The sequence below is a fragment of the Lissotriton helveticus genome, chromosome 5_1 (genome assembly GCF_964261635.1).
Source record: "Lissotriton helveticus chromosome 5_1, aLisHel1.1, whole genome shotgun sequence".
Lineage (NCBI taxonomy): Eukaryota > Metazoa > Chordata > Amphibia > Caudata > Salamandridae > Lissotriton > Lissotriton helveticus.
In genome coordinates, this window is record NC_136065.1 from 276,994,522 (window position 1) to 277,571,237 (window position 576,716).

Consider the following 576,716-nt stretch of genomic DNA (forward strand, 5'->3'; position numbering starts at 1 on the left):
TCTGTCCTTCTGGGATTTCGTAAAATTTCCAGATGAAATGGGTTTTTTTCTTTTGCTGAGGAGGGTCCTCATCTAAAAATCCCTCTGAATCACTGCTGGATGACTCTCTTGCAGCCATTGCTGGAGATCAGAAAAGTAGGAGATAGAGTAGACACAACAGCTCTTGCTCTCTCCAAGTACAAAGCAATAGTGAGAGAAATGGGTGGGTTTCACACAATTTGGAAAAAAAAAAGTTCTGAACCAATGAAAAGTGTTATTTTAAAGTCACATGGTTTGACGCGCTTACGCTACGCGCCCCGGGGCGCGTCCCGGGCGTGTATCGTAAGCGCATCGGGGCGCTTACGTTGCGCGATCGTATGCGCTTCCGGGTGCGCTTACGCGGTGCGTCATAAGACGCATCTCGCGGCTACGCGATACGTGTCTTATGACGCAAGGCGTGGCGGCTACGCGATACGTCACGATGTTGTTTTCGTTCTCGGCAATAGCGCTTCCGGGACGCGCATTAGTACGCGCCCCGGGGCGCGCCGCAAGATTGCGCTTACCCGTGCGTTCACTTGTCCGCGCCCCGGGAGCGCACTAAAAATAATATTAAAAAAAAATAAAAAAATTATAAAATATAAAATTAGATTTAAAATGTATTATTTTTATAAAGATTTGCTATTAAAAAACCTATGAAATTCACTGAAAAAACCATAGGTTATAGACCATATATAGTTAGGAATTAGCATTTACAAAACCTTATTTTACTCACACAAAACCATTGAAATTCCATATATAGTTAGTTGTACTAACTATATATCGCGCACCCGCAATCCACTGCTGATCATGTCACATATTACATCATTCATGACATGGTCAGTGACATCACTGATGACATCACTGATGACATCTCAAATGACATCACTGATGACATCACTGATGACATCTCATTTGACATCAATGACCACATCACTGATGATATCATTCATGTGACAATACAATGCATCTCCTCACATTTTATTATAACCTCTGTTTCACCCAGTGTTAAATACAGAGTATAATTTTTGAAACCATTGACACACCAATACTAGTTACTACATACGCACTCACTGATTCCTACGTCTACACACACCTTCACTCATTCACCCATACAATCATTCATACATACAATCACTCATCTTTACAACACTATCATATGCACTCATACACCTATACAGACACTCACAGTCTGCCTCTCATCCATGGAGTTACTCACTCACCTAGTCAGTCATGTAAAGAATCAATGACACTTCCATTTTCTTGTCTATACAGTTAAACATAGAGCACCTTACATTTTCAAACATATACTAACACATACTTACCTTCTTATACAATCATTGATACAAGTACACATTGATCTGCACAGAGTCACACACCTCCCAGCCAGCCACACACACACTCAGTCTCCCATACAAATACTTGGGCAATCAATCAATAACCCATATAGTTACTCATACAGCTACTGATCAACACATGCAGCAGTTTACAGAACAACAGACATAATGATGCACAAATTAAGACAGTTTAGTCACTAACCCATGCACTCAGTGAGACACATTTAATCACTCACTCATACAGTTAATCACTCATCTTTACAACACTATCATATGCACTCATACACCTATACAGACACTCACAGTCTGCCACTCATCCATGGAGTTACTCACTCACCTAGTCAGTCATGTAAAGAATCAATGACACTTCCATTTTCTTGTCTATACAGTTAAACATAGAGCACCTTACATTTTCAAACATATACTAACACATACTTACCTTCTTATACAATCATTGATACAAGTACACATTGATCTGCACAGAGTCACACACCTCCCAGCCAGCCACACACACACTCTCCCATACAAATACTTGGGCAATCAATCAATAACCCATATAGTTACTCATACAGCTACTGATCAACACATGCAGCAGTTTACAGAACAACAGACATAATGATGCACAAATTAAGACAGTTTAGTCACTAACCCATGCACTCAGTGAGACACATTTAATCACTCACTCATACAGTTAGTCATGCACCTACTAAATCCTTCGTCCAGACACTTATACATCCACTCATTCTTCAATATGTAAGACATATTTAAACTTTACAGAAACAAAAAATCACTGGATGTTGTTATCAGTCATGTCATCAGTGATGTCATTTGAGATGTCATCAGTGATGTCACTGACCATGTCATGAATGATGTAATATGTGACATGATCAGCAGTGGATTGCGGGTGCGCAATATATAGTTAGTGCAACTAACTATATATGGAATTTCAATGGTTTTGTGTGAGTAAAATAAGGTTTTTTAAATGCTAATTCCTAACTATATATGGTCTATAACCTAGGGTTTTTTCAGTGAATATATATATATATATATATATATATATATATATATATATATATATATATATATATATATATATATATATATATATATATGTAGAAACGCTCCAAAGAGTGCCACAGACTGCAGCACCCTCGCAGAGAAAAACGGACACAAACTCAGGTAGCAATTGCAGTGTCTTCTATTTATTTATCATTTTTTCATGTGCAGCGGAAGTGCCATGGACCGGACGCGTTTCGGCGACCCTGTCGCCTTGTTCACCGGAATACAAAGTGTTTGCCATTGCACACTAAACTTATTTTAAAAAACGGCAAACCACCAATCACAGCACTTCGTTCTATACCATGTGACCACATTGTATAAATCAATGGAAATAATCGACAGACTATCTTACAGCATGATGATTTTTCACATATGGCACGGTATTTGAAATGTGTTTTATCTGTACAAATACAGTTTTATAATTGCCAACTAATAATTATCATCAAAGACCCGCATGTTCTGACCATTGTATGTGCGAATAATATTGAGTAAACACAAATTATAACAGTACAAATACGTTAAATTGCATCAAACTATCGAATGTACTATGAACACTAAAAGATATGTGTGCACTAAAATTTGTCAAACTATAGTGCCATAGCAACCAGCATATAAATCTGTTTCTGCGCATGATGCAATTATAAGTCGCAATAAAAACAACGGTCACCGAACACCTGCCTAAAATGTAGAGCAATAGTCCCTGTCAACTGTAATTTAAAACACGCATATATTGTTGATCACTGGTTAAAGTCAGAAAAAAAGTGCTGCAGTGCCTGTAAAGTGCAAAGTGTAAAGTGTAAAACGTCTTTGTGCAAAATACAATCATTGAATAATAAATTCCCCAGCCGGGGAATCTAATACGGGAAAGAACAAGCAGAACTTAAGGACCAAAATACGTTACAGAGATTGTGCAAATATCATAAACCTCTACAAACTGATAAAGTGACTAATGCATACTGATTACCTGATATCAAAAAATATCTTTAAATAGATGTATATAGAAAATATAAAAGTATAAAAATACATTGCAGGTCATGTCATAATAAATAACGGGCGTTTAGTAAAATCAGATAAAACCATAAATTCATAATAAATTCATGCTAAAATCCGCATTCACCAAACGCCAACAATAAACGATCTTAATATCAATAACCATTTCTAACATATAAAAGATTTCATATATATACATCTATCTAATCAACGCAAAGCATATAGAGTCTGATACACAAATGTCTGAAATATTGTAATCATAGATAGTGATGCAGGTCTTCACAGATGTTGAGACCTTTTGGACTCTTGGTATCTAATTCTAAAATATACTTTGTCTCCAACCGCCTGAGAGACTTGTCTCTATCGCCACCCCTTTTGTTGCCTGGCACACTGTCAATTACAAAATAAGACAAGACATTAAGATTGCCCCCGTGCTCTTTCTTGACATGTCTTGCCACTGGATATGATTGGTCTGAATTGACAGTGGCTCTCAGGTGTTGGAGAATGCGAGCCTGAACTGGCAATTTGGTGCTACCTACATACCGGAGTCCGCATATGCAAGTTAAAACGTAAACTGCAAACTCCGTTCTGCAGTTGAAATTGCCTTTAATTTTGATCTCATTGTCATTAAAGGCACTGCGGTATGTTTTAGTATTGGCACCGAATTTACAGGCTCTACAACTACTGCATTTTTAAAAACCATATTTAGAAGATACCCAGAAGTCTTTATTGATTACCTCCGGACTATTGATGACTAAATCAGACCTCATAGAATAAGCTTTACGGTAAGTGATATCAGGTTTGACGGGCAAGACTTCTTTTAACACACCGTCAGTCAAAGCTATGGGCCACTGGGAATTCAAGATTTTTCTAATTGCTTGCGACTGTTTGCTGTATGTAGTGATAAATCTACATGAGGCTTCCACTACATGACTTTCCGCTGAGGTAGATGTACAAGATATCATAGCACCCTCTTCGCTGACAACTAGGGGATGTGATTGTAGCAGACTATTTCTGTCTATGGAATTTACTTTCAACAATGCTACATCCAGGTTGTGCTTTCTATAGCCTCTGGCTAACAGTCTCTTTTTTGCAATTTCTTGTGACTCTGTCCAAGCTTGTTCTGTACTACACGCGCGTCTTATTCTTAAAAATTCACCATAAGGTAAGCTGTCAATGGTGTGGCGCGGGTGAAAGCTAGTCGCGTGCAAGAGCGTGTTACCAGCTGTTGGTTTTTGATATAGGCTAGTGGTAATGACCCCTTCCTGTAATGTGACTGTGATGTCTAAAAAGTTCACCATGTGTGCACTGATGTCACTAGTGAAGGCTAGATTAAGCTCATTGTCGTTAATAATACGGACAAAATCCAAAGCCTGGTCTCTATTGCCTTTCCACACGATGAAAACATCATCAATATATCGCCACATGTGGGCTACATGGGTATCATACAGGGCCTTGTGTTGGCTTCTGAGGACATGCTCCTCCCACCAGCCTACATGTAAACATGCATAGCTGAGGGAGAAGCATGCCCCCATTGCCACTCCACGTTTTTGTCTGTAGATCTTGGTGTCAAATAAAAACACATTATTGTTCAGACATCGTCTAATCATTTCAACCAACATTTTGTTGTGCTGGTACATGCCAATATTTCTTTGGTCCAGAAAGTATTTCACTGCATGTATACCATCCTCATGTTCTATACAAGTATAGAGTGCAGTGATGTCCAGAGTCATAAACATCATATCCTGTGTCCATTCGATGGCATTGAGTTTTAATAAAAAGTCTCTTGAATCCTGTAAGTAGGTAGGCAAACTTGTGACAAATTCCTGCAGATAATGGTCGACATACTTGGACGTATTTTCAAAACAACTGTTGATGGCAGAGATGATAGGTCTGCCATGTAGAGGGTCTAGGCCTTTATGGACTTTTGGAATGAGGTAGAATAGGGGCAACACAGGATGTTCTTTGTGTAAAAACTTAAATTCGTCTTTTGTGATTAACCCCTCTCGTTGCCATTGTGATAACATGATTTTATAATCACTACTAATTCTACGCACAGAGGTTCCATCGCTGCGCTCATAGCAGATGTTATCTTCCAATTGTCTAAAAGCCTCTGCACGGTACTTTACTTTGTCCCAAAGAACGATGTTGCCCCCTTTATCCGCATTGTTAATGACAACATTTTTGTTGTCTTTCAGTTTTTTCATTAGTTGAAAATATTCCCTTGTCATTCCACTAGCTTTGGTTTTGGATCTGCAAGAATTTCTGTACAAGTGTTTCAATTCGTCATATACCCTCTCATGAAAAATATCGAGAGCGTCTCGTGGCATAATGGGGACAAATGTCGATGGTGCTTTGAAAGGACTTTTCCCTGGTAGTGAAATGTTGATTCCTTCTTCCTGCGCCACATTTTGGGAGCACATAGTGCTATCTAGATCGTCCCTTAATGCTAGAAGTGTTGCTAAGGATGGCATTGTTCCTGCTGCCAAACTTGTACTAGCTTGTGGCACTGGTTGTACATTAGTGGTAGGAGTACGACTGTGATTTTTAATGAGAAAGAACTTGCGTAGTTTGAGTTTTCGAATAAACTTATATATATCAACACGTGTCTGGACATAGTCAAAATTACTTTCTGGACAGAAACTGAGACCTAAGGATAGAAGCTGGGTCTCTGCGGCGTTTAATTCAATGTCTGTTAAATTGATAATAGTCAGGGGGATAGTTGGCTCATTTAATTGCACCAGTTCTTCTTTTTCTGGCGCCCCCTGCCTCCGCCGTTTTGCGCATTTGCGCCTTTGTTTCCGCCGTGTTTGCCTTGTAATTGACTGGCTCTCGGTCGAAGGGTCTGTAACCGTTGTTCCCTTATAAAATCCAGTTCCTCTGCGTAGCTGACTGGCCCCAGCAGGGTAAAAGAGGATGTTGACCCCCCCGAACTACCATCTGAGTCACAGTCTAGGCCATGACAAATTGTGCCTGTGTCCGAGTTGGTAATTGGACCTCCCTCAGAACTTGTAGGTGTAGATGTATTTTCCTGAACTCCTACTGTCTGTCCATTTGATCGTGCAAGGGCTTTTTGTTTTTTGACATTGTCATATTTACGAGAGAAGGTGAAAACTTGACCTCTCTCGTAATCATTTTTGTCTCTGGCAAACTTCCAGATCTTCTGTGTTTTTATTGTCTCTTCCTGCTTGTTTTTACGGTCGTACATTTCTTTCATCAGTTTATCCACCGTGTCCTTGTTGTCATTGGTGGTGAGTTTTTCCAAATCCTCCGTTAGTTTCTGTATCTCTTGTAAGTCTACCTCACGATCCACTTTGGCAAACTTAATTAGTAGGCAGACTGACCGCATCGATGCATCTAAATTATTTTCTGCCCACTGTTTCAACAGTTCGGGGTTTGGATTGTCAAAATTAGGCGACAGCATTATGCGTAAGCCTCTTGGCACTCGCCCTGGTTCGCGGTACTTATCAAGCCATTTTATTTCCCACCATTTCATCATTTCACTCCTGTGGTGTTTTTCCAATCGTTTGATTACATTTCTTATGTCCCCTTGTATAATTGTTGTTGCCTCAGCCCGAGTCGGGCGTTCATCCACTGACGGCAGATTTAAAAATAAGTCCTCTGCAGTTTTTTCCCTAATGGCAAATATTTCCTCCATGTCGAGGCACTCCCGCTTGTTGTATGCACAGTAAATCAAACTTGATGGACCCTTTGCTGTGCGCGGGTCCCTGCAGACACTGCACGCTACCACCTTCTCACCTGCTCATGTACCAGGATACGTGGGGCTCACTTCTCGAAACGCCGTGCTTCGTCCTCCGTGAGTCAACCGACTCCGCTGGACTGCACCACGCCTGTCGTGTGCTCCGCCTTCACCGGTCAAGCATATAGATATATATATAGATATTCACTGAATAAAATAAAGGTTAAAGGAACGTTATAGTTAGGTGAAAATGTCAGTTAAAACACTGAACTTTACCAGTTATAATTATCTCAAGGAACTATAACCCGTGCAGTAAAGTAACTATAACTCACGTCCCCACCAGGCAGTTTTGTCATGAATGATGTCAATTCATATGCTGCAGTGATGTTGCCAATGATGAACATGCAAAGTGATATAATATGGGAAGTAAACAGTGGTGCAAAGAAGGGGGCGCGAGTTATAGTTTCCTTACTGGCAGAGGTTTAGTTACTTCAGATAACAATACTTTTTTTTTTCAGGACACAGGTACCGAGTCCCGTTGTCATGAAATGCAGCTGCAACACTTCTTTTCATGTTAAGGTCAGCCAATCAGAGCGCAAGCTCCCATGGGACTCGTGGAAGCCTCTCTCCTGCAGGAGTGAGACAGTGGTTCGGGAAAAAGCCATCTTGTCCAATCAGAGGGATCAATTTTTCAATTCAAATGACCTCAGGACTCTCGCAAATCCAACTGTCAGAAACACAAAAACTTTTGAACCATAATTTCTCAAAAATTAATGAACGGATTTACACCTTTTCCAAAAGCACACTTTCTGGACCAAGAGCTAGCTACCTGCCAAATTTGGTGTAATTCCCATTCCAAAAAAAGTCTCTGGGGAGTTTGCATTTCGGGACCTTCCTTTTCTCGACCATCTCTTCACAGATCATCCAAAAACTTTTCATGAAAAAATTAAGCAAAAAGAGCATGATTTTGGAAAGTTTCGAGAAGATTCGTACAAAAGGCGCCAAAGTTATTAGCAAAGCAACAAATGCTTTTCCTATGATAACGCAGAACTAACTAAGGTATATGGATATATTTATACATATATATTCATATTCCCACCAGTGCAGTTAGACACCATTAAACTACCAACCTAATTTACCAGAAATAGAACATGTAAACAAACAAATTGGCCCTCTTTAAAACAGAATTGCATATCCATTCAGGACAATTACCCCAAAAATGTTCATGCCCATTGCTCATCAGGCAAATATTTTACAATCTTCTTAACAACAGTGTAGGACACTCTTCAAGCAATATCTGGATAAGCATTGCTTAAAAGCACGATATTTAAACCTAAAACGCAATTCACAGATAATGTTTATTTGTATCTTCCACAAGCAAGGGGAGATCACTGTGAGAAGGCCTGTTCAGATGAAGGAGGGAAGATTAAAAGTATAGCCAGTGCTTTAACCTTTTCGGTGCGTCGGACGGACCCGGTCGTCCAACATCACGGTGGGCGTGTGCGGAAGACGACCGGGGGCCGCAGAACCACGCCCACCCATTATTTCACCAGCGGCGGAATTTGCGCCGCAGTCAATGGGTTAAATGGGAAATGGGCCGGTACTCAGAGGGGCTGAGTACCGGCACTTCTTAAATTTATCACGCTGAATACCAGCACTTCTCTTCTGTGAAGGAGAGTGCCAGTACTCAGGAAAGGCTCATTGACAACTAGAGTGGAACCTATCTCTGACAGCTAAAGCGCTTCTGTAGCCTTGAGCTCAGCTCAACTACGCAGCGTGGGCTCATTTGCATAATGTCCCATGTTCACCACCACGCTGTGTTTGATGGAACACGGTCCATTCAGGCCCTGTGCTGTCAATCACATTCACACTATTGTGTGCAGTTGTGTAAACACAGGAATCGAGGCAACCCACTGATAGCAGCAATTAAGAAAGCCAATGGGAGGAAAGAAGTTTAAAATGGCTTTAATCCCACCAGAGTCGTTTGTGTGTCTGTTGATGTCTGTGTGTTTGCCTGCTTGTGTGTGCGTGTTTTTGTGAGAGAGATAGAGGGAGAGAATCGGGACATGCTCAGGAGGTACTTTAAAAGAAAATGTGAGGAATGCTCTGTGTGCATGTCAGCTTGTTTCTTTCTGTGTGTGTGTGTGTGTGTGTGCACGCTAGAGAATATATAGTTTTGTGCCAAACAGCAGCAAATAACAGTATGGCATTCAGCAGCTTCACATATTACACAAGGAAAGGTAAACATTTCATCTTGTTTGGCTTTCATTTTGTGTAACGAGTTAAACTGCTTTGTTTACATAGACGCATTTCTCATGTGTTTTGGTATGTCTTGCAAATGGTATAGAAGCCATTAAGTATCATCATGTCTTGCCCTTAACCCCGCCCACTTACACCTCCTGCTTATGTTAATGAGTACCTGCACTTATTTGTTCCCATTTACAGCAGATCACAGTGCCCGTTTACGTTCAGACACCACAGTCCCCCCAGGCCTGACTTGAAAAGAAACTATTTTAAGTTGTAAAAAAGGGATTAAAAGCTTCACTCTTCCACTGTCAAAACTTAGTGGGTTGCCCAGTAATTGCTCCTAGCAAAGCAACTGCTCAAATTATCCATTTTGACAAATATGTGCTCGCTATAAGTTACAGTGCCTACATCACATTTTAGATTTATATTGTGAAAATGCCCACTAAATTCAATCCTGGACAATCACATCTCCCCCAAACTCTCCTCCTGTTATTACACAACTCACTTGAGGCACTCAATCTTAATGGAGCAGTCATACTATTTACAATCTATATAGGTCTCTGAGGGGACATTGATGGGCAGCTTCCGCACTCCAAAAATGAGATCAGCATCACAGAAGGATGGCCGATCTGACGGATGAAACCTTGTGATGTATTAGATTCTGGCTGTTTCAGTTATATTTTGTGTCTCCTCTGCACCCAAGCAAAGGCAGAAAAACACTAGAAACCAGGGAGAGTTTGTGTGGGTGTAAACTGGAGTTTGGCTGACCGTCTGCGTGTACTGACCATTGCCTGGCATTTTGCTGACGTTATGTGTGGACCTGCACTTGGCTAATGGTGTAGGTGGGCTCATGCTTGATGACGGTGTGTGTACATTGGTGCTTGCCTGTTGGAGTGCATGAAGTGGCACTTGGCTGGCAGTGAACGTGAACTGGTGCTAGGCTGGCTCTGTGCATGGATGGTGCTTGGCTGCAGGGCCGGACTGGCTGTAGCGGGCACCGGGCATTTCACCAGTGCCAGACATAAATCTTGAAGCTTTGCTGATGAACGATTTGGACTTTGGGCCACAGCTCCCAATGTCGATGATGCTAATTGTAATTGCATTTATATAGCGCTCATTACTCCTGTTGAGGAGATGAAGTGCTTTTCAGTGAGTAGCACACTACTCCGGAACCCAAAAAAGGATTAGTGATGAATTAGCATAGGGAGATATAACAGTAGGAGCATACAAATTCCCAGCCTTGCTTTTAAATTACAAAACCATCTCATAGGCTGTTTGGAAGTTTCCACTTCAAGCGGCAGTTGGTGACTTAAAAAAACATTGGGGCGGAAAAAACATTAAAAGAAACATACATATATAAATACATTATAACATTACATTACATTAAAAAATTACAAGAAAGAAAAATAAAAGTTTCACTTACCTTGTCCTGCAGGACGACCTTGATGTTTTCCAGTCCCTGGCTCCACTGTCCTCCAAGCACGAGGTGACCTCCAACACAGCCAACTACCTTATCCAATCGAGACTTTGCTCTCATGTTGCATGAGTGAAGCATCTGGATTTGCTGGAGCAGACTTACTCAGCGCTCCAAAGAGCACTGGAGGGCATTTTTTTTTTTTTTGGGAAAGTTTATTGTAAGTAACTCAACAAACACAGGCTTCTCAGCCTACATCCACAGGGGTGGCCGGCTTCCGTTGAATAGGATAAGTCATAATAAGAAAGGGTATCAAGCAGTACGGTACACAGCAAGCAGCCTACAACCACTCCGGGCCGGCCGCGTTAATTAATCATGAAGGATCATTACGATGTAACAGATATTAGTAAAACCCGAACTAATAGAAATCATACACTTTCATTCTGCTGGTGGAATCCAAAGAATAAGGGGAAAAAACCCAGGTGTTCAATATGCACTGCACTTCGCACAAACAAAGCATGTAATCCAATACACGAATGGGGTAGCTCAAGGAGGAACACACAGGAGGTGAGTGGGGATGAGGGGGGGGCACGATGAAATGGAACATGATAGCATGAGAGCACATTCACGAACAGGAGTTCAATGGTTAATATTGACATGGGGAGCCCTTAAGGTCATTGATGCCTGGCCCAGCTGTGTGTGTTGAGCAATGGTCATAATACCAGTAAGCCATGTTCAGGGGGGGTGGGTCCTTATGAAAAAGGGGGGGGGGGGTGAGTCGGCCAATCTTTCTGCGTCAGTATCTGTCGCTCTGGCTGACAGATATGCTGTCAAAGGTGACCAAATGTCACGGGGTCGAGAGGAAGGAGGCAACAATTCAGCATAGTTGGACAACTGTTCCTGCCAATAGGTCATGTCATCTAGCCATTCCTTGAATTTGGGCGCTCTGCCCCTGCCCCATCGGCATGCCACTCGTCTCTTAGCCATTATTAACGCCAACGATATATATTTTCGAGATAACGGGGGTGCAGGTAGGACATAGCCCAGTAGGGCCATTAGGGGGGAAGCGTCTAGTCGTGTCCCAGTCATCTGATGCAGAGCCTCATAAACTTCCTCCCAGAAGGTGTTGACCATCGGACAACTCCAGGCCAAGTCTAGCATGTCTGCGTTAGATGCATGGCACCTGTCACAGGTGTCTGTGTCTCGTAGGTGAAACCGATGCATTTTGGCTGGTGTAGTGTAACCTGTGAAGGTATTTGTAGTGTATAATGCGCAACCTACTACTAGCTGAGACTCGCCCAGTTTGGAGACAACAAACCTCCCATTGGTCATCAATGATCTCAACCCCCAGTTCTTCACTCCATCTCGATCGGGCCTGTGGATAGGCTGCACCTGGTGCTCCTGGATGGTGCGGTACAATAAGGAGACTAGTTTTGTAGGCGTGTCGCGCTGCAGTAGTCAGTGGAGAGGTGCAAGTGTGGGGGGCTCTGTTGGGAAATCTACATTCAGGGCTCGGATTCCATGTCGAAGTCGCAGGTATAGGAAGCTGTCTAGTGTCGTGTGAGTCAAGTTGCGAAAGAGGTCGTCTAGAGGTCGGAATTGCCCATTATTGTATAGGGTACCCCAAGTAGCAAGGGTAGCCTTCTCCTTAAGGTTATGAAAGATATTCTCCTGTAGAAGCGGCATAGCACGGTGGTAGGCAGCGGTAAGAGCGGAGAATATAGGGAGTCCGCTACCATAAGCGTCATTATGCGACGCCACGCAGTAACCGTGGCATTCACAGTGTTCCGAGTACGGTCGCTAGGCGGGATTTCAGCAAACAGCATCCCTTCCAGTGGGATCGGGTGTGCAAGCCAATATTCAGCGACTATGAGGGGCATAAACTGGTGATGCCGCACCCAATAATATAGATAGTGGGCTTGTGCGCTAATGTAGTACAGTTCCAGGTCCGGAATAGCAAAACCACCTGCGGCATAGGGCCTGGTGAGTATCGACCACTGCAAACGAGCCTGCTTACCCCCCCACACCAGTCTGATCAACTCGGACTTCAACATTGCGAAGAAATGGCGCCCCGGATGGTACGGAATGTTAAGGAAAAGATAGAGCAGTTGTGGAAGTATGACCATTTTGATCAAAGAGGCTCGTCCAGCCATTGACAGCTGGAGCCTAATCCAACGGGTTATCTTGTCGGTGATGCAGGTGAGTGCTACACCATAATTAAGTCGGAGAAGTTCCTCCCTATCCTTGGTAATGCCTATCCCCAGATAGCGGAATTCGTCATCACACCATTCCAGTGGATAATCTAAAGGGAAGCATTGCGTCGAGAGTGTAAGGGGGAAGAGGCACGATTTCCCCCAATTAATTTGGACCCCAGATATGCCGCCAAAAATAATAAATTCCCTGAGGAGCACATTAAGGTTGGTGCTGGGTTCGCGAACATAGAGCGTAATGTCATCGGCGTACATAGAAACGAGAATCTGTCGTAAATTACATCTCAGAGCCATATCATTATGTCGCTGCCGTAGCCTAGCCGCCAGCGGCTCAGTGACCAATGCAAATAAAAGAGGCGACAGGGGACAACCCTGCTGGGTACCTCGGGCGATGGGGAAGGACACGGACATGTGGCTATTGATCAGCACCTTAGCACCTGGCTCAGAGTATAGGAGCCGGATCCAAGAAATAAATATGGAGGGGAAGCCCATCCTTTGCATGACTCCAAATAAATAGTCCCATTCGACAGAGTCAAACGCTTTGGTGGCGTCAAGAAAGACCGCCGCCAATGGGAGGTCAGGGGAGACAGTGTCCAGGACAGTAAAGTGCATACGTAAATTATGAGAGGTGGATCTCCCGGGTACAAACCCACAATAAATTGGGCAGAAAAAGCGTTAGCACCCACAGCCTCCAAGAGCAACTTTTCTACATAATCCTCCATACGGCCAGTGTTGGTCGACTCCGGAATTCCAATAAGGTGAATGTTATTGTGCCGACTGCGTGCCTCCAAATCCTCATTCTTTGCCACTATGGAGCGTAGGATGTTGTCCATGCGAGACAACTGGAACGTGTGGGTGGCAGAGACATCCTCAGTGTCAGAAATGCGTCGTTCCGCTTCTTTAAGCCTTTCATCGTGGCCATCCAGCTTGTGGGCAATGGCGTCCATCCGGGACGATAGTCTGTCCACTTTTTCGACAATAGTGGCGAATCCCTGTCGGACTTCTCTAAGGATCTCCTGGACCTCAGAAGCAGGGGCGGGCGCCGCCGGGTCCTCCACAGCGTGTCCAGGTGGCTCGCTCTCCCTGGCTAGGGCGAGTGTTTTTTTTGGCTGCGTCAAACGTGATCTTGGGCTGGCGCATGTCCGGCTTGCCCATGGCGCCTAACGGATTCAAAAGAGATTCCTGTGAGTCCACTGCACCAGTGTCCAGAGCAGCGAGGGTATCCGCAGAGGCAATGGAGTTCACAGGTCGCAGTGCGGTGAGGGAGAGCGCAGATCAAGGGGTATGATCTTCCTACAAAGTTCCTGTGCAAATGTTCAGACCACTCCGCAAGGCATTTGCCCCACTGTCACTACGGAAGCGACCAGGCAGCGCTATGTCCCTAATCATCACTGCCAACAGGGAGAGTCAGTGCCATTTATGCCGCGCTACATCCAAGGAACTCTAACAGGCCACGCAGTGTTGCCACAGTCCGAAAGCCAAGATGGCGCTGATATGGTCACCTCTTTCAGAGAGCACCTTAACGTGCCGGCGCTGCGCAGCTGATTGCCTCAATTTGTATCAGCAGCTCCCCGAGTCCAAAGATGGCGGGGGGGGGGGGAGGGCAAACCACCGGCACACGGATACCGCTGAGCAGTCAGCTCCACCACATGCAAGAGGTGCTCCAGCAATGCCGCTATAAGCTCGGAGCCCGCGCTGCACACAGGTGCACACACACCCTCCCTCCGCCGGGTCCGAAGTGCCGCACAGAAGTCCGGAGTGGCCGCGCCCCAGGCCCCAAGCGTGTATTTTCCAAAGGTGAGCCACAATGCAGGCCAGCCACGGCGTCCGGGGTCGTCCGTGCCCCAGTGCCCTCCGTACAATGGGACCAATGTCAGTCTAGGCTCACCACGGGTAGCAGCAGTCAGACGTGACAGCGTCGAGGCCAGCCCGGCGCAGCTCTTGCGATCCTGGAGCAGAAGTGCTGTAGATGCGGCCCAGTACACCCCGCCGCAGCCGTGGTGTAAAGTAGTCACTGAGGCCGGCCCCTCCGCACCAGAGGGCCTGCTGTCTGTAGGGGCTCACACTCTTCTCGCCGGTTGCAGGGTCAGTTGTGCAAGAAATGCGGCGAAACTCGGTCCGCAGATGCAGGACAGTGTCATCAATCGATCGGGGGCGTCAGATTTCACCAGTCAGGCCATTAGAAGGATATTTATAAGGATTAATTACGCCGGACGGCAGGAGCTCGCTACAGAGCGGCCATCTGCTAGTGCGTAATCTAGCGCCCCACACTGGAGGGCAAATCTACATGTGCAATTCACACTGAAGGAGCCAATAGTCATTGTAGCAATGACAAACTGGTCCCGTCCCCACACTTAGTTCGGCAGACAGTTAAAAATAAAGTGGTAGTGAAATTATTTATTACCATTTTATTTTCCACTCTTTCTGCAGGAGTGTGGGGGGTGGGGCAACGCTCCTCCGCTCCTAAGGAGGAAGTGCCCTGGTCCACTTGATCAGAACACGAACCCGGATGAGGAAAAGGTGCCTTTTTAGTTGCACTCTTTCCAACAGTCATATCCCTGTCCACGAGGAACCTGAATCAGAATCTTTTTTTATTTTATAAAGTTTCTTCTTTTGAATGATCTTTGATAAAAGGAGGAGATTTGAGCTTTTAAGTTCTTAGTGCCACTGATACGGGCAATACAATAGCTTTGCCTTTCACTCACTAACACCTCCACACAGCACACAGGCACAAGATCCCTTACACTACAGAGAAGAAAGTGGGCGAGAAAAGCACTAATATCTTTTGTATTCAACAGAAAGAGTATGCCCAATAGACAGATGCAATGAAAATCATGAATTCTTTTTAAAATTGAAAATGATCACATCGATTAAAAAATGCGGTACATAGCAAAATATCCACAATGCACAGGGTCTTAAACACTTTGGGTAGTAGGCTGACATAAGGGTACGATGCGTAGTGAGTGGCTACATTGGAGTTTAACAGATTGTACACTTACAGATAAATCTGCAATATCTGAAACAAACCACTGAATATATAAATAGCAACGCAATAACATAAGGGGGTAGGAAAGAGGCACAGGTGAGTGGTTGAAGGTTAGTTAAGGTCATGTTCCAGCTTTTCGTAGGTTGGATTTTAAGGCAGTTTTGATAGTGGTAAGAGGGAATGCCCGGTTACTCACTGGTAATCTTCATTACTCTGAGTCCTGGTCTTCCCGTTCCATTCCTTACACATAAGCAGCTCGTCTGCTTCACAGAAATCTATTACCTAGCTGAGGTCAAAATACTTCCACCCAATATGGCGCAGCCTACCCAGCATGATTAAAGGAGGGAAGTACATCACCAGGACAGCTTGTTCTTTTCTTTCTGCGCTGCAGATCTGTTGCCTAACAAGGTCAAGTACATTTATTATGCTTTTATTGTCATTTGTTTTTCTATTGTGGACTTGCTTTAGCATTTGAATTTTCACAGGACCTGGCTGCATTCGCAGTGGGCGTTGGCCCGTGTTGTGGGTTGCGATGCTGAGAGTCCTTACACCTGTTTTTCAGCCCCCACTGATGCCACTATAAGCGAGATGTGCACTCCCTAGCCTTGCTGCTTAGTGGAGCGCCTCCACGTGTGTGCTGTTTTTAGGTCTTAGAGAGACCTCTTGGCATCGCTCAGCACTTTTGTTAAAACTCGTGCATTTTTGCACTGCTCTCTATGGGCACTCGTGCACGTTTGACGTTTCCCTTGAGGGAGCGGGCAGCGGCGCCATCTGTTAGCAATGATCGCGCCTTGCTGCTCGCTCCCGAACGGATAAAGCCAGACATGCCCTCAGCGTCTACAGGCGCGCAGGGGCCACATGTTTTTAATTATTGTGAACTGGTGGTGCCTTCCTCCAGCCGGGATGGATGGGGCTCCATTGGTGAACCTGTTTCACGTATGTTCTCGCGCCTGGGCTGCCCTGTATTGCCGGCTGCCGTGCAATGCCGGTGATTTGTGTGCTGTTATGTGGAGGTACTGTGGCTGGGGATTCATTTTGGGGCTGCGGTGTGTGTGTTATATTTTATTTTCCCCGAAGACACCCGCGATGTGTCGGTGCCTGCATGCAGTGCAGCGGGCTGCACGGTCGGAGGTCTGCGGTGCTTTCCTCCAGCCGAGAACAATGTGGTGACTTTCGAGGTTGTCTGCCCAGCCGAGGTCCTGCTATGCCTACATCTGGCTGGAGTAGGCGAGGCTATTTGCTGTTGATTGCCTGGCCGGGCTCTGCGGTGCATTCTCTTCGGCCGTTGTATGCTGTGCTTTACAGCAGGTCTCTGTGCAATCTGACTGCCTTCCCGGATCTTATGGGCACTGGCAGGCGTTATGGACGCTGCTGCTTGTGCTTCTGGCACCTCCTTGGAAGTGAGTAAGGTCCTGTTTTCGGAGTCTACATTCGGCAAACAGAGCCTCTGGGGCTCTAGAACGCATAATTTGTGCTTTGCCGTGCAGGGCGGCTGACAGTAAAGGGGCTGTGTTCTGTTTTTGGACCGTTCCTTCTCCTCTTCCTTTACGTTTCCAAATGTATTTTTCTCTGCATCTGTGTTACGGAGTTTGCAGGCTGGGCCTGCTTCCCATGGTCTGGAGGAGCTGCACTCTGTTACTTCTCTATTCCTGCTTGCTGTGCGATGGAACATGGCAGTTGGCTTTCAGCGTCCCCGGGGCTGCTGAGCACCTGTGAGGGTAACATGACTGGTAATGGAGTCTGGATGAGTCCTGCATTGCAGATTTGCCACTTTCTCTTCCTGGCAGTGCTGGTGGGGGTGTCTGCTCGCTAGTCTGAACAACTGCACTTTAGAACAAGATTTGGCACAGCCAATAGGTCTCGCCTTTGGGGCCTTGTAAGTAAAATAAAAACTGAAGTATAAAGCTTCACGTTTACATTTACTTCGTATATCGGGTGCAGTAAATGTAAACTTGAAGTCTCACCACAAGGTCCCAAAGGCAAGACCTACTGGCTATGCCAATGCTTGTTGTGCTTGTGAGCTATTCCTACATTTCAGCAGCATCCACGAGATGTCAGGGGCTGTGAGACTTTGTTTCCTAAGAAACTGCTCCAATGCAGGAAGTGCCTGTGTTCGTGTTTGTGGTGAGAATGGAACTAGCTGCCTCATGTGGCAGCACATTGATAAGACTGCATTCCCTCGCTTTTTGGGCGAACATTATGCCTTGGAGGGGTTTTCCGATGAATTCCCTCAATCAGCCAAAGTGAATAACCTGATGGCTGGTCTGTCTTCCCAGGGCTTGGTACTTTCCGATGATGTCCTTCCTTCGGTTTCTGTGGGCCAGACGAGCTGCTCATGTGTAAGGAATGGGATGGGCAGATGGACGAGGAGGTGATGGGGCATAATTCACATGGGAGACTATTTCAGTGGGAAGGTCTGGGCAGCTGGAAAGAGCAGAATTGTGCAGCAGCAAAGGGAGGTGTAGTGAATGCAAGAAGGCTTTGATTAGTCGAGCAAAGGTTAGTTCAGGATACATTATCTATTCCGAATTGCACCTCTTCATTCATGGAGCATAATACAAATGTTAGCCTTGGTCAGGTTTCTCTCTCGGTGTCCTTAGCGATCTAGGTAGTCTACCTTCTCTCTTAAATCTACAGAGAGTGTAATCCCAGAACTCCTCATAGAGTAAAATATCCTATGGGAAGGGTGTATAGACAATACAAAGGCATTTATTAGTTAATAGGGGTAGCACAGGTGAGAATGTACACACAGCATGAGAGATATGCGATAGATTTGTTACGTAGCTGGGAGATAACATTGTCCACGGCTTTGTAACCAGAATATCTAGTTTATGTGTAGAAATATTCTATTTGCTAATAAGTAGTCAATTTGGTGGTGATGTGAGCATGTATGCACGTGCCTTGGAGGGGCAGAGAGGGTCATTGTGGAAGTTTAGAAATTGTCCAGGAGTAGTAATAAGGAAGGCCAATTAAGAAATGTATGTAAAAATATAGTTTGCTTAGAATAGGCATAGAGATTTAGCCATTAGGAAGCGAATTTGGGGACAGTTTCTACAAATTACTGATTAACCGGTATCTTGCTGAAGTGACTATGTACATGTATTTATATAGCGCAAATCACCGACACAGTATCTAAGCGCTTGCTTAGGGAACCCCTCCTGGTATTCCCCTGTGAGATACCCCGGCAGGGTATCCACAAGGTGAAAGCCAGGCATCCCGCCGCGAGGGGCCGTAGTGGAGATTAAGCAAGCTATTGCCCAGAGTGTGACCCCGTGAGTCGAGTAGGCACCGGAGCGAGAATTATCGAGTCCGTGGATTTTTTTTTTTTTTTTTTTAGAGCCCGAGACCCGCCGAGGCGGGGAATCGAACCCAGGTCCACGGCCGATCTCAGCTTCCGGGTCTGCCACCTCTAACCACTGAGCCACACTTCTCTCTCTCTATGGATGTGATAAGCATTCCAGGCTCATGGATGGTTTCAATAGTGCGCCAGGGTTTATGGCAAACGGTGTCCTGTTGAACGCTATGAAGGACCGCCCCATGAGCTGGGAGGTCACTGAAATCTGATAGAAATTCTGTTCAGAAAAGCAAAAAATACAGAGCAAATGGGCCAGATTCCTCGATACTGGCATCTGCAGAAGACTTAAAAAGCAAAGATGTCACAGCATGAGTGGTGCCTTTAAAAACGAATTTCAGGTGATGACATCTGGCACTTCTGGCTGGTGCTGCAGTTACACTACCTAGTACCAGCGAAAGGGCTGAGAAAAATTATAATAGATCTAGTCTGGTACCTGAAGATGTTGCACAGTGAGTAATCTGATAGAAGAAGAATCCATTTGAAGTGGGAGGTCAAGTAAACTACTACAGTTAGATACCAAAGGAATGGTGAAAGTAAAAAAGGAAAATGAGAATGGTCTTAATAAAATCCAAAATGGGGTGGAGCAAGTAATGAATTCAAAAGGGCTTTGTTGTGAGAAGTTGGCCTGGCATATGCTGTCCACTATTCTAGTGGGCACCTTGCACCAGTCCAAACAACCGTTATTGATGGTAGGTTTAAAGACAACCTATATAGAAAGCTATCCTAGTGGTAGCTGTAGAGAGCAGCCTTCAGGTTAAGTCTTGAAGGAATGTAAAGCAGCTTGTTTTACCAGTCTATAATCTCATGTAATGACCAAATGAAAGGAGAACCACACCAGGTATATATATAAAATATAAGTATTTATTCTAAACACATCCCTCTAGTCTCTTTATGAGGCTAGAGGCAAAAGTACACAATTAAACTTATTTAGCACACAATAACTTAGCACAATATATGATTAGCCTTAGGGGCGTCACAACCCATATACTAAGAAAGTGGTATAAGAACCACGATTGACATAGATACAAGGCCTAGAGCCTTTAGAACCGCTGGGGCCACCAGGAACCACCCACGGTAGTGACACAGGTGACCCACAGTGGACGCATGCAGTGTCTAAACAGAGCCGTGAATCACCAGCAACTTCTATGGGGAAAGTCGCGGTTGGAAAATTACAATTAAAGGATACTTAGAAGAGGACTTGGAGCAGACCCCTTTAGAACTAGGCAGTTCTAGAGTCAATACCCATGGGAGCACCGGAGTACTGGAGTTACCTCACCCAGGGGAACGCCGGGTGCATAGATGTCTTTTGGTGTCGGGTTTCGTCATCGTTTTCAATGGCGAGCTGATGAACAGTGCTGCAGGCGACCAAGTCGAAAGTGTCTGGGTGGATCCAAGGATGGATCGAAGATCTGAAGAACCTGAAAGCAGAGGGGGCAGAGTCTGGGTCACTGCCAGTAACCATGTAGGCGATGAGAAGATACCAACCAATGTAGGGTGATTTCAGGTGAGAAAAGTGAAGCGTGACTCTTCAGCCATGAGGACCAGGAGGCGTCGAGGAAGACGGGGAGCTGGATTCGAGCTGTGCCATGAAGGATGTCATGTGCTGCGGTGTCCGTTTTCAGATTGGACCCAACAAGCTTTGGCAACAGCAACCCGCACAGAAAGAAAAGATTGGCTTTGGTGCAGACCAACAAGGTCTGAGGGACTCACGCTTTGGAGGAGAGTCAGGGCATGTCTGGTGCAACCAGAAAAGCCCAAGTTACCTTCATGGGGACCCACCAGTCAACAGACCAGGGATCGCGAAGGAGCCTCAAGCGGAAATGCTAGAAGCGGGCTCACTGAACACACGTGGAGTGAAGGCCCACATTCTTCAGTGCAAATGGTGCTCGGAGCTTGGACTACAAGTAGCCCAATGCACACCTTTGGGAAATCTCGGGAAGTCGATGCACTAGCAAATGTGCATGGTGTCCAGGAGTTCCGGTCCCACGTCTCTCGTGATGGCTACAGGTCTCAGCTTTGCTGTGATCTCGTATCGGCCTCGGAGCTGTCTGGAAGTCCATGTCCTGTGTTGAAAAACCTTTGGGTTCCGGCGGGAGCCTTGGAAATGCAGACCAGCAAGATGCTTCTTTGGTGCATGTTTGAACAGGGAAGTCACTCCTTGACCCCAAGGGAGATTCTTCCATCTTCTAATCGAAATAGAATGTCGAAGGTCCAGCATATATGTTGCAGAGTTTCGTCCAGGGTAATCTAAAGTTCTAAGGACTGGGTTCCTATACTTATACTAAGTTTAGAGGTTGGACTTATTCTAGGATCCCACCTATGGGAGGACCCAGGGTGGGGGTGGTTACACCCCTTCCCTTTGTCCAGTTTCGCGCCAGAGCAGGGGCTGAGTGCCCCTGCAACCGGTTTGAACTGGGGTATGCACAGGGACATCTAGTGTGCCCCCAGAACTGTCTGAAAAGCATTCACTCACCGGCGTAGCTAGGGGGGGGCGGTCCGCCCCAGGCGGCATTATTTTGTGGGCGGCCGCACCGCGCGGCACTGGTGGCCCATTGCGGCCACCTTTATAATTTATTTGGGGGACACAGTGTCCCCAAATAAATTATAAAGGCGGCCGCAACGGGCCACCAGTGCCACGCGCACGGACCAGTTATGTACAGTGCTGCGGCTGCAAAAATTGACGCGTTTGTGTTCACTTAGTTTGCCTGCTGCTGTTGGTGGTCCCAGCCTCCAGGGCCATCAATCTTGGAGCACGCGAGCGCAGCGCTACCAATGACGGCCCTGGGCTACATGATTTTGGCCAGCCCTCGCGACGCGAGAACGTAGCAGGGACGCCTCACGCGCTTCACCACTACGCGCTCGAGTCGTGAGGAGTCAATTGTGGCCTGGGGCTGGGGCAGTCAGCGGCAGTGCTGCTCTGAATGAAGTTTGAACTTCAAGTTCGAACCAACCACCCCTCCCTTCCATAGAGTGGAGACCCTGGAGCGAGTGAGGCAACAGGTAAGAGGAGAGCAGCAGGAGTTCAGCTCCTAGGCATTTGAAAACGATGTAACTTAAAATACAATTAATAAGAGGGGCAGGCTGACTTACCTTGATGTGCCTTTGCAGATTTAGTTAAGTGAACTGTGCAGTGTCTACTAATAGATTGGACAATAGGTACATCTAAGGCATTCCGCTTTTTGCGTTAGGTTTCACAAAATGAGCGATTGGGAAGAGGTGACTTTAAGATGTACTATGATCGTCTAACAAAAGAAGAGAGGATGATGGTCGGCCCAGGGCATTTCTGAGATGAGTCTCCTAGTGGAAGACAAAGAGCTCTGTCTTGGCCAAATTGAGTACGGGCCTGTATTGTATTTATTTTGCAATGTAAAGTGCTCTGATATCCCTCTGGATCTTGTTTGCGCTATATAAAACTCTATAAATAAATAAATAAATCTGGTCTTTTTAGGGTCACACAAGTGCTTTCTCTCTACTTTCACTTGCCTCAGCCTGTTTCCTTTCACTACTTCCTTCTCTTTCCTTTCTCCCTCTTCTCTTCCCCCTCCTTCCTCTTGCCTTTCTCTCCTCTTTCCATACCTTTCTTTCTGCCCACTCTCTTTACTATGCCAGTGTCTCCCTTCCTCCATCTCTCTGCAACTTATATAGCAGAATTATAAATTCAGCTGACACAATGCTTTAATGTGCCTGTGGGAAAAAAATGCTTTTAATTTGTAGAACTACACATCAGCAGACATATTACAAACCACTTGCCAGGCAGCTGACTCTATTCTAGTGGTTTTAAGGAGCACGAGACCTAACAGTTACCGGGGGGCCTTTATGGTGATCAATCAGGTCATGATATTGGAGAGTAAGCGGCGGCTCTTTGAAAACAAAGTCCTGAGTTTCCCAGACAGCTGCCAGTTCCTCTCAGCAATTAATTGTTTAGGCAGCTCTCTGATGGAAGTCACATGCGGTTTTTCTGAGTCCCCAGATAGATCATGCAGTCTGTGTGTTCTCTTTTGTACTGCCAGTCACCGGTGTATTCAACTGTGAAGCCTTGGCCCATGTCATGTATGTGCATGTAACTTGCATGATCGAGGTAACTATCAGCGGAGATACTACGTGTCTCTCGGACCTCTTTCAAGTGCTCGCCGTCCTTTTCCCCCAGCAACCCCCCCCTCCCTCCAGGGGCAGCAATCTGAGGGATAGCCCCGGGCACCACAAGCTCTAGCTATGCCCCTGCATTCACTGAATGCACTCACCCAGCCCCAATACACTAAAGCCTGTCTGGGAGGTGTGACAGGAAACATATTTTCCAGGCCTCCCTTGCCAGAGTTTCATCCAGCAGCAGGAGGTCAGACTTGTGTCTGTGGCTGCAGCATCCATTTTGTGATGCTGGGGCTCTTTTAAACTATTATCGGTTAAGTAAGTATTTACATGTCTTCTCCCTCTAGAAGGGTGGAATTCTACCCCCACCGCCAGGACTGGCGAGGGAGTACGATTCCAAAGTGTATGACACCAAACACGACATGTTTCCATGCAGCCATTCCAAAGTTAGCATTGATCGGGAGGTTATAATGCACTTAAGAGTATATGGTCTGGCTGAATCACAGAACAGCTACAGAGAAGTGATTCAGAAAGCTGTAGTGGGGCCCTGCTCATGCATGGGCGCCCTCTCATACAAAACCAAGCACCCTGCCTCCAGGATTGTTAAGGCCTGCCATAGGAGTGACTTATAGGTTTATATGTGTCAGTGATATATTGTAGATATAGCTAACCCTATTTCAGTAAGGGGTGCAGGTACTACCTTATCCAGGCTGCAGTAGCAGACCTGTGGTGCCATTTTGGAAGGGGTGGCATAATACATGCTTCAGTCCCTGGTACGCCTCTGGGGTAGCTATGCCCTTAGTGCCTAAGGTACCATATACTAGGGACTCACAAGGATAACCCAGTAACCAATCTGGAGTGTACCTAATGTACATGCAATCATTTTAAAGAGGAACCAGCTAGGCTGGGGTTCTGGTAAGCAGGGCCCCAGCCAGACTAAAGTCGAAAAACAGTGAAACACCAGCAAAAAGTGGGGGTAACCATAGTAAGAAGATCCTACTCTCCTACATTTGTAACAATTGCTTAGCACTGAAAACCACATCCCGATACACACAAGGAAAGAAGCATTTAATAGAGTGGCACACTGTCAACAGAAATTGAGATGAAAAGACACGTACAAGCATTCTGAGGCGGTAGGAAACACTAGCAACAGCCAGGAAAGAGGAGATCCCGTGGCAGAATTAAGGCTGGAATGGACAGAAGAGAAGCAAAGTTAATGTGCTCAAAGAGTTTTGTGTCAATTTAACATTCGAATAGCATGGGCTAGAAGAGAAGAATGGCACAGGACCATACTTTGCAGATGTCACAGTAGGATGGAACCGGCGCAAAAGCCATAGGCCTTGAATCTTTAAGATATAAAGTTCGGATACTGGAATAAACTGAGAGAATAAAGAACTAATAGAAAGAAGAAACACAGGCTCGGAGGAGAAAGGGAAAAATATTATGGTTGAGAAAAGCTTTATAGATGAAATGATATTAACGTTTGATAAAATAATGTTTTAGCCACCTGGAGAGAAAAATAATATAAAGAATGAGTAAAATGAGATCTGAGGGAAATATTTTTACTGTCTAAGATTTGGAAAACTCCTGATCTTCAGAAAGAATGCATCCATTTGAGAATGCATCCATATGAGAACACAGGTGGTGGCCAGCAGAACTTGGGCCCACACCAGCTCAATAGACCACGCATTCAACCTAGGCATTATCCTTGCCAGCAAATTGATTATGAAACGACAAGTCAAAGCTGTGGCCTCCTCCTGCTTCCACACTCTCTGCAGAATCTTCAGACGGATCTCAGTCAACACCAGAAAGACTGTCCGTCAGGCCCTCATCACCAGCTGCCTCGAGGACAGCAACACACTCTATGCCTGCTTCCCCACCCAGGCCCTCAGAAGACTCCAGACCATACAGAACGCCACAGCATGACTCATCCTGGGCCTCCACAAACAGACCCACATCATGCCCACCTCAGAAGCCTCCACTGGCTCCCCAGCCAAAAGAGATGCCAGTTCAAGATCCTCATGCAGGCCTACGAAGCCCTACATGATCATGGACCAGCTTAAATCAACCACTGACTCAACTTCCATTAACCCTCAGGACATCTGCGCTCTTCCTTGCTAGCGCTTGCACACACACCCCGCATCTGTTTTAACCGCCGCTTGGGCCGCTCCTTCTCCTTCATAGCCGCCAAGACCTGGAACGACCTGTCTCTCCACCTCCAGACTTCGCCCTCCCTGGGGGACATAAGAAGGAAGCTCAAGACCTGGCATTTCGACGTAGACCCTAAGCGCTCAGATACCCCGAGGGGTGACAGTGCCACCCTCTACAAATGCTGATTGATTGATTGATACCTTGCTTTATGCAAATGTTGGTAAAAACTGAAGGAGGGCTTCAGATCTGCATTCAAATGGTGTGAAAAAAATAGATAACAAGGCCATCGCACTACATGGTGCTATATAGAGGAGGAGGTTATCGTCTCTAGTGCGGACAGACCAGCCACTGGGGTCACATGAGACCACTTGGTAGTGCTGGAGAGCTACTGCTGGGGTAGAAAAGATTTCCAGACCCAATCTGGTGTCTGAGGATAGTCACAAGGAGAGAAATCAGCAGGAAGAAGAAAAATCGGTTTCAAAAAGATCAAGTAAAAGGCTCTGAATTAGAAAGACGTTTATTAGCCATGTGGTTCTTTTTGTCAGGGAGGTGAGCTAGTTTTTGGATTGTGGCAAACAGCTCTTTGGGGGCATTTTTTACAGACACGATCTTATGTGTGAAGTAGATAATTTCGCTTACAAGCCTTACTTTATATGTGGCTATAGTTTGTTTGTAGATCTCTTCTTCTGAGGTGTCGAAATTCAATCTCCACCTACATTCTGGCCCACGGCAGAGTTATTTTTGAAGTCTACGTTTTCCGAGAACCAGGGCTCAGAGGGAGTAGCTCTTCGACTACTAAAAGTTTTTTCTGGCAGGAATAAGTTTACTGTTGAGTCAATGCATGAGTGGTAGTTAGTGGTAGCCCTACCTAGGTCGTTTGAAACTGTGGGCCTGCTTCGCACTAGTAGTGAATCAAGCATGGGTGCATTGATGGTATGCCACTGGCATCAAGTTCTGCTACAAGCAGCGGTGGTTTCTTGGTGAGAGTGCAGGGGGGGGGTGGCGTTGCCCCCGCCCGCTGCAGGGCTAAACGTGAAAAATAAAATGGCAATGAAATGATTTCATTGCCATTTTATTTTACACGTTTTGCACAGCAGCCTTAGCCGGGATTAGTGGGTGCATGTTCGCCTCTGCTGCTGAAAGACAGCAGAGGGGGACTGGAGGAGCAAGATGAAGCCTCCAAAGTGCTCCTGTCACTTTGGCCGGCTCTCTTGAGCTGGCAAAAATGACATGCGCACTTTGCAGCTCTCCACTCAGCTGTCTCAGACAGCTGAGTGGAGAACAAGCACAGGCCTTAAGGGCCTGAAGGAGCATCCAACCAGGACGCTCCATCCAATCCTGGTGCTGCTCTCAGGCTGGTGGGAGAAGCGCCAGGATTGGTTAAGTGGAACTTCCTGGAGTCTGGAGCCCACTGAGCCGATGGAAGAGGGACTGAACAGGATGTCGGACTTGCAGCAGGCAAAGTAAGTGACTTTATTTTTTATTATTTGCCACTCACCTTGCCTGCATGCATGCACCCACTTACCTACCCACCACTTAGTTGTCCGCCCGCCCAACCGGTGCACATATGTGCCGGCCGCCCCTGGCTACAAGACGACAGGTTATGCATCAGAGGTTTGGTTGGTAATAATAATTTAAACGTGACTGCTATATGATCAGACCAAGTGTGCGGAAGCAAACTAGTGGGCTGAAGCAGTGGATTGTCACTTAAAATCCAATCCAGCAGATGTCCTGCCACATGAGTGGGGACCTTAATAACCTCTTCAAAGTGTAGGCTGGCCTCATGTCAATAAGGCCTTCCGAATCTTTGTCAGATGCATTTTCCAAATGAAAATTGAAATCTCCAAGTACAGAGTAGTCTGGAAAATGTATCTTTGTTTCCATGAGCTGGCTAAAAGCATGGGTAAAGCTCGCTTTTGGGCCTGGACAAGGAGACCATTAAGTGAATAGTTTCACAGAATGTTTGACATACAAAGGTAAAGGGGATTGCTGAAAAGGTAGCTCTGGGGTGGTTGCCGTAAATGACAGTTAGACCATGCCTCTCTTCTCCTCGTGGTCCAACCTGTGCATGAAGTAACCAGCCGGAACCGCGAAGAACAATTCTGGGCCTGAGGTGGCGTCGTCCCACGTTTCTGTTACAAAGGCTAAAACACAAGTATTGGATTCAAGAAAATCAGCAAATTCAAATAAAAAATGTTATGAGTGATCTAGCACTAATTAGCGTACAACCCCTAATATGTGGCCTCTCGGAGGTGGAAAACATGGAAGGGTAAGGTGTCCTAACTTGGATGTTTGTGAAGGAAAGATCACAATTGGGGCATTTCGGCATTTCCTCGGATTTGATGGGATTTAAAATAGGGCCATAACATTTCTTAGCAAAAAGGTTCAATCTGAGACGTTCATCTCTTGAGTAACTGACCATGTTAGCGCGATGGAAGGCAAGTCCGTCAGGGGTACTGGTGCTGGGCGCTGTCCAAGGAAGGGAGAGCGCAGATGGGCTTGCCTTAGGCGCACCAAAAGGGCGCTTAAGTCATGCACCCATCCGTCGCACTGCTGTAGTGAACTTGAGTTCTTCACAATAATACTCTTCGGTTAATGATTTGCATATTACTCTCTATTAATCAATATTTTCAACAATCCTTTTGTCACACTCTTGCTGTTTTTCAAATCACTGCGGAGACGGCTTGATCGTGCAACAAATCTTTATTCAACATTTTCAAATGCCTCTGCTGCCAATCCAGGCTTTCAACATCGGCACGTGTGAACAATCAAGTGTCAGAATGGGTTTATTTATTTATTTATATTCTTATATAGTGCTGGAAGTCAATCCCCGAAGGGGTATCTCCGCGCTTACGCTTTACCAAGAAGCTAGAACCTAGTTCTGAACAGTAATATGAAGGGGAGGGAGCCCTAACAGGCGACGAATAAAAACGTGTTCAGGGACTTCTTGAAGGATTGAAAATTGATAGAATTTTTGAGAGCTGGGGGCAGTGAGTTCCAAAGGATGGGGCCTTTGTAGGACAGGGCTCGCCCTCCCTGCCTAACTTTTTTTATCCTTGGAACCTGAAGTTGTTGCTGAGTGCTGGAGCGCAAAGTACGACTGGGTTTGTAAGGTTTGAATATTTCTTTTAAATATTTAGGTCCATTGCCAAACAAACATCTGTGAATGGTGCAGCAGATTTTAAATGTTACACGCTGCCTGATTGGCAACCAGTGGAGTTTTATCAGGAGGGGGAGAGAGGCAGATCTTGGCTGGGCGTTGAGGACTAGTCTCGCAGCTGTGTTCTGGACCACCTGTAGTCTCTGTAGTTGTTCCTCATTTGCCGAGATCAGCAGGCCATTACAGTAGTCCAGTCTGCTTATAATCAAGGCCTGGACGAGAGTCTTCCTATAAGAATCTGATAGAAATGGGAAGACTCGTCGAAGCAGTCCAATGGCCTGAAAGCAGGAACCTGCTACTTGATTAGTGTGTTCTTTAAACAGAAGTGTTTTATCTAAACGCACACCAAGATTTTTGACGATCTGTTTAGGGCTTGGTGTTGGTCCTAAATCCGGAGGCCACCAATCCGGGGACCACAGGAGAGTGGCCTCCCCAAACAGCATTACCTCAGTCTTGCCTATATTGCACTGGAGGCGGTTAATGGCCATCCAGTGAGATATTGCCCTCATTCTGTCCGCAAAAGATTTTTGTATTGCGGGCGTTAGGGTTTTAAAAGGGAACAAAAGCTGAGTGTCGTCAGCGTACGACACAGGGGTAAACCCATGAGATCTTACAATATCCGCCAAGGGGGCCACGTACACATTGAATAGTGTGGGGCTTAGGCATGAGCCCTGTGGCACTCGCTTGGTGAGCTCCCTTGAGATAGAATAATGGGAGCCCAATCTTACCTCTTGTTGTCGATTCGAAAGAAAACTTTCGAGCCATGAAAGGGCCACACCTTCTATTCCCCTCTCCCTCAGACGATCGAGGAGTATCTCATGAGACACAGTGTCGAAGGCAGCGGATAAATCTAAAAGCACTAGAATCATTGAATCTCCTCCATCCAGTGACATCTTGATGGTATCAGTCACTGAGAGGAGGGCAGATTCTGTGCTGTGATTGGGCCTAAATCCAGATTGAGAAAGATCTAGGCCCTCCGCTGCCTCGATGTATTTGGACAAGTGCGTGTTTACGTGTCTCTCGGTCATCTTACTGAGAAGGGGTAGGAGGGAGATGGGTCGGAGGTTGGAGAGGTTGGTCCATGGAATTGCTGTGTTCTTTCGAATTGGGTTTACCACTGCTTTTTTCCATTCTATGGGCACAGATCCTTCCCTAAGAGAATGATTGATCAGTGTTTGAATATGGGGCCGGAGCAGATTTTGCAGGGAGGCAGTTATTTTAGCTGATAGAAAATCATCTGGGGATCCAGTTTTTATGTGGCTCATGAGGGAAGTAAGATCTGAGTCATTAACAGCTGGGAATGTTGTAAGTGTGGTTTTACTCCATATGGGCAGGGTAGGCGGAAAGAGAGAGTTATTGCTATTTTGATTGTAGACCTGTAGGATTTTATCGTATATCAAATTAATTTTATTTTCGAAGAACAAGGAGATTTTGTCGCATAATTGTTGAGAAAAGTCATCAGGGCTTGGGGCATCAGAGTTCATTTCATTGATTTGACCCAATGCATTTCGAGCCCGACAAGCTCTTCGTCAGGGGTTCTCTAAAACAAATGAAATAACAGCTTTACTAATTGCTCAAAATATACTGACTGTATGCGCAAAAATATCCCCCCTCATCTATCACCGTCTTAAATAATAACCTCCCAACTCCGAAATGAATATAACAAAGAAATACATTCAGACAAATATTCCTGTGAGTAAATCACAACCTCGCAACAAGTATCTATAACCACAACTTTCACTGACACACTACCCCATCTCCATACCTCCTCTCTTAGTCTTTATCAAACTTAACGATTGACAATTTACCTCTGAAATGCCACCAATGGTAAAACGTCCTCCTCTGTACCCTTCGCTTCCTCTTCTAACAACTCTTGCTCTTGCCCAGCCTTTCATAGATTTTCACTATCCCTCGTGTGCCCTAACTGTCGTCATGATTCACTCTTTCAACCTATGGCTGTGTTTCCTAAAAACAAATGTTGCTAACGACCATACCCATAATGCACTCCCCTCGTATCGTGAAAGCTAACAAACAGAATACATTTTATTCTTAAAATCACCCCACGTGACAAAAATGCAAATCAAAATAAATCGGTGTAGAAAAAGTAACAATTAATTAGTAAAACATGATTGAATCAGTCATAGTTCTGTTTGCATATGGAGAAAAAACATTTAGATGCAACTGTCCGAGCAATCACTGTTCAGCTGACCACACAATTTGACGATGTTATTAGGGTGACCAACTGGCATGGGTGCAAATTCAGGACGGTGAGTGTAAAAATTTAGGACACAGGGTCAAAATTCAGGAATAAAATTCAGGACAGGAGGTCAAAATTCAGGACAAAACTTCAGGACAAAAGGTAAGTTTTACAGACACATCAGAGGAGGTCGCGCAAAGTATATAAGTAAGCCCATCCATATCCAAACATATTCAGCCATTTGCAAACCTATACATCATGTATCCTTCCATCCGTCATTTCACTTATCCATCCCTCCATCCACCCTTTCACTCATCCATCCATTATCCATTCATCCACCCTTTCACCCTATCCATCCGTACACTCATCCATCCACTGTTCCACCCATCCATTCACTCATCCATTTACCCATCCAGCCAGCCTTTCACTTACTCATCCATCCACCCAGTCACTCATCCTTCCACCCATTCACCCTTTCCGTCATCCATCCATCCTCTTTCTCTCTCCATCAACCCTTTCACTTAGCCATTCTTCCTTCCATCCATCCACCCACCAATCCAATCTATCTACTCATCCACTCATGAATCCACCCATTGACCCTATCACTCACTCATCCTTTCTCTCATCAATCTACTCCTTCACTCATCTATCCATCCTTTTGTCCATCTACAAACTACCCTCCCTTTCACTCACTCATCCATCTTTACATCCACTCTTTCACTCATCCGTCCATCCATTCACCCTTTCACCTATCAATTCATTATTCATTTCACTCATCCATCCACCTATTCACTCGCCCATCATCCACCCTTTCAATCATCCATCCACCCTTTTACCCCACCCATCTACTCTTCTCTGACTGTGACAAGGTGTTGTTACCAGGACTTTAAGTGAGATTAAATAACTGGGGGGGCTCTCCAAAGGGGGTGTTAGATGTTTTAAGCCACGCCCTTAATTACATCGAAGTCAAAAATCTGTGCTTAGTATAGTGTGCCGCCAGATGGTATTTTGCCTCTTCTGTCATTGTATCCAGATATATAACACAACAAGAAATATTACACCTACAACAAGCCAGAACTATTGGCTTTGTCAATGGTTGTTAGTTGCATAAAATAAAAAAGCAGCAATCATGGCTTCCTTGAATATAATATTGAAAATGCATCCGTTCTAAAATGATGAGACATCACGGAGTTGAGGCTTCATGCAGGGGAACAGTGTTGTCCCTGCAATGCCCAAAATTGCGGACAAACGGTGTCCGTAAAAGGGATCATCAAGGACAACGGACGTGAGATCCAAATTACGGACGGTCCGTGAAATTTACGGACGGTTGGTCACCCTAACTGGGGGGTACTAAACATCCAGGGATTGTTTCACACATGGCAACAGCCACAATTTAGGCAGGAGACTCCCAATTTTCTCAGAAAAAATTGCTTCATTTTAGCAGTTCCCTGTCTAAATTGCCTTTTTTTCAAGTCAATGGGGGGGGGGGGGATGAAAACTCCTGATTTTTTTATTCAAAATCTCCCTCTTTCTAGTGTCAAAATGATGATGTGTGTTGTTTGTTATTTGGTGAGATGCCCTTGGTAACTGGGGGCCATGAACCTGGGAAAATTAATTAATTTCCCTGACCCAAAAAAAAAAAAATCTGTCCTGGTGTAATTTAATCCTGGTGGTTGTGTTTGCACTATATAGAACTGCAAAAGGAATAAAAGAAAGCATTTCTGTCAAAAGTAAGTGTTTTTGTGGTATTTTGCATTATGAGGGCTTCAACAGCATATAACTGCCTATAAACCTTCATTTAGAGTGTTTTTAAAGCCCCACATGTGTTTTTTTGAATTGCTGCATATTAGCGTGTTCCAATTAGAGTACATTTGCTGTTAATAATTTACTGAAATGTGACAAAACTACATTATAGTTTTAAAAAAACATGAAGCTTGTCATGTACGTGCAAAAGGTTCCTGTAACTTCTTTGTGCCTTAATCTGTAAATCTATTGTTAAGGCATCCCTCCGATTTAGTCATTGAATAATACCCTATATTATGAGGTACATTGTATATATATATATATTGAGAGATACATATTCCAACTACAGTAATGTAACTGCTTTGTTGTGGTATTACTCTCGATTTAGTTCTACTTTGTGATGAGAGCCTTGGAGAAAGATCGCCTCTAAAATAGAAACGTAATGCATTTACACAAGTTTAAGCTATTGCCAATTGTAAATGAGAATGTGTTTTATGTACGTTTTAAAAACCAACACATAAATAAAAAGCAGTCATTTACAATGCCAAAAGCTCAAACTTGCATAAATGTGAGAGCTGTTGCAAATGGTAGGCATCACGGACAACGGGAGGGAGGGCGAGCGAGGGGGGGTAAAGAATGCGCAGACAACAGGAGGGAGGGCTGGGTGTTAAAGAAGGCACGACAACGGGAGGGAGAGCAGAGTAAAGAAGGCAGGTACAACGGGAGGGAGGGCGGGGTTGTAAAGTAGGCACCAATGCATGTCGTGCCTGCAGTAAGACAAACTCGATACAGAAAATAGTGCTTAAAGACGAAATAACAGGTACGGTGTAACAACTGAAGTAAAAGGGCCAGCCGCCATGGGAGGTGACAAATGAAGACGAGGCAGTACTAAGAAGGGACTAACAAGCCTATTTACGAATCAGAAGCCAGCATTTAGGAAGGACAATGACAAGCCAATGGCAAATATTGGCAGTGAGTGGACTGGGCTTCTATTTCCTATTCCACTACAACAAGTCTCGTAGAGCAGCGCATGCACGCGGACTCTAGACTCGACCTAAGAAGGAGTCTAGTGTGGTGTCAGGATGGGAGTTGGTGGGGTTAATGAAGGCAGGGTCTTTCCCAGATCCAAGTTTTCCTTTGCCCATATTTAGAGATCAAAATCCAAATTTCAAATGGCAGTTAGATTATAAACTCACCAGGATGAAGATGAGTCTGCCAGCAGGGGAATCAGGGGGATAGCTCAGCCCAGCCTCTTCTGGGCGATGCTGGGCGAAAACGGGTCTGTATTGCAGGCGCACACCCAGCGTGACCCACATGTGTTCTACGCTGTGGGACACAGTAGGTGTGAATTAAAGCATTGTCCTTTTGTCCTTGGCCTGGCCCCGCCCGCAAGAAACACCACTCGGTGGGACTAAGCCCAACCCCAGACGGTCATAGTCAAAACAGAGTTCAGGGCCACGCTGCTGCTTTCACCCGCGATGCGGGACACTGTGGGTGGTATTAGTGCATCGTCCTTGGCCAGGCGACACCCAAAATAAACAGCTCTCTGGGGGACGAAGTCCCACCCAGATGGCCACGGGAAAAACAAAGTTCAGGGCCCCGCTCCTGCTCTCAAATAGGTTAATTTACCATGTGCAGCACCAGTCCACAAATTTGTCCCTGCAACTGGCACACCCTCGTTTTGTGAAAGGATGCCTTGATGCCAAAATGATCTCAACAACCTTAGGGGGAAGGGATAAAACAGGGCCACTGTTGTAAATCTCCAAGTAAGGATAGGTAAATTGTTCAAGCCCTGGTGCAGTACCCTACCCAGCTGCTCTGACAGAAGATCTTCCCAAAGTAGTAGCTTGATTGGAGGACAGATGCTCACGGCCAGGAGTTCGGTGCATCACACCTTCCTGGCCTTATCTATGCCACAAAAATGGCTTGGGCTCAGTCGCTCCTGATTTTCAGAATTTGGTTGGGGCAGGAGAGGCAGAAGCTGGAACGCATGCAGGAGTCTTCGCTCTAGGTAGAAGGAAGCTGGAAGATGCCCTGTGCCACCTGCAGGTGCAGATGTCATTTGTGATCCATTAGGTTTCTGAGGCTGAGTTTCTCCGTTCTGGTGCTCACCACACGAGAAATCCCTTTGGAGTCCAACTAGTTCCAGAGGCACGGGCCTCTTGGCACAGAGCTCATTGCAGTACCACACAGCAGTGATGTTGTCTTAGAGCACCTGCACCGCTTTTTCATTGACTTGGGTAGAAAGGCCTGTAAATCCAAGTGAATTGCCTACAACTCCAAAAAAAAACAAAGATGTGGAGTCAAAGGAGGCCAGAAGCCTCTGATCTCCACCTCCTCCTAATGGCTTCCCCAGACAAGTATTTATGCATCTGACACCAACGTCAGTTCTGGGTGGGGTAAGGAGGGGGCATGCCACTGACACAGTCGCTGTCCAGCAGCCACCACTGCAGATCTTTTGCAGACTCATGTGAAATCTAATACAAGCTTTCCCGTATGTTCTGTCCACTGGGATGTGAAGTTCCACTGTTAAACCTGGATGTGTCACCTCCTGTTTTTGGCTACCAGGATGCCAGAGGCCAACAATCCTAAGAGCCTTGGAGTCATCCATACTGAAGACCGAGGCCAAAAAATCAGGGTCATAGCCTAAATGTCCAGGGCTTGCTGCTCTAGTGGAAAGGCATGAAACTATACTGGGTATAAAATGAGTGAGGTAGGGGAAGAATGGTACCCTGACCCCCAAAGGTGTGCTACGATGACCACAATCACTTACATGACCACCCGAGGAGGACTGGTAAGGCCAAAAGGGAGCACTAAAAACTGAAAATACTCCTGGCCCACCATGAACCACAGGTAGTGCCTGTGGCCAAGCATGACAAGGATGTGGAAATAATTGTCTTGCAGGACAAAAGCCACAAGGCCAGTATCAGGTGAAGTGTTCTGCCCACTGGCATCCTGCAGTTCTTCATATCTGTTTTCTTCATCATATTAGGGAAGATAACAGTCATTAAAGTTATCATTGTCCAAATTTGTGCCAAAAAGATTGTGTAAAGTCTGGGAGACGGATTGCAATATGGGCTGGGCATTCTCATCTGGCGTCTGTGCGAGAGAAACTGACTTGGGGGATGGCACCAGAACCGGATTCTGCACTAAAGCCTGTGCTGCACCAGATGCAGATCCAAGAGGCACAGACAGCTCCGAGGGTGGACCTGCCAGGGTGATCCCGACTGGAGGCCACTGCGGATTCTTGAGACCCAAAGGCACCCCAGAGGGGTATGGCTGCTGCGACATCACAGACAGTCCTAGAAATTCAAGGTTTTTCAGGACCAGTCTCTGAATGGCCTCCGATGAAGGCACACTGATATCCTCGCACCCTCTCTGACGACCAAGAGTGGAGAGCAAGGAACAATTTTCACTTAGATTTCTTGTACTTTTTCTTCAGCTTAACTGAAGACTTAAACTGCGAATGCGATCTGCTGCAGGAATGACACCCTTCTGTCCATCGGTCGTGGTGTGCAGTCTTCGTGTGTTTGGTGATGTAGAGTTGTGCCTCTTGGTTCCGTATGGCCTTCGGGCTAATCTCGGGGAAGTTGTCAGAGACCTTTGGGTCATGATCCGAACCCAGGAACCAAAAACTGACTTTGTGAAGGTCCATCAGAGACACCGGTTTGTGACAGTCCCTGCATTGCTTAAATTGTGCTGTTTTAAGTGGGAGACATTTCCCTTAAACAATGGTAAACATTTTCAAAAAGGCTGGTCAAAGACCAGGGAGACAGACTCTCTGGATCTGCATCTGAAGGCTTGAAAAGAAAGGAACAGACATCAGTGTGCATGAGTGGTGCTTACATACATGACGCTACCTGTCAACTGAATGAAAACTGCTTTAAAAGTCTCTGGAACCAGCCTGTCGACTGGGGAATATTCACAAGGCAAGGAATCTGTGATTAGAAGTGTCCATTAGAATGCAGTGATGTGTATAATGGTAGGCTAATCCCATTGAACCAATGGTTTTCTTGCTACTCAAAAAGACAATATAATTTCTTATGGTTGTTATCGTGTTGGGTGTCCATTTATTTAAGTCATCACTCAATCCTGTGCTGTACCTTGCTGGTAGGTCTCCTTTAAGCCATGTAGCGCCGCTGCTGTGCAATGTGTGTAAAAACAGCAGCGGGTGAGTGGGGCCGGGAAATATGAGGGAGGAGAGAGTAGCAAGAATGGACAGTGAGAGGAGGGGTGGTATGGGGAAAACAAAATGAGGGAGGTGTGGACGTGGATGGATGGCGTACCAGACGGAGGTAGAAGGAGTCAGTGGGCAAAAGAAGAAATAATACAATAATCACATCAGAAGTAGCAGGCTGGTACTGATTAAGTTGAACCAATCTGTGCTTGGTGCATGCTCCACAACGAAAAACTAAAGTGACGCTTGGTTACGGTGGCCAAATAGGAGGCTACTAAGAAGAGTGACACTAAAGCCCACACACTAAAGCAATGGGTGGGATCCAAGCCCTTTATTGGAAACAATAGTATTTCGCAAGAGAGAGCGCATGAACTTTTGACCGCTCAACCTAAAAATGCTTTGTGAATCTGGAATGCCTCTATAAAGCCAATACATACCAGCCACAGCTGCAATGCCCCGGGGACCACTGTAATAAGACCAAGGTAATAATACTGTAATCACTCTATCAATGCTGCATGTTTTATCATTCAAATATCAACTTTAAATATCTTTTGGAAATTATAGATTCTGAAAATACACCCATTTCCATCTCAGACATGTTAAACAATTCAAAGAAAGTCAAAGTCAAGAAAAACAAAGACCCCAAAAATATGTTGAAGGATATTTTACTCAGACATGTTAGAGATGCAATGATTTTTGCAAGTGCCAAAAAATTAAATCACAATAATAAAAAAAGATGAGAAATTAAATTAATTTACATACAGTGGATTTTTTTTTAGCTTACATCATTGGACAATAAGTGCAAATACAAAATAAAAAATGGAATGGTTTCCATATCACAGGAGCAGCACCTTGGTGAGAGCACCTGCTTGACGTCATGGGCGTAATACTGATTTGTAACATTCACAGTCGCAGTACTGCGGGCAGCACAAAAATCTCAAACAGTCACTAGTGTTAGAATCAAGTCAAGTGTTAGACACTCAACAAAAACAACTCTTTCTTGATGTGTCCAAGAAGTAAAGTTCAGTCAAGGCTCTTTAGAACGCCCACCTAAATTATAGTTTAAAAAAAACAAAAAACTAAAAGGAGACAAATTCTACTACTGTGCCTCCTTCCATAGTTGTGGAAATAGTTTGCCTTTTCTCTATTCATACATTACAGAGGCAAAGCCACAGTTTCTGCAAAAGGACAAAACACTAAGGTAAACTTTGTTCACCAAACCTCTAGAAAACATCATATCATCAAGATGACCTCATAGAATGCACACAACCAAAGGATATTACAAAGGTATCAAACCAGTTCCATAGTGGTAGCTGCTTTCGTGCACATTTGGTAAGGAAGCCTCCTCTGAGCCTGGGAAGTGATATGTATATTAAGACGAGTGGAGCAATGAGCCTAACCCTAGAAGTACTTTATTCACTCAGATCAAATCTCTGTTCATTGCTATCTGGACAAAGGTTTGTTTGATCATTCTCTCTCTGCATTCAACAATTCAATTATTATTTTAGATTACATAATGACAAACCACTCATTCCCCTCAAAGCAAGCCTTACATTTCAATCAGTCAGCAAACTACAAGCTTTAAACAACTTCAATAAAACCCAAAACTGCTGCTGCCGCCCCTTACACTCAAATCACTTTTCAAATGATGGCAATTTAGAAATGTGGTGAATTTCTTCTGCTTACCAAGAAAGAGATCAATTTCTATCTTTTCTCAACATATGAAATTTGGTACACCTCGTATGGGAGGTCCTGGAACTCAGTATGAGAAGCTACCGACTAGGCTCTTATAGCACATTCGCTAATTGAGGTAAAGATTAGCTGGATTCTGTTCACCTTGACAGGAAAGGTCTTTCTAACAAAGAACACGCTTATCACAAATCAACGTCTTGCTATCTCGGCTCCATTACTTGGTCTACACACTGCAGAAAACAGACTGTAACTACTGCCATGCCTGCCCATGGGTGATCAGCAAGTCAATACATTTAAAGGTCCGACTGGACCTGGTCACGGAAGAGCCTATGAACCTAGAAACCAAGCAAAATCCTTCTCAGAGGACCATAAATTACCAATGAAGTCGGAACAACAGTTTAGAGCAATCGCAGTCTTTGAGATGGTGCAGTCTGCTTCTGGAAAACTTTCCTGAACATAAGCATGTTTTCACTATTTTAAAACTCCAACCTAAAGGGAGGCTAATAAGCCAACATCTCAAAGCTCATACATTGAAGACACTAGTTTTTGCAAAGCAAATGCCAACACATCACTTGCTGTTAGTTTTTGCATTCCACCACAAATGAAGATTATTGCGATCCATACCCTCTTCCATCTTTCCCTCTATGGACTGCCTCTAGAATGTCCACCCTGTGCATTTCGAGCGCCGAGGCTTGAGCGCCGAGGCTTAAGCGCCTGCCTTTTTCCAGTTTACTTGTCTATTCTGTTACCAGATCTTCTTAATCAGCCTGCTTTCTTGTTAAGGAAAGTACTCTAGTCCATGAGAAGATCAGAGTCTAATGCTATGTCACTATGCCTCGCCACATTTCCTGACCAATCATTTCAGCAGCAGTACTATTAGTTAACATGTCTGCAGCCAAAATGCACAGCAACTCCACTGGTCAAGCGATGTGTGCCGCCTGCAAGCATCTGCTTCCCTTTTGCTCTGTGTGACTGTCATCTCACTCCCTGCCTCTTCATCCATGACATCTGTGTTTTTCTACTATACTTTTCCCTCGAATCACATGCCTATTCCATGTCTCTTCACCGCGTTCATTTGCACCACTGCAAATCCTTCATCATCACACCTACCCTGCGACCACGTCCACTTCTATCAGTGTTGGCTTTCCCTTTAGTCTCCAAGCCATTTGCATGATGACCTATTGACTTTTCATGTGTGGTACCCATGCACCTTTACATCCCCCCCTGACAGTAACCAAATAATTCACTTTCCCATCAATGCTACCCTCCAAGTTGCAGGTTTCAGGCACAATGTGGCAACGGTGAAGTGTAAAAGACAGCAGTTCCATACTTTCAGGGAATTACCAGTGAAATCACCAATGTTAATGCCTAATAATGGAAATCGGTAATTTCACGTACTAACATGAATATTATACTTACAGTACATCCTAGAAACAACATCTCCAGCGAACTAAGCCAGCTGAAGGGCAATGGTATGAACCAGCAGCAGTGCCGAATGCTAGCATAGCAAACACAACTTACTAAACGTGCACAAGTACTGATGCAGTGAAAGTGGTGCATCCCTCTGTCCTACCAAGGTTTACTCCAAGCAACCATCCTCAACATAAGCACTGAATACAACTCAACTGCATCTAAAACTGGCCAATGCCTGCATCTCAACTACAGCTCACAGCAGCCCATGCTACACCCACCGTAACCACATGCCAAATGCAGACTAGAAGGTGAACATAAACCATCCACTCGCTGACCAAAGGCAAACATTGCAAAATTACCACCATTGCATCATAGAAATTGCCTCCAAAGGAATAACTACCAAATAAAAAAAAAAGTAAACAATTGCAGAACCGTTTTAACACAATGGCTGCAGGTTCACCTCAAGAAAAGCAGTGAAGCAGTAAAATTAATTTACATTCAGATATTCTACCTATTTGTTCCCGGAAATTCTCAAGGCAAGCAACTTTCACAAGCAAGAAGGGAAATGCCCAACTGGTATTATGCACAAGCAAATCAAAAACGTCTTCATGAGCAGAAGTGAAAACATGATTGATGACTTTGGTGCGGGAGGTAGGGCCAGTGTGGAGGGCGGGGGGAGGCTTGTGTCCATTTGTATACAAACACTAAAGAGACATTGTCTATTCAAGCAAGGTACATAGAAGCAGACGCTAATAGCATCAGTCGTTTGCATGTTGTTGGAAGTATGGGGGGGAAGGTTCCTGTGAAACAGGTTAATCTCGTCCTGGAGTCCAGCTTTAAGAGGGAGAGGCCTGGTAGGTGTAGGCAAAAAGCATGCTGCCATCTCACTGCAATGGAACTAAAGTCACATGAAGAGGGGAAAGGAGGAAATCATGGCAGCCTTCTAATGCTGGAGTGGGTGCCCCACTGAGGTGTAAGGTGTCTACTGTAGTCTTTAGTGTCTATTAAAATCTGAATGCTTTTTTATTGGGAATATCAAAGCAAAATGCCGATTTAGAAATTCTCAATCTTACTTAAGACAGCCCAATTACAAAAAAAGTGCATTCATGCCTGCCACACACACCACCATCAACCTTGTCCCAGAACTTCTAGCAAACCTTCCAACAATCCATCTCGGTTTCCTATATTACTTCCCCTCTCCCCAAGTGGAAAAAATAATATATAACAAACTGGCTTTTCACAGCGCCTCAAAGCAGCACTCGTCCCGAGATGCAGCTTTGGCACACCCTGCTTTTTTTCACAAGCTTCCAAAGGATTGAAAAATCATCTCTGCAAGGGATGCTGCTCCACCTACCCAGGCCACCTACCTCCTGTGAGCTGGGAAAGCTCTAGCTTGTCTCCTGATGTGTAGAGAGTGAGTGTGTAACCCTTCCGCCAATTCTAGGCCTATTTCCCTTTTGAACAATGAAAAAAAACTATGCACAAATGTCCTGGAAATTGGTACCACCCATCTGTGAGGATGGTAAAGAGGCAAAATCTGATGGGACAACGTAGCAAAGCTCTTGCTGAAGTAATGAGGATTAAAGGAAACAGTAGTTCTACTGGTAATGGGAATGTAACAGTCTGCATGTGCGATACTTTCTGGCTGGAGTCGTGCTGTCCTGCGGCCAATGTGTGATGGTGATCAGTCGCTATCACTTTTAGGGGCAGAGAGTTTCAACCTAACCCGGGTGATGAGCGCAAGCTCGGTCCAACCCCGCACCCAGAGATGCGGTCCTCAAGTAGTGGATTTCCTGATCCTAGTGCTTGGAGGCCTCGGCATTCCAGGGTCCTCCAAGGAGTCGGGGATGGCTCAAGGTGCCAGGACCGATCAGATGGTCAAGTGAGGTTGTCGCAGTCTAGACATCAGGAATTCATGGGTCAAATTATGTCGAGTGATGATTCCTACAATCTGAGGAGGAAACAAAAAAGCATTTGTAAAGAATGTAGGCAAGAGAAAGCCTAAGGCACAAAAGGGAATCCTATCTTCTACCCAGATGGAAATTCGTACTTCCTAGATAGTGGGAGAATAAAAAAACACATTTTATTTGCCAGTAAATAGGACAAAATGCAAGGAAGCTGAACAATCAGAGATTATAAATAGGTTTATACTAAACTATGAAAGATAGTTGATTTCCGTATACATTTGCGTTTGGAGCCTAACAATATTAACAACCAGTATGAATATAGCCACAGCCTCCGCATTTTACTACAGACTACGGAGTTCCTTGCTTTATACTGCCATCTTCTGGAAACTAAGAGGAAGTGCAGAAGCACGCAATTAGCAAAAAAGGCGTTTTACCCCCATGGAAACTGCCTTAAACGTATGAAGCAGGCAAAACACAGCTCATCAATCTTCATAAAAACTAGCAACATCCCCCTAATAAGTGTTCCAAACAATCCCCCCAAAAACTTTGGGCAGTGACTGTACAAATCCCTTAAAGGCACACAGAAAACATTCCTTAAGAAACTAACATGAAAAGCATGAACACAGTTAAAATAGCTCAGTGAGAGAAGTTGGCATGGACCCCCCTGTTTTTCAGGACTCACTGCAAAGTTATCAGTTTGGTTATCATGCAGGCGCCTCTTTCACAATTCCTGCTTTTCCGGATAAGTAAAACTCACCTCTCCCACTGCATTAACCACTGGCAAGTGCCGGAGACCCATAGTGCGGAAAAGGTTGAAGACCTGTGAAACATGAGTATTGGGCGAAACGGTGTAAGGGCAGGGATTCATATAGGGAGTAGCATCCTGGGAAGACAGAAAAGAACAAAAGAGCCAATGAAGGGACTAGAAATGCTGCATGTAACATCACACTAGGTCATATCATAAAAGGAATCAAATTAATCTTAGACCATTGGTACGTCAAGTGGCAGGTTGCCCATACATGTAAAGAAATAATATACTTGTTTGTTTGTGACTCTTCAGACATATATATTGCTCTGGAAGCGTGGTGCAGAAAGTGGCCATCTCTGCCAGTAAAAGCCATGGCCACATGTGTCCACCTTTGCCTCCTTGGTGAAAAAGAAATTGAGGGCCTGAATACAAGTTTGGAGGCCCGATTGCCTATACACCGCAGTTGCCAGGAGACCACAGCACTAGCAGTCTTCAGACCACCGTATTACAGGTTTACCATGGTGCATACGGTGTAGCTGCAGAGAGGTGGTAATAAATTATCCATATGTATCGATGCATTTGTGAGTATTTCGACTCCATATATTTCGGATGCACACACATGCATGATAAATGTGAAAAAATACCACCAACTCATTGTCGGAGTCGAGCCCTATGTGGGCAGTCCAGGCAATGGGTATAGGGTACAAAAAGGACTCACCTGTATATCGCTGCCAACAGGGTCATACTCCTCTTGGTGAAAATGCTGCTGTGAAGGGGGGACCTGAAGAAAGGGATCCACAAACTATGACCTGAAGAACAAGAAAGGGGTAAGTACGCACCCCAAATCCATCGTTTCCGCCAACTTGAAGCTGGCAGTCCCACAGCTGTGATCAGTTCATCCAAAAGCCAATTCATAATACGGACGGCGATGAAAATCCCCTGTACCGCCCTACTGCACCTGCTTATGCCGACTGCGACCCCAGAGGTCTGCAGGCAGTGTGCTGGTGGAGTCATCCGTTCAGCCGTGGTCTTTCTAAATGCAATCCGCCCATCTCGTAATACGGTGGTCAAACCGCCGAGCTCATGGCGTTCAGACTGCAACCGTGGGTACGGTGGTCCATGCATCGTCAAACTTGTAACAAGGCCCTTATGACCTTTTGTTAATGAGGAAATCATTATTTTAATGCCACCGCTCAACCCATGCACATTTATTATGCGCAATACATTTCTGAATGTGATGGTTGGCAACACTGTGGGGTTCCTGATTTTGAGCCCTCAGCTAGATACTATTACTATAAGTTAGTTCTATACAAATACAAACCACCTTGCAAATTCACTGCCAATTGGCACCGAGATGGTAGCAACTGAAAAGGGATTACCATATCAATATTTCTACTAATTTATAACAAGGGATGTCTCACTTAGAAAAACAAAAGAGAAGGAATGCTTGAATAAATCTCATCTGCTGGTAAGTTTTACATCACATTCCAGTCCAACCTTTTTAATGATGAAGCCCAAGTAAGCTGAATCTGGCCTACGGTTGCTTGTGTTGGTGTCTAGAGGGGATCTGGCCTGGTTGTTGGATTCAGAGACCAGCCACCAACCCTAGACGATGACTTGGTGGCAATTATGCTACATAGGCGGTGAGAATTTCAACCAATGCCACAACATTTACGGAATACGGAGGTGGCCTACTCCTGAGGGCATCCCTTCCACATCATCTTTTGCTGGGAAAGGAAACTTTTCCAACTGTGGTCCCTGACTGAGGCATGTCAGATCCTAAGCACTGACTTGAATACAGAGGGGCATACGATGACATCCTCCCCACTCTGCCTGAAATCCGGCAGACCCCGAGGGTGAGGGCTGAGGTGAGGAGCTTCATGTCCTGACCCAGTGGAGATGCCAGAGGGACAGCAGGCAGCACTAAAATTGATTCCTGAGGTCCTGGCCAAGACGGACGACTCATAGGGTAATCAGCAACGTATGGGGTACAGGGGCGGCTGGTGGGCTGGTTGGTATGGGGAGGGGGGAGGGGGGGAGGGGACCACTAGCCATATGTTGGACCCTTCATTTTTGGACTCCTTCAGACTAAAGGACAGTAACCCTCACAAAGGGACTCATCTTCCAATCACTTGATGTTTGTGTTTTTCACAGTTGTTTTTTTAGTTGGGGTCTACACTCACCTTCGCCCAGTATGCATGCACCATTTAATGGTACGACAACCGCATAGAAGCGGACATCTGATCACATGCTACGCACTTACCACACACACCCCTCTCGGTTACAGCCATTTATTATGCATTAGGGCCCAATGCCGGCCACTATTCTTAAGATACTCGCTCGCAATGTAAAGAGTCTAAACGGCCCGGTAAAACATAGAACAGTCTTGTCATATTTAGAGAACTCGGGGGCAGACATATGTCTACTTCAGGAAATGCACCTTCTTTCGAAGGACTGTCATTGACTTTGAACACAGGCATTCCCCCACCAATTTTTCTCCTCCGCCTCTACTAAGTCAGTGGGGGCTGCCTTACTGGTGGCACACTACTTTAAAGGGAAAGTGGGATGTGAAAGGGCGAGTTGAAGGGCAGACTCCTTACCTACCAGTTCACACTCGGTGATAGTCCTTTCATGGTGGGGTCCAAATATGCACCAAATGAGGTGTAAGAGGCCTTTATCCACACAGCAATAGGGGAGGCATTGTCTACTGAAGAGTGAGCAATACCGATACGGGGGTGGGGGGGACTTAACTTAGTTTTTGATAATGATCTGGATAAATCCACACAGCGATATGGACAGACTGGGGAACTGTCTAAGCGAGAACACAGGTGGCTTAGGGAACTAGGGCTTTGTAATTTATGGAGGGAATTACACCCTAAAGCCAGTGAATACACTTTCCTCTCCCATGCACACATGACATATGCCAGGTTGGATTACTTCCTGGGCATGAGGGACATGCAAAACATGACCACGGAGGCGGAGATCCTCCCAGCGCCACTCTCTGATCATTTAGCAGTCACACTTTCACTGCTATCCCTGCTCGATCCCCCATGGCGAACCTGGCGTTTACGTGAACCAATGCTGCAGGGCCCTGAGGTAGTGGCCCAGATTTTAATCGCTATATCCAATTACCTCTCAATGAACGATATTCCCAAGGTTTCAATTGTAACCCTTCGGGAGGCTCTCAAAACTTTCGTAAGAAGAGAACTGATTGTGTATTTTGTTGTCGGACACAGAGATGGCAAAGAGAAAAGAGATAGCCTTTCAGCCTAGGTAAAAGAACTAGAGCGCATACACCAATGCACTAGGGCGTCGAGAGTTTGGCCCCAGTTGACAGCTGTCCAAGCCCAGCTAGCTAGCATAGAGCTCGACCGTGCGGAATACATGCCACTCCGCCACAGCCATTTCCACTACACGGGAGGGGACAATAGTAGCCAACTCCTGGCTAATCAATTGTGTATCCAACGACAGAAAACATGGGTACACTCTATATATACACGTGCTAGAGGACTGGTTACCGACGATAAGGATATAGTAGACTCCTTTAAGGATTTCTATGCGTGGCTATGCTCTAGCCAGGGCCTGGGTCCCGCAGACAGCACCTCCTATCTTCAGAACGCACACAAGTCTCGCCTTACACCCGTTCGAGCAGAGGATCTAGAAGATGACATACGCCCGGAGGAGGTCATATTGGCCATCTCACGTTTAAAACTCGCAAAACCGCTAGGCCCTGATGGGTACCCTCTTGCCTTCTCTAAAACCTTCTGCCATGGTCTGGTCCCCATCTTTACCAGACTATTAAATTCCTTCAATATCCCCTGGCACAATTCATGCATGATGCTGCCCGCATCCGTAGGTGTAATACCCAAGTCGAGAAAGGATCCACACCAATGTGGCTCCTACCGGCCAATCTCTGTTAAACGTGGACCTCAAATTTGGCATTTTGGCTGGTAGACTAGGCCCCCATATGTTGTCAATCATAGACCCGGACCAGGCAGGATTCATCCCCATCGACAAACGAGTGACAACACCAAAAGCAGCTTGTACATTACAGAGTATGCGTCGCGAACCCTAGACCAGCATATGCTGTTAGCGATCGATACCAAAATGGCATTCAATAGAGCACATTGGCCTTTTCTGCAACAGGTCCTAAATTGTTGCCACCTGTCCACTGCGACTGTGAGGGTGAATGGCAACATGCCCCCCCTTCTCAATCGATTGAGGCACACAACAGGGGTGCCCGTTATCGCCCCTTTTATTTGCTCTATACATAGAGCCGTTGGCTCAGAGATGACGTCACATAACTGGAGCAGTCTTTGGAGGGGAACAACATACTATAAGTCTATATGCCGGTGACGTGCTAGTGACCCTGGACAGGCTGGCTACACATTCTTGCTGGAACCAGAGGCATTTGGCTTGGCGTCTGGCTTCTGAGTCAATATGGAGAAATCAAAAGTACTTGGTCTTTCCATCTCCTCTGCGTTGGTGAACCAACTAATGACAACATTCTATTCAGTGGTTGTCGACATCGCTTCCCTATCTAGGAATAAAACTGGCACCCACGCTCCAGTCAAACATGCCATCAACTAACAATCTATGCTCCATCAGGTTAGACACGATTTCCCATGCTGGAAGCACCACCAGATATCCTGGCAGGACCAGATAGCAGCAGTCAAAATGACTATACTCCCAAAGATTGAGTACCGATTTCAAACTCTCCCACAGTTCAAACTCTCCCACTGGCCTCGCCGAAAGATATGCTTACTAAATTGAAAACAGATTTGCTCGTATTTAAATGGGTTGGGGGGAAGCATGCATGCAGAAAGCGCTTAGCTACCTCCCACCTCAGGATGGGGGACTTGGTATACCAGACCTTCATTTATTCTACAAGGCAGCTCAGTTACAGTATCTAGTGGAATGGCATTAGGCTGAATCTGGACAACACTGGCTATTACAAAATCGATCGGTAGCGGGAACCTCTCTTTGGAAGGTCCCCTTCCTTAAGAAAGCACACAGACTGAAAAATTTATATTTATCCCCTATCACACAAGAGATAATGGGAGCCTGGGATCACACAAGCGTCAAATATTGCCTGACTATCTTCCTCTCCCCCTTAACGCCACTGATAGACGATCCAGATTTAACACCCCAGGCTGGATCCTGAAGTGTTTGCAGCATGGAGACAATCTAACTGCCACTCAATGGGACACATGATCCATGAGGAGGGTGTGATTCCATTCCAACAACTGAGTGCAGACTTCTCCCGCCCAGAAACTGAAAGACTACACTACCTTTCACTCAAGTCATCATAAACTTTTGTCAAAATTGCTATATATTGTCATTTTACCCCTATTGGAATACACAGAATGAATCCAGAACGCACAGCGGTGTGCTGGAGAGGCTGTGGGGCCCTGGGAACCTTGGCTCACTTACTTTGGGAATGTCCCAAACACCAATCATATTGGTCACAGGTGCTAGATGAGATGGACTCACCTCCAGATGCAAATACCCAGATTCCTGCATACACTTTGCTGGGTCTACCAACCCCGCTCACCTATCCCTTAAAGTCTCGATGGTGGAAACAGATAGGATTGGCTCTAGGGGCCGCAGTTCAGAATATCCTTGCACACTGGGGCTCACCACAGGTACCTACACACTTGGGATGGTTACACCGGCTGTGGTACATCCTTGGCTTGGAGAGAATCTCCCTGATGCTTGCAAACAAAGGTGCTTAATTGGGGAAACAGTGGCACCCCTACTGGTCTCTCCTCTCACAGGATTTCCAGGAACTGACCTGCTCCAAATATCGCAGTCTCCTGCGATTATCGGAGACCAACCTCGATGTCTGATCAGGTGTGAACTTGAAATGTGCTTCAGTTGTCATACTTTTGTCATAAGTGATTTTGGGTGGGTGAGGGGGAGGAAGATGGGTGGGACATGTTTTCTTCTTATTTGTAATTGTTACATGATTGTCATGAAAGTATGCTTTGAGTTGTTTATGACTCAACAGCTATTTATTTATTTATTTATGGTCTTGTATCGCGCCTGAATCAGCCCCGAAGGGGTATCTCTGCGCGTAGCTTCTGCATGAGTTGGTAAATTTGTAGTGAGGGGGAAAACAGAGAGAGGCCGAATTATTCTTGTGCAAACAGGTGAGTCTTTAGTTTTTTCCTGAAGGAAAGGAGGTTGGTGATTAGCCTCAGTTGGGGTGGAAGAGAGTTCCACAGCAGGGGGCCTTTAAGGGAGGGTGCTCGCCCTCCCTGCCTAGCTCTGGTGACTTTGGGTACCTGCAGCAGCATAGTGTTGCTGGAACGCAGAGCGCGTCCAGGGGAGTAGGGTAGAAAAATCTCTTTTAGGTATTTGGGACCCGACCCATATATGCACTTGTGCATGATACAGCAAATTTTAAAATGTATTCGCTGTTGCACCGGGAGCCAATGAAGGTGGGAAAGAAGAGGGCGAGAAGGGGTGCGGGGAGGGGCATTCAGGATGAGTCTTGCCGCAGTATTCTGCACCACCTGCAGTTTGCGTAGTTGTTCTTGGTTGGCGGAAATGAGTAGACTATTACAATAGTCCACTCGTCCAAGAACTAGTGCCTGTACCAGTATTTTCCTATGGGTGTTAGGTAGGAAAGGGAAGATACGCCGTAGGAGACCTATTGTACGGAAACATTTTCCCGTGATCTGGCTGACATGATCTTTCATAATCAGGGCTTGGTCCAGGCGCACTCCCAGATTTTTAATGGTTAGTTTGGGCGCTGGGACAGGTCCTAGCTCGAGTGGCCACCAATCTGGCGACCAGAGCCTGGTGGCCCCTCCGAACAACATGACTTCCGTCTTGGACACATTGCATTGGAGGAAGTTCTGGGCCATCCAACCCGCCACCGCTCTCATTCCGTCTTGGAAAGATTTCATGACTGCAGGTGTAATGGTCTGGAAGGGGAACAGCAGCTGAGTGTCGTCAGCGTAAGAGATTGGAAAGAACCCGTATGATCTTATAATCTCTGCCAAAGGAGCCACGTATACGTTAAATAACGTGGGGCTCAGACACGAGCCCTGTGGCACACCCTTGGTAAGCTTCCTGCAGACAGATTTATGGGAGCCTAATTTGACCCCTTGCTGTCTGTCTGCAAGAAAGCTTTCAAGCCACGCAAGGGCGGTCCCTTTTACTCCCACTGCCTTCAGACGGTCGAGGAGAATTTTGTGCGACACCGTGTCGAAGGCAGCGGACAAATCCAATAGCACCAGAATCACTGAGCTCCCCCTGTCAAGTGACATTCTGATGTTATCTGTCACTGAGAGGAGGGCTGATTCGGTGCTATGGTTGGGCCTAAAACCAGATTGCGAGTGGTCTAGGCCGCCCGCTGCCTCGATGTAGCTGGACAGGTGTGTATTGACATGCTTCTCGGCCATCTTGCTGTAGTAAGGCAGAAGGGAGATGGGACGGAGGTTGGTGAGCTCTGTCCACGGGAGCGCCGCATTCTTGCGGATGGGGTTCACTACTGCATTTTTCCACTCAGCTGGTACTTTTCCTTCTTTGAGAGACTGATTGATTACATCCTGAATGTGGGGGGCTAGCAGGGTGCGAAGGGAGGTTAGGGTTTTAACAGGAATAAGGTCATTCGGTGATCCAGATTTTACTTGGGTCATTATTGTGTAAAGCTCTTCAGTGTTGACAGGAGGGAATGTAGTTAATGTGAGGTTGATATTTTTGTTAGGGGAGGAGACATTCAGAATATCACTATTTGGTTGGGATGCAAGAATTTTTTCATAGATGGCTTCTATTTTATTTTCGAAGTATGATGAAACTTCTTCACATAGACTTTGTGAGAAGTCATCTGGACTTATACAAGCCATGGGTTTTGTAAAAGTTTCAAGGATCCTATACAATTCTTTAGGAGAATTACCGGCTTCTATGAGTTGTTGAGCGATATTGTTTTTACGGGCAGCTTTGATATGTTTGTAATAGTTGTTTTGCGCTGCACGATGTGCCTTTTTGTTCTCCCCGGAGTGTGATTTCCTCCATCTTTTCTCTATCCTCCTGCATTCTTGCTTCTCTTTCCTGAGAGCCTCGGTATACCATTTTTCCTGTTTAGCTACAGGATGTTGTTTAAATGTTTTCAGGGGGGCAATTTTATCCATAGCTACGGTAAGAGATTGCTGGAACATGGTAAGCTTCTTTTCTACTTCTTCAGCATCTCTGATCTCGGGTTTTTCCCACACCTTTTGTAGCGTCTCCAGTGTAAGTTTGTGCCACTGTCTGCGTATGGTGGAGGGTAGAGGTTTCTTATGGTGGCCTACGTTAGCTTTAAAAATAGTAAACTGTAATAAAAAATTATCTGACCAGTTGACTTGGGTAGGTTTATGACACAATATGTTGTCAAAGTTAGTGTATATCAGGTCAATACAATGTCCACCTTCATGAGTGGGGTCCTGATTTTTTTGTGTCAGACCGATGGTATCCATGTCAGTAAACAGGCTTTTTGCGCCTGTGGAGTCAGGTTGGTCAGTATGAATATTAAAATCTCCAAGAAGGAGAAAGTCCTCATTGGCCCGTAAATGAGGGCCTAACATCTCTAACAGAGATGTAGAGAAGCTGGGACATGGAGGGGGAGGTCTGTATACAAGTACGCCTTTACAAGTCTTTCTGTTTGAGGAAATAATTCGGAAAACCATTGTTTCCATTTCCTTGCAGCATTGTTTGTCCAAAATGTCTAATTTAAGGGACTCTTTGTAAATTATGGCGATACCGCCACCTGTTTTATCAGGGCGGTCAGAATGATAGAATTTGTATCCCGAAGGTACTCCCAATGTAATGGCAGATACCGTGTGGGGCTTTAACCATGTTTCAGTAATGAAACAGAGATCTGGGGTCAAAGAGTGTATTAAGTCCCAGATCTCAATTTGGTGTTTGGGCATTGAGCGAACGTTGATAAGGATACAGTGCAAATCATGTGTTGGCTTGCTAGAGTCATGGGAGTCAGTAAAAGGCATAGAGGAGTAATGGCATTTTTTGCAAGAAAACGGTCCTTCAAAGCAAGGTCTACTATACTCAGAGTGACATGGGGAAGTGTATTGCTTTAAGGTTTTCAGATATGGAGCCTCATACCTGATTTGTTTAGCAGTACGAAGGAGCGGCATGATGAGAGTATCCCGCCCCGTCGCCCCGTCCTGTCGCGGACGGGCGCAGACGGGCAGCTCTTTGGCTGGTCTTCGGCTGCTATGAGGCTGCGCGCAATCGCTGCGCGCTTCCTGTGAGGCGATGGCTAAGTAGCCCCCAGTGGAGAACTAGAGCGCTGACCGCTCCCGGAAGTGCCTGGCCCTCACCTGTCCGCCCTCCGCACAACGGTAATTAATTACCGAGTCGGACCGAGGCGGGCAGGAAAAGGAATCGGGTCAGCACTCCGGTGAAGATTTTACGAATACTTTTAAAATGCTTTTAAAATGGAATTAAACAGTTTTGAGCAGTGCTCTTTTAAGAAACGTGCACAAGTGATTAAAAACAACAATTGGTCAAAATGCGCTAGTGATTTTCAGCGCTCTGTCAGTCACTCACTCTGATGTTAGTTTCCTCGTACAGCAAGCTAGCTAGCGGTGTGAAGACACTGCCACCGTCTTCCACCGCAGCTGCGCTGTCGAGAGGCTCCGCCTAAGTAGCCCCCAGTGGAGAACTAGAGCGCTGACCGCTCCCGGAAGTGCCTGGCCCTCACCTGTCCGCCCTCCGCACAACGGCTATGAAGGTACCATTGTTCCCGGACAATGTTTTGAAACGAATAAAGAGATTTGAACAGTAAAATAGTACAATCAGTTGGGGAGTTAAGGATGTTATTGTTCAAATAATACTTGATTTGATTGCTTTTGGCCAACTGATGTTCATGACTTTTGTGATCTGGATGGGCTCTTTGCGTTGTCTATTATCAGCCAGTTGTCACACTAGACACTGAATGATGTTCAGCGCAACTTTGCACTGCCAAGAAAAGTCAACACATTCTAGATTCCAGTTTATCCAGGGGGAAAAGCCATCTAGATAATGAGACAAGCTTAATAAAGGGACGATTAAGTGGAAGAAATGGTTTAAGTTGGTGTTGGAAATGGCCCTTTTTGCAGGGTTATCCCCAAACTTTTTGCTTCTTCCTCCTTTGCTTTTCCTGACCTGTGGTTGTTGGCAATAGGACTCTGGGCACTTTGCCACTGCTGATCAGTGCTAAAGTGCATATGCTCTCCCTGTAAATTGTTATTGTGATTGGTTATTCAGGATTGGCATATTTGTTTTACCAGTAGGTCCCTAGTAAAGGGCACTGAGTGTGCCAGGGCTGATAGTGGGCCTGCAGCACTGATTGTGCCACCCACCTGAGTAGCCTTAAATGGTATCTCAGGCTGTTGTGAATCTATCTAGGACCCTAATTAAATATTCCCGATTCATGCCCTTATGTGGTTATAACAAAACATATCCTTATAAAGGCATAAGAATCATGTCCATATTTAGTCATAGCCCATGCAGTCCAAATACGGCAAGGCTACTCCCATAGACTCCTAGAAAGTACAATGCGTTCTTTAAACAAACCAAGCCTCCAGCAGCCCGGGAATTCCCCCTGCTTTTGTTTTGATTTGCACAAGAACTCCTGGAGTCCAGAAAGAACTGTTAGTTCTTAGTGACGTCTTATGTCCAACCTTCCGTCAAACTCGCCACCTTTCAGGTATAAATATACCAACACGGTGGTTTGGAGCAGAGCGGCTATCTACTTGCCCGACGCCCAGCTGATGCGAGTGCCGAAGGAAGCCGACCCTCCCATTTGATGCACTGAGAGAGACGCTGTCTTTCTCCTGCCGAGAAATTCCAGCTCCGGTGTTTCCAGTCACCCTTGTGGGTTGCTGTGAGATCGAGTCCTGAGAGAGAGATTCAAGACCTCCTTCATTCTAGAACCAAGGTACGGAGCTGATTAAACCCTTAAGAGAATTCTTGATTCAGATTCTTGGCAAAAACCAACTTAACCTAAACTGCAACTTACTTACTCCTTCCCACGTATTAGGCTTAGGTCAGGTACACCAGGGTAGGCGTATCTTAGAAGCACCAGTTGAGTACGTTAGTCAATGTTTTATGTATGTATATATGTTATCAGTTTTAAAGTATCATATGGCTAAGAAACCATATCAATGCTTTTACAGTATTATTTCATAATACTACTTTTACTGTACGCACTTAACTTCATGATAAGTATTGCAATTGTGGAAACTCATTTCTCTTGCATGAGAAAGAGGACTGCTCAATAAAAAACAACTTTTATTGAAAACGCCCGTCTCTCTATTTCTCTGCACTCTGGTGAAATTAAGCATGCACGATTGACTGAGTGAAATAGCTGTCTATTGCTTTCACACGACTCTAGAGATATACTCTTTATTCTGAGGGAGCAAAGTTGTCATGTTTATGCGGTTGTCAGAAACTAATCCCTTCTTGTCAAATCAGGAAAGTTAACTCCTTCCTGAACATTCGAGAAAGTTTCTAGTGACCTCTGAGCTAGCTGGCAAACCTAATTAAGTCTAACATAGTCAGTAGAGACCTAGATGACCTCAGTCCTACGTCTAAACTGCTGTTTATGTTATTCCAATGCGCAGAGCCTATTGGGAATATAGGAACTACACTACATGGCCCCCAACGTTTGGTAAGGCGATAATCTAACCAAGATACTAGAGTAACTCAGTCGTGCTTTTCACACAGACCCCTTTTTCCCGTAAAAACTCCAAAAGACGTCTGGAGTGGGTAAAAGGTTAATATCCGCCGGAACTTAGTAGGAAGAGATTCCTATGTATTCGTTTTTGGTTTAGTCAACGTTGATGGATACAGTGTTCCAAAATATTGTGCACCTAGTCTTTGTTTCCTTGAAACTTGCTCTGCAAAGCAACAAAAACTTTCATTCAGTAAAATGACGGAAAGTGACGATGAAAGGGAAAGAGCTAGAATAGCAGCTCAACTCCTAGCGGATGACACAAGTCTCCGAGATGAAGACCCGAATGCTATAACCATTCCGGTCAATGTAAGAAGAACTATAACTCTTAAACTTATAGAAAATGGACTATCACCAAGAGGTGGTACAGTCATATTTGTGGTAGAGGCCCACGAATATCGGCAGACAGAGGTATTCTATTCATAGATACATTTTCCAGCAGCAAACGCTGTAGCACAAGATTTCCACTATTACAAAATAGAGGAACCTGCAGAGGAATACGCTCCTTTCGAGGACGTTGAAATCCCACTAACATACCAAAAGCACCTGCTCTGGTTTAATGGCGCCCTAAAACAAACATCAAAATCACATCACCAGGCTCGGTCCACTAGGTAGACCAGGAGCCTTGTGGCCGGTTCTAGCCAGCCACACACCACATTCCGACATAGGTAAAATGTCAAGCGAAGAACTTTTAGCTAAGCTAAAAGAATTAACAAAGGCATATAGAGAATTGTTCAATTGGCAATGGACGATATAACATACCTCCAGAAACTGAAAGAAACAGATATAGCAGAACAACATTTTTAACTTGCCAGAATCATAGAACAATCCTATGAAGAACTAGGTAGATAGTTTGGGTGGGAAACCAGTAAAACCCCAACTAACTGAAAATCCTGAAAAAACATTTATTGAAAATAATCTGAACACTCCAAAAAAGAGTTGGGAGGGTAATAAACAATCCACTCCCAGAGAAAAACGGTTTCAGTCCAGAGGAAGGTCTCCTCAACAAAGAGATAGATCTCCAGAACGAGGAGGCAAGTCTCCCCACAGGGAGCTCTCTGAGAAAAGATACAACCTTAGAAATAGGGATAATTTGAGAAAACCTGACAGATAGCAAGATATTTATACACGTCCCTCTCGATCTTTTCAGAATTCCTCACAGAAATCGGAAAGAAGAGGACGGTCAGAACACAAAGAAGAGCATGTCAAGTTCAAAGACAAGGAACCTGCTCATCAAAGCAAAAAATTACAATTTCCAAAGAAGAAGGTAGCTAGTATTAAAATAAAACATGCCGAGGATACTGAGGACACAACTGAAAAACGGAGAGTGGGCCCAAACAATGCTAGACAGCGCAGCAGAAGTAACCATAGCTCGCAAGATCCTGATGAATCTTCTGGAGACAGTGGACACGAATGAATACATTCAAGTGGAAACTGCAGACACCAGAGTTAGCAAACCTCATAAATTATGCGAAATAACATTGCGTATAGAGGGGGACAAGACTAGGAAAGTAAGGGGTCTCTTTGGGGATAACCTTTCGAAAGGCTATCACATCCTGTTAGCTGAAAAAGACTGGCCACCAGAGTTTGTCAGGGAGTGCCCACATGGCGAAGAAATTATTATGCCTGCCTTCTCAAATCAAATTCCAATTCATAAAAAATACACATTTGCAAGAAAATGGGCAGTGGCCCAAGCCCCTGCATTATATAAAAATCATGTAGGATGGGATGAGGATTCTCCTCACCATAAAATTCAGTTAAAAAACCAACCCACTGCACAAAGGCATTACCCAGTTAAGCAAGAAGCTAAAAAAAACAAGTCAGGAGATCTTATATCAACTTGAATATCAGGGGGTGATTGAAACATGCACCTCACAAATGAACAATCCTTTGTTTCCTGTCTCCAATCCAGACGATTCATATCGTCTAGTTTTGGACTACAGACATCTAAACTCCTGTTGCAAAACATTTGCAGTACAAAACTCACACAGTGCAGCACTAATGAATAACATCGTGCGCAAAAAATATAAACCACATTAGATATCTCAAATGGTTTCTTCTGTCAAAACATAGCACCTGAAAGTAGGTATTTGACCGATTTCTCCTGTATGGGGTCGCAAAAACAATTCTGTAGACTCCCACAGGATTTCAAGAATAGCCCAGGATTATTCTCAGCAAGGGTAACAGAGTTACTACAAATATATGATGATGAGGCATTATCTTATGTCGATGACATCTATCTCACAGACGATGACCTGGAGACTCACTTAAAAAGAGTGAACACCATAATATTTGGGTTCGCAGCTGAAGGGTATAAATTCAACTTTAAAAAGTCACGAATTGCCCATATAACTGTCCTGCTTTTAGGATATGAATTATCAAGTGAAGGCAAAAGCCTAGCAGACAACTTCTTAGACAAGTGCGCTGTACTCCAAGCTCCAAAAACGCTGAAGAACTTACAATCAATACTAGGTTTCCTGAATTTCGGAAGAACATACATTCTAAATCATGCAGGGAGGATTAAACCTCTCTATGAATTAATAAAACCTGATTTCAAACCAATCAGTTGGACTCAGAAACACACAGAAATTTTAAGATCATTACAAACAGATATGTTAACTAAAACAAAACTGCAAACATGCGAAAACGTACGCAACCTTGTAATCCGAGTCATCCCAGGAAGATGCGGATTCACGTACTTGACCTCTAATGAGGGAGAAACGGTACCAATAGCTTACAAATTACACCTGTACACACAAGCTGAAATTAAATTCAGTTCAACTGAAAAAATTCTAACTGCGGTTCAAACTGCTGTAGCAAAATAAAGAGCCCTAGCCCAAGGCAGGAGCATATCTGTTTTAACATCAGTATCAGCCCTTGAGGCAGTAACAAGACCACGCATTCCAAATGCAGTGGCATTAGATTCAAAATGGATACAATGGGAAAATTCTCTTGCTGCAGAAGACGTGAAACATGCTTTTGACCCGAAAATGAAAAAACTAGAAGATCTAGAATACGAACATGAATATCTTCTGGCAATCGAAATTCTGCCTCTCGAACAGTACAGCTGTGTAATCTACATGGACAGATTTGCACAACACTACGATGTGGATAAAAAATCTTACAATGCAGCGTGCGCGATTGTTAAAGGTCGCTGGCGCTTAGGTAAATTCAGACCGATAATAACAAAAACTGAATCGCTCAGAAACTGTACAGCTCAGCGAGCTGAAATAAGATCTTTAAAGATGGCGCTTGAAAATGCCGATCGCGAATTCCCGACACTAATAGTTTGCGATTCGCATAACTGCGTCAAGTCTTACAATAGTGACATGCAGACATGGATCAAAAACGGTTACAAAGATGACACAGGTGCCACAATCAAGCATAAAAAGCTTTGGGAACAAGTAGTTCTTTTGCAGAAAGAACTACGAAAGACTCACGTGATACATACACTGAGTCATCAACGTGATGGCGTTCACGTTGCTGGGAATTCATTGGCTAACCGAGCCACAGCGGCAGCAGTTCAACCGGCTTCCGTAGTCACAAAAAAGCGTTCTAAAAAACACATAGATGGAGAAACCATGCTGGTGGTAAAAGCGTCATTAAAAGGCGACTATGCAGCATTACCTCTCAACTATCCACTCAGTAATACAGACATAATTGCTGCAAATTCCATTCCTTTTGCGCAAATCCCTGGAGTGGGGGACCGAGTAATTCCAAACACGAACCGGAGGGCTTACTTGATTCAAGAAGCGCACATGGGACAGGGTCTGAGGCACCAAGAGATCTTGAAATCTCTAATAGAATTACAATCAGAATACTGGTGGCCGGGGATGAGCTTGCAAATTTACAACTTTGCAATGGAACGTCAGAACTGCAACAGAGATCGCAGTTGTGAACCGGACCAGACTATTGCCAGGACACCATTGTTAGAAAGCATTAGGCGTTCTATACGCAGACATCCAGCCGGAGAAATGCGTTCCCATAATTATTAAGACTAGATTCACTTAAGATGTAGGCCCCAGCGCTCGGCTGACGCCAGAACTGTTATAAAAGATTTGCAAGTCTTTATCGGCACATACGCAATTGGCATGCTACATTCTGACCAGGGTCCTGGGATTAGCTCTCAAGCGTACAAAGAGGCCATGACCAGCATGGGCAATGCATTGCGGTACTCTTCTCCCTTCCATCCTGAGGGAAATGCGGTAGTGGAAAGAAAAAAACGTGACAGAAAGCAATCTATAACGGCGAGGGTATTCGGTTCGGGTGATGGTTGGGTCAAACATCTAACAAGTGTCCAACGTAGTCTTAACAATCTGCCAAGAAATTCTCTAAAAGGTATCACTCCTTACAAACTATTGTTCGGCAATAGAATGAAAATCCAGGACTTAGATTGTCAGACTTCAGTGGTGAAAGAAAAAGCCTTTGATATCAAAGATTATTAGGCTGTTTTACAGGACTTAAATGAAACAAGAAGAAGTCTAAGTAACATAAAGTTAAAGCCAACAGCCACTGAAGAAAAAACACCTGTCCCAGCAAGACCTGTCTGGATTCCAAAGATTGGGGATCTAGTCAGAGAGAAGATCGCGGTGAAGAAGGAAGTTGGGCCTTCTTACAGAAAAGCAGTACCTGTCTTAGCTGTCAGAGGAACAAGATCAATAGTACTACCGCCCCTTGCTGGTAAAAAGGAGAACAGAGTTGTATCCATCGACCTGGTAAAACTACAATCATGTGGCCAATAATAAGTAGTAGGCCCAGTGAACTCCCAAGAAATAGCAGAAGACCAAATCTTGCAACAATCCAAGAGGTTCAAACTGAGAGACTAATCACTTTTGATAAACCTGCAGTGAATAAAAAAGGACTATGCAACAAAGCCATGGAAATTGTGCCTCTTGAAACCCAAATTGCAACAGTTCGTCAAGAAACACCTGTCTACAACGATGTAGCGTCAGACTATGCTAATGAAACAAAGAAAGATCCAAAGACTAATGAGAATCCGGAAGCAAATCCAACAATTGACAGAACTGCATCTGGCTACTTCATCAATTTCAATGACCTTTCTGATGATCCAAGCGAGCATGAAGAAACGCCAGCAACAAAAACTTTTAAAGAAAAAATGACTGAACTTTTTCATCAACTAAAAGAAACATATCTGATTTCACCATGGATTGAATTTTGGATTGTGTTAGGTGTACTTTTCCTCCTGCTCTGGCTCATTTTGGTTTTAAGTTTGGGTAGATTTATTGATGGAAAATATAGTACAATGGACACAGCAAGTCAGAACATCAACTTGGTTCTAAAGCCACACAGATCGTCTCACATCGAAAAAGAGACCTGTCATCAGTGGACATCACAGCCAATCCTATACCAGGTGGTGTAGCATGGGACACAACTGATTACGAAATCTATGGCCCGGTTGAACTCTTGAAATATCCAAATCAGTTCAAGGTTTCTTTAAGTGACTTTGTATCACCTAGTACTTTCTCTGATGATTGGGACTTTGAAAATATTAATAATATGATGTCAGATTTAGAAATGTCAGCAAAATTTACAGAACATGATTATTTACAAGGTTCATCAAATTATGAAGAAATATATCGCTTTAATCATTATGGGCATCACTATTTGCATAAATCTGATAATCCTAGAAATGTTTTTACTTATAATCAATGGGAACATTGTCCAACACCGCCAAAAGGCAGTTCGAAAACATTTTATGAGAAATTCCCCTACTTCTCAGGGTTTAACAACAGTGATCCAGAAACGTTTTATTTTAAAATGTTAAATAAGACAGGAATGAAAACAATGTTGACAAATACTAAATTGATTTATTCAGAAAAATTTTATGATAAAATGTCTACATTATGTTTTGAATTTTGCAAAAACAACATTGAAACAAAAACCATCTGGGGTACAAAAGACTGGCAGGTACAAGGTCTAGAAGCATTGGTTAGAGCCAGCATGATCCCAGAACAGATAATATTCCTGAATTACACCATTCAACGAACATCCTGTCTTGGCTTAGCCAAAATAAAAGACTTAAACAAACCGGCTATTCCAAAGCCCATACCTGATAGTAATAACACTACAGATGTGGAGATAGACGTATCCCAATTTTACACCAAAACAGAACAAATCCTGATTGGAAAAAAATGGTTGATCTGGCCCACAGACACAAATAACTGTCAAGATAGATTCCTGAACAAAACACAGGGGTTCAAACAGACCAGGCCAGACCGAAGATATTCCCAGAGACAACATCCAGGGATAGTTACAACATACAGTGTAGGGAAACTATGCCTTGAGTGGCTACAAAAATCCACACTGGCTGAAATTAAGCAACACTTGACTTTACTTAAAGACGGTGCTGATTTGCGAGATTTCATACTGGGACCTCGCAAACAGCGTCAAAAACGTTTCATATACGCCGGTATATACGCTGCTTATAACGAAGCTTGGAAAGTGACACAAATTGAAACTGCAGAAAAAATACGAGAAATTGATTGTATAAATTTGGAAAAATCACTTTCTGTAGTGGACAATGGGTTAACGACTCTGTCCTCCAGAATTTATTCAATGGACAGCATTGTATCATCTGCTATTGATATAATAGAACAGGACTTGCTAATGTTACAACATGGTCAGTCCCAATTGCGTTCTATTGTACAGCTAGGCTGGACGTTGCAAAACCTGCGTTCAGGCTACGTGCCATGGCGTCTAATCAACATAACGTCATTATTTTCTATCTTTAACCTTACTGATAAACAAATCAGTTTGGCACAAAAAGGAGCAGACTATACGATTCTAAGCATTGAAAAACTTGAGAGATTACCATTGACAATGTCAGAGAGACCGGTCATTGAATGGATAATACACGGAACAATTACAATTCCGATAACAACTTTCCAGTTTAAGTATTGCCAAAAATATATACCAGCAGGCCTGTATGAAAGGTTGGGTAAAGGATACATCAAATCAACCTGGAATTTACCTTACATACATAAATGTTATAGTGAAGGGAAAAAGTAGTATTTCTTAGTGGTAACAATTGTAAAAAATCACTAAGCGGTACACTTCTGTGTCAAGGTATTAACTTGTATGGAGCCTGCGAGGGTTCATCAAATAACCTTTCATGTCACCTGCATGGCACTCCTGCAACACCGATAGAGCCTTTTTAGGTCTTGCTGGCGTTGCAGCGCGAAGCGCTGCCGCCAACGAGACTTATAGTCACCTTGTTTGCCTCCAAGGGAGACAGACCTGTGCACGAGCCGATTGTAGTATGGGCCCGAGCCGATTCAGGTCTGTGAACGCGCTTCACAGTGGAACAGCTTGTGCGCTGCAAGTAACAATTATCACAGCATGAGACCCCACTTATCACAGCATGTCAACAGGCGCCCCAGGCTGCTGGAGCACTCAACTATAATTAATGTGCAGTTGAGTGCTCCAGCAGTGTGGGGCGCCTCTCGGCATGCTGTGATAATTATCACTTTGGGGCCTCATGATGTGATAATTAGGGCGGCATGTTCTATTTGCAGCACTGAACATTTTCAAAGAAGGCGAAGCAGCACATTCATTGGAGACACTCACCCTCACGCCCTGTCCCCCCTCACTTGCCCTCATCTCCTCACACCCCGACCCCTCACACACCTCTTCACCCTCACACCCCCTCACCCTCTCACCCTCACACACCCTCTCACCCTCACACCCCCTCACCCTCACACCCCCTCACCCTCACACCCCCTCACCTTCACACACCCTCACCATCACACTCCCTCACCCTCACACCCCCTCACCCTCACACCCCCTCACCCTCACACCGCCTCACACCCCCTCACCCTCACACCCCTCACCCTCCTCACCCTCACTACCCCCTCAACCACCCTCACACCCCTCAACCACCCTCACACCCCTCACCCTCACACCCCCTCACCCTCACCCTCCCTCACCCTCACACCCCCTCACCCTCCCTCACCCTCACACACCCTCACCCTCACACCCCTCACATACCCTCACACACTCACCCTCACACCCCCTCACTCTCACACACCCTCACCCCCGTCACCCTCACCCCCCCCTCACCCCCTCTCACCCTCACACACCCTCACTCACTCTCACACCCTCACCCTCACACCCCCTCACCCTCACACACCATCACCCTCAAAAACCCTCATCCACCCTCACCCCCCTCACCCTCACACACACACCCTCACATACCCTCACCAGCATAGCATAACAAAACATAGCATAGCATAACGAAACACAGCATAGCATAACGAAACACAGCAGAGCATAGCATAACAAACAAAAGCATAGGATAGCAAAAGCACAGCATAACAAAACAAAGCATAGGATAGCAAAACAAAACATAGCATAACAAAACAAAACATAGCATAGCAAAACACAACAAAGCATAGCATAGCATAGCATAGCAAAACACAACAAAGCATAGCATAACAAAACATAGCATAACAAAACAAAGCATAACATAAAGCATAGCAAAACAAAACATAGCAGAACAAAACATAGCAAAACACAGCAAAACATAGAATAGCATAACAAAACAAACCGTAGCATAACATAACAAAGAATAGCAAAACAAAACATAGCATAGTAAAACAAAACATAGCATAGCATAACACAACAAAACAGCAGAACAAAACAGCATAACATAACAAAACATAGCATAACATAACATAAAACAAAGCATAGCATAACAAAACATAGCAGAACAAAACATAGCAAAACACAACAAAATATAGCAAAGCATAACTAAACACAACAAAACATAGCATACATAACAAAACACAGCATTGCAAAGCATTGCAAAACATAGCATAAGAAAACACAACAAAACATAGCATAGCATAACAAAACAACATAACAAAACAAAGCTTAGCATAACAAAACATAGTATAACAAAGCATAGCATAGCATAACAAATCATAGCATAGCAAAACAAAGCATAGCATAATAAAACACAACAAAGCATAGCATAACAAATCATAGCAAAACACAACAAAGCATAGCATAACAAAACAAAGCATAGGATAGCAAAACTAAACATAGCATAACAAAACAAAGCATAGGATAGCAAAACAAAACATAGCATAGCATAACAAAACATAACATAACATAACAAAACATAGCATAACAAAACACAACACCACATAGCAGAACAAAACATAGCATAACATAACTTAAAACAAAGCATAGCATAACAAAACAGCAAAACATAGCATAGCATAACACACAACAAAACATAGCATACATAACAAAACATCGCATTGCAAAGCATAGCAAAACCTAGCATAGCATAACAAAACACAACAAAACATAGCATAGCATAACAAAATACAACATAGCATTGCATAACAAAACACAACATAGCATAGCCTAACAAAACAAGGCTTGGCATAGCATTACAAAACATAGTATAACAAAGCATAGCATAACAAAGCATAGCATAACAAAGCATAGCATAACAAAACATAGCATAGCATAGCATATCAAAACACAACAAAACATAGCATAGCATAACAAAACACAACAAAACAGCATAGCATCACAAAACAAAGCATAGGATAGCAAAACAAAACAGAGCATAAAAAAATTGCATAACATGACAAAACATAGCATAACAAACCGCAACACATAGCATAACAAAACAGCAAAACACAACAAAACATAGCATAGCTTAGCAAAACTCAACAAAACATAGCACAGCAAAACAAAACATAATAGCATAGCAAAACATAGCATATCAAACAACAAAACATAGCATAGCATAACAAACATAGCATAGCAAAACAAAGCATAGCATAATAAAACACAACATATAGCATAACAAAACATGGCATAACAAAGCATAGCAAAACAAAGCATAGCAAAACATAGCATAACAAAACATAACAGCATAACAAAACATTGCATAACAAAACATAGCATAGCAAAACAAAGCATAGCATAGCGAAACACAACATAGCATAGCATAACAAAGCATAGCATAACAAACACAACAAAGCATAGCATAACAAACACAACAAAGCATAGCATAACAAAACAAAACAAAACAAAGCATAGCAAAACCTAGCATAGCATAATAAAACAAAGCATAAAATAACATAGCATAGCATAACAAAACAAAGCATAGAATAGCAAAACAAAACATTGCATAGCATAACAAAACATAGCATAACATAACAAAACCTAGCATAGCATAACAAAACACAACAACACATAGCATAACAAAACATAGCAAAACACAACAAAACATAGCATAGCTTAACAAAACACAACAAAGCATTGCATAGCATAACAAAACAAAGCATAGGATAGCAAAAAAGCATAGCATAGCATAACAAAACAAAACATATCATAGCCTAGCAAAACATAGCATAGCATACCAAACACAACAAAACATAGCATAGCATAACAAAACATAGCATAGCAAAACAAAGCATAACACACACAACCACACACACACAACCACGCACACACAACCACAACCACACACAACCACAACTATCTATCTATCGCCCTCACTCTATCTATCTATCTATCTGTCTATCTGTCTATCTCCCTCACTCTATCTGTCTATCGATCTATCGCCCTCACTCTATCTGTCTATCGATCTATCGCCCTCACTATGTCTATCTATCTATCGCCCTCACTCTATCTATCTATCGGCCTCACTCTATCTATCGGCCTCACTCTATCTATCTATCTATCTATCTATCTATCTATCTATCTATCTATCGCCTTCACTCTATCGCCCTCACTCTATCTATCGCCCTCACTCTATCTATCGCCCTCACTCTATCTATCTATCTATCGCCCTCACTCTATCTATCTATCTATCAATCTATCTATCTATCGCCCTCACTCTATCTATCTATCTGTCTATCTATCTATCTCCCTCACTCTGTCTATCGATCTATCGCCCTCACTCTATCTGTCTATCGATCTATCGCCCTCACTATCTGTCTATCTATCGCCCTCACTCTATCTATCTATCGCCTTCACTCTATCTATCGCCCTCACTCTATCTGTCTATCTATCGCCCTCACTCTATCTATCTATCTATCGGCCTCACTCTATCTATCTATCTATCTGTCTATCTATCTATCTCCCTCACTCTATCTGTCTATCGATCTATCGCCCTCACTCTATCTGTCTATCGATCTATCGCCCTCACTCTGTCTATCTATCGCCCTCTCGTCCTCACTCTGTCTAACGCCCTCACTATCTGTCTATCTATCGCCCTCACTCTATCTATCTATCGCCTTCACTCTATCTATCGCCCTCACTCTATCTATCTATCGGCCTCACTCTATCTATCTATCGGCCTCACTCTATCTATCTATTTATCTATCTATCTATCTATCTATCTATCGCCTTCACTCTATCTATCGCCCTCACTCTATCTATCGCCCTCACTCTATCTATCTATCGCCCTCACTCTATCTATCTATCTATCAATCTATCTATCTATCGCCCTCACTCTATCTATCTATCTATCTGTCTATCTATCTATCTCCCTCACTCTATCTGTCTATCGATCTATCGCCCTCACTCTATCTGTCTATCGATCTATCGCCCTCACTCTGTCTATCTATCGCCCTCACTCTATCTGTCTAACGCCCTCACTATCTGTCTATCTATCGCCCTCACTCTATCTATCTATCGCCTTCACTCTATCTATCGCCCTCACTCTATCTGTCTATCTATCGCACTCACTCTATCTATCTATCTATCGCCCTCACTCTATCTATCTATCTATCTATCAATCTATCTATCTATCGCCCTCACTCTATCTATCTATCTATCTGTCTATCGATCTATCTCCCTCACTCTATCTGTCTATCGATCTATCGCCCTCACTCTATCTGTCTATCGATCTATCGCCCTCACTCTGTCTATCTATCGCCCTCACTCTATCTGTCTATCTATCGCCCTCACTCTATCTATCTATCTATCGGCCTCACTCTATCTATCTATCTATCTATCAACCTATCTATCTATCGGCCTCACTCTATCTATCTATCTATCTATCTATCTATCTATCTATCTATCTATCTATCTATCTATCTATCAATCAATCGGCCTCACTCTATCTATCGCCCTCACTCTATCTATCGCCCTCACTCTATCTATCGCCCTCACTCTATCTATCTATCTATCTATCTATCTATCTATCTATCGCCCTCACTCTATCTTGCTACTGCCCTCACTCTATCTATCTATCTATCTATCTGTTGCCCTCACTCTATCTATCTATCCATCTATCTATCCATCTATCGATCTAACACCTTCACTCTATCTATCGCCCTCACTCTATCGCCCTCACTCTATCTATCTATCTCACTCTATCTATCTATCTATCTATCAATCTATCTATCTTTTGCCCTCACTCTATCTATCGCCCTCACTCTATCTTGCTATCGCCCTCACTCTATCTATTGCCCTCACTATCTATCTATCACCCTCACTCTATCTATCTATCTATCTATCTATCGCCCTCACTCTATCTATCTATCTATTGCCCTCACGCTATCTACCTATTGGCCTCACTCTATCTATCGCCCTCACTCTATCTATCTATCTATCTATCTATCTATCTATCTATCTATCTATCGCCTTCACTCTATCTATCGCCCTCACTATCTATCTATCACCCTCACTCTATCTATCTATCTATCTATCTACATATCTATCTATCTATCTATCTATCTATCTATCTATCTATCTATCTATCTATCTATCTATCGCCCTCACTCTATCTATCTATCTATTGCCCTCACTCTATCTACCTATTGGCCTCACTCTATCGCCCTCACTCTATCTGTCTATCTATCGCCCTCACTATATCTATCACATCTATCGGCCTCACTCTACCTATGTATCTAATCGCCCTCACTCTATCTATCTATCTATCTATCTATCTATCTATCTATCTATCGCCTTCACTCTATCTATCGCCCTCACTCTATCTATCGCCCTCACTCTATCTATCTATCGCCCTCACTCTATCTATCAATATATCTATCTATCTATCGCCTTCACTCTATCTATCGCCCTCACTCTATCTATCGCCCTCACTCTATCTATCTATCGCCCTCACTCTATCTATCAATATATCTATCTATCTATCGCCCTCACTCTATCTATCGCCCTTTGCTGGCTGGAGGTTGTGCTTCTCGGACCCTTGTTTCCGGATTTCTGTTCTCTACCCCACTGCTCGCCGGACCCGCTCCGCGGATCCCGCTTCGCTGGAGAAGTCGTCGGGGAACTTGTGCTGCAGCTGTGTTGCCTGAGGAGTGTTGGGGCATTTGAGCAGGGCTGCGAGCGTTTCCGCAGGGACTCCATTTCCCAGGAGTCACTGCCTGGCCAATTGACATCACCTGGCCCGCACTCCCTGCTAGCCCCGCCCCCTGCGCGTCATACTTATCCTATAATAGTGGTGCCTTCCTCCGCTGCGCGGGAGCGTCCCGGGAGAAGCCCGGGACAATGGCGGGACCGTCTGTGGCCGTCAGAGGCCAGAGGTGACTGGACTGAGCCAAGGCTCTTGGCTCCTCTTCTGAGACTGTGGTAGCTTTATTATCATTTGTTGTGCAAGTGTTCCTTTCTCGTACTGGGTTCAATGTTAGTTGGGGATATTTTGAGTTGTTTATCTGCCATTCTAGTGAAACTTTTATGAGAGTCTAGTGTTCACGGTTCTCGCTGTTTCTTCTCCTTACCCTGGTGAGGAGCATGGAGTGCCGCGAAACTAGAAGTATGGCAGCGGCGGGTAGTAAAAAATTTACAGGCACCTTAGACGATTTTATTGTACGCACCAACTCGTTAATCGACCAAGGTATTGTACTTATGGAAAGAAGGGTATCCCAGGATTTGGCTTTTGCCAAAAGATCGTCTTTGGGTCCCATTGGTTCTGAACGCACCCCTGATACTTCATCCCATGTACCCAATCCTGTGCAGGTCCTTGCCGATATTCACAATGTGCATTGTAGTCAGTCAGGCTCACGAGTACCATCACCCCTTAATACCCGGGATCAGGCTCAAAACCTCACAAGGATTAGTTCGGACATTAACCAGGCATATCATCAGGCAGACACCCAGTAGTGACTGTAGACGAACAAAAGAGGGGGAGACGGGAGGGGGCAATCCCTAAACGTAAGCTCCCAAACACTAACATCATTGGAGCTAAGAAAGCCCGTGTTACCATGGCCGGGAATACTAGTATTGAATCGATTGAGAAGGGCGGACTGGTAGAGCTGAGAGATCCTGGCAATGAAGTAATTAGTCAGAAAACCGGGATGGTAGTAGCCCCGGCTGAGGTCGCCAGTTTACCCCTGAACATCATCGATGATACCATCTTGGATAACGACCTAGCTGACATCCTTGAGGATAGCATTATAGCCAATAGGGCGAGGGTTGACCTATCAGGGGTGGCTAACGGGGAGGAGGAGCCTATAGGCTGCATTATAACCAAAATCGTTAAAACCCTACTTGCACCCCTAGAAGCTAGGCTCCATGGCATTGAAAAAGTGCTTCATGACATACACAAGGATATAAGGTTTCATGATAGCAACTTTCCCAATAGGATTTCCAATACCACTATTGAAGCCAGTAACTCAAGGCCGGCGGCTAAGAGTACAATAGTGACCAAAAACAAGATGCCCCAAAAAATTGGTAATAAATCCCCCCAACCATGTGATTAATAAAGAGAGCACCCAAACCCCACATTAAATAAGCCCACTGATCAAGCCAACGTAAAAGGCCCCGCTATCCCTACCTTAAAACCCGCCCCAGCCCCCCATCAAAACAACACGACAAGGCGAAATATCTATCTACCACCAGATGCTTGTCCTTATGTGATTATTTTGACGGGGGTAACGGAACTGATCTCCCCAAACACAGAAAACTTCCACGCGCTCAAAAATAAGGTTTGCCACTGGTTGGCTAATAATTATCCTTTACCCCCAAACCTTTGTGGCAATATCTTAATGGCTGAGAGATCGCCCTGGGTAGGACAAAATAGGAAAAGAATACAGGGGTATTGCATGTAGTGACCTTTGAGGATCCCCGTATTGCGGAATATATTTGTCGGGGGAACCCTCGTAGCAACAATGACACTTTGGTCACGGCCGGGCCCCTGTCCTATTTTTACATGCCCAATGACCAACGGGATAACAGATGGAGTTGGCTCAAAGACTCAAATCATCATAGAGGAGCTATGAGACAAGAGGTGCCCAGGGAAATGAATCTTTATAGTTGGGGTAGGGGTGGTGAGGAGGGGTGGAATCTGGTTCAGAGAAGAGGAGGTAGACAGAACAATGAGAATAGACATCATGCAGACAGTTTTAGGGCCATTGGTATGTTTTCTGGTCCACCTCGCAACTATGCCCAGGCTCGTCATCCACTAGATAATTTTGGTAACATCCCAACGACAAATCAGTAGGACTGTCTGTCCGATCTGGGTTGGGTGGATTGACAACAGGCGGGTAAGTGTTTGGATATGATAAAGGAAATAGTACCAATCCTGCCTCACCCGTAATAATGGTCCCGAAGACCGGGGTCTTAAGTGTGGACACCAGGGAACCTGTTCCCGCTGTCCATGAGCCGGGTAAAGGTAGGGACCTAGTATCTAGTCCAAACACTCAACTGGAGGGTACGGATGCACCTAGAGATAATAGATATATAAAGGTAGGAACATGGAACATCGCCGGGCTAAGGAACAAAGTCGATGACCCCATATGGAGGGAATCTATAAGGACCATATGCATCATTGCCCTGCAAGAGACGTGGGATACAAAGAACACACTCACCTTGGATGGATACACAACCTATTTTCTCCCCGCAGTCACCACCACTAGAGGAAGAGCGAGGGGGGACTGGTAACTTTGGTGGCAGCTAATATTTCAGGCATACACACGGTGATTGCCTCAGGGTCCCCCTATTGTTTGGTAGTCAAAATTGCACGTAAAGGGGCATATGACGTTTTAATCATTAATTTTTATAATTCTTTTGACAGAGCCACCTCAACTAGCAACCTGACAGCGTTACATTCTTTTCTAACAGGATATAAGGAGCTGTCGGAAAAAGAATGCTACATAATATTATTAGGGGACTTCAATATCCATAGATGCCCAGATAAATGTTTGCCCAATGATCCTTCTGCCCCTATTGAACAGAGCGAAGCTCATTTTGAGCATACTGAGCAGGGAATCTTACTGGAATACATTTTGGCTGAAAATGGTTTAATGTTACCTATGGGGGATGAGGTGGACATACCAACTTTTAAAGGAAATGGTACTGGGTCAACTATTGATTTTATCTTCACAAGTTTAACGCTAGGTAGTTACATTGTAGACTATTCTCCGGCATGGTCCCATTTTAGCGATCATAACCCTGTCACTTTATGTGTTAGAGGTGTCCTCAGTAGATCTGAGACACAACCGAACAGGGTTGACAAACAAGACATTCACGCAACAGACCAGGCTCGCAGAATTAAATGGTGTAAAATTGTTCCCGAGGATTTTTAAGGTAACCTCTCCAATAGTAGAGGGGAGGAGCTGCAGATATGCATGGATAAGGAAGCTGGGGACATTGAGGTAGCGGAGGCATACCAAAAGGTTTGTCACCAGATCATGTCTGACCTAACATACCCTGGCAAAAGCAAGGTTTTAGGGTCAGTTGGCTGGTTCAATCACAACTGTTCAGCAGCCAACCGTAATTTAAAGGAGGCCTTGAAATGTAAGCCCGTTGATAGACAACGGGTGGCATTGCTAAGGAAAGCATATAAAGCTGCAGTAGAACAGAGGAAACGGGAGATCAGTGAAAATGCCTGGGCAGATTTGACTTCTATTGACGTAATAAAAAATAGCGCCAAATTCTGGGCAGTGATCATCAACCCTACTTTGTTGACTCGAGCAATAATGTTTTAGACTGTGGCATTCAGGAAGGCAAGTGGCTCACCCATTTTAAGTTTATGAACAGGTATCCACAGGGGATGACGATTTAACTTCGGGGGTTAGTCACCCATACACTTTGGTGGTGGACGAGGGTGAGGTGGCTGAAGCCATCAGCAAAATGACAAGCAATAAATCCCCCGGTCCTGACGGCGTACCAGCCGACCTTTTTAAATCTAACGCAGCAATATGATTCAAAGTCTTATCCAATGTATTTAACAGAATCTCTAAATCTGGCATCCCAGTGACCTGGTCGCAGTCGGTAATTGTACCTATCTTTAAGAAAGGCAACAGAGAAGAGCCGAGCAATTACCGTCCAATTTCCCTTATAGATTCCGCTGTAAAGGTCCTAGGTAGAGTGGTCTTGTGCAAATTATCCGACTGGCTTGAAGAAACAAACTCCCTGTCACCATTACAGTACGGTTTTAGAAAGGGGCGTAGCACGATAGATCAGAGCCTCAATCTCCAATTACTGATTGGAAAGTATACCATAGCGAAGCAAGGTTGTTTGCACATAGCATTTATGGACCTGTCCTTTGCCTTTGATCGAGTAAACAGGTCCAAGCTATGGGGCATACTCCTTAAGATGGGCATTGATGAAAATATAGTATACTTTCTAGCTGACCTCCACAGAGACCTCACAGCCACAGAAAGATACGATCGCAAGGGGAATTGCACGGGTAAGATAGGTATAGTTAACGGGGTTAGACAAGGTTGCATTTTAGCTCCTTTATTATTTACCTTGTATATTAATGAGTTAGCCAGTGTCCTGGGAGCAGTCTGTAAGGACATTCCAAAAGCAGGCAGGTTTTCCCTCCCCGCATTATTATATGCGGACGATGCCGCATTTATAGCGCGCACCCCAGTAGGCCTACAAAGTCTCTTAAATTCCTTTTACGAGTTCATGTCCTCTTTGGATCTTAGTGTCAACTATACCAAATCTCACGTCATGGCTGTGGGCACTAAGGGCAGGCACAGGAAGTTGATGACACTCCACTGTAATGGGAATAGGTTATCAAGGGTAGCCAAATTCCCATACCTTGGGGTGGTTTTCGATGAAAGTTCCACCTGGCTTCCTCAACTGTCCGAGAAAAGAAATGCATTTGTCCGGTCCATCTCTGCTGTCCTGGGTTTTTCCCGTAAACTGGGGTAAAACCGCTACAGGCAGTATTACAGGTGTACGATACAAAATGTGTCTCCATAGCAATGTATGGCGCAGATTTGTGGGGTTTTAAGAACGTTAAGCTGTTACAGGTGGCTGAGGACAAATTCTTAAAGTCCATTTTATCAGTACCACAATCAACCCCAGGTTTTATAGTTCACCAGGAATGTGGGGTGGAATATTTAGAGGATCGGATTGCCATCGCACCCCTTTTAAAGTGGATTATGGTCTGGCTGAACCCTGAAGTGGATGTGAACCACGAGATCCTGAAGGACTGTCTTAGTTTAGAGCACTGGGAATCTATCCCGTGGCTAAATTATGTTTAAAAGGTTGCAGTCTCACTAGGGCGCCCAGAAATAGTCCAGGAGCCGTCTAAACTGGTTAAAGCTGACATAAAATGGGTCAAGACTGTTTTTAAGCTTAACAGAGGGATGGACAGAGAGGGCTCTGAGTTGATTAAGCCCACCGTGAGAGGCCATCAGCTAGTCGTAACAACAGACAATGACCTGGAATTATATCTGAAGGTTGTTAACAATGCCAACCACAGATATTTATTAACCAAGTTTAGACTTAATAAATTTCATTTACTCCTCTCTGGGCGCCCCTGTTGGACCAAGGTATCAGGCCTGAAACTATGTACCTGTGACGGTTTTTCTATAATGGATACTGCCCACTTCATGTTCCTTTGTGGCTATTTTATTGAGATACGGAATTTTTTTATTGTACCACTACTAAAGGATAAGGGTTTTAAACAAGTGAAACCAGCCCTACTATACCTTTAACTGCTGTCTAATGTGTGGGAAATTTAACGTTGCCACTTTTTTAAATATAGCCATGAGACTGAGGAAAAAATTATTTTTGCCAGTTTGAGTTGATAGACTTCCGTGATCATCTTTTATAGTCTGTTAAACAATGAATATTTTCTCTCATCTAGATAAACTGTGTATGTTTGTATATTTAGATATGAATTTGATATCGAATTTGTTATTGTCTTTTAATTGCATATTCTCTCTTTTTAGATGCTGTGTTTTTGTACATAGCTAATTTTATTGCAATTTTAAATGTTTTTTCCCTTTGTGGTTCTCTGTATACTTTTGTGGTTTCTGTTATGAACCGAATAAAGTATTTTGACTGACTGACTATCGCCCTCACTCTATCAATCTATCTATCGCCCTCACTCTATCAATCTATCTATCGCCCTCACTCTATCAATCTATCTATCGCCCTCACTCTATCAATCTATCTATCGCCCTCACTCTATCAATCTATCTATCGCCCTCACTCTATCTATCTATCGCCCTCACTCTATCTATCTATTGCCCTCACTATCTATCTATCTATCTATCTATCTATCTATCTCCCTCCCTCCCTCTATCTATCTATCTATCGCCCTCCCTCCCTCACTCTATCGCCCTCACTCTATCTATCGCCCTCACTCTATCGCCCTCACTCTATCTATCGCCCTCACTCTATCTATCTATCTATCTATCGCCTTCACTCTATCTATCGCCCTAACTCTATCTATCGCCCTCACTCTATCTATCTAATCGCCCTCAATCTATCTATCTATCTATCTATCTCCCTCACTCTATCTGTCGCCCTCCCTCTATCGCCCCACTCTATCTGTCGCCCTCACTCTCTCTCTTTCTATCTATCGCCCTCACTCTATCTATCGCCCTCACTCTATCTATCGCCCTCACTCTATCTATCGCCCTCACTCTATCTATCGCCCTCACTCTATCTATCGCCCTCACTCTATCTATCGCCCTCACTCTATCTATCGCCCTCACTCTATCTATCGCCCTCACTCTATCTATCGCCCTCACTCTATCTATCGCCCTCACTCTATCTATCGCCCTCACTCTATCTATCGCCCTCACTCTATCTATCGCCCTCACTCTATCGCCCTCACCATCTATCTATTGCCCTCACCATCTATCTATTGCCCTCACTATCTATCGCCCTCACTCTATCTATCTATCTATCTATCTCCCTCCCTCCCTCTATCTATCTATCTATCGCCCTCCCTCCCTCACTCGATCGCCCTCACTCTATCTATCGCCCTCACTCTATCTATCGCCCTCACTCTATCTATCGCCCTCACTCTATCTATCGCCCTCACTCTATCTATCGCCCTCACTCTATCTATCTATTGCCCTCACCATCTATCTATTGCCCTCACTATCTATCGCCCTCACTCTATCTATCTATCTATCTATCTCCCTCACTCGATCTATCGCCCTCCCTCTATCGCCCCACTCTATCTGTCGCCCTCACTCTCTCTCTTTCTATCTATCGCCCTCACTCTATCTATCGCCCTCACTCTATCTATCGCCCTCACTCTATCTATCGCCCTCACTCTATCTATCGCCCTCACTCTATCTATCGCCCTCACTCTATCTATCGCCCTCACTCTATCTATCGCCCTCACTCTATCTATCGCCCTCACTCTATCTATCGCCCTCACTCTATCTATCGCCCTCACTCTATCTATCGCCCTCACTCTATCTATCGCCCTCACTCTATCTATCGCCCTCACTCTATCTATCGCCCTCCCTCTATCTATCGCCCTCCCTCTATCGCCCCACTCTGTCGCCCCACTCTGTCGCCCTCACTCTCTCTTTCTATCTATCGCCCTCACTCTATCTATCTATTGCCCTCACGCTATCTATCGCCCTCACTCTATCTACCTATCGCCCTCACTCTATCTACCTATCGCCCTCACTCTATCTACCTATCGCCCTCACTCTATCTATCTATCTATCTATCTATCTATCTAGATACTGATCGCCATAACTCTATCTGTCTAGCTATCTATCGCCCTCACTCTATCTATCTATCTATCTCGCTCACTCAATCTCTCTATCGCCCTCACTCTATCTATCGCCCTCACTCTATCTATCCATCCCTGTCCCACAGCAACGGGTACGTGCTGCCAGAGCTTTCAATAGAGTGCCCCCTGAGATGTTGGCTCAGGCCGCTTTGGATCACCCCTGTCCTCTTGCCGGTGAGCTTGAGAGAGACTTGGAGTCCCTGCAGGAATGGCTTGTGGATAGGCTTAACGACCTGGCCCCGGTGCTGCCTCCCCGCTTAACATCAAAGCGGGCTTCGACCCCTTGGTTTACTACTGCACTGTGGGCTACGCGGCAGCAGTGCAAGGTAGCCGAAAGGGCCTGGCGGGCACACTATGACAGCATGGACAGGTCTGCCTACAAGGCTGTGGTAAAAGCCTACCATCGGGATATCCGCCTCGCAAAGAAAGCCTATCTCGCGGGTAGAATTGAAGCAGCCTCTAACTCTAGTAAGGAGATCTTTACCATTGTTAGAGAATTCATTTCTCCTCGGACCATCACGTCGGAAGAGGTGCCCTTAGAGTCCTGGGCGGCGGATCTTGCTTGTTTCTTTACGGGCAAGATAAAACTTATACAGGACTCCTTCCCATCGGGAGCACCTGAGGAAACATCGCTTACATCCGAGGCTGGCTTGTCCCCTCCCGTCTGGCAGGGCGCCATCTTGGCTGAGTTTCCATCTTTGCCAGCCTCTGCCTCTCTAGCGCTTATGGGCAATTTAAAATCTGGGTCTCCACTTGACCCCTGCCCAGCTAAGCTTTTGGGCAAGTTGGCGGAGGTGGTCAATCCACTGGCGAACCCTCTTCTCAATCTTTCGTTGAGTCAGGGAGTGGTTCCGCCAGTGTGGAAGCAGGCAATGGTCATCCCGCTGCTTAAAAAACCGGGGCTTGACCCGAAGGTCCCAGCTAATCATAGACCGATTTCGCTGTTGCCGGCCCTCGTTAAAATCTTGGAGAAGCACGTTCAGTCGGTGCTCTCCAATTTTCTGGAGTCTCATGAGATCTTACATGACTCCCAGTCTGGCTTCCGTACAAATCGTAGCACCGAAACTGCGCTCCTTGAGGTTTCTGAAACCATCAAAGGGGTGTTGGATACCGGGGGCAAAGTCATGCTGGTGTTGTTGGACTTGTCGGCGGCTTTTGACACCGTCCCCCATGATGGCCTCCTCGCAAGACTCTGAGATTGGCCTTCGGGGGACTGTGCTCAAATGGTTTTCATCTTTTCTTGCCGGCCGCCGGCAAACGATCTGGACTCCGCCTGACACCGCCGTGATGCCGCCATTGGGAGTCGGGGTCCCTCAGGGCTCTATATTGAGCCCGACCCTCTTTAACATCTTTATGACCCCTTTGGCGGCGGTCGCGGAGTCTTTTGGTGTCCGGATCGTGTTGTATGCCGACGACACCCAGCTCCTTTTCTCTTGCGAGAGAGGGGCTGACTTTGACGGGGAGAGTATCCGGAATTGCCTTGGGGCGGTGTTCTCATGGTTCCAACTGAACAGCCTCAAGTGCAATTCCGATAAGTCCGAGGTACTCTTCTTCGGGTGCGATACGGAGCCTAGCTGGCAGGCCTGGTGGCCCATCGATATGTTCCCTCCGTCCGGCTCTTCCCCTATGGCTAAAAACTTGGGGGTTAAGATGGACAGGGGGCTGACGATGAAAGCCCAGATCCTTGGGGTGACCGGCACCTGCTTCGGTCTATTAAAAATGCTGCGGAGGTTCCTGCCTCTTTTGTCGGAGGAGCACAGGAGGCTGACAGTGCAGTCCCCGATAGGCTCCAGGTTGGATTATGCCAACATTCTTTACCTGGGCCTACCAGAGTACCTGCTGCAGCGGCTTCAAGTTGCGCAGAATGCGGCGGCCAGGGCCATTTTTGGTCTTAACAGACCCGCCAGCGCCTCCGGGCTAATGCTGACTTTGCACTGGTTACCGATCCGTAAACGGATCGCTTTTAAGGCTATGATATTGGCCTACAAGGCACTCCACGCTGTGGGAGCAAAGCATCTCCAAAAGAGATTGGTCTTTTACCAGCCGGGCCGCTCTCTGCGGTCTGAATCTTTGCTTCTGGCGGCTGTCCCTCGTGTCAAGAGGGCTCGCCTGGGCGGCCGCTCTTTCAGTCTGCTGGCCCCACAGATGTGGAATTTGCTTCCACTTCCACTTCGGGGGGCTACTACTCTTCTGGATTTTAGGAGAGGTCTTAAAACTTGGTTGTTTACCCAGTAGGCCTCCCTAGCAGTCCCTCTTCGTCTCTGTGTGTGCTGTGTTCTCTCTTTTTAACTGTGTTATGTTATTCCGAATCGTTCCCCTTACCTAAAGCGCCGGGACACTCTTTTTGAGTAACCGTTGCACTATACAAAAGAATAAATAACATAACATAACATAACATATCCCACTCACTCTATCTATCGCATCACCACAGCATCACTCAGCACCACCACAGCATCACTAAGGGGCACAACAACATCACTATGCGCTACCACAGGATCATTGAATGCCACAGCATCACTAGTCGTCACCACAACATCACTCGGCGCCACCACAGCATCAATCTGTGCAACCATTCAACAACAACTGGGTCAAATATGTTCTCTCAATGTTTCAAGCTTTATTACAAATGTCACAAAAAGAGGTTAGTATTTCACTTCTGTTCTTGGATTTTCGTCACAATAAAATACACTGAACATATTCTTCACAAAAGTTATTTACAAAAGTTTAAGCTATTGCCATTATAAATTACAATAACTTTTATTTAAGTATTAATTATTAAAAAAATTAAAAGTCATTGTTATTTGTAATATCAATACATCTAAGTCACGTGAATACAACACATATTGCATTACAAATGCTATAGGTGTCACATGTTATAACTATTGGCATTGTAAATGACAAAGCTATTATTTTTGCTATTTTCAAAACCAACACATAAATAAAAAATGTGTCATTTACACTACCAATAGCTCAAACTTTCCTAATGCGAGACCTTATGCATTGCAAATGCTTGTTTCAGACAGCTTTCCAACGGCAGCTACGTTCTAATAAGTGACCACAGCTGTTGTGGCATGGTGCCAGGAAAAGCCTATCTCGTAACCGTTACTTCCAGGGTCATTTGCTGTATGCAAGTATTGTAACCAAACAGCAATCCAGACAGAGGCGGCAATATGGCCTTCTTTGAATATCTCTTCTATTCGAAATGATACTTTAAGCAGAATGAAGTCTATTCTTTTACAGACAACTGTGCCCTTAACCTCGTCCAAAGAGACGTATGATCTGCAAGTTGCAAGGGCATCGCACATGTATTTAAGACAATTTTTTCGGGACTGTTAGCACCCTTTGAAACAGTTCTGGGCATTTTCCCGAATTTTGTGCATTTGTTATTCGGCGGCCTGCCTCTTCTTTTGGGACTCGTAGCAGGAATGTTATTTTTGATCCTTCTGCTCCGATATGGCAAGCCAAGCCACAGACAAAACTCCAGCTACGATGGAAGAAACGATCCTAGCAATACGCTACCGAGACCGAATCACTAGAGTCCTCGGATTAGCCCAGCTAAGAGATCTGAATACAACCTGGTTTCTTTCAGTCAGACCAATCTGGCAAGATTGCATCTTACCTGTGCTTCGATGTCTGCTATGCGGAGAAGAATGTGTGTTGGACATCTGTCTCTCACTACCATCAGCAGTACCTATGGATATCGATACTTTGCTTGGTTCGGTAACGGCTCATGCAACGTGTTGTCCCCAGCGGCTACCTATTCTGATGACGGCATTCGTTGAGACTTCACCCTTACGATTAGGTGGCGGTGAAGTACGAGATGAAAGCAGGACTACACAGGTACAACCTTCTGTGAGCATTGCTGATCCAGACATCGATGATAGCAATGATTCTCACATATGCACTATTGCAGCTTTTTCGAACTTGGTCGAACTTTTGATAGAGCAAGATTTCGCATCGCGACTTGCTCGAGTCAAGAACCTCGAAAATCTATTATAATCTCGTAACTTCAATTGTTTGTTTTACTAATTTTATGTATTTTGAATGTGCGTGGGTATCATAGAGATGCTTGCTTATGTGTTTTACTAATACGATTAATTCTTGTCCCTAAAATGGCCGCTGCTTGACTTTCCTCTTCTGCGCATGCGTCAGTCACACTCACGTGACTTTGCGTAGAGATAGTTTTGTAGGGAAAGGGTGCGCATGCGTAATAGCCACAAGATGGCCTTTCCCTGTATTAACGTGGTGAAGCTTGTGCTGTTGCTCTCGTGTCGTTATATATTGCACTAATATTTAAATTGCATAGTATATTTTTATGATGATAAACGTGAAGTACGAAAATATGACATATAATGCCTTCGTTTATTTCCATGTACTAATTTGTTTTCGCTTACTTTTCATGTATCCTCGGCACTGAGGGGTGATGGGGCTAGGGAGTCCCTCTTGGAGGGCACTACTGCGCCGAATCAGTCGATGGTGCGGTGGCATTGAAACCAAGCCAAAGAAGGTTGATGCCAGAGCCTGCATGGGAAGATGCACCTTCACCCAGCGAGAAAGCCTAACTTGTACCCTATTTGAATACATTGTATATCTTTCCATTGTATTCCCTGCGACTTCTCGTGGGAACCCAAAATCTTGCTAGGCGGCACCTTAGGATGCAAAGTAGGCCTTAGAATAGTCTGTTCTGATTGGTGTGTTAACCAAATCCTACCTTAGGCCCAATCCAAATTGGGGATTCTGACACTTTGCAACATTTGGGGGGTGGTACCCTGTCCCAAAACAGTATATCTAGCCTAGGTTTAGCTAGAGAAATTGTCCGACTTGTCTGAATAGCTGACCTGTCACTGACCCAACGCACTCAATAGGTGACTTGATACAGAGGTGCTGCGGAGCTCTCTGTCCGAAATTTGACCATAGACTCTGAAGGTTTTACTGAACCTTAAGTGCTGGCGGAGCACTTTGCTGGGGAATTCGCTGACCCAATCGGGGTTCTGATCGATAGCTGCAGAGAGGGTGGAGCGCAGGAGTTGCTTCCGAACTGCGGGTGCTGGTCGTATCCTGGTGGTCCTGTCCTGATCCTAATCTGGGTTTCCTGTCCTGTCCTGGGGTGTCCATTCTGCACCTGCTGTCCCACTGAGGGTTATCGTTCCTTGAGGGTTTTTCCTGTCCTTAACTGACCCATGGCCAGGGTTGGTTTTCACACCAGTCTAGGTAAATATCGCTCTGAGTTCTTAAACTGCACCTTTCTATTTTTCTGTCTTTGCTTCATTAAAGACATACCCTTTGCATATGTTAATTTTCCATGTTTTTCTCTGCAAATCATTGCATCTCATTAAAGTCATTTACAGTTGCATTTCATAGCGTGTTCCTATGTTCCCCTGCCTTTTTAGTATAAATCTTTCCATACTGTTTATGAATTAAATAATGTTTTACAAATTTCTCTTAAATACTGAATCGAAGTAATAACGTTAGAATTATATTGTGTTGCACTTTTCTACCCTTCACTAGATGTATAGGTTTCCCCGTGTCTTTTCTCTCGAAATATGACCTAATGATAAAATCCTAAACGGGCATAAAATTTCTAGCATTTAGTACCCCCCCAAAAAAATTTCATTTCCGTTATTTCTGAATTCCCTCATTATAGGGTTAGATGGTTACCTGTATACTCTTCCTATATGGTTATGTGCTCTTCGTTATTCTGATTATAGATTGCCTCATTACTATAAACTGTATGATTGCAGAAACTGAAATCTAAGATAAATCTTTTAAAACTTCTAGTTGTCCGTGGTCATTTCATGAAATAAAGTACAAAAAGTTGGGTTTGTATTTGCTGCCTTTCCTTTTACAGCTAGCTCCCTGACATCGCCATCGCCATCCCAGAGGGCTACAAGATCACCCGGAGGGACCGCGACAACCAGACCGGAGGAGGCATCGCCATCATCCACAGAGACACCATCCGCATCACTACCAACACCGATGACACCCTCACCACCGCTGAACACCTGCACTTCCAGATCCACACCAACCCGAAGACCACCCTCAGAGGCACCCTGATCTACCGACCCCCGGGACCACGCACACGATTCAGCGAGGACATCGCCGACTTCGTCAGCCCGCACGCTCTCCCCTCCGCCGACTACATCCTCCTGGGGGACCTCAACTTCCACCTGGAGAACAACAACGACCGCAACACCATCACCCTGCTCGACAACCTCGACAACCTCGGACTCAAGCAACTGGTGACCACCCCCACCCACCTCGCCGGACACACACTCGACGCCGTCTTCTCATCCAGCAAAGACGTCACCTTCAGCCACGCAACAGGACTCCACTGGACGGACCACAGCTGCGTCCACTTCACCTTCAGAAGAACGACGATCCACCACCTCCAGCAACAGGTTGCTCGAAGAAGCTGGAACAAGATCACAGCCGACCAGCTCACCGCCTCCCTGAGCCAGCACCCTCCCGCCAACTCAGCGAACCCCAGCCAGGCCGCCGACAACCTCACGAAGTGGATCAGCAACTGCGCGGACGAACTCGCCCCTCTGAGGACCCCGCCCAGCAGATCCTGCAGCAGAAAAACACCATGGTTCACCGACGAACTCAAGTGCTCCAAGAAGAACTGTCGAGCCCTCGAGAAAGCCTGGAGAAGGGAACCAACGACGGACAACATGACCACCCTCAAGCTCGCCACCCGGAAACACCACCAACTGATCCGCGCCACCAAGAAAAATGCATACAAGGACCGGCTGGACAACAACGCACACAACTGCAAGGAACTCTTCAACATCGTGAAAGAGCTCTCCAACCCCAACGCCGGAAACAACGACATCACCCCGTCGCAAGACCTCTGCAACTCCCTCGCGTCCTACTTCCACAACAAGATCACGGACATACACAACAGCTTCAACAACCAACCAACGCAAGCCACAACCGCAACGACGCCACCCACCACCACCCTCCGCACCTGGACCCCGATCAGCACCGAAGACACCATCCGCACCATGAACTCCATCCATTCCGGATCTCCGACTGACCCCTGCCCTCACCACGTCTTCAACAAAGCCGACGCTGTCCTCGCACCCCACCTGCGGGACATCATCAACACCTCCTTCGACTCCGCCACCTTCCCTGAGAGCTGGAAGCACGCCGAACTCAGCGCTCTCCTCAAGAAACCCACAGCAGACCCCACCGACCTCAAGAACTACCGTCCCATCTCGCTCCTCCCGTTCCCGGCCAAAGTCATCGAGAAGACCGTCAACAAACAGCTGGCCGCCTTCCTCGAGACGAATGGATCCCTCGACCCATCACAGTCCGGCTTCCGAGCGAACCACAGCACCGAGACCGCCCTCATCGCCGCCACCGACGACCTTCGAACTCTGATGGACAACGGAGAAACAGCGGCCCTCATCCTCCTGGACCTCTCCGCGGCTTTCGACACTGTCTGCCACCGCACCCTAGTACAGCGCCTCAGCAACATCGGAATCCAGGAGAAGGCACTGGACTGGATCACCTCCTTCCTCGACGGAAGAACACAAAGAGTCCGCCTACCACCGTACAAGTCAGAGGCCACCAAAGTCATCTGCGGCGTACCCCAAGGATCCTCGCTGAGCCCAACCCTCTTCAACGTCTACATGAGCCCCCTCGCGGCCATCGCACGCCAACACAACCTGAACATCATCTCCTACGCCGACGACACCCAGCTGATCCTCTCCCTGACCAACGACCCCGCCACCGCCAGAGCCAACCTGCACGAAGGGATGAGAGACGTAGCCGAATGGATGACGACCAGCCGCCTGAAACTGAACTCAGACAAGACGGAGGTCCTCATCCTGGGCTCCACGCCCTCCGCCTGGGACGACTCCTGGTGGCCCCCCGCCCTGGGCACCGCACCCAAACCGACGGACCACGCACGCAACCTGGGCTTCATCCTGGACTCCTCCCTCTCCATGACCAGACAAGTCAACGCCGTCTCCTCGTCATGCTTCAACATCCTGCGCATGCTACGTAAGATCTTCCGGTGGATCCCCACCGAGACGAGGAAGACGGTCACCCAAGCCCTCGTCACCAGCCGACTGGACTACGGCAACGCCCTCTACGCCGGAACCACTGCCAAACTCCAGAAGAGACTCCAGCGGATCCAGAACGCCTCGGCGAGACTCATCCTCGACATCCCCCGACGCAGCCACATCTCCGGACACCTGAGAGATCTGCACTGGCTCCCGGTCAACAAGAGAATCACCTTCCGGCTCCTCACCCACGCGCACAAAGCCCTACACGACCAAGGCCCGAGCTACCTCAACAACCGGATCAACTTCTACACTCCCAAGCGCCTCCTCAGATCAACCAACCACGCCCTCGCCGCCGTCCCCCGCATCCGAAGAGCGACAACAGGAGGAAGATCCTTCTCCTACCTGGCCGCCAAGACCTGGAACTCACTTCCGACCAATCTGCGCCTGACCCAAGACCACCTCTCCTTCAGGAAGAAGCTCAAGACCTGGCTGTTCGAGCAGTAGCGGCACCCCCCCCCTCCCAGCGCCTTGAGACCCTACGGGTGAGTAGTGCGCTCTACAAATGACCTGATTGATTGATTGATTGACCCATCGTGGTCATAGGTACCCATAACGGTGGATGGTAAGTTGGGTACACTGGAAATAAATCGAAAGGGAACTCACAATTATTGGTAGTAGATTGTGTGGTCATCCGATCAATGTATATGATAAAGTAAAGTATATGGGCCCGAAGCCAGAAGTGGCGAAATTATTGGTCGGGTGACCCGCGATCTCTAGCAGTAATTTTCTGGTAGCATCGAGGATGGTTAGGGAATAGTTAAAGGATAGGTAGGACTAGTTAGTCTAGCTAAGTCGGATGCTGCTATAAGAGTAGGCGCTTCAAGAGAATTGAACACTCACTTGAAAATCGTTTACTTTGAAAAATTATGAAATGTTTTAAAATTGTTATTCTTGTTATTATACTGTTATATGTACTAATCCATTCGTATGTAAAACGCTTTCTATGTTGTCGGAAATCCCCGGGGAATTGAATAGCAAGTGGTGAATAGAATCCACTTGTTTTGAGGTCATTTGCTCTAAGGAAAGTTGGTGCAGGTTAGGCAGAACTGGAAGCACTAACTAGGGTTTTTCTGAATGTATGATTGAATAAATGTTAGTAACGAGGTTCATTGGCAAAATTCCTATTGTGGCATAACCTAGTGAGGGTCACACCGGAAGAGTAGCAGGTTCATCGGAGCTTGAGTGAAAGCAAAAGGGCTCGCTGGTGAAACTTTAGATTTGGATATATCCCGGAAAGGTGGATGAGTCTAGGGAAGTAGCAGGTGCCCCAATGCTAGTGTGAAGGGTAGGCAGAAGAGATCTACTCGTAGAGTGTGAAAAGTAAATGGAAGTAGTTTACTTGCAGCAAAACTAATTTCTTTCCTGTCTAGACACTTGAGCACAGTGGCGAATGTGTATTCGTTGTTAAATAACCAAGCACTAAGCACTTTTAGAAAGAAAGAAAGTTTCCGTTACCTTGTGAAGGAGGGAGTCAGTCGCGAAGCTGCTCTGACGTCACTCTGTGCCGCGCTGGGATTGGTAGGCGTAGCGAGCTGGTAGCAGAGCTGAAATTGTAAAGGAGGGGTGAGCGCCGGAGCGTGGGAACTGTCTCGCGAAAGGGCCGCGCACCCATTGGTCGAGATTATTTGAACTCGTGCATTTCATTGGTCGCACGAAAATAAAAGACGCACTCGGGTTGGAAGTGATTTGTAAACAAGTCACTCGTAAAAATCGTATGTGGCATTCGTATAGACCGCATACCAGACCTGATCCACGGCATATGGGATTTGCGGACGATCAGTGGAAAGGCGTTAAAAACGACATTATGTACGGAACTAAGAGAAAAGTGTCTCTTGTAAACAAAGTGAAGAATTATTTCAAAAAGGACAAGCCGATTAAAACTAGAGAAGGTGTTGTAATTCCACCACCAAATACTCCCGCATCTTTCATGATGTTCGATAAAGGGTATAATACATGTGTATGGTTGGAAAATTGGGTGGAATACACAAAAGATGACGGAGTATTGGCTTTTCCGTTAGATGGAACATTTAACAGTAGAATTCTATTCAATCTGAGAATCCGAATGAATGATTTACATCCCAGACCTAGATTAACGCAGTATGAAGCACTAGAGGAATGGGAAATCGAGGCTTTCGAAAGGGAAAAGCCACGGATGGATAAAGGGTTAACTAAATTTTATCCAAAATTGAAGCAGGAAGCACGAGCTAAAAAGATGAAACAGTGGAGGCAGAATATGATAGTGGAAGGATTGTTTCCCATGATGCCAGCAGATGATCCTTCTGGGGGGAAGAAACGGTTGGAAAAATCTAAACATTGGGTACCCATCGGAGAGTCGGATGATGAATTATTAGATGACCTGTGTATGAGAAGTCCGCCTCCTTATAATGAAGGACATCGACCTTTCAGTGCAGGAGATATTTCCCGAAGACTTCCTCCCCAGGAAGAAATTAGGTCCGCAAGTGTAGGAGGGGGATACCAAATTCCTCCCTATATTGAGAGTTTAGGACCAGTAGATACCAGAAACATTTACCCCAGAATGTCAGCTAGTGGGGAGACAGGATATTCCCGTGAAGGAGATTTTTCTTCTCGACCTCCCTACGGAGGCGAGATGAGACCCTCAAGTTCAGGAATGCCGTTATTACAGCCACAGTATGAGGAAGAACGAAGATCCCTATGTACAGGAAGTTTGTTCCCAAGACCAAATTATGGTGAAGGACCTAGTGAGACTCATCCCACTGCCCCAAGTTATGCTCCCACACTGACCCCGCAGGTGTTACATGACAAATCCATAGAGAGATTACTGGAAGAAAAGGAGCGGGAGGTTCTAGCAAAACAGAGAGCTGAGATCATTCAGAAAATGTCCCAGTTAAATACCAGTCCTGAAGCATTGACAATCCCAGTAACAATCGGACCCGTGGTTCCATTGTACGGGGATCGGCATGAAAGTCCAAAACCTCCAGTCATTACTCCCGTCATAGCACAGCCCAGACCAGAACCCTTAATTGTAGATGAACAGACAAGTGAGTGTGAATCTGAAGTCTCACTAATGGATCAACCCCATAGAAATACAGGGAAAAGGATGCAGAAAAGACATAATCCTTTCAATGCGAGGGAGATTCAAATGGAATCGACTTCAGGTACTAGAAGTGTCACTTTGGTTACACCTGAGGAAATTGAAAGATGGAGTCAAGAATTAGAGAAACAAACTTCGCAAACGAAAACTTTAGACCTCTACAAACTGAGAGTAGAAATAGAAGAATTAATGGCAGGAAACGTAGGATTAGACAGATTAAATACCTACTCTGAAGAAGAGCTGTTGTTTATGTGCAAAAGTCTTACCCGCAATGTCCGAGTACTTCATGAAAAATTGACAGATACTGCTGCTAGTATGGGAATAGACATTTCAAAATCGAAACCCTTGCAGAAACCATACCGAGCAGAATTTTCAGACAAAGATTTGGAAAACCTGAATATATCAGGGAAAAAGGCACAGGTCAAGGAACTATTGACAGTATTACAGAAATGGGGAGAAGTAGAAAGGTGGAAAGCCAGGTGGGCCCGAAAGAAAGATGAGGCCAGGTCTAAGCAAGTAACTCCCGAATTTGTCCTAAAGGAAGCAGACAAACCAGAACAGTTATGCCCTATGCGCGAAGTGCCCGGAGGAAAATATGTACACGTTCCATGGTCCCGACAGGATATTGTGTCCTTTACCAATGGCTTCCCGAAATTGCGAGAAAAGCCAGTCGATTGGTACCGGCAGGTAGAAAGATTTGTAAAAGTGCAAAAGTGCTTGTGGAAGGACCTGGATGGATTCTTCGACATAGTGGTCTCTGTAGATCTGTGGACTGAGTGTAAGATAGCCATAGCCTGGCCTAGTGAGGAATACCCGAGAGATGACAAAACAGGGGAACCATCGAAGGAAGTGATGAGGAAGTATGAACAAGTAATTCAACATTTGAAAATAAAAGTACCTGCAAAGGAAACTGATTGGACCAAGATAGATAGAACCACGCAGGAAAGGGACGAGACTGTGCATTCCTTTTATGAAAGGCTGTTGCAGGTATTTAAAACATACAGTGGTATAGATAACATCGAGATGAAGGACATGACCCACTTCATTTACAGGTTTGTAAACGGTTTAAGACCCGAAATTTGTCAGTGGATAAAGGATAATAAAATCTGTTGGCATACCAAAAAGATGGATGAGGTCCTACGGTACGCAAAGTACTGTTAGGACGAAATGGCAGAAAAGAAAAAAGCCCTGAAGGAGAAGGTGATGTGGGCTCAAGTAAAGCTCGCAGAACAGCAGGAAAAGCAATTGAGTAAGTTAAACAAAACTACTCAGAAACAAGGCCCTGGGGGTGGGGGTGGAGGAAAACCCCGAGCTAAAATGAGTAGAGAGGAAGCGAAAAAGAAATTTCCCTGCCACCAGTGCGGAGAAATTGGACATTGGAGAGACGAGTGTCCCTATTTGCAGTCTGATAATGCCCAAACACCCGATTTAATTCCACAAACGCAGAATGAAAAACAAAGAAAGACCCAGCAGCAGGTAAAAACGATTCAAGTGCCCCGAGCGCCAAAACCTATTTTTAAAGGGAAGTCACCACAGGGTGATGATGTAGAAATCTGGGGAGGCAATGAGGATAGAAATACAGCAACTTCGCAGTATTTGTTGAACAACACCTTTTTCTGTGATGACCAGTACTGACGGGCCTGAGAGGGGAGGACGAGGAGTGCGTACTTGGCGCCTCTTTGCCGGTAGACCAGTCAGGGCCATACATTGAAGGAAAGGTTGATGGAAATGATGTCACCTTTCTATTGGACACTGGTGCTACCCGTTCTACTGTGAGAACAGTGGACGTTCCAAACCTACCCCTCTCGGGAGAAGCAATCCAAGTAGTAGGAGTATCTAATCAATTGATTAGTACACCTGTTACCGAACCCATGGAGATCTCGATTGGAAATTTTAAACAAATGCACAGATTTGTTGTCTGCGATACCAGTCCGGTAAATTTACTGGGACGTGATTTGCTGTGCAAAATGAATTGTACCATCTTTTGCACACCAAAGGGCGTCGAAATTCAAACCCCAGATGAGGATGGTATTTATAAGCTAATGTTAATTAGACCTGACTCAGAAATAAAACGAATGACTATACAGGACTTACCTGAAGAACTCCAGCAGACAGTGAAACAAGAAGTGTGGGACTTTACAGGAAAGGATGTGGGATTAATGAAGAACATAGACCCCATACAAATAGCCATGAGGGAAAACGCAGTATACCCCAATACCAAGCCTTACAGAATGAGTGCAGAAGTGAGAGCAGGTGTTGCCATTGAAATACAGAAATTGCTAGAAGCAAACATCATACAGGAAGTAATGAGTAGCCCGTGCAACTCACCCATTATGGGCATCAAAAAGCCTAATGGCAAGTACAGAGTAGTGCAGGACCTGAGAAAGGTAAACAAGATAGTGGTCCCTTGCTGCCCTATTGTCCCGAACCCAGCAGTGATTCTGTATCAGATCCCCTGGGATGCTGAATGGTTCACTGTGATAGACCTATGTCATGCTTTCTTTTCGATCCCATTGCATCCAGATAGCTAATTTCTTTTCTCATTTGCTTTCAACAGTAACGTGTATGTCTGGAACAGGGTCCCCCAGGGGTACAGAGAAAGCCCCTCTATCTTTAATCAGATCTTGAAAAAATGCCTTGAAACTTTAGTCTTACCTGGAAAATCTGTTTTGGTACAGTACATTGACGACCTATTGGTGGCGTCTAAAAGCCATAGGGATTGCGTGGTTGACACCATTGCCCTACTGAATCACCTGAGTGAAAAGGGACATAAAGTGGCCCCTGAAAAATTACAGTTCTGTTCGAAATCAGTGAAATATCTGGGACACCAGATAGAAAAAGGTATCAGAAAAGTCACCTCAGAGAGAGTCAGAATAATTCAAAATATGCAGTTACCCCGTACTCAGAAAGAAATCAGAATGTTCCTCGGAGTTGTAGGTTACTGCAGGCAATGGATTGTGGGATTCGCAGTCCTTGCAAAGCCTTTGATACAAATGACAAAGAAAGGAGCAAAGGACCCAGTTGAATGGAATGACGAGAGCTTAACAGCTTTCACACAGTTGCGAAATTGCCTGTGTACAGCCCCTGCTCTGGGAATGCCTGACTACTCCAAGGAGTTTGGCTTATTCTGTGACACTCGTGACAATTGTGCATTGTCATTCCTGACTCAGGAGCATGGTTTGACCAGAAGGCCTGTGGCATATTTTTCTGCCACTTTGGATCCAGTGGCTGCTGGACTACCTGGATGTCTAAAAGCAGTAGCTGCAACTTGCACCAGTTTAGAACAAAGTGAGTCTATTATTATGGGACATCCTGTAACTGTGTATGTTCCACATGCAGTTGTGATCCTATTGACTCGTACAAAAACTCAGTATCTCACCCCTAGTCGGCTGACTAAATATGAGAGGATTCTCATGGGTGCCGCAAATATAGTCATTACCCGATGTAACATTTTAAACCCTGCCACTCTACTCCCTGACTCAATGGTAATGGAAGATAAGGGAGATAATGAGCATGACTGCATTGACCTGACAGAGTTTAGTACTAAACCCCGCCCAGACATTAAAGAAACTCCTTTGCCTGTACATGATGAGGAATGGTTCGTGGATGGTTCATGCCTAAGGCATGAACTCGGAGGCCTAAGTGCTGCCTATGCTGTGGTCACGTTAAACAAAATTGAAGAAGTATCTTATCTATTTGGAGTAAAGTCTGCACAAGTAGCCGAATTGATCGCCCTGATAAGAGCTTGCAAATTGGGAAAAGACAAAAAAGTAACAGTGTATACTGATAGTCAGTACTGTTACGGGGTTGTGCATGACTTTGGCCAATTATGGCTACAAAGAGAATTCCTGACTTCCTCAGGTACCCCCATTCGGAATGGAAAAGTTGTCCAAGACCTTTTAGAGGCATTCCAATTACCAAAAGAATTGGCAGTGGTCAAATGTGTTGCTCATAAGAAGGGCCTTGACCCTGTATCTTTGGGAAATGATTTTGCTGATCGGGTGGCAAAACAATGTGCTATGGAACAAATGATAATAAATCCCAGACGGGGTGGGGTTGGAAACAGCTGACAACTTAGAATGTTTGAAGAAGTGCCTACATGGGATGAAGTGAGAGAATGGCAGCATGTGACGCCCTGGGAAGAGAAAGAGAAATGGAAAGAACAAGGTTGTAAACCGAGACGTGAGGATTGTGTCATTGTGGGCCCAAATGGTATGGTTGTGTTACCTAGACACCTGCTTGCCCCAATGGCTCGATTGATACATGAGGGATCACACATTGGGAGGGACGCCATGGTTCTGGTATTTCAACAGACTTGGTACAACAATAAATTCAGGAAGGTAGCAGAATCTCTCTGCCAGAGGTGCTTGACCTGTCAGCAGTTCAACGCTGGCAAAAGAACAGTAGTTGAACTGATGAAAATTGGGAGATCAAGGGGTCCCTTTGTGAGAATACAAATTGATTTCATTACCATGCCTCGTTGTGAGGGAAAAAGGTATGTCCTTGTCATTGTCTGCCTATTTTCAAAGTGGGTGGAAGCTTACCCTGCCACACAGAATGACGCCATAACAGTAGCTAAGCTCCTACTAAAAGAATTGATACCTAGATTCGGGGTTCCAGTCTTTATTGACTCAGATAGAGGCGGACATTTTCAGAATGAAATTTTGGCCCAGCTTTGCAAAGCATTCGGGATCACACAAAAGCTGCACTGTGCATATCATCCAGAGGCTTCTGGAGTGGTAGAACAAATAAATGGCACTATAAAGAATAGATTGGCAAAAATGTGTGATTCTACTGGCTTGAACTGGATAAATGCCTTGCCTCTTGTTCTGATGGGACTCAGAAGCATTCCAGATCGAAGAATAGGCCTGAGCCCCCATGAGATATTGATGGGAAGAGTGATGAGACAAGCGTGGGTACCAGGATACAAACTGTTAAGCATTTCTGATGATTTGGTACTTGAATACTGCAAGCAACTGGGTGACCAAGTGCGTTCTATCTCTCGCCAGATTGGGGCAGACGCCGTCGCCAACCCGACAACCCCAGTTCACAAATTGGTTCCTGGTGACTGGGTTAAGATAAAGAAGCATACTCGTTCAAGTTGCCTTGAGCCAAGGTGGGGATAAAAGCGCCAAGTAATCCTGGTAACAACGACCGCTGTGAAGTGTGCAGGCGTGCCCAAGTGGATCCATGCCAGCCATACCCAGAAGGTGATACCCGACGAGGAACCTGGAGCCGAAGGTTGTCCAGCTGAGGGGTCTACAGACGTTGGTCCTGAAGTAGCTGATATCAGACGGCCGAGCACCAGTCCCGTTGAGGGTCCTGTAAGCGTTGGTCCAGAGGTAGCCGATGACGTATGGCCAAGCACTAGTACTGCTGAGGATCGCACAGATGTTGGTCCGAAAGTAGCTGATGACTAGCTGCAGAGGATTTGGCCAGAAGATTGGATACCCATAATCGACCTTCCTGGAGACCCACTCAGAACAAGAGAGCGAATAAGAGAAGACAGAGAGTGGAATAGAGAGGTCGAGCAAGGCACAGGCGAAGACCCTCAGATCATTGAGATTCACATCAAATCTGAGGACGAAGAAGAAGGTCAGACAGGGACAGAACAAGTGATCGATACTCCTCCACTGACTCCTGATATCGAAAAGGGACAGACTAGACATAGTGTAATAGTTGGAGCAGAAGAAAATCAAGGGATCGAAGTGCTCGAGCAGGATCAGGCAGAACTAGGAGAACATGTTCAGGACATAGAAACAGACATTTGAAAGCGAAACGCAAAATATACCTGAACAAGGCCAGCTTAGTAACCAGGCAGAAGAAATAGATACAAGACCTGGGACTAGTCAGACAGAAAGGGAGAAGGCAGAAATCGAAGTGCCACAAACAAGTGAAAATAAAAGGACATTAGAAGAAAGCCAAATAACAGTGCCAGCTAAAAGACTCAAGAAAAAGAAGCACATTGAGCCAAGGTATATTAAGAGACTAAAATTAAGAATAAAAACAGTCCAAGAGAAGCTTGCAGACATAAGAAGAAGTCCCCGAATTGCAGAAATACCTGAAGACAGCTCCAAGAGAAGGAGTGAGCGAATAAAAAGACAAAACGAAAAATACAAGGATCCGGAGTGGACCTACTTAATCTTGGAAAACTTTGAGGATCTTGATATTACTGACGAAAGCGACGGAGAACAGATTACTGATTACTCTGCAGAGGAAGAGGAAGAACCGCCGTGAAATTGCTCAGCAATAAAAATACCTGGGAACAGCTACAAAGAGGGGTTAAAATTTTCTTCTGAGCCAAAATGTCTGATACAAACGTGAGTGGTAGACCTAGCCGCAGTTGTTGCAAAACATGCTGCAAGGTGTGTATATGTAGTATAGTTATAGTAATATTAATTTGGATAGGACTAACAGTTTTCATTCCTTTTATGGTAAGCAAAAATACTAATATTGACCCTACTCAGATTACCGACACTGAAGAACTGACAACACGAAGTGTAGAAAGACGTGAAAAAGCACTCAGACAGACAAAACGAGACTTAGAAGCATCAGATGAGGAAGGACTACATTACCACGGAGTTAGAAACCAGACACACTTAAATGTCTTCGCAAACCTGTTAGTGCATTATGTAGAAACTATGGAAATAGAAGATTGCTATGTCTGCATGAAGCTACCTACTTCTGTGGCTGAAGGCGTGACATATCATCATCTACCTCTGACCTATGGAATCTCCTGTAGTATTTTAGCAAGCTTATTTTACAAAAGAGGACCGTTACAGTACTATTACTCTAACAATGACGTGATCTTTTCTGAACTTCCTATACGTGGAAATCTGAATCCTGTACATACCAAAAGTGATGTTACACGTTATATGGGAGAATACTTTCTGACTATAGGTACAATAGATTTAAATGAAGCACACAGAGACAACTTGACCTGTTCATTACATGAACAAGAAAAGATATTTTTGAACATGGCAGAGAAGAGAAGGGAGAGTTTCCAAAGAAAGGCAAATGACAAAAGGCAGAAAACACCTAAATGGGCTGAGAACATGGAAAGCACCTCAAATGGCGGGGCAGGGCCTGCTTTGTTGCTGGATTTCGAGAAGAAAGGGAAACTCTGTCTTCATCGCGAGAAGACTAGTTATTATAATAACATTTTCATTGGTTCAATGTGAGCACAATTACAAGGTAATTGGAGGTTGGGGATTCAAAAATGGGTCAGAGCCTGTGTTTCCTGGAATTTATTATATATGTGGAGACAAGGCTTATTTCAAATTGCCGGATCACTGGTATGGAAGCTGCTACTTTGGCATTGTTTTCCCGAGAATTTACCATGTGAATGAAATTGCTGGAAGCAGTGAAAACACTAATGGCTTAGTGCGTAGCAAAAGAGAAAGCGTAGGTGAAATAATGAGTAGTATTTTTAGTGCACTGATACCTGGAGTGGGAGTGGTTCTGAACACTCACGGAATTTGCAAATTGTCCACAATAGTGGATGTGTTGTCTACTGACACGGCTCATGGATTTCTGCTGGTCAATACCGAAATGGTTGCGATCAGATCAATGGTTTTGCAGAACAGACTTGCTCTTGATACCTTATTAGCAAAAGAGGGCGGAGTCTGCCGGATGTTGAAGGCGCAACATTGTTGCACTTACATTCCGGACAAAAGCGTACAGCTTAAAAGATATGTGAAAAACATTACTAATTTGGAAAAGGAACTCAAACCACTCGAGGTTGACAGTGCCTGGAAGAGACTGGTTGATGGTCTCTCCAATGTAGGTCATTGGTTTGCTAGCTTAGGTAAGAGCTTATTACTTAAGGTACTGATGCCAATTGGAGTGATAGGTCTTATCCTATTTCTCATATTCGTCTGTTGCAAATGTCGCAAACACACAAAGAAATACCAAGTGAATGCGAGAGGAGTGAAACGGAGTGCGGATGAACTTGAATTGGAAGAAATGAATAATCAGATTTATAAAAAGGTGAAAAATTCTCACCCTACCAAAACTGAGAAAGAAAAACTGTATCGCCTGTTGGAAGAGATAGAAATGTACAAGGTGTGAAAGAAAGTTGGCATCTGGTTCCATTATTTTGTGATGATAGTAAATATCATCAAAGAGGGGATTGATAGAGCAAGATTTCGCATCGCGACTTGCTCGAGTCAAGAACCTCGAAAATCTATTATAATCTCGTAACTTCAATTGTTTGTTTTACTAATTTTATGTATTTTGAATGTGCGTGGGTATCATAGAGATGCTTGCTTATGTGTTTTACTAATACGATTAATTCTTGTCCCTAAAATGGCCGCTGCTTGACTTTCCTCTTCTGCGCATGCGTCAGTCACACTCACGTGACTTTGCGTAGATATAGTTTTGGAGGGAAAGGGTGCGCATGCGTAATAGCCACAAGATGGCCTTTCCCTGTATTAACGTGGTGAAGCTTGTGCTGTTGATCTCGTGTCGTTATATATTGCACTAATATTTAAATTGCATAGTATATTTTTATGATGATAAACGTGAAGTACGAAAATATGACATATAATGCCTTCGTTTATTTCCATGTACTAATTTGTTTTCGCTTACTTTTCATGTATCCTCGGCACTGAGGGGTGATGGGGCTAGGGAGTCCATCTTGGAGGGCACTACTGCGCCGAATCAGTCGATGGTGCGGTGGCATTGAAACCAAGCCAAAGAAGGTTGATGCCAGAGCCTGCATGGGAAGATGCACCTTCACCCAGCGAGAAAGCCTAACTTGTACCCTATCTGAATACATTGTATATCTTTCCATTGTATTCCCTGCGACTTCTCGTGGGAACCCAAAATCTTGCTAGGCGGCACCTTAGGATGCAAAGTAGGCCTTAGAATAGTCTGTTCTGATTGGTGTGTTAACCAAATCCTACCTTAGGACCAATCCAAATTGGGGATTCTGACACTTTGCAACATTTGGGGGGTGGTACCCTGTCCCAAAACAGTATATCTAGCCTAGGTTTAGCTAGAGAAATTGTCCGACTTGTCTGAATAGCTGACCTGTCACTGACCCAACGCACTCAATAGGTGACTTGATACAGAGGTGCTGCGGAGCTCTCTGTCCGAAATTTGACCATAGACTCTGAAGGTTTTACTGAACCTTAAGTGCTGGCGGAGCACTTTGCTGGGGAATTCGCTGACCCAATCGGGGTTCTGATTGATAGCTGCAGAGAGGGTGGAGCGCAGGCGTTGCTTCCGAACTGCGGGTGCTGGTCGTATCCTGGTGGTCCTGTCCTGATCCTAATCTGGGTTTCCTGTCCTGTCCTGGGGTGTCCATTCTGCACCTGCTGTCCCACTGAGGGTTATCGTTCCTTGAGGGTTTTTCCTGTCCTTAACTGACCCATGGCCAGGGTTGGTTTTCACACCAGTCCAGGTAAATATCGCTCTGAGTTCTTAAACTGCACCTTTCTATTTTTCGGTCTTTGCTTCAATAAAGACATACCCTTTGCATATGTTAATTTTCCATGTTTTTCTCTGCAAATCATTGCATCTCATTAAAGTCATTTACAGTTGCATTTCATAGGGTGTTCCTATGTTCCCCAGCCTTTTTAGTATAAATCTTTCCATACTGTTTATGAATTAAATAATGTTTTACAAATTTCTCTTAAATACTGAATCGAAGTAATAACGTTAGAATTATATCGTGTTGCACTTTTCTACCCTTCACTAGATGTATAGGTTTCCCCGTGTCTTTTCTCTCGAAATATGACCTAATGATAAAATCCTAAACGTGCATAAAATTTCTAGCATTTAGTAGCCCCCAAAAAAATTTCATTTCCGTTATTTCTGAATTCCCTCATTATAGGGTTAGATGGTTACCTGTATACTCTTCCTATATGGTTATGTGCTCTTCGTTATTCTGATTATAGATTGCCTCATTACTATTAACTGTATGATTGCAGAAACTGAAATCTAAGATAAATCTTTTAAAACTTCTAGTTGTCCGTGGTCATTTCATGAAATAAAGTACAAAAAGTGGGGTTTGTATTTGCTGCCTTTCCTTTTACAGCTAGCTCCCTGACCCATCGTGGTCATAGGTACCCATAACGGTGGATGGTAAGTTGGGTACACTGGAAATAAATCGAAAGGGAACTCACAATTATTGGTAGTAGATTGTGTGGTCATCTGATCAATGTATATGATAAAGTAAAGTATATGGGCCCGAAGCCAGAAGTGGCGAAATTATTGGTCGGGTGACCCGCGATCTCTAGCACTTTCACCTACCCTTGTAGACCAATTTTTCGCAAGCCTGTCTGATATGATGTTCTCTCCTAACAACAAGAATAACTTTTAAAAACAACGAGCACACAGCGTTTCCTGAACTCTGAATTCGGCCTTCAATTTTGATAAACAAAACTACTGAAAACAATTGGAACTATTTTTTTCCCCTGAAAGCGAAATTATTTTTCCACTTCCAAAAATATTTACCTTTTTTCTGGCACATGGTATTCTGCTTAAAGTAGAACTATTCTTAGAGAACAGAGCTTCTATTTTTAGAGATACTAGAGACAATATTTTACCTCAGCCTCTAGCACATGTACAGTATTGTATAAATATTTGATGAAAGGGTCTCGACCTTCTTTTCTGTATTAAGAGCCATTTCATAAATGTAATTTTCGCAATTCATTCAGCCGATATTTATATATGCATTATCTGAATGATAACACTGCTTGGAAAACGTACAGTATAAATACTCATTTTCGTGTATATACCATACACCATTTCAAATGCAATTTATGTATTTTGGGGTGGGTTGGAAAACACACATGCATCGTTATATGTTTAGTATTGCTTAGTATTTAGTAATGATGGACATTAATACATGGAGTGTGTGTTGTGAATCTATCTAGGACCCTAATTAAATATTCCCGATTCATGCCCTTATGTGGTTATAACAAAACATATCCTTATAAAGGCATAAGAATCATGTCCATATTTAGTCATAGCCCATGCAGTCCAAATACGGCAAGGCTACTCCCATAGACTCCTAGAAAGTGCAACGCGTTCTTTAAACAAACCAAGCCTCCAGCAGCCCGGGAATTCCCCCTGCTTTTGTTTTGCACAAGAACTCCTGGAGTCCAGAAAGAACTGTTAGTTCTTAGTGACGTCTTATGTCCAACCTTACGTCAAACTCACCACCTTTCAGGTATAAATATACCAATGTTGCCTTAAGCAAACACACAGGGGTTTGGAGCAGAGCGGCTATCTACTTGCCCGACGCCCAGCTGATGCGAGTGCCGAAGGAAGCCGACCCTCCCATTTGACGCACTGAGAGAGACGCTGTCTTTTCTCCTGCCGAGAAATTCCAGCTCCGGTGTTTCCAGTCACCCTTGCGGGTTGCTGGGAGATCGAGTCCTGAGAGAGAGATACAAGACCTCCTTCATTCTAGAACCAAGGTACGGAGCTGATTAAAACCTTAAGAGAATTCTTGATTCAGATTCTTGGCAAAAACCAACTTAACCTAAACTGCAACTTACTTACTCCTTCCCACGTATTAGGCTTAGGTCAGGTACACCAGGGTAGGCGTATCTTAGAAGCACCAGTTGAGTACGTTAGTCAATGTATTATGTATGTATATATTTTATCCGTTTTAAAGTATCATATGGCTAAGAAACCATATCAATGCTTTTACAGTATTATTTCATAATACTACTTTTACTGTACGCACTTTACTTCATGATAAGTATTGCAACTTTGGCAACTCATTTCTCTTGCATGAGAAAGAGGACTGCTCAATAAATAACAACTTTTATTGAAAACGCCCGTCTCTCTATTTCTCTGCACTCTGGTGAAAATAAGCATGCACGGTTGACTGAGTGAAATGGCTGTCTATTGTTTTCACACAACTCTAGAGATGTACTCTTTATTCTGAGGGAGCAAAGTTGTCATGTTTATGCGGTTGTCAGAAACAAATCCCTTCTTGTCTAATCAGGAAAGTTAACTCCTTCCTGAACATTCGATAAAGTTTCTAGTGACATCTGAGCTAGCTGGCAAACCTAATTAAGTCTAACATAGTCAGTAGAGACCTAGATGACCTCAGTCCTACGTCTAAACTGCTGTTTATGTTATTCCAATGCGCAGAGCCAATTAGGAATATAGGAACTACACTACAAGACCTGCCACCGCAGTGCCTGTGCGCAGTCTGTGAACTGCCATGTTGTCCTGGCCAGTGTACACACTGACCAGGCCTGATCCTTCCCTTTTCTTACCCATTGGACACCACTATGGTAGGTCCAAGGTACCCCCCTGGGCTTGGTGCAGTGTATGTGAAAGGTAGGACATGTACTGGTGTGGGTGACATGTTCTGATAGTGAAATACTGCCAATTTCGTTTTTCACTATTGAACGGCCATCTTGCCCATAGCATAGAATGGGGAGTGCTGTGTTCCATGTGTACCTGCATATCTCCCCATAGGAGCAAGCTGAAGTCTGGTATCCCTGAACTCAGAATTTGAGAACGCATCTTTTAGGAAAGATTTAAATTCAGTGTTTGAAAATAGCACTTTTAAAAAGTGGCTATTTTCCTGTTCAACCTTTCTGTGTGCCTCTGCCTGTCTGTGTATTGACTGTCTGGTTTGTGAGTGACAGGGGCTGGGGGTGGCTGCAGGAGGCTGGGTGAGTCAGCACTAGGCTAAATAGACCTATCTACACTTAGAGTGGTGGGAGGAGTTGCATCTGGGCCTGAATAGGACTGCGCCTGCCTTCCACAATGCTGGCCCCACCTCCTGCACACCGCTGATGACCCGGGCCTCTCCTCACAAAGGAAGAAGACAAGCCCTGGCAGAGGGCACCCAGAACTGGTTGGGACTGGATCCTGGACCCCTCACACATGGAGAACAAAGACTTTTGGGGTATAAAAGTAAGACCTGAAACGCCTGTAAACTAGACTTCTACAATCATGGGGAACCTATGCCCAAGGAGATAAACTGAAGAGACTGGAAAAGGAAGACTGCCCTTGCTGTGAGTTCTGGGGCCGACCTGCAGTTTGCTGAATCTACTAAGGGTGAGGACAAGAGACTTTGCTGTGTGCTGTGCCCCCCCGCCCACCCCCTGCTTGAAAACCAAGGACTTTGCTGTGTGCTGTGTCCTGAGAGTCTCCAAGGGCCAGAAGAGAGCTGGCTTCTGTGTTCCTCTCAGGAACACAAAAGTTTCCCATTTTAATCAACGTTGTGTGCGTGTCTCTGCGCACAGCCTATGCCTTCGTGAAACTGCCCATGTGAAATTTGATTCGGTGTGCTCATCGGCACATAGCTGGGGCCTGTTGTGAGGTCTGCTCTGCCTCAAGCGTGACCTGCCCCAGGATCGTGCCTCTCGCACTCTGTGAAGAGTAGCGTGGCGCGGAGGACCTGCGGGACATCTGCTTTGCCACAGATTGTTGAATGTGCACGAGGAAATCACAGCCGCCAGTTCGGGGGCTTCATTAGAAGCGCTGTACCACGAGGGAATCACCGCCGCCAGCCAGGGAGTCTGGGCGCACTGTGTGCTGCTGGTCGTGACCAGAGACACCTGCTGCATGTCTGCCAATCACCGCCACAGGCCCGGGGTGCCGCCTACGTCAGCGTTGAGCCGCGTTTGGATTGGCGGCCATGCCGAGCATTGCCCAGCAACCAGGTAGCATCCTGAAGGAGCCGCGCTGGGATTGACAGCCCCTCCGAGCATTGCCCAGCAACCAGTACCGTCCTGGAGGAGCCGTGCGGGGTCGAGAGGAAGCGCAAGGCTTTGCCTAGTGGCAAAGGCTTCCCCCGCCCTGCAACGGAGACTCGAGCTGCACCAGAGGCCGGGGAGCGCCGCCCAAGGAAAGAGCTGCTTCCCGCAAGTGACTGAGCGGGCATCGTGTGGTTCTTTAACCACGTGGAAGGACAGCGTCCTTTTCGTGATTCAGAGGCAGCATCCTCTTGGGTGGCGGGCACGTGCTCACGCATTGTGAAGGAGGGGGGAGCCGCTGATCTCGAACGGGGCCAAGAAGTGTAACACGTTCCATGCTACAGCAAAGGCAGTATTACAAGTCAGCATCCTTTTTGGTTCTTATAAAGGTGCGGCGGGGGCAATTTTGAAGGCCCGGATCCTTTTGCTTGTACAGAGGGCAGCATTCCAACAATGAGCTGCGGTTCCAGAGCCTGCATTCCACAAAGGGTGAGTGGCTCACGAAGGGATCAGTGCTATGGTTGTGAGATGATCAAGAGGGATTTGCTTTAAAGAACTGAACTGCTGAGTCTCCGTTTTTGGGACTAAACGAATTACAAGAGAACATTCTAAAGAAAGAGTATTTATGTATGTCGGATTTAAGTCATTCTGGTCTTGCACAATCTAGATAAAGAGATATCTATTTTTACAAAGTACCTGTACCTGTGTGGTGTCCATTTGTGGTGCTTCACTGTGTTGCTGTGAGTGTTGGTAAAAATACTTTATACATTGCCTTGGAGATAAGCCTGTCTGCTCGTGCCATCCTACCAAGGGGGTGAGCAGGGGTTATCTACAGTGTGTTTCCCCCTTACCCTGACTAGAGTGGTGGTTTCTGCCTGGCTTTGGCGAAAGCCTCAGCCAACAAGAAATTCAATTTCTAACAGTTGGCCTATTGCCGCTTCCAGATCAAAGAGCAGTCTCTGGCAGCCCAAGCTAGTGGGTTAGTGAACAAGCCAAAAACAGGACACTTCCAATCAATTGGTCCACATGGCAGCAGTATCAGTGCTTCGATGCTTAAGAAAATATGAAACCAGCTCAGTTGTTTTTAAACCAAGCGCTAAGAGCTGCCATGCTCCTTTACACAATTGATTTCCTGATTCCACTATGAAGGAACCTTGAATCCATAGCCCCATTTGCTGGTAGGTCCCTGGCAGCAGTACCAGCACCACATTTATCATGAAATGGAGGCTTCCAGCTCCCCAGCCAAGCATTATCTTCTCATCCTAGGGACCCCAAGGTTCGGGAGGAAACCACTGTAGGTGGAGAAGAGGGCCATCTATGAAACAATGGGAGTTCTGTAGCACAAGGACCATGGAGGTTCCTTGCATTGGAAAGCACAGAGCTATCCACAACAATTTCCTCCACAGGGTAAACCACACATTTTATCCACTATGAACGGCTTTGTCCATCAACTGCCTCCTACTGGGTTCAAGTGTTCTGCGACCTTACAGTAATAGTGCTGCTGATGGCCAAGCTGAGAGTAGTTCTCATATGCGGCAGAGGCCCACCTCGCATATAACTGATTGGCCTGAAGACCGGATTTACCATAACAAAAATAGTAGACTTTATGCTAAATTGCAGACTAATACCTCAAGGCCCCAGGATATATGGGACCCACTTCACACATTTCTGGCTCATAAAGAAAGATAATCCCAGCAACATCACTCACACAAGGCTGTTGATGCTCCGCTAGTGCCAGCTGCATGAGGGTGGTAATGGGGGTCGCAAAAGGGTAGGGGTTTCATTTTTTTTTTAAAGCATCACATTTTTTTTTTTAAGGAAAACGGGTTGCATTTGAAGAAAAAAAACTGCTTTATTTAAAAGCAGTCCCAGACACGGTGGTCTGCTAAGCCCAGCAGGCCACCATACCTGGGAGGGCATGCCATTCTATGGCAGGACCGGAGGCTTCAGATTGGGCTGATTCTTTCTTCTATTTATAACAATACATCAGCTCCAGCAGCCTATCCAAGAAAAACAAGCTACATATAAAACAACATTTCCCATGAACACAGGGGAAAATGGAAACAAAGAAAATCCCATGGAGATGGCCAATCCAGCGCGAGGGCCGGTCATAACTGACGCTCTGCTCCCTCTTTCTTCGCTGCTCCAGCAGCAGTCAGATGAGTGTCTTCTTTTTCCTCCTGGTTTTATGTGGATTTGGTATGTCATTGAGGGTGAATTTGGTGTGCAGGCACAAATTAAGTTGGGGATTTGCCTCACGGTTGTACTATTAACGCTAACACTGCTTTTGCCTTTTCAAATCAGTCGCGGGAGCGAAGTGCGCTCCTACGCGATGGCAACGTTTCTGTCCCTCTCTCTGCGCGGTGCGGCCTCCCACCGGTAGGGGACCATGCATTTGCCTGCTCTGCGCGCACTGAGTGTGTTTTACCTCACGCGGCGGCGCGTCGTCTGTTTCCGCTTGGGAATGGTTGACGTGGTTCAGACGGACTCGCTGCGGCCGCGGGGGAAGATCCCCAATTGGTGTTTGGGAGTTGTAGGCATCAGAGAGCCCCTGCATGGAGCCAGAACACCCACGCGGCGGGTAGGAGCAATATTGGATTATCGGGACCGGCCCAGGCAGGTGTAAATCCCACAGAATTGGGAGGGCGATATTTCTTACTGGTTCCAAGCCTTTTTTCACAGACTCTTTAAGTGCACATTCTGTGCCTTCTGAGTCTAAGGTACTTCCCTACCTTTATCCCCCTATTATTGTTGTTCATTACACTACCCAGTTACCTCATAGAGTTTGAGGATTACTATGAGGAGGAGGAGGAAGTCATGTATTTACCAGTAGATGATCATTTTTGTAGGGTCATGGATTCCTCCATTCTTAAGGCAGTGTCTCAGGTGGTTGAGCCTTTGGAGAAGAAAATTGAGAAGTTACGTGCGCAATGCCGGTTACCTCTCGATCAGAGGGAAGATCTGTCGGGGTCTAAAACTCCCCTATCTCCTGTCCAACCATCCGGTAATTCGGACCCCAAGTGCAAGCGCTCTGAGGATGCAGGAGTGGACACGGACGCTTTTGCATGCCTTAAGAAGGGATTTATGGAAGCTAAGGCCTCCACCCCTCCCAACAAGCCAGATGAGGCTCTGGAGGGACCCTGTGGTGTTCCGGACGATGCAACTACTTTGGACCCAGATGAGTCCCCCCCCAGACCTCGGACACAGATGGGGAGTCGGAACGACCTTGGCCCCCATCAAAATCTGCCTCCTCACCGGCTCCAGATCTAAAGACAGACATGCTTAACCCGGACGACTTATTACACCCGCGATCATCAAAATGGACCCCTGCCCCCAAGGTGGCAGCCTACATGGCGTCCAGACTGCTGAAACCTCTGGACCATGAGGTAAGAAGTTGCCTCCACGCGGAGTGTCCACGTCCCTACCCTAGAGGGTAAGGTCGCAAGTTCGGGAATTTCTATCCGACCAGGAACTTTCCCCGTAGACGAGGAGGCAGAGGACGTATAGATGGTTCCTTTAACAACCAACGAGGGGAGACTCCAAAATCTGGGGGAGGTGAAGTTGGGAGGCAGACTACAGTGTTTTCTTCACAATTGGTCTTTGCTCACCTCTGACGCTTGAGTTTTGCAAACCGTAAGAGGGTTTCAAATCGAATATGCCGGACTTCCAACCTAACCCTTTCATCTCAAACCTCTAATATTCACACAGGAGCAGAGGGAACTTATCGACAGAGAGATTTCAGAATTAGTTCTCAAAGGAGCAGTTACACCCTCCTCTCTTCATCCCAGGGGGTTTCTCAGCAACATTTTCCTAGTGGAGAAATAGGACGGAGGCTACCGCCCGTAATAAATCTACGAGAGTTCAATGGGTGGCACATTTACCGGCACTTCAAAATGGAGGGCATTCACCTCCTGAGGGATCTGTTGCAGGCTCGAGACTGGATGGTCCGTCTGGACCTCAAGGACGCTTATCTTACGAACCCGATTTTCCCCCCTCACAGACGTTTTCTACCGTTTCAGTGGGGTTCTCAGATTTTTGATTTCTCCTCCTTTCCTTTCGGACTGTCTTCCGCTCCGTGGTGTTTCACCAAGGTAATGAAACCTGTGGTGGAGCGCCTCAGATCTGAGGGAGTCCGGCTGATAATTTATCTGGACAACATCCTCATTATGAGCCAATGTCCTCTACGTCTGAAAGCTCAACTGCAGCAAGCAGTGTCCCTCCAGGAGTCCCTGGGTTTTGTCATCAACGGGACCAAGTCTGACTTGTGCTCCTCTCAAAGAGTGCAGTTTCTTGGCTTCATGATAGACACGGCCGCGGCAAACTTGTCCCTGCCCTCTCGGAAGTTGACCAAGATCAGGCACGAGCTCAAACGTACGTTGTCTTGGCCCACGATTTCCCTTTGCCCTTAGCCAGAGTGGTGGGTCTTCTCCAGTCGTCTATTAAAGCCATATATCCGGGCCCCCTGCATTACAGGGCCCTTCAGTGTCTCAAAGCCTATCGTTTGAGCAAAGGCCTCACCTATTCTCAGGTCGACCCCTCACAGAGGAGGCAAAGACGGAACTACCATGGTGGGTCGATCATATGGAGGCCTGAAACGGCCGAGCGATTTTTTTCTCTCAACCAGATCTGATGATAGAGACGGACGCCAGCGGTTCCGGTTGGGGTGCCCGGTGCGGAGAAGTATCTACCAGAGGAAGATGGTCCTCTGCCGAACAATCTGTCCACATCAATTGCTTGGAAACCATGGCTGGCTCGTTTGCGGTGAAGTGTTGGACAAAGGACAGGGTCCACAGTTGTGTTCTACTAAAAATGGACAATGTAGCAGCAGTGCGCTTCATCAATCATCTCAAAGCTTTGTCGAATCTGGCACTCGATCTTTGGGAGTATTGCCTATCCAACCACATATCCCTATTGGTGGAGCATCTGCCGGGGTCGTCCAACCAGGTGGCAGATTGGTGCTCTTGCCAATGGAGGGACACCAGCTTGTGGCGACTACATCCCGGTGTGTTCAGGGAGATTCAATCTCGGTGGGGTCCCTTTACGGTGGACCTTTTTGCCTCCTGTCTGGACGCCTAGCTGAAACGGTACCACAGTTAGCAGCCGGATCCGGAAGCATCGGCAGTGGATGCTTTCCTCCAGGATTGTAGCAAGGAGCAGGGGTATGCGTTTCCCCCCTTCGCAATGATCATGAGGTTATCAACCCAGGTGAGGAGACAACAGGCGGACCTAGTGGTGCTCACTCCAATATGGAGGTCGCAAGCCTGGTTTTCAGTTCTGATGGAACTTTCCTGGGATTTTCCAATCGCTCTACCCCTTGGTCACGTTCTCCTCAAGGATCCTTAGGGGAATCCCCATCATCTTCTGGTCGTGGGCACTCTACGTTTGATGGCCTGGCGGGTTACAGGCAACACTGGGAAGTCCCAGGCCTTTCGGAGGAGGCTGATATTTTGCTCTCTAAGTCCTGGGCCGATAGTTCAAATAAGAGGTACCGGCCCGCATGGTCATGGTGACAACAGGCGGATCCGATGGGGACAGACATTGTCTACGTCCTTAATTTCTTAGCCTCGCTGGCAAAAGAGGGATTGGCCTATAGGTCAATTAACACCTTTCGTTCAGCGGTTTCAGTGGGTCACGTGCCATTAGATAATCGCCCGGTTGGTAAGCATCCCTTAGTTTGCAAACTGTTGAGAGGTATCTTTATCTGTTCCTCAGGAACCTAGGTATTCGGTGTTATGGGATGTAAATAAGGTTCTAAACTGGTTTTGTTCCTGGCCTTCTAATAAATATTTGTCACGTAAGTAGATATCTGCTAAACTTGCAATGTTGTTGTGTTTGATTTCCTGTCGCAGGGTGTGAGGGCCCTTGATCGCACGGGTTGGGTTTTCACTCCAGAAGGAGTTATGTTTCATATTTCTAGACGAACTAAGAGTGACTCAAGATCTGTGTCTTATCCTGCTTTCCCGGACATCCCAAAATTGTGCGTGGTTAGAGCGCTGAAGGCCTACTAGGTGGCAACGGTTGATGTACGTCCACAGGGTGTGAGACAATTGTTTATTGCTCTTACTAAACCACACATGGCGGTTTCATCTCCCACGATTGTGAGATGAGTCTGCTGGGTGATGCAGGAAGCACATATAGATACTTCCCGCTTCAGAGCTCATTCGGTGAGGGGTGCAATGCCATCCAAAGCTTTTTCCTTGGGAGCGCGGTTAGAGGATATTTTGAACGCCGCAGACTGGTCTTTGGATTCCACCATCAAAAGATTTTACTTTAAACCTGTGATATCATTGGGATCTTTGGTGGTGGACAAGCTTTGAACTAGCCTAATCTGAAGCCTCCGGTTCTGCCATAGAATGCAAAATTTCCTAGCTAACGTGCAGGAAAGTTTCAATTCTATTAAGGACGCGGAGGCGAGGATTAGCCCACCCGTTTTCCTTCTGAACCCTCCCAGAACACCTGCGTATGTATGGTGAGTAACTGGTTTCGATAATGTTTTTGACAAGTAATGTTGATCATGCCTTTGATTTTTTCGTGTGATGCTCAGGTATTTGTAAACAAGATGGTAGCAAAGAACCCTAGTCCCTTGAATTTACCTAAATAGTTTTTTCTAATCTTAGGATCGGATGCTGGCAAGCAAGAATAACCACAGATTACCTTGATGGGTCGCACGAACAAAGAGGGAGACAGAGCGTCAGCAGAGGAAGTTATGACAGGCCCTCGGGCTGGATTGGACATCTCCATGGGACTTTCTTTGTTTCCATTTTCCCCTGTGTTCATGGGAAATGTTGTTTTTTATGTAGATTATTTTTCTTGTAAAGGCTATTGGAGCGGATGTATTGTAATAAATAGAAGAAAGAATCAGCCTAATCTTCGCCTCCACGTCCTTAATAGAATTGAAACTTTCCTGCACGTTAGCTAGGAAATTTTGCATTCTCAATGGTGTCACAAATTATGAGAGGCTCATTAATATTCATAAACCTCTCTATTTGCGACCCCATTAGGAATCGCTAACAGTGTATTATACACTGTTGTACATTCGAAATAGCGCCTCGCAAATTCCGAGTCGCAAAAGACTCACAATTTGCAAGGCTCTCTTTTGGCCGTCGTACATTTGGCCCTTAATGCTTTTTGCCTCATACATAGGGAAAATTTCAGCATTTGGAAAAGTTGAAAATAAAGATATAAAAAAATGACTTATAGCCACCAAACTGAAATCTCTAAAGGCTGTTTAGGTTCTGTTCCTGGAGAATGGGGAAAGAATGAAAAAAACACTCCATCCAAACACTAGACTAGCCAGCATGAATGTTTAACAGAACACGGACTTCAAAACTGTAAAGTCTGAGTGATATTTAACCGTTACCACAGTGACTGTTGACCATTTTCACACTGATTTGGCAGCGACAATGAATAAAAGGACACTCATTAGTAGATCTCAAACGGTTTGTGGAGGGAGAGCATTGACTATGTGTGTTGCTTACATTAACATAGGGCGGATATCCAAGGACCATACAATTTCTAACAGGGTTTGAGAGTAGAGCTCCAGAGGGAATATTTATGAAAACCATAGATCTCTTATAATTAAATGGCAGTGAAATCAAATGATTGCGGTTTAGCACCAGAAGTCCAAGCGCCCAAAGCTTTTGCACCTACCACAATCATACGTGGATTCAGAAGGGTCAAATCTAGGTCATGGATGTCAGGATAGCGTGGGTAATCTTCAGCCATCTCAGCATATGAAAGACGAGGCTGACTTGAACTCTGCAAAGCAGAAGACAACAAAGACAGAGGAACTAAAAAGCTTGATTCAAGGCCAAGAGGAAAAAAGAACAGATCAGCCGTAACCACATGCCATATCTTCTTCCCCTATCCCAGCACTAGGAACACTTACTGATTGGCTCTCCATGTAACATACACCTCTGACGAGAAGAGTGACCAGCTGAGATCTCAGGATCAAGCCATGGAAAGTCAGAGGTCGGAATCTCTCTTCCATAGTCCATTCCTCGCTCGGGGACTGGTCTGGGTAGAGATTGGGGTACGGAGTGTATCTGCATCACAAATGCACAATTTAATGAGGAGAAATAGAAACTGCTGATAAAAATAGACAGGGGTTTGAAAGAAAAGACAAGGGTCAGGAAAGGATTTAGAGATAGTACGCAGACAGAAAGAGACGTACCGTCGCTCAAGCATTTGTTGCAGCATGTCCTCCTTCTCTGGCGGTTCCTCCACAGCGAGGTGCTCATCGCACATATTGCGCAGCTCGCTGGACGGATATGACTTCATAGACTGACTGCGCTTCCGCTGCTCCCCGGCTCTGGTCAGGATGCTAGACTTCTGCAGAGAGAACAGATGTAAAAAATTATTGATCCTTGTAACATGAAGTGCCACTCACAGACAAGCCAGTACTAAGTTTTCATGAAAGTCTTGAAACATTAACATTAGTAATAAAATACTGCCAGTAAATTATAAATACAATCAAAATGTAAACCATCCATATTGAATCAATGCAATAAAATGTGCGAGCAGCTGAGCAACAAATCTGCATAACTCCATTAGAATTGGATACCCTAGCCCATAGTTTGCATTCACACATTGCCACACTACCAGAGGGGGCAGGCAACAGTGCAGATGAAAGAGGGGAGGTACATGGACGATTCAACTGGCAAAATAAGGTTAGTAATAAATGCTTGTATGCATTTTACTTACATTTAATACCTTGCTTAGGGTCTCAGTACACCCCGAGAAAGATTGCATTTAGCGAAATAAAAGAATGTGCGGACAGTTGCTCCTTTCAGCCTTAAATTGAGCACTTGGCACATCTTGGCCAAGTCTTGTAAGCAACTGATATATGTTATTTGTTAAGAAACTAAAACATAAAACAAAAAAAATTAACTTCTCTTCGGAAATACTCTTTCTGGTGGATACTCTATCTAACTGCATCTTCCTCACCACAGAATATCTCCAGGCGCCAGACTGGATCCGGCGAATTTCGTAGCAGTGCTGCTACGAGGCAACAGGTAGCACCATGCAGCTTAGCGCTGATCCGTACCAACACCAGAAGTGATGGAGCGCAGCCATATATAAGAGCTATCCCTGCACATAGATGCCAGTTTCTTGTCTTTTTGCTTTCAGCGCTCTCAGGAATGTATCACGAAAAGCTGTTGGTGGAGAATATGGGAGGTTTTTCCGCATACAAATACCCCGCATACCATCACTCCGCAAAAATGATTCCGCACATACTATCACTCCGCAAATTAACACAACGCAAACTGTTACAACGAATATGCCTTTACCACGCATGCCTTTACAACGCAAAGGCATGCATGTTAAAGGTATACTCATTGTAAAAGTTTTAAAGGTAAGTAAGAGTACCCTACCCTACACCCTAATGTGGTACCCCTGCACCACCCACCCCCTACATTTACGCTACCCAGCACGACCCCCCAACACTACCATAAAGCACTTTTCTTCCCTACACAAACACTACAACACTACCTTAATACACTAACCCCAGCATGACCCTTCACTACCCTAAACCCTAATACACTACCCCCAGCATGACCCCACACTACACAAACACTACAACACTACCCTAAACCCTAAAACCCTAAAACACTACCCCCAGCATGACCCTACACTACACAAACTCTACAACACTACCCTAAACCCTAAAACACTATCCCCAGCACGACCCTACACTACACAACCACCACAACACTACACTACACAATCACTACCCCAGCACAACCCCTCCACCCCAAAAAAAAGAAACCCAAAACCCCTTATCTCTCTCTCGTCGTAGTTCCACTCTCCTCCTGGTTGCATCCATATTTTAATGCACCCCAGAAGTACTCCACACCAGAGGGGGCGTGGCTGTAGCAGAGCTCTAGGACTGGCCAGATAATCTGGCAATTATCAGCGGTGTGGTGGGGGTCATCCGAGGCAACATCCTGCCCGACTATATACAGGCATTGTGTAGAGAGCTGATTGCAGAGCGGGCTCTCCGCTCAGTGCCATAACTCGAGGTGTTACATGCAGTGAGGGCAACAGGCAGTGAGAATCTTATGAGCGCCTGGGCCCAGTGGGCCGGAGCAGACCGAGGCGGCCCGGGAGGCCTGTGAATCACTACCCTGAGGGGCTCTGAGACAGCCTGCAGAATCGGCGGTGCCCCTGTCTGCGAAGACACGCTGCGCGGCTACCCGAAGGTGAGAACAGGGCGGTCCCACTGTGGCGCTCCGGTGGAGGCCTGCTCGATTCCTGAAGCAGAACGCCATCTGAGGCCGGGCGTCTTGGGGCCATGACAAAGCTGATGGTATGGACGGGGCCAGGCAGGGTGTACCGGGTCTGTGTGCCCCTCCTCTCCAAGTGACAGGGTCATCGGGCCTGCATGGACCGCACAAGCAGACGTAACTCCAGGGGGGCACATTTCACAATGCGAGTGCATTTACCATACATGCCTCTACAACGAAATTCGTTGTAAAGGCATGCGTGGTAGATGTACACGCGTTGTGAAAAAATGCGGAGTGATGGTATGCGGTGTCAAAGACCCCGTGGAGTAATGGTATGCGGGGTCAAGGTCCGCGGAGTAAAAGATTTGGAGTAAACGTGGATTACCGTTGGTGGAATGTGCTGAACAAAAACTTGGGACCTTTTTAGATAAGAGGTGGCTACTCCACAGAACGGGAAGAAGGGAGGGCAGTGTGGAATCTGCGATTAGATAGAGTATCCACCAGAAAGAATGTTGCCGAAGGTATGAAATTTGATCTACTGATGGATAATTTTAACTCCAAATTATTTGCATTAAAATAGATACCAAAGCTGTACCTCCAAATTTGCATGGTACGTGTAGTGGTATCAGACCAAAAAGTCTGGCAGAAGCAAGCAAGGTAAGTATTCTTCATTCCAGACCTGGCTGTCAAGGCAGTACCATTTCGTGAACATATGCACCGATGCCCACATCACCTCTTGGCAGATGTCAACGGCAGGCACCAATTATGCCAGCGCAGTGATAGTAGACTTGACCCTTGTAGAATGGGGTCTCAGATGTTCTGAGATCACTTTTTCACCAGTGCGTAGCAGATCTTAAAGCAGAGGACTATCCACCTCACCACGGACCTCCTCTGAGCAACCCTTCTCTTTTTTTGCTTCAGCCCCCCACAAAAGTTGATCATCGATCTGATGGTCCTTGGTTTGATCAATGTCAAAAACCCAAAGCCTAATCAAATGACCCTCTCCTCCTCTTACAAGGGGTTAAGGGAAGCAAAGAACACTGGTAGAGTGACTGATTGCTCAGTGAGGGAAGGAGTCACAATTTTCAGTAAGAAGGCTGCCTGAGTCCTCAGCACCAATTTGTCCAGAAAAAAGGTGGTGTAGGGCAGTTGAACAGAAAGTTTCTGCAGCTCACTCATGCAACGAGCTGATGTAATCACAACAAGGAAGACAGTTTCAAAGTCAAGAGACGCAGCAATCAGCTATGCACAAGTATGAAAGGCATACATATGAGGAAAGATCAAAATAAGGTCTCACTGTGGTATCACAAAAGGCTTTGGAGGGCAGGGAACATGTGTGTCAAACCTTTAATAAACCTCATTACAACAGGTGATTTAAACAAGCACGGTTGGCCTGTCAAACGTAAAGAGGCCGAAAGAAACAACAAATAAGCTTTCACTGTGCCTCCTGCAAGACCTTGCTGGGACAAAACAAACAAAAGGACATCTGACAGCTTTGCCTGTAAGGGGTGAGATTCTCGGTTATCACATAAGTGTACAAGTTTGCCCAGTACAGGATTTCAAGGAGGGTCATCTGGTGACGAGGATGACCTCTACCATTCAGAGGCAAATCAAAGGCAATCAATATCCGCCACTCAATTTCCAAACATGGAGGTGTAAGTTGTGTATATTCAGGTAGAGGGCAGTGCTCTGCTGAGGAGACAGACAGTCCCTCCTGAAGAGGTAGCTACCGAGGATAGATGCTCATTTTCGGGTACCACACTCTCTTGACTCAACCCAGGGCTACTAGGATGACTTGGGCCTGGTCATTCTTGAACTTTTTCAAAACTCTGGGAAGGAGAGGCAGTGGCAGGAAAGCATACAGGAGTCTCTTGTTACACACACTGCAACTGAAACCAGTCTTCTAAAGAGTGTTCTTACTGATACTCTCAAGCACAAAAGTGATGACACAGATTATCATCAATGGTGGCAAAACCATAGCACAGGGCTCTCCCCACTGGTCGAAAACACCCTGTGCTACCCAGGGATACAAACGCCACTTGTCTGCGTCTGTTCAGTTTGTCTGCACTGGCATTTAGGGTTCCTGCAAGGTGGCTGGCGACCAGGAAGATGTACTGGTGTTTTACCCACTTTCAAAGATGCAAAATCTCTTGGCTAAGAAGCCACGTCCAAACATCACCCTGTTTGTTGTAGTATCACATGGCAGTAGTGTTGTCTGTGAGAACCTGCACCAGCCTCACCTTGATGGGCAGCAGGAAAGCCTTCAGCACCAGACCAATGTCTATAGTGCAGAGCTTTCCAAACTGTGTGGCGCGACACATTACTGTGTCGCGCCCCAACCGTAGGTGGGTCGCGCGATGAGATGACTTCTGCCGGGAATCGGCAGTCTCGAGCTGCAGGGGCTTTTAGAAGGGGTGAAACAACAATAAAGCCCTATTATAGGGCTTTGTTGTTGTTTCACCCCTTCTAAGAGCCCCTGCAGCACGACTCTGCCGAGCACTTCACAGGTCTTTAAAGACCTTGTGCATGTTAATAGGGCCTATTAACATGCACAAGGTCTTTAAAGACCTGTGAAGTGCTCGGGTGCGGCTGTGAGCAGTCCCGGGCTGCCACACACGACGGGGGAGGGGGTGAGTGGGGGCTGAAGCCCTCTGATGCCAATGGGGGTGGGGGCTGAAACGCTTTGATGACTACACCAACCTCTTCTCAGTGAGTCCCCTAAATGAAGCTGTTCTGGAGTTCCTGATTTCGCCCCTTCCCATGGGCTTTGTCAGCAGTTTGTCCACATGAACCCGGGCCCAGTGCAGAGCGTGGCACATACTTTCTCCGATATTAAATCTGTGGTGGGAGGCTCGCCAGGGGGGGGGGCTTTGCGAGAGCAGGAAATGACATGCAGTTTTAATTTCTGCAAGCATTGCGGAGCCGAACACGAAAACAACCCCCCAGACTGCATCTGCAAGGCAGGCCGCACCCCAAGGCGAGCAGCCGTCCCTGGGGGCTAAAAGGCTTGGACTTCCGGTAAAATGCGGCGCTTTCATGGACCTGAGCCAGTTTTAAAATGTTAGTGTGTACTTGTCGCTGTTGCTTAATAAAGTCGGTGATTAAAGCGCATCTTTGCCTCCAGTCTCAGGTTCTCTTACGTTCATTTAGTTCAGTCTCCGGTTCTGTGATTGGTCAGTTCTGGAGTCCCCCCACGGATCCTGTGTCTGTGTTTTGAATACATTATGTGTCACTTTTATCTTCCTCGCGGTGTGACAGTCCTCTCCCAGGCCCTTCCAATGCTTGTTTGTCAAGAGTTGAAGTGCCTCACAGCTGGGGGGGGGGGTTGTGGGGTGTGCGTGTGGGGGAGTGTGCGGGGGGGGGTGGGGGGGGGGGTGGGGGGTGTAGGGGTGTGTGTGGGGGGTGTTGGGGGGGGTTGTGTGGGGTGTGTGTGTGGGGTGGTGTGTCTGTGGGGTGGTGTGTGTGGGTTGTGTGTGGGGTGTGTGTGTGGGGTGGGGTATGTGTGTGTGGGGCCTGAACCCACCATAGTGGTTCGGGCTCGCTCACTGCGCTCCCTCGCGTAACCGTGTCCCTGACATTTTTTTCACAAAAAGGTGTGTCACCAACATGAAAAGTTTGGAAAGCTGTGCTATAGTGCCATAAGGATGATATGGAGCTGGGCCTCCATTGGGGACCAGAGGCTACTGACCTCTATCTCCACCAGGTAAACCCAGCAGCGATGCGTCCATCACCACTGTTAGCTCTGGGTGAGGAAGGAAAAGTGGTCTTCTGCAGGACTGTGAAGGGTACGTGAGCCAAGAAACTGACCATTCAAGCAAGTGCAGTGCACATCTACCAAGATCAGTGGCATGTGCAACTCCATACTTCTGTTTTACACCTAAAGCAAATAAAGGATTTTTTTTTTTACATACATTGCTCCTTGTAATAAGGCATAAAGCCAGTTTTGTGAAGTATGGGCACACCCCAAGGACATGACCTGTTAAGTAACACCTACACCCCAATAGAGGAAACAGAAATCAGGAGGTTGAACCATTATGAAACTTTACTGATCACTCCCAATTAGAATGCTGCATTCGACCGTGCACATCAAAATGAGTTGACAACAGAGCAAATTGTACAATTACATAACATTTACAATTTGATGCACATACTACTGATAAACGTCATGATGCCCCTGCCAAAAGACAGGGTGAGAAATGTTCATACCCGAGCTCCACATGGACTGTAGTAGGAGAAGAGGCAGAGTTTAGACAAGTCAAGTACTGATACTAGATGTGTGACATGTTTGCTTCTCTTGCCGGTCACTGCCATTCTTCGAGTGCTGATAAACTCAATCTTCAACTTTCCCATTTGAGAGGTAGGGCTTTGTCCTTATCAGCAACTTTGTTTCTTAACCCCTTCCATGCTCATGAGGAGCTCAGCTCGTCATGAGGCACAGTGGAGCTGTGCTCATGACGAGCTGAGCTCGTCATGTCCAAACTCATTCCCATTATGGTCCAGCACAGCAGGGGAATGAGTCAAGCAGCCAAGGTGTTAATTTGGACTTGATTGAGTTCATGAGGCTGAAACCTCGTTCGCAGTCTACACATGAAGCCTGAAAACTTGCACAGACATCAACAAGCTGACATACATAATACTGCAAAGCATTCTGCAGAGTGAAATTCACTATGTCTTGAAAGGTCCTAAACAACTTTATTAGGTGTTTCACAATCACCTAGGACCAAGACCTTCTTTTACTTTTCAACAAGTCTTTGTACATTCTCAGTTCCAAAACTACGATTGTGCTGATACTGCATGTATATCAAAGCATGTCCACTACTTCAATTCATCTTATGGGAACTTTCTTTCCATGTGCTCGCAAAGAACTTTAAAGAAAGATAAAATTGGCTCACGGTCATATTCTCGGTCTTCTCTGTATAAAGCCTTCAGATCTCTTACTATGTTGCTCCAAAAGACAGTGTCGTCCAAGTAATGTTCCTTGATTTGGCCAATTTTTGCTCTTGCATATTATACAGCTTCAACAGTGATCAAAGCGCTTTTCCAAAAACAGCTTGCATAAAGCTGCAAATTCACCCAGACTGTCATTCAGTGCTGTAAGGGAAATCTAGTAGTTTGAATCAGATAGTGTTTTGTAGCAATATTTAGCAATTGGGTCATTTTCTTCAACTTTTTCATGCTCCAAGTATTTAAGAGCAACCTCATAATTTAGCAAGAGTGTACCAACATGAAAATGCCTTGAACGTCACTGCACTTCATTCAGTGGCTGGAAGGAGACCGCTTTACATCCAGTGACCAAAGCAATTTTTTCCAGCTTGGACTTCCTTACAGGAGACCGGGAGAACACAGTGAAGACAATACTCAATAAGGTCTTCATTTTCTTGATCATCTGCACTTTTTTCCAGGTAATATCAAGTACCAAATCTTGGTGTGCACCACAGTGCTCCTCGACTAGATGGGGAATGGATTGTTTAAGGAGGGTAGCAACTCCATTGTTCTTTCCCAGCATCACTGATGCACCATCTGACGTAAACAAGACCATTTTCATAAGGTCCATTTAGTTGGCAGTCTAGAAGCCTTTTACAGCTGTAGTTATAGCCTCTGCATTACATGAACTCAGCTTTACTATTCTACAAACACTGTTTAGTGCTCTGGTGATGTTATAGATCGGAAATTGAGGTAGAGGATGAACATTTTTGTAACTGAAATATCTGTGCTCTCATCAATTATCAATATGTGATATTAAGCAATGCAAAGTTCTGCCATGGCATCAGAGTGTATCATGCTGTTGATGGCCTCAAAAACACAAAGACATAGTTCTTGCTCCTCCATCTGTCTGGTGTCTTCACATACAATGCGAGGTGTTCATGGATGTCTTGAACAGACAAAACTGAAGTATTCATCTTGACCAGTAGCAACACATTGTTGATGAGGATCTTTATTCTTGAGGCAGGGATTTTTGCCGTTCAAAGATTTCGAGTTTGTTTGCTCGGTCAGTGGTGATTTCTGTCAGCATGGTGCAAACTCCAAAACCCACCCTGACAGCAGCAATTTTGTTTCTTAGGTTTGACCAAAGCAGATTCATGAACTTTGCTAAAGAGATGCTGTGTCAAGTAATCCAGCTTCCAGCCATCTCTCCATTTCTTCCCAGTAGAAAAATCTTTAGCAATCTTTTCTTTCAAAACATACTTTGCAAATTAGGCTTACTTCTGGGTTGTATTGAAATAGCTCTCCAAGTTGTACGTGAACCTTGCTCCGTAACTTCTGTGTGTCAGTCTCCACAATTTCTTTCATCCATGCTTCTTTGAACACAAGGCAGCATTCCTCTCTTTGTGGTAAAGCTCTGCCCTCTGCAGAAGTGACAGCTTTTCGGTTGAACATTTTGGTGGCAATCAATCTGAGCCTACAATGCAGCAAAGCCTGCAAAAAAAAGGAACATTTTTAAAAGTTGGTTCTTATGCTCATTAGTACTGTGCTATCTTTTGGAAAATGTAGCAAGTAATTACATGGACTTTTCTTTTTGTTATCACACCTGCCCGTCCAACACTGTTTGAGAACTGTCTGTATAGCCTGCAATGGAAGAAAAGATGGTTAAAGCAGGTTATTTTACAATCTACCATATGCACTGGATGTGAGGTCTGCCAGATAATTACCAGGTCTGTCTGATTCATGTCTGTCTTCCTGTTCAAATGTATGTGTAGAGCCGCCTAAGATGCCTGCAAAAGAAGATAAAATAAAAGCACCTGGATATGTTCCAATATTTTGTGATGCACAACTAGGAAAACGTAGCAACTAATTACCTGGCCTTTCTGCTTCTACTCACATCTGCCCATTCAAATCTGTAAATTGTACTGTCTCATAAACCTGTAGAAGAGGAAAAGGTGGGAATCATGAACTTGATTAATCAGGAGACCCCCTAATCCCACCAGAAACATCTGCAGAATTACCTGGTCTTCGTGGTTACATATGCCTGCCCGTTCAAATGCAAATGTTTACTGTCTGCAATTGGAAACAATATATTTAGTATAGGTGATCAGATTACGAACAAAATGTGCATGACAGTTCCAGAGGTTCCACTAGAAAAAGCAACTGAATAGTTACCTGGGGTTTCAGCTTAGACGAACGCAGGTGAGTGCTCACATGCTTCCATATCAACATCCATTTAAAAACGGCATCATGCGTTAGACCGTCGGTGATGAAGCCTTTATATGCCTCAAGAGTTCTGCTCTCCTACTCGCAATGATGAATCAGATTTTATATGGGCGAGATATTTTAGGGCCTAATGATTCGTTCTGGTGAGCTGACAAAAAAATAAAAATGCCTTTAAATCTTGCTTTTAACATGTCACATTTGAGTCAGATGATCGATTTTGTCTTCTTTTAAGCTTATTTTATCCTGCACATTGGTGGTTGCTTTTTGGTCTCAGACTGCGAAAGTTAGAGGATTTTGTGAAGTGAATTGTCTGACCGTGGTGACTGTGAAATGAAAGGCTGTAGGATGTCAGGTTTTTTATGTTTTTATTTCTCCTAACTTTGCAGGATATGCTAGAATGTTAATAAAAGAAGTGGGACATAACCACAAGGAGACTCTGGGAAATTGAAAATCTTCAAGGTGTGATATCCTAAACGTTTATGAATTCGTCACAAATGTAATATGTGCTTGTTGCCGGCGATTTACCTGAAACAATGGCATAATAAAACAAATTAATAAAGAAATTAACACACAAAAAAACCTTGCTGTTCTTACCCATTTCATGTAGACGCCTTATTAGAATTTAGTCATGGCAACTGAAATTATGTGGCACGGAATGGACAAATTATATTCCAGAGATGAGTAAATTATGCAGCAAGAAAAGGCAGATAATGAAGCATAATGAGGCACATTTTGTGATAGTATTATATATTATTGTCATTTTTTCTGCTTTCAAACACGGTTTTGGATTTGGTTGCACCTCATTAGTACCAGTTTAAAACCCAAATACAGTAATAAACAGAAAGGAAACCAGTCCACCTTTGTGAAAGGACTTCTACTGAGCAGGAACATGTATTGGTGTTTCTTAGTAACTTTTAAACCGTTTTTGCTAGAATGTTAAAAAAAAAAAAATGGGTTGAAATCTGCAGATTATGCAGGATATGATGGATTATGTGGCAAATGCAGCGAAAATATAATTATGCGAAAACGCTGTGGCTGCACAATCGCACAATTTCAGCGGCCATGAATATAGTGCATTTTACTGAGGTCACAGGTTCTCAACAAACAGTATACATTGAGGAGTAGATGGCCTAGTCCCAAGAACACTAACACAGACACTGACCTTAGTTCATCAACAACCCTGGGTATGCCCAACTATAACCCGCTATCCAATCCATGACATACATTACAGAGCACACCGTTTGGCACGTATCCATCTTGTGTTCTCCATTTCAACATTATATAAAGACCAGGAATTCTCATTCTTCATAGTCGGTTTCAAATCAGTCAATTCGAAGGACAGTATATAAAACAAATGACCCAGTTCAGAGAGCACTTTACTAATAGAATTGCAAACTTCTCGAAGAAAATATATACTAAAATTCAATAGCCAAAGCATTGCCACATGCTAGACTAAACTGCGAGCCCTTAATGTTTATTCCCATTTATTTATAAGCTTTCTATGGCATTGAGCAAGCCTTGAGGGCGCCAATGTCTTTAAGAGAAAAAACAATTACAGTGCAATCTTGACAGCTGTATACATGTTATTACAAGCAGGTGTGGTAAAACACAAGCAGGGAAATAAAGCATCAGTGAAATTGTAAGAATAGAGAGACTTCTCTCTGCAGGAGTCTATAGCGGTGAAAAGATATTAGAAATTCAAATTCTAGGTCAGCATTATAGGGTCAACATTAGCATGAAGTGGTGAAACATACTCAAGAAACTGAAAGGGTCCGGAAGTATGACCCACATCCAAAACTCACTATTCTCCTAACTCATTGCCTTCATATAGTTGTGGACAAAAATCCAACAGATTAATATTGCTAAAACCACATAAATCATCAGGTCCCCAAGAAGGCATTTGAAAGAAGTAGAGGGTTTGGGCTCCAAAGGGCCTAAAAATAAATGGGTGGAAAAACGAATATTGCTCTGTCAAAGGAATTGTCCCATAGAGAGCCTCAGATTCTCATCAGTAATCATATTTTCATCATCCATTTTAAGAATTACTGTCCAAAACAGGCATTTTTCAAAGTCATGTAAAACGTGTTTGTGTAGGAAGCTGGGCATGTGTTGCAGTAGCCCCCCCCCCTTTCTTTTTGCCTGGAAATTGATGCACCTTTGACTGAAGTGTACTGGGTTACTGCTAACCACGTCCGCCTTATCAGTGTTCTTTCCCCAAAAAGGTACAATTGTTTAACCAATTGGCAAAACCTTCAGCACCTTCTGTAAGTCCCTAGTACATGGTGCCCCTGGTACCTAGGGCTTGAGGTACTAAAGAAAGCCCCTTAGGGCTGCAGCAAGAATTGTGCCCCTCATCAAGCACATGCAAGACTGCCATTGCAGGCTACATTTCTTGGAACAGACAAAAGTGAAAACACAACATGACACATATCCCTGTGTGCCATGTCCCCCATCACTGCATGTGATATTTGTTAGTAACCCCTACAGCATGCCTGACTGCCCTAAGTCAGGGTACTAAGTACTACATGTGATGGCATACCTGCATGAGCAGATATGCCCCTGTGCTTGTCAGTTCCATTACTGCCAGTGCAAGTGACCAGGTAAGACATTTTAGAACATGTGCTGGACACTGGTGAAAATTAGTTTCCCAGCTACTTGAGGATTTCACTGAAGATAGGAATGTTTGGCATCAAACATCTCATATTGGTAAACCCACACTGGTGCCATTGTTGGATTTACCAATAAATGCACACAGAGAGCACCTCAGAGGTGCCCTCATAAAACTTACCAGCCTCTGGTGTGGTTGCTGACTAGTTTCTGTCAGCCTGCCACCCGAGACTCTGTTCTGACTTCCTCCTAAGGTGAGAGCCTTTGCTCTCAGGAGACCCAGAACAAAAGCCGGTCTGTGAAGGGGTATAACACCTGCTGATTAACCTCCTTGGGCTGGCGAGTTTAAAAGAAGCTCCCACCTTTGGAATGCAAATCTGTCTCCCCCTGGTGTTTTGTTTTACCAGACTCAAGAACGCCTCCTCTTCTATGTCATCAGCCTCCGAGAAGCTGGCCTCTGGAATTTCATGACCTCCGCCTTTTGGAATGTCCGAGGGCCCACCTTTTTAAATTGGTGATGGAAGAGGTCTTAGGCCCTGAAGAGATCCGGTGTCTAAAACACTTCTTTCTGCATTTTGTGGTAAGCCCACCATCCTTTCATCTGGTATCGGAGGACTTTCTTGCAGCCAAAGGCACAGCAGGTTCCCACAGGAGGGGTCCTAATGGTCTGGGGAGAGGTGGCGAGATGGCAGACACTGTGCTGGTTATTACAGGGGAATTTGGTGTTAAAGCTATGGTAGAATTAACCATAGTCCTAGGTGCATTCGCCAAGAGACTGAGAACACCAAGTTTGTCGAGCACTAAGGTCCGAAGACGTGGTACAGCGACAAATGATCAGTTGCCATCTGGAAGAATTTCGCGAGAGCGCATTAGAGCATGTTACTTTCCTTCAATAATGCTCTTTCTGGTGGATACTCAAACTGAACTAAAGAAGAATGGTGAGGGAACAAGTTATAGTTACCTTAGGGCTGAAGTTATAGTTACTTGAGTTGAATATAACTGATGAATTCAGTGTTTTTGAAGTTTAAAATGTTATGTTGCAACTGACATTGTCACCTAACTATACTGTCACTTTCAATGTGATTTTTGTTCAGTGAATTCTTAAAGTTACGTTTTTGAATACCGAACTATAACTGTCACTTTAACCTTTGGTTGTGCTCAGTGAGTTTCTAGTATTTAATTTTTTTTATTTTAAGTCACTGTTGATATATAAAAGCTAAGCTTATTGATTTTGACAAGGAATGACTACATCAATTTACAAGACAAACCCACTGGCTTTGTCAAGGAATCATTGCAATGTCTATCAAAAATTTAAATAAAGCATTTGTAGTCAAAACAACATTAAATTGTAGTAAGAGTCTTTCTTGTACACTCTTCAAGCCACATAAGGCAGTCACAAGACCAACCACTGGGGGTCTCTGCATTAACAAGCTGCATAACAAAAGCTCCAGCTCTGGCAATGCTTAAAAATAACAAACTTTTCCTGAAGCCACGCTCCAAAGACACCATGAAAAACAAGGCTACTGTTCTTTGTTTTTTTTTTTTTAAGTATTCCTGTGGGGCTCCTGCACTCCATGCAGCAACACATAGCACATAAGAGACATGCTGGAGGTGCCCTTGCCCACACTGAGGCACCACTGTGCAGCAAAATATATTTAACCCCATGCTGCGCAGCGAATTTTCACGCTGTGCGGGCAATTTACAGAGTGGGCGGGATTCGGATGGACCCCGGCCGTCGTGAGCACACGCCCACCGTGACTCATGATGGCCGGGGTCCGTCAAGAGCATGCAAGGGGTCAAATTATCCCAGGAAGGTCATTATGGGGCGCTTCTTCTCGGGAAAAGCTAATAATAAATAAGCAGCTGCGGCTTTCCCCCCCGTTTTAATGCTTTTTTTCTGGGTTTTCCTCATCACACCCGGGACACCCTAAGCTCTCTTTTTAGGTCTCATCCTTTACCATTCCGAAGGAATGGGAAATGGCGAGAATTCAAGTGCTCGAACTGATTGTCAAACCACCGCATTTTTTCGTGGCGTTTTCTTCGAGTGCACGTGGCCACAGGCACGCGCTTTTGGCCCATACACTTTCATGGCCATCTGTTCCTCAATGTCCCTCCCACCCTTTGTTTGATCTTGCCGCGAGTTCAGGCTAATGGCCCTCCCCCCTCCCCCAGCACAGAGCGCGCATCGCGGCCGCACAGCACATCAAAGGGCTTCTCCCAGCGTGTGCTGTGCGGCTTCTCCTCCCCTAATTATGTGGCCGGCCGTACTTGTGTTTCCCGGCCGCTTCCCGGCCGCTCTTGTATTTAATTAGCAGCAGCAGCATTTCTCCTGCGCCAGGCCACATCAAAGGCTCTGTGCCACTTTCACCCACACAGCAACACTTACAGACACGCAACGCCACTCACACCCACGCAAGCCCACTATCATCCACGCAACACCACACTCACCCACGCAACGCCACTCATCCAAGCAACACCACTCACCCACGCAACGCAACTCATCCACGCAACCCCACTCATCCACGCAACGCCACTCACCCACGCAACGCCACTCACCCACGCAACGCCACTCACCCACGCAACGCCACTCACACACGCAACGCCACTCACACACGCAACGCCACTCACACACGCAACGCCACTCACACACGCAACGCCACTCACACACGCAACTCACACACGCAACGCCACTCACCCACGCCACCCCACTCACCCACGCCACCCCACTCACCCACGCAACGCCACTCACCCACGCAACGCAACTCACCCACGCAACGCAACTCACCCACGCAACGCAACTCACCCACGCAACGCCACTCACCCACGCAACGCCACTCAAACACGCAACGCCACTCACACACGCAACACAACTCACACACGCAACGCCACTGACACACGCAACGCCACTCACGCACGCAACGCCACTCACGCACGCAACGCCACTCACACACGCAACGCCACTCACACACGCAACGCCACTCACACACGCAACGCCACTCACACACGCAACGCCACTCACACACGCAACGCCACTCACACACGCAACGCCACTCACACACGCAACGCCACTCACACACGCAACGCCACTCACACACGCAACGCCACTCACACACGCAACGCCACTCACATCATACATACACATCATAAATAACAATCATTTGCAATGCTATAGGTCTCCCATTTACTTAAATTGAACATAATGGCATTGTAAATGACAATAACTTTACAAAAATTTTACTTTTACAATAAATTGAAAAGGCATTGTCATTTACTATGCCAACAGCTTAAAGTTGCCTAAATGCAAGACTTATTGCATTGCAAATAGCCAATAGGGCTCGCTTTTGGGACCATCTAAGTGTTTATGCATGCGACAGCAAGTGACAGTGACAGCAAGAAGAGCCCCAGGGCCTCATCCACCCTGCAGGGTACCTGCAAGTAGCCAGATTGTTTTGTTTGTTTTTAAATTAGGTGCCCCGGTCCTACCCAACAACATGTTTAATGCTGGGGGCAGCGCAAGGAGGGTCATGGCCCCTGCATGCATCTATAAAATGGGTGCTGGGAGCAATTCTATGGCATGGAGAAACATTTCAGCTCACAGCCAGTAGGAGCATTGTTGCTCTTGCACGTTGGGAGCCTTTCTTGAGTCTTCCCAGCCCGCATTCTCGTGGGCAGGGAAGAGTGTGCCAGGGAATGGGGTCCACGGGAAACAAACTGTAAGACGGCCCCATGGGGTGCAGTCCGCAGGGCCATACCACGGCTTGGATCTTGAGGCCTCATGCTGCCGCCCCCCCCAAATAAAATAAGGCAGACCCCGGAGATGGGGTCCAAGGTCGTAACATGGCTCTGGGCCATCTGATCAACTCCCCATTAAATTGAATTTGGCCCCAGGGGACCGGGTCCCTGAGGCCTTCAAATGGATCATGGAAGGGGTGGAGGGGCGCACATCCCACTCCCCATAAACCTAAACTTAACGGACATCCTAGGCCATGGCTTCCCCGGGGGAATTTAATTTCAAAAGCATGGAAGCCCACCTGCACCCTCCACCCCTCCCCACCCCCCCATTTTTACCACAGATCCATTGTAGCCCTCTAGGATCCCCTTCACCACGCCTAGGGGGTCTGGGTATCCCTAACCTGCCCCTTATGTTTTTTAAATATTTGTTCAGGACAGGAGACTGAGTCTGCATGTTCTAAAATGCCTGCTGCAACATCTTTGTTAATATTTTGGCAGCCAACCAGATTTTAATTTTTGATCTGCTGGATCCACGGATGTGTGCATATAAGGAAAAGGTTACTTATGCTGCAAGCATCGGTTTGTGGCATGTAGTGCTGTAAATTACCATGCTCTGCCTACTCCTGCCATCTAGTGGCTTTCACCTGAACAACCTGTTTTTCTTTGAATAAGCCTTTGGAGTCACAAGGTTTAGTGACTTCTCTAGCTGGTAATATGCATGGGCATCAACTCCATAGTTGGATTGTTTTTCCCGCACAGCAGGTGAGGATGGAGATAGAGAATGAGAATGAGTACAGATGTCTCCATGCGAAAGGGAAGAAAAGTTAGAGAGAAGAAAAGATACCCGCAAAATCCGAAGGCGTCCAGTGAGAAGGGGATCTCTAAGGAACTGTAGCTTTTTAAATGATCGCCCACTAAGGTTTGAACTGATGTTGATAGTTTTTGCGCCTCGGAGTGGACTGAGGTCTGCTAAACAGATCCCCGTGGCAGTGTTCTAACCCCTTACAAAATGTAAAGTGAATTGGTTACCTCCAATTGTCATAAGCGGATTTATTTAAAAGCCCCTAGTATACAGAACCAAGGGTGCCCAGGGCATGTAAGACAGAGTATCCCGTCAGGGCTGCAGCACTGATTGTGCCACCATGTGACCAAGCGTCATGACTCCTAGCCTGCCACTGCAGCCTGGAAGCGAAGTTTAAAACTGCTAGTTCGAGTTTGCCATTTTAACCAATGGCAAAGCCCCCATTTGCTTTAACAATATATGTCAGTCTCTACTAAGGAAGGCCTATAGAGCCCTGAGGCAGAAAGCTGTGTATTATTAAGTAGGCCATATACTTTTTATATGGCCTAACTGCAAAAACGTTAACATTGTCATTTTTGCTGTGGTAAATACAGTTAGTAACCCCATTGTCTGACAGTTACTGGTTGACTACTCAGCCTAGCTAACTTCTGAATGGCACTACTAAAATGGGTACTTCATGGTATCACATTGATCATGGCATTAACCCGACTTGATGTCCAAGTTGAATTTTAATGTCATGGAAACGCCACTTTTGTCCAGTGGCCTCACACGGTCGCTGGCCACCAGACAGCTTTCTGTCCTCCTGGGTAATAATGCAAATGACTCCCAGGCTTCAGAACAATGGTAGCCTGCTACTGAGAGAGGTGTTCCCTCCCGCTTGCAGAAAGCCACCCAAGGTGTTGTCCAAAAAAAGTATGCTTCAAAGGCGAAGCTGGATTTGGTGGACAAATGGCGTTCACATTCATGTGGTATTTCCCCTTTGTTACGGTAGACAGGCTGCCAGCGGGAACAGAGAGGGGAGACAAATGCCCAAATTGGTTTAGCCCACAGGTAGCCACACCTCTAGGGTGGAAGGCCAATCTCCTAACATCCAAGGAAGGGTTCAGACATTTTGGGAGTGGACAGAACAGTGCACCCTCGGATTGCTAGATGCCACACATAGCAGATGTTGTCACAGGGCAGCCCATTGGCTACTGACCACATCATTCCCCTCCCAGGCACTTTCTGGGCAAAAATATGGCCCCTCCGGTACCCAAAACGTCCGATCAAGACGGAACTGGAGAAAGGACCATGAAAGACTGCCCTCCTGAGCCCTGGACCTGGCAAGAGAGGCTGCACTGTCTGCTAGTGTGTACCCACCACAACTTTGGCTAGCAGAGAGTGGACTGTGCCTGTGGCTCATGGCTCAAGGTTGACCTCCCTGGAACCAGCACCAGAGCCATCAAATCTGAAGAAGTCCCATCTGGCAAGTTGCTAGACACATTCCTGGAATCATTTCCAAACGCTGATGGGCACTCTGAGAGACTGATCCTCAATGGCAAAAAGTTGCATCCCTTTTGGCCTTCTCCCTGCTGGACTTAGTTGCCCCACTTGGGCCAGAAAAGTTGAAAGTAACTATTTCAAAAGTTTCTAAACTTTACAGTTACCATTGCTTGTTTGCACTTTGGACTAAACAGCTGAAATGTATGTTTTACTTCAAAATCTATATCTCTGTAACTCTCATGTCTAAAATTAATCCAAATATAATCAATTTTTATACATTGGTGTCAGAAGTCTTTCGTGTTGTGTGACTTTCTTATTTCATTGTTTGTTGCTTTTAAATGTTTTACACTAGGCTCCTTAGTTTAAGCATAGCTGCTCAAAGCCACCGTTAACTAGTGTTGAGCTAAAGTTTTTTTTAAATGAGCCCGCCTGGACCCAAGACAGTTTTGAGACTGTATGACATGGAACGGTGGCACAACCACACCATATAATTCACCACAATCCTCATAGCAGCGTACGTGAATCTACAGCACTACATGCCGCAAACAGATGCTTACAGGGTAAGTAGCATTTTCCGTTTGTGGCATACGTAGTCGCCTGCTTCCTCTCTCTGCAGCATGCTATGTAAGATCTTCAAGTGGCTACCCCAGCACACAAGATGGACTGTAACACAGGCCCTCATCACCAGCCGACTGGACTACGGCAACTCTTGCTACATAGGAATCGCTGCACACCTTCTACAGAGACTTCAAACCATTCAGTACAACGCAGCCAGACTCATCCTCGACCTCACCAGACAAACCCACATAACACCCCACCTCAGGCAATTCCACAAGCTCCCCATAAAGAAGCAATGCAATTTCAAGGTGCTGATCCACGCATATAAGGCCCTACACAACCAAAGACCTACCTACATCAACCACCACCTGAACTTCCACCAACCGTTGAGAAGTTTATGCTCCGTAGAAGTGGAGGATGCGCACTCTCTTGCATTGCAGCAAAGTTCCTGGAATGGTCTCTTCACGCAGCTCCATACCATCAACTCACTTCGCCATTCCGAAGAGCCTGCAAGACCTGGCTGCTCGAATGAGCCTCCAGGACCTGCAAGCGCCAGGATACACTATTGGGTTATTAGCTGTGCTTAACAAATCCTGATTGATTGAATGATAGATACACATGCTCTGCACAGAATGTAAGCAGTTCCACCGTAATGCAGTGGCTAGTCAGAGGATGTTCCAGAACATTGGGAAAGTATAAGTTGTACAGCCTGGCCCACCTGGGCCTGCTGTCGTGCTAGGGCATCCACACAGTAGTGATTGGTGAACGTGTGTGGCGTGGACCAAGTGGCTGCTTTACTGGTGTCAGATACAGGGATATTACCCAGATGAGCCAGGGAGGCTGCCTGGTGAAGTAGGGAGCTGCCTGCTGGCTTTGGCTTAGCAGGTTTGTATATATTTGACTAGCCAGCGAGCTATCCCCGCTTTTGACATGGCTCTACCCTCATGTCGTTTTGAGAAGGTAACAAATAACTGTTGCATCTTACGAAATGGTTTTGTTCTATCACTTTTGCACATAAAAGCCCTTTTAACATATAGCATGTCAAGTGACCCTTCTGCTACTGAGCCAGGGTGCAGGAAGGACACTGGGAGTCAATTGTCTGGTTCAGGTGGAAAGGAGAGATCACCTTGGATAGAAACTTTGGCTTAGTGCTAAGACTACTCTGTCAGTGTGAACCTTAAAGAATGGCGCCTCTAACAAGAGCGCTTGGATCTCAATGGCACGTCTGAGAGAAGTGATCCGGACTAAAAAATACCACCTTCCAGGACAAAAATTGGAGAGGGAAAGAATCAAGGGGCTCAAAAGGGGGCCACATGAGACTAGTGAGGACTACACTGAGGTTTCAGGAGGGTCTGGGGTGTCCTTTGAGGGGTAATTCTCTTAAGTCTTTCCAGGAAAGTTGTAATAACAGGGACTTTAAACAGAGAGGAGTGTTCCAGGTTCTGCAAGTATGCTGCCACTGCAGCTGAATGTAAACAAATGGATGTGTAAGCTAGGCCTGAGCTCCGCAAGTGAAACAAGTAGCTAGCAATGTTCTGCACTGATGTTTTTAGTGCGTCACTATGTTTAAGCAAGCAGTAGTGCATGAACCTCTTCCACTTTTCCACAGAGCAGGCCATAGTAGTGGGGCAGCAAGCCTCCATGAGGATGACCATACAGTTAGGGGGTAAGGAATATGCTACTTACCAGTATGCATCTGTTCTTGGCATGTAGGGCTGCTGACATTTATATCTGTGCATAGATCGCCGCCTAGTGTTGGGTCCGGATGATTGCACAGTGTTGTCCTGGAAGAGTCTTCGAAGTATCACGAGATAGGTGGCTCCTCCCCTGGACTACAGTGCGCATGGGCATCCTCTCCATGCTCAGATTGTTTTTCGCCATTGTGGCAGAGATGGAGTATGATACAGTAAGTGATGACCATGCCTGAGAATAGTTCTGAGTGCTACAGCTGCGACAGGCACCGGGGAGGAGGGCGGGCGATATAAATGTCAGCAGCCCTACATGCCAAGAACAGATACATACTGGTAAGTAGCATATTCCGTTCGAGGCATGTGGGCTGCTGAATTTATATCTGTGCATAGAATGAATAGTAGTACCCTCCTTAGCGGCGGTTGCCCGTGCCAGCTGCAGCAGTCTGAAAAAGAGTTCTGAAAACAGCCTGACCTACAGCAGCTTGCTGTTTGGAGTGTACATCCACACAGTAGTGTTTGGTGAATGTGTGTATGGTGGTCCATGTGGCTGCTCTACATATATCCTCTAGAGGAATGTTACCTAGGAAAGCCATGGATGCCGCTAACTTGCGTGTGGAATGCGCTCTTGGGGGAACTGTTAATGTGCGTTTAGCCTTCTGATAACAGATTTGTATGCACTTAACAATCCATCTGGCTATACCTGATTTTGAAATTGGGTTGCCTTTGTGTTGTGGAGAGAAGGCAACAAACAGTTGCTTTGTTTTCCTGAAATCTTTAGTCCTGTCTATGTAATACAGGAGAGCCCTTTTAACATCCAGCGTGTGTAGTGCTCTGTCTGCCACTGAATCAGAATTTGGGAAGAATACTGGCAGTTCAATAGTTCGGTTAATGTGGAACTGAGACACCACCTTAGGTATAAATTTAGGGTTGGTACGCATCACCACCCTATTAGCATGAATCTGAATGAAAGGCTCCTGAATAGTGAGGGCTTGCAGCTCACTAACCCTCCTTAGTGATGTGATCGCTACCAGAAAACCCATTTTCCATGTCAGAAATTGTATCTCACAAGAGTGAAGAGGTTCAAATGGTGGACCCATGAGTCTGGTGAGAACTATGTTTAGATTCCAGACAGGCGAAGGCGGGAGTCTTGGAGGAATTACCCTTTTGAGTCCCTCCATAAAAGCTTTAATGGCAGGCACTTTGAAAAGGGAAAGATGCTGTCTGTTTTGAAGATAAGCTGCCATTGCAGCTAAATGTATCCTGATGGAACTATATGCTAGATTGCATCTGTATAGGTGCAATAAATAACATATGATGTTTTGCGTTGATGCATCTAGCGGATTTACGTTATTATTGGAACAATAGATGACAAAACGCTTCCATTTGGCCGCATAGCACGTCCTGGTTGTAGGCCGTCTAGCCTCTTTGATGATGTTCATACAGTCAGGGGGCAGGTTTAGGTAGCCAAACTCTATGACCTCAGGAGCCATATTGCAAGGCTCAACTGTTGCGGATTTGGGTGCTGAATGTCTCCATGGCTCTGAGTGAGGAGACTGGGTGTGAGTCTGAGTCGCTGGTGGGGCACCACTGAAAGTTCTAGGTTGGAGCAACTAGGATGAGGGTTAGAGTGCTGCCGCAGTTTGCGCGCTACCAGCTGTATGAGCGGTGCTGGAGGAAAAGCGTACGCAAATCTGTTCAACCAGCTCATCCATATCGCATTGCCCTGAGACTGCGGGTGTGGGAACCTGGCGGCGAAGGTGTGGCATTTTGCGTTTTCTTGTGTGGCGAATAGGTCTATGTCTGGATGACCCCACTGCTGGAAATACGGTTGTAGCACTGAGGGATGTATCTCCCACTCGTGCATTTGATGGCTGTGTCTGCTGAGCAGGTCCGCCATCTGGTTGTCCTTGCCTGGGAGGTGTTCCGCCATGAGGAACATGTTCCTTTGAATGGCCCACTTCCACATGCACTGTGCTAGGTGTGACAATTGTGGAGAGTGTGCCCCTCCCTGCTTCTGGATGTAATACATTGCAGTCAGGTTGTCCGTCCGGATCAGCACGGCATTGTTGCACAAATGCAATTTGAACGCCTTCATTGCCATGAAGATTGCCATCAGTTCCAGTAGGTTGATGTGCATTTTTTGCTGCTGCATTGTCCATAGTCCCTGCACTGTGTAATTGAGGACATGCGCTCCCCAGCCCTGGAGAGATGCGTCCGCCGTCAGCACTATCTGTGGTACAGGCTCTTGGAACGGTCGTCCCCTGCAAAGGTTTTGTGTGTTCCACCAATGCAGAGAGTTGTATGCACGACCGGTCACCAACACTAGGTCTTTCAACTGTCCCTGAGCCTGGTTCCACTGTTGTGCTAAGCATTCCTGAAGCAGACGCATGTGTAGCCTCGCGTGTGGGACTATAAAGATGCAGGAGGCCATCATGCCTATCAGTTGCATGAACACTTGCGCTGTGAGTGAGCGTTGGGGCCTGAATTTTTGAATCAGCACCTGCATGCTGTGGACTCTTGCTGAGTTTGGCCGTGCTGTTGCTGTCAGAGTGTTTATTTCTGCGCCTAAGTACTGTTGTACAGGTGCGGGTTGAAGATGAGATTTTTGGTAATTTAGTGAAAATCCTAGACTGTGTAGGAGGTGAATTGTGCGGGACATGTGGCTGGCACACTTCTGGGCCGACTGTGCTTGGACAAGCCAGTCGTCCAGATATGGATAGACATGGATGTGCTGTCTCCGAAGGTGCGCAGCTACTGTTGCTAAGCACTTGGTAAACACTCTGGGGGCTGTAGTGACCCCGAAAGGCAGGACCTTGAACTGGTAATGCTGGTTGTTGATGGTGAACCTGAGATATTTCCTGTGACTGGGGTGAATGGGAATGTGGAAATATGCATCCTTCAGGACTAGGGTTGCTAGGAAATCTCCCCGACTGAGCAATAGCAGAACTTGTTGCAAAGTGAGCATGTGAAAGAGTTCTGACAGGATGTATTGGTTCAAGGGTCTGAGGTCTAGAATGGGCCTGAGAGACCCGTCCTTCTTTGGGATTAAGAAGTACAGTGAGTACACCCCTGTACCCTGTTGTTCTAAAGGTACGAGTTCTATGGCCCCTTTTTGCAGCATGGAGATGACTTCTTGCTGCAATAAGTGCATGTGCTCTGCGGACATAGGACGGTGCCTTGGGGGTATGTTGGGTGGAGTGGAGGTTAGTTCTAGACAATATCCGTATTGTATAAGCTGTCTCACCCACCTGTCTGTGGTAATGCCTTCCCAGACTGGCAGGAACTGCTGAAGTCTTCCCCCGACCGGTGTTATATGGTCCGGGGGCAGTGACAAGACGTCACTGTTTATTGGTGGCAGAGGATCTGGTATTATTATTTCCCCGTCCGCTGCCTTTGGTGCTGTTCCCACGGTATTCACCCCTATTGCTCTTGTTATAGGTGGTTTGTGTGCCACCTTTATTGTATTGGGCTTGCTGCGATGCTTGTCCCCTAGAAGCTCCCGTTACCGGAGCGACGAAAAGAACCGCCCCTGAACTGTTGTGACTGTAGAGCTCCCATGGACTTGGCAGTTTCCGTGTCCTTTTTAATTTTTTCTAGGGTCGTGTCTACATCAGGACCAAATAGAAAGTCCGGGTTAACTGGCTGATTAAGCAGAGTTGTTTGGATTTCTGACTTGAAACCAGATATGCGTAGCCAGGCATGCCTTCTGAGCATCACACTAGTGTTGATGGCCCTAGCTGCTGTGTCAGCTTCATCTAACGCACATTTAATGGATGCGTTTGAGATTAGCTTCCCCTCCTGTATCAGCATTTCTGCTCCCTCCTTATAAGCATCAGGCAGGTGTTGCAGTAGCTGCTCTAACGTGTCGTAATGAGCCCTATCATATCTGGCTAATAGGGCCTGTGTATTTGAGATTCTCCAAATATTAGCCGCTTGAGCTGCGACACGTTTGCCAGAAGCTTCCAAGATCTTGGATTCTTTGTCCAGAGGAGGAGCATCACCACTTGTCTGAGAGTTCGCTCTCTTACGAGCATTAGCCACCACCAAGGAGTCCAACGGGAGCTGGCCTTTGATATACGTAGGGTCTACAGGCGCAGGCCGGTACTTCCTTTCAATCCTGGAGTTTACAACCCTTGCCTTTGTTGGCTCTTTGAAAATGTCACCAGCATGTTTGAGCACACCTTTAAGCATAGGCAAAGTTTTCACTGATCTTTCTGAGGTTGAGAAGGTATCAAACAGAAAGTCTTCCTCCACTGGATCAGCGTGCATGTCCACATCATGGTTAAGGGCTGCCCTTTCAATCAATGCGTTAAACGCAGCAGTATCCTCAGTAGGCGATGTTTTGACCGCATAGGACTGAGTGTCAGGGGTGGTGTGCGGTTCATCAGGGTCAACAGGGTCAGTCCATGGTTGGGACTCCTCTTGATCTGTGTCAATGGGATAATTAAACTGTACCCTTCCTCCACATCCTCAGTGGCAGGTGTGGGAGAATAGGTGTAGTCCTGTCCATAGGATTGTATGGGTTCAAAAAGAGCAGGTGAAGTGGCAGAGTCCCTCTTCTTTTTGAGTGGTATTTTGTATGACTCCATAGGATTTTCAAGAATGATTTTCCTTATATAAATGGTGAGTCGATGAATAGTTTCGACTGGTTATCATAGGACGCTGCCTGGAACAGAACGTCCTCCTCCATGGGCTGAGTATTTGAGGCCACCGACGATGATTTGGATGGGTCGGTGCCCTTTGGGAGCTGGACCATTTTAGGTCATGCTGTTGAGGGCAGTCTGTATTTTATCGGCACCGTAAGCATCGGTGACGGACTGACCTGCTTCGAGGTAGGCGTTGTTTTTGATCCGACCGACTTCGACTGTTCAGCCTGTTGCTTGTGGCCATGCGTCGACTCGAGCCGTTGTTGCGCAGCAGGTACGCTCTTTTGCTTCGACTTGCTATGTTCTTTCGGGCCGAGTTTGGTTTTTGACTCGAAGGCCTTGACTATTAGTGGCTTCCGAAGCTTCGGATCGAGGGGTTTTTGAGTCTCGAGTCCCTTGGAAGAGTCGCCATCTTTGGACCCCGACGTCGACGACGCGAGCGTGACGTGCTTAACTGTAGACACGGGTTTCGGCGCCCCAATCTTCGGGTCGACACCCCCTTGCGACCCCGAGGGGTCGATCAAGCGTTTTGACTTGTTCGGATCCGAAGTCGTCGAGCTGATGACTGTTTTCACCAGTTTCGGTTTCGATTTAGTGTCTTTAGGTTTCGGTTTCGATTTCGATTTCTCCACTGATTGTGGTCGATCGACCGATGGCTCTTTGGAAATGTTCTTAGATGCGGGGCTATAGAACGTGTACGAAGATCTTGGCTAAGGCCTTCCGGCGATGCCTCGACCTGAGCCTTGGAAGAGTGTTTATTGGGCCCCGCTACTGCGGTTGGGCCTTGCTCATCGCTAGAGTCGTCGTCGACGGCTCCGATGGGTTGTGCGTCGTCTCCTACCTCGACGATGTCTTCATCATGGACGTAGATTTCCTCTTCGTCCTCATCATAGTTGGAGTCTTGCTCAGACGCGGGTCCGACCGTTGATCGGATCCTCCTCTCCTACACCCTCTTCGTCGTCAGCTCCGAAGAGGTCTCCGGGTCGGGCGCTGACTCCCGCGCCGACTGTCGTGCAGCGCGTCGAAGCCGAAGAGTTTTCTTTGACCTGAATCGAGAACAGGCCATGCAGCTGGCCTCGTCGTGGTCCGGTGAGAGACATTTATTGCACACCGGGTGCACATCGATGTGAGGGTATTTTGAGTTGCAAACGGGGCATCGTTTGAACGGGCTCTGTTCCATCGTCGATCGTTGATGGGGCTTTTGGTGTCGAAAAGGCAAGCGGCCTTCGGCGTCCTGCTCGAAGAACTGGAACAAGTACGAGGCACCGAACGAAAGACAATACCGACGCCCCGAGGGCCTTTTGGCCTTGAGAAAAAGTTTTTATATATATTCCGAACGTGAGTTAGGAAAGTACATCCAAACCCAATGGCGGAAAAAAACAATCTGAGCATGGAGAGGATTCCCATGCGCACTGTAGTCCAGGGGAGGAGCCACCTATCTCGTGATACTTCGAAGACTCTTCCAGGACAACAATGTGCAATCATCCGGACCGAACACTAGGCGGCGATCTATGCACAGATATAAATTCAGCAGCCCACATGCCTCGAACATCAAGGTACCAAATTCTAGGACTTTGGCGCCAGATTGCTAGGTAGAGCTGCCTGGGATTGAGATGCCAGAGACTGCCCTGGTGTTGCGTGAGAAGCTCCTACCTGTTAAGGAGCTTCTTGTGAGGGACTACAGACGACTCGAGGAGGGTTGTGAACCAAGGTTGCCTGGCCCATGTTCGCTCGGCGTCTGACGTCATTTCAAAGCGCTTTGAAATGACGTCAGACGCCGAGCGAAGAGAGACGGAATAGGAAGAAAGTACCCGGACTACGTGGAAAGAATCGAACCCGTAGAAGAGGACCCGCATCAAAAATCAACCAGTTGAGAACCAAAAATCAGAAATCACACAGAAACTGGACTAAAAGATCGCCACATCTAATGAATAACTTCTCTTCCTTCACAACAAACGAAAATTGTCCTACGTAACATATACCACGCCCTGATGAAGACCTTCTATTAAATAAGAGGTCCATAACTACCAAGGTCGAAACGCGTCGGCACTCTCCATAGAGGATCAGAGCATAATATACTAGGAAGATAAGATCTATAGTAATGTATAGGAGCCGGACTGTATGAGCTCTCCAGTACATTATTGAAAACAGTATACTCTGTACTCTAATAGGACCAACTAACAATAAACGCTAAGAAATGAATAACACTATTCTAGCTAACTAGTAGGACTTGATTTGAAGTATATAAATGTATATATAAATGTGTTTTGTAAATGTTTTGATGCAATACTGATGAGTTCACTGGATCAATTTTGATTTCACATTTTGTAAATATTATACAGTGTAAATAACATGTGCAAAAAAATGGATGTATGAAAATTTGAGTAATCACTCTGTATAGACAGTGAGCACAACTAACCCTTTCAAAAAATATATATAAAATTGAAAAAAAGCAATAAGATGCACAGAGTCAATTAAAAAGACTTCGGATTCCCAAAACTTTTTTGTTTGATCTATGGTGTCAGAGGTAAAACATTTGATATAATTACTTGCGATGCACTACTGGAGCAGATGAATATGCAAGCAGGCGTTGGCAACGATGGCGAGGCAGGAGACCATCATGCCGAGTGGGCGCATTACTATGCGTATAGTGAGTAGGCGATTTGGCTGGAAAAGAGGCAGCAGGGACTGAAAGGCAGGGACTCAAGCAAGACTGGGGTAAGCGTTTCACGAGACTGAATTCAGTGTTGCCCCTAGAAAAGTTTGTATCTGCAATGGTTGAAGGAGGGATTTGCCCACGTTGATGGTTAAGTCCAGTTTGTGAAAGAGATGTAAAGTGACCTGCATGTGAACTAGACACCGATGCTTGCTTGCACTCTTTATCAGCCAATCGTCGAGGTACAGTAAGATGTGAACGTTGCTCCTTTATAGGTAAGCAGTGACCAATGCCAGACATTTGATTAAGAACCTTGTTGTGGTGGAAACCCCGAAAGGCAGAACTTCGAATTGGAGGTGCTGTCCACTTACCATGAATCTGAGATAGCGGCAATGTGCAGGGTGGATTGAGATGTGCAAATAGGCATTTTTCAAGCAGAGGGTGGTCATGAAGCCGCCTTGCCTCAGTAATGAGATGATGTCCAGGAGCGTGACCATGTGTAAATGCTCTGACAGGATGTACTTATTGAGGGTTCAGAGGTCTAGAATGGGTCTTAGGGACCTGTGTTTCTTGGGGATTAGATGTACAGGGAGTACACTCCTTTGCTGCATTGTTGAGGCAGAAATGGCCATTTCGTTCCTTTAAGTAACACAGCATCTACCTCCTCTTGGAGGAGATTCTGGTGTTTGGAGGAAAAGGGAGTGCTTGCAGGGTGGGATTTATGGTGGTTCTGCAGTGAGAACCAGCCAATAACCCTGCTCTACAACGGGCAGAGCCCACTTGTCTGAGGTGATTTTTCGCTATTGTAGAAGGAACCCCTGCAGATATCCACCGACAGGTGTATGAACGAGGGGAAGGTAGAGGAAGTAAGTGCTTGGGGGAGGGGCAGCTCCCTTAGATGCTTCACTTCCATGCCTAACCTTGCCATTGATTTCTCTATAGGTACCCCTGAAATATCCTCAGGAGGCCTGAGGCTGCTGCTTCTGCTAGGAGTAGGTAGCCTCCAGGGAGGTACCTTTTGAGCTGCCACGAAAATGTGTGCCGCTAAAGGTGGAATGAGGCGGTGGGACTGGAGACCCCCCAATCGCTTTGGCTCTATCGGTGTCCTTCTTTATTTTCCCCAGCATCTGATCAACTTGTGAGCAGAGAAGGTGTTCTCCATCAAAAAGCATGCTGTTTAGATGTTGTTGGACTTCTTGCTTAAGGCCAAAGATACTTAGCCAAGCACGCCTGTGGATGGGGACAATGAAATTTATGTCACTGGCACTGGTGTCGGCCACATCAAAATGGAAGTGTTGGAGATGGTCTGCCCTTCAGACAGTCTCCTGTATCTGCTAATTGTACTGGTCTGGGAGGTGCTGAATGAGCTCCACCATTTAATCCCAATAGGCGCCGTCATACCTCGCCAACAAACCCACAGGACTGACGATACACCAACGAGTCCCAGATTGCGAGACAACTCTGTTTCCCCGCAGAGTCAGTCTTTTTACTTTCCTCGTCTGGGAGCGGGACATCCCTAGTGCCCTGAGCAATGGCCTGTTTGTGGGTGGCATGCACCACCAATGATTCTGATGGGAGATAGCCTCTAATGTAGGGTGTGACAGAGGGTGATGGTGATTCTAGGCCTTAACTCTGTCCTTGAACACTTCTTGCGTTAGCTTCAGCATGCCCTCAAGCATCGGTAAGTATTGGGCAGCACGCGGAGTGTGGGAGAGCATTTCCACCATGAAATCCTTCACTTCTGGAGGAGCTTCGCGCGCACCCAAGGTGGTCGCGTGAGCACAGGGCTCCCGGACCCTCGCCACCTCCATCGACTATCCTGTACTTTATCCTGGTCCTGACGACACGTGTTTATTGGCGTAGTTCTACTGATCATTTATCTGTTCCGAAAAACTTTTTTGGACTTCGGGGTCCAGAGCTACAGATCGCCGCAGTTTTCTGGCCTGCTCCTAGGTGACGCCCCGAGCTATCTTGTCTGGCCTGCCGTCCAGTAAGTGAACAACAACGGATTGCCGGACTTGCATGGGCTGGCGACCGCTTTTGGTTTCGATTCCTGTCCGGAGATCAACCTGACTTTGTTAGCTACGTAGACGGCCGGACGTGCATATATTTTTGGTCTATCCGTTTCTGATGCTGATCTGTCGTGGCTTTCAGTTCTGAGACTGGCACCACCTTCGCCCTTTTGGTCCTGCATTTGCCACCGCAGTCATCATTTCACCCGACAACAGGCGACCCGTACGGGTCCAGGATCTAAGATGGCCACCAAGCCAGAGAGTGAGAGGCGCAAGACTAAACCGGGCGTTCGAGGGAGTGCTTTGCAAACTAACATTATGGACCGGTACACCCTTACTAAAGGATCGCCGGGCGCAGCATCTAAACCCTCGACGACAATGCCGGAGGACTCATCGATTGAGGAAGAGCCCTCGTTGCGGGATCTCATGGGCGCCATTACCGGTATGAAGGCTTCATTGGGGCAACAATATGAGGCCTTGACTCTCAAACTGGATACTGTGTCGATTGATGTCAATTTGATCAGGGCGGATTTGGCGAAGACAAACGAAAAGGTCAAATCCCTGGATCTCAAGACCACTAGCCTGGTCACTGACGTCTCTGACTTACAGGCCGAAGTCGGGAATCTGCGGAAAGCTAATGACTATTTCTCTGGGCGCCTAGAGGACTATGAAAGCCGTGCCAGGCGCAATAACATCCGCCTGATTGGGGTCCCGGAATCATCGACTGCTGCCTCGACGGACTTATTGGTGGAAGACCTGGTGCTGAATCACTTGGCGCCCAAGGGTCTCAGCAAGTTTTTCGCTGTCGAGCGTGCACATAGGATCCCCGGCGGCACACCTAAATCGGGTGCTAACCCACGACCCATCATTGCGAGGATCTTTCATTTCCGGGACAGAGACGCTATCCTGCAGGCTTCGAGGCAGTCTGGTCCCATTGCCTTTGAGAACTCTACTGTCAGCTTCTATCCGGACTTTACACAACAGGTCCAGAAACAGAGGCTGGGGTTTCAAGGGGTCAAGAAGAGACTCCGGGAAAGGTCTATGAAGTATGCCATGCTCTTCCCGGCCCGTTTGCGGGTGGTTCATAGGGATCGTACTTTTTTCTTCGACTATCCTGGGGTCGTGAGTGACTGGCTTGACTCGCTGCCTGCGGATCAAGAACCTTTTGAGGACTCTGGCAGATCGGATCGGGCGGACGGTGGCCCGACGGAGCAGGAATAGATGTCGACTTTGACCCTGTACCCTTCACGTTGGCTTTGAACTGTGCTATGCTGTGTCATTAATGTTTGCAAGTAATAGTCCTTTTGGGGGTGGGTGGGGGGTGAGCGGGTCCTTTCTCCTCCTGGGTTTTCTTTTCGTAGATTAGTTGGGCGGTTGGGCGACAGGCACACTGCAAGTTTATGGGGCTTTTTGGTCTTCAGCAGGGGTGCGGGGTGGGGGGTATAGTTGTTTTGGCATTGTTGGGGGGACTGGGTTGTTTGTTTGAATTTTATTGTTATTTGCAAGGTGAAGGAAAGGCAAACTCCTGTTTTTTGCAGTTGCTTTGGGTGTGGGGCGGGGGAGGGGCTGAATTCGGGGATGGGGGGTAGGGGACTTCAGATATTGTGTTGGAACGTGAACGGGTTGGGGGATGGGATCAAGAGGAGGGTGGTGCTGCAATTGCTGAAACGTTTGTCTCCTGATGTTGTCTTACTACAGGAGACTCATTTGCTCGGCAACAAGTGCTACGCTCTGAATAGGCGTGGTTATCGCCTTGTGGCGCACTCGGGTTTCACTTCGGGCTCCAGAGGGGCGGGCATTCTGGTTCGGACCTCCCTCCCCTTGGCCATTGATGATGTCATACTGGATGATAAGGGACGATACGCCGCCATTGTGGGGCGCTGGGAAGGGAAGGTTCTTATTCTGATTTCCGTGTACGTGCCCCCGGGCCTCCAAGCCACCACATTCGCTGATCTGAGTGGACTTATCCTGGGTCTCCCCGAGGGTCTGCTTTTGGTTGGGGGTGATTTTAATGCGGTGGTCTCCGGGATGTTTGACCGTCACCCTCCCAGGGAACTGCCGAAGGCCCAGACTTGGTTGAGTGACTTCCTAGAGACGCTGGGGCTCACTGATTGCTGGCGCTTGCTTCACCCGGAGCAGTTGCAATATACCTATCATTCTGGTGCTCATGGTAGTCTCTCGAGGTTAGATCATATATTATTGCCCTCGGCCCATGCATCCCTCATACGGGAAGTTAAACATCTGGCAAGGGGTATCTCGGACCATTCTCCGCTTTGGCTGGTGGTTGATGCACGGCGGGGTTCGGCGGGCCGAGTGGCTCCGATTAACCCCTGGTATTTGAAGGACCCCAGGGTCAGGGCTGAGCTGGTTAAAACACACGATTGTTATTTTGCGGAAAATGTGGGCTCTGTTTCCTCCCCAAGTTTAATTTGGGAAGCTTACAAGACTGTCATTCGTGGCCAGGCCCTCTCGCTGATTGGTAGCGTGAAGTTGGCCAACCGTGCTGAGATGGTTCGCCTGGAGGGGGAGGTCACGGCCCTGGAGGGGTGCTTGGAATCTGGGGTCACCGCTGAGGGGTTACATCTATTGGAGTTGAAACAACATGAATACAGGGCTCTGGTCACGGAAGCTGCTAAGGAAATGGGAAGGGAACAGCAGGGCCGCCTGTATGATGTGGGTGATAAGGCTGGGAAATTACTTGCTTGGCTGGATAAGAGGGAGAATGCAAGTCGTGTCGTCCCTGTGATTGTTGCGAAGAATGGAGAGTGTTGTACTGACCCTGCTGATATTGTTACATGTTTTGCCGATTACTTCCGCGAGGTGTATTCCCAGGTGTCTGATCGATCTGAGCAGGACTCCCACCTGCTATTGCGGGATATTGCACTTCCCCGATTGCCTGACATTGATAGGGATGCTCTGGATGCGCCGCCTACTGTGGACGAGATTGCCGCTGCTGTCCGTTCGGTCCGATCCGGCAAGGCTTCGGGCCCTAATGGGCTCCCCATTGAGCTATATAAACTACGCCCGGACACGCTAGCTCCGCATCTGCGCTCTATGTTTCTCGAGTCTTTGGAGGTGGGCTCTCTCCCACCAGACCAGAGACTGGCCACTATAGTCGTCATCCACAAAGATGGTAAACCTCGGGATCGCTGTGCCTCTTTTAGACCCATTTCGTTGATTAATGCGGAGCCTAAAATCTTGGCCAGGCTGCTGGCGACACGTTTGGCGACTGTCATTGGGGACCTGGTTCACCCTGATCAATCCGGCTTTATACCGCATCGCAACACGGCGCTTAACCTCCGACGGTTGCATGGCGTCTTGGCACGAGCCGAGACGCTGCGTGAGCCTGCCATCTTGGCGTCCTTGGACGCTACGATGGCGTTTGATACAATAGAATGGCCGTATTTGTGGGCGGTTCTTGCCAAGTTTGGTTTCGGTCCGGAGTTCGTTCGGTGGGTCAAATTGCTTTATGCCGTTCCCATGGCTCAGGTGGTGGTCAATGGTCGGGTCTCTGCACCCTTTGCACTGGGCAGGGGCACGCGACAGGGCTGTCCCCTGTCCCCCTTGTTGTTTGCTCTCGCCTTGGAACCGCTGGCGGCCTGGTTGAGGTGGGAGCCGTCCCTGAGGGGCATTGGATGGAATTCGGAGTTTGAGGACCGTGTATCTCTCTATGCTGATGATATTCTGCTGTATCTCACATCTCCCCGTAAATCCCTCATTGTATTGTTCGATGTCTTAACGTCCTTTCGCAAAAACTCGGGTCTTGTCATCAATTGGTCGAAGTCCTGTGTATACGTCCTGTCGGGAGACGCCCCTCTTCTGCCAAGTGGTTGTCCTATCGCGATTGTGAGAGATGGATTTAAATACCTAGGCATTTTTATCACTCTGAAACCTGAACTGCGGTTTGACCGGAACTTGCTGCCCCCTCTTCAGCGCCTTCGGGCAGATGTTGTTGCTTGGGGGAAACTCCCTCTCTCTCCCCTGGGTAGAGCGGCATTGTTTAAGATGATGTCACTGCCCCGCTTCCTCTACGCATTGCAAAACACACTTGACGTTGTCCCGGCTAAATATTTCCGTGAGGTTGAGAGTTTACAGAGACAACTGGTGTGGGGGGGTAGGCCCCGGATCGCCATCGCTAAACTGTCGCTCCCGTGGTACGACGGTGGAATTGCTTTGCCTGATATCCGTCGCTAATATTGGGCGTCTCAATTGGGGGCAATAAATCATTGCATGTATGGCCCTTGGCCGAATCCGGCCTTCGAGATGGACAAATGGTTGTTGCCGGGGGGTGACTATAATAGAGCCCTCTACTCGAGACTCACCCCTCGAAACGTAACGGGCCCCACTAGGACGGCTGTCCAGGTGTGGAGACATGCTTCCATGGCGCTTGGTTGGACTGATAAATTAACTCGTGCCACCCCACTGTATGCATCCGATAGACTTGGCTCTCTCTGGGAGTCGAAGGGGTTTGATAGGTGGGACTTGATAGGTATCAGCAGGATTGATGATGTTCGGACTAAGGAGAGAATGAAGACGTTTGAGGAATTGAAAACTGAGTACGCTCTGAGCGATCGCGAATTTTTTCGCTATGCGCAGGTCCGCCACGCGGTGCTCTCGGTCTTCCCTTCGGGTGTGGAGATTCCGGAGTCGTCCCCGCTTGAGGACAGGGTACTGGACGGACATGTTCCTGATAGTACGATTTCGCTTATTTATAAAAAGTTGATCAACTCCAGGTCCGATCTCCTGCTTCGCCTTAGAGAGGTCTGGATTGGTGATGGGCTGGAGCTGGACGATGAGGACTGGCGGGCGGCGATCTCCTCCCCTAAAGAGGTGGCCATCCAGGCGCGCCTTAGATTTGTGCAACTTAAAATCCTGCATAGAGTGTATGTGACTGGTCCCCGTTTGGTGCACATGGGCTTTTCTGTGGATGGTTTGTGTCGGCGTGGATGCGGTCTCCTGGGCACCTTTTTCCATATCATTTGGGAGTGCCCTGAGGTAGTGCGATTCTGGACCCGTGTGCACGAGGTGATGAGTGAGGTTACGGGGGTGCGATCGATGCCGGAGGCTAGGAGATGCTTGCTGAATGTATGGGAACCGAACGACTACTCCGTTTCGCAGCTTCGATGGGTGACCTTGGGCAATATGATCGCCAAAAGAGATATTTCGCAACTGTGGGGCGCTCAGGGACCACCCGGGATTCGGAAATGGAAACAAAACATGGACTGGTGCATGTTCAGGGAAAAAACTGTGTATATTTCTCGGGGTACCCCCCGAAAATGGGGGAAGATATGGACTCAGTGGAACACTTACCGTGGCGATATATGTTCCCCCCCTCTCCATGACCCAGATGTTGCACCTACGTCCCCGTAACCCGAGGGTTCCTCCACTTACTACTGTGTATTGGATACATTTTGTTCCTTTTGCCCCCCCCCATGCGAGACTCTTTCTTGATAGAACATACGCTCATTGGTTGACCTTCCCGCTCCCACACCATGTAATGCAACGTTGTTTATATTGCTGTCTTCTCTTTCTCTTTCTTCCTTGCAAATTGTTTGTGTTTGTATTTATAAAATTAATAAAAAGTTTCAACAAAAAAAAAAAAATCCTTCACTTCTGGGATGGTGAATAGGTCCACCTTGGGAAAGGTAGCTGCCCTGTGGGTGACTTCATGATATGAGGTTGTAACATCAGAAGGGTAAGGTTTGGCAGGGTACAGGTGAGGGTCGTTGATACCTGGAGGGACAACCCAATAATCATCCAGAGGTCATCTTCGGGTACCTGGTCATACGGAACATCATAGGTCTTCATGAACAATTATACTACTACACACCCATAAAAGAAAGCTCAATCTCCTTCTCCACGCATTACACAAACACACTCACATCCCTCCACTAGAGCCTGAAGCAAACTGCCACACCGCTGTAGTCTACACAAACTAGGTACATAGGTCTGAAGAACTAAATACTTTGCTGAATGTGTGAATCAACTCAGATTCCAAATTTATGCCTCTTTGTAAAAAGTATAATTAGGAAAGTAAGCAATGATAAAGAAAAGACTCTGCAATATAGGCTTGTTCCCCATTTACCATATGCATGGTTTTCTCTTCTGGAAAACGACCCAGCCTAATTCCAAACCACAGACATTTGCTACAGAAGTAAACACATCCCACCCAATAATTAAAGCATATGGGGTTCTTGAAGAGGAACCTCTCTCATTAGCCACACCCAAGACTTGCTGCTTCTGAAGAGAACAATCCTTACTGTCACACAAAAGACCCACAGATAACGTGTCCCATGACAATTTATCTCACACACAAGACACATCTCTAGAATGAAGATCAGCTTCTCTGGAATGCTCATCCACCACACTCAAATTGCATATCCTGGTGATGATGCCTACCCAAATCCAAGCTATGACATTCTTTATGAGGAATCCAACTACAATTGTATACCTTCAGAAGAGTACTTTGACTCACCCGACATGCCTAAGGGGAGCACCAGCCTGAAAAACATCCACATTCTCTACATTCAAAGCATGCCCATCTCGACGAGAATGCTTTATCGTGCATCACACCCAAGGTACCACTTTGGAAAGGGCCCCCACAACTAAGTCATTTCAATCATAAAGGGAGACCTCCAAACCACAACCAACATGGTCTCCTCCTAAAGATCACTGCTCCCAATTCCCCCATGCAAAAGACATGCAGTCATCAAGTATACAACTCTCTCACATTCTCACCTTATATTTAATGTTGTTACTAATCAATTGATTGCCCTTCATGAACTCCTTCTCATTGGGCCGGTTCTCCGTCACCACAGGGAAGGCATGATGTGCTGTAGTTCGCAAAATACTGACCAAGGATTGGATGCGTGTGTGGGGGTAGATGTAGGTGAGGTTAGGCTCCATGATATCACTAGCTCTAAGCCTGGAAAACAAAAACAACACGAAAGGGACAGTATAAGAGGCAACAATGGAGCATAATATGCAAATGGAAGAAAAGAATGCTGACATTAATGAGTCTGCAAAAATCGCAACTCGGAGGACCGAATATGTGTGAATCTATGAAAGGAGACAATGGCAGCTGATAGCTATGTACAAGCATACTCCGAAACATATGCATAAGAGAAAATGGAGAGGCAGCAGGTATGAGTGGAAGAACATGCAAACCAGAAGGATCTAATAAATGTGTATTGCACACACATAAATGAAGATAGGCAGGTCAAGGTGCCGGAATGAACATTAAAGCATTTAAGCACAAAACAAGACATTAGGAAAGCAGTTTAGAAGCCAGAAGAACAACCAGCACAGCATGATCTCCCCAACCCCTTGCCAACTTGCACATCATCTCCTCCCCATGGACTTTAAATAAAGTGAAGGTAATTCACAAGTCTCACTTATCCACTTCCGCCTGGGTTTCCCATTCAAGGAGCGGCACACCACGTAGGCCCACATAGATATCGTAGATGCCTTTGTTAAATAAATCACCTGTCCATTTTGCCACCTGTAAGAAGAACAAACAGTCAGTCAAACACAGCTTGCTTGATGGGGTCATGCTTCTCAGACAGCTAACTTGCAGCCAGAACAGAAAAGGTGAATTCCTTCCCAAAATTCTACACAGCTTGATCAGAGCCTTTATTGTAAATTACTCACCATCAGAGTGAGCATAATGGGCAATCCATAGGTAATTTCATTTGTTGATTCGATCAGAATAATGGTCAGACTAATCGTCATACGGACCACACCTCCAAGAAATGCTGCTGCACCAATCAGTGCAAAGGTGCCGGAATATATATGATCCAGACCGACGTAACTATGAGAAAGAGAGGGCAGGTCAGAAGAGAGCGTATAACTTATAGAGGCATCAAACAACAAAAGAGGGCATAAGAACATGAAAAAGTCGTGCCAGGAATTCACATAAATGAACCCACTCAAAGCATACGAACTCAGCTACGGAGTGTGGTGAAAATAAGGACTTCGTGAATAAATCCTCTTGATGAATACATAGGCTTTTGCAACCTTGAACGAGCAGTAATTGAAATACCGGCCTCCAATTGTAACTGCTGAAATACAAGGACTCAATTAACAAGAAGATGTGCATATTGAAATGAAATGAAATATGAAATACCAGTATTCGTAAAGTGCACAGCTACCTCCAAAGTGGTGTCCCGGCACTGGGGGCCCTTGCCCAGAGTCACATGGTGCTGGGCTAACCTGCTGCCGGCACCGGGGATCGAACCGTGAACCCCATAGTCCGGAGTCAGGCACCCTGGCCGCTGCACCACACCTCTTCCATAATCTGACGACTCTCCTTTAGAAAGGCTGCCTTTGTGCAAATTGGATATGCCAGCTTGCACATAGTTTGAGGTCCCCATTCCTAAAACCTACTATATCTGTGGATGGATGGGAGCCCACCAGTCAATCCCTTTGTCTGGAGTGGGTTCCACTTGCTCAAGTGACACAGGAACAAAAGCAGAATTCTGCCTTACCTGGAGGTTTTGAGAATCTGCCTGTGCTTTTAACAAAGCTGACATGTTTGTTGGCTCCAGATTCTTGTGTTTGCCGTCAGAGGAGGGTGAACACTAGCCTCTCAAGCCAGTATTTTGTAGATGGTCTGGAAATCATAGTCATCTGCATACCATTTCTGATAAAAAATATCACCTGGAGTGGAACAGCTGCAGGACTGCTGCTCTACATTTAAACTGGATCTAAGTCTGGGAATCCACTGTGAAGCCTTGCTGCTCTACGTTGAGGTAAGAGCTTATCTGCCTGCACAAGAAGCAGGACTATGCCTTTCAGTAGCAGTTGACCAGATCAAAGAAAGACCTGGAAAAATACTAGCTCACTGGAGGAACAGCATGAAGGATGTTCTAATGGACCTATCTCATCTAGGAACCACAAGAGTCCCACAGCTCACCCTACGCATAAAAATGAAGATCAAGTAGAGCGCCATCTGAGTCATGGAGCCATATCATTGTCGGTCTTCAATGAGCTACAGAGCCTGCATCAATCATCATTTTTTTGCAGAGTTTTATATAGCGGGATCTAGACCCGAACTGAACCAGGTATCAGAGCGCATTACATAGCACCAGTTACGTTACATAGCACCCCGTTCACTGCTGCTAGGACTAGGATGCAGTAAGTCTTCAAAAGTATGGCGTCCAGTTCTATTGGATAGGAGAGGTTGCGCTACTTCTGGAACGGAGTGAACCATCTCATTAGCCTGCAAGGATCAGTAGTGTTAAAATTTCAGTTAAGACTGTAACCCTGAATCCAGTTTCAAAGGAAACTAGTGAAGCATGGACATCAGTTATGAGTCTCAGATGCAATATCTTCCTTGTGATCCCTGTCACTACTTGTGCGACCCCTGGTCTGGGAGATCACAAACGCAATGGCAGGAACAGAAGGAAACAAGCACTGGAAATGCAATAGGTCTCGGATTTATTTGAGTTAGAGCTAATGGCATTGAAATGGCAATGTCTTTTAGCCATGTGTTATGGAGTGTATGCCTGTGGTGTGTAATGGAATTATGTGGTTTGGATTGGAATTGTTCACCCTGCACACTCGCACACTGTTCACCCTGCACGCTCGCACACTGTTCACCCTGCACGCTCACACACTGTTCACCCAGCACGCTCACACACTGTTCACCCTGCACGCTCACACACTGTTCACCCTGCACGCTCACACACTGTTCCACCCTGCACGCTCACACACTGTTCCACCCTGCACGCTCACACTCTGCTCATCCTGCACGCTCACTACTCTGCACTCACTACTCTGCACTCACTACTCACTACTCTGCACACTCACTCTGCACTCACAACTCTGCACTCACTACTCACTACTCTGCACACTCACTCTGCACTCACAACTCTGCACTCACTACTCACTAATCTGCACACTCACTCTGCACTCACTACTCTGCACACTCACTCTGCACTCACTACTCTGCACTCACTACTCACTACTCTGCACTCACACTCTGCACTCACTACTCACTATACACACTCACTCTGCACTCACTACTCACTACTCTGCACACTCACTCTGCACTCACTACTCACCACTCTGCACTCACCACTCTGCACTCACCACTCTGCACTCACCACTCTGCACTCACCACTCACACTATAATAATCCTTATGTCCTGTAACCAAGGGTTTGCCATTATTGATATAGTTCACTGCAATAACCTACTTTTCTTAGCCTTTGACATGTACTTTACTAAGAACCGGCATGTTAATAAATATATAAATACGTGCGACGGCAATAAAGCAGCATTGAAAAAAAAATGTGCTACGGGCATTGTTCAAACTGTCAACACATGCACCTCAGGGCAGTGTGAATACCTGGAAAGGAAACCAGCATGCGCGCACACACACAGCTAAAATATAAAGCAAGAGAGGCGAACGCGCAGTGCTGCTCGTGCGAGGAATGGTGTTTACTCTGTGGGGCTAACGTGAGCACGCGCGCCCACCTTCTGCCTTGCTCGCCCAGCATCGGTCTTCAATTACTGCCAGCCAGGACAGCTGGTAATTGAAGATTTAAGACCTTCTCAAGCTCGTGCCCGAACGGAATATGCAGGAAGTAGAGAAGCTGTACAGACTATGCCCTATTGCGTGCTGACTTCTAAAAAGACAGGCATGCAACGCCCAATCGCCATGCAGATGGCAAAAAACGAACACGAATAATCACGAGCATTCAGGAATGTTTGGGTTGCTTCTCGGACACCCTGATAATAGGACTCTTGGCTCCGCCCACACTGCTTTGCAGTGTGTGACGTAGGCCCGAGCCCCCAAAATGGCTCACAGGAGCCATTTAAATTTGGCTGCTTATTCAAAACTGGAATTTTGAATTCATTTATTTGTAGCCTAAGTATCTCTAGAAGGGATTTTCAGGAGGCAAACAAGGGGGCCACAGATAAAACTGGTTGGGTGGCAGCCACCACAAAATGCAAGCATGAGTATTGCATACATGCATAATTACTTACACACAGGCACACACACACACACACAATTATACTATTATTTTATTAATAAGGCATGCATTATTTTATTAATCTGGCATCTGATGTTTCATCTTTCATTTATTTTTACTTAAGCGGTGTTCCTACCTTAATATCATTATGTCAAAGTTTGTGGCAACTCCGTTTCTAACATCATGAAGGCCATAAGTTAATGTGTAGTTTCTTTCTGAGATGTTATCAGCGGCTGAATGTTTGGATGATGTCACTTCTGCTACCCCAGGCATTTTGATGAATCAACACCAATGTAGTGAAGTCAAGTAGACTTTAAAATTCAGGCTCCTAAATGTTAGGTACCTACGGGCCATCCACAGTGAAGATGGACAACAAGATCGGCCCCACTAAAAAACATAGGATCATCTGGTTCCCTAGACTGGACCCTATCCCCAAGGAACTCAACACTGTGAATAAGGAAGACTTCTCTGTAGGGGTGAGGCTTTTCGGTGTAGGAATTTTTGTGGATCACATTTTTGGGTGCTGAAAAATCAGCAGCTGAGGCTGCAGCCCACCGAGTAGTACAGATTGCTACCAAAGAATGGACCAATACAAGGGTTTGCTTCAGAGTACCACATCTGTATCCCTTACATAAACCTGGACCTCGTGTTCGGTAGGCCTTTGATCTACTTGTGAAGTTTCTTCTCATTTACAAAGGGCAGCATCACAGGATATCGTTACCTAGTTCTATCGAAAATGTAGTTTGTAAAAGTTATAAACTTTTAGTGTCCCATCTCAGCCCAGAAGGGGCTGACAGTTTTCTTTGCAGAGTCTCATTTCACATATTCCATGTGCCTACCTGTAAATGAAAGTAATTTTCATGTTTAAAGGTGAAGCATAACCTGGTCATTGCAGATGAGTGTTATTTACCATCTCATGTGGTACCCGAGTTTACAACTCCTTATTACCTCACAGAAAAAGCTTTGACTGATGGCCTCATTATCAGGAAACAGTCAATTGCCTAAAGATGTTACCTTTACTTTTAACTGGAATACAATAGTAATGTAGTAGTAATGTTGCCTTGGGACACAAATGATAAAGGATAATAATCAGTAAAGAAACTTCCCAGTAACCAATGAATGCTCTAGAACCGTAAAAGGTCTCGTTAACAGACATCAGGTTTGAATAGCAGTGGCCGAGTAAGTAGAGGTATTGGCACACAGTATGGAGTTCTCCAGTTTAAATATGTATTCTTTCCACATTTGTTAGGTGGTGGGTATATGCATCTAGGCATTATTCCTGAATAGAAGTTGCCTTTTTCATGGGCCTTGTTCATACCTATGGACTCCTGCAAATGTGTTTCTGTGCAGATTTTGTACAAAGGTACACATATGTGGATAGATTATCCAATAGAAGGAACATGTTACTCACTCTGTAAGTGTCTGTTCGTGACATGGAGTGCAGTAGAATCACATGATGCATATTCCTGTCATCTAGTGTTGGATTCGGATGTGCCCAACTTGTTTCTCTTTGAAGAAGACCTTGAGTCACATATTATAGTGGCTGCACCTGTTGCTGGTAATGCGCATCTGCATCAGTTCCATTGTTAGATTGTTTTTCTGCGCTGAAGATGAAAAATGGAAATGGAGTGTAGAGATACAAAAGAAGATGACCATGAAAAGAATGAAGAAAGGCATCTGCAACAACCTGAGGCTCCTGGAGAGGAGGGTGGGTGCATGTGAATCTATAGCACTACATGCAAAGGACAAATGCTTTCAGGGTAAGTAACATTTTCTGTTCGTGGCATGTGTAGCTGTAGATACACTTGCTGCGCACACCCTGAATAGCAGTTCTCCTCCACCTGTCCAACGTTAGCTTGCTGGCGTGCGACACCGCAGTGTCTGGTGAAAGCGTGTGGCGTGGACAAAGTAGTTGCCTTCTACATTTCATCTATAGGGATGTTAACTAAAAGCCACAGAAGCCCCCTTGTTATGGGTCAAGTGGAGTCTGGGAGGGACAGTCAAAGGTCTCTTGGCTGTTGCGTAACAGGTCTGTATACATTTGACCAACTACCAGGCTATTCCAGGTTTGGAGGACACAACTCTTGTGCGGTTTGGAGAAAGAAACAAAGAGCTGCTGTGTTTTACGGAAAGGTTTTGTCCTATCAATGTAATACATAAGGGCCCTTTCGACATTTAGTGTGCGGAGAGTCCTCTCTTCCACTGAATCTGGATGTGGAAAGAACACTGGGGTTTGATAGAGGTGGAAGGAAGAGACCATGTTAGGGAGGAAGCTGGGGTTTTACCTGAGGACTACCCTATCTCTGTGAAACTAGGAGAAAGGTTCCTCCAGGGTTGGAGAATAAAGCTTACTCACAAGTCTTAGGTAGGTGATGGCCACCAGGAAGGCTATCCTCCAGGAAAGAACTGCAAAGGGCAAGCGTGAAAGGGTTGAGAAGGAGGACCTATACGTCTTGTGAGAATAATGTTGAGGGTGATCATGGGGGCAGTTCTACCCCGGCTGGAATGACTCTCTTAAAGCCCTCCATGAAGGCCTTAATGATTGGAACTCTGATGAGTGAAATGTGTTTCTTGCCCTGAGGGTAAGCAGCAACTGAGAGGAGTTGGCCTAACGGCTAGGGCGCTCGACCTCGGACCTGGGGATCTGGGTTAGAGTCTCGGTAACGACGCCAAAAACTTCCTGAGATTCTGGGCAAATCACTTAATCTCCCCGTGCCTAAAATTAATGTGTGTCTGTCCCGTGCTATGTAAAGCGCTCCGATACCTAGTGCTATATAAAACTCTGCAAAACAAAACAAAACAAAACTGCTGCTAAGTGAAGTCTGATGAAAGTATAAGCGAGGCTTGACTTCTGCAAGTGAAGCAATTAACAATCAATGCATTGGACAGCTGCCTTGAGTGCTGAGGGGGAAGAGTGGGGAGTCAATCTGCCTGGAAAGACAGTAGTGCACAAACCTCTTCCATTTGGCTATGTAACAGGCTCACATAGTAAGTCTGTGTGCCTCCTTAAGGATGGTCATGCACTCTGGAGTAGGTAGAGTTAGCCAAATTTTAATATCTCTGGAGCTAGATCATACGCTGCCAGGGGCTCGGGTGCTTGATTGGGCCCTGGCTCTTTGTGAGAAGGTCTGGTCAGTTGGAAAGAATCTTGAGGGGCACAACGGACAGGTCAAGGAGGATGGTAAACCAGAGCTGTCTGGCCCATGTGGGAGCCACCAGGATGAGAGTAGGGATGTTTGATGAAGCTTCTGGACCACGTATGGAAGAAGAGGAGGGGCGAGAAAGTGTAGGCAAATACCCCTGACCAGTACATCTAGAATGCATTGCCCCAACTGGAGTAGGACTTCTGGGTGAAGTTCCTACTCATAGGTTTGATGCTGCATCCTGCCGAGTAAGCCTGGAAAGTTGTTCACTCCTGGTAGGTACTCCGCCAGTTGATGGACTCTGTGATGCACATGGCCAAATGTCCTGTGCTAACATTGAAAACTGTGATGAATGTGTGTTGCCTTGCTTCTGTAGATAGAACTCGGTGATGATGTTGTCGGTGCAAATAGGAATACATTTTTACTGAATGTGAAGGTGAGAGATGAAAGCTTTGAGAATGAGCTGAGTGGCCAACAGCTACAGGTAGCTGATGTGGAGACCCTATTGATGGGGTGATCACACTCAATGCACTTGCAAACTAGAACCAAACCCAGTGATCGAAGCACCGGTTAGGATAGTGACCTGCAGAACTGCAGAACAGGATTGAGAAAGGGCCAGCCCTGCAACAGTTTGTTGCTGTCCCACCATTACAGAGACTGGTCAGTGTATCCCGAGATCAACAGTAGATCCGCCCAGTGACTCTCCACTTGAGACCATTGCACAGTTAGGCATTCTTGCAACGAATACAAGGTCACAACTTTGTTTCTAGTATTGCTCCAGGAGATGTTGAAGGAGCTCCTCCATTTCATCCCAGTGGGTCCAGTCGCACCTGGAGAGCAGGCTGATTGAATTGGCGATACAGCAATAGGTGGCTGACTGAGGCGCAACGCATTTGCTGGCCATGACGATTTTTCTGCTCTCCTTGTCTAGGGATGGAGCATCACTGGTGACCTGCGCATTGGCACATTTCGGGGCTGTTTGAACTACCAGGAGTGCTTGGCCGAAGGGTGTTGGGATGGAGTTGGAGAAAATGAGGTCACTGTCGAGGTCTTCTTTAGATGGACTTCAATGACTTGAGGTTCCTTCGTTTCAGATTGTGGGTTTGACCTGGGGCTTGAACAGACAGTCGGCGTGGCCAAGTGTCCAGGGTGTTCTTGCTCCTCGACGTCACAGTCTCCGCAAAGGTCGGGGAATCGTCCTCTTGGTGCTGCGTCCTAGTGTGTTGATAGAAGCGCCATTAACGTCCGTGCCTCAGGCTCGTTTTAGAGCCTAATGCTCCACAGGAGGGCTAATCGTGCTCCGGGGCTACAGTTTGCAAATATGATGACGTTTTGTCCATGGATACTCCACTCTACACTGTGGCAGTGCAGGAAAGGGGTACCTTCCATTAAGATGCATTTTTTGAGGACTGAAGATGGAGGTTGAAGGCCCCCAGGGGCACAGGCGCTGAAAAGGCATCAAGAAGAATCCGGTTGCGGAGCCTGACAGTGGTCACAGCAATGCTGAAGAGTGTGCAAATAAATGTATTTGTTTCCCCTGCGAGTATGGCCAAGTTTGAGTGCGTCCGATGATGAACACCAAGAGGTATTGACCTCAAGCTCTGTTCAAACATGTCCGAAACCAGTGGCAGAAATAAAAAACAATCTAACAATGGAGCAGATGCCCATACGCATTACCAGCAATAGGTGGAGTCACTATACCTTGAGAATCGGAGTTTTCTTCCAAGAAAAACAAGTAGCACATATACAAGCCCAACACTAGGTAGCAGCCCACGCTATGTGTATCTACAGCTACACATGCCATGAATAGTGTTATCACAGATAAGCAACTTGTTCTTCTGATGGTTACTTCTAACCACAAATGTCACACCTTAGAATATATTTCAAACTAGTACATCCCTAGAAGGAGGTTCTGTGGAGGTGACTAAGAACAAAAAGTGCTGCAGGACTGGGTGCACAACAGGCCCTTCGCATTGGACCTTGCTGTCATATCAGTAGTGATAGCCACTGATGCCTACATCTCAGTCTGTGACATGTCAGGGACAGGCAGTCTGAAAGTAAATGAAATGGTAGCAGGCTTAGCTGTGGTGAAATGAGCTGTCAGACCTTCTGGGACCTGATTATTGGCATGAGTGTAGCAGATCCTGACGCATTAGACTATCCACCTTGACAGGGTCTTCTTCTTAACAGCCTTTCCTTTCGTCACCAGGGAGAACCCCAAAAAAAGGTAATTGTCCATACAGTATTCCTAAGTACAATCAATGTAAAGGCTCAAAGCTCTTTGGGGTCCAGTCAATGGATCCTCTCCTCGTTTTTCAAGGGGTGAGGAGGAGCAAAGAACACTGGCAGAGTGATTGCCCAATGTGGCAGGGAGTCACGACTTTTGGCAAGAATACCGCTTAAGTTCTCTGTGCCGACTTGTCTGGGGAAAAAGGTGGTGTACTGAAAGTGCTTGAAGTTCACTCACCCGATAAGCTGTACTAATCACAGTGTGAAAGCCTGTCTTAAAAGTCAGGATACACAACGAGCAGCTCTTCGTCAGCTCAAAGGATGTAATCATGACAAATGTTAAGATGAAATTATGGTCTGACTGTGATTACACAAATGGTTTGGGAAGGAATATGTTTGTCAAAACTTTGATAAATATCAACGCAATAGGTGTTTTAAATCAGGGCGCTTAGGCTTCCACCCACTTCATCTCGTCTGCTCTGGCATTCAGTGACCCTGCCAGGTGGTTTGCAATCAGGGAGATGCTATGGCGCTCCAACCAACTACAGAGGTGCAGAGCTTCCTGGCACGGGTCCCAGGACCCAACTCCAACCTTCTTGTTGCATTACCACATGGTAGTGGTGCTGTCTTTGGTAACTTGCACCAGTCACCCCTTGATGGGTGGCAGGAACAGCTTTAGAGCCAGACGAATGGGCTAAAACTCCAACACACTGATATGTTGCAGGGTTTCCATCGCGGTCAGAGTCCTCTGATCTGCACTTACCCTAGATGGCCTCTCTAGCCCTGCAAAGAAGTGGCAGTCACAACTGTCAGCCCTAGGTAGGGAAGAGAGAGGGGCTTGCCCTGCCACTGACTGGGGGGCTTGCCCCAAACTGTATATGATGACCCTCCTTGTCCGAGTTTTGGATGACAGCTGTCTGATTTCCTTGATGGTGGATGCACTGGAATCTCAGGTTCCATTGCCAAGCCTGCATGAGTCAATTTGGAGTAGCTGACAAGGAAGATGCAGAAGGCTAAGAGGACAAGAAGCAGCAGACCAGCTCTCAATGAGATCCAGGATCAAGGCTGATAAATTTGGATCATAGCCCCAATGTCTTCGACAAGTTGTAATGGGGAGGGAAGTTCCTGAACTGCACTGTGTCCAGGATAGCACAAAAGAATGGAAGTCGGCGATAGAATCCGGTATGACTTCAGCTCTGTGAGGACTTTTGTTTAGTCTAAACTGATGCAAATCCACAACCTTAGTTGCCTTCCAGACCACCAATGCAAAGGAGGAGCATTCTCTCCTTCGTGGTTGAAGTGGCAAGTCAAGCCATGTCACAGGAGAGGTGGCCTCTTGACAAATCTATGTAAAAGGCATCATCTGTGTACTGAGGGACGATAAAGTCATACCCATCATCTACATCCTTGGTTGACCCTTGATCTTAATTAGAGCCAAAAATTGATAAATAATGGAGACTTGGCTGGCGTGTAAGCCCTGTCAGAGGTATTGTGTCAGAGTCTGAGTGTATGACGACCAGTTACACTTTTAGCGAAGCTCGTTCTGTGTCCGACATTAATATCAGTACTGGATCCTCTTCTGGTGGCGTTGGTACCGCCGTCGACAGATTGGGCCAGTGCAGGTTTTGGAGCTGGATGGAAGCCTGTATGGGTGTTGGTACTGTGTCCTTAAGATGAACGCAGGGGTTGAGAAGGGTCAAAGGATACATCGCCTGGAGGTATCCCAACTAGGGTCCCTGCAGTTCCTTTGGTCCCGAAGGTGTGACAGAGGGAACTGGAAGCGCAACAAAAATCTGATGCATGGCCTTCTTGAAGGCTCCAATCTGCTATGCAACACCGAAGGCCTAGGAAGTTCAGGGCACACCTGGATCAGCTGAGGAATCAACTCTAAAGCGTGAGACCTCAAAGATTAATGAATCACATCATGACGTTCCCGCACCTTTTCTTTGGATTCAGATTGAGCAAAGGGGTCGAGTCTCGCTACAATTTCTTTTGCTTGCTTTTGGACTTCAACTTTGACTTAACGGCGGACTTTGAGCGCAACGCTGACCACTTGCAGCCACCCGACTTGAAGCGGAAGGTGTACTTGCGTGAAGGGTACCACTTCTTCCTGTATTCGGTGACATTCAACATTGCATCCCAAGGGCCACGAGGGCCATGTTTAAATCAATGATTCAAATGTTCATCAAATCCAACATTTTTTCTTACCTAGCACAGAAGGGTCCTTCCTGGATACATAAATGTTGAGAATTGGCTTGGTAAGCCTTCAGCAGAACCTATATGTAATTTTTCAGGTCAGCGTTTGAAAACGATCCCATTTGTCTGTCAGAATCTCACGGGGAATAGGTGAGAAATTTTAGAGGTATGTTACTCGATCATAAAAGAAGATCCGCTTCCTTCACATTTGAATCTGTATAATCTCCACCACTTGTCTCTGATGCATAAGATTTTTAGGGTTTTTATTGTTTTATGTCTATATACTGATGCATTGTAAATTGTGTATATTTGAATTGGTTGAGCTTTTGTGAAGGTTTACATCAAAATGAAGAACTAGAACACAGAGACTGCCAAAAAATACCTAAAACAATTTGGAAGTCAAAGCCAAACATGCCTATCACCCAAAGCAGCACTTGGCTAATTTACTATTTCAATTCCTGTCTTAGCATATTTAGGCTCAAGGGCTTGATAGTGGGATTGGGTGCCTGCTCAAATTTTATCATGGTGATACTTATATACACATATTTGGGCAGTCTGTATTTTTGACTCAGTATTAATCAGTAAGCAGTATGGTATCACATACAACACAAATATACCACACATACCATGTGTGTGGGAAATGCATGCACTGGGTTTATGACATGGGTAAACAAAATGCACTTTGCCCGTTATCTGCAGAGTATGGTCTAGAACATGCTAAACTAGGTTTCAAAAACTTATGCCAAATCTATGAAAGAACATTGGTTGAAAGGTTACGATCATAACAAAAACACCATTGAATTCTCCCAGTTCCAATAACAAATGAAGCCACGACTCAAACCTAGTCCACAATGATGTTCTCAGGCTCGTATGCATCACACAGCATTATCAATGACAGTCCAACAACACATAGTTAACGTCTTTCAAATGTTATTCAAACAAATGTATAAAGTCCTTTTATTAACGTTTAGCTAGTACGCCATGTAAGTTGATAAAGTCTCTTCAAAGCACTCACATATATATGTAAATTAATGTGAATAAATACATACCCTTCACAATAGGTAATAATAATTAGGCATGGGTGTAGTTCGCAGAGTTTTGTTAGGCGGAACTTCGGGAAGTTACAAAAAATCTCTGCGAAGTTCCGTGAGTGACGTAGTGCTGTGCGAACTGCAGTTTGTGCTGGTATTCCTGCCGCTCGGGTAGGAATTCTACCCGAGTGGCAGCTCACGCTTGTGAACTTACACTTCCGCAAGCGGGGGAAAAACTCAGCTGCACATCGCAAAGCAGAGTTTTCTGCACTACGTGAGCTCCGCGTAGTGCAGAAAACTCAGCAAAGTTCGCGAACGAAGCGAAGTTCACCGGCCAGGCCTAATAATAATGTATTTCCATCAGCTAATTAAAACCACTGCAAAAAGAAAAACACTAATTTCACTAAATACATTACAAATGAACAGCTAAAAGATAAAAGAGACAAATGATAACGTGCTTAGAACAGTTACAGACGTGAGGCAGGCGAGGGTCAATTTAAAAATAGGATCTACGATAACAGTGATCCCCAGACCTGTTTTTGAACAATACCATTATGCTTTGTTTTCAAAGGTTATCAACGGTTCGACCTTACAGCATCTTTTATCAAGGGCTAGTTGATACAGAAATCTGACAAAGCAGCAGTTGAGGCAGGGTCCTCAGGATTCAAACAGACACTGATTACCTTACTGCAAGTTCGTATTCCTCTGCAGTTGTAGAGGTTTTTCAAAAAAACTTATTTTTCATCTTAATTTGCTTTAAAAAAGGGTAAATACAGACCACATGGATTAGGTCTTCTTTAGGTACCCCACAAACGTGACAGGTGAGTCCCTCCTTTAAGAGCCAGGATGGTTTCTCTGCTAGTGATGGAATTGAGCCCAGTCGAAGAGTAAGGAATTTCGGTTACATGGGCACTGAGTGAGTAGATCCAAGGTAGATTGACGATTTCAGTAGTTTGTCATTGTTGACCAGCATCCAAGCATGCAATCTTTTTGCCAGTGGTATCTATCTTCTAGCGAGGACTTTTTACTCATGCACTTGTTGACTATTTTTTTGAAGGCCACATGCAGTAGTGACTGTTGCCACAGAGCTTGTACTTGCATTGTGGATAGGAGTTTCCAAGTAAGGTTTAAAAGAGGTCACAAAAGAGCAGACAATTACTGATCAAAGTATTTTATTAATGGCATTTTCGTTTGAGTGCTGCTGTCTATAACAACATCCAATGAAGGCATATTAATCTGCACTGGGGAAGAGTCCCTTGCAATCTTAAAAACTTGTCTATAAGTTTTGACTACTATTCCATCAAGCATACCGCATCTCGTTCTTGCAGAGTAACACTGCCATAAGTGAGGGCTGGAAGAAGTTTTGCTGCAATGACGGTTGAAATTTGGCTGGAGCGTTGGACCTTTAAAGATGTTATAGAATATACAAATGGCTGCTATTAGTGTGTTCGCCTTCCTTATTAATTGTTGTTTTTGAGGGCAAAACGTGCTTTTGTCATCAATCAATACCCCCAGGTATTTATATACATACACATGCTCTACAGGCTGCCCATTTAGTGCCTAAAAGCGTGCTTGCTGTAATTTGAAATAGTCATGACTTTGGCCTTATTTAGGTTTACTTCCAGCTTATTTTCAGAAGGCATATTGAAAAAGTGCATCTAAGAGTCGTTAAAGACCGACCTTGGTTAGAATACAAAGAAAAAGCTCATCAGCATACAGCAGATGGCTGAGTAGAAGTGGGCCCAGGAATGAGGTATGACAATTTGTTAGGTCAAGTAATTTGGTCAGGTCTGCTGGGAAGAGATTGAAGAGAACTAGTGTAAGAACACACTTCTGCGTATTAGCCATTATTTTCCTAGATAAGTGAGATCTGTTTCCTATCTTTATTCGGCTTCAAGTATCTGTATAAAGCTGTTGAATTCCTTTTAAAAGGGGAGCGGGGATATCCCATTTGACAACCTTTGACCATATTTCCCACGACTGAAGCAGTCACAGGCCGACTTGAAATTGACAAAAGCATAGATGGGCGGATTGCTTTGGTTTTTTTTCTCCCCAATTTGTCGATTATGAATGCCAAAGCCAAAATGTTCATAATTATCCCTGATCTCCTCATAAACCTGGTTTGATTTAGTGGTACAATGCTATTTGTGCGGAACCCATAGGTAAATCTGCCAATAGTGCATATGCAAAGAACTTAGCTTTATTATCCAATAAGGTTATAAGATGGTAATTTTTTGGCTTGGACCAGTCACCCCTTTAAATATAGGGTTTATTTTAGAACTGTGTCACCCATCGGATATTGATCTTGTAATACATACAGGATTGAACAGTAAAGTTAGTCTGCCCAAAATGAAGGGTGTTCTTTGTAAACGGCCTGTGGGAAACCATTCAGTCCTGGTGCACAATCAAGCATGCCTGATCTGATGATTTTTATAATTTTGTGATTATGAAATTAGACTTTTTCCCGGAGTTCCTCTGGCACTGGGTAACAGTTGCTATGCTTTGTGACAGGACCAGATTCTGGAGCCATTTCTTCATGGTCTTCTAGGCTTGGATTTACAGCTATATTAAGCCAGTTTTGGGGAGTATCTCGAGTCATGGATGGTCTTCTAGTAAATTCCTCAGTCAGATAGGTGGACCAGAAGTTCTCAGGTACATTGGAGTTATTTATGGCATGTGTCGGTCTTCAGATTGCATTTACGGTTCTCCGAAATTGTTTCCAATGCTTTGTTTACAGCCATGGACTAACTTTGCCCAGAAGAATCTGATTGAAGCCTCCTATTCTCCCATAGCTGTTTCTTTAACTGATTTTGGGCTAGCTTTAGAATCTCAAGATGATGGGGAGAGGATGGTAGCTTCTCTAGAGTCCGTAGTGCTTGGTTTAATTTCGATTTAGCCTGGCTGCATGCAGATGTCATTTTCTTCCAGCCTTGGGTGTCAGTTTACTATTAATACCTGCTTTGTCTTTGTTATATGATGCAATTAGTTTGAGGTAAAATGACTCCCACAATTGTATTGGGTCAATGTAGTTGTATTCACAGCTGCGCATTAGTTCCTCTGTTCTTACCTTTTGATTGCTCTGTGCATTTTATTTGTTTATAGTCCATTGTGTATAGTCAGCCCAAGTTGTTAATTACGGTGGAGTGTTTTGTTTGTGATTTAGTTGCTCGAGTACAATAGTGTGAATAGCCTGAAATTGGTAGACGTCATTGCCCAGGTATTCTGAAGAGCTACAATTTTGTAATTTCTCCAAGTCGATGGTGGGTGGGTTGCCAGCAAATATTTTAGAATTGGCCCCTATGATGTTCCAAGTACATATTTTTATATTTCCTGTGAACTTTTTGTGTGACAGGTTTGGGAAAGGCGTTCACGGTTTAGAGAGGTTGTGCAGAGCAGACGCGAGTCAGCCCCATTTGTTAGGAATTCTGATGGATTTTGCTGGATGTTGTAATGGTAGGACTTTGCTTTGTTGATTTCTGGCTTCTATAGCTGTTTCGCCGATTTCTCCTTTAAGCACTGAATGCACAAGTTACTACTTGTGTAACGATATATCTGTAAGAGACATTAGTTAGTGATAGATTCCTTACCTTAGAATATCCCCAGGCGTCAGACTGGATCCGTAAATTTTTTGCGTAGCAGTAACCTTGTGCGTCAGTAGGCGTCGTCTGCAGTCTCCGCGTCCGTCGTCGGCGCCGTGATGACGTCGTCGGAGTACTTAGACGCCGCCTCCGCGTGCTGACGTCAGTTCTTAGACACAGCTTTTCCGCGCCAGAAGCGCTGAGCCATGTTAAAAACCAACACTTGTGCCATTGAAACTAGGGCCCTGAAAGGGGATAACCCTAACCCTAGATATCGGTTCGCAGAACGGGGAGGATGGGTGGGTCGGTAAGGAATCTATCACTAACTAATGTCTCTTACAGATATATTGTTACACAAGTAGTAACTTGTGCATCTGAAAGAGACATGTTAGTGATAGATTCCTTACCTTAGAATAGATACCCCAGCAATACCAACCCCGGTGGTGGGTCTGCGAACCAATAATCACACCAGAAAGTCCTGGAGGACAGAACGGCCAAAGAAGCCATCCCTCCGGACTTGGCTGTCGAGGCAGTAGTGTCTTGCAAACGTGTGCAGAGAGGCCCCCATAGCTGCCTGACCGATGTCTTGTAAGGGCACTCCCCGGCCCAGGGCAGTTGTAGTCGCCGTGGCTCGGGTGGAATGAGTCCGCAATCCAACAGGGGGCTCCTTTTTAGCCAAGGAGTAACATGCCTGGATACACAAGATGATCCACCAGGAGATGGTCCTCTTGTGCACCGCTTTTCCCTTCTTAGCGCCCACGTAACCAACATAGAGTTGGTCATCCACCCGGAACTGGCGTGTGCGATCCAAATAGAATGAGCGCGCACGTTTTCGGTCCAGACGGTGGAGCCGCTCTTCCTCTTTAGAGGGATGCGGTGGCGGGAAGAAGGTTGGCAAGGTGATAGACTGCCCGATGTGGAAGGCTGTGCCAACCTTGGGCAGGAAAGATGGCTTAGTACGCAACACAACCTTGTCCGGATGGACAGAAAGGAAAGGAGGAGTACAAGAAAGGGCCTGGAGCTCACTCACTCTCCTGGCAGAGGTGATGGCAACCAGGAAAGCAGTCTTCAAAGTAAGAAGGCGGAGAGGACAGTTGTGAAGTGGCTCAAAGGGAGCGCACATCAGAAATGTAAGAACAAGGTTCAAGTCCCACTGAGGCATCACAAACGGAACAGGAGGGAACGTGTGTGTGATGCCCTTAAGAAAACGATTTACAATAGGGGACTTGAACAAAGAAGGTTGATCAGGCAGCCTTAGAAAGGCTGAAAGGGCAGAAAGGTAGCCCTTGATAGTGCCCAGAGCAGAGCCCTGCTGGGCAAGAGAAAGAAGGAAGAGAACAACCTCAGAGAGAGGGGCAGCAAGAGGATCCACAGCCTTTGCTGTGCACCATGCCACAAATCTGTTCCACCTGCAGGCGTATACCGACTTTGTGGAGGGACGCCTGGCTGCCAGAATGACGTTACAGACTTCAGGAGGCAAGTCAAATGGCCTCAAGTGTCGCCGCTCAATCTCCAAGCATGGAGGTGGAGACTGGACAGGTTTGGGTGAAGGACCGTCCCCTGCTGCTGCGACAGAAGGTCCTCCTGAAGAGGCAGACGAGCCGGGGGATCGACTGACATACTGAGTAGCTCTGGATACCAGTACCTTCGTGCCCAGTCCGGAGCCACAAGGATGACTTGTGCCCGGTCGCGCTTGATCTTCTTCAGCACTCTGGGCAGGAGTGGTATAGGCGGAAAGGCGTACAATAGACCGCAACTCCACTCGCGACGAAAAGCGTCTCCGAGCGAGTGCCGCCTTGGAAATTCCAACGCGCAGAACAGATGACATTGCGCGTTCTCTTCGGTGGCGAATAGATCTAACCAAGGCTCTCCCCATCACTGAAAGAGGCCTTGCGCCACGTCCGAGTTCAGACGCCATTCGTGATCCATTATGCACCGACGGCTGAGCTTGTCCGCCCTGGCGTTCAGAGAACCTGCCAGGTGTTGACCCACCAGGGTCACGCCCTGGCGTTCCAGCCACTGCCAGAGGCGCAGAGCCTCCTGGCAAAGGGTCCACGACCCCACCCCGCCCTGTTTGTTGCAGTACCACATGGCGGTGGTGTTATCCGTGAACACCTGCACTACACTCCCCCGGACAGAGGGGAGGAATGCCTTCAGTGCTAGACTAATCGCCCGCAACTCCAAAAGGTTGATGTGGAGCCGGGCCTCCGCCGGAGACCAGAGGCCTCTGATCTCCGCCTCTCCCATGTGGCCCCCCCAGCCCTGGAGGGACGCGTCCGTCACAACTACGTGCTCCGGGTGGGGAAGGGAGAGGAATCTTCCGCTGACCCAATCGCGGTCCGTGAGCCACCACTGCAGTTGTCTCGCAGTGCCCTCCGAGATCAGGACGTGGTCGGACAGGTTGCCCTGATGCTGGGCCCACTGAAACTTCAGGTCCCACTGCAGAGCCCGCATCCGCCACCCGGCGTGATGCACCAGTAGGATGCAGGAGGCCATCAGCCCCAGAAGCCGCAGCGTCAACCTGACCAAGACCCGGGATAAAGGCTGAAAGAGTGGAATGAGAGCCTGAATATCCCGGACCCGCTGTTCGGGAGGATAAACCCGAAACTGCGCTGAGTCCAGAACCGCTCCGATGAAGAGGAGCTTCTGAGAGGGGCACAGGTGTGACTTCGGCACATTGAGGGAGAACCCCAGCTGGTGCAGGAGGTCTGCCGTTGTCTGGAGGTGGCTGACGACTGTTTGGGGTGAGCCCGCCTTCAACAACCAGTCGTCGAGGTAAGGGAAGACTGAAACCCCTAACCTGCGCAGATGAGCTGCGACCATCGCGATCACCTTTGTGAACACCTGAGGGGCGCTGGTAAGGCCGAAGGGGAGCACGGTAAACTGAAAGTGCTCGTGGCCAACCGTGAACCGCAGGTAGCGCCGGTGGGCCGGCAGGACGGGGATGTGGAAATAAGCGTCCTGCAAGTCCAACGCTACCATCCAGTCTCCTGGGTCCAGGGCAGCTAAGACCTGAGCCAGTGTCAGCATTTTAAACTTCTCCTTCCGGAGGAAGCCGTTGACGTTCCTTAGGTCCAAGATAGGGCATAGGCCCCCTTTGCCCTTCTTGGGTACCAGAAAGTAGTGGGAGTAGCAACCACACCCTACTTCTGGCCCAGGAACGCGCTCGATGGCCCCCTTGGCCAAGAGGGCCATAACTTCCTCCTGCAAAAGCCGCAAATGATCCCCCGATACTCGGTGGTACTGCGGTGGCATGGCTGGAGGGGTCGCCTCGAAGGGGATGGAGTAGCCCCTTCGGACGATTTGCAGCACCCACCTGTCCGACGTGACAGTGCGCCAGTGAAGGAGGTGATGGCGAACCCTGCCCCCCACTGGCGTCACATGGGCCTGAAAGCACGGACTAGGAGGGTTTTGAGGCGGATGCTGCGGGGGAAGGTGTGGACTGACCTCGCCGTTGTCCCCGACCGCTGCCATGGCGGTTTCCACGGCCGCCACCGCGTTGGGTATTACCCTGCGGAGCGTGGCTGGCAGCACATGTGGGTACACCCCTTCCGTGGCCACGAAAGGAGTGAAAGGAAGCCGATTGCTGGCGCGGGCCGAGAGGCCCAAGGACTTGGCCGTAGCCCTGGAGTCCTTAAAGCGCTCAAGCGCATGGTCTGCCTTGTCGCCAAAAAGGCGACGGCCATCAAACGGCATGTCCATGAGTGTATTCTGGACATCAGCCGAGAAGTTGGCGGACCTCAACCAGGCATGGCGACGAATCGCCACCGTCGTTGCCATCGCTCTGCCCAGAGAGTCGGTGGTATCCAGTCCACACCGGAGCGAATAACGTGCCGCATCTCGGCCTTCCAAAAGGGCTTGGCCGAGTTTAGCCCGTACCTCCAACGGGCATTCTGGCAGCACGTCCGCGACCGTATCCCACAGAGAGTGGGTGTAACGGCCCAAGAGGCACGCGGTGTTGGAAGACCGCAGTCCCAGACTCAGGGAAGAGAATACCTTCTTGCCGTATTGCTCGTACCTCTTGGATTCCCTGTCAGGCGGCGCCGACGGGAATGGGGTCCGGGAATTGGAGGCCTGGATCACCAGGCTCTCAGGGGTGGGGTGGGTGGACAGGAAACAAGGGTCGCCCGGAGCTGGGTGGTGGCGTCTGGCCACGTTCCTATCTACAGGCGAACCTGTAGCGGGCTTGGACCAAGTGCCCAAAAGAACGTCGGTCAAGGCCTCGTTAAACGGCAGCAGAGGCTTGGCCGAGCTTGACTGCGGTTTAAGGACCTCAGTGAGGAGGTTAGTCCTCACGGCCGCGACGGGGAGCTCAAGGCCCAAGGGCTTGGCCGCCCTCATCAACACCACACTGTAGGTTGCCCCCTCCTCCGTAGCCACAGTAGGAGGTGAGACAAAGCCAGTGTCCGGCAAAGTGTCCAGACCACTGGCATCCCCAAGTTCACCTGTCCAGTCCTCCTGGGACTGACACTCACGGGTCAGAGGGTCCTCAGACCCCTCCCAATCCTCCTCATCACCCATCTCCTGGTACTCAGGGTTAGCAAATGATGGGGCGGGTTCATGGAAAGTGAACTCTCCGAACGGCGTCTGAAGCGGCGCCAGAACTGGGTCGAGGGAGGCATCGGGGACGGCGCCGCCCGAGGACGGCGCCGGGGGTGACACCTGAGGGGTCGGCGCCGGGGAGGTCGTCAAGTCCACCGGCGGCGACTCGGATCCGGATCCAGTGGGGTCCTGCAGCGCCGGGCCCGAAGGCGCCGGCGGCGTCGGAGCCGAAGCACCCGACGGCGGCCCGCTAGGACCCCCAGACGGGCCCGCTGGGCCCGAAGGCGGCACGGAGCCCGTCGGAGAGAGGGACCTCATGGCCATGAGGAACCGCTCGATCTCCTCCGGCGTCGCGCACGGCCCAGGGACCGGAGGGTTTAGGGCCGGGCGCGGCGCCTGCGACTCCGACGTAGCTGCGTGGGCGGTGTCACCTGAACCCCCGGCCGCGTCGAGCGAGCGTCGGGGGGCGTCGGAAGAGCGATGACGTCTCTTCGACTTCTTGTGCTTACCTGACGACTTCGACCCAGAGGAGTGATGTCGACTCCCGGAGCTATGATGGCTCCGCTCCCGCGACCGGTCTCTCGACCTCCGTTCGGACCGGGACCTCTCACGGCGCAGGGCCGACTGTCGGAGCTCGAGCCGCTTACGGGACCGCTCCCGCCTAGCCTTCGAAGTCAGGGCCCGACAGTCGGAACAGGTCTTGTCGTCGTGATCGACGCCGTGGCAGTGGAGACACCGACGGTGAGGGTCGGTGACCGACATCAGCCGGTCGCAATCCTCACAAGGTTTAAAACCTGGCATCCCTACCGGCACCGTTCGGAGTCGAAGACTTCGAAAAAGAATGATCAAAAGATCAAAAAAGTTTAGTCAAAAAGTGACTAAGGTACCACTTTTTCCGGATCTGCGCTGCTGGCGCGGAAAAAAGAATAACTGAAGTCAGCACGCGGAGGCGGCATCTAAGTACTCCGACGACATCATCACGGTGCCCACGACGACGACGACGGACGCGGAGCCGCAGATGACGCCTACCGACGCGCAAGGGTACTGCTACGCAAAACATTTCCGGATCCAGTCTGACGTCTGGGGATATTCTAAGGTAAGGAATCTATCACTAACGTGTCTCTTTCAGATATACTGGGTTTGGAAATTTAACAGCATATTAGTTGATAAGGTTTCCAATCGATGAGGAGATCGGAGCTGGGCATACAGGAAGATGGTAATTCTCCAAGAATTGAAGTGATGCTTTTCTTTTAATACTCTTGTAGCAATTTCAGAGGAGGCCCAGGTGGCCAATATGATTTCTACTGTATTATTCTTACATGGTAGCAGAAACTTTACTGTAATTATATCCCTGGCTGTTTGATTTACCAGTGACAGCAGTGCTTCAAGTAACTTGTTACCTCTATTCAGGGCCGGACTGGCTACCGGGCAGTTAGGAATGCTGCTGAGCTGGGGGCTGATTTCGTTAATAGGGACCTGCGTGAGCTAAACGAAATTAGTTTTGCTTTCAGTATTTCGAAGCACACGCAGGTCTCCATGGACGAAATCAGCCCCCACTGCAGTAAAATCAGGCAGCAGCTCGGCAGCATTCCAAACTGCCCGGTAGCCAGTCCGGCCCTGCCTCTATTTCATATGTTGTTTTTCCCCTTTGAATCATATTCTGGGTACAGGATAGTTCTTTATTCACCTGGAGAATTATGAGTTGAATGCTCTGTTATCATCAATCCTTCATGTTTGACCGTGGTACCAGAGGTACGAGTCTGGTTGGTGTTTACTGCGTCCTCATTGGTAGGAATGTACTGTATATTTTTAACATTGATATTCTGAGGAGTGCTATTCTTCACACGTCTGTTTCTAGTCAATGGGATCTTTAATATTACAGTTTAACATAGTAACATGAGTGTCCGGTTTTACAAAACTATTGTGGAGGGAGTTGCCTGACTTAAAGAATGAGATTCCAGTAGAGGAGGAAAGGTAGAATCAGTATTTTTTATTCCTGCTCCCAGTGAGTCTTGTTGACCACTTTGATGGTGAATAGCTGTGACCTTGCTTATAGCATTGATGTTGCAGGGGTTCAGGACAAAATGTAGACCTTCTATCATGAATGGAGTGTAAGTATTGCTAGCAATAGATTAGTTTGTTTGTTTGTTGTTCGGTTGTAACAATACTTCTGGATTTCCCCCAAAAATCTGGTCAATATTGCGTGCATTTTCTCCCCCAATGATGTTATACATTTCTGTATTCCTTGCTTTCTTAACCTCTTTTTTGCCTTTTGGTTTCAGATGGTCTCTTCTGTGTATAAACCATGTTTAGTTCACTCACATGTTTATCATTATCTTTGCTTGGAATATGTGACTTTCCCTTGCCATGTTGCGGTCCGACTCATTGATTCCACATAGGTCAATAAATTGTTTCATGACTACTTGTTTGTGTCTGTGGCATTGGCATGGGTATCTCAATGATAGAGGCCGTGTGTGTCTAAATGTCGCTTGGGCTCTCTTGCCTCCTTATTGTTAACCAGTTACTTTACTGGCTGAGTAGCTTGAGGGGCTGAAGATATAGTACTCACTTTAATCTAGAAACATTGCTAGGGTGTTTGGTACTGTGCTTAATTTATCAATTATTGTGGCAAAAGCATATTTGGGAGATAAAAGAGGAAAAGTGGCCTGGGATCGAATGATTAAGTTGTTCAAGTTTGCCAGTTGAGGGTCTAAGCCAGACAAAGGCCATAGATATGTTTAGCAAGTCAACTGGGACATCTAGTTTCTTTGACTGATAGTTCAAAGAATTAATCAACGCTTGGAAGGGGGTTAGTAGTCTTGATATGGCGTACTTTGCTGCATTATACGGACTGTGGGTTGGCGAGCTTGGTGGAATCTTGGTATTGTTTAGCTGTTTTTGGCACCTTTCTTGCGTTAATTGTTAATTGTAGGGAGTTTTAGGAAGTTGTTGAATCATGCAGTTTAGCAAAAATGTGATCTAACTTTGGTCTTAAAGAGCTAGCTATTTCATCTTGTGATTGCTGATGTCAAGTATAAGCTAGGAAATCAAACTTTTTGTGGCCTAGGTCTCTTTGTGTTTGCAGACTGGTGTGGTCCTCGAGTTTATACTTCGGAACATGGTCCAAATCAATATTGGCAAATGAGTATGAACAGCTCTGGTCCGCTGCCTGGGCTGGTTCAGTAGTGCTTGTTTGATAAAGTGCTTGCTGTAAGAGCAGGATTCTGGGTGGGGCCTATCAGGCTCACTGAAATAGGTTTACACTGGGTTGAATGAGCTTGAGTTGTGCACAGTATATTCCGGGGGAGCTGCTCCTCATTGTAAATGTGTGTAGTATACTTGTAAAGCGCACAGCTGCCCCAGCAACGGGGCGTCCCGGCGCTGTATAACTCTGGGGAACCCGTCCTGGCTTTCCCTGTGGGATGGTCCCTTGCTGGGAGTCCCCAAGGTGGAGCCAGGCATCCCCGGAATATGTGGGGCCGTTGTGGAGATTAGGCAAGCTAGTGCCCAGAGTTGCCGAGTGGAACCCCTGATTAGAGTAAGCACCGAAGCGAGAATTATCGAGTCCGCTGACCAAGGTCCACGACCGTTGTGTGGGTTGTTTGTATTTTGTATTTTGTATCCATCCCCACCCTCTGTTTGAGTTGGAAGCACAGAATTTCCTACGTTACCGGGCTGGATTGCAACTGAGCGACTGGAGACACCTACTGCTGGACGTTATTCTGGTTCATGTGAGCATGGTCTTTTTTTTTTGTTATCTTTCAAGTACTTTTACTTTGTAATTGTGGGTTCTGGTAGGCCACATGTACTTGAGAAAATAGCTTCTGGAGTGTCCTCAAGAAACGTAAATTTGTTTGGATTTGACATTTTTATTTTTGAATACATTTGCCCCAGTGGCGCGTCAAACAAAGTGAATTTGTGTTGTTTATGACTTGATGTTCCTGGTAGGGAGCTGGTGCTTCCTCCTCCTACGCACACTTGTCTGAGGAGGTATTATCCTGGTTTTGCTGGATCGCACAGTCTAAAATGGAATCGTAGATATGTCCCAGTACACAGGAATATGAATAGTTAATGGAACTTATTGGAACTGTGTGCAGTGCACTTGAAAATATATTAATCACTTATTACTTTACATTTGATAATTCTATCTGGAAAACAATTTCCATAAAAAACAGCAAAAGTTACACCCTGGATATTTTTGTACAGATTGGAGAGAGAAGGGAAAATATTGCGAGTGGTCCCAAAAGTTGATTTAGGAATAAAATTCCCACAGGCAACTTTTGTGAAGTGTAAGTGCGAAAAGAGACTGTCCTGAGCCTGTGTTGAATTAATTCTGCAGGAAAGGGTACTGGATGCTGAAAATGGCGGAAGTCCATGCCTTGCGTTAAAGACAAGACTTTCAAGGTAGTGCAGGCATGTTACCCAGGGATGACTAAAAGTCACGCCCACAGATAGTGGCCTGGTCTATGTCCAAGAATGGCCCCAAGGGTAATACTGGCTCAAGTATAGAGAAAAGAACATTCATCCGGTACCTGCATGGCCAGGCTGCAGACAAGGTCCTGTCGGTACAGTGGGTAGGGGTACTGGACAGAACTGAAGACCATGTACTGAGTATACTATATGCAGGATTATATGGTTAATGTAATTGTCCTAAGACAAATTTCCTTAAAATGAGCCCAGGACAGACAAGGCAGCAAGCTAGGTACTTGGGAGCACTTCTCACCCACCTTTAGGGGCATGTACCAGCACTTTCTGGGACACTATCTGCACTTAAGCATGTGATTGCATTTAATTGGTAAATTACATGTATATCATTGCAATGTCATGAAGACATCTTTTGGCTTCTAAAAGAACAATGATGTAACATCACTCATGTAATGTGTGATGTCATCTAAGATATCACAGAGGTTGTGACCAGTGCATGGTGATGGCTTACAGCCAAAATCCAAAAGGAAAACCAAGTGACTCTATTTGTACACTTGAGTCATCAGACCACAGCAAACTAGATCAATCAAGGAAAACTCGGAGGCAGTATGTTTGTATCTGAATCTGATACAGTAATCACATTCAAACTTGCTGCTAAGCCACCCGTATTGCAACATATTGGGTTGTATTTTTTTTTATGTGAAGGTTGGTAAAGGAGCCTGACTGACTGACTCAGAGTATTTATAAAGCGCACTTATGCCGAGGCGTCGTGTCGCTGCATGGAGTGATCGAGGTGTCTGTGCTGGCGCTAGCCTTGTAGAAATAACCTGGTTTTAATAGCTTTCCTAAAGATGGTACGGGAAGGCTGAAGTTGGAGCGTCAAAGGAAGTGAGTTCCATAATTTGGCTGCCAAGAATGAAAACGTGTACCTCCCCATCTGACCCTTTTGATCTTGGGAGGAAGGACCAGCCCAGCCTAGTTGAAATGAAGCAGAAACAGAAGGTACTTGGGCAAATATACAACAACAAACAGTTTTATAGCACTTATGCAGTAAGCCAACATAATCACAATAAAACTGAAGCCTCTGGACAATGTTATACTACAGTGGAGATGGTGAGCTCTCTTCATAATCTTTCGGGTCTCATTTCTTTAGCACAGGCAGTGACACTGGCATTCTGCAGCAAAAGAGGACCATAAGTGGTAGTGTTGGCTAAATTAGGTAGCAAATAACAACAGCGGGAAAGGAGACCCCCTTAAGGCTTTGCCTCGTCTGAGCCATGACCTCTCCCTATAATTCACAAAGGTAATAAACAGCAAATTACGAATACAGCCAAGCCTCTTTAATAAAGGTTAACACTTCACACCATAGGAAATCAGATGTCTAAGAGCATGCCACAATTGGTGTACATTGGTCAAAAGCTTCAAAGGTTATGTGTGGTGACAATTGTTTCACTCGCCAATAAAAAGGGACAGCCCATATGAGATTTTTCACTGCGCATAACTTCAGAACGGCTGTTAAAGATTGTGACCATATTTTTATGGCACTACAGCCTTTCCATCATTCAGTGCCTTTTCTTGGTTTGGGGATACGCTGTTCAGGCATTTTGGTTATACAAGATCAAGTGTAAGCCTCAAGTGTGCATGTCAAATTATGTCCATTAAGAAAAAAATTAGAACACAGGCTGAAGGAATAAGAACGACTAATCAGCTAAAGAAACAAATGTTAAAACATAAGAGATGACAAACACAAAGACTACAAATAAGTGATAGTGAAACACTTTGTATTGAAAAAATAGAGTGATCCAAGCAAATTTTAGGCTATTGACAAACCTGTGGAAAGAGGGGGATATTGCAAGAGATAACCAGGAAGGTATGGTCAAAAACTGCATTAAGTGCGAGTTATGGTTTGCATGACTGTCATGCCAGTTATGGACTAAGGCCCTAAATATAACTGGCAAATTTAAATGTTTTTTTCAGTAACCCTAACTGTACTTTAACTGTGGTTTTTAAGTCAATTTCTAAGGTTTCAATGCTATCATAATCAAAGCTTATTCAAACTTAACTTCACTTCTACCTTTTTTCCAATCATTGTTTTTAGGATCATACACTACATTTAACTTCTATGGAAGTATAATCCACTCCACTGCACACACTTCTTGGCCAGGCCTGCTTCAACTAACTGCAAGTGCCCAACTACTACGCACTGCCTTTGGTCCTAAGCCAGGGTTTGCCGACTTTAGAGGGTGTCCAATATGGGTTCACAAGACCTTGCTGGGTTCGGTGGCGAAGCTGTGCTGCAGTCTGCAAACCCTGTCTCAGGAACTGCCATCCTTGCCAAAAAATGCACTTTTTTGAATTTTAGCTTAAGTGAGTGGGTCCTCTTCCCTTCTCCATCAAACTGAGCCAGCGGGTCAAGGGGATGATCTCCTATCCGGTCCTGGCGGAGAAGGGTAGGCGTTCCCACACCGACACGGGAGATGCAACCTTAGCTACAGAGGCTCATCTCAGCGTTGTTGATCCCGCCAGGCACTGCTGGTACATGTTACCACTGACCTTTAGGCATGGAACATAGTATAAACAGGTACTTTCTATACTTCTGATATTAATACTGATACTTTGATAGATCAGCCACACAGTAGACAGCACTACGAATAGGTCCTGAAGAATCGCGGGTAACCCTGTCCCAAGCGAGAAACATGTCGATCACTACCACCACTTCATAATATAGTCTGGAGCACGGAACACTTTATTTTCCATATACTCCTAGACTAATTATTGGTTTATAGTTAACGACCAGGGACCATCAGAATAAAATTCCTTCCGGTACTCTGGCGTTATTTTAATTTCACTATCCGTCTACTACTACCCCTGGCCCCTCACCCACACTTCACCCACGGGCAGTTGGAAAAAGATCTCCGATAAAGAGCCCCTCTTTTGAGGTGTAGCCCGTTGGGTATTGCACCGCCCACCCAACGAGGAGCACCGGCCCATGATGAAGCATGACACCTGCAAGGGTGTGTGAGGCCATTATATCCAACAAAATGGATACCCACCGGATGGTTACCATTTAACCACCCGTCTACATCCACACATATTGACCTACACTCAGATCATAGGAACAGCCCAGTTCTCCCTTTTGTTTCATATGATGATCTCCTGTACCCTTATTGCTCCTTTGTTTTTCTTTTTGGGGGAGGGGTTTGATGCTGGGACTGAGCCATGCATTTTGTAAGGTAATGTAATTTGTACTTGTAAAGCGCACTAATACCCATGGGTGTCCTGGCGCTGTAACGCATACCGCTGTGGAACCCTTCCTGGCTTTTCCCTGTGAAATGCCCACTCCTGGGCACCCCCAAGGTGAAGCCAGACATCCCAGCGCTGTTGGGGCCGTTGTGGAGATTAAGCATGCTATTGCCCAGAGTTGCAGAGTGGGACCCATGATTAGAATAGGCACCGAGGCGAGAATTATCAGGTCCAAGGAAATTGAGCCCAAGACCCTCTGACGCAGGAATTGAACCCTGGTCCCGGGCCAGACCTCTGCATCAGGGTCTGCCGCTCTAACCATTGACCCACACTTCTCCACAAGGTCAAACATAACTGATTTTTGTCGGTTGCAGCAAGCATGACAACTTTTGGGTTCAAGGACCAAAAATAGCTAAAGGGGGAGGGGGAGAAACATGCTCTTAAAATTCGTTTTAAGTTTGCAGACAGTGCGCAAATTTGGGTTTATGGACTATATGCGGATTATTGGTCCAGATACCTTTAACTTTTAAGCCACCCAGAAAAATCTTTAGACACTTCTTTCTTCAAAAGTATTGACTGGATTTACACCAAACCAAGCAAAAGGCACTTCCACAAGTTACATTCCACTTTCATGTCATGGTGTAGTATGTCTCAGCTCTTTACTTTCTGTTGAGGAGAGCAAGAATCCTACACAAGTTCCCCACATCCCTTTCCTGATGTAGATGAAATGTGTTATTCAGAACCCAAATTAGATTAAATCGTTTTTGGGAAAATGTGCACAGATTCATCAAGCAGCGCCAAAGTTGAGAAAACAAAACAATCTTTTGAATGGAAGCTCTGCCCAGCCAAAACTGCAAAGTTGCTATTACAGATAGAAATATTATATATCTCATACACGCAAAGATATGATGAAATAGCGAACTCAAATATCACTCCTCTCAGATCAATATAAGATAACAAAAGTGAAATTAAAATTCTACCTTTCTAGGAGGTGAAAGGAGACAAATGACAAATACACTGCATTGTTATCCAGCGGCAGAGGGAGATGATGGTTCAAACACAAAAAAAAACCATACATTTTGTGAACTTAACTCTAGCACACAAAGTCCCTGTACTTTATGGGACACAAACTTAAAATGGGTTAACCAACCAAAACCAGTTTGTGAAACAAACTAATGTGCAGGGTTCCAAAATACATTTAATTTCACAGAAAAACCCTTACATTAGCAGACAGTTTAAGCTTAAATATTTCGGTCAGTAGGAGACCCATATCGCCACAGCAAATCTTTACTTTGCTGAGAGCTCTCCCTCCTGCCTCTCCATCTCATGCTCCATCTCACTTCTCCACTGTCTTTATTAACATTTCAAGTTCATTCTGTAGTTGTTGTAACCAAGCATAAGGTCACTTTTTTGATTGTCACTCAAATCATGGCCATTGAATGGGGTGGTTTTTTTTCCTTTGGAGTTTTATATAGCGCAAACTCAACCCAAAAGTATCAGAGCGCTTTACATGAGCGTCAGTCACGTTACAGATAGACACATTCATTTTTGTTAGGCTCGGGGAGATTAAATGATTTACCCAGAATCAGAGGATGTTGAGTGTCCCTGCCGAGATAAAACCCAGTTCCCCCGCTCCAATGTCAACCTCTATAGTTATTTGGCCTCATCCTCCTTTGGTTTCATTTGCACCACTTTTGGTTTTAAAACGTAACCACCTCACTTAACAGAAGTCTAATCAGTGATACATGTTAACACACACACAAACAAATTAAATATATGCATGTCTATGTGCACACATTTTCCATGGTCAACTACTTGTATTATTACGTGAAATTTCCCCATTTCATATCCTAACAAAACAAATACTACGAGTGTCTCGTTTGAAATAAATGTAGATTCAAATAGGCTGGAAGGATTTTTAATGACAGCTGGTACAGCTTGGGCACTGACCATTGAGAAAGTACACATCCAGTTGAACATAGGGAGAGGCCACGAAGGCAAGACATGTAAACTAAAATGAAGAATAAAGAAAGCGTTTTTATAGAGGTCCCAACAAAAAATGGAAATGGGCAACAGACACTGCAGTGATCGAAGGAGACCAAACAATTACATGGAAAATCTGTCCCAGGTAGAATGGAAAAAAGCAGTAGGAAGCAGAGAGGGAGAAAGGGAAGCAGACAACAGAGAGCACTAAGAGAAGTAAAGTGAGTTTCTGATTAAAAAATTACAATGGTCATAAACAGCATGCAAAAACTTGAATATCAATATATAAACAGCTTACAGACAAATCACTGTGAATACCGCAACATATTTAAAATAGAATGTTACCTTTTAAGAAGATTTGCAAAAAGTCGGCCAAATGCTGCACCACAAAGTAATGATGGCACAAAAAGGCCACTGGGCACGGAGATTCCATAGGTCCAGCAGGAAAGCAGAAAGTACAAACCGAAGAAAAGAGACAATGTGATGGGACTGAAAGTGGCTGAAATAGAAAAGGTATAAAAAAACATAGCTGAAAGAAAGCTATATATGCATCACAAGCGCATAAGGTAGCAGGTCACTTAACAATAGGCATGGACAGATGATGACATCACTAAGATTTGCCAAAAACCTACTATTACAATACAGTAGCCAACATAGGGAAAGATACCAACTGTACAAGAGTTTCAGATACTGAGTCCATGCTACAGGGGCAGGAAGAAAGAGGTGGCTTAGGGTTGGTCGTTTGTATAAAATAATGCTGGGGGAGCTGCAGCTGCAATGATTTCCCATGCAGAACCTTGCTCTGTGCAATATCATATCAGCATATAGCTAAAGAGTGAACATCGATCAAAATGACCAATAGGATTTGTCATATCTTGTTAGAATAAGAACTAGCAAATTACTAAGCGGCAATACTGTGGATGTATTACCTGGTGTTTTAAACCTTTTCTTTCTATTCTATGTTGTTAAAAGGGTTAGACAGTTTTACTCTAGTTTAGCTTTAGGAAATACAGATGATACCCCAGATAAAAACATACCTCGGGCAAAATACGTAATCTAATGTCAGAAGACAATATAGGGACTATAGAACACCATCTAGATATGTCAAGAACATGACACATTTCAAGAGGAAATTAATAAATTATTCAACAATGATGAGTTAAAGTTTGAGTTGGTCATTGACAACCACAGAGCAAACTGTTGCCACTTCTTTCTCAAGGTGATCAAGTGCCTTATCAACTTGCTCACCAAATACAGGAGTTGAAAAAGAGTATATTCTAAACTTAAAGATGTACTTTTGGTCTAAAGCCAGCTATGCTTTGCAAAGCACCGTGTGTAAAACCCAGTCAAGTCATGATAGGATTCTGGTCAGTCCAGGGAACTCTTAATGGTTCTCTTTACAACTTTCAGACCCACTTTAAAAGATTAATCTTTTCTTACACGAGTCTAGAGAAATGTAGTGAACCGGAGTGTTAGGCTGGTAGAGAGGCCAAAATCTTGATGTGAGCCGTGACTGTGCGCCACCCCAAGTGTAAAAGAATATAATCCATAAAAAGGTTCATATTCTGTCTCACCCACTCTAGCTTCTCTTAACCAGTAACATCTTCCTCAGAGGAAATGCCCAGGGGATGTCTGCGGGAACTATTCAAACATTGATATAGTTGGAAATTAAAGACACATTCAAGGGACAACAGATCATTGTGCAGATCAATATGGTCAGAGAGAAGTTGGTGGTTGGTCCAGCTGAAGATTTTCACTTTGGATCTTAAAATATTTTTTGACAGAAACAGATCTTCTATGGGTTAACCATGAATGCTCTATCACTAAAGGACAACATAAGGTAGGACACGGTGGTTAGACAATATCCTCGAACTACACGCCAAAAAAGATAATGCATCTAAGTTGTATCTGTCAAGGCAGTGTTTTTTCGGTACTAGTGAAATGATTGCTTCCTGTCCTCCAAATGAAGCATTTTTAACAAAGACCAATGTTTTTGCATGCCCACTAGAGCAATGAATAATTGAACAGGAGGATTAAAGAAATCAGAAAATTGTTGCCAACTGTAAAGAGGTTAGTGTGCTTACATAAGAAATGTAAAATTAATTCACTATTGACTGGATTTTCAGCCATTTCAGGAAAGGTGAAAAAGGGGCAGGGTTTACTCTTACGTCCATTAGGGGGAATTCCAGGCAGTGGTTGCAGCGCTGGTGCACCTTATCTTCGAACTTGTTTCCAAAGTAAAGGTCTATATTCTTTAACAGACTTTCACCCAACTTCAGTTGGACTTATGTCCAAAGTAAAAGGGCACTGTGCTGTTCTGTGTGAAAATCTGTCTCCAGGTGAGACATACTTCCTTCAATTGTCATACTAGCATGACTACTGTGAATGCAAATGTCATTCAGGCCGGCCTCGACAACAATCTGTACTTGGATCTGACAAAGGTAAAGTTACTGAGACTCCAGTAAGAACAAAACACTGCAGTCTGATTACTGCTTAAAAGTGGCTGAAAGGACCTCACTATATCACACTTGAATAACACAACTTCAGTGGTCAAGACGATTCATGTGAAACCTTTTAATGTGCATGTCCCCCGCTTTTTGTTAAAAACATCAGGCTAGTGGAGGTAGATCTTATGAGCTTAAAGCTGTGTCACACATAATCCTTGTCTGGTGCTTTGAAGGTGGTGGAGATTCGGGTCTTCGGTCACTCTACCTGAACTCCGACAAGGACGGAAGTGCTGTGTCTGGCTGCTGGCTTATACATGCCTATACACTTGAGTATCATTTAATTTTTGTTATATATCTTTAAGACCTGGCTGCACAGAAGAACCAGACAACCACATAAGTCACTCCAGTGCTTCCTTTATCCTGAGGCCACCAATGTTGCACATGGTGCACTACAAAGTCTCTTCATCTGTATTATCACCTAAAACATTAAATCACTGCAGATTTCAAAGAGGACAAGTCCACTGGGATGAATGTTCACAAATATCTCCGTGAGTGTGCACCTTTAAAATGATCTTACTTACATGAACAGTATCAAATAAAGGTCAAACAGGTATATAATTGCTGTTTTATACAAGAGGAATGAGAACAGAATTTGCTGCTATTAGTGTGACAAAATGTAATTTGATCTCTCATTGAAAAGTGCCTGGACATTGTGTCTTTGACAACAAACTCTGCACAATGAAAGGGAACATCCTCATTCGTATATTCAGAGTATATTTCGAAAACAGGAAACCTTTGAGCACTGAGTAACAATCTGTTTTGCTCACCACTCCATTAATGCATCCTTTTAACATAGCAGGTTTCTATTAATCTCCGATTTACGTTTTCCTGAGGCTTAAGTGCACAGTTCTGAAATATAATGAACTGTACCACAGCTCAGAAGGCAGAGTGCATAAAAAGGGAAGGTGGTCTTAAGGCTGTACTCACCATCCTGGTGAAAAAGCTGCAGGATTGCGGATTCCTGGGGGTTGAAAAACAGCGTAGCCATGTCATTGTATGATCCATTGGCACAGAAGAAGGTTCTGATGGTGGCATTCACTTCCTCGGATGAAGAGACCTAACATTAAACGCATAGGATTAGGTCATATCACCTTCTGCCAAGGAGAATGTAAAAGATCTGAGTGAAACCCCTTAATTATAAAGGCTGGATCGCAAATGTTGGCCAAATTTCCCCAATAGTGACAAGCACAAAAAGGACAGATATGAGGCCACTGCGGTCTAAGAACACTAATAGGTTTAGGTTTTATGATGGAATTTGTGGGCATACACATGCATACTCTGTGTACGTTTGGGGCCCAAGACCTCTGTGGGAAATTGTGAGTCTAGAAAACCAAGGAGAAATCTATTTTTCACAGACTTATACCCTCCCCCAATGGGCACTTGCTGTGGGTTTGCAGCGTACCAATTACGGATGCTAAGAGTCTCTTCCTCTCTTTTGAGACACCTTCTACAATCCCCTTGCTGAGAGCCCTTAGTGTCTTTTTTTGCATGAGCAGCTCCCATCTCTCCTTGCAACTTGTGTGCACCATGTCATAAATGTGGGAAATGACAGCTCTCTGGACTTCTTATTATTGCACTGTGCTCTACTAAACCTTCCTGTGAATGAGTCACAAAAGAGTCGGATATGCTCTACCTGAAAGGCCAAGGTATTATTTCCCCCTTGAGAAGATGAAGACATTTTTCTGCACTCTCCTAAAAGTATTGAGGCAACAAACACAACAACGGTGGTCACGAGTGAAACGAGGAGACTCTCCAGCACTCTGTAGAGGAGGAAACAAGAAAAAGTAAAAAAAAATAAGGCAGATGCAATCAGTAGAGATATTCCTCCTCTCCCCAGCTAGACAACGGTCAACGCAATAGCTAAAACCAGTGGTGGAATCAATGCCAACAAGGTAGAGGAAAAACAGACCCAAACACTATCCTTGAACAGGCAATGAGAAATCAAAGATTACTTTGCGAATTTGCCCTTTATTAGAATGGTTCATTGGCACAATTGAATGCAACTGTGAATCAGGGAGGGACTGGCAACACAACAAATGCTTTAAGCTCAAACTCCACCATAGTATGTGCATATGTATTTATGTGTGGGTGTGTGTGCGTGTATGAGAAAATCTAAAAACAAGCATTCTACAAGTGGAACTGAGCAAGCAAAGAGGCTAGAGGTGTGCGACATGCAGAGGTGGAGCTGAGACGCCATACAGGAAGAGGCAGAGAAAGGGAAGTAAGTGTACCTGACCAGCTTGGGCTTTGGGTGTACATTCCTCATGCGATACTTTGCCAGCCTCCTATTCAGGCAGTTGAAGGTGGCTCCGAGGAGGCCCCCAATCACCCCCATAAAGACGAAGAAAGCCAAATCCACCACAGACCAAAGGTGACATTTTTTATCAGAATCGGAGCACTGAGGGCAGGAGAGACAGAAGGCGGCAGTGAGGAAGATGTGGAAAGAACAGCCAGGATCAGAGTGCACAGAATACATAACGTGAACACCATCTGCAGACAACAATATTAAGCACAGCAATAGTACACAAGAACAGTGATAGACAGCCTTAATCTACCCCATCGCTCTTGCGGGGTGCTCTATGCAAGGTAAAGTGGGGATCCCAATAAAAGAAAAATGGTGCCCCTGTCCCATTAATAAAATAGTGTCAATGTCACCCTGTAGGTCAGCATTAGCCCGAGGTTTAAGGGAATCACTATCCAGTCAACATAGTCACAAATCAATGTAAAATGGTGCCTTTGGCACCAAGCAACACAATAACAACCCAAAGTAGCTGTTTACCAAAGTCAGAGGTTACACACCTTTATTCAGGATGCATTAAGACACACCCCAAACTAAAGTAAAGCCTGAATCCAAGGCAGAACAGAGTTTTTATGGCCGGGAGGCACATTAAAACAAGCACTGGCAAAGCCAAATAGGTCTCGCCTTTGGGATCTACTGGCTTTGACAGTACACTTGGCGATGCTGAACAGCATCATTATTAAGAAGCCTAGCATTTTGTCTGTGCTGTTTAGCATCAGTTGTGACAAAAGAAGTATGATGTAGGAGTCGCGTAATTTTGTAGGCACTCATGTGCATCATTAGACATCAGAATGACACAGGCGCCGTTTGCTGGTATTTTGTTTAAGATAGTGGGAGACTCTTTTATCGGTCAATTAAAAAAACCGAAGCACACAAAATCAGATTTGGGGAGAGCCATCAGCAGTCTGCAGACCGCCTCCCTCCCACCCCCTAAAAAATATAGTTAAAACATATACTTTAACAAGCATTGGAAATGCAATAGGTCTCGCAATAACGCGAGTCTGAACTATTAGCATTGTAAATGATAATGCCCTTTATTTTTGCGTTCTGGTTTTTGGAACATAAAAGGCTTTGTCATTTACAAGGCCTATAGCTTAAATTTGCGTTAAAACGAGACCTATTGCATTGCAATGGTGGTGGTGCTGCTGAGTTTTCTCTGAATCTGCACCCTGAATCTGCACCCTGAATCTGCACCCTGAATCTGCACCCACAATCTGCACCCACAATCTGCACCCACAATCTGCACCCACAATGTGTGAGTGGCGTTGCGTGGGTGAGTGGCGTTGCGTGGGTGAGTGGCGTTGCGTGGGTGAGTGGCGTTGCGTGGGTGAGTGGCGTTGCGTGGGTGAGTGGCGTTGCGTGGGTGTGAGTGGCGTTGCGTGGGTGTGAGTGGCGTTGCCTGCGTGAGTGGCGTTGCCTGCGTGAGTGGCGTTGCCTGCGTGAGTGGCGTTGCCTGCGTGAGTGGCGTTGCGTGGGTGAGTGGCGTTGCGTGGGTGAGTGGCGTTGCGTGGGTGAGTGGCGTTGCGTGGGTGAGTGGCGTTGCGTGGGTGAGTGGCGTTGCGTGGGTGAGTGGCGTTAGGTGTGTGAGTGGCGTTAGGTGTGTGAGTGGCGTTAGGTGTGTGAGTGGCGTTAGGTGTGTGAGTGGCGTTGCGTGGGTGAGTTGTGTTGCGTGGATGAGTGGCGTTGCGTGGGTGAGTGGCGTTGCCTGCGTGAGTGGCGTTGCCTGCGTGAGTGGCGTTGCGTGGGTGAGTGGCGTTGCGTGGGTGAGTGGCGTTGCGTGGGTGAGTGGCGTTGCGTGGGTGAGTGGCGTTGCGTGGGTGAGTGGCGTTGCGTGGGTGAGTGGCGTTGCGTGTGTGAGTGGCGTTGCGTGTGTGAGTGGCGTTAGGTGTGTGAGTGGCGTTAGGTGTGTGAGTGGCGTTAGGTGTGTGAGTGGCGTTAGGTGTGTGAGTGGCGTTGCGTGGATGAGTGGCGTTGCGTGGGTGAGTTGTGTTGCGTGGATGAGTGGCGTTGCGTGGATGAGTGGCGTTGCGTGGATGAGTGGCGTTGCGTGGATGAGTGGGGTTGCATGTGTGAGTGGTGTTGCTTGGGTGAGTGGCGTTGCGTGGGTGAGTGTGGTGTTGCGTGGATGATAGTGGGCTTGCGTGAGTGGCGTTGCGTGTCTGTAAGTGTTGCTGTGTGGGTGAAAGTGGCACAGAGCCTTTGATGTGGCCTGGCGCAGGAGAAATGCTGCTGCTGCTAATTAAATACAAGAGTGGCCGGGAAGCGGCCGGGAAACACAAGTAAGGCCGGCCACATAATTAGGGGAGGAGAAGCCGCACAGCACACGCTGGGAGAAGCCCTTTGATGTGCTGTGCGGCCGCGATGCGCGCTCTGTGCTGGGGGAGGGGGGAGGGCCATTAGCCTGAACTCGCGGCAAGATCAAACGAAGGGTGGGAGGGACATTGAGGAACAGATGGCCATGAAAGTGTATGGGCCAAAAGCGCGTGCCTGTGGCCACGTGCACTCGAAGAAAACGCCACGAAAAAAAGCGGTGGTTTCACAATCAGTTCGAGCACTTGAATTCTCGCCATTTCCCATTCCTTCGGAATGGTAAAGGCGAGACCTAAAAATTAAAGGGTGGGCAGTGGGTTGGAGGAAGCAACAGAGAGTGGGTGGGGGAAAGGAAGGAGAGAGCTACACAGGAGAAGCACAAAAGGAAGACAGCAACAGGCGAGGGAATAGAAGAGAGCTGAGCTTGGGTATGGGGGGGGACTAGAGGAGTGGTGGAAAACACCATAAAGAAAAGAAAATAGTTCCCTAAAAGTGAGCAGTGGAAAGACAAGTCAGCCAATCAAGAGGATGATAAAGAGGCTATGCTCAAAGGAAGGGTCAAACACGATGGACACAAAAAGCCTTCAAACAAGAAACAAGCAAATGAGAGTGACACTAAAGTCAATCAATAGTAAATAATGAGAGGGTTCCAAGCTCCTGTACATTCTTAGCAAGTTCACAATTTGCCTTTCAGAGCAACAGGACACCAAGACCTAGAAATTAAGTGCAGTCACCCCATGACAGTAGCAGAGTGCAAATGGTGGGACAAAACTTTGCCTGTAAAGTCACTGAGGTTATAAAGCACCTGGGAAGAATTTCCAGGGAGTGTTGGACTTACAGTGAAAAGCTTAAAGACATACAAGGGCCATTAGGAGATCCATACCATACCATTCATTCTAAAAATCAACATTCACACAAGATTCTGGACTCACCTTAAACTCTCCAAAGTTAAGCAGACCTGGCACCTGGAAGGAGCCCCAGCTTCCAAACTGAATTCCAGATCGAAAGAAATTTAAGGTGAATGTGGCTGACATAGAGCAGAAGAGCTAGGGAAGTGAGAGAGAGCAGAAATCACAAACTGCATCCCAATTTTTCATATTCACTGAGAGTAACCCTTCGAGCTGTACATGCAAAGAACAGAGTCGGTGGTTGAAGCCAGCATTACACACCCAAACTGTTGCCCACACATAAATACTTGTATACATACATTAGGCCCTGGAGCTAGCTACATGACTACCCAATCACCTACCTCACCTTGCATGACACACCTATACACCAGTTCTCTTACATGGGCCTCACACATCAACCAACCTTTCATAAGAAACATTGGTATTCATGGCAATGCACAAACCTTGTAAGTAGATGACAGGGGTCTGCACCAGTGTGTGCATACTAAGCAGAACCACCACAGCCATCATGCATCAGAGCCATATTATCAATGTCCATCTCTAGAAAGGTAGATTCCGGACTCCACTCCCATACAAAAAACTTTTGCTTCCTTTATGTAACTGGGCAATCGATTTGGGAAAGGGAGAGGGATTCAAGGTCCCAGAAAACCCTGCTGCCTGAGAGGAGGAGGAGAAAGAGGAAAGGTTGTGTCAATCTGCCCTGCACTATAAAGTTAAAATTTTCCTTCTGCTGTGCGGGACAGGCTCGAGCCACGCCGGGCAAAGCCTGGGCCAAGGGCAGCCCATCTGCACCAGTCAGACCCTATACAGGGTAGGCCGGACCACCCCCTTGGTCCCTCCCTCGGAGTGACTATCATATGACTTACTGGGACAGGATATGGTTGTTGCGATGGAAAAAAGGAAATCAACTGCCTTGACTGATGGTAGGGCTGGCCACCCAGTTAAAACTAGTGTAAATTTTCTGTCTAGGATCATAGAGAATATTAAGAAAGGAATTGCAATTGTAGAAGAGAACCTGGAAGTTACCAAACCTAGAATCCAAGCGACTCAGGCAACTTTGATGGAGGGGGGGGGGTTCCAAGGGGACAGTTAACCGTTGTAGGCAAAGTATGAGGGGTAATTTGGGGATCCCCTGTGTGTCAATAGACCCTCTAGAAATTGTGCCCGACCCCCCTGTCTCTAGAGAATGATACATCCCTGCTAAAAAGTAAGCTGGTGTATTAACTTTCCAGGCATGCAGTAGAGTTGCTCTGAAGGACTTGAACTTGCGCCTGTGCAAGGATCGGGGTGGGGTGCACAGGAAAGGAGTCAGGAGTCTTGAGAATATCAACCATTACCACGGGCTTTCCTTTAAGGTGGCACTTTATGAGAGGGTAGATAATTTACAGTACGTATCAGTTAGACTGAAGGCAATTGAATGTACTATGTCTTAATGTGTCTAGACATCCCTGAAGAGATCAAGAGTGTGCAGTCTTGTATACCCTAATATCCCAGATCATCTGACTCCGAGAAGCAGTTGACAACTGGAAGGAATGACCATTTGCAAGGTCAACCTGACATGGTAGATTCTGACCAGCGTTTTGCAGAGTTAGCCAAGGAGGAAATTGGTAACAGAACTAACAGCATGGAAAGGGTGAGGGAAGACTCGGATATTGACCACAAGGGACGTCATTCTTAATGATTCGCCACGTATGCTGAATTTACTGACAGGCTGTACCCCCTACAGATTGATATCAGTGAACGTGCCACCTTTTACAACCACTCAGAGAGACGGAGTAGTTTCTGTCCTGTAACTCCAGTTCTGTAGTAGGGGTATCTCTGTTATAGTCATAATCTAGTGAATAGTCCCGCCCATGTGCGAGGACCCCGGCAATCAAAAATAATCTCTTAAGTTGTCAGAAAAATTGCAGAACTGCAAAGACACTTAAGAGAGAATTTAAAGACAAATAATGCAGCCTATATCCACAGGCTACACTGTCCAGTACTTCAACTAGAAATTCCACCAAAAATCCACAAACAGCAAAGCCTGTCCAGATTTCCCTTGCTTTAACAGCAAAACCCCTCTGGAATGATAGAGAGGAAGGCATGGACAGACAAGCCCCATAGGCTGCCATTATGTGGCTTAAATAGGGTACTGTGCCTTTAAGAGAACTTTCCAGAACTTCTCCCAGTATCCCAGAATGTATAGCAGGTCCCTCTCACTTTCAGTTCTTTTTGAAGGCGTAACACGCCAGACCTGTCGCATTCCTTAAATGGACATCTCTCTCTCTCCCCACCGGGGAGGCGGGAGGGTGCTTATGACTATAATGAATATGCTACTTACCAGTATGCATCTGTTCTTGGCATGTAGGGCTGCTAACATTCATATCTGTAGCATAGATCGCCGCCTAGTGTTGGGTCCGGATGATTGCACATTGTTGTCCTGGAAGAGTCTTCGAAGTATCACGAGATAGGTGGCTCCTCCCCTGGACTACAGTGCGCATGGGCATCGACTCCATCCCCAGATTGTTTTTAGCCATTGTGGCAAAGATGGAGTAGAACAGTGAAAGTGATGGCCATGCTAGAGATAAAGTGTAAGAAAAAAGTCTGCAGCCGCTACGGGCGCCGGGGAGGAGGGCGGGCGATATGAATGTTAGCAGCCCTACATGCCAAGAACAGATGCATACTGGTAAGTAGCATATTCAGTTCGAGGCATGTGGGCTGCTAAATTCATATCTGTAGCATAGAATACATAGCAGTCCCTCCATTAACGGCGGCCGCCCGTGCCAGCTGCAGAAGTCTGAAAAAGTGTTTTAAGAACAGCCTGTCCTACAGCTGCCTGCTGTTTGGAATGCACATCCACACAGTAATGTTTGGTAAACGTATGTGGTGTAGACCATGTGGCTGCCCTACAAATGTCTTCCAGGGAGGAGGAGCTTAGCGCGCACCCAAGATGGTCGCGTGAGCTCAAAGCTCCCGGACCTTCGCCACCTCCACCGATCATCCTGTATCTTATCCTGATTTCGACGACGGGCTTTTGTGGTCGTGACCTGGCTGATCATTTATCCGTTTTCAGATTGCGATTTGGTCCCCGGGAACCGAAGATAAGGACTTTTGAACATTTCTGGCCTGCTCCATGGTACTGCCTCGCGGCTTGCCTTCTCTGCCAGCCGGGTGGTAATCGAATAACAACGGCCCAGGCGAGGCTCCCATCCCGGTCTTCTACTTTCAGTTTCGATTCCTGTGGTCTGGCCTCATTGACTTTGCCTTGGTCGCCCTGGTCGTTTGTTTCTTTCACTACCACGTCATCGTTTAGTGATCTGGACTTTCGCTGCTCTTTGATCAGTGGCTGGCCCTCCACCTATTCTCCGAATTGATCCGGGCGTGTAGAGTGTCGCCATTTTTACTAGGTCTCAGGATACCCTCCGGGGCGCACGACCTAAAATGACTACCAAGCCTGAGGCGGAGAGGCGCAAGACCAGATCGGCAACTCGGGGAGGTCCTGTGCAGTCCAACGTTATGGATCGCTATACCCTCACTAAGGGCTCTCCGAGTGGTATGACTAAACCCCCGGCCACCTTTGGGGATGACTCCCTGTTGGATGAAGAACCGTCGTTGAAAGACGTCATGGGCGCCATTGCTGGGATGAAGGCCGCGTTGGGACAACAATATGAGGCCCTGACTCACAAGCTAGACACGGTTGCTATAGATGTTACTCTGATCAGGGCAGACCTTGGAAAGACTAACGAGAAGGTCAAATCCCTTGACCTGAAGACATCCAGTCTTGTCGCCGACGTCTCTGAATTACAGACGGAGGTCGGTAATTTGAGATCCGCCCGTGACTACCTCTCTCGACGCTTAGACGATTTTGAAGGCCGCGCACGGCGGAACAACGTCCGGTTGGTTGGTGTCCCGGAGACGACGGACTCGTCAGCAGTAGACCTACTGGTGGAGGACCTGGTCCTGAATCACCTAGCGCCCAAGGGTCTGAGCAAGTTTTTTGCAGTGGAACGGGCCCACCGAATCCCGAGTGGCCCACCCAAGTTGGGAGCTTCTCCGCGCCCCATCATTGCGCGGATCTTTAACTTTCGTGACAGAGATGCGATCCTGCAGGCGTCCCGCACATCGGGCCCTACGAAATATGAAAACGCCGCGATCAGCTTCTACCCGGGCTTCACCCAACAGGTTCAGAGGCAGCGACTGGGATTTCAAGGAGTGAAGAAGAGAATGAGAGACAGAGCCATGAAATATGCCATGCTTTTCCCGGCTCGATTGCGTGTGGTTCACAATGATAGAACGTTTTTCTTTGACCATCCTGGAGCTGCTAGTGACTGGTTGGACTCGTTGCCCCCTGGACAGGAACAATTTGATCATTCGGAACACTCCGGTGGAGCGGAGGGCGGCCTGATGGAGCAGGAATAGGGAGTGAATCGGCTCCTGGACCAACGTATTGACTTTCGGCTGTGGTTTGATGCTATGCTACTATTGTCCGCTACTGTGTTGTCTTAATGGGGTGTGGGAGGGGGTCGGGTGTGTCTTCCTCCTCTGGGGTTCTTTTCGTAGATTCGTTGTATGTTAGGGCGACAGGCACACTGCAAGTTGGGGTGGCTTTTGAGTCTCACGCAGGGGTGGGGGGTATAATGTTGGTTTGGGGGGTTCAAGTTTAGGGTTTTTAGTTTTATTCAAGGCATAGTACTGATGATCTCCTGTGTTGCAGTGTCGCGGCTGGTGTGGGGGGGAACCTGGGGTGGATTCTGGGATGGGGGATAGGGGACTACGCATTCTGTGTTGGAACGTGAATGGGTTGGGAGACAGAATTAAACGGGGGTGGTTTTACAGTTGCTACGACGCTTGTCTCCTGATGTGGTTTTGCTTCAAGAAACACACTTGCTGGGTAATACGTGCCACGCCATGAATAGGCGTGGATACCGTCTCATGGCCCACTCGGGTTTCACTTCCGGCTCCAGAGGGGTGGGCATTCTGGTTCGGACCTCCCTCCCCCTTGCTATTGATGACGTTATACTCGATGATAGGGGGCGTTATGCCGCTATTGTAGGGCGCTGGGAGGGGAGGGTGATTACTTTACTCTCGGTTTACATACCCCCAGGCCTTCAAACTACGACCTATGCTGATTTGGGAAAAGTGATCCTGGGAGTGCCCGAGGGTGTACTTGTGGTAGGGGGGGATTTCAACTCAGTAGTGTCTGGTATGTGTGATCGTCACCCTCCCCGTGTCCTCGCTAAATCTCAATCCTGGCTGGGGGACTTCCTGGAGGCAATGGGGCTAACCGATTGCTGGCGTTTACATCATCCTGGGCAACGGCAGTATACTTTTCACTCCGGGGCCCATGGCAGCCTTTCGAGATTAGATTATGTTTTGATGCCCTCCTCCCAGGCTTCCCTCATAGGGGAGGTGAAACATCTTGCCAGGGGTATTTCGGATCACTCCCGCTGTGGTTAGTTGTGAACGCTCGTCTGGGGTCGGGAGGTCGGATTGCCCCAATTAATCCATGGTACCTCCGTGATCCTAAGATTAGAGTGGAATTACTTAAAGCAATCGATCGTTACTTTGCTGAAAATGTGGGTTCAGTGTCCTCTTCTGTCTACTTGTGGGAGGCGTATAAAACTGTCATTCGGGGCCAAGCCCTCTCCTCGATTGGCAATGTTAAGAGGTGTAAGCGGGAAGAGGTTGTCCGTCTTGAGACTGAACTTACCATCCTTGAGGGAGAGTTGGACTCTGGAGCCTCCCCTGAGAAGCTGCATTTGTTAGACCTAAAACAGCACGAATATAGAGCACTTGTGACTGACGCTGCGAAAGAGATGGGTCGTGAACAGCAGGAGCGTCTGTATGATGTGGGAGATAAGGCTGGGAAGTTGCTTGCTTGGTTGGATAGGAGAGAATGCGCGAGTCGGGTTATCCCTGTCATAGTTGATGTGAATGGTGAAAGTATCACGACCCTGCTGGGATCGTTGCGCGGTTCGCCGATTATTTTCAGGTAGTGTACTCCCCTGTGTCCGATCGACCAGAGCAGGACTCCCGCTTGCTTCTCCGTGATATCTCGCTGCCATGCTTGTCTGACCCGGAGCGGGACCTACTGGAAGCTCCGCTCACGGCTGATGAAATAGCGACCGCTATCCGATCGATTCGCTCCGGGAAGGCCTCGGGCCCTAATGGACTCCCCATCGAGCTTTACAAGCTCCGTCCCGACGTACTGGCGCCGTATTTGCGATCGATGTTTTTGGAATCCCTAGAGAAAGGGTCTCTTCCTCATGATCAAAGGCTGGCCTCCATAGTGGTTATCCATAAGGAGTGAAAGCCGCGTGACGGCTGCGAATCTTTCAGACCTATTTCCCTGATCAATGTTGAACCTAAGATCCTGGCCAAAGTTCTTGCTACTCGTTTGATATCTGTTATAAGAGATCTTGTTCACCCGGACCAATCCGGCTTTATACCACATCGCAATACGGCACTTAATCTTCGGCGCCTTCATGGAGTCCTAGCGCGAGCCGGGACTCTGCGGGAGTCGGCCATCTTGGCGTCCCTAGACGCCACTATGGCGTTTGATACGCTTGAGTGGCCTTATCTTTGGGCGGTCCTTTCTAAATTCGGTTTTGGGCCCGCCTTTATCCGTTGGGTGCAGCTGCTTTATGCTGGCCCTTTAGCCCAGGTAGTGGTGAATGGGCGTGTTTCAGCCTCCTTTGCGCTTGGTAGGGGTACGCGCCAGGGCTGTCCTCTGTCCCCACTTCTGTTTGCTCTTGCCTTAGAGCCATTGGCGGCTTGGTTGAGATGGGAACCATCCTTGAAGGGTATTAGATGGTCTCCGGAATTTGAAGACCGTATATCTCTGTACGCGGATAATATACTCTTATACCTTACGTCGCCCCGGAAGTCGTTGATCGTCCTTTTCGACGTTTTGACTTTGAAAAATTCTGGTCTAGTCATCAATTGGTCAAAATCTTGCGTTTATGTTCTTTCCGGCGATGCTCCCCTCTTGCCACGTGGATGTCCTATCTCGGTGGTGCTCGAGGGATTCAAATATCTGGGAATCTTTGTTACCCTAGACCCTACGCTTCGTTACGAGCGCAATTTGTTGCCCCCTCTCCGACGTCTTCGGGCGGATATAGAAACGTGGAACAGACTCCCTCTCTCTCCCCTGGGTCGAGCGGCGTTGTTTAAGATGATGTCGCTCCCCCGATTTCTCTATGCGCTTCAAAACACGCTTGACGTAGTACCAGCTGGGTATTTCCGGGAGATTGAATGTCTACAGCGACAGTTGATATGGGGCGGCCGTTCTCGTATTGCCCTTTCGAAGCTCACGCTCCCTTGGTATGATGGCGGCATCGCACTCCCGGACATCCGTCGCTATTATTGGGCCTCTCAGTTAGGGGCCATCAACCACGGCACCTATGCTCATTCACTAAACCCGGCCTTTGCGATGGATAAATGGTTGCTGCCCGGCGGCGATTACAACAGGGCTTTATACGCGACGTCAGCCGGTAGATCTCTTACTGGTCCCACTAAAACAGCGGTACAGGTGTGGTATCGGGCTACGGCGGCCACGGGATGGGCTGACAGACCGACCCGGGCTACTCCACTCTATGCCTCGGATAAACTTGGCTCCCTTTGGCAATCGAAGGGATTCGATCGGTGGGACATGATAGGGATCAGCAGGGTCGATGATATGTGGATCAAGGGTAGGATCAAAACTTTTGAGGAATTGAAAGTTGAATATGGATTGAATGATAGGGAATCCTTTCGGTATGCGCAAGTCCGGCACGCAATCTTGTCTGTTTTTCCCCGAGGCTCGGACGTGCCGGAAGCATCCCCGCTTGAAGATAGGATACTAGACGGGCATGTCCCTGATAGCACTATCTCGCTCATTTATAAAAAACTGATTAATACTAGGATTGACTTGTTGGAAGGCCTCCGAGGGTTCAGAGCTCCAGACCATCACTGGTCCACACCAGTGATGGTCTGGAGCTCGATGATGAAGACTGGCAGGCCGCGATCTCTTCCCCGAAAGAGGTGGCTATCCCGGCACGCCTTCGGTTTGTCCAACTCAAAATTCTGCATAGGGTGTATGTGACTGGCCCGCGTCTGGTGCGAATGGGATTCTGCAGGCGTGGATGCGGCAGGGTGGCCGCGTTTCTCCATATGATTTGGGAATGTCCGGCTGTGCTGAGCTATTGGAATCGCGTGCATGCGGTAATGAGTGAGGTTACGGGTGTACGGCTGATGCCTGAAGCACGGAGGTGCTTGCTGAACGTCTGGGAGCCGAATGATTACAATCTGGCGCAGCTTCGATGGGCGACCTTGGGTAACATGATCGCCAAGCGTGACATTGCCCAGAGGCCTCCGACAGTCCTAGTGTGGAAACAAAACATGGATTGGTGCATGTTTCGAGAAAAAACGGTTTATGTTTCCCGTGGCACACCTGGCAAATGGGGGAAAATCTGGACTCAGTGGAACACATACCGTGGTGATATATGTGCTCCCCCCATATCGGAATGTGATATTGACTTGTCTTCCTCCCAGCCTGATGTTTCCTCCGCAGGATTATAGATGTTTTGTATACTTCTGGTCTCTTTTCCCCCCCTCCCCCCCGATTTACTGGTAGCAACTATATCTGATTTACGTTTGTACCCCCCCCCCCCCCCCCGCGAGCCGAATGGTGACATAATTCTATTGTAATGCCTTGCCATGTTTTGTTTTTCTGTTTTCTTGTTTTTATTTTCAATAAAAAGTTTCAACAAAAAAACAAATGTCTTCCAAAGGAATGTTACCCAGGAATGCCATGGAGGCCCCCAACTTGCGTGTGGAGTGTGCCCTGGGGGGGGACCGTTAAAGTGCGCTTAGCCTTCTGATAGCAAATCTGAATACACTTAACGATCCACCTGGCTATTCCTGCTTTGGAAATGGGGTTGCCTTTGTGCTGAGCTGCGAAGGCAACAAAGAGTTGCTGTGTCTTTCTAAAAGGTTGTGTTCTGTCAATGTAGTACATAAGCGCTCTTTTGACATCAAGCGTATGGAGCATCCTTTCTGCTACCGTTTCTGGGTTGGGAAAGAATGCGGGCAGTTCGATAGTTTGATTGACATGAAACTGCGACACCACCTTAGGGAGAAATTTGGGGTTAGTGCGCAGCACCACCCTGTTTGAATGAATCTGTATAAATGGTTCTTGGATGGTGAGCGCCTGTAGCTCACTAACACGTCGTAGAGACGTTATGGCAATGAGAAAAGCCACTTTCCATGTGAGGAACTGAAGTTCACATGAATGCAGAGGTTCAAATCGGGGACCCATCAATCTGGTGAGCACCACATTGAGGTTCCACACAGGAGCTGGCGGCGGGGTCCTGGAGGGATGACCCGCTTCAGCCCTTCCAGGAATGCTTTAATGGCAGGCACCCTGAAGACAGAGAGATGCTGCCTGTTTTGGAGGTAAGCCGCTATGGCGGATAAGTGTATCCTAATGGAAGCGTATGCTAGATTACATTTGTAAAGATGCAACAGATAGCAGATGATATTAGGAATGGAGGCATCGAGCGGGTTAATAGCGTGCTCGGTACAGTAGATGACAAACCGCTTCCATTTTGCTGCATAGCAAGCTCTGGTAGTGGGCTTCCTTGCCTCCCGGATGATGTCCATGCATTCAGGGGGCAAATCAAGGTAGCCAAACTCTAAGACCTCAGGAGCCAGATCGCCAGATTGAGATGCTGCGGATCTGGGTGCTGAATGTCTCCACGGTTCTGCGTCAAGAGCCGGGGTGTGAGGTGCAGTCTTTGATGCGGTACCACAGAGACTTCGAGGAACGTGGTGTACCACGGTTGTCGCGCCCACGTTGGAGCAACTAGGATGAGCGTCATCGAGTGTTGCTTTAGCTTTCTTGCCACCAGCGGAATGAGAGGCGCTGGGGGAAAAGCGTACGCAAATCTGCCTGACCAGTTCATCCATATCGCATTGCCCTGCGACTGTGGGTGAGGGAACCTGGCGGCAAAGCTTTGGCATTTTGCGTTTTCCTCCGTGGCAAACAGGTCTATCTCTGGATGACCCCACTGCTGGAAGTACGGGCGGAGTACTGATGGATGTAACTCCCACATGTGCATCTGGTGGCTGTACCTGCTGAGCAGATCCGCCATCTGATTGTCCGTGCCCGGGAGGTGTTCCGCCATGAGGAAGATGTTCCTCTGAATGGCCCACTTCCACATGCTCTGAGCCAGATGAGACAACTGTGGAGAGTGCGTACCTCCCTGCTTTTGGATGTAGTACATGGCTGTCATGTTGTCCGTCCGGATCAACACGACTTTGTTGCACAGGTGTACTTTGAAGGACTTGAGTGCCATGAAGATTGCCATCAGCTCCAAGTAGTTGATGTGCATCTTCCTTTGTTGCGTTGTCCATAGTCCCTGCACCGTATAGTGGAGCACATGAGCCCCCCATCCTAGGAGAGACGCGTCCGTTGTTAGAGTAATCTGTGGCACAGGCTCCTGGAACGGTCGGCCCTTGCAAAGGTTGTGTGGATTCCACCAATGCAGAGAGTTGTATGCCTGACCCGTCACCAACACTAGGTCGGTTAGTTGTCCTTGAGCCTGAGTCCACTGATGCGCTAAGCATTCTTGGAGCGGACGCATATGGAGTCTCGCGTGCGGGACTATGAAGATGCAGGAGGCCATCATGCCTATCAACTGCATGAACACTCTCGCTGGGAGTGAGTGTTGTGGTCTGAACTTTTGGATCAGCGACTGGATGTTGGCGATCCTCGCTTAGTTTGGCTGAGCTGTGGCAGCCAGAGTATTGATAGTCGCGCCTAAATACTGCCGCACATGGGTTGGCTGGAGGTGTGACTTCGGGTAGTTCAGTGTAAATCCTAGACTGTGAAGGAGGTGAATGGTGTGGGTCATGTCGGCGGCGCACTGCTGGGCTGACTTCGCGTGCACGAGCCAGTCGTCCAGATAAGGGTAGACATGTATACTCTGTCTCCGAAGGTGTGCCGCCACTGTCGCCAGACATTTTGTGAACACTCTGGGAGCAGTGGTCACACCGAAGGGGAGCACCTTGAACTGGTAATGCCTGTTTTGGATGGTGAACCTGAGGTACTTTCTGTGGGAGGGGTGGAGTGGTATGTGAAAGTAAGCATCTTTGAGGTCCAAGGTTGGGAGGAAGTCTCCCTGTTGTAACAAGGGAAGAACCTGCTGCAGTGTCAACATGTGAAAGTGTTCCGAAAGAATGTACTGGTTTAAGGGGCGGAGGTCCAGAATCGGTCTGAGCGAGCCGTCCTTCTTTGGGATTAGGAAGTACAGGGAATAAACCCCTGTGCCTTCCTCCTCCACCGGCACGAGCTCTATTGCACCTTTTTGCAGCATCACTAGAACCTCCTGCTGCAATAAGTGCAAGTGCTCTGCTGACATAGGACGGCGTTTTGGGGGCATGGGTGGTGGGGTGGATGTCAGTTCTAAACAATAGCCGAACTGGATAAGTTTCCTGACCCACCTGTCTGTGGTGATGGACTTCCAGACGGGCAGGAACTGTTGGGGTCTCCCCCCGACAGGTGTTGGATGGTCGGGGGGCAGTGACAGGGAGTCACGGTTTGTTGGCGGTAGAGGTACGGGAACTGTTGTTGCCTCTGCCTCTACCCTTGGCACTGTTTCCTCTGTATCCACCTCTGCCCTGCTTGCTGTAGGAGGATTGTGCGCCACCTTTATTGAATGGCGTCTGCTGCGACATGTGCCCTCTGTTAACACCTCGAGTGCCTGAGCGACGAAAAGTGTTCCCTCTAAATTGTTGTGACTGGAGAGCTCCCATGGACTTGGCAGTCTCGGTATCTTTTTTGATCTTCTCCAGGGTGGTGTCCACCTCTTGGCCAAACAACCTGTCTGGATTAACGGGTTGGTTGAGGATAGTAGTTTGTATCTCTGGCTTGAATCCCGAGATGCGGAGCCATGCCGGACGCCTCAACATCACACTAGTGTTGATCGCTCTCGCTGCTGTGTCTGCAACATCTAGCGCACACTTTATAGCAGCGTTGGAGATGAGCTTCCCCTCCTGGATAAGCATTTCAGCTCCCTCTTTACACTGGTCTGGGAGGTGTTGTAACAGCTGCTCTAGGGTGTCGTAGTGTGCCCTATCGTATCTGGCCAACAGAGCTTGCGTGTTTGAGATGCGCCATATGTTGGCCGCCTGAGCAGCTACCCTCTTCCCAGATGCCTCCAGCACTTTTGACTCTTTGTCTGGGGGAGGAGCTTCACCCGTGGTCTGGGAGTTTGCCCTCTTGCGGGCATTAGAGACCACCAAAGAGTCCAAAGGCAACTGGCCCCGTATGTAGGTGGGGTCGCCAGGTGCCGGTCTGTATTTCTTCTCGATGCGTGGGTTTACCACCCGGGATCTTGTGGGTTCCTTGAAAATGTCTGCCGCATGCTTAAGGACCCCTTTCAACATGGGGAGAGTCTTGACAGTTTTTTCAGCAGTAGAGAAAGTGTCAAAAAGGAAGTCCACTTCCACGGGGTCAGCATGCATCTCCACCTTATGGTTTGTAGCTGCCCTTTCGATTAAGGCATTAAACGCCGCAGAGTCCTCAGTGGGGGACTATTTCACGTGAAAGACCTGTGGATCCTGGACCGTCTGCTGGTCCCCTTGATCACCAGTATCCATCAATGATTCCTGCTGCTCATCAGGCTCTGTATGACCAGGGAAGTTGTACTCCTCATCTTGGTCCCCTCCATCCCCATCTGAGTACGTGGGTGAAGGTGTGGCACTCTGCCTATGCTGAGGAAGAATTTGTTCCACCAGAACGGGGGTGTCTGCTGCAGGCTTTTTACGTTTCAGAGGAATTGTAAAGGACTGCAAAGGTTGCGAAGTAATCTTCCTCTTGTAGAGCGTGAGTTTGCCGGTGTCGGCATCGATGAAATGCTCCGACCGTTCTTCAACCAAAGGTTGTCGAGGACCCACGGTCCCAGCCGGTGGAGTGGACGTCGACACGGTGTCTTTGGGCACCGACCGCGGTGCAAAGGCCTTTGGCGCCACCTTAGGCGGCAACGTGTAGACGAGCGGTGCCGATGAGGTCTTCGGTGCGTCTTGTAGCTTCGGCGCGGAAGGATTCTTCGGTTCCGATGCTGAAGCCTTGACCTTAAGGCGCTTGAGGGAGTCCGAGACCTGCTTCGTAAAGGAAGCTGACGGTTTCGTCGATCCGACTGATGTCTGTGGTCCGCCCCCTGGGGAAGACCAGAGCGTGGCAGACTTGTGGTGGTCCGGTCGAGGAGCACTCGTGACCGGTGCGTCCGTTACACTGTCCACTACCGTAGACCTCGATGCCGATGGCTTCGGATCGATCGGTTTCCCTTTAGGGGTCACGGCCCCAGACCTCGGCTCTGCGGCCTTCACCGACTTCGCGTCGACGGGCCCCTTGGTCTTCGGCGCAACAGACTTTCCCGATGCAGGAACGGCAGTCTTCTTGGGCGTCGGCTTGTCTCCCTTGGTAGACTCCGACCCGATGGGCTTCTTCGAGCTTGGCTCCGCAACCACCTTCGGCACCTTAGCCTGGTCTGCAGCGTGCGCCTGTTTGGGGGCCCCCGAAGACGACGGCGTCGGCACCGGAGCGGACGTCTTCGGTTTCGATGGCGTGTCGGCCATCTTTGTTTTCACCGGTACCGAGGGTTTCGGTTTCGTTTTCTGTAATGGCGGCTCCACGGAGGTGTCCGTAGCCGAGCCGGAAGGCGGGGCCGTGGATCGAGGTGTAAGGGCGTGGGTAAGGCAGCGTGGCGATCCCGTGACCTGAGCCTTCGTAAGAGTACGAACGGGGCATAGCTCATCCTCAGAGCTATCTTCCATGGCCCCATATGCTTCGTCGTCGTCCCCTACCTTCTCGACGATTTCTTCAATGTCGGGACTGTGGTCGTCAGCTCCGTCTTCGGACTCGACCTCCATCGGGGTAGGGGAAATCTGCAGGTGACGCACTTGTTTGTCTTCCGCGAGGTCGTCAAAGATGTCCACCGGTGCTGGAGCCGATCGCTGGGCCTCAAGGCGCGCCACGCGCCGAAGCTTGATCGTTTTTTTCTATCGAAATCTGGAACAGGCCATACAGTTGGCCTCGTCGTGGTCCGGCGACAGGCACTTGTTGCACACAGGATGGACGTCGATGTGTGGGTACTTGGACCCACACACGGGACATTTCTTGAATGGACTCCGCTCCATGCCGTCGAAGTCTCGCTGCGTCGACTAGGCCCCGATCACCGAAGAGTCTCACGACCCCCCAGATATCCGACTCTACGAGCTGGAAGAGAGACAGGACCGAACGCGAACAATACCGACGGTGCCGAGAAGGCCTTTTGGCCTAGATAAAGTACTTTTACGATTCCGAACAGGAGACGTCGAAATCACATCCGAACCCAATGGCGGAAAAAACAATCTGGGGATGGAGTCGATGCCCATGCGCACTGTAGTCCAGGGGAGGAGCCACCTATCTCGTGATACTTCGAAGACTCTTCCAGGACAACAATGTGCAATCATCCGGACCCAACACTAGGCGGCGATCTATGCTACAGATATGAATTTAGCAGCCCACATGCCTCGAACCAGAGATACCCCTACTACAGAACTGGAGTTACAGGACAGAAACTACTCCTTCTGTAGTAGGGGATCTCTGTGTATAGTCATAATCTAGTGAATAGAATGGCAAGCCCATCCCCACACCAAAGCGGCGGTGGAGGAAAGAGAATCAACACCACTATTGTGCGAACAGATTTCGCAGCGAAGCCTGCCCAACCCGAGCGTCTGCCCTGGCATCAGTGTCCAGGCAGTAATGCTTAGCAAAGGTATGGACCGACTTCCAAGTGGCCGCCTTGCAGATTTCTGCAATCGGAACATTATGGAGCAATGCTGTCGTGGCAGCTTTGCCCCTGGTGGAATGAGCCTTAGGCTTACCTCCTAAGGTCTTATTAGCTTTTTGGTAACACAACCGTATGCAGGACACAATCAACCTAGAGATAGACTGCTTAGAGGTCGCAAGACCCGTCCTGACTGATCCATATTTGATAAACAATTGGTCAGACCTACGAATATCTTTGGTCTTATCCAGATAAAATTTCAACACCCTCCTAACATCCAGGGAATGTAACGACCTTTCCGCTGGAGATGAAGGATTCTGAAAAAACGTAGGCAAAGTTATGGTCTGGTTGACATGAAAATCAGAAATAACCTTGGGAAGAAATTTAGGGTGAGTACGCATAACCACCTTAGCAGCATGAAATACCGTATAAGGTTCTTGGCAACACAGCGCCTGAATTTCACTCACCCTGCGGGCCGATGTAATGGCCACGAGGAACGCCGCCTTCCAGGACAGGTGCTGCAACGAAGCCTTATGAATAGGTTCAAAAGGCTCCTTCATCAACCTGGACAGCACCACATTCAATTCCCATGAAGGCGAAGGAAGCCTGACAGGAGGGAACACTTTCTTCAAGCCTTCCAAAAAATCTTTGATCACAGGGATCTGGAAGAAGGAAGTCTGCGAAGGGCATTTCCTGTAGGCAGTCAAAGCAGCAAGATGAACCTTAATAGAATGGACATTAAGGCCAGACTGCGCCAACTGTAGAAGATAAGGAAGGATGACATCTTCCTTACAAGTCGTCGGATCATAGTTCTTAGACTTGCACCAGATACAAAATCTCTTCCACTTGTACGCATAGGAAGTCCTAGTGGAAGGTCTCTTAGACTCCTTCAGTATGTCCATACAATCTGCAGGGAGATTCAAATGACCATATTGCACTATCTCAGGAGCCATGCTGCCAAACTCAAAGATGAGAGGTTGGGGTGCAACATCCGCCCCCCGAACTTCGTGAGAAGGTCCGGCCTGCACGGCAGCCGAATGTGAGGAAGGAGAGACCGGTGAAGCAGGTCCGTGAACCACCACTGTCTGGGCCATTCCGGGGCAATCAGGATCATCCGCGCCCTGGACTGGGACAGCTTGATGAGAACCGTCGGAATCAGGGGAATGGGTGGAAAAGCGTACAGAAAGCTGTTCGACCAGTTGACCCATAACGCATTCCCCAGCGTCCCCGGCTGGTAGTACCTGGAGGCGAAGTCTCGGCATTTGCTGTTTTCGGCGGTGGCGAACAGATCTACGTCTGGAGTCCCCCACCTTGCGAAGACTTCTCCTAGTACTTCGTCGTTTATGACCCATTCGTGGTTTTCCTGAATCAGTCTGCTCAGTGCGTCTGCCTTAACATTCTGCACACCTGGCAGATGGGTGGCCGTTATCGTCAGTCCTCGAGCCAGAAGCCAGCGCCAGATCGCCTGCGCCTCCTGCGACAGGGTGCGTGACCTCGAGCCTCCCTGCTTGTTGAGGTAATACATTGTGGTCGTATTGTCCATTTGTACAAGTAGAGAGTTAGTCTGGAAGGACGGATGAAAGGCCTTCAGTGCCAAGTGAACAGCTCTGAGTTCCAGGAAATTGATGTGGTACGTGGACTCCGTCGGGGACCACGTCCCTTGGATCTGTAGGTCTTCGGAATGCGCTCCCCAGCCCTGGAGAGAAGCATCCATCACGATAACCTGAGTGGGAATGTCCTTGTGGAAGGGAACCCCCCTGAGGAGATTCTCCGCTGAACACCACCACTTCAGAGACTGAAGAGCATGCAGAGAAAGACGTATCTTGTCGTCCCAAGATCCTCTCCTCTGATCCCACTGATCCTCCAAGCACTCTTGCAACGGTCTCATGTGCAGCCGTGCATGGGGCGTAAGGAAGATACATGAGGCCATCGATCCTAGTAGAGAAGACACCGTCCTCACTGTCGTGGATGGAGTGGCCATAAGAGCCCGAGCCTTCCGAAGCAGTGATAATCGTCGCTCCTCCTCCGGAGACACGCTTGCTGACAGCGTATCGATGGAAGCTCCCAAGTACTGAATGCACTGGACCGGAGTCGTAACCGACTTGGACATGTTGATGTGCAACCCCAGCTTGTTCAATAGAACGCATGTCTTCTGGAAGTGCGCTTGCGTGAAGGAGGAGGCCTTGATCAACCAGTCGTCCATGTACGGGTAGACAAACACCTTCTTCCTCCGCAGGTGTGCGGCTACCACCGCCATGCACTTTGAGAATGTCCTTGGCGCAGACTTCAGTCCGAATGGCAGTACTGTGTATTGATAGTGATTGGCGCCGACTCGGAACCGCAGGAACTTCCTGTGTTTGTGTGCAATGGGCACATGGAAGTAAGCATCCTGGAGGTCTATGGCACACAGCCAGTCTCCCCGTTGCAGCTGAGGATAAATCTGATGCAACGACAGCATGCGAAACTTTTCTCTGCGAATCCACTTGTTTGCTTGTCGCAAATCCAGAATGGGCCTGTACTCGTTCTTGTCCTTTTTTCGAACCAGAAAGAACCGGGAGTACAGACCTCTTCCTCTCTGAGACAGAGGTACGACGTCTATCGCCCTTTTCCTTAACAGGATATCGGCCTCCGCCTGGAGCTCGCGCAGTTGATACTGCGAGCCGACCGGAGGAATCGATGGAGGCGGGCTGGTGAACCGAAGACTGTATCCATTGCAAACAATATTCAGCACCCACTTGTCCTGAGTAATTTTTCTCCACTCTGCCAGAAAAGATTGGATGCTTCCCCCCACCGGAGCGGGTAACAGTTGTAGGGGAAGTAAGTGCTCAGGGCCTAGACCCGGCCTGGCCCTTAGTCGCTGGGGCCGACTGATGGCCGCCTCTGCCTCTCTGGCGTTTCTGGAATGGTCTTCTGAATTGCTGCTGTTGTTGCTGCTGTTGTCCAGAAGACTGGCCACGCCCTCTGCCTTGACCACCGAACCGACGTTGGAACGGACGGTACGTCTTCTTGGTCTCCTTGGGCTTCTCCAAACCCACCGCTGTGAGCGTTTCAGCCTCCGCCTTCATGCGGGCCATTTCATCATCAGCGTGCTTCCCGAACAGGGTTTCGCCAGAGAATGGCAGATTGGCAACCCTTTGCTGAGCGTCCGGTTTCAGAGACGTAAGGCGGAGCCATGCATGTCGTCGCTGGTTTATTCCGTGGCAGAAACCATGCGCCGCCAGTAGAGAAGAGTCGGCTGCAGCGCTGATGACTTGATTCGCCACCAACATCCCTTCGTTTAGCACCTCCTGGAAGTCTTCCCGCTTGTCCCGCGGAAGGAGCTCCACAAAGAGATTTCCAGAGGGCTCTGTCATACCGACCCAACAAGGCAGTGGCACTAGCCGCCTTCATTGAGGTCGCCGAGGTCCCACAAACTCTTCTCCCAGACGAATCCAACCACCTAGATTCCTTATCTGGTGGAACTGTGGAGGAAGGCGTGGTGGCATGCTGTTTGCGCGCTGCCGTCACAATCACCGAGTCTGGAGGGGGCTCCAGCCTTAGAAAGGCCGGGTCCGAGTCCGGAGCCCGGTACTTCTTCTGCAGTCTGGAAGGTGCCGCCTTAGTCACCGCTGGAGTGAGGAAAAGATCCATGGCCGGTTCTTCCAGACCCGGCATCAGTGGCAGTAACAGCCGAGACAAATGCTTCTGGTGGAGCGTCTCGAAGATGACTGATGTCTTGGGAGTGGGCACCGTCAAAGTAATGCCCAATTTCGCCGCACCACGTAACAGTACGTCCTGGAAGGACACCAGATCATCGATCGGTGAAACCCTCGTGTCCGGCGAATCCGACAAGGTCGGGGAGTAGTCCCTGGTCCCAGACGACCGGGTCTGTGAACGAGACCTGTGTCTCCTGTGGCGCCGTCTAGATCGTGTGGAAGACCTGTGACGCGAACGTTCCCTTCTCCGGGAGCGGGAGCGCGACCTCCCAGCACGTGGGCGCTCCACCAGTTTCCGTGGAGGCGTCTTCCGTGGCCTATCCTGGGGCTTCGGAGTAGGCGTACCCTTAGGAGGTGTCGGAAGCAGAGGCAGCGACACCGACCTCGGTGGCCTATGAGGAGGGACCGACGGCGGAGGCTGCCCCGCAGGAGGCAGCAGAGGAAGGGAAGGGAGCGGCGGAGTAGCCGGAGGAGCCTCCTTCGGTAGAGGTGGAGGGGTCGCAGGCCTTGGCGGTGTATATACCACAGAGTACACCGTGCCCGTTGACTTCTTCGAGGGAGGGGCCTGTGAACCAGACCCTCCAGAGCGTGAGCGACGCCTCCGACGTCCTTCACCAGATCCAGAGTGACTTTTGGCACCAGAATCCCTCCTGCGCCGCTTAGAGGAGGTTGAGATCCTCGGTGACTCTGATCTCTTCCTGCTCGACGTCGAGCGTCGTTTTTCAGGCGTGGAACGGTGATCCCTCGACTCCGGCGTCGAACGCCGTCTCCTCGACGTCGAGTGTTTCTTCCTCGACGACGAGCATCGCCCCCTCGACGACGAGCGGTCAGACCTCGACGGCGAGCGTCGACTCTTCCTCCTCGACGACCGTTTCCTCACATTCCTCGACGCCGAGGATCCCCTCGACGGCGAACTGGTCGACGGCGACCGGCGGTGTCGCTTCGACGGCGAGCGCCGGTGCCTTCGTCGACGGCGATGCCTCGACTTCGACGACGTCGACGACGCCGTCGGCGGTGACCTCGACGGCGGCCTAGCCAGGCCTCTCGACGTCGATCTTCCACGCTGTCTCGACCCGGAGCCCCGGGGAGAAGGGGAACACACAGTCGTCATCCCTCTCGACGTCGTCGTCGATGCTATCGACGTCGACGGAGACCGGGACCTTTTGCTGGTCTTCCTGCCTCTGGGGAGCCCCCCAGAGGCCTCAGCAGGGGCAGAGGGAGCCTTCCCAGCCTGCCCAGACCCACCTGCAGCCTGCAGTCGCCTCTCTTCCAGGCCTTGGAGCCTAATTTTCAGCCTTTCCCTCAGGGTCCTTGTAGAAAAGGTCTGGCACATGTCACAATCTTCAGGGACACGCTCTTCAGGGAGGCAAAGAATGCAGACGTCGTGTGGATCAGTCTTGGCCTTCTTCCTTCCACATGCTGGGCACTTGTCGAATAAAGCAGGCATTTTAGATCCCTAAAAGCCTGAACATACACACAGAAGTGAAAAGGAATAACCAGAATCAACTGAGAACACTTTTAAATCCAAAAAGTGAACAAAAAACTCCAATAAACCCTTGAAAAGGGAGAGCGCAATGCACCAGGGTCCAGTAAGCAGGAGCCGGAAAAAAGAACTGAAAGTGAGAGGGACCTGCAATGCATTCTGGGATACTGGGAGAAGTTCTGGAAAGTTCTCTTAAAGGCGCAGTACCCTATTTAAGCCACATAATGGCAGCCTATGGGGCTTGTCTGTCCATGCCTTCCTCTCTATCATTCCAGAGGGGTTTGGCTGTTAAAGCAAGGGAAATCTGGACAGGCTTTGCTGTTTGTGGATTTTTGGTGGAATTTCTAGTTGAAGTACTGGACAGTGTAGCCTGTGGATATAGGCTGCATTATTTGTCTTTAAATTCTCTCTTAAGTGTCTTTGTAGTTCTGCAATTTTTCTGACAACTTAAGAGATTTTTTTTGATTGCCGGGGTCCTCGCACATGGGCGGGACTATTCACTAGATTATGACTATACACAGAGATCCCCTACTACAGAACTAAAGAACACATCTGTTCATTGGGTGGTATCTAGGATTGGACCTAACAGGGAACGTCACGCCAACATAAGTACGGTTCACAGCGTTTCTTGGATGGGAAGGGGGAAGGAAAACTTGAAGGGGGTACTGTGTCTATGTTAGGAATCCTAACTCTCAGATCTATGCAGTTCCTTTACTTAGGATTTTTTCTTTTAGTTTTTTTAGACAAACCTCAGTGTCCTTGCAGACAAAACGTGGGTCGTACTAACCTTCATGTGCCCACTGTCCCTCAGTTCAGTTTGGAAACTAAGAATTGCACGGAAAGATGGAAAAGATATGAAAATAAAGAATTACAATGGTTATGAAATATAATCACAATTGATTCAGTGGAACTGATGATGGTACTTAGAATAAAATGATTGAAGAAAAAACCTCCAGAAAGACATTGCTACTAAGAATAGTCTTCTATCCTTAAACGTGTGTGATGTGGTGGATTGCCTGTTCCGTAACTACCTGAAAAGACGTTGGTAATGAGGAATGATGACAGTAGCTTTGGCCTTCGCCTTAACGACGCAGTACTTAAGGGCTTTCCCACAGTCTATGTGGTATGTTGATCCCTTACAGAGGCAGGCTGGCCCAAAGTTGTGCGTGAGATTATTTAAGGGTGGGCACAGCGAATAAGCTTACAGCAGCTATGGCCCAGGCAGTACATAGGGTAATTGGGGAACCCATCAATATAATTTCATGGTACTTGGCCGCTATTAAGATACACCTGGGTAACCTAGATTGGAGCACTTTTATAGCTGGGTTTACTGTTATTTGTTTCTAAATGACCTTAATTATCAAACTCCTGCACATAAATGGTTAGAATTCCTATCACACATCAGCAGACGCCTTTAGCGCTGGAAGAGCCAAATGAGGTTGAAGTCTACTTTTTTTTCCACCTTGCTACACGGCAAACTGGTTTACACATTTTTTAGTAGTAGCTCAACTTATCAAATAACTGGCAAAGGCTTTGAGACAGGTCTTTTAGTTACAATAGTTTATTTTTAGAATAAAAATTTTAAAATCTGAAGGAAGTTTGAGGCAGAAGCTTCAGACAGAGCCCTCAAGCACCTGTAACAGAGAGGGCAGTAGACTTGATTATCCTTTGGAGAGGGGATTTTAATGCCTATCTCGGTACTTTCCCTACCAAAAAAGTCTTTGGTTACCCGGATATCCCTGATCCCGAACAATTTGGATTCAATAACGAGACTTTTGTATACTCTTTAAACAATTGCTTTTTCAAGAATAACTTTATGTTTGCTAATAAGGCCGGCAATCTTCCAGTTACTTTTAGCTGAACATTCAAAGGGAGACGGGCGATAGGTATAATCAACTGAAACCCAGTAATTGACAATTTGAAGCCATATATTGCAAACTTTAAAATCCATGAAAACTGCTCAGTATTGATATTCTTATCGGGAAACAATGGTATTATGTGCATGCACAGGAGTGGAATATTTGGTAGCGACCAGGGGTAACGGTCTAAATGTATGCTGGAATAGGATGAACACAGATTTTTTTTTAGCTACATTGGCTAACTCCAGGAGACATTTTGAGATTTCCCTGAACAGGTTTGCTGTATACTAATAAGGTTTTTAGTGAGATTTCGGGAGACATCAAAGATGGGTTTACCAGATCGTCCAGGTCCAGAAACAAAATACGAGAGAATGGTTTGATAATAATTGCTCCAGAGTCCACATGGACCTAAGGCGGGCACACAGGACAGACATTAGGAAAACTAAGTTAATTAGAGAGTGCAAGCACAAATAAAATTTAGCCAGGAGAAACCCCATCAAGGAGAACCCCTGGGAGGTTCGGTCAGAACTGGAGTTGAGGGATAATGCCACTATTTGGCTGGTAATTAATAATCCCTATTTCAGCGAAAAGGGGTCTTTCAATGTAGAAGTTACTATTCCTCCTAATGAATGGGTAGCATACTTCAGTGCCATCTATGAGAACCTCGGTATGGTGGAGCAGGTGAGGGAGGTAAAAAGATCTAACACCTTTAATTAATAAGAGTCAGAACAGGAAAGCCCCTGACCTGAACGATATTCCCTTTGACTTCTTCAAGGCAAATCAGCTGGCTAGACTCCCTGATTGTCCTGATCTTTAAAAAGGGGGACCCAAAATGCTATCGACCCATCTCATTGCTGGACTCGTTGCTTAAGGTGACAGGCTGGAGAACACTTGCCAGGTTAGAAGCTTGGGTGGAGGAAAATCAGATCCTAGCCGAAATACAGGATGGATTCCACATGGGGCATCAGGACTGTGGAACAGTGCCCAAATCTTAGCTTGCTCATTAACAATGGAGGAGATAGATGTAGACTGGGTAACTGTAATCCTCCTGAGACAGATTTACACACGTACAACTGCACAGGTTAGGTGTGGGATTAATTCAATGTACAGAGCCATTCAGCAAACACAGGGAATTTAGGAAGGGTGTGCTTATTGAGGGGGGCAAAGGATACCCTTTGAGGACATAGTCAGCTCGCTCCCTGCCCTCCCGTATGCTGATGATGCAGTGCTTTGCTTATGGCCTACACCCCCAATGCATGACATCAGCAACTGACATCTGTGGGCACTAGCGAAGGACCCACCATCCCTTCACCTTGAATGAAGATCAGCCAAGGAAGGTAGGGTCATTATTATTCTAGATGCACCTGGAAGTAGTAATTTATGACCAGGAAATTTGAGAAGACAATGTATGCAGTGTTCAGGTTTTCATCCCAGTTACAGATAAAACCCCTGAAACAAATTATTCAAATATATTGACTAGTTGGCCCCTTATGGGGCGGGAGTCTGGCATTATACCAATATAACAAATTTACTTGTTTATGAAAAAGTCTGCTTAAGAAGATTATTGGCAGTTCCCTGATGGTACCCAACATGGGTATGCCACAGCGTGTGGGATGTTAGGTCCTTGGTAGACAAGATTCGGATTTGTGCACACTTGCTTTAGCATAGGATATGGGAGCAGGCAGGAGCTTCTCTTAATAGACTGAATGTATGGTCCTTGACAGAGCACTGGAGATACCTTAGGAGTTGGGATGACCATATTTTTATGCCCTACCCTGAGTTGATGAAGGAGATTACAAAAGGGGAGCTGAAATCTTTGTTTTATTTCTCGATATGTATGATGTTTAGAGGTCCAATAAGGACAAGTCCAACCCAAGTGTAGTGGCTCATAGTGCTTTACTCACCTAAATTGGACTTTCCCCCTACCTGGAGTTAGTATCAAACACACAGCAAAGATTTGATCTAAGTCGTTTTAGACTCAATAGGAATAATTATCTTGCGGAACGATTGGTCTAGAGTCCTAAAAAGTTGTCCATGTAATGGGCTCACAGCACAAAGCACGCTGCACTTTATGTTTTTTGTAAGTATTATGCTGGACCTTGATCAAGATTAATCAAGCCCTTGTTAGAATATAATTTGGGACACTTGACCTTTTTACATCAATTACATGCCTTAGATATTGTTTTGCTGCTTTTATCTCTCAAGTTATCCAGCTATGTAAGAGTATTACTGCGTCCTGGTAACTTCAGCAATTAATTGTGGCCTTTTAATTCTGGATTGGTGTTGTTATTGTTATACTCTCTTTTATCAATTTTAGTTTGTATGTCATATTTTATGCCTTGATGATTTTTTAAAGATTTTATAGTCAATGTTTTTTTAAATATGTACTTTTATGATTTTTTCATCTAAGAAATCAAATAAAGTTTATTTGAATTAGAGCGGTGTGATCCGTACTGATCGCAGTAGGTCCAGCTACGACTGTATTGTGAAAAAGGCACACCTTAAATGTTTGGTGGTAACAAGCAAGAGCACATTGGCTGGCAAATGAACCAACAGGAGTTTCTGCTGATGGAGTTTGGTTGTGACCACACTCGCAATAGAGGTCTCCATTTAAATCCTGCCACGTTCACTAATGCCACTGTTTTCTAATAGCATTCCGCATTACAGATCTGTGGCTATAGGGCAAACAATAGCGACAATTACACCAGCTGTTTGCTAGTTAAAATATGTTTGTTGGAGCTGCGTCTCTCTCAGATTGCAGTATAGAGGCACCCTTTTCACCAAAGGGTATGCACGGCAGACAGGCCCATCACACAGAGAAAGGCATTTCTACTCGGAAGTCCAGTGGAGCAATAGAAATAATAGCCAGTTTGGCAACTGATCTACTCAGCCCCTTTAGCCACCTGTCCTGCCTGATAGAGACTACTTGGGCCAGTCCCTGTTAAACATAGATTTACTGCCTGTTGGAATTACCTCCTGCCAAAGCCTATTGAAAGGAGGGTGAGTCTCTTGTAAAACAATTAAAAGTGGCACCCAGAAAACAAGCATTTGCAATGCAATAGGTCTCGCATTCGCGACAGTTTGAGCTATTGGCATTGTAAATAACAATGCCTTTTATTTATGGGCTTTAAAATCCTGCAAGCGGTGCGTAAACATGCACTTTGCACTTATACCTTGTTTATGAGAAGCAAGGCTGGCAGTAAAAGAGGCTCAGTTAGTTCCTTCTCGTAAGCAACGACTATAAGTACAATTGCATGTTTTCGCAATGCTTGCAGGTTTTCAAAACACATAAATAAAAGGCATTGTCATTTACAATGTCAATAGCTCAAACACTCGCAAATGCGAGTCCTATTGCATTGCAAATGCTTGTTGATCCCTGAGACAGAGGCGGCAGCAGCCATAGAAAGGCAGGGACCGTGATGTCAAGCTTTGCGTTTCAAAAATAGGAAGGGGAAGGAGGCAGCTGCAACCAAAACAGACCTCAGTCTTTGAATGCACAGCAAACGTGGCAAGATAAGTGCAAGCTTTACATCCCTGTTTACAACAGAGTTCTGTAAACCATGAGCACTTGTCTTGACTGCTCGAGCTTGAAGAAAGAAATTGTGCCCACAAGCTCTGAGTAACAGCACATGTAACAGCTGTCCTTGAAAATGAGCATAGCTTTTAAAGCCCATATCCTGACTACAGCATGTCTCGTAGAGACAGTGCAAGCGCTGCCTAGGCGAGACCTAAAAAGATAGTTCACTTCTCATCTTTTCCAGTCTTATATTAGCATGCCAGGCTGTGCCCTCAACATGCACTGCCTTTCCATACTAGGCTATGAATTAGATCTGCTCCATAGACTGATCCCAGGCGATGCCATCAACATATTCTAAATATCCACACCAAGCAGTGTCTTAGACAATCATGCTTTAACAAGCTTTCTATGTATACAGGCTACAGCCTCTACCTGGTGACCTCCATCAGGCTACAGCCTCTAGCTGCTCTGCCTGCATAAGCAAATTAATGGAAAACGAAACCTAAGAAACCACTCTGAAGGAAACCAATTATAAGAAAAACAATTACAAGACCATTTTAAGAAAATAGAAACATATTGAATATTAAGAGAAACGTTTTAAAGACATGACAATTTTAAGGAAATATACTAACATCGAAAATTACATTGGCATCGAAATAAAACAGTTATCATCAAACAAGATTATTTTGTTGGTCTTAGAATATAGAAAGTTTAGTAAATCTCCAAACGAAAATATATTAACAATGGGAAAGAGTAGGCTATCAAATATCGAATCCCAGTTTGGAAAGATAATGTTAAAAGTTCAAAACATACCTAATTTTAATACAATTAGTAAGAATGAATGATTTCTCAGTAAATGTGCTCAAATTAAATCATTTTTCGCCACAGTGTAGTTATGGTTCAGCCGCATTTTCCATTCAAAATGCTTTTATGGATTTGCTTACAACAGAGGTTCTTAACCTGTGGGCCATGAGCCCTGGAATACGCAAAACTAAGTCAGGGCGCTTTTGAAAATTAAATATTTGTAGATTAATGAAGTATATATAAATAAAAAAAATCAATTAAAACAAATTTTAAATGCTCTATAAATGTCACAAACTTGAAACTCCATGCTAAAATGTAAGTTGGTAAGTTAAGGAGGGATGAAGTTAAAGGAAAAATCTGTTTTCCCATTTTAGCTCCTATTGAAATAGTTTCTAGTGCCTGCAGCCAAACTTTGTATGAATGCAAAACTTTACTCAGAAAGCATGCATTTGTTGATTTGGTGTGAATCAGTTCAGTAGTTTTCGAGATAAAAGCTTGTTAGAAAGTTGCTAAGTATGCTTTAAGGGGTTAAGACTTTTGTATATATCTCACTTTTGGGATTTTTGACTCCTGCGTGAGTCTAGAAATTAAAAAAACATAGGAATCTAATAGCACAAGGTTGCCTTTTCTTTCTCCCTTTGTCCCTAATGGAATCCCAAGTAGGACCTTTGAAATTATTTCATATAATTGGCAGACACAAAAGAAAAACTTCTCTTGCGGCTATTTTTGGTGCGGGCATGATCCCCGTGTCCTGGAACAACACTTAGGAGGGGAGGGTAGGTAGGCCCTGACGCCTACGTCATAGTGGGGTGGAGGACCCTCAAACAGCCCCCTGATGCAGTATTTCAAATGTAATATGAGTCAGAGGATCAGCACCCTTTTGGAAATCACGAATTTCTGATATCTAGACTAGTGCCTGGAGTATGTGGTACCTGTCTTGGTGCTGCAGATTCAGGCCACTATTTTAGGTGTCACAAATTCACGGTTCCCAAAAGGGTGCACAATTCCAGAGTAAGTTTCAAGTTCAGCAACACACAACCTAGGGTAAGCTTACTGACCCATGTATCGCCTATCGTAGATATGCACCTCCAGAGACTGCAAATCTCCTAAATGGTGGCATAGGCCGAAACAACTTACTGTGGGTTCGCAGTGCCCAGGTATGATGCTTGCTATGGATATGTGGTTCCAAACTAGGAACCACAAACCCCTTATAACAGAAAATACAAAATAAGACTATGTTAATAGCTAAGCTTTATGGGTAACGCTTTATGATCTAGGGGATTGTCTGTGGTCCCGGGACCACACCCAGATGTCTTGACTACAGAGGCCAGATTGGCCACAGCATCGGACTAAAGGCCAGGCCCTAGGGCCAACCCCAGCGGCTGAAGGCCCTGGGCAGTGAGGTTTGTTCACCCAAGTTGTTCACAGCAGTGAGCAGTATGGGATGGGTTGGGCACATAGCCTGGCCACAGGGTGAACTGCCCATACCAAGTTGGGAGTAGTGCCTGATCTAAGGCTAGGCCCTGTGACAAACTGCCGATACACATAGCTGAAGGTCATGGGCAGTGGAATTTGGCGACCAGTAGCTGTTTGGAACACCCAAGATGGTCTGGCCCAGGCCCTTCAGAAAATCCCTACATCGCACGGCCAAAGGTTGGGGCACGCAAGTTTGGCACAGGCTGCAGTTTGGGCCATCCTTACAGAGAAGCATGAGTGTTGAGAACAATAACTGGTGAATTTCAGCATTTGAGCCAGAACCATAATTTACTTTTAACTATGGTTTTCCCCTGTGACTAATAAATATATTTCATTAAAAGGAAGTTGAGGTGTGCGGGGATTTTTACGCAAAAAACTAGCTCTCCATCTAACCTTTGACCCATGAAAATATCCACCCAATTTAACACCCAGCCACCCATCAATTAGTCCACCCATCCAAGCTCATTCAACCCACCCACCAATGCACCTATCCTCCCATCCAAGCACTCACATTTAGGAATAAGGATCTCGGTAAAATTTGTAGAAAAACCAACATATATTTTTAAAAGGTTTTTCAAGATTGATGACATATACCAGTAAAAATCATACAAAAAGCAGCTGTAAAAAAATCCATTTTATGAATTAGTTTCTATGAAACAGTAAATGCCATTCAACTTGAACATTTTAATTTAGGTGAAATTACTCCTCAGTAATGGTATTCTATTAAATCATCCTTCTAAGAAATAATATACAACTGTTCTGTCACCTGCGTTGGAAGGTAATCTTAACTTGCTCTATCTTCCACCGTCCAGAAGTGAAATAGTGAGACTCACCAACCCTAACTCTCACTCCTCTTCCATGCCAGGCTCTGTCTTCAACATGTTCTGTGTGTCTGTTTCAAAGTATGATCTGTACCTGCTTCATCTTTCTGTCCTTGCTTTACCTTTGAATCATCTATCACAATGGAACTTCTCCCTGCTCCATCTCAGCCTCGCCATGTAAGACTGTGTACATGACCTGCTCTACTGCTGCTTACTCAATCTCTACTTACTCACTTCAGGGTGAGTTTCTCCATGTCCCATCCCCTTTAATGTATACCTCTCCTTGTATAAGCCTTTATCTACTTTTACCCATTATGTAAATATTTTTAAAGCGCAACACTAACTCTAAGGGGCATTTCCTGAGCCTCTTCAAAGGCAGACTTGTGTCCTAAATGTGCCCTACCTCTGCCAACTTTCGCCAGATTGTTCCTTCTAGCTAAGCTGACCGCCACTTCCCTCAGAATAACCTCTTTTGGGGAAAAACGGTCCCTACAATCTTAAAAATTGGTAGCAGCTTGAAATAGTCTTTTCTTTTCGCTCTTGTACCAAGCTGATACATTCAAATTCTTATTCTCTACAGGTCTTGATATTACCATAACTATGCACTTCATCTCTGATATACAAGACCGTGCAATACCGCTTCCCTACACAGCATTATATTTATGCTGCCCAAGCTGTGGGAGGAACTGGCCCACTTAGTAACCCATGCTCTGAATCATATATGGAACACATCACTTGCTTCAGGTATCTTGCCTGATGCATGGAAACATGGAAACTACTCCCCCTCAGGAAAAAACCCAATGTGGATCCAGGGGAGCTAAACAACTATCGCCCAATCTCACTATTACCTGCACCAACCAAAATACTGGAAAAAATGGAATAGCGACAGTTCGCTAACTTTATTGAGAGCCATGACATTTTACATGATACGCTGCCGGTTTTGGGACAGCACTTAGTGCGGAACCGCACTGTTGGAGGTGGCAGAGTCATTAATAATGACTGTGGACGCTGGAGCCTCAGCTATGCTGATCATTTTGGACTTCTCTGCAGGATTCGACACAGAGGACCACCTAATCTTGGTACAGAGACTCAAAGCAACAGGAATTGGATGTGGGGTACTCACCTGGCTGAAGTCCTTCCTTAAAAATTGCACGCAGAAGGTCGCTCTTCAACCCTACCAGTTTGAACCCAAACAACTATGGTGTGGGGTATCACAGGGGTCGGCCTTGAGCCCGCTTCTTTTTAACATATATCTGGCCCCTCGGTTAGCGCTCATGGCTAATTGGAGTGTGAAAATCCAAATGTGGGGAGCGCAACATTCACGCTCCACACCCTGATGCACTGAATTTTATTTTGAGGATACTAGATCCACCATATGTTTGTCCGTTTGTCCTCATACCTATTCATCCATGATTTAACCTTAGAGATTATCAAATTACTTCCATTATTTTCGTCTGTTCCACATATTCACCAAATTGCGTTTTTTTGGAAACTTTACGTATTAACATGTGCCCATCAAAGCCTCCTTGTAAATACGATCCATACGCAAAAAGTAGTTCTCAGCAGCATTCCTTTATTCATGACCCAATGCATTTCGAGCAATGATTTGCTCTTCGTCAGGGGTAACTGGAATGTGCACACCACCCCTTTCATTATCAATAATTGGAGTATGAAGGCAATATCTTTCGCCAACAACACCCAGCTTGTGTTTTCTTTTAAGGACCACTGTGGACTTCTTCACTAAGGGATGCCTGAGAGACATCGCCCACTGGATGAATAATAATAAACATAAACTTAATGCAGAGAAGACAGAAACGTTGTTCTTTGGCAAGGCTCTTCCGCCGGCAGCCAGCATTTGGTGGCCGGCAGAAAAGGGCCTGCCACCTACTACAGCAACCACAGCAAAAAACTAAATTCGGCAGGTGATAGCCTCATGCTTCAGTAAAAGAGGACTGTCGCAGAGTCATTATTCATGCTTATTATATCTAGGCGGACTATGCTAACTGCTTGTACCTGGGTCTGGCCCGCCTACCTTGTCATGTGACTGCAGATTGTACAGAATCTGGCTGCGAGATTGATTAGACGAGTGATGTTTCGACTTCACATCTCTCTGCATATAAGACAGCTCCACTAGCTGCCGGTGGAGACAAGGATTGAGTTTAGGCCTTAACTCTGGCCTTTCGGGCGATACATTGCAAATGTCCTAGTTACCTTAAACACCGGCTATGCCGCTACCAACAAAACCACTCCCGGAGGTCCAACTCTCAGAACCTGCTTTACACATCTCACTTCGCTAAAGCTCGCGTAAGGGGCAAATCCTCTACAGTAGTGGTGGCGGCTAAGCTTTGGAATTCTCTGCCGAATAATATCCGCCTAATCCAATCAGAGCTGATGTTCAGAAAGTCCCTTAAGACCTGGCTCTGTAGCTCAGGTTAGATCTCTTTGGCCTTCCCATGTCGCATGCCTCCTACTGCTATAGCGCCGGGACACCTCTGTTTGAGGTAGCTGTCGGGCTTTATAAATGTCTGTATTATTATTAATAAAGCTATGACCTTCGGCAACACTGTCTTTTTTGCAAGGGCAGTGGCTAATGCAGATGTACTGCAGTTTCTCTCAATCACTGAAGGGATAAAAGTTAGGAGCTTAATATACAAGAAAACAAAATACTTTTACTGAGGAAGTTCAAAAACCGGATGAAATTCTTGATAACTGTAGGTCAATGCTTTCATAACTCACCACTTTCCAAGTAAGCCCCTGGTTCCAGAAAGAAGATCCCTCTTCTAGACTAAACAGGGTGCCCCCAATGGGGGCACCGAAGGCTGCAGCAACCCCTGCAGCAGCTCCAGCTGAAACAAAATCCCTCTTGTCCCTGCAGGGTAAAACACAACACAGTTAGGTTATGAAAGCTTCACATGCACCACTCACCAACAACCAACAACTCCAGCTACCCAAGACACTGGGGTCTGACCAAAAAGAGGGAGGGAGCCAAGGCATCCAAAAACTTCACATTCAAGAGGTGAGCAAAATGCAGGGAAATGGAAAGACAGTAAGTAAAGCATGGGAGAGAAGAGCAAGAGATGAGGATAATAAGGAGGTTAAAAGCAGTCAGATCAGTGGGTGGAACAGACAACGTATGAGGAGCCAATTCTCACACTTCAAATGTCACACAACATCCCCCAGCACTCAACTCTGTACCTGTCACTGCGGAAATAGGGAAAGTTAAAGCTGATCTTCTGGAACGTAATGCTCTGGAACTGTAGAGAGAAGTGAGTTAGAAGCATGTATCAACTAAAATGCAAAGCAAGATCAACAGTCCTCACATCCCTTCCCTTGGGGACACATGCCTATAGTTACTCTATCCCAGAAATAAACTTTCTTCCACTGAATAGAATACTGAAAAATAATCAACTGAGTAGGGCACTTGGTGAATAAAGTACCACCATTTATTGGGCGCTATGAGAGGAGAAGAATCACCCTCACCCATTCTCAAAGAAGTATGACACTTTCGTAACAAAGAATCTCCCAACAGGAAACCACCATCTAATTAAAAAAAAACACCATGCAGCAAATCAACCACAGAACAATCACTACCAGGCCTGCTACCTGAATTTTAATATCATGCTATGATCTGTATCCTAGGAAGGACAACCCCTCTCCTTTCTAAGGCATAATGTCACGCGAGATAGCACTCACTCCCCAAAAATGTAGTACTGAATATACTTTACTAACTACAGGACATCTGCTAAAATCAGCGTTTTCAACTCCAAAATAATTCCCAATTGTAGCTCAGCACTTGATTTCACTCTAAAAACATGTTCCAGCAGACACTTAAGTAACATTTCTTCCCCAATCCACAGTGTCACCTACACTGCCCCTCCGCTCTCCTCCCAAACTCATACCTGCACTTCAAGTACCAGTTCAGCTGAAAAAATTCAAAATGCACTCAATACATTTCATTTAAAAAAACTCCCGGACGAGAGCCCACCAAACATACGGAGGAACTGAATAGGACAACTAGGTTTCTACCCGATCTAACATTCCTCAGAGCAAGTCAGCCTACTCAATGCCACACAAGCCTTGCATTGTAGAAGGTGGTCAGCCATCAAATTCTAACTGTGGCCTGTGCAGGTTCCTGCAATGCACAAATCTAAAAGGCCCTAGAGCAGGTGCTCCACAAATGGTTTCAACCAAATACAGCGTTTTCAGTTAGCAGTCCTCTATACAGAGCTACTGTGAAGACCTTCAGCCGCAAGCAACCAAGAACACTACAATTCCTAAGTTAGGTGTAGGCCCAGTGCTACAGCCTTAACACTTACCTGAGGCAGGCCAGCCCCTACCACAGCACCACTGTGTATCATGGGTCCTTCTTTTCCCACAAAAAGGCCTGCAAGGAAACAGTGAAGATGGCCCTATTACAAACCTGCAAGTAAATAGTAAAACAGTCTGCTAATAGAGAGATAAGCATGAAACAGGAAAACATGCCCCAGTTAGAGTTAAACAAGCAAATCACAAAACAAGCCCTGATTAGAAAGTTCACCAAATGTCAAAATAAATGTGTTAGAGAGAAAAACAATGGAATAAGATAAGTGTGGCGAACGATAACCTATTCGCCCAAAAGAAAGTGCCAAACGTTCAAATAGAGACAAACATATCTTATAATTGTATTAATGTGGGCAGGCAGCCAAAGAAGACTACATAGAAATAGTATTGATATCAAGACCGCAATAAAGCAATGAGCAGAGAACGTACATGGAGTACTCGAGGCCAAACACCAAGCAAAACATTCTAATATTATAATATATCATGGCTCACATGTGAACTTGTCCTTATAAAAATAATAATAATTTAAAATAATATTATAGTGAAAGCGATGCAAACAGAGACAAAAGCACTGTGTAATCCTATTTAATGCATCCCTGTAAAATCATTCTTACTACGATATAGGAATACCATAAATGTATAGCTCTCAGCAGAGATTAAAGCTCACTTCACATTTGACTCAGATATAAAAAAATCAATAACTTTAGTCAGATTTAACATATATTCTTCTGTACTTTTAAATTCAAATTCTTTTACCTATCTGCAATTATTACGTTTTGCACACAACAGCAGGCATTTTCTCAGTTACCCTCATATGTTGGTCATATTAAATACTGCTGTAATTGTGTTTGGCGACATGGTATTAAGAAAAGTCAAATTGATTTGATAAGCATTGGCGATGGTGAAGATATAATGTAAATAACTAAATTACTTCAAAAACCAATGCTTAAAAAACTTCAGAGTGCAATAGGAAAGGAAAAAAAGATAGATCAAAGGTGGATTCTGATCCTCAAAGGCCTCGATCTAAACTGACAAGGAACGATAAAGCACCAAAAAGCGTTTTACTATTCCAATTCAATCTATATAGCTACCATTTAGCTCAAGAAAATAGCATTCTGCCACATGAACAACAAGGAAATCTGAAACCATCACTAGATGCAACATTGTGAGATATTCCTTCAATACAAGAAGGAAAATTAGTCAAGTCTTTGCAAACAACTGGAGTTATTCTGAAAATGTGAACATACGGCTGCCTCGTCAAAAGGTATCCTTTTTCATCTCCAAACATTTGTTTAGAACATACTTCCTCTGAATTGCATGAAAAAGCTGTGATACCCTATCCAGTTTGTTTTACTGACGTATGTGTTTACCCAAAGAAGACTTGACAATCTAAGATCCCACAGAGGTGCTGCTCCACATTTCAACACTGGTGATCTTACAAAGATATTACTGCTGTTGAAAGGAGGTACACCTAGAGTTTACCACCAGATTGTGGAAGTTTGGCTATAAGCTCATCACATTAAGATGAAAGGTTACATAAGGAAGTGGGAGAAGTCGAACTCTAGTTTGGGGTACAAGTTCTTTTATTTGCACCGCAGCTGCTGAACTGCCTCCTGGCTCTTTTCTAATAAGATCTTTCCAGTACCGCATAGCTGGGGTACCTTGCCTATTCTCTTGTGTGGGCAGCAGATGTAATTTATGCAAATGCTTCACACAGAGTGACTGGAGAACAACCATTTGGGAAAATGGCTGCCAGACTGCACCAGATGTGTGGTTTTTCCGCAATCTGTTCTAGTCCTTTGGGCATATCAGCCTGCCAATTTTAACTCTCAGAACCCCTCTCTGAAACTATTCTTACCTGTTGGATTGGGTGTTGTGGGGAGGTGCCATTCCCTATGTTCACCAAAGGATTCCCCTACCTAAGTCAACCTACCCCTCCCACACGCGCTCCCCACCACCATCCCCTACCTATTTTACTGATTATCACTGTAAAGCAGGTGCCTGGTTTTGGCATCTATCTGAGGACCACAGTGGTTGCTTACCAAATTCTACACCTGCCGCACTCCCCCCCCCCTCAGAGAAACACAAAGACACATTGGGACTTCGACAAGTCTCTGAAAATTTACCAGGTTTTCCACCTGGACATAAGTGAACTGAACTGGACAGAGACACTTGGTACCATGAAACTCTTGAGTTCACTTGGGTGGAACTTCTGTTGTTTCATGTTGGGGCCAGGAATGTTACAGTTTTTAAACAGGAAACTCACAGAGTTGGGTTTTAGCCCAATGACTTACCTAGTGTTAAACTGAAGTCAAAGAATATTGAAGTAAGATTAGACACAAGTAGGAAGGGACAACTGTGGGAGGAGGAAGAATATCAGAGAGGTGGAGGGAGACGGAGAGTGACAATGGAAAAGGTGAGAAAGGAGATCAGTTAATAGATGGTGACATCTGACAAATGGAATAAAGGAGATGTGACATGAAGGGGCTTGCATAAAATGAGGGAAAGCAGTCATGAAAGCAGACAGGAAAGCTTGATCTGCTAAGTCAGTGAACTTACAGGTGATTCCCCCAATCAACAGTAAACTTCTGAGCATTAAACAAGTGACACAGAAAAAAATTAATGTTTGCACTAGGCTTTTGTGAGAAATTGAACGATTTAAATAATCTTTATGAAATCAAATATTAATGTTAAATGATAAAGTAATATACAAACTCTCCCTAGCAAATGTGCATTGTCCAAATGCATTGAGACAACATACATCTTTGCATCCTACTCTACATAAACAGCACTTTACCCTATAAATTAGCTTCTTTCATCTTGGATCCTCCTGCTTAGGGACTTTCCTTCTCTCCTCACTTTTCTCTGGCCCCAACCCCTTTGAATACCAAATACACACAACATGACACCCTTAATGTTGAGCTCACCTCCTGCCACACTGAAGAGGACACCCAAGGCTTTACACACTAGTGTCCGCAAACGAACAACTCCTGGGACCTTCACCCCATTTAGGTAGCATTTTATCTCAGGGATTCCTGATCCGGCTGCCACTGGCTGAAGGGAAGCATTTTAAAAAAGAAATGTATAAAAATTGCAAATAATTATTCAAATAATTGTTCTTGACACAGACACGTAGTTTGCATGCAGATGCCGTAGAATTTTGGGCTGAAGAATGACAAAGAGAATAAACAGGAGGTAAAGAGAACAACAGAAGGGATAAAATAGGCACAATAAAAAAAGAATAAAAAACAAAAGGAGCAAGCAGATATTACAAGAGATATCAAGCTTGGGTAGTCTTATTTATTTTTCTATTATGACTTTCAGTCAATGTATAAAAATCAATTTAAAAAACACAAAATTACAGTAAATGAGCAGCTTTGTTAAATTTTCAAATGCATTTAATAAACTGCAGTCATTCCTAAATTCAAATAAAATATGTAATGTTTTCAAAGTTTCTCATATTTGTCAAGTAACTTCATTCTTTTGAAATCTACTCCTTCTTTAATTCTGATCTTCTTTAGAATATTATTCCACATTTCATAGTTGGCAGAGTCCTGGGCTTTTCAGGGCTCAGCTAGAACAGCTACCAACATAGCAATAAAAAAAGCTTGTTTGTTATTCTCTATAATACATGCTTTACTAAACCAACACAAAAATATCAACGATTCAGCTGGAATACTCGACAAGTTTTAGAATACTATTGATAGCAATAAACCTAGGGCACCAAAAATAATGTTGTAGATGTGGAAAACATGGGATCCTGTTGCAGTGCCACCTCCCTCCTCCAGCACACATTTTTGGTCTGGCTTTTGATGCAACTTTGACTTTACAGTACTTAACCTCTGCTGTCCAGGTTCCCAGTAACAGTGTTCTTTCCTAAAATTGATCCACAGTTGGCCCTTGAGGACCCCTGTAACTCCCTAGTAAAAGGTACATGGGTAAGAGCATTGGGACATAATTCGACATGGCAACTAGCATTGCCCAATATATAGGTAAGTCACCCCTCTAGAAGGCCTTACCAGCCGTAAGGCAGGGTGCACTATATAACATGTGTGGGCATATCTGCAGAAAGAGATGTGCCCCAACAGTGTTAGGGTCTATTCCTTAATATATTAAGTGCAGCCTGCCGCACACAGACATGCTTCTGGACCCCTGAGTGGAAAGCCTCTGCTCTCTGAGACCAGAAACAAAGCACATCCTGGGCATAGGTGTCACACCTCCTTCAGGATGGGCCCAGTGCTCGTAGGGGAAGCTTCCAAGGCCTGCCGCCTTTGTATTGTGAGCCCCAGCCTGTGCTGCTAGCAGCAGATGGCAGCACCAGTTTACACCCCACTTTGGGCAGGAATACACTGTGGGAAAATTTAGACTAGGAGGTGTGACCACCTTTGCCAACTCCACCCTTCAGGTGGAGGTTGTGAAGTTTAGCACACTTTTCAGCCCCATCCATCTTGAAGATGAGGGGACTCCTTCAATCAGGGTTAGGACTATGTCCCATCCCACAGGAGGGCGGCATAATAGAGGGCGTAGTCACCCCAGCTGCAGTGCCCATTGGCCCTACCTGTTGCTCACTTAAGACGCCCCCAAATCTAGTATTCAAGAAAACCCCCAAGACCTTGAAACTAGTTACCTGCAATCTAGGAAGAAAGACGATGAAGACGCCGAGCAGCAAAGCCTGAAGATAACTACTGACTTGGCCCCAGCCCTTCGGCCTGTCTCCAGCTTCAAAGTCCATGCGAGAAGACAACGCCTGTGCTGCAGTCGCATCTTCCAGAAACCTGAGGAAGACTGCCTGTACTTTGACAAAAACCAGAACTCCCAAAGACAGCTGTTCTGTCCCCAAGAATCCATCACCCAGGACCCCGGTGCCAGCAGGAACCATGAGTCCTGACAACTCTGCCCTGATGCCTAGGGCCTCTGATCAGCTGGCCCACCAACCCATAACAGGTTCCCAAGCGCTCCTGACCTCAAATCCAGTGTTGGCTAATCCCTCCTCGACTCCACGAGGATGCCTGCAGCATGAATTGAGAGGCTCCCCGTGACCGTGACTGGTTCCAGTAAGAAGACTCCGACGTGTAAAGGCAACCCTGCACACGAAGCCCCCAGGCCTTGGTGAGCTGAATCGAAGGTGCCCCTATGACCCCCTACATCTCTACTTACCTCTGCTGCCGCTGGTCTCCCTCCTGCAACCTTTGGTGTGACGCCTGTAGCCTGTTTGTCCGAAGCAAGTTCGCCATTGAAAAGCATTGGGTGACCGATGCTGAATTTGCACCCTGTGCTGCTGGTGGTGTATGTTTGGTGCTGTTTTGTGGCTCACTCTGTGCTTGTTCTTACCCCCAAAGTGTGGCCCCTGCAACCGATTTACCTAGCTGCAAGCAGTGTGGCTCAGATCACCCTCAGTCTCCATTGAAACGCATTGGGCCGAACTCTGATTTTGACCTCTGCACCCCGCCACCCCTGTGCCGCTGGTGGTGCAGTTTTGGTACTCACCTGACCCTTGCCCCTTTCTAGCATTTGGTCCCAAAGACTGGTACTGTAATTTGGATACTTACCAGTATAACCACATTATTGTTTTCCTCCATATGATAACATTGAACTATCTGTCGACTTTTGAAACTGAAAAGAATTGTTATTTAGAAACGTACTTACCTTATTGCGAAGATCTTGGTCTTAAAATAAAACGGAAACAAAATGTATGTCTGTAAAATTGGTGTGGCTTTCCTTTTTGTGTCGTGTGTCAGTGATTGGTTATGTGTGCGCAATAAACGCCTTACACTCCTATGTGTTAGGCCTAAGGCTTCTCAACCACACTGCCACTAATAGAGCATCTTGGGCTTGCACTGAGCCCTGTATACTTTTGAGGAATCTCTGGACTGTGCATGGTATAACCACCTAGTGGTCAACAATTAAAAAACATGTGATCACATGTGCCTTTGCCATTACATCTTGGATAGTGTTTAGAAATACTAAAGTTATAATGGAGTAGGATTTCCCATGTAGAACAGAGGAGCCACTGTGTATTTAGCTGCATTCTGTTAAAATGTGGTCTTCTTAAAGCTATGTGATTGTAGAATGATACTTGCTACTATAGTTCTATGTTTAGCTCGCCATTATAGTTTAATTTCCACCAGTCCAGTAATGCATCTACCATTGCTTCTTGTTTAGGATTGGTACAAGAATGGTATGGTACCTATTCTTGAACCCCTCCATATTTGGATTTTGTTGTAAATAAAGTTTTTATAATACTGCATGACTTCTCTGTCCCCAGGAAGCTCTTTAATATTGTAACAATGTTCATATAACAAAATCAGTACCAGCCTTCCCGGGATGTAATTGTATTACCTATTCGGTCCCACTTGAAATAATTTGCCATTGATAAAGTAATCACATATATTGGCCATATTGATTTGATTCCATTGGTTAATCTCATTGTCATACAGATTACTGCAAACACTGCCTATTGATACTTTGACATGTATATGTGGCATCTGCTCACTTGCGCATATCTTGTATGTAAGCTTTTCAATGTCCGATATCTTACTAGTCTGGGGTAAAATAGGTATTTTTTGGCACTATTAAAGCTATGTGCTTGTAGAGCCGAATGGTCTAAATAAGAAAATAGTTCTCAAAGCAACTTGTTTGTCTTCGTTAGATTTATAATGTTAGTTGGCATGTAGTAATGCCGAAATTCAGGAAGTGATAGTCAACCCTTTTCAATGGGCAAGTTTAGCTCCTTGACACTTATACTTGATTACTTACTTTTCCACATGAAGGAGTTAGTTATGCTTTCTAATTTTTTGAAGAATTTGTTATATTAGATTTATAGTAGAGTGGTAAGGTAGAATAAACAGAGGGTCAGTATGTTAATTTATTATTAGCAATAGTCTAGCTATTAACATAATTGGAAATACATTCCATCTATTTAAAAGTTCTTCAATCTTTTTTTGTAAAGCTAGCATGGTTCAGATCACAAAGGTCTTGATAGCTTTCTGAAACTTTGATACTTAGGTACCTTTTAGGATTTTTATCACAGCTGACTTGACATTAATTGGGCAAATCCTAGCTCTTAGCATTGAACAGTAGGATCTCTATATTGGATGTGTTATTTGTACCCTCCACGTTCTATAAATTCAGCTATTATGTCAAAGCTAGCTGTCTTTTGATCTGTTGAGTGTACAATCGTAACAGCACATCATTTGCATATAGTTTTATTTTGGTTGCAGTGGGATGGATAGACACGATTATGATTTTGCATAATTGCTCTAGCCAGTGGTTCTATGGACATAGCAAAAAGGATAAGCATTATCGGGGATCCCTTCCTTGCATCCGCGAAATGGAGAAATTACTTATAGGGTTGCTATTGGTGACTAAGCTTGCCATTGATCCTTTATAAAGCAATGTAATGTGTTTGGTTATTTGGGAAGGGAATCGCATCGTTTTTTTATACTTCAATGAGAATTCAAATTAACCAGATCGAAGTGTTTTTCTGCTTACACTAAAACAATAGCAGCAGAGATCTGCCTTATTGAGATGTAGTCAATTGCTTTAGTGATAAAGTGGTTATTTATATAGAGTTCCCTCCAAGGAATTAAACCATTCTGATCTTTATGATTTAAAGCTAAATCATGTACAGCTATTCGTCAAGTCGGAATTTTGGTGAATATTTTAGAGCTATTATTTAATGACTTAATTGAATGCAGCCGCGGCCCGTGGAGGGAGTTCGGTGGGGCAGGGAGGCGGTGCAGGGGAGGGGCAGGGTGGACAGTGGTAAACAACGGAATATGGACAATTGCAGGTAAGTAAACAATTAAAAAAATAAAACGAATTTCGTAGCACGCGCTCCATCGCATTTTGCGATGCATGGTGCACTACGAAATTCATTTTATTTATTAAATTGTTTACTTACCTGCAATTATCCATATTCCGTTGTTTACCACTGTCCACCCTGCCCCTCCCCTGCATCGCCTCCCTGCCCCACCAAACTCCCTCCACGGGCCGCGGCTGATTGAATGGTACAAATTGGCGTCTGGGAATCCTTACTGTTTCTGAGAAAAAATATATATCAAGATACCTTTATTGGAGTGAGTGTTACTATATCATCTTTGGTAAATGTTTTGAAAAAGTCTGCATGGGTAAAGTCAGTAACATTTCGCATTTAATTATCTAGGACTCACTTCATTTTTGTGTTTCAAGGTGGAAAACATCAGTTAGACCGCAGTTAAGCAGTGGTGGTTATTTACAGCAAATGCAATAGTGGCACACCATCTAGATTATAGACAAAACAAGCCGAAACTTTGTAGATTCAACTACAATAAGACACTCCATAATACTGAGGAAAATCCATACATGTACAGCAATTAGGTTATCTGCATCGTATAAAAAGTCATCAGTGTGTGTGCCCAACATAAAAAGCAACCCTTGTCACCTGGATCAGGACAAACAGGCTGGCAAAGAAGACAAAGGTTAGGTTGAAACCCAGCAACTCCAGAAGAGACAAGGCCAGACATCCCTTCTCACTACATTCCTCCACAGCTGCAGGACACAGTCAAAGAAATTAATTTTCAAGTAATAACATGCCTGCATCTCTGATAGATGATTACAATTATCTATTATGGCAGCACTGCTCTGAAAACATCAGGTACCTCATCCCTTCTCCCTCTGCTAAAATATCTATGTTCTTGCAACAGTCATGGCTCTTACCCCACCTTCCTCGCCCATAAACACATTGCTCTTCATCATTTACAAAGGCTCCCTTCTATATCTGTTCCAGTTTTAAAAATGAGTATTCAGACTTACTCTATGCTTCCCACCACCAATTGCATTTTCAGTTGTCATTCCCATTGTACTGAAACATTTTACATCTCATCCAACCCACAGTCCTAATGCATTTATCAACATCGCCCACTCCTCTTCACCATATGTTTGAAAAGTGTCTTAATTATTACATCAAAAAAGGATACAGCTCTGAACCAGCCTAAATTTTAGCCCAGAAAAGAGTCGCACAAAGAAATCCACAAACAACCCAACCTGCAGAAGTAAAAAAAACATGGGTTAACATAAAGCAGGATTAGTGAAAAAACATTACAAACAAATACAACAAACAATGCCAAACAGTACATTTATTTTAGAGAATCTCTCAATCATGGTGCATCTGCATGTGTTCATGGTTGTCCCCACACTTTGGAAACAGGGGAAATCACCATTAACAAACCGACATGAAGCATGGGTACTTCGATAATTAGGGACTGTTATAAACTGACATGCACCCAATAATTTCACTTTCATTGTCTGGTCCAGATCACAGCCATCCCACTGTCCCCTAGGAAAAAACAAACCAGGTGGAAATCACATACCAATCCAGTGCACACTCCAATACCAAAAACCATGAACCATTTGATGGCTTCGTACTTCCGAGCTTTCTGTAGAGGAAAAACACAAGACATTCAATGAAAGTGTAGGAAAAATAGATTCAATTGTAGAAAAGTATATGTGAAAAAGCTCATCTGGGAGCATTGGAAGAAGGGAACGCCTATTAACACTCCCTAGAGAGAGAAGACTGGAAGGGCAGTACACCCAAATTACCACCAGGCCATGGAACAATAGCCGCTCTTAATATTGGTAACCCTGGGTGGACAGTACCTCTCCGGCTACTGCACTGTGGTGATCACACCAGAAGGACGTCACCTTTCTTGAAACTGGCTGCAGTGACAGCAATAGAAGGATAGTCAGATTGTGATTTAATACTGCCTAGAGTAACAGTACTCAAAACAGTATCACGTCTCTTAATACTTTCTCTAGTGAGCAGCATATGTGGATCACACCCGCCTTAATACTCCTGCTGGTGAAAGCACTGGAGGGACAGTGTCTCCTTTAACATTGCCCAGGAGTGACAGATACAGAATAACACAATTTCAATTAATATGTCAATCACTGGCAGCACTGGGAGAGCAGCTCCTCCTCCTTAAAGCTACCCACAAAGGCAGGACTGGACCGGAAGGTCCTCCTTTAATACTACCTACATGTTTACAGCAATGGGAGAGAACGTGAATTTGTAATGCCACCCTCAACTAGAACCCTGGAAGAGAAGGTGCTATCTTAATACTAACTTTTTTTGGCAGATTAGAAGCTCATCATTTTGCTGAGACAGAATACTTAAATGCTAGCAAAAGGTAAAATATTCAGAGAAAACAATTGTTAACTGTAGAGCATTCTGAAAAAAGAAAGACCATAAGAGTAATTACACTAGTAGAGATAAAGCAGGACAAGACAAAACTACCAGGCCACAGATTCAACAACTTGGTGAGGTTAGTCAATCGATGAACTTTTTACTCCACTGGCACCAGAAGCACGAAGCTAAAGCCACTGCTGACCCACAGTGGTGACATCAAGATAATGATTATGCCTTAGCTCTTTGGCATTGCATACCATCGTTCTGGGATATACGTCTGAGGAACAGTTGTGTAGCTGTGTTTAATCTATGTTAGATGACAGCTAAACGAAGTGAGGGTAGACTGGTTTAATGTTTTCTGACACAAAAAGGCAGTAACCTTCATGTCTGAAATTATTTCTTAATGCACAGTTATTACTTTAAAGATGTATGTTTTAGCCTGCAGGTGTTTGCTTGGGGTTCAAAAAGCTCTATTGGAAATTAGTTTGCCTGGAGCACAAGGACACATTTAGATCTTAACACTTGTTGAAAGGAGCATGTCGAGAGTGTGAGAGGCAGTGGAATGTCACTGAAGTCTGTAAATTTGTGACTGGTTACCATGTTCAGGCAATCAGCAAGAAAATGGATACAGCTATGTTTCTGAAGTCTTCAAAGAGTGCAGACACATACTGTTGGAATAAGCGAAGCCTGTGTACATAGGTATTAATGGAAAATGCAACTACAATAACTACAGCTTTACTGGGCACCCAAAATAGGATTGCAGGGATATGCCTTCAGTATTCCTAGTAAAACATGGATGCTCCAGATTGAGTGGAGGAAAGGAGGTGTACAGCAGAAAACCTCTGGTGTAACTGAGAGGTGGTTATAAAGCTGGCATCTCTTTAGTCACGGTTTAGAAAGGACCTTGAGTTTGCTGTTGTATTTTAAATCGAAGCCTAAAGCACAACTGCACTGGTGGCTCTATGGATTCTGAATATGAAAAAAAGTCGAGAAATAAAGAAAAAAGATGGTGATGGAGAATGATATTTATGAGTCACTGTATAAAACCGTAAGGATGTAGGATTATCTGAATTTGAGAATGGTGATTTGGACCTTAACCCCCCTGAACAACCGAGGTAATTCATGCAGGTAGACTAGATAATCTTTGCGCGATGATTGCAATTTATTGGCTATGCATGGATGAGACAATCTTGTGCAAGGATGGCGCTTTCTTCTTGTACTTCTAGCCCCACTTGCATCTTGCTGGGTGAGGTCACGGTGATGGAAAGTACCATGAACTCAGAAAATGTACGTGTACAATGCAGATTCTTTCTGTTCTTTTGTCAATTTACCTGCATTACTGTTTATAGCCAAAACCTGAATATCAGACTGCATCATGTGGGCAATTTTTTTATATAACCAGCTTGCCAAAACCAGACCTATGGCTTTGCCAATTATTGTTTTTGATTATCATAAAACAAATGAACAAATAGTTAATAAAAATAATGCAGAAGCCTCGTTTTTCTAGGCCTAATGGTACAACAAACTGACACTGCAAGCACATACTATCAATGGAATATGGATACCAGTTAAGTGTCCAGACAGCCAAAGGGGCCAAAGTTAAATGGCTTGTGTTCAAATACTCATTCTAAATACTCTCATAGGATCATTGTTTCTTTTAATCCATGTTAGAATGGTAGACCCCAATGTCTGCAGTAGATTGCCAGGTACATTGTTTAAGATAGTGAAGTAATATATATGTTGAATAAAGCCCCCATTTGCTGTTGCTTCTACTCCGATTTCTAGGTGTTAGTACTGCCTTTCAGAATTTTTCGCCATGTTTGCAGGCAACAGCTGTCGAACACCGGTAACACATATAAATCAAATTCTAGTTTGTAGAATAAAAAGTATGGAATATATTATAGGTGGTAAATAAATCCTCCTACCTTTCGGTCCAGGCTCTCCAGAATCTCCAGGTACGGGTCATTGATACATCTGTCATAATCCAAACTCTGGCAAAAAAGTAGAAAACAAGAAGAACTCAAAATACAAAAAGGTTAATCAAACAGGACACTGGAACATAAAAGAAACCTGATAAAGGAAGTTGGATTATTTGAAGAGTAATAGTCTACTCATTCACCAGGAACAAACAAAACAAGCATGAGTTGCTAGTTGAGACTTTGGCCCCGCTCATATCACATTATTATACTTGCTGCTGTATTACTGGCCAAACGAAGACCATTGTTAGTCTTATGGTTCACTTTACTTCTCAGTTTTTACTAGGCAGGATCTGCTTTATTCACGCACAAGCCTGGCCACCCTGCCAGCTGGCAGGTTTAAGCCATCGTCCCAGGCCCCCACAGGGAGATCTTCCATGTCTTTGAGTTCATATTTGGTTATCGGGGTAATTCAAGGAGGGTGGATAGTTCAAGTCTCGACCTAATTGGGAGGTTGTAGTGGGAGGGGGGTGGGCAATGGGGTTCAAAACATCCACAGACACAAGCTTATTGATTGCACTGCACTTGCATAAGTGGTATAGCATTTGAGGTTCCAACATTGCAGGGATATCTTCACTTTTCTGTGAATCAATTATGGTGACAAGGATATCTTACACCTTCTTTATTGACATAACACGACGTCTCTTTCTCAGACTTGACTCACGCCGCTCACCTTCCACAGCTTTATCATGACTGAAACTAGGATCCTTACGTGGAACGTGAGAGGGCTCAATGACTTTCGGAAAGCAAGGTTGATACATACATACTTGCGCAGGCACCGTATTGATGTATGCTTTCTCCAAGAGACCCACTTGAAGCACACTGCTGACCCAAAGCTGAAACATGGATACTGGGGGGAGATACATTCGGCTCCATACTCCAGTTATGCCAGGGGAGTCAATATTGATTAGGAGAGGACTAGGATGGTCCACGACGCTCACGCAAATGGACCCAGAGGGGCGCTTTATTATCGTCACGGGATATCTCATGACAACACAGGTCACCCTAGTGGCCGTCTATGGCCCAAACGGGGATCACCAACACATTTTCGTTACTGTATGGGCCATCAACGACTGCTAGCTCTCAGGAAACATCCCAATAGTTGTTTCATCATTAGATACTATATGTACACCACCCTCCCATTGGTAATGCAGATCCTTATTGTGGGCTCCTTAATTTGGTGACTAATTGTTAACTCTCTCCTTAACTAAGACGCTACAATACCCTTGGATTGATCTGCCTATGTGGGTTTTATTTTTGTCCTAACCTTCACGACCACTGCTCTGTTGACTGTTTTGAAGTCTCTGTAGTCGCATAATATTTTTGTAATGTAGATCTATGTGCCATGATTATATGATATTGTCTGTGATTGAGGAATCCTCCAAGTGTGCTATCAGTGCTACTATCTACTATGCATTGCACGTCTATATATGCTTAACTCATATCTGTCTGACAAAATAAAAAATGAAAATATATATATTTATCATACCTACTTTTGCATGTTGGCACATCCTGAAAAACCCATTTGGCTCCAACTTAAATGTACGATGTATGCTATACTGGCAGGTTTTCCCTGATCAAAAGTGCAATTTAAAATCTTAAAATTCTACAAATCCTGACTCTACAAATAAGGGTGTGCAATATATGATGATATTTTATTGTGCATCTCTAAATACCACTTCAGAGCCTAAAAGGTTAGAGATTCATGAAGGTGATATTGACATTGCCTGCTGAACTCATCCACCATTTGCATACGATGATGTGATCTGCACCTAGACACTAGTTCTGCAAGCAGGTTTTGCAAGCATACAGGCCAGATTATAATTTTTAGGTTGAGCATTCACGACCTCTTGTACATACTTTAGTTTATGCACACACACATATACCAGTTACATCCGGGTCAAAGCAAACTACATCATTAATTTACAAAAAGATTATCATTATACATTACAGGGCTGGTATAAGAACCAACTTTTGACGTGGAACAAACTATATTTTCTAAAAAAACACCACACCATCTATACCTACACTGTGTCTGTTACCTAAGGTTCACAAATGTCTAACCAACCCACTGGTACGAACAATTGACTCCTCTAAGAATACCCTCTTTGAGAGCACGTGGACTTTTATTGACCATTTTCTTTTCACATGTGCAGAGCCTTAATTCTTAAGTGAGAGACACTAAAGACTTTCTACAAAAGATTCACAACTTATTCTGGGGCAACTAATGTTGGTTAGTTTGTAAGATGTTGAAAGTTTGTATACGAGTATCAGACATCAGGATGGTCTGAAAGCATGCAAGCACTACGTTCCATTGAAAATGACTGATCTATGTTTACGAGTAAATTTGTTTTAATTTTAGAAAAGGCTATACGCACAGGCAACTGCGATGGGCACCTTTTCTTGTCCTCAGTTACACTAACTGGTGTGAGAAACAGGTGATCTGGGGCATCGACCTGGGTGAATAGGCTGAGAACTTCTTCTTTGTTTGGGATGGGGTGAGAGGGACTTGAATGTTTTTGTACAAAAGTTGAATATTAATGGTGTGAATCTAAAATTCACAATGCACCACAGTCGGAAAACCACTGACTTTGTAGTCACGAGTGTCAGCATCTCTGAGGGTAGTTTACAAACTGAACTCTTTAGGAAATCCACTGCAGGTAACTTGGTTTTACACCTAGCTAGTTGCCATCCCTCCAGCTTCTGATGGAGCATTCCATATAGCAAATTCCTAAGAGCCAGGAAAAAGTTCAGACTTGAGCTACCTGAGGATCAGAAATGATTGACAGATTTTGAGTGAGGGACTATCCACTAAAGAAACTCAATATTGCCATGAAAAAAGCAGGCAGCATCCCTAGGGTACAGGCTTTGTCCCATCCCCCACTAATTAAATATAAATATAAAGAGAAAAGCAAAGGCATTCGCTTCATTACCCAATACACCAACCAAATTGGGAAGCTTTAGAGGCATATTACAGAGAAGATGGGGGATTTTGATGCAGGATAATATCCACGAAACTACAATAGGGAGAACACTAAGCGTCAAATACCAACGAAACGTATCCCTCAGAGATATGCTGGTTCAAAGCCACTGGAGACCTAAAAACACCAACTGGTCATGACAAATGAAAGGTCTTAAACGTTGTGGGTCTTGCAAAGCATACAGGTACAGCAGCAATATACAAGAGGTGAAACGAGAGAGTCAATACGAAGTTGCGGATTCAAAAACTGATTATGTGCAAAACTGATTTTCTGGTATATGTGAACATTTGCCCATGTAGCAAATGGTAGATCGGATCAACCACCTTTCTGGTCCAGAAAAGTATTCTAGAACACTGGAGGGCCATCACCAACAATGACCTAAACTACAGTACAGCAAGTCATTTTAAGGAATCACATCAGACGGATTGGACCAAGTTTATTGGTCTTGACACTGTTCTCAAACAACTTAGAGGGGGCAACAGAGTAGCAGCCCTATGTAGACTCAAGTCTAGATTTACTCTGCAAGTAAGGTGTTTGATCCCAGATTGGAGGACTAATGAGGAGGAACTCCATCACACATATGAGCGATGTTTGAGGACTTGACTGTTCTTCTCCCCTTTGCCAACCTTCCACTTACCCTCCCTCCAGCCCCCGCCTTCCTCTCCACATGCAGTCAGCCAGATGACTGTCTTTAGAATTATCTTGGTATTTTGGAATCTATGTATTTATGTTTAAGTGAACTGAGTACTTTTGGGGGTATATTGTTGACCATGATTTTATAACTTGTCCTGTAAAATGGTCTTGTAGTTTATTTTAGTTGTAGAGTTTTCTTCTTTTGTACATGAGAAATCCTGGTAACCCACATCCTCCCCCCCACTTCACTCTCTCCCGCCACCGGTTATTATGGGCTGTTCAAAGCGGAATATCTTACTATGCCTATGTAACTATATATATGATCCGATTCCACATTGAGACAATTTGATGGTTTAACCCTACTTTATATCTTTTACAGATTCTGGATGGACACATTATGTGTGGCACTGATGAACACTGAACTCAGGGATAATACGCATGGAGAAGTGACACCATTGTGGAACCTCTTCTTGGGCTACTATAGCCAAAATCAACCCCAGTCTGGTACTTTACCTTTATTTCTAAGTGTTGTTGACTGTCCACTACTGTGATTATCATCACTTTTTTTTATCCAGCTCCGGAACCATGCCAAGGGAAAACTTGGCAACTGTATCTGTTATGCAATCAAGGATGATCTCTCTGCTCCGTCTCTTGTACATATTTAACTAAATTTTGGGATTTTCCACAGTTTAAACAGTCACTGCTACTCGATCCACATGGTGTCCGACATGTTGGCAGTTAACCTGCCCACACAGCATAATATCACGGTACCACGGGAGGCATTATATGAACTGGAGTCCCGGTCCAAAACACACAGGGGAAGTATTACACTGGGACACTTTTTACCAGCATTGTCTCTCCATGTGTAGCTCCTTTCTGTGATTCGATTTTTTTCTTTTATGAAATGTACTTTTTTTCGTGATTTATTGTTTATATATGTTTCTTGTATTCTTATGAATGCCCGTGAGAATGTAAGAAGGATCTTTTCTTTATGTCCGTGTCTGCCAAGTTGACCGCTTCACACTGACGTAGCATTTATGTGGTTGAAATAAATTGTTGTGGTCATGTGACTAAGACTCGGAAGAGTGGAACCACGTTATCGTTTGTCTTCTGATATGAAACAATCGTATGTACCTGCAACAATTATGGAGTGGCTGTCTCCTTTACCCAGACCTGAGGGAATTGATAAGTACCGAAGCCCAGTTCCAAGTACAGCAGTGCATTTATTTCCAATATACAAAGACAGCATGCTCTCATTACTTTCCCTTACGCGTTTCGGCTCCACATTGAGCCTTGATCACAGGTGAGGCAGCTTGCCTGTAAGGAAATCACATGCCTATTTATTAAAACAAGGCCACCACATGACTCCCATAATTGCAAAGCATAAATGTCCCAGAATGCACTACTGATGTAGGGTATTCATTTCCATCTGCAATGTATATTCCAAATAAAGCATAATTGACTCCAAAACATTGCAACTGTGTATTTCTGAGATCTTTGTCTCTTTGTGCACTGCTGTTCTTGGAACTGAGCTACGGTACTTCTGTTCATGTTACTAATTGACAGGCTGCTCTGTGCCTGTTTATTTCCGACCTAGTACGGTTATCTTACACTTTTGGAGGACTATTTTATTTAGGTTTTCCTGCTCGTCGAAGGACCTCCTCTTATCGAAGATCTGCTTGTTAACTACTTCCAAACTACTCGTTTTGCCTCTGCAGCACTACCCAAAAACCAAAGGGATCATTCGCCGATCCAAGTGTGCCTGGGCATTTTCATACTCCAATCGCAAACGCACTCCACCGTTCCCCCGGGGGCACAAGCAGGAACCGCCTTGAGGGTCCCCAAGTTCTTTGTGCACTCTCCGGTGCCCCAGTGGCCAAAACAGATTTCATCGGTCCATTCTCTCTGGGGGCAGGCCAGAAACAAGAAATAGGGCCGTCATAAGTAGCGCGTTCGTGCTATGAATGATTGATGTCCCCGATTGTTACAGATCATCTGTGGGCGCCGCGGAAACCACAAATTTTGTGCACACAAGGGCAAATGTTGCCCAACTTTCCGCAACCTGCAAGGGCCGTTTTTTTCTGCACAAATGGAATTTTTTTGCCGTTTTTGTGTGGGAAACAGCCCAATCTGGCAACACTGAATTAATCTGCTTACATAGACATGCACTCCGGTCTCGGGAATCCCTCTGCACCACAAAGGCCCACAGATGATCTGTACCCCAAACAAACCCATCTGCTGCTTGCCAAGACTAGGAGCTTTAGTCAAGCGATTGTTGCAACACAATGAAAACAACAATTTCCTCTATACTTTTTAGTGCCAGAGTAAGTGGTCACGGGGAAGGACTTTGGAACGGAGGGCAGGGAAATCAGTCAGCGTACGTCAATGTGTCTCTCTTCTGGCCTCTACTTACATTTTAACTTTGCACGAAAACTGTTTCAGATTTGTCTGCTGTGATTTATTTTTGCTGTTGTCCCTAACTGTCATTGTGAAGGAGTTTTTTGTTGTTGACTATCTTCAGACAAGTACATAGAATGTTAAGCCGTGCCAAACAAGCTGAGATGCAATTACTTTAATACAAGGGGATGTTTCTTAATATGTAGATCATTCTGTGGTGTTATGTTAATTTTTTTCTTCTATAGCGCTCGGCTACTCCAAGGAGCATCCCGGCGCTTTGGCGAAGAATATCAGCAGGTAGAAGGCAACATAACAACTAAAACGCAGATTAAGAAAAGAGAAAGATAAAAATTATTTAGTGAAAAGCCACGTTTTCAAGCCCTTCCTAAAAGCAAGAAGGCTGGTAGCCTGTCTCAAGGGCAGTGGTAGTTTGTTCCAGGCCCGCGGGACCAGGTAGTGAAACGACCGGCCTCCCATTCTTGCACGCCTAATGGCAGGGACCGTCAATTTGGACAGACAAGTTGACCTCAGGGTCCTTCTGGGTTGGTAGAAAAAAAGGCGTTTCCCGATATACTTGGGACCTACGCCATGTAGAGCTTTGAAAGCCAGAGTCAGGCTTTTAAAGAGGATCCTCTTTAAAGTAGGTAGCCAGTGCAAGGTGTTAAGTAATACAGTGGCACCTGCTCTTCTTGGGAGTCCATAGATGGCTCGGGCTGCCGAGTTCTGTTCTACTTGCAAACAGGTCAAAAGATACTTCGGTAGACCCAAAAAAAGAACGTTTGCGTAGTCTAATCGTGATCCAATCAGTGCCTGAACAATTATTTTCCTATGGTGAAGTGACACCAAAGGAAGAAACTTTCTCAGCATCCGCAGAATGCCGAAACACTTCCCTGAAAGGCACGAGATATGTGGCCCAAAAGACAGATCGCTGTCCACTATCACTCCAAGGTTCTTGGCCTTGAAGGACACACTGTCAGGGGGAAACATAACCTGTGGCCACCAGGATTTCCAATTTGGCTCGGGAGCGCATCCAAAGAAGAGCAGCTCAGACTTGTCGGAGTTGCACTTCAAGCCATGACACCTAAACCACTCAAAAACCGCACCTAGGCATTCCCTAATCTGTATGCCATCAAACATCCCGCCCCTGTCGCATGTGAACAGGAGCTGGGTATCATCGGCGTAGGATATGATCTGGGCGCCAAAGGACTCCGCTACCACCGCCAGAGGGGCCATAAATATGTTAAAAAGCATGGGGCTAAGAATGGACCCCTGTGGGACCCCTACCTCTAGCGGTGTCATGTCAGCGGAGAAAGGGGGCGCCCAGATAGTTTGCCGGCGGCCGGCCAGAAAGGATTTGAACCAGTTCCACGAAGGCCACATTCCCAGAGTCTTAAAAGGAGGCCCTCGTGAGGAACGGTGTCGAAAGCCGCCGACAAATCAAGCATAACTAACATGGCCTTCCCCCCCAGAGTCGAGCACCTCCCTTATGGCATCAGTGACCTCGAGTAAGGCCGTCTCCGTGCTAAAATTAGCACGGAAACCAGATTGTGATGCGTGCAAAAGTTTGTTTCCTTCGAAGAAACTGGAAATCGACCTATGCACATATCTCTCGGTCACTTTCGCCAATGCAAGTAGGAGGGAGATTGTCCTGTAGTTAGCATGAATGAGGGGATCTAGGGCAGGTTTTTGGAGCAGTGGTATGATCATGGCGTGCATCCGTTAATTCTGCACAACATTTCCAGCATACTTTTTTGGAGCCACATTGTTGAAATAGCATTGAAATTCCTATTCATAGACAAAAAGAGGTTTATAATCTGCTTTGGTAGATGTAATTCATGAATGCGCGGTTCGGGTTTGTTTCTGTGGTGACAGAACTACAAGATGAAAAGTCAAAGTGGTGACTGGTCTTGAAAATGAGTAGTTAATAACACAGGTTCCCAGTTACCATCCTCCCAATATCGGTATATTGAATAGAACTTAGATTCATCCTTAAAATGTTTTCTGAAGACTACTTTTGCAAAATTTGAGAGTTTCGACTTTGGGTTGGTTTTTGGGCTGACACTGATCTGCGTTGGGCTGAATTTGGGCTTATCCTTGAAAGTCTTTGGGCTTGGGACGGGTCTAAATATCTGGCAATTCATTAGACATGTTTAAAAGTGTAGCATTCTTTAATGGTGCCTAAGCACTTGTTCCTTTTGTGTCCGTGCACTCTTTAGGTCGAGCCTAGGTCGCACCCCTTTCATCATTTCTGAACAGCATGGCGGCTGCTACAGGCCCCCGTACCATGTTGTAACAGTAAGTATTCTGCTTGTTGTGAGCGTCATTCTCTAGCATGTCTTAGCATGCTTAAGGTTCTCATTGGGAATGGTTTGTTTTGATATGATTTATCTCGTGCTTGCATAATGTGTTCAGTAAACTTGTTGTGCTTTTAAGTATGTAAGAGCTTTGCTGGCATTGCTTGAGCACCCATTTGGGAGCTCACGCCCCTTTCTTTATTAGTGCACAGCATAGCGGCCGCTTCAGACAGCTGCACCCCTTTCATTATTTCTGCACGGCATGGCGGCTGCTGCAGGCCCTTGTGCCCTATTGTATCAGTAAGCAGGGCCTTACTGGGAAACAAAACAGGCCCTGGCAAAGTGCTCGGACGCCCCCTGCCCTTGGGGGTTGGGGGTGCTGCCAAGCTGTGTGCCGTGGACGGTTTTGGCTGATTTTGTTACAGCGGCTGATATTGCAGCTATGCTGCAAAAACGACCTTGTATCAAAATCTGCCCCAGGGGCACAAAACCGGCCCCCAACCCTGGCGGCCCACCGGGGAAATGCCCGGTGCCCGCTACGGCCAGTCCGGCCCTGTCAGTAAGTATAAGTCCTTGGGAGTAAGCTGCTTCTCATGCGCACTGCTCTCAAGCCTGCCTTAACATTTTTAAGGTTTTCCATGGGAAAAGTTCGTTTTGATATGCTTTAGCTCATGCCTCTATACCGTGTTCAGTAAACTTGTTGCGCTTTTAAATATGTAAGAGCTTTGCTGGAATTGCTTCAGCTGCAGTTAAGTCAGTTCTTGCTGAATGGCCGATGTAGGAAGGTGGATACCAGACTGGTTACCCCAGATTTTTTGCCTTGTGTTTTGCTGGTTTTCGACTTAGTTGGCCTGGGATCCTGCTAATCAGGGCCCCAGGCTATCTGCTCTCCCTATAAAATGGACTCCATGTACCTTAGGTACATACCTAATTGGATATTGGGTCACTCTTATGAGTCCCTGTACAGTGTACTATTAGGTACCCAGGGCATAGGTGCACCCAAGGCCTACCAGGGGCTGCAGCATATCTTTTGCCACCCCTGGCTGGCCATCCAAACTGACACAACTGGCTGATAACTCAGCTGGGGCAAGGTCGTGTAATCACCCCTTGCTTAGATATAATATTCCTATGTCTAAACTTATATCTAGACACATATACACCTATAAGTAACTCCTATGGCAGGCCTTAACAATCCTGAAGGCAGAGTGCTTGGTTTTATGTGAGATGGTGCTCTAGTATGAGCTGAGCCTGTCTGCAGCTTTCGGAACCATGTCCTTATAGCTGTTCTAGGATATTGCCATACCATATACTCTTAAGTGCATTATAATCCTCGCGGTTATTGCTATCTTTGGTTTGGCTTTATCAAAACATGCCGTGTAAGGTGTTATATGCTTTGGAATACTACCCCCTCGCCAGTTCTGGTGACGAGGGTAGCATTCCACCCTTCTAGAGGGAGAAGACATGTTACTTCCATTAATCCCGGGTAAAGTTAACCAGAGCCTCAGCATCACAAAATGGATGCTGCTGCCACAGACATAAGTCTGACCTCCTGCTGCTGGGAGTCCTTCCAGCGAGGGAGGCTTGGACAATAGGTTCCTGTCACAGGGAGGTGCTAGCACAACCCCAGACAGGCTATAGTGTATTGGGGCAGGGACGGCTGAATGAAATGAGACACTGCCTGGGGCACACAAGGTGTCCCATGCATAGTCCAGTTCAAATCGGTGCTGGGGCACTCCAGCCCCAGCTCTGGCGCGAAACTGGACAAAGGGAAAGGGGTGTAACCACCCCCTTCCTGGGTCCCACCCATAGGAGGGACCTAGCAGGTAATCCAGCCCCTAGATTTGGTATATAGGTAGGAGCTGTGTCCTTAGACTTTAGATATATCCTGACTGAAACTCTGATACGAAACTCTGGACCTTCGACATCCTACTCGACGTAGAAGACTGAAGAATCTCCCTTGTGGTCAAGGAGTGACCACCCTGTGCAAGCAGGCACCATCAAGCGCTCGACGGTTTGCTTTGTCGTTGCTCCCGCCGGAGCTCGAACACAGAGCCTGACAAGACCGGACTTCTAGACATCCAACAGCCCGATCCACAGCCACAGCAAAGCTGAGACCCGTGGAGGCGACGAGAGACGTGGAACCGGCCATCTTGGAAAGCCAGCGAATTGCTTTCCGTGCAACTTCTGAGGCACCCTCGAAGTTGTGCATTGGGGATTGAGAAGCCCCAGCCCCGAGCACCAACTGCACCGAAGATCACCTCTCCACACTCACAGAGTGCTGCGTGGGGCCCTTTTGCGTTTTCCTGATCGACGCGTTTGTCCGGTCACTTGCCCGTTGGCTAGTGGCCTCTGTGACGACGAAACCCGAAATATACACTGCTGGTCTGGTTGCTCCAGACTGGCCTTTGCTTCCCTGCGAAGGAGAAGCCCCTCCGTCCTTGCTGGCCTGAGTAAGAAGCTATCTTCGATTCCTGCGTGGGTTGCACTTGAAGCACACTGCTGACCCAAAGCTGAAACATGGATACTGGGGGGAGATACATTCGGCTCCATACTCCAGTTATGCCAGGGGAGTCAATATTGATTAGGAGAGGACTAGGATGGTCCACGACGCTCACGCAAATGGACCCAGAGGGGCGCTTTATTATCGTCACGGGATATCTCATGACAACACAGGTCACCCTAGTGGCCGTCTATGGCCCAAACGGGGATCACCAACACATTTTCGTTACTGTATGGGCCATCAACGACTGCTAGCTCTCAGGAAACATCCCAATAGTTGTTTCATCATCAGATACTATATGTACACCACCCTCCCATTGGTAATGCAGATCCTTATTGTGGGCTCCTTAATTTGGTGACTAATTGTTAACTCTCTCCTTAACTAAGACGCTACAATACCCTTGGATTGATCTGCCTATGTGGGTTTTATTTTTGTCCTAACCTTCACGACCACTGCTCTGTTGACTGTTTTGATGTCTCTGTAGTCGCATAATATTTTTGTAATGTAGATCTATGTGCCATGATTATATGATATCGTCTGTGATTGAGGAATCCTCCAAGTGTGCTATCAGTGCTACTATCTACTATGCATTGCACGTCTATATATGCTTAACTCATATCGGTCTGACAAAATAAAAAATGAAAATATATATATTTATCATACCTACTTTTGCATGTTGGCACATCCTGAAAAACCCATTTGGCTCCAACTTAAATGTACGATGTATGCTATACTGGCAGGTTTTCCCTGATCAAAAGTGCAATTTAAAATCTTAAAATTCTACAAATCCTGACTCTACAAATAAGGGTGTGCAATATATGATGATATTTTATTGTGCATCTCTAAATACCACTTCAGAGCCTAAAAGGTTAGAGATTCATGAAGGTGATATTGACATTGCCTGCTGAACTCATCCACCATTTGCATACGATGATGTGATCTGCACCTAGACACTAGTTCTGCAAGCAGGTTTTGCAAGCATACAGGCCAGATTATAATTTTTAGGTTGAGCATTCACGACCTCTTGTACATACTTTAGTTTATGCACACACACATATACCAGTTACATCCGGGTCAAAGCAAACTACATCATTAATTTACAAAAAGATTATCATTATACATTACAGGGCTGGTATAACAACCAACTTTTGACGTGGAACAAACTATATTTTCTAAAAAACACCACACCATCTATACCTACACTGTGTCTGTTACCTAAGGTTCCCAAATGTCTAACCAACCCACTGGTACGAACAATTGACTCCTCTAAGAATACCCTCTTTGAGAGCACGTGGACTTTTATTGACCATTTTCTTTTCACATGTGCAGAGCCTTAATTCTTAAGTGAGAGACACTAAAGACTTTCTACAAAAGATTCACAACTTATTCTGGGGCAACTAATGTTGGTTAGTTTGTAAGATGTTGAAAGTTTGTATACGAGTATCAGACATCAGGATGGTCTGAAAGCATGCAAGCACTACGTTCCATTGAAAATGACTGATCTATGTTTACGAGTAAATTTGTTTTAATTTTAGAAAAGGCTATACGCACAGGCAACTGCGATGGGCACCTTTTCTTGTCCTCAGTTACACTAACTGGTGTGAGAAACAGGTGATCTGGGGCATCGACCTGGGTGAATAGGCTGAGAACTTCTTCTTTGTTTGGGATGGGGTGAGAGGGACTTGAATGTGTTTGTACAAAAGTTGAATATTAATGGTGTGAATCTAAAATTCACAATGCACCACAGTCGGAAAACCACTGACTTTGTAGTCACGAGTGTCAGCATCTCTGAGGGTAGTTTACAAACTGAACTCTTTAGGAAATCCACTGCAGGTAACTTGGTTTTACACCTAGCTAGTTGCCATCCCTCCATCTTCTGATGGAGCATTCCATATAGCAAATTCCTAAGAGCCAGGAAAAAGTTCAGACTTGAGCTACCTGAGGATCAGAAATGATTGACAGATTTTGAGTGAGGGACTATCCACTAAAGAAACTCAATATTGCCATGAAAAAAGCAGGCAGCATCCCTAGGGTACAGGCTTTGTCCCATCCCCCACTAATTAAATATAAATATAAAGAGAAAAGCAAAGGCATTCGCTTCATTACCCAATACACCAACCAAGTTGGGAAGCTTTAGAGGCATATTACAGAGAAGATGGGGGACTTTGATGCAGGATAATATCCACGAAACTACAATAGGGAGAACACTAAGCGTCAAATACCAACGAAACGTATCCCTCAGAGATATGCTGGTTCAAAGCCACTGGAGACCTAAAAACACCAACTGGTCATGACAAATGAAAGGTCTTAAACGTTGTGGGTCTTGCAAAGCATACAGGTACAGCAGCAATATACAAGAGGTGAAACGAGAGAGTCAATACGAAGTTGCGGATTCAAAAACTGATTATGTGCAAAACTGATTTTCTGGTATATGTGAACATTTGCCCATGTAGCAAATGGTAGATCGGATCAACCACCTTTCTGGTCCAGAAAAGTATTCTAGAACACTGGAGGGCCATCACCAACAATGACCTAAACTACAGTACAGCAAGTCATTTTAAGGAATCACATCAGACGGATTGGACCAAGTTTATTGGTCTTGACACTGTTCTCAAACAACTTAGAGGGGGCAACAGAGTAGCAGCCCTATGTAGACTCAAGTCTAGATTTACTCTGCAAGTAAGGTGTTTGATCCCAGATTGGAGGACTAATGAGGAGGAACTCCATCACACATATGAGCGATGTTTGAGGACTTGACTGTTCTTCTCCCCTTTGCCAACCTTCCACTTACCCACCCTCCAGCCCCCGCCTTCCTCTCCACATGCAGTCAGCCAGATGACTGTCTTTAGAATTATCTTGGTATTATGGAATCTATGTATTTATGTTTAAGTGAACTGAGTACTTTTGGGGGTATATTGTTGACCTTGATTTTATAACTTGTCCTGTAAAATGGTCTTGTAGTTTATTTTAGTTGTAGAGTTTTCTTCTTTTGTACATGAGAAATCCTGGTAACCCACATCCTCCCCCCCACTTCACTCTCTCCCGCCACCGGTTATTATGGGCTGTTCAAAGCGGAATATCTTACTATGCCTATGTAACTATATATATGATCCGATTCCACATTGAGACAATTTGATGGTTTAACCCTACTTTATATCTTTTACAGATTCTGGATGGACACATTATGTGTGGCACTGATGAACACTGAACTCAGGGATAATACGCATGGAGAAGTGACACCATTGTGGAACCTCTTCTTGGGCTACTATAGCCAAAATCAACCCCAGTCTGGTACTTTACCTTTATTTCTAAGTGTTGTTGACTGTCCACTACTGTGATTATCATCACTTTTTTTATCCAGCTCCGGAACCATGCCAAGGGAAAACTTGGCAACTGTATCTGTTATGCAATCAAGGATGATCTCTCTGCTCCGTCTCTTGTACATATTTAACTAAATTTTGGGATTTTTCACAGTTTAAACAGTCACTGCTACTCGATCCACATGGTGTCCGACATGTTGGCAGTTAACCTGCCCACACAGCATAATATCACGGTACCACGGGAGGCATTATATGAACTGGAGTCCCGGTCCAAAACACACAGGGGAAGTATTACACTGGGACACTTTTTACCAGCATTGTCTCTCCATGTGTAGCTCCTTTCTGTGATTCGATTTTTTTCTTTTATGAAATGTACTTTTTTTCGTGATTTATTGTTTATATATGTTTCTTGTATTCTTATGAATGCCCGTGAGAATGTAAGAAGGATCTTTTCTTTATGTCCGTGTCTGCCAAGTTGACCGCTTCACACTGACGTAGCATTTATGTGGTTGAAATAAATTGTTGTGGTCATGTGACTAAGACTCGGAAGAGTGGAACCACGTTATCGTTTGTCTTCTGATATGAAACAATCGTATGTACCTGCAACAATTATGGAGTGGCTGTCTCCTTTACCCAGACCTGAGGGAATTGATAAGTACCGAAGCCCAGTTCCAAGTACAGCAGTGCATTTATTTCCAATATACAAAGACAGCATGCTCTCATTACTTTCCCTTACGCGTTTCGGCTCCACATTGAGCCTTGATCACAGGTGAGGCAGCTTGCCTGTAAGGAAATCACATGCCTATTTATTAAAACAAGGCCACCACATGACTCCCATAATTGCAAAGCATAAATGTCCCAGAATGCACTACTGATGTAGGGTATTCATTTCCATCTGCAATGTATATTCCAAATAAAGCATAATTGACTCCAAAACATTGCAACTGTGTATTTCTGAGATCTTTGTCTCTTTGTGCACTGCTGTTCTTGGAACTGAGCTACGGTACTTCTGTTCATGTTACTAATTGACAGGCTGCTCTGTGCCTGTTTATTTCCGACCTAGTACGGTTATCTTACACTTTTGGAGGACTATTTTATTTAGGTTTTCCTGCTCGTCAAAGGACCTCCTCTTATCGAAGATCTGCTTGTTAACTACTTCCAAACTACTCGTTTTGCCTCTGCAGCACTACCCAAAAACCAAAGGGATCATTCGCCGATCCAAGTGTGCCTGGGCATTTTCATACTCCAATCGCAAACGCACTCCACCGTTCCCCCGGGGGCACAAGCAGGAACCGCCTTGAGGGTCCCCCAAGTTCTTTGTGCACTCTCCGGTGCCCCAGTGGCCAAAACAGATTTCATCGGTCCATTCTCTCTGGGGGCAGGCCAGAAACAAGAAATAGGGCCGTCATAAGTAGCGCGTTCGTGCTATGAATGATTGATGTCCCCGATTGTTACAGATCATCTGTGGGCGCCGCGGAAACCACAAATTTTGTGCACACAAGGGCAAATGTTGCCCAACTTTCCGCAACCTGCAAGGGCCGTTTTTTTCTGCACAAATGGAATTTTTTTGCCGTTTTTGTGTGGGAAACAGCCCAATCTGGCAACACTGAATTAATCTGCTTACATAGACATGCACTCCGGTCTCGGGAATCCCTCTGCACCACAAAGGCCCACAGATGATCTGTACCCCAAACAAACCCATCTGCTGCTTGCCAAGACTAGGAGCTTTAGTCAAGCGATTGTTGCAACACAATGAAAACAACAATTTCCTCTATACTTTTTAGTGCCAGAGTAAGTGGTCACGGGGAAGGACTTTGGAACGGAGGGCAGGGAAATCAGTCAGCGTACGTCAATGTGTCTCTCTTCTGGCCTCTACTTACATTTTAACTTTGCACGAAAACTGTTTCAGATTTGTCTGCTGTGATTTATTTTTGCTGTTGTCCCTAACTGTCATTGTGAAGGAGTTTTTTGTTGTTGACTATCTTCAGACAAGTACATAGAATGTTAAGCCGTGCCAAACAAGCTGAGATGCAATTACTTTAATACAAGGGGATGTTTCTTAATATGTAGATCATTCTGTGGTGTTATGTTAATTTTTTTCTTCTATAGCGCTCGGCTACTCCAAGGAGCATCCCGGCGCTTTGGCGAAGAATATCAGCAGGTAGAAGGCAACATAACAACTAAAACGCAGATTAAGAAAAGAGAAAGATAAAAATTATTTAGTGAAAAGCCACGTTTTCAAGCCCTTCCTAAAAGCAAGAAGGCTGGTAGCCTGTCTCAAGGGCAGTGGTAGTTTGTTCCAGGCCCGCGGGACCAGGTAGTGAAACGACCGGCCTCCCATTCTTGCACGCCTAATGGCAGGGACCGTCAATTTGGACAGACAAGTTGACCTCAGGGTCCTTCTGGGTTGGTAGAAAAAAAGGCGTTTCCCGATATACTTGGGACCTACGCCATGTAGAGCTTTGAAAGCCAGAGTCAGGCTTTTAAAGAGGATCCTCTTTAAAGTAGGTAGCCAGTGCAAGGTGTTAAGTAATACAGTGGCACCTGCTCTTCTTGGGAGTCCATAGATGGCTCGGGCTGCCGAGTTCTGTTCTACTTGCAAACAGGTCAAAAGATACTTCGGTAGACCCAAAAAAAGAACGTTTGCGTAGTCTAATCGTGATCCAATCAGTGCCTGAACAATTATTTTCCTATGGTGAAGTGACACCAAAGGAAGAAACTTTCTCAGCATCCGCAGAATGCCGAAACACTTCCCTGAAAGGCACGAGATATGTGGCCCAAAAGACAGATCGCTGTCCACTATCACTCCAAGGTTCTTGGCCTTGAAGGACACACTGTCAGGGGGAAACATAACCTGTGGCCACCAGGATTTCCAATTTGGCTCGGGAGCGCATCCAAAGAAGAGCAGTTCAGACTTGTCGGAGTTGCACTTCAAGCCATGACACCTAAACCACTCAAAAACCGCACCTAGGCATTCCCTAATCTGTATGCCATCAAACATCCCGCCCCTGTCGCATGTGAACAGGAGCTGGGTATCATCGGCGTAGGATATGATCTGGGCACCAAAGGACTCCGCTACCACCGCCAGAGGGGCCATAAATATGTTAAAAAGCATGGGGCTAAGAATGGACCCCTGTGGGACCCCTACCTCTAGCGGTGTCATGTCAGCGGAGAAAGGGGGCGCCCAGATAGTTTGCCGGCGGCCGGCCAGAAAGGATTTGAACCAGTTCCACACCGTTCCACGAAGGCCACATTCCCAGAGTCTTAAAAGGAGGCCCTCGTGAGGAACGGTGTCGAAAGCCGCCGACAAATCAAGCATAACTAACATGGCCTTCCCCCCAGAGTCGAGCACCTCCCTTATGGCATCAGTGACCTCGAGTAAGGCCGTCTCCGTGCTAAAATTAGCACGGAAACCAGATTGTGATGCGTGCAAAAGTTTGTTTCCTTCGAAGATACTGGAAATCGACCTATGCACATATCTCTCGGTCACTTTCGCCAATGCAGGGAGGAGGGAGATTGTCCTGTAGTTAGCATGAATGAGGGGATCTAGGGCAGGTTTTTGGAGCAGTGGTATGATCATGGCGCGCATCCGTTAATTCTGCACAACATTTCCAGCATACTTTTTTGGAGCCACATTGTTGAAATAGCATTGAAATTCCTATTCATAGACATAAAGAGGTTTATAATCTGCTTTGGTAGATGTAATTCATGAATGCGCGGTTCGGGTTTGTTTCTGTGGTGACAGAACTACAAGATGAAAAGTCAAAGTGGTGACTGGTCTTGAAAATGAGTAGTTAATAACACAGGTTCCCAGTTAACATCCTCCCAATATCGGTATATTGAATAGAATTTAGATTCATCCTTAAAATGTTTTCTGAAGACTACTTTTGCAAAATTTGAGAGTTTCGACTTTGGGTTGGTTTTTGGGCTGACACTGATCTGCGTTGGGCTGAATTTGGGCTTATCCTTGAAAGTCTTTGGGCTTGGGACGGGTCTAAATATCTGGCAATTCATTTGACATGTTTAAAAGTGTAGCATTCTTTAATGGTGCCTAAGCACTTGTTCCTTTTGTGTCCGTGCACTCTTTAGGTCGAGCCTAGGTCGCACCCCTTTCATCATTTCTGAACAGCATGGCGGCTGCTACAGGCCCCCGTACCATGTTGTAACAGTAAGTATTCTGCTTGTTGTGAGCGTCATTCTCTAGCATGTCTTAGCATGCTTAAGGTTCTCATTGGGAATGGTTTGTTTTGATATGATTTATCTCGTGCTTGCATAATGTGTTCAGTAAACTTGTTGTGCTTTTAAGTATGTAAGAGCTTTGCTGGCATTGCTTGAGCACCCATTTGGGAGCTCACGCCCCTTTCTTTATTAGTGCACAGCATGGCGGCCGCTTCAGACAGCTGCACCCCTTTCATTATTTCTGCACGGCATGGCGGCTGCTGCAGGCCCTTGTGCCCTATTGTATCAGTAAGCAGGGCCTTACTGGGAAACAAAACAGGCCCTGGCAAAGTGCTCGGACGCCCCCTGCCCTTGGGGGTTGGGGGTGCTGCCAAGCTGTGTGCCGTGGACGGTTTTGGCTGATTTTGTTACAGCGGCTGATATTGCAGCTATGCTGCAAAAACGACCTTGTATCAAAATCTGCCCCAGGGGCACAAAACCGGCCCCCAACCCTGGCGGCCCACCGGGGAAATGCCCGGTGCCCGCTACGGCCAGTCCGGCCCTGTCAGTAAGTATAAGTCCTTGGGAGTAAGCTGCTTCTCATGCGCACTGCTCTCAAGCCTGCCTTAACATTTTTAAGGTTTTCCATGGGAAAAGTTCGTTTTGATATGCTTTAGCTCATGCCTCTATACCGTGTTCAGTAAACTTGTTGCGCTTTTAAATATGTAAGAGCTTTGCTGGAATTGCTTCAGCTGCAGTTAAGTCAGTTCTTGCTGAATGGCCGATGTAGGAAGGTGGATACCAGACTGGTTACCCCAGATTTTTTGCCTTGTGTTTTGCTGGTTTTCGACTTAGTTGGCCTGGGATCCTGCTAATCAGGGCCCCAGGCTATCTGCTCTCCCTATAAAATGGACTCCATGTACCTTAGGTACATACCTAATTGGATATTGGGTCACTCTTATGAGTCCCTGTACAGTGTACTATTAGGTACCCAGGGCATAGGTGCACCCAAGGCCTACCAGGGGCTGCAGCATATCTTTTGCCACCCCTGGCTGGCCATCCAAACTGACACAACTGGCTGATAACTCAGCTGGGGCAAGGTCGTGTAATCACCCCTTGCTTAGATATAATATTCCTATGTCTATACTTATATCTAGACACATATACACCTATAAGTAACTCCTATGGCAGGCCTTAACAATCCTGAAGGCAGAGTGCTTGGTTTTATGTGAGATGGTGCTCTAGTATGAGCTGAGCCTGTCTGCAGCTTTCGGAACCATGTCCTTATAGCTGTTCTAGGATATTGCCATACCATATACTCTTAAGTGCATTATAATCCTCGCGGTTATTGCTATCTTTGGTTTGGCTTTATCAAAACATGCCGTGTAAGGTGTCATATGCTTTGGAATACTACCCCCTCGCCAGTTCTGGTGACGAGGGTAGCATTACACCCTTCTAGAGGGAGAAGACATGTTACTTCCATTAATCCCGGGTAAAGTTAACCAGAGCCTCAGCATCACAAAATGGATGCTGCTGCCACAGACATAAGTCTGACCTCCTGCTGCTGGGAGTCCTTCCAGCGAGGGAGGCTTGGACAATAGGTTCCTGTCACAGGGAGGTGCTAGCACAACCCCAGACAGGCTATAGTGTATTGGGGCAGGGACGGCTGAATGAAATGAGACACTGCCTGGGGCACACAAGGTGTCCCATGCATAGTCCAGTTCAAATCGGTGCTGGGGCACTCCAGCCCCAGCTCTGGCGCGAAACTGGACAAAGGGAAAGGGGTGTAACCACCCCCTTCCTGGGTCCCACCCATAGGAGGGACCTAGCAGGTAATCCAGCCCCTAGATTTGGTATATAGGTAGGAGCTGTGTCCTTAGACTTTAGATATATCCTGACTGAAACTCTGATACGAAACTCTGGACCTTCGACATCCTACTCGACGTAGAAGACTGAAGAATCTCCCTTGTGGTCAAGGAGTGACCACCCTGTGCAAGCAGGCACCATCAAGCGCTCGACGGTTTGCTTTGTCGTTGCTCCCGCCGGAGCTCGAACACAGAGCCTGACAAGACCGGACTTCTAGACATCCAACAGCCCGATCCACAGCCACAGCAAAGCTGAGACCCGTGGAGGCGACGAGAGACGTGGAACCGGCCATCTTGGAAAGCCAGCGAATTGCTTTCCGTGCAACTTCTGAGGCACCCTCGAAGTTGTGCATTGGGGATTGAGAAGCCCCAGCCCCGAGCACCAACTGCACCGAAGATCACCTCTCCACACTCACAGAGTGCTGCGTGGGGCCCTTTTGCGTTTTCCTGCTCGACGCGTTTGTCCGGTCACTTGCCCGTTGGCTAGTGGCCTCTGTGACGACGAAACCCGAAATATACACTGCTGGTCTGGTTGCTCCAGACTGGCCTTTGCTTCCCTGCGAAGGAGAAGCCCCTCCGTCCTTGCTGGCCTGAGTAAGAAGCTATCTTGGATTCCTGCGTGGGTTGCATTTGCCAAGGCCTGTTGACTCCGAATCGAGAACCAACACCGCCGACAGCGAGAGCCTTCGTGGGACAGTCCGTATCAAGCTCCTGGTCATCGTCGACACCTCCTGGTCCACGTAGCTGCAGAGAAAAGCTTCACGACATCACCTGATTGCTTCCCGACATCGCCTGGTTCCTTCCTGGTCCCTGGCTAGTGACCCAGACTCTGTCCCCTCTGCTTTCAGGTACCCTTCATCCTCGATCCACCCTTGGATCCAATCGGACTCTTCTCTCCTGGTCGCCTGCAGCATCTTTTCTCCAAGGCTCCATAGAACTCCACGACGAAACCCGACACACTTTAACACCTATGCACCCGCTTCCTGTGGGTGAGGTAACGCGAGTACTGTGGTGCTCCTGTAAAGTGGAGTGGTGTGGCTCACTGGTTGGAGGCAGTAGACCCGGAAGCAGAGGACGGCCCGGGACCAGGGTTCAATTCCCGACGCGGCAGGGTCGTGGACCAGGGTCAGCGGACTCGATAATTCTCGCCTCGGTGCCTACTCTAACCAGGGATCACACTCGGCAACTCTGGGCATTAGCTTGCCTCATCTCCACAATGGCCCCCAACATACGCCTGGTTTCATCTTGGAGATACCCAGTTGGGACCATCTCACAGGGAAAGCCAGGACGGGTTCCCCAGCGGTCTACAGCGCAGAGATACTCCTTCGGGAGTCGATTCTAGCGCTTTAGAAACCCGCAATTAAATTAAATTAAAGAGTAACTCTCCTAGTGCCCTAGTTTCAAGTGGTTAGCTTCTAGTCCAGTCGGAAGACTCCTAATTCTTTAACTTTGTAACTTTACGCACCCATTTACTTCTATGTGTGCACGTGTGCGCAATTAGACACTGCACACGCATCCCGTGGGCCTCCTGCTCCCTAACAACTGTTAGTCCAGTGCAGCCCCAGCGATTCCCAAGGCCCTAGGCCTTACCCTTTTTCGTGACGTGGTTCTTATACCACTATTTTAGTATATGGTTTTGTAGTGTAGTTCCTATCTTCCCAATAGGCTCTGCGCATTGGAATAATACCTACAGCAGTAAAGGCCTAGGCCAGACGTTAACTAGGTCTACTACTGTCGATACTAGACTTAAAGTTTTGGGTTTGCCAGCTTAGCTCAGAGTTCACTAGAAACTTTCTCGAATGTTCAAGGAGGAATTAACTTCCCTGATTAGACAAGAAGGGATTTAGTTTCTGACAACCATAGAACATGACAACTTTGCTCTCCCCTAATCAAGAGTCAATCTCGAGAGTCGTGTGAACAAAAGGCAAATTATTTTACTCAGTCAGTACGTGCATTCTTAGTCTCATCAGAATGTAGAGAAAAGGAAGAGACGGGCGTGTTCAATAAAAAGGTGTTATTTATTGATCAGTCTCTTTTCTCATACAAGAGAAATGGATCGATATTATTGCAATACTTATAGCTAAGTAAAGTGCATACATTAAAAGCAATAGTATAAAATAATACTGTAAAAACATTGATATGGTTTCTAAGCCATAAGATGTTTTAAAATGAATAAAATATATTACATACACATATACATTTGACTAAACGTACTCAACTGGTGTTTCTAGATACGCCTACACCGTGTACCTGACCTAAGTCTAATACGTGGGCGGGAATAGAAAGTTACAGTTTAAGTTAAGTTTGTTTTTGCCAAGTGAATAACTAAAGAATTCTCTGTGAGGGGTTATTCAGTTCTGTACCTGGAATTTAGGATGAATGAGGAATGGTATCTCTCTCTCTGGTCTCGATATTCCAGGCTGCCTGCGAGGGCTGCCCAGAAACGCCGGTGCTGGATTCTCGGCAGGAGAAAGCAGCGCGTCTCTCAGCGCGTCAGAAAGGCGGGGCTGCTGCCAGCGGGGTCTGCTCTGCTCTTCGCTTCGGCAAGTATGGCTGCTCCGTCTCGTCACCACGCGTGTGTTTGCATATGGCAAGATCGGTAATATTTATACCTTTAAGGTGCCGAGATTGACGTAAGGATGGACATAGATACGTCAATAAAGAGGTCATACGACTTGCTCGTTAGCACATTCTTTTACTAAAGTTCTCGGTGAAATCAAAACAATGGGCGCAGGGTTTTGCCCAGGTTGTCATAGGTTTGATTTGTTATGAGAACTCCGTATGCCTTATCAGGGGCTGGAGGAATATCGCTTGTCTAATTAGATCACAAGTGTTATGACCTAATCAGATAACACGTTCCTGTGCCGTAGTGTGACTGCGTCAGATAACGGTATCTGCATCATGGGGGTTTTCTGCCTTATGGGCTGACTGCTAGTTAACTTGTTGGTTTGTTTAACTAGAATAGGGTCAGGAATAGGGGGATCGATTCAGAACCTATAGGAATACATGACACCCACTCCCCGCTAACTATGGACATATTTACTAATCTAGGCATAGTATAACATAGTACAACATACTATAGAGTAGTGTGTATACCTTACCACCCCAAAATACATAAATGCATTTTGAAATTTTCAAATATACTGAAAAAAATTGCAGACATATATATATGGTATGCACTCAAGCTGTAGAAAAATGCCAAAGTAATCGCATTTGTATACATTATTGCTTATTTGGTATATGAGAATTACACATGAAATGGTTTCTTACAGAAAAAAGTTGAGAGACCATTCCATCACAGAATAAAATATCTTTATGAACATGCCAGCGGGCAGCTAATGTCTATAAGCTAACTAAAATTTAGAAACCTTAGTTCTCTAAGAATAGTTCTTACTTTAAGCAGAAGATAGTGTCCCGAAAAATATGCAAAAATATTTGGGGCTGCTGGAAAAACTGCTGTCCGTGAACTGGAGCGAAAATGTTCATGTGACTTTATTTTTAAAGTTGAAGGCCGAATTCAGGGAACGCCGTGTGCGAGCTTGCTCAAAAGTCTCTATTTCTGTTCGGGTGAGAACATCATATCATTTAGGCTTTCGAAAAAACTGTCAACAGCTTCCTGGGAAAGTTCCACTAACTCGGAAATCGGTGTAATCATGCATTCTTGCGCATGATTGTCTCCATTGACATTCTGATTTGCATTACTGACAGAAGGTCGTACCTGTTCGATGCTGCTTTCATCTTGAACTTCACTACCCATCAATCGTAGTGGTGAAGCTTCCACGAATGCCGTCATCAGGATTGGTAGCCTTTGAGGGCAGCGCAAAGCATGAACCTTGATCGGGCTCAACAATGTTTCTGCATCCATCGGCGCATCCGATTGTAGCGTCAGACAGGTGTCTAACACGCATTCTTCTCCGCATAGCAGACACCTCAATACAGGTAAAACACATCTTTGCCACATTGGTCGAAATGATAGAAACCAAGTCATGTTCAGGTCTCTAAGCCGGGAGAGTCCCAGGATTTTTGATATCCGGTCCCGGTATCCAATGGCTAGGATTGTTTCTTCCCTTGTCGCAAGAGTTTTGTCTGTGACATGGGTTGCCATAACGAAAAATAAGGACTAAGAATAGGATTCCTGCAATTAGTCCCAGGATCAGGGGAAGTCCGCCAAAAATCGAATGGACGAAATCTGGAAAAATACCCAGTATGGCTTTGAATGGTGTTAATGCCATCGAAAATACTGTCTTAAATACCTTCGAGACCCCATTGGTATCAGAAATATTTAAGATTTCATTCAGGATTTCCGCGAAATGTACGGGGGAATTAGTTGATAATAATGTATGTATCTCTGCAGTCGTCCTTGCGACTTGTAGATCATACGTTTCTTTTGATGACGAGAGCCTGGTAGGCGTCTGAAGAAGGACTGTTTTCATTCTGCTTAAAGTATCTATTCGAATAGAAGTAATTTTCAAATCGGGCCATGCCCTTGCCTCCCTGTCTGGGAAGGAGCTGGGGAACAATGTGCGTCCACAGCACTTGACCTTCGCAGTAGTAGTTACTAGATAAGGAGTCCCGGGCATAAGACTACAACATCTGCGGTCTACAATAAGAATGTAACTCCCATTATAGAGTCTTTGAAAGAATGGTTCTATTTCTGTTGCAGGTGCGCCTTGCTGGTGACATGAAAGGATGTATGAATTCCCTTCACAGGCTCCATGCAAACTAATTCCGTTACACAGAAGTGTGCCACTCAGTGACATCGCACAATTGTTGCCACTAAGAAACACTTTCTGTCCTTTATTACTGACACATGCATGTGAATAGGGCAGGTTCCATGTTGTTTTAAGGTACCCCTTTCCCAATTTCTCGTACATGCCAGCCTGTATATATTTTTGGCAGTATTGAAACCTGAAGGTTGAGATTGGAATATTTATTATCCCATGTATTATCCATTCATCGACAGGTCGTTCTGACATTGTCATTGGTAATCTTTCTAGTTTTTCAATGCTCAAGATTGTATAATCAGCACCCTTTTGCGCCATACTGATTTGTCTATCAGTAAGGTTAAAGATTTGGAATAGTGACGTTGTGTTGATTAAACGCCAAGGCACATAGCCTGAACGCAGATTTTGTAACGTCCAGCCAAGCTGTACAATAGAACGCAATTGTGACTGACCGTGTTGTAATAGCAGTAAGTCTTGCGATAATATATCGATTGCTGACGACACAATGCTGTCCAAAGAAAAAATTCTGGAGGACAGAGTCATTAACCCATTGTCCACTACAGAAAGTGATTTTTCCAAATTAATACGGTCAATTTCCCGTATTCTCTCTGCTGTTTCAATTTGAGTAACCTTCCAGGCCTCATTGTATGCTGCATATACAGAGGCTGCTATGAAACGCTTTTGACGCTGTTTGCGTGGTCCCAAAGTGAAATCACGCAAGTCAGCACCATCAGTAAGTAAAGTTAGGTGTTGCTTAATTTCTGCCAGTGTGGAAGTTTGTAGCCATTGAAGGCATAATTTGCCCACACTGTAGGTGGTTATTATCCCTGGGTGATGTCTTTGAGGATATCTAGGGTCTGGCCTGGTCATTTTGCACCCCTGTGTTTTGTTCAGGAATCTGTCTTGACAGTTATTAGTATCTGTGGGCCAGATCAACCACTGTTTCCAATCAGGATGTGTTCTGTTTTGGTTTAATATATGGTTTACGTCTATCTCTTCATCTGTATCAGAGTTATTGCTTAACATTATTGGCTTTGGAATAGACGGTTTATTTAAATCTTTGATTTTGGCTAAGCCAAGACAGGTGGTCTGTTGAACAGTGTCATTTAAAAATATCATTTGTTCTGGGATCATGCAGGCTCTAAACAAAGCTTCTATACCCTGTACTTGCCATTCTTTTGTACCCCAAACACTTTTCAATTCAACATTTTTGTCCCAATAATTAAATCCAAAAGTATTCATTTGTTCAAAAAATGAGTCTGAATATAACAATTTTGTGTTGGTTATCATGGTTTTGGTTCCTGTCTTGTTCGACAATTTAAAATAAAATGTTTCAGCATTACTTGTGTTAAAACCTGAAAAATATGAATATTTGTCGTAAACGGTTCTTGAGCTCCCTTTTGGAGGTGTTGCACAATGTTCCCATTGATTATAATTTAAAACGTTTCTAGGTTGTGCAGATCTATGTAAAAAGTGGTTACCATAGTGGTTATAGCAATACATACTGTCATAATTTGTAGAACCCTGCAAATAATCATGTTTAGCAGACATTACTAAGTCAGACATCATATTATTAATGCTTTCGAAGTCCCAATCATCAGCAAATGAGTTTGGTTTTGCAAAGTCACTCAATGAGATCTTAATTTGATGTGGATATTTCAGGATCTCGACCGGACCATAAATTTCATAGTCAGTGTTGTCCCAGGCTACCCCACCAGGTATCGGATTGGCTGTGAAGTTGGCTGAAGAAAGTTCTCTTTTCTCGACGTGTGAAGATGTGTGTGGTTTGAGGATCAAGTTGATTTTCTGAATTGCTGTGTCCATTTTAGCATATTTTCCCTCAATGAAGCGTCCCAAAGTAAGTACCATGATGAGCCAAAGTATGAGAATAAATGCACCAAAACCCACCCAAAATTCAATCCATGGGGAAATCAGATATGTTTCTTTCAGTTGTCTCAAAAGTTCCTTAGCTTTATCTTTAAAGTTTTTTGATGATGGCTGTGTCTTTGATTCGCTGAAGCCCTCAGAGGAATCATCGAAGTTAATGAAGTAGCCGGATGCAGTTCTGTCAATTGTTCCAATTGGTTCAGGATTTCTGTTTCTTGCATTTTCACTTGGTACTTCATTATAGATTGGTGTGTCTCTGCTAAATGTTTTTATTTGGGTATTCAGAGGTCTTAGTTCTATTGCATTGTTGCATAGTCCTTGTTGTTCTTCTGTAGGCGTTTCGAATGTGATGAGCCTCTTCGTTAGGACCTCTGTACTGGTAGCAAACCTTGGTGTTCTGCTACTTATTGGGAGTCCACTTGGCCTACTGTTTGTTATCGGCCACATGTTGTGGTTTTACCAGGTCGATGGATACAACTCGGTTCTCCTTTTTACCAGCAAGTGGCGGTAGTACAACTGATCTAGTCCCGTTGACAGACAAGACAGGAACTGCTTTTCTGTAAGAAGGCCCAAATTCCTTCTTTACCGCGATCTTTTCCCTGACTAGATCCCCGACTTTTGGAATCCAGACAGGTCTTGCTGGGACAGGCGGTGGTTCTTCAGTGGTTGTTGGCTGTTGTTTCAACTTTATGTTGCTCAGGTCTTTTCTTATTTTGTTTAAGTCCTGCAAAATAGCCAAACGGTCTTTGATATCAAAGGTTTTTTCTTTCACCACTGAAGTCTGACTATCAATGTCAGAGATCATCATCCTAGTTCCAAATAATAATTCGTACGCACTGAATCCCTTCAGAGAATTTCTTGGCAAGTTATTGAGACTACGTTGGACACTTATTAGATGTTTGACCCACCCAGCTCCCGAACCTAATATCCTTTCCGCTATAGATTGCTTTATGCCTTGGTTTTTTCTTTACACCATCCCGTACCCTCAGGAAGGAAGTGAGAAGATTCCCGCTGGGCTATGCTCATTTGGTCATGTTTCCCCTCAGGCTTGAGGGCTAGAGTGGAGACAATGGTCAAACGTAGCATGCTCTTAGCGTATATGCCATTTAGACTCGCAAATCTTTGTATAACAGTCCGGACGTCAGCCGAGTGCTGGTGATCTACATTATAAGTGGAACTAGCCTGTATATGTTAATCGCAACCCTTCCTTTTTACTCCTGATTTTTTCTGGAGTAGAACGACGAGGTATTAAACTGTTTCTTTCCCTACTGCGATCTCTGTTGCAGTTTGGGCAGTTTTTTACAAACATGGTGTGACGCAGGCTCATGCCTGGCCACCAGTACCGTGATTGTAATTTTTCCAGAGAATCTTTTAGTTTAAGGTGTCTGAGACCCTCGCCCATATGTGCGTCTGCGATTAACAAGTTTCTCCTGTCCATGTTTGGAATCACCCTATCCCCCACTCCAGGGATTCGAGCAAAAGGGACGGAGTTTGCATCGATTATGTATGTATAATTGAGTGGATAGTTGATCGGTAACGCTGAGCAGTCGCCTTTTGATGACGTTTTCACTGCCAGCACTGTTTCACCGTCAATGTATTTTAATGTACGCTTTTTTCGAACTACGGGAGCCGATTTAGTGGCTGCCGCTGCGGCTGTTTCAGCCAATGAATTCCCTACAACGTGAACGCCATCACGCTGATGACTCAGTGAGTGAGTCACGTGAGTCTTTGGTAGTTCTTTTTGTAAAAGAGCTATTTGTTCCCAGAGCAGTTTCTGCTTTATTGGTGCATCTGTGTCATCTTTGTAACCTTTTTGAATCCATGTCTGCAAATCGCTGTTATATGATTTGACGCAGTAATATGAATCTGACACTATAAGTGTCGGAATTCGCGATCCGCATTATCTAGCGCCATTTTTAAAGCTAATATTTCAGTTTGTTGTTCTGAATTACTTTCTACTGAGTGTGTCTTTGTTAATAGAGGTTTTAGTTTACCTCCGCGCCACACTTCTTTTGTAATCTCACATGTGGGGTTGTATGCTTGTTCTCCCCAAACGGAGGGTTGAGCATGTCCGTCTGTATAGATTACACAGGCGTAATGTCGTAAAGGCAGAATGTCGATTGGCAGAGGATATGTTTCTTCATATTCTAGATTTTTTAATTCTTCTAGTTCTGGATCAAAGTAGTAGTACACTTTGTCCGTTGTGATAGAATTCACCCATTGTATCCATTCCGGATTCAATGCTGTTGTTGGTAAATTCCACGGTGTTGTTAGTGCCTCAAAGGCTGATTTTGCTGTTCTGACTGTGATATGTCTACCGTCCGCTTGATCTTTCTCTCTAGCTATTGCGGTTTGAACTGCATGAACAATTTTTTCTTTGTTGCTGAATTTCTGTTCAGCTTCTGTGTACAAGTGTGATTTGAATGCAATTGGTACCTTTTCCCCCTCATTAGAGGTCAGGTATGTGAATCCGCATCTCCCTGGGATGACTCGAATCACAAGTTTGCGTGTGTTATCACGTGTTTCTAATTTTGTTTTAATTAGCATGTCTGTTTGTAAGGATCTCAGAATTTCTGTGTGTATTTGAGTCCAATTGGATCTTTTAAAATCTGGTTTAATTAGATCATAAAGGGGTTTGACCCTTTCTGCGTAATTTGCAATGTATGTTCTTCCGAAATTTAGGAAGCCTAGAATCGACTGTAGGTTTTTTAGTGTTCTAGGTGCTTGGAGTACGGCACATTTCTCTAGGAAATTGTCAGCCAGGCTTTTGCCTTCGCTTGATAATTCATATCCTAAGAACAGGACTGTCAGATGGGCAATTCTGGATTTTTTAAAGTTGAATTTGTAACCCTCTGCAGCGAACCCAAGTATTATGGAGTTCACTCTTTTCAAGTGAGTCTCCAAGTCATAATCTGTTAAGTAAATGTCATCGACATAAGATAATGCTTCATCATCATATAGTTGTAGTAATTCTGTTACTCTCGCTGAGAATACCCCCGGACTGTTCTTGTACCCCTGGGCTAACCGACAGAATTGTTTTTGAGTGCCATTTACTGAGAATGCAGTTAAATATCTGCTCTCTGGTGCTATGTTTTGACAAAAGAATCCATTAGAGATGTCTAATGTTGTTTTGTATTTTTTGCGCACTATGTTATTCATTAGTGCAGCACTGTGTGAGTTTTGCACTGCAAAAGTTTTGCAACATGTGTTAAGGTGTCGGTAATCCAAAACTAGACGATATGAATTGTCTGGTTTGGAGACCGGAAACAAAGGATTGTTCATTTGTGAGGTGCAAGTTTCAATCACCCCCTGGTATTCTAGCTGATCTAGTATTTCATTTACCTGTTTTTTAGCTTCTTGCTTAATTGGGTACTGCCTTTGTGCAGTAGGTTGTGATTTTAGCTGGATTTTGTGAGGAGGAGAATCCTCATCCCATCCTACATGATTTTTATATAAAGCAGGTGCTAGAGCCACTGCCCACTTTCTAGCAAGTGTGTATTTTTTATGAATTGGAATTTGATTTGAGAAGGCAGGCATAATTACTTCTTCGCCATGAGGGCACTCCCTGACAAACTCTGGTGGCCAGTCTTTTTCAGCTAGAAGGATGTCATAACCCTTGGAGAGGTTATCCCAAAATAGTCCCCTTATTTTCCTAGTCTTATCTCCCTCTATACGTAATGTTATCTCATATATCTTGTGAGGTTTGCTAACCCTGGTGTCTGCAGTTTCCACTTGAAGATATTCATTCGTGTCCACTGTCTCCAGATGATTCATAAGGACTTTGCGAGCTATGCTCACTTCTGCTGCGCTGTCTAGCATTGTCTGAGCCCACTCTCCGTTTTTCAGTTGTGTCCTCAGTATTCTCGGCATTGTTAACTACCTTGATACTGGCTACCTTCTTTTTTGGAAATTGTAATTTCTTTTTTAGTTGAGCAGGTTCCTTGTCCTTGGACTTGGCGTGCTCTTCTCTTTGTTCTGATCGTCCTCTTCTTTCCGATTTCTGCGAGGAAGTCTGAAAAGATTGAGAGGGACGCTTATCAATGTCTTGATATCTATCAGGTTTTTTTATATTATCCCTATTTCTAAGGTTATATCTTTTCCCAGAGGGGTCACTCTGGGGTGACCTGTGTCTTTGGTTCGGAGATTTCTCTCTTCGCCTAGGAGACCTTCCTCTGGACTGGAATTTCTTTTCTTTAGGATTGGATTGTTTGTTTCCATCCCAGTTCTTTTTTGGTGAATTATTATTAAAAAATATTTTTTCTGGACTTTCAGTCAGTTGCGGTTTTACTGGTATTCCACCTAAACTATCTCTACCTAGTTCCTCATAGGATTTTTCTATGATTCTGGAAATCTCAGCTGGTTGGTCTGCTATATCTGTCTCTTTTAACCTCTGGCGGATCGCCACGTTGGCTGCTTCACCTTTTATGTTGGCTAATAATATAGCCGAGACCTGCTTGAAGTCTTTCAGTAATTTCATACCAAGAGTTAAAGCAGGTTCTGGACCGTATTCGTCTTGAATTTGTTTTAGCACATCTGGTATCACCGAAATGGATGGAACACCGTGCGTTTTTGTGTAGATGGAAGCAAAGACTGTACCCCAAGTGTCACAGTCCTCTATGTGTGGTGCGATTCCCATTGGGAGACAGATAGTCAGAATCCTGTGTTTTTCTAGCGGGGTGGTGTCAGGAAACACCGCCTCTATTTGGGTAATTTTCTGTGCCAACCAGAATGGTATTTGTTCCCGTTTAGCCGGTACTTTACCTAGGCAGGATTGGATGTTCTGTGGTGTAATTTTATTTGTGTTCCCCTGGTGAGGGGTCAGCTGTGGAAGTTTAATCGCTGGCTGAATTGTTGAAGTCCGCATCACATACTGAACTAATTGTCTATGAATTTTTATTAATTGTTTTAGCTGTGTTAACAGCTCTGCTGCAGACATCCCATTGATGTCTGGATGTGGTGTGTATCCGGCTAGGACCGGCCACGTTGCTCCTGGTCTACCTAAAGGACCGAGCCTGGTGATGTGATTATTATGTTTTAGGGCGCCATCAAATAAGAGCAAATGCTCTTGGAATTTGAGTGGTACTTCCACCTCCTCGAAAGGAGTGTACTCATTAGGAGGTTCCTCTATTTTGTAATAGTGGAAGTACTTTGTTACAGCATTTGCTGCTGGAAAATGTATCCATGAATAATATACCTCTGTCTGCCGATATTCGTGTGCCTCAATTACGAATATGACTGTGCCACCTCTAGGTGTCAGTCCATTTTCTATAAGTTTCAAGGTTATAGATTTTCTTTTAATGACCGGGATGAGTATTATATCCGGGTCTGCATTTTGTAGTGCAGTATCAGCTTCTGCTATGTCAGCTGCTAATCTAACTGCCTCTCTTTCTTCATCACTGTCTGTCATTTTACTGACAGGATGGTTATTTTGTTTGTTTGCAGATCAGGTTTCTTGGGGAAACAAAGATTAGATGCACAATATTTTGGAACTGTTTATCCTTCAACGTTGACTATACCAAGAACCATACATAGGAGTTCCCTCCTGCGAGGTCTGGCGGATATAACCTTTCACCCACTCCAGACGTCTTTGGAGTATTTGGGAAAAGGGGTCTGAGTGAGAAAGCACGACTGAGTTACTCTAAATGTCTTACGTTAGTTTTATCGCCCTTTCCAAACGCGTTGGGCGCCATGTAGTGTAGTTCCTATCTTCCCAATAGGCTCTGCGCATTGGAATAATACCTACAGCAGTAAAGGCCTAGGCCAGACGTTAACTAGGTCTACTACTGTCGATACTAGACTTAAAGTTTTGGGTTTGCCAGCTTAGCTCAGAGTTCACTAGAAACTTTCTCGAATGTTCAAGGAGGAATTAACTTCCCTGATTAGACAAGAAGGGATTTAGTTTCTGACAACCATAGAACATGACAACTTTGCTCTCCCCTAATCAAGAGTCAATCTCGAGAGTCGTGTGAACAAAAGGCAAATTATTTTACTCAGTCAGTACGTGCATTCTTAGTCTCATCAGAATGTAGAGAAAAGGAAGAGACGGGCGTGTTCAATAAAAAGGTGTTATTTATTGATCAGTCTCTTTTCTCATACAAGAGAAATGGATCGATATTATTGCAATACTTATAGCTAAGTAAAGTGCATACATTAAAAGCAATAGTATAAAATAATACTGTAAAAACATTGATATGGTTTCTAAGCCATAAGATGTTTTAAAATGAATAAAATATATTACATACACATATACATTTGACTAAACGTACTCAACTGGTGTTTCTAGATACGCCTACCCCGTGTACCTGACCTAAGTCTAATACGTGGGCGGGAATAGAAAGTTACAGTTTAAGTTAAGTTTGTTTTTGCCAAGTGAATAACTAAAGAATTCTCTGTGAGGGGTTATTCAGTTCTGTACCTGGAATTTAGGATGAATGAGGAATGGTATCTCTCTCTCTGGTCTCGATATTCCAGGCTGCCTGCGAGGGCTGCCCAGAAACGCCGGTGCTGGATTCTCGGCAGGAGAAAGCAGCGCGTCTCTCAGCGTGTCAGAAAGGCGGGGCTGCTGCCAGCGGGGTCTGCTCTGCTCTTCGCTTCGGCAAGTATGGCTGCTCTGTCTCGTCACCACGCGTGTGTTTGCATATGGCAAGATCGGTAATATTTATACCTTTAAGGTGCCGAGATTGACGTAAGGATGGACATAGATACGTCAATAAAGATATCATACGACTTGCTCGTTAGCACATTCTTTTACTAAAGTTCTCGGTGAAATCAAAACAATGGCCGCAGGGTTTTGCCCAGGTTGTCATAGATTTGATTTGTTATGAGAACTCCGTATGCCTTATCAGGGGCTGGAGGAATATCGCTTGTCTAATTAGATCGCAAGTGTTATGACCTAATCAGATAACACGTTCCTGTGCCGTAGTGTGACTGCGTCAGATAACGGTATCTGCATCATGGGGGTTTTCTGCCTTATGGGCTGACTGCTAGTTAACTTGTTGGTTTGTTTAACTAGAATAGGGTCAGGAATAGGGGGATCGATTCAGAACCTATAGGAATACATGACAGTTTAGCGGGCCACCAGGGCCTATCCATATTTGTGCAACTTATTGTATGTTATATTAAGTTTCTTGTTTGCGCTTGTGCCTCTGACCTCATAAAGAGTTCAGAGGATTGATTTAGAAATAAACACATATATATTTTTAATATATAACCTGTGTGGTGTCCTTACATTTGGTATTAAAGGGATCGCATATGGTAAAACAGCTGGCTTCACATGCCCTCTTGAGTTAAGCCTAAGACTGCTTTTGTCCATGCTACCACTAGGATAGTTGGTCTATAAGGTTGACTTTACAACCATCACCATAAGGGTTGTTTGGACTGGTGCAAGGTGCTCACTAGAATAGTGATCATCCTATACCAGGCCAACTTCTCACATTGGTGTGCAGCGGTTGGGATTTGAGCTTGCTGTTGTTTTACCAATTGACATCTTAGTGATATCATTTGAAAGATCACATTAGGTACCATAGGTACATATAACAAGACTTAGAATACATAAGTTCTACTGAACTTAGTTGTTGTAGACCAAAGGGCTTGGCACACCCTGACTACAACTCCTAGAGAGGTTCTAGTAGGAAACACAGGGTATGTAGGTGCACACACCACACCTCACTAGAATCAGGTCTAACACAGGTGAGCCAAGTGTGACTCTCCCTGTGGGTGGTGACCCTCCCAGGCAACCCTCTAGATATGAAATGCTCAATTTCCAAGAGATGAGACATCTGTGTACCTCAAGTAGATTGAAACAGGGTTCCAACCCTACCACCACCCACCTAATAGAACTCTTAGAGAGGGCTGATGCTGAGAAGGCCTCTAAACAAGGTCCCTCAGTTCATGCAGAAGAGGTTTTACCCTCTACAGATGATGCATCAGATCCCACTATCATAGGTGAAGGAGGAGATGAACCAGAGGAAGAATCTGAAGAAGAGGTTTTCCAAGACAGCCAGGTCCAAGTTGGGAGACTTAGCCAGGCTAGCCTAAGCCTACATGGGGCTGAACATGGGCTAGCCCCATACAGACCTATTAGCAGACTTAACCAGGGGTATGAGAGGAGGAGGTCTCGCTCAGGTGACTCCCACCACTCTCAGGCCTCTAGGGGATCCAATACCCTTGCTCAGAGAGGGATGACCTCTCCTGAAAGGAGAGAACATCAGGCTAGGATGAGGGAAGCTAATCTGAGGATTGAGAGACAAGAACTAGAATTTGCCCTTACCAAAGAGAAGCTTGCCCTAGCTAGAGAGCAGAAATTGAGTGGGTCAAAACCCACTGGTGGCAGCAATATCCCCAAGGACAACGACAGGTCCCATGAGAATACTAGGCACCTGAGTAAGATAGTGCCCCCCTACAAAGTTGGGGATGACATCCACAAATGGATAACTGCTTTGGAAAGGGCCTGCAAAGTCCAGCAGGTCCCCCAGAGTCAGTGGGCAGCTATCTTGTTGCTCTCCTTTGAAGAAAAAGGCAGAGAAGCTCCTCACAGTTAGTGATGCGGATGCTAATAACTACTACGTCCTGAAGAGTGTTCTGATTGATGGGTTTGGCTTAACCACTAAACAGTACAGGTTGATGTTCAGGGGTACCCAGAAGACACAGACTCAGGACTGGACTGATTTTGTAGATTGTGCTACTAAGGCTCTGGAGGGCTGGTTATTGGGCAGCAAAGTACAGGACTTAACAGGATTGTATAATTTGATTATGAGGGAGCAGATCCTTAGTAATTGTCAAAACCAGCTTCTACACCAGCACCTGGTGGACTCAGATCTGACCTCTCCACAAGAATTGGGTAAGAGGGCAGACAAATGGGTCAGAACCAGGGTTAGGCCTAAAAATCAGGGTGGTGACCAGAAGAAAGATTCTACCAAGCCTCAAGAGAAAGGTGGGGATAAATCAAAAGACAAGTCCTCCACAGGGCCCCAAAACTTCACTGGTGGGGGTGGGTCCCAAAACACTTCCTCTAACCAAAAGAAACCTTATTGCCATGTTTGTAAACAGCCTGGCCACTGGAAAACTGACAGCAGTTGCCCAAGGGCCAACAATAAGGAAAACATTCCCCCAAGTAATACTCCCAGACCTCCTGTTACTGTTAGTAGTAATCCCCCAGGTGGTGGGAGTGCCCCCAAGAATTTGGCTGGGTTTACTTTGGGAACTCAGGTGGACTCTGGCCTAACCAGGTCCCCTAACATAGCTACTCTTGTCTGTGAAGATGGCATGGGGTTTGCCAACTTCACTGCTTGTCCCAACACTTTGAGCAAGTACAGACTGAAGCCCCTCATCAATGGTCAGAAAGTTTAGGCCTATAGAGACACAGGGGCTAGCATCACTATGGTGACTGAGAGTCTAGTCCCCTCAAGGCAACTTTTACCTGGAGCCACATACCAGGTGACCAACATTGATGGAGTGCAGAAAGATCATCCCATGGCAGTAGTTAATCTCAGCTGGGGAGGTGTCACTGACCCCAAGAGAGTGGCAGTGTCTGCAATCTTGCCTGTAGATTGTCTACTGGGAAATGATCTAGAGATCTCAGCCTGGGCTGAGGTGGAACAAGAAACCCATTCTAAAATGGTAAATCTCCATGGAAAGGTTAGTGGGGCTGTGATGGCTACAGCCCCAGCTCAGGATATCCTCCCTGAAAAGGTTGGTAGGGCTGTGCTAGTCCCAGCCCAATCTCAAGCAGACTCCTTCCCTAGACAGATTGACAGGGCTGTGATGGTAACAGCCCAAACCCAAACGGAGTCCGTTCCTGAAAAGGTTGGTGGGGCTGGGATGGCCACAGCCCAAACTCAGACAGATTTTAGTGTTGTGAAGCCTGAAACTATGGATCACTCCACTCAGACAGAGAGCATTGGGGAGGAAGACACGTCTCCCTCCCACCAGACATTAGGTGAGAGTCAGCCTCCTCAGGGAACTGACCCTACCCCTTGTGAAGAAACTGCCCAAGAGGTAGCCAGGCCTGGCCTGACAGAGCCTCTGAGATCCGTGGACCCTTCCAAAGTGGGACCCAATCTGGAGCAGGTAACCTGCCCCTCTCTACCCTGCCTCAGTCAGCCCAGGGCGGTAGAGGTCAGGGAGGTCAGTGGACCCCAAAGGGCCCTCTGTCCACCAGAACACCTCCATCAGCAGATTAGGGGCACCAAAGCTAGCAGCCCAAGCAAGGTGAAAATTACAGAAACTCCTGAGGGATCTCCATTACTCTTAGTTAGGAACCTCCCCCGGATGGACACTGTTGGGCACAGCCAAACATGGGACCCAAAGGCCCCAAACCTGACCTGTCCCTCCGGTAAGCCAACAAAAGGGACCCAGCCTCCAGCTATAGGCAGCCAGAGGTTGACCCTGAGAGCACAGTGCAATTCAGTCATGGAAAGAAAGGCACCCATGGTGGATGGTGATTGGAGGAAGCTGAGCCCTACACTAGTGGAGCCTCACTTCAGTACGCCATCTCAACACCAGCCTTTTACTTTGCCAAAACACACCACAGGTAGAGATTCGCTATGGTGGAGACCCTCTGATACCCCTAGGGTGAGGGATTGCTTAATGGACCATGAGACAGGGGGTAACCATGCTAGTGCAGGTACTTCCTTTTATGGCCACATAGACAATATAGGCTTAGAGGTGTGGCGCCGCGGCCAGGGCGACTGACGCTGGTATCTGGGGACCACGGTTCGATCCCCGGCTCCGGCGGCAGGTTAGCCCAGCACCATGTGACTCTGGGCAATAGCTCGCTTAATCTTCCCGACGGCCCCCCAGCGCCTAGAGACCCTTACGGGTGATTGTGCGCTTTACAAATGTGGACTTTACTTTACTTTTTTACCTGGTCAAGGATAGCCTTATCTCCTTTTGTTTGGGGGGGGGGGGGGGGTTGTGTAGGCAGGTGGATACCAGACTATGGTTACCCCAGATTTTTTGCCTTGTGTTTAGCTGGTTTTTAACTTAGTTGGCCTGGGATCCTGCTAATCAGGGCCCCAGGCTATCTGCTCTCCCTATAAAAATGGACTCTATGTACTTTAGGTACATACCTAATTGGATATTGGGTCACTCTTATGAGTCCCTGTACAGTGTACTATAGGTACCCAGGGCATAGGTGCACCCAAGGCCTACCAGGGGCTGCAGCATATCTTTTGCCACCCCTGGCTGGCCATCCAAACTGACACAACTGGCTGATTACACGACCTTGCCCCAGCTGAGTTATCACCCCTTGCTTAGATATAGTATTCCTATGTCTAAACTTATATCTAGACACATATACACCTATAAGTCACTCCTATGGCAGGCCTTAACAATCCTGAAGGCAGAGTGCTTGGTTTTATGTGAGATGGTGCTCTAGTATGAGCTGAGCCTGTCTGCAGCTTTCGGAACCATGTCCTTATAGCTGTTCTAGGATATTGCCATACCATATACTCTTAAGTGCATTATAATCCTCGCGGTTATTGCTAGCTTTGGTTTGGCTTTATCAAAACATGCCGTGTAAGGTGTCATACGCTTTGGAATACTACCCCCTCACCAGTTCTGGTGACGAGGGTAGCATTCCACCCTTCTAGAGGGAGAAGACATGTTACTTCCATTAATCCCGGTTAAAGTTAACCAGAGCCTCAGCATCACAAAATGGATGCTGCTGCCACAGACACAAGTCTGACCTCCTGCTGCTGGGAGTACCTTCAGCGAGGGCGGCTTGGACAATAGGTTTCCTGTGACAGGGAGGTGCTAGCACCACCCCAGACAGGCTATAGTGTATTGGGTGCAGGGAGGGCTGAATGAAATGAGACACTGCCTGGGGCACACAAGGTGTCCCATGCATAGTCCAGTTCAAACCGGTGCTGGGGCACTCCAGCCCCAGCTCTGGCGCGAAACTGGAAAAAGGGAAAGGGGTGTAACCACCCCCTTCCTGGGTCCCACCCATAGGAGGGACCTAGCAGGTAATCCAGCCCCTAGATTTGGTATATAGGTAGGAGCTGTGTCCTTAGACTTTAGATATATCCATATCTGAAACTCTGATACGAAACTCTGGACCTTCGACATCCTACTCGACGTAGAAGACTGAAGAATCTCCCTTGTGGTCAAGGAGTGACCTCCCTGTGCAAGCAGGCACCATCAATCGCTCAACGGTTTGCTTTGTCGTTGCTCCCGCCGAAGCTCGAACACAAAGCCTGACAAGACCCGGACTTCCAGACATCCAACAGCCCGATCTACAGCCACAGCAAAGCTGAGACCCATGGAGACGACGAGAGATGTGGGACCGGCCATCTTGGAAAGCCAGCGAATTGCTTTCCGTGCAACTTCTGAGGCACCCTCGAAGTTGTGCATTGGGGATTGAGGAGCCCCAGCCCCGAGCACCAACTGCACCGAAGATCACCTCTCCACATTCACAGAGTTCTGCGTGGGGCCCTTTTGCATTTTCCTGCTCGACGCGTCTGTCCGGTCACTTGCCCACAGAAGCACAGGCAGAGGAAGCACAGGCAGAGGGTTCAGGATTGAATCTGGAGCTAGTTTATGAATATCGTTTTTTTCAAAAAGCAAGCTTATACCAGGACCACATAAATACAGGGAGCAGGTGAGGAATTTCAGGATTGTTCTGGTTTTGTAATTTTAGAACTTGTTAACATTTTCTATGTATGTGGTTTTTTTTTACTTTCATTATTGTGCGATGATATCCATCATTGTGTTTAATTACACACATTTTCTCAAATGTTATCTGTATAACTGAAACAACAATCTCTATTAAAAAGGAAAAAACTAATTGGCAGTAAGCTTCGGTGGCACAGAAAATTTGGTGAAATTCTATTTAGCTGTTCTTGAGTTATGCAAAACCAACTATGCAAGTCTGAAGAGCAAACAGCTTTGTTAACATAACTAGGGAGATAATAAGTAGATATGTAATGAAATGTCATATGACAGTGCTACAAGTGTTTTTTATAGCTGTCTTTTTTTTTGTTTACAAAATGCAATTAAAGTTGGTTATCAGAAAAAAGACATAACTTTGCACCCTTGAAGTATCTTCAACAAAGTTTGTAGGATTTCATTTGAATGCACAAAAGCTGAACTGTCTAACAAAAACATGGTTGTTAGACTTTACATCCTTGGCATGGTTTTTCCCCCCATACCATTTGCCTTTACTCCTCCTGCTTTTCTGAATTCATTTTTGTGAGCTCTAGGAGTCTGCACACTGCTGACCAGTGCTAAAGTGCTTGTGCTCACTCCTTTAAAACATGGCAAAATTGGTGTACACCCAATTGGCACATTTAATTGTACACCTCTATTAAAGTGGTACTACAGGTACCCAGTGCCTGTAAATGAAATGCTATCAGTGGCCCCGCGGTACAAAAGGGGGTGCTGCTGGACGGAGCATCTGAACCAATCAAGCCCCACACCCAGTCAACAGATCTGGGTTTAATCCATCACCCTTCTTTAGCCCACTCTGCCACCCCATTTCAGACATGGCCATATACAAATCAGTCTAACCCTGTGCCTCATGGGAACAGTCCAGCCGGAACCGCCAAGCCATGTTCGCCATAAGTTGGCAGGGTATGCTCAGACGTGAGTCCCTTGCTCACTTTGCCACTGGATTCAAGCAAGCCTGGCTGAAGACGGCTGAAATGCCAGAAACCGGTCCTAGGAAGCATGTTTCCGGTCCAGGAAAGGCATGGCTTGGCAGTTCGGGCTAGACTGTTCTCATGAGGCACAGGGTCAGACTGATTTGCATATGGCCATGTCTGAACTGGGGTGGCAGAGTGGGCTAAAGAATGGTGATGGAATAAACCCAGATCTGTTGACTGGGTGTGAGTGTTTGACTGGTTCAGATGCTCCGTCCATCACCACCCCTTTTTGTACCGATCAGTGGCCCCGCAGCACTTATTGTACCACCCACATAGATACACCTTTAAAACACATCTCAGGCCTGGCATTGCAGCCTGTGTGTGCAGTTTCTAAACTGCCATTTCAACCTGGCAAAAAAAGCTGTAGCCAACCATAAATCTTCTTTTTTAGGGTTCGCCTGCACATGCTTGCGTTGTGCTTGTGAAATATATTGTATTTTATATGGATCTAAATAGGGGCTCACATCCCGCCCCCTTGTTTTTAATTGGTTCCTGTACTTGCCACTTACTTTTCATTGTTTTATTGGCTGCAGCATACGGTTTACTGTTTTTCCTGGTGTACTTCTCTTATTAGTCTTCCGAGGCCTAGATACTGTTTCAATCCACTTTGTTGGAACTTCTTTCAAATGTGTCAGCACCCATGTTGTCACTACATGAGCTACAACCTTGCTTTGACGCAACAGTGCAGACAGAGTGCCTGCGGCTCAGCACGCTGTGCTGGGTTTAGTCGAGACCTCCTGATGCCGACAAGTTACTATTAATAGAGTCAATATTTAAGTAATATGTGTTTTTACACTGCGGCCATGTTTAATGGATGCTGCTTAACTCTCAGTCCCTCTGATCACTATGTTCCGTATTCCATTTTGTATTACCTTGCTCTTCTGACCAGTGTGTGTTATTTTTTGTAATCACTCACACTCTTTCGTGCACAGGCACCATTCCAACATGGTCACCACACATCCATATCACTTTCTCCCGGGGGTGAGACATATTCGGTTTCTATAGCATGTCTGCCGTACTGTACCACGCATGAGCACATGTCCCCATATGTTTCTTTCAACTAAAAAAGTGCACGTTTTCGTATCTCAGATCAGTGTTTCTCGTGACTATGAGGTGAAATTCTTTGGGAGCGTCGATGCACATGTGCTGCAACTGACATTTGACCCAAGTGTGGCTGTTGATGTTTCTCGTTGGCAGCCTTGCTGTATGGAGATGCGGAAAGACCAATGGGCACAGGCTCAAGGAAGAACCCTGGGCATCCTGCAACTGCAACCAGAAGCCAGGCAGCTGCAAGAAGCCCAACATGAACTACTTGGCACTGTACTGCACTCAACAGGCAATGACTGCGAGGAATGGGTGTGCTGCTAGAAACCTCTTCCAACCCAGCCATAAATTTGCAAGAGCTTCTGGGGCAATCACTGAATGCACATCTGAGAGGAGCTAGGAGAGCCATGCTGCATGCACACTGGCTGTACATCTCACATGTCATGGTGGGAACACTGTAAATCCTTGTTTGTGGTCTCCTTGAGAGATATATATATATATATATATATATATATATTATATATATATATATATATATATATATATATATATATATATATAACTATATAAAACCAGGGACCTAGCATTATGCCGGATTGCCTACGTGTAGGGGATGATTTGGTTATACAATTTTTTATTCTCTGGTCTGCCTGTGCACTGGTTTTACCTCTTACTACACCTCCGTTGCTTTTGTTGTGGTTTTACCCTCATATCTTGTCTGAACAGTTTTGCACTAGGGCTGCGCTTTCATTTTTCTTGTGCAAACTGGGCCCTAGTTTTAAACTCTGAATCCAGCTATGTTGCTTATGTCCTGTTTTTTCCCTAATATTTGTTTTTTCTGTTTAGCCTCTGTCCTGTCTCCCAGTTTGTATCTGTGTAGACTTTGCCATGGGTTAACTATGGCCTTATTTTAATACAGCAAACACCCTCAGTTTACCCTTTTAGGAAATCTGTGTTGGTTGTTTTCTAGTTTTATCCACAAATTTTGTCTCTGCATTCTGTGTCCTGGTTTTACTATCATCTTGTATATTTGCAGCCTATGACCTAGTATTACCCCATTGTTGCATCTATGCAAGTTTGCAGTTTTATTTTTCCTGTATCCTGGTTTTACTGTCCTCTTGTTTCGTACAGTCTGTTTCTTGGTTTCACTTTGTTTCTGTGCAGTCGGTACCATAGTTGTACTCTCTTATTGTATCGGCACTAGCTCTGGTGTGGTTTTACCATTTATTTCGCCTGTGCAGTCTGTGCACTGGTTTTCACTATCATCTTGTATCTGTACAGCCTGTGTACCGGTTTTACCCTTGTATTGCATCTGCACTGGTTTTGGCGTGGTTTTACCCTCATTGTTTGTCTGTTCAGCCTGTGTCCTGATTTTACTCTGTATTGCATCTGCAAAGGCCCTGGTGTGTGTTTACCCTGTACTCTGTATTTATCACTGCGGCGCCTCCGAGAAGCTCTTGCTTTCAGTACGCGCCACAGCGCTGTGTCCCCGTGCGGTGTACACTATTTTCATGAAATTAATGGTTCAGGACGCAAGATTAGTAGTAAGGTATGGCGACATGCATTTGCTTTATGCATGAATTCCTATACAGAGTATAACACCAGTATTCATGACAATTTATTGCTGAATCACAAAAGATGCACATGAAGAAAGTTTCTTCTTTCAATTAATCTTTATTTGTCTTCTAAAAAACAACATCAATGAACAGTAGCACCACTTAAACCAGATGCTGCCACGGACACGAAGCGGGTGCGCCGAAGGCAAGCCCGTCTGTGACCGTCCGCACCAGTAGGTCGCCCCTGGTCCTGGACTCCCCCAAAACCTAACCTACACCAGGGAGTTGCTGCTCGCCCTGCAACCCAAAGAGCCCTGCATCAACCACAAATGGCATCACAACACCCCACAGAAACAGTGTAACAACTGTGGGTTTAAATTTACATCTGGCCCTATAGATCCCCATACGGCCCCGGGTTCCACCACTATCAGCATATGCAATCTTAACTGCAGGACACTGGTAAAACACCATGCGGACATTTTTGACCCTCTCACAGACTCAACCCCAGATATATTGTTTCTGACAGAAACCTGGCTCCACATGGATCACACAGCATTACCAGCGTTCGCTCTACCCATAGGGTATAGGCTGCTTACTCAGAATAGGCCATGCAGGAGAGGAGGCGGCCTTGCATTCATATTTAAAAGCTACTTTCATTGCTCCCTGTCCCCACAAACCATTCAGGGTTGAGAAATCACCCTGTTTAAAATCTCCCTGTCACACAACTTCACCTTCACGGGGCTTCTTATCTATCGACCGCCAGGCCCAGCCAGGGCCTTCCAATAGGCCCTGGTCCACTCTGCCTCCACTCTTGCACTAGATTCTGCTAACTTTAATATTATTGGCGATCTTAACTTACACCTGGAACAACGAGATTCCCGAGAGATTTGCAACTTCCTGGGCGATCTGGAGGCCTGCCAACTAATCCAGCTGGTTGAAGGACCCTCCCACCAGGCAGGTCACCTACTAGACCCAGTCTTCACGAATCTCCTTAATCTAGTAGCTAACACGCCTCTCCCGTTCATTTGGACTGATCATTTTTTTATCTCCTTGCGCCTAGAAATGGCAGGCCCTGTCCTGAGGTCTTCTAGCCAATCCCTTATGAAGCGCCCATGGCACAAACTGGATGATACTACCTTATTATCTACATTAAATGCGTCCCACTCAGGCTGGCCGACGGATCTGGAAGCAGCTGACAGAGCCTTTAGGGGCTGATTAACAATTCACTTGACCAGTGCATCCCGTAGAAACGGACAGAGACCAAACGCACGCACACCCACGCATGGTACAACGAGTCCCTATGGGCGGAAAAGAAAAAAATGCAAAATTCTGGAACGGGCCTGGAGACTCACCTATGATGCCGCCGCAAAAAATACCTATAGGGGGGCCATAGAAACCTTCCAGAAATCAGATCTACAGGCCAAAGATGCGTTGTATACTAACCTGATCTCATCCAGCCCCAATCCCTCCAAAACTATCTTTTCCCTTGTAAAAGGTATGTCAGCATCCCCCACTGGCACCGACACCATATCTTCCAATTTTCACTGTGACTCACTGGCAAAGTACGTTATCAATAAGGTTCCCTGTTTTCAGTTTTTACGGATTTTTACAGATAAATACAGACAGAAAACAATGTTTTTTCTGTCTGCATTTATTTTTAAAGGCGGATAAATACAGAAAAGTGTGCTTCGTTGAATGAAGCTCCATGCTGTCTTTCATGAATTATAGCTCAACAGCCTAGCAGATGGACAGCAGGGAAAATGAAAAACCAGGATGACATTTCTTTAAATAATGGCATTTGTCACACATGCATTTGTGGTATAATGCTAATATTAACCAGTAGATGTATTAGTATGTAATATTTGGTAGCTAAAAGAGTGAAAACATGACAGACATCAAAGTATGAGTGCGCACAGAACAGTTAAACAAATATGGAAATGTGCAGTTATACAACTTAATTTTTATGTTAAACACAAAATAAATATGGATAAATACAGACGGAAATGTTAAAAAAATAAATACCATAAAACCGGGAGCCCTATTTATCAACAAGGTGGAATGCATATACAACACATTAGAGACCAGACGGAGTACCACTGAAGCCATGGTGTCCCCCACCCTCAGTTCACTCCCATGCATCTTGCAAACACTGCCGCCCAATGAACTAGACACCCTTTCAGCTAAAGTCAAATCAGGGTACCCTGACGATCCCGTAAAACCTGCCATTTTCAGGAAATTTTATAACTGCCTTATGACGGAGGGCCGTGAACTCATCAATGGCTCACTTTTGCAGGCAGTAATTCTGAAATCATGGAAGCATGCCAAAGTTGTCCCATTGTTAAAAGACCTATTCTGGACGCCGCTCTGCCAGAGAACTTCCAGCTCATCTCTCTGCTTCCCTACCTGGCTAAAATAATGGAGTCAAATGTAAATATCACACTGAGCAAATATCTGGAGGCCAACAAGATCTTAGATAAATCCCAGAATGGATTCTGTCCCAGGCACAGCACAGAATCAGCCTGGCAGTCACGGAGCAGCTGTGGGCGATGAGGGCAACACCTCAGCATTATTTTTACTTGACCTCAACGCGGCCTTCGACAAGGTCTCCCACAAAATTCTTTTCCAACGTCTTGAGGAGATCGGGGTCAAGGACACGGCTTTGGCCTGGCTAGCCTCCTTTTTATCACAATGTTCTTTCCAGGTTCACGCCCCCCCTACCAGTCTAGGAACTACCCTCTCAGCTGTGGTGTCCCGCAAGGCTCCGCCTTGAGCCCCACGTTGTTTAAGGTGTATGTCCGCTCTCTGGCCTTCCTGGCTAAAGAGCGAGACATTAAAATGGTATCCTACACGGACGATACCCAGCTGGTATTTACCTTTGAGCAACCCTGCTCTGGATCAAATGAAATTTCGTGCCGATGTTCTAGCCATCGCAGACTGGATGACAAACAACTACCTACAGCTTAACTCTGTAAAAACGGAGTTCCTCTTGGTCGGTCAAGACACCTACAAATGGAACTATCAATGGTGGCCTGCAACCCTAGGCATCCGTAAAACACCGAAAAACGCAGTTAAAGACCTAGGGATCCTAATTGATTCCGCCCTCTCTTTTGAGCTCCTTCGTCGTTTACACTGGTTACCAATTAAACAGAGAGTTCAGTTTAAAACCCTCTGTACCACGCTTAAGATCGAACATGGACTGGGCCCCCAGATCCCGCTGGGCCTCTGCACTCCTTATACGCCTCTGCGCACTTTAAGCTCCACTGATCAACATCTGTAGTGCATCCCACGGGTTCGGCGAGGCAGAGCCAGGGGTCGCTCTTTTTAATATCAGGCCCCCGCACTATGGAACTCCATCTCACTGGCTGCCCGTTGCACCCTTGATCACTTGGCCTTCAGGAAACTGATCAAAACCTGGCTGTTAGCTTCCATCTAGCTTCACCTCCTCCATTACCGGTCCGCTAGCGCTGGGACCCCCTGTTGCTGGGGCAGCCATGCGCTTTACAAATCCCAGTAAACATAACATAACATTGCACTTCCAGTATCATTTGAACTTTTCCTAATACTTTGTTGGCAAGTGCAGGACATTAATGCCTCAACCCTTCTTTCTCTTTGCTATACTATTTTCATGCTTAACCTGATTTGCCAACATGAGAGATTATGAAAGCAAGTGGCATATTTAAAATGTTTACAAAGAAAAAGCATTTAGAAATAACAATCACTACATTTTGTTTTTTTACATTTGGTGAGAATTGTTCTTGAATTTGTTTGTTCTTTCTGTCTTTATTTTTACATTTTGCCAGAAATCTACTGTTACTATATATCTCCACCTGTTTTGGCATCATCAGGATTCTCAGAAAGATCTCCCACTACCTTTCTTTCGAAGCACGCAAACAAGGCGTTATGGCCTTAGCAAACGTCCAGATTGGACTATTGCAATGCCCTTTATCTGGGCATTAATAAAGGTCTTATTCACCGGCTACAGATGGTGCAGAATGCCGCGGCCAGGCTGGTATTGAATCTCCCTAGACATCATTCAGTGACGGCCTTGATCAAGCTTTTGCACTGGCTTCCGATGAACCGTAGGATAATTTTCAAGATCCTATGCCTGACTCATGAAGCCTTTTACGACTCTGACTCCGAGGGCATCAAGTCGATTGTCCATCATTATGCTCCCACCAGATCCCTTCGGTCTTCGGACAAAAATGTACTTACTGTTACCAGGTTTAAGAAGGTCAAATGGGGTGGCAGAGCTTTCTCCACTGCTGTGCCTAAACTGTGGAACTCCCTTCCAGTAGAAATTTCTAGCATGGTCTCTCTTCCACTATTTCGCAAGGCCTTAAAGACCTGGCTTTTTCTTGATTCCTCAGGTTGAGCATGTTCTTCTTCTCTCCGTCTCCTGATGCTTGCATCCAGCGCCTTGACGCCCTTGGGCTAAATTCGCGCTCTACAAGTTTAAATTAATTAATTAATTCGTTCAAATACGGCTTACTTCCAAACCCCCTTGCTTTCCTTGATTTTCATTGGTTCCCAAGCTTGCCACTTTTCCTCTATTTCTATTGGCAGTAGCATGCTATTTCCTATTTTTCCTCATGTGTTTGCTCTTATCAGTTTCCTGAGGCCCAAGTACTGATTTCATCCCATTTGGAAGTGGAACTTTTTTTATGTTTTGCCTCCACATCGCTTGCGCGCATAGCAGACAGTGAGGTCCTCTCTCATACGGAACTGCATGTGCCTTGTCAGTTTCATGCCGGCTCTTCTCTTAATATTATCTTTGTCACAGTATATTGGCGTATAAATCCGAAACAGGGTGAAGAATTCAGTGATCGATGTTAAATGACCAGTGAGTATGAGGCTACTCTTCGCCTCCGCAATCCTGCCTGGACTGTGACTGTATTCACCTACTACTTTTGTGATACTCTCAGCTGACAAGAGCCCTCCAGACTCTAACATTGGGCAGGCAGACAGATACTGCTCACCCAGCACTCACACAGTGCTGAGTCTGCACTCATACACTATTGACATACCTCTCACCCTCCACCCACACCTCTCACCCTGATCTCAAACCGCTCATCCTGCACTTACACTATTGACATATCACTCACCCCAACTCGCACAACTCTTACCTTGTACTGGGTAACATCTTTCGCCCTGTATGCACACAATTTTCAGTAAGCTCTGAACAGACATCACTCATCATGCATTAAGAGACTTTCATCCCGCACTCCCGACACTTATCACCCTTCATTCATGCACCACTCACCCTGAACAGATAGCACTCACACCATTCTCCTTGCACTCATACACTGCTCTCACACCACTTAATATTAATCCTATAGGTGAAACCTAATTTATTTATCAATGCTTGTTGCCACCATTTCCTTAGTGTTTGCACCAATCCTACTAAGCACAACACTAATCCAGGTGTACCTATGAAAAATCTGGATCAATTTTACAGAGCAAGGTTTGTCCCCATCAAATAAAATGTGTGCCTCAGACTATGCAAGCTCACACTAAAGAGCAGTGTATATATTTTACCCCCCAAAATTGTATTTTAGTCAATACACAAACATTCAAATTATTGTCTACAGCAGTGGTTCTTAACTCATGGTCCGAACACCACTGAGGGTCTGTGAAGCCTACTCTGGGGGTCCATGGCTCATTAGAAAATTAAATTATAATAATAGATTAATAAATTGTACAGCAATATAGAAAGAAAATGTACAGCTGAAAATTTTAAACCGTTCTGTAAGTGTGAAGAAATATAAAACTGGAGGCTAAAAATTAAGTTGTTACCCACAGATTTATTTGTGGGAGCAATGAAAGTGCTCAAACAGAATATAGTATGGAAGATGGGTGGTCTCAATTAAATTTAGAAAGGCTCCAACCTTCCTGATAAAAATTAGAATCGTGATTTTTTTTAATAATGGTTTTATATTTGAATTAAATAAAATATGTAATTTGTGTATATGCTTGATGAAAGCTTGTTTCTGTACTTTGTGTGCATTTTTTTGTGGTTCAATCCTCTAAAATGATTAGGCCGGGGTCCCCAACTTCTAGTAATGATTCAGGGGGGTCCCCGGATTCCATTAATGATTCAGAGGGGGTCCTAGGATTCCATTAATAATTCAGTGGGGGTCCTCGGATGTCAAAGGGTTAAGAACCATTGGTCTACAGAGCATGATTTGATCCTAAACGCTTGCATTATGTTCCAGTAGAGTGCTGAGTTTCAGAATTTGTGTAAAGATCTATTTTGCCCATTCTCTCCTTTAAGTTAATATCGAGCGAGGCTTCGAGAAGGGGAGGGATAGAGAACCATATGTTTTTAATAGGTGTGGTAAGACCGGATTGTATGATTGGATAGAGCCAACGCCCAAGAGAGAGCCAGGTTGTACCTCTAATCCTTCTTGAGTGATTTAGCCAATGATTGACTGACCATAGGACACACCATGCTTGACTGCATTACTGCTGAAGCAACAGAAACCTTTCAATGAATGACACTGATCCAGTCTGGGGTGCAAAGTTCATCCGGTACAGCACTAGACCCGGTTTTAAGTGCAGGTGCTTTCCATTGAGGAAGGATTAATGAATGCTTAAGTCCAGAGGAACTCCCGCCTTAACCGGTAGTTGAAGGCTTCAAATTTGGTTTTGCAACCCTCACAGTAAGAGTCATCATCGATTGCAATACTATGCAGATACCTAATGTCTCTTAAGACGTAAAAGTGAACATCCAGCAATAAGGTTGACTATTACCCGAGGGGCCGGACCATTTATGGTCAGGAAAAGTTTCCTTAAAGATGTCGGTTCTATTCAGACAGAGAACTTTAAATCACCCCATCTATGGTCTACAAACTAAATACGACATCTATCAGCCACTGACAATCAGATGCTACAACCGAAGCACTGCAGACAATGACAAAAACATAGTTAAAGGCAGCAACAAAGTCAATTAAGGGCCGTTAAGGAGGAGGAAAGAAAACTCTCACCTAAAATATAAAGGATGCAACAGCAAAATGGTCTCACACAAAAAAGGGAAAGAGGGAATAAGAAAGCTAGAAACAGAAAATGTCTGACAAAGGCAATGAGGCTAGTATCAACACGGAGTCCCCAGAGAATGTATTAAAGTGATTTTCAAGCTAAAACAATTGATGTTAGGATGTTAAAGGATGAAAGCCTTCATTGTCAGGCACCTTCTCACATTGGTTGGAATCTCCATATAATGTGGCCTACAACCCTGCAGTAGAGGGGAGCTCTTAAGGCTGGGATCATCAGTTTATGGCAGGGGTCTTCAAACGGGGAGCGGGCACCTCTGGGGGTGTGAGGTCCTGAAGTGATCCCAGTGGGGGCACCAGGCTCTGTTCAAAAGAAGCATCATGCTGATAGCAGTGCTTTGTCTGAAAACAAATGATCAGCAGTCAGCAACTCTGTAAAGGGTCATTTTTAAAAGGTTTAACATACCTTTAATGTTTAAATAGGTCTAAAACATACGTAAACATTTCAAATTAAATGGAATAATTGAGAAAAATTCTGAGAGCGGCAATGATTTTTTGTATACTGGGGGAGAATCAATATAAAGTATGAAGACCACTGGCTTATGGTTATAGGGGCCTGGAATTTCTGGTGTTGCACTAGACCTATTGTGAGATACAGAGAGGAGAAAAGCGAAGACTAACACATTTTATTAATGTCACCAGTGAGTAGAGTTAAAAATCAAGGGGATTTATTCTACTCTTAAGTGTGATTGATATGTTGCTGCCCATCCAAGTGCCCTAAATAGGTGTCATGGCCGTTCTTGAGAACTGGCCCGCTCTGGGTACTGCAATTAGTGAAGACTAATTGAGGTCCTGATACAAAGCATAAATTTGCATTCCTTGAATGTTCATTTCCATCTTGATTGTACCCTGCATGAGTTACTTTACTGCCTCCACACTTATGTGCGTAAGACAGGAAGGAACCAACTGATGTTTCCCTCGTCATTCTCCCCTTCTGACTGAAGATATTTAGAAGATTAAAAATAATCTTAGGTAAGAGTGTGCCCCAATTACCCTGTATCCCTCCGAATTCCCCGTCTGTGATAGAATGGTTGATGAGGCACTAGAGCAACGTAGGCTCAGATACAAGTAGAAAGCAGACCCCTTCTTTTTAGTTGCAATATGACAGCATCTTTTAAAGTGCTTTATTCAACAATGCCTATGTGAGTTTAAATGAAGGACTGCAGAAAGTGCCTCACTTAAAGGTTTTAGTCAAAGAAAATGACATCAGTTGTATACCCTTCTACTACAGAAAGATATACTTGCCCAATAATCTGCCACATCATGTAATACCTGCTGACTGCCTGGCACAACAAGGAGAAAGTCTGAGACAGACAATTCTCTATGTGTAACAAAACCCCCATGAGGGAAAGGAGAATGTAGCTGAATTTTCTTCCAGCCCAATGTTTAATTGGATGGACAATTTCCATCTTTCTAAATTCGAAAACAAAAATTAATTTGGCATCGAAACACTAATGCTGCTAAACAATTGCCATATTTGTGCATGAAACCCCATATTTGACAATCACCTCCAGATTTTAAACTCGCTGAGCAAGAATTAAACATATATATTTGTATTCATTTATTTTATTTGTTTTCCTTTTTCACATGCTGTATTATCTTGACCCTATTACAATGCTCCTCGTGCATGTGATAGTAGAAAACTACTACCATACTCCCAACAGAGTTCTTTGGTCACTCACCTCGTAATCCTTACGTGGCAGAATCTCTTCATCCTCCTCCCTCGTTTCACCGAGGATTGTCTGAAAACATAAAAAGTAGATGAAGTCTCAAAGCTAAAAATTAGTATGTTCACATCTGTCCACTTCATCTCCCAGGAGAACACCAGCCACTTGAATTCTATTGCAGGGTGTACAGAGCGTGCAGGGTGTGTGACTGTAACACGGGACTGCAGAATCAATGATTACTGAAGAAGAACAACTATCCTGAAGCATGAGCTTATGTCTAGAGATACTCAGCACTGACTGAGGCATTTGTCTCCCGAGGCTCTCTTGAGCTAGTAGTTCTGACAAGCACAGAGTGATGCACCTGCACTCAAGCAGTGATACGGGGTCCTGAAAAGACTGCTGAGCAACATTACCAGCACCTCTAACTGTATGCCTTACTGATGAAGGACACCTATGCTGAAACATGAGCTTATGTCTAGAGATACTCAGCACCGGCTGTACCAACCAAGATGAAAATTAAATATTGTTTAATGGAAGTAAGTGTTACTATGCATTGCATTTACCACAATGCAGCTGAGGATGGAAGGACTAATGGTGGCCCTCAGACCTAGGACCCTCACTCACTCCGTCCGACCATGCCAGAAACCTTGGAATCATCACTGACAAGCTCACCATGAAACCACAGATCAACTCTGTCTCCTCCGCCTGCTTCCTCACTCTGCGCATACTACGTCAGATCTTCAAGTGGCTACCCCTACAGACAAGACACACCGTGACACAGGCCCTCATCACCAGCTGGCCCACAGCAATGCACTCTATGTAAAAACTGCCACACACCCCTTACAGACCATACAGAACGACGCATCCGGACTCATCCTTGTCCTTCTCTGACAAACCCACATCACACCCCACCTCAGGCAATGCCATAGGCTCCCGGTACAGAAAAGCTGCCAATTCAAGCTGCTGACCCACGCACACAAGGCTCTACACAACCAAGGACCGCATACATTAACCACCGCCTAAACTTTCACCAAACGCCAAGAAAACTACACTCTGCCTCCCTTTCACTTGTCCATACTCCCTGCATCTCCTGAAGCAGAAGTGGAGGACGCACCTTCTCCAACATCACAGCAAAGACCTGGAACAGCCTCCTCACGCATCTCAGGACCATCACCACTTCTGTAATTCAGAGTGACCCTCAAGACCTGGTGGGCCCCAGTAGGCCTCCGGGACTTTCAAGCACCAGGATACCCAATCAGTGAAAACTTGCAATTTTTAAATCCTGATTGACTGATTGATTAAGTGAACTGGGTGCTAGTGTGTCAAGGAAGTGTGCTTCTGCCTGTTTATGTTATATGTGTATGCTGGGTGTATGTGGGCCAGTGAGTGGTACAGTAGAGGAAGGGTGTAATACTGTGCAGTACATTTATGTTACATGCATGTGCTGGGTGTATGTGTGCCTGCAAATGGTACAATACATGGCTGGCTCAGAGTTCCATGTTGGGAGAACCAGGGCTGCATGGTGAAATATGAGGCGAAATGCGAGTATTGCTGCATTGCTGTAAGCTTGGTGGGACACACTGGAAAGAGGGAGAGCCAAGCTACCCCAATACACTTCAAATGATGCTCTTTGAGTCGAAGGGAGGTCGCAAGCATGGGGCCTGGGCACATCACAGGAAAGAGATGGCACTGAAAAGAGAATCATAAAGAGTAGGGCTGATGCCCTGGGCTAACCTTTTAAAACACATGTCACTGTGGCTATCATCCAAGTGTGAAGTTCTGGTCACTCACATGGCCTGTGCAGTGGTGCTATCAGCTTTGGAGGTGGCTACTGCTGTGACAGGCTGGTTTCTGGAGGATAAGAGGGCAGGAGAGTGGGCACTTCAAAATGAAGCAGACCCCCACTTACATAAACTTTAAAGACTCAGACTCTAAATCACATTTGGAGTCAGAAAATGGGCTACAGGTAGAGGTGCTTAAGAGGCCAAAAATGATCAACTGTCAAGCAGCCAGACTGTGAGAGGAAGAGAAGCTTGCAAGAACAGGACTGAGGGTAAGGCCTGCAAGTCTCCCTGATGGGTGAGGTAATATCACCCAGGTAATCCAACACCACCTGTCTTGGAGCCTTGAGTACCAGTGCTTGCCTGCTCGCTACGACCAGTGTACCCTGTAGCGAGGTGTGGGGTACTTGAGATCAACCGAGCGAAACCCACCTGGCCCTCATGCAAAGAACTTACCAGAGACAGTCACGGCCGCCCCAGCACTCGTGGAGGAGGCATGCTCAGGGACTCTGGTCGCTCCCATCCTACAGACGCAGGTAAGACTAATTTCAGTCCAGTCAGCCATGGGCAAACTGGTTTGCCAGATAGCATTTTGACTCTGGAAGACATGTGACTTTTATACAGATCAGAGTGGGACTAAGACTAGTGGGGCTTCAACTGAATGCCGCAAATAGTGAATGGAGAATAACCATTACAGCTAGAACAAGGAAGAAGTGGGAGTCAAGGAACGGTCTACTTAAAACACTGGAGCCCCAACTGCAGGGGGCAATGGAAGTAGTCTGTGACTGGACAATCATTAATTGTTGTTGCCGTGTGTATTTTGAGTTGTGTGCCTGTGTTCACCACTCTGCATCTACCTTCCAACCACCCGCCCACTTCCCCTAAAAGCTTTGGACTGTTCGCCCCACACTACTACTTGAAGTCAAATGTTGAAGAGGTACTTGGCTCAGTAGCTCAGAACCCTTAGTATCAGACCCAGGGACATCAGGAGTAAGCTGCCTCAGCCCCTGTGGCTGGGCCCGATAGTTACTGCTCGCCCCGTGGCCCTCTGAATGGGGTTCTTATATATGCAATAACAGAAACCTCTGAGAGGCACCAAAATACTGGTTGGTGGCATACTATGGGAATCACAGAAATGTAGTCTATGTGGCTTATGCTGCCACCAGCAATTACATAGGCCACGCCCTATTTAGAGACACCTCCTTACACTTATACATCCCACCTAAAGTCCTGGTTATCCCATTCTCACAGCTGAGGTACACAAATATGTCTTGTGAATATCTTGGGACAATTTTATGCCATCCAAATGCTCAAGTGTTCACGAGTGTGTGTCTATCACCATCGCCCTCCCTGCAGCAAATGTGCTCACGTCACCAGCATTCATAAGGCAATTGCACTGGTAGATGTGAGCACATATAGGCTCTATTAACTTCCAACAGATGAGCTCCATACTTCCCATCTTTATGCAAATGCTAATAGAAAGTCATCATCAATTGACACACATCTGTCCATATACTTCTCTTTGCAGCTAACGTACACGTGTATTCTATCAGACGTTTTACGTACACATCTTCCAGGTGCTGTTTGCACATCTGCAGCAGTCATTCTCCCAGTAGCTAATGCGCAAACATCTTTCACCGGCATTCTCCCAGCAGTTGATGTGCAATCATCGGTTCCCAGTGTTCGGTTATGTCTGTACAGTCTACTGTACCAGCGCTTGTTCACGTTTGTCGAATACACTCTTCCGATGAGTGATATGCACACATTCATCTTCCAAAACACTGCCGGCGAAACATAGAGTTCTGAATTTGTTCAGCAAAGTAGAAAACGTAGACACATCTGCCCGCCACTTCCCCTGGTAGCTGATGCAGACACCGGTCACCGGCATTATTTTGGCAGGTGGTGAGCGCCTGTGTGTACACTAGATTGGTAGACAGTTAGCCCACTTCCTTACTTAGCAACTGACTCGTGTATACTTCGCATACATTCTACAAACAGCTGGTGCCAACATTTCCATTTCTCAGCTAGTGCTCACATCCGTATGCTGCTTTCTCGCAACAAGAGTTGATGTTTACAAATATATCATATGTATCCGCTTAGCAGCTGATGTCGGCATACTTGGCAATTGCATTACATCAGCAGCTGAAGCACATCTGTCGAACGCTATCTTTCACACTATATGGGCACATCTGTCCGTACATTATTCTGATTGCTGGTGACCACAAACAGGTTACCTTTACTTCCCCACAGATGGTGTGAAAACCCTCAGAAACTGAGGGACAAACAAGGGGCCCTCTGCACTGACAGCTAATACGCATTCGACAGCCATCTATTGCATATCTGTGGCGGATTCGGGTATCGATCGCCTCCATTCTGCCGGCCTGTAAAGAAGCGATTGTTTCAGAAGCTGGCATGCCCATATAAAAGCGCAGCAGCCGATATGTAATCTATTAGCAGGTGACGTGCATATCGCATGATTCTCCGCAGCTCAGCGTGCACAAACAGTCCCAGTTTCTAAAGCAGCTTCGTGGTCATGTCTGCACCATGCATTGTCCCGATAGTTTACATGCACTCACATACGCCCTGTGCATTGTACCAGTAACTTACATCTCACCACTCGCTTTATTTTCACATTAGCGTGTATTTAGCTTGTTCTCTACATCATAGCAGAAGATGATGTGGGCAGATCTATACCATGCATCCTTGCAGCAGCTACTCATGGTCCAATCACGGGTGTACCTCGACTCCTAACCGGCAGCCCATTCCATCTCCGACCCATCCCAACTGCTCGACATCGTCACTCTTCCTCTGACTCAACTTCTCCCATTATTCTAGCCCCTCGTTTGACACACCCAATCAGCCCTTTATTATAATTCTTCCTCAGTCCCCATCCCTTCGGCATCCATTTAGAATCTTGCTCATATGAGCTCAAGATATCACTGACCAGTTCCTCAGGGGCACGACCCCCACGCTCCCCACAGCACCCACAACCGGATTCTCCGCAGCACGCCATCTCCACCGCTACCAATGACAGATCACGTGACTCCTCACGTGTTTACCAGTGTCATGTGACTAATACGGAGCTATCCAAGACCAAATTAGAATAAACACAGAAGAAGGACCAACGGTTGCCATGGGGACTATGAACACGTGTACCGGTAAACAGGACTCGGACTAGCGGACGAGGCTGAGATGATGCCACCAAAGCGAAAGCGTTTATGTAATCAATTAACATAGTCAGCAGACTGAAAAGGAGGACAGCCAAAATCATGGCACCATTCTTAACGTTTAGAATCTGAATTCAGAGCTTGTGAATGATCCCGAACCTGTTAATTTGTCAAGCACTGACTCATTCAGGTTGCCGTACACACAAATACATATTGAGCCATTGCCTCAAAGGTAATTCAACAAAGTATATTTTTGTCGCAATCGCACTGTATACTAATGCAACAAAAGCTGTTTTCAGAAAAAAAAACTTCAATGCCAAGATGGCCGTCTTTTTTGATCTTCAGGTAGCATATATAGCTGACGGCCATCTTAAATTAGGCAGCCGACCCCCATTCTTACGAATATGCAAATATCTCTATGTAAATGTCTTTGTATTCACGCCCCCTGTGAGTCTCACGTGACGGTTGGTGAACCCGTTGCCCCTGTCAGTAGATATCACTGCTTGCAAACGTCAGCGGAGTCTAAATGTGAAAGTAGGGCGGGATAAGGGAATATGCGAGGAAGGACAGGAGGAGGAGCAGACGCTAGAGAAGTTGGAGGAGGAGTGAAGAGCGCAAGTGGCACCAAAGGTGGTACCGGGAGTGAGTGCTGGTGCTAGGAAAGGTAAGGAGGGGTGATGGTGGAAGTGGGTATGTAATAAGCAGTGACCCTCCACACAAAAACTAAAGTCCTCTTTATTGACTGTTCAGTAGCCATGCAGCTCGCACGTGCTAGCCGAACAAGCAGTGCCTGCCAATCTTTCATCACACACTACGAACATGCAACACCCCAGATTTAGGTTTCAGCTCCCTGTTTTTAAAGCCCATAGTAGATCTCTTTTAGCTTTCCCTCTCCTAAATTTGCACCCTCAAGATTGTCAGTTTTTCTCCAAACCGTACTTTTGCCAAATGTTTGCACTTATACCCACTACAATTCCTCAAGGGATATCTCCAACCCTCACAAGTGCCCGAATAAGCACACATGCGTTAATGGGTATCAATCGGTGCTCAGATACTCAACTCTGAACAAATAGTCTCAAATGATCTCACACCGGTCCCTGATACCCAGTATGCTAGACATACTTCAGTCTCTACCTAGAATTCCCAATGTTTTCTACAGAGATCGCAATCAACAGTAATGATGATATTTTGTATAGTTCTTCATACCATAGTTATGCCATTCCTCGTCACTGTAAATAAAATATGTTAGTATTACCCAATGTAATGGTACTCTATTCACTGACCTCCGAATGATGCAAGGTTCACTTGGTCTTGCTTGGATTCAAATGTGTGACCTCCAAATCAATGCATTTCCCAGCTGCGAACAAGCACTGAAAAGCACACACGTTTGTGCAGTTCCTTCTTATATACAGTTCCTACTGCATTTGCCACGGTTCCTCTTTTTACTGCAAATTTCCCCATGCTGCAGCTCACCCTGCAGACTCTGCAGGTCTTCCCCTGGCAGACTCTGCAGACCATCCCCAGGCAGACTCTGCATTCCTTCCCCTCGCAGTTTCTGCCTTCCTTCCCCTGGCAGTTTCTGCTTTTCTTCCCCTGGTAGACTTTGCTTTTCTTCCCCTGGTAGACTCTGCATCCCTTCTCCTGGCAGACTCTGCATCCCTTCTCCTGGCAGACTCTGCATCCCTTCTCCTGGCAGACTCTGCATCCCTTCTCCTGGCAGACTCTGCATCCCTTCTCCTGGCAGACTCTGCATCCCTTCTCCTGGCATACTCTGCATCCCTTCTCCTGGCATACTCTGCATCCCTTCTCCTGGCATACTCTGCATCCTTTCTCCTGGCAGACTCTGCATCCCTTCTCCTGGCAGACTCTGCATCCCTTCTCCTGGCAGTCTCTGCATCCCTTCTCCTTGCAGTCTCTGCATCCCTTCTCCTGGCAGACTCTGCATCCCTTCTCCTGGCAGACTCTGCATCCCTTCTCCTGGCAGACTCTGCATCCCTTCTCCTGGCAGACTCTGCATCCCTTCTCCTGGCAGACTCTGCATCCCTTTTCCTGGCAGACTCTGCATCCCTTCTCCTGGCAGACTCTGCATCCCTTCTCCTGACAGACTCTGCATCCCTTCTCCTGGCAGACTCTTCATTCCTTTTCCTGGCAGACTCAGCATTATTTCCCCTGGCAGGCACTGAATTCTTTCTGCCAAAAAAAATCTAATTGGTCCCATGGCAGTTGCCACATTAATTCCCCTGGCAGATGCTACAGATATCATCCCCGCGCCCCAGGATTTTTCCCCCGTAGCAGAAACCATATTTCCGCTTACACACAGATGCTTCATCCATTTCCCTCCCCTTGTACAACTGACAATATATTCATTCTCTCCCCCGCCCCAAACCCACCAGCCAACAGAAACATCATTTTTACCCATAGCAGATGCTGCATTCATACTCCCCATAACAGATACCACTTAATAATTCCCGACAGATGATGCCAAAAACATTCCCCTGTCAGCACATTCATCCCTCCCCTAACAGATGACGCATTCATCATTTCCTATCTTCTCCTGGCAGATCCAAAATTCAGTGCCCCCTGTGGACACCAAATTCATTCCTCTGGCAGGTACCATATTTAAATCCAGGTGGCACATTCAGCCATCCTCTTTGGTCTCTGGCAAATATCACAATCGGTCACCACCACCCTCCTTTGTCAGGCCCCTTCCCCTCCGCTTGAGTTACCCTCCTCCTCCCTGTTCAGAGGTCATCTGCTTCCTCAGTCCGTGTTGAGAGGCTTCCTATCACCCCATTGAGAGGCATCCACCTTGTTCCCCTCTTTACAGGCAACTTTCTGCCTCCTTCTGCCATTGAGATGCCCTCTTTTTCTGCTGTTCCATTGAGAGGCCTTCCATCTCTACTGACCCACTATCACATGCAGGCTTAATGGATTTCACTTCCTTCTCAGAAACCCTCTCTTCTTATCCCGTCTGCATATGCCCTCTTCATCCACAGTCCTTGGCCTGTCACAGCTCCTTCTTGCAGGATACAAAGAGTAGTCATTTACACTGAAAATATACTAAGAGTAGTTAATCAATTACTTAGTCGACCTTCATTAGTAGAAACCTTTAAATATCCATCTTAATTACACTACAAAATCTGACAACTCTACAACAGCGTGTCGAAAGTAGGTCTGTGCCATATTTATAGCGTAAGCACTTACTGTGTAATTGAGATCCATCCAGATTCCTACTCCAGAATCAATGAAGATGAAGAACATTGTGTTGAAGTGGTATGGTGTCTATATAACATTGGATGGTGGGTGGCCTAAAGCTGCTGATGGGTATTTAGCTTGCAAGCTAAAATTTGTTTTAAGGCCACCAGTTTTTCTGACCAAAACATGGGATTTAAATACACCATTTAGTAACATTTTAAATAGCTTGGGTGAGTAGGTTTTTGATTTACACAGCTACATCAGCAAATATGTAACCAAGGTCTTGTCACTACCATATGTAGATATTTCCCCCTGACCTCCCCTTGTATTCACCATTCTAATAGGGCTATAATTACTTAATGCCATAATTAATTAATTCCTGCACTATACTACCTCTGTTTACCCTGCCTTAACTCAGAAATTGGTCTAAAAAATTCCAAAGAACCAAATCGTGGCCATTAGAACAGCCATAAGATTTAGAACAAGCATTTACAATGCAACGGTTTCGCCTTTGGAAAAGTTAGAGCTATTGGCATTGTAAATGACAACATTTGTATTTATGTGTTGGTTTTGAAAACAGATAAATAAATGGATTGTCATTTACATTGCCAATAGCTTAATCTCTCGCAAAAGTGAGACCTATTGTACCCTACGGACGAGCTCAGCAGACAGCAATTACTACCACACACACACACCCAGAGCCACACACACACACACCCAGAGCCACACACACACCCCCAGAGCCAGCAACACACACCCAGAGCCACACACACACACACACCCAGAGCCACACACCCAGAGCCACACACACACACCCAGAGCCACACACACACACACCCAGAGCCACACACACACCCAGAGCCACACACACACACCCAGAGCCACACACACCCACTCAGGAGAGCAAGCACAGCGAGGGTGCAGGGAAGCAAGCACAGCGAAAGGGCAGGGAAGCAAGCACAGCGAGGGGGCAGGGAAGCAAGCACAGCGAGGGGGCAGGGAAGCAAGCACAGCGAGGGGGCAGGGAAGCAAGCACAGCGAGGGGGCAGGGAAGCAAGCACAGCCAGGTGGCAGGGAAGCAAGCACAGCCAGGGGGCAGCGAAGCAAGCACAGCCAGGGGGCAGCGAAGCAAGCACAGCCAGGGGGCAGCGAAGCAAGCACAGCCAGGGGGCAGGGAAGCAAGCACAGCCATGTTTCCAGTGCTTGGCTATTCTGAACAATTGGTATCCGGCCTGCCACTCAAACGAAAACAACTCCCAGAGTACCTTAAATAGCTAAATGAAACCACAGAAGTAGAAACATTATGTCCTGACTACACGAGAGAGGCTGCAATTGTAACTACGAGGGACAAATACCACTGAACTGGGAAGAAGACGGCGTACAACTATAGTGGAGGAATAACAACCTCGTACACTACTGCATACCACTGTGCTTTGGATGTCCCATGCCTGCCATCCATGTTGCTTCATCCCACCTCCTTTCCTTCGGTCACTCGTTGCTTCTCCTCCTCATACCCAGACTGTGCTCCTTCCTTCCCCCAGCTGCACCTTCCTACTGTCACCAACGGCTTCTCCTCAATACCCCTTGTACTGCTCCCCCCCACCCAATTAGTGCCATCAGTGTTACTCCCCTAGAACAGAATGGCTAAAAAGCAGTAGTAAAGCCACTAGGTCTAGGTCTCAAGAGTGAAATATATTGGCTTTGCTAATGCTCGTGTTTGAGGTCTTGCCTGACAGCATAGCTGTCCCCAAGACCTACTGTTACCAATAACTTATTTATAAGCAGAATGGGCTTTACATCCATCCGAAAGTACACTGAATTATCACACATGAAATTCTCTATCCCACACATGCACTATTTACAGAAAGCAATCTTTTCTGGTATCAATTGACAACGCATCTGTCAGCAAGATGTACTGTTACAAATTCTTCAAAGTGGGATTTGGCGTCATCCAGTGGAGTAATACTCTCTGACCTCAAGCTAGTGCCTATTTGCTTTCTACCTTCCAGGAAATGCATGAGGGACAAGGGCATTTGAATTGTACACTCAATCATCGCGCTGCTTGTCACATTCAATTATTTATTTCCTATATGTATTCCATACAGAGAACAATCCTTTTTCCCAGCACTGGCAAGGCCAACACGACAGGATTTAATGTAATAAACAGCATTTGTGCATGCAGCACATGGAAATACATTTGTGAATGTGTGTGTTTACATAGATTATGAATGAAGAAGGGTTCTGCACTCGTATTTGTGTGCTGTTTTTTTATGTTCAACACGATAAGTGTGCTGTACCAGATTAGTGCCTGCCCACTAGTGAATATGTATAAGGCCCAGTGTGGTGAACCACTGGGACTCTAGTACGCACAACGCAAGCAGTATTCCATTAAACCATTTTAATTATTTTATCATTTCCTGATACCAAAATTTTTTTTTAATTAATTCCAATGTTCATCAAACATATCATTAGTAAACTGGTATAATATATTTCAATAACATGAATTTATACGTGATACAATTTTCTCACAACACAGGATTACAAACACAAAATTAAGAAATAACAACCCAATGCATTTCGGGGCGTAATAGCCCCTTCGTCAGGGGTCTGTGAGAAAAGAAAAAGAATACAAACAAGGAGAATATTATTCATGTAAGCTGAACAGTGTTTGAATCTCTCATGTCATCAAAACTATAATTTGATCACTCTTACCTAAGTAAAAGAGTACAATGTGTATCCTGCGGTCTATTTATTTAGCTGTTTAAAACAGTTGTCTGTGAAAGAAACCAGATGAAAATATGTAAGCTAGACCGGTTTAGTACTCAGTAATAGCCTAATTGATGTCTATTATTTAAATAAGTTCGTGAATGATAGTGAAGCTTTACCTGCAAGAACGTATTCTGGCAGCGGTTCTGCATTTTAAAGAAAATAATCAGAAAAACCGATCAGCCACATTTATCCAAACGTTATGGAAATACATGTCTGTTTTTTAAGTCAAAGAAACCATGAAGGCTCACCTGTGTGAAATGCGAACCCTGTTGTCACATGAAAACAACCTGTACCAAACAAATAGTTGGCATCAGTATTCATATATGTTTATATACTTTCGCGGTAGGGTAGTAAAAATAGAAGCTCATGTTACCTGCGAGTCTACAAAACAGGCTTCGATCTCGCTGCCGTTTTTCCCTCATGAACACTAAAAACGAGAAAATACCAGAACTAATGAATTCCCTCACAAAGTTCAGACGAGAACCGCCAACGGACCAGAACCGTTTGCAAGCAAAAAGATTGGCTTTCTGGATAAGAAAGTAAAGTAAGCAATAGGCAAAGAGAAGGGACTGCTAGCTGCACATATAAAAAGCAAGCTGCTGCTGTGTATAGAACCACCGGTGGCTGGGGAGCCCAGCCTGCTTTCAGCAAGTAAACACTCCGTTCAGCGTCGTCAGTGTGACAAAGTTCCCAGAGAAAATAACAACAATGCTGCGTGCTTAGTTTCACAAGCACTGAGTGCTGGGGCAGACTGACCTGGTGGTGACAATTACGGCTGGCATGGCTGCAGAAATCCTTCGGGGCGCCCCGTGCCCTCTGCAGCTCGCCTCCTGCTCTGTCTCTCCCGGGCAAGGCTCGGACTCCTCACCGTGCTGGGTGCAGTGCCGACGCCGTCACGAGCTCTGCAGAGGGGGAGGCTCCGGCTGTGAATCAGAGGAGCAGCCGTCACTCCCCTCCATCAACCCTGCTCTGTCCTCTCACAACATGGCGGGCACTGATTTCACCGTGCACAAGACGCAACAAGTGTCTCTGGGCTATCAACCACCTGCAACAGTTTGAACTGTACAAAACATAAATCGGGCCCCATGCATTTCAACTAAAGTTCCAAAGAACATTGATGTAAACAATCCCCTGTTATTGCCTTCTGGATTTCATATGAACTAAACTATTGTTGTGTCCGTTATTGGCTTTATTCAGAGTATTCAGGGCTCCACACTTCCTAAAAGTCACTCATTGAATATCACTTTTTCCAAAACCCTTGCCATTCGCAAGAATATTTAATAATTACCTTCAATCTGCACCTCCCATTGGTGATTGTACTAGTTAACCCACCAGGACCAACTGTGTCTCAGAAAGGTGAACCCTTTAAGTTGGCAGAGAGCGGTGATCACTTCACGTTATATAATTTCCCTCTGTACCTTTGTTCAGTGATCTCCATTCCCTTCATTACGTGCATGATTACCCTCTGAAAGTTTAAACCACATCTTTTCATTCCAGGCAGCAGACTCATCGTGCACCAAGGTCTATGGGGGCCCTCAAGGCCATGAAACGGGCTAACTGCCGGGCTGAATGTAAACAACTGTATAATGGCCCGGACGGCGGGAGGGGGCGGGAGAGGACACGGACGGCGGGAGGGGGCGGGAGAAGACACGGACGGCGGGAGGGGGCGGGAGAAGACACGGACGGCGGGAGGGGGCGGGAGAAGACACGGACGGCGGGAGGGGGCGGGAGAAGACACGGACGGCGGGAGAGGACACGGACGGCGGGAGGGGGCGGGAGAAGACACGGACGGCGGGAGGGGGCGGGAGAAGACACGGACGGCGGGAGGGGGCGGGAGAGGACAGCGCATCTGAATTCACTTTCAGTGAAAGGGGAGGGAACGGGAAAAAACGTAACTCCGCCCTGGGAAAAAATCTCGGGAACGCCCCCGAATCTGGTCCGGCCTTGACGGACAGATCCGGCACTCAATGGCTAGCCTCCATTTATGGAGCTAGCCAATGAGAGCCGGGGGACGTTCCCGAAGTGCTTAGTGTCGACATAGGATTTCACCTGCGCTGAAAGGCTGCGCAGAGCGCAGCCTTTCGGCAAGCGAAACCCAAAAATGAACCTGGCCCCGCCCACCCGGACTGGATCGTGTACTCGCGTAGTTACATGCTCTCTTTTATAAGTCTGAAAGCACTCTTTCCTTGTCATTTTGAGCGCGGGTCGCCTTGGCCGTGCTTGTTTTAATGTGCCTTGCTTTCTTTTTTTTCACGCTTGTTATGTTTATGTTGTCGGTGTCTGGCTGGTATGGATACAGCCTCTGTGCCGAAGGGTGAATGGAAAGTCCTGGGCGGCCATAAATGCGAAAGTGCGCTAGAGCTGTGCATTGTTACGGGTATTCTTAATTTGTGCCCTGGAGGAAAAGACAGGCAGTAATTGGCAGATGAGCAAGAACACAGTCAATACACACGTTCACTGAAACGTCAAAGAGTGATTTGGACAATTGCATTTGTTTAAAGACAGTGGCCTTGACTGCCGATGCTTGTTTGATAGCAGTCATTATGCGGGATGAATACAGGACGCAGGGCCCCTTAAAGGTAATCATTTCAGCACATACGGGAAACTCCATGCCAATACTGGACACCGCATTCCACCCACACATTTCCTGAAAAGGGGTAGTGCCCCTGGGGCACGTCGTCAAGCACCCGCCTTCAGCACGTTCCCAATATGGCTCTGTTAGTAGGAAACTCATTGGTCGTCCCATTAAGACCCCCTCCTAAATAGCCTCCTTTCACAGTGCACTCCAGTGAGAGTACTCAGGGGCGTATCATGAAAGAAAACGCTTGTATTATCATTCCCCTCGCAAAGCAGGGATGTGCAATTCCCTACCAACTTTTTGGGGCATGGGAATTAAAATTGAAATCCACTTACGTACTAATAGCTCTCACCACAAAGTGGCTTCTTGTAGAGGGTCTCAAAACGACTTGCTAATGAATTTAATTAGTCAGGTGGCAATATGCCCTCCACATCCCACACAACCTACTCCCAACTCTACCACCCCTGCTGCCCCCCCCCCCCAGGGTGTGGCTGTCAATGCACGGATGGACGTCTGTCTGGGACAGCAGCCCTCCGATTCGGCATTTGATTTCCAAAGCGAGAAATGTTTTTTTTTAAGCAGCTTGTGTCCACTAACGGAATAGGGCTGCTTAAAAAACAAGCATTTGCAATGCAAGAGGTCTCGCTTTTACGCAAGTTTAAGCTATTGGCAATGTAAATGACAATGCCTTTTATTTATTTTTTAAAAACAAAAGGCTTTGTTATTTGCAATGCCAATAGCTTAAACTCGCAAAAATTCGAGAACGATTGCATTGCAAATGCTTGTTTTATTTGTTTATCCTCTTTTGTTAGTCCCTATTTTCCCGTTATGCTTCCATTGGAGATGGGTGTTCCCTCATCTGGAAGTTAACACATGGACTACTTTCCCGGCGGAAGTCTGAAATGAAAACGATCATTAGAATTTGATTTATCATTTATTTAATATCTTTTTTTCGTTTAACCTGGATGAACTTTTAAGATTGCATTTTACGTGACTGGGTTTGACTCTCGTTAAGTTTACAAAAAGCCTCTCCCAGCGGTACCTGGATTAATTCTCTACCGATGTATTGAGGCTGCGACTACCTACAAAATTCGGTAGCTGCTGTCAGCGAGTACCACCGCACCTTTATTGTCTTGCAAGCGTTGTTAGTTAGTAAGGGCCAGCAATATTGCTTCTTGGTAATGGACATGTAGCCTGGCAGGCCGTCAGGGGACTACACTGGCCGGAGATGTGTCTGCTCAGCTCAGTCTTGTTGGAGGGAGACCCAACTCCTTAGCTGTCTGTCTGCTGGTTTTAGGGGGTCGCATTGTCCATTCGCCCTTGCCTTCCTTCCCTCGTGTGCAAGTGGTTTTCAGTGCTTGGCTGGAGGGGTGAGTCTAGTGTTAGTGACCACAAGGAATGGCCTTCGCAGCACGCGGCCTATCTGAAGGGGGTCTCAGCTGTGAGGGTGGGGGATGGGGTTCAGTCAACCATCTGGCTCGAGGGGATACAATGCAAAGTAATGTTACTGGTTGCTGTCAAGCTTGAGGGGGAGGGGGCTCTGCCAGGTCGGGGGTGTAAGCAGGATGGGGCGAGGGTGCTCGGCTTGTCTCGTGCAGCGCTGCCTGGCTTCAGGGAGAGCAGGTGCAAAGCGGAGAGAAGCCAATTTCTCAATCTCTAACTCCGCCTCGCACCTCTTGGCCGCGGCTCAAGTGGAACAAAGGCCACCCTCGCCAGCCTGCGAGGACTCGACACCGGCCGACGGTTCCAGCAGCTGCCGCGGCTCCTGTTTAAGGGGGAGTCCGTAATACGAGAGCAATGAGAAGGTAGTGTGACGGGGCAGGTGTCGAGGGACTCCAGGGGCTGGCGGCCTGAGGGGCGGGGGCAGAGGGAAGGCGCTGCGGAGCCGACAGCGAGGAAGGAAGGAGCCGCCTCGGGTGCTGCGATGAACGAGTGAGGGAGACGCGAATGTAGTGTGATGGATGAATGATGGTGTCAAGGGGCCTGAAGCAGAGTCTCTAGAACTGCGACGAATGAGCGAGGAGTCTGGAGCTTAGTGAGCACAAGGGGGCGGGCGGGGGGTCTAGATACTGGGAGGAACGATGCATGTGTAGAAACTCCATGCTGTAGCCACTGTGAGGCCGGGTACTGGAGCCGAGTGATTCGGAGAGCCCAGTGCTGTCCATTTGTTTTAGCACAAAACTCACCCCAGAGGTTATCCAGGCGCTGTATGGGCCGAGCCAGGGTCAGGGCTAGGAGAGGAGCCAGGTCTTCAGTGTCTTGTGGAGTTCAGAGGAGGCTCTGATGTGCAGTGGCAGCTCGTTCCAGGCTGTAGGAGCGAGGTAGGGGAAGGCACGACCGCCAGGTCCGTAATACCCCATGTGATGGTACTCCATTCACTGGGGTGTGTGCAAGTAGAGTTCGGCTGAGCAGAGGTGTCTGGTAGGTGAGAATGTAGACGCAGGCAGTGCAGGGCGAGCTGAGGGCATCTCTGTACCGTGAGATTGACCATGTAGCTTCTGGTTTCCAAAGCTGTGAGAATAAAAAGGTATTGTAGGGACCGGAGCAAATGACTCCAATGCAGTGAGAATGAGCTCCTACTGTAAGGGTCCTGGAGCAGAGGGCTCAAGTAGCGTGACAATGAGCAGGTACTGCTAGAAGTCTTGCGGCGCCAGTGCTAAGAGAATGATAACGTTCTGTGAACGACCCGGAGCCAAGGGACTCAATACTATGAGATTGAGCACGTACTATGAGGGTCATAAAGTACTGTGAAAATGAGCATGTAATATGAGTCACCTGGAGCAAAGAAACTGTACTGTGAGAACGAGCAGGTACTGTGAGGATCCCGGATCCAGATGATTGCAATCTATTGAGTATGATCCGGTGATATTAGGTGTTGAAGCATTTATTATAAGGAGGCTGGAAGCAACCACTTTAAAACACAGATGGAAGAACAAATAGTGTGTGAGAGGGCTTAGAGCAGATCCGCTTGGGACATTTACGTGTAAAATTGTAAATTGATACTTGTATAGCGCACTACTCCCCCACAAGGGTCTCAAGGCGCTTGTACGAATACCGCTGTGGAACCCATCCTGGCTTTCCCTGTGAGGTGTCCACTCCTGGGCACCCCCAAGGTGGAGGCCAGGCATCCTTAGCGTTGTGGGGGCCGTTGTGGAGATTAAGCAAGCTATTGCCCAGAGTTGCAGAGTGGGACTCCATGATTGGAATAGGCACCGAGGCGAGAATTATCAGGTCCGTGGAATTTCTGAGCCCAAGTCCCGCCGAGGCGGGGAATTGAACCCTGGTCCCGGGCTAGACCTCTGCATCAGGGTCTGCCTCTCTCACCATTGAATGTATGTGGGGACTGCACTCATGAATCCAATTTAGCCTACTTGTACGGTATGTGTGCGCGTTGGATTAGTGCCTGCACACTATTGGATAGCTAAATGTAAGGCCTGGTAACAGAAGTGACCAGGACTCCAGCGTGCACCAACAATATTTAAATTCTCCAGTCAAAAGTATATAATGTTTTAGTCACACATTTAATCACAATTCATTATATTGCTTCACCAATTACATAGCATTTCAAGGAGAAAGTCCAACAAATCATTAGTATGGTTCAATGTGAAGTACATAAATTACACCAAATTAAATAACATCATAAATTGCATAAACCCAATGCATTTCGGGGCTTGTGCCCCTTCGTCAGGGGTCTGAATGAAGAAAAGAAAAAAGGGGGAAACAGGAAGAAAGAAAACTCAGTTACTTCCAGTGCTTAGGAGGACAATGTATTTTCTGCATGTAGTGTTTTAACATCAGTCTTACCGCAACTATGGACTGACGAATCCACTCATGGATTCGATGAATAGCGTGGCACGCGGCTGCGCGTAATCTAGGGAATGAGTAAATACTTTAAGTAAACACAATATTCTATGAACCACAAATGTGTTTCTGTGTAGAGAGCACACAAAGTGCTGGTTACCTGAATGCTTGTAGTTGAGGTAACTGAAAATAAACGGACAGACAAAATGCATACCATTTTAGATTGAGGCAAACAGATCTAAAATTAGACAGTGAAGTATGTTACTGCCGAGTAAATGATTCTTAGCTCACCTGCTGGATTAGAAATGAGGCGTTTTTACTCTGCAGAATTTAAGAAAAAAGGAAAGCTAATGAGCATTTAAACAGTGCATGCTCAAGAAAACAATTTTTTATAGCTAGCCCTCCACAGTACGGGGAAAAAACGTTTACCTGTCATGGTTCGATGTGCTTTACGAAGCAGCAGTTTAACGAAGTGTCACAGCATTCTGTGAAGACAATAAGCAGTTGGGGACTTTAAAAACCAATTCGTAGGTTATAAATATTATCAGCTGATGTGGGGAAGCGGAACTCACCGCAAAACTCGACCGGCGGGTCCAAAAAGACATCCGCACCCGTGCTATCGTGCACACGACTAGTCCCTTTTCCCTGTTATTAACTCGTTGAGTATAACGAGCTACGAGATAAATGACGGACTGTTCCGCGCTGAAAGGAGGCGCCATTATTAAGTGCCTTCGATCTCAATCTATTGCAAGTAGATGCAATGAATTAAAGTTTCCGTATATTGCCTCGGAGGCCCATAAAAAGTAGCGTGTGTACTGCAGAAAAAGGATAGAATAGGTGCAACAAGAAAAAGAAGCAAACACAACGAAACAAAGAGAAAATGTTTTCATTAACTGCCTATTAACAATCTGGTGCTGCGCAGCCCATTTTTTTAAAAAAAATCCAAAGAGGAAACTTTTGTGCGAGTGTCCTGCCTATTTACAATCTTATACAGTACTCAGATGGGTCACCATAATTAATTGTGTTAATAAGTATTACTAGGAATAAGTGTATGTAGGTGATATTAGTAGCACCGTGAAATTGAGATCATGAGGGGTCCTGGTTTTTATATGTTCATAGAAAACAAACCATTTCCATTTTGTCGTTAAGCCCACTTGGGGACATTGTTTGCAATTTTCGAATCCAAAAGGCTTCCCTCTGGAGGAGGGTCCTGGCGTTATCATGACCCAAACGCTGTGGGATCAGTTTGATTATTTGAAATCTTAATTGGGCAAGCGTATGCCTTGCGTCAATCCAATGCTTTGCCAACGGCGATGTGAGGTTTTTGTTCCGTATCCGGCTTTTGTGCTCTGACAATCGAATTTTTAATTTTCTGTCCGTCTTTCCGACATACAGAAGACCACATGGACACTTGATCGAATAGACCACATGTTCTGAGTTACAGTTCGTTGTGTGTCTCAGTGGTATTTTCTCTCCTGTTCGTGGGTGCAATAGGGTATTACCTAGTATGGCATTATTGCAGTTTTTACAGTTGAAACACTTCGTTGTGCCTTTGTATGTTTCATTTTGTTGTCTCCCATCGTTCAAGGATTTGTTCAAGACCTCTTTGAAATTTTGAGCTCTTTTGTATGCGAACAAGGGTTTGTCCGTAAACAATGCGCCAAAGTCATTCTCTGTTTGGAGAATTTCCCATCTTTTCAGTATGATCCTTTTTATATCTCTAGAGGCTGTTGAAAATTTGGATACAAAAACCATTCTTTGGTTGGTCTTTTTAGATTTCTTTTGCAGAAGATCTTTTCTTGGGATTGACTTGATTTTTCCTAAATGTGCTTCAAGCAATTTTCTAGGGTATCCCCTGTCGAGGTATCTATGTTTTTGTTCATCAAGACTTTTTTCACATTGCAAATCGTCCGTTGATATTCGTTTTATCCTCATGAACTGTGAGATTGGGAGATTATTGATCAGAGAGGCCGGGTGGAAACTGCTGTAGAGCAAAGCTACATACTGAAAAGATGGGAAATTCTCCAAACAGAGAATGACTTTGGCGCATTGTTTACGGACAAACCCTTGTTCGCATACAAAAGAGCTCAAAATTTCAAAGAGGTCTTGAACAAATCCTTGAACGATGGGAGACAACAAAATGAAACATACAAAGGCACAACGAAGTGTTTCAACTGTAAAAACTGCAATAATGCCATACTAGGTAATACCCTATTGCACCCACGAACAGGAGAGAAAATACCACTGAGACACACAACGAACTGTAACTCAGAACATGTGGTCTATTCGATCAAGTGTCCATGTGGTCTTCTGTATGTCGGAAAGACGGACAGAAAATTAAAAATTCGATTGTCAGAGCACAAAAGCCGGATACGGAACAAAAACCTCACATCGCCGTTGGCAAAGCATTGGATTGACGCAAGGCATACGCTTGCCCAATTAAGATTTCAAATAATCGAACTGATCCCACAGCGTTTGGGTCATGATAACGCCAGGACCCTCCTCCAGAGGGAAGCCTTTTGGATTCGAAAATTGCAAACAATGTCCCCAAGTGGGCTTAACGACAAAATGGAAATGGTTTGTTTTCTATGAACATATAAAAACCAGGACCCCTCATGATCTCAATTTCACGGTGCTACTAATATCACCTACATACACTTATTCCTAGTAATACTTATTAACACAATTAATTATGGTGACCCATCTGAGTACTGTATAAGATTGTAAATAGGCAGGACACTCGCACAAAAGTTTCCTCTTTGGATTTAAAAAAAAAAAAGGGCTGCGCAGCACCAGATTGTTAATAGGCAGTTAATGAAAACATTTTCTCTTTGTTTCGTTGTGTTTGCTTCTTTTTCTTGTTGCACCTATTCTATCCTTTTTCTGCAGTACACACGCTACTTTTTATGGGCCTCCGAGGCAATATACGGAAACTTTAATTCATTGCATCTACTTGCAATAGATTGAGATCGAAGGCACTTAATAATGGCGCCTCCTTTCAGCGCGGAACAGTCCGTCATTTATCTCGTAGCTCGTTATACTCGACGAGTTAATAACAGGGAAAAGGGACTAGTCGTGTGCACGATAGCACGGGTGCGGATGTCTTTTTGGACCAGCCGGTCGAGTTTTGCGGTGAGTTCCGCTTCCCCACATCAGCTGATAATATTTATAACCTACGAGTTGGTTTTTAAAGTCCCCAACCGCTTATTGTCTTCACAGAATGCTGTGACACTTCGTTAAACTGCTGCTTCGTAAAGCACATCGAACCATGACAGGTAAATGTTTTTTCCCCTTACTGTGGAGGGCTAGCTATAAAAAATTGTTTTCTTGAGCATGCACTGTTTAAATGCTCATTAGCTTTCCTTTTTTCTTACATTCTGCAGAGTAAAAACGCCTCATTTCTAATCCAGCAGGTGAGCTTAGAATCATTTTCTCGGCAGTAACATACTTCACTGTCTAATTTTAGATCTGTTTGCCTCAATCTAAAATGGTATGCATTTTGTCTGTCCGTTTATTTTCAGTTACCTCAACAACAAGCATTCAGGTAACCAGCACTTTGTGTGCTCTCTACACAGAAACACATTTGTGGTTCATAGAATATTGTGTTTACTTAAAGTATTTACTCATTCCCTAGATTACGCGCAGCCGCGTGCCACGCTATTCATCGAATCCATGAGTGGATTAGTCAGTCCATAGTTGCAGTAAGACTGATGTTAAAACACTACATGCAGAAAATACATTGTCCTCCTAAGCACTGGAAGTAACTGAGTTTTCTTTCTTCCTGTTTCCCCCTTTTTTCTTTTCTTCATACAGACCCCTGACGAAGGGGCACAAGCCCCGAAATGCATTGGGTTTATGCAATTTATGATGTTATTTAATTTGGTGTAATTTATGTACTTCACATTGAACCATACTAATGATTTGTTGGACTTTCTCCTTGAAATGTTATGTAATTGGTGAAGCAATATAATGAATTGTGATTAAATGTGTGACTAAAACATGATATACTTTTGACTGGAGAATTTAAATATTGTTGGTGCACGCTGGAGTCCTGGTCACTTCTGTTACCAGGCCTTTTTTCTCTCACCATTGAGCCACGTGCTTCAAGTTCGCTGGCCAAGGGTTGTCCATTTCCCATCAGTGGTGTCGTAAAGCCCCCACTCAGTCAACTGTAGCAGGGGAGGCAAAGAGGGTTGGCGCTGAGCCTTCTTACAGGTGCGGGTGACAATAAAACTTCAAGATATATTTCTTAAGTATTAAAGCAACTGGAGTGAGCACTGCATCCCTCGCAGCCACGTACAAAACCTAATAAAACTTTGCAAACAGCCAGCGGGGAGTAACATAGGAATTCATATACAAAGACAGGCGGATGTGTCAGACTAAGGGAAGAAGTATCTGAATTGCACACATTCATTTTATGGTAGAATTAAAAACCAATACAATGTATTTTATAGTTTGACTTCTGTAATGATTTTAAATATATGCAAATAACATTAGTTCATTCATCATATTCCTTATGAGCCTCCTCCACTATGACCAAATGAGCAATACTGTATTAATGTCACATAGTTGCAGGGTGAGGGCCTCGGTGTCAAAGTAGGTAAACCATGGTTATTGAGAGAAATAACAGAAATCAGAAAAAGGAGAAGGGAAAACATTTAAGGTAAATGTAGAATGAGTGAGCAAGAAGAGAAGTTAAGAAAAAGCAAGGAAGGCTGGGAGAGAAAGAAACTATGGGTAGAGGATGGACTAAAAAAGAAGAAATTGAAAAGATGAAGAAATGGCAAAAGCGGAAAGGAAGGAACTGAAGTCAGGAAACCATGATGAAAAGATGGAGAGGAGGAAAGATTAAATGGAATCCAGACAAGAAGACAAAGGCTAAAAGAGAGAATAAAGGAAAAATAGCAACAAAGAAGAGAATGAAAATAGAAAGAAAGCAATGACAAAACAGGGAGGGAATTGGAGTGGAGACATGAAGGACGGAGGAAAAAAAATCAAAGGAAGGGGGCAGAAAATAAATAAATACAGCAAGAAGCGGAGAAGACAGAAAAAAGAAAGGTGGTCAAAATAAGGACAAAGAAAGAAAAAGAGAGGGAGTAGAAAGAAACAAAGTAAGGGAAGGATAACAGGAAGCCAAGAGGCTGGAGGAAGTATAGCGTGGATGCAGGGAGAAGGAGGATCCAAAAAAGCACAAAAGGGATAATGGAGAAAGGTAAAAGGGTAGGTGGAAAAGGAGACCAAAATAAGAGAGAATGAAAGGAAAGAAGGAAGAAAGGGTGTTGATAAAGAACAAGCATGGAGAAAAGGATTGCAGCAAATTTATTGTGGAAAAAAGTAGACTGCAAAAAAGTTGTCAAAAATACTGTTTTCTGAAAAAATAGAGCGAAAAAAAGTTGTGGCTACAAAAGAATAAATTGAAAATGTTGTGCCTTATAAGGCAAATATAAGTGTACAGGAGAAGTGGCAAGGAGGCACCCTCCTGCTAATAGGGACATTTACACTGAGGTGTGGGTAGGGGACCTGTAAGCGGTCTTTAGTATTCACGGAAGGGTAACAGCAAGGGATTTATAGTGTTTAGGAGTAGTTAGATGTCACGGAAGGATAGTGTTAAGGGGCAGTAAGGTTTTTTAAGGTTCATGGAAAATATCATCAAGCGTTAGTTTTGCTTTTAAGGGTTCAGATAAGTGTAGCGTAAAAGGATAGCAAGGAGATTTTAGGGTTCAGGAAAGGGTACTGTTAAGCACTAGTGTGTTTTTTAGGGTTCAGGGAAGGGTAGCAATAAAGAAAATTAAAGGGTTTTTGGTTTAGAAAGGGTGGTGTTAAAGGATAATAAGGGATTTTTATGGTTCAGGGAAGTATAGCATTAAAAGTAGGTTTGGGTTTTTAGGGTTTAGTGATGGGTAGCAATAAGGGGAACTAAGGGCTGTTGCAACGTTTGGGCTAACCGTCTTACCATTCGTCCTCAGAATGACCTTTTTTTCCCAACTGAGAGATGAGGAGAATTAACATATTTCAATTAACATTGTAACCCATTTGGATACATAATAAGGGCCAGGAACAGTGATTAGTTAAGAAGGTTTATTACAAATTCGCTATTAAATTAAGGTACAAAAGATCTCAGCACCATGCCATAAAGATACTGAATAACAATTGGGAAACCCAACCTCCTTAAGAAGTTTAGACATGCCAGTATTAAGCAAACAAGAAGTTCAGTCACAGCAATACAAAAGATCAGCATTAATATCTGGTACTCAAAGAAGAGTTTCCGGTCCCCTCTTCTATACATGAGTAAATCTAGAATCGTCTAAGTTAAAGCCCAAACTAAGAGGATGGTTTATTAGTCTACGGAATCTCTAAATTCCAGGAAATGCAAAATGAAAAAAATCTGGGTAAGTACGGGAGGGTGTCAGCATTGCAGGGGCTTGATCAAGAGTCTTTTTGGGTCAGGGGAATTTGACTGTTTAGCCTAAGCCACACTCAGCAAGAATCAGAAAGAAATAAGCATTGAGGTCTAAACCACTCAAAGTCCAATGGCTCTCACACCACAGTCTCCAGTTATTCACACTAAAATCATGCAGGTGCCACCCCTCTGTTCCCATCATCAGGGCTTCCATTGTCCTTTCAATTCTCACTTTGTAAGCTGAAACATTTGTGAAATATTCCACACTAAACATGGTAATGACATCATTCTTGCTCAACCAGTCTGATCATAAAGCAGTCCCCCTGGAATTCGCGTCAGGCTTTCTTTCCGCCCCTCCCACGGATACGAACTGTTGGGTCCTGAAGAGGAGCTACAGGGGCCTGTCTAACGAATCCCTTGGCCCTCTCATCGCCAACTTCAAGCCTCCCCTTCTCAGGACATTGATACCACTGCTCGCGAGCTCGCAAGCACTATCTCTAGGGCTGTGGACACTCTCGCCCCGCTTAAGTCCCACTACTGTGCCAGGAAACGCCTGCAGTGCCCTGGTACTCAGATTCCCTTAGATTGCAGAGACAGGAGTGTAGGAGAGAAGAAAGGCTCTGGAGAGCCCAGCCTGACGCTGACGGACGGACCAAACATAAAAATCTCCTTAAGAGTTAAAAAGCGGCAGTGTTAGCCGAAAAGCAAACCTACTTTTCCAATCTAACCTCCTCCTTCACTTCCCCTGGAGACCTTTTCAAAGTTATAGATACCTTATCTCTCGTCCAACATCCTGATCCCATAGTTCCCTCGCAAGAACTCTGTGATCAGATTTCCACCTTTTTCCACACTAAAATATTGGACATTCACACAGCACTCCAGACTCATAATCTCACCCAAGTTCCTCTTCCCAGTCTAGAGCATATCCCAGTCCCCAATGAAACCTACCCCAGTTTTCCTCTTCTTACGGCTGAGGTCCTCGACAAGCTCCTGGACTCGATCAATTCAGGATCTCCCCTCGACCCCTGCCCGCTCAAAATCCAAAAAAACTGCAGGGATACCTTACTTCCCCTCTTGCTGGAAGTTATGAATAGGGCTATCTCCAGCGGATTATTTCCCGCATCCTGGAAGACTGCCATCGTTAAGCCCCTCCTAAAAAAGGCCTCCCTGGATTCTGGGACCCTGAAGAGCTTTCGTCCCATTTCCCTTCTTCCTGCTCCAGCCAAGATGCTGGAGGCTCAACTGAATTTCCGTCTTAGCGCCTTTCTTGATAAGACCTGCCTGCTTGACCCCTTTCAGCATGGCTTTCGAAAGGCGCACAGCACTGAGTCAGCCCTCACAGTGGTGGTCTATAACATCCGCGCTAAGGTCGACAGAGGTCAGACTACTCTTCTGATCCTGCTCGACCTTACAGCCGCATGTGACACCCTGTCCCCTACCATCTTGGCCTCCCGTCTCAGGGAGACGGGGGTGGAGGGTCTGGCTCTGGGCCTCCTCACTTCTTTCCTTAACCATCGGGAGCAAAGGGTCAAATTGGGTGACTTCCTTTCCACCGCCAAGCCTCTGCAGTGTGGGGTCCCGCAGGGCTCTTCTTTGAGCCCTACGCTCTTCAACGTTTGTGGCCCCACTTGCTGGGCTTGTCAGGACTTTTAGACTGGAAGTGCTCTCGTACGCCGATGACACACAGATCATGGTCTCTCTGTCGCAATCCGTCGAGACCACAACCCTAAACTTTAGAAACTGCATGGAAGCTGTGGCAGGTTGGATGGCCTCGAACTTCCTCAAGTTAAACGGGGAAAAGACTGAGATCCTTGTCTTTGGTGGAAACAAGGAGGTTTGGTCAGTCGACTGGTGGCCACAGACACTGGGAACATGCCCCCAGCCTTCTCCCGTCGCCCGTAATCTGGGAGTCATATTTGACACCTCACTTGCCTTTGACAAGCAAGTTAACAGAACGGTCTCAACCTGCTGCGGGGTCCTAAGGGTGTTAAGAAAGCTTACCCACTACCTCTCCCCTGACGCCCGGAAACTTGTTTCTGTTGCCCTCCTATCCTCGCGCCTGGACTACTGCAATGCCTTATATCTTGGCATGAGCAACAAACTAATCCATCGCCTGCAAGTCGTCCAGAACGCTGCAGCGAGGTTTGTCGTCAATGCCCCCAGACGTTCTTCAGGAACCCTGATCAGGAAAAATCTTCACTGGCTCCCCATGTATGCCAGGATAAAATTTAAAATCCTGACCATTACTTACCGGGCTCTTCATGGTGCTGATGCGGAGGGCATCAGGTCCCTAGTGTCAATCTACGCCCCTGGTAGGGCCTTTCGCTCTGCCAGCCAGAATTTTCTAACCATCCCACGAGTTGCTAAAGCGAGATGGGGAGGCAAGGCGTTTTCCTCCCTCGCCCCTAGACTTTGGAACGAGCTCCCCTTGGAACTCAGGAACCAAGAATCTCTTGTCCTCTTCCGAAAGGGCCTTAAAACCTTGCTCTTCACTGAAGCCTACTCTTAGGTTCCTATACTCCCTATATAAGTACCTGGCTATTTTCCATCATCTGCGCCTTGATGCCTTCGGGCAAAGTTGCGCACTACAAATCTCCATTCAAATCAAATCAAATCAACCAAGCCATTTTGAAACATTGTTGAATAGGACTCTTCGGTTAACGCTCTGCCTCTCCAAGTTATTTCATTCAGGTATTCTTCTCAGCCTCTCTCTCTGTCGCTAATACAGTGTTGTATCTATTCTCAAACTAACAATGTGTGTGAAAACCTGCAAAAGGAATAGTCAAGTCAGCAGAAATGGAAAGCAGTGTGTTATGCAGAATGAAAAAGAGGCTTACTCGAGGCAAATTTTAGGATATTAAATCAATGGTGCTCATTAAATATGCATGTACGTGTTTAAACACAAATTAATATAACTTGTCAGTACATTAGAGTCATATTGCATGTGGTATATAGGTTTTGGGGAGGGTAGCATTAAGAGATAGTAATGGGTTTTTAGGCTTCATGGTAGAGTAGCATTAAGGGTAATGGGATCTTTAGGGTTCAGGGGAGGATAGCGTTAAGGGGTAGTAAGACTGTTAGAATTCGGGGAAGGGTTGCATTAAAGGGCATTATGGATTAGTACAGTTCAGGGATTGGTACCGTTAAGGGGTAGTGGGGCCCTTGGGGTTCAGTGAAGGGTAGCAATGGAAAGTAAGGGGTTTTAGGTTCAGTGAAGGGTAGTGCTAAAGCAGTGGTTCCCAAAGTGTGCGCCGCGGCGCCCTGGTGCGCCGTGATGAGAAGCCAGGGGCGCCGCGGCGCCGTGCAGGATGTGGGTCGTGGAAATTGCAGCCGCAAATCCTCCCCCTCCTTTGTGCTGCCAGGTCACGCGATCCTCGCACTCTGCATCTCAATGGCTCTGCGCTCATCAGCCCCAGCACCATTACTCTGTAATTACTGCTAATGGGCCCAGATGAGTGGTCACTCCTAAGGCTTAGGGGTCCCTTAGCCTTCCTTACAGGAGGTGATTCTGAACGGAGTAAAGGGAAAGAGCTGGGTGGACTCCCTGCCTGCGAGCGAGCGCCTTCCTCCTCCTCGGCTCACAACGAGGAGCATATTGGTGCCCCCACCTGCTGTAATTTTTTGACCCTGCTGTTCTAAGCACCCAGCCTCCTCCGCCATTGTCCGCTTCAGGAATTTCTATGAGAGTTGGTGTCTCACCACATGCCGGGAGGGGGGGACTACTCAAGCCGTCTTCGCTAGAAGCGCCCTGTCCTTCCATCTACAGATGGGGGTGAGGGGAGAAATTTGCCGCGCTCATATTTACCTGGTGCTTGTCATGGGCCCGAAATCTCTCTATGACAGAAGTGAGCATAGAAAACTATACTTCGGTCGTGGGCATGGATCAAAGATTTGCATGTTCCCAACCCCGATATACGTGACTTGCGGCTTGCACATTTTAACCTTTCACGCAACGTGCATAGTACGGAAAAGCAATAGATGTAGCCTTAGAAGAGCTGCCATCTACATCTTGCTGTTGTAAACAAAACAACAATAAACCATCCGTCTTTCCTATCCTTGCTCCTTCAGCCATGCCACCCAACTAACAAGCAGACACGACCACTACTTACAAAACAACTCACTACTTCTCCTTTTCAAACCCACTCCTGTCATTCTATCTATACCACTACTAACTCCACTAAACAGTAAACAAACAAGCAACCAAGAGCACAATCCTAACACAACTAATGCACAAGAAAAACAATCGTACTCATTTACTAATCTTACGTTTCGGAGTTGCATGCTACTCGCTGCAAAAAAAAGTGCTCAGATGTCTTTTCAGAGGTGTTTATGTGCTATAAAATACATTTACAATTATTGCAAATTGCACCTAAAGCAATGCGTTTTCTTAAAGCGTGTTCACTATGATAGTTCTTGGCACTGTATAATCGAATATTGTTCCATAAAAAAACAGTACACTTTTTAAACACTAATACTAATAGCACGATTCACTTATCTGAACACGTGCAAGAACATTATGCAGATGGGCATTATTTGAGCATAAGTAAGTACAGGTTATTTGAGACATTCAGGGCACAATCCTCGAAGAGGGTTAAAAATGATCAAGATGTGACTGGATGTGCAAGCAACGTGCTCGGTACAGCGGAGAGCAAGCTTCTAATCTAAGGTACTGCTCAAAGGCAAAGACGCTCATCTGGCCCCAGCTTTCACATTCTGCACTAGCCACAGTTTCTACACCAATTTTAATGGGGTCTTCTATCCCGGGTTTTCTAAAGTAGAAGCCTGAACCAACAGTTCTCAATTGGGACAAGACTGTGTGCAACGTATGCATTCTACTGAAGGTAGTGCTAACCCCACTTCACCACAGTGATAATATTCATTGCTTTCAATGGAAACAAACAAGTGCAAGAACTCAGCCAATGGGCTATGGCAGTGGTTCCCAAAGTGTGCACCGCGGCACCCCAGTGCTCGGGTAAAAAAAATGGTGGGGAGCCACGGCCAACTGCCAATTAGGTCAAGGGAGCCACGGGTCAAAAAAGTTTGGGAACCACTGTGCTAAAGGATAGTAAGGTTGGTTTTAGGGTTCTGGGAAGGGTAGCATTATGGGTAATCTGAAATGTTTGTGGTTCAGCAATGGGTATCACAAAAGGGTGGTAAGGGGATCTTTAGAGTTCAGGGCAAGGTACCATAAAATGGTGGTATGGGGTTTTAGGGTTCAGAGAATTGTAGAGTTTAGTTGTAATACATAGTTTTAGAGTTCATTGACGTTTTGCTGTAAGGAGTATATAGGTTCTGGGAAGGACAATATTAAGAGATAGTGGCTTTAGGTTTCATGAAGGTGCCATTAAGAGGTAGTGGGGGTTTAAGAGTTCCAAGAGGTGCAGCAATAACATATATTGCAGGGCTATTGGGGTACAGTTGAAAACAATTAAGGAATGCATTTAATAAAAACATTTAAAATTCTAAATATCATAGGAAATAGCGAAGAACACAACACTATTACCTCAACACTTTCAACTCGATTTCAAAAGCGAATTTTATTAAATACTCCCTTAAAAAACAAAGACAGTAGTAGAGCCAAGAAAGAAAAAAGAAACAGGAAGGAGCAAGAGAGAAGAGTAAGAAACCGGAAAGAAAAAATAGAAGAATTAATGTGCAAAAAAAAGCACACTGTTTATACCCACCATCCCTGATATAATGGTGGTCCTGAACTAATAGAGGCATTCTAGGCATCGCTTCAGCATCCTTTACTTTATCTAGCCATGCTATGCAAAATGAACGCCATCTTCGGTACATCAGGTCGTCCATGGCTTCTGATATGCATCCTGGTATAAGGTATGGACATGATACATTGAGTAGCTACCATAATTATCCTGTAATATACATCCATGCATTGTGTAAGTGTACAAGGGCATGTAAGGCAGATTCGGTTCATTTGTAGCGCATATGACAATTTCAATGCCAAGTTGATATTTAGGTGATAGCAATTTCTTTAAAATAACTTGCAAGTTTTTGACTCGGGGGAATTAGACATGTTTGCTTTAAATGAAAAGTATGTGGGAACACAATGAATGTAGTTTGATGATATACTGAAAGCTGACTTGAGTGATAATTTGTGTTCAGTTGTGGCAATTATTACTAATTCTATTGCCGTGTTACTCTAGGGCTCTTGCTGCTATTCCTATACGTCCTTTCTTTATATAAAGCCATTTCTTAGTCTGCAATGATTAAGGTTTTATTTTATGTTATCATTTCCCCACACTATCCCTTCCAAGTATGTTTCTTAGTCCTAGTGTATGACGTTAAATCTTATTGGTAGGAAAATATGGGGATTTGACAGGAAGTGGAAGGTCACATTTAAGAAATATGTTATATACACACTGAGCATGGTAAATTGCATAGTCATATTAGTTAAAGTACCTCTATATCCCGTTACTCTGTAACCAATTAACAAAATGCTCATGGGGGGATGAACCCTCAACCGCCTCAAGGGAGCAACAACTTGTCACACGCCATGAAAATAGTGAAATATTTAATGTTTTACAATTGCAGATAGACCCTATGTTTTTTAGGCAATGTATTTAAAAACTAGGCTGTAAAATTCAAAGTTATGCCCCATGTTTTTAAAAGAAAAAAATCGAGTGGGTTACGGGGCCAGTTGAACAACTCTCCTATTAAGGGTTAGCTTTGCTCGCACTCTGTGCGCAGTGGAGGATATGGTTTAAATGGGAGGCATGGCAAGATTCTTTTCCTGTGTAGTCCCTGTTTTTCAAGCTATTTCCTCACTCCTCCACTGTCACGCAGGTAAACTTGTAAGTAGCTCATGCATCTGCATGGTAGTTATAGTTGATGGACAATTGCCTATACATTTGCCCGACCCTGGTGGATTTAGAAATGAACAAAAAATCTTGAAAATCATCACTTTTGTAATAAGTGCTCTGCACTGTGCTGCAGCCAATATAGTTGTTTATTTTCTCGCCAGCCTGCTCTGTATGAAGCTAGAAAGAACCCTCCCAAGACTTCTGCAGCCAGCCCCACATGCCTACGCTTTCCATCACAGCCCAACGGGTGTTGCAGGCCTGAGACACAGTAATTATCTTTTTAAAAGAGCATCTCAGGACAGACAGAGTTTTTAAAATAAGCACTGTCAACGCCAGTAGGTCCTTTCAAAGCAATGCCAAGTCAGACCTAATAAATCCATTTAAGTTAATGACTGCCCTCCTCCCTGTTACCAGAGAAAAAGACCATACATTATCTAAAATGTATTAGCATTACAGTGTCATGTGTGTGCCCTGAACGTTCAACCTCAGGCAGCTTGATAAATAAACAAACAAAATGATCACCACAGCGTGGAAGGCAAGCATATTTGTGGAAGCACACAACTTCTGCCTAACCAAACAAGTGTTTACAATACAATAGGTCTCACAATGACATTGTTTTGAGCTATTGGCATTGAAAATGTTATTGTTTTTTTTCCCTTCGTGAAGCATTAATCAAGTGATGGCGTTGTAAATGACAATGTCTTTTACCCCCTGTTGACAATGTTCAATTGTACATCCAATCAGACTACCTACCACGGACTTCAGTCTGGAGACCACTACATTTAACTAGCTAGCAACAGCAGGGCCGGACTGGGAACAACAACCCCCTCCCCCCCCACACTCGGGGGGGAGGGAGAGGGGTTGAAGGTGCCGCCGCGCTCTTTGCCGGGGCCGGTTTTCGGCCAATTTTGGTACAGGGCCGATTTTAGCCCAGTGCCCGCTATGGCCATTCCGGCCCTGAGCAACAGCCACACAGCTCCAAACCATATGAATTAAGTTTGAGTATTCAGAGGTGCTTCTGAGATGAGAATCTTGGCAGGATGCATAGATGTTCTGTATGCTAGTTAGGGTAACTTATTTTCTCTGTAAATACTTCGATTGTACAAGCTTGACATGAGCATTACTTGAGCTTTCAATGATGCACCCAATATCTGGGCCGGCTTAGGGGTCAGACAAATGTTGTGGCAGGTCCCCAATCCATCATTGTTCCTGCTTTTTTACCCGCTTTAATTGTTTTGCACAGGATTGAGATCCTCCAACCTCCCTTTCCGTAGAATCAGAAGTGCTGCCAGCAACTTTGATTCCTGGGTCTGCCTAAAAAGCAGGCCACAATATCTTAATTGTCCTAGACTATTCAGGCTTTCTGAGCAGGAATTGGCCTGCTGGTACGTCATATGAGTCCCTTGCTTCATCAAACCTAAGCAACCTTTCGTCTTAGTACAAGTCACTCATTAGTAGGCATCTGCCTCTGATCCACTCCACTGCACATTTATATCTCCAACTTATTTTCAAGGCCATCTATGCCCTTTCTTCTCACAGAACCACACATAACAACGTAGCTTAAAAGAGGTGTGACTAAATGCAAGTTAAGGAACCACCAAAACTTGTATGATTCGCAGGGAGCCGTTGAACAAGTTTACGATAGCAAGTGAAAGACCCACCAATGAGCACTCAAGGTGGCATTCAAGGATGTATGTGCATGTGTATTCCAATGGAAGGTAAACGTGAGCCAGATGTCTATGGGCAGGAACCATAGAGGTTACACCAGCCCCACTTCTCTCCCTGATATATCAGCACACATTGCACATGTGCTCACGCTCAGTGCATCAAGAAAATACTTATTGTTAAAGTGTACAAAAATTACAATGCAAAGTTTAAAATTACTATGTAGGCTATTTTAATCCACAATTTGATGCCACTGACCCTCATGCTTAACAGAGAGGTGACATACAGAACACCTTCCAGCCCATCTCTGATCAATGTTTTTTCTGGAGTGACTCACGCTCAGAGCATAGTAGGGAGATGCAAAATTAGGTTTATGTACATTTCTGACGAAATTACAATTTTTCCACGTCTTAAGGTCACTCATTCCTAAAAGAAAGTTCCTCATACAACAAGAATTTGCAAACAGAAATAATTCTGCAACTGTGGGGCAATCACTGAAATGTATCAGTCTACACTCCTACTGATGGCACAGAGTGGTAGGGACTCCAACAACAGCTCTTCACTTGAAGGTACAAGGGATCACCCAAGCATAGCATCTCCCTATATGTGCTTCTTGAATGCACCGTCGTAAATGCAAACTCCACAAATGACAAATTCATCACCCAAGCTTTGCAAAATCGCACTTCCAAAAATGTATTTGGATCGCCTCCATTTTAATCCGTTTTGGGTACGGTTAAGCAGTCAATGTGCTTGTTGGAAAATCACTGCACGCATATGCTACACACCGTGTGATACTGCCTCCTCCCCTCTGTGTGTCCCAACAGAGTACAAGTTGCCCCAACACAGCACTGCCTCCTACCTTTAGTGTGTCCAAAACACAGTATATTCCGCTCCCGTCAGCCCCTGCCACAGCACAGCAGTCCAGAACATCTGCAGCCATGAATAAATACCTGCATAATGAAGCGGTGCTAGTTCAAGCATGTCCTCAACAGTAAGAAACATTCTCACACAATCATAATTTAAAACAGGGGAGGATTTAATCTAAATTTCAAAGGTAATATCACAAAATGAATTGCTTTGAGTGATGTTAGTATTTTAATATTGAAGTATACCCGGTGATAGCCCTTTTTTATGATTAGTTTTATGAAAATTTCTTTTTTTTATTGCCCATGACTTTTTATTCTTTGCATCTTGTAATAGGGGAGTATAGTAATTCTGTCACTGGTGTGTTATAGTTTTTATTGCGATAAAATGCCTTTTAACCCCGTATTATTGTGCCTCCCAGCGTAAAACGTTTTTATGCAGGATCACAGCACAGCGCGAGAAAGCACGATGTGCTACGAACACCCCTCACTCACAAGTAACGGTGGGATGACCCCAGACAGGGCAGCCCAAGGAGTGCGTTTGGAATCCACTGTTTGTTGAACTCCTTCACAGTACATCCCAGGGTAATATGGAACGAGGGAGAATCAGCGAAAAAATGTGGCTGGGGCGTCCCAGGATATAACTACAGACGTGCAATGAATTCTAGCGCCCAGCCTCCACATTGCGCTTAGAAACTAAGTGGGCCAAAGATCTAGCCTCCTATTTATAGAGTTATGTCGCTCTCCACAACTACCTAAGCTGGCACGGGGGCTAAGGGCACAAAGCCGGATGGCCAAGACTTCCTACGATAATCACAGCCCACTCCTCCCTCCCAAATAACGTTCACCATCTTCATCACACTTGAGAATTAACAACAAAATAAATATGAACCTTTTTGCTGCCACACTCGGTGCCTGGAGGTTATTGGTGGTCACCTAAGGTATGCCAGGACCCACTCTGATTTCTAAGCCAGACAGGACCAGCAGGGCCCGGCTACAGACACATCAAGTCCGGTGGAGGGGTCATCGTGCGCGGGAACATTGTCTTTAAAACAACTTCTGAGGCCCACGAATGTCACTTATCGGTAACAGCACAGCATCTCTAAAGCGCTTAGAAACGACTAAAGTGCGGTAAAAGGCACTTTGAGTAAAGGTAAAGCGTGGAACACTGGACAAAGCGGCCCTGTAGGTTTCAAAAGGGCTCCTTCTTTTGAACCATTCCGTCTTCAAGTCTTTTCCTGAATATATTTAATCCTGCCCGAGGCTTCGGGCAGTGCGCAGGGACAGCCTGAGGCCCTGGCCTGCCCCGTATGTGCGGAAGATGGTGATTGGCACTTTAAAGTGTGTGCGTGTCTAGGGAGCACGCATGTATCAGTATTAAAAACGCACCCAGTGGTAGATGAGATGCATCATTGCAGCCTGACCAGCCCAGAAACGCCTGCCCCATACGTGTCACTGACTTGTACCCGGCCCACCTAACGACCGTAATCCCATTACACAAACCTGCCACCAGGAGGGCCGGTGCCATCAGGGCCTCGGCTGGGCAGCGCCGTAGCGAGGCAGTAGGTTTGCGGGAAATAGAGGCGTCTTTTGGCAGAATCGTCAGCGCATGAAGGGCGGCCGGAGGGTAGGTGGGGCCGCGGCTCTTGGAAGGCGGCGTGGAGTCTAAAGTGCTTGAATCTGACGCAATACGTGCGAAAGAAAATGCAAAACAAGTCAAGCTGCACGACAAAAGCGGATGGGAATTTTAAGTAGCAGGAAAGAATAGGGCTGCTGCGCTGCAGCGCGTCTCCGGGCTCAATAATTGGACCAGGAGGTCAGGGGGAAGCTCTTTCAAGGCACTTGTAAGAGCTCACACCCAGCCCAAGCCCCAATGGCGTCACCTGACCGCGTGAGCACCGAGGAAGCCTTTCTCAGGACAAGCTATCGGAAACATGATTCGGCAGTACACGCCTCCTGAAGTTGATAAAGTGCTTCACGACAGCCGAAAGGCAGACGATCCTGTCCAGATCGGCCAGACGAAAAGGGCGGCAACACAAAAAACTCATTTCGAGTGGCAAGCCACCTTTTAGCATAAACGGTGATGCCAGCCAATGAAAATGAAGGGCGGGGCTTCAAGTCCCCTTCTAAAAAATCCTCATCTACAATATATCTCGCCAGAGAGTGCGGCGCATGCGCGCTGCAACGCTAGGTAAGACCTAAAAATGTACTCTTGCCTCCTCCAACGTGTGGGTGGATTTCAAGTCCCTCTCCTGATGGCTCTCACAGAACTGTCTGGCGACAGCTGCGATCTTAAGCCAGACTATGAGCAGACTAAAGAGGGCAGCCCGTGTGCACAGAGTGTTTTTTTAAGATTCAGAAGGGTGTCCCCTGCTAATACCCAGAGAAGAACATCCGTGCCTCTGTGTGTACTGAGCTGCATCCTGCTTTGTTAGTTCCATTAATAATTTCTGCTACTGCCTTTGCCCAGCCCATTGCGAAGTCCAGTGTTTGGCTTATGTTTGCACCAAGCACCTGGTACGAATAACGTGTTGTTTACTGACCGCTAGAAGGATACAAGCAGTGCAATGTTTAAAGTGTATTCCATACTGCAAGTGGCGCGTTTTGAATATTGCAGTGCTCGACCTGTTCTATCACCACTATGCACTTAAAATACAGTGCCAAATGTTTTGCACAATACTGTTCATGCCACTTCAGATCACTGAATGGTGAGGCAGATGGGTGCTCAGAAAGCAGGTACTGTTGTCACACTGAACTTTCATGATCCATCATGGCGAGCAGGCCCAAGACTAATGGGAAGAGGTGGGCTTGTATCCCCTAACCCGTAAAAAACTGAAGTCAGGGCTGTGGCCATGTTACACCTGGTGGATGGTGTGTGTCTGAATTGTGTTGTTTCCTGTACTGTGTGCAAAGATCTGGCTTTCAGAAATGCAGATCTTCCTTCCACCCCTTGTATTTAGATGGGTGTGCTCTGTACATTTCTGGGGAGAGAGCTGGACTGAAAGTCGCAGGGTGTGATTTGAGTGCAAGGAGAGGTGGCATGGGCACACACATTATCAATGTCTTTCTGTGAAGTTGGAGGTCTGAGATGAACTACTAGTTCACTATGTTCACTCAGTCTGCCATCAGATTTGTTGGTAAAATGAATAATGATTGCATACTTGGTTTACAGTACTCTGGCACAGAGGGGAATTGTTGCTGTTCGCGACCATGGCTGGCCAAGACCAAAAATACCAGGTTTTGAATCTTTGACCCTCAATACGAGTTTGTTGCATTATGGTAGAGTATTTACCACACTTACCCCAGGGTGAGGCATTTACCACATGTGGTAAATTCCTTCTATTTCAAGTTTTTAAAAGGAAAAGGCGGCGTAACATACAGATCCTGTTTTTCTGAACACCAAATTCACGTTCTGCCGTTTTCCGCACCTTTCCCCCAGATATAATTCTGCAGGTTTGTTATGCTGGAATGTGTCCGGGAACAATTGTGAGAGTGTGTTAACTATCGCACAACTTGTAATTCTGATCCCTGTACAAATACATGATTTCACCGGGATCAGAATGTAGCCTTTTACTCGTAATCGATTTTCATGACAATAAAATGGTAAACCAGGGGAAAGTCCTAAACAATACCTCAGATTTACTCACAGCATCCAATTGGATATGTCAGAAGCAACAAGCATTTCGCAAACCCAATTGGTCTCTGCGCATGTGCACTCCTAGAGAATGACATGGGCTCATAGTTTATTTACCTTTCCAAAATGGCAGACTCCATTTATACTGGTTAGTAAAATAGATTTAATGAAGTGAAAGCACCTTTTGTACTGCAGAGTAGCCTGTCACCAAATGCCTACTAGGCCTTCCCAAAAATAATAAAAAATCAAAGGCATTAACACAAAAAATGGCAGAACGCAAGGGTTATAGGAGCAGCAGAGAAACAATAGGGCCTAGGCAGTGGGCAAGGGTTCAATGTAAGCGCTTGAGGCTCACACAGAAAAAGCCACAGAAAATATTAATAAATCCAGGGAGGTGTGGGGAAAGCAGTGACTGAACTTGGGTAGGATTCAGGAGCACCCAGAGCATGTGGTTGTTGGGGTAAAGGAAGCAGCACACAAGAGGTACAGGTATAAAACAGAGCACTCTCATGGAGTGCTAAAAGAAACAAGCTATGGTAAAGCCAACAGGTCTCGCCTTTGGGTCCTATTAGCTGTGCTAATGGCTTTTGGTGATGTTGTATAGTATCGATAATAAGCAAAATGCCTACAGACAACTAAAGTTAGGTAGGCGAGTCCTACAAATGACAAGAGGTTACAGGCATTTGGGAACTGTGTATTCACATTCATGTTTTATTTTTTTTTAAAGTATATCATTAAAATGTTTACGCCACAAGTACACAGTTTGTTTACTGTTCAGTGATAGTAATAATTATGTACAATATCAATTGTCATGCTTGTCAGAGCTGGAGTACTTCATCCAGTATTGGTGCATGAGCATCTGGTTGAATGTTTAAATACCCACATCTTAGTAAATGTGTAATCCAAAGAATGTCCTGCTACTTCAGGTTAGAAATACACTCAACGAGCGTACTCTTTTCTCAAGTGTCCTGTATACCCTGGCGGGACCTATTGGGGAATCACATTGTAGGTGATCTTAACTGGAAGTAAGATTTCTTGGCTCCAACATGACCTACATGTAGCCCTGGCAGTGTGCCCAGCAGGCTGATCATTCATTGGGTGACTGATTTCCTCCACCTTTCAAATATTGTGCTGTATCAAACTTTCACTCACATACAAAAGTTTGCAGGTCGGTGAAGAGCTTTGCTTTGGTCGCCACAATGCCAATAGTGAGTTTACCTGTTGAGATCTCCCAGACTCATTATTCTTGCGCCGGTTTTCAAACAAAAAGGTACGTTTTCTACTTCTCCCTCCTTTCTCCGCAGTTATGATGAAATGTCTAGGAATGAGTGAGACCGAAACAATGCCTGTAAGTCCCAGTGAGCAAAGCTATGGGTTGTGTATCGATCTGAAACCTCATGTACATTTCTTCCAATGTTTTCCTAGTCTTGTTCCTTTGATGGAAGTGTTCTTGCACCATCGGTCGGCTGCTGGTTTGACCAATGGATGCATTTTTTTTGTCTTGGGTGGCTTCAGTGACCGCACACTCCTCATGACTCTTGTGTGTTGGCGTTGGTGTTGTGATAGAAACGTTTTTAGCAAGCAAGGGGAGTTTTGTTGCTGCGGATGAGGGAGACATTGTGCTGAATTGATTGTGGTTATAGAACATGAGGTTATGAACTGACTGATAAGGAAGTTTTGATATTACCGACAACATTTAATTTACTGTATGTTCTTTTCATAGTGAGTTGGGCGTTTGACAAGGTGAGATTATCCATGGCGTCTAATATGCCCTTTCCACATGATTTGGACAGTTCCTTGGTTCTGAGAAGGGGCACGCTTGCCAATAAGGTCTTAAGTGTTGTGCGAGGTCAGCAAAGCATATGGTGTATACATACTTTTGTCCAGGGCATGCCTAAAAGTGAAGATGCGAGTGCCTGGGACGATCTACGAATTTCTGGAATATTCTGAAGAGGTAGAACGATGTGTTTTTTTAATACGCCTAAAAGTATCAAATTTAGCATGAAGTAGGTTTCTTTTTAACAAAAAAGGTATATGCATATGACTTGCCCCAGAACATCAAACATCAGAAAACCCTCGTCTAACATGGATACTTTACATTTATTTAATTGTTCCATGCAGAGCACTTTCAGCATGTCATTATTCGTTGCATAATACATTTTTCTGTTAATCTCTTCATATATATAAGCCAGTAAAATGTAAATGAAAAAGAAGGAAAGCAAAACAATGATAAATAATTATACATATAAAACATACAGAAATGTACTGTCGATATTGCAAAAGATTCCTCCTGTTCGCTTTTTTACGTCGAGCTGGCGTTGGAGCGCGAAGCGCTCCCGCCAGCGAGACTATAGTCACCTTCCTCCCTGTCAAGGGAGTAACAGCTGTGAACGAGCCCGATACAGACCTGGGCACGAGCCGACCCAGGTCGGTGAACGTGCTTCAAGGTTGAGCAGCTTGTGCACGTTTGTTGGACGTCAGGCGCTGCAAGCCCGCCAGACCAATTATCCCAGCATGAAACTCTACTTCCTGAGGCGCCACAAGACCAATTATCCCAGCAGGAGTCTCCACTTCCTCAACAATTATCACAGCATGAGACCCACTTATCACAGCATGTCAACTGGCGCCCCAGGCTGCTGGAGCACTCAACTATAATTAATGTGCAGTTGAGTGCTCCAGCAGTGTGGGGCGGCTCTCTGCATGCTGTGATAATTATCACTTTGGGGCCTCATGCTGTGATAATTAGGGCGGCATGCTCTATTTGCAGCACTGAACATTTTCAAAGAAGGCCAAGCAGTGACATTCATTGGAGACACTCACCCTCACGCCCTCACCCCCTCACCCCTCACACACCTCCTCACCCTCACACACCTCCTCACCCTCACACCCTCACCGTCACACACCCTCACATACCCTTACCAGCACAGCAAAACACAACACAGCACAGCAAAACACAACACAGCACAGCACAGCAAAACACAACACAGCACAGCACATCAAAAGACAACACAGCACAGCACAGCAAAACACAACACAGCAAAACACAACACAGCACAGCAAAACACAGCACAGCACAGCAAAACACAACACAGCACAACACAGCACAGCAAAACACAGCACAGCAAAACACAGCACACCACAACACAACACAACACAGCACAGCAAAACACAGCACAGCAAAACACAGCACAGCAAAACACAGCACAGCACAGCAAAACACAGCAAAGCACAGCACAGCTAAACACGGCACAGCACAGCACAGCAAAACACAGCACAGCACAGCACAGCACAGCAAAACACAGCACAGCAAAACACAGCACAACACAGCAAAACACAGCACAACACAGCAAAACACAGCACAGCAAAACACAGCACAGCAAAGCACAGCACAGCAAAACACAGCACAGCAAAACACAGCAAAACACAGCACAGCACAGCAAAACACAGCACAGCAAAACACAGCACAGCAAAGCACAGCACAGCAAAACACAGCACAGCAAAACACAGCACAGCACATCAAAACACAGCACAACAAAACAGCACAGCACAGCAAAACACAGCACAGCAAAACACAGCACAGCAAAACACAGCACAGCACAGCAAAACCCAGCACAGCACAGCAAAACACAGCACAGCAAAGTACAGCAAAGCACAGCACAGCAAAACACAGCACAGCAAAACACAGCACAGCAAAACACAGCAAAGCACAGCACAGCACAGCAAAACACAGCACAGCACAGCAAAACACAGCACAGCAAAACACAACCAAGCACAGCACAACCAAGCACAGCACAACCAAGCACAGCACAGCACAACCAAGCACAGCACAACCAAGCACAGCACAACCAAGCACAGCATAACCAAGCATAGCATAACCAAGCATAGCGTAATAAAGCACAACAAAACATAGCATAACAACAAATAGCATAACAAAAAATAGCATAACAAAACACAACAAAACATAGCATAGCATAACAAAACACAGCATAGCATAACAAAATAAAACATAGCATAGCATAACAAAACACAACGTAGCATAGCATAACAAAACACAAAATAGCATAGCATAACAAAACACAACATAGCATAGCATAACAAAACACAACATAGCATAGCATAACAAAACACAACATAGCATAGGATAGCAAAACTAAACAGAGCATAGCATAACAAAACAAAGCATAGGATAGCAAAACAAAACATAGCCTAACAAAACATAGCCTAACAAAACATAGCCTAACAAAACATAGCCTAACAAAACATGGCATAACAAAACATGGCATAACAAAACATGGCATAACAAAACATGGCATAACAAAACATGGCATAGCAAAACATATAATAGCATAGGAAAACATAGCATATCAAACACAACAAAACATAGCATAGCAAAACAAAGCATAGCATAGCAAAACATAGCATAGCACAACAAAGCATATCAAAGCATAGAATAGCATAACAAAACATAGCATAGCATAACAAAACATAGCATAACAAAACCTAGCATAGCATAGCATAGCATAACAAAACACAACATAGCATAGCATAACAAAACACAACATAGCATAACAAAACACAACATAGCATAGGATAGCAAAACTAAACCGAGCATAGCATAACAAAACAAAGCATAGGATAGCAAAACAAAGCATAGCCTAACAAAACATAGCCTAACAAAACATGGCATAACAAAACATGGCATAACAAAACATGGCATAACAAAACATGGCATAACAAAACATGGCATAACAAAACATAGCAAAACATATAATAGCATAGCAAAACATAGCATATCAAACACAACAAAACATAGCATAGCAAAACAAAGCATAGCATAGCAAAACACAACATAGCATAGGATAGCAAAACTAAACAGAGCATAGCATAACAAAACAAAGCATAGGATAGCAAAACAAAACATAGCCTAACAAAACATAGCCTAACAAAACATGGCATAACAAAACATGGCATAACAAAACATAGCATAGCAAAACATATAATAGCATAGCAAAACATAGCATATCAAACACAACAAAACATAGCATAGCAAAACAAAGCATAGCATAGCAAAACATAGCATAGCATAACAAAGCATAACAAAGCATAGAATAGCATAACAAAACATAGCATAGCATAACAAAACATAGCATAACAAAACCTAGCATAGCATAGCATAACAAAACGCAACATAGCATAGCATAACAAAACACAACATAGCATAACAAAACACAACATAGCATAGGATAGCAAAACTAAACAGAGCATAGCATAACAAAACAAAGCATAGGATAGTAAAACAAAACATAGCCTAACAAAACATGGCATAACAAAACATGGCATAACAAAACATAGCATAGCAAAACATATAATAGCATAGCAAAACATAGCATATCAAACACAACAAAACATAGCATAGCAAAACAAAGCATAGCATAGCAAAACATAGCATAGCATAACAAAGCATAACAAAGCATAGCATAGCATAACAAAACATAGCATAGCATAACAAAACATAGCATAACAAAACCTAGCATAGCATAACAAAACACAACATAGCATAGCATAACAAAACACAACATAGCATAGGATAGCAAAACTAAACGGAGCATAGCATAACAAAACAAAGCATAGGATAGCAAAACAAAACATAGCCTAACAAAACATGGCATAACAAAACATGGCATAACAAAACATGGCATAACAAAACATGGCATAACAAAACATAGCATAGCAAAACATATAATAGCATAGCAAAACATAGCATAGCATAACAAAGCATAACAAAGCATAGCATAACAAAACATAGCATAGCATAACAAAACATAGCAAAACAAAACATAGCATAACAAAACATAGCATAGCAAAACAAAGCATAGCAAAACACAACACAGCATAGCATAACAAAGCATAGCATAACAAACACAACAAAGCATTGCATAGCATAACAAAACAAAGCATAGGATAGCAAAAAAACATAGCATAGCATAACAAAGCACAGAATAGCAAAACAAAACATTGCATAGCATAACAAAACATAGCATAACATAACAAAACATATCATAGCCTAGCAAAACATAGCATACCAAACACAACAAAACATAGCATAACAAAACATAGAAAAACAAAGCATAACACACAACCACACACACACAACCACGCACACATAACCACAACCACACACACAACCACACACAACCACACACACAACTATCTATCTATCTATCGCCCTCACTCTATCTGTCTATCGATCTATCGCCCTCACTCTATCTGTCTATCGATCTATCGCCCTCACTCTATCTGTCTATCGATCTATCGCCCTCACTCTGTTTATCTATCGCCCTCACTCTGTCTATCTATCGCCCTCACTCTATCTATCGGCCTCAGTCTATCTATCTAATCGCCCTTACTCTATCTGTCTATCTATCGCCCTCACTCTATCTATCTATCGGCCTCACTCTATCTAATCGCCCTCACTCTATCTATCTATCGCCCTCACTCTATCTATCTATCGCCTTCACTCTATCTTATCGCCCTCACTCTATCTATCGCCCTCACTCTATCTATCGCCCTCACTCTATCTATCGCCCTCACTCTATCTATCGCCCTCACTCTATCTATCGCCCTCACTCTATCTATCGCCCTCACTCTATCTATCGCCCTCACTCTATCTATCGCCCTCACTCTATCTATCTATCTATCGCCCTCACGCTATCTATCTATCGCCCTCACTCTATCTATCGCCCTCACTCTATCTATCTTTCTATCGATCTATCGCCCTAATTCTATCTATGTCTAGCTATCTATCGCCCTCACTCCTATCTATCTATCTATCTATCTATCTATCTCGCTCACTCACTCTCTCTATCGCCCTCTATCTATCGCCCTCCCTCTATCTATCTATCGCCCTCCCTCTATCTATCTATCCCACTCACTCTATCTATCGCATCACCACAGCATCACTCAGCACCACCACAGCATCACTCAGCACCACCACAGCATCACTAAGGGGCACAACAACATCACTATGCGCTACCACAGGATCATTGAATGCCACAGCATCACTAGTCGCCACCACAACATCTCTCAGCCCCACCACAGCATCAATCTGTGCAACCATTTACCAACAACTGGGTCAAATATGATCTCTCAATGTTTCAAGCTTTATTACAAATGTCACAAAAAGAGGTTAGTATTTCACTTCTGTTCTTGGATTTTCGTCACAATAAAATACACTGAACATATTCTTCACAAAAGTTATTTACAAAAGTTTAAGCTATTGCCATTATAAATTACAATAACTTTTATTTAAGTATTAATTATTAAAAAAATTCAAAGCCATTGTTATTTGTAATATCAATACATCTAAGTCACGTGAATACAACACATATTGCATTACAAATGCTATAGGTGTCACAAGTTATAACTATTGGCATTGTAAATGACAAAGCTATTATTTTTGCTATTTTCAAAACCAACACATATATAAATAATGTGTCATTTACAATACCAATAGCCCAAACTTTCCTAATGCGAGACCTTATGCATTGCAAATGCTTGTTTTAATGAAAATAGAACACACGTCTTCAGGTGTCCTTAGAATGTCCTCAGAATTTCTATCTTTTATGTCGCAGCGAGGTTCTCATATGTAAAGCCGACACATTTCAATCCCTGTGTGGAACATTGTTTCATGAGCTCTTCATTGAGTCTGTAATTCGCGGTTCGGTGTGCCTCAGAAGGAACCAAGTGAGGGTCATTTAAAAGATATAGTGACCGTGTCTATTTAAATAAGATTTGTGCACTTACCAGTCATTTCCTCAATATTCTGATTGCTCTGTATGGAGAAAAGATAATAGATTAAAATTAAACAAGGGTACAAGATTTGATGCTGGCCCTAGCCCGCCACCTAACACCCTTTTGACGTGTAGCTGCTTGTGCCTCTCCTTCCTTATTGGGTGTAGGCTGAGGAACATCGATCACTAGAGTAGCTAAACAAGCTAGGAAACTCACATAAACAGGAATGAGTATAGTTAGCCCTTACAGTTTAGTACAGATACTTTATTCTGTACTATCAGCATGGTTTGAAATCCGCTATTTTGGGTTAGGACGTAATTCCATGGCTCACTGGAATTTGCTTTAGGAGTTGTTGTGAAAACTGAGAGTGTTGGAAGTGGTGCTCTAAATGCTCTTCAGAAGGATTTAAAGGAACGGACCTGATGTCCGCGATCATTGGTGGCACATAGGTGTCAAGGTTTCATATTGGCTATATGTGAAGTTTTCGTAATTTCAGTGTAATTATGAGTGACATTCAACGACTATGAGTGACACTTTCTCATAAGCAAATCAAGCAAGGAAGACAATGGAACCATAAATATCAGAAATGACACCTAATTAAGAAACTTTAAGAAGATCTTAAAACTGCTGCAAAGCACCAGAAATGGAAGGGCACCGTGGGAGCCGACTGTACCAAACAGGATGTGAGAGTCTCCAGTGTGGATGATCTCACCTGCCTGCTAATAAATCATCATAATTACTCCGATTCACTGCAGTCAGCTGACTCGCCGACTTGGAGCTCTGCCCAGCCCGCCGCAGCACCGGGCAAGCCTCACTCAGGAGAGTGACATAGCTGCCAAGTTTTGGGATTCCTTATGTGTGACATTTCCATGGTTTTAGTGTGCGAATGAGGGACATTCTACTGCTGAACGAGTTACAGTTCCTCGTGCGTTAATCAGAGCAAAGTCTAGTATATGCATGCCTGTGAGTGTTCTATAATTGTATCCAGACATATCACACATTAAACGATATACGTCTAAAACAAGCCACACCTGTGATTTAAACATGACTAATGTCAGTCGAAGGGAAGCGGCGTCAGAGTGCTTCAATCTGTCATGTTCAATTATTCAGACTTTCCTCTACAGTTTTCACTCTTTCAGCCAATTACATTCTTTCTCTCTCTCTCTCCACATCTTTGTGAAAGTGTCCATCTGCACAGGTTGCATGTCTTATCACTGACTTTCTGCAAGTATCTCCCCGTGTCGCCCCCTTCACCATGCTCTAGCTAACACACACGATCTACCCTTTCGTAACTGGTAAGTTAATTTCCTTTGGAGCTCTCAATATTTCACCAGCTGTGTACTGCCTTCCCACACTTCCATATAAAATCGTAGTTACTGTTACCACACAGGTGATAATATTTAATCGCTTTGTGCGCTCTTCAGAGAGACAAACGATTATTCAAGCAGGTAGTCTGAATAGCATTATGACTGGACGGCAAGTTGAAACACTTGTAATGCCTGGAGGGCACACTCATGCCCTATCATGATTAACACCATCCGCCAACCCAATCTCAGTAAAACATGAAGGAACAACAAGGTTTACAGAACACACTGTATGCTGCTTCTAAAAAAGTACAGAAACACAACATTTGGCAAAAAGAAATAGTCTTCGGGATTGGAAAATTATGTTAATAAGACAGGTGAATTGTAAACATGGGCTGCACCGCTGACGTGCAGTGATTCTTTATAAATTGTACAGCACTTCTTGGGAACTTTAACTTCTTTACTAGTCACTGTGTCGGGCAGGCTGGGTTTACTGGGGAGTGGACTGTCCTCTGTGCACAACTTTCTGCGCTCTAAATCCTACTTCGCTACTCCGATTCTGTTGATTGTAAGTCTGTGGCAGGCTCAGCCGCCTGGGATCTAAATTATGCCTGTCGGACTCCATCGGACACCAAGGTGGACAGGCTCTTCACGGCTTCATGATGCAGGGGGAACAACACCCTTCCAGCACCACTTAAATTGTCTGTTTCTTTGTAAGAAGAAAAATAAAAGCTGCTGCCACCTGGAATCATCTATGGCTCTGCATGTTAATAGTCTGGGGTGCCCTGCATTAATCTAAAACTACAGAAGGCAAAGCTCCACCAGGTCCAAGTGCTTGCTGCAGACTGCCCTATTGGATAATGATCTGGATATTTTTCTTGTTCACCTGAACACAAGTAGCTCAGCATGTGGTCAGCCCAGAAAGCCTGTGAGATGTCAAGGCCGGGCAGTGAGCTTGATTGACCACAAGTCCTGCACTGGCCTCACTGTAAGACAAACCTGAACAGCGATCACCCCTCCCAGCGGGCTCAAATCTGTGTTTCAGACCCTGCAGCAGCACCCTGCAGTGCATTAAGCTCTAGAGCAAGCCAAAAGTATACTGCCTGCTTTGCAAAATGCAGCCAACCATGTTCACCGTAAAGTACGCTAATTCCCTGGGGTGCTACTACGCATGACTAAAGCACTTACTGCAGTGATGCGGACACCAGCACTAAACTGAGTTAGTCTCACCCCTGATACATGGTACTTGGCAGGGCTGCACTCCTATGTGGCACTGGTTCATCCCTTCATGGCGGTGGCACTGTGCAGTCTGCATTGCCTCCCCATGCGGACTGCACAGTGCCTCCCGGTGGTGCATGAGAGCACGTGGAAGAAAAGTTTCCAGATCCAGTCTGGCGCCTTGGGAGTATTCTAAGGTGAAGATTCTGCAGTTAGAAGTATCCATCCGAAACAATTGCAGTAACATGTCTGCTACCTTGCAGATATCAAGTACATTTTCTGTTTGCTGTAGAAATTCAAGACAAAAAGTATGTCCATAAAATGGGCTTACGCCCTTTGAGTATAATTGCAAATTTTTTTGTTTTAACATCAGTGGTTAATGTGTAAAATAAAATGTGCCGGGGCTCTCCTCAGGGCAGGATTGGGAATGCAAACCGGCCCTGGCAAGTAATTCTGGGTGGGGGTTGGGGCAAGGGGGATGCTTGTGGGTAACGCTGCAGCAGCTGCTTTTGGTACAGGGGGCTGATATTGCAGCACTGCTGCATACTGGCCCCTTGTACCAAAACCGGCCCCACCCTTCCCGCCTACCGGAAAACACTAGGTGCCCGCTACGGCCATTCCGGCCCTGGCTTTGGTTGGTAGGCGGCTTGCACCAGCACATTTCTCCTGTTTGCGCTACCTAAAACAGGACCAACTACTAACCATGAAAGTGTGGGGAATATGTGGTGTAAGGGCCAGAGCTGCCGACTTTAGAGTTTAGGAACCGTTCAAGTCTCGGCATTGGCTCAACATCCTGTGATTCTAGTCAAATCCCTTAATCTCCATGTGCCTACCATAAATTAATGTTTCCATAACTGGTTCTCATGAAAGGCGTTGGTGTTGATGATTAAGTGCCGGTGCTGAACATCGGAAACCACCGGCTCAAATTAAGCACTGCCTAACATCCAAAATCACAACGGAGATGCCAGAAATGAAAGCCAGAGAAAAGGTATCCACAAATTTAAACAAAGCACATGGTAAAGGAAGCAGGCTTCATGAGTGACCGAATGGCTGTATTAATCAATCAGTTGATTTGTATACTGCAGCTAATCACCAAGAGGGTATCCAGGAACTTGGAGGGCGTGAGAGACTCCGTCAAATAGCCATGTTTTTATTGCTTTTTAGAATTCTGGTAGAGAAGGAGAGTTGCAAAGCTGCAGGGGAAGGCCGTTCCATGTCTTCGCTACGAGGAAGGAGAAGGAGCACACTTTGCCCTTTCTTTAGTTGATGCTGGGAGTGTGGGAGGCAGAGCACAGTTGTCTGGCTGGTTGATGGAAGTTCAGGCTGTGGTTGATGTAAGCCGATCCTAGGTTTTGCAGGGCCTTGTATGCATGGGTCAGCAGCTTGAACTGGCATCTCTTCTGTACAGGAAGCCAGTGGAGTTCCTTGAGGTGAGGGATGATGTGGGGGAGGTTGAGGAAGAGTCTGACTGTGGCTTTCTGAATGGTCTGTACTCTCTGGAGGAGGTATGTAGCGATCCCCAAGTAGAGAGTGTTGCCATAGTCCACTCTGCTAGTGATGAGGGCTTGTGTCACAGTGCATCTAGTGTTCAGGGGGAGAAACTTGAAAATCTTTTGTAGCATGCACAAAGTGAAGAAGCAGACAGAGGAGACTGCGTTGATCTAGGACTTCATGGTCAGCTTGCTGTGGAGGATGATGCTGAGGTTTCTGGCATGGTCCAACTGGGAGGATGCTGATCCTAGTTCAGCGGGGTAATAGGAAGCATTCCAGGGAGTGGTGTTGTTGCCGAAGATCCCTACTTCCATTTGTCAGTGTTGAGCTTCAGGCAGTTGTCTCTCATCCAGTTGGCGACACTCGACTCCTGGTGGTGGGGTCTTGGGAGAGGGAGAGGGAAAGGATGAGTTGAGTGTTATCTGCCTATGATATGATGTTGCGGTACAAAAGGGGGTGGTGATGGACGGAGCATCTGAATCAATCAAACACTCACACCCAGTCAAGAGATCTGGGTTTAATGCATCACCGTTCTTTAGCCCACTCTGCCACCCCAGTTCAGACATGGCTATATGCAAATCAGTATGACCCTGTGCCTCATGGGAACAGTCCAGCCCGAACTGCCAAGCCATGTCTTCCCTGGACCGTAAACAAGCTTCCGAGGACCGGTTTCTGGCATTCCAGCCGTCTTCAGCCCTGCTTGCTTGAATCCAGTGGCAAAGTGAGCAAGGGACTCACGTCTGAGCATACCCTGCCACACTTATGGCGGCCAAAAGCGGTACAAAAGGGGGTGGTGATGGACGGAGCATCTGAATCAATCAAACACTCACACCCAGTCAAGAGACCTGGGTTTAATCCATCACCGTTCTTTAGCCCACTCTGCCACCCCAGTTCAGACATGGCTATATGCAAATCAGTCTGACCCTGTGCCTCATGGGAACAGTCCAGCCCGAACTGCCAAGCCATGTCTTCCCTGGACCGGAAACAAGCTTCCGAGGACTGGTTTCTGGCATTCCACCCGGCTTGCTTGAATCCAGTGGCAAAGTGAGCAAGGGACTCACGTCTGAGCATACCCTGCCACACCTATGGCGGCCAAAAGCGGTACAAAAGGGGGTGGTGATGGACGGAGCATCTGAATCAATCAAACACTCACACCCAGTCAAGAGATCTGGGTTTAATCCATCACCGTTCTTTAGCCCACTCTGCCACCCCAGTTCAGACATGGCTATATGCAAATCAGTCTGACCCTGTGCCTCATGGGAACAGTCCAGCCCGAACTACCAAGCCATGTCTTCCCTGGACCGGAAATAAGCTTCCGAGGACCGGTTTCTGGCATTCCAGCCGTCTTCAGCCCGGCTTGCTTGAATCCAGTGGCAAAGTGAGCAAGGGACTCACGTCTGAGCATACCCTGCCACACTTATGGCAGCCAAAAGCGGTACAAAAGGGGGTGGTGATGGACGGAGCATCTGAATCAATCAAACACTCACACCCAGTCAAGAGATCTGGGTTTAATCCATCACCGTTCTTTAGCCCACTCTGCCACCCCAGTTCAGACATGGCTATATGCAAATCAGTCTGACCCTGTGCCTCATGGGAACAGTCCAGCCCGAACTGCCAAGTCATGTCTTCCCTGGACCGGAAACAAGCTTCCAAGGACTGGTTTCTGGCATTCCAGCCGTCTTCAGCCCGGCTAGCTTGAATCCAGTGGCAAAGTGAGCAAGGGACTCACGTCTGAGCATACCCTGCCACACTTATGGCGGCCAAAAGCGGTACAACAGTGGCCACGATCAGGGTGGTTTCAATGTTGTGATTGCTGCAGAATTCTGACTGGGAGGTGTCAAGAAGAATTATAAATATGATACATTTTCTTGGGATCCTGGAGTATGCAGTAGATATAGAGCATTGGTTGGTGTGGGTGTTGTTGATTTCCATGAGTGCCTCAGGCCCATCAATAATCTTTTACTTCAGTTGGGTAACAGTTACTCCCTTAGGACAGTAGTTAAGATTTACTTTAGTGCCTTTATTCTCCAAAAGGAGGAACAGGCAGCATTCAAAGACTTCCTCTAGGCTATGGTACTTCGCTACAAACTTAGGTAGAGAATGCCACAGTAAATAAAGTAAAAATGTATATGTTCAGCCACTGATCTATCTTCAAAGAAAAATAGGGTTGTTGTTAAAAGTGGATGAAAAATTGAAGTTTAAAACGATTATACAGAAAAAACCAAGGAGCATGCACGTTCTGCGTTTGAGGTAGGATCTTAATCAAGTTCGTAATGGTGAATGCATAATGGAAACATCCTTTATAATGCTGTTGTAACCACACAGTGCCTTTACCACGCTGCATTTACAGCACAAATCTTTACCACGCATATGCCTTTAGCATCATGGTAAGTGTAGTGAAGCTAAGTATATGTGTGTGCATTTGTGTGTATATATGGTTATAGGGGAGAGGAGTTGGCCTAACGGCTAGGGCGGTCGACCTCGAATATGGGAAACTGGGGTTGAGTCTCGGCAATGACGCTGAACATCCTGTGATTCTGGGCTAGTCACTTAATCTCCCCGTGCCTCACAAAAATGAATGTGTCCTCCGGTAACGCAACTGGTGCTATGTAAAGCGCTCTAATACCCATACCTCCGGGTCAAGTTTGCGCTATATAAAAGTCCATATAATAAAAATAAAAAAAGGTTGATAAGGGTATTAGGGTTTAGGTGTGGATAAAGTTATAGGGTTGTAAAGGATTGTTTAGGGTTTAGGGATTTGTACGGGTATAGGGTGGTAAGGGTATTTTTAGTGTTTAGGGGTGTTTAAAGGTATTGTGTTGTAAAGTGTATTTTTTGGTTAAGGGGTGGGGGATGGAGTGGTAAGGATATTTTAGGGTTATGGGGTAGGTAAAGATGTAACGTAGTAAGGGTTTTATTAGGTTTAGGGATAATATGGGGTATATGGTGGTAAAGGTATTTTTAGGGGTTGGTAGAGGTAAAGGGTGGTAAGGGTATTTTAGGATTATGGGGTTGGTAAAGGCATAGGGTGATCAGGGTTTTTTAGGGTTTAAGAGCGGGTAGGGGTATAGGGTGGTAAGGGTATTTATAGGGTTTAAGTCTAGGTAAGGGTATTGGGTGTTAGGATGGTTTAGGGTTTGAGGTTGGGTAAGGATATTGTGTGATAAGGATATTGCTTTGGTGGGCAGGGGCATAGGGTGGTATGGTGGCATGAAGGCAGACTTTGAGTGGTTGGACAGGACTGGTGGAAACCAGCCCAGTACAGCACTCTTTAATCTGTAGCCTTCTAGTCTTTCTATTCGGATTTTTAATTTACACATCCCTTGCATAATATTCCTTCACTAAAATGAATGTATTTTTATCGTGTGCATTTTAATTTTGCTTACTTTCCCATGATCTTCACCAGCACTCCAAAAATTGATTATTACTGTAGTAATATAGCTTTTGATTACAAATATGAATTCGAATTTTATGAGTGTTCGTTTCAAAAGCGGCAGACCGATCCAGGAGCAACCCCGTCACTGAGTCATCTTTGTGCATTAAAGCTTGAACCAATTCTGTACTTCTAGAGCTCTAAAGCCCACTTGCCTATGGACTGAGCGAATTGTTATCATCCAGCTATTTGGTTAACTGAATCACCATAATTTTCTCTGTGATTTTCCCTAAAAATGGCAGTAATGTATTCGGCCTATAATTAGCAGGATCATTTCTATACAAGTTGTGTTTCTTTTAGCAAAGGCGTTGTCTTTCCTGTTTTCCATGCTAGTGGAATATTACCAGATTTCAAAGAATTATTAACTAATGTTTGATATGGCCGGACTACAAACATATAACACACTTGGTTGACACGGATCTTCAGGGGAGCCTGATTTTACTGATAAGAACAAGCTATGTAAACAGTTGCTGTCCAGCGTGGAAACGTGTTATTACATTGCACTGGTTCTGACCATAACTCTCTGTTGTTCATGATCATTTCTGGCTGCCATGTTAGAGAAACTCATAGATGCTCTGGATTTTGGTAGTAAAGGAACCTACCAAATAGTCACAAAATTACAAATCCATTTATAGAGTAGACACTAGATGATTAGGTGATTTAAAGGATGGTAGTGCTTGACATTGCTTCTTGGATTGAATTGAGGCCAGATTAATTTAATATTCAGTAAACCTTATTTTAACACATCTGATGACCTGTTTATAGGGCTTCAACAGCTGTTTATAATGGGTGCAGCTTTCTTCTTCCTGCCAAATACATCACTTTCTTTCTACTTTTCTGTGAGAAGATTTAAGCTCTTTCAAAGCAGGGGCGAACCAATCATTAGTTAGATCTGATTGGGGCAGTTTACTGAAATTGTCTAAAGGAGGTTGATTCAAGAAGTGGAGCGGGTTTGTTTGTATTATGTCCAGAAAATCTGGGATTCAGTTAGGTGAAATGTTAATCTTTGATGTGGGAACTTGTGATTGGTCCCCACTGCATCACAATTACAATGACTGGAAGTTCACCACTAGCTCAATAAGGTCTTGTGCTGTTCTTCTTTGAAAACCCCAAATTCAGAAAGAAAATTGATGCGATCACAAGACTTGAGGCTGGATATCCCAGATGTCTCTGTCACCTGTCTTTTTCTCTGTACTGCTACCCTGACACATATGCAGCTTTCTTGAGGTGTGATGGCATGCAGTGGTATAACCTAACATTATTAAACCCAGAAGGAAGTTCAGTAAACAAATGTAGAGGTCTCGGAACAGAAGTTTCTTATGCAAGCACTTTCCAAGCACTTTAACACCTGACACTATAGTTCTATATGGCTGCATTATCATCTTTCTGTAAGATAATTTCCCTTCCCAAGATAGAAGTAGTGTGTTATCAGTTCATTTTTAATTGAACTTAAGCACTTTCTGCTCTTCAAAAAGAGAATCAAGTGGCCGCACAGGCTGAAATAGTGTCAGTCAAATTAATCTTTAATTGGTTAATAAAAACCATGAAAGATACAAACACACAATAAAAACCCTTCATGGCATATAGAAAATAGCAGCAAAAGATAAACTGCCTTAAAGACAGGTTTGATCTTAACATTGTAAAAACACAAAAATTGTTAAAAATACAATGTTTAAGATAACACCATGAAAATGACCACATATTAAAAATGCCGATTGCCCTCTGCTTTTTTTTTCTTTTTCTTTTTTTCCGTCTAACAGCAGTTATTAAAAACTTGGCAACATTAAAACAAACAAATTCATTATTTAACATTTCTAAAAAAATTAAAATCAGGCCTGGCCTGAGTAACTGCTTTTCTTTGAGTAAGGAAAGAATACATTGTCTATGAGGGACACGATAAAAGTCACAAAACAGGACAAAATTAAAAGTATCCTGATCAGAGAAGTTATCACAGATGCATGGGGCTAAATTATCGGCCTTGTTCCAACCAATAGGGTCCGCTAGAAACCAATGCAATTGGTTCAGCCTAAAGTGAGTCAACATAAAACGATCCTGAGGGGGGTTGGTGACAAAGTTTGGGTATGCATGCAATAAAGATGAACTTGATCTAGTATCTTTAGTCCTGACCTGGTATTTTCCAGTTAGTAAGACTTAAGGACTGCTCAGACTATGGGTGTCCTTAAGTCCATTCACAATAGACTGTTAAACCCTTGATTTTCTTCTAAACCTTCCCTATTTCCAGCCATGACAGCTTTAGTAGTTAGATCATAATATGAGATTTTCAGGTAGAATAATATCACTGCCTGCTTTTGGAAGCTTTTTAACAGAATTGTTTTAGGGTGTATGCCCAAAACTGTTGCAAACCCTCCAGTACATTAATCGTTAGAAAACGTATATTGTATTTACTGAAGACATTTAACAATTCAGTAAAGTGTTTCTGAATCTGTAACTTAGTTTAGAAATGGGCTATGAATCGCTACCTAGAAGGTGTGTATTGTGGGCATCTCTTCCAAATTGTGGTGTATTGTGGTTACAAACATTTGCTCAGTTACCGACTCCCAAGTTGAGGTGTTAACTGATTTGCAAAGGAGTAGTGGTCTCCTTTGGACTCCATCCCCATTGTGAATGTTGAAAAAGGTTTCAGGGAGAGTAGGTTTCACAGGATCATTACCAACTCTCATTGAAACGTTAAAAAAAAATTCAAATGCAGTTCTGTTTTGTTAGAAATGGGATCTCCGGTTGGCTAAGGCTTGCGCCAAAGCCAGGCAGAAAGCACTACTCTAGTCAGGGCAAGGGAGTTACAGCCAAAGATAACCCCTGCTCACCCTCTAGGTAACGTGACACGAGCAGTAAGGCTGATCCCGGAGGCAATGTAAGTTAAGTATTTGCGCACGCACCCACCAGCAACAACATCCCAGGCCCCACACAAAAGGAACTCCACACAAGGGTATATATAAAAATAGCCTTTGTATTATACCAAACACATTAGATAATAAACACAAATTTACACTGTGCCGCCGGCACAGGCGGAATTTACATGGGATTATATACATGAGACAGTGCCACATGGGCCACCGTCAGAATCAGCACTTAGTAGAAATAGCACTTAGAACATAGAATAATTGTAGTACCAAAGAACAAGTGTAGAACACAACCAGTAACCACTATTAACAGGTAGGTACACTCTACGCAACCCTAACCACCTTAGGCATAGATCACGCAGGGACACAACCTCACTAGTATAACTATATTAGGTAAAACAACCTCCTAAGCATAAACATACATACATTTAGAGGTATAGGCATAAAGGCATTGCATATTATGCGTAGATCATATCAGGCAAGTAATGCCATTTGCGCAAAAGATCACAGAACTGACCCCAGGCCAACTTGGCCTCCCAGGGGCTGAAACGCCCTGTGTCCAGCAAAGTCAGGGCAGGCTGCGCAGGCAGCACACAGAAGGGTGCGCAACGGTTCAGGCCTAAACTAAGCAGCTGCCCACTTAGTGCTGGGCAGCTGTGGAACTGATCCTGGCACCAGCGTGCCTCCTGGATCTCCTCTGGGGATCTGACTAATAACTCTGCCCGGTGGGGCCTCATGGGCTCTAAACCGCAATGTGCCCTCTGAGCCTTCTAGGCTCTAGAAATAATTGGGGCTGAGATTGAAGGGGAGCGGCCTGCTGCCTTCCGGGGCCGCTCCACTAGCAGAAGAAATTCCCCCGGGATCGTTGGAGCCTCGACAGGCTCTAAATAAACAAAATGCCCCCGTGCAGGTGGAGCCTCTCAGGCTCTAAACAAATGTCCTCGCACTGGAGTCCCGCTCTGGGGACTCGCAAGACAATGGCCCTCGTGGGCTCTGAATACTACTGTGCCTCTCTCAGGCATGAAACAAATGCCCCCATCCTTGGAGCGGCCAGCAACGGCGGGCCCGCTCAGAACGGGAGCCGGGTTGGGACCGGCTCCACTGTCACACTCGCGGAGCCCCCACCAGCCCTCCTTTACCTACCGGGCGGTTCTCGGGGGACTCCGGTCCTTTCTTCTTCGGGCAGCGCGGGGCTCTCTTCCAACACCGTAGCCCCGCCTGCACCTTCAGCCGCTCTATTCTCCTCGCGGGGCACTAGTGGCAGTCCGGGGCTCTCCCATACTCTCGGGAGCCCTGGGAGATGACGATGCAATCCTCTTCCAGGAGCGCGGGGTGGGCTCCCGTTCACTTCCTATTGTGACTTCTGCACTTCCGGGTCGCCGCGGTGGTTCAACGCGGGGTGGGCACCCGTCAGGGGTCAAAAATAGATTACTAATGAGCGGGGTGGCACCGCGAGAATGCACGAGTCTCTGGCGGGGTGGGCACCCGTCAGGGGTCAAAAATAAAGGGCAAATGCGCGGGGTAGGCACCCGCCCGAAAATGAAGACAAGGGGGGATCCCTTGAGAAAGGGGACTGCAGCTCCGGGCTGCAGATGAAAAGCACAGCGCTCCTCGAAAGCAGAAACAAAGCGCTGCCCAGGCGCTTCAGCAACCAAAGCCACAAATCCAGGCAAAGTCCAGCAAAAGTCTTTGTAGGAGGTGGGGTGTGCAAAGGCTGGGCCCAGGGGCCAGCTCACAGGGCCCTCCAGGCAGGGAGGCTGTCCCCAGTGGCGGTCCTCCTGGCGCCCAGCAGCAGAATACCCCCCCTCAAGGTAGGATCAGGAAAGAGAACATGTTGCAAGGGGTCACAGCCCCTTTTTATAAACCTAAATCCTTTGTCTAGGCTGCAGGGTTAAGGGGAAAAGCCAGTTGCAGCTGGTTTTGGAGCACTCTGTTGTGCTCAGCCCCTCTTCCCATTCACTGGACAGGCTAGGGTCATCAGTCGCACCACAGGGGGCGGAGCCAGCATTGTGAGGGGAAAGCCCAGCCCTATTCAGGACCCAGGTGCAGCTCCTCCCTGCCATCAATATGCAGATCTCCCCATTCACCACCGGGGCAGACCAATCCTGACTCCTGGAGCCAGGCACACCAGCCAGCTCCAGCCAATCACAAGCCAGACAGGGAATTCACATTTACAACACAGACATGCCAACTTCTAGAAGTGGCCCTTCCACACTAGACACATGAACGCCGCACACATCATCGCGCAGCATTCATTCTCACAAGTCCGCACATACCAAACTCAAGCCTGCACTCCCCACACACCAGGAACTACCATGGACACATACATTCCCCATGCATTCCTATGGGAGGGCAGGCCAATCTCACAACATGCACTCAGAGAGCGCACACACTTTACACAGGGACGCAGTGGTAAAGTGCGCAGAAGCCAAAAACAACTAACACCAGGTCACCTATCAAACCAAAAAGTTTAGGGGTGAACCTGCCAGAAGGGCCAAGTCCAACATGTTTCCTCTACGGAACATGGACCACATAAGAAATGTCAATATTTAAAGATTTATATACATGGTGGTCTGCTGACCCTTGCAGGCCACCATCCTTATGATTGTGGCAAATCACAGGGGGCGACTTGCTACCTCCCTAATGAATATTTGGGCAGGTCGTTCGGCAATACACTGAGATGCATTGTTTGGTGAACCAACCTATTTGTAGGTAGGTCAGTTTGCATAATCATGTTCTATTCACAAAAAGTCAGCACACAATCTGAGACCAGTTTTTGCAACTGGAATATTGGTATATCAACCCCTATATGTGCATTTGTCCTTCTCAATAGGAGTTTTCTTTAGGGCTGTATATTAAAACTTCAATGTTTATATTGCCAGCAAGAAGTGAATGCTTTTCATAATCCATAAATTCTCTATGACTCTTCAGCTCGATTTAGAAGAATTGCTGATAACAGTAAGCTCAACAGCTATCAAGTAGTTATAGGCAATTGCATAGTGCACACATCACAGACTGCAGTGTGTTTCGGTTTCTGGTGATGTTATATGTATTGTGTTCTGATCTTATTCTCTTGTATGTCTTATTCGCTAAGCTGTAACTGTATGATTTTGGTGTTTGGGTGATAGAGGGGTGAAGCTGAAAGTCTTTGCCTATTGCTTGCACATCTTCTAAGTCATAACATATGCTCATTGGTTTGTGGTTGGATAGTTGTGAATGGTATTTCTTGGTGCAGTGTCCTGTTAGGTGTTGTGAAAGTTCACAATGTAGAGTACCTGGGTTGTGATCGATATATGTTAAGGATTTCTATCCAGTGTGTTCAATTGGATGTTAGTGTGTGGTGTTGCTGTTTTGAACGATAGTATCTAGATTTTATGGTCTCTCTATACTGTGTTGGATGTTTGCAAGGTGGTTTGTCTGATGTGTTCTTTAGAAGTTATATGTGCTTGTTGCCGCCGGTGATGTAGCATTCATTGGCATTGAGTTTCTTGCATGCTCATGGGCATCCTCATAACGCAATCCCAGCCACAATGGAGACAACGCACTGGCTGTTTACACTAAGAGGGCCTAGTCATAGTCGTACGACGAGTCATTTGGAAGATGTCATGAGCAGAAGCAATGCAGCTGGATAAAGGCAGTGATATTGGCAATTGCTATATGTTTACACCAAATGAGCAAGATTAAAAACTGAAATAGCAATGAAAGTTGTTGACACGGGTACAACCAATGCAACCTTTCAAAGGACCCAATTTCACCTACTTCTATTGGGCTCAGAGACCCCATTTTGAGAAGAGGCTTATTGTCCTACACCTATTTTGTATTCCCTAAAGCACTAACAGTAGGACAATATACTATAATATAGTGGGTTAATGTTAAAAACCAAAAAGAACAAGCTGGACCAGGCCTCCCCCAAGTCCCCCTCCTGTCCTGAGTACAAGATTTAATTTAGATTCCAGAGACCCTTATTATGTCATGGGTAAATTAGTTGATGGTATCCTGACTCTCCTGTAGTTCCAGGCATTTCACGTTCTCTTTTAGTAGGGGGTGGCATTTCAGGGTGAAGTAAAAGGCAATCGGTGTTGTGATGGCGGGGACTTACTGTGCTTCCATTGGTTTGGCTAGAAAGCCAGCATGATAGAGATTTGGTAGAAGGTTCAATTATTTAATTATAGCCCAGCTTTCCTCTGGAAATTGTAAACTAGAGTGGTGAGAGTGGAACTGTTGGGTAGAATCCAGCATATCACTTGCATATTATTCCTTCACTAGAATTAATGTATTTTTGGTTTTGCTTACTTACCCTATGATCTTTCACCAGAACTCCAAAAACTGATTACTATTGTAGTAATATAGCTTTCGATTACAAATATGAATTTGAGTTTCTGTTGTGCGCTAATGTCATGCCCCTTTGCCAGCATTGCACATGCACGCTTGTCCATCGGTGGCTGGAGTGTGATTAGGGATTGTTATTGCGTTCTTATCTAACCTTGTGCTTGCTGATGGTAGACTGTGTGCTCTTGTAACTGTAATATATTTGTGTGTTGCTTTTACTAACATTAGGTCCTGCTTATACTCCTCTGTTGCAAGCCTTTGTGACCCACGTCATATCCCTTTCTCTTGTTTGCAGGAAGCTTATCATGGTAAACGAGCTCCATGGCCCTGATGGGCCTCATCCCTCTAAGTCGGATAGCAGTAGCGCAAGCAGTAGTGATGGCTCTAAGGAAAGCTCCAGATGCTCTACTCCTATATTAGATGCTGAGCGCCATGAGCGGCTACGGGACAAAATGCGCCGCCGGATGGAAGCTGGAGACAAATGGTTCTCCCTAGAATTCTTCCCACCACGCACTACAAGCGGAAGTGTCAACTTGATCTCCAGGTGTGCATATGTGGGGGCAGTGAGTGGAGTTCAATGTGTCACGGGGAGGCCCACAATAGTGTGTTGGGGGGGTGGATTGGCATATAGAGCAATGTCTTACAAACGGGCATCATGTACGTAGGGAAACAGGACATTTAATAGTACAAGGGGGATGAAGTGTAGTTGCATGCCTCATACGGAGGTACAACTTTTAAAGTGATAGGGATGTGGTGCAATACCTAATGGAGAAGTACAAGGTACGTTACAATGGAGAACGAGGCTGAATGATTCCTATAGAGCCACCATTCATTCAGTGATGGCAAAGTTTTCTGGAGTTGGACCATATGTTGGGGAGATCGGCTTGTAGAGTCATCAGTTATCTTAAGATGAATACAATGTATAGGAAGTCATGCTTTAAAGCTTCATTGAGATGCACCTGGTATAGAGGCAAGGAAAGTGTCTGAATGTTTTACAGAATACCACATGATGTAAAAGGAGTAGATGTGGTGTTATATATATATAACGCATATTGTCAGAGAGAGCGCCAGATGTTTGAGTTATAAAAAGGGGATTTGGGGCGACTCTTCGTGCTTCTTGCTAAACCTCTGTTGAAGGAGGACTGCATTTATGTCTCCTGGAGGATCCAGATTGAAGATTGGGGTAGGGTTAGATTTGAGGCATGCGGGGTGCTGGGGAGAAACTAGATGAAGTGGGGCGAAGTTGTCTGGATCATTGTGTCATAAAGAGTTTAATCACTTTCCTTGGTCTCTGGAAGTTATTGTAAATTTGTTTTGATGATGCTCTTGTAGAGACAGAATGTGTTAGTGTTGTGTGTCTTCAGTGTGCTTTTACTCTACAAATGACTGAATAAAAAAGAGGGATGTTTGCCTTGTGTTCTAGGTTTGATCGAATGGGAGCTGGTGGGCCTCTCTTCATCGATGTAACATGGCACCCAGCCGGAGACCCTGCTTCCGACAAAGAAACCTCCTCAATGATTATCGCCAATACCGCTGTGAACTTCTGTGGCCTAGAAACCGTTCTACACATGACATGTGTCAATCACAGTCAGAGTGAAATCACAAAACATCTGGAGAAGGCGAAGCGCTTGGGATTGAAGAACATAATGGCACTCAGAGGAGGTGAGAAATGTTCACAAGGTTCATGCCGCCTCTACGTTCTTTTTAACAATGTGATGATACACAATTCCTTGTCCCGTAGGGACTAAATGTCTGCACCTCCAACTTGGAAAGGGATGATCTTCACTCTACACAAGGAAGAATTTGCTTGCACCCACACATAGGCAACATTTACCTGCATTTCCACATTGCAAATAAATTGTGCCTGCTCCTCCCATGGAGAATGTATTACCTGCAGCTTCACATGTTTCCAAGATCTGCACAGGGATTCGGGTTTCTTCTAGCAGTACTAGGGTAAATAACAGTATGCACAAGTATTACATATAGTACAAGTCGACAGGCAACTTAAGTAGGTATGATAGAAATGACCAGTCGACTGCAAACCCCTAAAGGACTAATAACAGGAATTTTGGATTATAAGAGATAAAACTGTTGATAAAGGTTTGCAGTCATTGAATATTATCCTGCAGTTCAAGAATATGAGATAAAATATACCAAGCCAGGAACATGCAATACATAATATTTGGGAAGCACACTTTGGCATTATAGCAGCTATGACGGAAGGTGCAACCCTCTGTGTGATAATTTTTGTATATAAGATTGTTTGATTACTGTAACAACAAAGGTGGACCACACTTATTGAAAACAATATACAATACCCGCATGAGGATGAAAATGTCACCTGAGGTGGTAGTATGCCAGAATGCTACTCTGGATATTACTCAAGCTCTGTTAGGCAAACAGACCAGCTTACACATTCAGGTCAGGTGGTTGGAGTGGCTGATAACGGATAAACAAGATTACTAATCTCCTTGGTTATTTATGGAACAAAAGAGTTTAACTGAATTCAGGATTCAGAAGCTGGTGGGTGGCCGTGGAAAAACACTACCAGGTGTTGTCTAATGGACTGCTACCCTACAGGCGGAAATCTGGGGCTACAAAACTAAAAGGGCAAATGCAGTCATTCCCCATTTGGCACTGAAACCTTCCAGAAATGTGAAAAGCACTGCTGCCCCAAGTTGTGCCCAGCTGGCACAGGACACAAGCAGAAACTCTCCTGTAATAGGAATGGGTACAAGGAAGTTTTAGGAACTTTGGAGACAAGGCCAGATTTGCAGGGGAGTGCAGTTATGGTTCAGCTTAAAACTGGTCCTGGAGCAAAACACTTGTCAGATCAAAGATTTGCTATAATTCAGAGATGAAATTGCAGTGAAAATGCAATTTCCGATTTTATCGCACCACAAGATGTGGTGGAGGACTTACAGACCATATGTTGTTAACCATAAACCCTTGCAAATATCTGAAGATGTCGCCAAGCTATGCTGAAAAAATGATTCACAGTAATTCTGTGCTCCAGTGACTCCAGGAATGGCGTCACCTGATAGCGGAAGTATTGATTCTTGATAATACGGAAGAAATTAACTGAAACATCACATAAAAGAGAAATGCCATGTATCGGCAAACATGCAGTCATTCATTTGCATCAACACGTTGGAAAGAGGTATTGTGCACCATCACGAATGAAACAAACCACCTGCTGCTCACATAAGAAAACAAGCATTTGCAATGCTATAGGGCTGGCATTCAAGCGAGTTTGAGCGATTGGCATTGTAAATGACAATGCCTTTTATTTATGTTTTGGGTTTTAAAACATAAATAAAAGGCATTGTAATTTAGAATATTAATAGCGTAAACTCTCACAAATGCGAGACCAATTGCATTGCAATAAAGGGCCTTCTCGACCGCTTGTTAGATTGTAAGTATCAGAGGAAGAGGCCGGCCTGCGACATCTTCAAAGTAGTGATAAATACTGCAGTGAAGAAGATGTGCAAGTGTTGTAAATTTCACAGACACAAAGTGTGATGTGAAAGTTGCATATGATGCGAGCTATAAACACTAATAAAGCGCTTCAACACCTTTTGCTCTGTGATTACACTGCTGTGGCACAGGAGGAAGAGCAGGGGGGCTATTTCCTGCCCTCTCCCTGATTTGAATGTGCAGTGTGGCATTGTGTAATGTCATTGCTATCCTTGGCCTAAACCAAAACACTCCAGCTGCAGTAGGGCCCTGGCTTCACCTCCTGGTGCAGGGTGGCTGTGCTTTATTGCAGGCATGGAGAGAGGGAGGGATGGTCTCGGCTGCAGCTCTGGCCTCGTACAGTGCCCCTGTTATTACTAGTGAACGAGAGGCGCTGAGGTGGTGGTATTGATGGTATTGGTATTGGTGGTGGTGGTATTGGTGATAGTATTGGTGGTTGTGGTGGTATTGATGGTGGTATTGGTATAGGTGGTATTTGCGGTGCTGGTGGTGGTATTGGTGGTGATGGTGTTGGTGGTGGTATTGCTGGTGGTGGTATTGCTGGTGGTAGTCTTGCTGGTGGTAGTATTGCTGGTGGTGGTATTATTGGTGGTGGTAGTATTGGCGGTATTGGTGATGGTATTGGCAGTGGTCTTGGGGGTGGTGGTATTGGTATTAGTGGTGGTGGACGTGGCGGTGTTGGTATTGGTGATGGTATTGGTGGTGATATTGGTGAAATTGGTGGTGGTATTGGTGATGGTGGTATTGGTATTGGTGGTGGCGGTTTTATTGTGTTGGTGGTATTGGAGGTGGTTGTATTGGTGGTGGTATTGGTGGTGGTATTGGCGGTGGTATTGGTGGTGGTAGTGGTATTGGTTGTGCTATTCGTGGTGGTGGTATTTGTGGTGGTGGGATTGGTGAAGGTGGTATTGGTATTGGTTGTACTGGTGGTGGTTGTATTGGTGGTAGTATTGGTGGTGGTGATGGTATTGGTGGTGGTGGTGGGATTGCTGGTGATAGTTCTGGTGGTGGGATTGGTGGTGGGATTGGTGGTGTTGTTAATAAAACAGGCTTTTGAAAACAACCTGTCAGGTGGTTTTAGTGCTGATGACATGTAACACAGATGTGCTGATGTCAGCTTCAGCCCATTAGCACACGATTATGTGCTACCTGGAATTCACATGATTTAATTTGCTAATCATTTCTAAATCCATTTTAGTTGGGATGGGGGGGGGGGTTTGAAACAGATACGAGATAGTGCCGGGTTAAAGTGATTGAAAGCAGCCGCCCATGTTACAGTCGGCCGTGCTGCATAAAAAAACACAAGCGGTTTCCGCTGTAGCAGTGCATGGCCTACCTGAAGTTAGAGAGACTCAATAAAGTAAATAGTGCTTACAGACTTAAAATAGCAGGTCCCCTGTTACAACTGAAGTAAAGGGGCCAGTAGCCATGGGAGGTTACAAATGAAAACAAGGCCATACTAAGGAGGGATTAACAAGCCTATTAACGAATCCAAATGCAGTATTCATGAAAGACAACAACATAAGCCAATGGAAAATATGGGAAGAGAGTGGGCGCTGCTTCTCTCCCATACTCTACTACAGCAGTCTCGCAGAGTGAGCATTGCATGCGCGCTGCCGCTAGGCTCAAACTAAAAATTACCTGCACGAACGAAGTAAAAATATCCTTTACCTGTGCATTACAGAAAATCTAACTGAATGAGCACACAGGAAAGGAATGACATGCACGCAAGAATTCCTTGTGTAGGAATAATCAGCACCTCTACAAGGTAAGAAATGACCTGCACCGCAGGTGGAAAGGCATTTAAGGAAGCATGATTACATTCACCATCATGCTGTGATAAGATGATCAGCACCCTCCTTAAGAGAAGGAATGGCATGCAGCGTTATGCCTTTTAAACTCCTACACTGATAAACAAGTCTCTAATACATGGTGGCATGAATTTAAAAAAATACAGGAAGGGAACGGAAATAGTTGCGCAAAGCAATACATTTTTTATGCAGTTGTACTAAATTCACTGGAATATACTTAGTGCCTGTAATTCAAACCACAAAGTCAGGAAATAAACTTTAAGGGATTCCATTAATTCTCACCCTCATGATCGTGTGCGAAAATGAGCATTAAATACAAAGCTGGTAAAGTTGCAGTCTCCTTGCTTGTGACCTTGTTGCTGTCTGGTGATAGACAATAAGCTCTTATGACTAGATTCACAAATATCTTTTCATAGGTTTGACTTTCTGTTTACTTGTCTGTGACCTCAGAATTTCCGAATATAAATCACACCTACTCAAGGAGAGACTTGTGAATGAACCCCAATATGTAGCTTTGTTTTTTATTTTTTTTGGTTCTGAGCTTAAAATGGCTGTGGGTGGGGCATTTTTAACACCAGTGATCTATAAGCATAGGCCATTAGAGCTCTCTGTTTAAGTTTATGCATAAACTAATACACGTAGTACAGGGTGTTCTTTTCAGCTCTGTGGATAGGGTTCATGCAGGCAGCTTGGTCCGCATTGCCAGAATGAACCTTTTGTGCATATTCCATTAGACATATTCAGAGGTGGATTTTTTATGATGCCCCCCGCCCATCATGCTCTCTGAGCCATGGTACTTTGTGTTGGTTGTAGAACATCCACTGTAGCCCTGAGACTACTGTTACAAAGTACTAGCAAGGAGAAGAAAGAAGGGATCAAGGAAACGGAATGAAGAAGCAGCCTCGTGAATGGTAAGGTTTCCCCCTGTACCGCTGAACCACACCTGCTGACATAACCGTTACACTTTACATCTTGGCAATATTAGGCGTCTGTATGGTCATGCACCCCTTTACTACTTCAGTGAAGAGACAAAGACACGTATAAACGATACCAACAGGATTTTAGCTGTGCTTAGCAATCACTAGCGTCTCTGAAGTCAGAGCAGTGGAAAAACAAAAAAATGTTTTCACTGCTACGATGTACGAATTTCGGGGGAAAATGCGAATGGCTTTCTTTGGAGGCGTACGAACAGGGCCGTCTTTAGCGCTGGTGGCACCCTGTGCGACAGTGTCTGTTGGCATCCCCCCAATGACCACCTCTAGCACAAATTCCCTCACTAGCACTAACAGTGCCCATCAAATCTCTACAACCACAGCCTCTCAGATTCATTTAGTTTTATAGCGCCACTCATACCAGCGTAAGGTGTTGCAGAACTTTACATCACACACACATTGCATAGAGACAATGTGTGTAATTCAGTGTATAATAAATGTTACATCAAACTGGACTACAAGGTGTAGTGTAGGAGTGACAGGGAATACATGGCTTGGCAGTTCGGGCTGGACTGTTCCCATAAGGCACAGGGTCAAGACTGATTTGCATATGGCTATGTCTGAACTGCGATGGCTTGGTGAGCAAAATAACGATGGATTAAACCCAGATCTGTGACTGGGGGTGAATGTTTTGCCATTAAGCAACATTCCGTCCATCATCTTGCGTGTTTTGCTGTTCACCCTATGTGGGAAGGGTATGCCCAGACGTGGGTCCCGTGCTCACTACGCCACTGGAGTCAAGCTATCCTGGCTGATGAAGGCTGATAGCCAGAAACCGGTCCTAGGATGCTTGATTCCGGTCCAGGGAAGACATGGCTTGGCAGTTCTGGCTGGACTGTTCCCATAAGGCACAGCACGAAGACTAATTTGCATATGGCCATGTCTGAACTGGGGTGGCTTGGTGAGCAAAATAACAATGGATTAAACCCAGATCTGTGACTGGGGGTGAATGTTTTGCCATTGTGCAACATTCCGTCCATCATCTTGTGTGTTTTGGTGTAGGAGTGACGTATCATCAATACCGGTAGGCAATATAGTTTAAGAGTCCTTATTCTGGAAAAGCACAAATTCTGAATTTGAAATGTAATATCATTGTTACGGGTTCCCTTTCATAAAAAGAATTGTTTTCAACCCAAATGAACCCTTTTCACAAGATTAGGAAGATAAAAGACTGGGCAAAAATACATGTAGCTCTAATATATACCTTGCAGTTTACACAGAGCTCTTTGCTGACAGTTAATAGCTCAATGTTTTATATTAGGATTTTGACTTATAAATGACAAGTTACAAAAGAAACTCACTTACAGCAGCAGTAACACACTGATCTATTGACATTATATGCGCTTTATCTGCATAATATACGTTCTTAGCAGCAAGCATTTTAACCCTCTGCGCTACTTCGTATGAGTCAAAACTTCCCCAAGACAAACCTCCGGTCTCTTTCCAGAAAGAGGAATAATCACCAGAGTTAGCTTGACATTTTAATTGATGCCTGATACTTGCTTAAGGTCAGGAAAGGGGCAGCAGTCGCTTTTAAAATGAGAAACTACTTGCAAAACTGACGCCCCCACCCCAAGTCCACGTCCGGTGCGGTGGCACCGATCGCATCGCCCTAGAGCCGGCCATGCTTACGAATTTCGAGAAAAAATGCAAATGACTTTCTTTGGAGGCGATACACAAAGTGGTTGGTCTCATCATGTATTAGCAAAGGTAAAACTGACGGAATGTCCTCTCCAGGGTGCATGCCCCCCGGTTTAAATGTTTATGCTGTAGTAACAGTACCTCATTGTTGGGAAGTGTCTTAATCTGTGGCTAGACTCTACCACTAGAGCAATGAATCTCAATTTTCGCCATGGTTGGAGTCTCTCATCAGAAGTTAGTGATTTGCTGATAGGAATTCGGTCAGAAGTCTGAGTATTTCTATGCCCCCTCCACATCAGTCTTACAGCTGGAAATTCCAAGTATTTTGAGCCGACTTTATAGGCGGTATGGAGCTTTCCAACACAAACCAGAGCATTGTTTAGTTTATGCAGAGGTTTGATCAGCGGGCCAATACTAATACATCTTATTAGGGGAATATGTCAGCCTTAAGGAACTGAAAGTTGAATGGATGATATAGATGCTGTACCATGTCACTTACAAGGTTGCTCTGTCAAGACGTAGAAGGGCACTAGATGTGCTTAGTGAAACCTGTCTACGCATCAGGGCTGTGATAGGTGTGTGTATTGTTCTGTCTCCTAGGAAGCCCCTGAACTAAAATAGTGTAAGAATTAAAAAGACTCTTGTCTTACTTATCCAATTGATTTTTAAAGTGGGTGTTTCTCTGAAGCTGTGGATAGACTAGAGGTAGCAGTTAAGTGGTGTGATGTGATGGGTAATTTTCTTGAGCTTTCTGTCATTGGTAGATCCCATTGGCGAGAAGTGGGAGGAAGAAGAAGGGGGATTCAATTATGCCATTGACCTTGTGAAGCATATCCGCTGCGAGTTTGATGACTACTTTGACATCTGTGTTGCTGGTAAGAGAAACGTTCCAGCGGCGGTGACGCCACAGTGAGTAGCTGAAGCTCCGACGGAAAAATATTGCCCTACACTAAGGGCATGCTTCACTAATACATTCGGATTTTGTCCACTGTTCCTCTAGGTTACCCTAAAGGCCACCCTGAGGCTGGAAGCTACGAAGAGGACCTGCTTCACCTGAAGGAGAAGGTGGACGCCGGAGCTGACTTTGTGATCACTCAGCTCTTCTTTAGGTCTGAAACATTCCTAAAGTTCCTGATGGATTGCCGCGCTATTGGCATCACCTGCCCCATTCTACCTGGAATCTTCCCCATACAAGTGAGTCCCAGGAAATACGGGACTGTATGTTACAGTCACTTGTTGAATAGCTAATTAGAACGGTTGGAGGCTTGGTTGTAGGTTAGAATAAAACGTGCAAAGTGGGTGGGTTGTCCGGCGAAACGTTGTAATTGAAAATGTCAGATGGAAGAAATTGTACAACATTGTCCCATCATGGAGGCAGACAAATCGTTTTCTATGTAAAGGATCTCATTGCACAACTTGTGGTGTCTACATTTGGAACCAGGACACCCAGGTTCAAATCTGGGCTTCCTCTCTAAATTCACTGTCTGAGCTTCTGCATATGCCTTAATCTCTATGTACCTAAGTTCCCATGCCTATCAAAAATTGAGAAAACTAAAAAACAGGTTAAAACAAATATTTTAATCATCTTCTTTTGGTCAGGGATACCACTCTCTGCGACAGCTGGTGAAACTTTCCAAACTTGAAGTACCCAACGAGATCAAGGAGGTGATTGAGCCAATTAAAGACAATGATGCTGCCATTCGAAACTACGGGATAGACCTAGCTGTGAGTATGTGCCGGGAGATACTGGATAGTGGGCTCGTACACGGACTTCATTTTTACACCCTCAACCGAGAAGTGGCAACAATGGATGTTCTGCGACGCCTCGGCCTTTGGAAGGAGGATCCAAGGTGAGCAGGAACCTGCAACAGAGTTGGGTCCACAAGGTCTATGCCCACGGGGAAAGAATAGAGTGAGTTGCCTTGCTTGAAATATTCCTTCCCTGGTGGGCAAACCATCTCCAGCGGCCAGCCTATAGCTTTCTCTACTTTTTAATGTAATACTTTAACATTTTAAAACAAAAAATACACCGATAGCTTAAAAGAGACCATAAACTAACTGTTAACATAAATGAAATAAAACAATTGAAAGTAAACAATTTAAAGTAATTGAAAAGAATAACTATTATGATGAATACCAAAACATTGACAATATGCAAATTCCACTTCTAATGCTCTATCTTCCACAGGCGGCCGCTGCCCTGGGCAGTCAGTGCACACCCTAAGAGGAGGGTTGAAGACGTGCGCCCCATCTTCTGGGCCTCTAGACCAAAGAGTTATATTTACCGCACACAGGAATGGGACGAGTTCCCCAACGGACGCTGGTAGGTGTGCCCTTCCTCACAAGCTCCTTCTGATGTCTGCATAATGTGTTTGTTTATTAAAATCTAGTTACCTAGCTTGAATCTTTGAAAGGATTTTGAGCAATCAGGTTGAAAATGTTATTAGGTAACCCTGAGCTAGTTCTAAGGCGTAATCTGCAGTACCTTTCCAGAAAGACGCACTCTTGTCTTGGCAGAGCCTCGAGTCAAATGCCTTCGCATGCCGCGTGTCTTGTGCCAGGGATCAGTCTGTTCCCAGCTGGGTGTGTCTTTTCGAGTAACTTCCTTATATGATGGCTTCTCTTTTTAAAGCACCAGCCCACATGGCTCTAGGCCAGTAATGCAAATTTAGTTATTTTTGTAGAAGGTTGCAGGCAGGTCGATATTTTAATGACCAAGAAACTTTTAATATGAAGGTAACATTCTGCTGGTTATACCTTGCTTAACAATTTATGATTTTAATGAGCATCCCTGTTTATACTCCAGTTAAATCAGATAAAATGTGATGGGTTATTTTAGTAATTAGACATCAAACTTCATGGTTCAATGATGGGTTATCTGGAGATTCTAAATGTATGTAAATAACATTAACACCCCGAATAACCTCTGGTTTTATGGGTTTTAGCCTGAAGGAGCAATAGTATCGCCGTGACACCAAGGAAACATGAATTTCTCTTGGCACAAATCTGTAGGGGGATTCTACATGCAAAATGTGGTTTAGAGGTTTTCCTAATATTTCCAAACAAGTGAATGTGTTGGAGTGCTGGTATTTTATGGGTGTGCGCCATAAGTAAAATGTTCTGGAGTATTCAGTCTAGCCTTGCAAAGTGTAAGAGTGGATGTAGTGACCCAGTGTCATTCAGGATCTTACCTGGGACAACAGCGGTTCATGAACCTTCACACTGATCAACTTTCAAAGCTCACACTATTAAGTCCCAGACTGTCTTCAGAGAAGAAGGACACAAACCGCTTGAAGAAGTCATTAAAAATCTCACCTCTTATTAGTGATATTTTTATATTGCTAACCAACCTGGACAGCAGCGGCGTAAGGAACAGAGGGCGGAATCCCTGGGATACAATTCATGAGGTGGCCGGTTCAGTCAGAGAATAACGACTCCTATTTGAAATCTGTAAGCATGAGTAATGACCTCCTTCTTAGTGACTTAAAACATCTCTTGTGGACTTTTTAATTCTCACTGGAAGGGAGAATGTACCAGGAAAGTTCAATTGTAACTTCTAATGACACGTCTTGAAAGCTGACCAATAATAAGCATCTTTCCTGTGACAGTGCTTATTTCAGGAATATTGATGTAGCTGTACGCCGGGTGCTTTTGATTAAGCCCCAACCTGATAAATATACACTTCTAATTTTCTCACATACCATTGACTTTGAGAGAATGTGAAATTTAAATACAAGACGTCTGTATGTTGCTCTTTGACCTCTGTTTAATGTGTCAGTTAAGTTGTTTTTACCAGTCTGACATACAATCTGCATTCTTTCAGCAAGCTTGTTAAAACTATCCTTGGCTCAAATACAACCAACAACAGGACACTTACCAGAGTGTTATACATTTGCCACCATTGCATTGCACTCTTCACTCCCAAAGTTGGCTAGGATCAATAAGTAAGCTCGGTTTTACTCTTAGAAAGACCGAAAGAACAATTTGCTTTTTTTATGCCACCGGCCTTTTTCAGTTTCGTTAGTTTTCCTGCGGGTTTCTCACACCCACTCTTTTGACTCCTGTCTGCAGAGGCTCACCATTGGTTACATTTATCAGCATCTCCTGCCTCCGCCACAGTGCCATTCATTGCAAACATGGGGTGTTACCATCCATGAGTAAAAGACAATTGAGATTTTAGTAATCATTGCATGCACTCCACAATCCTGTGGGAAATGTAAGTTTTATCAACTATCTTACCACCAAGACAAAATCAGGGGAATTGCTTTAGCTCTGCACTGAAACGGTCAGCCGTAGTGACCCCCTTCTCATTCTGCTCTGCTTTTAGGCTCAATTTGTACAGGAGAATTTTTGTGTGCCAGCTCGGAATGGAGTTGCAAAGAGATCTTAATTCCTCAAAGAAGCCACAGAGGATGTTAAAACTTAACAACGTGCTGTGTTCGCCGGCTACTTTTCAGTGAATTTCAGACTAACATAAGTTTAGTTTCTGTTAACCTTTTAGCCTTCCAAGGCCCTCTCTACGCCCTGACAAATAAAGTGAGAGGGGCGTAACATCTTCCTGTTATGTACAGGAGTGTCTGATATCTTTTGTTTGTGCCTTTTACTGCTATAACATTGCAGGTAGCTATAGCAAACGTTTACCAGGCAACAGATGAGTCCTTGGAAAGTCACTGCACCCAAACCATCCATATTTTTTCCATTATATCAAAGCAAAGACGAGATTAGTAATAAGATATCATTTTGGGGAATAATTTATTTACATATCAGATGCTAACCAGTAGCGAAAACAAAATACTCAACAGTTGTATTTAACATAATTTTAAAAATTGAAAAGTCTCCCAAAAACATTTTCTGCATATTTAGAGCTGATGCGGTTGGGAAACCAACCCGATTTGAATTAAACAAATATTTAATTAACATGTTGTGGTCTAACCCCACTAGTCAGAGTAGCACTCAGTTTTTTTTATGTTGCAGTGCTTTATTTCTATTGCCTGAAACGGCTACTCGTAAGGACACAGTCTCCTTTTCCCTCCTCACTCAGGGATGTCCCTCCCGCGTCTCGCCAGTCTTCTTTGCTCTCTTCCTCTGTAAGGCCAGGTGTCCGGAGTAATGCGGCCCTCTAATAAATAATAGAATGGGGTCAAAGGGATGCAGGAAAACCACTAGCGTTATCCTCTCTGTTTGTGCCCGTCGCAGTGCCTGTACATCCAGTGGAGTGGTGCTCGCTAGTTAACCCGTGCTCTTAGACCCCCAATCTCCCTTCACCAGCCCAGCACCTAAAAACCGCTCACTGTACCCCTGGTACTTTCCTCAGGCCACGACCCTCCAGGGTCATGGCGTCAAACGCTATGTCATGGGAACGCTAGGTTTGACAGCAGGGTAGCGGTCATCTAGTTCTCTGCACCTCTGGGCCTCCTCTCATGGGCTCTGCACAGTCTTGGTTCCCATCACTGTTGACTTTGTCCTTTTCCTCACTGTGACATAGCACATAGGCCTTCCGGTTAGTTCTTCTTCCCGACTCCAAGCTCCTGGATCCACACCTATGCTCTTAGGGTCCCCATTCCTCCTTTACCAGCACCACTGGCGTCGACCACATGACGTTGGCAAACGTCTGGTGCACCTCTATGCTCTCCCACTGGGGATGCAGCGACTGCCATCTTGGATTCATCGGGTGTGGTAGACGTCCAATTACACATGTACCAAGATCTATTCAGGTAGCAAGTGTTTTCTATTCAGGAAGTATTCCATACTCCTTCTATTTTGTTGCCTTGCTCAATAATGACTTGAGGAGTGTGCTTTAGTGGAAACCTCTCTTCGACTTGGATTTCATGCTACCAGGTTGCCTGAAAAACTATCCTTGCCACCTGCTTCCACTCATTCTCTTCATGTTGTCTCTGTTTATGTTTAAATCACCATAGATTCAGGAAGTCACAAACATGGAGGCGTCGACAGCACTAAAGAAAATAAGTCTTCAGTGTCTGTTAAGAATTTTTGTGTTGAGTTACAAAATGTTGTGTGTAACAAAAGTCAATCTATAGCTATTACGTGTACTCGTCAATGTATGACCCAGATATTGCTCATGGTTCCAGGATAATGTAAATAGCCCTGGAGTTCATAGTTGACATTCACTTATACCCTAGCTTAGTAAAGTTGTAATTTACAATTTGCACTCAAGTTACAACTTCACGCAGAACATGAAATGTCAGGATCACCATATCTTTGAATGACCCTTACTGCCCATTTGCTCGTATTGCTCCTAAAGCCTCTTAATTCCACAAGCCTAGATTTGCCTCCATCCGATACATGAGGCATTGTTATTCCATAACTTCCATTTTGTTGAAAATGGCAAATTCTTGCTACCCAATTGGACCTAACCAAACACAGATTTATCAAGTTATCCTATTAGCCTTGTATAGACGTTGCCATTTTTTCTCTCCATCAGGGGTAACTCATCTTCACCAGCCTTTGGAGAATTGAGAGATTATTACCTGTTCTATCTAAAGAGCAAATCTGCCCGGGAAGAGCTCCTGAAGATGTGGGGTGAAGAGTTGATGAGCGAAGAAAGCGTGTATGAGGTGTTTACAAGCTATATTTCTGGTGAACCAAACCGCAGCGGACATAAGGTTAGTCCTAGTGTGTGTGCGCAGAGTTTCTGTGTATTTCAGAGGGAGGCAGAACTCAAAGAGAAGTGAAATATGGTCACCATTCTGGGCCATTCAGAGGAGCATAAGTGGAGAATCTGGAACTCAGCAGGACATGTGTGGAGGTATAATAAGGATTTATGGGAGACTTGTCAATGTGAAACAAAGCTTGTCCACATTGGCATTCAGGAATGCACAACTGCCCATATGCAGGAACTTTACTGGTGCTGCTAGATTTGTCCTGCCTGTTCTATTGAACCCTCTTTCTCCTGCCATGTTTGTGTGTTGTGCATTTGTTTCCACATTACTTTGCTCCATTTTGCCCATGCTGTTCTGCTGTCCTGCGCCATCCTGCCTATGAGGTTGTGCTTCATCTTACTGCGTTGTGCCAGCACCAATCTACCCTGTTGCACCTGCACTCACTGTCCTTCCTCATCACACCCAAGCAAACCTGCTCCTTTACATCTGCACCATCCAAAGGTTGCACCGTCATGTCTTGTAGCATCCTTTTGTAGCCAAGCATCCTACCTTTATTCAGAACTCTTCTGTTTCTTCAGGTAACATGCCTTCCTTGGAACGATGACCCTCTAGCTCCCGAGACAAACCTAATGAAAGAAGAGCTGCAGAAAGTGAACAGAAGGGGAATTCTAACCATCAATTCCCAGCCCAACATGAATACCAGACCTTCCTCTGATCCTGTGGTGGGCTGGGGGCCTAGTGGTGGCTATGTTTTTCAAAAGGTATGTGAAGAAGTCCCACTTTTAATCCATCTTGGACCCTTTTAGCTCCACTGCTCTTGTATCTGTCTCATTCTGACTAATATCACCTGTAGTTGTCCCTTCCTTGTCCTTCCTGTCTCCTGACACTTATACCCATCTGCATTCCTCCTACCAGCTCGGTGCTACAAGTCTGTACCTCATGCAGTATTCATTGTGGGCCCTTCTGTGTCCCTGCTCTGTACCGATGTTCATCTCCTACACGTGTGCCTTCTTGTTCTTTCTAGCATTTACCCATATACTACCCCATGCCCTATTCTTGTTCTCCTGCTTTCTCTCTTCCTCCTGCATTTATCTGCTGTGAGTCCCTCACCTCTGTCTTGAATGAAGTGACATCTTAATATTCTGTTTCTTCCATCCACTTTCCCCCAGGCGTATCTAGAATTCTTCACATCCAGTGAGAATGTGTCAGCCCTGCTCAAAGTGCTAAAGAAGTATGAGCCACGTGTAAATTACCACATTGTCAACGTGCAGGTATGAAGACATAGAAACCAGTGCTTTGCATGGGATTGCTGTCTACTGGTAGGGTCCATAAGTCAGGGCATTCTTTTCCCAGAGATGCACTTTGTGGCACTTTGTACTTACTGCTTCTTCATTTTGTAATTATTGTTAGTGTTAGGCATGAGGTGAAATGAACTAGTCAGCGAACTATTATTTTTGCCGTGAATTGAACACCTTCAGTGTTTCTTTATTGAATTCGCTCACTGTCTTACCCTCAGGGAAAGAACATCACCAATGCAGCCGAGCTTCAGCCCAATGCCGTAACCTGGGGCATTTTCCCTGGCCGAGAGATCATCCAGCCCACAGTGGTGGATCCTGTCAGCTTCATGTATTGGAAGGTAAGCAGATCCTCAAACTGTGCTGCTCTTAAATGCCCAAGACCTGTGATGTAGGAAGATCATGCAGCTGGGACTCTCGTGCTTCCAGAAAGTATGAGATGGGGGATGCAACAGCTTTAGGAAATTCCATGACATATGATGTATGAACATCGTGCAGCTGCGGTGGGACGCCTAACCGCTTCAGGAGATCGCAGGAACTGAGAGATAGGAAAACCCTGCAGCTGGGGTAATGTAGAGCTCCCAGAGTCTGTAAGGTAGTAGACTTAACACCTTTAAGAGGCCTGGACCTTTGTGAAGGAGGATCATGTAGTTGGGTTACTCCAGGTCTCCCAAGGAACTGTGGAGCTAAGAGAACATCAGGCTACCCAGCTCTTGGAGGGCTCACTGGGTCTGTGAGTGAGGTAGATCACGTAGCTATGTCTTTCCTCTACGCTAATGCCACCCTCCATGATCAGGTTTTCAAGTGGTGCAGCTCCACTGTACTCGAGGCAATCTTTGTGGTAACATACTCCAGTGGCACAGACCTTCCTGGAGTGCACAGAACCTGTGAGGTAAGGCGATCTTCCATCTGTCCGTCTCTTCTAGCTCCCAGGAACTATGAAGTAGGTGCCCGTGAAGCTGTGTAGCTCTGCAAATAATTCCAAGACATATCAGGGGTGAAAAGCTATCAGCCGGGCTCCATCCAGAAGCCTGTAAGGTAATGAGTTCATGCAGCTGTGCATCTCTACAAGAAATCCTAGTGCTTGCCTGGTAGGAAAGACTTAAACTGTGTAGCTCTTCAAAAGATCTTAGGACTTGTGAGGGATAGAAATATCTTAGGACTTGTGAGGGATAGAAATTCTCCAGCTGAGCTCTTCTATACCTTAGAGCAGAGGTCTTCAAACTTTTTGATGCGGAGACCCCCCCCTGTCAAAATGTTTTAGGCGTAACTACCCCCTCTTGACAAAAATGTCTAGAACGTGGAACTCCTCTACATTGACAACTATCGAAAGCCATAAAAGCCCCCAATTCCCACAGCAAATCATTTTTTGCAGTGGGGAAATAATATTAAACAGTGTTTATCAAATGGAAGATCAGTGACAGTGAGGGCGTGGTCAGAGGTGTAGCTAAAAACAAAGGGCCTCATGTATGAGGAATTGGCGTAGGGCAGCGCCGCAAGTCTTCTTGCAGTGTTGCCCTATGCCAATGTGAAAGGGCAACAATGCACCTTATTTATGAAATATGACGCATTCCAATCTTTTCCCACTGCGTTGGCGCACAAATTGCTGCCTTGTGCCAATGTAGGCAGGATTGTTTTTGTGCAGAAAGGTGCCCTGAGAGGAGTTTTCTCTTTTTATGTGAGTTGCAGAATGCAGAACACATGGAAAGAGGAAATAATACGAGGAGACATGAAAACATTTCTTCCCATTACACCTGCTGTCGTGAGACATAATGCTTTGGCGCTGCCCCAGATTTAGATGGTTTGGTAAATCTGGGGGAGCGTCAAAATCCATGGGTGTTGCGTGGGAACATCAACCGCAATGCCCCTGGAACTCTAAGGCAAGGCAGCGACTTGCGCTGCTTTGTCTTACTCCATATGTATGAGGGCACTTATAGCAATGCAGGGTGACTTTGCGTCGCCTCATAGATACGATTGCGACGCTTGTGCTGCCCGAGCTTAAACAAAAAGGGCGCTCTGGCGGCTCAAGCCTCTCATAAATCAGCCCCAAAATATTTTACTCGTTTTTAGGTCTTTCACCATCTGGTAGCTACATATAAAATAATGGGTAGCTTAAATGAAAAATACATTTTAAAAAGTTGTTACTCAGTAGTAAATGCACTGTAGTACATTAGGAACCCTCTATTAGTTAATGCACTGCAGAGGTCTGTGTGTAATCGGAGAGCCATAGAATTTTGGGGCACATTTACAAGCCCTGTGTGCCTCCTTGCGCCGCCATTGCGTCACTTTTTTTGACGCAACGGCGGCGCAAAGAATTTGGCCACTTTACAATGTTGACGTATCTAGGGAGATGTGTCATGTTGTAAAGCCCTGCTTCACATTATACGTGCACCGGGTATAATGTATGCAGGCTAGGCATTCACACGCAAAAAGCCATGTAGAACTAACGCAGTGAAATTTACAACATTTCAGATAGGATGACTCCCGGTTTTTAGATCATGTAACAGAAAAGAATTGATCTGTGATTAATGATCTCTATCGTTCTTTCCCTCTTTTTATTTGTATTGTAAATATCTATGAAATATTGAACAACAAGCTCTTGCATAATCAGATGTGAGCTATATTTATATGTAAATTTGCTCATGAATGTATTTTTTTTTACTTTGTATACTCTCTCCAAATAAATATTTAAAAAAAACAAATTTACAACATTTCACTGCGTCACTCTATGCCGGTGGTATTCAAACTGAGGGGGGCGCCCCCCTGGGGGTCCGTGGCTGCATTCCGAGGGGGGCGCAAATGCATTTTCAACTAGTTATTTGTCACGTAGTGTGTGTCACGATTTGCTGGGGAGAACCTGGTTTCAAGTTAGCACAACAGAGTGTCCCCCCGTATAAACAGAGTGGCAGTGTGTGTGTCCTTCAGTGTGCCCCCCAGGCCGGGGAGGCACAATGTGCAACAGTCCTAGAGTTGAGTGCCACTCAGAGGTACCATCCCTCTGTGTGCGACATTGCTGCCAGCCGCTAAAGAACCCCCCTTGCAAGGCAGCTCCTAAACGAAGCTACCTTGTTAAGAACGTGCTCTATGTCGAAGTGTGTGGGCCGATCTTGACGAGCGCTGGAAGAGCTTGCACTCCTGCACACACAATACTGGTATGTGAGCTCAAAGGGCTTCAGCCGCCTCCCCCTTCCCCCGTCGTGTGAGACAGCTTCCCAGGCACACACACAGCCCCACCCCAGTACTTCATAGGTCTTTAAAATACCATTAGCTTGTTAATGAGGCTTCGTTGTTTTTTCACCCCTTTGTAGATCCCCTGTATCTCCACTCTGCTTACAGCTGGAAGAATTAGTCCCCTGCCCCCGAATATTTTCTTAGCTCCCCCCGAAATGTGCCCCTAGTTGTGCTTCTGAAGGAGACCCACCTTGTAGGTACTGTAAAGGAGGGGCAGAGCTATCTCCACTGCTGTCCTGCAACCTCCTAAGGCTGCATTACAATAATGCAGCTGAGCCCCAGAGTCCCTGATAAACACTGCCAATCTCATCTCCAAGGTACCGGGAGTGGTATGGGCCCAGAGGGTGATAGTGGTACATTCATTACAGCTGAAGCATTCATTAAAGCTGATTCTATGAGATGCAACACAAGCAGTCTTCACTGTATTGTGCAGCGCCTTATGCAGCCGATTGCACGATCTCTGCTCTGTTCACCTGGATTGGGATTGGACCCAAGCGGTCCCACTGTTTTTGCACTATGCTCCTCACAGAGCGGGAGAAATTAACGAGTTCACAATCTCTTTGAGACCAAGATGAAACAAACCCAAATTCCATGGCCAAAGCAAGCCTTGTGGTGAACTACTAAATTCCCATATTACCAATAATTGAAGCGCTGGTGCCTCTGTGCGGGGGTACTCAATGGCCATATAACTAATAGGAGCACCAGTGCGCTGCTTACTCTGTGTTTATGTTGAGATCGTGTGATCTAATAGTGAAATGGGGATTTCGGTGTTCTCATTATAAGCACGCGAATGCATTTTCCATGTCCTGATGTATGATGCAGGTCTTTTTTGATACCATAACTGTCAGGATAACAAGTATCATGTCAGTAATTGAATGATGTGCACAGTATTTCTAATCAATGTCGTTTTGGACTATGATATTGTACATATATACACACACACAATATGACACATTTTTATATAATGCAGATTTGTAGATACGATTAGTACAGCGGGTGCTGTGGGCACCAGGTCCCAGTGGTATAAAGGGCCAGCTAAACCCCATGTTTGTTTGACTATTCTTACTGTTAGATTATTATTACAGTAGAGTCCAGTGGCCACTTGCTTTGGCAAAGTTGCTTTGGGCCTCTGAGTAATGATCTAAGGGTAGCAAAATTGTAGGAGAGATGACACCTTTCTGAGGGCATCAGAGAGAAGACAGTGACTAGGATGGGACAAAATGAGAGTTCATGTTTTTAACGAAAGACAGAGGAACATCCCACTTGGCAAGGCCGTACTGATCACTGGTGAAATAAGGGCAGCAGCACCGGGGTCCGCTGGTCTAAGGGGCCCACTGTATTACAGTCATGTCTTTGTAGAATAAAAAAGGGTATGTGGGCTAATTTTCCTTGGTAGCTTTAGGACCACAGGAACCTTTGCTGCAAAAAGGGGGGCAACACATGGGAGCTCATGCTTTTCTGGGGGAGGAAATGTGGCCTTATTATGAGAGATGCTGAATTTGGAACTAGGTTCAAGTCCCAGATTTTGCTCATAATCCTGTGATTCTTGGTGAATCACTTAATTTTTCTAAGTCTTGCAAAATCTCACCTTGGGTAATGTAATTGGAGTATTTTTCTTGCTGCTCAGGGCCATGGTTATCATTACTATAACAAGTGCAGTTGCATTGATCTGAGGAGTGTGATAGGCTCACAGAAACCAAATTATGGGGAGCAGAGCTTTTCTTGGTTAATTCATGTTTTTGCTTCATGAATTTGCTATTTTGTAAGTCTTACATTATTGTGGAATATATGACATAGAAAACATCTCCCAGAAATGATCTCATAAGCCCCGCCCCCTGTGCTCAACCCTGTCCCGCCCCCAATCCTTGTCATAAAGGTTTGGAAGGGGGCCCTGGCCTAAAAATGTTTTATTTGGGGGTGCTGAGAGCAAAAGGTTTGAAGACCTCTGCTCTACGTCTTCACTGCTTCAAAATCCCTACGCCTGCTCAGACCAGGCGTAAGGAATGATGCAGGGCTTTTTGTGTGAGACTCACCTATCTGTTGTGGCACGTTGCTGGAGTTGCGTCACTTTCATGAGCAATTCCAGCGATGCATCACTTTAGTGCCAACAGATGCGTCAGTATTTCGGACGCATCTGTTAATCCTTGTGCCATGGAGCACTGTATTGTAAATATAACACATCCATGGTGGCGCAAGGACATTTTGCCGCTTGCAAAAAAGAAACTGACGCACCTATGCAGGTGCGTCAGTTCCTTGTAAATCTGCCCCTAAATTTGGTTGGTGCAGTGGGGAATAGTGACTTGTGGATTTTTAGTGTTACGATGTCACAGCCCGTGACAAAAAGCACATTGAAAGTGTAAGTCATTATTTTATTCTTGTATTACACACATTATAAGGTAGACTGCTACAAACTGTACAAATAGTTTTAGGATATAATGGAGCTTCAAAGTGTAGATTTTAGTAATACCAGAAAAAAAGTAATGCATTTTCTTTGTTTGTTGCATAACTGTCCCTTTAACACCCCCTCAGAAGAACTAAGTAATTAAAAGCATTCACTTCACAGCCCAGTTGTTAAGTCTTCTTACTACCACAAAAAAAATCTTTGCCTTCACAAAGCAATTAAAGCCAGAATCGCTCCCAAGCACCATTTACATTTGCAGATTACCTCAAAACACACATTTTTCATTTCATTCAAGTAAGCAGGCACCCTGGCACGAAGGATTGTTTCAGGCCCAGCCCAGCCTCTTCGTTTCACAGCACAGGAGACAATTAACTTCGGCTGCAGCATTTTAACGACTGCGTCCCGGTTTTCAAAAGGAAGAGCATGTTTTAAATTCTAGACAGAAGTGAGGCCTGGAAATGATTGAAGACCTCTGGCTTAGAGTAACCTGTAAGTTGAGGAGGTTGCAGCTTTGCCATTCTCCATGTGATCCTGGGATTGATCCTGCAAGCAAGGATATTATCCAGTTTTTGTTGAGCTTTCACCTCAGGTGGGAGGGCGAGTGATCCAGCCATGTTACTCCTCGGCTGCTCCTGGAAACCTGTGAGGTAAGGCTCCCCAGAGGTGCTACTCCATCTATTGAGATCTCCCAAGACCTACCCTCTAGAAAGTTGATATAGCGGGCTTACACTTGTAAAGCTCCTGGGAACTTGTAAAAGTAAGAACCCTTTAATCTAGCTGGCCTACTCATCTAGAGCCCCTGAGAATCTGCAAGGTAAGATGCTCCAGTGGTACAACTCTTCTAGTCTAGAGCTGCATAGAACCCCTTAAGCTAGCTTGCCTACTCATCTAGAGCGCCTGAGAACCTGTAAGGTAAGATGCTCCAGTTGGATACTCCCTTAGGACCATGGGAACCAGAGAAGTAAGGTTCTCTAGTGGGGAGACTCTTCTAGAGTATTATAGGACTCTTGCAGTAGAGTGATCGTCCAGCAGTGGATCCGTCTCTGGAGTTTGTGGGACTGACAGTTCATAGAGATGCCTCCTGCATGAGTTAAGAAGATTATTCAAGCTGTACTGCTCCCTTATTTGTTGTCCAATAGTACCTTGGCTTCTGTGAACTGCAATTTCTGAAAATAGTGTAATTGTGCCCAGAATAATGAAAATGTTTGGCCTTCTTGAGAATTAAACCTCTACATGCTTTACATGCCTTCTTTCTCCTCCTTCTCAGATGTTCTCGGCCACATAGCTTTTTGAACTCCCAAAGTCTTAAAAATACCATTGTGCGCATTCTGCCTCCATCTCCCTCCTTGTCCCTCATGACAAGCAGTAGTGTGCTTATATGTCGCAGTTCTGAATTGTTTTAACTATTGCACCATGGGAGTTTTACATTGTTATATTCCAGCAGGACAAACTTGCCATAATTTATTGGGGCAAAATGCCAGACCAAATGCAAATTTCTTCACAATTCAGTGTGTTAAAAACCAGTCATGCATGTTATTATCCCTCATTCTTGCTCTGGAAACTAGAAATAGAAGGTAGTTATCATATTTGATTAATCCCCACCTGAGAAAATTGTACTTACCATTGGTGGCAAATACCTCACCATGTTATGAAACTTGTAATGAGGGCTGTTGTCTGTTCTCCCAAGGTTTTGGGCTGTTTCTGGCCTGCCTGAAATTAACTCCCCTCTCCACCACCTCTAATCTACCCTTTCTTCCGCTGCACTGTCCGCTCGAATAAGTTGTACACTCTCAACATTTCTCCCTCCCTCTACAAAACTGTGTATTTTTCATACTTTGCCTGACATCCCTTCAATCTTTTTCTTTTTCCATATTCCTCCATCCAAAAATGTGCTTCCTCTTTTTCCCTTGGTACTCTTTCATGCTATTCCTCTTTATCCCCTCCTACTTCTTTCTTCTCTTTTTCTGCATCCTCTTCCAACATGCAGCAATTCTCCCTGTTCTTCTTACCCTTCATCCTGCACATTGTAATCCTCTCTGTATTCTTTTGTTTCCTCTTCCTACAGATTGTAGCTATATCCCAGTTCTCCAGCACATTTACTGTGACACTCTCTCCTCTCCTGTACACTGTCCGTGCACACTGTGTCCCTTATGTACTTTGCACCCTCTTCCTTCATGTTGTGGCACCCTCACTTTTCTCCTGTACCTTCAGTCTGCTGGCTGAGACCTTCCACCCTCTTCTCCTGCACCTTCTGCTGAACTAGAACCTCTTGTTGTTCACCTATGCCTGCTTCCTGAAAGCTGAAACTCTTCCTGCTGCCTGTGAGACTCTCCGTCTTTCCCTGCAGGATCTTCTGCAAGTTGAGGCACCCTCTCTGGGTTTCTGCACCTTCTCCCTGCTGTTTGACATTCTCCTGCACCTTCTTTCTGAACCCTCTGACTGCTAGTTTAGGCTGTCTCTTGGTTCCTGCACTCACACCCTGCAGATTGGAACTCCCCTATTCTCCTGCACCTTCTCTGTTGGTCTTGACTCTCACTGCTAGCTATGACCCTCCTACTGGGTTGTTGTACCGCTCCTTCTACAAGTTGTGACTCTCCTTGGTCTTCTGTAAATTCTCCCCTGAAGGGTGTGGCCAACTCTTTTTACTTATATACCCTCTCTATGCTAAGTGTTGCCCTCACTCAAATCCTGCACAATTTCCCTGTGGATTGTGACCTGCTCCCTGTTCTGCTGTACCTTCTCCCTGAGCTTTGTGACCATCTCCCTATTCATTTGTGCCCTCCCACTTCTAGTGGTGATCTTCTCCTTCTTTAGAATTTGACCATTTCTGTTGCCTATTCCCCACAGGATGAAGCATTCGCACTGTGGACAGAGCAGTGGGCTAAGCTCTACGAGGAGGAGTCTCCATCCCGCATGATCATCCAGTACATTCACGACAACTATTACTTGGTCAATCTGGTGGACAACGAGTTCCCTCTTGAGAACTGCCTCTGGCAAGTGATCGATGACATGTTTGAGGAGCTGAATTCTCCTTCCGAGTAGCGTGGATCGGCACCGCCTCACAGAGGCCGCTACCTCACCCCCTGGATGGAGACAGATAAGCAAGGGCGAGCACAGCTTCTCTGCATCAGGCAATGACTTGAGAGCCTTCTCCAAACCCTGCCCAGGAGGGCATGAATAGGCGGTCGTAGATCGCTGCCCAGGAGGACATACAGGATGGTGTGCATGGTTGCCTAGGAGAACATCCTGGGGTGGGCATATCTGTGTGTATAGCTGTGGGCAGAGCTTGGATGCACTGAGCGCTCTGCTGAACACTATTGACCACCCCGGACTGAGGGACATACTGGACTACCCCTTTCACGTCCAGAATGTCCAGGTGGAGGTCATGGGCCCTTCATTGCAGCTAAACTGGCCCTATGGGCATCTGTATAAGGGAAGCCTTTTTTAAACAGAAGAAAGGGTGAGATAGCACTTGGGGTCTGGGAGAGTGTTTCTAAACACTGGACCGAGCAGCACCAGCAATTCTTGCAGCACTTCACATTTCCCATCATAAGGAGAGATGCTCGGCCTGGAGCACACATCGAAGATTTCTTGGTATACAACCGCTGTGTACCCCCAACAGTAATTTTTACCTATAAGCTGTTTTTTTATTTTATTTTAAACGGGAGAGAAAAGATTAAATTAACTGACACAGAAGTATAAATCTAGATGTTTGCTTTTCATCAAACCCAGCAGCTCTCCCCATCACCCTTCTGTCTTCAGCAAGGATCTAGCACTTTATTAATGATGTTCATTACACCTTGTTCTACAGCCTTGGAAGGCACCCATTGGACTCTTACATGCAGGCATGCTCCCACCAAACACTACAAATGTAGCTCAGCTGTTCGTTCATTCATTCATTCATGTCCCTTCTAGCTGAAAATTGATTCTCAACTCAAGCCCAGGTCAACACAGGAGACCAACTTAGGCAGTGGGTGATTGGCGGTAACAAGTGCTGTGGAGAAACACATCTATGATAGTGAGTTTGGCTGGGGCATTGTGCTTTTAGGAAGATACCCTAGTGTGATTTGTATTCACTAGACACGAACCTCACACATTTTCTTTATCAGTTCCTTTACCTGCATCTGGCAACGCAGGCAGGATTTTGGCATTTAATCTTCATGTAGGAGGAGGGTGGGAGCACACTCTTTCACGTCCCAGCACTCAATGTGCCCCCATGCATCACAGAAAATGCAGTGCATGATAACACTTTCTTCCATAGCAGTCTTTAATTTTTCACCCTTGTTGGTGCAGCCTTTGCTGTGTACCTTTAGACAAGTGTTTCTGGATTCATTCCTTCATCACTAGAGAGCAACAAGTCGTTTAAGGGGGTGATGGAAATGCTACCCAATATCTTCTCAGGTCTCTGTACCATCACTGGACGCAGATGCATCAACAGAAGCTCGTCAGCTCAGTAGCTCAAGGGAGCCTTTTCGAACAGGAGGAGGGTGTATATATGTGTGTGTGTATACTAATATATATATATATATATATATATATATATATATATATATATATATATATATATATATATATTCCACCCAAGAATCGGCTTTAGCCCGAGACACTTTGTACGGCGAGAAACACAGCAGGGTCGTCACCCCTATTATATCCACACAATCCAGTGACAACTTTCTCTTGGTAAGAACAAATGTTGTCACTGGATTGTGTGGCCTCTCTCTCTTCTCTATCTCTCCTCTCCCCCCCCTTCCTTAATTAGGTATGGACACAGCATTCTCTCCGATAAATATGACAGCTACTTCATCTTAGCCTTAGCCTGACGCGTTTCGTTTTCACTTCTTCAGAGGCTGGCGGAAATTGGTTCGTGCTGGACACATTCTCCCAATTTAAATATATTGCCCGCCCTTAATTGGCTGCTCGAATGAGACAGGGCATTCTGGGTGATGTAGTGTCAAAATCAATATCACTCCTCTGATGGGTTGCACAATTACTGTCCAAAATTCAAACAGCTCTGGATGAACCTTCGGCGAGGCCACGGTGTCCTAAATCCTTCACTGTTTCCCCACAGTAAGGCTCGGTGATTTCCCAACCTCCTGGCCCCCTCCAGGGGTGGTGCAGTCTGTAGCAGAGTGGCTACATACACATACCAGCTCCAGGTTACCCATCCGGATGAGACGCACTCAGGAAACCGTGATTTTCGCATCCCGCTTTAATTAGGTATTGACACAGCATTCTCTACGATAAATATGACAGCCACGAGGTTGGGAGATCACCGAGCCTTACTGTGGGGAAACAGTGAAGGATTTAGGACACTGTGGCATCGCCGAGGCTCATCCATGTTTCTCTTGAATAGATGGTTGTATTGTCATTGGTTCCAAGCACCGTTAGGATAAAGGCCATGCTTTATAAATATGTTACTTTCTGTTTCAAGTTGAAGGTGGATGAAGAAAGAGACATGAGGTGAAATCAACAGTAGGCTGTCTTTCAGGAAAACCCAGCTTTCGCCCCCTGCACTTATTTTTTATTTGTTTTAAAAAAAATTGGCAAAATAGCGATATGACTCGTGTAAAAGGGCAACCCTGCATCCATTGTACAAGCGCACAAAACAAAAAGATGCACATGGCCTCTTACATGGCCCATTTAAGACTTTAGATTATACATGTAGTACTATTTCCTACAGAGCACTTCAAGCTCTGGAGAGGTTACAATAGGGACTTAAAACATTTGGGGCTCTGGCACTGACAACTGAAGAAAAAAAACGGAAAAATAATTAAAACCATTAAATGTGGGGACGTGTTGGGTCTTGCTTTGCACACGTTGCAGAACGAGGGTAACTATGTTGAGAGAAACATGAGAATAAATTCAAGGGAAAGGAAAAAATAAATGTTTGATTTGGTCAAGTTAGCAGCAGTGAAATTCTCTAAAATATGTCCTTAGGCTTTAGTTGAGATGGCGAATCCTCTTAAGATGCTGATCTGCAGGATTCACCCAAGATCTCCGCAAAGGGTTTGTTAACCAATTGGCTAACTTAGCAGTTTCAAGGACAAACTTTATAGTGATTGGCAGGTTTGCTCTAATAGGATTCACACATATCATACAAATGTTCTTTAGGTCGATGTGCAGACTTGTCTCTGGGTGGACTGGAGTGTAATCCCAAGAGCTTTGGAAGGCTGGAACACCTCTTCTAGCTATTCCAATATATTCTGCTGTCGTTTTCCTTTCTCTTCATTGGCTGTCACTAAGAGCTAGTGTACCAATCAACATTTGGATCATGACTCATGAGTACACTAGGAACATGAGAGTGAGCACTGGAGCCACCAAACCTCATGCCATGTACACACTAAGCACATCTGGGCGGCCTGGTGTACCCAGTTACATTCAGACATTTCGGCCTGTACACATCAGGCACATAGCGGTTGGAACTCTCATGCCATGATGTGTGATCATCATACTTATTTTTTTATTTTTATTTATAAAGTATTATATAGCGCAAACTTGATCACAAAGGATATCAGAGCGCTTTACAATTTGAGGCAAAGGTAACAAATCTGAAAATTAGTCTAACATATTCCTATAACTATTTCTTCCTATTGTTCCTGTTTGTGAAACGAGTGCCAAATATCTGACCACACCATTTATCCTGCAATCTCATCCCACTTGTGACTGATAAGTTGAAGCGAAGTAGCATTTAAATTTTTCTCTAGAATTTTGGAGCAGATACGAAGCAGAGAAATTGGGCAAAAATTCAACAAATTGGATGGGTCTAAATTAGCATTCTTCAAAAGTGGAAGGACCATTGCATATTTCCAATACTAAGGGACAAACCCCTCCCATAGAATGAAATTAAGAAGATCCATTATTATAAGTAAGAACCTTGGGCCTCATTTATGAAAAGTGACGCATCGCTGCGTGAAAACAGCGATGCGTCACTTCTCAGTGCGCCCTCCTTGCAACACTAACGATGCGTCATATTTACAGTATGAACCATCATGTCGCAAGGAGTTACAGATACATCAGTATTTCTGACGTATCTGTAGGCGCAAAAGTGACGCATTGCTGGCGTGTGTCACAAAAGTGACGCAACTCCAGCAATGTGTACTTTCACATGGGCAAGTCCCATGTTGTTAGTGCCTGCGTTAGTCTTACGCCTGCCATGAGGCAGGCGTAAGATTTTGACGCATTAGCGTCCAAGAAATGGCGCAGTGAAATCTTATAGATTTCACTGCGTCACTTCTATGACTCTTTCTTGCGTCAAAACGCCCCCCTTGCATACATTATACCTGGGGCAGGTATAATGTGGCGCAGGGGTTTACAAAGTGACGTATCTACCTAGATGCGTCACTTTGTAAATATGGTGCAACAAGGCACATTTTTTACTCCGCTGGTGTGTCACAAAAAGTGATGCACCGGCGGCGTAAAAGTGACGCAAGCGCTCATAAATGAGCCCCCTTGAATCCAAATGCCTAAGCATACTAGGCGGAAGGGGATCCAGCGGAGATCCTTATTTAAAAGATAAAAGAATGGATTTTAAAGTTGCATACTCTAAAGGGACCATGTCCTTAGTTTAGATGTGAGACCAGAATTGGTTGAGGTATCCAAACAATCTGCTTGAATGACATTGTGAGTGTCCATGTCCACAACAGTATCACACACATGAGGATGTTGGCAAACGATGCAAGGGATGCAGAGAAGCATGGGAGGTCAAAAACACAAACCAAGACCCGATCCTCCAATGAGCTGTTGACACTCACAACAAAACAGACTCCATAGTATTGATCCGTCCACCCCCCATAAAAATCAAGACATTCCTGCACCGCCAACAGCAAATGTGCCAACAGTGGACCCCTCCATCCACAGACCACACTGAATGACCAGCAGTGGCAGTGCCCCACGACAGAACCTCTCCGAATTTCCGAGACCGAAGAGAAAACGAAAAAAAAAGTCCTCCGGCATACGGCACCACTCCACCAATCCACATGGCAAGCAAACCTCACAATCATTCCCACGGGCACCAAAAGAGGGTTCACAGCACCAGAACGTCTCCACCACCCTACAGTGGGAGCCTGTGCCCGAACACAGCCCCTGCCAAAATGGAAGCAACATGGACCACTAGTACAGGTTCACATGTCTGCTGCCTGTGGCCATACCACTCCGAATGCGCCAGATTTCATTCAGCTTCACGTGTCTGCTTGTCTCACTCCAGGCGTGCCACCTTACACATTGCCATCCCATGTCACACAGCAACCTTCTGCAGACCTGGGCGGGGTCTAACACCGGAGGTGTGTCTGTACAATTTGATCTTGCTTTGGAATAGGGTAGATGTTCCTCGTTAGGCAATGCAGGGGGCCGAAAAGCCCCATTTTCCAGGGGTTCGTCCTTTCTTCATGCAGGTCCTTTTAGGCTTGGCGGGTCTGTCAAAGCATGAGAGCTGTGTCTTAAGTAAACGTTTAGAAACCTGGGTCTTCAGCACATGTCGTCCAGGTGTGGTGCAACATCTTCTGGCGAACCTAGAGCAGCACAGAAATGTGAGAAACTGAAAGCAAGCAATTGACAATCCTCAAAGACCAATAGGAAAGGCACAGTAGTATGTCAGCACAGGATAGGTCAACGAATGTGGCCCAAGTGGCAATAACCAATATAGATGTCTATGAAAAAGAAAACATAACATTTTGAAAAAGTACTAGGAGTAACCCCAGCATTATGCTCTTATTTAGGTTAAATGTGTGCATTAACAATCTCCCCAAAGCATACATTGGCTGTGATCACTGTAAAGAGACATACATACTCAAAATGAGCCAAAATAATGAACAAAAGGAGCCCAGAATGCAAGAAAGTACAGAGAAACCATGCGGCATAAGAGAAAAACCCAGAGCCCACGACGAGGGGATGGAGAGACAAACAAAGGGGGCACAGAGCCCCAAATAAAGTAAAATCAGGAAAAAAACTTCAATATGTATGCATATGCTTAAGCTGCACTGTTGTCAGTAATTGAACTGTACTTCTTTTGCCTTCTCCCCCGTTACTATCGTGTGGACATAGAAAACACTGAAGAGCCTCAATAGGGTGCGATCATGGTAAGTCACAGCTTGCAGCTCCATGGTCGCTCATTGGGGGTGACACTCAAGATTTGTGTGTGGCGTGTGGATGTGTGAAGACATTCTGTTCCCTTTATGATCACTAGCTGTTTGACAGGGGACCACAATTCGACATCCAGGCCTGCTGCTATTTTGGCCTTTTTAGCACTCAGCATTTCTTGCATCCTCAAATGTGTTGTGACTAAGGTCCAAGAAAATCAGCAACCTGTACCCATGTAGAGAGGTCCTTCAGCTTCATCGCTGCCCCAGTCACCAATTCAGGCTGGTGTGAGTTTTGCCAACTCAACCAGATTATGTTTCATGCATGAGCCCCTGTAGCCAACCTCCTCACCAATACTAGGCCCAGGGGGCTGGTCCCCTGAGCTCGGAATTAAAAAAAAAAACTCTGATGTAAGGTCCTACACACCAGCCTCGTCTGGCAGCCCATGCAGCAGTCCCAAGATACTCCACTTTAGACTCAGTAGCTACACCAGTCATGAGTATGTCCGGCTTTTGAAACTTGATGCCCCGGTTTGTTAATTTCTTAGTAATGTGGCTACTGAAGTTCTCAGCACATCTTCCATACTGGGCATTTTTCTATCAACTCTCTGAGAGCTTCTGTTAGTCCACCATCATTGACTTAGGTATCAGCTCCCCTTTGGAGAATTCAGTGACACCTGCCTCCAGAGCTATTTTATAGGCCCACTTGTGACCATAGCTCTTGTGATGAAATAAATCATGCTTTTCACTCTGGATGTTTGGTTTATGTTCTTTTGGGGGAAGTGCACAAATCCTAAAAAAAGAAGTGGGGGGATAACCAAGTTAGGCAGTATGCAAGTGACATCATGGTGTGTGACATCACGACACATGACAACGCATGTGGAATCACAGGAAGTGGCATCACAACCCATGACCTCAAAGGAAGTGACATCGCAATAAGTGAGATCAGCTCTTAAGACCACACACATATGTTTAGCAGGTCTATCGTGAGTACATTCAAGCGCATTACAATATTTAACAGATTAGATTTTTCGTTGGGGTTGTGCCAGAAAAGTGACGCTACCCCAAGCAAAATCTGGGCCTCAACTTATGTATTTCTTTTTTTAAACCTTGCCACAAAGAAATTGGCAACAAGGAGAAACGTGGCAGTAAATCTGTTTTGCCCAATTGATTGCAAAGTCTGCATTTTAAAATATCTTATGAGACTAAAGCAGCTGCTGTAGAGATCTTTGTGTGCCAACTAAACTAAATAATAATAATGGTAAGATAACTCTGGAGGGTAACGTATTTGCTAGATGGATCAGAGTTGTTAGTCTAGTCCCAGTTTTGACTCAAAGTGCCTTAGAGGGTTAATATGCCTCCTGCAGAGCACATTATGTAAAACGCAGATAACAGATTTTTATTATATGCAAATAGGTAAGTGGGTTTCTGCTTCAAACACAGATCCTTTTGTTACTTGCAGTTCATAAATTGTAATCCTTCTAATGTAGCACAGTAAGCTATGAAGGACATGTGGCTCCTACAACACGTACCCCTCTCTGTCTTATGTAACACATCCTTCACATTGATTTACACAATATGATTTTATGGCACGACACAGAGGCCAACATTATGCAATAATTCCTTTATTGCTACCACTCAGCAGCAAGAAGAAAACATCATGTTCTTAGAATAAAGAATATAAAACCCCTAAGAACATTCCAAAACCAACAAAACTCCTTTACTTCATATACTCTTCCTTCTGTGATTGCTGCTGCTCAAGAGATAAGTACTATTTTCAGTAATGCTGAATTAGTTTAAATATTTAAAGGAAATGGCTTGGTAAAGGTTGGATAATATTAAATGAAATGTAAAGATTTATTTTTGGGAGAATGTATGATGTTATTTTAAAAGGTTTATAGTAATTAAATATAACTCGATGTATACCCTAGAATTATAAATATAAAATTGTTTAAAGATTTGGAATGTTTAGATCGTTTTTAATTTGAGATGATTATATTTTCGAAATTCATTTTTGTAAACATGAATTTAAAAACGAAAAGTCTTTTACAAATTATGAATGAGGAAATCATGATTTTAACCTAGCGAGTGTTTTTTTGTAAGAGAAACTAATGAAATATGTATTAAAAATTAGGAAAACTATGAAATATTAGTTTTACATATAATCAGTTAGAAACGGATTGACCGTGAGTTCGAGCGCATTTCAAAAATAATGCGTTGGCTTGGCACGCGCTCTTACCGTCACGAAGGAAGTTCTTTCATCGGACTGCATAAGAGCGTTGGGCTCGAGCGAGTTTGTGTCACGAGTCAGTCTCACGTTCACGTTACATATATCAATAAGACATTTGCTCTTTTGACGCGCGTGAAAGAAGTTTGTCTCCTTTAGGCCTAGGTAGAGACGCCGGGTGCCATGCAACGACGTAATTAGGTTTCTTCGAAGCGTTTTTTCAATCAGAGCTTCGTGAGAGGGTTATTTTGAGTGTGAAGAAATTAGTTTTAGATGTGAAGTGAAGGGTAATATAGATCGGAATAGGAGTTTTAGAGTAAATTATCATTGTTTGTTATTAGGGAGTATATAGAGAGAAGGTTTAGGATAAATAAGAAAATTAATATTTTAAGTTTTTGAAGGAGATTGGTTAAGAGATTTTAAAATGGAACACGGTGAAGGTTCTACTGAGGAGAGAATTAATAAGGCCATTGAAAAAATTACTACTGAAGTGAACTAGAGTTGTTGTCTGCTTCTAAAGCAGGAAGACAAGATGAAGAAAGTTTTTATTCAGCACAAGAGAACGATTCTGCGCAAAGAATTGGTAAAAAAGCATCAAGGAAAAGGAAACCTGTTTCTACTAGGGAGGAACATGGTAGGAAGTCAAGATCTACTTTGGTAGAGCATGTGTGCTGTACGTACAGGCAATTAAAGGATGCCACGGGCAATAAAGAGGGGCATGTAAGAGGCCCAAGAGATGAAGCGGATAAAAGTATGCGCAGACATAAATATGTGGTGTGCGAAAATTCCTCTGAGAGTGCAGAGGTGGAGATTAGTTGTGTTTCAGATTTTGATTCTGAAGAGGAGTCTCAAGTAAAAAAAGGTAGGAAGGATGATTTTTCTGCTTCTGAGAGTAAGAGTATAAAAGATCCTTTGGGAGATAGCATGTTCGATCCACTACTTATTAAACATCCCTTTTCACCAGAGTGGACGCCTTCGGATCATGTTGTTAAATACCTTGAATAGTGAATGAGAAGAGAAATCCCTAAAGAAGTTAGGGTAAGACTTAGATCTGAATGCCCACGACCCATAGTGGATAACAAGGCGTTAGTGACACCCGAACTAGATTGAAAAATGATTGCTTTTATTGCAAAAGGGGGCCGTGATCCAAGGAAAGGATTAGATAGAGGTTTAAAATCTTATCAAGATAGATTCTTGGATGTGGTTGCCCCAGTATCAAACATTTTTGACATGGCAGAGGAGGCCTATGTTAGTAAAAGTGATGTTGACGTGCAAGAACTTAGAGAATGGATTCAAAGGATCGTATGTTTGTTGGGCAACGCCAATACGGCTTTATCAATCGAAAGGAGAAAGAGTTTGTTGCTTAAGATTGATCCGAAATTGGTAGACCTTGCGGTTAAAGAGGAAGGTCCTTTGGCTAAGGGTCTCCTCTTTGGTGATGAATTTATTAAAGACTTATCCAGATATGTAGGTGCTTTTAGCAGCCTACAGAAATCTCAAAGAGAGATAAAGAAAGTTTTTAATGATCGTGTTTTTGGCTCGGCCGGGAGAACGAGGAGCCGGTTCCCTTGCCGAGGACATATTAGAAGAGGCTCATTTTCACGTGGATTTGGAATAGGCTACCAAGGTCAGCAATTTTACAGAGGAGGATTTTTTCCACAACGACAGCGTGGTAGAGGAAGATTTAACAGAGGAGAGAGACAAGGCAGAGGTTCGAGTGGTAAGTCAAGACCTTTCTGTTTTCCACTTAAAATTGGGCGGCAGACTTGCCCAATTTCCAGAGGTTTGGAGGTCAATAACAAAGGATCCTTGGGTGTTAGAAACTATTCAGGGTTTCAGGATAGAGTTCACAGCGGTGCCAGTGCAAGAAAGAATTCCAAATCCTATGATTTTTGGGAAGCAACAGTTGGATTTAATAGATTTAGAGGTGAAAGATTTAATAAAGAAAGGTGCAGTTGTAAGAGAGAGAGACGATGTGGAAGGATTTATAAGCAATATTTTCCTGGTGGAGAAAAAAGACAAAGGGGGTATGCGTCCAGTAATAAATTTGCATCAATTGAACGATTGGGTGGTTTATCACCATTTCAAAATGGAGGGAATACATCTATTGAAAGATGTGTTAGTGAAAAGGGATTGGTTAGCAAGACTAGATCTGAAAGATTCTTATCTGACAATTCCGATATGGAGGGAACATCAGAGATATTTGAAGTTTGTATGGAAGGGCCAGGTGTGGAAGTTTGTGTGTTTACCGTTCGGCCTTTCATCAGCACCATGGTGCTTCACAAAGGATCTTCGTCCTGTGGCAGCTTATTTGAGGGAGAGAGGTGTGAGAATGATAATTTATCTAGAAAACATTTTATTAATGGATCAGGACAGAGAAACTCTTCTCTCTCATACGATGTTAGCAATCAAGCTGTTAGAGTTGTTAGGTTTTGTAATAAACACGAAGAAATCTCAGTGTGTTCCAAGTCAACAAACACAATTCTTAGGTTTTGTGATAGATACAGAGAAAGCTGTGTTGAAACTTCCAAGGGAAAATTAAAAAGGATTCGGAAGGAATTAAAACATGTTTTAACAGCATCTCTTTAAGAATGTTGGCTCGCATTGTGGGACTTTTGTCATCAACAATTCAGGCAATTTTTCCAGGTCCATTACACTACAGGGCTCTTCAGAAATGGAAAGCTTTCCATTTAAGGAATGGTTTGAAATATTCAGAGAGTGTATGTCTTTCGCAGGAAGTGAGACAAGAGTTGATTTGGTGGCTGAGGAATATGGAAGCATGGAATGGGCGTGCAATTTTGGAGAGAATGCGGATCTTATTGTGGAATCATATGCAAGTTTGGAAGGATGGGGTGCAAGTTGTGGTTCGTTAAGTTCTGGAAGGCGATGGACAAGTCAGGAAAGGAATTTACATATAAATTGTTTAGAATTGTTAGCAGGATCTTTCGCATTAAAATGTTTTGGGGCTCAAACGACGAAATGTTCGGTGATTTTGAAGATGGACAAGGTTTCTGCAGTGCGATATGTGAACAGGATGGGAGGTCCTCGTTCGAAAGGTCTAGCAGATATAGGGAAAAGATTTTAAGAGTACTGTTTGGAAAGAAATATATTTGTTCAAGTAGAACATATTCCAGGGAATTCCAATTCTGTGGCAGATTGGTATCCCAGGAACTTTTACGTTTCAAGTGATTGGATGTTGGACAGAATGGTTTTTATGAAATTGAACCAATCTTGGGGCCCTTTTCAGATAGATCTCTTTGCAAACAGGATAAACAAACAAGTAGAGTGGTTTTTCAGTTGGCATCCAGATCTGGATGCGATGAGTGTAGATGCTCTTCTGCAGGATTGGAGGGGTCGGCGCCCTTAAGCTTTTCCCCCTTTTTCAATGATAAGCAGAGTGACAGGAATGATTCGGAAGTGGAAGGAGACGGTGGTTTTGATAACCCCGTTTTGGACTTCACAAGCTTGGTACCCTATGGTGTTGGAAATGAGTGTGGATTTTCCAATCCTTCTTCCTATATTTCAAGGGATTTTGCGAGGCTCTCTAGTGGAGTTTCACGATTTGGTGATTTCAGGTCAACTTCTTCTACTGGCTTGAAAACTTTCAGGAGAGTCTGGAGTAAGCCAGGACTTTCATCTGAGGCTTCGAAACTCATTGAGGAATCCTGGGCTCCTGGAACAAGGAGGGTTTATAAGTCAGCATGGAATAAGTGGAATGGTTGGTGTGTGGAAAGGGGTTTGGATCCCGTATCAGCAGATGTAGTCAATGTTTTGAATTACTTAACTGATTTGTATAGAAGTGGTTTGGCATATAGGTCTGTGAATTTACATAGATCTGCAATTTCAGCAGGGCATGATTTGGTGAATGGACTTCCTATTGGTCAGGATGTTATGGTTAAGAGATTATTGAGGAGTATTAGGCTGGCTGTTCCACCTGGTCCAAGGTACACTTCTCTTTGGGATGTTTCTATAATTTTGCATTTATTTGAAAAATGGGAAGATAATAGGCTTTTGAGTTTAAAAGATTTGACTTTTAAACTAACTATGTTGTGCCTTCTTTCATTTAGAAGGGTTTCGGATGTTCGTGCCTTAGAAAATTCAAGCAGATGTTACACTCCTGAAGGGATTTGTTTTTATATCAAACAAAGAACAAAAACTAATTCAAATTCTGTTTTTTATCCTTATCTTTTGGTTAAAGAAAAACTGTGTGTGGTACGTTGTGTCAAGGAGTATGAGAGTAGAACTAGGCCTATAAGACCTGTTGGGGTGGATCAATTACTGATTTCTTTCAGGTAACCATTTAAAGCTGTATCGTCGTACACTTTAGCAAGGTGGGTAAAGATGTTAATGGAAAAAGCAGGTATTGATATAAATAAATTTGGTGCACATTCTGTTAGAGGTGCAGCTGCTTCGAAAGCTCGAATCTTAGGAGGCGGTTTACAAGATATTCTGAAAAGTGCTGATTGGTCAACAGATTCTGTGTTTAGGAAGTTTTATTTTAAATCTATTGAGAGTGCAGCACAATGTATTGTTGATATGCTTTGAACTTGCATAATGTTGGCCTCTGTGTCGTGCCATAAAATGTAGATTTTCCACAGCCTGGTGGGCTGAAAATCTGGATTTTATTAAGGACACGGAGGCAAATATTATCCCTCCCTTTTTTGTTTCCCAAACCCTTATTTATATGTATTGTGTTTATGCAGGTCAGAATTCAAGTTAAAATGGTCAATATTGGGATTTGTCACCTGTCAACGTTTGTAAGAAGAAAGAAGACTTTGTTTTGTGAGATTCGTTTCAAGTTCACAGACACTAAAATGTGAAAATGTTTTGTTTACTCTCTTCAAGCAGGCAATGTCAGAAGGAAGAGTATATGGAGTAAAGGAGTTATGTTGGGTTTGGAATGTTCTTAGGGGTTCTATATTCTTTATTCTATGAACATGATGTTTTCTTCTTGCTGCTGAGTGGTAGCAATAAAGGAATTATTGCATAATATTTGCCTCCGTGGCCTTAATAAAATCCATATTTTCAGCCCACCAAGGCTGTGGAAAATCTACATTTATTGTCAATGTATAATGAGTACGTGTGATGTCAATTAATCAGCATTTGTAGAGCACAACACTGGCACCTCTTTGGGTATCTGAGCGCTTTGGGTCTGTCGTTTGCCAGAGAGGGAGCAGTCCGGAGGCGGTGGGGCAGGTCATTCCAGGTCTTGAAAGGCGGAGAAGGAGAGGCCCCCCACTGCGGCTGCAACGGATGCGGGGGGTACGCAAGGGCTAGGGAGAACGAGCGCAGGTGTCTTGCAGTTTGATGGAAGTTGAGTGGATGGGTGATGTAGGCTGGTCCTTTATCGTGTAGGCCTTTGTAGGCATGCATGAGGATCTTGAATTGGCATCTCTTCTGGATTGTGAGCCAGTGGAGGCTTCTGAGTGGTGGGTGATTTGGGTCTGTTTTGGGAGATTCAGGATGAGTTTGGGTGCAGCGTTCTGAATGGTCTGAAGCATAGAGTGCATTAGTCGAGGCAGTTGGTGATGAGGGCCTGAGTGACGGTCTTTCTGGCGTTGACTGGGACCCATCTAAAGATTCTGCGGAGCGTGTGGACGGTGTGGAAGCAGGAGGAGGCTTTGACTTTTCATTTCATGGCCAGTTTGCTTTTGAGGATGATGCATAGGTAGCGTGTGTGTTCTGTTGGCACAGGTGTGGGTCTGAGTTCTGCTGGCCACCAGCTGTGGATATGGATGTGTTCTTCCCAAAGATCAGTACATTTATCTTGTATGTGTTGAGTTTGAGGCCGCTGCTTCTCACCCAGTTGACTACATTGGTCATGGTATGTTTTTGTGGTGGCAGGGTCTTCGGTGAGCGAGAGGATGAGTTGAGCATCATCTACATAGGACATTATGCTGTGGCTGTGTGATCTGATGATGTCTGCTAGGTGGTCATGAACGTGTTGAACAAGATAGGGATGAGGGCAGTGCTTAATTTGTAAAATATGAAGTCCAGGTGCTCAAATGTTTGTCAGAGGCCACACCCATTTTCCCGGGTCCACCCACTTCCTTCACTAGCTCCACTCACTTCTTCTATTGGCTCCACCCACACCCTCAACTGGCACACAAGCCATAAACCGTGAAAATGTCACACATGTTCTCAGGCCAGAACGCATGGAAATGTTTCACATAGTGGTATCGGATCCCACCTGCACCAGTCAGCCAAAGACAGGGCCAGAGAGGCTGGCTCATGAGTCAGGGTCACCGAGGCAGCGCCGGTGGGGCAGTCGCAGAGAGCCATGCGACTGGGAGGGACCAAGCCTACCGGGCCGCATCCAGGCTCCGCTGCACAGTGACGATCATAAATAATTATTAAGTGCGGTGCCTGAGAGAGCAGGTAATCTATTAACTAAACTGTAATTATCAATGACATCTTTTTAAACACTTCTCCGCAGCTGCCGTGTATAGATTGCTGTTACAGCTTTGAGCTATGTGACTAGGTTAGTGTAGTACTAGTAGGTACTAGTACTTCTGATTCTTATTTCCTCCTTCAGCCTGTGCCCCAGCCGGGGCCCTCACTAATTGTTGCTGTCGACACACCTGGCAACTCTAGAACCCTGCTCTGAGTCTGGCAGAGCCTGAGCTGGTGGTGTTTAGGGCAGGCGCTCTCACACTGGCAGAGCTGTGCCACCGTGACTAGTTTTGTATTCAGAGCTCCTCCCCAGCGACGTGACTGGGGGCAGATTAACTTCACTACCGGCTGAGCCAGTGAGGGAGACATAGGACATTGGCAGCTGCATTATTATTATTTTTTTTCCTACCTAGGTGCACCAGTGAAGTGTTGTGACTTTACTAAAGACAGAAGTATTTATTATAAAATTAACGCTACCACAGTGATTTCGCACAGATGAGAGGTTAAATCAGTGCTTAATTTGTGCCCGCGCTTAGCACCGGCTCTTATTTCTTAGGGCCGGGTCTACAAAGATTTCGATTTGTTTGTAAGATATTGAAATTTGGAGCCGCGGCCGCCTGCTTTTTTTTTTTTTTTTTTTTAAAACACTTTCTTTTTATTGTGATGAAATGGTAGACATCGGAGGAAACCACAGTGGAACTCATCCCTGATCCGAGGACCTGGACGTTAACCAATAGAACACAGCCATTCAGCCCACATCCCGGGGGCCGGGCGGCAATATAATAATAGAAGCATGGGCTCCATAGTCTTTGTAAGGCGCCAAACACGCCTTGTAAACAGCCAGGTGTAAGTACATCATCACTTTTTTCTTTTTGTTTTGGAATTGAAAACTTCAACGTAATGCAAGAACATCTAAACATTCCCCCCCCAACTCGGCATCAGTAAAACCCAGGCATATATATAGTCCGTTCAGGTCAACAGGGCCCATCCGGGCACAAGAATCAATTGCAACACAAATCTTATTGGGAAATCAGAGCAAATTACCATAATTACCGAGATTATACGTGTGTCACTAGCAAGGCACTACTCCATGACGGCCCCCCCCTCCCCACTCCCACCCCTACCCCCCTCTCCCTCGGACTCCGACCCCTCCGGGGTAAACAGCTCCGTCGGAGTGGCGTCGGAGTCGCTATCAGTATTCCCCACCGCACACATCACTCTCCATGCAAGCAGGTCCTCTTGCAACTTCTCGCCCTACGTGTATGTTGCCTATGTATTTCCTCCGCTAAGGACCATTCCCTGAAGTCTCTAAGCCATAGCGACATCTCCGGGGCTCTACCTCCCATCCAAGTGATAGCCACCCTGCGCCTTGCCAACACCAAGAGTAGCTGCAACATCTTAAAGGATAGGTTTCTCTTTTTAGGCTTGGGAACCAGGGCCAACAAGCAATGTGGAGGGACTAAGTCAATCCGAAGCCCCGTGACACTGCCAGAAGGCAGCAACCGGCGGACACTCCCAGGCCAGATGGAGAAATCCCGCTCCACCCATTCCACATCTAGGGCAGTCATCCCGTCTGTCAACGGAGATACGATGTAAGGAGACCGGGGTCATATACGTGCGGTGCACAAAATTGAAATGGATGAGCTTGAACCTCGCATTACATGACACCTTACGGGTCAATGCCCCGATTCGTTTGCGCTGGCCAGGCTCCAGGGCAACCCCGAGGTCCACCTCCCATGCAGCCCAAGCCGGAGAGACCGGTGGGTCCGAGTCCTTCCGCATAGCGGAATACAACAGTGTGATCAGCCGTCTTCCTCCGCCACAGGAAAGGAGGATGTTAAGGGTGTGGGACATCGGAGGCGCCTCTGGGAACTGCGGCCAAGTCACCCGCGCCATGTCCTGGAGTCCCCTGTAATGGAGGTAGTGTCCCTCCGTCAGTCCGAAGGCCTCCGTAGCCCTTTCAAAGGACACAAAGGAGTCATCCGGGTACAGGTCCGCCAGGATCTCGCAGCCCCCCTCCCTCCAAGTCCGAAAGGTCATATGGTCTTCCATCCGCACCACCGGCGCCAGAATCCACACCGGTAATTCCCTATGAAAAGGGGCCCTCCGTAAAATTCTCTCTACGAACCTCTGCCAAATAAGTGCCGCATGTCTCACTACATAAGGCAAAGACGCATCCGCTCCCCGGCCTTTCATCAGTGCTACCTGGAGAGTCCCCTCATCCGCCCTACCCGCCAGGAGGCTCAATTCCCAGTTTTCCGTGCCGGCGAACCAACGTGCAGCTGGTTGAAGCTGCGCCGCATAGTAGTACAAATCAAATCTGGGAGCTTCCAGACCTCCCTCCTCCCAACTTCGGACAATCGTACGCAAAGCGACCCTACTGCGCTTACCCGCCCAAAGCAGCGATGTAAGTAATGAGTTAAGCGTGCGAAACAGTCCTGGCGGGATCGGGCACAAAGAATTCTGCAGAACGTACAGTAGACGCGGAAGCATCACCATTTTGGCCACCGCCAATCGTCCGATGAGGGAGAGCGGAAGTGTGTTCCAGAACAATACAGACTGCTGAAGGGAGCGCACCACCCGCCCGGCATTACGGGCCAGCAGCTGCTCATCCGACGACGCCACCTGGATGCCGAGATAACGAAAGGCCTCCAGCTCCCATCTCAATCCCAATTGCGGGAGGGCCATCCGCTGGTCCGCACCATACCCCGCCAAGGGGAGGATGAGGGACTTCCCAAGATTGATTCGTAGTCCCGAGGCCTCCCCGAATTGATCCAGTAATCGTAGTAAAAGCGGCAGCGACCCGCTCGGAGACGTTAAATAAAACAAAGCATCATCCGCATACAGGGAGACCACATTTACGGTATCGCCTACTTTGATTCCCCACTGTGCCATTTCCGTCCGCACAAGGACCGCCAAAGGCTCAATTGCCAAGGCAAAGAGCAGCGGCGAGAGGGGACACCCCTGCCGCGTGCCTCTGCCCAAAGGCCAGTCCTCCGACCGCGCCGCTCCGAGCCTAACTCTAGCTCGAGGGTTCCCATAAAGGATCCGGACCCAGTTACAAAAGATGGGACCCAGACCCGCCCGTCGAAGCACCTCCATCAGATACCCCCAGCTCACGGTGTCTAACGCCTTGGCCAGGTCTATGGACACCAGGACCTGGGGGTCCCGTCCATCCCGGACCTCGTGCAGGATATGGTTCAGGCGTCTGAGGTTTATCGTGGTATTGCGGCCCGGAATGAATCTGCACTGATCCTGATGCACCAGCTGGGCCATGTGAGGGGCCAGACGAGTGGCCAGTACTTTGGTGAGGATTTTAGCATCTGTGTTGATGAGGGTAATGGGCCGATACGCCGCAGGGTCACAGCTGTCCCCCCAGGCTTGAGGATCATGCACACCTCACCCTGATTCATAGTATGCGGAAGGGCGCCACACTCCAGCGCCTCCGCATAGACCTGCAATAGAGGTGGGTCCAGGACTTCCTCAAACGCCTGATAAAATTCCGGCGGAAACCCATCGCTTCCCATGGCCTTGGCTCACGGTAGATTAGCCAGCGCCACCCTGACCTCCCGGAGCGACAAGGCCAACTCCAACTCCTCCGCGGCCTCCTATGATATAGTCTGGAGAGGCAGATCCCGAAGGTAGGATTGAGAGGCGGACTCCGTGACCGAAGGGTCTGCAGTATATACCACGTGCAGGTGGGCCTGGAGGACCCCAAGTATATCCACTTCGGAGTGCACTAAGTCCCCTGCAGGATTGCGCAAGGCCGCTATCCGTTCCGGTGCGAACTCCCTCCTACGAATCCAGGCCAGCAACCTCCCAGTCTTGTCTCCCTCTCGATGGAGGCGCTGACGGTACTGGCCCAAGGTGTATTTATCCAGTCTGACCAATAAGTCATGGACCTCCTCTCGGGCCGACCTCTCCGACTCCAAATCCGAATCATCGGGGTCCGAAATAGTTTGGCAACTCCGCAGGCGATCCTCCGCCTCACTCAGATCACGGAGTAACTCCTTCCGCACTCCATAAGTGAGGCCCATACACGCGCCGCGCACCACCGCTATCATGGCATCCCATTTGACCGAATAAGGCAAGTCAACTCCTCCCCAGTTCAAATCCAAATAATCATTAAGGGCTGTTTCCACATGGGCTTTCCCCACTTGGTCCTGTAATAGGTCCACCGGCATCCTCCAGGTCCGAGGACGGGAAGGCTGGGCAAGCCATTGGGCTTCGCACGTCACTGGGGAGTGGTCCGACAAAAAGCGGGCCTGGTGAGTGACCGTCAAGGATAGGGATGCATCGATATTTGCGGCAAGGACCCGATCTAGTCGGCTATGAGTGTTATGCGTTTGAGTGTAACATGTATACAGTTTTTGTAGGGGATGCCCCTGTCGCCATACATCAACCACTCCCAGGTTGGACATTACTTCACGGAGTCTCGCCGTCATACAAGGTTTCGTGCCCGCCCGGGGGGGTGCCTGTCCAGATCCAAATCCAAGACACAATTAAAGTCGCCCAACCAGAGGAGGGGGGCGTCGAGATCAATCAATCAATCAATCAATCATGCCATTTGTATAGCGCACTACTCACCCGGGAGGGTCTCAAGGCGCTTGGGGGGAGGGGTATGCTACTGCTCGAACAGCCAGGTCTTGAGTTGTTTCCTGAAGGCGAGATGGTCCTGGGTCAGCCGAAGGTGGATGGGGAGGGAGTTCCAAGTCTTGGCAGCCAGGTAAGAGAAGGATCTTCCTCCGGCAGTGGCTCTTCGGATGCGTGGTACGGCTGCGAGGGCGAGGCTGGTGGACCGTAGCTGGCGGGTGGGCGTGTAGAAGGTCAGGCGGTCGTTGAGGTACTTGGGGCCCAGGTCGTGGAGAGACTTGTGTGCGTGGGTGAGGAGCCGGAACGTGATCCTCTTGTCGACGGGGAGCCAGTGCAGGTTCCTCAGGTGGCTGGAGATGTGGCTGCGTCGGGGGACATCCAGGATGAGTCGGGCAGAGGCGTTCTGGATGCGCTGGAGTCTTTTCTGTAGCTTGGCTGTGGTTCCGGCATGGAGGGCGTTTCCGTAGTCCAGTCGGCTGGTGACGAGTGCCTGGGTGACAGTCTTCCTGGTCTCGGTCGGGATCCAGCGGAAGATCTTGCGAAGCATACGCAGGGTGTTGAAGCACGATGAGGAGACGGCGTTGACTTGTCTGGTCATCAAGAGGGAGGGGTCCAGGATGAAGCCCAGGTTGCGTGCATGGTCGGTTGGCTTGGGTGCGGTGCCCAGGGCTGGGGGCCACCAGGAGTCGTCCCAGGTGGAGGGCGAAGATCCCAGGATGAGGACTTCCGTCTTGTCAGAGTTCAGTTTCAGGCGGCTGTCCTTCATCCACTCGGCGACGTCTTTCATCCCTTCGTATAGGCAGGTTCTGGCGGTGTCGGGGTCTCTGGTGAGGGAGAGGATCAGCTGGGTGTCGTCGGCGTAAGAGATGATGTTGAGGTTGTGCTGGCGTGCGATGGCTGCGAGAGGTTTCATGTAGATGTTGAAGAGGGTGGGGCTGAGTGAAGATCCTTGCGGGACGCCGCAGATGACTTCGGTGGCCTCGGAGCGAAACGGGGGGAGGCGGACTCTTTGTGTTCTTCTGGCGAGGAACGAGATGATCCACTCCAGTGCCTTCTCTTGGATACCGATGTTGCTGAGGCGCTGGACTAGGGTGCGGTGGCAGACCGTGTCGAGCGCAGCGGAGAGGTCCAGGAGGATGAGGGCCACTGTTTCCCCCTTGTCGAGCAGGGTCCGGATGTCGTCGGTGGCTGCGATGAGGGCGGTCTCGGTGCTGTGGTTGGCTCTGAAGCCGGACTGCGAGGGGTCGAGGGATCCGTTCGTCTCGAGGAAGGCGGTCAGCTGTCTGTTGACGATCTTCTCGATGACTTTAGCAGGAAAAGGGAGGAGCGAGATGGGGCGGAAGTTTTTGAGATCGGTGGGGTCCGCTGTAGGTTTCTTCAGGAGGGCGCTGATCTCAGCGTGCTTCCAGCTCTCCGGGAAGGTGGCGGTGTTGAAGGAGGCGTTGATGATGTTCCGGAGTTGGGGTGCGATGGTGGAGTCGGCCTTGTTGAAGACGTGGTGTGGGCAGGGGTCGGTCGGTGATCCGGAGTGGATGGTGTTCATCGTGCGGGCTGTGTCTTCGGTGGTCACCGTGGTCCAGGTGCGAAGGGTGGCGGTGGGGGGCATTGGTTCGACGGTTGGGTGCGTGGGTGGGGCGCCGAAGCTGTTGTGGATGTCGGCGATCTTGCGGTGGAAGAACGAGGCGAGGGAGTCGCTGAGGTCTTGTGACGGAGTGATGTCGTTGGTGCCGGTGCTGGGGTTGGAGAACTCCTTGACGATAGTGAAGAGCTCTTTGCTGTCGTGGGCGTTGTTGTCCAGTCGTTCCTTCAGGGATTTCTTCTTGGTGGTGCGGATGAGCTGGTGGTGCTTGCGGGTAGCGTGTTTGAGGGCGGTCATGTTGTCGGTGGTCCGGTCGAGGAGCCAGGCTTTCTCGAGGGTGCAGCAGGTCTTCTTGGAGTCCTTGAGGTCGTCGGTGAACCAGGATGCCTTCTTGCTTCTGGGTCTGCTGGGAGGGTTCTTTAGTGGCGCGAGGTCGTCAGCGCAGGCGGTCAGCCACTGTGTGAAGTTGCGGGCTGCTTCGTTGGGGTCCGTTGTGTTGGCGGGTGGGCTCTGGCTGAGGGAGGTGGTGAGCTGGTCTGCGGTGATCTTGCTCCAATTCCTGTGAGGTACCTGTTGCGGGTGGTGGTGGGTCGTGGATCTTTTGAAGCTGAAGTGGACGCAGCTGTGGTCGGTCCAGTGGAGTCCGGTGGCGTGGCTGAAGGTGATGTACTTGCTGGAAGAGAAGACGGGATCAAGCGTGTGGCCGGCGTAGTGGGTGGGGGTGTTGTCCAGTTGCTTGAGTCCGAGGTTGGCGAGGTTTTCCAGCAGGGCGGTGGTGTTGCGGTCCTTGTTGTTCTCCAGGTGGAAGTTGAGGTCTCCGAGGAGGATGTAGTCAGTGGAGGGGAGGGCGTGCGGGCTGATGAAGTCTGTGATGTCTTCGCTGAATTGTGTGCGTGGTCCCGGGGGTCTGTAGACGAGGGTGCCTCTGAGGGTCGTCTTAGGGTCGGTGTGAATCTGGAAGTGGAGATGTTCGGCTGCGGCGAAGGAGTCGTTGGCGTCGGTCGTGATGCGGATGGTGTTCCTGTGGACGATGGCGATGCCACCTCCGGTCTGGTTGATGCGGTCCCTCCTGATGATCTTGTACCCGTCCGGCATGGCGATGGCGATGTCGGGTGCAGAGGAGGCGTTCATCCAGGTTTCCGTGAGGAAGGCGACGTCCGGTGATGTAGAGCCAAGGAGGTTCCAGAGTTCCACGGCGTGTCTGTGGACGGAGCGGGTGTTGATCAGGATGCACTTGAGGTGGGTGCTGCTGGTGTTTGCCTTGTGTACCTTCTTCGTTAGGTCTATGGTTAAAAAGAAATGTATATACTGATCGTTTTTTATAATTGTTTTGATATTAAGTACCTTGTTTAATTTGGGTTCTAATTATTGTTGAACCGCTCTTGACTTTGTCTTTTGACCCCCCTTTTTTATTTTCTGGTTTCATCCCACACGCACAGTATTTGGTATGTGTTGTAAGGATTGTGAGTATGATAGTTGAATGATTGGTGTTTGAAAGAGTTGTCAAAAATCTATGTTCACCACACAGATTGTCTGTCCTACTTTTCAATTTACCTCTCTTTGGATTCCTTCGTTCCTTCTATATATATATATATATATATATAAGAAAAGTATTTTGCTTGTTTTGGTTGTGTTATCTAAAAAAAACATTTTTTTAGTAAAAAGAAATAAATACATTTGATATGTCTCAACAGTCGACTAACAATTGATTCTTTGTTAGTCTGAGCCCCAATTAGGTTGGCTTGTTTAGCTTAACTGGTTACAGTATTGGCATTTTCTTCGGTTTTTCTAGTATTGGACTCTGCTTTACTGTAGATGAGTCAAAGCCCTTGTTTGTTGTTCTAGGTGTTTGTCTTGGCGGGTGCGGGGCAGGTTTGGAGGCAGGTGAACTTGCAGGTGCAGCAGGTGAAGGGTCCGTGGGTGCGTCTCGGGGTAGCTCGGCAGCAGGCGTGGGTCCGGCCGGCATTGAGTGCATTGAGAGTGGCGGCGTCGTAGGTCAGTCGGGTCGTCTTGCCTCGGCGGGGAGGGCCAGGGGTCCTGGCGCTGGACGTGGGCCAGGCGCGGACGGGCGCAGACGGGCTTACCTTTGGCGCACCTTCGGCGCTCAATCGGCGCTCCCGCTGCGCACGTCCGCTGCGCGGTCGCTCTGGGGGCGTCATAAGTAAGGAGCCGGGAGGGAGGAGCAGCTGGGTGGCGGGAGCGGGGCGGCGAATGGAATCACAGGTGGGCGGGGCCGCAGGGAGGCAGCGGCGGGAAATTCCAAGAAGCAGCGGGCAGCGGGAAATTCCCAGGAGCAGCGGGAAATTCCCAGGAGCAGCGGGCAGCGAGCGAAGGAATCTGCAGGCAGGAGGCGGCAAAGGCAGGCAGGAGCGGCAGCAGTGAGTGGGGCGACCAAGCCCTGTGGAGGGCTGAGCGGTCACCCAGATCCGAGACCAGGACGTCCTGGAGTCGAGAGAAGAAATCAGGGTCATCAACATTAGGCGCATATGAGTTCAAGATCGAGAAATCTCTCCCATCAAGCTTCACCCGCAGTAGCAGGTACCTACCCTCAATGTCAGCCTCAACATACTGGACGGCAAAGGGTACTCCAGGGGCCACCCATACCAACACCCCCCTGGCATAAGTAGAGAGGGAGGAATGGAACACCTGACCTCTCCATTTTTTGGACAATTTTTGGGCGCCCTCGTCAGTCAGATGTGTTTCCTGCAGACATGCGATGGAAACACCGTGGCGGCGGAGGAAGGACAGGACCCTGTGTCTCTTGGAGCAAGTGCCTAGCCCCCGCACGTTCCATGTCATCAGCTTATATCCCATGACCTCTGTTGCTGCCCTTCCGGGCCGATAGCTGCAGTGCTGTAGGATCCCCTACCCGTGACTCTGAACGGTGTCTTGATGCCAACTACAATCCTCCCTTCCAACCCCCCAACCCCAAATAACCCCCAACCCCACAAAACCCCCAGAACATCCCCCGCCTCCCCCACCCACGAGCAAACAGACAGCGAAAACAAAACATGCTATCCTGCCCTTCCCCTGCCGGTGCAAGGACGTGCACAGCCACCCCATCCGTTCCACACAACACTCACACACACACCACCCAACCAGTACCTCCCACCCTCCCCCTTCCCAGCTCCCCGCTAGACCCAACTTAATCTAGTAGTCCTTAGGCGATGTTCAATCAAGAAACACACAATCCCCCCGCCCCGAAGTCCACCCTCAACAGATTGCAAGTCCTCCGCTCCATCCCGTCATCCCTGAACAATCCGTGAAGGCCCCAGGCACCATGAGCAACCAGCAATACATCCAAAGTCTCTCCCACATCGAGGACAATACAGCAGAGACCAAACAGTACCTCAAGATGGAGCCGACTCCGTTAATGGCTCGGATAGCCCAGTCTCCGGGACCACCGGAGCCTCAGTGTCCGTACCAGGCACTGTATCCTGTAGGGTGTCCGGAACCAAAATGTCCCCAGGGACGGAGCGACCCAGAGACTCGGGTCAGCCTCCCCCCTGGGAGGCCTCAGCAGCAGAGCACCATCCTCACCCACCATGATTCTCGGTCCTTCAGGATCCTCTGAACCGGAGCGTCGTCTTCGTGCGGCCGCCTGCTTTTAACTGCCTGGGTTGAGGTCCCTTCCTCAAGCCTAACAAACAGCATTATTAGTAGTGTTAGTGCGGTATAAATGACAGGATATACCCGGCCCGTCTGTTCCTCCTTGACGCTGAATCATCCGTTTCCCCTCAAGCCGGACAAATGCAGATTAGAACAATGTTTCAACTTTTTGGCCGCCATACGTACTGCGCAGCTGCAGCGGTGCTAGTCAGTCGAATGGGTAGAGTCATCTCAAAAAGCAAGCAGCGTGTGTCCCGATGACTCGAGCAGCAGCAGGCCTCTCATTTAATCCAAAAGGCAAAGTAAGTCATTATTTCATTTTAGCATGCGCTAGTAGTACTGTAGTGTGTGTGAGTGAAGTGAAGCAAGTATGTTGTTTTATTGGCTGAGCACGAAGGTGCGGAAAAGGGCACCTCTCATTTACTGCGCGATTTGATTTCTTTATGTAAATGATCTCTCGATTGCCGTCATAATATGATCTGAGTGGACCGGCGGGAGACTGCATCCCAGCTCTATTCTGAAGGGAAAGAAGGCGTGCGCCCAAGGAGAAGTGTATACTGCATTGCATCGCCATACTTTTAGTAGTCCGAGGGTGCCTTTGCATACAGTTCTGAGGTTTCCATCACAGAACATTATCTGAAACGGCTTGGGAAAGTGGGCTTTAACCCCTTCGATGCTGATGACGGAGCAGTTCCGTCATCAGCATCGGTTGGGCTGTGCTGATGACGGAACCGCTCCGTCATCAGTACAGCCCTGGGGGGGAGCGCTGGCGCCCCCCCCCCCTGGGGCATCGATCGTGCTAATTTTTGGAGGGGTGGCAGCGGAAGACTTTCCGCTGCCACCCCCTGGCCCCCCCACGCTTCCTGGTGACGTCAGCGCGCACAGCGCGCGCCAACGTCATCAGGAAGCGCTGGACGTGCTGGAATCCATTTCATTCCAGCGCGTCCAGCACAGAGGTTGGTGTTTGCTGCTCCGGTGGGGCGGGGGGGGCCGTTTTTCGGTGCCTTGAGGCATCGGGGGGGGGGAGGAAACTGTGTTTCCTCTCCCCTGATGTCCCAATGCAGGGCATTCCTCCACGTCGCGATCTTGCTCCAGGAATGCCCCACTAGACACCAGGGATTGTGTTTGTGTGTGTTTATTTGTGCAGGAAGCGACCCCTTGGGCAAGGGTCGCTTTCTTTTGGGGCCAAATTAATTTTCAGACTTTTCTGCCCCCCCCTGGGGCAGATCGGCCGTTTTTTTGGCCGATCTGCACCCGGGGGGGGGGCAGAAAAGCCCACTAGACACCAGGGATTTGTTTATAATTGTAAAGGAAGCGACCCCTTGGGGAAGGGTCGCTTCCTAGTGCCCCATATTTTTTTTAGAGTTTTCTGCCCCCCCTGGGGGCAGATAGGCCGTTTTTTCGGCCGCATCTGGACCCGGGGGGGCAGAAAAGCCCACTAGACACCAGGAATTGAATTATATTTATAAAGGAAGCGACCCCTTGGGCAAGGGTTGCTTCCTTAGGGGGATAAATTATTTTTCAGACTTTTCTGCCGCCCCCTGGGGCAGATCGGCTGTTTTTTTGCAGAAAAGCCCACTAGACACCAGGGATTTGTTTATAATTATAAAGGAAGCGACCCCTTGGGGAAGCGTCGCTTCCTAGTGGCCCATAATTTTTTTTAGACTTGTCTGCCCCCCCTGGGGGCAGATCAGCCGTTTCTTGGGCTGCGTCTGGTCCCAGGGGGGGCAGAAAAGCCCACTAGACACCAGGGATTTTATTATATTTATAAAGGAAGCGACCCCTTGGGCAAGGGTCGCTTCCAGGGGGCATTATAAATATTGTAGACTGTTCTGCCCCCCCTGGGGGCAGATCGCCTGTTTTTTTACCGTTTCTGGACCCAGGGGGGGATAGAAAGCCCACTAGACTCCAGGGTTTTTTTTTTTTTTTAGTGAGTGACCCCTTGGCCAAGGGTTGCTTCCTTGGGCCCACGTGTTTTCAAAAGTATGTTCTGCCGTGTTTTTATTTGGCCTCTCTGCCCTCCGTAGGGTTGCTTCCAGGGGGCCCACGGTTATAATGATTTATATTCTGCCCCCCTTGGGGACAGACACCCCATTTTTGACATACCCTGTGACATAGCCTGTTGTAATGTGTGTTGTTTTTGTTTCTTCTAATGTGTATTGTTTTTTTTTCTCTTTAGATTGTTGCAGTGTGCGGTTCCATTACTGGTGGTTCTGCTGTTTCTGTAGTTGCATGTGTTTGGTAAGAGACCTGTTTTTTGTTCAATTGTAAGGTAATTGTTTATTTTGCAAACTGTGTAGTAATACGAGTATGTTTGGTTTCTGTTTTTTGTGATTGTAAAACATGTTTTGCATTTGTTTTTGATGTGTCCTTCTGTAGATGTTATTTTTTTTTTCTTCTTTCTAGTGGGATATCGTTGCCTATTTGCTGTGTCTTTGCAGAGTAGGTGCTGGTGAGTGTAGTTGTCTCTTGTAAGTGAATTGTATAAATATAGGTATTTGTGATAAAGGCTTACATTTTTATCTTACTTTGCACAGTGTTGGGGTTGTTGAGTTGTTTGTGCAGACTCCTTTATTTGTAAGGATAATGGCTAGCCGTCGGATTACTGCTCAGCAAGTTGTTGGAATGCTTTTTGATTCTTCCTCTGACCATGGTCCAGAGACTGACTCTGATTCTGAGCCAGAGGTGGGAGGTGAAGATTCAGGTAGTGAGTTTTCTCTACACATGGCTTCATCTGATGATGAAGACACTCTGAGTGCTGATGAAGCTACTTTTGGTATGGACGATGTGCCTGTGGTTGCGGAGGACATTGCTGTGCCTGTGGTTGCGGAGGACATTGCTGTGCCAATAGTGCGGCAAGAGACATCTGGGCTGCAGCCTGGGGCTGCTAGACTTCCAGTTGGTGTAGTGAGACAAGAGGCAGCTGGGCGTCAGCAAGACTTGACATTGAAAGTTCTGACCTCTGGGTTGCACCAGGCATGGTGCAGCCGGCATTGCCTGAATTTACTGGTGTTCCAGGGTGTAGGGTGAACACTGAAAACTTTTTGCCTATTGATTTTTTCAAGTAGTTTATGGATGATGTGTTTTTGGCAGAGATTGTAGAGCAGACTAATTTGTATGGTGAAAATTTTTTGAGGGTGAACAGTGCCAGCCTTAAGCCCCACGCTAGAGCTACCCGGTGGACTCCCACAAATTTGGAGGAGATGAAAACGTTTTTGGGTTTAACTTTTTTGATGGGCTTGCTTAGGAAACCATCAATGGCTTCTTATTGGTCTACTAGTCCCTTGATGGCAACAGCTATATTTCCAGCAGTCATGAGTCGTGATAGGTATTTGCTTCTGCTTCGGATGATGCATTTTGTTGACAATAGTCTTGCTTTGCTACGAGATCACCCTGATTGTGACCGTCTTTTCAAGATTCGGCCTGTCATTGATCATTTTGTTGATCGATTTACTGAGATCTTTTATCCTGGGAAAGAAATTGCAGTGGATGAGTCTTTGCTGTTGTTCAAGGGCCGCTTGGTATTTCGGCAATACATTCCTAGTAAGAGGGCACGCTATGGAATCAAACTGTATATGCTGTGTGACAGTGAGACTGGATATGTCTCTAATTTCAGGGTGTACACTGGTAAGGAATCCAGGATTAACCCCCCTGGTTGTCCGTCGACTTTTGGAGTGACTGAGAAAATTGTGTGGGAACTTGGTCGTGGATTTTTTAACAAAGGCCATCATTTGTATGTCGATAACTTCTACACTGGTGTGCGGTTGTTCAGGGAATTGGCCAAAGTGGACACTGTTGCTTGTGGCACAATCCGCTCAAACCGTAAAGGTTTCCCAAAAGAACTTGTTTGTCGAAAGCTTGCTCGGGGACAGTGCAGTGCATTGCGTTGTGAGGAGCTTCTAGCTGTGAAGTTTTCAGACAGGAGAGATGTCTACATGTTGACTACAATACATGATGAAAGCACTGAATCGGTGACTGTTTGGGGTCAGGTTGCAGAAGTGCGCAAACCTGTGTGCATAATGGACTATAATAGACACATGGGTGGTGTTGACAGAGTAGATCAGAGGTTGGAACCGTATGCTGCTCTTCGTAAGGCTTACATTTGGTACAAGAAGTTGGCTATCCATCTTTTCCACTTGGCAACCTTTAATGCTTTTGTTGTGTTCCAGAAATCTTGTCCCCAGTCAAAGATGACTTTTGTAAAGTTTCAGGAGTCTGTAATAGGCAGCCTTGTTTTAGTGGAACAGGCAAGTGTTCCTAGAGTTGGAGTGGTGGAGGATGTTGCCAGATTGAAAGATCGCCACTTTCCTGATACAATTCCTCCTACAACCTCAAAAGACTTTCCCAGTCGGAGATGTAGAGTCTGTTGGCGAAGAGGTTTGTGGAAGGAGGTTCGTATGTACTGCCCCGACTGCCCTTCAAACCCCGGGCTGTGTGTACCTGCTTGTTTTAGATTGTACCACACGCAAAAGAATTTTTGGGAGTATCAATGAGTGGTAAAGTGAACTGGTTGGTCTTATTGTTCAGTTTCAAAGTTTGCATTTGTGTAGTATTTTTAGATTTAGTTGTTGAGTTAGTAGATTTGTATCAATTTGCAATTTGTTTTTGTTTTTATTTTATTTAAAAAAAAAACTAAAGTATGATGTTGGTTTGCGTGTAGTGTCCATTGTCTGACGGTGTGCATGATTTGGCGCTTGGCTGCCGGTGTCTGTGGACTGGTGCTTGGCTGGCGGTGTGCGTGGTCTGGTGTTTGGTTGGCGGTGTGCGTGCTCTTGCGCTTGCCTGGTGTTGTGTTTGGATTTGTCCTTGGCTGGTGGTGTGCGTGGAGTGGCGCTTGGCTGGTGGTGTGTGTGGAGTGGTGCTTGGCTGGTGGTGTGCGTGGAGTGGTACTTGGCTGTCTGTGCACGGAGTGGTGCTTGGCTGGCGGTGTGTGTGGAGTGGCGCTTGGCTTGCGGTGTGCGTGGAGTGGTGCTTGGCTGGTGGTGTGTGTGGAGTGGTACTTGGCTGTCGGTGTGCGCTGAGTGGTGTTTGGCTGGCGGTGTGCATGGTCTGGTGCTTGGATAGTGGTGTGCGTGGAGTGGCGCTTGGCTGGCGGTTAGTGTGGAGTGGCGCTTGGCTTGCAGTGTGCGTGGAGTGGTGCTTGGTTGGTGGTGTGTGTGGAGTGGTACTTGGCTGTCGGTGTGCGCTGAGTGGTGTTTGGCTGGCGGTGTGCATGGTCTGGTGCTTGGATGGTGGTGTGTGTGGAGTGGCACTTGGCTGGTGGTGTGCGTGGAGTGGTACTTGGCTGGTGGTGTGCATGGAGTGGTACTTGGCTGTCTGTGCACGGACTGGTGCTTGGCTGGTGGTGTGTGTGGAGTGGCGCTTTGCTGGGTGGTGTGCGTGGAGTGGTACTTGGCTGTCTGTGCACGGAGTGGTGCTTGGCTGGTGTTGTGTTTGTGGAGTGGCGCTTGGCTGGTGGTGTGTGTGGAGTGGCGCTTGGCTGGTGGTGTGCGTGGAGTGGTACTTGGCTGTCTGTGCACGGAGTGGTGTTTGGCTGGCGGTGTGTGTGGAGTGGCGCATGGCTTGGGGTGTGCGTGGAGTGATGCTTGGCTGGTGGTGTGTGTGGAGTGGTACTTGGCTGTCGGTGTGCGCTGAGTGGTGTTTGGCTGGCGGTGTGCATGGTCTGGTGCTTGGATAGTGGTGTGCGTGGAGTGGCGCTTGGCTGGCGGTTAGTGTGGAGTGGCGCTTGGCTTGCAGTGTGCGTGGAGTGGTGCTTGGCTGGTGGTGTGTGTGGAGTGGTACTTGGCTGTCGGTGTGCGCTGAGTGGTGTTTGGCTGGCGGTGTGCATGGTCTGGTGCTTGGATGGTGGTGTGTGTGGAGTGGCGCTTGGCTGGTGGTGTGCGTGGAGTGGTACTTGGCTGTCTGTGCACGGACTGGTGCTTGGCTGGCGGTGTGTGTGGAGTGGCGCTTTGCTGGGTGGTGTGCGTGGAGTGGTACTTGGCTGTCTGTGCACGGAGTGGTGCTTGGCTGGCGGTGTGTGTGGAGTGGCGCATGGCTTGCGGTGTGCGTGGAGTGATGCTTGGCTGGTGGTGTGTGTGGAGTGGTACTTGGCTGTCGGTGAGCGCTGAGTGGTGTTTGGCTGGCGGTGTGCATGGTCTGGTGCTTGGATGGTGGTGTGGGTTGACTGGCGCTCGGCTGGCAGTGTGTGAGTAGTTACTTTCTGTTGGTCACTACACACACTGCTAGTTGAGTGACACTCCACGCAGTCCATCATTTTGTGTAGTTGCAATGTCAGAAATGTGGGCGTGTGAAAGTGATGGCCCTTGAATGGCGCTGTCTGCTGGTGTGAGTGTTGAAATGTGATGGGTCGAGTAAAATGATACCTCACTTGTGTGGGTGGGCCAAAGGCCTGTGACTAAGGTGGGGTGCTTAATTTGTCAAACTTAAATACTACATTTTTTAAAAATTCATTTTTAGCCTGTTCTGCTTTGGGGCACCCACACAAGTGAGGTATCATTTTACTCAGGAGAACAAGGGGAACGCTGGGTGGTAGGACATTTTTGCCGGCACGGAGATCTCACGCAAAAAAGTTTGGAAAAGTGATATTTTTACCTAATTTTAAGGTTTGCAAGGAATTCTGGGTAGGAAAACAGTGGGGGACCCACGCATGCCATACCTCACTGGACTCCCCTGGGTGTCTAGTTTTCAGAACTGTTTGGGTTTGGTAGTTTCCAAAGATGGCTGCCGAGCCCCGGGCCTAAAACTCAGATGCCCCCCCCCCAAAAAATCAAGGTAGTTTTGCTATAGGGTATTTTAAATTCACCACCGTACGATTTGGACCTTTTCCTGTTGCAGCCACTATGCCTACCCACGCAAGTGAGGTACCATTTTTATCGGGAGACCTTGGGGAACGCTGGGTGGGAGGAAATTTGTGTGAGCCCAGTAATGCCACGCTTTCCCACACAAAAATGTGTGAAAAATCTGATTTTTTTTTAGCTATAATCGAGATTTGCAAGGGATTCTGGGTAAAGGAACGTTGGAGGATCCACGCAAGCCATACCGCCTTGGAAGCCCCCGGGTGTCTACTTTTCAGAAATGTGTAGGTTTGGTAGGTTTCCCTAGATGGCCGTCTAGCACGGGGCCAAAAACCCAGGTAACCCTTCTTGCAAAAGCTGGTGGTTTTGACATTGTCCCGGGCCAAAAACTCAGGTGCCCCCCCAAAAATCAAGGTAGTTTTGCTATAGGGTATTTTAAATTCACCACCGTATGATTTGGACCTTTTCCTGTTGCAGCCACTATGCCTACCCACGCAAGTGAGGTACCATTTTTTTCGGGAGACCTGGGGGAACACTGGGTGGGTGGAAATTTGTTGATCCACGCAGATTCCGGAACTTTCCACCACAGAAACGTGAGGAAAATGCATTTTCTTCACAATTTATTTAGCTTTGCAAGGGATTCTGGGTAACAGAACCTGGTGGTAGGCAGTCGAGTCACCCCATCCTGAATTCCCCTGGGTGTCTAGTTTTCAAAAATGTATAAGTTTGCTAGGTTTCCCTAGGTGCCGGCAGAGCTAGGGTTCAAAAACAAAAGGTAGTCTCTTTGTCCAAAAAGGGCACGATTTAACTGGGAAATTGAGGGGCGACCCCGTTGCGTTTTGCGCTGTTTCCTGTCGCAGGCACTAGGCAGACCCAGGCAAGTGAGGTACCATTTCTTTCGGGAGACCCGGGGGAACGCTGGGTGGGTGGAAATGTGTTGATCCACGCAGATTCCAGAACTTTCCACCACAGAAATGTGAGGAAAATGCGTTTTTTTGTCAATTTCTTAGCTTTGCAAGGGATTCTGGGTAACAGAGCCTGGTGGTAGGCAGTCGAGTCACCCCATCCTGAATTCCCCTGGGTGTCTACTTTTCAAAAATGGGTAGGTTTGCTAGGTTTCCCTAGGTGCCAGCAGAGCTAGGGTTCAAAAACAAAAGGTAGTCTCATTGCCCAAAAAGGGCAGGATTTCACTGCGAAATTGAGGTGCGACCACGTTGCGTTTTGCGCTGTTTCCTGTCGCAGGCACTAGGCAGACCCAGGAAAGTGAGGTACCATTTATTTCGGTAGACTCGGGGGAACGCTGGGTGGATGGAAATTTGTTGATCCACGCAGATTCCAGAACTTTCCACCACAGAAATGTGAGAAAAATGCGTTTTGTTTGTCAATTTTTTAGCTTTGCAAGGGATTCTGGGTAACAGAACCTGGTGGTAGGCAGTTGAGTCAACCCATCCTGAATTCCCCTGGGTGTCTACTTTTCAAAAATGTAAAGGTTTGCTAGGTTTCCCTAGGTGCCGGCAGAGCTAGGGTGCAAAAACAAAAGGTAGTCTCTTTGCCCAAAAAGGGCAGCATTTCACTGGGAAATTGAGGTGCGACCATGTTGCGTTTTGCGCTGTTTCCTGTCGCAGGCACTAGGCAGACCCAGGCAAGTGAGGTACCATTTTTTTGGGGAGACCCGGGGAAACGCTGGGTGGGTGGAAATTTGTTGATCCACGCAGATTCCAGAACTTTCCACCACAGAAATGTGAGGAAAATGCGTTTTTTTGTCAATTTCTTAGCTTTGCAAGGGATTCTGGGTAACAGAACCTGGTGGTAGGCAGTCGAGTCACCCCATACTGAATTCCTCTGGGTGTCTACTTTTCAAAAATGTATAGGTTTGCTAGGTTTCCCTAGGTGCCGGCAGAGCTAGGGTGCAAAAACTACAGCTAGGCACTTTGCCATAAAAGGGTCAATTTGTAACTGCAAAATTGAGGTGTGACCTCGTTGCATTTTGCGCCGTTTCCTGTCGCAGGCACAAGGCCGACCCACACAAGTGAGGTACCGTTTTTATCGGGAGACTTAGGGTAATTCAAATTTGTAAATCAACTGTTATTACCAATTGAGTTTTTATGCATTTCTCCCTTCCCAATGAAAAACATTGTGTAAAAAAAAATCTTTTTCAAAAATGACCAATAATTCTCATGCTAGTATAAGTATACCCAATTTTGAAAATGTGCAATTATATACTGTTTCTAAACTCTATACTTTGTACCCAATTCAGAAATACATAGGTGTCTTTCATACAGATGTTTCCATGTATACATTTTCACAGAATAATTGCTCTATACCCGGTACATAATAAAAAAAACATTGCAAGTTGCTGCTCAGTTTTTGGCTCTGAGTTCGTCGGGTTCTTGGCAAAACTACAATTCCTGTATAGCCCCACAACCAGGAAGGTCTAAGGGATGTAACGGTATATTGCTTTCAAAGAGCTGACAAAATTACAAGAAGTTACAGGTGAAAACGTTGAGACAAAAGGCTGTTTTTTTCAATTAATTTTCAATTTTTCCAATATTTAACTGTTAGTTTCTATAAAGAAACCTTCATGGATTTAGACAAATGACCCGTTTCTGAATTCAGAAGTTTGTCTACTTTTCGAAAATGTATAGCTTTCCAGGATCCATTATTGCTTTCAAACTCATTTCTACCATTAACTGGAAGGAGGTGGAAAGCTCTAAAAATAGCAAAAATAGGCTATGTCCCAGAAAAATGCCAAAACTGTGTGAAAAATGTTGGCTCTCTGACAAAAGACTGTCATTCTCTAAAAGCTGAGAAAATGGAGATTTCAGCCCCACAAACCCTTTTTTGATAACATTTACAGGGAAAAACCCAGAGGCTTTCATTTGCAGCCCGTATTTCCCATTTTTCTGAAAAAACAAAAATGTCACTATATTTTGGTTAATTTCTGGGACCCCTCCAAGGGAATCCACAAACCCTGGGCACCTTTAGAATTCACATGATGTTGGAAGAAAAGGACGCATATTTGGCGTGGATACCTTATGTGGTCAAAAAGTTACAGGGGCCTAAGCGCGCACTACCCCAAATCGCCAAAAAAAGGCTTAGCATAGGAGGGGAAAAGGCCTAGCAGCGAAGGGGTTAACCAATCTGAAGGAGCACTGTCGACAAACAAAGCTAGGCTCATTCTGAACAGATTTCAGGAGCCTCCGGTACCAGCATAAATAGTTTTATTCTACAGAGCAAACAGCAATTGCAGAAGGAGCTCTGCAAGGGGATTCCCAGAAAAAATGTGAGATCCTCCTCTGATGACCAAACACTTGCCTATGTATCAATATCAGACTCCACGTGACTTATACACAGCCAATAGCAGCAATCCACTGCAACACTCTATTGAAGTCTGCATCCGTGCATCGTGAAAGGAGCAGGCATTGATCACACACACCAATAAGCCAAATTATATGAGGCAATCTTGTTTGTAATATAGCTTACCAAATAAGGCAGCATGTTTATTATCAAGTGAAGCACCCTGGATGTGTCACCATCAGAGCTTCAGTAAGTATCTAAGGAATACGTTTTCACCTGACCACCACTTTCATGGGTTTTTTTCTGAGTACTAACTACTGCCAGGCAACAATTGCATTTGTTTCTTCAGCTTCCTGCAGGTGGCATGAATGCAAACGCTGTCCTGTCCTCATCTGGCCTGTCTCTTTTCACTTACCCATTCAATGCACGTAGCACCCCTGTCTGACCTGCTCTACCCTTCTGTAACACACTGTAATTTTCCAAAAACCATTCCCTCCTTTGATGGCATTAAGGCACTACCTTGCGTACGGATTTTTATTCATCAAGGACGTTATTTCCTCCTGCGCTTCCCTTTCCTGCTCTCTAAAATCAAGAACCATCTATCTTACAGGGAGCATTTCAGTTTCCATCAAACCTTGTTTTTTTAGAGCGAAGGGTATGCCCAGAGGTGGGTCCTGTGCTTACTACGCCACCAGATTCAAGCTAGCCTGATTAATGAGGAGTGTTACCCCGAAATCGGTCCCAGGAAGCTTGTTTCTGGTTCAGGGAAGACCTAGCATGGCAGTATGGGCTGGACTGTTCCCATGGGGAACAGGGTCAAGACGGATTTGCATATGGCTGGGTCCAAACGGGTGGCGTGGTGAGCAAAAGAACGAAGGATTAAACCCACGTCTTTGCGACTGGGAGTAAAGATTTGCATTGTTCAGCATTCTGTCCATCATTTGTTCCTTTTACTTTTGTCACCCTAAGTGGGAAGGGTATGTTCAGACATGGGTCCTGTGCTCACTGCACCACTGGATTCAAGCTAGCCTGGCTGCTATGGGGAGATGCCCCAAAACCTATCCCAGAATGCTTCTTTCCAGTCCAGGGAGGACCTGTCTTAGTATTTCGGGCTGGACTGTTCCCATGGGGAACAGGGTCAAGCCTGATTTGCATATGGCTGGGTCCAAACTGGGGTGGCGTGGTGAGCAAAAGAACAATGGATTAAATCCAGATCTTTGCGACCAGGGCATTGTTCAGCATTCCCTCTACCATTTGTCCATCATTTCTTCTTTTTGCTGATGTCATGAATATTGGCACGGATCCAAAAGTTACTTATTTTGAACACCTTTTGATCTTTTGTACAGAATCAGTGTTTAATTTGTACCGGTACTGTCTGGTGCTTAGCACCGGCACTTATTTATCAGGGCCGGGTCTACACTGCCACTGCAAACTCACAGAATGAACAGAGAGAGAGCTCTCCTTCATAACCTTTTCTCTTCTACAGGCATGCATGCGAAAAATCTCTACAGTTCATAAGAGTTAACAAATCCCTCGCCTGCAGCACCTGCAATTCTCATCCCCAGTGGAGGACTGTAGTGTAGTTCCTATATTCCCAATAGGCTCTGTGCATTGGAATAATATATCCTATAGATGTGATGTAGGACTTATGTCTACTAGGTCGCTATCCAATATATTAAACTTAATTGTGAGTGCCAGCTAGCTCAGAGGTCACTAGAAACTTTCTCGAATTCACAAGAAGGGATTTAGTTTCTGACAACCGCATAAATATGACAACTTTGTTTCCCCCAAGATAAAACTGATCTTCAGAGTCGTGGAAACAATAGATAGATATTTTACTCAGTGATTTGTGCATGCTTCATTTCACCAGAGGTGCAGAGAAATGGAGAGACTGGCGTTTTCAATAAAAGTATTTATTGAACAGTCTTCTTTCTCAAGCAGAAGAAATGAACTGCTACAATCGTGATACTGGTTGCAAAGTATAATGCGTACAGTAAGAAGAGTATTATAAAATAATACTGTAAAAGCATTGTATGGTTCCTAGACCATAAATAAATACATACATAAATGACAAAGGCTAAAAAGTACTCAACTGGTGATTCTAAAATACGCCTACCCCGATGTACCCAACCTAGGTCTAGTACGAGGGAAGAAGTAAGTGTGGTGTAGCATGAGTTTAGTCATCTTTTTGCCAAGAATCTATCCAAGATTTCTCTTAGGGTCTAAACCGCTCCGTACCTTGGTTTAGAATGAAGGAGGTCTGTCTCAGGACTCGATTTCCCAACAACCCGCAAGGGTAGCTTGGAAACACTGGAGCTGGATGTCTCGGCAAGAGAAAAGACAGCGTCACTCTCAGTGCGTCTGCTGGAGGGTCGGCTTCCTTCTGCACTTGCTGTAGCAGGATGCGTCGGGCAAGTAGATAGTCAAACTGCTCCAAACCACCGTGTGTTTGCTATGGCAAGTGTGGGCATATTTATACCTTGAAGGTGCCGAGTTTGTCGTAAAGGTGGACATAATAATGTCATCAAAGAGTCTCAGTTCTTTGAAAACGCCATGAGTTCTTGGATAAATCAATAATCAAGCAAGGGGAAGTCCCTAGCTGCTGAAGCCGAGTTTTCCAAGAAATCGTTGTGGATTTTCAGAACTAGTGGAAGTAGCCATGCCGTATTTGGACTGCATGAGCTATGTCTAAATATGGTTATGATTTCTATGCCTATATAAGGATATGGTGATTTATACCTATATAAGGACATGAATCGGGAAAATTACACTAGGGTCCTAAAATGCTATACAACAGAACATTTTCAAGATTTTATGTTTGATCCTTCCTAGTATGTGCTTCTCTCTGAGTCCTAATACAATATGTCCTATTTCTTTGCTATTGTTGTAGGAAACAGCTCTCATTCTAGACTAGGCTGCGTCATGCTGGTGTTTGGTGGCCCTCTTGTTTAATTGCTGATTTTTCATCCGTGAACCCCAGCCTAAAATTTTGAATAAATACTTCTGAATTTTTAAACATGCCCTCTTAGCCATTCGTCCTCACGTCTTACTTTTTTAAGCAGTGTTTGCATGCTTCCTTTAGTAATTATAGTTGCATGTGCGTCCCTCACACAGGCACAAAACCACTCTATACTTCTCAAAAATAAAACAACACCTCTATACAACAATAGCGAGAGTGGTCATAGACTTAATCAAATCCTGTACATCTCTGTCCTACTCTCGTTTTGTCACGATTCCTCTCAGCCCAGGCTTTGTGACATTTCCACGGTTTATGGCCTGCATGCCTATGTTTGATATTTCCACAGTTTATGGCCTGGATGCCTATGTGACATTTCCATGGATTGTGGCACAGGTGCTTACCTGTGACATTTCCATGCTTTTTGGCCTTAAGCCTTAAGTGTGACATTTCCAATGTATTTTCCACTGTTTATGGCCTGGATGCCTATATGACATTTCCAATGTTTATGGCCTGGATGCCTGTGTGACATTTCCACGGTTTATGGCATGGGTGCTTCTGTGTGACATTCCCATGTTTTCTGGCCTAGGTGCTTATGTGCGACATTTCCATGGATTATGGCATGGGCGCTTATATGTGACATTTCCATGCTTTTTGGTCTGAGGCCTCATGTGTGACATTTGATCTGCCTTTCCACCGTTTACGGCCTGGGTGCCAATATGTGACATTTACACAGTTTATGGCCTGGGTACCTATATGTGACATTTCCTCGGTTTATGGCCTGGATGCCTATATGTGACATTTCGACGATTTATGGCCTGGATGCCTATGTGGGACATTTCCAAGTTTATGGCCTGGATGTCTATGTGGGACATTTCCACAGTTTATGGCCTGGCCCTGGATGCCTATGTGTGACATTTCCCCGGATTATGGCATGGGTGCTTATGTGTGACATTTCCATGCTTTCTGGCATAGGTGCTTATGTGTGACATTTCCACGGTTTATGGCCTGGGTGCTTATGTGTGACATTTCCACAGTTTATGGCATGAGTGAATGAATATGTGTGAAAACTGTGTTGTGCACCATTTTGGTACTTCTTTTTACACATTTTTCTTGAGGGGAGAATCCCACCCAAACCCCTCTAGCAGTCGTTAGGCTTGCTGCTCTCGCTCTGCCCCCTATGGGGGCTGGTCTAACAAAACTTGCCAGGGCTATTGTGGGTTCCCAATCTGGCCCTGTTTGCATGATTTTGTTATTTTTTTCAGTTTAGAGTGTTTTTGGAATGTTTTGGTTTATTTTGTCACACAAGATATGTAAAAGTTGTTTCTTTGAACTCATGACACACAATTAGACTCTGTTAAAAATGGAATACCCCAGTATTGTCCTTTCCCTCAATCGGCACAGAGCACTAGAATGTTTCACAGGTCCCCTTTCAATGCATTAGTCATTGTAGCTAATTTATTTCAAAATTGTGCTTTAAATGCACCTTTGATGTAATCTTTTCAAAATGTTCACATGGCACGCGAACCTCCTATCAAAACCTTACTTGGAGAAAGGCTCCCTTGCTGAAATTCAGTTCGGGTATTACATCTGACTTTCAGCAGTGCCAGTTGAGGATGTGGGCGGAGACAATAGAGTAAGTGGGTGAAGCCAGTGGAGGAAGTGGGTGGAGTTAGAGGGAGAGTGGGTGTGGCCTCCGACCAACATTTCAGCACCTGGACTTCATTTTTTACAAATTAAGCACTAGGCTCGCCCTCCTGTAAAACTGGGACTGAGATGGCAAAGTGACCTAAAAAGATGTTTGTGATCCGCATAGATCTGATTGGGCCCCTGTCTGTTACTCCACATCAGTGTGCTACCTGCATGATTTCAAATGGTTGAAGTCCTGCCAGGTCTCATATGTGGTAGTAATCAAAAACTGTATTAGAAACGGGTCCCTATTGGGTCCAAAAATCATTTCCTTTACAGGCATAACAACAATGCTCGAATTCACAATGAACATAGAATACTTTGATGTAGTCCATAACAGCCATACTGCCCTTGTTTACATTTAATTTTATCTTCATCTTACATTCCTTAACAGTATTAGTTTTTTTCGGTGTGGTGTGTCTCTGTAGTTTTTTCATGCGACAAATGACTCCTTTAAGTGAACCGAGTCACTTCTAGGCGAATTCTGGTTGTGGGTGAGTGTTGATGACTTGGCATGAGTTAGAGGTCTGGGTAGCCTGAAGTGAATTTTTCACTGTGCCATAAAAGTCTTCACATTGAATGCATAGACAATCCTTGGCACCTCTGCAGAGCATGCTGAGCTATGGTTATAAATGTGACAATTGTAATTGTGATTTTATGGGAAAGTGGGAGAAGGACGTACACTGCAGTCAAAATAGGTAAAGTGCCAAAGGCAAATAAATTGCAGTGCTTATAGCTGAATTTGTGGGTTGTTTGTGTCGGGGTGTTGGTGAAGTTAGATTAACAGAAGTACATGCAGAAGAAGAGAGTGACCAGACAGTCTGAAGAAGAAAATGACGATACGTGAGATATGCAGATGGAGAATTTCGGAAAGATATAGTAAGAAAAGGGATGTAAATGTCTAACCTAGTGAGAGAAGAAAGAGGAATGCGGAATTAAGCAGAACAGAAGTGTTTGAGAGACCGTAAACACAAAGAGATGATGGACGGAGAGCTGAAACCTTTCAGACACAGATCTCGGTTGCATCCATCATCGTTCTTTAGCTCACTAGGTGAGAAGGGAAGTTAGTTGCTGTCTCCCCGGGCTCGAATGTTTGTTATGTGCAATTGAGCATTTCATGCCACTCGCTCTTGTTCTGAATTCGACTTGCGTTTTAGCTTTGTTTTTTCCTTCGTTTTTAACACAAATCTGCTGCTGCTATTCCTTTTAACATTTAACATTGTTTTGGGAAATTGATTGTTTTAACGCTGACTTTTAAAACGGACCCGCTTACTTGCACTCTGCCTCTCGCACACACCAGAATATTGGAGGGACACTGCTTGCTTGGCCGCCATCTTGGGAAGGGTGCGCTCTAGCAGCTGGGGAAATTCACTATAAAGCATGCGCGCTGCGCACACACGCTTGCCTAGGTGAGAAGGGAAGTTAGTTACTGTCTCCCAGGGCTCGACTGTTTGTTATTTGCAATTGAGCATTTCTTGCCACTCGCTCTTGTTCTGAATTCGACTTGCGTTTTAGCTTTGTTCTTTCCTTGGTTTTTAACACAAATCTGCTGCTGCTATTCTTTTTAATATTTAACATTGTTTTGGGAAATTGATTGTTTTAACACTGACTTTTAAAATGGACCGCTTACTTGCACTCTGCCCCGCGCACACACCAGAATATTGGAGGGACACTGCTGGCTTGGCTGCTATCTTGGTAAGGACGCGCTCTAGGAGCTGAGGGAATTCACTATAAAGCATGTGTGCTGCGCGGACGTGCAGAGCGGGCCCACCGAAAGCAAGCCCGTCTGCACCCTGAAGCGTCCAGCGCCAGTCATGCTGCTCGTTTTTCCTCTAATATTCACTCTGTACGTAAGTCCTGGAGCAGGGAGAAATTGGGGTTAATTGGTGAGTCCCTGAGCAGGTGCGTTCACGTTCGGACCGTGCTCGAAACTATGAATTGCATTTGCCTGAGCTGTAATTTTAGATTTCTTCAAATGGGGACTCTATTCCCGTTACTAGCCATATTCCTCTTATCCCTTTGGCCGGTCAAAGCATTAAAGCAGCCTTGATTAATGCGCGGTCTAGGGCAAAACATGTGTCTGATATCTTTGAGCTTCTGGTTGATAACCAGCTTGATCTTTTGTTTATAACAGAGACCTGGTTAAAGGATTGTTCGGCCCCGGGTATCACCTTGGCCATCCCTATAGGGTTTAAAATTGCCAGGGTTGACCGTAAAACAGGGAGAGGAGGAGAGGTTGTGGTAGTTTTTAGGGAAAATTGGATTTTTACATAGGGGCATTCCCATGACTTTACAAAGGGTGAAGCATTGGATTTCTCCCTCACTATTTCTCCTCATTTTTTACTGGGAGCCACGCTTTTTTGTCGCCCCCCGGACCCCCTGATCCTTTCCTCAAAGTTCTGGATGAAGTAATTGTGCCTAGAGCTTTGAAGTATTCTAACTATTTAATCCTCAGCGATTTTAATATTCATTTTGATTGTAGAAAGGCTCCTGATACTCACACCCTTAATGAGTCCCTGGATCTCGCCCAATTGACACAGTGGGTCAACTCCCCCAACCATAATAGAGGTCATACTATTGATGGGGTTTGCTCCAACTTCCAGTTAACCGCATTTGACCCTCTTACGGTCACTTGGTCGGATCACTTTCTAATTCAATTTTCCTGGTCTATTAAGCCATCCGCCTCTTCTATGAATACTCCGGTGGCCAGACCTCCCCCTCGCATCGAGCCTGCTGCTTTTGGTAGGGTCTTGGCCGACAGGTGCCCAGAAATGTCAGGGGAACTACTGGAAGCAGTCGCCAGACTCAAGATTTGGTTGGCCGATTCGGTGGAGAGTTTCTCTGTTCCACCTGTCATAAAAGAGCAAGAAAATCCCCGTCCCAACCCTGGTTCTCTAAGGAGTTAAAAGAACAAAAATCTTCACATAAGAAGCTAGAGCGGCACTGGAGACAGGCCTACTGTCCTCTAGCCAAAATAACTCTCAGGAAAGCTCAGAATAATTATTCCTCTATTGTGAAGGGGGCCAAAGGCCACTTTTTCGCAGATCGCTTTGCCCAATCGAAAAATAATTCGAAAGAAATATTTTCAATTGTTCAAAGTTTCCTGGATTCCCGTGCTGAGCAGAGGACTTTCCCCGGCTCTAATGATTGGTGTGAGCAGCTCTTGGGTTTTTTTATCGATAAAATTAAAGCCATACAGGATAATCTTGGGTCTGTCAATCAGCTTCAGGAGATTTATCCCCATCACAAAGTAGCAGTGTCTGGTTCAGTGCGTCCATCCTTGGCTACATTCTCTCTCATTCCACTGTCTGACACCCTGACTATTCTTAAATCGCTTAACTCAGGCTCTCCTACTGACCCTTGCCAAGCAAGGTTATTGGAGGCAGTTGCGGATGTAGTTATTCCGGAAGTCAACAAAATTGTCAACATGTCCCTTCTGACCGCTATGATCACACCTGAGTGGAAAGAGGCAAAACTCCTTACCTTGCTGAAAAACCCTTCACTCAATCCTACCACCCCGGCTAGCTACCACCCAATCTCACTTCTGCCGGCTGTGGCGAAGGTGTGTGAGAAGGCCGCTCATAAGCAGCCCTCTGAGTTCGTTGAGATCTCTGGAGCCCTCCACCCCGCCCAGTCTGGCTTCAGGGCCTCCTACAGCACCGAGACAGCCTTGGTTGAGATGGTGGAGGCTATTAGAGAGTGCCTGGATGTTGGCGGAAGAGCAGCGTTAGTGCTCTTAGACCTCTCTGCCGCGCTTGACACCGTGCCTCATCAACAACTTTTGGCACGGTTGTCCCATATCGGCATCTCGGGGCAGGTATGGAAGTGGATCGAATCCTTTCTAGCCAATAGATCACAGCAAGTATGGCTGCCCCCTTTCTCTTCTACTCCGAGAAGTCTGAAATCGGGAGTCCCTCAGGGCTCTACATTGAGCCCTCTTTTGTTTGACACCCCTTGTCTACTTGGCCGAGGAGCTGGGCGCTAAGATTATAGCTTATGCAGATGATACCCAGCTCCTCTTCAAGTGGAACAAAACTGACTCCTCTCCGACCATTGCTAAAAATTATCTCGCTGAGGTCTTTAAATGGCTAGCAGAGGCCCAACTGAAATGCAACGAGGAGAAATCGGAGGTGCTCCTCTATGGTTCCTTCCCCTCGCATTTCAGAGAGGACATTTGGCCGGCGTGCTACCCCATGCCCAGCTCTTCGTGGTGTCCGGCGAAAAATCTGGGGGTTTGGTTTGTTGAGGATCTGAAATTTTTGCCCCAGATAATAAGCTGGTTGGTATGTGCTTTGGCACACTGAAACGCTTAAAGAAGTTCCTGCCCCTCTTGCTCAAAATGCCTAAGGAAATGGTGACCCGTGCGCTCATCCTGTCAAGGCTAGACTAGGCTAACGCCTTGTACATTGGTCTCCCAGCATACCAGCTAAAAAAGCTACAGATTGTTCAGAACGCGACGGCTTGAACTCTGTTGGGTATGCCAGGTAGATCCAGTGCCAGCCAGAACCTTCGAGATCTGCATTGGCTTCCGGTTGAGAAGCTGGTACTGTTCAAAGCTCTTACACTAGCTCATGGTGCCCTCCATAAGGCAGGGCCTCAATATCTTAGGAGAAATTTTTCTTTTTATGTGCCGCCTCAACATCTTCGTTCTACAGGCCAATGCCTTGCTGTTTTTCCTAGGTACCGCCTGACTAGATTAGGCGGCAGCTTCCTTCCGGTTAAAGCGGCTATGGCTTGGAATGCCCTGCCCTTTGAACTACGAAATATTGAGAGCCTCAGGTTGTTTAAAAAACAGTTAAAAACCCTGCTATTTAAGTAATCTTGTGTCAGGCCAACCCTCTCTTTATCCTCCATTGGGCACTCGCGCCGGGACACTTTCGAGTAGCCTTGCGCGCTACAAATGGATGCTAACATAACATAACTTTGCCACCTCAGTTCGGACCCAGATATACGCAAATCAGTCTTGACCCTGTGCCTCATGGGAATAGTCTAATCTGAACTGCGAAGCCAGGTCTTCCCTGAACCAGACACAAGCATCCTGGGACCAGGTTCGGGGTAATGCCCTCATCAGCCAGGCTGTGATGTATTCCTATAGGTTCTGAATCGATCCCCCTATTCCTGACCCTATTCTAGTTAAACAAACCAACAAGTTAACTAGCAGTCAGCCCATGAGGCAGAAAACCCCCATGATGCAGATACCGTTATCTGACGCAGTCACACTACGGCACAGGAACGTGTTATCTGATTAGGTCATAACGCTTGCGATCTAATTAGACAAGCGATATTCCTCCAGCCCCTGATAATGCATACGGAGTTCTCATAACAAATCAAACCTATGACAACCTGGGCAAAACCCTGCGGCCATTGTTTTGATTTCACCGAGAACTTCAGTGAAAGAATGTGCTAACGAGCAAGTCGTATGACATCCTTATTGACGTATCTATGTCCATCCTTACGTCAATCTCGGCACCTTAAAGGTATAAATATTACCGATCTTGCCCTATGCAAACACACGCGTGGTGACGAGACGGAGCAGCCATACTTGCCGAAGCCAAGAGCAGAGCAGACCCCGCTGGCAGCAGCCCCGCCTTCCTGACGCGCTGAGAGAAGCTGCTTTCTCCTGCCGAGAAATCCAGCACCGGCGTTTCCGGGTAGCCCTCGCAGGCAGCCTGGAATATCGAGACCAGAGAGAGAGATACCATTCCTCATTCATCCTAACTTCCAGGTACAGAACTGAATAACCCCTCACAGAGAATTCTTTAGTTATTCACTTGGCAAAAACAAACTTAACTTAAACTGTAACTTTCTATTCCCGCCCACGTATTAGACTTAGGTCAGGTACACGGGGTAGGCGTATCTAGAAACACCAGTTGAGTACGTTTAGTCAAATGTATATGTGTATGTAATATATTTTATTCATTTTAAAACATCTTATGGCTTAGAAACCATATCAATGTTTTTACAGTATTATTTTATACTATTGCTTATAATGTATGCACTTTACTTAGCTATAAGTATTGCAATAATATCGATCCATTTCTCTTGTATGAGAAAAGAGACTGATCAATAAATAACACCTTTTTATTGAACACGCCCGTCTCTTCCTTTTCTCTACAATCTGATGAGACTAAGAATGCACGTACTGACTGAGTAAAATAAATTGCCTTTTGTTCACACGACTCTCGAGATATACTCTTGATTAGGGGAGAGCAAAGTTGTCATGTTCTATGGTTGTCAGAAACTAAATCCCTTCTTGTCTAATCAGGGAAGTTAATTCCTCCTTGAACATTCGAGAAAGTTTCTAGTGAACTCTGAGCTAAGCTGGCAAACCCAAAACTTTAAGTCTAGTATCGACAGTAGTAGACCTAGTTAACGTCTGGCCTAGGCCTTTACTGCTGTAGGTATTATTCCAATGCGCAGAGCCTATTGGGATGATAGGAACTACACTACATGGCGCCCAACGCGTTTGGAAAGGGCGATAAAACTAACGTAAGACATTTAGAGTAACTCAGTTGTGCTTTCTCACTCAGACCCCTTTTCCCAAATACTCCAAAGACGTCTGGAGTGGGTGAAAGGTAATATCCGCCAGACCTCGCAGGAGGGAACTCCTATGTATGGTTCTTGGTATAGTCAACGTTGAAGGATAAACAGTTCCAAAATATTGTGCATCTAATCTTTGTTTCCACAAGAAACCTGATCTGCAAACTAACAAAATAACCTTTTGGACAGTAAAATGTCAGACAATGAGGATGAAAGAGAGGCAGTTAGATTAGCAACTGAACTCGCAGCAGCTGATGCTACCATGCAGGACGCAGACCCGGATATAATACTCATCCCGGTCATTAAAAGAAAATCTATAACTTTAAAACTTCTAGAAACTGGACTGACACCTAGAGGTGGTACAGTCATATTCGTAATTGAGGCACACGAATATCGGCAGACAGAGGTATACTATTCATGGATACATTTTCCAGCAGCAAATGCTGTAACAAAGTACTTCCACTATTACAAAATAGAGGAACCTCCTAATGAGTACACTCCTTTCGAGGAGGTGGAAGTACCACTCAAATTTCAAGAGCATTTGCTCTTATTTGATGGCGCCCTAAAACATAATAATCACATCACCAGGCTCGGTCCTTTAGGTAGACCAGGAGCAACGTGGCCGGTCCTAGCCGGATACACACCACATCCAGACATCAATGAGATGTCTGCAGCAGAGCTGTTAACACAGCTAAAACAAGTAATAAAAATACATAGACAATTAGTCCAATATGTGATGCGGACTTCAACAATTCAGCCAGCGATTAAACTTCCACAGCTGACCTCTCACCAGGGGAACACAAATAAAATTACACCACAGAACATCCAGTCCTGCCTAGGTAAAGTACCGGCTAAACGGGAACAAATACCATTCTGGTTGGCACAGAAAATCACCCAAATAGAGGCGGTGTTTCCTGACACCACTCCATTAGAAAAACACAGGATTCTGACTATCTGTCTCCCAATGGGAATCGCACCACACATTGAGGACTGTGACACTTGGGGTACAGTCTTTGCTTCCATCTACACAAAAACGCACGGTGTTCCATCCATTTCGGTAATACCAGATGTGCTAAAACAAATTCAAGATGAATATGGTCCGGAACCCGCTTTAACTCTTGGTATGAAATTACTGAAAGACTTCAAGCAGGTCTCGGCTATATTATTAGCCAACATAAAAGGTGAAGCAGCAAACGTGGCGATCCGCCAGAGGTTAAAAGAGACAGATATAGCAGACCAACCAGCTGAAATTGCCAGAATCATAGAAAAATCCTATGAGGAACTAGGTAGAGATAGTTTAGGTGGAATACCAGTAAAACCGCAACTGATTGAAAGTCCAGAAAAAATATTTTTTAATAATAAATCTACATCACCAAAAAAGAACTGGGATGGAAACAAACAATCCAATCCTAAAGAAAAGAAAATCCAGTCCCGAGGAAGGTCTCCTAGGCGAAGAGAAAAATCTCCGAACCAAAGACACAGGTCACCCCAGAGTGACCCCTCCGGGAATAGATATAACCTTAGAAATAGGGATAATATAAAAAAGCCTGATAGATATCAAGACATTGATACACGTCCCTCTCAATCTTTTCAGACTTCCTCGCAGAAATCGGAAAGAAGAGGACGATCAGAACAAAGAGAAGAGCACACCAAGTCCAAAGACAAGGAACCTGCTCAGCTAAAAAAGAAATTACAATTTCCAAAAAAGAAGGTAGCCAGTATCAAGGTAGTTAACAATGCCGAGAATACTGAGGACACAACTGAAAAACGGAGAATGGGCTCAGACAATGCTAGACAGCGCAGCAGAAGTGAGCATAGCTCGCAAAGTCCTTATGAATCATCTGGAGACAGTGGACACGAATGAATATCTTCAAGTGGAAACTGCGGACACCAGAGTTAGCAAACCTCACAAAATATACGAAATAACATTGCGTATAGAGGGGGATAAGACTAGGAAAATAAGGGGACTATTTTGGGATAATCTCTCCAAGGGCTATGATATCCTTCTAGCTGAAAAAGACTGGCCACCAGAGTTTGTCAGGGAGTGCCCTCATGGCGAAGAAGTAATTATGCCTGCCTTCTCAAATCAAATTCCAATTCATAAAAAATACACACTTGCTAGAAAGTGGGCAGTGGCTTTAGCTCCTGCTTTATATAAAAATCACGTGGGATGGGATGAGGATTCTCCTCCTCACAAAATCCAGTTAAAATCACAACCAACTGCACAAAGGCAGTACCCAATTAAGCAAGAAGCTAAAAAACAGGTAAATGAAATACTAGATCAGCTAGAATACCAGGGGGTGATTGAAACTTGCACCTCACAAATGAACAACCCTTTGTTTCCGGTCTCCAAACCAGACAATTCATATCGTCTAGTTTTGGATTACCGACACCTTAACACATGTTGCAAAACCTTTGCAGTGCAAAACTCACATAGTGCTGCACTAATGAATAACATAGTGCGCAAAAAATACAAAACAACATTAGACATCTCTAATGGATTCTTTTGTCAAAACATAGCACCAGAGAGCAGATATTTAACTGCATTCTCAATAAATGGCACTCAAAAACAATTCTGTCGGTTAGCCCAGGAGTACAAGAACAGCCCGGGAGTATTCTCAGCGAGAGTAACAGAATTACTACAACTATATGATGATGAAGCATTATCTTATGTCGATGACATTTACTTAACAGATGATGACTTGGAGACTCACTTGAAGAGAGTGAACACCATAATACTTGGGTTCGCAGCAGAGGGTTACAAATTCAACTTTAAAAAATCCAGAATTGCCCATCTGAAAGTCCTGTTCTTAGGATATGAATTATCAAGTGAAGGCAAAAGCCTGGCTGACAATTTCCTAGAGAAATGTGCCGTACTCCAAGCACCTAGAACACTAAAAAACTTACAGTCGATTCTAGGCTTCCTAAATTTCGGAAGAACATACATTGCAAATTACGCAGAAAGGGTCAAACCCCTTTATGATCTGATAAAACCAGATTTTAAAAGATCCAATTGGACTCAAATACACACAGAAATTTTGAGATCCCTACAAACAGACATGCTAATTAAAACAAAATTAGAAACACGTGATAACACACGCAATCTTGTGATTCGAGTCATCCCAGGGAGATGCGGATTCACATACCTGACCTCTAATGAGGGAGAAAAGGTACCAATTGCATTCAAATCACACTTGTACACAGAAGCTGAACAAAAATTCAGCAACAAAGAAAAAATTGTTCATGCAGTTCAAACCGCAATAGCTAGAGAAAAAGATGAAGCGGACGGTAGACATATCACAGTCAGAACAGCAGAATCAGCCTTTGAGGCACTAACAACACCGTGTAATTTACCAACAACAACATTGAATCCGGAATGGATACAATGGGTGAATTCAATCACAACGGACAAAGTGTACTACTACTTTGATCCAGAACTAGAAGAATTGAAAAATTTAGAATATGAAAAAACATACCCTCTGCCAATCGACATTCTGCCTTTACGACATTACGCCTGTGTAATTTATACAGACGGACATGCTCAACCCTCCGTTTGGGGAGAACAGGCATACAACCCCACATGTGGGATTACAAAAGAAGTGTGGCGCGGAGGTAAACTAAAACCTCTATTAACAAAAACACACTCAGTAGAAACTAATTCAGAACAACAAACTGAAATATTAGCTTTGAAAATGGCGCTAGATAATGCGGATCGCGAATTCCCGACACTTATAGTGTCAGATTCATATTACTGCCTCAAATCATATAACAGCGATTTGCAGACATGGATTCAAAACGGTTACAAAGATGACACAGATGCACCAATAAAGCAAAAACTGCTCTGGGAACAAATAGCTCTTTTACAGAAAGAGCTACCAAAGACTCACGTGACACACTCACTGAGTCATCAGCGTGATGGCGTTCACGTTGCAGGGAATTCATTGGCCGAAACAGCCACAGCGGCAGCCACTAAATCGGCTCCCGTAGTTCGAAAAAAGCGTACATTAAAATACATTGACGGTGAAACAGTGCTGGCGGTGAAAACGTCATCAAAAGGCGACTGCTCAGCGTTACCGATCAACTATCCACTCAATTATACATACATAATCGATGCAAACTCCGTCCCTTTTGCTCGAATCCCTGGAGTGGGGGATAGAGTGATTCCAAACATGGACAGGAGAAACTTGTTAATCGCAGACGCACATATGGGCGAGGGTCTCAGAGACCTCAAACTAAAAGATTCTCTGGAAGAATTACAATCAAGGTACTGGTGGCCAGGCATGAGCCTGCGTCATACCATGTTTGTAAAAAACTGCCCAAACTGCAATAGAGATCGCAGTGGGGAGAGAAACAGTTTAATACCTCGTCGTTCTACTCCAGAAAAAATCAGGAGTAAAAAGGAAGGGTTGCGATTAACATATACAGGCTAGTTCCACTTATAATGTAGATCACCAGCACTCGGCTGACGTCCGGACTGTTATACAAAGATTTGCGAGTCTAAATGGCATATACGCTAAGAGCATGCTACGTTTGACCATTGTCTCCACTCTAGCCCTCAAGCCTGAGGGGAAACATGACCAAATGAGCATAGCCCAGCGGGAATCTTCTCACTTCCTTCCTGAGGGTACGGGATGGTGTAAAGAAAAAACCAAGGCATAAAGCAATCTATAGCGGAAAGGATATTAGGTTCGGGAGCTGGGTGGGTCAAACATCTAATAAGTGTCCAACGTAGTCTCAATAACTTGCCAAGAAATTCTCTGAAGGGATTCAGTGCGTACGAATTATTATTTGGAACTAGGATGATGATCTCTGACATTGATAGTCAGACTTCAGTGGTGAAAGAAAAAAGCTTTGATATCAAAGACCGTTTGGCTATTTTGCAGGACTTAAACAAAACAAGAAAAGACCTGAGCAACAAAAAGTTGAAACAACAGCCAAGGACCACTGAAGAACCACCACCTGTCCCAGCAAGACCTGTCTGGATTCCAAAAGTCGGGGATCTAGTCAGGGAAAAGATCGCGGTAAAGAAGAAATTTGGGCCTTCTTACAGAAAAGCAGTTCCTGTCTTGTCTGTCAACGGGACAAGATCAATTGTACTACCGCCACTTGCTGGTAAAAAGGAGAACCGAGTTGTATCCATCGACCTGGTAAAACCACAACATGTGGCCGATAACAAACAGTAGGCCAAGTGGACTCCCAATAAGTAGCAGAACACCAAGGTTTGCTACCAGTACAGAGGTCCTAACGAAGAGGCTCATCACATTCGAAACGCCTACAGAAGAACAACATGGACTATGCAACAATGCAATAGAACTAAGACCTCTGAAAACCCAAATAAAAACATTTAGCAGAGACACACCAATCTATAATGAAGTAACAAGTGAAAATGCAAGAAACAGAAATCCTGAAGCAATTGGAACAATTGACAGAACTGCATCCGGCTACTTCATAAACTTCGATGATTCCTCTGAAGGCTTCAGTGAATCAAAGACACAGCCATCATCAAAAACCTTTAAAGATAAAGCTAAGGAACTTTTGAAACAACTGAAAGAAACATATCTGATTTCTCCATGGATTGAATTTTGGGTGGGTTTTGGTGCATTTATCCTCATACTTTGGCTCATCATGATACTAACATTGGGACGCTTCATTGAGGGAAAATATGCTAAAATGGACACAGCAAGTCAGAAAATCAACTTGATCCTCAAACCACACACATCTTCACACGTCGAGAAAAGAGAACTTTCTTCAGCCAACTTCACAGCCAATCCGATACCTGGTGGGGTAGCTTGGGACAACACTGACTATGAAATTTATGGTCCGGTCGAGATCCTGAAATATCCACACCAAATTAAGACCTCCTTGAGTGACTTTGTAAAACCAAGCTCATTTGCTGATGATTGGGACTTCGAAAGCATTAATAATATGATGTCTGACTTAGTAATGTCTGCTAAATTTACCAAACATGATTATTTGCAGGGTTCTACAAATTATGATAGTATGTACTGTTATAACCACTATGGTAACCACTTTTTACATAGATCTGCACAACCTAGAAATGTTTTAAATTATAATCAATGGGAACATTGTGCAACACCTCCAAAAGGGAGCTCAAGAACCGTTTACGACAAATATTCATATTTTTCAGGTTTTAACACAAGTAATGCTGAAACATTTTATTTTAAATTGTCAAACAAAACAGGGACCAAGACCATGATAACCAACACAAAATTGTTATATTCAGACTCATTCTTTGAAAAAATGAATACTTTTGGTTTTGATTATTGGGACAAAAATGTTGAATTGAAAAGTGTTTGGGGTACAAAAGAATGGCAAGTACAGGGTATAGAAGCTTTGTTTAGAGCCTGCATGATCCCAGAACAAATGATATTTTTAAATGACACTGTTCAACAAACCACCTGTCTTGGCCTAGCCAAAATCAAAGATTTAAATAAACCGTCTATTCCAAAGCCAACAATGTTTAGCAACACTTCTACAGATGAAGAGATAGACGTAAACCATATATTAAACCAAAACAGAACACATCCTGATTGGAAACAGTGGTTGATCTGGCCCACAGATACTAATAACTGTCAAGACAGATTCCTGAACAAAACACAGGGGTTCAAAATGACCAGGCCAGACCCTAGATATCCTCAAAGACATCACCCAGGGATAATAACAACCTACAGTGTGGGCAAATTATGCCTTCAATGGCTACAAACTTCCACACTGGCAGAAATTAAGCAACACCTAACTTTACTTACTGATGGTGCTGACTTACGTGATTTCACTTTGGGACCACGCAAACAGCGTCAAAAGCGTTTCATAGCAGCCTCTGTATATGCAGCATACAATGAGGCCTGGAAGGTTACTCAAATTGAAACAGCAGAGAGAATACGGGAAATTGACCGTATTAATTTGGAAAAATCACTTTCTGTAGTGGACAATGGGTTAATGACTCTGTCCTCCAGAATTTTTTCTTTGGACAGCATTGTGTCTTCAGCAATCGACATATTATCGCAGGACTTACTGTTATTACAACACGGTCAGTCTCAATTGCGTTCTATTGTACAGCTTGGCTGGACGTTACAAAATCTGCGTTCAGGCTATGTGCCTTGGCGTTTAATCAACACAACGTCACTATTCCAAATCTTTAACCTTACTGATAGACAAATCAGTATGGCACAAAAGGGTGCTGATTATACAATCTTGAGCATTGAAAAACTCGAAAGATTACCAGTGACAATGTCAGAACGACCTGTCAGTGAATGGATAATACATGGGATAATAAATATTCCAATCTCAACCTTCAGGTTTCAATACTGCCAAAAATATATACAGGCTGGCATGTACGAGAAATTGGGAAAAGGATACCTTAAAACAACATGGAACCTGCCCTATTCACATGCATGTGTCAGTAATAAAGGACAGAAAGTGTTTCTTAGTGGCAACAATTGTGCGATGTCACTAAGTGGCACACTTCTGTGTAACGGAATTAGTTTGCATGGAGCCTGTAAAGGGAATTCATACAACCTTTCATGTCACCAGCAAGGCGCACCTGCAACAGAAATAGAACCATTCTTTCAAAGACTCTATAATGGTCTTATGCCCGGGACTCCTTATCTAGTAACTACGACTGCGAAGGTCAAGTGCTGTGGACGCTCATTGTTCCCCAGCTCCTTCCCAGACAGGGAGGCAAGGGCATGGCCCGATTTGAAAATTACTTCTATTCGAATAGATACTTTAAGCAGAATGAAAACAGTCCTTCTTCAGACGCCTACCAGGCTTTCGTCATCAAAAGAAACGTATGATCTACAAGTCGCAAGGACGACTGCAGAGATACATACATTATTATCAACTAATTCCCCCGTACATTTCGCGGAAATCCTGAATGAAATCTTAAATATTTCTGATACCAATGGGGTCTCAAAAGTATTTAAGACAGTATTTTCGATGGCATTAACACCATTCAAAGCCATACTGGGTATTTTTCCAGATTTCGTCCATTCGATTTTTGGCGGACTTCCCCTGATCCTGGGACTAATTGCAGGAATCCTATTCTTAGTCCTTATTTTTCGTTATGGCAACCCATGTCACAGACAAAACTCTTGCGACAAGGGAAGAAACAATCCTAGCCATTGGATACCGGGACCGGATATCAAAAATCCTGGGACTCTCCCGGCTTAGAGACCTAAATATGACTTGGTTTCTATCATTTCGACCAATGTGGTAAAGATGTGTTTTACCTGTATTGAGGTGTCTGCTATGCGGAGAAGAATGCGTGTTAGACACCTGTCTGACGCTACAATCGGATGCGCCAATGGATGCAGAAACATTGTTGAGCCCGATCAAGGTTCATGCTTTGTGCTGCCCTCAAAGGCTACCAATCCTGATGACGGCATTCGTGGAAGCTTCACCACTACGATTGATGGGTAGTGAAGTTCAAGATGAAAGCAGCATCGAACAGGTACGACCTTCTGTCAGTAATGCAAATCAGAATGTCAATGGAGACAATCATGCGCAAGAATGCATGATTACACCTATTTCCGAGTTAGTGGAACTTTCCCAGGAAGCTGTTGACAGTTTTTTCGAAAGCCTAAATGATATGATGTTCTCTCCAGAACAGAAATAGAGACTTTTGAGCAAGCTCGCACACGGCGTTCCCTGAATTCGGCCTTCAACTTTAAAAATGAAGTCACATGAACAGATTTTCCCTCCAGTTCACGGACAGCAATTTTTCAGCAGCCCCAAATATTTTTGCATATTTTTCGGGACACTATCTTCTGCTTAAAGTAAGAACTATTCTTAGAGAACTAAGGTTTCTAAATTTTAGATAGCTTATAGACATTAGCTGCCCGCTGATACGTTTACAAATATTTTATTCTGTGATGGAATGGTCTCGAACTTTTTTTCTGTATTAAGAAGCCATTTCATGTGTAATTCTCATATACCAAATAAGCAATAATGTATACAAATGCGATTACTTTGGCATTTTTCTACAGCTTGAGTGCATACAATACATATGTCTGCAATTTTTGCGTATATTTGAAAAATTTCAAAATGCATTTATGTATTTTGGGGTGGTAAGGTATACACTATACTCTATAGTATGTTGTACTATGTTATACTATGCATAGATTAGTAAATATGTACATAGTTAGCGTGGAGTGAGTGTGATGTATTCCTATAGGTTCTGAATCGATCCCCCTATTCCTGACCCTATTCTAGTTAAACAAACCAACAAGTTAACTAGCAGTCAGCCCATGAGGCAGAAAACCCCCATGATGCAGATACCGTTATCTGACGCAGTCACACTACGGCACAGGAACGTGTTATCTGATTAGGTCATAACGCTTGCGATCTAATTAGACAAGCGATATTCCTCCAGCCCCTGATAAGGCATACGGAGTTCTCATAACAAATCAAACCTATGACAACCTGGGCAAAACCCTGCGGCCATTGTTTTGATTTCACCGAGAACTTCAGTGAAAGAATGTGCTAACGAGCAAGTCGTATGACATCCTTATTGACGTATCTATGTCCATCCTTACGTCAATCTCGGCACCTTAAAGGTATAAATATTACCGATCTTGCCCTATGCAAACACACGCGTGGTGACGAGACGGAGCAGCCATACTTGCCGAAGCCAAGAGCAGAGCAGACCCCGCTGGCAGCAGCCCCGCCTTCCTGACGCGCTGAGAGAAGCTGCTTTCTCCTGCCGAGAAATCCAGCACCGGCGTTTCCGGGTAGCCCTCGCAGGCAGCCTGGAATATCGAGACCAGAGAGAGAGATACCATTCCTCATTCATCCTAACTTCCAGGTACAGAACTGAATAACCCCTCACAGAGAATTCTTTAGTTATTCACTTGGCAAAAACAAACTTAACTTAAACTGTAACTTTCTATTCCCGCCCACGTATTAGACTTAGGTCAGGTACACGGGGTAGGCGTATCTAGAAACACCAGTTGAGTACGTTTAGTCAAATGTATATGTGTATGTAATATATTTTATTCATTTTAAAACATCTTATGGCTTAGAAACCATATCAATGTTTTTACAGTATTATTTTATACTATTGCTTATAATGTATGCACTTTACTTAGCTATAAGTATTGCAATAATATCGATCCATTTCTCTTGTATGAGAAAAGAGACTGATCAATAAATAACACCTTTTTATTGAACACGCCCGTCTCTTCCTTTTCTCTACAATCTGATGAGACTAAGAATGCACGTACTGACTGAGTAAAATAAATTGCCTTTTGTTCACACGACTCTCGAGATATACTCTTGATTAGGGGAGAGCAAAGTTGTCATGTTCTATGGTTGTCAGAAACTAAATCCCTTCTTGTCTAATCAGGGAAGTTAATTCCTCCTTGAACATTCGAGAAAGTTTCTAGTGAACTCTGAGCTAAGCTGGCAAACCCAAAACTTTAAGTCTAGTATCGACAGTAGTAGACCTAGTTAACGTCTGGCCTAGGCCTTTACTGCTGTAGGTATTATTCCAATGCGCAGAGCCTATTGGGATGATAGGAACTACACTACAAGGCTAGCTCATGTCCAGTGGCAAAGCGAGCAAGGGACCCACGTCTGGTCATACCCTGCCAACTTAGGGCAAACACATGGAGATGATGGACGGAGGGGTGAAACTTTTCAGACATTCACCCCCAGTCACAGATCTGGGTGGAATCCATCATTGTTCTTTAGCTCACTTCGCAACCTTAGTTCAGACCCAGCTATATGCAAATCAGTCTTGAACCTGTGCCTCGGGGGAACCATCCAGTCTGATCTGCCAAGCCAGGTCTTCCCTGAACAGGAAACAAGCATCCTTGGACGGGTCTCGGGTAACACCCCTCATCAGCCAGGCTAGCTTGAGTCCAGTGACAAAGTGAGCCATGGACCCACGTCTGGGCATACATTACCAATTTAGGGCAAACACAGCAAGTAAAAGGAGATGATAGACGGAGCGATGAAACTTTTCAGTCATTTACCACCAATCACAAATCTGGATTGAATCCATCATCGTTCTTTAGCGCACTTCGCCACGGTGATGGTGGTTCCTTTCAATGTCCAGATATGACCATTAGGCTTGTGGTCATCTCTAAATTTTAGAGATGGTAGTTCATCAGGGTGGCGCATGTAATGTCCTCTGCCGTCCTAACAGATGGAAAACAGTCTACCAATTTAAAGCAGTCCCTCACTGTTTTATGCTGCATGCATAGGTCTGTCCTTACTGCTGGCACCTGGAATCACTATGGATGTAAGTACATTTAAAAAAAAAAGCTATATATTCATGCCACTCAATCTACAAAGTCCAGGCTTGTAAATGAGTAGTGCACAGATGTAGCTGTGCAATGACCGTGCACCCTTCTGTGAAACAGTGATGACTGGAAATTGTTACATAGGCTATTCATAGACCAGCCCATTGCCATAAATAGTTATGTAGAGTGCTTAGCCCAAATTTACATAATGAAACAGACAATGAGGCCGATTCCCAAAAGAATGTATAAGTACAGGAAGTAGTACTAGGGGAGTATTCTTTCACACACTCTCCAATGCCTTTGTGAATCTGGCCTGAAACTGCCAACTCCCTGTTACTAAAAGTGTAGGAAGGACACAATGGTTTCTATTTGTGCTGATTGTATATGAATATTCCCCGAACATACCCATTTCATTCCCGTTTTAGATATTTTCAGCTAAATCACAAAAGCATGTAAGAGTAAGTAAACGAGTCCTACAGAAATACTACTTTATGTACTCCAAAATGCCCTTGTGACTAGGCCCCTATAAATGTAACTAAATTGCAATTATGAAGGCGCATATCAAATTTGTCCCTGTGCACTGACCCGTAGAAGTCTTGAAGTCAGATTGTGGTGTGCCTGGTGCGACTTCTCAGTCTATAAATATTTAATGCACATTTATTGATTTAGGCGAATAAGAAATGAGCATTTCAACAAGGATTGCTGTACCTAGCAACAAGGACAAAGGACATAAATTCTGGGTGATAATCAAAGAAGTTACTTTTTAGGTAACGAACAGGGTAAGTAGTGGAACTGAACAGCAAACAATCTAGACACAGCAGAGACTTTAAACAACCGACCAGGAAGACTAGAGACAAATATAAATATCAGCATATTTACATTAAGGAGATCTTGGTGAGTACAGCAGACTGGACAGGTGATAGTTAAGGCCACTTTCCACTTTTGAGCAGGTAGGGCTTAAAGATAGGTTTGAGAGAGAGGAGAGGAGATAGTTGCACAGTGAGTCAGATTCCGATATGGCTACTGTAGTTGTCACAACAAAATCTGGGGTATATGTACAAGGAAGTGGAGGAGAGAGGCATTAGCTTTCATGGCTTAACGCCTCTCTCCACCACTTCTGAAACGCAAGGCTGCACCATATTTACAAGAATGTGATGCAGCGCTGCGTTTCCCCCTGCGATGGCTCTAAGTTTTGCAACGTAGTGCCAACGCAGGCACCATTGCACCAGAGTGCAAGGGTGTCTGCGTGCAGGGGAGGATTGTTTATGTGTAGGAAGGTGTCCCTTCCTGCACATAAACAATCCTAGAAATGTCATTCTGTCACTTTCATGCGTGCTGCTTAATGCAGCACACATGAAAGTGACAAAGTGGCATTTCTTTTAAAGTTTGTTTATGTACAGAAAGGGGCACCTTCCTGTACATAAACAAACCATGGCAATTTGCTTTTTCCATGTGTGCAGCATTGTGCAGCACACATGGAAAAAGCAAAAACGAGGAGAAATAATGCATTTCTCGTCACTTTGCCAACTTTAGACCAGGATTTACCTGGTCCTAATTTTGGCGCTGCCTCCTATGTATGCCACCCTTGTACATAGGGGGCAGCGTCAAAATGAATGGGTGTTGCGGTGGAACGCTAAGAAAACGTCAAAATGAATGGGCGTTGTGGTTGAGCGCTAACATTGCGTGAAAGGGAGTCTTATTTACAAGGCAGCGTTAAGCCACATTAAGCGGCTTAATGCTGCCTTGTAAATAAGGCTCAGCCCCAATCGCCACCAAAACTTCGTTAATAGTGACTTTGTGGTGCCGATAGGGGCTCGTACAAATGCCCCTTAGAAGCACGAACCACACACAGTGACTTTCACAAAGTGATGTTGCAAAACACCAAAGTCCGCTTACAGTAAATGCACTCCACTTTTGGCACACCATTGGAAAACACATCATTGTAGTGACTTATTATGAGTTTAATGGTGGCAAAGACACGCCAAGCTCTTTCTTCAGGCATAAAATAGTTGACCGTCTTTGATATCTAAGCAGTTTGGATCTATACTTCTTTTGTACTGCTTTTTAACCCTACCAGTGCGAGCAAGTGAATAAAGAGTTTTTTTGCCCCCACTAGGTTGTTTTATTCTCACTTTTTCAATCACACTCACTTTTTGCACTGCGTCCTCACGACACCTCTAACTCTTTAGCATCCTCAACAATATATTATAATTTCAAAAAAACATCTCAGAGCTCCTGCATCACATTGAGGGAGTGGTAGCCCTCAGTAGGACTAGGTTTTCCCACTGGGAGGAGAAGCCCATATGCTGAAGCATGCCACCTATGGTGGGTGAGGGCATTCTTCTTGAAAGGGATTGCTCCCCTTTGGGGCTTCTTGTGAGACACTGATTCACTCTTTCTTTTTCAAAACTGGCCTCATGCTAGCACAGACCAGAGTAGTTTTTGTGTTATGATAAAATATTTGTACTCACACATGCATTCATAGTTGATAGTTAAAGTAGCTGGTATAATTCGAATGTGGGTTTCCTTCCACATTTGTGAGTTTTACATACATTTGCTACACCATGACTATGAGAATCAGGCCTAAGTGGACATGTGTTTTTTGGGTCTTCATATTAAAGAAAAGAGGACTTAAGTCTTTCCTTGTGCACTCCTAGAGCAGAGTTCTGGAAACACCCTGACAGAAAAGAGACTGACACCAGGACAGAGAGGTGTTGTAAGTCAAGCATGCATTGCACACCACAATCTCCTTAAAGCCAATGAGAGCACTAGGGCAACAGCAGTCCTGGGCATGAACCTGTGGAAGATCTCCCTGCAAGGCTCAGCTGCATTGTGCCATCAATGATCGAGGCACACGGACAAGCAGGCGTTCGCCCAAAGGCAAAGCCAGTAGAAGACCGCACATCTCTTATCCTTGTGTGAGTTGTCGTTCATTGTGTGAATATCGCAGTATAAGAAATTGTCATGACATGAATTGTGCAGCGAGGAAAGTGTAAAAAATGCCCCAGGGAAGTAAGGACCATGTCCCGTACTGTGAGAGTTTGAAGACCCAAGAGGGTCAAAAAGACTCACCAGTGCCTGCACCACCAGCTCCACCTGGCTGTGATCCCACCACCGCTGCCACACTCTGCGAAGAAGCCTTCTCCTTGCACCGTCCTGACCCCGGCGAAGCTGTACAACATGCGCCACTTCTTCACGCACGTCCTCCTAAGACCGAAAAGAATAACTTGAACACAAGAAACTGAAGCATGATATGCAACCAGTTACTTGTGGGGACAGAAAGGACAATTTAGACTTGGTGGTGCTCTCTGACTGCTCTCAGTTTTAGGGACACCAGTGCTTTAAGCCTCTTGAAATCAGAACATCATACACATCCATAACAGTTATTTTTCTGTGATGCTCTGTCGCAAATTCTGACATTTTGCTGCTCACAAACTAAACATCTCTTCAAGGGAGATATTCTGTTCTTTAAAACTTACATTGGAATCGACGTCAAATGGCTCCTGTGTAATGGACAGCAACTGTCGCAAAGGTCTGCAAACTAAATTAAAATCCTAACATGCAACTCTTCCAATCCTTCGAACATCAACATCATTTGTAGAGTGGATCAGCCCATTCTTAACCCTGCCAGTGGGCGAAAAGTAGTCCAAGGTCCCACCGGGTCTAAGCTGGAAACTGAACATTGCACACAGTAAGTGTAAAAGCCTCCACTACTCATCATCATAAATCTTTATTCGGATTATCAAGAATCTGTAAAAGAATAAAAACACAAGAATACAATATAGTTGTTACAATATCTTTTCACACAATATTAAAACCAACATTATACCATAAACAAGTTAAAAAAACAATGATCTTATCAATCTCAATGTGCAGAATCATCTAGTGCAAACTATCAAATGTGCAAAAGCCGCAAGTTAAAAGGAAGAGATATTAAATGCTTTATTTAAAACCATCCTCTTAACAGCATCATATGATAACCATGTTAAATACAAGTACCTAATCAAACTTCAATGCATGTTATGCAGTAAGGGCACAACTGCCAGATATACAAAAGACGAAACGATAAAAGTGGGATGTATTAGAAACTTAACATTTAAGGACCATCATCTAATGAAATAATTGAAATGGGGAAAAATTAATTTTTCAAAAATGGTAATGTAAACATTATACTGTATTAGATTAGTGCAAATACATTTAGAAACTCAATAGTATAAATAAATCATTTTGAGTAATTAGGAATAAACACAAAGTTATTAGTGCTGACCGTAATTATCTCCATTATTCCATCTCATATGTTAATCTATCTAAGTGTGTAATAGATTTTCTTCTCTTAATTGCAAATGAGATATATGAGGAAACTGCATAACGCATACCAACATCATCCAATTACTCAAACTAAAAACATTATCATACTTTACTGTAATTCTAACAGCATATAATGTCATTATATCATAGCCCAATACTCTGAGGGCAGAACATTGGCAGTGCAGAAAATGTTCATAGTGTGCTGGCATTCTAACAGTGTGGAACATTATCCTAGCAAGCCCGTGCACAGAAGGCCCTTACACAGTTCTGAACATTATCCTAGTAAGGTCCACTGCTCACACTGCAAAATTTTCTCCAAGTGTAAACTGATACTCACATTGTAGCCTGGCCTGATAATCACAATGAAGAACATTATTCTAGCAGAAGATTGGTTTAACGTGAGAAAATAGTGCCTGTTTCAAACAGGTTATATGAAGGAGAAATGCTTTAATTTCTCCTTTTTTCCGACTTTGTATGGGTGCTGCACTGTACAGCACATATAAATGTCGGGGAAAGGTTTCAAGTTAGTCTAAGCAAAGTATTTTGTACTGGGAGGGTATCCTTCCAGCACAAAGCCTATGCTAGACTCACAGAGAAACCCTTGCACTATGGTGCAAAAGTGTGTCCATTGCGCACAGCAGCATATTTCTGTGCCAGTGTCAGGGAGAAGAGAGGAGTGTGCCATATTTCTGTAAATATGTCGCCCTCCTGCTCTCTCCTTCTCACGTAGGGCAGAATTTGTGACCGCTATACTGATTTCTGCCCCATAGTGTCATCAGTCTCCTGGTAAAACCTCTGCAAAAATCTTAGTTTCTGTGCCTATAGGAGAGTTTGGACTGTACGAGGAACAATGCCCCTCAGATTTGGCTACAACTAAAATTGTTGCAAGGTCAAGGCTGGTTGGAAGGGGCCCCTCATGCACCAATGATAAATGTTGTTTTAAATGTCTTGTAGTATTCAAGAGGAAAGCCACCAGGGCCCAGCATTTTGTCAAGATTTCATATTCACAATGACACCTGAAATCTCCTCTTCTAAAATGAGAGCCAGAATTGGGAGGTTATTGATGAGAGGTGAAGTCAACTTGTGATCCCAAATCTCTTGTTTTGCATACAGCAGTTGGTAGTAGGAGGCAAAAGCAGCAGGCACATCTATGGCAGAGCCAACCTCCAATCCCTCAAGGGACAACTCTAGAAAAAGTGTCACTCATTGCTAACCAGTACAGCAGCTTCCCAAACTTATCGCCCATTTCATAGATGCATCTATTGGATGCCATCCATGCCTGTTTGGACTCCTCCAAATAATACTGCTGAGGACTCTTTACCTTTTACAAGTTTGCATTGCAAATTTTACCCCACCTGGAATGAGGCACTGGTGGTGGAGTCAGAGCGCCTTGGCCTCAAGGTCTGTAATAACCTATAACATTTCCTTTTCTGTTCCTCCAAAGAAAGCCTTGCCTCTACTGCCGAGATGCCTTACCTGCCACCCAAAAAGCATGACCAGTGGGCGTTCTGTTTCTACATCAAGTACAAAGTATGATTTCAGTTCTGTGTGCAAAAAATGTTCATGCTGTGGGTTCACAAGACAACAAGCTTTCGACCGCCACACGGGATGATCAGCCTCCCTTGTACAACCAATTGACATTCCCAATGGTGAGTGGTCTGGTATACCTTGAGCTAGAATTCGGGTACCTATAGTATATAGTACATCAGAGCCAGGCAGACATGATAGATTCTGGACATGGATTTGTGCGTCACAGAATCATCTGTATATTCTCTAGCTAAGTAGTACCACAGGTGCCAAATGTCAACGGCACCCCAGGTCATTCAAAGTCTTCTTGGCCAACAGTGACTGTACATAAGCACTAACCAAGTTGAATTGTCTCCCTTACATTCTGCCTGCGGCTGCAACATGGCGCCCCAGGCTATCAGATGTCACATGTGTAAACACTAGAGGGGGTGATCTATGTATCAAAATATCCTATTGAGTCCTTAGTTTACCTGTAGTGAAATATCTGATCATACCCAAACCTTTCCAGGAAGGAACATTTAAACCTTAGGGAGTTTCTTGGAATAACAACACAGCAAGGAGATTTTTTTTGCAAGTCTCAATACTGCCAATCTCTTTATCTGGAGATCAGACCACAGACATTCCAGGACCAAATTCTAATGAACGCCATGAGTTAGGGACTATAGATACATGACAATGGAGAGAATGGTGGCCACATCACAAAATGGGGTGACATAGAACATATAACACGAGAGGACAAGAGCCGTCTAGTGAAACTTGTATTGATTGTGTCCCTGAATGTAGGAGTAGTGTGTACTAGCATGATCCTACGATAAACTAAACAAACAACTCAAATAACACAAACCCTGTAACTGACGCCCCTTCCAAATTCTTACCATCCCATGCTTCCTCCCGTGAAGCATCTGTCACTCTAAATGTTATGTTATATTGATTTGTATAGCACACTAATCACCTCTGAAGGTATCCAGGAATGTGGGCAAGTGTGTAGGTGTGTGGTCTCATCAGTGTATAACTGAAAAGCCAGGTTTTCAGTTTCTTGTGGAACTCAAGAGGTGATGAGGTGTACCTCTGATGTGTTGAGGTCTGTGTCAAATAAGAGAAAGAGCGACCTCCTGCTCTGCTTTTGTGGATGGGGCAGTGTGTGTAAGTGAAAGTGAGGCAGAGCGTAGGAGTTTGGTGGGCTGGTGAAAGTGTATGCAGCTTTTCAGGTATTCTGGTCCTTTGATGTGTTGGGCTCTGTATGTGTGTATGAGAAGTTTGAATTGACTGCACTTGTGAATGGGGAATCAGTGCAGCTTCTTGAGGTGCAGTTTGATTTAGGTGTGGCATGGGAGGTTAAGTATTGGTCTTGCAGCGGCAATCTTGATGGTATGGAGTCTGTGCAGGAGTTGTTTTCAGAGGTTCCAGCACAGAGGGTGTTGCCATAGTCCAGCCTGCTGGCGATGAGTGCTGGCTTGATGGTCCATCATGTGTTCTGTAGCAACCAATTAAAGATCATGTACAGCTTGTGTAGGATGTGAAAGCAGGAGGTGCTCACTACATTGACTTGTGCTGTCATGTTGAGCTAGTCATCTAGCATGATATCTCTTTTTCTGTGGTACTCCGCATATGAGTTTCTTGATCTCTGATGTGGAGGGTGGCTGTCTGACTCTTTTTGTTCATCCTGTGAGGAAGGAACAGACCCGTTTGAGTCTGAATCCTTGTATGCCAATCTTGTAGAGTCTTCTGATGAGAGTGTTGTTGGAGACAGTGTCGAAGGCTGCAAAGAGGTTGAGCAGGATGATGGCTGCTGTTTCTCCTCAGTCCAGGATGGTTCGAAAGTCGTCGATGGCCATGATGAGTGCTGAATAACTGTGCATCTGTCGAATGCAAGAAAGCAACCCCATGATAAACACAGTGCAATACCAACTATTAAAATTATTATAGTGGCAGGTTTGTGACACACGTGTGGTGTAAAACAGCTTTGTATCTTTAAAAGCAGGTGAGTCTACTTAACCATTTTTTCGGGCCCATTTGTTCAAGACATTGCCTTTCCAAAGGGTCCAGGCACCTGGACCACCACCTCCTACACCCCACGCTGCAGATGAGCTTCCTCAGTGTCCAAGGACTCTGGAAAATCTGTGCTTGGCATAGTGTGCCACCCTACTCGTATTTTACCATTTCTGTCATTGCATCCCACATGAAGATGTGTTTGAACTGCCTATAATATTCATATCTTTTCAGCTAATTTTAGGGAAATTGTCTAAAAATGTAATGCTGAGGTGCCATGTTTCAAAGTTTTGTAGGAGACTTTACCTATAAGACTAACCCATTTCGATCAATTTTTTTACGTTGATGAAATCGGGCTTTCTTTCTCCAATTCGACTATTATGACCCACCACACTTTGAAGCTCACCCAGTTTTGCGGTGTGGACAGACAGCCTTGCTGAAAGACCTGTAGGTCCTGGGTGATGAGGGACCATGAATTTAATATGAGTAAATGGGCATGTTATGCCTACAAAATATCTGATGGACCCAAAAAGTAAATAAAGGCATACAACACAAAGAAATTGGGGAAAATGTTGGGGGTCAGTTGGTGTTCAAGGTCAATTAGGGAGTACTGATTTGTCTAAGGGAGGAAGAATGTATTACACAACGATTATATTGAAGGTAAGTACAATGTCATTCGCATTACAAAGGGGTCGAACATTCACTACACTGCCTTCTTGTTAACTTTCAAGGGTTTCCCTGGTGTTTTTACCCAGGCATCAAGCCAGGCTTTAGGTTCTCTAAGTTCCAATATTTTCACATGAACCAGAACGGTTCACACAAGTGTCTGGAGGTGAAGTGTATTAGCAGATGGTATTTAAACTATGTCAGTTGAGCATCCACTGCACGTTCCACACCAGCCATGGCGACCCGGGTACACACAGAACGTGCCCTTGTGAGAAGGAGGAAGCACCTTGACCTTCACGTTAATGACCTTCTCACGGATGCCGCCAGGGCTCTGAACACAGGCATGCCTTCCGTACCGGCGCGTCGTCCTACAACAACTCTGCATCAGACCTCGGTGGGCTTCAACTTGTAACGAACCCCAGACCGAAAAAACACACAAAATAGATTATTTTAATATTTTCTTTTTTAGCGCATTACAATGGTTGAGGTGGGAAAAATGATTCCCTTTCAGTTTATTAGAATTTCAAAAGCCACTTCTTATACCAAGTCATTTTTGCATTCTTGCGCCGCCGGCGCATCATTTTTAAATATGGGGAAAAGTGGCATATGAGTGGCGCAAGGGCCTTGTAAATAAGCCCTTAAGTTTGTTAGATACCTCACATGAGTCTGCAGAAATATTTTCAGGGGTAGCATAATTAAATATAATCAAACTTGTGCTGCCGGGATTATACCGCCAGCACGATCCTGAAATTTTGTTAATGGGCAAGTGAAAAATCCACGATCCGTTGGGTTGGGGGGGAGGAAGCTCCCTCCCTTTCAGACGCCATGATATCTGACTAGACTGAGCACTCACTGCAGCCTAATCATTAAGGTATTTTAAGCTGCAAGCATCAGCTGAAAATGCTTTACTTACACCTGCGAGGAATTCACAAAGAGATTGTAGGCAGACGTATGTGCTATTATAAAGCCTGGTTTGCACTAGAAGTTTGGGAATGCCCACAATCTTAAACCCCAGAAGGGCGCTGTGATTAACCTGAAATTTAACAAAGACCCACAATCACCCTGCAGCCCAGCTCTGTTAAGAAGAGAAATGCAGCAATTCTACAAACACGACGTGAAAAGCACACGTCATGTTTGTAGACTTGCTGAATTTCTCTACTTAATAGAGCGCAGCTGAGGAGTGATTTACACTTTTCTGTGCTTGGCATAGTGCTCCGCCCTACTCGTATTTTACCGTTTCTGTCATTGCATCCAGATATATGATACAACAAGTAACATCATGCACATATGGGCTCACAGAACAGCATGCCAGCAAAGACCAGCCTATATGGCTTTTCTCTCAGATATCATGGACAGGTGCTAAGCACCAATTAATGGGCCACAGATCATCATGCCTTTATTAATCTTGTGCATCATGCTTCCCAGAGAAGAAATCCAGTTAATAATTTGCACAGGTTACCAACAAGCCGCATTCTTTTGTTTACAATTTTCTCACCATGTACCTGTTGAAATGTTATTTGTTAACAACAAAGGGCTGGGAAGAAGTCCAAGTTATATATTCTTATTAATGCTGATAGTCAGATTTGCCTCAAGTTCCATTGACAGTTATACATTTGCCTAGTACACTCAGTTCCACTTGTTATTTGTTTCTGCTCCTCCCACCGCCTGTTAAGCAACCTGTTGTGAAAGAATGGGAAAACAACTTAGTGTTCTGTCTCCTGGAATTTACGTAAGGCACCTGTTTTGGCATCTTGCAGGGCCTCAGGAAGACTTTGGATCAACAGCTAGGAAACCCTTAGTCCATGCCTTGGTCACTTCGAGGCTGAACTATGGTAATACCCTCTATTTGGGAGCAAATGTGAGGTGCATCCAGAGGCTTAAGCGCATACAGAATGCGGCAGCTCGTTTGGTGTTGATGCTGCCAAAGAGAGCTCCCTCTAAGAAAGCTCTGGAGACGCTACACTGGCTGCCAGTGAAAGAACGGGTGCAGTTCAAAGCCCTATGTGTGAATCACACTGTTCCCTCTAGGGTGCGCGCAAGTGCGCGCACCTCCCCTGACGTCAGCGCGCACCACCTCGCGCGGAGCGCGCACACAGGACGTCGCTAGAGAGAGTTGCGCCGCCGGCCGCTTTAAAGAGGCCAGCGGCGCGAAAATGAGGCACTTTTCGTGGCGGTAGCGGCGGAGTGGGCGTGAGGAGTGCAGGTAAGGAGGCGGGGCTGGTGGGGCTTGTGGCGCTTGCGGCGCTTGGGATATGTGGGAGCGCGAGGCAGGGCTTTTGTTATTAAAGAGCGGGGCAGACTGTTGCCTTTTGTTTAAGTATTGCTGTTAATCAGAGCCCCTTCACGGGCTCCGATTAACAGCAATACTTAAACAAAAGGCCACAGTCTGCCCGCGCTTTAATAACAAAAGCGTAGAGACAGTTTCTAAACACAGCGTGTACTGTCTCTACGCTTTTGTTAGTAAAGCGCGGGGCAGACTGTGCCCTTTTGTTTAAGTATTGCTATTAATCGGAGCCCGTGAAGGGGCTCTGATTACCAGCAATACTTAAACAAAAGGCCTCAGCGGCTGGGGAAACGAGTGGAACCGAAGGCAAAAGGGGCACAAAAACAAGGAAAAAAATGAGTGGCAGAAAGGCACAAAAAACGAGTGGGACAGAGGGCAGAAAGGCACATAAAATGGGCACAAAAAACGAGTGGGACAGAGGGCAGAAAGGCACAAAAAACGAGTAGGACAGAGGGGAGAAAGGCACAAAAAACGAGTAGGACAGAGGGCAGAAAGGCACAAAAAACGGGTGGGACAGAGGGCAGAAAGGCACAAAAAACGAGGAGAAAACGAAGTGGATCAGAGGGCAGAAAGGCACAAAAAACGAGTGGAACAGAGAGCAGAAGGACACAAAAAAAAGGGGAAAACAGTGGAACAGAGGGCTAAAGGCACAAAAAAACGAGTGGAACAGAGGGCAGAAGGGCACAAAAAACGAGTGGAACAGAGGGGTAAAAGGCACAAAAAACAAGCGGAACAGGGCAGAAGGGCACAAAAAACGAGTGGAACAGAGGGCAGAAAAGTACAAAATACAAGTGGAACAGAGGGCAGAAGGGCACAAAAAGCGAGGGGAAAACAAAGTGGAACAGAGGGCAGAAAGCTACAAAAAACGAGTGGAACAGAGGGCAGAAAGGTGCAAAATACGAGTGGAACAGAAGGCAGAAGGGCAAAAAAACGAGCGTAACAGAGGGCTAAAAAGCACAAAAAACTAGTGGAACAGAGAGCAGAAGGGCACAAAAAAACGAGGGGAAAACAGTGGAACAGAGGGCTAAAAGGCACAAAAAAACGAGTGGAACAGAGGGCAGAAGGGTAAAAAAATCTAGTGGAACAGAGGGCTAAAAGGCACAAAAAACGAGTGGAACAGGGCAGAAGGGCACAAAAAACGAGGGGAACAGAGAGCAGAAGGGCACAAAAAACGAGGGGAAAACAGTGGAACAGAGGGCTAAAAGGCACAAAAAACGAGTGGAACAGAGGGCAGAAGGGCACAAAAAACTAGTGGAACAGAGGGCTAAAAGGCACAACAAACGAGTGGAACAGAGGGCAGAAGGGCACAAAAACGATTGGAACAGAGGGCAGAAGGGCACAAAAAACGAGGAGAAAACAAAGTGGATCAGAGGGTAGAAAGGCCCAAAAAACGAGTGAAAAAGAGAGCAGAAGGGCACAAAAAAACAAGTGAAAACAGTGGAACAGAGGGCTAAAAGGCACAAAAAACTAGTGGAACAGGGCAGAAGGGCACACAAACGAGTGGAACAGAGGGCAGAAAGGCACAAAATAGGAGTGGAACAGAGGGCAGAAGGGCACAAAAAGCAATGGGAAAACAAAGTGGAACAGAGGGCAGAAAGGCAGGGAAACGAGTGGAACAGAGAGCAGAAGGACAGAAGAAAAAGGGGGAAAACAGTGGAACAGAGGGCTAAAAGTCACAAAAAACTAGTGGAACAGGGCAGAAGGGCACAAAAAACGAGTGGAACAGAGGGCAGAAAGGTACAAAATACGAGTGGAACAGAGGGCAGAAGGGCACAAAAAGCGAGGGGGAAACAAAGTGGAACAGAGGGCAGAAAGGTACAAAAAACCAGTGGAACAGAGGGCAGAAAGGTGCAAAATACGAGTGGAACAGAGGGCAGAAGGGCACAAAAAGCGAGGGGAAAACAAAGTGGAACAGAGGGCAGAAAGGTACAAAAAACGAGCGGAACAGAGGGCTAAAAAGCACAAAAAAACGAGTGGAACAGAGAGCAGAAGGGCACAAAAAAACAAGGGGAAAACAGTGGAACAGAGGGCTAAAAGGCACAAAAAAACGAGTGGAACAGAGGGCATAAGGGTACAAAAATCTAGTGGAACAGAGGGCTAAAAGGCACAAAAAACGAGTGGAACAGAGGGCAGAAGGGCACAAAAAACTAGTGGAACAGAGGGCTAAAAGGCATAACAAACGAGTGGAACAGAGGGCAGAAAGGCACAAAAAGCGATTGGAACAGGGGGCAGAAGGGCACAAAAAACGAGGAGAAAACGAAGTGGATCAGAGGGCAGAAAGGCACAAAAACGAGTGGAACAGAGAGCAGAAGGGCACAAAAAACAAGGGGAAAACAGTGGAAGAGAGGGCTAAAAGGCACAAACAACTAGTGGAACAGGGCAGAAGGGCACAAAAAACAAGTCGAACAGAGGGCAGAAAGGCACAAAATAGGAGTGGAACAGAGGGCAGAAGGGCACAAAAAGCAAGGGGAAAACAAAGTGGAACAGAGGGCAGAAAGGCAGGGAAACGAGTGGAACCGAAGGCAAAAGGGGCACAAAAACAAGGAAAAAAACGAGTGGCAGAAAGGCACAAAAAACGAGTGGGACAGAGGGCAGAAAGGCATAAAAAATAGGCACAAAAAACGAGTGGGACAGAGGGCAGAAAGGCACAAAAAACAAGTAGGACAGAGGGCAGAAAGGCACAAAAAACGAGTAGGACCGAGGGCAGAAAGGCACAGAAACGAGTGGGACAGAGGGCAGAAAGGCACAAAAAACGTGGAGAAAACGAAGTGGATCAGAGGGCAGAAAGGCACAAAAAAGAGTGGAACAGAGAGCAGAAGGACAGAAAAAAAAGGGGGAAAACAGTGGAACAGAGGGCTAAAAGGCACAAAAAAACAAGTGGAACAGAGAGCAGAAGGGCACAAAAAACGAGTGGAACAGAGGGGTAAAAGGCACAAAAAACAAGCGGAACAGGGCAGAAGGGCACAAAAAACGAGTGGAACAGAGGGCAGAAAGGCACAAAATACGAGTGGAACAGAGGGCAGAAGGGCACAAAAAACGAGGGGAAAACAAAGTGGAACAGAGGGCAGAAAGGCCCAAAAAACAAGTTGAACAGAGGGCAGAAGGGCACAAAAAAATGAGGGAAAACGATTGGAACACAGGACAGAAAGGCACAAAAAACGAGTGGGACAGAGGGCAGAAAGGCATAAAGAACGATTGGAACAGAGAGCAGAAGGGCACACAAAAAACGAGGGGAAAACAGTGAAACAGAGGGCTAAAAGGCACAAAAAACGAGTGGAACAGAGGGCAGAAGGGCACAAAAAACGAGTGGAACAGAGGGCTAAAAGGCACAAAAAATTAGTGGAACCGGGCAGAAGGGCACAAAAAACGAGTGGAACAGAGGGCAGAAAGGCACAAAATACGAGTGGAACAGAGGGCAGAAGGGCACAAAAAACGAGGGGAAAACAAAGTGGAACAGAGGGCAGAAAGGCACAAAATACAAGTGGAACAGAGGGCAGAAAGGCACAAAAAACGAGGGGAAAACAAAGTGGAACAGAGGGCAGAAAGGCACAAAATACAAGTGGAACAGAGGGCAGAAAGGCACAAAAAACGAGGGAAATATGAGTGGAACAGAAGGCAAAAGGGGCACAAAAACAAGTGGCACAGAGGGCAGACGGGCACCAAAAACTAATGGCACAGAGGCAAAATACAGAATACAGAAATATAGGGCAGCTAAGAACAGAAGGCAGCACGGGCAGAGAGGCACGGGGGCAGCGAGGGTAACAGAAGGGAAAACTGGGCAGAGACACGGGCAGCGAGGGGTACAGAAGGAAAGACCGGGCAGAGAGAGCCCGGGACAGTGAGGAGAACAGAGGGAAGAAAAAGGGGCACTGACCACGTACAGGCAGCGGGGAAGAAAGACACCAGCAGTCAGAGACACAACAATGAAAATACAGGCAATACAATACATTTGCAAACTGCCCTTAAGACCCTTATCGTGGCTCTGTATTCGTGAAAATGCACCATCTTTTCACTTTTTAAAGTAAACGTTTTGAGTGCCATTTGGTGCCGCAGACACGCGCGGTTTGGTTCCTGGCGCACATACCCATGGTTGCAGAGACCCTCCACTGCCGCTCAGAGTAAAAACATTTGAGGGAACATTGGTGAGTCATCGGATCACAAAGGGGAAAGGGCCCCGTTATCTCCAGAACCTGCTAACCCTATACAATCCGACCCAGCAATTGAGATCTAGCAGGACGGGACATGTTAAGGTCCCTAAGATCAGAAGAGCGAGAATGGGAGGGCGCTTGTTTCGCTCTCTGACAGCACAACAATGGAACAGATTACCTCTGACGCTTCGGTTGGAAACCTCAGAGCTGGCTTTTCGTAAAGAGCTGAAAACCTACTTATTCCCTAGGGGGTAGGCCAGAGAGGTTTGTCCGGGGGAATGGGATATATGATGGCAAGGGAGGCTGTGCTAGGGTGTTACTACAGAGTGAGGACACACTGGTCAGTGTAACCATGCGCTTTATGAGCTCAGTTTACTTACTTACTTACTTACATCCAACTATCTCTAAATATTAAATGGAAGCACATTTAGAATTTGGAACAGGGTGCCTCTGCAATGTCGGTGACCTGGCCAAAAAGGACATGAAAAAGTTGAAATTGGATCATAAATCCAAAGCTGTTCAAATCAGGGACCCCGGATATAAGTTTGGCCCTGGCGCTTAAAATCCTTAAGATGTCCCTTTGCATTTGTTAAAGTTTTCAAGTTAATCGCAGCACCCATCATGAGCTGCAATTAACACGAAACCCTTAACAAATGCACACAATCACCCCGCAGCCTAACCCTATTATGAAAAGAAATGCAGCAACATAGCTGTCAAGGTTTCAAATTGAAATGTGGGATTTTTTCATAATTTCACTGTAATTATTAGTGCCATTTGAACAGGGCCGGCTTTAGTGCTGGTGGCACCTGCTGTGACCGTGTTTGTTGGCGTCCAAATGACCACCTCAGCCACAGATACTCTCATTACCAACCTTTACCAGTAACCCTCAAGTCTCCAAAACCCCTCTCTCTTTCATATTTATATTGTTTAATAGCGCCACTCATACCAGTGTAAGGGGTTAAGCACTTTACATCACATACACATTACACAGAGACACTGAATCATAGTGTGTAAATCAATGTATAGGAAATGTTACATCAGACAGAGGAATAAAATATATTTTCTTAACAGAGCCGGGCTGCTAGGGTTTTAAGCAAACGTTTGTAGTGATATTTGGCACTGCACACACACGCGGTGTGGTTCCTGGCGCACATAGCCACGGCTGAAGCGCACAGAGACCCTACACTGCCGCACACAGAGGAAAAAAATTAGAGGGAACATTGGTTCTGTTGTAGGTGTTTTTTCGGTTTGTACCACATTGTTGTCAGTGTTGGTGTGCTCTGCATGTTATGTGTGTGTGCTGCATTTTGGGGGAGTCATCCCTGCAGCTCTGATTTTGCTGACCCTTCTCCCTCACATGCGGTGTGCTTTTGCCTTCTGTGCTTGTACAGTGCTGTGATTTTGCTTTCTTGGGTACATTGATCTTGACGTCATCCAGCGCCTCTTGACCTCTTCCATTGTCCTCTTTAGCACTCCGACTGCATTCATCTTGTCCACGATAGACTGCCATATTCCATTTTTGGTTGCCAATGACACAGTGGAGGTGACGAACATTAGGTATTGGTGTTCTACCACCTCCGTTATCAGGATCCTGTTTTCCTGCGGACTGAACCGCTTCTTCCGACTCATCTTCTCCTTGGCCTTCCCTGACCCCGGGATCTCAGGCTGGTCCTCCGGGGGCCTTGTGGAGTTCTGGTTCTCCTGCGTACTTGCTCCGGCAACATCCATTGTGCTTCGCTGTTGTTTGGCATTTGATTGTCTGTTTTTTTCTCCTTTTATGGTGATTTTTCACACCCAACGCCTGTGAATTGCAGGTTTTTCGCTTGTTTTCGCAGATTTTTGTATTTCAATTGGCCTCATTGCAAGGTTTCTTGCGTTAATGTTTTGCATTTTTGCGGCGTGGCGCATGGTACCGACTTGTTGTGAATACTTAGTTAACACAGCGTAATTTTCCCAGGATAGAATGCGTTTTTGAAGGTTGCGTTAAGTTACTTTTGCGATGGTTATCACACGTTCTTGAGAATATGCCTCAGAGTGTTGAACTTTATCCTAGCATGGTGCAATACACATAGCGCAGAACGCGATTACAGTATGGCGTAACATAGTGCAGGTACCGCGGTTCCCACTGGAGACTGATTCTCGGAACGCTGTTAAAAAGCAAAGCATTAGCCAAGATCCTTCAACACACTACGCCAGAGTCCACTGCTCCTTGACAAAGGGCCGACCGGCCCGAAATGCATTGGAGCGTTGATATATAAATCGTAAACTTGAATACAAAGGAACAAAGATGTAAATAAGGATACAATGGATATGAATTAAATATCTACTAAACATGATGAAATAAAAGAACATCAAACATCAACCGTTTATGGAGTCTATATGTTAGAACCTATGGTGTGCCCGAAAAAAGGGATGCCCTCACAGTGATAGTGCGCACAACTTTCTTAGTAACATAGTGCAGAACATTATCTCAGCAATGCCTTAAACACACATTGCACAACATTATCTTAGAATATTGATTATATTAATGAAAGTAACTTACTTATTTACAAAGACACTTACCCTAACCGTAATGCTAATCCTATTACTACCCAATGTTAAATATTTATACTACATTAAATTAGTTCAATTTAATTACATTTACCCATAAGCAAGGTAATGGTGCCAAAGAAAAGTAAACAAGATATTTCCATTGTCGAGGACATTATAACAAGGAACGGTCCGACCTATCAATGGCGGTGAAGTAATGATACGACCCATGGAAGTCTGTTAACTACACCAAACAGTCCAGAAGAAGAATAGTTATGTACTCACTGACTATTGGCCATCATCTTGCTAGGTACTCAACCCAATGGTATATGAGCTGGTTAGACAGGGGCATTCGGGGACAAGGGGCAACAAAATAAGAATTCCACAAAGGTGTAAGAATAGTGATTTAGTGACACTTTTGTCCTGAGGAAGGAAGAACAAATTATCATCAGGAGTGACTTCAGTCATTACCTTCCTGGGAAGGAATAGTAACGGGTCCAGGAGGAAGGCTAGTTCATCAGAAGCAAGTTGCCGTCTCACTGACCCTGTGTTTATGAAGGTCTTAGGCAGATACAGTTCTAATGTATTTATGTATGGTCTTGAGTTACACAACATGATTTGCTGCAATTCCATGGGAGGAAATGAGCACAGAACAAACGCAGAAGTTGTGTTATACAACACAGGATCACTTACAATGAAGAAAGTTGATTGTGAGTGGCAGGTCCTAATGTGGGAAGAACACTGTCACAGAATGATATGTAGTCACACTTCTGAAAACGATCCCAAAATGGCCATATAGTCACACTGCTGAACATTATCCAAGAATTACCTTATATGCACACTGCAGAACATCACCCCGGTAAAGTTTTATATACACACTGCAGAACATTATCACAGAATGGCCTTGTTATAATCCCATTGCAGAACATTATCCCACAATTTACCAAGATGGACTTATTCTCACAGTGCAGAGTATCACCCTAAAATAGCTTTATATGCACACTGCAGAATGTTATCCCAGAATGGCCTTATAATCACACTGCAGAACATTATCTCAAAATGGGTTCATTCTCACAATGCAGAACAACAAGCCTTGATACTGATTGTGAGAAAATGGGTTACTGTTGTAGTCCCCCCCCACACTTTTTGCCTGGCTTGTGATGCAACTATGACTATAGAGTACTGGGTCCCTGATGTCCAGGTTCCCAGTACCAGTGTTCTTTCCCTAAAACCTGTCCACAGTTGGTACTTTTGCCCCCCTGTAAGTCCCTAGTAAGTGGTACGCTGGGTACCTAGAGCCTGGAGGCCGAAGAGGGTCCCACGTCACTAGGACCATGCAGCTGGCATGCCCTTGTGAGGTGAAAAAATGACCAAGTGACTTGGCACACTGCATATGTGCCATGCCAGCTAGCACTGCCTACGAAATAGGTAAGTCACCCCTCTAGCAGGCCTTATCAGCCCTGGCAGGATGCCCTATATCCCAGGTGTGGGCATATCTGCATGAGCAGATATGCCCCTGCAGTATTAGGGTCTATTCCTTAATATTGTAAGTGCCAGGGAAGCCATAGAGAGTACGAGGGCTGAGAACTTGGCAATTCGAGTTCCACAGCACCATGAGGATTTCACTAAACCCAGAAGTGTTTTGTACCAAACTGCTCCTTGTCATAAATCCACACTGATGCCATTGTGAGATTTATTAAAAAGTACTCAGCGGGCACCTCAAAGGTGCCCCCTGAAAACCCACCGACCTTGGTGGGATTACTGACTGTCTTTAGGCAGCCTGCCACACACAGACATGTTTCTGAACTCCTGGGTGGGGAGCCTCTACTCTCTGGGACCAGGAACAATGCACATTCTGGGCAGCGGAGTCACACCTCCTCCCCCAGGTTGGACCAGTGTTCGAAGGGGAAGCTTCAAAGGCCTGACGCTTTTGTAATGCGATCCCCAGCCTCTGCTGCTAGTAGCAGATGGCAGCCCCTAGTTCACACCCCCACATTGGGTGGGAAAACCGGCAGAAAAACTTAGAAATGCTAGGAGGTGTGCTCACCTTTGCCAACTCCACCCCTCTGGTGTAGGAGGCGAAGTTAAGCACACTTTTCAGTCCCCTCCACCTTGAAGATGAGGAGCCGCCCTCCAATCAGGGTGAGGTCTATGCCCCCTCCCACAGAAACGTGGCATAATAGGGGGTGTAATCACCCCAGGTAAGGTGCCCGTCGGCCCTACCTGCTACTCCCTTAAGAAGCCCTTAAATGTAGAATTTAGGTGGCTCCCCTAGACCTGGAAACTAGATCTGCAACTACCTAAGAAGCAAGAAGAAGACCCTGCAGAGAAGACTGAAGATAACCACTGCCTGCCTCCAGCTTCTGCGAACTTGTGACCTGTCTTGCAGCCAGCGACCTCCTAAAACCCTGGGAGGACCGCCGCCTTCAAATAAGACTCCAATCTACCGTGGACTGCAGACCTGTCCATAAGAAACCGACTCCAAGGGCTCACAATCCAGCTGGAACCGCGATCCCTGCCCACTCTGCACCCGACACCCACAGTCTGAGAGTGAGTGACTCACCTAAGCAGTGAAGTTTCTCCAGCGATCCTGTCTTTGTGTCCAGCATTGGATGACTTCTCCTGATCTCCACGGCGACGCTTGCAGTGTGAAGGCAGAGGCTGCTCCTGACCGCAACCAGTTCCAGTAAGAAGACTCTGATGTGGAAAGAAATCCCTGCAACGAAGCCCCAGGGCCTTTGTGAGCTGAACTGACAGGACCCCTACATCTCTACTTACCTCTGCTGTCATTAGTCTCCCTCCTGCAACCTCCAGTTCTACGCCTGCAGCCTGTTTGCCAAAAGAAGAATCACCATTGAAAGCATTGGGCACCTGAGGTCGAAATTGCACCCTGCACCCAGCCGCCCCTGTACCGCTGGTAGTGCATGTGTGGTGGCCCCGGCAACCGATCTACTTACCTGCAAGCAGTGTGGCTCCAGGCACCCCCTGTCTCCATTGGAAAGCATTGGGATGAACTATGATTTTGACCTCTGCATCCGGCCGCCCCTGAGCCGCTGGTGGTGCAGTTTTGGTACTCACCTGATCCGTGCCACTTGCTGACTTTTGGTCCCGAAAACTGAAATTGCAGTTGCACTACTTACCTGTTTAACCACAATATTGTTTTCCCCATAGGATAACATTGAACAGTGCTGAAACATTTCTAAGTGTCGATTTTTCGATGTGAAAGTATTTTTATTTTAAAACGTACTTACCTTATTGCTAAGATCTTGGCCTTAAAATAAGATACAAACAAAGTACATTTTTCTAAAATTGGTCTGGATTTCTTTCTTGAGTGGTGGATCCATTATTGATCACTGTTGTGCTATAAATGTCTTACACTCCTCTGTGTTACGCCTAAGGCTTTTTGCCCACACAACCACTAATAATGCACTTTGGTTTTAACACATTGAGCCCTGTACACTTTTGGGAAACCCCTGGACTCTGTGCACAGTATAACCACCCAGCGCCGGCCAGCACGAATCTGAGATAGGTGGTCGGGGACAGGGGCAGGGGCGGGGGGGAAGAAAGCAGGGGAAGCAGACAACAAAAAATAGAATAAAAAACGTACCTTCTCGCTGCTTCCTCACCGCGTGTCTCCTCCGTAGTCCTCCTTCGCTGACCTGAACAATAGGAAGCACACCCAGGCTCCAGTCTACCAATCACAATGCTGCCTTAGCAGTGTTGTGATTGGTCTGAGCACCGTGTTTCAGCACTCGGAGGCTGACTGGGAGTCTGGGCATGTTCACGGCTGGACTGACTACTGGGCGTTTTGGCATGCTGCCAAGCTGGGGCTGATATTACTGCGGTGGGGGCTAATTTCATTGATGGAGACCTGCGTGTGCTTCGAAATAAACAAAGCAAAACAAATTTCGTTCAGCACACGCAGGTCCCCATCAACGAATTCAGCCCCCAGCTCGGCAGCTTGCCAAAACGCCCAGTAGTCAGTCCGGCCCTGGGCATGTTCTCCATGCAGGCTGTAATGCAGCCTGCATGGAGAACATGTGAAGTGTGCAAGACAGTATTTGGCGGCCGAGAGGGCCAGCCAAGCAGTCATTGCGCACTTCATGAGTGTGGTACCACTCCTCTCCTGCCCCCTCACACAAACCTGTGGAAGTAGGAGAAAATAAAATGTAATAACTCGAATTATTATTTTCTCTTAATTTCACTTCTAAAAAGCAGTGGGGCTCGCTCCTCCGCCTTATGAGAGGAGCCGCCACTGTAACTACCTAGTGGAAAAATCATATACAGAGCCAGCATCCTATACTGATGGTGCAGACGTTCAGAACGTTATTCCCGCATAATCTGATACTCTCAATGAAAAAGATTTTCTGAGAGCAGCCAGATGTTAGTTGCTTGTACAGTCAGAGCTCTTAAATTTCCCTATTCCAGTAACTCATCTGGTCCAAGTTTTTTCTTTGCATTGTGGTACTTGTAGTCCTGGTCATCCCATTACAAATCAGGACTACGTGTAGGGTTGCCACCTTTCCAAGAAAAAAATATGGACCATTTGTTGTTGCTTCACGAGTCTGCAAAGGCCCTGACGGGATACAAACTAGGACCGTAAACAAAATTGTATACATTCATTTGTAGCATGACTTTTCTGTCTTTGTTTATCTTAATAATTAGTCAAGGATCATTACATCGGCTCTAGAAGACATATGAAGGAACTTTCTATGTATATTTGATGCTTGAAATATGCATTGACAAGAACTAAAAAGCTTTAGGTGATTTTGCCTATTTTTGTTCCTGGCGGGGGCATTAAAATACCGGTGGGGTACTGCCAGTAGAAAAACCGGTCAGGTGGGAAACCTGACTACGCGTAAACATGCAACGAGGACGCCTTTCGTGGTGAGCTACTACCAAGAAAGGCAGGGCTGGCACTGGGAATGGGAAGTGTGGGCAGCTGCCCAGGGCCTCGCGCTCAGGTGAAAGGCAGGGCCCCCCACTTTACTGTGAAATGAAACACTTTCACAAATTGCCCTCCTGCTCCACCAGGGCCCCCTCCCCACACAAGTAGAATAAATATGCAAGATGTCTCAAGTTGACCTTGCTGGTCAGGGTGTGGTGGCATTCCTGGGGGTGCAGGGCTGGGGGGGGGGAGGGACAAACAGAATGGGGAAGGCACAGCAATTATGACCTCACAGTGTCTGGGGCAGGCAGCACCTCTGTTAAGTGCCGGCCATTCCCTTTTTGCATTTTGTTGCTAGGTGACAGAAGGCCCCTTTGTTTTCAGGACCAGCCAGACACAGGTAAGGAGAGGTGGGTGAGGGGAGGAGGGAGCAGCCAGAACAACTGGTGATAGGGCAATGTTTTAAGAAATGCCTTGTTACTGCTTCAAAGTCCCAGGGGAGAGGGCCCCCTTTCCTCTAAGCATTAGAGCAAGCGGCAAGGTCAGGGTGTGGGGGCCCCCTTCCCCGGGCCTTGTAGCCATTACTCCCTCTTTCTTTTCTTTTCCTTTATTTGTTCCCCTGTGAAATGAATCCAAAAAAAGAAAAACTTTTTTGCTGGAAAGGTCATCTTTTTTGTGACATTTTCACTTCCAAAGTTCAGCCTTGGGATTGAGAGAAATAAAAGGTTCAAAATGTAAAAAATAACTAAAGCAAGACAGCGTTGGTCGAAAATGGGCCAGATTGATTTTATTCACACGAAAAAAACACATTAGTGCCACTATACAGTGTTTGCCAGTGAAGCGCTACTTTAGTTTTCTTGTCTTTCTCTGAACAGCATTGTTTTCCCCGGGTGGGAAAGTGCACCATTCCTGGATGTACTGCAATGCCTGCTTAATGGATGGATTGGAAAATAAAATGCCTACCGCTGCTCTGTATTCACGAATGTGGTCTTTTTAAACCATATTGCTTTCGTTTTGTAAGGATATAAGCAATGGGCATTGAAGCAGGTCCTTTCCGGCCCTGTAGTTATGACCTTAACTTTTCATGCAAAAGCACTCATTGATTTCTGAATAATAAGTGCAAAGCGTTAAGGTAACCATGTTGTTCCTGCTTACAGTTCACATGCTTTAATTAATCTTACATTCCTTATGAGTGTTTAGCTTTTTCCAGAATGTTGTCACTTGTTTTTTTTAGGGAGCATATTGCTCTTGTCTAGTGCGTAATTTGAATTGAGTCGCATCCAGGTGTTTATAGCGGGGCGCAATTAGGTTGTAGTTGAAGGTAGTGTGAGTTTCTCTCAGTGGGGTAGTATGGTGTTCAGTGGGGGAGAGGATGTGGCACTATGGTTAGAGTTGCCAAATTTGGGACTGGGGAACCAGGTTCAGCCTTTATGACCAGTCAACCAGACCACTCTCCTGAGAGAGCACATTTCCATGCTAGACCTTAGAAGGCCCCACTAGACCTTAGAAGACCTGATGTCTTAGCACCAGCAGGTGGACCCTAGCAGTGGCAAGTGTGGGTTAACCTTGAAGGCCTGTCTACCAAAACCCCTATAGAAGCTCACCGCAAGTCTTTTGGGCAGGCCTACGAAGCAGCACACCCTAGAGCAACAGTGACTCTGTCATTGAGGTCACAGGACCCTTGAGCAGGGAGTCTCTAGGGTGGTGCAAACTGTGAGTTTTCACTGAGCGCTGACTTTGGGTCATGTTTGCGAGTATATTATGTTTCTAAAAGCACTTGCTGCCTCCTTCATGCCTCCAGCAATTTTCGGCAACAATAAAAATGTCATGAACTCCAGTGATTAATGTTCTTCCTAGAGTGAGAGGGAGGTTTGTCAAGTGGAAGTTTCGACTTGTGGAAAGGTAGCGCAGAGGGTTAATGTGCTTGCTGCAAAGAACATGTACCATGCAGATCACTGAGTCCACATAATGTAAATAGGCCAGTGAGTTACTGCTTTTGTCAGAGAGATCCTATTGTTACTTGCAGTTTATAAGTCAAAATCCTAACATAGAACAATGAGCTATTAACTGTCATCTAAGAGCTGCACGCAAACTGCAAGGTATAAATTACAGCGTGATGGTTTTTTTCCCCAGTCTTCGATTAACATAATGTTGCAAAAAGGGTTCATTTGAACGTAAATCAATTCTGGTTAATAAAGAGAACCTCTAACCATTGTATTACGTTCTAAATTCAGAGTTTGTGTTTCTCCAAATCAATCACCATTAAACTATACTGCCTACTTGTATGATTGTCATGACTCCTAGTCCTTTGTCCTATGTAACATTACCTATTGTGATTTACACACGTATGATTGATTGTCTCTGTGTAATGTGTGATATAAAGTTCTCTGACACTCTAAACTGGTATCAGTGATGTTGTTAATCAAATTAAATGCATCTGAGAGAGAGTGTAGTTATGGAGACTTGAGGGGCACTGTTAAAGGGTGGTAGTGAGGGAATCCGTGGCAGAGCAAGTCATTGGGGGCACCAACATTGTCGCACAGGGCTCCACCAGCGCTAAAACTGGCCACTTCTACTTCCTAAAGTTCTAACACCAAATCAAAAACGTTTATTTGACAACCCCTTGAATCTGAAGCATACCTTCAAGTCAATATATGTTTTAGCAGTGGTGTCGGTTGTTCTAAGTCTTTTTTTGTTTATGTACAATCTTTATTTATTTGCAATGGTGTCTTGTAATTTTGTACTATATGTGTTGTGTTTTTGCACATAACATAATTCTGGTGAGTAAAGAGCACACACACAAAAAAGATTGTCCTACATCTCTTAGCATGTGAGTGTGGGATTCTGGTGAGAGGATTTATGTTAAAACAAATTACAAAGTATTAATGTCATCCTAAGGTAGCACAATAATGGCACTGAAAGATAAGGGAGCCTTTTGAAATTTGCAATTATATCCATGGTGTGAGAGGTTTTCTCTTGTGTAATTTTATATTTTGAATGATCCCGCCCCTCATTACCTCAACAGGATCTCCCCCCTTTATGAGGCAGAACTGGAAATAATATCATGCACTCATCTGGAAACAATCCGTTAATGAGGAGTAAATAATATACACCTTTGTGAGAACTGCACCTAGCTTTTCCATCTAATGAGACAAATGTAATCCATTTAACAGTTTTAAAATATATGGACTTATTCCATTTGTATATTTATCTTTTTGTCCATGTTACTGATATCCACGTTAGGCCTCTTTAGTGATGCCAAATAAGATCAATAGTCCTGCGATGGCACTTTCTGTGATGTCACCTCTGGGGCCAACCAAAAACCAGTCATGAGCACTCTGGCCTTTCTCCATGTAGGTGCAGCCTACATGGAGAGAATGGCCTCCCCATAGGCGCCTGACTGGTCGGCGTCCCGATCAATCACAACGCTGCCATTGCAGCATTGTGATTGGCTTAAGGGAGGGGAGGGAGGATGCCTGCTTCCTGTTCACCCCTCCTGAGCTCCCACGAGACCCCTCACCCGCGAGTCATGCCAGCCGCGACTGGAAGTTACATGCAAATTAGATGGGCCTCACATTTTCCCTTTTGCCCAGGGCCTTAGGAGTTCTCGGACCGGCCCTGATGAAAGTAAACCATTTGACAGTGCGGGTAAAACCACACTCAAAGCTGAAGTGTTTGTAGACGCGGCCCTGGGGCAAGGACTAAGCAAGCAGAGGGCGGAGCGGAAGTGAGGGGTGAACCGGGAGGAGTTACGGCTGGTTGGAGCACGCCTTGACGCGCATTCAGCAGAACATTCACTTGGCTTGGCTTACCAGGGCATTCACTGGCTCAAGGGTATGGCTTATGCCTCTATTGCATAGGAAAAGACAGGGGCTCCGGGAGATGGCATAAGTGTGGCAATCATTTCTGCCTGTCTCCAAACATTTCTCCCAGACAAACACCAACTTTTAAACAGCTGAACAATACATTCTTTTAATTTATAAAGGGATTTACCTTACGACATAACACTCATCATTGCTTTCGACAAGTCCGCTGAAACAGGTTAAGGCGATGCTGTAAAATAAGACTATTGCGAAATCTAATTTCCCTGCAGAACACAAACTGTGAGTCATTCTCGGAAAACAATCTCCCTCCACCCCTTTCAGACACATTGTGTAACTGATGTGTCAGTGTTGTGCTTTATGCTGTAAAAATAGATGGCAACAGAGGTGAAGTGGATCATTGGACTATATCCGTGCTTAGGTTGTCTCTCTCCCTCTACTTCTAGGTGAGCTTGTCTCCCACCATGCACCCCCTACCGACTTTTCACCTCCTTCTTAAATGTCCTGTGCAGTCCCTGGAACAGGAATTGGTGTCTTACACCGAAGGCTTAATTTGTAAAAGAACAAGTGCTGTGGCCCAAAGATTTTCATAGAAGGCCATGGCTGGTGCTATCGAATGACTAGGTTTCTGGTTACCAAGGCTGTGTAGTCTCCATTCCACCTCACATCTCTTTCATCCAGCAGCAGGCACTCCCTGCTCCTTTATCTTGCTCTTTCAGGTTATTTTTCACCCCCACTTTCTCTGTCTCTATTATTCTATTTTCACTTCCTCCTTTTGTGTTTTTTTCTCTCTCCTGCTTTGGGTCCTAGTCTGATGAGTTAAAATAAGTGTCGGTCCCCAAAAATGAGTTCCAGCTGGCTAGGGTGACCAGGCGTCCCGGATTTGCCCGCACAGTCCCGGTTTTTGAGAGGGTCAGTTGAAAAGGGTGGGAAGTATTTTTTTTTGTTTCGCAAAGCAGGGATAGTTAGCAGCTGTTACAGGAAAGCAATTTAATTAACTGGCATGCACAGGCTTTAAAAATTGCATTTTCTGTATTTTCGTTCTGCCCTTTCTGTAATTTTCTGCTAAGGAGCGCTTTCATTCTGTGCACTGTGTTGAAGTAAAATTGTAGTCCTTCTTCTACTTTTGGGAAATGTCCCGTTTTTTTGCTTTAAAGTTCTGGTCACCCTACAGTTGGCCTCACCTACGATCTTCAGCTCTATTGTATTGTAATTGCATTTATACAGCGCATACTACTCCTGACAAGGTGTCAAAGCGATTTTTCGGCAAGTAGCACGCTACTCCGGACCCATAAAAGAATTAGTTGTTAAGTAGTATAATGAAATTTGGAAGTACTTTGAATGGTGGATATGTTAGTCTGTTATTTCAATTAGGACGGATAGTGCGGGGATAGAAGAGGAAGTAGTTTGCCCTGATATAGTGCTTGTTAACCCGGATGAGGTGATGAAGCGCTTTTCAGTGACTAGCACGCTACTCCAGAACTCAAACAGCATTCTATATAAGCACTGCTTGCATCCTAGCTGTGGACCTGGGTGGATTCCAGGTTGCAATGTGCTATTATTCTTATAACACGACAGCCCATGCACAGCTCATGCATGTAAGTTGATAAGTAATAATATTGACAGAGGATCCCTTCTCAAGGATGGAGATGAGTCCAGGGCATATGTGTTGTAGCCACCATAGGACCACTAAAACAAGAAAAGGTCACGAGTGTAAGGCTTGCACAACCCTTAGCCACGGGCAATCGCTGAGCCCAATTCAAGTCAACTATTTTTTGGGACAGCTGTTCTGCACCAACAAGGATGCAAATATTTACAAATCAATCTTGGCCCTGCTCCAAGAGGAACAGTGTAGTCCAAACTGCCAGGCCATGTCCTCTGTGAATGGGAACACAGACAACCCCAGGCCGGCTTCATCAGCGAGCAAAGGGCACACGAAGTAACATTGAGCCAGAAGAATGAAAGGAACTGTGATCAGTTTCTCTTAACAAAAGCCTTCTAGAAGTAGTCCCACAAGTGTCCCCTGCAGAGAGCACTCTCTTCTCATAGGGTTATCAAAGAAAGCAGCGCCTGACGAGCTAGAGCATTTCAGATTATATGTTTTATTTAACCACAGTTTGGTAAAGACATGAAGTCACTGGAACAGATGTTTTATTAAAAGTAATACTGAATATAGGTGCCCCCCCCATCAGGATTCTGGACGTGATGGAAGACAATGATGTTTCTTGAGGTTGCCTACAACCTCATATAATTAAAAATGCAACATAAAACACTGTGTTATCATCCACTGTTATTCCTTGTGATATCTTTTTAGGTCTCGCCTGTCGATGCGCATGCGCATCGAGCTTGCGAGACTATAGGGGCTTAAACAGTCTTTAACCAACTTGCAAGGAATCGTGGCGATTCCTTGCAGTGCCCGTGAAATTCAAGCTTAATGCGCATGTGCATTGAGCTTAAAAGCCTGTTTGCATGTATTTTCCCTCAGCCGCACTCCTCCCACACCCCCGCTCCGCCCCCTCCCCTGCCTGCCGTGTCGCATTTCTTCAGTTCCCTTAGCCGCACTCCAGGCCCCTGCTGCTTTCACACCCTCATGCCGCTCTCCCCGCTCCGCCCTCTCCCCTGCCCGCCGTGTCGCATTCATCCCCCCTCCCCTTCTCTGCCTTCCCTCCGTCTTCCCTCCCACAGGCAACAAGAGGCTAGTTCACGACGCGCGTCCACATCACAGCCATCAGCCTCCCTCCCGCGGGCAGCTTGGCCTCAGGTATTCACCCCAGCGCGACTTCTCCTCCCCCCTAATTACATGCCTGCTGTTTACTTCTTTCACGGCAGCTCTCTCGCACATCAAAGGCTGCCCCCCACGCCTCGCAACAGACTTCATTGGAATGCGCTCTATGCATTCTCCCCTCCCTTTCAGCCTCTTTCCCAGCTCCAAGCCGGACCCTCCTTTCTCACCTCCTCTTTCTTTATTTACAGGGAGAACTTGTATTTTTCCCCGAGGCAACCAGTTCTGACACACACCAACTTAGAGCTTGACTTGTACTGACGCTGTCACCCCAGCAGACATGCAAGCATCAGACATCCACAAGCATCAGACATATATATTCACCCACTCTGCTTCAGTCACCCACTCTGCTTCAGTCACCCACTCTGCTTCAGTCACCCACTCTGCTTCAGTCACCCCCTCTGCATCATTCACCCACTCTGCATCATTCACCCACTCTGCATCATTCACCCACTCTGCATCATTCACCCACTCTGCAAATTGATGAATGTTATGCCATTTTCATAGACATAAACAACTTTTAGGACGGAAAAAAAAGGGGGTCTACGGAGTAGTGCATCAGATACGTTACACACAAAATATACTTCCCAAAAGTGAGCTACAGCATGCAAGGATGTTGATCAGGCTTCAGGCCAAAAAGCAAAAATCATTCGTACAATATTACACCAACAAAACAAAGAAAAATATGTGGCAGGAAGCGAGGACGAGGATGTACAAACACAAAAGTGAAACAGCCAACTTTTGATTGGGGCAATAAACGAGCACTATTCATCCGGGGAATGGGACGGATTAAACACAATGGTCAAGAGTTACACAAAAAGCCGTACGCATATAACAATAGCAGTTATTCACACGGAATTACATCAAATATAAGAAACATATTACGCAACTTGGATTCAGCGCTAACAGCATCAATAAACATTACATAGGTCTCTTAGCTTCACAAAACAAATGTGAGCTACAGCATGCAATGATGTTTATCAGGCTTCAGGTCACAAAACAAAAATTATTCGGACAATATAACACCAACAAAACAACGAAGAAATATCTGGCAGGAAGCGAGGACGAGGATGTACAAACACAAATGTGAAACAGCCTATTTTTTATTGGGGGAATAAATAAGCATTATTCACCCGGGGAATGGGACGGATTAAACACAATTGTCAAGAGTTACACAAAAAGCCGTACGCATATAACACGAGCATTTATTCACACGAAATTACATCCAATATACCAAAAAAAACAATTTCCCTACTCTACAGTAATGTGGACATAAGTCAAAATTCTGATAGCAACATGGAGAAAGCATATATAACAAGACAATATTGCTTTAAAAATACATCGTAACACAAAGCGGAGACATTGCATTAATTATTAAAGAAGAGGAAGTATCACAAACCACAGCACGAAATTTACATACACATCAAAATAAAAAGCTATACAAACATACATTTAATAATAACTGAAATAACATAAAGGAAAAGATGAAACAATATAAATTATTCACGCAGATATACAACATACTACACAATTACACAAAAAAAAAAAACTTCTCTAATTATTAACACAACTACTAACCAAAAACAACCATTTTAAAAATTAGATCTGAACAATAGGATACAATGCATTACATACATAAAGAGCCGACAATTCAAAATAAACATCCTTCGTTGCAAAACAAAGACACTACTATGCCAATAAAACTAATAGGAAACAACAAATCGAATAATTCATAACACTATACACACACAAAACAAACAACAAATAACAACTTACCTGTCGAACGATGCACGGAACAGACAACAAAGCCAACACTCCTTACACGGGACCCGCTTTCAACAATATGGGGATTTCCAATTAGACGCGAGTAAATTGTTACGCAACGTGAGAGGATTTTGAAATCTCATTGGCTGACACGGACGTCAATCAAAATAGTACGGGATTCCAAATAAAAACTAGAACGCTATAACTTAAATACGTTAATATAATTATGGGACAGTCACACAAGCACACACACCACAATCACACAAATACACAACACACAAACACCCTCACACACCCTCACCCTCACACACCCTCACTCACACCCACCCTCACCCCCCCACCCTTACAACACACTCACCCTCACTAACCCTCACACACACACCCTCACACACACTCACACACCCTCACCCACCACCACCCTCACTCACACACCTTCACACCCTCAACCTCACACATCCTCACTCACCCTCACACACTCACACACCCTCATTCACCCTCATGACCTCAACCACACACCCTCACTTGCCCCCACCCTCACACACCCCCACCCTCACACACACCCGCCCTCACACACTCTCACACATCCTCACACACCCACACACATTCTCAATAAGCCTCACACCCTCACCCTCGCCCACCCTCACTCACCCTCACCCTCACCCTCACTCACCCTCACCCTCAACCCCTCACCCTCAATCACCCTCACCCTCACTCACCCTCAACCCCTCACCCTCACTCACCCTCACCCTCACCCTCACTCACCCTCAAACCCTCACCCTCACTCACCCTCAACACCTCACCCTCACTCACCCTCACTCACCCTCACTCACACTCACTCACCCTCACTCACCCTCACCCTCACTCACCCTCACTCACCCTCACCCTCACTCACCCTCACTCACCCTCACCCTCACCCTCACTCACCCTCACCCACACTCACCCTCACCCTCACTCACCCTCAATGCCTCACCCTCACTCACCCTCAACCCCTCACCCTCACTCACCCTCAACCCCTCACCCTCACCCTCACTCACCCTCAACCCTTCACCCTCAACCCCTCACTCACCCTCACTCTCACTCACCCTCAACCCCTCAGCCTCACCCTCACCCTCACTCACCCTCAACCCCTCACCCTCACTCACCCTCACCCTCACTCACCCTCAACCCCTCACCCTCACTCACCCTCAACACCTCACCCTCACTCACCCTCAACCCCTCACCCTCAACCCCTCACCCTCACTCACCCTCACCCTCACTCACCCTCACCCACACTCACCCTCACCATAACTCACCCTCAACGCCTCACCCTCACTCACCCTCAACCCCTCACCCTCACCCTCACTCACCCTCAACCCCTCACCCTCACACCCTCAACCCTTCACCCTCAACCCCTCACTCACCCTCACTCTCACTCACCCTCACTCACCCTCAACACCTCAGCCTCACCCTCACTCACCCTCACCCTCACCCACCCTCAACCCCTCACACTCACTCACCCTCACTCTCACTCACCCTCAACCCCTCACCCTCACTCACCCTCACCCTCACTCACCCTCACTCACCCTCACCCTCACCCTCACTCACCCTCACCCACACTCACCCTCACTCACCCTCAACACCTCACCCTCACCCTCACCCTCACTCACCCTCAACCCCTCACCCTCACCCTCACTCACCCTCAACCCTTCACCCTCAACCCCTCACTCACCCTCACTCTCACTCACCCTCACTCACCCTCAACCCTTCAGCCTCACCCTCATTCAGCCTCACCCTCACCCTCACTCACCCTCAACCCCTCACCCTCACTCACCCTCAACCCCTCACCCTCACTCACCCTCACCCTCACCCTCACTCACCCTCACTCACCCTCACCCTCACCCTCACTCACCCTCACCCACACTCACCCTCACTCACCCTCAACGCCTCACCCTCACCCTCACTCACCCTCAACCCCTCACCCTCACTCACCCTCAACCCTTCACCCTCAACCCCTCACTCACCCTCACTCTCACTCACCCTCACTCACCCTCAACCCCTCAGCCTCACCCTCACTCACCCTCACCCTCACTCACCCTACCTCACCCTCACCCTCACCCTCACTCACCCTCACCCACACTCACCCTCACCCTCACTCACCCTCAACGCCTCACCCTCACTCACCCTCAACTCCTCACCCTCACTCACCCTCAACCCCTCACCTTCACCCTCACTCACCCTCAACCCTTCACCCTCAACCCCTCACTCACCCTCACTCTCACTCACCCTCACTCACCCTCAACCCCTCAGCCTCACCCTCACTCACCCTCACCCTCACCCTCACTCACCCTCAACCCCTCACCTACCCTCACCCTCACTCACCCTCACCCTCACTCACCCTCACTCACCCTCACCCTCACTCACCCTCACCCACACTCACCCTCACTCACCCTCAACACCTCACCCTCACTCACCCTCAACCCCTCACCCTCACCCTCACTCACCCTCAACCCCTCACCCTCACACCCTCAACCCTTCACCCTCAACCCCTCACTCACCCTCACTCTCACTCACCCTCACTCACCCTCAACACCTCAGCCTCACCCTCACTCACCCTCACCCTCACTCACCCTCATCCACACTCAACCTCACTCACCCTCAACCCCTCACCCTCACCCTCACTCACCCTCAACCCCTCACCCTCACCCTCACTCACCCTCAACCCTTCACCCTCAACCCCTCACTCACCCTCACTCTCACTCACCCTCACTCACCCTCAACCCCTCAGCCTCACCCTCATTCACCCTCACCCTCACTCACCCTCAACCCCTCACCCTCACTCACCCTCACCCTCACCCTCACTCACCCTCAACACCTCACCCTGACTCACCCTCAACCCCTCACCCTCACTCACCCTCAACCCCTCACCCTCACTCACCCTCACCCTCACTCACCCTCACTCACCCTCACCCTCACCCTCACTCACCCTCACCCACACTCACCCTCACTCACCCTCAACGCCTCACCCTCACCCTCACTCACCCTCAACCCCTCACCCTCACCCTCACTCACCCTCAACCCTTCACCCTCAACCCCTCACTCACCCTCACTCTCACTCACCCTCAACCCCTCAGCCTCACCCTCACTCACCCTCACCCTCACTCACCCTCACCCTCACCCTCACTCACCCTCACCCACACTCACCCTCACTCACCCTCAACGCCTCACCCTCACTCACCCTCAACTCCTCACCCTCACCCTCACTCACCCTCAACCCCTCACCTTCACCCTCACTCACCCTCAACCCTTCACCCTCAACCCCTCACTCACCCTCACTCTCACTCACCCTCACTCACCCTCAACCCCTCAGCCTCACCCTCACTCACCCTCACCCTCACCCTCACTCACCCTCAACCCCTCACCTACCCTCACCCTCACTCACCCTCACCCTCACTCACCCTCACTCACCCTCACCCTCACTCACCCTCACCCACACTCACCCTCACCCACCCTCAACACCTCACCCTCACTCACCCTCAACCCCTCACCCTCACCCTCACCCTCACTCACCCTCAACCCCTCACCCTCACACCCTCAACCCTTCACCCTCAACCCCTCACTCACCCTCACTCTCACTCACCCTCACTCACCCTCAACACCTCAGCCTCACCCTCACTCACCCTCACCCTCACTCACCCTCAACACCTCACACTCACTCACCCTCACTCACCCTCAACCCCTCACTCACCCTCACCCTCACCCTCACTCACCCTCACTCACCCTCACCCTCACCCTCACTCACCCTCACCCACACTCACCCTCACTCACCCTCAACCCCTCACCCTCACCCTCACTCACCCTCAACCCCTCACCCTCACCCTCACTCACCCTCAACCCTTCACCCTCAACCCCTCACTCACCCTCACTCTCACTCACCCTCACTCACCCTCAACCCCTCAGCCTCACCCTCATTCACCCTCACCCTCACCCTCACTCACCCTCAACCCCTCACCCTCACTCACCCTCACCCTCACTCACCCTCAACACCTCACCCTCACTCACCCTCAACACCTCACCCTCACTCACCCTCAACCCCTCACCCTCACTCACCCTCAACCCCTCACCCTCACCCTCACTCACCCTCAACCCTTCACCCTCACCCACACTCACCCTCACTCACCCTCAACACCTCACCCTCACTCACCCTCAACCCCTCACCCTCACCCTCACTCACCCTCAACCCCTCACCCTCACACCCTCAACCCTTCACCCTCAACCCCTCACTCACCCTCACTCTCACTCACCCTCACTCACCCTCAACACCTCAGCCTCACCCTCACTCACCCTCACCCTCACTCACCCTCATCCACACTCAACCTCACTCACCCTCAACCCCTCACCCTCACCCTCACTCACCCTCAACCCCTCACCCTCACCCTCACTCACCCTCAACCCTTCACCCTCAACCCCTCACTCACCCTCACTCTCACTCACCCTCACTCACCCTCAACCCCTCAGCCTCACCCTCATTCACCCTCACCCTCACCCTCACTCACCCTCAACCCCTCACCCTCACTCACCCTCACCCTCACCCTCACTCACCCTCAACACCTCACCCTGACTCACCCTCAACCCCTCACCCTCACTCACCCTCAACCCCTCACCCTCACTCACCCTCACCCTCACTCACCCTCACTCACCCTCACCCTCACCCTCACTCACCCTCACCCACACTCACCCTCACTCACCCTCAACGCCTCACCCTCACCCTCACTCACCCTCAACCCCTCACCCTCACCCTCACTCACCCTCAACCCTTCACCCTCAACCCCTCACTCACCCTCACTCTCACTCACCCTCAACCCCTCAGCCTCACCCTCACTCACCCTCACCCTCACTCACCCTCACCCTCACCCTCACTCACCCTCACCCACACTCACCCTCACTCACCCTCAACGCCTCACCCTCACTCACCCTCAACTCCTCACCCTCACCCTCACTCACCCTCAACCCCTCACCTTCACCCTCACTCACCCTCAACCCTTCACCCTCAACCCCTCACTCACCCTCACTCTCACTCACCCTCACTCACCCTCAACCCCTCAGCCTCACCCTCACTCACCCTCACCCTCACCCTCACTCACCCTCAACCCCTCACCTACCCTCACCCTCACTCACCCTCACCCTCACTCACCCTCACTCACCCTCACCCTCACTCACCCTCACCCACACTCACCCTCACCCACCCTCAACACCTCACCCTCACTCACCCTCAACCCCTCACCCTCACCCTCACCCTCACTCACCCTCAACCCCTCACCCTCACACCCTCAACCCTTCACCCTCAACCCCTCACTCACCCTCACTCTCACTCACCCTCACTCACCCTCAACACCTCAGCCTCACCCTCACTCACCCTCACCCACCCTCAACACCTCACACTCACTCACCCTCACTCACCCTCAACCCCTCACTCACCCTCACCCTCACCCTCACTCACCCTCACTCACCCTCACCCTCACCCTCACTCACCCTCACCCACACTCACCCTCACTCACCCTCAACCCCTCACCCTCACCCTCACTCACCCTCAACCCCTCACCCTCACCCTCACTCACCCTCAACCCTTCACCCTCAACCCCTCACTCACCCTCACTCTCACTCACCCTCACTCACCCTCAACCCCTCAGCCTCACCCTCATTCACCCTCACCCTCACCCTCACTCACCCTCAACCCCTCACCCTCACTCACCCTCACCCTCACTCACCCTCAACACCTCACCCTCACTCACCCTCAACACCTCACCCTCACTCACCCTCAACCCCTCACCCTCACTCACCCTCAACCCCTCACCCTCACCCTCACTCACCCTCAACCCTTCACCCTCAACCCCTCACTCACCCTCACTCACCCTCACTCACCCTCAACCCCTCAGCCTCACCCTCATTCACCCTCACCCTCACCCTCACTCACCCTCAACCACTCACCCTCACTCACCCTCACCCTCACCCTCACTCACCCTCACTCACCCTCAACACCTCACCCTCACTCACCCTCACTCACCCTCACCCACACTCACCCTCACTCACCCTCAACGCCTCACCCTCACTCACCCTCAACCCCTCACCCTCACCCTCACTCACCCTCAACCCCTCACCCTCACACCCTCAACCCTTCACCCTCAACCCCTCACTCACCCTCACTCTCACTCACCCTCACTCACCCTCAACACCTCAGCCTCACCCTCACTCACCCTCACCCTCACTCACCCTCAACACCTCACACTCACTCACCCTCACTCACCCTCAACCCCTCACCCTCACTCACCCTCACCCTCACTCACCCTCACTCACCCTCACCCTCACCCTCACTCACACTCACCCTCACCCTCACTCACCCTCACCCACACTCACCCTCACTCACCCTCAACCCTTCACCCTCACCCTCACTCACCCTCAACCCCTCACCCTCACCCTCACTCACCCTCAACCCTTCACCCTCAACCCCTCACTCACCCTCACTCTCACTCACCCTCACTCTCACTCACCCTCACTCACCCTCAACCCCTCAGCCTCACCCTCATTCACCCTCACCCTCACCCTCACTCACCCTCAACCCCTCACCCTCACTCACCCTCACCCTCACCCTCACTCACCCTCAACACCTCACCCTCACTCACCCTCACCCTCACTCACCCTCAACACCTCACCCTCACTCACCCTCAACCCCTCACCCTCACCCTCACTCACCCTCAACCCCTCACCCTCACCCTCACTCACCCTCAACCCTTCACCCTCAACCCTTCACTCACCCTCACTCTCACTCACCCTCACTCACCCTCAACCCCTCAGCCTCACCCTCATTCACCCTCACCCTCACCCTCACTCACCCTCAACCACTCACCCTCACTCACCCTCACCCTCACCCTCACTCACCCTCACTCACCCTCAACACCTCACCCTCACTCACCCTCACCCTCACTCACCCTCAACACCTCACCCTCACTCACCCTCAACCCCTCACCCTCACCCTCACTCACCCTCAACTCCTCACCCCTCACCCTCACTCACCCTCAACCCCTCACCCCCTCACCCTCACTCACCCTCACCCTCACTCACCCTCACCCTCACTCACCCTCAACGCCTCACCCTCAACCCCTCACCCTCAACCCCTCACCCTCACTCACCCTCACAACACATATTGTGTTACAATAGGTGTCACATTTGCGAAAGATAAAACTATTGGCATTGTAAATAACAAAGCTATTATTTCGCTATTTTAAAAACAAGCACATACATAAAAAATGTGTCCTTTACAATACCAATAGCTCAAACTTTCCTAATACGAGACATATTGCATTGCTGTGCTTCTCTCCCCTGCTGCACTCTCCTGCTCTCTAGAGATGTAGCATAACGACGAGAGCTGCCATATAAGTCACGTAAATACAAAACATGTTGCATTCCAAATGCTATCGGTGTCACATTCGCGAAAGTTATAACTATTGGGATTGTAAATGACAAAGCCATCAATTTAGCAATTTTAACAACGAAAAAATAAATAAAATATGTCATTTACAAGACCAATAACTACAACTTTTCTAATGCGAGATCTATTGCATTCCAACCCCACTCATCCACGCAACGCCACTCACACACGCAACGCCACTCACACACGCAACGCCACTCACACACGCAACGCCACTCACACACACGCAACATCACTCACACACGCCACTCATCCACGCAACGCCACTCATCCACGCAACGCCACTCATCCACGCAACGCCACTCATCCACGCAACGCCACTCATCCACGCAACGCCACTCATCCATTTGCAAAACGAAAAATGTCAAACTCTTCTATTGCGAGACCTATTGCATTTCCAATGCTTGTTTTACTAATGTGCATTGCCATGTGGTATCAGGATAACCGGCCAACACCTATGCCACCACTTTCGGTCTCTCCCACTGATGCAAAGTGCTGTGACTTCTTGTCCTGCACTTACTCCACCATTTCTAATGCAGGGCTCCTGCAGAACTTCATGGTTCCTGCCTGGACTTTCCCTCTCCTATTTCGACAACCAACCAAACGGGGCCTGCAGTGGCACCCAGGGGAGCTACAAGTACAGCAAGCGAGACAGAAAACGTTCACCTGCCACAAGAGGGTGCATTTTGCTGCACTGCTGCTGCCTTTGTGGCAACTCACTTGTGTATGAGAGGGAAGCTTGCATTGCTACTACACAGGATGTACATGTTTAGAGTAAGGGAAGGTTCCACTTCTCGTGGCTGCACTTTGCCTAATTCAGGGCCGTACTGGGAACCACAACCGGCCCTGGCAAAGTGCTCGGCCTCCCCCCTCCTCCCCACTCGGAGGGGGGGGGGGGGGCGGCTCAACACTTTGCCGGGGCCGGTTTTTGGCCGATTTTGTAGCTATGCTGCAAAAACGGCCCTGTAACAAAACCGGCCCCCACCCGTGCGGCGCACCAGCTGATTGCCCGGTGCCCGCTATGGCCAGTCCGGGCTTGGCCTAGTGTGTGTGTGAGAGTGAAAGAAAGAGAGAGGTATGTTAGGGGGGTAGAGCAAGAAAAAGAGATACTGCAAGAAAGAAAATTACGTTCTGCTGCTTCCTGAGCGAACCCATTATCTGCGTGTATATGATGGTCTTTCGCTGCAGCTGCCTGTTTTATGTGTTTATCTCTTGTTTTTGGGGGGTGTTTGGTGTAGGTGTGTGCATGCATTTATATATTGTGCTGTTGCTCCACAGCTGTAAATTTGTTGTTTGTTTGCAAGAAAGGATGCTGGCCATGTGGTGACTGTTCTGTGTCTGCTAGAGAGCTTTGCTCTGCTTGTAGCTCTCCTGAGTGTACGAGGCAAGCTTGGGCAGCCATGCCCCTTGAGAACCTCTTCTGAGTGTGCAAGGGAAGTAAGCACTGCTGGTCCCTATAGAACTACGAGGCACATTAGCAAGAACGTTGTTAAAATTATCGCCGTTTTAGCGACAGGAAACTGCCACTAAAATGGCTATAATGGGCTTTCTAATATGCTTTATAGAATTCCAATAGAAGCCCAGGTTAGATGTGCAGGAAATGTAACCTGGGCTTCTATTGGAATTCTATAACGCATATTAGCAAGCCCATTATCGCCGTTTTAGCGGCAGTTTCCTGCCGCTAAAACGGCGTTAATTTTAACGAGCTTCTTGCTAATATGCCCCTACCTGCTCTGAGTGTGCAATGGGCCACACACTGCTGCTGCCCATAGACAACCTATTCTGCGTGTGTGAAAAAAGGCTTGCATTGCTGGTGCCCATGAACTACCTGTTTTGAGGTTGTGAGAGAAACATGCACTGCTGGTGCCCAAGAACGACCAGTTGTGAGTGTGCAAAGGAGGCCTGCACTGCGGGGACCCAGAAACTATTTGTTCTGAGAGTGCAAGGGAAGCGCGTACTGCTGGCACCCTAGAACTGCCTGTGCTGCCTATGCAGGGGAGGCAGGCAGAGCTGGTGTCCATGAACCAACTGTTCTGAATACCCAAGGGAAGTACACACTGCTGGTGCCCACAAACTATCTGTTCTGAACGTATGAGGGAAGAACACACTTGTGGTGCCCAAGAACTACCCGTTCTGAGTGGGCGAAGGAGGCCCGCACTGCTTGTGCCCACAAACCACTTGTCCTGAAGGTGCGAGGTAAACACGTACTGCTGGTGGCCATGAACTACTTGTTCTGAGAGTGCAAGGCAGGCCTTCACTGCTGGTGCCCATGAACTGTCTGTTCTGAGTGTGCGAGGGGGCATGCACCGCTGGTGCCGATGATCTACCTGTTCTGAGCGTGCAAGGGAAGATTGAACTTTTGGTGTCCATGATCTGTCTGTTTTGAGTATGCGAAGGAGGCAAGCACTGCTGGTGCCCATGAACTACCAGTTCTGCATGTGCAAGGGAGGCATTCACTGTTGGTGCCCACGAACTGTCTGTTCTGAGTTTGCGAGGGAAGCACGCATTGCTGTTGCCCATGAACTACATCTATGTTCTGAGTGTGCAAAGAAGGAATGCACTGCTAGGGCCCACAAACTACTTGTTTGGTGGGTGTGAGGTAAGCACACACTGATGGTGCCCTTGAACTACCAGTTCTGAGCGTGCAAAGAAAGCATGCACCGCTGGTGCCCATTACCTGTTTTGTATGTGTGAGAGAGGCATGCATTGCGGGTGCCCATACACTACCTCTTCTGAGCGTGCAAGAGTAAAATGCACTGCTGGTGCCATGAACTATCTGTTCTGAGGTTGCGAGAGAAGCAAACACTGTTGGGCCCCATGAACTGCCTGTTCTGAGTGTGTGAAGGAGGCATCCACAGCAGGTGCCCTGAACTACTAGTTCTGCATGTGTGAGGGCGGCATGCACCCCTCGTGCCCCCAAACTACTAGTTCAGCAGTTGCAAGGGAAGCACACACTGCTGGTGTCCTGAACTAGCTCTTCTATGTGTGCAAAGGAAGCATGCACTGCTGGGTTCCATTAATACTTGTTCTATGGGTGTGAGGGAAGCACACACTGCTGGTGCCCATGAACTTCCTGTTCTGAGAGTGCAAGAGAAGCATGCACTGTTGATGCACATGAACTATCTCTTCTGAGCATGCAAGGGAAGCATGCACTGCTGGGGCCCATAAAATACTTGTTCTGCGTGTGTAAGAGAGGCATGCACTGTGGGTGCCCATGAACTACCTGTTCTGAGTGTGCGAGGGGGCATGCACCGCTGGTGCACATAAATTGCCTGTTCTAAGCGTGCGAGGAAAGAATGCATTGTTGGTGCTCATGAGCTACCTGTTCTGAGGTTGTAAGGAAAGCACACACTGCTGGTGCCCATTTTAGTGTTGTGTGATCATGTACAGCAGGACCCTCGTGGTCCTAAGCGGACTCCTGACAAAGTTAAATAATCCGTTGGGATCTATTCGAGTGTGTCTGGGTGTGGTCAATATCTATGTCTATGACGCAGTGCGTTCAGTTAACGGTTTCATACAAAGAATAAAGAGGTGTATTACATAGTTCTGTGTGTGGCGTAGTCATTTGCATGCTCCAGAGCTGGGGTGGAAGCTACACTATGAACTGCCTGTTCTGAGGGTGTGAAGGAGGCATGCACTGCTGATGCCCATTACCTACCAGTTCTGCTTGTGCGAGGGAGGCATGCACCACAGGTACCCACAAACTACTTGTCCTTAGGCGGCGAGGGAGCCAAGCACAGCTGGTGCCCACTGAACTACCTGTTCTGAGCTTGAAAGGGTAGCACGCAATGGTGGTGCCTTCAAACGACCTGTTCTGAGAGTGCGAGAGAAGCACACACTGCTGGGACCCATGAACTGCCTCTTCTGAGAGTATGAGGGAAGCACTAACTGCTGGTGCTCATGACCTACATGTTCTGAGAGTACAAGAGAACACTGTTGATGCCCATGATCTAACTCTTCTGAGCATGCAAGGGAGGCATGTACCGCTGGTGCCCATTACCTGTTCTGTATGTGTGAGAGAGGCATGCACTGCTGGTGTCCATGAACTACCTGTTCTGGGTGTGCGAGAGGGCATGCACTGCTGGAGCCCATAGAATACTTGTTCTGAATGTGTGAGGGAAGCACGCACTTTTGACGCGCATGAACTATCTCTTCTAAGCATGCAAGGGGAGCATGCCCCGCTGATGCCCATTACCTGTTCTTAGTGTGCGAGGGGGCATGCACTGCTGGCGCCCATGAAATACTTGTTGTAGGGAGGCAAGCACTGCTGGTGCCCATGACCTACCTGTTCTGAGAGTTCAAGAGATGCATGCACTGTTGATGCCCGTGAACTATTTCTTCTGAGCATGCAAGGGAGGCCTGCACTGCTGGTGCCCATGAACTACCTGTTCTGAGCGTGTGAGGAGGCATGCACTGCTGGTGCCCATGAACTACCTGTTCTGAGAGTACAAGAGAACACTGTTGATGCCCATGATCTAACTCTTCTGAGCATGCAAGGGAGGCATGTACCGCTGGTGCCCATTACCTGTTCTGTATGTGTGAGAGAGGCATGCACTGCTGGTGTCCATGAACTACCTGTTCTGGGTGTGCGAGAGGGCATGCACTGCTGGAGCCCATAGAATACTTGTTCTGAATGTGTGAGGGAAGCACACACTTTTGACGCGCATGAACTATCTCTTCTAAGCATGCAAGGGGAGCATGCCCCGCTGATGCCCATTACCTGTTCTTAGTGTGCGAGGGGGCATGCACTGCTGGCGCCCATGAAATACTTGTTGTAGGGAGGCAAGCACTGCTGGTGCCCATGACCTACCTGTTCTGAGAGTTCAAGAGATGCATGCACTGTTGATGCCCGTGAACTATTTCTTCTGAGCATGCAAGGGAGGCCTGCACTGCTGGTGCCCATGAACTACCTGTTCTGAGCGTGTGAGGAGGCATGCACTGCTGGTGCCCATGAACTACCTGTTCTGAGCGTGTGAGGAGGCATGCACTGCTGGTGCCCATGAACTACCTGTTCTGAGCGTGTGAGGAGGCATGCACTGCTGGTGCCCATTACCAGTTCTGCATGTGTGAGAGAGGCAGGCAATGCTGGTGTCCATGGACTACCTGTTCTGAGTGTGCGAGAGGGCATGCACTGCTGGGGCCCATAACATACTTGTTCTGAGGGTGTGAGGGAAGCATGCACTGTTGATGCACATGAACTATCTCTTCTGAGCATGCAAGGGAGGCATGCACCGCTGGTGCCCATTACCTGTGCTGTATGTGTGAGAGAGGCATGCACTGCTGGTGCCCATGAACTACCTGTTTTGAGAGTGCAAGAGAAGCACACACTGCTGGTGCCCATGAACTATCCGTTCTGAGCATGCAAGGAAAGCATGCACCGCTAGTGCCCATTACCTGCTCTGCATGTGGGAGAGAGGCATGCACTGAAGGTGCCCATGAACCATCTGTTCTGAGTGTGTGAGGGGCATGCAAAAAAAGGTTAAAAAAACTGGATGCTCATATATGTTGTTATTGTTTTGCTTATGTGGTCATGACTTGTTATCTCTGATTTGCAAAGTATTTTGTATTATGTACGATTTATCTGAAAATGTTGGTTTAAAATAAACATTTAAAAAAATAAAAAAAAGGAAGTAAGTTGCCAGTGAGTTGCAAAGGTTTTGAGAAGCCACCATAGAAGTGGTAGGGCATAGTCCAGATAACCGAGTAACCACCTGTTCCACCTCATGACCTACCTGTTCCAAGTGTGTGCAAGGGCATGCACTACTGGTGGCCATGAACGATATGTTGTGAGTGTGCAAGGAAGAATACATTGATTGGCCATGAACAACCTGTTCTGCATGTTTGAGGGAGGCATGCGCTGCTGGTGCCCATGACCTACCTGTTCTACATGTGCAAGGGAATCTTGCGCTGCTGATACCATTGAACTACCTGTTCTGCATGTGCGAGGCACGTATACACTGCTGGTGCGAATGAACTGCCTGTTCTGAGCAAGAGAAGGAAGCATGCATGGTCTGTGCCCATGAAGTTGCTGTTCTGAGTGTGTGCAGAGGCATGCATTGCTGTTGCTCATGAACTACCTGTTGTGTGTGCGTGAGGGACACATGCACTGCTGGTGCCATGAACAAACTGGTCTGCATGTCCGAGGGAGGCACTGCTGGCGCACCTGAACTGCCTGTTCTGAGTGCGTGCTGAGGCATGCACTGCTGTTGCTCATGAACCACCTGTTCTGTGTGTGCGAGGGACGCATGCACTGCTCAGACCCTCCAGGATTTTGCGATTTCGCGATTTGCCGCAAAATCGGCACTTTTGTAAAAATGCCGCGATTTTTACAAAAGTGCCTGCGAAATCGGCACTTTTGTAAAAATGGCGGGATTTTTACGAAAGTACCCGCGAAATCTAGACATCCAGACCCCTTTGAAGCCAAACAAAGTGTCTACATTGTAAATAAACCAAAAATACATAGCTTCATGTTGTTAAACAACTAAAAAAACGAAGATATCTGTGTTTGTTGTAGGAAAAACCGCCAAATAAAATGCCGCTAAATTGCCGCTAAATTTCCATATTTGTGCTGCTAAATTTCCATTTTTGTGCCGCTAAATTTGCTAATCCATGCTGCTATATCCTGGGGGTCTGTGTGCCAAGAACTGCGTGTTCCGAGCATGGGAGGGAAGCATGTGCGGTTGGTGCTAAGACAGCACCTGTTCCTTGTTTCCTGTTGAAGTTTAAAAAAACAATTTTCACTATACAGCAGTCTAAATGATTGCCCTTATCGAGGCTTATCTCTTTATGGCTCCTGTGAACTACTCCTTATGGGTTCCTCATTTACTTTATAGCCATTGTATCGATAGCAGCGGTATGAACTGTGTGCAAGAGAGTGTGGGACTCACTGCTGGCTGCTCCTTGTTCCTCTGGCAATCAGCACAACAAGGACAGTAAAGAGAATCAAATCAGAAGCCCGGCGTCCATAAAGAGGCAAAATAAAATGTAGTCAGCAGATAAGCATCCAGGCGATATTTCTGCTTCTAAACATTCGCAAAACCAGAATACTGATACATTAGAAGGAAAAATAATAAAAAGTAACATATACACACAAGCATTTGCAATGCAATAGGTCTCGCAGTTACGCAAGTTTAAGCTATTGGCATTGTAAATAACAATCCCCTTTATTTATGTTTTTTTTTTTTATGTAAAAAGGCATTGTTATTTGCAATGTCAATAGCTCAAACTCACGTCAATGAGAGACCTATTGCATTGCAAATACTTGTTTGTTATAGTTCCTGTTGTTCTTGCTGCCTGATTTTGTTTAAGTTGTTTTTGTGTTCATTTTTTGTCTCATCACATTGGCAATCTATGGTTTGAGAATCTGGCTTTGATAATTGCATTCGTTGCCATTCTACCATAACTAATGCAAATATCGTTTTTTGGGAGTTTTTTGCACTGTCATAAAGTTTTAACAATAGTTTAACCTCCCAAACAAAAAAACACCGGCCCAGTGTCCTTAAGTGTCTGCTTTTCAGGATAGCTTGATTCCAGTGGCATGGAGAGCATGGGACTCACGTCTGAGCATACCCGTCCCACTCGGGATGACAAATGCAAAAACAACAGTTGATGGACAGAATGCAGAAAAATGTCATACATTCACCCCAGTACAGAGAAATGGGCCTAAATCCATCGTTTTTTTGCTCACCATGCCATTCCAGTTTGAACCCAGCCATATGTAAATCAGTCTTGACACTGTGCCCCATGGAAACAGTCCAGCCCGAACTGCCAAGCCAGGTCCTCCCTGGACTGGAAACAAGCATCCTAGGACCGGTTTCTGGCTTTGAGCTCAGCCAGGATAGCTTGATTCCAATGGCATGGAGAGCATGGGACTCACATCTGAGCATACCCATCCCACTCTGGGCGACAAATGCCAAAACATCAATTGATGAACAGAATGCAGAACAATGTCATACATTCACCCAGTACAGAAATATGGGCCTAAATCCATCGTTTTTTTGCTCACCATGCCATTCCAGTTTGGAACCAGCCATATGCAAATCAGTCTTGACCCTGCGCCCATTGGAAACAGTCCAGACTGAACTGCCAGGCCAGATCCTCCCTGGGCTGGAAACAAGCATCCTAAGCCCGGTTTCGGGCTTTTAGCCCTCATCAGCCAGTATAGCTTGACTCCATTGGCATGGAGAGCACGGGACCCACGTCTGGGCATACCCGTCCCACTCAGGGTGACAAATGCAAAATGGATGCTTGTGTATTTTGGGCACAGCCTCTGCCTTCAGCTTACTCCTATGCATAATGCCATTTAGCTATCAAGTCTTCGCACTGAATACATTAGGTAAAGTTTCTAATCCCCACTTCCTGGCATTCTCACTCTCCCCCAAAACAAGCTCCTGTTCCACACAACTGGGGTCAAGCACAATATGTAGCGATCTTTAGTACCACCACCCTACTAAAGTTTGACTTTCCTTGTCCATGCACAGTTTACAGATTGCTTTTCTGTTCTTGTATACAAGTTTGTAACTGCCCAAATGTTCACCTTCAATATTCAATACAGCTTCCATTTGTTATCACCCTTAGTTCCTTTTTCAGCATTATCCGACAATCTGGAGATGTCCTCTGACACACAGGCCACTTGCTATTTAAACCTTTCCTCTTACATACCCATGCAAAATGCCCTACTTACTACACTCCAAAGACTTTGCATTAGATACCTGGTATTTCACATGTTGTACTGAATAGTTCAAATTACCCTAACAATAATATTTTGACATTTCTTTTCTAAATTGTTCACATTTCTTAGGTTTATCCTTTTGGGGTTTGTAACTATACTTTCTTCAAGAAACCTTATTCACCATTTCATTTCTAATTTGATATACTTTAGTTAAAGCAGCTTTAGCATAGCGACTTGACAGTTCTGCTTTCTTTACTTATGCAATGATATGGTATAGTGTTGCGTCACCATTCACCCTCAAGCCATCTTCTGTCCCAGAACTACTGTTATGCATTACAATCTGGTCTCTTGTAAATTACTCATGCAACATTCCAAACTTGTGCCTAATAGTTAATAAAAGAATGAACATAGTTAATTATAGTTTCACTCTTTGTTTGTGTTGAAAAAAATTGATGTTAATGGCCACACACAGTACAAGTGAAAACACTCAACCATATCAGCCAATGAGTTGACAAAAAAGAGAACTTTCGATTTTGCCTTTTTATGTTTAGGTCGAGCCTGGACAGCGCTTGCGCTGCTCTGCGAGGCATGCTGTATTCAGTATGGCCTTAAAGCTCTGCCCACTCTCTGCCCATATTTTTCATTGGCTTGTCTCATTTTCCTTTTTAAATGCTGGCTTCTGATTTGTTAATAGGCTTTTTAGTGCCTCCTTAGTTCCGCCTTGTCTTCATTTGTACCTTCCCATGAGGACTGGCCCTTTTACTTCTGCTATAAGCACTATTTTCTTTAATGAGTTTCTCGTACTGCAGGCACGACATGCTTTCCTGCACCATTCAGCGTGCAATGCCCGCTTTTACTTTTCAAGCAGCCCTGGGCAATGGTGGCCACTTCTTTGAAATGAAATAGGTCTCGCATTTACAAGGGTTTGAGCTGTTGGCATTGTAAATGACAATGCCTTTTATTAAAGTGTTAATTATCAAAACAGATAAAAGGCATTGTCATTTACAATGCCAGTAGCTTAATCTCTCGCAAATGCGAGACCTATAGCATTGCAAAGGCTTGTATCTTCTTCTATTGGGAAACAGACATGTAATTCTTTTTTTTTTTTGAGTTCAAGAATTTTTATTAAGATTTTAAAAGGATAAAAACAGTTAGATACAGTTCATAATGATACCAAAATGAAAGATAAGGAAAGATCCACAAGTTCGTCAGAAGATGTCATTAACAGTAGATAAATTGCCACAACTCATACCTCTGAAAACAAAATAAAAGTCAAGGAACAGAATGGCAGTAGTGAATCATAGGAACCCATGAACTGCATCATTATTTAAAAAACACAGAAAGATAGAGGAAAAAGAGAAAAGGGAGCAAGACAGAAGAAAAGTAAGAAGGAAGAAGAAAGGAAGAAAGAGGAAAAAGGAAAATGAAGGATCTCACTTGATGGTGCAGCAAAACAAAACACTACAAACCACATACTGGTGGCATACAATCAATCGATGGAGACCGGTCCTGCCAAGGGGAAGTGAAATTATCTAAGCTTGAGATCACAACCAGGGAAGATACAGTTGAAGTGAATCAAAAATTAATGAGTTTTAACATGGACTGCCAAAATGGGCTGTGGACTATAGCCCAGCCGCGTGTTAAGGGCGCTTCCGAAGTGAGGGGGAGCAGTGATACAAAAACTTGTGGTAAGCGAAGGATGGTCTGCAAACACTCGTGTACGTGAGCCAAGCGCCTCACGTAGACGAGTGTTTGTAGACCTTCGCTTGTATTCCACCCGTCTCAGTGTATCAATATCACTCCATTTGTGATTGATGGTAGGCTAACAATTTCACACACTAACACCAGCACCGACATTGAGGCCCACCAAAATTCTAATTTACGCCTACAGGAACAAATGGAAACAAGGGTTATTCATACTTTCTAAATTGAGGAAGAACATACAGAGCCACTACATGCAGATGTTACGTCACACGCACCCAAGGGTCTGGCATGGCTGAAGGGAAGTAATCAAGGAGGCGGGTCAGCTCGAGGTTCACTGCCGGGTTAACCATTCACTGTGGAATCCACAATGCTCCTTATACACAAAACGCACAGGAATGGGCTGACCTTGCTGATCACCTCATACAGGCCTGATGTCACAGCACTGTAACGCAATATCACCACACTGCCCTAGTTGGTTGTAGTGTTGCAACTTGGACGGTTTAATACCAGCCTGGTCAGTATTTTTTAGTCCAGGCAGGTAAAAATATTGAGAAAAGTATTGAAATCCGGTATTTTTTTCCGCTCTTGAAACATAAAGCTAAAACAGTAAACACATAAAGAAATATGTTGAAAACTATTTGAGATTTGTCTAAATTGTTAAAGAATGATTTTTAGACCGAAGTGAGGGTCAGTTTGAATGTAACAAACAGTCCTAACAAAGTTCACTCATTTTATTTTACCTACCAGCTCTTGGCTGTTCCAAAAACCCAAAACGTAAACAAAGGTTTTCTGAGAAAGGTGGCAACCCTAATTCTGCATTAGAACTTAATTAATGCTACTGCACCTTTTTTTTGCACCATCTGCAGGCCTCTGAGTGAAAGGGTAGTGGATAGCCCTCTGCAGCAGGGAATCAACCCAACGAGCTATCTGATATAACAAGGGATAGATGTAATGCACCGTTTGCTACCTCGTGTATTTTGTTTGCTCACGATTGTCACTTTTGTAATGCACCGTTTGCTACCTCTTGTATTTTGTTGGCACACGATTGTCATTTACCTTTTGTATTTTGCTGGCTCACAATTGTCAATTTTGCTTCATTTAATGTAACGCTTGCTTTTGTATTTTGTTCACATGGAATTTTCTCATGTATCAGTTCTGTTTCTATTGTAAAGCGCTCTGACACCTTCGGGTAAAGTCCGCGCTATATAAAAAATGCATAAATAAATAAATAATAAATAAATAAATAGAATTTTGGTGATTAAAACGCCACACGCTGGGATGTGTGGAAGAAAAGCTACATTCCTCTTGCGCTATTAGAAACACCCTCTATGACGCAATCATGTTAGGAATGTTTAATTCACAAAAACACAAGCATCCCTTGGCCCCTTCCCCATAACCCACATGCTTCCCCGAGCCCAACTGCAGCCCCTCTTACTTACCTCGCCGAGGGCCGAGGCCTCCAGGAAGCTGACGGCGGCCCAGGCCAGGGCTAGCAGGGCGGTGGTCATGGCGAGGGGCTGCCGAGGCTCGTCGGGGGGCCTCTTCGGGCCCTGCAGCCGCCCCCGGGCCCAGGATTGTTTGCAGAAAGCCAGGAGCGCAGAAGTGCAGCGTCCGAGCAGCTCGAGGACAGGCAGAAAATGCTGATCAATAACAGACACGCGCTGGACCCTCGGGGGCGCGCGGGAGTGCTGGCTACGGACCCACTTGCACAATGTTCGTATTTGTGTAGGAATCGTGCCCTGGTGTCTGCGCACTTCAGCCAGTTGGGCTTTGGCCGGACAATTATCCCTGTTTCGAAATGAAACTCCCTGCCTTCTACTAAAACTCTGGGTGTCTTTTATTTTTATTTGTTTAAACGTGTGTGCCAGTCTCACAGTCTGTCTTCCAGAGGCGCAGAGACGTGCTCGTGATGCCTTGGCGGGGCTTGCGGGGCTTGCTTGTGTGCTTCCCAGAGAGACAGGAGATTGGGAACGCGCGCGCGCGGCCGGCTCCGATCGCTTTCCTGAGCGTGCGCGCGACAGTCTCTGTCTCCTGGGAAGCAGACTCCGCAACTATAGTATCGCGCCTGGCGCGATCGCAGGCGCGAGACCTAAAAAACTAAGACAAGGCAGAAAGATCTTTGGCACAAGTACTCCTGGCACAACCATGGCTATTTCCCAAGATCACAAAAAGTAGAATAGAAGACCAGTTCATAAAACCCAGATCTTCGATACCGATGTCCCTAGTCGTCTTTACAAATTAATGCACTGGGGGCATTATTATAAAAAAGTTATGAAGCACATTGCAGCACACCGCTGTGTCATATGAAAAATGCAGGAATGCACCATATTCACAAGAATACTGCATACCACTGTGCTGTCCCCGGCACTGGCGCTAAAAAAATTGCCTAGCATAGACACCCTTGCACCGTAGTGCAAGGGTGCCTGCATTGTGGGGATGATTTGTTTATGTGCAGGAAGGGATGCAAAAAGCAGCACACAAAGAAAGAGCAAAAAACTAGAAATAACAGTATTTCTCCTCGTTGCGCCACTCTAACACATGCTTTTCAATGATGTTAGTTTTTGGCGCTGCCTCAGTTTTAGATCCTTGTAAATCTGGGGCTGCGTCAAAATGCAATGGGTGTTGTGGTGGAACGCCCACAGCAACACCCATTGCATACCCCTGTGACGCTGAAAACTGCGTGAAAGGGTATGATATTTACAATGCCGCATTAAGCCACACAAGGTGGCTTAGCGCCGCTTTGTAAATATGGAGCATGGCATTGCGCCACCGAAATGCCAAAAAAGTGGTGCTCCAGTGGCACAATACCCTTGTAAATATGCCCGTGGGTATGCGAGTAGTACTGATTAGCTCTGCATATCTCTTTATGGTGCTGGTAAATTTTCTTTATGCTTCTTTGCCCATTTCTTATGGTGGTTGTGGCAGGAGGTCATCCAATCTTTGATCTTATGGATCTGAGGGAGCCAACAGGAGTTGAGAAGGAGTGAGAGGTAATCAGAGACCTGCCCGGACAAGGTGCAATACAGTTCTTTTTTATATGGTTGTTTTATGAGATGCCAATTAAGGAGACGTGGCAAGATGTGATGTGTTATAAATCTCCTTTTGTCATTACAAGATGTTTGTGTTCCCAGTTTGTATATATTTAGGAACTGCAGGGTGGACTATGTTAGACTCCACAAGTGATCCCAATGTGTGGCAGATCTCTCCAGTTTTCACACACCTGTTTGGTTACATATGAGTGGTTGGTTAAGTGGACTGGCAGAGCATTTACCTGTGTGCTCCAGTTGCCAGCAAGGCATTGCAGTCCTTTCATAGATTATTGGTCTCTCCCATTGAAGATGAGGACGAGGTAGTGAATTGGTATATGGTATCACATGGTGATTCAAATCACACCAGGCTGTGGCTTGGATGACCATCACAAAAGATTAGAGTTACTGTCCTCCACATTGTGGTTAGAGGTAGAGTGGGTTGATCTGTTGCTTGTGTCTGATTAAGGAGTTGATGAAGTCCTAGGAGTGATTGTCTTCTCCATTTGGAGCTGGAGGTGAGTTGGTGTTATGGTTATGAAAAATAGCAGGCAATTATTATAATACAGTAGACATTCATGTAATTTCTTTCTTACTAAATTTCAGGGTACTCGGGAGTGCCCGATCCACAGATATTTGAGATATGTTGCAGAGGATTTTTTTAGTCAGTCACTATTTTTTTTATCTTTGAACTGGCTTCTATGCTGACATTCTACTTTGTCATTGTTACTCTAATTTTCATAGGTTTGTTTTTATTTTACAGTGTTTTTGATATAGTGCTTATAATAATAATAAGCAAGCTTGTAAAGCGCCTGGTTACACTCACTAGTGTGTCCCCGCAATGCGGCACAGACTCGTCACAAGAGCAATGGTAAGAAACAGCGTCCCGAAGAACACTATCTGCGGAAGATTGCAAAAAACACAGTTGATGAACAGAATGTAGAACAATGTCATACATTCACCCCAGTACAAGGATCTGGGACTAAATCCATCGTTTTTTTTGCACTCCACACCACCCTAGGTTAGACACTGGCTATATGCAAATCAGCTCTGACCCTGTGCCTCATGGGAACAGTCCAGTCCGAACTACCAAGCCATGTCTTTCCCAGACCGGAATCAAGCATCCAAGGACCGGTTTCTGGCTATCAGCCTTCATCAGCCTGGATAGCTTGACTCCAGTGGTGTGGAGAGCCTGGGACTCACGTCTGAGCATACCCAGCCCACTCGGGGTGACAATTGCAAAAAACACAGTTGATGGACAGAATGTAGAACAATGTCATACATTCACCCCAGTACAAGGATCTGGGCCTAAATCCATCGTTTTTTTGCACTTCACACCACCCTAGGTTAGACACTGGCTATATGCAAATCAGCTCTGACCCTGTGCCTCATGGGAACAGTCCAGTCCAAACTACCAAGCCATGTCTTTCCCAGACCGGAATCAAGCATCCAAGGACCGGTTTCTGGCTATCAGCCTTCATCAGCCTGGATAGCTTAACTCCAGTGGTGTGGAGAGCCTGGGATTCACGTCTGAGCATACCCAGCCCACTCGGGGTGACAATTGCAAAAAACACAGTTGATGGACAGAATGTAGAACAATGTCATACATTCACCCCAGTACAAGGATCTGGGCCTAAATCCATCGTTTTTTTGCACTCCACACCACCCTAGGTTAGACACTGGCTATATGCAAATCAGCTCTGACCCTGTGCCTCATGGGAACAGTCCAGTCCGAACTACCAAGCCATGTCTTTCCCAGACTGGAATCAAGCATCCAAGGACCGGTTTCTGGCTATCAGCCTTCATCAGCCTGGATAGCTTGACTCCAGTGGTGTGGAGAGCCTGGGACTCACGTCTGAGCATACCCAGCCCACTCGGGGTGACAATTGCAAAAAACACAGTTGATGGACAGAATGTAGAACAATGTCATACATTCACCCCAGTACAAGGATCTGGGCCTAAATCCATCATTTTTTTGCACTCCACACCACCCTAGGTTAGACACTGGCTATATGCAAATCAGCTCTGACCCTGTGCCTCATGGGAACAGTCCAGTCCGAACTACCAAGCCATGTCTTTCCCAGACCGGAACCAAGCATCCAAGGACCGGTTTCTGGCTATCAGCCTTCATCAGCCTGGATAGCTTGACTCCAGTGGTGTGGAGAGCCTGGGACTCACGTCTGAGCATACCAGCCCACTTGGGGTGACAATTGCAAAAAACACAGTTGATGGACAGAATGTAGAACAATGTCATACATTCACCCCAGTACAAGGATCTGGGCCTAAATCCATCGTTTTTTTTGCACTCCACAACACCCTAGGTTAGACACTGGCTATATGCAAATCAGCTCTGACCCTGTGCCTCATGGGAACAGTCCAGTCCGAACTACCAAGCCATGTCTTTCCCAGACCGGAATCAAGCATCCAAAGACCGGTTTCTGGCTATCAGCCTTCATCAGCCAGGATAGCTTGACTCCAATGGTGTGGAGAGCCTGGGACTCACGTCTGAGCATACCCAGCCCACTCGGGGTGACAATTGCAAAAGACACAGTTGATGGACAGAATGTAGAACAATGTCATACATTCACCCCAGTACAAGGATCTGGGCCTAAATCCATCATTTTTTTGCACTCCACACCACCCTAGGTTAGACACTGGCTATATGCAAATCAGCTCTGACCCTGTGCCTCATGGGAACAGTCCAGTCCGAACTACCAAGCCATGTCTTTCCCAGACCGGAACCAAGCATCCAAGGACCGGTTTCTGGCTATCAGCCTTCATCAGCCTGGATAGCTTGACTCCAGTGGTGTGGAGAGCCTGGGACTCACGTCTGAGCATACCAGCCCACTCGGGGTGACAATTGCAAAAAACACAGTTGATGGACAGAATGTAGAACAATGTCATACATTCACCCCAGTACAAGGATCTGGGCCTAAATCCATCGTTTTTTTTGGACTCCACAACACCCTAGGTTAGACACTGGCTATATGCAAATCAGCTCTGACCCTGTGCCTCATGGGAACAGTCCAGTCCGAACTACCAAGCCATGTCTTTCCCAGACCGGAATCAAGCATCCAAAGACCGGTTTCTGACTATCAGCCTTCATCAGCCAGGATAGCTTGACTCCAATGGTGTGGAGAGCCCGGGACTCACGTCTGAGCATACCCAGTCCACTCGGGGTGACAATTTCAAAAGACACAGTTGATGGACAGAATGTAGAACAATGTCATACATTCACCCCAGTACAAGGATCTGGGCCTAAATCCATCGTTTGTTTGCACTCCACACCACCCTAGGTTAGACACTGGCTATAGGAAAATACAATAGGAGATGCTAGGTCCATAGTGTTGTCTGTCAGTTGTGTCGGACCTAAGAACGTGAGTCCACCAAAACACTAATGAAATATCACTGGGTTGAAAAAAGTTCCCATCAGCCCACCCTTATGATGGAATATCGTCATGTGGGATACATCTCATAAATCCAGATCTCACCCAGCGCACCTGGTGATGGTGCGGAGATGGATTTTGATAGTATTTATCGCAACCACAGTAATTTTCAGATAGTGCTGATGGAGTGCAGTGCTAGTGAAAAACAAAGTGAAGAAAAGTGACAGTAAAATTGACTCCAAGGACAAAAAATATGTTTAATAGGTATTATCCTAGGGTCAAAAATTAAAACAACGCCTGATAGTTTAAAATAATAACTATCTGTTGGCGCAGTGCAGTGGGGTCAACATGTTTCAGCTCTAATGGATATAGTGTCCAAGCTTTCTTCAGGACCAGGTGGTTCTAGCGACTGCAAAGGTGTGGAATTTATTAATAACAATAATGCTAGTAATCATACACAAAGGTAATGGATTACTCCTACCAGAAATGTGGAACCCAAAATATAATCTGGCGGATGTCCAATCATTCTTTTCTTCCTGGAAAGAGAAGATTGTGCAGACCAGCAGGTAATAAGATAGTGCATGGAGACATCACAATAAAAAGGACACAACACAACAACACAGACAGGGCAAAGAGGGAATCTCTCTATGCCAATCAGAAGACAAAAAGTTCTTCTGGTGTTAACAATACGAATTTTATAGTGCAAATTAATGAAGTAAAACTTACCCATCGTTTTATGGAAGTAACCTCACCTCACCCGGCACCCGCTCGGGGAAAAGGAGGCCTGCTCTGTTAGAATGGAAATGAAGAGGAAATGACACTCAAGAGAGACTACCTCAGAACCTTTTTCAGAGGTATGTCGATATATTAATCTATCATTCCCAATAAATTCCTAACTAAAACCAATTGTCAAAAAGGAGAGACTCACCCTTAACATAGAATTGGCTGTGACAGAAAAGGTGTAAAGGCCAGTGTTTGAGACAAGAATCTATTCCATTCTCACCCACTTAGCCAGGGAGAGAGTGGTGGCTATTTTATATCATAGCTTAGTACATGTTGAAAGATAGCTAAACTTAAAGTAGCTGGCTGATAAAAGGAAATCCTGTAAGGCTAACACTGACAAACAGAATAGCAGGCAGGCAAAAAGGAACTTCAGCATAGGTTCATTGCTGTCATGGAGAGCCCTCCCTGTCCGTCGGTACCTCTAGGCCAGCGTCCGAGAGGGAGTGGAGGTAGCTCTTCGCTGCTCGCTTGTCTGTTTTTATACCCGGGGTAATTGATTAAGTGGATACACCTGGCTTGGTTTATTGAACTCGCCGACGTGCGCTAAATCGAAATATAGACACTACACTTCACTCGCGCATGCGTCGATGAGCAGCGCGATAGCGCATGTCTCCGCCAAAAGGACTGTTGGATTGGCGCATGTGCATGAAAATGAAGCAGCAAGCTTGAGCGCGCGTCTATAGTGAGACGCATGTGCTTGCCAAGTCGACTAATATTGCCGCGCATGCGCATCACGCTAAATGTTTGGGCAAGTGTCTATACATGAGACGCTACACTGAGGGATGGTTGAATGGGACCCTCGTTAACAAGGCCTCGGAGCATGTCAGGAATATCGTTCTGACTGCGCATGTGCGTCAAAAAAGTCGGTGCGGCGAGCGTCTCCAGATCAATGTTCACATCAATACATAGTGTAGAAGGACTATGTTATTGGTCACAGGCTATCGTTATAGATGCTTCCCTAATGCCTGGAGTGCCGATATGGTATGATTTATATTGGATGTTGTCATATAGAATTTTGGCAAATTAGGGAAATAAAAATAATAATAAACATAAACAATCATGAGGAGCACGTAAGATAACTTGAATGCGCATACTCAGATATGTTGTGTGGGGCAAGATGCAAGCCCTAAGTTAATAGTGACTCTATATTACATGGACCCATGGAGTGTGGTATGGATGTTGAATGTAGTGATAATATACCTGTATGGGACTAGCCTGTAATCATTCATAACGATGTCCACGGTATATCATCATTAAGGCCATTGATGTCACTTTTAAGAAGGTAAATCCATTTCTGTTCCTTTACGAACAGGAATCTCGACACATCACTTATGTGGGAGGGAATGTACGGATGTTCTAATACCACCCAGTTCATGTCGTCCGCTGAATGTTTAAGAGCCAAAAAATGATTGGTAAGTCTTGTGGATTGTTTTCGGCACCTAATGGTGCTTTTATGTTCCCCAATTCTCAGTTTGATCTTACGGGTAGTATACCCGATATACCTGAGGGAGCAAGGACAGGTGATCATATAAATGACCCTGTCGGTGTTGCAATTAGTGTGGGGTTTTTTTGTGTTTTTTAAGGAGCCATGTTCTCCCTGTTCCCAAATCAATCGTATTGGTTTTCCTTGTCTGAGGGCAGGCACTGCAAGAGCCGCATGGAAAATGACCTGAAACCGGTGGAAGCTCCCACAGGGTCATGGATCTGTCGATGTTCTGTGTCCTAGGTCTAGTATGGACCAGAGTGTCCCGCAAGCTAGGTGCTCTTTTGAACAAGAAAAGAGGTAGAGGAATATTGGCATCAGTGATATTTAGAATGCCCCAATGTTTCCGTACAGTCTTTTGGATTCTGTTGGACGATGTGTTGAAAGTACTAACAAATGTCAATCTTTCTAGTGGTGGTTTAGGTGGCCGCCTCTCCGCTAAAGCCTCGCGAATATTGTTAGATGCACGTTTCCATGCCTTCTTTACCAGATGTTTTGGGTATTGGCGTTCTTGCAATTGGGTGGAGAGAACACTGGCATGTTTGTTAAACAGTTCTTTAGATGAACAATTCCTCCTGAGTCGGAGAAATTGACCCACAGGAAGGTTTTCCCTAAGGGAGCGAGGATGATGGCTATTAAATAGCAGTAGAGAATTTCTTGCCATAGGTTTTGTGAACAGTTCGCTTTGTAAACCCCCTGCTTCAGGGAAGATTGACAAGTCCAGAAAAGAAAGTCTCTCATGACTGTACTCCACTGTGAAATTGAGATATTGGTTTTGTACGTTCAGCCATTCATGAAAGGACTGGATCTCCAATTGGGAGCCTCGCCATACCACCAGGATGTCATCTATATATCTCTTCCATAGCACCACATGATGGTAAAAGGGGTTGCTATGGTTGAGAACGGCATCCTGTTCAAATTGGTGTACATAGAGGTTGGCGAGGCTCGGAGCAAAGACACTCCCCATGGATGTTCCGGAGATCTGGAGGAAAAACTGGTCCTCAAATTTGAAAAAGTTTTTCTTCATGGCTATTTCAGCACAGGCTAGAATGAAGTTGACAGGGGTGATGCTATCAAGATCCTCTAACGACAAAAAATGTCTTATGGTATCAAGGGTGTCTTGTTGAGGTATGCAAGTGTAGAGAGACTCAACGTCAAAACCGACTAATAAATCGGTCTCTACATTGAACTCTACACTGGGTAGTAGTCTAAGGACATCAGCTGTGTCCTCTAAATAGGTCGGCATTTTTCTAACCAAAGGTCTGAGAAAACAGTCTACAAAGGTAGAAAGGGGTTCGAGAAGAGAACCAATCCCTGAAATGATGGGACATCCCGGTGGTGGTCTAGTGGCTTTATGGATCTTAGGAAGGCAGTAGAACCCCGGTGTAACAGGGTTCTCTGTCACCAGATATTTGGCCTCATGAGGTGTAATCCACCCTTCAGTGTTACCCTCGTCTACCAAAGCCTTGATCTCAGTGAGCAATCGCGGAGTGGGGTCTTCAGATAGTCGCTGATAAAATAGCTGGTTGTCCAATTGTTTAAGGCACTCTTGTCGGTATTGAGACATGTCCAAAATTACTGTTGCACCCCCTTTATCCGCTGGTTTAATTATTATAGACGGATCTTTTGTGAGGCCAATCAGGGCATTCCTTTCCAGTTTAGAGAAATTTTGGAATTTTTTCGAATCTGCATCTAGTAATTGTGAGATGTCATGTCTGACAGCTTGTTCAAAGGTGGCCACCTGAGAAGGAACTTGGTGACTCAATGGAGTGAACGTGGACTTGGGGCGTAACCCTGTGTTAGAGAGTTGGACTTCCCCAGTTCCAGTAGAATCAGATTTCTCTTTAAAGAAGAAATGTAAACGCACCTTGCGAAAGAATCTTTCAAGTTCGGTTCTGATCTGAAATTGATCTCCTCTGTTGGTCGGTACAAAGCCTAGACCTTTTTCCAAGACTTGTCTCTTCAATTGGTGTCAGGGTCCGGGAGCTCAAGTTGACTGTTAGGTACCGGTTGCCTCTGTGTTGTTGCTCTGTTGTGCCGCTCTCCTGCTCCGTGTGTTGGGGAACGATGGGTCGGTGTCCCATTGGACTGTCTGTTGTCCTCTTCTTCTTCCCCGATTTTGTCCCCGACCACGTCCTAAAAAAGACTGATCTGGAAAAAACTGGGGATGTTGTGAATATGGGTTCATTTGTTGCGGAAATGGCAGTGGTGGTTGGAAACCCCAAGGGCCAGGGGGCCACCATGGTCCAGGATTTTGGTAATTGCCTGGATAGTTGTTATACATGCCTCCTCGTTGTCGGCCACCCCTTTTGAATGGTTGCTGATGTTGACCACCACCCCGCGAGTATGTTCCTGCAGGGTTGGGTGTATCTGAATCACTGGAGTTAGAATCAGAACCAGAGGTTGAATAGTTAGACCCATAGCGTTTCCCTTTGCTATTGAATCCAGGAGCTACATAGTTATCACTGGTGTATGGATATATTTTGTCCAGTGAAAAGCTCGCAAGATCCTTTTTGAACTTGTCAATCTTACTTGTTAGAATGTTGTCTTTGTAGTCCTTATTGGTCTTGTTGGTCTCATCTAGACGTTTTTTGAACAGAGTGCTGCAGGTCGCCTTGATCTGGCCTTCTAAAACCTGGATCTCTATAAGGATAGCATCCGCTATCCTTTTAGCTGAACTGATAATAAGTATCAGCCAGTCTCGCGTGCAGCGCCACGCTATCAATGACCAGTCACGCAAGAAATCTTTATCGGTCAAAAAAAGCCTGGGTGCATTTGTGACAATAAGGCCCGTTGGGGCACATTTACCCCTAAGATATTGTGCCATATTCGCTCCATGGGTTGAAGTGCGTGTATGTGATTTTTTTTAATTGAGTAAGGTAAGCCAATCATCCTTAGCTGGATTGACAGTGTCAGGCAACGAGTCTAGCATACATGGATTCTCATCTAAAATCAAGTTGAGCATTTCATCATCAAAGGCCAAACCTGCAAAGTCAGCCATAATATATCAGGGGAGTCTCAATTGAAAATCAACTGGGTGAGCAATTCCAGGGATGTGACCCTGCAAAAATTAGAACGTACAAAGAAAGACCCGCAACAGCAGTTGCACTAAATAGGAGAAATAGAGTGAAGAGGGTCAAAAAAGGGGGGATATTTAACGACCATAGCAACTCAAACCCCTACAATTACTGGAAAATACAATAGGAGATGCTAGGTCCATAGTGTTGTCTGTCGGTTGTGTCGGACCTAAGAACGTGAGTCCACCAAAACACTAATGAAATATCACTGGGTTGAAAAAAGTTCCCATCAGCCCACCCTTATGATGGAATATCGTCATGTGGGATACATCTCATAAATCCAGATCTCACCCAGCGCACCTGGTGATGGTGCGGAGATGGATTTTGATAGTATTTATCGCAACCACAGTAATTTTCAGATAGTGCTGATGGAGTGCAGTGCTAGTGAAAAACAAAGTGAAGAAAAGTGACAGTAAAATTGACTCCAAGGACAAAAAATATGTTTAATAGGTATTATCCTAGGGTCAAAAATTAAAACAACGCCTGATAGTTTAAAATAATAACTATCTGTTGGCGCAGTGCAGTGGGGTCAACATGTTTCAGCTCTAATGGATATAGTGTCCAAGCTTTCTTCAGGACCAGGTGGTTCTAGCGACTGCAAAGGTGTGGAATTTATTAATACCAATAATGCTAGTAATCATACACAAAGGTAATGGATTACTCCTACCAGAAATGTGGAACCCAAAATATAATCTGGCGGATGTCCAATCATTCTTTTCTTCCTGGAAAGAGAAGATTGTGCAGACCAGCAGGTAATAAGATAGTGCATGGAGACATCACAATAAAAAGGACACAACACAACAACTTAGACAGGGCAAAGAGGGAATCTCTCTATGCCGATCAGAAGACAAAAAGTTCTTCTGGTGTTAACAATACGAATTTTATAGTGCAAATTAATGAAGTAAAACTTACCCATCGTTTTGTGGGAAGTAACCTCACCTCACCCGGCACCCGCTCGGGGAAAAGGAGGCCCCGCTCTGTTAGAATGGAAATGAAGAGGAAATGACACTCAAGAGAGACCACCTCAGAACATTTTTCAGAGGTATGTCGATATATTAATCCATCATTCCCACACAGTTGATGGACAGAATGTAGAACAATGTCATACATTCACCCCAGTACAAGGATCTGGGCCTAAATCCATCGTTTTTTTGCACTCCACACCACCCTAGGTTAGACACTGGCTATATGCAAATCAGCTCTGACCCTGTGCCTCATGGGAACAGTCCAGTCCGAACTACCAAGCCATGTCTTTCCCAGACCGGAATCAAGCATCCAAGGACCGGTTTCTGGCTATCAGCCTTCATCAGCCTGGATAGCTTGACTCCAGTGGTGTGGAGAGCCTGGGACTCACGTCTGAGCATACCCAGCCCACTCGGGGTGACAATTGCAAAAAACACAGTTGATGGACAGAATGTAGAAAAATGTCATACATTCACCCCAGTACAAGGATCTGGGCCTAAATCCATCGTTTGTTTGCACTCCACACCACCCTAGGTTAGACACTGGCTATATGCAAATCAGCTCTGACCCTGTGCCTCATGGGAACAGTCCAGTCCGAACTACCAAGCCATGTCTTTCCCAGACCGGAATCAAGCATCCAAGGACCGGTTTCTGGCTATCAGCCTTCATCAGCCTGGATAGCTTGACTCCAGTGGTGTGGAGAGCCTGGGACTCACGTCTGAGCATACCCAACCCACTCGGGGTGACAATTGCAAAAAACACAGTTGATGGACAGAATATAGAACAAGGTCATACATTCACCCCAGTACAAGGATCTGGGCCTAAATCCATCGTTGTTTTGCACTCCACACCACCCTAGGTTAGACACTGGCTATATGCAAATCAGCTCTGACCCTGTGCCTCATGGGAACAGTCCAGTCCGAACTACCAAGCCATGTCTTTCCCAGACCGGAATCAAGCATCCAAGGACCGGTTTCTGGCTATCAGCCTTCATCAGCCTGGATAGCTTGACTCCAGTGGTGTGGAAAGCCTGGGACTCACGTCTGAGCATACCCAGCCCACTCGGGGTGACAATTGCAAAAAACACAGTTGATGGACAGAATGTAGAACAATGTCATACATTCACCCCAGTACAAGGATCTGGGCCTAAATCCATCGTTTTTTTGCACTCCACACCACCCTAGGTTAGACACTGGCTATATGCAAATCAGCTCTGACCCTGTGCCTCATGGGAACAGTCCAGTCCGAACTACCAAGCCATGTCTTTCCCAGACCGGAATCAAGCATCCAAGGACCGGTTTCTGGCTATCAGCCTTCATCAGCCTGGATAGCTTGACTCCAGTGGTGTGGAGAGCCTGGGACTCACGTCTGAGCATACCCAGCCCACTCGGGGTGACAATTGCAAAAAACACAGTTGATGGACAGAATGTAGAACAATATCATACATTCACCCCAGTACAAGGATCTGGGCCTAAATCCATCGTTGTTTTGCACTCCACACCACCCTAGGTTAGACACTGGCTATATGCAAATCAGCTCTGACCCTGTGCCTCATGGGAACAGTCCAGTCCGAACTACCAAGCCATGTCTTTCCCAGACCGGAATCAAGCATCCAAGGACCGGTTTCTGGCTATCAGCCTTCATCAGCCTGGATAGCTTGACTCCAGTGGTGTGGAGAGCCTGGGACTCACGTCTGAGCATACCCAGCCCACTCGGGGTGACAATTGCAAAAAACACAGTTGATGGACAGAATGTAGAAAAATGTCATACATTCACCCCAGTACAAGGATCTGGGCCTAAATCCATCGTTTGTTTGCACTCCACACCACCCTAGGTTAGACACTGGCTATATGCAAATCAGCTCTGACCCTGTGCCTCATGGGAACAGTCCAGTCCGAACTACCAAGCCATGTCTTTCCCAGACCGGAATCAAGCATCCAAGGACCGGTTTCTGGCTATCAGCCTTCATCAGCCTGGATAGCTTGACTCCAGTGGTGTGGAGAGCCTGGGACTCACGTCTGAGCATACCCAACCCACTCGGGGTGACAATTGCAAAAAACACAGTTGATGGACAGAATATAGAACAAGGTCATACATTCACCCCAGTACAAGGATCTGGGCCTAAATCCATCGTTGTTTTGCACTCCACACCACCCTAGGTTAGACACTGGCTATATGCAAATCAGCTCTGACCCTGTGCCTCATGGGAACAGTCCAGTCCGAACTACCAAGCCATGTCTTTCCCAGACCGGAATCAAGCATCCAAGGACCGGTTTCTGGCTATCAGCCTTCATCAGCCTGGATAGCTTGACTCCAGTGGTGTGGAAAGCCTGGGACTCACGTCTGAGCATACCCAGCCCACTCGGGGTGACAATTGCAAAAAACACAGTTGATGGACAGAATGTAGAACAATGTCATACATTCACCCCAGTACAAGGATCTGGGCCTAAATCCATCGTTTTTTTGCACTCCACACCACCCTAGGTTAGACACTGGCTATATGCAAATCAGCTCTGACCCTGTGCCTCATGGGAACAGTCCAGTCCGAACTACCAAGCCATGTCTTTCCCAGACCGGAATCAAGCATCCAAGGACCGGTTTCTGGCTATCAGCCTTCATCAGCCTGGATAGCTTGACTCCAGTGGTGTGGAGAGCCTGGGACTCACGTCTGAGCATACCCAGCCCACTCGGGGTGACAATTGCAAAAAACACAGTTGATGGACAGAATGTAGAACAATATCATACATTCACCCCAGTGTGGAATTTCTAACTGGGGGGCACTACCAACCAGAATATAAGATCCTTAATTATTGCCCGGCGATGTCGCCTCTCGAACCCACCAAGAAGTTAAACCATTGAAGAGGCAGGCGCTGGAGACTGGAAGGCAGGAAACAAGGTTTTTATTCTCTCCGGAGGAGAACACAACGAAACGGACAGAAGGTATCGTTCAGAGGTGCTCTAACTGCATCTCGGAGGCCTGGCCTCTTATACATGAGTTTATCTCTTTATTACATGTAACACATTCTCGTCGATACTTTGATGTACGAAAAGACATCCTCAGAACCCCCCCTTCCCAGCCCGTTCCCATGCAAGGCTACAGTGGAAGTCCCCGCCCCGTTCACAACAGGTGATGATCATTGCGCAGCTGGGTATTACGCCGATTCACGGAGTGTGCGGGTTTCGATCGGATCTCGTGGGATGGGGGGCTTTGATCATCTCGGGGGTCCTTTGAGGAGGGAAGCTTCCTATTGTATGGGGAGGGGCAGGAGTATGGTATCGGCAGAGCTAGGTGTCGGCCTGGGAACGGGAAGACAGACGGGCACACGGGAAAAAGGGGGTTTGCATCAAAAGGGCCGGAGGTCATGACGGGGAAGCAGGGAGATGTCGCGCTGGGCACAGGATGAGGGCCTGGGGCAGAGCAGCGCCGAAGAGGGGTTTATGACCCAAGGCAGGTGCAAGCAGGGGGTTGCTAGCGAAGTTTGGAGGGAGAGAGAGAGAGAGAGACGCGCTGGCTCTCGGCGAGAGCCGGGAAGCCATGGTGTCCAAAAATGGCGGCTGTTTTACGCGCACAAAAGGTTTGAGGAGAGCAAGAGGGCGCCGATAATGTTGACAGTTTTCAGCCTAACTTTTAACAGTCCTCCCTTTTCAACATATCTAGCCAACTTGCTCATTCAATGTCAATTTTCATCAAATTCCTAACTTCGGTATCATATAATGCCCTCATATGTTCGCTTCCAATGTCCACAGTTTTGGGAAAAATACAACTCGCACATAAAGAACACATAGGTGGCAAACATTGAATTCCTAAGCATAGGCCACATATTACAACTACGGGAATCAGGATAATGGTGAGCAGTCTCCAGCCCCAACTTTTGATGGTGTCCCAGAACCAACCACCAAGCGACCATTCTTCTTGCTCTTGGTGAACTTCCGAGGAGAGTCTGTGAAGATGTTCGATGGCTTTGTACACTGAGGGTGAGTTGTCCGGTATGTATGTACAACAGCTGGCCCCAATAATGCGGCATGCTCCTCCACGGTCCGCCAGAACTACATCTAGAACGAGGCGGTTCTGAAGGGCCACCAAACGGACCGCTTGGAGCTCGGCAGTGTTGTTGGCAAAGATGCCCGCTGTGATGTTCATGGTTGTCTCGACTGCCTGAGTCAAATGTCGGATGGCACGGCTGTTTGCCATCGGGCCCCAGAGGGGGACGAGTCCTTTCATAGCATCGAGGAACTGTGCTCCTGTTGAGTCGGCTTGCTCAACGTCTTTTGCTCGTTTTTGCCTGTGGTGATTCGCTGGGGCCACATAAGTTGGAGGAAGGACGAAGGAGATGTAGCAAGTGCCCCCCCAGCCTTTGGGGAGCCAGGTGTAGGCCTTCGTGCCACAGATGAAATACATGTTTGGGGAGGACACAAAGGAAGGTGGATCCGTGGAGTCCAAAGTTCTGGTAAAGCGGCAAGCGCTGTGACCCACCAGCTGTGTCCCAAGTCCTTCTACACACATGTGGCCTGTGACGTTGATGACCGTCAGGGCTACAGTCAGAGTGGCAGCCGTTCGTTTCCGCAGATAGGAGAAGGTGGGTCTGGTTGGATTGTTGAATACCTGCATTTCGATTCGTTCTTTGGCCGGAATGTCCATTTGGATCGAGTCGCTGGGGTTCAGCGGGCAGAAGTGTGTCTTTGTCTTGTTTCGCCCGGCCCCATGAGAAGAATGTGCTGCAGCCCTGCTGGAGGTGGCATTTTCCGTATAGCTCTCTTGCAGGAGGATCAGCCAGGCAAGGCAGGAGCCGTGGACGGAGAAGGGTGAAGGGATGAATGGTATTGAATGTCCAGTGGCATGGGGTAGCAATCCACAGATCCAGCAGTTGGTGGCGTTGGTGGCAAGATTGTGCTGGTGAAGTAGCTGTACGAAAGAGTTGTTCCAGAACTCCTTTCGCCTCTCTCTTAGTTGAGGAGAGAGCGAAATTAGATAATGTTCCTTCATGGTGGTAGGCTGAGCAGTGGTTAGGAATGTTTCGTGAGCAGGTGTGTGTTCTTCCATAATCCAGAGCGTAGTCATGAGGAGAAAACAGAGGAGGATTACGATGAAGAGTGCGATTGTCTTTGAGCTATGGAGTCTGTCTGTTCTCGGATTTCTGTAGTGGGTATTTCCTGTTGTCTCAGTCGGCTTCTTGTTTGGCGCTTCCATCATCTTCTTATCTGGCGCTTCCATCATCTTCGTCTTCAAGGTGCTCGGTAGTGGGCAGGACCACAGACTCAGTTTTTGCTTCTCTCCAGGTAACCCTTGGTAGTTTGGGTCACCGTTCTGAGATTCTCTAACCTAGTCCGTGGCCTACTTAGCCGAAGCTCCCTCCTTTCGACGCAGGAAATACCCTTCTCGAGATGGCACAGTGGGGTCAGGATGTTTTGAAAGTTCAAGTGTCTCTGTATCAGGGTAGCAGCTCAACGATGGTCGGTCCCGGTTCAGGAGCTCTTCTTGGGTGTTGACGGTGTCTGTCGTGGCCAGGGCTGGAGAGATCTTTTTGCAGTGGTGAGCGTGCAGCCAGTGTTTCTTCCCCTCCACTCGAAGTGCGGTCCGAGTGGTGATCAGCACTTGCCAGGGGCCCGTCCACCGGGGTTCCAAACTCTTTGATCGCTGAAAGTTTCGGATCAGCACGAAGTCCCCCGGCTGGATGGCGTGACCCGGACCCCTGGAAGCATCGGGGATGGCCTGCCGCACCTGCTGATGAAGGACAGACAAAGTTTCAGTCAATTTGTACAGATAATCAGACATTAGGACATCCGGAACGTCATGAATGGACGTTGGTTTCGGGGCAGACCAGACGCTCATGGGTCGGCCGAAGACAACTTCATAAGGGGTTAAGTGATGTCGGGTGGGGGTAGAGCGCATCGATAGCAATGCCAATGGGAGGGCGTCTGGCCATTTCAGGCCCGTCGTAGCCACTATTTTGGCCAGTTTAAGCTTTAGTGTGGCGTTGTGTCGTTCGACCAGCCCAGCAGATTGAGGGTGGAAGACTGCGTGGAATTTCTGTTTGATACCCAGCCCATTTAGGATGAGCTGGATAACGTTGGCTACAAAGTGGGGGCCATTATCACTCCATAAAACACGACAGAGGCCATAACGGGGGAAAAACTCTTTTAACAGGACCTTTGCAGTGGCCATAGCGGTGTTGTCACGGGTCGGATATGCTTCCACCCATTTGCTAAATGCGCATACCACAACAAGTACATATTTCAGGCCTTGGCATCTGTCTAGCTGGATGTAGTCCATCTGCAGGACTTCAAATGGGTGGTTTGGGACCCCAAATCCCCCCCGGGGTACTACAGTTCCCTTCCCGGGGTTGTGTTGCAGGCATATTAAGCATTGTTGGACCAGGCGTTTTGCGGAATCTGGGATCTTGTCATTGTGCCAAACCCTGGAGACAAGTTCGATCATGGGGGCTGATCCTATGTGGGCTGGGGAGTGTGCCATGGATAATATGGGAATCAGGTATGAATCAGGTAGCAACCATCTGTTCGTGTCTTTTGTCCGCCAGCAGCCTTCATTGTCTTTCAATCCCACCCGTGCCCATTCAGTCAATTCATGTTGTGTCCTAGCCATTTGTATGTCTCTAATTGTGTCCTTGGTGTCAGTCCAGTTTTTTGCTTGTGACCTGGTCACGTACATACGTGTTGTCGTTCTATTTTCTGCTGTCGTTCGGGCGGTGATGTCGGCTAGTGCGTTTCCCTGTCCAATAATGTCTGTCACCTTCTTGTGTGCCTGGCATTTGATCACGGCAAGCTTGTTGGGGAGGAGGACAGCTTCGATTAAGGCGGAGACTAAATCCCCGTGCAGGATGGGTGTGCCGTGTGAGGTCAAGTATCCTCTCTCCCTCCAGAGGAGCCCAAAATGGTGAACCACCCCGAAGGCGTACTGGCTGTCGGTGTAAATGTTCGCCGTGGTTCCTGTTGCCAGGATGCAGGCTCTCGTCAAAGCAATCAGTTCCGCTGCCTGAGCAGATCGCTGGGTGATGCGGGCTGTTTCTACTACAGTTCGAGCTGTGGTGACTGCATAGGCAGCGGAAGTGGTACCATCGGAGAGTTTGATGCAAGAACCGTCCACCCACAACTCCCCGTCGGGGTCAGGGAAAGCTGTGTCTCTGAGGTCGACCCTACTCCTGGTCTGTTCGTCCGTAAGAGTCACGCAGTCATGTACGGGGTGCACATTGGGGTCGTTCTCTGGCAGGGGTAACAGAGTTGCTGGGTTCAGTGTGGTGCATCTTTTCAGGGTGATATGGGGGGCAAGCAAGGTTAGTTCGTATCCAGTCAGTCGTGCACTCGTCAGATGTTGCGTCTTGGTTTGGTTCAGGAGGGTGTCGACTGCATGGGGTACCAGTACCGTGAGGGAATTCGAGAGTACAATCCCCTCACTCTGTCGGATAGAGACTGCAGCAGCAGCTACAGCTCGAAGGCAGGCAGGCAAGGCTCTGGCGACAGGGTCAAGAGTGGCAGAGAAGTAAGCGCACGGTCGTTGCTTAGGACCGATGGCCTGGGTCAGGACAGATAAAGCGCACCCCTCCCTTTCGTGAGTGTAAAGGGAGAAGGGCTTTCTGTAATCAGGGGTACCCAGGACAGGGGCTGAGCAAAGGGCATCTCGTAGTTCTGTGAAGGAGGTTTGACACTCAGGAGTCCAAGGGAGTGGGAAAGGGACGTCTTTGTTTAAGAGGGAGAGCAGTGGTTTTACAACGAGGCTGAAGTTTGGCAACCATTGTCGGCAGAAGGAGGTGAGGCCTAATAGGGAGCGAACCTGCTTCTGGGTTTTAGGGACAGGGGTGTCTAGAATGGTCTGGATTCGATCAGGGGTGAGTTTCCTTCCATCTTTGGACAGAAGGTGGCCTAGGTAAGTGACCTGGGGTAGGCAGAATTGCAACTTCTTCTTGGAGACCTTGTGGCCATTTTCCGCGAGGAAGTGCAAGAGTTGAATGGTGGCGGTAACCGCTAGAGGGGTGGTGTCGGCTGCCAAGAGGATGTCATCGACATATTGTACCAACACCACCCCGTCGGGTAACCGGACTTGGTCTAGTTGCCTTTTGAGGGCCTGGCTGTAGATGCTAGGGCTCTCCGTGTAGCCTTGAGGGGCTCGGCAAAACCTATATGAGCGGGATTTTAGAGTAAAGCCGAAGAGATATCGGCTGTCTGGGTGGATGGGGATGGAGAAGAATGCGTTCTTGAGGTCGATGACGGAAAAGGTGGTTGCAGTGGATGGAATCAAGGTCAGGATGGTGGTGATGTCTGAGACCACAGGGTACTGGGGTACCACCACTTTGTTGATCTCTCGGAGGTCGATGATGAAACGGTATGCTTTCTCATCTCCCTCTCCCTGCTTCTTGATAATGGGCAAGATAGGGCTGTTGCAAACGTTGCTAACCACTTCCTCTACCACTCCTGCGTCTATCAATGACTGGATAATCATTACCAATGCCTTCTCGCCCTCTGGCGATATCCGATATTGTGGGAGTTTTGGGAGTGTTGCGTCTGGTCGGACAGTAATGTGCACTGGGTCAATTAACATACGCCCTACGTCCGAATCCGCTTTGGCCCACAGATACGGAGGCAGGGTGTCAAGCAGGGACGCGTCGACGTCGGTGATGGAAAACATGTGTCGGGGGGAACAATGTTTAAGCAGAACGGGGTTGTCGTAAAGAAACACTCGAACTCCATCTTGAGAACACCTAATCGTCGCTCGGAAGTGTTTCAGTAAGTCAAGTCCCATAATGGCGTCAGGGCTATTGGAGGAGAGCAAGAACGTGGTGTCGGTGGTGTTGTTTTCTACGTCAAAGAGAATCGGGGCAGACAAAGGGTTGGTGGAGGGCGTTCCATCGAAACCTGTCGATGTTATGAGTGAGCCAGACAAGGGTGCCCTTGGAATCAGTCGTTTAGATAACGCACTACGTGTTGCGCCAGTGTCTACCAGAAATGGAGACTTGGTACCCAGGACCTTAGCAGTGACATAAGGGCCCTGCTGGTCAACATAGAGCTCGACTGGATCCCTCCCTCGCCCTTGGCTGTCCTATGCAAAGGTGTGAGTGTCGTCATAGTCAGATTGTTGATATTGGTTCTGTCTGGGTCGATCGAACGTATTCGGTCTGCTTGATCTGACATTAGTCGCGTCATTTGGGGGCCCTCGTTGTGTTCCCCTAGGTCTCGGTCCGTTTGCTACCTCCCTGGGGTCTCTGTTCCTGATCATTTCCAGGAGAACTGGGCACTGGGATTTCCAATGGCCAGTCTCTTTGCAGAAAGCGCACTGGTCATCTCTAAGGTCTGTGCGTCCACTGTAGGGAGTCAGAGTGCGGTCCTGGGGAAATGCAGTCTTAGGGGCGTTTGTCTGGTAGTTTCCCCGGTATTGGTCTCGTCCTATAGTCACCCCTTGCAGTTTGGCAATCATCACCCTCTCCTTTAAGTCTTTCTTCTTTTTCTCTGTCGCCCTATCGTTCTCATTTTTCTGATGTTCATAATATTGGGCCATTTGGAGAATCGCCGTAGGGTTGGAGGCTGCCCAACTACTCTCGCTGGCCTGTAGTTTCTGAGAGATGTCCAATGATAGGCCCTTAACATAATTCTGGACAAACAGATGGTGTCCGGTTGCAGTGGTCATGTCCTGGCCGCTGTAATCGGAGAACACCGTTTCAAACCGGGAGAAGTATTCCGATACATCCTCCTGGGGTTTTTGGCGACAGGCTGTTACTATCGACCAGTCCACTTTCTTTTCTGGGATTAGGGTTTTTAATTTCTCTACAATTTTATCTGGGAGGTCTAGAATGGATTTCAACGGCTTTTGTCCTGGTCCCCGTTGTTTGTCCAAGTCATCGAGTTGTGGCCAGGTATGTCCGAACAGCTCAAGGTGGTCGACTTTCCGGATTTGCTTCCACACATCAGCTGGTAGACATAACCCGAAGAACAAGTCGATGTCGGCCAGGGTCATGATAGTCGAACCCAGGGCTGTACCTAATTCAGTATAGAAGGCAGTGGGGTTTTTACGTAGGTCGGGTAGAGACTTCCGGAATGTCAGTATCTCTTGCCGGTCCCATGGCTGGTAGACCCAGTTGTATACTACCCTTCCCTTCGCATCTTGGTTGTTTGCATCATCGTGAGTCCCCGTACCCCGAGGAGGAACCCAGTAAGGGGCAGCCTCACGTATCGGCATCATGGTGTTAGATTGCTCGGTTGGCGGTTCGGTCACTACGGGGGCCGCGGATTTAGCTCCCGGCTTTCGTTCAGTGAGGTGGCGGAAAACCTCAAGCGTACGCGTAAGGAGGTCCGACACATCACACTCGCCCTCATCCCCGATATCGACCTTCCGGTACAGAGTCCTTAGGCTCTCGGGACCTTTGTCTCGATATCGGTCCTCGTATGCATTCAAGACATGATAACACAGTCGTACGGTAAAATGTCGTCTGTGACTCCCTGTATACGAGCCGAACATATCTGTGATGTACTCTTCATCATCCTTCCTTTCTACCAGTGTCCTTGCTATTTTGTCGATCCCCGCTCGCTCATCTTTGTCTAGCCTGTTTATTCTTGCAAGGCCAGCCCCTCGAGTCTCATGGTCGTCTAACGTTGTTGTTGATGCGGGTTTTAATACAAGGGGTTCGGCTGGCACAGAGGCCATTGGGGCCGACGCTGCGGCGGTACCCTCGATTGTACCTGGGGGTGGCGCGTGCTGCGCCAGGGGCCGAGAAGGGGCATATGGAGGGGGCATGTAGATGATAGGGGGACCTAACAGCAGGTCCTCATTGGCTTGTCGTTTTGAGGGTAAATCAGGGTAGAGCATGGGGGGGGTTCTAACCGGACACTGGCTTGGCGTTTCCCTTTCTAGTTTCTGTTTAGCTTTCTCTCTTTCCTCTATCTCCTTTTTTAGCTTCTGAGCAGCCAGGTGGGCTGCTTTTTGCAGCTCTTTTTCCAACCTACTCTCAGTTTTCTTTTTACGCTGTTCAGTTTCTTTTCGCCACATGCCGAAGCTATCAAGCATAGTGGGTGTTGTCTTGTTTTTACCCAGGGCAGTTTCTAGCATTTTTATTTTATCATCATCGAAGGATCCTGTCAGGGGCCATTGACTTTCTTGACCCTGTTTTGTATATTTATGCCATAGTTTACTATAGGCAATAGCGGTCAATCCATGCTTCATGAACATGTCCTTATTAGGGGTGCCTTCCAGTGGGGCTGGATGGTCCATCTCTAATAAGCGGTCCGGGCTAAACAGGCTACCAATCAGTGGGGAGAAGACAGACATGACGGCTCGTAACGAGGGACTAAAAAGTCAGCACTGCCTATCTTATCACTAGGTGCAAAGACTGGACAGAATATTTCTATTCTACGTTGTTTGCAGGCAGTGAATACCTCATGGATCACAATAACCAAAGACCAACAAATAACAATGGGGAGAATGAGTAGGTCCGCAAAGATTTGCGTTACCTACCTTTTTCGCTATCTGCAAAAAGGGTGGTCTCTTCCCTGTTTGCAGACAGGGAATCTCCAGGAAACAATAATTTTGCGAACAACAGTTCAGTTTCAAGCAATTATAGGGTGAGGGAGAAAAAAATAAGCACGGCTGCTACCCTACCTATCCTCCACTGCTTGCAAAGAGAGAGACCTTTGTTTCTCCGTTTGCAGACAGTGAATCCCTCGTGGATCAAGATAACAAAAGACCGACAAATAACAATGGGGAGAGTGAGTAGGTCCGCAAAGATTTGCGTTACCTACCTTTTTCACTATCTGCAAAAAGGGTGGTCTCTTCCCTGTTTGCAGACAGGGAATCTCCAGGAAACAATAGTTTGTGAACAACAGCTCAGTTTCAGGTGACTATTGAGTGGGGGAGAAAAATAAGCACGGTTGTCTGCCCTACCTATCCTCCACTGCTTGCAAAGGGAGAGCCTGTTGTTTCTCCGTTTGCAGACAGTGAATCTCTAATTTAAACAAAAAGGAGCAATACTAGTATTTAACAATCAAGCAAATTTTCGCAATTTGTCGTGGTAACACGACCTTACCCGGACCGCATGGACAGTTTCCTGACTTCCGAATCCAGCGCCCGATCGTCCTCTCTTCTTCGTTATCCTCGCGGCACTCCTGATGGTTCCCAGTCAGGACCGTAGATCACTCGAGAGAGGTCTGTTGGGAACCAGTGAAGTTCGGATGATCGGCTGTCAGACGAGGGTCTATCGGACAGACGCGTTCCCGATCGTTGCAGTCGTTCACTTTGTCGTCAGGACCTCTCCCACTGGATCCATGGGTCGCTGATGGGCCCCACGCTTGGGACGCCAATTGTGGAATTTCTAACTGGGGGGCACTACCAACCAGAATATAAGATCCTTAATTATTGCCCGGCGATGTCGCCTCTCGAACCCACCAAGAAGTTAAACCATTGAAGAGGCAGGCGCTGGAGACTGGAAGGCAGGAAACAAGGTTTTTATTCTCTCCGGAGGAGAACACAACGAAACGGACAGAAGGTATCGTTCAGAGGTGCTCTAACTGCATCTCGGAGGCCTGGCCTCTTATACATGAGTTTATCTCTTTATTACATGTAACACATTCTCGTCGATACTTTGATGTACGAAAAGACATCCTCAGAACCCCCCCTTCCCAGCCCGTTCCCATGCAAGGCTACAGTGGAAGTCCCCGCCCCGTTCACAACAGGTGATGATCATTGCGCAGCTGGGTATTACGCCGATTCACGGAGTGTGCGGGTTTCGATCGGATCTCGTGGGATGGGGGGCTTTGATCATCTCGGGGGTCCTTTGAGGAGGGAAGCTTCCTATTGTATGGGGAGGGGCAGGAGTATGGTATCGGCAGAGCTAGGTGTCGGCCTGGGAACGGGAAGACAGACGGGCACACGGGAAAAAGGGGGTTTGCATCAAAAGGGCCGGAGGTCATGACGGGGAAGCAGGGAGATGTCGCGCTGGGCACAGGATGAGGGCCTGGGGCAGAGCAGCGCCGAAGAGGGGTTTATGACCCAAGGCAGGTGCAAGCAGGGGGTTGCTAGCGAAGTTTGGAGGGAGAGAGAGAGAGAGAGACGCGCTGGCTCTCGGCGAGAGCCGGGAAGCCATGGTGTCCAAAAATGGCGGCTGTTTTACGCGCACAAAAGGTTTGAGGAGAGCAAGAGGGCGCCGATAATGTTGACAGTTTTCAGCCTAACTTTTAACACCAGTACAAGGATCTGGGCCTAAATCCATCGTTTTTTGCACTCCACACCACCCTAGGTTAGACACTGGCTATATGCAAATCAGCTCTGACCCTGTGCCTCATGGGAACAGTCCAGTCCGAACTACCAAGCCATGTCTTTCCCAGACCGAAATCAAGCATCCAAGGACCGGTTTCTGGCTATCAGCCTTCATCAGCCTGGATAGCTTGACTCCAGTGGTGTGGAGAGCCTGGGACTCACGTCTGATCATACCCAGCCCACTCGGGGTGACAATTGCAAAAAACACAGTTGATGGAATGAATGTAAAACAATGTCATACATTCACCCCAGTACAAGGATCTGGGCCTAAATCCATCGTTTTTTTGCACTCCACACCACCCTAGGTTAGACACTGGCTATATGCAAATCAGCTCTGACCCTGTGCCTCATGGGAACAGTCCAGTCCGAACTACCAAGCCATGTCTTTCCCAGACCGGAATCAAGCATCCAAGGACCGGTTTCTGGCTATCAGCCTTCATCAGCCTGGATAGCTTGACTCCAGTGGTGTGGAAAGCCTGGGACTCACGTCTGAGCATACCCAGCCCACTCGGGGTGACAATTGCAAAAAACACAGTTGATGGACAGAATGTAGAACAATGTCATACATTCACCCCAGTACAAGGATCTGGGCCTAAATCCATCGTTTTTTTGCACTCCACACCACCCTAGGTTAGACACTGGCTATATGCAAATCAGCTCTGACCCTGTGCCTCATGGGAACAGTCCAGTCCGAACTACCAAGCCATGTCTTTCCCAGACCGGAATCAAGCATCCAAGGACCGGTTTCTGGCTATCAGCCTTCATCAGCCTGGATAGCTTGACTCCAGTGGTGTGGAGAGCCTGGGACTCACGTCTGAGCATACCCAGCCCACTCGGGGTGACAATTGCAAAAAACACAGTTAATGGACAGAATGTAGAACAATGTCATACATTCACCCCAGTACAAGGATCTGGGCCTAAATCCATCGTTTTTTTGCACTCCACACCTCCCTAGGTTAGACACTGGCTATATGCAAATCAACTCTGACCCTGTGCCTCATGGGAACAGTCCAGTCCGAACTACCAAGCCATGTCTTTCCCAGACCGGAATCAAGCATCCAAGGACCGGTTTCTGGCTATCAGCCTTCATCAGCCTGGATAGCTTGACTCCAGTGGTGTGGAGAGCCTGGGACTCACGTCTGAGCATACCCAGCCCACTCGGGGTGACAGCTGCAAAAAACACAGTTGATGGACAGAATGTAGAACAATGTCATACATTCACCCCAGTACAAGGATCTGGGCCTAAATCCATCGTTTTTTTGCACTCCACACCACCCTAGGTTAGACACTGGCTATATGCAAATCAGCTCTGACCCTGTGCCTCATGGAAACAGTCCAGTCCGAACTACCAAGCCATGTCTTTCCCAGACCAGAATCAAGCATCCAAGGACCGGTTTCTGGCTATCAGCCTTCATCAGCCTGGATAGCTGGACTCCAGTGGTGTGGAGAGCCTGGGACTCACGTCTGAGCATACCCAGCCCACTCGGGGTGACAATTGCAAAAAACACAGTTGATGGACAGAATGTAGAACAATGTCATACATTCACCCCAGTACAAGGATCTGGGCCAAAATCCATCGTTTTTTTGCACTCCACACCACCCTACGTTAGACACTGGCTATATGCAAATCAGCTCTGACCCTGTGCCTCATGGGAACAGTCCAGTCCGAACTACCAAGCCATGTCTTTCCCAGACCGGAATCAAGCATCCAAGGACCGGTTTCTGGCTATCAGCCTTCATCAGCCTGGATAGCTGGACTCCAGTGGTGTGGAGAGCCTGGGACTCACGTCTGAGCATACCCAGCCCACTCGGGGTGACAATTGCAAAAAACACAGTTGATGGACAGAATGTAGAACAATGTCATACATTCACCCCAGTACAAGGATCTGGGCCTAAATCCATCGTTTTTTTGCACTCCACACCACCCTAGGTTAGACACTGGCTCTATGCAAATCAGCTCTGACCCTGTGCCTCATGGGAACAGTCCAGTCCGAACTACCAAGCCATGTCTTTCCCAGACCGGAATCAAGCATCCAAGGACCGGTTTCTGGCTATCAGCCTTCATCAGCCTGGATAGCTTGACTCCAGTGGTGTGGAGAGCCTGGGACTCACGTCTGAGCATACCCAGCCCACTCGGGGTGACAATTGCAAAAAACACAGTTGATGGACAGAATGTAGAACAATGTCATACATTCACCCCAGTACAAGGATCTGGGCCTAAATCCATCGTATTTTTGCACTCCACACCACCCTAGGTTAGACACTGGCTATATGCAAATCAGCTCTGACCCTGTGCCTCATGGGAACAGTCCAGTCCGAACTACCAAGCCATGTCTTTCCCAGACCGGAATCAAGCATCCAAGGACCGGTTTCTGGCTATCAGCCTTCATCAGCCTGGATAGCTTGACTCCAGTGGTGTGGAGAGCCTGGGACTCAAGTCTGAGCATACCCAGCCCACTCGGGTGACAATTGCAAAAAACACAGTTGATGGACAGAATGTAGAACAATGTCATACATTCACCCCAGTACAAGGATCTGGGCCTAAATCCATCGGTTTTTTGCACTCCACACCACCCTAGGTTAGACACTGGCTATATGCAAATCAGCTCTGACCCTGTGCCTCATGGGAACAGTCCAGTCCGAACTACCAAGCCATGTCTTTCCCAGACCGGAATCAAGCATCCAAGGACCGGTTTCTGGCTATCAGCCTTCATCAGCCTGGATAGCTTGACTCCAGTGGTGTGGAGAGCCTGGGACTCACGTCTGAGCATACCCAGCCCTCTCGGGGTGACAATTGCAAAAAACACAGTTGATGGACAGAATGTAGAACAATGTCATACATTCACCCCAGTACAAGGATCTGGGCCTAAATCCATCGTTTTTTTGCACTCCACACCACCCTAGGTTAGACACTGGCTATATGCAAATCAGCTCTGACCCTGTGCCTCATGGGAACAGTCCAGTTCGAACTACCAAGCCATGTCTTTCCCAGACCGGAATCAAGCATCCAAGGACCGGTTTCTGGCTATCAGCCTTCATCAGCCTGGATAGCTTGACTCCAGTGGTGTGGAGAGCCTGGGACTCACGTCTGAGCATACCCAGCCCACTCGGGGTGACAATTGCAAAAAACACAGTTGATGGACAGAATGTAGAACAATGTCATACATTCACCCCAGTACAAGGATCTGGGCCTAAATATATCGTTTTTTTGCACTCCACGCCACCCTAGGTTAGACACTGGCTATATGCAAATCAACTCTGACCCTGTGCCTCATGGGAACAGTCCAGTCCGAACTACCAAGCCATGTCTTTCCCAGACCGGAATCAAGCATCCAAGGACCGGTTTCTGGCTATCAGCCTTCATCAGCCTGGATAGCTTGACTCCAGTGGTGTGGAGAGCCTGGGACTCACGTCTGAGCATACCCAGCCCACTCGGGGTGACAGCTGCAAAAAACACAGTTGATGGACAGAATGTAGAACAATGTCATACATTCACCCCAGTACAAGGATCTGGGCCTAAATCCATCGTTTTTCTGCACTCCACACCACCCTAGGTTAGACACTGGCTATATGCAAATCAGCTCTGACCCTGTGCCTCATGGGAACAGTCCAGTCCGAACTACCAAGCCATGTCTTTCCCAGACCGGAATCAAGCATCCAAGGACCGGTTTCTGGCTATCAGCCTTCATCAGCCTGGATAGCTTGACTCCAGTGGTGTGGAGAGCCTGGGACTCACGTCTGAGCATACCCAGCCCACTCGGGGTGACAATTGCAAAAAACACAGTTGATGGACAGAATGTAGAACAATGTCATACATTCACCCCAGTACAAGGATCTGGGCCTAAATCCATCGTATTTTTGCACTCCACATCACCCTAGGTTAGACACTGGCTATATGCAAATCAGCTCTGACCCTGTGCCTCATGGGAACAGTCCAGTCCGAACTACCAAGCCATGTCTTTCCCAGACTGGAATCAAGCATCCAAGGACCGGTTTCTGGCTATCAGCCTTCATCAGCCTGGATAGCTTGACTCCAGTGGTGTGGAGAGCCTGGGACTCACGTCTGAGCATACCCAGCCCACTCGGGGTGACAATTGCAAAAAACACAGTTGATGGACAGAATGTAGAACAATGTCATACATTCACCCCAGTACAAGGATCTGGGCCTAAATATATCGTTTTTTTGCACTCCACGCCACCCTAGGTTAGACACTGGCTATATGCAAATCAGCTCTGACCCTGTGCCTCATGGGAACAGTCCAGTCCGAACTACCAAGCCATGTCTTTCCCAGACCGGAATCAAGCATCCAAGGACCGGTTTCTTGCTATCAGCCTTCATCAGCCTGGATAGCTTGACTCCAGTGGTGTGGAGAGCCTGGGAATCACGTCTGAGCATACCCAGCCCACTCGGGGTGACAATTGCAAAAAACACAGTTGATGGACAGAATGTAGAACAATGTCATACATTCACCCCAGTACAAGGATTTGGGCCTAAATCCATCGTTTTGTTGCACTCCACACCTCCCTAGGTTAGACACTGGCTATATGCAAATCAACTCTGACCCTGTGCCTCATGGGAACAGTCCAGTCCGAACAACCAAGCCATGTCTTTCCCAGACCGGAATCAAGCATCCAAGGACCGGTTTCTGGCTATCAGCCTTCATCAGCCTGGATAGCTTGACTCCAGTGGTGTGGAGAGCCTGGGACTCACGTCTGAGCATACCCAGCCCACTCGGGGTGACAGCTGCAAAAAACACAGTTGATGGACAGAATGTAGAACAATGTCATACATTCACCCCAGTACAAGGATCTGGGCCTAAATCCATCGTTTTTTTGCACTCCACACCACCCTAGGTTAGACACTGGCTATATGCAAATCAGCTCTGACCCTGTGCCTCATGGGAATAGTCCAGTCCGAACTACCAAGCCATGTCTTTCCCAGACCAGAATCAAGCATCCAAGGACCGGTTTCTGGCTATCAGCCTTCATCAGCCTGGATAGCTGGACTCCAGTGGTGTGGAGAGCCTGGGACTCACGTCTGAGCATACCCAGCCCACTCGGGGTGACAATTGCAAAAAACACAGTTGATGGACAGAATGTAGAACAATGTCATACATTCACCCCAGTACAAGGATCTGGGCCAAAATCCATCGTTTTTTTGCACTCCACACCACCCTACGTTAGACACTGGCTATATGCAAATCAGCTCTGACCCTGTGCCTCATGGGAACAGTCCAGTCCGAACTACCAAGCCATGTCTTTCCCAGACCGGAATCAAGCATCCAAGGACCGGTTTCTGGCTATCAGCCTTCATCAGCCTGGATAGCTGGACTCCAGTGGTGTGGAGAGCCTGGGACTCACGTCTGAGCATACCCAGCCCACTCGGGGTGACAATTGCAAAAAACACAGTTGATGGACAGAATGTAGAACAATGTCATACATTCACCCCAGTACAAGGATCTGGGCCTAAATCCATCGTTTTTTTGCACTCCACACCACCCTAGGTTAGACACTGGCTCTATGCAAATCAGCTCTGACCCTGTGCCTCATGGGAACAGTCCAGTCCGAACTACCAAGCCATGTCTTTCCCAGACCGGAATCAAGCATCCAAGGACCGGTTTCTGGCTATCAGCCTTCATCAGCCTGGATAGCTTGACTCCAGTGGTGTGGAGAGCCTGGGACTCACGTCTGAGCATACCCAGCCCACTCGGGGTGACAATTGCAAAAAACACAGTTGATGGACAGAATGTAGAACAATGTCATACATTCACCCCAGTACAAGGATCTGGGCCTAAATCCATCGTATTTTTGCACTCCACACCACCCTAGGTTAGACACTGGCTATATGCAAATCAGCTCTGACCCTGTGCCTCATGGGAACAGTCCAGTCCGAACTACCAAGCCATGTCTTTCCCAGACCGGAATCAAGCATCCAAGGACCGGTTTCTGGCTATCAGCCTTCATCAGCCTGGATAGCTTGACTCCAGTGGTGTGGAGAGCCTGGGACTCAAGTCTGAGCATACCCAGCCCACTCGGGTGACAATTGCAAAAAACACAGTTGATGGACAGAATGTAGAACAATGTCATACATTCACCCCAGTACAAGGATCTGGGCCTAAATCCATCGGTTTTTTGCACTCCACACCACCCTAGGTTAGACACTGGCTATATGCAAATCAGCTCTGACCCTGTGCCTCATGGGAACAGTCCAGTCCGAACTACCAAGCCATGTCTTTCCCAGACCGGAATCAAGCATCCAAGGACCGGTTTCTGGCTATCAGCCTTCATCAGCCTGGATAGCTTGACTCCAGTGGTGTGGAGAGCCTGGGACTCACGTCTGAGCATACCCAGCCCTCTCGGGGTGACAATTGCAAAAAACACAGTTGATGGACAGAATGTAGAACAATGTCATACATTCACCCCAGTACAAGGATCTGGGCCTAAATCCATCGTTTTTTTGCACTCCACACCACCCTAGGTTAGACACTGGCTATATGCAAATCAGCTCTGACCCTGTGCCTCATGGGAACAGTCCAGTTCGAACTACCAAGCCATGTCTTTCCCAGACCGGAATCAAGCATCCAAGGACCGGTTTCTGGCTATCAGCCTTCATCAGCCTGGATAGCTTGACTCCAGTGGTGTGGAGAGCCTGGGACTCACGTCTGAGCATACCCAGCCCACTCGGGGTGACAATTGCAAAAAACACAGTTGATGGACAGAATGTAGAACAATGTCATACATTCACCCCAGTACAAGGATCTGGGCCTAAATATATCGTTTTTTTGCACTCCACGCCACCCTAGGTTAGACCCTGGCTATATGCAAATCAACTCTGACCCTGTGCCTCATGGGAACAGTCCAGTCCGAACTACCAAGCCATGTCTTTCCCAGACCGGAATCAAGCATCCAAGGACCGGTTTCTGGCTATCAGCCTTCATCAGCCTGGATAGCTTGACTCCAGTGGTGTGGAGAGCCTGGGACTCACGTCTGAGCATACCCAGCCCACTCGGGGTGACAGCTGCAAAAAACACAGTTGATGGACAGAATGTAGAACAATGTCATACATTCACCCCAGTACAAGGATCTGGGCCTAAATCCATCGTTTTTTTGCACTCCACACCACCCTAGGTTAGACACTGGCTATATGCAAATCAGCTCTGACCCTGTGCCTCATGGGAACAGTCCAGTCCGAACTACCAAGCCATGTCTTTCCCAGACCGGAATCAAGCATCCAAGGACCGGTTTCTGGCTATCAGCCTTCATCAGCCTGGATAGCTTGACTCCAGTGGTGTGGAGAGCCTGGGACTCACGTCTGAGCATACCCAGCCCACTCGGGGTGACAATTGCAAAAAACACAGTTGATGGACAGAATGTAGAACAATGTCATACATTCACCCCAGTACAAGGATCTGGGCCTAAATCCATCGTATTTTTGCACTCCACATCACCCTAGGTTAGACACTGGCTATATGCAAATCAGCTCTGACCCTGTGCCTCATGGGAACAGTCCAGTCCGAACTACCAAGCCATGTCTTTCCCAGACCGGAATCAAGCATCCAAGGACCGGTTTCTGGCTATCAGCCTTCATCAGCCTGGATAGCTTGACTCCAGTGGTGTGGAGAGCCTGGGACTCAAGTCTGAGCATACCCAGCCCACTCGGGTGACAATTGCAAAAAACACAGTTGATGGACAGAATGTAGAACAATGTCATACATTCACCCCAGTACAAGGATCTGGGCCTAAATCCATCGGTTTTTTGCACTCCACACCACCCTAGGTTAGACACTGGCTATATGCAAATCAGCTCTGACCCTGTGCCTCATGGGAACAGTCCAGTCCGAACTACCAAGCCATGTCTTTCCCAGACCGGAATCAAGCATCCAAGGACCGGTTTCTGGCTATCAGCCTTCATCAGCCTGGATAGCTTGACTCCAGTGGTGTGGAGAGCCTGGGACTCACGTCTGAGCATACCCAGCCCACTCGGGGTGACAATTGCAAAAAACACAGTTGATGGACAGAATGTAGAACAATGTCATACATTCACCCCAGTACAAGGATCTGGGCCTAAATCCATCGTTTTTTTGCACTCCACGCCACCCTAGGTTAGACACTGGCTATATGCAAATCAGCTCTGACCCTGTGCCTCATGGGAACAGTCCAGTCCGAACTACCAAGCCATGTCTTTCCCAGACCGGAATCAAGCATCCAAGGACCGGTTTCTGGCTATCAGCCTTCATCAGCCTGGATAGCTTGACTCCAGTGGTGTGGAGAGCCTGGGACTCACGTCTGAGCATACCCAGCCCACTCGGGGTGACAATTGCAAAAAACACAGTTGATGGACAGAATGTAGAACAATGTCATACATTCACCCCAGTACAAGGATCTGGGCCTAAATATATCGTTTTTTTGCACTCCACGCCACCCTAGGTTAGACACTGGCTATATGCAAATCAGCTCTGACCCTGTGCCTCATGGGAACAGTCCAGTCCGAACTACCAAGCCATGTCTTTCCCAGACCGGAATCAAGCATCCAAGGACCGGTTTCTGGCTATCAGCCTTCATCAGCCTGGATAGCTTGACTCCAGTGGTGTGGAGAGCCTGGGACTCACGTCTGAGCATACCCAGCCCACTCGGGGTGACAATTGCAAAAAAAACAGTTGATGGACAGAATGTAGAACAATGTCATACATTCACCCCAGTACAAGGATCAGGGCCTAAATCCATAGTTTTTTTGCACTCCACACCACCCTAGGTTAGACACTGGCTATATGCAAATCAGCTCTGACCCTGTGCCTCATGGGAACAGTCCAGTCCGAACTACCAAGCCATGTCTTTTCCAGACCGGAATCAAGCATCCAAGGACCGGTTTCTGGCTATCAGCCTTCATCAGCCTGGATAGCTTGACTCCAGTGGTGTGGAGAGCCTGGGACTCACGTCTGAGCATACCCAGCCCACTCGGGGTGACAATTGCAAAAAACACAGTTGATGGACAGAATGTCGAACAATGTCATACATTCACCCCAGTACAAGGATCTGGGCCTAAATCCATCGTTTTTCGGAACTCCACACCACCCTAGGTTAGACACTGGCTATATGCAAATCAGCTCTGACCCTGTGTCTCATGGGAACAGTCCAGTCCGAATTACCAAGCCATGTCTTTCCCAGACCGGAATGAAGCATCCATGGACCGGTTTCTGGCTATCAGCCTTCATCAGCCTGGATAGCTTGCTTCCAGTGGTGTGGAGAGCCTGGGACTCACGTCTGAGCATACCCAGCCCACTCGGGGTGACAATTGCAAAAAACACAGTTGATGGACAGAATGTAGAACAATGTCATACATTCACCCCAGTACAAGGATCTGGGCCTAAATCCATCGTTTTTTTGCACTCCACACCACACTAGGTTAGACACTGGCTATATGCAAATCAGCTCTGACCCTGTGCCTCATGGGAACAGTCCAGTCCGAACTACCAAGCCATGTCTTTCCCAGACCGGAATCAAGCATCCAAGGACCGGTTTCTGGCTATCAGCCTTCATCAGCCTGGATAGCTGGACTCCAGTGGTGTGGAGAGCCTGGGACTCACGTCTGAGCATACCCAGCCCACTCGGGGTGACAATTGCAAAAAACACAGTTGATGGACAGAATGTAGAACAATGTCATACATTCACCCCAGTACAAGGATCTGGGCCTGAATCCATCGTTTTTTTGCACTCCACACCATCCTACGTTAGACACTGGCTATATGCAAATCAGCTCTGACCCTGTGCCTCATGGGAACAGTCCAGTCCGAACTACCAAGCCATGTCTTTCCAAGACCGGAATCAAGCATCCAAGGACCGTTTTCTGGTTATCAGCCTTCATCAGCCTGGATAGCTGGACTCCAGTGGTGTGGAGAGCCTGGGACTCACGTCTGAGCATACCCAGCCCACTCGGGGTGACAATTGCAAAAAACACAGTTGATGGACAGAATGTAGAACAATGTCATACATTCACCCCAGTACAAGGATCTGGGCCTAAATCCATCGTTTTTTTGCACTCCACACCACCCTAGGTTAGACACTGGCTATATGCAAATCAGCTCTGACCCTGTGCCTCATGGGAACAGTCCAGTCCGAACTACCAAGCCATGTCTTTCCCAGACCGGAATCAAGCATCCATGGACCGGTTTCTGGCTATCAGCCTTCATCAGCCTGGATAGCTTGACTCCAGTGGTGTGGAGAGCATGGGACTCACGTCTGAGCATACCCAGCCCACTCGGGGTGACAATTGCAAAATACACAGTTGATGGACAGAATGTAGAACAATGTCATACATTCACCCCAGTACAAGGATCTGGGCCTAAATCCATCGTTTTTTTGCACTCTACACCACCCCATGGAATGGACTGTTCCCATGAGGCACAGGGTCAGACTGATTTGCATATGGCCATGTCTGAACTGGGGTGGCTGAGTGAACTAAAGAATGCTGATGGATTAAACCCAGATCAGTTGACTGGGGTTGAGTGTTTGATTTGCTCAAACGCTCCGTCCATCATCCCCTTTTGTATCGCCCTATCTGCGGAAGAGCCAGGTTTTCAGTCTCTTCTGAAAGAGTAACTCCGATGGTTCATTATGCAGAAAGAGAGGGAGTGCATTCCAATGCTTAGAGGCCAGAAAGATGAAAGAGCGAGCTCCCATTCTCGCTCTTTTCGCTTTGGGAATCTTGACCTGACCGGTTCCAGATGATCTCAGATGCCGGGTCGGAATTTAAGGGGTACGAAGATTGTGTAGGGAACTAGGGGCCAGATGTAGGAGCCAAAATACCGGTCGGTAACGGCCGATTTCGGCCGTTACCGACCGGTATTTAAGAATTGGCAGGTAGGGGCATTTATTTTACAGAATTGGTAAATTTACCGAATCGGTAAATTTACCGATTCTGTAAAATACAGAATCGGTAATTTTACCGATTCGGTAAATCCAAATGTAGGTGGGACTCTTCTGAGTCCCAAAGGCCTTACGGATTCGGTATTTTACCACCCAATTCAATTGGGTGGTAAAATACCGAATACAGGTGTGCATGCACATGTGTGCATGCACACCTATGCCATGTGACAGACAGACATGCCCTTAGGGCATGTCTGTGTGCCACATGGCACACATGCCTGTATTCGGGGTGCTAGAGGGTGTCAAAGTGACACCCCCTGCACCCTTGCAAAAATCGGTATTTACCGAATCGGTAAATACCGATTCGGTATTGCCCATTGATTCCTATGGGCTTCAAGGCCCATAGGAATCAATGGGCATTACCGAATCGGTATTTACCGATTCGGTAAATACCGATTTTTACAGATTTGGTATTTCAATTACCGAATTTACCTAAATCTCCCCCCTTCTATTTTACCGATTCATAAATACCGAATCGGTAAAATCTGGTATTTATGAATCGGTAAAATAGAATTACCTACATCTGGCCCTAGGCCCCTTCCCCTGCAGGATACGGTGATTAATAAATAAGGCTTTGAAAAGTATTCTCTCCCTGAGTGGTAGCCAATGGAGAGAGGAGAGGGCAGCATCAGAACAAGGCGGGCTGCTCGTTCTGAATGCACTGAAGTCTGTGTAGACATTTGTTGCTAGCTCCCAGGTATAAAACATTACCATAATCTAGGTGAGAAGTTACCAACGCACGGACTAGAGTTTTCCTAGCTGCTACGGGAAGCATATTCAAAGTCTTCCGTAGCCCTTTCAAGATTCAGAAGCGTTTCCCAGCTACCATTCTAGTATGACTCTCAAAGGAAAGCTTCGAGTCAAGCCACATCCCTAAATTCTTAACCTGATTGCTAGGGGCCAGCGTGGGACCTAGGGTCTTTGGCCACTATTTCGAAGACCAGATGGAGGGAGCCTTTCCCACCACTAGGACCTCGGTTTTACTGCCATTTAATTTTAGACAGTTACTTGTCATCCAGGATGCTAGAGCTTGTAGAAAAGTGGAGAAATTGGTGGCTGCATCTTCAGAAGATTGTGACAGTGAGACCACCAGCTGCATGTCGTCAGCATATGACATGACAATGATACCATACTTTTCAATAATCTCCGCCAGTGGGGCAATATAAAGATTAAAGAGAGTGGGTCTTAGTATAGAGCCCTGTGGGACCCCTTGGGCCAGTGCAATGCTTTTTGAATAGTGCGGACGTTGGGACACCTGAAAGCTCTGGTCTTGTAAAAAGGACCCCACCCATTCTAGGGCCAATTTATGCAACCCGCCTTCCCTCAGACGTTGTAGGAGCAGTGGGTGGGATACAGTGTCAAAGGCGGCACTGAAGTCTAGGAGGACCAGAGCAACTGGCTGGCCCTCATCTAAATAGTTTCCATTGACAGGAGCAGTGCCAACTCTGTGGAATACGTCGCCCTAAAACTCAATTGCGTAGGGTGTAGTAATCTGTGTCGGTTTATGTGGGCAGTTAGTTGCATATTGACCACTTTTCCCTAGCAAAATAGGGCAGGAGTGAGACAAGTCGGAAGATCTCCAGCTGACTCGAAATCACCCCGGGTTTCTTTTTTATGGGAAGAATAATAGCTTTCTTCCGTCTTATTGGGACTATGCCCGTCTCAAAAGAGAGTTCAAGGAGGTGCCTAATATAAGGTATTAGGATTTTCAGGCTATCTCTCATAACTTTGGGAGTAGTAGGGTCCCTAGGTGAGCCGGATTTAATGCTTAAGGCTATGCCTTTGAGGTCTTCACAGGAGGGAGGATCAAATCTAGAGAGGCGGTGTGCCTCCTCTACGTTGGTCCCCCTCTCCCATTTCTGAAGTGCTTTACAAAAAACCTAATAGGAAAAGTCTTCTCTGTACATCTACAAGAGGAAGAGAAATGCCTTCATAAATACATCAGTGAGGCACATGCGAGAAATATGTGTCTGTGGTTAGCATCAGTAAAACCGTAGGACATTTAGAAGCTATATAGTGTAGTTGTTACCCGTAACCACACATATATAGAGAAAAACGGTTCAATAGAATGGTGCATAAGATGTGTACAAATGTGATAAGCAGCAGTTATGGGTAAAGGAAGGAGAGTGTGAGTGAGTGGTTAGTGCACTCACTTGATATTCTGTGTGGTGATATGAATTTGACAATCTGGGACCTATTCAGAAAGGTAAATTTACCTCTGAGTAAATCTGTACGTGTAAATTTGCTTAACACTTTTTCGCTATTCAACATTTTAGAGCGTTGATTTACTGAAAGTGTAGACTGACATGTCTCCACCCACTAAAACAGAGGGTAGAGCCAAATTTCCGAGTGTAAAGTGACCCAAAAGATCTAAACCAGCAGGAGCTCATATTTGGAGTGAATCCTTAACCACACATGGCCAACAACTGGTTCTGCAGCACCCTCCCATAGAAAATAATGGAGGCAGAGACTTCAAATAAAACCCAACAGCAAATAATCTTAAAATAAATTACGCTTTTTTGCTGTGTGGGAGGATATTATCAGCTTTTTTGCTGTGTGGGACATATTATCAAGCACGGCGTTAACATTATCGCCGCTTTAGCAGCTGAAAACGGCCGCTAAAGCGGCGATAATGGGCTTGATAATACGACGAAGAGAATTCCCATAGAAGCCCATGTTCACACCAGAACATGGGCTTCTATGGGAATTCACAAGGGCGTATTATCAAGCCCATTATCACCGCTTTAGTGGCGATAATGTTAACGCTGTTTCTTGATAATAAGCCCCTAATTGTTTTCTAACATAGGCGAAAGGAAGACTGTGAGTAACTATATTTCCACTTCTAAAGGAACTACCATTGACTCTACTTTGGAACGTAAGGTGGGGTAATTTCTAAAGAAATCGCACTAACTGAGAGAAAGCTGTCGATTGAAGGGGGTTCGCCCATCTTTTATGAATGGTTACTCAGAAATTGTTGCTTCACCTGCTTGTACAGATGCTCGTAACATCTTTGCAGCTGGTTCTGGGATAAATCCGGGGTCGTCGCTGCCTGTTCCCAACATCATTTTAAAACCAAATGAAACGCCGGTTAAAAGATGGGATGAAACTTAACTGAGGGTAGGTAGGGTCATACTAGACCCATGCTAGATCTGATAGACAATATAGAATCAAGGATTTCAACAGTAACCCTTAGTAAAATTGCTGATGACCTTTCCACCACCCCCTCCTTTGGAATTGCCTGGTCGCCAGCCCCCACCCCACCCCCCACTCTAAAGCTGATCCGGCAAATGCTTTTCTTGCTACTAGCTCTGGGCGAATTAACAGTAATGGTTCAAGCAACACATCACATGGGTATACAACCTTTACAACGAAACTTTTACAACGAACTACCATTACAACGCAACTTTTACAACGCATTGCGCTGGGGGGCGCTCTAGGATAGGGAATAGGTTAATTTACTATCCAATAACCTTCCCTAGTGTCCACGGGGACTGGAGTTGGAATAGTAAATTAAACTATTCACTATCCAACACCCAAAAGCACTATGCGTTGTAATGGACTGCGATGTAAAAACCGCGTTGTAAAGGCAGGCGTTGTAACAGCCTGCGTTGTAACGTCATACATCCCATCACATGCAGCTCCTATAGTGGGTAGTTTTATCCAGAAGTTGGAAAATTTGAGTCCGCCCCCTTCTGCATGTCCATACATACTAGGGCTGACCAACGTTCCCAAGGTTAAGCTTGTCCAAGAAGAGTCAAATGAGCAGTTGATCAGCAAGGTGTTACATTGGTTATGTAATAACATGGGATTTAGCACAATAGTAATCAAATCCTTATGTCAAGAAGGGTGGATTGGGTTGGTCCACCTCCAAAGGCTTTGAATGGGAACTGCATTGTTAATTTCTGGAACCCCAGTGTAGTACACAGTCTTTCAGCTCGGCCAAACCTTTCCTTTTCTGGGCAATCTCAAATTTTACTTCTAACTCTAGATATTTGTAGAGGCCCATTCATGTTGCATGCCACCTAATTTTAACACTAGTTCTATTCCTGCTCCAGGCCCTGTTATGAACACGCTACAACCAGCCACTACTACTTTCTAACAGATTTAAGGTTTTGGACTCATTGATTCATGTGAGGATATGCGTCAGCCCAAAGTAGTATGTAGAGACACATCCAAACTTGAGGTGACCTGCGATCCTAAGGTTAAGTCTAATTGATCCCTTATGCGTTTTCAATCGGAAGTGAAATATTGCAGGATCAATACTAAGCTGACACAGCCAGAATGGATATCTCTGATAGAAAGTTTGAGTTTATAGACATGCTACCCACTCAAGTGTAACTGTTTTACTTGTTATTAGAACATTGGAATGTTGGGCGCTCCATTGAAGACAATGGAGTGCTCCATTCTTCTACGGGCTGGTAAAGACCCGCAGAGCAACATTCCAATGTTTTTCAAAGGCCTCTTGGAGCTTGAGGGGATTTAAAACCCCTCGAGCTTCGAGAAGCCTTTGTTTTATTTATTAGAACATTCTGCCCTCTAGTGGCAGAATGTTCTAATATCTTTATAGCCCTTTTATACCGGCTATTAAAGTCCGTCTCTCTTGTTAAAGTTCCTCGCCTACGGCTCGGGCCTTTAGCGCAGGAGCGGACCTTTAATAGCCGGTATAGCTCACTACGGCGGGCTATAATGCTATATTGAATACCAGCGGTCCCATCAAGCTCAGGGCGTCCCGAGGGTGGCAAATCAATTTGTGTTAAGCTTGGTATTAAATCAGAGATTGTTTCAGTGAATTCTAATAGCCCTGAGATTCAAGTAATCCAGGTGATTGGCTCACACAAATGTAACTTTTATATAGTTAATTTTTATAATAATGATTTTACAAATACCACCAATATGTAACATTATTCTCGCTGGTGATTATAAAGGCAAATTACATTTTTGCACTATTGATTTAGTCATATTGCTCTGAAAAATTCTTCTGGCAGGGTTTCTCTGATCGTAGAGGCATCGAATTGCGTACCTACATTCTTGCCCATGTGTTGATTTACATTTTATCAGAATGAGCGTAATAGTGAGCCAAGGATTCCTACTTTTCATGGCAGAGAATGTGCTTCCATAATTGACTAAGGACCTGATTACAAGTTGGTTGGTATATTCAGACCTGTGCATAAACCCTTGTTATCGCACAGGTCGGAATTACGAGTTATGTTAGGTATTTAAAGCAACCGATAATTATTGGATGCGCTTAATACCTCAAATGTCATTAAATTTCAGTAGGTCAAACCTGCCGAAATTCAACGGGGGAGAAGCATGCAGTATTTACCGTATCATGCTGATTTTGGTGCATCAAACACCAAAATCTGCATGTTATTCCCCATGAACTCGTAATAGGTGTTATTTATCACACACAATAAATAATGGACCTCATGGCATTGTTATTTATCAGATTTGATAAATAACACCTAAACTCGTAATCATGGTCTTAATGTTTACTTCTTGTGCTTGTTTCAGTACTTGGTGAAGAGCAAGACCATGGGCGCTAAATATGGGGATCTTTACCCTTTCGTAGCCACCTTTGCTATTCCCTTGGATATTCTGATTTGTCTAGATGAAGTTGTCAACCAACCTGTGCCACAACATAATGGGCTCTGGCTAAAATGGCATTTGCCTAATCCCATCAAGTTTTTAGATGGCCTAATTAAAGCTAATTGATGTAAATTCATTACCTGCCTGATAGATTATAAACTCGGAGGGAACTTAGGGTCAGATGTACAAAGCTTTTGCGATTTCAAACAGGCCGTTTGTGATTGTAAAAAAGCTTTATACAATATACCAAAGGTAAATTACGAATTGGTAACTTGCTACCGAAACTCAATTTGCGTTTGCTACCAAATACTGATTGAGTATTTGGATAGGGCGCCCCTTCCAAAAACCGAATCAAAATCATATGTGTTAATGTTTTGTGACCAAATTCCGGTCGCAAAACAGCAATACTTTACCACCAGGGAGCCTTCAGATCATCAGTCTGAGTTTCAGTAAGCCAGTTATATAGGCTACCAATCCCATCTCTCCATCTAATTGCCTCAATCAAATTGTTTTAGCTAATGTGGCCTGATGTAGCTTTCTCAGCAGGAAGTCTTGGATTTGTAAAAACTTTTAAAAAAATCTGTTTTTGGCAGTGAATATTTTTCTTCCAATGTAGAGAATGGCAAAATATAATCTTTATCAAAGAAATCCCCTAATATCATTATCCCATTTTGTCTCAATCTAACCATAATGATATCGCAAAAGATAGGAAGTAATATTAGAACATTGGAATGTTAGGAGCTCTATTGAAAACAATGGAGTGCTCTGGGCTTATAACTGCTGGTATAAGCCTGGAGCACCAACATTCCAATGTTTCTTTGTTCACAGCTCTGGCTGTGAACAAAGGCTTCAAGAAGCCTGAGGGGATTCCAATCCCCTCACGCTCCCATAAAGCTTTGTTCTTTTTTGTTAGAGCATTCTGCCCTCTAGTGGCAGAATGTTCTAATAACCTTATAGCCCTTTGTAGCTGGGCTATACCGTCTATTAAAGTCCCTCTCCCTTTAACGCTGGAGAGGGCGTTTAATAGCCAGTATAGTCCTCTACGGCGGGCTACAGCGCTATATTAGAACATTGGAATGTTGGGAGCTCCATTGAAAACAATGGAGTGCTCCGGGCTTATAATGGCTGGTATAAGCCTGGAGCTCCAACATTCCAATGTTTCTATGTTTACAGCTCTGGCTGTGAAAGGCGTTGCGTTTTTTTTTGTTAGAACATTTTGCCCTCTAGTGGAAGAATGTTCTAATAGCCTTATAGTTCTTCGTAGCTGGGCTATACCGGCTATTAAAGTCCCTCTCCCTTGTTAAAGGCCTTCACCTTCGTATCGGGCCTTTAACGCTGGAGAAGGCCTTTAATAGCCAGTATAGCCCTCTACGGCGGACTATATGGCTATAATAAACCCCTCTTTATCTCCGAGCCCAGCAGCATTTGATATATAGATGAGGCTTCTGCCATATCGGTGTTCTCCTCGCCTGTAAATAACATCCACATGTGATGTAAGAGACAGGCCCAATAATAAAATGTGAAATTTGGGATTGCTCAACCCCCCCCCTGGTTTCTAGGTAGAATCACATATTTTATCACCCTGTAGGGTTTCCTCTGGCCCCAAATAAAACTACCACAGATCGACTGACATTTTGTAACTGGATTCTACTAAGCTCCAGTGGTACCAACCTAAAATAATAGAGTACTTTAGGTCGTACATTCAGTTTTAAGACATTGCACCTTCCAACCAACAAAAGATGTAAACACTCAATTCTATTGAGTTCACTTTTAATTCTAGCCAACAGAGGATCCCAGTTGGCAGCTACCAATTTGTCCAAGCAGGTTCTAATTTTAACACCGAGGTAAACTACTACCTCTGTAATCCTTGGGTTATTAAAAAGAGTTTGGTTAGTGCAAATAATCTGGGTTTTGGCTGTATTTAATTTATACCCGGAAAACTGCCTGAATTGGTGAGCCAGAAACTCAATTTCCGGCATTGCCGCTGCTAGTTAGGGAGTGACAACAGCAACATCATCAGCATAGGCAAACACACGATACTCTTCCTGTCCATGCTAAACCGATTTAATAATCAGGCTACATTCCAGCATGGTCAAAAATGGTTTGATATATAAAACGAACAATAATGGGAAGCATGGGTAGCCTTGTCTCGTCCCCCTAAACACATAGCACAAATTCGGGCAGAAGGTGCTCTATACATGGCCCTTATTGCTTTAATGAAACCTGGTCCAAGGACTTGCCGGAACAGAATTGCCCACAAAAACGCACAGGAGATGCAGTAACACCAATCCAAACGGATTGATGTACATTAGCCAGATCGAGTAAGGTAACCACCCTGCTGATATGATTGACCATGTCTCTTCCCAGGATGAAGCCATGTTGCCAGGACGAGACCAAAGGGTTAATAGCATTAGCTAAACGCATAGCCAGGATTTTTGCGCATATTTTATTGTCACAATTCAATAAGAAAATGGGTCTTTATGACCCGGGTAAAGTAGATGGTTTATCTATTATTTTTTTTTAAATGACAGTATTCGCGGTATCCCAAGATAATGGAGCCTGCCCCCTCTGTGCCTCCTGAAAAGTTATTAGCATGTCGGTTTTTAACTCTTGAAAGAAGGTTTTATAAATTTCTAAAGGCAACTTGTCGGGACCGACAGCCTTACCTATAGCAAATGAGTTAATAGCTCCCACAAGTTCATTTTAGTGTAATAGCAGCATCCAAATGCTCACGATCCTCACTAGTAAGACTACTTATACACAGACCCTGTATCAATGCATCGTACCCCAAGTTCCAGTTTTTTGTGCCCTCTGTATACAAATCTTTATAAAATATCCTAAACGCTGTGAGAATGTCGGAAGGTGTCTCAACTAGCCTACCTAAAGGATCTTCGATAGAAGCTATCACACGATCGGCATCCTTAAACCTAATCCATTTTGCCAAGCATTTACCTGATGCCTCTCCATATTCATAACATTACCTTTTATACACAGGGTATTTTTCAAGCATTCTCCTTAGACTAGTGTACATTAATTCTGGCCCTACAGCAGGCAACCTCTATTTGTGTTGAGGTCATTTCCAAATTACCCTACAAGCATTGTACTAAATTCTGCTCAGCCTTCCTGAGATCATCGCATAAACCTGTTATCAAAACCTTATGCCGTCTCTGTAAATGCAGACTGTAGCTGATAACGTCCCCCTAAGCCCTGCCTTTAAGGCATCCCATACCAGCGCACAAGCAGCAGTATTGCTCTTGATTTCCAGTAATTTTACTATCCCCTGCCTGACATGACTTACAAACGAAACATCGAACAAAAGTTTCCTGTCGGAAGAGAAAGACCCTCTGGGCTGGGAACCAAAATGTCTAGCAACAAGAGATTATGATCAGATGAGACTGTATTTTAACCTCTGCTTCATATGTCATAGATATAAACAAATTATCTAATCTAACGAGTTTATTATGTGGGCAGGAACAGTAGGTAAAACCAGGGTCAGGATGCTTAGATTTTTACCAAACATCTATTAGACGTGATCAGATAAAGGCCTCTGTAAAGTCCTAAATACCTTAACTTTCCTCCCCATGTACCTGCTACTGCCTATTCGTGCCACAGAACCATCTAGATGGATATTAAAATCCCACATAAAACCAGTGGTGTAGGCCAAGATGCGCGTTCCATGTTGAGGAAATCCAGGATCTGTGCTTCATCAATATTGGAGCCGTAGACCGAACATATTACAAATTTAGTAGAGCCAGCAGCACATTCCACAATCACCCAACACCCAAACTTATTCAGGAGTGTCCTGCCAGCAATACGTATAATTGGCTTTCCGAGGATGGCCACACCTTAGGCTGTAGTGCCCTGCTGCATGCAAGCTAGCAGAGTATATCCCAATTCCGAAATTATTCTACGCTTCCCCCAAGGGATATGAGTCTCTTGAACACACACCACATGAGGTTGCATTACTCTTAACTGCTGAGCAACTCTCTGTCTGTTGGCCCTATTGCTAAGACTACAAACATTAAAGGAGCATATGCGGAGTCTAGTAGACATCATTCCATCTCCAGTTTAACAAGATGTGGACCCCCCTACTGATGAATTTGATATAATTAATGGTAGAGCCTGAATGAAGCTGTCTTGCCCCAACCTTACCACAACATGGCTTATTCCCCCACAATGAAAACCCCCTACCCCCTACCCCTGTGACCCCAACATCACCCTCACAGTGCCCCCCCAGGACCCACCAAAACTCCCCACCCCTTTGCGCCCCCCCCCAATCCAATTATTGAGGCATTAGGACCCAGGGGTCCGATATGATGGAAAGTCCCCTTCCGCCCCCGATCACCTACCATCTAATATATCCTGCTGTACCAAGCTATTTAAGAAAAAAGATGATGAAAGAAAAAAAAGTGGGAAATGAAAGGGGGGGAAGGAGACTGCAGTCTACCACATTGTGGCGCCAATCTTAAAGTCTTATACTTTCCTGCCAACATACCAAACACCCACTTTCAAACTATGCCCCTCCCCCATCCCAAAATCTCAGGTTTAACCATTTATTGATTGCAGGAACTCTTTGGCCTTCACCTCATCAGAGAAAAACTGGGCTTTATCTTTATGTATAACCTTAAGTTTTGTAGGATTAAGGAGAAAGGCCTGGGTTCCTTTCCTCTGAAACAATAAAATCAGTTTCAAGATTTGCCAGGGTTTTTCAACTGTCACATGACAGCAATTCGGCCTGACGAATAACTAATTCTCCTTCCATGCCCTTTTCCTATCTGGATGTGCTAAGTCATACAGAGCTTGCCAATACAGAAAGTTATTCAAACAAATAAGAATTGCCCTTAGATTTTGTCTGGCCTTAGCAATCATATTGTTTGAATGGGAACCGATGATCTCTCTGGACTTCCAGATGCCAGGACCATTGCATAAGCTCGGGGAATGCTTCTGTAAAGAGTACGACAATACATTTCCGAACATCCGATCCTTTCACACCTTCAGGTATGCCAAGAACTCTGAGGTTGTTTCGCCTAAGACGATTCTCCACATCTGCCAGCTTCCATTGTGTGTCGTCCTTCTGAAACCTTAACGTATCAGTTAAAGTTTTCTGGTCTGCAAGCTCAGCCTCAAGTATTAAAATTCGGTTCTCTGCTTCACTAATCCTCCTAGCAAATTCTGAGCACGACCTCGGCAACTCAGCAAATAGAATTCTGCAACTTGAGTTCTTTGGCTTTCTGTCCTGGTCTCTTCCCTGTGCGCCATGATGCTTTGGTAGATAACAGAGAGTGAGGCTTCCTCTGAGCTCTCAGTGCACCTGGAATAGTCTGGATTGGCACGCCAGCCCCATCAGCACCGAGTGCAGAAGAAAATGAACAGTCCCATGAAAGTGCTCCTGCTGCTTCCCTTTATTCTGCTGCATCAGGTAATTCCTTCTTTTTCCGTACAGTGCCTGATTCAGCATTTACACTACCAGTGTCCTCATCCTCCAAGTGTAGGTTGCTTGATTCACTCCATCCATTACCTGGTGACTCTCCCCTGAACACCGCTTGAGGCATAAGAAATTTTGCCCCGGAAGAGCTGGATGGATCCAAAAGGGAGAAAAAAACTTCTCCCCAGAATGTCTCCTTCAAATCATCAGGACTGTCAGCTTGCTCCGCCCAGCTCTGGCCTTTACTGTCCTCCGTCTTCAACCTCTTTGTAGATGTTGCTGTTAAGGATATGTCCTTTATCGGGGCTGCCTTTGAGTGCTCGCCAATTGCATCTGTGCCCAGCATTATTGAGGATAAAAGTGTAGGCCCTAGGACTGCTCCACCAGAGGCCCCCACTACCCCTCCAGAACCGCTTTGTGCTCAGAAACTTTGTTCAAATTATCCTCATTAAATACACTCACCTCAGTGCTCTGACCAGTCACACAACCTCTGCTCGCTGATTCTCATGGACGCATATTCTAGCAGCTCAGCTTTCAGCAACATCACCAGCAGCCTCCCTGTCCATCATAGATGGTTTGCTCCTTACTATTTTGAGGGGAAGAAAGAACGCCAGGGTGGATTTCTTCCCGAGCCCAGTGCTTCACAGTTTCTCGGAGCCATGGTCAGCATTACATGTAGCAACCTTCGCTGACCATGAACCGTCTGCCAATCTGCAAGCTTTGGCTCTTCTCTTGGTCTTTAGTGGCATGTACAACTGTCCCTTTTTGGTTGTTGTAATGTTAGAATTGCAATTTGTGAATAGCAATGGGCTTACTTTTTTGTGGGTGGGTGTCTGACGATTACTAACTAAACCGCTCCATTTAGTAGTAAGCATTCCCCTTTTTTACACGTGTGATCCCATTTATATGTGTGAGCATCTCCCCGTAGAAAGAACGTAGAGGTAAAAATGTACACATGGAGGTTTGTGAATTGCATTTGATAGTTAAAAAGTATCACTAATGTACTACTTCTTTATGTACCACAAAAAACAGTATGCTAAACGGGCCCACTGTGCGGGGGCGGCTCTAGGCTCATGGTGGCCCTGGGCAGGGAGCGTAGGTAGGGGCCCCTGGAAGAGGGGGTCCGGGCGGGGCGGAGTCCCCCAGAGCTCAGATAGGTGTTTTAATAAAACGTCCAGAAAAGGCATTAGATGACCAGTACCTGCGGCTGCTCCTACCCTTCTGAATTCGTCTCAGAACGATAAAATTTAGAGGAGGAGCGTATTGTGACACACGACATGAGGGACTGGCACAGACGGCTGCAGGACTATGACAGGGGCCCCGGATCCACAGCCCCTCCACAGAGAAAGAATCAATGGCTCTTTGCCCAGAAGCATTAATATCGATACCATATCGAATATGGTGTCTTACCTAGTGCATTGATAAACAACAAAAGTGGCCAGATAGAGTCATTTAGCAATTTAGCAGCACACCTAGCCAATAATCCTAAGCAGGCAAAGTTTTTCATTTAATCATTTTTACTTATTTACATGTATTATTTTTAAAGCATTTCAATATGTCCAAAAGCAAAACACTCTTAGTGCATCAGCAGTACTCTGGCCGGAGGATTCTCCATCTTTAGGGTTCCCTTGGGTGATAAAGTTCTGGATTGCTCCTTCCTGTGACGCTACGAAAGCCTGATGAGCCGCATTTCTCTTTCGTTTCGAATAACCAGATTTGTGTACTCGAATTCTCTTCATTTTGCTTGCAATGGATACGCCAATGTCGTGTGCCCCTTATCCCACCAGATATTAACTATGACTATTGTGCTAACACCAGTACTTTATAAAAACTTTAGATAAACTTGTACGACGACTCGCCCGCCGGGAGAGGAAAAGGTTATAGCTGCTTTCGCGCAAGAGTAACAGGGAATGAAAGGATGGCGGTGGCCGTGGCTTATATACGCCTGTACTAGCGGGCCAGCAGTGGGTAGAGAAAAAAAGAAGCCAATCAGGAACCAGGAGGAACGCAGGCACGGAGGCCAGTGAAGAGGGGGCGGGGCGGTCAGGGTGTTTGGAAGTGGAACAGAGCCGAAGGCCGCCAAATCCCTGCCAGGGGCCGCCACGCAAATATGTATCCATCCTCAGAGGATTATTATATTAAGGATATATATTGGCGTGGCCACCCCTGGGGTTTGGCGGCCCTGTGCAGGTGCACAGCTTGCACATGCCTAAGGCCGCCCCTGCACTGTGTCTAGAAGTAGTTCAACTTACAGGTTTTTACATTAGTGGGCAGCAGTACAATGGTAATGTAACAGTAAGAAACCTATCTCATGTGAAGGCATGAACAAAATGAGCAATAGTGGGAAAATTTTAATAGGTAATGTTTTAGTTCGGCTTTTAAGATTTGCAACAAAGGAGCAAGTCTCATATGGGTTGGACGCGCATTCTATATGATAGGTGCATTTCCTGAGAAGGAGCGCTTGAACATTTTTTTTAAACGAGGTGCTCTGAGAAGAGGTTTTTGGATTAACTTGCTATATTGTCATTTTTACAGAAGAGTCCTGGCTTTTGTGCGAGGTAAATGGGAGGCATTTAGGTTTTGTATTCTTGTATGTGATACAAGAAGCTTTATAAGTGGCGCGAGATTCAAGTGTCATCTGCATTAGGGAAATTAGAACAGATCGAGTTAAAAATTCAGAACTTAGAAGCTGTGCTTCTTCCATCTAACTACTGAGTCCATCTGTCAGAGGGGACCCATGACTGTCAGTGTCCCAGTCAGTTGCTTCCTGAGTCTTCTCATTTTACCACATTATGCCAGACGACAGAATAGTATATCGCACGCTCTTTAAATTACCACAAGATGGCAGCATAGCTCCAATGATGAAGCCCATTGCAAGCACTGCTGTAATAAACTCAAGCAAACAATAGTTGGCTCTATGCTGGCAAGGAACTCAGTCAACATACATTGGCAATGCCAATAGGTCTGGCTTATGAATAAAAATATATTTTGTGTCATTGATTGGTTTAGGCACCCAATAGGTCATCATACAAGGACTGTGTCACTCATCTTTGGACTCAGGCATCCATTCATCCATCCACTGACTCTTCTCATTCTTGCACTCACCCTCTGACATAACCACTATAAAACAAAAACAAACTCAACAACATATTTAAGATAAATTAAAGAATATTATAGCATGAAAAGAAAATATGCTGTCTAAACACTGTGGGCATATGTTTGCAATAACAAAACTGAGCATAGCTGCAGGTGTTTGTTTTGCCGGGGCATTGTAAGTTGCCTAGCATTGTTTTAAAGTTCCAGCATGGCAATCACATTTAGAATCAAAATGTTGGTCATCTTGGCATAGTAAAAGAATGATACACTATAGACAAAAGCATCCATTGTCTCGTGGTTAAAAGGAAGTGACCCCGTGGGATGTTACCCATTGCAGATGAAATGAGAAGCAAGTTAGTAACCTGGAGAAATCAAGGGGAACATTAAAAGGAGAAAGTTCAAAACGAAAAGTCTTGTCAACCAGCCCTGGCACTGACGTACCTTCATTTTAAGCTGGATGTACACGTAATCAGAAAATGGTGTCATTCACATATCAAAAGAGCCAATGACAGATGAGGACTGAACCAATACCCCATAGAGTATGCTGTCATGGATGATGTAAATGACATTCAGACACACCAACGGCAGAACAGAGCTGACTCAAAGGCCCTCTATGTTGATAAATATATATATATATATCATGTGATCAAGGCTTTTGTTAGCCGAAACGCGTCATGGCTGACTGGTGTTGGGCAATAAAATAATTCACACCAAATAACTGGGTCCCGCTTCATCCTTCTGCTCGGCTGAGTTTGGACGACTACGTACCGAATATATATATATATATGTGTATATATATATATATATATATATATATATATATATATATATATATATATATATATATATGGACATATGATTTATTTAACAATTTTTTAATGACAAAATCCTGGAAGGCCTTTTAAAAAGAGATTCTAGAAAGAATTATTGCAGTGCAAATCTTATACCCCTAGGGATCTTGCCAGAGATGAATACCAACACCAAAAGCCTTTCCTGCAAAAGTAATATGTGATATTTCCTGTAACAAAATAATATCTAGATTTAGTACAGAGAAATAACAATCCACCCGTAAATGCATATTGACTTTAACATATGCAAATTGTAAACAATATGTCCCACCTACTGTGTTTATCATAACATTTCATTTTAAACAGATCAGACCTATGGCATTGGAATTATTTTTCCTAGTCAACCAATGAAGCTTTTACCTCTTATCATTGGCTTATCACGATCACCAACTGAGGCCTCCTATACTGAGCTTAAACTTTCCCACAAATCAAACATCTGGGAATGAAGTCATAAAATTACATTGCATATAAAACTAAAATTGGCCAAGCAATATACTGTCTCTCCTAAGAGTGTCTAACAAGGATTCTGACGGTGCAAATCTTCAATGCCCATGGTTAACAGAGGAGTAATCAGCACCAACATCCTTGCCTAATATGGTAATCTATGAGTCACCATGTAACAAAATACCCCTCTTTAAGCTTTAATACAGACTAAAACCAAATCTGCCCCTAAATGTCTTTTGACTTCAAAATGATTTTACCAATCAATATGTCAGGCCTACTGCCTTTATCATAGCTTTTCATTACCAAAAACCCCAATGTTATAAGCTTTATCATTGGCTTGTCACCGTAACCATCTCTGACCAATAGTGTTGGTCATAAGCCTTGCCACAAGCAACCATCAGGTATACCACAATATAATTATAGATATGTTTAGAAGACAGCTCTCAAAACAATATGAAATCCCTGCTCTTAGAGCCTGATTCAGGTTACCATAATGCAAATCATTTAGCTCCATGGTTTGTTCTGTGGGTCACCAACACCAAAATCCTTGCTACTATGGTAATCTGCGATATTCTATGTAACAAAATACCTACTTACAGGCTTTAGCACAATGGAATAACAGCCATCATTTAAAGCCTATTGGGCCACATGTATCAAAAATCCATTTTGCATTGCCTAAATAGCGAATTTTTGGTAATTGCTATTTAAGGAATGCAAAATGGTATGTAAGAAAATAGCGATTACCTAATAATTATTCCTACAGAGCCGCAATCACAATTAGGTAATCGCTATTAGGTAATACTACTCTATTCGTTCCTATGCTCCTAAAGGCCCATAGGTGCAAATGGTTTAGCATTACCTAATTTGCAATTACCTAATTGGCAATAGCAAATTAGGTAATGCAAAATCAAGGGTGCCCAGGGGCTTAAGTCCCCCCTGAAGCACCCCCCCAACAAAAATTTACTGTAAAGCACACACATGCTTTACTGCGCCACATAGCACTTTGAAAAATGCATTTTTTTGTGCATTTACAAAAATTGCACATGGTTACCATCAACTTGAAGTAAATGGTAATAGCATTTCTTAAATGCCTATTTTGCATATTGGAAATGCTTGGTACATATGCTTAGGGAATCGTAAATTGTGATGACCTATGTGTAGTCGTAATTGTAGGTAGTCACAATTTTTTGCAATTACCTAAAATTGCGACTACAAAGCCTTTCATACATCTTGAAAGGCTATTTTGTGTTCGCAGATGGTCGAACTTAGCAATTTTCATTGTTTGCGAATATAAAATGGTTTCATACATGTGGCACATTGCCTTTTATACATGTTTTCACAGTAGGTCAAGCCTACTGGCTTTGTCATAAAGTTTCATAATATCCAGATCAAACCTATTAAATCTGGCATGACTTTTGCCAGTAAACTGATGAAGTCTATAACTTTTACCACTAGCTTTACACCTGACGTAACACCGGCCTATTCAAGTGCACATAAACTGGCAATGATCATACATATAGTTATAAAATTATAAATGTGTAGAAAAATACAGGTGGCAAAACAATATACAACCTACCTTAACAGGACCACAGGATTTGTCAGAGTGAGTGGCCAGTGCCAAAGCCCGTGTCTACTATGGCATCTGTGTGATTAGATGAAAAGACATGCCCTCCTATAGCCTGTGGCACAATGTGGTAACCAACTGTGAAGGCTTACTGGCTTTAACAAATGCTTTTCACAATAAATATGCTAGACCAACTGCCTTTGATATAACGTTTCATACTAAGCAGGCCAGACCGATGGCATTGGATATTTTCTACTACACAAATCAGGCCTATAGTTTTCACCAGGGATACTGTCATGACATTAGAAATGTTTACAAATCAGATCAAATTCTAATATATTATATATACTTAGTTAATAAAAACAATTGCCCAAAAAATCACAATAAAAATTCACCTTAAATACTCAAAAATAAGTGAAATCCTAGAGCCAGTAGAAAAATATAACATTAAAATAGATCCTGGTTGTGATCTACCAAACAGTTTAAATAAGAATACATACATTGTAGCATTATGTCTGTTCGCAAGTTTTTTTTTTGCAGCTTATTTCCAGCCTGAATTGGAAAATTTATTGTCTGCACATTTGGGGCCTGATTACGATGTAGGTCAGAAAGCTTCCTACCACTCATCGGAGGCTTTCCGACCTACATGGTAGGTTTACATTCCGACTGCCAAATTATGATGTCGGCGGTTGGAGTGTAAACCGGCCAGGGAATCCGACTGCGTTCCGATGGGCTAAAGGAGCCCGTTGGCCAGTTGGAAAGGACACATAATCCCTTTAGGAATCCGTTTCCAATTTCGGGATTATGATGGCACTTTCCGACAGCAGTTCCATGTTGACCTTTACGACATGAAACTGCTGTCGGAAAGGGTCTTTGAGGACCCTTAGCAGGGCCCCTCTTATCCCACTCCCTCCAGTTGAGGCCCTGGGGAACCTATGGTGCCCCTTCACATCCCTACACAGTGTGGCAGGCACCTTGAGGTGCTTGCCACATGGTGCAGGGATGTGTAAAAACTCCCATTTCTCAATGTGAGCTTGTGATACGGGTGGTTTCTGGTCGTATTGTGATAAGGTGCGCGGAACCGCCGACTTATGGTTGGTCGGTTCTCACACCAAGATGGTGTTGTGTGAAAAGTCTGCCCGACATCATAATAGGCCTCTTAGTCTTAGAATTCCCCCATTGGTAGTTTCAGGGACTTGGTTACAGCCTCTACAGTATTTGTTGTTTCCTTTTGCAAGTCATAGATCCAAGGTTGGAAAATCTCCTAAACGCAGATGCATTAATTTCATTTTCATATAAAGGGAATAACAAGAATCTTGATATGCCTAACAAGAGTCTAGATACACCTGCTGAGCTAAAGTTTTATAGATGTGTATAGTCATCCGTGAATGAGCTCACTTGAAGAAGGCGTTTTTATCATCCAGTATCGACAACTCATGCATAATTTTGTTAACATATTTCTTACAATTTTTGAATGACATTGGGAGTGCCCACAGCCCATTTATTTGTAGGGTCTTTATGATGGACCATAATAACCTTTGTAGGAGCAATGCGCAGCGGATAATTCTGTCAAAAGTCTAAAGTCTAGTGAGTCATCATTGGCAGCTCTTAATTTATGGCAGAAATGAATAAAGGCACATTGTCTTCCATATGTTTGCTTCTCATTCTGAATTCCAGCCCGATTTTGGCTGGGGAAGTATTGCGAGGTAAACAGAAGTTACCTGTATGTGTTGAGGTTGAGCACTTCCAACCACTCCGATTCGCGACCACAATGCACTTCACAGGCATACACTATAGTGGGCGGGAGCTTTGTGCTGATGACCTCTGATACAGAAAGGTGCGAGTAACCTCCTAAACTTTTCTGGAGGGACACAAAAGCAGCCAGAAAGGCTCTTGCTTTTGATTTAATTTGATCCTTGTGTAGAAGTAATGTACCTTTTGTGTTAATTATGAATGCTAGATACTGATTATTTATGAACCAGGGTCCCGAGCTATTGGGTCTTTTACTAAACGTTAGTCTTTTAGTTTTGTTGAGGTTAATTTCCAACTTGTTTGTTGATGTGTAGTTACTTAATTTATGCAACAGTCTTTTAAGGCCTACCTTGGTCTGTTTGAGGAGAATGATGTCTTCATATAACATGATTTTTATTGGCTTACCCCCTAATTTTGGACACATGGGAATTGGTCAGATCCAAGTCTAACGTGAGATCCACCAAGAAGAGGTTAAACAAGGCTGGTGCAAGCACACCACCTTGTTTGAGGCCTGTTGTGGTGTGGATCTTGCGAGAGACCCATGTTCCATTTCCTAGTTTTATCAGAATCCAGGTTGTATGACGCTGTTGCATTGGCTTTAGTAGTTTCCCTGGGATTCCCCAGGCTCCAAGTTTAGACCACAGCTTTATCCTGTCAATGTGGTTGCAAGCCACCTCCAGATCCAAAAAACAGGCGTGCAAGGAGCTTTTGATTTTCTTCCTTTTGTGTTGTTTGGACACATTTTTTCTGAGCTTGATGGTGCCAATGATGAGAACAGGGCAACCCTGGTGAGTACCTGCCAGGTTCCCGTTGGTGGTGCGCCCGTGAGGTGCCATCTCGCTCTCACACACTTTTTTCGGTTTCCTGTCCACTATTAGACACTGATTGTGTGTATTTCTGTTGTCTCGCAATTGGATGTTTATCTTTAGGGAATGGGCGATTGTTAAAGGAGGCACATCACCAGGATATACTGACTACTCTGATAATTAATGGATGGGGAGTAAGTTTTGTAATAATTATGCAATATACAGTATACCCGAAAAGAGATGAATGTATGAGTGCCTACAAGGTCTAGGTCTTTTTTTGTACTAGGTAATAATGAAAGTAAACAAAGGTGGAAAATCATGTGTGTGGCTGTGATTTCTCGCGCTCTAGTTGCGCATAAAAGGGGCTTCTTTCGACCCTGCGCTCGTTTGATTGAGTGTCTGTGTCCCTCCTAAGGCGGAAGCCGGGAGGTTGTGTTGCTCTGTTTTTAAACTTACTTGTAAATCGCAAAACTGCCTAAAACGGCGCTTTTAAAACTTATTTGCAACATTGCCTTAAATTCCTTGATTTAATAAGCTCTTTATTGCTGACTCCTTCCCCCTCCTCCCCGCTGCCCTGGGCCACTCTCAGCCGAGTATTGACACTGTGGAGTTGGTCCCGGGCACAGACTAACGGCGGCCATATTGTGTGTGGCTGTGATTTCTCGCTCTCTAGTTGCGCATAAAAGGGGACGTCCATGCCTCCGCGCAGCGGACGCGATCAGCGGACGAGCCGGACTCGCGCCGGAGTCGTGCCAGAGTCCGGCCTGTCTGCGCCCGTCCGCGACCAGGACGCGGCCAAGGCCGGAGATCATGCTGCACCTGCCACTTACAGGTATGACAGAAAGACATTACTTAACCTAAGACCATCCCACTGTACTTTTGCGTATTCCCTTCCTCCCGAGATTATAAATCCCACCTTCCCTTGTGTGCCTTGTAACTACGCTCAGGCAGATAGCATTCCTGTATCTCAATGCCCCCTCAGTCTGTACTCGACGCGGCCAGCTCCTACTATTAAAAATGTCAGGATTAAAGCAGGCCTCGTAAACTGTCGCTCGCTAGTTAAACATTCGCTTGATATAGCCCTATCCCTATCAGACAATAACTGGGATATTCTTTTCTTAACGGAAACCTGGCTAGGGGAGGAAACCAATCCTGCACTACCCCTGGCCATCCCTTCAGGATACAATATTCATTGTGCAAACAGACAAAGTCGCAATCGCGGCGGAGGCGTAGCTATAATTTATAGATCAGTAAGGACCATTTCCTCTTTCCCTTACACTCAAAAAGACTCCATTGAGGCACTCCCATTTTGCATTAATTTTCCAGCAAACATTACCCTTACAGGCCTACTTGTCTATCGTCCCCCTAAATCCAAGACCTCCTCCCTGCCGGACTTTTTAGATTACGTTCTCCTGGCCAGCTCGCGCTACGCAAATTTCAGCTTGCTCAGGGACTTTAACCTCCATGTGGAGGACGCCTCTGATTCCGCAAGCTTTTTTTTTGTTGTTTTTAATAAAACCTTTATTGGTCAATAACACATAGTACACTGCTTAATGCCTACAACCCACGTCAGTAGGCCGGCAGCTATGACATGCCTTATGAAGATGTATATGTGTTTCCGGCGGGGGTATACAGCTAACACAGCATGCCGCCTACAACCCATCCGGGCCAGCCGCGATGTATCTAGACGTGGGCCATAGAGGAAGCTTTATCTTACCAACATGATCACAATGCAGTTTATAAGCAACAAAGCCTTGAGGTTACTTTTAACTTTTCAATCAACTTTATAACATATTATTCACTTTTCCTTCCCCTAATGAGGCCACCATACGAAGTATGTGGCGTGGTGGATCTTGTAGTGTGGAGTGCCAGTATGTTGTCCTGTAACAGTTTGTAGTGCCGGGCACTCCCGGTATTACAATTACGCACCCTGTAAACATCACTCATTGTCAGGGAAGGTATAACTTTTTTGTACCATTCAAAGAATCCGATGTTGTGCCATGTCATGGGTGTGTTGTAGTGAGTGTTTCCCGGATTGAGACAAGCTGTAATGAAGCAAAACAGAGGGGGGGGGGGGCTAGCAGCCTCGCAATCCGTTCCTCCTGTGCAGCTGTTGGCTTGTGTTCAAGGGTGTCACGGGCGATGTGTCATGTGCCTATTCATGTGAGTCCTGGGGTGCGCATTTTCCAGAAGGGGGAAGAAATTTAGAGGGTGTGTGCGGGAGTCATACTGCTGCATTGTGCAGGGGAGTGGGTCCTGGGGGAGGGGCAGTGGTGCGGTTACCGCTACTCATCCCTCCACTATCTTCCTCTTCGGATTCGTCGTTATCTTGTGCCTGAAGCAGATATGTAGTGAGGGGGCTCCATAGGTCTTTGGGGCATGACTTATGAGGTAAAAGGTCAGCGTAATTGTGGAGTTGTTCCTGCCACGTAGACATAGTACTAAGCCAGTCCTTAAATTTAGGCGCCCGTCCCCTACCCCATCTACACGCCACTTGTTGTTTAGCCAACAGGAGGCTTAGTGCATAAAATTTTCGGTGTGTTTTTATTGCCGGGTTAGTGTGTCCGAGTAAGGCTATTTTAGGACAAGGGTCCGTGGGTATTCCGATCATTACCGATATAGCCTCAAACACTTCTATCCAGTACGAGGCAACTGCTCGGCATTTCCATTCTAGGTGTATGAAGTCTGCGCCAGGTCTGCCACATCTGAGACAGCGATCGTTGTCTCTGAGACCCAGTCGGTGCAATTTGGCAGGCATGAAGTAGAGCCGGTGCAAGAATTTATAGTGTACTAATCTAAGGCGAGCATTGCCTGTCACGACGTGTGTGTGAGAGCAGCTCATCTCCCATTGCTCGTCCGTCATGGGATCGTCCAGGTCAGCATCCCAATCTTGCCTAGCTCTAAGGGGGGGTGGAGATGGAGCTATTTGAACATGTTTGTACAACATAGAGACCACATGCTTTGGGGTATCTGCCCGGAGTAGGGAATGCAGAGGTGCCATGATTTCCGGCTCATCCGGGAAGTTGGGTGTGATGGATTTAATGTTTTGCCGGAGTCGAACATAAAGGAAAGTATCCATCATTGTGGGGGAACTGTCTCCAAAGAGCTGCACTGCCGTGCGGAAAGTACCTTGGAGGTAGAGATCTCCCCAGGTGTAAATAGCGAGTTTGGCAAGGAACTTACGTCCTATTTCTTCACGTGCAACGCTCACTCTGGGATCGTTTGCCAGCACCATCAAAGGTGAGTAAAAGAATTGCACTTCCATATGCTCTGCAATATGCTTCCAAGCCCTGACAGTACAGTCTACCGTAGTGGGGTCCCTGTCCTTCATACGGGCTGTCGTGTAAAGATATCCCGAAGGTTGTTCCGGTCTCATGTACCCATCTTCAACCGCCAGGTGGGCCATGAATGGAGGGGGGTGGAACCAATATGAAGCGAAATGCCCTTGGGCACAGTCATAGTATTTTCGGAAGTCTGGGACTTCAAACCCTCCTTGGTGGTAGGGTAGCATTAGCGTCTTCAAACTGAGTCTGGCCTGTTTGCCGCCCCAGATAAGTCGCGACATCTGAGAGTCGAGGGCGCGAAAGAAACATGAGCCGGGGCTATAGGGTATGTTAGTGAAAAGATACAACAGTTTGGGGAGAACCACCATTTTTACAAGGGAAATGCGGCCTGCCATTGACAGTGGAAGATGTATCCATTTGGTTATGTTGTCTGTCAGTTTGTCTAGTGCTGTTCCGTAGTTGGCTCTGATAAGGGTCTCCCGGTTTCTGGTGACTCTGATTCCTAAATATTTTATTTCCTCAGATTCCCACACTAGGGGGTAATCTAGAGGAAATTCCTCGGTCCTGTCAGTCAAGATGAACATGGCCGATTTTGCCCAGTTTATCTGTATCCCCGCTATTGCCCCGAACTTGGTTATCTCCCGTAGCAAGGGATTTAGATTTTCTTGTGGTCTGTCCACATAGAGGGTCATGTCATCTGCATATAACGCGATTAGAAGTTGCCGTTCCGGGTAAATGAGGGAGCGATGTTTGTGGTGTTGTCGGAGTTTAGCGGCTAGGGGTTCGATGACGATCGCAAAAGGTATCGGGGACAATGGGCAGCCTTGCTGGTTGCCTCTTCGAATCTCAAATGGAGCAGAGCGGGCACCATTGAGCAACACCGTAGCCTGGGGTTTACAATATAGTAGCCGAATCCAGTCTAAGAAGTTAAAGGGGACACCCATCCTTTCGAGCAGTGCAAGAAGGTAATCCCACTCCAGGGAATCGAACGCCTTTGTGGCGTCTAGGAACACAGCAGCTGCTTCACAGTTAGGATTAATATCCTGCAGCACCGTTTGGAGAGTACGCAAGTTATGGTATGTGGCGCGGTTCGGGACGAACCCTGCCTGGTCCGGAAGAACGAGCCGCTCCATAAGGAGGTTGAGACGCGTAGGGAGAACTTTTGCTAAAATCTTACTGTCTGTATTTAACAATGAGAGAGGCCGGTATGAATCGCATTGTTCTGGTGGTTTACCTGGTTTCAGCAATGACGTTATTAGTGTTTCACGCATTGTAAGCGGGAGTGAGCCTTCCTCTAACGCGGCGTAAAAGACTTGCTTCAGTATGGGTGCTAGCACATGTATGAAGGTTTTATAAAAGTCAATCGGTAGGCCATCCGATCCCGGCGCCTTCCCGGACTTCATGGACATGATTGCGTCCTTGATCTCATCAAGTTCAAGCTCATGATGAAGGAATTTTTGCTGGGACGGCCCTAGCCAGGCAATTGCGGTGTCTTCCAGGTATTCCTGCAAGTTAATTGTGTCAGTTCTATGTGAGGTGTAAAGCGAGGTGTAGTGTTCAGTTAGCACTCGGAGCTGCTCCTTGAGATCTCGTTGTGGTATGTCGTGTTTGTCTAGTAAAGTAGGGACGTAATTTTGGTACCTAGGGGCTCTGACTGCAGCAGCAAGCGCTTTACCTGGCCTGTCTCCCTCTCCATATACTCGAGCAGTAAAGGACTTCCCCAGAAATTTGCATTCTTTATCTGCCAAGTCAGAGTAGTCATTCAGTTTTTCCCTAAGCTGAGCCTGAGCTGCGCGGTCTCTGTCTCCCCGAGCTATCTCTTGCTCTAGCTGTCTGAGCTCGATTTCTAGCTTGCGTATGTCTGCTCGCAGTGCTTTTAGAACTCCCCCTCCTTTGGCTATACAACTCCCCCTGATCGTCACTTTGAAGGCCTCCCAAACAGTAGTAAGACTAGAGACTGAATTAACATTCCGTTCGAAAAACTCTGTGATGTCTTGTTCTAATTCAGCAGCAAAGGCAGTATCTGTAAGATGTGCGGGGTTCAGGCGCCAATTCAGGTAAGGGGCCATAATGAGGGGAATCTGCAGGGAAAGTAGGACCGGCGAGTGATCAGAGAACGTACGCGCCAGGTGATGTGCCTTGGTTAACCATGGGGACAGTCCTGCTGACAAGAATATATAGTCTAGGCGGGCCCATGTGGAGTGGAATGCTGAGTGATGGGTGCCTTGCTTGGCAGTGGGGTGTAGGTGTCGCCACGCATCGACCAAGTGGTGTTCATTCACTATTCCCAAAAGTGATCGTTGAGTATTCGTGTAGTGAGAGGCTTGCGGACATGATCTGTCCATCCCAGGTATTAGAGCCGTGTTGAAATCCCCCCCTAGTATCACGTGAGCTATCCCCAGGGCCTGTATTTTCCCCCACAATGTGAAAAGGACAGTCGGGTCATCAGTGTTAGGGCCATAATAACATGCAAACAATATTGTATGTGCGTGTAATTTCCCCCAGATCATACAATAACGCCCCTCGGAGTCTATCTCAGTTCCAGCCGGAGTGAAATTCGTCCCCCGTCTTACAAGAGTTGCCACCCCTCTAGCGTAGTTAGAGTAAGATGAGAACGCCTTGCACGTTGCCCATTTTGAAGCGAATGAGGGGGATCCGCCTGGAGTTAAGTGTGTCTCTTGCAACATAGCGATGGATATCCCATGTTTGTCCAGATACCCTAAAATCTGTCTCTTCTTCCTCGGGTTATTTAACCCACGTATATTCCAGGAGGCCACCTGGAACTGCGAGGCTGATTGCGGTCCAGCTACGTCCCCCATATATCCATCAGAAAACATGTATAACAAAGGTCTACAACATCCATGTTTTTATAGCATTTGGCATCAAATATGCAACGTGATCCCCAACTTCCTTCTTGGCATGCCCAACAACAGGAATGAATGACAAATAGTTCTTTCGTGCAAGCATTGTGTTGGAACACTTCCCCTTCCACTCCGGCAACCCCAACCCGCCGGGCATTTGGAACCCAACCATCCCCAGCTATCCCACCCTCTCCCCAACTTAGAAACAGAAGTAATGTTACAAATTTCCCCACTCTACGAGCAGAAGGGGGGTATTGGGGCTTGCCCATCGGGGGTCAGTTGTAGGGGCACCCAACCTGCCATCCACCTCCCTACTTGCACCCACTAGGAGCCAGGTATGTACCCGGTCTCTCTGCGCGGGACGGAGGTGGGTGATCGAGCACAAAAAGTTATATAAACCGGATTATGCAATAGTTTTAAAGTGTACCTCACCAGATTATTGGAGTCTTGCTCGTCAATACTCATCTTAGGTGTAGCAGACGTTATGGCCGCGTTTTATTCTTGCTGGTTCATGGGCGAGGGGGATCTGGAGCGATGTCTTTCAGCACTTTCTCTGGTTTTGTCTTTTTTGTGTTGTTTGAGGAAATCCTCCACCTGTTGTGGATTTTGGAAGAAGTGTTGCTTGCCTTGGTAGGAAACCTTTAATTTCGCCGGATATAGCATGGCGTACGTCATCTCTTGATCTTGAAGCTTCTTTTTCACTCCTGAGAATTTCCTCCTGGCCTCCTGTACCGTCGGGGTGAAGTCAGGGAAGAAGGAGAGCGTAGTATTGCAGTATCCCACAGTACCGATCTCTCTTGCTCGTCTTAGCGCCGCGTCTCGGTCCCTGTAATTTAGGAATCTCGCGATGATGGGGCGCGGCTGGGCACCCGGTGGTGGGCGCGCATCTAAGGATCTGTGGGCACGCTCCACTATTAGGTGCGAGGAGAATGATTCTTTACCAAAGAGTTCGATTACCAAATTTTTGATAAATACCTCCATTTTCCCCGTGTTGGTGGACTCCGCAAGGCCTAAAATGCGAATGTTGTTGCGCCGGGACCTCGCTTCTAAATCTTCGTTCTTTTCCGCAATAATTTTTAGGAGCCTGTCCATTTGGGTCACCTGTCTGCTATTAGAGGTGGCGCCATCTTCCAATTCAGAGATCCTATCTTCCGCGTCCTTGATTCTGGTGTCGTGTTGTTCCAGCTTAGTGACCACGCTGCCCATGCGAGTGTTTATCGTGTCAATCTTGGAATCGATGTTTGATAAGCTCTGTTGCATGCTTATCAGCAAGGCTTTCCAGTGTTCGTCCGGGGGTACTCGGGTGGTAGGGCTGCCCTCCGGTTCCTGTGCACCTCTGGGGTTTTTCTTAGTTTCAAACGGTATTTTAGATTGTTTGATATCGTTTCGGCCCATGTCGCGTCTTGGCGTTCGTGAGGCCGATGTGGCAGCAGCAGCCAGGGCGCAGTGAGGTGGCTTCTTGTCCAGCTGTCCGGGAGTAGCCGGAGCAGAGTGGGACTGCGAACAGTACTCCCCCCGTGAGATGAGGCGAAGGCTTCGCCCGTGAGTGGTGCCCGGGGCGCAGCTCAGGTCTGTAGTGTCCTCTTTGGCGCAATTTATATCCTCGCCCAACGATACATAGATGGGGACAGCGGGCCTATCTGTTCGTCCCCTCTGGCCTCAGTCTGGGCAGGAGATGGCTGCGGGACAGAATACTTCGTGTAGCGTCTCTGTCCACTATGATCTCAAGGCAAAGGCGCAGTGAGGTTCCTCCAGATCCAGACAGCAGCAGGTGAGCACAAGGGGAAGCGGTGCCACATCTGGTGGGAGCCAACGCAAATGAGGGGGGTGTTATTCTGCAGCCTGATTGAGCCCCTGGCAGTTGCCTGAGTTGTAACTAGTGTGTCCCTCTTTCAAGCCCCCATGCGACTTTGGGTGGCTCACGTATAGATTGATATCGGTCCCCGGGTTCCTCCCTTCACCCCGCGTTCAGGCAGCAGCTCAGTGATCTGATAGGGCTCTGAATGCACTCTTGAGGAGGAAGCGCGCTAGATTATGAGGTAGGGGGAGGAAATGTCTTCACGTCGTGCTAGGTAGGCAACCCCCACAAGGTAAGCAGGTGATCCGTGAGCTGCCAGCCGTGTTCCACAGTCAGTTTAATCAAGGGCCGGTGATGTTAGTGGGCCAGAGCAGCGCCAAATTACAGGCAGCTGCCGGCAGTTAGTAGGCGGCGGGGAGGTCGCTGCTGGAGAGCGGACGGGCCCCGTCGTCGGCTGTGGCAGTGCAGAGTGCTATTTAACGCTTTGGCACTTACTGTGTCCCTGGCCCCACAAGCAATATTTCTAGGCCTCCAAGCCTCGGGGACGGTCGCAGGTCGCTTCCTGCAGTTTGTAGGCCGCGGGGAGGCCGCAGCTGGTGAGCGGGCGGGCCCGGTCGTCGGCCGCTGCTGTGCAGAGTGCTATGTAGCGCTTGGCGATTACTGTGTCCCGGGCCCCGCAAGCAACGTCCCAGATGTTTATTAAGTGTGCAGTGGAGCGCCGGTCGCTATATGTTACAGTTGTCGGGTCCGTTGAGCCTGCCGACAGTTCCCGCCAGTGGGCCTGAAGTTCGCGCTCTTTATTTTTCCCCCCCTTTTAAGCAGGGCTCACCGTTAATACATCAAGGTCCTCACTCAGCAAAGTCACTGGCTCAGGTATATGGGCAATGACGATAGTTTCCGTCGTTAGTTGGCGTCACAGCTCCGATAAGGCCGCAAAGCCTCGCAGTTTCCCAGCAGGCTGACCCCTCGGATCGGCAGATCTCGGACCAGCACCTCAGTCCGCTTCCAGGAAGACTGGTGGATATCTCCGCCTACGGCTGGGCGATTTTGACGATTTCAGCACCGTTGTGATCCGTGGAGTGTCGCAGACACAATGGCAAGGTGTCTGGGTAGTTTTTCCCGGTCAGGATTGTCAAAAGGATAGTTCAAAGACTCGATCTGGCGAGAGCCTCACTACAGTGCGGCCATCTTGGTTTTGCGCCACCTAGCGCCCCCCAGATTCCGCAAGCTTCAATTTCCTCTCCACGCTTTCTGATGGAGGCTTAAAGCAATGGATTTGCAGCCCCACTCACAAAGCCGGACATACTCTTGACCTGATTTGTTCTAATTTACCTGACTTACTTACTGGTGATCCTTATCCTGTGACCTGGTCCGACCATTTTTTTATCCCATTTTCCATCTGCTTATTCCACCAAGTAAGACCTTGTGTTCAGACCAAAACATTCGGTCGTAACTGGAGCAATATCTCTCCAGATAGCCTTGGAGTTCTTATGGGCTTCACTGCCCGGAGGGACGCCACCGATCTAGACTCTAGGCTGGACAACTTTAATAGCTGGGTTGTCTCTGCTATTGACTCAATCGCTCCCATTAGGCCAATTAAAACATTTCGTTCTGCACCCTCCGCACCTTGGTTCTCTGAAGAACTACGCAAGTGCAAGTCTACCTGTAAACCTTTGGAAAGACGCTGGAGACTTTCATACTCCCTTGATAGTAAAATGGAATATAAATCAGCCCTCAAAGGTTACAGGAAAAAGATCATAGATCAGAAAAGAATCTACTTAGAAGAAAAAATTAACAGCGCCCATGGCTCCACAAGAGAGATTTTTAACACTGTGAGATCATTCACCAATCCTCTGGCCCTCAAACATCAGTCCCCTGTCTCTCAATCCCTTTGCAATCGTCTTTCTGATTACTTTGAGGATAAAATTGCCACCATTCACGACTCCTTTCGTAGAAAAAACTGCTCTGACCTCACCCACAATTCCACAGTGAACACAATGCTCGACCCTGACCCTGCCCAGATCTTAACTAACTTTGAAGCCATCTCTCTTGATCTTTCTTTAGCAGAACTATCTAAATGTAGATCCGGATCACCGACCGATCCTTGGCCGGCCAAACAATATAAAGCTCTAGCCCCTCTCCTCAACCCTATCCTGAACAGCATTTGGAATGACTCGCTTCGGACTGGTATCTTTCCAGACTCGTGGAAGCATGCACGACTAGTCCCTATTCTGAAAAAAACTAACGCTGACCCCAATAAGCCGGCTAACTATAGACCCATCTCCTTGTTGCCTGCTCCAGCCAAGGTACTAGAAACATTAGTGCAGAAACAACTTGCAAACTTTTTGGAAACCCACGGGTCTCTCCATGACTCGCAGCATGGATTTAGACAGGGTCACAGCACGGAATTGGCCCTGATAGAGATGGCCGATGCCGTGCGCTGGAGACTTGTTGGAGGATCAAGGGCGGTGTTGGTGCTGCTGGACTTATCTGCAGCATTCGACACCATCTCTCATTCTGTCCTCCTCGATCGTCTCCACTCCAAGGGCATTCAGGGCCAGGCCTTGAAGTGGCTGTCCTCCTTTCTGTCCAACAGGACTCAGGCGGTTTTTACCCCTCCGTACACCTCCAGCAGCCGGCCACTAAAGTGGGGAGTCCCTCAGGGCTCCTCCTTAAGCCCTCTTCTTTTGAATGTTTATTTCTCTCCGCTTGCTGAGATGATCGCCCAGTCAGGAATCAAAGCCACCTCATACGCAGACGATATCCAACTCCTGTTCTCCTATGACAGACTCTCCCAATCCTCTTTTGATCCCTTAAAAGACTGTCTGCGTAAAATTGCCTGCTGGATGGACAACAACTGCCTTCGACTTAATGCCGTGAAAACCGAGGTTCTTTTCTTCCATCAGCCGTCCCCCTTGGACACTAACCTTTGGTGGCCAGTCGACCTGAGCCCCCCCCCCCCCCATCACCTAAGGAATCCGTAAAAAATCTTGGAGTCAGATGGGACTCCAACCTTTCCTTTCACAACCAAGTACAGACAGTATCGGCAGCCTGCTTCTCCAAAATTAGGATGGTAACATTTTTTATCAACTTTCTCCCTAATAACACCAGGAGAACCATAGTCCAGGCGCTGATCACATCTGACCTGGACTATGCTAACGGTCTGTACATTGGGTTGGCTGTAGGGCTCTGCCACTGACTACAGACAGTCCAAAATGCAGCAGTTCGTCTGGTATGTGGCATTTTCCTCAGAGAGCACATCTCTCCACACCGGCACTCGCTTCACTGGCTGCCAATACAGAAGAGGGCCGAATTCAAAGCCCTCACACTGGCTCACAGGGCAATTAAGGGAAAAGGCTCTGCCTACCTTTCTTCCTGTCTGCACCCCTACAGGAATGTTAGATCTCTTCGCTCTAGTTCCAAAAATCTTCTAACCATCTCTAGATTTAACAAAACACGCTCTGGGGGGAAAACCTTCCAGGCCTGTGCCGCATCCCTTTGGAACAAACTCCCTCTTGACATCCGGATGATCCAGGACGAGCTTCCTTTTCGTAAGGAACTAAAAACATTCCTCTTCTGCTAAATCCCTCAGGAGTAAGATTTATTTACACTCTCAGAAGCGCCGGGACACCCCGTTGGGGTAGCCGTGCGCTATATAAAATATACTAAATAAATAAATAAATAAATATGATTTAGTTTATAGCCCTATTCAGTAACAAGTCCAGGACTTTGCCGATTCTTAAAACATCAACAAATGGCCGGTATTTTTCTCTTGGTAAGGAGGCAACCCTAATAACATGATCCATTTAGAAACAACATTGACCTCCGTTGTGCAATACGCTTCCAGCAGGGGGCAGCAGCGCTTCACGTCTCTGTATTTAGCCCCGCATCCCTGTTCCTTCGTCTTCCGGAGCTGGAATCGGCGCCTATTCCAGCTGCGCTGCAAGGGTCGAAGACTTCGCCCTGCAACAAGTGTGTTCAGGCTGCCTCTCTCTCAGAGGGACCAGGGACAGAACAAAACAGGAACATGGCCAAGTGAGGGAAGTTAAAGAGATGTTGCACCCCATGGGGACAGGAAAGTGGTGAGGGGACATGGAATGGAGGGGGACAGAGGAAACAGACGTGGAGACGCGAGGTTAGATCATTTCTTTCGTTGTCTCTTCTGGTCTTATTTGATTCATCTCTTTCTTCCCATATCTCTCGCTTTCAGAGTCTGAACCTCTCGCCATTTGTTTTGTTTTTGTAGATTTACGTTATTGCGTATCAAGTAGATCAGGTTCTACCAAAGTCATTGCATCAGATCCAACTGAAAAGCAAACCACTGCGGTACCCGCGGTCGTGCCGGCTGCGTGTGGTGCAATAACCGTGGCGACGCTTGTGTAACCCTTCAGGGCAATACTGCCTCTTTGTTGAACTATAAACCAGAGGTGGAGGCAAGCAGAGGGGACGGAGAGAGAGGGGAGAGTGTGCCAAGAAGACAGTGGGCAATGAAAGGGAGGGAGTCATGAGACTAGGGTTGCCACCTGACCAGGATTTTAACAGTCCGCCTGGTACTTTTATGCCATGACAGGTAAAAATAATCAGAAAAATCATTCAAATACATTTTTTTCCACTTTAAAATGTAAACTGAAACCATCAAACAATATTAAAACGCATCAGCGTAGGTTTAATGCTGTTTTTATTTGTCAAGGCCCTACTGGGCCTCCGTTGTTGTAAGACCAAGGCCCTTTACATTTATGGCCAGGTTTAAAGTTTGGTGGGAAGTGTCTAACCGAATCTCCCTCCACGCTTCTGCATGGTTAAGTGGCAGAGACAGGCCTCACGCCAACCTCTGTGTGAGCTCTTCCTGTCCAGGTCAACAGGTACCACTATGTTTAAATTGGGCAGCAGTAAGTGTTGTCTATTCCAATGATAACAGATCAGAAAGAGTGAAGGTGGTGGCACAGTGGTAGTCTAGTGGTCACTGCCAGCTCGAGTCTCACTCCCCCCCCCTCCATGTCCCCCTCCCTGGACCTCAGAAACTCCTTTGCGTGCTCCCTAGGGGCCGTTCGCATGTGCGGCAGGTTGCGGTGGGATCGCCCAGGATTCCCCCAGAGAAGGATCCGGTTGGTGGAATCCCTGGGTGTTATGTTGACTTTTGACCTCGCAATTCGAAAAATACTCAACGATTAGCCAAATGACTAGAGTACCTATTCTACAGAAGCACAGTCCCAGTATAGTACCAACCAGGGCACAAGTCCTAAAAAAAGAAGTGGGGGGACTCTCCAAGTTAGGCGTGGTCACAGGAAGTGACATCACGACAGGAAGTGACATCACAACAGGAAGTGACATCACGACAGGAAGTGACATCACGACAGGAAGTGACATCATGACAGGTGTGAGCAGGACAAATGCAAGGCAGGGAGATCTGTTGAATAGAATGGCTCCCATCTCTCCCTCCGCCTGCACCATCTCTCCCTCCGCCTGCACCATCTCTCCCTCCGCCTGCACCATCTCTCCCTCCGCCTGCACCATCTCTCCCTCTGCCTGCACCATCTCTCCCTCTGCCTGCACAATCTCTCCCTCTGCCTGCACCATCTCCCCCTCCCACTCCGCCTGCACCAGCTCTCCCTCTGCATGCACCAGCTCTCCCTCTGCCTGCACCAGCTCTCCCTCTGCCTGCACCAGCTCTCCCTCTGCCTGCACCATTTCCACTCTACCTGCACCATTTCCACTCTGCCTGCACCATCTCTCCCTCTGGCTGCACCATCTCTCCCTCTGTCTGCACCATCTCTCCCTCTGCCTGCACCATCTCCCCTCTGCCTGCAACATCTGCCCTCTGCCTGCTCCGTCTCCCCTCCGCCTGCACCATCTCATCCCCTGCCTGCACCATCTCTCCCTCTGTCTGCACCATCTCTCCCTCTGTCCACACCATCTCCCCTCTGCCTGCACCATCTCCCCTCTGCCTGCACCATCTCCCCTCTGCCTGCAACATCTGCCCTCTGCCTGTTCCGTCTCCCCTCTGCCTGTTCCGTCTCACCCCCTGCCTGCACCATCTCATCCCATGCCTGCACCATCTCTCCCTCTGCCTGCACCATCTCTCCCTCTGCCTGCACCATCTGCACTCTGCCTGCACCATTTCCACTCTGCCTGCACCATCTCTCCCTCTGTCTGCACCATCTCTCCCTCTGCCTGCACCATCTCCCCTCTGCCTGCACCATCTCCCCTCTGCCTGCACCATCTCCCCTCTGCCTGCAACATCTGCCCTCTGCCTGCTCCGTCTCCCCCCTGCCTGCACCATCTCACCCCCTGCCTGCACCATCTCACCCCCTGCCTGCACCATCTCATCCCCTGCCTGCACCATCTCATCCCCTGCCTGCACCATCTCATCCCCTGCCTGCACCATCTCTCCCTCTGGCTGCACCGTCTCCCTCTCAGCCTGCATCATCTCCTTCTCTGCTTGCACCATCCACCCCCTCCGCCTGCACCTCCCTCCCCTGCCTGCTGCTCTTTTAACCCTTTCCTCGTCGCCTTCTCCCCCCCCATGGTTTCTCCCACAGTTTTTGGCTCTTCTCAAAGTGACTGAAATAAACTCATGAAATGCGCTTTGAATTTGTGCACGCAAATTTGCGCCTACCCCGCTCCTACCCTGCTTCGATGTGCTGAGTATCGGAGCCTTTTTTTAATACTTTTGTATGATTCAACTGAACATCCATTGTCTAGGGCAGGCGTGGCAAACAGGGTGAGGCCTTTTTTCGTTCCTCCTGCCATCCTGCACACTCTGTGACCTACCTGCGTTTGGCCCATCATAGCGCTGTCCAAAGAAATCAAATGGTCTTTTCAGTGCTTCTCATATTAACATCTGCAGTAATGCAGGACAAGCCTCGCAACATATATACACGGATGATTCAAAAGGTTCCAAAAATTAACTGCAAATGTGACTTTTTACGAAACTCTGAAAGTTCTTACCATTAGAGATTGGGCCAATCTTGACTTTGTGTTCACTGAATGTGGTGTTCCCCAAACGCCCACATGCACTCGGAACATGAACACGACCAAGATCGCATCTCCAAGCAAAAAGAATAGCGAGCAGAAGGTCAAGGGCGGAGCTCATTTTATACTCAAGCCCCTTCTGACAAAGCCGCTGCGCTCGCAGAACTGGGAAAAGGAAGATTCTGGCATCCGTCCATTTCCCTGCACTATAAACAGCATGGGACAATACGGACGGTGTTACATGAACAGTAAATAAATAGCGAGGAGTTCATTTTGGTGTCAGCCCTCTGCTGGTGACACCCGGTGCGGCCCGCACCTCCCGCACCCCCCTTGTGACGCCACTGATCACAACCATCCCCAGAAGAGCTCTCTTGTCCAATGATCTAACCATTCATCCTTCCATCAAACCCCTGATATCCACCATTCCAAATGTACATTGTCATCTATTAATTCTTTTATCCATCATGCAGTCTTTCACCATTCATTCTGTCCTTCCAACTGTGTGCCCATCCATATCCAAACCTTTTCAACTATTTGAAAACCTATCCATCGTCTATCTTTCCATCCATCCTTTCAGTCATCCATCCCTTCATCCATCCATTCACTCACTCATCCATCCAACCGTGTACCATTTCACCCAAGCATCCTTTCACTCATCCATCCACTCTTCCACCCACCCATCCATTCACTCATCCATCCAACCATTTACCCTTTCACCCATCCAGCCTGTAAGACAATAAGAAATGTACATTTGTCAGGTGTCATACCTGATATGTATTGTTAGACAAATTAATTATCATAATGTTATCGATCTAGTGAAGATGGAAGGCTGATACAGCAGCATGAGATTAGGGTACCCAACACTTTTACACTTGTTCACTGAAAAACGATTGCATCATATTATGGTGAATATTGTGTTGAATATACCGAAGTGCACAAACATGTTTAAAAAAGCAGTCACAAAAGAAACATTTCCGGGGTGTCTGTGGATTCTTGTGCAAGGGCTATGAATCCCAAAAGTTACAGTGGAGTGGTGCATGCTTCCTCACCTTTCCAGGAAAGAAGAGGGTGGTTCTTGCCTTTTATGCACAGCCAGTTGCGGGGTGTTCGCCTCTGATTTGAGCAAGCAGGCTGGAGAGAAGGGACTAACATACCTCTTGGGAACTCGACTCACCGATTAACAGCCTGCAAGAGCCTTCACTGCTCAGATTTTTTTTTATTTTAGACAAAAATGTGTGAAAAAACAGTCTTAAAATAATCGAACTTTTATTTGAAACACATTACACCCTCCGTTCATTTTCAAATGTTGCACATCGTGTTAGCTTTCAACATATGCCAAAAGAAGAGAGAGAGAGACTCCTGACCCTGTGGCAAGCAGCATACTTCTGGTGAGATTTTTGGGAATGCCCTTGACCAGCTGTTAATGTTGCCGGCGGCGCTACCCGCAGGAAGCGGCTCACCACATGCTGTAACACCCCAAACTGGCCCATTGACATTCTGTATGTGGCAATCAGCCCCATACAAAGTGACAATGGGCGGGGTGGGGCTGCTCTTGCGCTTCTAGCAGCCTGTGATTGCAGGAATGGGGGCGGGCAGGTGGAGAGAGGGCGCTCTGTGCCAATGTTTTGAAGCATGTGCGATGCAACAGAAGGTGGCATTTCTTTCAAGCTCCCCCACATCCTGCTCGGCGCCGCTGCGCCCCTGGCTTCTCATCACGGCGCACCGGGGTGCCGCGGCACACACTTTGGGAACCACAGCATTAGGGGATGATGGGCTAATAAAGCTGGCAGTGAGGTGCAATATTGGGAGAGTCTGTTTTCGTACATATCCGGCTGAGGCGGGCAGGCAGCAGGCGAGGCCGGGGACGAAGGAAAGTCTGGATCGGGACGGCGTTTTGATTGAGCAGGGTGGACGGCGTCCACCCTGGAAAACCCTGGAAAATAAGTGGGGGGATGCCGTCCACCCGCGTGGTACCCCGACTCGTGCCCTGGTACCAACAAGTAGTGCAATCAGTGCCTCCCAAATTCAGTAGGGGCAGTGCCTGGCAACTAAGCGTCTTGGCACTCATGAGCTTCCTGGCACTCATAACCTTCTCTCCAAGCATCTCCAGGATCCTAGCTGCCCCCACCTTTCCCTTTCCAATCCAAGGATTTGAACACTCCATTCAAAGCTCCTTTTCCTACGGACTTTCTTCCAGTAATGGATAGGTAAATGTGCCTTCAAGGGATTTGCTAAATATACACAGTTGGATAATTTGATATCTTAGTCAGATGCAGAAATAGTGATTTATCTGCCTATGTGCTATTCAACAATGATTTGAAAACAAATTCCTTTTGAGTATGAGAATCAATCTTCACAAGAAAATAACATAATAATAAGCAGCAAAGACACGGGTATGTCTTTAAATTATGGTCAATTTTATCTTGTAAATTCATAAAGGGTACTCAGAATAATACAGACATTGAAATCAGAAGGTGGCTGTTATAGTGACAAAACCTTCACAATTCCAACTCTAGACACTTTCTCATCCAGAACCAGCAATGTACAGTCACGTTTAGATTGATAGACCATCCCCAGAAAGATGCATCTGTGGATTTATCATATTCTGTTCAATATTGTTTTCAAACAACTGTATTTGTAATGAGGGGCATATCAGTCTCTTGGAATGTTCACATGATCTGGACAGTCAGTATTTCAGACATTGGGAACTTCTCACCGCGTGAACAGTGATGCCCATTACAGAGAGCTTTGCTGGGACACCAAGTGCAAAACCTGGATCAACCTAACTCACGTGCACAGGTCCAAGATCATATGTGGATGGATTTGATAATGGCAGGAGACCTACATGGATCCGGGAAGTAGCAGAGGCCATACCTGAGCATATTTAGGTTGCAGCATATGAGGTTACAATTGACACCTTGTATGTTGTGTGATACATTAGAGAACATGCAACGTGGTGGAAACGCTTGAGCTAATACTTCCGAATCACAGGTCTGAGCCGTGTAGCATTTCCACCATTTGTTGGGCTAATTCGAGCCATCACTGAAGGGATGTAAAACATGCAAGAACGATGCCGCTTGGCAATATTCTCCCTGTAGGAGACACATAGTACGCAAGGTTTGTATTGACCTCACTACTTCATCAGCGAAGTGCATCTTGTGTCTCTTCAAACAGCGGGTGAGGGATCCTTCTCCTGGCTCATCCACTTAATTCATGAAGACTCTACAAATAATAAAAGGGTGACAGAAACCAGTGATGAATGATTTCTAAATCATCAGCCATAGAAACTGGGTAAAGTGCACTAGGATTAATCGTTGTCTAGACATGCATTGCACTCTTTCAATCCAGCACTGAAAGATAAAAATACGTTTGTACTTATTCAAACACAATCTGTTGTATGGGATGAGGGGATTGCTGTCAGAAATGTCTTCTGTTTTCATTTTGTGCATAGGTTTTCCATCTTGATGCATAGAAGCAGCTATAGGCAGGTCATCTGTACTGCCACTGGGAAAAGGAGGTATACCACAGGAAAATGCAGTGAAAAACACTATAAACACTCTGTGAATACTTTGAACCGTTAAGTCTGACACCAAGGAGGTGCCCGTTAAATCTGACGATAAGCTGGGGGGCTACAAAATCAGACACCAAGGAGGGGGCTGTGAAACCTGTCACCAAGGAGGGGGTTGTGAAACCTGACACCAAGGAGGGGGCGGTGAAACCTGATACCAAGGAGGGGGGCGGGGGGGGGTTGTGAAACCTGATACCAAGGAGAGGACAGTGAAACCTGACACCAAGGAGGGGACGGTGAAACCTGACACCAAGGAGGGGGTGGTGAAACCTGACACCAAGGAGGTGGGAGGTGAAACCTGACACCAAGGAGGGGGCGGTGAAACTTGGCATCAAGGAGGGGATGGTGAAACCTGACACCAAGGAAGGGGGGCAGTGAAACCTGACACCAAAGAGGGGGCGGTGAAACCTGACACCAAAGAGGGGGGTGGTGAAACCTGACACCAAGGCGGGGGTGGTGAAACCTGACACGAAGGACGGGGGCGGTGAAACCTGACACCAAGGAGGGGGTGGTGAAATCTGACACCAAGAAGGGGGAGGTGAAACATGACACCAAGGAGGGGGTGGTGAAACCTGACACCAAGGAAGGGAGTGATAATGAAATCGAGGTTGTGGAAATTGACTGATGTGGGGGATAGAAATCGTGAATTTATGTCTGACATCGATGTTGGTGTTATTTTATCCAACAATGAGGTGGGGGTTGTACACTCTGACCCTGAAGTGTGGGGTGTGATATTTAAGACTATGGTGGGGTTATGAACTCCGACGTGGGGGAAGAGAATGTACCTTCTAATCCTGAGGCGATTAAATATTAAGCCCAAGGGTGGAGTATGGTTTTTCGAGAGCCACAGAGGGGCGATTCTTTCTGTGTTTATATTGCTGAAAAGAGCAATCCTAAGGCAGCTCCAAATCTTCAATACTTGAGGCCATAGAATAGTCCAACAGGGGCAGGTTCTGGTACATCGCCCATCAAAGTGATCTGTTGTTTCTTTGCCGCTGCAGTTTTGCACCTTAGCGGTCTGGAGCAAGATTCAGCTTCAGCACAATTTCTTCCCACTGACAAAGCAGCTTCCTTCTCATATTTAATTACTCTTTTGCGTCTGGGCCTGGATCCAGCTCCAGAACTCATTCCATGCACAGGCACTGAACTGGAGCTGATGACCCTAGACACAAGCGTTTTAAAAGCCACAGGAGGACAGGTCTCCGGGTGCTACTAGCACCACAGGGTGGTGACAGGCAAGGCCAACTCATGTAGTCTGTCAGAGGTCGTCTGGGAGCGGAGCAGGCAAAGGTCCTGACTGGAGGAAAATATTTTTTTATTTGATTTGAAAAATCTTTATTTAAGACAACATTTCGTGTCAAGAATTAAAAAAGATTTAAAAAAAGATTAAAAATAAATAAAATATATAAATAAAAAGAAAATTATCTTTCATAATTTATCAATGACCACAGATAAAAAATGCATTTCATAGAAGTTTTAAAAATTGCAGACGAGCCCACCACATTGCAGCAAGAAATCGTGAGGTAGCAAATACTATATGCATGCTGGTGTCATGTTTTAAAAGCCTATACACATCTATACAACGAGTTGCACCAAGATTCTTACATAAGTGCTGTAGCTCTCTTCTTCTAATCTTTGAATAGCCTTGGCAAACAAAAAAAACATGCAGTTCTGTTTCCTCGGCTAGACCACAGGTGGGGCAGGCCGTGGTAACATCCTTAGACCATTTATTAACAAATGAATGCAGGGGGAGACAGCCATGTCGAAACTTCAAGTAGAGTTTCCTAGTCACAGTCACAGAGCCGATGTTAGGGTCCTCTAAAATTATGTTAAATTTCGCCTCCCAGTACCTGGTGGATAAATATGTACGCGTAACCCTGGTGTGGTCAATTAGAGGACTCGCCCATAGCTCGGAACGGCCTATCTCATTTAAACTTTTCTTGATATGCATAAGCCAAGGTCGCTTCCCTGTCCCAGGTAGGCTGAGTTCCTTTTGTAATTCGGCTCTGTTATCCGGCAGCACATTTGTTGCCCACAGACGTCGCCAATACAGTAGCGGATGCCTTGCAATTTCTTTTGAAATAGGTCTCACCCCCAAATCCATGTGCATGGGCAACAGAGGGGAGCTTCACGGAAGCCCTATCAATTGCCTCAAAAAGTTATTTTCCGTATGGATTATTGGCCTAAGATTCGAGTGCCCCCATAGTTCAGCCCCATAGAGAGCTGAGCTACTGGCCTGCGTCTTATAGATCTCCATAGCCGGGGTCAGGGATTTATGGAAGGACTTTCTGAAATGTTTAGCCAGACCCCCAGCTGTCTGTGTTAATTTCAGATTAGATCTGGCCACTTGGGTTTTCCAAGTCATGTTTTCATTTAGAGTGAGACCCAGGTAATCAAATTCTGATACCCTTTCTAACGGTACACCATTCATACAGAGATTAGAGCGGACATTCTTACTGGGGTTAAAAACCATGAGTTTTGTTTTTTGTATTTTGATTTCTAAGCCCCTGCCCCTACAAAATTCGCAGAAGGTATCCAACATTTTTTCAAACCCATAGGGGATTTTGAGAAGAGCAAGGTGTCATCTGCAAACATCATTGCTGGTACACTCTTGTTTGCTAGCTTAGGTGCATCGATATTCTGATATTTTATTTATAGCATCCACTAAGCCATTAATAAAGATGCAAAGCAGTGTGGGAGCTAACACGCATCCTTCCCTCACTCCCTATTAACCGGAATGCGATTAGTGTGTTCCCCATTCATGCCAAATCTAATTTGGGCAATGGTGCCATTATGTAATTTCCTAAGTAGGAGTAAAAGATAACACGGACGTCCCAACTCCTTGAGCACCTTCCATAGTGCCTCCCTGGCATCACCACCCCCTTTCTGAATCGTTTTGGCCACTATAGGAGTGGCAGGGTATGCTCAGACATGAGTCCCTTGCTCACTGCACCATCCGGATTCAAGCAAGCCGGGCCGAAGACGGCTGCAATGCCAGAAACCGGTCCCCGGAAGCTTGTTTCCTTTCCAGTAAAGAATTGGCTTGGTAGTTTGGTCTGCCCTGTTCCCATGATGCACTGGGCCAGGGACAGACTAATTTCCATGTAGCCGGGTTCTGAGCTGGGATGGTGCAGTGAGCTAAAAAACGGTGATGGATCAAGCCCTGATCTTTTGACTGGGTATGAGTGTTCTGTTTAACTCAGATGCTCTGTCCATCACCACCCCCTTTCTGAATCGTTTTGGCCACTATAGGAGTGGCAGGGTATGCTCAGACATGAGTCCCTTGCTCACTGCACCATCAGGATTCAAGCAAGACGGGCCGAAGACGGCTGCAATGCCAGAAACCGGTCCCCAGAAGCTTGTTTCCTTTCCAGTAAAGAATTGGCTTGGTAGTTTGGTCCGCCCTGTTCCCATGATGCACTGGGCCAGGGACAGACTAATTTCCATGTAGCCGGGTTCTGAGCTGGGATGGTGCAGTGAGCTAAAAAACGGTGATGGATCAAGCCCTGATCTTTTGACTGGGTATGAGTGTTCTGTTTAACTCAGATGCTCTGTCCATCACCACCCCCTTTTCTGAATCGTTTTGGCCACTATAGGAGTGACAGGGTATGCTCAGACATGAGTCCCTTGCTCACTGCACCATTAGGATTCAAGCAAGCCGGGTCGAAGACGGCTGCAATGCCAGAAACTGGTCCCCGGAAGCTTGTTTCCTTTCCAGTAAAGAATTGGCTTGGTAGTTTGGTCTGCCCTGTTCCCATGATGCACTGGGCCAGGGACAGACTAATTTGCATGTAGCCAGGTTCTGAGCTGGGATAGTGCAGTGAGCTAAAAAACGGTGATGGATCAAGCCCTGATCTTTTGACTGGGTATGAGTGTTCTGTTTAACTCAGATGCTCTGTCCATCACCACCCCCTTTTCTGAATCGTTTTGGCCACTATAGGAGTGGCAGGGTATGCTCAGATGTGAGTCCCTTGCTCACTGCACCATTAGGATTCAAGCAAGCCGGGCCGAAGACGGCTGCAATGCCAGAAACCGGTCCCCGGAAGCTTGTTTCCTTTCCAGTAAAGAATTGGCTTGGTAGTTTGGTCTGCCCTGTTCCCATGATGCCCTGGGCCAGGGACAGACTAATTTGCATGTAGCCAGGTTCTGAGCTGGGATGGTGCAGTGAGCTAAAAAACGGTGATGGATCAAGCCCTGATCTTTTGACTGGGTATGAGTGTTCTGTTTAACTCAGATTCTCTGTCCATCACCACCCCCTTTTCTGAATCGTTTTGGCCACTATATGAGTGGCAGGGTATGCTCAGATGTGAGTCCCTTGCTCACTGCACCATTAGGATTCAAGCAAGCCGGGCCGAAGACGGCTGCAATGCCAGAAACCGGTCCCCGGAAGCTTATTTCCTTTCCAGTAAAGAATTGGCTTGGTAGTTTGGTCTGCCCTGTTCCCATGATGCACTGGGCCAGGGACAGACTAATTTGCATGTAGCCAGGTTCTGAGCTGGGATGGTGCAATGAGCTAAAAAACGGTGATGGATCAAGCCCTGATCTTTTGACTAGGTATGAGTGTTCTGTTTAACTCAGATGCTCTGTCCATCACCACCCCCTTTTCTGAATCATATTAGGTTCGGCAGCACCCTGTCCTCTTGCAGTTCCTGAGCTCACTATATTCCAAAAAGATTTTGGGTCTTTATTACCCAGAGCCTGTTTAAGATTTGCCCACTGTTCCTCTCCCCGGGAAATTTTAGCAGCGTGAATGGCGTTTTTGTAGACAAGCCTTGCCATTTGTATAGTGGGACTACACTTTGATTTTATGGCCTCTTTTAAGGCACTTTTCATTTTCTTACAATTAGAATCAATCCAAGATTGCCGTGGTTTATGGGCACCGATCTTACGCCATTCTTTCCAAAAGATATCTTTCCGACTCAGGAAAGCTTGGCGGTTGATTTCAGCTACCTTACTCACATGGGGTACTAAGTTATAGTGCACATACTCTAACATAGCCTCAAGGTCTGGGATAAACTCTCTATATAGGGTTGCCGTTTTTTCCTGGGAATTCTCTAACCATCACCACTTCACTCTCCTTCTGTTGTTACTGAGGAGAAACCCATCGTCTTGGTCAGTATGACCCGGGCTGTGTTCGGCCCCAGGATAGATTGCAAAACTTACCATCAGCGCATTATGGTCACTGTCCTCACATGATATAACACTAAAATCAGAGGCTAATGTCCATATTCTGGTTTCCAGCAGTATACAATCTAAAATAAAGGAATGGCCCAACCTGTTGTAAGTAAAACTACCTGGGGATTCTAAGGGAAACCGCCCATTGCATGTTCTCAGTGAATATCTGAGAGTTAGAGCTTTATTTGAAGAGCTAAGGGGGACCATGCCCTGACCCGAGGGATATTGGGCTCAGAAATAGCCCATAGCTCATGCTCTTTTGCACTGTCCAAATCCCCAAATTCCATTAGGGGCTCAAACTGACAGTTCAGATCGCCTCCCAGAATTATCGCAGCACCTACGGGAATATTTGAGAGGACATCTTCTAAATGTGCAAGTATAGGGGACTCCTTGCCTGTCTTAACAGGCCTAGAATACATATTAATAACAATTTTTTAAAGATTATTAGGAAAGGATTGTGAGAAGTTAGCCTGATATATGATGCTCACTAGTTCTAGTGATCACCTTGTATCAGTCCAAACAACCCTTATGGTGATTGGTTGTAAAGTCAACCATATAGACCAGCTATCCTAGTAGCGTGGACAAAAGCAGTCTTTTAGGCTAATCTCTTTTGGCATGTGAAGCCAGCTGTTTTACCACAATATAACCCCTTGAATACCAAATGAAAGGACACCACACAGGTTGTTATGAAAATAAACAGTCTATTTATTAATAACAACACCTCTGAACTCTTTATGAGATCAGAGGGCTAAGCACATGACAATACTAAAAAGGAAATACGAGTTCGCACAATATTTACACGTGTGCCTTAGGGGCACGACAAACCATATACTCAAAACAATGGAATGCGAGGAAAGAAAGTACTGTAAGGAGATCCAGAGGCTGGAGGATCGCTGGGACTACGCTACGAACTAGGTAAGTACGGAGCAGGAGGCCCACGGGACTCACGTGCAGAGTGGAAACTCTCACGCGGGATGCGTCCCAACGTCTATGGATGCAACAGTTTACAAAGTTACGGATTCCGGACGAACCCGGCTGGATGGAGGGAAAACAACAGTGGACCTGGACACTAGGATAGTGAACACAGACTTCAGTACCTAGAAGCTTTAGTTACCTAACCCACAGGCTGCGGGTGCATGGGGCTGAAGTAGTGTCGGGTTTGCTGCGTTGATCCCGGTGATGCCTGAAACAAGAAGTTGCTGGCAGGCAGCCAGATGGAGGAGTCCGGTGGTTCCAAGGATTGAACTAGGAAGATGGAAGTCCTGAAAAGGAAGGGGACAGAGTCTTGGTCACTAGCCAGTGACGGTGCTGGAACCAGGAAGGAACCAGGAGCTGTCGCCGCGTTCAGGTGAAGGAGGGGTCGCTTCTCTCTGTAGCTGCGCGGACCAGGAGCTGCTCTTCATGACCAGGCTGGAGGCACGAGCTGTCCCACGTAGTCTGCTGCTGTTGGCTGTGTCGGATCGTCGATCTGGACAACAGGCCTTGGCTAATGCAAGCCACGCGGTGGAACAAAGAGGGCGTCTGGTGCGGACCAGGAGGGTCCGGGGTGCTCCTCTTTTACAAGGGAGCATGGGCCAGTCTGGGGGACCAGACTAGCAGTGTCGAAATCTTCGGGTCGTCATCTCAGAGGTCACTAGCCAGCCGGCAAGCGACCAGACAACAGGAAAAGCAGTAACCAAGCAAAAGGGCCCCACGCAGATCACGGGGATGCTGGGGGGCTGGTCTTTGGTGCGGGAGCTGCGTCGGTGTGGGGCTTCTCAGTCCCCCAATGCACTCACTCGAGGAACCCTCGGGGGTCGTGCTGGAAGCGCTGTGCAGGTTTCTTCAAGATGGCCGTCTCCACGTTGCTCGTCGCACCCACGGGTCCCAGCTGTGCTGTGGATGTGGGTAGAGGTCAGAGAGGTCTGGAGGTCCGGGTCTTGTCGAGCTGGGTCGTCGGATTCCTGGAAGGAAGGACTTTGCAGCAAACCGCACAGGAGCTTGATGGTGCCTGCGAAGCAGGATGGTCACTCCCTGACCATAGGGGCGATTCTTCAGTCTTCTGAGGTTCAGGAGGTCGAAGGTCAAGAGTTTCTTCGTGGAAGGTTGTCAAGATTAATCTAATTTGGAATGGGACCAGCTCCTACCTTTATTCAGCTAAAGGGGGCTGCACTACGACTAGGTCCCTCCCCTGGGTGGGACCAGGAAGGGGGGTGGTTACACCCCCTATCCTTTGTCCAGTTTCCCGCCAGAGCTGGGGCTGGAGTGCCCCAGCAACTGGTTGGAACCGGTGTATGCACAGGGCACCTTGTGTTGCCCAGGCATGTCTCATTCCTTTCAGCCTGGGCCTACCCAATACACAAAATCCTGTCTGGGGTGGTGCTAGCACCTCCCAAGGCAGGAAACCCTTTTTCCAAGCCTCCCTCGCTGGAAGGACTCCCAGCAGCAGGAGGTCAGACTTGTGTCTGTGGTGGCGCATCCATTTTGTGATGCTGAGGCTCGAGTTAACTTTAACCGGGGTTCACAGTTACATTCATGTCGTGTCCCTCTAGAAGGGTGGAATGCTAACCCTGTCGCCAGAATTGGCGAGGGGTTAGTATTCCAATTCGTATATGACACCTTACTCGACATGTTTTGATAATGCTATGCCAAAGTTAGCATTTAACCGCGAGGATTATAATGCACTTAAGAGTATATGGTATAGCGTTATCATGGAACAGCTATTAGGACTTGGTTCCGCAAGCTGCAAATGGGCTCAGCTCATGCCAGAGCACCATCTCACATAATTCCAAGCCCTCTGCCTTCAGGATTGTTAAGGCCTGCCATAGGAGTGACTGATAGGAATATATGTGTCCATTTTAGGGTTAGCTATAGGTATACTATATCTATAGCAAAGGGTGATTACACCACCTTGCCCCAGCTGTCGTGCAGCCAGTTGTGTCAGATTTAGATGGCCAGCCAGGGGTGGCATAATGCATGCTGCAGCCCCTGGCAGGCCCTGGGTACACCTATGCCCTGGATACCTAAGGTATACTGTCCCGGGACTGATAAGGTGGCCCAGTACCAATTGGTAAATGCACCTAGGGTACATGGTTGTAATTTAGAGAGAGAACAGCTAGGCTGTGGGTCTGATTAGCAGGCCCACAGCCAGGGAAAGTCGTAAACCAGTGAAGCAAAAAATAAAAATCTGGGGTGGCCATGGGATTGCAGACCCCACTCTCCTACAAGGATAATATTAAGCAAAGGATATCTGGACTGTGTGAATCCACTTGCCTAACGTCGCAACTCAGATGGCATCCCACCCAAGTGCTAAGTCCACCTGAAGGCCTGCCCCTAGTTCCAGCAATGGCAGGGATATGGAATGATGCGAATCCTCTACGAACCGGGTGGTCTGTAGCCCATGTTTCCTGAAATAAGTATATATCACAGGAATCTACAAAGACTCCCCATTCTGGACAATGTAGTTTATTTTTAATACCAGTCACATTCCAGGATAGTAACTTGGTTCTATGGAGGGTGGACTGATTATTGGCTGAAGCCTTCATAACTAATTCCCTCGTTGGTGGAACTACAGGATCATTTACAGAATTTTGAATAAAAGGAGGACCTATGTGCACTGCATTCTCTACGAAGCTTTCAGCTGAATTTCACGGGCTAGTAAAAATCTGCTCACCAATAGATGGGATCTTGCGCGCTGCCCTTCCACTATCAATGGCAGTCTTCAATTTTCCTAGTGCCCTCGCTGTGTTAACTTCGAGCATTGCTAGCCCAGCGTCAATCCACCTCCTCCAAACTCTCAAATCTATTAAAGAGGGGTAAAGTAAATGGTTGGGGCCGTTGCATGCCTACCACCTGACCCCTCCCAGGTCGATGAGAAGGCCATTCCCTAATGCCATAACGTAACCCGACCCCTGGACCACAAGCAAAACCATGATTGTAGAAATAAGTGAGGGGAAAAAGTCTGATGGTAGAACCCCCATTACTCAGATATAAGAGGAAATGTAATTAATAATGTGGCAGGGACAAGTGCATGTTAGCCGCGGTCTCTGGTGGCTAAAGCAGGCAATGGGCAATGGGTTAGACTGGGAGTACTATTTTGTACCCCATGGAGGCAACTGTATAGGCCAGCAAAAGTTTATAATGGTAGATGCGAACATAGGTTTTGTTTGATAGCTGAATTCCATGGAGTAAGCAATGCAGGTTGGTGGTGGTCTACAAGGCATTGCTTTAGATTGGGAGTTGAATGCCTCATCCCATGGGCACAGCAGCAAAGGCTGACAGAGGTCTGGTAAGACGCCGTCCGGCTGGCAGAGGTCTGCGAAGAGTGGAAAAAGCATTGAGTTTTACAGTCAGTCTCTTCAGTCATCCTGAGCAGCAATGAAGGTTGGCACTGGTCAGGTGATTTTAAGCTAATAGTAGCAGGAAACTCAGATGTTACGGCAGAAGTATTGGATCACTTCACCCCAATGGAGGAAGTTGACGTGGTCAAACTGCTGCATACTATTAATTCAGGTGCCTCTAGTGACCTGTGTCCTGCTGGAATTGTTAAGGGGCTGGAGCCGATTTTCCGCTCCACTTAGATCCTCTTTCTGCACTCTATGCAAGCAGCAGTGCCGGCTGGCAGAGGTCTCGAGTGGCTCCTGTGGGCCGTAAGAAGACTACTCAAACTTTCCCTCCATCATGTGAAGGCAGCAGGCTGCCACAAGTCCGTATGTAGTTTTGCAGGCTACGCAGAACAGAAGGGTAGGGACGAGTCGCAGTATGGAAGGAAGACAAGTGAGGATGCTGATCTAGGCTCTACGACATCCAAGAGACTTTCTCTTCACCCAGAGGTTCTAGTGGCCCAAGTACAGAATCAAAAGATAACAAGAATTGTGGAAAGCGCGAGCAGGAATTCACAGAAACCCAAGGGCCAGAATGGGTACATGCAGAAATTGACCCCTGGCCTACTTGTACACCTCTGATGGCTGCATCTTGGCACCTCCTTCCAAGGCCTGGGGATCTGAGACTGCTGCTGCATTCTTGGTATTGGTCCCAATGTAAGGTTGTGTCCTCTGCATTCACTTCCTCTCCCTGGATGATCCCATCATAGAATCAGGACTGCAGGATCCATACAACCCTTTGACACTTGGCATGATGAGAGGCTTGGATCTCTGATGAGCAGTCAGCGCCTAGAGGTGCAAGCACTGGTGTGGGCTCTCTTTAGGATATGCCCAACCAATCCTATTTGTTTGGTTTGCAGAAGCAAGGCCATTTTACTGCTCGAAAGTGGTGTTCTTTTTGTACTTTGCAGATTCCCAGAGGTCCCGTTATGCAGAGAAGTTTGGTTGCACAAGACGAGCACTCCAGCTTTGCTATCCTTCACAGATTTTAGCATCCATTAGCGTTTTGCTCTTCTCCGTCCACCTTGTATTTGTATTGATTTGACTGAAGGCGAGAGTCACAGAAGCTGAGATAAAGCTTTACAGAAATATTATTCTGAGCTTTTTTTTTTGGACCTAAAAAACGATAGGAAATTCCCACATAAGAACATCAATCACTTTTCCATAACATCTAGAATCTAACTTGCTCTTATTTTTCCCAAATGCACATCTGGCTTTCATCTGTATCATTAAAGAATCAACCAGAGCATCTGCTGGCAGTCTCTCAAAGCCTCACAATCTCATTATGCCCCCACCATAGTTCTCCATACTTTCCTTTGCACCACTGGCTCTCCACTCTGGAATGACTTCACCCATTTCTTTGACTCCTGCTCTCTGCACCTGGCTCTGCACACCTGGGTCTCAACACTTCATTCTCAGTATGTGGCTAGCACATATGGCCTTCCTAACTTGTTCTCAGCACGCCCTCTCTGCGCTGGTTCTTGACACCTGGCATTCCACACATAGAGTTTGATTTAGAGTTTGGCAGGCAGAGATAAGTCCGTTTGTATGGTGGAGTACTTTACTCCCACCTTTTGGATAGTCCTCCACCCACCAAATTTAGAGTTGTCTGCAGGCCTGCCGACAACTCCAAACATTAGTAGGAAGCACTGTCACAGCAGTTCCAGTAAAATAGCCTGATTACAAGTAGGCAATCCGACCACCAGAATGCTGTGTCTGCCAGTAGACCACAGCTCTGGCAGCCTTCAGACCGCCGAATTATGAGTTTACCTTGGTACCGGGGGTGTGGCTGCAGAGATCTATTGGCAGTGGTGACTATTTTTCCATATGACTCGATGCCTGTGTGAACATTTTGATTGCATATGTGTCGAATGCACACATAGGAATGATACATGTGGAAAAATACCATCTACCCATTGCTGGAGTCTGGCCAATAAGTAGGCAGTATACGCAATCCAACTAGTGGTAAGACTCACACACTCTCTGGTAAACTTGGTGGTTGGTTGAGCCTATTTAATGGTGCTGGTTGGCAAGTCCTCCTGAGCACGAGGTATGATTAAGCAGCAAAGAGATGCGCTGTTCCCTTCAGATTGGGGAGTGTCCCCAAACCACACTCGAAGTTTTCAATATCAAAAATAAATTATTCAAGTTGTATTGAGGTAATTAGTAGAATCCTTTTTATTTTACGTTCTTTCCATCAGTTATATCCTTATTTACATTGTAGTATCCATTTTAGTTCCAAACTCGCGTATCCATAACTTAAATCTGCCCAATGCATTTCGGGCTACACCCTTCATCAGGGGTTTAATCCTGCGAAAATAGAAGAAACCCTAACTCAGGATGATGCAATATATTGTTAATATTCCCACAAATTAATTCAGGTTATGGAAAAAGTGATAGCTGGTGTGTGTTAGTAATCGTCTATCTGTAAAAATCCTGGATGTTATAACTGGTAAAAGCGTGCTCGTGAAAAAGCTGAAAGAAGGAAGAAATGTGTTTTGTAATGAGAGAGATCTGTGGGTCGTGACTCATTATTGAAAATTCGTCATTGAAACTAGTGCCCGATAAATTGAAAGGTGGTGAACCGACCTTGAATGTATCCTCATAAGTTCATCAATCATGCAAGTAATTATAACACCTCGTGTGATGCAGACCATTGTGAACCGTTGGATTCAATTCTTGTGAACGTGATGGTGTGCCGCAAATGTGACTTCCTATTCACAGTACCCTATTTCTGCATATCACGGGTCCGATTGTTTTGCCTTTGAAAAAATAACGTACAACAATTGGTATCACCAACTTATTGCAGTAGAAGAACTTACCGGGTAAGTTGGAACTAAAATGGATACTACATTGTAAATAAGGGTATGACTTATGGAAAGAACATAAAATTTAAATAATTCTACTAGTTACCTCAATACAACTTGAATAATTTATTTTTGACATTGAAAACTTCGAATGAGGTTTCAGGATGCTCCCCAATCTCAAGGGGACAGCGCATCTTTTTGCCCATATGTCAGCAGTCCAGGCAATGGGTATATGGCACAAAAAGGACTCACCTCTATATCGCCGCAAACAGGGTTGAAATCCTAGGGGTGAGGATGCAGCCGTGAAGGGGGGGACCTGAAAAAAGGGATCCACGTTGAAATCGGATGGAAATAACAGGAAAGGGGTGAGTGAGTACATACCCAAAATCCTTAGTTTCTGCCAACTTGAAGCTGGCGGTCCCACCGCCACGGTTGGCTCGTCAGAAAGCCAACTCGTAATGCAGACGCCGGTGGAACTCCTGTGTACCGACCTCAGGCCGCTGCTTTTCTCCGACCCCAGGGGTTTGTGGTGTGCTGGTGGTGTCGGCGGTTAATTTCGGTCTTTGCAATAGCAATCCACCCAACTCTTAATACAGTGGTCGGAGCAAGGGGTACCCTGACCAATATGATCAATGCACCATGGAAAAGACCAGCAAATTACTACACACTGTCAGACTAGTGTGAATGTATACCCATAATTATGTGCAGTACCAACCAACCAGCACTGGACTCACAAACTTTCTTCCTGTCAACCTGGAACACAGGGGACAAGTCTAAAAATTGGTGGGGTACTAATTAGTATGGGCAATGTGCAATTATGTCACTTTGTCTCAGGAAAGGATGTCACATGGCGTACAGTCATAACTCTACCATCCCCTTTACTCTATTGGGAAAAAGCCTATTCTCCAGACAAGACTAAGATACCAAACTCTCTCTGTCTATTATATATGGCTGTAAATATGTGTATACAAGTATACAAAGCATGTGAGTAAAAAGGTAAGTTTATTGTATAGTTAAAAAAACCATTACATTAAAGGTCTAGGGTACTGATAGGCCGATGGTATCATCCAAACATTATGAATAATTGTTATAAAACCATGCTGGTTACTACATCTAAATATAATATGGTTCAATCAACTGTTTGGGGAGGGTAAATGTGTAGGGCATAACACATTGGATTTTACAGGAAGAGCATTGGCTATCAGTCTCTAATGCAATAATTAGTTTTTGCTAATTATACTCCAACGGCGTACTCTTAAAGTGCCTGTGCATTGCCTAAATTCATCATTTTACTTGAAATTGCTTTATGTCCCCTATCTGGCTGTAGTAGTGAGATTTATGGACGTCTATGCTTACTATGTACTTGTTAGTTTTATTAAGACTATAAAGTACGAGTGCATTATGGTTGAAGTACCCTCGTCTATAACTAACATTTGGAACAACCCACATCTGAAGTACCACTGAGCTGATTCCTCACCAGACTCAGGAATTTTATTCCCCGACAGACTAGGGGTATTGAGTCTACACTTGCGGATATGGAATTTGAAATAAATAAAAAAAGAAAAGAATGGTCCTAAGTAGTGTCATGTTTTGTCCCGTAACTGCTCGACAGGTTCAAAATATGTGGATAAGTATCTCTGATTTGTATCCACATAAACAACAGCTTGGTTGTGACCAGCGACCCTTCCTTGTAGATCTAAGATCAAGTATGGTTAGTATTGTCTGGTTAGTGAGCTGAAAAGATTGTATAACATGGTCCACTACATATAATAAATTGAAGGTGGTGGATAAATTGTAAATAAAATATAACTATAAATATAACTTTAGAATTTCTAAAGTTTGAGCAATTTAAACTTGGTTTATAGAGGGAAAATAAGTTGTCCTAACTATAACTAAGCTTTAAGTTTTAACCTTTGTATTTTTCATTGAACTTCAATGGTTATTAACTTTTAATAAAAATTTGTTTTAAATCGTAGAGTCCAGTGTCGCAAGTGAAGAGTTATGTGGAGTGCTGTACAGTACAGTGGAGGAGAGTGTTGTAAAGTCTATTGTCAAAGAGTTGAGTATTGTAGACTGGAATAGAGTGGAGTATAGTAGTGTTTCGTAAAGGGTTATATACTGTAGTGGCATGGTTTCTCATATAGTGGAGTCGAGTAAGTTGTAAAGTGGAAAGGTGTGTCAAGCAATAGAGTAGAGTGTCATAGACCGTCAGAGGGCCTTAGGGTGTTTTAGAGTGGAATAGGGTGAAGTGAGAGGGTCAAAGTGGAGTATCGTCATGTGGAGCGTCGTAGAGTACAGTGGAGAGTGTCGTATAGTGGAGTGCCGAGTCATCTAGTGGAGTGGCGTATCGTAGAGAGAATTTGAAAGGCATGTCTTCAAGTGGAGTATAATGCAGTGATGTACTGTAGAGTTGAGTAAAGTGTTTTAGAGTGTATTGGCAAGGACAGTGGTGCGCGGAGGAATGACTGGCAGACTGGAAGTCAGGGGACATTAGAATCTTCATGTAATTCTTCCCACTGGTGGTAGCGATCACATTGTGGGGCATGGAACTGGCACATTGAAGGTTGTTGTTGTTCAGGGTGAACAAACAGTCAGCCAGAGATGCACAGCTGCTGAAGTTGTTGCGAGTATTCGTGCTTGGATGTCTGAGGCAGGACATTTGATTTAAAGCACAGCATGTGGACAGTGACTTTGCAGATGCTTTGTCTCATTCACAGTGGTAGAGATTCCACGTGCTGGGCGGATTGAACCAAGAAGCTCAGGCCAGAGGAATTGTGGACACTAGGAAACAAAGCATGTTACAGCTGGTGGTAAGATCATTGGGCGCAGCCCCACAGAGAAAGCATTAACTCAAGACCAGCACTGACAGACACCAAAGGCCGCTTGGACTCCAGAGGGCACGTCACAGGAGGCAGAGCAGGCGGGAAGCCACCTTGGGCTCTACACAACCAGAAAACAGCAGCTCGGAGACAGCCGTCCCAAACATGTTCAACACACAGCGAGAACTTATGTTTAACATAAAAAGAAGATGGTCACCTGCAATTATAAGTTCACACCCTCTGACAGTCCAGGCCCAGAAGAGCAGCTTTGGCTTTCATCTAATTGGTCATCCGAGTCAGAAGACAAACATGGATGAACAAGTAGGAGTGGGTGGGGAGAGATGAGAGGGACAGTTGGCCTCGGCAGGACCAAAACTAGGGAAAATAAGGATGAAGCAGGGGAAAGGTGAAGCATGGTTACTGTGGGCTCTAACTCTAAGGTAGGCAAAGAAAATACCATACTGAGGTTTGGCCTAACGATCCCACTAAAAGAAAATTACTAAACATCAGTACTAAATGCCCCCAAAGTAGCAGGAATTTCTGCTTAAATATCACCTGTAAATATATTTTGAAAATGTATAGATTCTCCCCAGCATCAACATATTGTTTCCTAAAATAATCAGCATAACTGTTTGTAAAGAAACTCATTTTGTCCCTAAAGATAAAGCTCTCCAATTTATTTTAGATGTAATTTTTATTTTCTGTGATGTGAAAAGTGCTCATAGACCCCAATGTGTTTCTTAGTGCAGACCACTTAGAATGATAACCCAATGAAGGAGGAGTAATAAAGGTGGTTTGAAAGAGCCATGTTAAACATGTTTACTATTTTCCCACATGAATGGAAATTGCATTATATGTCATGGACCACAATTGTGTTCCCAGTCTCAAATCACACGATCAGGGTCAGTCTTGGCTACCCTGTCTCTGCCTCAAATGTAATACAATCATATGATAGGACTGAACAGTGTAGGCCATGGATGCTGACCAGATAGTGTTGAAGGCCGCTAGATGTCAAGGATGTCCACCTGTCACCACGGACGCCCACAGTAGGATAGGCCATATATGCCAACCATCCTGTTTCAGGCGGGAGACTTCTGATTTTAAGGCTAGTTCTCCCTCCCCCCCCCCACCCCCCCCCTGCATTCCTGCATGCAAAAATCAGATTTCCTTTCAGCCGACAGGGATTTGTATTGTGTGATTCAGAGTATGCACTGCTAGTAACCTGCTCCTGCAGGCCAGTGCCCAACATTGTTGCCACAATCTCTCTGCCTGCCATGGCGGTTTCTTCTGTGTTCTTGACAGGTAAAGCAAAAATATATATATTTACATTTCTGAGATCCAATCCAGCAGCAGCACACTTTCAAGCCCCACACATGATCATAGACCTGATTCAGGCCTCAATAGAAGTCAATGGGAGAAATACATTCTCCCGATTATTTGTTTTTAAATCTCCCACTTTCCTCTTCTAAAATGTTGGCACGTATGCCAGGCAGATTATCAAAATGTGTAACTGGTGCTGATTATGTTAAGCTGCAAGTTCTGCATGTCAGGGCCAGACCCATCATATTGCCTGGCAGGTCCTCAAACACAGTGAGGTAGCCGAGATGTTCAGATTTCTGCTCATGAAATTCTTAGCATTGCTGCGAAGACTACCAACAGGGCTGCTGGTGCCATGTCATTTGTATAGGAAAGGATCTGAGAACAAGGAAAGAGGTACATGGCAATTCAAAGCTAGGCAGTGACTTGGGGTGAATTTCTACAGGGAATTTATAGGGTGTGAGGAATAATAATAGGGGTAGCCCCAGAAAGAACTAGGACAAAGGAGACCTTGAGTAGTGAGCGCGAGACTGTAAAGAGCCACAAATAGATCAGGCTGTAAAGAGGAGCAGGACGAAGAGTACGAGCCACTTCTCAGTGCACAAACCTTGCCTTGTAGTTCAATGAGCAACATTTGCTCTCCCAGTATGTAAGGTGTGACCATAATGCCAGTATCTGCATTCCAGTCACCCTGCAAGTAAAGCACCCAGGCTTTCCTCATTGCCAAAATTATCCCCACAAATAAAACAATATAAAGTTCCCCTGCACCTATTGTCAGCACTACATCACCGAGCATATAGAACCCCATGGTATCTCAAGCTCCTCAATTGCATGTAAGCTGCAAGACATGCCAGTATCCTCAAGTGTCATTTCCTCCATCATACAAATTTACAGTAGGCATCTCAATTCTTAAGTGTGAATAGCACCTAAAGCATAACAGTCCTCTCATTACCCACATTGGCTACATTGAAAGCGCAATTGCCACTCCAACAACCCCCCCATTGCAACAATGCATCGAGATCTCCTCTACCACTTTGTTCCCCCAGCCCTGAAAACTGGAGGTGACTCTTGCCTGGGTTTACCTTGGTTTTGGCGCTCCAATGTTGGTGGTCTGGGCTTTTTACTCTGGAAACACTATAGGGTTCTGCACATCCTACAAAGCAGACAGCACAGTAAACCTGAAGCTGCAGTGCCTGCACAGGCTTGAGTATGTGCTACAGAAGCACGCAGCTTGACAACATAATTTTTTTCACGTTTGACGTTTTTGGCACTTGAACCATTCATGGTGAACATATTATATGTTAAACTTACTTTAAGGGACTTTGGGTCAGCCTCCTTCAGCCATGAGCCTCTTTTGCTCCAGAACCTTCAGCCATGCGCTAGAGAGAGTGTCAATCACATCTTGGATCAGACCATTGGAGTATGAGGGACTATTTTACATCTGAAATCGGATGGCAAGCAGCATGGTAGCCCTGAGAAGCGAGGACTGACAAATACATCTGAAAAATGGGTGCTACTGAAAAAATTGATTCTTTTCTGCAGATTTTTCAGATGCTTTTGTCAGCGCCCACGCTACAATGATGCCATGCTGTGAACACAGTGGCGGTCTTATAAAGTATTCTACACAGTTTAGGACAAACTAGCAAGATCAAGCTTCGTTACTATAAAAACTCTGCGATGAATCTTCCACCATATGGGATTTCCACACAAGGTCAAAGCTCACATCTCCCTTGTTCTGTCTAAACTCAATTACGCCAATAGCCTCTACCACGGATCACCTTTATCGACTATGAAAAGACTACAACGGATTCAGAAATCCGCTGCCAGCTACTCCTGCATATCATACCGCGAGACCACATCTTCCCTGCCTTAAAAGCCCTGCATTGGTTACCGGTTGCCAGAAGATCCACGTTCAAGCTACTTTGTATCACTCACAAAGCGATACATGGAATGGGACCGCTCTGCATCAGGAATAAAATCATCAAACACATTCATCATAGGAACCTCTGCTCTAGAGTGGCACCTCACCTCAAAATACCAAGATACAAAAAAAACATGGGTGGCACATCCTTCTCTGTTCAAGTAGCCAAAATATAGAACTCTTTACCCCCCAACATAAGATCCACCGACAACTACCTCATCTTCAGAAAACTACTCAAGAATTGGCTCTTCCCAACAGAAGCACCAGATGCAAACAGAAATATACAGCATATTCCTCCGTATATAAGCATTTATTTGTACTATAGATATGTACCTATATATGTGTATTGCTTTGTATAAACATGTAGAATAATTATGTAAAAAAAATAATTAAGTACAACACTTGAAAACCAGAGTTTACCAAATGCATCTTTCATCTACTTATACTTACTTCCTTTATGCATCTATATACTTTCCATGTACTTATGGATCTGTACATTTCTTACTTTATTCTAATTCAGCATATACAATGCACTACCCTATTTCTCACCCTATACCTCTCTCAATATATCTTCTACCTCATCTCTTTGACTCATCTCAAACCTTTCTACTACTCTTTCCAAAGCATTATCCTATTTCTCACCCTATACCTCTATCAATATATTCTCTCATTCATCTCATACCCAATACCACTACTATGATCCCCAAAATAACCCATTCTAGACTCTCCCTTACTCTACCCCTCCATGCACCATCTCATACCTCTTTTACTATACTGATCTCCCAAAACAAGCCTTTCTAAACTCTTCCCTCGGACTCGTCCCCTCCACATCCCTTTTTACTAACTCCAAGCCTCCCAATCCTGCTATGACCTCCCAAAAAAAAGGAAAAATCTAAATCCTTCACTCTTCTATCCCTACACTATCCTCTTCAATCAAAATAACTGACTACTATCCACACCCTCTAGGCCAGGATCAACAAGTCTCTGCTCCGCTCTGCAAGCTCCAGACCATACAGAACACTGCAGTCAGACTCGTACTCAGCATCCCTTGACACAAACACATTATCCTACACTTGCAGAACCTCCACTGGCCCCCGCTGAGAAGAGAGTCACTTTCAAGGTACTCACCCATGCCTACAAATGCGTCCACAACACAGGACCCAAACACCTCAATGAAAGAATCTCCTTCCGCCTACCCAAAAGAAACCTCCGATCCGCCGACCTCACACTCGCGGAAACCCCCCACATCCGCAGAGCCAGAACAGGTGGAAGATCCTACTCCAACATCGCAGCCAAGACCTGGAACGAGCTCCCGATTAACATCAGACGTGCCTCCTCCCTGACCATCTTCAAGAAGACACTCCAGACCTGGCTCTTCGACTGAACAGAGCTGCTACCCCCGTTAGACCCTGACGGGTGAGTAGTGCACTTACAATTCCCCTGATTGATTGCTTGATCCACCACTCAAATTGCTTTTATATTTCAATATACTAATTCACTACTAATCCTTTATGGGTTACGGAGTAGCTTGCTACTTGCCAAAAAAGCGCTTCAACACCCCATCGGGGGTAACAAGCGGTATATAAATGCAAACCTTTTTCCCCTCTTCTATTCCTCCGCTATCCTTCTCAATCCAAATAACTGATTAAAATCCACCACTCAAATTAATTTTCATATTTCACTATACTAATTCACCACTAATCCTTATGGGTTCCGGAGTAGCGTACCCCTTGCCAAAAAAGTGCTTCAGCACCCCATTAGAGGTAACAAGCGCTATATAAATGCAAACATTTTATCCCTCTTTTATGCCTACGCTAGCCTTCTCAATCCAAATAATTAATAGCCACCACTCAAATTACGTTCATACTTCACTATACTATCCACCACTAATCCTTTATGGGTTCCGGAGTAGAGTGCTACTTGCCAAAAAAGCTCTTCAACACCCCATTAGGGGTAACAAGCGCTATATAAATGCAAACCTTTTTCCCTCTTCTATCCTGCTGCTATCCTTCTGAATCCAAATAACTGACTAACCTATCCACCACTCAAATTACTTTCATATTTCACCATACTAATCCTTTATGGGTTCCGGAGTAGCATGCTACTCGCCAAAGAAGCGTTTCGCCGCCTCGTCAGGGGTAGTAAGCGATTTATATCAATGCAATTACAATTGTTGTTTAACCTTAGCAAGATGGCGAACACTTATTAGCTCCAGGGGAGCGCCTGACGAAACAACACTGGTTGCTGAAGAAATGCAGCAAATGCAGGAACAGAAGCATGACACAATCCTCGTGCAATCATTCATCATTGAAGGAAATCCAGTGAATTCACAGTGTAGGCACACAGCCATCACACAAACAGAAGTTGCTTAATAGATGTAGTAAAGACAGGGTGCAGAACACTTGCCTCACCTATCATTTGCTGCTGAAGAAATGCAGCAAATGCAGGGTGCTTGGCAGGGACCTCACTCGATCATCGCTCGATGAGCAGATGAGGTAAATGAAATGTGCAGGCACATGAGCCTCACGCAATCATTTGCTGAACAGATGCTGCAAATGCAGGGTGAGGGACATGGACGGCTTGCACCATTTTAGGGGAGTGCACGCAAGGAAGAACGTAGGTTGGGATGAGTAGCGCTTCACAGGCTTTTGGCTATTTTCTTTCCAGGGCCATATTTAATGTCAACCATGTTTAGGTGAAATGGTCACTCTTAGGTTGTGGATTCCTTTCAGACCATTTCTGTACCAAAACACAGGGAGGAGTTAATGGACAGGCAGCTTATGACGAGTGCATAATTTGAGCCAGTGGTTTCCGATGCTCGGCACCGGCAATTATTTGTCAGCACCAGCACTTGCAGGAGCCTGCCACCTGTTTGTCATCTTTACAGACTAGCACAACAGCATTTTTGTTAACGATTAGATGCCTCGCCTACGCACCGCGCTGCATTGGAGACCTTTAGCTGTCGTTCAGCTCTTTTTCGAAGCACATACTTGTGCTTGTGGCGGCATTCACCTTGTGGGACCGCACAGGGGCGCGCCACAAGCACGAGTGTGTGCCTCGAAAGAGCAGACTGCTCTCCAAAGCGTGCGCGCCTCGTCCATCATACAAGACAGCAGCTTTGTCGTTTTTATGTGTACAGATAGCTTTACTGCTCTCTGCACCATATGACAAACTTGCAAACAGTTCCTGATGATTCATTTATAGCTTATCCACAACTACATATCAACAGTCAACAAACCACACTTTTTACGCGGAACAGTAGATTTTCATACTTGCCCTACTGCCTTGCCGTTGTTTCTACTTTCACTTTCGACTGCCCAAGTTTGGGAATCGGCTTTTCTTTGTGCGTGAAGTTACATTCTTATAACTCTCCCCTTCACCCCAACTCCCAATTTGCTTACTATAATTACAAGGTCTCTCATCTGATATTTCTTCAGTGTTAACATCTTGTTAAAAACTAGTTAAATATATCAAATTAAATTTGTATGCTACATTTTGTTACACGTGCCCCGTCCCCTTATTAAAACACACACTTCCCGAACTGCAAGTTGTGCTTAGAATGGTATCTTTGAACGTTTCTGGCAGCTAAAGTCACATCCGGGGATTCTAAACAAACCGGAAGTGACTTGGGATACAAGAAGGCGAGTGAAAGGGCATATCTCCGGCTTTATCTCATTCAGCAACGCAATATTGTCACCACAAAGTGTCCTCACGTTTCCATGGAAAGGAAGCGTTAAGCGAATCAAGCAATTCTATGTGTCAATCTTTCTTTGAATGTATGTCGCCACATTTAAAACGCTACAAATACCTCAATTATAGCGATTAAGTGTTTTTAAGGCCTGCCTCCCTTGTGTCGGGTTAAAATATGACTCACATCCTAACCCTTGACATTCCCAATATTCCCATTGATGTGATTTTGTGATTACTGTGCTCCTATGTTCTCTCAAAGCCTGCATGTATCCACATTTTGTGTTACTTTCGTGCATACAAAAATGCTAATAAACATATTTAGAACTAAAAAAACAAGCATTGGCATAGCCAATAGGTCTCGCCTTTGGGACCTTATAAGTACTTAGTTATGCAGCAATATTAACTGTTGCATCGCTAAACACTTATAAGGTCCCAAATGCGAGATCTATTGGCTATGCCAATGCTTGTTTAGAAGGTGGGCAATTTTGTGCCCAGAGAATACTTAACACCTTGGCCTTGTAACACCAGATCATTGAACATAGCGTGAACTGACAGAACCGTTTGTTGTGTATTGCAAAGTATACATTCTCATTTTAATAAAGGGTTTGATATTGAAAAAAGTAGGCACTGTCAAAACAAAGGCACAACAAAGTAGGGAATGGAACAGAAGTGCGAGGCAGGAAATAGAAAACTAGAAACAGTTAAAAAACAAATAGAGGGGGAGCAGAGACAAGTGGGAGGAAGGAAATGTGGGGATAGAGAGCAAGCATGTGAAGATGAGCAAGAAATAATGATCAAAGGAAAGAGCCACATTGCTGCGTAGGCTGGAGATCAGGAAACTAGAGACACACTGCAGGCTACAGTTTCATGCCCTTCCTGCGCTAACATTTCCTTTTGTGATTTCTGACCTGATTAGAAACTTGATCGCTGGATCTCATCAGTGCCAAGCAGGCAGAGGGAGGTAGGGTGTAAAGCTCAGCCACAGGGTGCACAGATGAAGATCAGTATGTCCTTCCATGTCAGCCGCAAAGTATACAACCCTTTTACATGTAACAATCTGTCGCAGTCTTTCACCTACGCCAAATACACACTGCGGGCCCAGGGTGTACACATCCAGTTCTGGATACACCGTACAAGCCGCTGGTGATGGGCGTAAACATCCACAGCAGGAGCGAATTCATTGACCAACACTAGCTGAGGTCACCTGCGAATAATGTTTTGGCCCATGAGCCACCCGGATCCCCAAAAGAGGACTCTGTGTAGAGAGCAAAAAAAGTGCAGCGTGAAGCAGATGACTTTACTGAACACTGAGGATGGAAGGTTAGTAAAAGTTTGGCCATTTTCAAGCAATGACATCCCACATACTTTTCAGAGAAATGGTAACTTTATCCACTCATGATAGGTTGGGGTCAATGTATAAACCATGAATCTTTCGGACAAATTTTATGAGATGGTGGGTCTGGAGTGGATTGTAAGAGTGGTCTCCGGTTACAATCGCTAAAAAAAATAAGCGTTAACGTGTGCATAGGAGTTGGAGGACTGCAGAAGATGCACTGGTAGCTGAGCACCAGACGAGCCATGTGTTGGGAGGCCTGGGTAAAGCAGACAATGTATCTGATCCAGGAAATGAGGATGCACGACAGCACAGGGATGGGTTTTTGTGAGCGGTGAAATTACTGTTGGACTGGCTGGCAGTGTGTGATTGACAGCCAACAACTAGAATTTTCCAGTTAAGTCCTTTATTGGAGAAAAGCGCTTAAGTCTGAGTAGAGCGGCACTCAAGGGTGTTGCTCATGGATTAGCCTCGAGGGTCTCTGTCTCATTTTAGGCCATGTACCCCAGCCTGACTGGGTGGGATCAGACTTTGGCAGATCCCAAGATCTGGGTGACAAGGCACTAAGCGGATTCCATAATGCCCCTATGTCATTCAAAGCAAAACCAAAGGGGATGATGAACGGAGTGTTGAATATTGCAAGCACTCACCCCCAACCAACTGATCTGGTTTTAATCCATCATCATTCTTTAGCTTACTCCACAGTTGACTGGGGGTGAGTGCTTGCAATGTTCAACACTCCGTCCATAATCCCCTTTGGTTTTGCTTTGTTCGCCCTAAGTTGGCAAGGTATGGACAGACGTGGGTGCCTTGCTCACTTTGCCACTGGATTCAAGCTAGCCTGGCTGATGACGGCTGATTAGCCAGAAACCGGTCCCAGGATGCTTGTTTCCGGTCCAGGGAAGACATGGCTTGGCAGTTCAAGCTGGACTGTTCCCATGAGGCACAGGGTCAGACTGATTTGCAGAAGGCCATGTCTGAACTGGGGTGGCGGAGTGAGCTAAAGAATGATGATTGATAAAACCCAGATCAGTTGATTAGGGGTGAGTGCTTACAATGTTCAACACTACGTCCATCATCCCCTTTGGTTTTCCTATGTCATCCAGCCCATCTTTACAAGGCATGGAGGAACAGAGGAGTTGCTGGAGGAACTCTATTATTACTTGGTGGGCAGTTAAGTGGGTGATGCTTTGTCTAATCACATATATGCACCCGGGTGAGTGGCATGGTATCAGGAGTACACAGATGATATCGGGCTACTGCCCATAGACATTGGCACACAGGTTATACTTGCCATCTATGGGCAAGAAGTATTAGATGTATACGCAGATGGACCCAAGAGGCCTATATTGGGAAACCAGCCTTACACCAGCTAGCAAGAGGAGTTGTGCCTCACGTTTACTCATCCAATTTACACAATAGATGTGCTTTAGTGTCTTTTATCTGAATGAAGTGAAAGGAGTGATGTTACTGCACTAGAGAGTGTGAGCCACTAGGCATGAGAGGGAGAAACAAATTGAGTGTGAGCGAGTGTGCGATTGTGCGCACCTAGAATGTGTATTGTCTCCGGGTTTACAGACAGCTGTGGTTGTTACTTACTCTGTTGCGTACAGCACCAGCCAGCTTGTGAGTGAGTTTCTTGGAAGAAGGCATGCTGGAGGATTCCTGGATCCACAATCACAATGCAGGCTTAGGGAAACATAGCGCTTCCCTGGCATGCATGACAAACGCAGAGTAGGCACTGTGTCTCCTCGTGTACAGGTTAGTGCCAACCGGTCCCATACAGAGGAGAGTCACCCAGAGTGGGCTTCTGCACACTAGTGGGGAAAACAGGGTTGCAGGAGTAATAAGAACGCTACCCTAACATTAACCATAAGTTTGATTTGACTAATCGACTAACGCACATTACTGGAATTAGTTCTACAGTAAAATACACGTTCCAAGAGGCATCAGACGCCGCTACAGTGCTTAACACAGACCTCGCAAAAAAGACCTAGGATTTTTTATTTAGAGTGCACAGGTGATCGTAGACTCTTCCGAAAAAAGGCACTGAACAGTAGAAGGCACATAATATTTACAAAAAAGAGACTCGTCCCCACAAACCTGCACATTACATACAATTCATTCAAGTAGCAAAGCAGCCAGGGGTCCATTTCAGGCCTTGTCAGTCTCTGCAGTAAATGGACCACAGTGGGCGACTTCTGGACCCTCCAGCTACCACTGTGCATAAAAAGGACTCAACAGTAACACAAATAGTTCAGAGAAACCAGTCACCACCTCAGTGGCCTACAGAAGAGTGTGACCTGGAAGCAGAGAGCGTGACCTGGAAGCAGCAGCACCTGGGCAAGGTGAATGCAAGTAACTCCCCAGAACTCAAGCATGTAATCCAAGAGGAAGAAGTAGCAGCTCAGGTGGTCCTTCGAGAGGAACACATAGTTGGCTTCCGTTGTCCTCCAAAAATGAAACCAGGAATCTCTTCGATACAGCAGACTCCATTTGGGGTTGGAGTTTGTACCTAAGTAGTTAGAACTCCAGAACGCCCATCCAAGATTGCGTTGACTCACAGATTGGCAGACATCAGATTCCCCGGAGTGCTTTCAAAGTAACGGGAGTGCAGAAGACGAGAGCGAGCGGCCCGGCAATGAGGTGGGCCAATCCAGAGCTTCTTGCGGAAGGTTGGCCAATTAGGGCCAGACTCGAGAGCGTCACCCAGCAGACCTTGAATGAGTTCAGCGCTCTTGGTCACAAGGATCACCATATTAAGGAGGGGGCGGGGGGATACCAAACTTCAAACTGTGCAAGCGCGGCGCCCTCAGTATTGGCGTTGCGGCACTTTGCTATCCTGATCTGTTGGTGGCTCTTGTTGGTCAATGCTCTGGTAGGCACTGCGGTCCTGGGCCACGGTGAAGAAACCTGCATTGAGAAAGAGAATGGCAAACAAATCAAATCACAGCAGCAACAGAAACCAAAACTAAGTCCGGGTAAATCAAAACAATCCATAGCTGAACACCATAAGCCGCCGTGTATTCTACAAAACAAGAGACACCGTGAAAGCACACAAAGACCCCAGAGGTGATGGATAATTGTACAGTTCAAGGGACAGGGCACAGATGTTCCTTAGGACCCAAAAGTGGCATAGATAACATGAGACTATAAAAAGAAAGCAGAGGTGAAGCCAGTTCTTTTTTATCGGTGAGTTCAATTCTGGCTGATGTGAATTTTTACAGAGGATCTCTAGATGGCACAGTACTCCCCAGTCAGTTATGGAGAGCCGCTTTCATGCTCAGTCTGGTGATGAAAAAGTACTGAGTGGCTCTTAAATCGCTGACTAGAAAGTACAGACTTGGACAATTCCTCCAGAGTGTGACTGCAAGGTTGTGCGATAAGGCCTAATCTCTTACGTATACCACCAAGAGGGGAGTGGAGGACAAACAAGAGGTCACCTGCTCTCCACGTTTGGATCCTCCCCTGGTTCAGATTTGTAGGACTTCGAGGTACAGTCCAGCTCAGTACTTTGAGATCCCTCGCTCGGATCCACCCCGCTCTGAACATGCCCAAGTGCCAGGTCTCGGCACGGATAAGCAGCCTACCCTTCGCTGTTGAAGGCACAAAAAAGGGAAGACAGGAGAACTTTCCAAAGCACTGAAGAGGAAGAGCTGACAACGAGTGACAGAGAGGGAGAGGAAAGGGTGGCAGTTCAGTACTGCTGAAAGGCAGCCGGGGGTGCTCTCGAGTCCATGCTGTCACACGTAAAGCGGCTTTCAGTCGAAGACTCCAGATCTGTAGAGGAAACGAGAAACACAAGACAAGACAACGTAAAGCACAGACAAACAGAATGATCAACAAGGGAGAGACAACAGGAAGCAGACAGCTCATCACAACAGGAGAAAGGAACCGGCAGAAGAAAGAGGTAAAGGAGGGTTACTAGATCTGGTTTTGAGGACCTCACTAGAGGAAATGTAGCCTTGTGGTTAGGCAGTGCACGATGACCACAGGAGGTTCTAATCATGGCTTCCTCACAACCTTATTAGGGCACAAAACTGTGAAAGTTCTTGGAAAAGAGATAGGCCACTAGTATCCAGTGATTTGCAAGAAGGACATATTTAACTAGGTTACTAAAATCAGTGCAAAAGTAGACGTTCATAAACCTGCACCAATTTATTGGGGTGTACAAGACTTTTAGAACAAACGCCACCTTCCTTGCACCTCAGTGCTGCTGGCTGAGCAGAGGCACCCTTAGTTGCAAATGCCATTTCTCCTTGAATCCAACGCTTTTCTCTCCCAATACTCATTTTTTTGTCCTCTTCCAATTACCCTAAATCCAAAGCACGTCCATGAGCTAATTCTACTTATCTCTTATCTGCTGCAAGATTCTCCTCTTGGCATACAGGTCTGTTTTAAGCATACCCACACAGCCCTGCAAGGCACTGGTAACTCACCCCCACCACCAGAACTGGTGCACAAGAAGGAAACAGAGGTCGGTCACAGGACCGTTCTAATAAACCACACTGAAGTTCATAAGAATCAAAGATCGGATGACCCGGGCTCACTGTGCCACTGGATTCAGGCTATCCTGGCTGATGAAGGGTCAAACCCCAAAACCGGTCCTAGGATGCTTGTTTCCGGTCCAGGGAGGAACTGGCTTGGCAGTTCGAGCTGGACTGTTCCCACGAGGCACAGGGACAAGACTGTTTTGCAGATCGCCAGGTCTAAACTGGGGTGGCATGGTGAGCAAAAGAATGAGGGATTTAACCCAGATCTCATGACTGGGGGTGAATGTTTTGATTTGTACTGCATTCCATTCATCAATTGTGTGTCTTTTGCTAATGGGGACCCTAGCAAGGGCGGTCATTGGATGAACCCAGATATCTGATAAGAACCTACACTCCTTTTGGAGGGCTTCTGCCCAGTTTGACTTCCAACCTGCACATGCAGTCTATTTTATCCTCACACAGTTTTGGCTCCCAGATCTCTGCCACTCACCAAAGTTGAGGTTGTGTTCTCCTCCACGCTCTCGGTACATGAAATACACAAGGAAGCAGGAAAGGGGTTTGAGGATGAGGCTGAGGATTGCCATGCCAGCACTGAATCGGAAGAAGTCCTCTACATGTCCCTGCTCCGCCGCATTACTCGAAGCCGCATAAAGCACAGCAAAGTGGATGATATCCGTCAGGATTGTCAGCGAGAGCCCCACCAAAAACTGTAAACAAAACACAGTCAATTACTCAGTCTAGTAGCCATTACAGACTCTTCCCCCACTGCTCTCCAGTAAACGCTTCCCAGTATCTGAATCAACTCTGAGGCTTACCCGCTTAGAGCCAGGAACCTGTACCCACCACATCATGCAAATAAATTGCCAGTAAAAAGGCCTGCAATTGACAATAGTATATAGGGAAGAAATCGCCCTCATTTTAAAAATTGATAGTGGAGGACTGGAGTTCTCTCACATGGCCTTTTTGACAGCTCTGTATTTCTCTTAGCAGCACTACTTCCAGAATTCAATAAAGTAACTAGTTAAGTAGCAAATCTCCACCATGTGTGAAGACTGCACCAAATAGATTATAAAGATTAAACGTTTTTGTATAATATATGTAAATCTCAGTCTAAAAACAGGTGTAATTTAGCATAAATACAGGTTTGCAATTGTGCAGGCCAAATAAAAATATAACTTGCATCATTTCACAACACCGCATTCAGTACCATGCGAGTGTAACTTTGTGGAGAATATTTTGCACTGTTCCAAGTTACTTGGGCACCCAGTCTTTTTAGTTTAATTTTTTTTTATTTCTAAGGTCCCTTCCATTCCTTAGGCCTCACCATTGATCAACCCTGACCCACTGACTTCTCCCACACAACATACTCCTCCTCTTTCTCCAGTGCAATCCACTTTAGGTTTTATTTTTTTCCTCCTCCTTTCCCCCCCAAATTACAATTTATTTTTGATAGCCAGAAGCAGTTATTTGCCGCCCAACAACTCGGTTTCTAAAAAGCAATTTTGCACATGTTTAAATTCATTTTTTTATTTACTACTCCAAGTGGAATTTGCCATCTTGGAATGGTAAAAAATAATAGCCAGTGTGTCATGCCATGTGAGCATGCGCAGTGGCCCCATGTAAATGATCATATCGCTTTGCCTTTGAGCCAGATTATGCATGCGGGCACAGAGGCAAACATGCACTAAAGGCAGCCCTCTGGAGGGGAGAAATGGGGGTCTCATGAACCCTCCCAGACACACCCCTCCAGACGTGTACAGTCACTGACTGCACCGGCCTGCAGGGGATCTCCAATCCTGGTTTGAAGTACAGGCGGGTTGCTGCCTGCACGGTGAAACACGGAGCAGCTTTGAAGCAGCCGATTGGTATTACACTTGAATGCGCTGCCTGGGCAGCGCAAGTTTGCGGATGCCCTCGGGGCAGTGCATTCTTTGTAATATGGTGCACTGTCCCGGTTTACGCCTGGTGCACCTTTTGAAAGGTGTGCCAACTGGCAACCATGGAAAATGCACCTTATGTATAATAAGGCCCATGGTGTTCAAATTCAGAATATATATATAGATGGATCTCTCCGCAGGTATCTTCGCTAACAGTGAACCCACACTAACATACATCGGCCAATGCAAGCAATGGCCAATCTCCAATCATGGCCGGTTCGAAGGGATTTATTAAGCGGAAGAAGAAATCTTCAGTTCTAAGAGCCACTTGAGAAGGAAATGTATAATGGCAGTTTATCAAGTAACCTCTCAAGAGAAGTCAAGCGCCTGCCATTAGCATCATGTCCACACTACCACAACCTCTTGTAGAAAGCACAACTTACCAGAATCACAGCATCGAGGGAGTCTCTCTGGGCAATGGCCCAAACACCAAGTGCCAGCACGGTGAAGTTCCCCCAGGCATAGGACGGCGGTAGCCAAGCCATGCAGCCCCTGTAAGGGAGAAGACGGAGTAAAGGTTAGTGTAGACCCCAACCAAGCACGCAAGTTTTATACTGTGCAGGTAGAGTTTGTAATCACTGCAGTTTGCAAGGATTTAATCTGCTTCATCATACGTGTCAGAGTCCAAAGGATGTGAAAGAGGAAATGAATACAGAACTAGTCACAGAAGGGTGTGAAAATGTGCCAGGGCTGGTTGCAAAAATGTCACCAAGTTTGGGAGGTTTCTGTGGAGCCTGGTGCTGGGAAGTGATGTGCCTCAAAGATCACAGCAGAGAGCTCCAGGGAGGATTGCACTGACATGAAAACGAGCTGCTGTGGAGGGGCAGAGGTTCCCTCATACCTGCCTGTCTTCTGCAAGTGGCAGCCACTAAACATTAACAGAATAATCAGATCTTTCTAACGGAAGTGCTCATTTCAAGTTTTTTCTCGCTTGTAAACAAAGTATTTACAGAGCTCTTACTCTGCTTCACAGAAGATGTTCATAGAAAAGGGTAAAACAACAATGCCTAGCCTCTTTGATGTATTATAAGCAGGGGCGCTCCTCCACCAAGGCGGAGGATCGTCGCCCCACTGCTTTAAAGCAGTGCAAAGACCAAATCAAACGATAATAACAGCCGGCCATTATTGGCATTTTATTTTTACTATTGCAGTTGCACTACAGTGCAGTTCCGTTGATGGGGCGGGGCCGGCCTCCCCCCGACGTCGCGGCCGGAGGAGGAGCGATGTCTGCATCTAAAGTGTGCGCGAGGCTTTCACCAGTTGTCTCGGGCGGGCCAACCCGACATGCGCACTGTGCATGTTCTCTACAGGCTGTATTATACAGCCTTAGTGGAGAACATGCCTAGCCTCCAAGCCCCTGTCTGAGCGCTGAACCACGGCGCTCAGACCAATCAATGCTGCTTAAGGCAGTTTTGTGATTGGTCAGGGGATTCTGGGAGCAGGGTTCTTCCTGCTGGAGGAGAAGTAGCAGCTGCGACGGCGACCTCCAGGTAAGTTTTTTTTTCTTTCTTTTTTTCCCCAACCCCTTCTCCCCACCATAGTTCCCTACCAGCCTCCACTGATTATAACTTAGCCAGAAACCTATTTGCTGCAGGTACTACTTGCACCAACAGAGACCTCTTTCAAGTAAAAAAAAGTTTTAAAATGATTCAAAGAAAACTAAAATCATGATTTGGGGCACAAACAGTAAAGAGGTCCGAGCAACATCATTCTTCACTCACGGGATAAAAAGGAAGGCTCTGGCAAATGTTACATATCCATACCCAGCATAGAACTACATCTTGAAATGAAAAGCGTGGGCTTATCAGTCAGGCTCTTGAACAGAATGAACATACTGTGATGGCGATGAATAAGCTTCTCCAAAGACTTGGGCACTGTAGGCATAACACTTGGGTATGCTAGGATAGTGCTAGTGACACAAAGGCAAGAAACTCACTGAGTTGCACATCTAAAAATCTCTAGCATAGGCCCCCTTCTACATGAAAACTGGAGAATCTGAAAACAACAAGAGGTAAGGTTTACGCACAGACGTAAATACTTTGGTTATTCTTAAAACAGATCTTCCGTATACCTCCCATGACATCTTAGCATACACATTTATTGAACTATACAACTAAGAAAAACACAAGCAGCAAAGATAATTTAATTTAAGACTGCTGGCAAGAATTCTTTAGCTAACACGTTCCATCTAAAAGGGAATAAATGATGCCCTTGAAAAACAGAAGCAAGATATATGGAGGCAATGCTGAAACCGCGCTCTAAGAAAACCCTGTCGGTGGCAAACCCTAAACAATGCACGTATATAAGGTGTGGCCATTCCACAGTGCAAAGTAACACAATGATGCTCCCAAAGAAATCCTTTACATGCTAAATGTTAACAATTGATCAAATGAAGGGACCAACAAGTAGATGCCACTTGTGTCATATCCTATAAGCTGTGCATCATGGAACAATTTATCTCTGATCAATTATTCAAAGAAACCAATAACAGAATACATTGCCTAGGATAAAATATTTATTCAGTTTTTCCCTCGTTTTAGTTTTCTTTGCGTAGAATTGTCTAGCAGCCTGATACTTCAGATCTTGTTAAAGTCAGTGGTCCCTTCTGTATCAGGTGGCACGACGCCTGTCTTTACCGACATCAAGTGTCCCCATTTCGTCTGGATTGGTTTCAGACTCTCAAATAAGTAGTATTTTTGCCCACACCAGGCTTAATTCATTTATGGGATAGAGTTTCTCTGGAGGTATTTTTCCACGCTGTCGGTTTGTTGCTTGTTTTGTATTTAGATCATGCTGAGTAGTTCTTCACAGGCACTTGTGACTTCAAGAAGTTCTAGAGAGCGCGTTTTATTGAGTAGTCTTTTTTTTTTTTAATATTTTATTAAACAAAAGCAGAGGTAGTATCAAGTAGTTAGTCACAGAATACATATTTGACATAGAATACGTATGTTACAGCAGTGTATCGCCAGCACGATGTCGAGAGGAGCCGGGTCCAGCCAATGTCATCTCAGTAGAGGGGGAAGTACACAGTTCACCTCTATAAACGTTCCATTGCCCCCATTTTTTATCCCAGACACCAGGGCATCCCCTGATCTTATAGACTGTTTTTTCAGACAACATACACACATCCATAGCAGCAACCCATTTGATCAAAAGTGGTTTAGTTGGTGAGCCCCATTGCATTGC

The 576,716-nt window shown here is 45.9% G+C and overlaps 3 protein-coding genes and 1 long non-coding RNA gene across 7 annotated transcripts in view; 1 reads left to right on the plus strand and 3 right to left on the minus strand.

The window, feature by feature from the left end:
• Positions 1 to 37,476: 37,476 nt before the first annotated feature.
• CLCN6 (chloride voltage-gated channel 6) lies at positions 37,477 to 284,482 on the minus strand. The gene is made up of 23 exons (XM_078642208.1): positions 284,379 to 284,482; positions 279,669 to 279,728; positions 227,885 to 227,950; positions 225,145 to 225,210; positions 224,752 to 224,818; positions 224,217 to 224,323; positions 218,722 to 218,848; positions 215,791 to 215,858; positions 214,670 to 214,728; positions 214,211 to 214,343; positions 183,049 to 183,162; positions 179,739 to 179,905; positions 179,141 to 179,267; positions 178,435 to 178,564; positions 175,346 to 175,499; positions 145,304 to 145,463; positions 145,048 to 145,154; positions 144,392 to 144,578; positions 108,266 to 108,423; positions 107,981 to 108,137; positions 107,743 to 107,850; positions 42,597 to 42,722; positions 37,477 to 41,883 (listed from the first exon to the last, which is right to left on the minus strand). The coding sequence occupies exons 1-23, from the start codon at positions 284,445 to 284,447 to the stop codon at positions 41,803 to 41,805; spliced, it is 2,598 nt and encodes an 865-aa protein (XP_078498334.1). The 5' UTR covers positions 284,448 to 284,482; the 3' UTR covers positions 37,477 to 41,802.
• Positions 284,483 to 285,070: 588 nt separating this feature from the next.
• Positions 285,071 to 364,710, plus strand: MTHFR (methylenetetrahydrofolate reductase). 3 transcript variants are annotated; one of them, XM_078642211.1, is made up of 12 exons: positions 285,071 to 285,265; positions 339,050 to 339,298; positions 340,178 to 340,416; positions 347,440 to 347,550; positions 347,676 to 347,869; positions 348,275 to 348,525; positions 348,864 to 348,998; positions 353,118 to 353,298; positions 353,874 to 354,056; positions 354,465 to 354,566; positions 354,812 to 354,931; positions 363,070 to 364,710. In XM_078642211.1, the coding sequence occupies exons 2-12, from the start codon at positions 339,060 to 339,062 to the stop codon at positions 363,262 to 363,264; spliced, it is 1,950 nt and encodes a 649-aa protein (XP_078498337.1). In that variant the 5' UTR covers positions 285,071 to 285,265; positions 339,050 to 339,059; the 3' UTR covers positions 363,265 to 364,710. The 3 variants fall into 3 exon arrangements, with proteins under 3 accessions (XP_078498337.1, XP_078498336.1, XP_078498335.1); XM_078642210.1 differs by lacking the exon at positions 285,071 to 285,265 and adding an exon at positions 294,814 to 294,948; XM_078642209.1 differs by lacking the exon at positions 285,071 to 285,265 and adding an exon at positions 317,486 to 317,597.
• Positions 296,732 to 297,125, minus strand: LOC144753111 (uncharacterized). Its single transcript, XR_013594201.1, has 3 exons — positions 297,105 to 297,125; positions 296,948 to 297,014; positions 296,732 to 296,835 (listed from the first exon to the last, which is right to left on the minus strand). It is a non-coding gene; the product is annotated as an uncharacterized LOC144753111 (long non-coding RNA).
• Positions 364,711 to 569,087: 204,377 nt separating the features above from the next.
• AGTRAP (angiotensin II receptor associated protein) overlaps positions 569,088 to 576,716 on the minus strand; it is a 108,626-nt gene continuing 100,997 nt past the window's right edge. Inside the window, exons 3-6 of one of the 2 annotated variants that reach the window (XR_013594723.1) lie at positions 573,914 to 574,022; positions 572,084 to 572,300; positions 570,544 to 570,880; positions 569,088 to 570,013 (exon numbers count right to left, since the gene is read on the minus strand). Coding sequence is in view for 1 of the 2 variants with exons in the window: in XM_078642212.1 (XP_078498338.1) it covers positions 569,913 to 570,013; positions 572,084 to 572,300; positions 573,914 to 574,022 (427 nt within the window). In the remaining variant the exon portion in view is untranslated. The remainder of the gene's footprint in view (positions 570,014 to 570,543; positions 570,881 to 572,083; positions 572,301 to 573,913; positions 574,023 to 576,716) is intronic. The other variant, XM_078642212.1, reaches the window with a different exon arrangement.

Bases quoted from the DNA above. Each gene is read 5' to 3' on its own strand.
- CLCN6 (XM_078642208.1), bottom strand. From the start codon at position 284,447: ATGGCGTGCTGCGGAGAATCCGGTTGTGGGTGCTGTGGGGAGCGTGGG. The intron at 225,211-227,884 runs GTAGGAGGATTT...TTTCCTCTACAG, and splicing joins TGGAGAGCCTGGACCGAAAG to AAAGCTCGGAAGTACGAAGC. The intron at 218,849-224,216 runs GTGACAAGGGTT...GCTTCCCTTCAG, and splicing joins GCCTGTTTGTCCTGATCCAG to CCAGTGGCAGCCGGATCAGG.
- MTHFR (XM_078642209.1), top strand. From the start codon at position 317,527: ATGCCAATAGTGAGTTTACCTGTTGAGATCTCCCAGACTCATTATTCT. The intron at 317,598-339,049 runs GTACGTTTTCTA...TCTTGTTTGCAG, and splicing joins GCCGGTTTTCAAACAAAAAG to GAAGCTTATCATGGTAAACG. The intron at 354,567-354,811 runs GTATGAAGACAT...TCTTACCCTCAG, and splicing joins ACCACATTGTCAACGTGCAG to GGAAAGAACATCACCAATGC.